Raw genomic sequence first — 488,513 nt, 5'->3', positions numbered from 1 at the left:
TCACTACGATCGCGTGGGCATCTTAGCGAAAAAATGTTGTCTACCCACAAGCATTGCAATAAAATTGTTAGTTATTTAGTAGAGCTAAACATCTCTTTATTTTCGCGATAAGCAATGAAGATGAACAAAAAGTTGAACCAAGCAACAACACTTTGGGTTTGCTCATCTTTCATACATATGGAATTAGTATTACGATATAATACTCATCTTTCTTAGTTGAGCACTCCTAAACCCCTGATCTTAGAATCCCCCTGCAAACAACCACACACACAATTAGTTTTCAGTGAACCTGTAACACACGTTTTTGGACAAGCACATGGAGAACATGCAAACTCCAAATAGAAGGGCATGAGCCGAGAGTTAAACCCACAACCTCTTGACAGTGAGTCAGACAGATGTGCTTGTTACCATTTCCGGGTCTTTTGAATTATTTTGTGTCACAGTTCTGTTTGTGACCAATAGGTGGCACTGTAGGGCTCCACGTGCAGCGGCACACCTGTTGGTCATTGTGCCGTTAGTTGTCTGTATAAAAAGACTCCCGCCACAACCACTCAGTGTTGGGTCATTGTCTGTTTGTTGCTGTCATGTTTCTGTTGACGTTTTTTTTTTGCTTCAGTCATGGTCTTGGTTTGCTCCTTTGGATTCTTTTTGTTTTTAACTTTTCATGACTTTGTTTAGGATTTACTTTTGTGTGTTTTATCAGTACATTTTGTCAAGTACAACCTGCTCCTCGCCTCCTGCCTGCTTTTTGGCGTCCACCACCACGCAACATGACATTTTGAAAAAGCGTGATTTTTAATTTTTTTCCCCTCATTCTACTGACAGGCAATTTAGTATAATTGCTTACTTGTATAGTGTGCGACGTGTACCTTGTACTACCTACTTGTATACTGTATTTTATTTTATTTTATTTTGGCGTGCGGGCTGCGGTTGCACGATAATTTCGAGGGATGAGTCAGCAAATCCCAGCGCAAACCACTCAGTATAATCTACTGGCCTCTGCTGGTAAGAATGGAAAATGCTTGATGTTGTCATCAAACTAGAATGTGACATCATCACCATCATCTTCATCACAGTTATAGTAATTATGCTTCCTTTTAAACATAACCAGGGATCAGTGCTTCTTCAATTAATATTCCGTAATTTTAAAAAAAAATCCAATGTTTTTCTGAAGATAGGCCAGCAAATGAAAGAACAGGCTCGCCCGCAACACTCATGATAAAGCAGTTCAGAAAATGGATGGATGGGTGAATATACATACTGCTCTTTTGATTTCATTTACGACAAGAGACTTAAATCTTACATTTGGAAGAAATAGGAGTAAAAATGACAACCCAAATGACCACTACCAATTATTTTCATAAGTTCATGTACATACACAGGCGTTATAGTACAATCTGTCAATGTCTTTGATATGTATTGCGCAGTGTTCGCGTTTTATATATATATATATAATTAATTTGTTATATATTTACTTGCACTGTGTGCGTGCACTCCACACCCTGACTGTTGTCAGAGGCAAGGAGCAACTGCGCGATGGAGGACGCGTTTACCGTGCGTGCACCGGAACACTGAAACACACGAGTGGAACAGTCGTATTGTCTGATCGAAGGTAATGTTGCATTGTTCCTTATTTGTGGCTCGAACTACGTGTAGATGAACAATGGATGCGCGTAGTCGAATATTTCCCGCGTGATCTTCAGCGCGTGCGGTGCTCCAGTGGAGGGGGCGAATGCGAGACATTTTTGGGGTAATGGCTCAGCATTCATCTTAAAACGTATTTGGCACTGCCCGAGCAGTAAATATGACGATGTGACATGAAACTTGGCGTTGGCGTCTCGGGAAGGTTTTGTCTGTCGCATTCGTGACACAGCCTGGAGGCAATGGATACAATTGGGTCAACGCTATTGAAATGGCTACCAGTCATTGTGTTTGCCAAAGATTAATTCATGTTGCTTTACCTGTGAAGAGCTGCCTGAATGGTAACAGTGTACAGCACTATCAGAACAAGACAGTGCAGACAAAATGCTTTGGAAACCCCCCCCCATCAATGAGTGACCCAGACCCGTTATTCTCCCCTCAAAATGTTCTTTATCGTCAAATATCTTTTGGATATATACTCTATTTGGGTAATTCCATAATTGGAGGGCATTTTACATTCCACCTATCAAATTTTAAATAATCCACATACAATATACTAAAACATGCAGTTTCGGAGTACATTTAGTTATCCTGAGACCAAATCTTAGGGAAAAAAAACCAAAGAAAGTTTTTGTTTATGCTTAACACAACATGCCAGCTTCATTGGAATGGGGTTTTAAGTTTTTTAAAAAACAACTAAGTTTGAAGTAAAGTGACATTTTCTCTTGTCCAACCCACTTCATGATCAATCTCAAATAAAACCGTTAAAACGACATTTCCATTTTGCTGTTGTATTATGTTTAATTGCTGTCTCTTGTAACTGTGTGGGAACATTTGGTGTAATAAACATTTCAAATGATTCTATATTCATGGAAGGTGTCCCCCCCATGCACACAATGTTGTTACCATAACTTTTTTAGCATGGTAGAGGAGAAAAGCAGTGAATCACATGACACGCTGAGCTTGACATCTTCCATTTTCCAACCCCTCCCCCCCCCCGACTCTTATAAAAATAAAGTTAGCTTTGATTGAATGTATCACTCTACCTCATGCAACCCTGTTGTGCATGTAATCAGAACAAGACAATAATTTTACTTATCTAGATAAGTAAGTTTGTCCTCTTGGTCAGCAGTAACAGCTTACTTCTAGTTTTGAGAGAAAGCGAACAATCATACGGATTTCCAACCCCGTTACCTGCAACTCTATTGCTATATTTAAAGTGAGTACTACTCCTTTGCACACACTTACGAAACTATTATTTGTAATCCGTCCATCCAGCCATTCAACCATCAATTTTCCGATCCGCTTTACAATCAGAAGGGTCGCGAGAGTGCTTCAACGTATCCCAGCTGTCTTCGGGCAGCAGGTGAGGGACACCGTGAACTGGTTGCCAGCAGATCATAATACACACAGAGGCAAAGAACCATCCGCGCTCACACTCACACTTAGGGACAATTTAGGCCAGGGGTGTCAAACTCAGGTCCTGGAGGGCCGCTGTCGTGCATGTTTTCCAAGTCTCCCTGTTACAACACAGCTGATTCAAATGAATAGGTTCAATGTCAGGCATCCGCAGAGCTTGCTGATGATCTGATCATTTGAATCAGGTGTGTTGCAACAGGGAGACTTGGAAAGCATGCACGACAGCGGACCTCCAGCACCTGAGTTTGACACCCCTAATTTAGAAAATCATTTTTGTGATTTTTGTTTTTGGAATGTGAGAGGAAACCCGAGTACCCAGACAAAACCCACGCAGTCTCGGGGAGAATATGCAAACTCCACACAGAATTGCAGAATTGAACTGCACCTGTGCACTGTGAGGCCGACATGCTCACCAGTTGTCCACCATGCCTGCTCCGGCCTCTCTGTGTGGAGTTTGCATGTTCTCCCCGGGCCTGCGTGGGTTTTCTCCGGGTACTCCGGTTTCCTCCCACATTCCCAAAACATGTGTGAGCGTGGATGGTTTGTCTCTGTGTGCCCTGTGATTGGCTGGCAACCGGTTCAGGTTGTCCCCCGCCTACTGCCCGAAGATGGCTGGGATAGGCTCCAGCACCCCTGGTGACCCTTGTGAGGAAAATGGATGGATAGGTGTCTGATGACTTGCTTGATGTAGAATTTACAATTTAAGACTCTAAATTATCCATTGATGGTTATCAATATGTGCCATGTGATTGGCTGGCAACCAGTCCAGGGTGTACATCCAATGTCCAATGGCAACATTGCACACAATAAATGATTATAGTTCTTGCTAACACTCTTATTACAGACAAAATGGAAAGCGAATTATGCAGAGTTCAGCTTCACAGATGTAATTTCTGATTTCCTTATCCCTTTACAAAAGCAGACCATTTGTTCCGCGGTTTACCAAAATTAGACATTTCTTGACACCAGGTTGGATTGAACATTTTGCACATCTGTTTTGAATCAAACACTGGATCATTTCCAAAATTGAAAGCTTCATCAATCTCAAAATCTTTTGAAGCCCACCTAAAAAAATAACAAAACAATTTATTAAAATGCAACACAGAAAAGCATGATTCCTTTTTATGGATAGGAAATAATATGCAAACATTCTCTTCATATTAGGTGCAAATAAGTGAGCACACCTTCCAAGCAGAAAGTAAGGTTCGTAGCATGTACAGCCGGTAACAATACTGTGCAGTTGGTTATTAGTTTTAGGGACGGGGATCTGTTTGACACGATAGTTTGAGGATGTGAACCCTTTCTGAGCTAGAAATCAGAATATGATATCGCCTCTCTAGCCTTTTGACAGTCATGCCTGACTCACTCCACATCCCTTTGACCTTGAACATTTGTGACCTCTTAAATTTGTCATAAACTGACCACATTATGCACATGCACATTTCACTCAACTTACTTTGGTTTGGAAAAAAAATTGTGGTTTGTAAAATCTGCGCAATTTATTAATTTTTTAAACATTTTCTAATCTGCAATCCGTGAGATTAAACGTGTGCGATGCGTGTTCATGAACCATTCAATGGCAATGTGGAAAAACCTGTTTTGGTGTGTTGGAATGTAAAAATTCCAATATGGGGATTACCCCACGCCTCACTGCAGCTATGGCCCTTCACACTTTGTCCTCATTCGGGTCACCACTCGAGGGTGACCTGGAGTCTTTTCCAGCTGACTTGGGCTGAGAGGTGAGGTACACTCTGGATTGTTCATCAGCGAGTTGCAGTACTTCCATCCATGCGCTGCAATTCGAAGCATCCAAGTATTTTGTACAAAAGAGCCATATTTACATTCAGTAGCTCTTCACGTGACTCACTTCTGTGCAAACTGTGGGCTTAGCTCCTATGGTAATGTGAGTGTGAATACATATTGCCTGTCTCTATACTGTAAGATAAGATAAGAAAACCTTTATTAGTCTAGCAATTTCATATGTGTGCTAAGAGTGACTGGTCCAGGATGTAGTCTTCCATTCACATGAGGTCAACTGGGAGTTTGAGCTCATGGATTAAATAAAAGATCAGGCAGAGTCGTCCATCCTGCATGCATTGTAAAATTCCATTCATCCAGCTATTTTCTTTGCAGCTTTTTTTTTCTTCTTGATTTCATGTGATTGTTATGCTGCCAAGAAGCAATCAAAACGATTTTTGCTTTGTGCTTCCTCCTCTCGGCAGTAGCTGTAAGCTAATTAGCATGGACCGCGTTGTCTCAGGATGTGCGTGTCTCCTTGGAAACTGAGAGTGTCAAAAGATGATAGAAGTGATATTTGAATGGCTGTCGGGCCTCAAAATTAAGAGCAGCGTTGCCATTCGTACGGTCCAAAATACAGCACTTTTGGTACATCCAGAAATATTACAGCAACCACTTATCCGCTCAAAGAGCAAAGTACATTCTGAATGATAATGAACTTTTGTCTGACCGGTATATTCATCCAATTTATAGGTTAAATGATAATGAGTTTGTACATTTGTTTTCAGTGTTTTTCCCCTTTTCTCAAATGTTGGCTTTTTTTTTTTTTGCAGTTTATCCACTTTAACGTTTTAAGACGATCAACTCAACTGTATTTATAGAACACTTTCAAACAGCCATCGCTGCATACAAAGTGCTGTACATGGAGCAACTATCATATATCCAACAATAAAGCAATAAATCAGGAACAAGGACGGTAGAAAGCACCAAACAGTAAAACTAAGATCAAACCAATGTAAATGTCAGAAAAAGATCACCCAAGTAAACGTAAAAATGTTCAATTATTTTATTCAGCCCCGTGTGAAAAGGTCTTTGCCCCCAAACGTAGCCATGCGAAATTGTTTTAATTCAGCCACACTAGATGGTTTTTGAGCACGAGTGGCCTTTTTAAGGTCATGTTAGTGCATTTCCGTCAAATTCTAGTCCGGACTATGGCCCAATCACATTTCTTCCTTTGAGAGTCTCTCTTCCCTCTTAGCCTTTTTGGAAAGGCCAAGACAGAGGGTAAAAAAAAAAGCCCCAAAGAAAAGGGAACGTACTGGATACCGCTACGTCATTACCTCGAACTGTGTGTTGTTTGTGTCATAAGCAGATGTGACATTTATTTATTCACTTCCACGTTTGACAACTGCGTGTTGCTTGGGTCATTCAAGTGATCATTCACCTGTAATGAGACACACAAAATTCACTTGAGAAGTATTAGTTGTAGTAGAAGAGCACGACATTGTCCGCTTAGGTTGGCAGCGCTGCTGTATCATCTTATGGTAAGTGAAATCCGTTGTAATGTTTATTATAGCTCCAAGCTAAACTAAAACGGTGGCTCATCATTTCAGCAATATAGCTTTTCAATCTTTATATTTCTTAACTTGCACTATTTTGTTACGGCCATTTATTAGCCACATAATATCATATTAATACATGTGTGATAAAACATGTTTATTGGCAATAGAAAGACAACTTTTGTGTGGGTGCATGCACCAACTGCCTGAGTCATCAGCCTGGTGGTCCAGTGGTTAGCATGGCGACCTCACAGCGCATAGGTACCGGGTTCAATTCCTGCTCCGGCCTCCCTGTGTGGAGTTTGCATGTTCTCCCCGGGCCTGCGTGGGTTTTCTCTGAGTACTCTGGTTTCCTCCCACATTCCAAAAACATGCACGGGAGGCTGATTGAACACTCTAAATTGTCCCTAGGTGAGAGTGTGAATGCAAATGGTTGTTCATCTCAGTGTGCACTGTGATTAGCTAGCAACCGGTTCAGGGTGTTCCCCCCCCCCCCCCCCCAGCCTACTGCCCGAAGACGGCTGGCATAGGCTCCAGCACCCACGCGACCCTTGTGAGGATAAGCGGATCAGAAAATTAATGGATGGATGGGTGTCTGATGACTTGCTTGATGTACAATTTACCGTACATTTAGAAGTAGTTTAACAACCCGCGGGCTCCGTTGTCATATTTTGTACTTCACAATGAGCCACACATTTTCAATGGTAGACAGGTTTAGTCTGCTTGCAGACCAGTCAAATACTCACTCAAACTTATACTAAAGCCACTCTTGTAATTCATGCAGAATGAGACTTAGCATTATCTTCAGCAGTGACATCCCTTGGATGGAAGCTTACTTTGCTCCAAAATGTATACATACCTAGCATTAATGGTGCTTTTAGATGTGCAATTTACCCATGCCATGGGTACTCACAAACTCCCAAAGCATCACAGAAGCTGGATTTTGAACTTTGCACTTATTACAATCTGGATGGTCCTTTTCCTTTTTATCGTGGAGAGCACAAAGACTATTAAATCCCAAAAGAATTTGAAATGCAGACACATCATGCCACAGAACACTTTTCCACTTTTCATCAGTCCATCTCAAATAAGCTCAGGCCCAGAGAAAAGCCAGGCACTGTTGATTTCTGGCTTTCACTTTCATGGTAGTGGTTTAATTTGCATTTGTAGATGTGACGACAAACTGTGTTAACCAACAAGTTTTTCCCACCAGTGGCGGATGCTGGTCTGTCAAAGAGGGGAAGCTCAATTTTGGCCGACATCATAAAATGTGTCCGTTTATTTATACGTGAATTCTACTCTCCGTTCCTTTTCAAGAAAATGATCTGTGACCATGTCATACCGACAAGGCGTCTTTTCCAGGAAATTAATTAGTGTCCTACAACTACAAGAACTACAATAAAACTCACCAGAAATAAAACATTAATTTGTCGCTAGTTCTTTACAACAACGAGGGTTGCTAAAATGATTAGGAGAAGTCTCCAGCTCAACTCAGAATGCGAATTGAAAAATTGCTCACACGGATGACCTACACTAAACGGTCGTTGATTGGCTAATTTCGATGTCAATCAAACTAGCACACTGTCTCAGACAGATCATCCAATCTGATGCAGAAAAGCCTGGCGTCCGGTACCCTCCCTCTGCCATGAAATCCCAGTGACGCCGAGCGTCCGTGGGCGGGACAAAAACCAGCTTGTATCCAATGAATCGTCTCCGTTCAACGCATTGGGACAACCTACCCTGAACTCTCGAGACGCTCGGCGTCCGGGCACTAGACGCTCTCCGGACGCTCAGGGTCCACCGTTTAAAGCACAACGAAGCTGCGGGAATGAATGAGATGGGAGTCGCGTCGTAACTAGTAAGAAGAAGCTGATTCGGAACAAAGGTTGAGCACGTTGTAGCGCGTATTTAGTCAATGAGATGTACACACAATGGAATTGACATTCATATATTTGATCACTTACTTATTCTTTGACATTTTAGGGGAACCCGGGCTTCCCTTGCAGTCCGAGAGCAATCGCCACTGCTTCACACAATGATTTGTCGCTAATGTGCAGAGTTCTCCAAATTCCCTGAATGGATTGATGATATGAAGGACAATATATTATGAAAATACAGAAGCGACGAGCTAGCAACGTGGAGTAAAAATATTTTGACTGGCAAATACGAATACATTTTGTGCACGCTTCCCCAAACTATATGAGGAATTCCAATTCCAATGCAAATAACTACTCATATGTAATGTATTACATTTTGGAAGTAATTTGCTCCAACAGTATACGGAACAACAAATAGCTATTGACACTAACAAACTAAAACCAAAGAATTAAAACAATTGCTAAGTAACCATAAAACCAACCGATGGCTTTGAGTGGCGTCACAGTCTCGATCAAGCCAATAGGCTTCCTTCCAGCTCATTTTGCCGCGCTGAGCAGGACCGGGTGAGCAGGGGTGTGTATTTGTGTTTACGTACCAGCCGAACTGGACAATAGACGTGCATATCAATACATACTGCAAACTTATGTCGATCAATGCGACGGTTGGCTAGGTCATCTGAAGTGCGACGACTGTTCGAAAAGCAAAACAACCAGCGACGACTCGTTCACCCATGTTTCTTTGTGTGTCGTCAGTCATTGCTGCTGCTGATCACGGACCGACCACATGGATCCCGACGGAAGTGAATTGGACTCCAGCCTACCACAGCCGGAGAACCCGTGTCTCATCGTCGAGGACTCCCAGCCGGACAGCGTCGCTTTGGAAGACGATCCCGAGACCAGCTACCGAGCGGTCCTGGCCCGGCGTCTATCCAATCTGCAGCCCAGCGCTTGCAGCCCGGTCCTGGTAAGCGGCGTCGCCAAAAGGAAACGCATCGAAACATTACGCCTTTCTCGTCACAGCCGTTAAACAGACAGCAATACGGAGGCCGTGCTTTTATTTACAGTGACGCCGAACGAATACTGGAAGTCACGCTTGACTTGTTAGGCCGAAAGGCATCTTCGTGCTTCGTTGTCGTTTGGTTTAAACAGACAGGATTCTAACCTCCTTTACGACCATAACATACGGTACGCCTCCTTATCACGACTGCAAGAGTAAACATGCCACCTTCCTCGAAAAAATGGTGAATGAAAAGGTACCGTTTGATTTACAGTGCTCAAAATGAAGTTAAAAAAATAAAAAAAGAATAACGTCGTCTTGTTGGCAATCTGGATCGGTTTGCATCAAACCAAAGAGCCTTGTATCTAAAATAGAATTTGAATCCAGCACTTGTTTACTTTTGTGTTAGTACTATGTAATTACTATATGTTCACTCAAGAGTTGCTCATGGACATGTCAGTTCATGGTGGTTAACATTTTACAGAGTACCGATATATTTTTGAATAATCCTGGCCATGTGCTCTGCTAGGGGGAAAAAGACAACAAAACGTAACTTTGGGCCCCATCTCTTCAGTGCCGCACTTAATATTATTACGGAAGGCACTCTGTTAGTTGTTTACCATTAGACTCTTCGTCACTTTTTGCTTCTTTACAGCACCCCTGGTTCCATTCATTTCTTATCAAAGTTCACATCTCTGACTTCCAACCTATTTTGCCTTGGCTAGCCCTGAAATCTTCCATCATACCATTGGGATCCCCCACACCTCAGACATTTTTTTGTCTTTAATTTTAACAGTTAATTCTTAGGTATTGTATTCTTTTTAACTCAAAATTAAACATTAAAATGAATACTTGAACTACATTGAAAGAAGTACAGTGTATAAATAAATTAAAAAAAACAATCAAAATAACTAATAAGACTGCTGTTACATATAACATTGACCACAAAAAAATTTAACTCAATTGAATAAGTCATGTTGACATTTCAACTTAAATTATCAATAACAAAACCACTCGTCTCCCCAGGGAAAATTATAGTGCACGCTGCACATATACCATATTGTATGAAATGAGAAAGGGAATAAATTATGACATGTTTCCAATTGCTGTGACCCCTGGAGTATGCTCGCATACCCCTGGTTGGGGGAAAGTCTTAAAAAACAAACTAAATGCATAATGAAGATATCGGCACATGGTTTTTGCCAAAATAATTTTTGTGTACCCGGAGACCACTCTGCAATTGTATATACATTATGTATTTTTGTATTTGAATAAAATAATCAATTACTTCTCTTTGCAGGAGCTGATATCGTCACCACTAGGAAGTAGAGGCTCTCAGACAGACAGCCAATCAGAGAGCTGCCCTCGTAACAACCAGGCTGGTCCTGGTCAGTTAAAAAAATTGTAACAATGGAAGCATTCACCCACCTTGGATTTAATAGCCTAACAGAAAAAAAACGTGTGTTTTTGCATTTGTTTCTCTCTAGGCAATCTTACTCTGCACAACCACAGTTCAGGATGCCAAGAGGAGTATCTAGAAGAGAGTCAAGTTCTCACCATTAACCCTCCAAACAAACTAAAGTACTCCCATTGGCCATTGTTTTAGCAGATTGCTCTTGCTCACTCAGACAAATATTTTTAATGTCCGTCTTAATATTTCAGGAGTAACTTGCCAATGGATTCTGATGCCACCACACCCTGTGATCAGTCTGAAGGTCGGAGCCCTTTTCACATTTCTAGGAAGGCCGAGGAATGAAAATGATTACACAATAGCATTTTTGTCTTTCAGATGGAGACTCGCAGTTTGGTTTCCTTGCACTTTCTCAGAGTCAGAATTTGGTTGTTGATGAAGTTAACAGCCAGAAGGAGGATGAGGGTGACAAGCCTCAAGCAGTCAGTGAGACATACTCCAAATTAGGTATTGAGTTTATTGATAAAACATGGCAAAAATGTGATGCTGAATGTTTTTGAAAGCTTGTTTATATTAGTTTTTTTCTTCAAAGTAAAACTACGACAAGACCCTACTATTCATGAGGGATCAGAAATAGAAAATAGCAAACACGCAGTCATTGAAGCCTCGCTATATTCTTTTTTATAATTGACATTATTAATAAAGTGGAACCTCGAGTTACGAATGCCCCTTTTGATGTTATTTTACAAACAAGATTTTTGGAGAAAATGTATCTCTCTCGATGGACTAGCTTTGACATACTGTACAAATAGTCTTGGCATGGACGAGGGGCTCTATTTTAAATGTAAGTATAACTTAATTTTGGGGCTGGAACAGATTAACTGCATTTTCATTCATTTCGATGGGAAACATTGCCTTGATTTTTGAATGTTTCAAGTTACAAACGGGCTCATGGACCCAATTTAGTAACTTGAGGTTTCACTCTAGTTTAAACAAGTGTTTTCAAACCAGTGTACCGTAGGCACAGTTATGTGCCATAGTACAAGTATTTTCTATGAGAGCTCATCAGGTGTGCAGTGGTAACATTATTCAAGAACAATATGTATCGCAATAGACACATGATTGATATAAATAGAAAATCCTTTCTAAAATGTTTTACAGGGGAAAAATATGTATAGTCATACGTCGGTTTTCGACCATAATCCATTCCAGAAGGCCGTTTCGAAAAGCCATTTGTTCGATATTCGAAACTGTTTTATTAGCCCATGATTAGGGGTTCATACACTATGCAGAAATAACAAAAAAAAAAAACAGTCAGATTTGTGTAAATCACAACAAACACGTCTGCTCATAATGAACGTTACACGAGGAAGCATCCATTCCTCGTGTAAGGACAGGAGTTGAGTGGCGTATTCGGGTTTGGTCGAAAACTGGTTTTCGGTCGTAATTTGAGGCGTAAAAATCTCAAATTTTCTGGTCGAAATCCCTGGTCGAAAATTAGTCGATAACAGAGACGTTCAAAAACCATCCATCCATCCATCTTCTACCGCTTATCCGGGGCCGGGTCGCGGGGGCAACAGCTTTAGCAGGGAAGCCCAGACTTCCCTCTCCCTACCTACTTCTTCCAGCTCTCCACGGGGGATCCCGAGGCGTTCCCAGGCCAGCTGGGTGACATAGTCTCTCCAGCGTGTCCTGGGTCTTCCTCGGGGTCTCCTCCCGGTGGGACATGCCCGGAACACCTCACCAGGGAGGCGTTCAGGGGGCATCCGAATCAGATGCCCAAGCCACCTCATCTGGCTCCTCTCGATGTGGAGGAGAAGCGGCTCGACTCGGAGCCCCTCCCGGATGACCGAGCTTCTCACCTTGTCTCTAAGGGAGAGCCCGGACACCCTGCGGAGAAAACTCATTTCGGCCGCTTGTATCCGGGATCTCGTTCTTTCGGTCACGACCCATAGCTCGTGACCATAGATGAGGGTTGGAACGTAGATCGACAGGTAAATTGAGAGCTTCGCCCTTTGGCTCAGCTCCTTCTTCACCACGACAGACCGATACAACGTCCGCATCACAGCAGACGCTGCACCGATCCGCCTGTCGATCTCTCGCTCCCTCCTGCCCTCACTCGTGAACAAGACCCCAAGATACTTAAACTCCTCCACTTGGGGCAAGATCTCCTCCCCGACCTGGAGGGGGCACTCCACCCTTTTCCGACTGAGGACCATGGTTTCAGATTTGGAGGTGGTGATTTTCATCCCAACCGCTTCACACTCGGCTGCGAAACGCTCCAGTGAGAGTTGGAGAGCCCTGTTTGAAGGAGCCAACAGCACCACATCATCTGCAAAAAGCAGGGATGCAATACTGAGGCCCCCAAAACGGACCCCTTCAACGCTTCGGCTGTGCCTAGAGATTCTGTCCATGAAGGTTATGAATAGAATCGGCGACAAAGGGCAGCCTTGGCGGAGTCCTACCCTCACTGGAAACGATTCCGACTTACTGCCGGCAATGCGGACCAAACTCTGACATCGGTGGTATAGTGACCGAACAGCCCGTATCAGGGGGTTCGGTACCCCATACTCTCGAAGCACCCCCCACAGAACCGCCCGAGGGACACGGTCAAATGCCTTCTACAAGTCCACAAAACACATGTAAACTGGTTGGACAAGTTCCCACGTACCCTCGAGGGCCCTGCTAAGGGTGTAGAGCTGGTCCACTGTTCCACGGCCGGGACGAAAACCACACTGCTCCTCCTCAATCTGAGGCTCGACTTCCTGACGGACCCTCCTCTCCAGCACCCCTGAATAGACCTCACCAGGGAGGCTGAGGAGTGTGATCCCTCTGTAGTTGGAACACACCCTCCGGTCCCCCTTTTTAAAAAGAGGGACTACCACCCCGGTCTGCCAATCCAGAGGCACTCTCTCCGTTGACCACGCGATGTTGCAGAGGCGTGTCAACCAGGACAGCCCCACAACATCCAGAACCTTGAGGAACTCCGGGCGGATCTCATCCACCCCTGGGGCCTTGCCACGAGGAGCTTTTTAACCACATCGGTGACTTCAACCACAGAGATAGGAGAGCCCACCTCAGAGTCCCCAGGCTCTGCTTCCTCCAAGGAAGACGTGTTGGTGGAGTTGAGGAGGTCTTCGAAGTACTCTGCCCACCGTTTCACAACGTCCCGAGTCGAAGTCAGCAGCGCCCCATCCCCACTGTACACAGTGTTCGTGGTGCACTGCTTCCCCCTCCTGAGACGTCGGATGGTGGACCAGAATTTCCTCGAAGCCGTCCGGAAGTCGGGTTCCATGGCCTCACCGAACTCTTCCCATGCTCGGGTTTTTGCCTCGGCGACCACCGAAGCCGCGGTCCGCTTGGCCAGTCGATACCCGTCAGCTGCCTCTGGGGTCCCACGGGCCATAAAGGCTCGATAGGACTCCTTCTTCAGCTTGACGGCATCCCTTACTGCTGGTGTCCACCAGCGAGTACGGGGATTGCCGCCACGACAGGCACCAACCACCTTACGGCCACAACTCAGATTGGCCGCCTCAACAATAGAGGCACGGAACATGGTCCACTCGGACTCAATGTCCCCCGTCTCTCCCGGAACATGGGAAAAGCTCTGTCGGAGGTGGGAGTTGAAACTCCTTCTGACAGGGGATTCCGCCAGACGCTCCCAACAAACCCTCACGATACGTTTGGGTCTGCCAGGACGGACCGGCATCTTCCCCCACCATCGGAGCCTACTCACCACCGGGTGGTGATCAGTTGACAGCTCCGCCCCTCTCTTCACCCGAGTGTCCAGAACATGCGGCCGCAAATCCGATGACACGACCACAAGGTCGATCATCGAACTACGGCCTAGGGTGTCCTGGTGCCAAGTGCACACGTGGACACCCTTATGTTTGAACAAGGTGTTCGTTATGGACAATCCGTGACGAGCACAGAAGTCCAATAACAAAACACCACTCGAGTTCTGATCGGGGGGGCCGTTCCTCCCAATCACGCCCCTCCAGGTCTCACTGTCATTGCCCACGTGAGCATTGAAGTCCCCCAGTAGAACAAGGGAGTCCCCAGCAGGAGTACTGTGTTTGACTAACAACAAACTAACAAGTGTATTGATTGATTTATTTGTATTTTTCATCCTTATTTCATGTAGAATTTAATGTGTTTCTTGTTAGAAGAAAAAATAGGGAGAAAATCCAAATCGTGACTTGATAACTACAAAAATCGCAATGTTCTATTTTTTGCAATCTTGCCCACTTAACTTCAATGTGTCTAAGTTAAGTTAGAGTTTGCAAAACTTTGATCTAGTTCTGCCTTATTTGAGTGCCCCCTTTTCTTTCAGAGCACATCAACAATGTGACCTCACAGGATCTGATAGGCAAAGTAGTCAGGTATGACGGAATTTTGTTTTAGACCCCCCCCCCCCCCCCCACTCCCCTCATTCATCTGAAATGGATTTGCCAATACAAAGTTTTTGTATCTCCTCAAGATCCGAGGTGAGCTCCAGCAGCCAATCAGGTCAAGCACTGAATGTTCAGGTGCTACTGCACTCACAGTGCCTCAAGGACTCTGGTGAGCCGGAACAGCGGGAACATCAAATAATGTCGTCTCAGCAGGACATGTTTGATGTGAACAAGACAGGTATGCATTTCCGTATGGCCCACGTGGAGAATTAAAATGGATATTCTTTAGCATGGATCTAGGTTTAGCTATTACAGGAAATAAACAAAAACTTTGTCCTATGTATTTCTTCGTGTCGTGCTACTCCCAGGTGCTGCAGTAAACAGTACGGTGTCTGAACCAGAGCAACAAGGTTCCCCCAGTTCAACACCAGCCCACCCCCTGCGGCTATTGCACCTTTCTGGACAGGAAACATCGGAACAGCCAAGCTTATCCCAGTAAGTCACATGACAATTTTACACACTTGTGGAGTACAAACAACCACCGCTGAAAGAAATGAGCTAACATTTTCATTTCATCCCCTAGGGGCTCTGTTGATTATGTTGCCCCGACCCCAGACAACTTTCCCCACGCACCTATGATTGTCCCGAACTCACCAACAGGACCAGACAGCCAACATGGTAATGAAACATTTGGTTTTAATGGGAATTATACAAAAAGGAAGCCCGGGCTATTTTGTAGGGTTCCCACAGGGTCTTAAAAAGTCTTAAAAGCAGTTTAGGAATTTGGAAATAATATTTCAAAAGGTCTTGAAATTTGATATTTGGGTCTTAAGTTTGATGCTGTATGTCAGAGGTCTTAAATGTTATGCCGTTTGTCAGGGGTCTTAAATTTGTGGCTGTATGTCAGGGTTCTAGGCTGCGCCCAAATTTCACCTTGTGGCAACTGAAATTAAAAAAAGGTTGTTCTGGTCACCATAGCTGCACTTCAACGAGGCGCTGTTTGTATTCCAACAAATACAGTAGGACACAGTGCAATCTCACCCATCCATCCATTTTCCGAACCACTTTACTTAGGTGTGGTCGCAATTCGGCTTCCCCGCTTTTCTGTACGTTGCCTCTGCCGCCTACCAGACCTGACAACAATCCACAGAGGTTCCGCTGGTTGGCTGTCTCGTTGACATTGCCTCACTTATGGCGCCTGCCAGACCCGACAACAATTCACACAAGTCCCACTGGGCGCACGCGATGTCGTAGAAACTTTTGTGAAAAGTCACGGGAATTTGTTAGTGTGTACTGTTGTAATCCAATGTCGCATAAGTCCACACCATTATAGTATCCAGGAATGGAGGTAAAAGGACAGTTTAAAATGAAAACTCATCAGTCGTTGTCATTCTCTGGCACTGCAGCCCTAGAACCAGGCCATCCCCGTCGCGGTGCTACGGCTGTTGGCTCGAGTGACCGCCAGTGGAGCCTTAGCTACGGCTCTCATTCAAGTGAATGGGCTCGTGCGCTCATTAATTTCTATTGCCCCAAGTTTCAACATAAATAATAAGATTGTTTTTAGAGTGGAGGAGACTTTGGCTCGTTGTCCGTTAGTGTATTTGATGCGGCTTTCAATATCGGTCCGATAATTGTCGTTCATCCTTAGCCTGTTGTCTCTTCATCTGTGCTGTGGGTGGCGTTGTGCGAATCATGCACACGTTCCACATTTCCACATGAGAGAAATAAATTAGCACAAATGCCGGTATTTTGTGTGTGTGTGTGGGGGGGGGCTTATATTTAACTGGAAGAAACCTGTTTAGAGACGAGTAAATTTTGCTTTGTCAGGTGCCGACGAGCCTATGGATACCTGGCAGCCTGCAGAAGAGCGAGCTCCTCGAAAGGAAGAAGTGCCAATGGAAACAGAAGCCTTCTCAAAACCACAACCGCCCACCTCAACTCCGATATCCCAGAGTTCTCCTAGTTTTGTGCTAGAGCAGCCTCTCTCTTTACCCACCCAGCCCGAATTCTCGCACGTATGTACCACCTTTTGGATCTCGTATGGCTTGCTGTTTGTTATTGGGCTGCAACAAGCAATAATTATGTACTATACTTTTTGGACTTTAAGTTGCACCAGTCAAAAATGCTCCAAAAGTCTCAGTCCCATTTCTTTAGGGGGTTTGGGGGTGGAATTGTTTTACAAAAACCGAGACCAAGAACAGGGACTGGCACCCAGAAGCCAGTTCCTGATTTGTGCTGATAGCAGCTAATGAGTTCCAGTCGTATTCAGAACTTCCTATTCTAACTACAGAGATGGTTTTTTGTCGTTGTTTTGTTTTTGTTTTTTTGAAAAGGCTGACCTTAACGAGAAAACTGCATGGCATTTTAGCAGAGTAGAAGCTTCATTAGTTATTGCATGTTTTGCTGCTGTCAGTAGGAAACAAAATGGCGGTAATGCATCAAGAGTATTAGCCAACTGCCAAAAGAAAGTTGAAGAAATGGCCAAGGAGCATGTGATGTATCGCTAGTTTAGCATGTTGCATCCGCCAGAATTTGGATTTACTATTTACAGCACCAAAAAGTGCAATAAGCAAGCAAGATTCTACATTTGGCCACATTGCAATGCGGGATTCTACGTAACGTTTCCGTAGTTTTGAATTAAAATGGAACTTGTTCACTGCCATCAACAGGTTTCGGGAACAGGGAATTTGGGTGTCAATGCGAACTCTATTCATCCATTTTCTGAAATGCTTTATCCTCACAAGGGTCGTGGGCAGTAGGCGGGGGACACCCTATACCGGTTGCCAGCAGGTGTACTTGGGTATAAGATGCTAAACTCGCCAAAGTGACAAAAATTGGGAAATGGGTAAAAACATACTCATCAAGAGAGGGGCTGTACTCATTTATGTTGAATACTGTCGCTCTGGTCCTGCCTCATTATATTGTGCAAGTGTCCCAAATTTTGTAATCGTGAGTTTCTGCCCTTTCGTGTCTGCTCATGCCTGATTTTGATTTTTTTTTCCTCAGGATGTATTTGTCTCAACTCCAAGCCAGGAGACTCCCCAACCATCAAATAACAAGACTGACACCTTGTCTCTTGAGTTTCCTCGCAAGGAATCATCTCCTGCTTTCACAACGCCTTTACAGCTATCTGTGAACATGGACGGTGACGACGAATCTGTGCAGAAGCTGTCAGAAGAGATCATGGAGGACACTCAGGATACACAAATAGAAGAACTGGGCGAGCAGCCTGGAGCAGATACTACTGACTCCGTCTTTTCGCGCCATGATCAGACGACCGAGTGCACCGGCACCCGCACCGAATCACAAAGTGACCCTAGTCCCGAACCTTGTACTCAGCCGACGCCTTTCTTGAATTCAGCCAAAGTGATTGTGAAAGGATGTGACCCCGGTCTCAAAGGCTCAAGCCTTCCCATTGCTGCATCTTGTTCACAATCCAAAATTGAATCTTCAGATGTGAATGTCAACAGCTGCATTCTTGAGACCCCGTCAGACGTGACACCCCGCGGTCTCGAATCGCAGTCAGTGATCTCCCAAATGTCTTTTCTGGATGTGGCAAAGAGTGACTTGAATGCATTACAAATTGGAGAGAGTCCCTCACGATTGGAGTCACACAGCTGCGGATCCATGAATAGTCAAAGTAATGAACCTGCAGATATTGAAGAAGCCGTTTCAGAGGAGGAGGAAGTGGCCATGGAGGAGGAGAGCACTTTGGGAGAGGGTGCTCCTTCAAGCATTGCTTTAGTCCTCTCTCAAAGCGAGCTGGTGTCTTCTGGCGACAAGGATGGTGCAGATGGGCACGAGAGGATCGTCACTGTTTCAGTGAGCAGTGGAGACTCACAGGCTCCTCCCAAATCACCGTCACAGCTTTTAAAAGCCACTAGTCCTGGTTCAAGCCCAGGCAAAGTGTCAAGCTCCACTAATGGACATGAGCCCATGCTGCAAGAACCAGAGGGACAAAGAAACAAGAGCTTTAGTGATAGCTCAGGAGGTATGATGGCCACATCTGTACGTTTGTTTTAGTCATTAGCAGCTCGACGTTGTCAAGATATAGATAATACTGTCGACGCATTTTTTGGGCAGGTCCTGCTACTTATACTTTGATGTGACTTGTATAGCTTGGACTGGCACCCAAAATCCTCCTCCCAATCGTGTTGATGTCAGCAAACAAGCTCTGGTTGGAGTTTTTTTTTTTTCGTTTTAGTTTGAAATGGCTTACCGGTACCTTTACGAGAACCCCACATCACATTGTGGCCAAAGGTTAAACCCTATCTTCTAAATCTAAAAATTTATCTTGTTAAACTAGCCAGCTAGCTGGGGTTTGTTGCTATGAGACGGGAGGCATTAGTTGCCATGACTACTGCTTTCTTCTAACATCCTTCTCATTTCTTTGGTGGTTTTCAAATACTTTTAAAGGTGCATTATCGCCACAACAATGATTTTCGATTTACAGCACCAAATGTCACAATTAACCCACCAGAATGTTACCTTGGGCCACAATGCGACGTGGGATTCTAGGTGAGGTAACCCATTTCAAACAAAATAAAACCTTTACTAAGTTAGAAGCAAAAAGTGCTGAATCCAAACAAAGCTTGTTCACTGCCAATATGATGAGCGAACGGGTATTTTGGGTGCCAGTTGGAGCTCTACTTTTTTTTCCCTACATAAGTATTTTTTGACTGGTGCGATTGATCCACAAATTAGAGCTAAAAAAATCTTATGCTTTTATGCAGAAATGTCCTTCCATTTCACACTACCTAAAGATGGTGAATTGATTGATCCAGTTGTTGGAGCAACTCCCCCTTTAATCAACCAGTTGAAGGCAATGCTCAGACACAGCACTCCCATTGGTGTGTTCCAGCGAAAGACATACAGACAACGCAATCTTCAATATCAAGTAAGGAAACTGTTTTCAAACTGGGCTGCTTTGTTTTTTTTATTTTTTATTTAGAGACATTTAATGACAAGCCAGACGCTGCCGGGGATGTCAGTGCTGATGCGGTCATGCCATCCAAAGACGATGGTCTGGAAGAATGTGGAGATGAGTTGGCAGAGAAGGGGGACAGTCGGCTGAGTTTGAGAATGAAGTTAGTGACCCCAGTTGAAGAGGGAAGCTCAGAACGCTTCAGTCTGCAGAGTAAGCCGGCTGTGCAGATTCTGGCTAGCTCATACCCATGGAGATACTTTCTAAGTACCAACTCTTCCTCTGCAGAGCCAGAGGAGGATGAATCTGTTGCCAATGTTACCACTGTCGCAAATGCTGAAACCAGGTAGCATGTTCTGATCCATTCTTTTATTTGATTTCACACTTAATAGCACCTCGTGCATTGGGAGTAAAATACATTTTTCACTTTGGGAAAAGGTTAATGGATTAGTCACATTTTTGAGAACAAATATGACAAATCATGTTTTATGTCCCAACAGTCCATCGGTGTTCAGTCGTGTTAGGCAAGTGCACAGGCAGCAGGAGGTGGAGGATGAACATAACAACAGTCTGCCTGGTGGGCCAAACACACCAGTTAGGTGAGCTTCTATTTTTAGGTCCGCCATTGTGAAAGGTACTGATTGGCAAGAGTACAAAAATTAACTTTTTTCCCAACATGTTTTGAAGTTTTCACAAATACCGTATGCATTCATTGGAAATTTAAGTACTGGTACTGCGATTTTAAGTACAGCATTTGTTTGTTTGTTTGTTTATTGAACATAAAAAGTCCCATTTGCCTAAATATTGGCGTTATGAAAAGTTACTTCAAGCTGCTCAAGGAAATATTGAAAACACATTTGATTTTATTGATAACCTTCAGGAATGTATATATATATATTTTTAATATATACCGGTAGTTAAAATCTTTACTCAATGCCAAACCGGGACTTGTCGCGTTCCCTTGTTGTAATAGATTTTAGTTGTCATAATTGGGTCACCTTGTGTATGTGTCTGGGATGATAAATGAGAGACCTACATTTGTGTATCAGACCGTTGGGCATATGGTTATTTTAAGCACTTCATGCATACGTGCTTGGGACATACTTTGTAGAAAGGTGAAGCGTTTTCCTTGGGTTTCTGCATTTTGACCTCACCCAAGTAATTGGGGGCTACAGTTTTAAAGTACAATACCTGTTTTTTTCTGATGGAAAAAAAATTAATACCATCAAGCATTCAACTCATTTAGTGCCAGACATTTTTCTCAAATTGGAAGTGCCAGCCATTTTCAATCATTTTGACAATTTTTTGAAGGCTTGCAGAAAATTGAGTTCTCTAACTATATATGCATGGAAGCTACCAAAGAAAGCTTTAACCCTATTCTTTCATCAGGACATTTCAAATTGTTATCATTCTTTAGTAAACAGCAGTTGAACATTGGTAAGTTTCTTGAAAATACTAATTTCCAAGAACATTTTTGAAAAAGAGCTTTGTGAAATGACGCATTTCAAGCAAAACTTTTCACTTTGTTTTTTTAAACATTTGTGATACTATACTTCAAATAAAGAAACCAGTGGTTCTTAACCTTCTTAGAGGTACCAAACCCAACCAGTGAATATGCACATTCACATTCATGTTTTTTTTTTTTTACAAATTCGAGATATTAAAAAACGCATTGATTAAAAACTGAAAAAAGTAAATAACATTTCAAGAGATAAGTATACTTTTTTTTTAATTGTACGACGTAATATCACGACAATCACACGTTGACGACTGAGCAACCTAAATTTCCCGCAGCACTGATTGGACCAGCAATGTTATGTGATCATCTGCAGCCGGTGATGGCCAAGCGGGTGTGTCATAACTAATTAACATGTGGAGTCGCATGTCTTACCCTCCATGGAAGAGGCTCCGTCGAACCCATGAGACCGACTCACCGAACCCGGGTTAAGAACCACTGATCTAAACAATGCTTTCCTACTAAATAACAACATAAACAACACAAAAAGGTCACTTTGCAAAATAACAGTTATTGCAAGACAAACACGCCATACCACTCAAGCTATGCGTGGCCCAAGATCTGATCAAAGCCACTCCTGCCATCTAGTGGTAATTTATCATACTGAAATCATTTCCATCACCTTGATACTCCCTGAGGAAGCGTGCAAAGCCTTTTATTAACTGTAGAAATATATGTTTATGTTTTGGCATTAAACGAGTTAAAATCAATTTCAAATGTCGTAAAATTATAACATGTATAATTCATTTGAAAAAGAGGCATTGTGAGGAGATATTTTTTAAAGAGTAAACCAAGTTGTGGAGCGGTCTTCTTTGTGTAGGATTGAAACTTAGCAATGTTTTAAAAAATGACTACAGGATAGCGAGCGCATATTTTGTACACATTTCTTTTCAGGTCACCCTACAAAGTTTTAATTAGGTTTAGCATTGGGCATCGACTGAGGCATATAAAAACTACAATTTTGTTTTGTTTCAGCCATTCTTTTGCTTTCTCTGCAAATTCTGCATTTTCCATGAAAAAATGTACAACCACAGACGGTATTTACAGCTGTCCCTCATTTATGTCTCTGAGGTTCTTGAAATGTTACTTCTGCAGGGGAGATCTGTTCACCTCACCACAAAGCTCACAGACTTCATCGCTGGGATGTAACAGCCTGCCTCTTAGCCAGTCCGAGTCTGTAATGTTAGCAGTGCCACAGGAGGCTGCAAAAGAAACAGAAGTTGAGCAACCCCAAGAGAGGCTTGGACCACAATTGTCTGCCCCAAACCAGGACACGTCCAAGCACACCTTAGATGACACTATTGCAGCTCACCCATCCGAAAAGGTTCTTTAGTCACACTTTCATGCCTTTTTAAAAAGCCCTGATTTGGGGCATAATGCACTGGTCATGGTCATAAATGTGTGAAAGTATCAATTTTCTACTTTTAGTTAAATATGAATATGACCTCAATAATTCAACAAAGAATTCTGCCACTGGACGGATAGCTGGATGCATATTTTATGAAAACTGCAGTCTTGTATAATGCATCTAATCTCTAAAATAGCTTGTGATATTGTTATTGTGTGTGGTATTTTCAACAAACTTGTAATACATGTTTGTCAGCAGGCAGCTGCCCAGAAAGCCAGCTCCTGTACAACTATGCCGTGCTCGCCAGCTGGCAAGGTGCGTATGTTGTTGTTTTTTTTTTTTTCTCAAATGACGTATCAGCTTTTTCGCTAATTGAATAGCTAAGTATTCTCTTTAAAAGGGCGAACCAGAAACCTCATCTTTTCGAAAAAGTTCTGGACCCACCCACCGCAGACACGTGCGTACCATCCAGGAAGTACGGACCACCATCACCCGGATCATTACAGATGTTTATTATGAGGATGGCAAAGAGGTGGATCGCAAAGTCACTGAGGTAAGTGATTCGCTATTTTTAATTTTATTTTTTCACCCACCAATGTTTTCTCTTCATGGGACTTTTGCATGTTGGGGTCACTCGACAGGTACTGAAATGAAGTAGTTAGTGGTACACTGACTTGACTTTAGTTGAGGCAACATGAGTGCAGTTTCCACTCGGTGACAGATTCAACGTAAGTCTGAAAGGTTGTCTCCATGCGTCCGCTGTGATTGACTAGCGACCAGTTCATCGTGTAGTTCCCCTTTCGCCCAAAGGCACCTTGGAAAAGGCTGCACTGGGGAGGAGTGGTTGCTACTGTGTGCCTCAATGTTCTGAGGTATCTTTGCCCAGGCACTTTTGCTTAGAGTTCGCATGTTTGCCCCGTGGGTTTTTTCCAGGGTCTGCCCCCACCCCTCCACATTACGAAAACATGATTGATTGAAGATTCTAAATTGTATGTGTGAATTGCCTGTCTCTGTGCTCTGATTGGCTGTCAACCAGTTTTTATTAGAACGTAACTGGTACAGAAAATGGATGACGTTTCTGCTTTCCTATTATCATGGGATGCACTATAGAACAAAGCAGTTTCCTTTTTCTTGCTGGATTGCGGGACTCTGAATCTCTTTGTCACGTTTGTGATGAATACAAGTCATCTTGATGTGACTCCACTGACTTGACTTGAGGAGAAAGAGGAATTATAAATACTGTTGGTAGTACTGTTGAAAAACGCAATATGTATATGGATGGGTGGGTCTTGAACCATTAACTTGTAGTTAGCGATCGCTAGCTGAAACAGTGACAGCGCTCGAATTCAGCAAGACCCGAGAGGTGCATTCAAATACAGTTGGACATTTCAAACTCCAGAGTTGTGGAGGCAAAAGTTTCAACGGAGAAGCTCAGTCTTCTCTCCCCCGAGCCGCTTATTGCAGCTGCTCCCACCAAGTGGTTTCCAGGGCCGGGAGACCCCGGGGCCTCCTACTGGCGGGACATGCCCCGAACACCTCACCAGGTCGGTGTCGGGCAGACATACTAATCAGATGCCCGAGCCACCGCATTTGGCTCCTCTCGACGTGGAGGAGAACTCGACACGGCTCGACTCTGGAATGTTGACTCTATGTCAGCCACTTCTTCAATTTGTCGCTGTCACATGGCATGCGGGTGCTTGTCTTTTCATGACAGAGCATCTGGCTCTTTCTCCTTATTGGGCTTGTGTTGTCTGACGCTTTCGCTTTGCAGCTTGTCACTGGGGGCCATCATCTTGATGTATTTTGGGAGGCCTGTTGTGACCTCCTGGATAGTGCCAATGAGGCGACGCCTCTTTCTGCTTTGCGTACATCCCCAAGGGACTGGACTTTGGGTGGACCTGTTTGTGCATTGTAAAGAGCTTTCTTTTCTTGATGTCACTGGCCACAGTATTGCGCCAGCTGGAAAGGGGCCAGTAGAGATGACCATTCATGCTCACATTCACACATATAGCCAATTGAAATGTAGGCCATCCCATTTAAAATCCAAAATAAGTATCTTGTCATTGTTGTTAGGAAAACGAGGACCCCGTGGTGGACTGCCAGGTCTTGGAGAATGACATTTCCCCATGCCGCACAATCAGCAGTTCACTAACCTCAGGTGACCTTGGTGACATCAGCTCCTTGTCGTCCAAGGCTTCCAGCCTTCAGCAAAGTTCAGGGGGAGCGAGCAGCACTGCCACGGGTCTGTCCAGGCCAGAGTTCATCATGCCGCCCAGCCGAAGTGCCAAATCCGTCAGGTACTGCTTCATCTCGGAATCTGCGCGTTCACTTCTCGGGTTTTCTCCTTCATTGTATGGTGTCGGTGAAAAGACTCCCTTTTGTTTTCCTGTGTCACTCCTTCACCTTTTTTGACTAACACCCTAATCCCTCAGTGATTCGCTGATCACGCCTGTATCAGTTGCAGATTGCTCCCAGGCATCAATCTGTGGTTACTCACGATTTTAGTAACCTCACAATGGTACCTGTTGCAGCCTGAATGTCTCCATTTGTCTCCTCTGTGTGTCTGCAGTCCCAAAAGGGGAGGCGGGCAGAAACAGGGGGGCAATAAGGGTCAAAAGGCAGGGTCAGTGATCACAAAGGACAGAGGTGCCCCCGAGTCCGAGGCTTTAGTTTCGCACACCCCAAGAGGTCGGGCTAAACGTGGCCGACCCTCGTCCAGGTGAGTCCTCCCAGAGGCTCACCATGCATGTTAGCACAACTTAAGTAACACGAGGGCATCTGCATGACCTGCTGTCATCTAGCACTACTCTTTTCTTCTCACTAACGTTCTTTGTGTTCGCCGTTTGTTTCCATCGACAGTTTTCAGCATGTAATTTGGTTTGAGCGACTATTCTGCATGTTACAGGGGAGGAAGTGCTAGCTCACTGCCGCCGCTCGGCGCTCCCGGTCAGCCCCAGTCCTCCTCGGAGGACGAACCTTACACACTCCCACCACGCGTCCCGGTCACGCCCACGGACGATGAAGTCCCTTGCCACTCCAACTCCCTCCAGTCGTCCCCAGAGGAGGCAAGCTCGGCCGGAAGTAGCTTTGTGGGACTGCGCGTGGTGGCCAAGTGGTCGTCCAACGGCTACTTCTACTCTGGCCGCATTGTCAAAGATCCCGGGGAGGGGAGATTCCGCCTGCGATTTGATGATGGCTATGAGTGTGAAGTGGCGGGAAAAGATATCCTGCTGTGTGATCCCATTCCACTGGAGACTGAGGTTACTGCTTTGGTGGAAAATGAGTTCTTCAGTGTAGGTAGGTAAAGTAGCAAGATTGAAACTGGCGTGAGCTTATTTTCAAGCATGACACGCTGATACCTCAGCATATGAATGACATCCAAAGCCCAGCTGGTGAAAGGAGGAGACTAGGGATCAAACGGCAGAGAAATTGACTGACATTAGCTCGTTGCTCACCAGCCGAGCCGATTCATTTTCATTGTAACATTTGGGCAGAGGTTGGTTGCTAACGAGTTGGGTATGCAAACAAGCGGGTAGAAATAAAGGCTCACTTACCGTGCAAAGAAGCCAGACAGGATATCAACAACACTGAGAAAAATCGCCGCCAGTCTCCAGGCATAACCATTCCAAACAAGAATAACCAAACTTGAGTGTTAACGGTTGCATTGATTGTAAATTGATTAGTCATGCCTTAAATGAAACGCCCTGTTGCTACAGAGCTAACCCAATGGAAATGACGCCAGCTTGCGCCGCGCGAGTGCACATTCTTAAAACCTCACCCCTCCGAACTTTAAAAGCCACTGACTTGGCGGCGCTCGCTCCCAAGTGGGTGACGCGGTAACAGCACGGCTTCGAGGCCCGACTAGATGGGCTTGGGACGGCGCAGACGCCGCCACCGTTAACCAAATACCAATTCCACACATCAAGGTCACTTTGGAAAAACTCAAATCAAGGTCGTTACTGCACCTTTATTGTAGGTAAGAATGTTTTGTTGGTACAAGTGATTTGTGTACGTTGCAAGTAGAGCCTTTGTGCATCGGCAAATCAGTACCAGTGCATTTTCATCAAGCGTCATCTTCTGTCTTTGTAGGTGTGGTGAAGGGTTATAGAACAGAAGGCCATGACCTCTTCTACAACGTAGAGCGGGAGGGCCAAGAGCAATGGTATAACAGGACATCAGTCATCCTCTCCCTGGACCAGGGGAACCGACTGAGGGAGCATCACAGCCTTGGTCCATATGAGCCCTCCACGCCGCTGGCCAAGGCCTCTGACATCAGCCTTGGTAAGAACGAGAAGCACATACACGCGTTGAATCGTTCCTTCTAAAAAGTGTAAAGCTATAATGTCGAAATAAAAGGAATTGAAAGATTTTTTGCAAAAGCACATCTTTCGGTGATCGTTTTTGTTTTCTCTTTCACACAACGGATGTGTTCGGCTTCCTCAGCAGTATGTGTTCTTTCTAATCACACAATCCTGTCCACTGTGCAGATAATTTGGTGGAAGGCAAAAGGCGCCGCAGAGGAGCCCCAGCGGGAACAAACACTCCGAACCACAGTTCCTCCAGCAGCCCGCGTAACCCAGGCCCATCCAGCAAGAGAAGGCTTCGGACCTCGGATAACGAGACCTCTCCGGCCAAAAGAAGCCGCAGGGCTGCTGGTGCCAGAGCCGGTACAGAGACTCTCTCACCAAAACCATGAGTGGAGGACATGTCCTAATTTTTATGATAGATTTTTCAGCAATACTTGTGATTTTATTAGCTATTAACCATATTTATACATTTTTTTTAGCACTAACAATTATGCTAATGGAAATAGTTCCATTTTTAATAGGTTCCAATTGGTACGTTTTAAAATATTGAAGCATATCATGAGACTGCTTCAGTTATGAACTTTGCACTCCCGGGCACTTTTTGAATTGAATTCAAATTTTTGAAAAATGATTGCTGTGATGCTGCTTTTACATGTAATTGTCACGATTTTATGTGCGTGTCGGAAGTGGTAGTAACGTGTGTGTTTTGTGCTGAGCATAACGACTGAGACAATCAGTCGTATCAACTCAAGTCCCTCCTTCCCGTGCCGTTCCAAGTTCTCCTGAGGCTTATTTGGTAATGAACAAAGTGCCACTGGTGCTGCTGTGCTGGTGGTGGTCCACAGGTGGAGGGAAGCTGGGAATAAAGCAGAATGTTTGTTTCATCACTGGTGTTTCTTGTCGCAGTAATTGTAGAACCACTACAATTTCATGCTCAACGTTTATTCGCTTGAATGTGTTTGCAGATCTTTCAAAATTTTTAAGCTACTATAGCGTGAATGCACTGTGCTGTCGTGCAGCTCAGCGAGTCGGCGTGTGCAACACATCCGGCAGCGGCACAGATCTTGCCGCGCAGCCGTGCGATCCGGCCGAGACTCACGGCCCAATGCCCCAGAACACGTCTCTCTTCATGGGCTTCGCCTTCATGCTGACGGCCTCATCTGAGAGGGACCGACTGAACAATAAGCTCACTATTGAGAAGGAAGAGGAGGAGGAGGAGGAGGGTGAGGCCGACTATCCTCTGCTGGCGGAACCATCCCGGCGGCTGGCTTGACATATGTTATCTCCGTTTTCCAACTAGATTATGTGCAGACCGGCCCGTTTAACAAGGCATACACCGAGTCGCAGCTCCTGGCAGGTGGAGGCTTTGTCCTGCCAGACTTCAATGAAGAACAGGCAAGTGCTCCGATGATACGAAACTGATGCATCGGTTATGAATTCATCCTCATCTTGCTTCGGTTCTCCCCTCAGTGCAAGGCAGCCTACCAGAGTCTTCTCATCGTAGACCAACACTGCCGTACCAGGAAGTATTTGTTGTGCTTGGCCAGCGGTGTGCCATGTGTCTCACATTTTTGGGTGCGAGACTGCTGCAAAGACAACAAACTGCTCAACTACAGGAACTACCTGCTGCCTGCTGGTTTGGGACCAAATGATGCCATCGTGGAATGGTAAAAAAAAATCCCAAAAAGGTTTTAAGCCTTTCTAAATGAGTATTAGGGCTGTATATCTCGAATCATAGAACATTCGGTACGTACCTTGACACATGCGTTGTGATACAACTCCAGTACGGCTACATTTAAAGAACCTTTCAAATCGGTTCCATTTAGTGTGATGCTGATCCGATTCGAAATGGTACAGCTCACTTGGAGGGTATGATGCAATGAGTTGTTGTCATTTTACAATATGAATATACTTCAGTCAGTAGTAGGGGTGTGCATCTCACTATATTATAAAGTGTAACGATTTAGATTGATTTGATGCACTTAATTGCAAACTCGAGTTTTTTGTTTGTTACTGAGCATCGATATTTGACATTTGACATTTGACAATGACATGAGCTCCTGTCTCATGTCATTGGCCTCATTTGGTCCAATTAGCAGTGAAGATTTACTTATATTCTAAAATATATATATATTTTTTTAAATTACATTATTGTCCATTTTACATCTGTTGAAAAAAGGACATTGGATGAAATGGAATTACAGAGTTATTTTTTTTTTGTGGGGGTTTGTTTGACCGCTTGCTAGTCCCCCTGATCGTGAACACCGCAGTGCACAGGAAAAGGTCTATTTGACTGACTCGACAACATACACATGAATAATGGTACAGTACCTGGATATCTGCATCACCTGTAAAAATCGTTCAGAAAATAGGATCTGATGGTCATACACCCCGTTTTTTGTACTGTGCAGTCTAAAAAAACATGGCATCCAATTGTTTTCTTTTCATTGCCAAGAATACCAAACACCATTGCAAGTCAAAGAAATTGATAAGCAGTTCTTAAGGCGCAGTATGGTTTTCCCCAGGCATCCCCGCTGCAGTCCCTTCAAGGACCTGCATTTTTTCTTGGTGTTCGAGAAGCCAGTGGAACTTTGGGCCCAGCTCGTCACCATGGGTGGCGCTTCTTCTGTCCGACATTTCCATTCCGACAAGGATGGCTCCGGTAAGAGAGGCATTCATTGTTCGAATATTCTGCTTTGACAAAGTGACCAAAATTTACTTTCTCCCTCTCGCTTGTAGACGTCCCTGCTGGCAAGTATGATGTGGTAGTGTCAGACCATTCCTGCCCTCCACTTCTCGAGAAAAATGTGGCATCACTTCAAGTCCCGCTGGTGTCGCCTGAGTGGCTTATCCAGAGTGTCATCTGTGGGGAGCGCCTTGGTTTCCAGACCAAGCCTCAATATCACCACAATTACTCCTCCTTGACGTCGCCATCGTCGTCATCATCATAATATACATGGAAACTGCCTTCAACCCAATTCACTCTTCAGCATTTGTTCTACTGCATGCCTCTACTGTACATAACTTCATTGTGTGTTTTTATGGAATAAATGTCAGCCTTGTTTCACTTTAATGGAGCACTTTTTGTTTTTGACACAAAATTGTTACATGCAATAAGGTTTCGATATATTTACACTTCATACAAAAGTGTGTAGGAGTGACCGACCGTTGAGGAAAAGTTTTCCTCATGAATTCTGGATCTGTTCAACTGCTCATAACATTGTTGAGACTTGACAGCCGCCCCCAATGGAGAAGCTGTCGAGAAGTGGATGGCATGTTGATGGGCAGATCCAAATCACGGTCATAAGTCTTGACTGAGAAGTCAGCCCATGAAGGGGATATTTTGACATTTGAAATTGAAATGCAACGTTTCAATAGATCAGAAACACCACACTCAAAAGACTGAAGGGAGAGAGTTTTCGGGTGGCTAAACAGCAATTCACTCTGGTCTTCTCAAACACTAAAAGGAAAGCAAGAAAATAGCATACAATTTAGACAAATAAGTGACAACTTTGACTTACAAAAAGGAGGTAACTATTGAAATTGAAAGAAAATTAGACACCCATCTTTTTGGATAGCTATCTAATTAACTACACAGTATGTCTTACTGCTCCAATAAGGCTGCCACAATCATTTTTTCCAGATTTTTTTTTCTTCTTCAAAACATCTGTGACAAGCATTAATTGGGCACATGTTTTTGTTTGGCTCCCAGCCTTGCAAACTTGTACTGCCTAACAGACCAAGGATATAGTCACAGCTTTGGATATCATTTCGTTAGACTGACAATTCAACTAAGACAATGGATCCAAAGTGTGTGATTCACCTGCCCAGCGTGCCTCCAGCCTGGGTGTAGTACTTGTTGTAGTCCAGTCGCAGGAGGAGCTGAGCAAGATCTGAGTTGATCTGATGATTCCGCACGCTTGACAAGATTTTGAAGAGGAGCGATGACTGACGCCTGAAGCCCTGAAGTAAACACAGACTACAGTATGAAGCAACCCTTTCCCCCCTGAACATGAAGGAACAATGAAAAGAGTAGCCAGCCCACCTTGACGAGAATGTCCAACTGAGCGGATCCCCTCTCATCTAGGGATGTCACACTTTGACTAACCAAAGAGCAGAAATTTAGACAGAGCTCCAGGATTTCATTCAGGCAGTGGAAGACCTGAGAACAGCAGCATTAGAACAGGGATGTCAAACTCATTGTTGTCGCCGACCACTTTGAAGGTACGTGTTCCCTCGGAGGGCCGTTATAACCACAAGAACGTTTCCTCCTCTCCTCGTATTTTTTCTTGTACACAACAAATTAATAGATAGTTTTGAAAGCAGTCGAGTCAATTATAATAGTTTGCCGATTATTGTTCAAGTGAGTGGAAACAGGGTAACAAAATTAGTGCAAAATCTCAACGTCATTTAATACACATGAGAATATCACATTTTGGGACCGATTTTAGCAAGGATCATGAAATTTGACACAATTTGTTTTCGGGGGGGGGACATAAAATGACGTGGCAGGCCGGATCCGGCCCCCCGGCCTTGGGTCTGACACACGTGCATTAGAGGCTTGGATTTGTCTTATGTACAATATCAGTTACTGTAACTATCATTTAAAGTGCAGTTTGATTCCATACTGGTTTCAGGAGAATGAAGGACTGGGCAAGCAGGTTGCTGAGGAAATGGTCATGGGCGAGTCTGATACTCTCAAAATCTCTGGTGGAGTTGATCTGGTGAAGCAGCTGTGAGAACTGGGACTCCAACACGTCCACCTGGACACATACAGTATACCAAAACAGCTTGTGCGTGTCCCATTGATATTGGGAGACTCTGTAATATCTGTTGAAAAATTACAACGGGAACCTTACAGGTATTTGCCATCATGGCTCAACATGTACCTACCAGGAACCAACCAAAAATATAAAGGCTTAATGTTTGGCAGGATGAAACCAGCATAGGGGAAAATCCAGAAGAGTCACGTGCGGTTCAGTTGGCTGTTACCTGCAAGTAGTACTGCAAGTTATCGATGAGGAAAGCCATGTGGTTACGTAGCCTCCACTTGATAGCATCTGTCTGACTGGACTGAAGATGTTTCCTCTGCATCTGCAAAGCCCAGCAGTGCTGGAGCTGTGACTGCACCCGCCGCACACTCAGCAGGTACCTGAACACGACGTTGTATCTAACCGAAGAGACACAAGAGAACGCAAAGCTCACCAAACGGAAGCCGACCTAATTTTAAGATGGCAAAGAGAACAAGATCAGGACTGACTTCTCCAGAACCGCCGGAGTGAAGAGGATGTGCAGCGGCCACTGAACCTTGTAGATGAGGCCGAGAGCAGCCCAGCCAGTAGGAGGCACCTCACGAGGGGAGACATCTTGTGGAGGAGTGGTTCCATCTCTTGGGCCCATCATCTCTGACCAAAATTCAAATTAATTAAAAAAAATAACCCAAGAGAACAGAACTAGATTAACCGTTGATCTTTTTTTTTTTGTCCTCTGTGTATTTTAGATCATGCCAGTCACATTTAACCAGAATGGCCGTGCCACATTTTTGGGACTGTAGAGTGTAAGTCACACCAGTCAAAAAATCCATCATGAAGAAAGAAAAATAACATAGTGTACGAGTTGGTACGGAGAATAAGTTCAAGTTTTGTGGGGACATTTCTTTTTACAAAAACAAAGACCAAGAACTGTAGAGCTCGCACCAAACCCGCAAAAACCTCATTCCCTCATTGCGTGTGTACGTAAAGAAATGTATTCCAAGTGTGCACTGCTTCACTCTGACCATTCGGACAGAGCGCAGTAAAAGGAAAGAAAAGAGCTGCAGGAGCTGCTGATTACAACATAGGCTGGGTTTGGAAATTACGAGGAGATTCTTCTCCAAACACACGCACCGAGTGATGTTAGGGCATGGAAGTGAATTTTTGAACTCACCCTGTGCTGACAGAGGCAAACGAGATCTAGTTGGATGTAAGTTACGCTACTAACTACAGAAAAGTTGTTCTGTTTTAGTAGCTGTTTTAGTTTAAAATGGCTTACCTTAATGGAAAAAAAAGCATGTCAGATTGTAGCCTCAGATAGCTGCTGCTTTGTTATTATACCTTTTCTCACTCTACATCCTTGTAGTGGCATCGACACATAGACACAAATTACAGTCAACTTGTTGACCATTTCTGCTTCTCAGCTTGAATTCGCTATGTCGTGCTAGAAGTGATTTTAATTTCTTCCATTGTTTCTATTTGTCGCAAGAAAAAGACCTTACAGTACATTGATTTCCTCCACTGAGTATCATGACAATGACAGATCAACATTTCAATCATTGATTTATACAAGAAAAACAATCTAAATAAGCATCCAGTGATATCTACATCAAGTCAAATAAACTGTCTTTAGATTCACTTTCAATAAATCTCAGTGATGGAAATGTGCGTCGATTTCAACATTGGTGTTCTGGCTCCACAGCTGACCTTTGCTGTCTTTGCCCTGGTAGTCAACAGTGAGGTGCAGCAAAGGCAGCAGATTGTCATCATCCAGCAACACCTTATGAGCTGCTTGCTGGAAGGCCACATTTACATCTGAGGAAAACAACAACAAAACAAATCATCAGGCATTGAAATGCATCACTTGTGCCAAAACATTCATTCGACATATCGAGTTACTTTGCAAGCTCAGTATTCCGTGCAGACGAGGTGTTGTAATGCTCCTTTCAAAACACCATTCATTATTTATAGAATCAAGTCATTGTGAACTATGGCGGTGGTAAAAGGTCAATTCGTAAGCCCGACAAGGTTTGAGGATTGCAGGGCAGTCAATTCATGACTTGCATCCAAAAATGAATGGTCATGTTGCCATCAGACAGACTGAAAAGTGAAGCGAGAGCACCTTTTCATGTTGCTCCATTTTACTTTCATGCACTCCGTAACTTGATAACATGATAAGCTGTCCGCTGTAGTAACCGTTGTCTCTCAAGGGGTTAAACCACCTCATCCACTGGCAGGATTTTCAAATTGAGCCTCCTGGAAATTAACTGCAAGCTTTGTTTGATGTCAGTCTCATTCCAACTGCCAGAGGAAAGGAAGGCTCGAAAGAACCATAAAGCTTGATGTGATTTACCGTGCTCGGTGACGGCGGTGGGTGGGGTCTTCAGCATGTGCTGCGCGAGGTCAATAAAAACCTGATAGAGCTCACCACGACCCAGCAAGTAGAAGTCCTTGATAATCTGAAATCAGAAGAGAGTAGTGGGAGAGATCTCTGTCCCTTTGCACACCCAAATCACTGCACATAGCCAAGTAAGTTTGGAATGAAATCCTTGTACATTTTAAACAGACCTGAACAATATAGAAGATACTGATTCTGGTGTCTTCATCAACCCCAAGTTGGGACATAAAAAGAATTGAGAGAATAGATCGTACCTTAAGCTGCTCAAGGAGCTCGGACTCCTCCACCATCAGTGTCCAAAGATGCTGAAAAGTCCATCCAAAATGCTCATGTACTATTATTAAATGAAAGACAGACTACTCCTAAAAATGTTTGAGTTAGTTCTGAAATTTCCACCCAAAGCCGACAAGCCCTAACATTTTGTGAGTGGTGTATACGACGGTACTAAATTGTTTACCTCGGCCACTGTGCTTCGGATGCGATCAATTAAGTTTTCAAAATCAGCCAGGCTGAAAAGAGGCTGCTGCTTAAGTCGGTGCAAATCCGCCGCAAATGCGTCCTCCTGGTGCTTCAATATGGAGCCTAAAACGATCTTGTTTTATTCACTCCAACTCAAATGGCAATAAAGTTCACTTTTGTGCAATAGGGTACCTGCCCGAGAGGGACTGTGGTTATGGTTTTCAAACATCTGCACAGATTCTCCAACAAATAGGATCTTCTCTGCCACTCGTATCGGAATGTAGGAGGGCAACATCTCTGCTCGCAGGGAGAACTGCTGGAGGGACGGAGCCAGCATGTTCTCCTCCTCGATCAACCTCTGCCAAGCCACACACCGCAGAGTTGAAAATCTCTCGAAAAAATCCAGAGTTGGGCATCAGCCGTGCTTCTCACCAGGTCCTGAAGTTCCCTCAGCTGTTTGCCGCTGAAGCCTCCCAGGCCGAGGTCCTCCTCATCCTCCTCCTGGTAGGCAGCGGCCCCTCCTGCACTTGGACCCTGTTTCACGAAAAACTCCTCGCTTTGGTCGAGCAGCAATCCATGCAGCATCCAGGCGGCAAGCTGCTTGTACATCACACCGTGGCACACGGCAAGGATCCTAAAGATTGGCGCAAAATGCCCACATACCAAGTGTTCGGATGCATTCAATTTTTTTTTTTTTTGCAACGGCATATTGAGAGGGTTTATTTGAAAACCAAAACACAAAACAAAAGTCCAGTTATTGCTAACTTAATTTATGCATAGTGTACGAAAACATAATGGCCTTACGCAATCGTGCAAACGGTATGACTTACTTTTCTAAGGCCATGCGGACTGGAGGAAGCCCCCCACAACTGTGCTTGTATACCGTTTCCAGGATCTGGCAGCCGTGGATCTAAAGCGGAAAAGACATTAACCAGATGGTTGTCAGATACCCCAGTGATGTTTATTAGAGTTGCGACAATTCATCGACAACTAATGGACTATCACTTGAATCGATTATTATTTTTAATAAGAAACCTTGTATCACATTCTCTGATTTCAACCCCTCCAAGGTAATTACTCTCTGATTTCTCTAACCCTCCCTGAAAACAAATTGATTACACTAGTCAACACATTTTTAGTACAGTACATTTTTTAAATCAGAGATGCAGGTGAACTTGAAATAATAAATAATACTTTGTATACAGTGAAGGTTTATAGCAGGTCGAATTTAAAACAAAAAAATGTCAATCTCTCCAAAACCTGTTGTGCTGATTTTTTTTTTTTAATCTGTGTCACGCTGAGGGACACTGACTCAAATCTGTGTTGAATCAAAATATGACATTAGCTAATGTCTGCATTGACGTTGGAATAAAGTACAATAATCAAATTTTTTTTTAATGTTACGATCCACACCAATGACAGGATCAGAATGAACTTTTGTTGGTGTGTTTTTTATGAGTTGAGTTTGAGTTTGGTTTGTTTAGTGAACATAAAACATATTCAGTAATAATTTGACAGAAAATAAAGTAAATAAAATAGTAAAAAGGAAAGAGATACACGTCATCATTAAACACAGTTATTATAATAATAATAATAATACATCACATTTGTAAGCGCCTATCACAACACTCAAGGACACTGTACAGCCAAGACCAATAGTAAAACACAGATAAAATAATAAATAAAGAAAGAAAGATTTAAGGCGGGTAGGCAAGTCTGAATAGGTGGGTTTTGATCTGGGTTTTGAATAAGGAAAGAGAGTCAATATTACGAATGTTGGGAGGAAGCGAGTTCCAGAGTTTGGGGGCAGAGCGACTGAAGGCTCTGCACCCCATTGTACTGAGACGGGCAGAGGGTAGAAAAAGGTGGAGGGAGGATGAGGACCTGAGTGAGCGAGAGGGAATGGAGATTTGAAGAAGATCTGACAGATAGGGGGGCGCAAGGTTATGGATGGCTTTGAATGTATAGAGAAGTATTTTGAAGTTGATTCTAAGTTTGACAGGAAGCCAGTGGAGCTGTTGGAGGATGGGGGTGATATGATGGAAGGAGGGGGTTCTCGTGATGATCCGGGCTGCTGAATTCTGAACAAGTTGAAGTTTATGGAGGAATTTTTGATGGACACCGAAGAGGAGTGAGTTGCAGTAGTCAATACGGGAAGTGACGAGACCGTGAACAAGGAGAGCGGTGGTGTGCGGAGTGAGTGAGGGACGCAGGCGGTTTATATTGCGAAGGTGGAAATGAGCGGACCGGGTAATGTTATTGATGTGGGAGTGAAAGGATAGTGAACTGTCAAGGATGACACCCAGACTCTTCACCTCTGGGGAAGGAGATATAGTGGCATTATCAATTGTGAGGGAGAAACTGCCGGCTGTGTTTAGAGTGGATTTGGTACCGACGAGTAGGAGTTCAGTTTTATTGCTGTTTAGCTTGAGGAAATTGTGGGTGAACCAAGATTTGATTTCTGAGAGACAGTGAGAGAGGGACGAGGGTGGGAGAGAAGCGTCGGGTTTGCTGGAGAGATAGGGCTGGGTGTCATCCGCAAAGCAGTGAAAGTGTAAGCCAAATTTGCGGAAAATGTTTCAGAGTGGAAGGAGGTAGACAATGAAGAGGAGCGGACCGAGGACAGAACCCTGGGGAACACCAGAAGAAACGGGGAGGGATTGTGAAGTAAAAGAATCAAGTTGAATGAACTGAGAGCGGCCAGTGGGATATGAGTGGAACCAATGTAGAGGGGTGTCGGTGATGCCTATGGTAGAGAGTCTATTGAGGAGGATGGGGTGAGAGATTGTGTCGAAGGCTGCACTCAGGTCAAGGAGGATGAGGATGGAGATAAGGCCAGAGTCTGCTGCCATGAGAAGATCGTTTGTGAATTTTATGAGGGCTGTTTCAGTACTGTGACGGGGACGGAAGACGGACTGGATTTGTTCATAAAGACTATTGTCGGTGAGGTGGGAGTGGAGCTGAGAGGCGACAGTTTTCTCCAGAATTTTCGAGATGAAGGGAAGATGGGAAATGGGGCGTAGGTTATTGAAGTCATTGGGATCTGAACCAGGTTTTTTTCAGGATTGGGGTGACAACTGCAGTTTTGAAGAGCACAGGAACAATTCCAGTCGACAGAGAGGAATGGATAATGGCTGAGATGAAGGGAAGCAGAGAGGGTAGGCAGGATTTGACCAGAACTGTGGGGAGGGGATCGAGCTGACAGGAGGAAGTCTTGGATTTAATGATGAGGTCTGAAATTAATGAGAGATGGGGGAGTTCAAAAGAAGAGAACAGTTTGCAAGGGGTGAGAGGGTCAGATGAGGGGAAAGGTACAGAGGAGCCCAGATGCTGATGGATTCTGTTGATTTTTTCATTGAAAAAGAGGAGAAGTGCGTTGCAGGTGTCACGAGAGTAAAAGTGAGGTGGTAGGGAGTCAGGAGGTTGAGTGATTCTGTTCCAAAGGGGAAAGAGAGTCTTAGTATTTCCATCATTGGAGCAGATGAGTCCGGAGTAGTAATGTGATTTTGCTTGAGAGATGGAATCCTTGTAGAGGGATAGTTGAGCTGCATAGATGTCCTTGTGAGCAGTGAGGCCGGTTTTCCTATAATATTATGTTCAAGGGACTCGGGAGAATTTACGCTGTCAATTTCAAATAACGTCCTATTTTTGAAATTCAAACCCGCTTTTGTTTTGTCCATCCAACTCATCGATGAACCAGCAGATGAATCGTTAGTTGCAGGCCTACTTCTTACTCATTTCTTCAAATATCATTATGTCAGACTTTAGTCTGCAGTTTGATGTTATTAAATGTGATCCTGCAATTAAACTCACTGTGCCTGAATTTCAGTTTCAACCGACATGCTCTACTGGTCTTGACAGCATTGCATCTGTTTTTGTCATGCAGCCGGTCCTCCTCACCTTCTGCGATTTGATCGTTTCAACCACCACCATCACCGAGGGAAAAAGCAACTGAAACTTTTGAAAGGGGAGAGATGTAACAGCTGTTCAGACAAGATTCTTCACGTTATTCACCGATGTTTACAAGCCTACCTGATCAAGCTTATAATTCACATGGGATATTGTCAGGTGGGGATCACAGAGGAACTGAAAATGACACATGCATACACACACAGACGTTAACCTGCTGTCTTCTTGACTCACCTCTCAGTTAGTTTCATTTTTAATGCCTTTTTTGGTACCTCCTGTTCAAGGTCCAGTAGAGCCTGTCTGTATGGCTGCAGTATTGAGTCCAAGCCTGTGCAGAATGCACGCAAGTAAATCCCATGAAGTCCCATCTGGCCGGCCTGATTTGTGTGATGTTCCTACAAAGAAAGCATTCAATGACTCGGATTGTGGAATGGTGCAACAATTAATCAAAAACGTATAACAAATGAAAAAAGAAGATAAAAATAAGGTGGGGGAAATGCTCATTTGCATACAACCATGTCACATCCTGTCAAAGTAACATTTGCATGCATTCCAAAGGCAAGTGAGTTGATCGCTTTCAATGCCCCTCCAAGGAAGGCGAGAATTCATTCTCCGCCCAATGAAATTCCTTTTCAGACCTCAAGGATCCAATGCGCCATCAAGCAAAAGGCCCAATGGAATCCCATCTGAGGACACTGTCAGTCATAGGAAAATGCCCACACTTGCTGCCGCCTCCTCTTCCAAAGTCAAGCCATGTGTTTAATTGACCTTACAATGCCAGCCGCCGCATACCTTTTTAACTCGTATTCATGTTGAGCGCCCGCGGGATGAAAATTAATATTTTACAACTAATTAATGCAGAAATACAGGAAACTTCCAGGGCTTCACACATTTTTCTTGCAACCATACACACAAAAAATTGCAGCAAATCTACATTTTTTTTGAAAGATGAAAATTAAGCATACAGGAAAAATATATTCAACTTGACATCTGAAACTTACCTGTTGATGCACATGGCCAGTATGTTGCTCTATGAATTCTGTAAAGCGTACGTAATCTGAGCCCATTTTACAGAGCCGGTTGAGTACACTGGTCTCACTTGGGTGAAGGAAGGGCAGGTCCTGGGACACCTGCACACACAAGTTTCATGACCCAAAAGATCATAGATAGCTTCATTATTGTGTTTATTATGTTTCAGACAGAGCTGCTGGTTTGAACTACGGGTCCCACTGCTTTAAGAAGGAATTTGTAAAATGCTCTGATACTGTTTGCTGTACTAACACTACCTCTTAGAATGTAAAAGCGTCCAAGACTCATAGACATGCTGAACTCTGATTAGGTGCAATTTCTGTGCGTACTCCACTGTGCCTTCAGCCACTGCCCTTCCAATCAATGAGTAAGACGTTCCGCTTTACCTGTAAACCCGTCCGTTTATTGCAGGTGAAAATGGTCCCCGGGTATCCACTCAATGCCAACAACAATTCGTGAATCATTCTACTTCTAGCTTTATGAAGTATAAATGAAAATCCACAGCAGTACTGTCTGAAATCATCAAAACAAACCGCCGCTGGAGCTGTCGCTGGTTGGTGACGTAAGGCCCCAAAGCATCATGGGACGTCTGCGCAACTGGCTTGATTCAATCTGTATTTCATTTACGTTTGAGTTATGTTAAACTGTCGAGCTACTAGCAACTAATCGGATTTTGAGAAGTCAAATTTTCACCTTGTGCTTTTATTGTATCGGTAAAATACACGTGAAATATGCATCCACCGCCTGCTTGTTGCACTGTGGTTGGAAATTGTAGTTCTTTTCCGTAAACGGAACTTCCCAACCAACGTCATCAGTCAGTCATGCAGTAGCTACTAGCAACACCCCGCAACACAAGTGGAAGCCTGGTAATTCGATATAACAAGTTGAAAACAAGATGTGATCAAAATGTAAACCTGGTCGTTATTAGACGTCATAGTTTGCGATTTGTATTAATCTTGCTAATTAGCGCCGCTTGTTGGACTCACTTCGTCCTCATCGTGTAACGTTCTTAGTTTAAATGAGTGAAGAAGTTCTCTCAGATACATCAACGAATTAAGCTTTAAAAAAGTAAACGAGTAACCAAACCATCGTATTTGATGACACGACCCTATACTGTTGGCCAGACAGCAGTTTTAAGCAATCTGTTCCCATATTTACGAAAGTGTCCAATGTGTATTATTAAATCGCAGGCATGGCGAAGGTGACGACAGAGGAGGACCTCGTTTCGGAGTACCTGACCCAGAACCGAGAGTTGGCCCAGTGGGTCGACACTTTAAGAGGCTACTGTGAAAACAACAAACAGTGGTTTGCTCGCAGAGAGTTCATCCTTAAAAACATGGACGCTTACCCTACAGTGAAACCAGGAGTCTCCAGTAACAGTCTGGATAGGCTGCTGTCTCTCTCCATGGTTTGGGCGAACCATGTTTTCCTCGGCTGCAGGTAGGACACACAACAGTGGAGCCCAATGACAAACGGGACTGCAAACTGGAGGCTAAATATCTTCCTTCCCATTCTCGAAGCTATCCAGAGGCTGTCATGGACAAAATTAAAGAGATGGGTGAAGGAATAGTTGTCCAAGATCGTCCAGTTCATAAAACTACACGCAAGGAAAAGTGCAGGACCCCATTAGGTAAGACAAACTTGATTGAAAAACGTTTTGCAGATGTTGAAAGTCGTGTGAGCTCGAAAGTGGCATGATTTTATCTTGTGTATAATATGTCATACAAACACCACACTGATTATTTCGACAGTGGAGATGGACATTCACTAAAATAGGCTTTTGCACTTTTGGGCTCAGCTGGTTTTAACCATCAAACATTTGAAAGTGCAACAGTAGCGTGAGATGAAGTTTGAAGTCATGGAATTGGAAGTCTTAGTGGAAGACAAACAAGCACATCACTGAGATACAGAAAAGAAATCTGTCATTCTGATCATTTTAAGGAAGCCAGCAAACACATGAACCCATGTTTTGTTTCACTTGCATGCTTAATTGTCATATAAGTTTCAATTGACAGTATAACACACCAGAAAAGTTATTCTATGAATGCTGTCTTAAGTTAATTAGAGTGTGAGGTATGTGTGCTCAGACTTGTCCCCATGGGTGTGCCATTGGGTGGGGCATGCCCACCTACCTACCAAGATCCTTATTTCAAAATAAGCATGTTTTTTTTCAGACTTTATCCATTGTTTGAACTATTTTATCCTCGTGACGATCGCAGGCGTGCTGGAGCCTATCACAGCTGTCTTCGGGTATCAGGTGGGGGACACCGTGAACCGGTTGGCAGCCAACCGCAGAGCACACATGGACCAACAACCATTCGCTCCCACAATCACACTTTAGAGAGATCAATTGACCTACTATGCATGTTTTTGGAATGCGGGAGGAAACCGGAGTACCCGGAGAAAACCTACGCAGGCATGAGGAGAACCTGGAAACTACACACGGGGAGGCCGGAGCCAAAATCGAAGCGGGCACCTCTGCACTGTGAGGTGGAAGTGATAATCAGTTCACCACCACGCCGCTTGTAAAATCACTTTCATTAATGCTGTTTAAGGGGAATTTAAAAAAAGAAACTCCCAATCTGGATGTTTTGGGATGGAAGCACACCCGTTAAGTCATGTGTAATTCATGTTAGGGTCCCAAAATGGATTTGACAGACATTTGGCTAATCACCTTCCAAGTTGCATGGTATTCCAAAAAAAGGGAAATAATTTCCTAGTCTAACAACATGTTGAATGGTCTTGATTTATTTACAGCCATATTTAAAAATTAACCACATTTAAAGAAGATATGTTCTGAACATTTGCACATCTCGTAATAACATTCCTTGTTGCATGCTTTTTTTCCAAACACCCCAATGCTGAATAATTGTGGACACTTTACACACTATATTTCTTGTCTTGTTGAAATTAGACAGTTTTCCCCAAAGCGTCACTGTTAGCTGAATGTGTGATGTGTCACAGGTGGTGCACATATTGAACACTTGTGGAATTCATGACAGAATATGCAGAATACTTTGAGAATCCTTGTGCATTCTGAATGTCATATTTAAATTAGATCGTGTAGTGACTCAGATGTTCAAGTGTCAATCAATGTAAAAAAAAAAGATGTGTACATAAAAATGGGTCGCCCTTTACATTTTTCTCCTCTTCTTGAATGTAGTCTGGTGCTCGTACCATGAGTAGTACTCAAGTTACTCTCGTGGAACTTGGAAGAAATACAAAAATTAATAGATTAAAAAAAGAAATAATACAGCAAGTCAATTTCTTGTTAACATTCTTTTTTTTAATTGTGTAGCAGCAATAGATTTACTTTTTAATGAATGATTTAATGGCATTGGACTTAAGTCAAGTCAAGTCAAGTCAACAGTATTTATAGAGCACTTTCAAACAGCCATCGCTGCATACAAAGTGCTGTACATGGAGCGATTTAACATATACAATAAACAGTAAGACGAATCAGTAATAAGTAATAAGTAATAAGGCGGTAGAAAGCACCAAGCAGTAAAACCAATAACAAATCTAAGTCATGCTGAGTCAAACGCCAAAGAATACAAGTGAGTTTTGAGGAGGGCTTTAAAGATGGGCAGCGAGGAGGCTTGCCGAATGTTCAGTGGGAGGTCATTCCAGAGAGACGGACCAGCAACAGAAAAGGCTTGATCCCCTCTGAGCCTCAGTTTAGTTCTTGGTACGTCTAGCAAAGACTGGTCCACAGACCTGAGGCGCCGGGCAGGGGTGTAGGGGCGTATGAGCTCAGAGAGGTAAGGTGGCGCGAGATTAGTCAGAGATTTGAAAACAAAGAGGAGGATCTTAAAAATAATTCTAAAATGAATGGGGAGCCAGTGAAGGGATGCCAAAGTAGGAGTTATATGCTCCCTCTTACGTCCATGCCCTCCAACCCTGTGCAGGGTAGACAAGCATGGCCGCTCCACCCGGATGCCCGCCCTTACCGGCCTTGTCCGCACCCTTCTCTACCCCCCTCTAGCTACTTCCCCAGCTATACCGGTGCTTGTCCGCAGCCGTCCTGGCAGTCTCAGCGGGGCCAGTCCCCCCCGCTGCGCCCTCTCCGCTACCACTGTGTCAGCGACACTGGCGCATCCGCCTGCCTGTTCAGCACCCCCATCGGGGCACCAGCCCATCTTTCGGGAATCCGAGGTACATCGTCGCCCCGACTGTACCTACTGATCAGTGACCCTTGCCAACCATCACTGTACTGGGGTCGCTCCTCCCCAGTAGGACCATTAGTTTCCTTCCAACCCCTGGTACCTCCGCCCCCGGGAGGCCAATTGTTGGGTTTTTTTTTTTTTTTTTTTTTGGTCCCTCTTTTCATTTTATTTTGACTCCGAGACGATGCCATTCACGATATCGATCGAGTAGAGCATGCATCTCCTGCTCAAGAATCTCGCAAAGGACGATCTCCGCGCTGCCGTCATGCCGATGTCCTGCAGTATCTTATCGTTGCTGGCGGGCCACTTTCCTCTCGCTCCGATGGGGAATCCGTACACTTTATAGCTCTTGCCGCCATGCATGTTGGTCAATGTCTTCCCCACCGGCCGGTACTTCGCTTCCTTCTCTTTGGCCGCGTCTTCCAGCGTCTTAAGTTCAGGAAGACAACAGATGGCCCATTATATAAAGAAAAAACGTGTTTTGACTTTGGGTAGTTTAATTTACATTCAGATTTAAAAAGATCATTTGTAAAATAATAAACAAAGTCTGATGGTGGAAAGATCCTTTGCAGCTTGTTTGTGAAAAGGAACAGAGTGTACTGTGCTTTTTTTTTTCTTTTGCCGTCATGCAGTGTTTCTGTGTTTACGCGCCCACACTTGACGCTACAGTCTGTTGTCTCATTAAATGTTGCTTCTCTCTTTTCTTGTGAAGGAGCGCCCGATGACAGCTGTGCTAAACGAGCCCGATACGCTCCTAATGAGACCTACGGACGACCGGGCGGAAAAACATCCACGCGACCTATGAGTCAGAAATACGGGCCGGCCCAGCAGGCTCCTGCGGAGCACCAGCCTTTCTTCAACCGCCTCTACAAGGCCGTGGCCTGGAAGTTGGTATCGGCGGGAGGGTTCGGCCCCAATCTCGACCATTTCGAAATACTATGTAGCTGCGTGGAGTCATGTAAGCAGACCCTGACGTGCGTCTTTGTGCCGCTGAAGGACATTGTTGGCCTGCCAGCGGCTCGCACGCAGAAGGAAGGCCACGTGTGCGAAATTCGCTGTCAGACAGTCTACATGGGCACAGGCTACGGGCGAGACGAGGCCGCCGCCCGAGCCATGGCTTCCAAAGAGGCACTGAAAGTCTTCCAAGGCAGAAAAGTGACAGTAAAGATCGCCAGACGACGGTACAAAGGGAGGGAAGTGGAGGATTTGTTGTTGCTGGATGAGCAGCCTCGGAGTCAGGGCTTCCCACCCGCGCTCAGCTACCCGTTTCAGGATGAGTGTGCGGGAGATGGTTCTTTCTAAACGGGACCAACTTGTAATTTCGGACCTGCTGGAATGGAGCGTCTACTGAATGGAGCAATGGAGAAAGACACATTGGTTTGGGGACCACGAGCCGCGTGCACCTTCGCATCTCACATGGACCTGGATGTCAATTAGAATTGCATCAAGAGCCCGAAGTTTCGCATTTCACAAGTTTTGTTCTGCACTTTTGAACTTTTGAACCAGGCCCGGTTCACCGGTTGAGAGCCTTCATTTCTTTAAGTTACCTGGGAAAATAACTTGCTTTCGCCTTTCTCACAGTAGCAGCAACTCATATTTAAATTCAAATCCATTGTAAGGATCATACTAGTTTCTTTTTTTTCTGTTGATGTTTGATTTGTATTTTTTTTTTAAATCATGCTGCAGTTAGGTGATTTAAAAGTGCAAGTTTATATTGAGTCTGTCCTGGTCACAGTTTGCTTTCTTCCCATAACACCCCAAACACCGTCACTTCCCGGGCATGTTTTGCTTGAAAAAAAACAACAACAAAAAAGAATATGATTCTTCACAATAGTTGTACATTACCTCTTTTCGGAAGGGTGATTCTTGTCGCTCTGCGTTGCCGTTCGACTGTTAGATATCAGACATCGATATTTGCGTCGCACTACCCATGGCTTTAGTTTTCAAGGGTTAGCTTATTTTATACTAAGCAAATTAATTTGCTAGAATGTTGAAATTGTTGCACACGCTGCATGTGTGACGTTCCCTCGGACATCCTGCTTGCTCACATCACGCTGTCATTGTTGTAACACTGCATAGAGATTGGGGGGAGAGTTTCCTTCAGTCCGAGTTTTCTTGAATCCTGTAACTTGTTTTAATTTGAGTCGGGTGAGCCAGACTGCGAGAATTTTGGAAGGTCCAATGCTGCTCTGCTTTGTGATTTGTGTGTTTGTTCCACCTCGAGGTTGAACAGCAGGGTTGTCGTGAAACAATGATTATTTCACCTCTTTATGTTACTGGTAAGTTTACAGCAGGTCTTCAAGGTTTTCATCTTCAATAAAGGATCATTTGTGGTCTTCCATGTTGCCTCGCCGTCTGCTTTCGCTTCCTCACCACCAAATACACCTCTGATAACTCAATCTTCAGGTCAATTTATAGGTAAGCATAAGCGTTAGCATTGTGTGCTAATATACTGTACATTGTATAACTGCTACAAATAATTTATACCAGTATATTATACAGTTGTTGGTTAAAATGATGACAGCGATTTAGAAATGATCCCCAATATGACCACTAGAGGGAGCATTGTTTACATGTCTTTATATTACAGTACACAGTGACTAGTAGATAGGATGTTTTTTGTTTTTTAACCTTAAACTCATTATTATCAGTATTTTTAAGATGCATATTTAACTGTCTTAAAAAATTAGACCCCTGTCTAATAAAGATGAAATAAACCACTCACACTTTGAAGAAGACACCACACACTTAGGGCAAAATTTACATACTTGTCATGCTTTGAAAAGTAACATGAATGTTCGTTTATGTGTGTGTGTGTGTGTGTGCGCATGTAAGTATACATAACATACATGCATATTAAAAGAGGTCCAATGTTCAACTGGTTAGCGCATCAGCCTCGCAATGCAGAGTGGCATGTGAACAGTGGCAGGGTCCTAACAACAGAGCTGACCCACCAACACTGGAAACTGAAAGGTACTGGAAAGGTGTATGGGAGAAGGAGGTTGCACATAACAGCAGTGCACAATGGCTGGTGACCTTGAGAGAGGAGCACAGCAACCTCCCTGAACAGAACCCAGTTACCATAACAGTGGCAGACATACAGGAAAGAGTCTCAGATATGAAGAACTGGACAGCACCAGGCCCGGACATGGTCCACACCTACTGGCTAAAGAAACTCACAGCACTCCATGAGCGCGTAGCAGCACAAATGAACCAGCTGCTGAGGGATGGGACTCACCCAGGATGGCTAACCGAAGGGCGAACGATCCTGATCATGAAGGATCCCTCAAAGGGTGCAGTCCCATCCAACTATCGGCCAATAACCTGTCTCTCCACAACATGGAAGCTCATGTCAGGCATCATTGCGGCTAAGATAAGTGGACACATGGATCAATACATGAGCGAAGCACAGACGGGCATTGGTAGAGATACCAGGGGAGCCAAACATCAGCTCCTGGTTGACAGAACAGTCGCACAAGACTGCAGGTCCCGACGTACCAACCTGTGCACAGCTTGGATTGATTACAAGAAAGCCTATGACTCGATGCCACATACATGGATCACTGAATGCTTGGAGTTGTATAAGGTGAACAGGACCCTAAGAGCCTTCGTTGCGAACTCGATGAGGATATGGAAAACCACACTTGAAGCCAATGAATGGCAAGCCACTTACCCAAGTGTCCATCAAATGTGGCATATACCAAGGTGATGCACTGTCCCCACTGCTGTTCTGCATAGGACTGAACCCCCTCAGCCAAGTAATCACCAAGACAGGCTATGGATACCGCCTCAGAAATGGAGTTACGATCAGTCACCTCCTCTACATGGATGACATAAAGCTGTACGCTAAGAGCGAAAGGGACATAGACTCCCTGATCCACACGACCAGGATCTACAGCAGCGACATCGGGATGTCATTCGGGTTTGAGAAATGTAGTCGGATGGTGACTAAGAGAGGAAAGGTAGTCCGCACTGAAGGGGTCTCACTCCCTGAAGGAACAATAGCAGACATTGAGGACAGCTACAAGTACCTCGGTATACCACAAGCCAATGGCAACCTCGAACTGGCAACAAGGAAAGCGGCTACGGCCAAATACCTCCAGCGAGTGAGGCAAGTCCTAAGAAGCCAGCTCAATGGCAAGAATAAGACCCGGGCAATAAACAGCTATGTCCTGCCAGTGATCAGATACCCTGCAGGAATAATAAGGTGGCCAAAGGAAGAGATTCAGACCATGGAAATTAAAACCCGAAAGCTCCTAACCATGCATGGAGGGTTCCATCCCAAATAAAGCACCCTGAGACTGTACGCAAGCCGAAAGGAAGGAGGCCGAGGACTAGTAAGTGTGAGAGCCACTGTCCAGGATGAAACATCCAAGCTTCATGATTACATCAAGGAGAAGGCTCCAATGGATGACATACTCAGAGAATGTCTCAGACAATGGGGAACAGAGGATGAGGAGCTGGAAGAGGCACCAACATGGGAGGACAAGCCCCTACACGGGATGTACCACCGGACCATAACTGAAGTGGCTGATCTCAAGAAGTCCTATCAGTGGCTAGAGAGGGCTGGCCTGAGGAATAGCACAGAGGCACTCATCCTGGCTGCTCAGGAGCAGGGCCTGAGCACCAGAGCCATTGAGTCCCAGATATACCACACCAGACAAGACCCAAGGTGTAGGTTGTGCAAAGAGGCACCTGAGACGATCCAACACATAACTGCAGGGTGTAAGATGCTGGCATATATATATATATATGTAACGGAGTGATATATTGCGGTTATTAAATTATGAAGTGACGCAACAGCGCACGGTATGGCACCTGCCTCCCGCCGTAGTTCAGGTAGAGCTACCAGGGAAGTCACAGGGTAAGTCGGGTTTCATTGACGGTCCGGATTCATTCTAGTTTAATTACAATATTTCACTTTGTTTTCCCTTTTTCTACGGCGCGGTATATTTAATTAGTTCCCGGATTTGTTCCGAGTCCACATTGCTTTTTGTGTCGTCATTTAATTTAAGTTTTATCGAATGAAAGTTTTTATCCATTGAGTTAACAGGTGGGTTTTCTTTGTTGCGCAGTTATTTACTCGACTGAAAAGCCCCGTGACTTCACCTATCTTGGCATACTGTGTTGCAGGTAATGCTTCTTTCCTTTTCATTGTACTCTACATAGTTTTTCGTGTTGTTTTTCATTTGACTATTAATGTGGCTGGCGTGTACCCGCGCGGTTCGTCGCGGCCGCCATTACTGTGCATTGTGCAGCCGTTCTGCTGCGTGTGATGCGTTCAGTGGCGTCATGTAGATACCAGTGAATATGTTTTTTTGTCCTTTTCTTTGTAAATAGTTAATATACGATCACCTATGTTGTATATTTCGTTTGTTATGCTTTTAGTTTCTTATGGATGATGTTTAGTTCAGGTAGAGCTACCAGGGAAGTCACAGGTTATTTACTCGACTGAAAAGCCCCGTGACTTCACCTATCTTGGCATACTGTGTTGCAGACAATAAAAAGAAAAGAAAAGCCACATCCTAGTGTCTGGTATTCTTGAGGCGGCAGCGACGTGGAGCTTGAGACCATCATAGTGGTGACCCCCGTCACATATATATATTAGAGCTGTCAGTTTAGCGCGTTTTTATTGGCATTGGCATTAATTTAAATGAATTTTAACGGGATTACATTTTTTTCTCGCGAGATTAACGCGGCACACGTCACAAGCGGATGTTACGTTGCTTTATAAATACACCAGAAAGAAAACAACACGCGTGCTGCAGAAGTCCACGCCCATGTCTGTTTTGCCAGCCATGGCAGCGCGAGACACCGAAAACGGATACTTAAAGAGTTTATGAATGGAAAGTTTACTTTTAAAAGTTGCCATATTGCTCCACTGACAAGACCAAAGTTACCTGTTCTTCTCTCTCTGTGTATCATACAGGTATATGATGTATGCCACTGACGCGACTGTTACTTGTTTGGAACTATTTTGTGTGGAAGGTTACAGCGTTCCGTGTCCATATACTACTGTGTGGAAATATGGGGAAATGGCTGCAAAACAAACACACTCCCTATTCTCAAACTACAAAAAAGCAATTTGAATTATTAATAGATCAAAATAGACGGAACCCACAAATCCACTATTTATCAAATTAAATATGATAAAATATGACCTGGTTGACTTTAAAATCGCCCAATTAATGTACAAAGCACACAATAACCTGCTCTGCCAAAACATTCAGAAGTTTTTTGAAATTCGAGAAAGCAACTATGAATTAAGAGGTACCAACTTATTCAAAAAACTCAAAATAAGAACAAACATCAAGCAAAGAAGTGTATCTAGCAAAGGTGTTAATATGTGGAATAATCTTGAAACGGACCTGAAAATGAGTAAATCGCTTGCTGATTTCAAAAACAAATTCAAAAAAATAGTACAAACAACCTACATCAATCAGAGTTAAAATGATAAATTCTAAACATTAAATATAATGATAAATCAGAACTAAGTTGATAAATAGAGAAAGGTATTGAAATATCCATTATGAATACAAGAGAAAATTGACACAAGAGTGCCAGGGTGAGGATGTATATAATCCCGATACAAACCAAAAGTTGTGAAAATATCACAGTTAAGGGTAATGTATGAGCCTTAATGGAGACTTCTTCTTACTTTTTCTTTTCTGATTGATATAAAAATGATTTAGTAGATATAAACACATAACGGGGTAGGACCAGATAAGTTTTTTACTTCATCCTACTCCCTTGAACATAATAACTGTGTTGAATGAAGACTGATTTCTTTCTTTTTACTTTTTTATCTACCTTATTTTCTGTCAAATTATTACTGTATATGTTTTATGTTCAATAAACAAACAAACAATATAAATAGAGCGGGTGGAGCTTCTCTGTGTTCGTCTGACAGTGACAGTGCGCGACAGTGGTAGCGACCTAGCGAAAGTAAAATGTCTCCAGTGTTGTCATCGAACGAAGTGTAGTCATTCGAAATGAGGTCTACACAAAACCGTAGAGAGAACACCCCCCCCCCCCTTTCAGAATGGTTTGCCCCTGCAGCACGGGGGAAGTGCGTATGCTTGTTTGTACGGCCGGCAGTTTCGAATACAGCGGCACATAATGAACACTGGTGTCCGGTGTCTCGTTATTCTTCAACAAACATACAGAAACAGACTGCTGTGTTGAAAGCAAACTTGAGAAAAATGAAGTATGCAACCATGGTTTAAATCCACTATAGGCTGAGTACTAGTGTACCTTAGATGTGCACTTTATAATGTTATATTGCTCTATTTTGATTTCATAAAAAAAGCTGTTAAAGCAGCTGTTGTGTGACAAACTATTTTTTTCACCATTATTGATGGACAGTAATATTGTGTGAGAGATTATGTGTGAATAACTGCACCAAGTGAAAAATGTTCATGTAAAATTGAAAATCGAATTTGTTATTTCAGTAAATATTTGCATTTGGCACATAGAAAACTGATTCATGATTCCATGTTGATGAGAGCATTAAAATGGGGAAGAAATAGAACAAAAACTGTGAAAGGAAATTCAGAAATGATAAAAAATGTGTGAGTAATCACGATTAATTTTTTAGTTGATTTGAGTTAATTATGACAGTTGCATTTTTAATTAGATTAAATATTTTAATCGTTTGACAGCTCTAATATATATATATATATATATATATATATATATATATATATATATATATATATGTGTGTGTGAGTGTGTGTGTGTGTGTATATATTTACATATATATATATATACACACACACACATATTTGTGCAGGATGCAACACAAATTTTACTTGACTTATAAAATGTAATTTGATAAAAGGACAAAATGTGATATTCGTATAACAAATAACAGTATATGAATATCTTGAAATGAAGTCTTGAATACAACTGATCTGGCAATCTGTCATAAAGGAAGTGAGTGAAACAGATTGATAACTTTCTTATATATATTTGATTCATATAAAATGATGATGTTACACTTGTCAACAGTAAATTTTAATCCATTTAGGCATCCCAAATGTGTTTTTGGTACTGATTTAAAAAACACATTTACTTTTTTTCTAGCACATCAGGTTTTGGAGATATCTTCATTTTCTGTTTTCAAGTTTGACCTATAAAAGCTTGCACAATGCAAATTTTACCGCACAAGGTGTTTCAGGAAAAAAATACACCTGTTGCTGAACTTAACCCTTGATTCTTCGACATTACTAAATGTATTACAATATTAGTAATGATTATTATCATAACCTTATGCTTGAGAGAAAATGGGTCAGATTCAAAATCACCACAGAAAGAAATTAATCTTGAAAAAGTTAACTTACATGTCTGATTAAATAAAACAATAAAAACAATGTTTAATTTTTCAAAGTAACTAATCAGTATGATCACTTTTAGCTATAGTAAATTTTTATTTTGCTAACTTTATTTTGCCAGATTGAGTCTTTGGTAGAGTCTGAATTGCTTGTTGTGGCGGTGAGCTGTGACTGTGAATGATTGGTCTCTATGTTCCCTCTCTGATTGGCTGGCGACTAGTCCATACAAGAGTGAAAATGTAGGCTATATTCATGATGTAATATTATTTGAGGATGGGGCAGCAGGCTATAGATGAGTGGTTAGCAAATATGCCCTCAACTGACTTGCAACCAGCCTTTCGGGCAAAGTGTGATGGGATAGGCTTTGCCTGTGAGCCTGAAGAAGATAATCACGAGAAGATGGACGGATGTGAAAGGAAAGAAAATTGCTCCAGGCACATGCCGTTTTGTTGGTGTTGGCAACTCGCGATGTTTTTATCAAAGATCCATCCTGGCACGAAGCAATATCTCTTTCAGGCTCTGTCGTTTTGTCTCCTGTTCTCAATCCATCACACTCTCAATCACCAGCTGCCTCTTTCTCTCATTTACCTTTATATATGTCGCTGCCAAATTATTGCACACAAATAAGCACCGCCGGCCTGTCGGTCTGGAAAAAAAAATCTGTCACATTACCATTGGAGGCAATTCCCTCAGGGGATCAGTGACAAATCTTCCCTGTCTGGATGCGCAAGAACCAAGATAAACAAGATAAACAAAATAAACAAGATTTGGGTCGGGCAGAACCCAATTAACAGCTGTTTATGCAGTCTTGATGGAAATGTATGATCAGAGTGATGGGAATTTGTTTCATTTAAAATCCTTTGTGTAGGCTCCCCCAAAATGACGTGAAAGAACTTTTCACTGCTTGTTTGCTTTATTTTTAATGACTCAGTCATTCAGTCAATTGACAACAACGTGATGTCCACATTTGACAAATGTACAGTAGCACGTGTATAGAGCGAGATCATAAGATCATTGCCACATACTGTACATGACTTGCCTTTTTTTTAACTTCTTAAAGGAACATCTTGTAAAATCATTTTGGGTTCGTACAGAATGTTTTTCCCGCGTTTTTTTTTTCTCAGTGTGGGAAATGGGAACTTAAAACAAGTTGATTCAAGTTGTAGTTTTTCTTCAGCTCTGTGTGAAATATTCATGCAAATGTGTGTTGAGTAAAAAAAAAAAAACGGTTCCTTTTAGTCCCATGTGGACTTCCCAAATAGAAACACACATACACCCCCCGCCCCCCCAAAAAAGAAAAAAAAACAGGACAAACATTTTGTACTTGTCTCCTCTCCATTATTGATGTGTGCTGACAGGTTGCAAAGAGGACGTTTGGGTAAGGGACAAGCTCCAAGACGTGCACATCCCAAAGTCAACTCAAGAAAAAAAAAGAACAAAAAATAAACAGAGGAAATGTGATTGCCTGTGTTTAGAAACACGGTCCAATCAACTGTCTGTTAAATGAAAATCAGCACACACCCGCCACCATTTAAAATGCCTCTAATTGACACAAAAATAAAATTCACAAGGGCTTTTCTGTGCAAAGTTGACAAGCAGTCAAATATTAAGAGGATGAATTCAGCTGCATGTTTTGAACCCAAAGATTGTCGAAAATCTGTTGAATGATGAAACACCACCGAGTGAAAATGACCGCTGGTGTTTATTCATAATTGAAATAGAAAGATACTATGTCATAAGTAGGCATGATCTTACTTTTGCTACCTTGTGGCGTGTGTGACGTTTCAAACTGGAGATTGGGTAAACCTAAATTTTATACATGCATATTGTTTTTATTAACCTTATATGATAAATTGAGATGTCACGGTGTCCTTTGGTGTGATTGCGAGTGTCAATGGTTGTTGGTTGTCTATGTGTGCTCTGTGATTGGCTGGCGACCAGTTCAGGGTGCACCCCGCCCACCACCCGAAGACAGCTGGGATCGGCCTCAACATGTATCGCGATCCTTGTGAGGATTTGCAGTTCAGATAATGGCTGGCTGGCTGGATGGATAAATTGAGTGAGTGATGTGAAGAAGTGCGGTCCACATTTACATGTCATGTTTCATGATGTAGGGAGTGGTACAGCCACTGGATTTAATGTTTATTGGTCTACACAGTCGATGAAAAGTTGAGTCATTAAGAAGTAATGACTCAAATATTATCTCATGTTTAATGAAACAAAGTGATTTGTAGAAAGTGGTTAAGTTGTTTTAATGCCCTTACAGACGCAATCCTCTGCAGTTTTCCAGACTTGTGAGCAGTCTCTGGTTTGCAGGGGCTTGTTACCCCCCTTCCCCCCACCCAGTGTAAATGATTATTTAGTGTATATTCCATAAGTGTTCACATGCAGGTCGGATTATTTACTACAACGGCAACTGTTTATGATGGGCTAATGGTCAGCATGTGTGCCTCACAGTTCTGAGGTTGTGGGTTTCAAACTTGGCTAACGTGCAGGGTATGCATGTTTTCCACTTGCTTGGTTTGCAATTTCCTCTAAATTCCTGTTTGACGTCCATCCGTCCTGTTCTTTTGTGTGTGTTTAGATTTGCAGGTGGTTGTATCTTATGCCAGCTGACTTTGGGTGAAAGGCAGCCGCATGTCTGGAATTGGTCGGTCGTCAATCAGGCCACGTATTGGGGAAAGGCAATTTCAATCTTATTCACATTCACACTCTGCTTCCTGCTTGGAAGACAGATGAGTGAAGCACTTCCTCACCACTGAGGATCACTTTTGAATGTCTCGTAATTTTGCAGACATGTCTGAATTAATGGTGATGGTGTTGCTAAAAGACACATTTTAAGTCTGATGCAATCATTTATAGTGTGCGGTGCCTTCAGATGGATGAGGTCAGTTTACTGTGTTAATGGATCATTTCCTTTACATCACTGCCAAGTCACACTGTGGTTGCTAGAAGATTATGTGACAAGGGCGTTGCTTTACCATAGACGATCCACCTTTTATTATTTCTGTCATGATAAATAGGCCTTGCACACACATTTATCAGAAACAAGATTGCAACACTTTTATTTTTATGGAACAATTCTACACATGAGTATGTGAAAGTGATACTTCAACATCATAACCATCAAGTCCGTTGTATGCAATGCAATGTAACAACAGTCTCAATCACAACCTTGTACAGAATTTATAATCGGCAGTCACAGCACATGTTCATGAAGGTCGGTGTCCATAGGTGACAATTCCTTGCCTCACCCGTGTGGGCACCTGGTACTCTATTGTGCTTCATATACAGTACATGTTGTTATAGACTTGAATGTGAGAAAAAAGAATAAACAAACGTATTATCACCCTCCTTCATATGACGTTATGAAGGAATTGAGCGACAGTTACTTATCTTGATGCGACATTCTAACATTGAAAGCCGAGCAGGCTCATAAGCACTTGAGCAGGAAAGAGTTGCAGAAAGCTCCCCGGGGACAGTCGCACATCTTCCCGATGCGAGCTCCTTTCCTCACCGCGCACTGCTCCCCGATGTCACACTGAAGGAGGCACAGGACAGTGAGATTCACTTTGCAGTAAAACATCACGTCTACAGTGAACGGCAAATCGATAACAGAAGAGTAAGTGTACCGTTGGGACTTGTCCAAATTTCTTCTCCCACATCGGCAGTCTTTTAGTCTGCAGCTTTTCAAGCACTTCCTGGAGAGCTCCAAGCTGCCACGCAAACGACGACATGACACTTGTTTTGGTGAAGGATAAAAATCGACGCAACAATAACAGCAAACACAAAACATTTGCAGAAAAATCTGTAGTGCTAAATGGTCTTTTCTGAATGAAAATGTAAAGGACAACATTTTATAATTTTATGAATAAGTTTCTAAAATATATGCGCAATTTCACTTTGTTCAACATGACTCAAAATCAACTTCATTCGTCATTAAAAACACTCACACTCACACATTCACACACACACACGCACGCACGCACACACACGCACGCACGCACACACACGCACGCACGCACACACACACACACACACGCACACACGCACACACACACACACACGTGGTATTTTGGCGACAATCGGGATATCTAAAACTTACCAGTTGCTTCTCACTGGTCAGGTTCGGACCTTTTGGGTAAAAATCCCGAAGCGCTCTGGGACTGAGCTCCTCTTCAGACTCGGTGTCCATGAACTGGGCTTGAGCGGGAGGACAGGACTGCAGGAGCAGCAGCAGCGCGCACAAGAGCGCGCAACTGAGCCGTCTGGAGCTCTGCGTGGGTCGACTGCGGGTGGGCGACATAGTCAGCATGATGTGGCCTGTCCGCGACAAACACCTTTATATTTGACGCCTGCTCCACCTCACCCTTGGAACCCCCCCCCCCCCCCCCCCCCACACACACACACACACGCACACACAAAGTTTTGTCATGCGTAACAGACGACTTGGGTGAGTCATCCAGTGAAGTTGCTGGGCAAATGAAGCCTAAACTAAACAAGAACAACACCATCACTACTGGTGGTCACATCTACAAACATGAAGGTCCAAATTGAAGGGGTGGATGAATGAAAGTGTTTGTTTAAAGGGGTGATGTCACGCAACGTGAATTCGAACTACATTGATTTGATTAGCTTTTAATGTGCACAAGTCACTTCCGAAGATGTTGCACAAAACATACAACTTTACATTCAATAGATAGAAAGCATGGCTTGAAATGAAAATTAAATAATAATTATTATTAGAAGAGGGCAAATATGTATAGTCCTGGTTGGTGATATTTTCATTGATTTAAAAAAAACATCAGGCTATTCGTTTTTTCATTCCATTAATCCTTTGAGGTATTCTCGTTGCTTGCATTGTTGTTCTCAAGCGTACTCTTAGTCTGTCAAAGACTGTAATTTCTCCAAATGTGTGGTTAGTGGTGTACAGGTGACTAGTTTATTGTGTAGCCAGCCTGACGCCCAAAGTCAGCTGACATAGGCAAGAACAGGGGCCGGCAATCTGCAACCTATGGAGCCGCATGCGGCTCTTTAGCGCCGCCCCAGTGGCTCCCTGAAGCCTTTTCACAAATGTTTGAAAATGGAAAAAAGATGGGGGAGGGAAATATATATTTTTGTTTTAATATGGTTTCTGGAGGAGGACAAACATGACACAAACATTTTTAACGTTTTCCAATGCTGTAAAATGTATAGAATAAATATTTGATTTCAACATTTCTGTCAACGAAGATTTGGGTCATAGCCTGTGACACACATTTCTATCAGCAAGACGAGAATCCAGACAGGTGGTTGTTGTTAAAGAAAACGGCATTTCATGTACAAGGGTATTGGCAAAGAATGGGAATCTGGAGGGCAGAGATGCATTTTTAATTAAAAGCCAGACCCAGCCCCAGCCCGACCAATTAACTTGATTTGCAGGACCGAGCCCGAAGCAAACCATATTCATATTCATATTTTATTTGTGAGGACTCGGAAGTAGGAGGGGTGATTTATGATAACAAATTAAAGCCTGCCTTTTAGAATGAAATTAAACAAACAAGACTGTATCTACATTTACATCTTTGACATTCCTGTTTCTGTAGAAGGTACATGAACCGGCAATTTTCCATCAGTTACGGATTTTTTTTAAGAGGTGACGGGGAAAATTGAAGGCCGTCCGTCATTTTGACGGGTTGAAAATTGGGCCATTAACCACAGCAGCAGTACATCCTTACGAATCTAGCGCGGCACTTTAAGAGAGAGAAGTAGAGAGACAAAGAAGAACAATGACGGGTGCATAATAGACAGAGACAGGAAGGAGTTCTTTCAATTGTCGTTACAAGAGTTTAGGACAGTATGTGTTGTGATGAGCCGACTTCTGTTTCTTTGGGAACCACGGTCTCTCGTGCCAAAACTATTCACGGCCTCAAAGTGCCTCAACATATATTTATTTATTTTTTAAAGTTAGAGAGAGAGAAGCCCGGCCCGACCCGACCCGACCTGAACTCGAACCCGAAGCAATGATTGACATTTCGGGTCGGTTGGGCTCGGGCCGCCCGATCTTACCTCTAGGTCCAATATGGCTCTTTCAACATTTTGGGTTGCCGACCTCTGGGCTAGAACCTCACCTACAAGCCTGAGGACAAATTGTACAGAAAATTCATTGAATGCTTTGCATGAAATGGGAGTCGATCATTGGTTGTTAGAAGAGCCCCATGAAAAGTAATCTTAAATGGACACCGTCATTAAATTATCAAGAGTTACCATTGCAAAATTAGAGGGATGTAAGTCAGCATTCAACCTAAATCCAGAACATCCCATTCATGGACTTAACAGTTGCTAAGATCATCCTACAAAACTGGCAACAAAAAAAAATTGCTCAATCACTCACGAGAACATTTTATTTTCTGAATATAATGGAATCTGTGATTGGCTGGAGACCAGTTCAGGTTGACCCCGCCTACTGCTCAATGACAGCCGGGATAGGCTCCAGCACGCCCCACCACCCTTGTGAAGATAAAGAGATCAGAAAATGGATGGATGAATATATTGGAATACAAAGAATTACAGCATGCAGGAGGGCCCTAAATGAAGCTTGCAGTTTTTATGAAGCCAAGATGAAACATATACTAATATATAATCCATCCATCCATTTTCTGATCCGCTTGTCCTCACAACGGTCATGGGGCGTGCTGGAGCCTTTCCCAGCTATCTTCAGCAATAGGTGGGGAGGCACACCCTGAACTGGTTGCCATTCGCAGCTAAAATATAATACTAAAATAATAAAAGATACCAGGTCACACCCAACCCCGTGACAAAATAAACAAACAAACACTATCACAACGAAAGGTGCATTTTCCAGGGTTCGGAATAGCTAGCTAGCTAATGGCATGTTGTAGTTATGACGAATAACCGCTGCTATGTGGTGGGGGAGGGGGAAGTCATGACAGACTCCCAAATGTGGCATGAGGCAGCATTTCAGCCATGGCTACCAACTGAAACTGTAAAGAGCAGTTTATAATGCTACAATAATTCTGAATTACATAGTTCTCCATCTTTGCATGTTTCCCACAACTATACCCAACCATGTAGGACGTATTTAAGAAACCGATCGATGAATTCACTTACAGAGTCCTTCACATTCTCCAGGAACAGAGTAACTAGAACTCCTTCTGATTTCATGATCCTAGCTGTACCTTAGGTTACAAACTAATTTCGCTTTGTTTTGGGCTCAAGTGGAAAATCGGCAACACAGTCAGAATGGCCTGCCACCAACTTGAGTTGCACTGCTGAACAAACTCAGGAGACTAAATAGACGAAATACTAATGGAATTGTGGTTGTGAATGAAAAGTTCCATCGATCGCCCCCTCATTAAAAATGGGTGGATGTGAGTCATGCAGCCTCGAGCATGATCAAAGTTTTATGCTCTTCCTTCACAGTCCAAACAGAAGCAGACGGAAGATCAGTGAGGTGGAGCCAGAGAACACACAAGAATGAAAAAGGCGGCAGACACCTGCCTATCTGCAAACATTTATCCTTTGCATTGCAACACTTGGCTGTAAGTTGCACAGAGTAGTTTTCAGATGCATCATCTGTTTACTTGAGCTCAGTGGATTTTTTGAATTTTATACTGTGTTTATGTTCTCTTAGTAATTCGGCAACAAGACCAGGTAGGGCAGTGCTCCTGCAGACATAAAGATACATTGATGTGACTGCAAAATAAATTTCTTTCATAGTCTTTCTCCTTTATACACGCAATTTAACCAAAATTCTTGTGTTTTTGCTGACTGTCCTGGTGTTTTTTCAGATGAGTGTAGCCCTAACTGCCAGGGGAACACACGTGGTTTTGACAGGTTTGTTTTATTGACTGAGCAGAACAAATTCTGCCTCGCAACAAGTTGGAATGTGACAGGACCAAGACAAAGAATTATTTATGCAGGGCGGAGCAAGATGGGGACGAGAAGTCATTGTTTATTCACTATGCACAGTGAGGAGTTTGTGAAATAAAATGCACACGTACAGTATAGCGACCTTGCAGGACACACTCATAATACAACCAGGAACACATGTAGGTTACCAAAAAAAACTATATTTATAAGTGTGAAGAATTCAGAGATCTACCAGTCAAGGTTTAATGAAATAAAATATTTTTCAAATATTCGGAGGGGCAAGGACTGTGCCAAGGAACGATGTCATATGAGAGCGTCTCTCTGCCACAAGGCACTCAGGTGACTGTCCACAAAAGTGATAATGGACAGATTGCTGATTAAATCTATCAAAGGGAATTTATAAGAAAAGTGCTGTCATACGTTCCTACAGGAATCCCACTGAGCCATGCTACAATTCATCAAAATATGGCTACTTAATATTTTTATAGATGAAAAACAATCGCCAGAATTAGAGATGAGGTTTTAGTCATTCTTCGTCCTTAATCTGTTTTTGACAATAATTATGACCTTTTACACAGCACGTTTCAAGAGTCGGTGATGATGTAGTGGTACACTCTCCTGACATGTAAGGGCAGCGTGATCGGTTGTTGCTCGTTGACGGTGTGGATGTGGGTGTGAATGGTTATTTGTCTTTATATGTGGTGACCAGTTCAGGGTGTAGTCAACCTTTCATCCACAGTCAGATGGGATAGGTTCCAGCATCCCTAGCGACCCTGTTCAGGGTGAGCGGTGTTGAGAATAAATGGATGAATGGACATCGTGCATCAAGTAAATTGAGATTCTAATGTCAAGGAAAAGCGCTAAGGGATGGAGAAGAGGAGATAAATGGCCGTACTGACAGAGCAGGGTGGCCTTCATTTAGTCAAGATTTTATGCAAAGTTCAGCGATAACAGGCAACCATATGGCTGCAGCTGAAATGTCTTGTTAGGGAAATGCAAGGCTAAGGGCAAGTTTATTCGTGGAACACAATACTTACACAAGGCAAGTCAGTGTGCTTTTAAAGCTATGTGAAATCATTCCATCAAACATAGGAATAATCATGAACTAAATTAAAAGTGAGGAGTAGAGAAAAGACTTTCTGTTGTCATATGCACAGATGATCTTAAAAATGGTCTGACTTGAGGCCTGTTTCACATCTTCTGGAAGACCGTCCCAGATTTGAGCAGAATAAAGCTGAAACGCAACTGTTGGGGGAAGAGCGGCCTTTCTCTTCCTCCGCGTGTTTGTTCATTTCGGATGATGAGAATGTTGGTTATCCAAATACAGGCTGGAGTCAATGAACAGTTCCTTCGGAGGGTTTAATTTATTTTTCTGCAGTTTACGAATCGATTCGGGCTCCTGAGGGTTTCATATTTCAGTCAGGAAGCGTAGAAGCACAGTCATGAGATTGTATAGAGACAATACGATAATAAGAGGCGGGGAATTGCGCCTCCATGCAAATCCCAAATATAAAGAATGTAACATGTCATCTGACCTGGTGTGGCTGGAAGAAGTTGGGAATGGTGAGGCGTGACCAGACCGCCACTCCCAACCATTTGGTGTGATGGTAGCAACACAGACACTTGAGATAACAGTTCCTATTTTGATGTTAAACATGTCCAATGGAGGGGGGCCCTAAAAGTGGTTGGGGTCAAGGGGCACTAAAGGTGATTGTAAACGCAGTGAGCAGGAAATACCTCCAACAACATTCTACATTCTTTGTTTCTTTCAAATCCAACTAACAGAGAGGAATAATACACAACACAACCTTGCCGACAGACAAGTGAAGGAGTAAATCTACAGGCCCATGTTGACCTGGCGTCAGTGACACACATCTGCGCACAACTTTTTGGTTTGTTAATCCGTGTTTTGGGACAAACGACACGAGAATTGTTCGTGCAGTTTGCGATGATTTCAGAAAAACAACTCTCCCCTGTTGTAAGTCTAATTGAGCACACATACTGTAGTTATTGAGACCTTTTCAGAATGAGCCTGGAGCGTTGCACCATTTCCATTGCAACTTTCTTTCACAGAACCCCATCAAACAGTGACTTTAACGGATGGGAGGAAGGAAAGGCTTAATGAAGAGGAGGTGACATAAGTGGATCACATCACAGCTCCTCTCTCAGCTTGTAGCTCTTGAAAACATAAATCACTATGTCTTTCCTGTGCATTAGTTTGATTGGTCATCAACTCGTGTACAATCAAGAAGCAGCTGGGTCGACTCCTAATTCCCGTGGTGACTCATCACTAATTGCTGCATAAGAGTCTGAGAAATAAACTCGGATTAATGCGCATCATGACAGCTCTGGTGTCAAAAAATGCAATGGACTTGCAAAGTCCCATTAAAAAAAAACAGCTTTCCTAGTGGCTGTTCAATCCAATTTTATGGCGTGAAAGTGAGTCATGTGAAAACCTCATCCGACTACATTAGTTTTAATCTCATTCATTCCAAAGCTGCCTATAAGCTTTCCTACTGCAGTGAAATTTGGCACTGCCGGGTGGACATTTTAATCTTAAATCATTTCCGAAACAAAACACTACAGTTCACACCTTGTAATGGTAATCGAGTGAATATTCTAGATATGCAAATGTTTTGTACTAATAACTGTGAATAAATCATCCGTGCATTTTCTATTTTAAATTTTAGGGTCGCAGGTGAGATGGAGCCTGCCCCAGCTGACTTTGGGAAGTACTCTTAGGCTTCGGAAAGCCACAATCGATAGTTGAACCCACAACTTCAGAACTCCAAGGCAGATGTACAAATAACCACTCGTCCACTATGCTCGCCTTGTTAATAATTCAGCATTTAAAAACGGACTTATAAATAAATGAAAACATTCTTCACATTTACATTCAAAGGTACTTGTTAAATTGATCTTCAAGTTTTACCCCAAAGTAAATATAGCCTGAGCATTCCTTTGGGACTCAAATATTTCAATTTATTGCCACGAAATACAAAAAGGAAAGTACCATGGTTCAGGCAGGTTTGCTGTGATATGAATAATATCTAAGGCATATCACAAAAAGTTAGCTTTTTTGGTGTCTCCTTACAATGCCTTCAATTGGTTAGTTAGTTACTTAGTTGGTTAGTTCATGATGGAGTGCTATGAAATCAATACTGTCTTTGTAGTAGCTGGTTGGCTGGGATTCCACCCATTTCAAATGAATAACACGTGGGTGACATCAATCATTGCTTGGTGCTCACTTTAAGAGCATATTTGACATTGCAGCATCTTTACCAAAAAAAAAAAAAAAAACCCAAAACAAAACATTGTCATTGGAAAACAAAGGAGCTTAAAGTATTTTAACTGGATTGGGAGGATGGAGGAGAAGAAATTATTGATGTCATTGCAATACATTTTATTGCCGGTAAACTGTGAGGGTTCCCTTAACCTCACTAGAGAGTTAATAGCAACAGCCAGTCACGCTAACAGTTGCTACCAATCTTTCACCGCAGTTGAAATGTAACTTTCAAGTCGATGTGGTAAAGACAAATAATATTCGTTCTTCTTTTTCCGATCACATACGGGTGATAATGAGGCTCCAACGTAGCTGATTGTTTCGATTCCCAGTGTGCTGTATTGAGACACCAATCAGCAGTGTCTGATTTGTGGAAGATGCATTTGATGAAACAGGGGTGAGCTCCTCCATTCTAACCCAAATTATCTGTTTTCTGTCTGAAGGTTTCTTATTGATGATATCAATACTCTTCCAATTAGTGCAATAAGAGGTGGCCTGACTTGCTACAACTCATCCTTGCACCTCCTCTCAGCCAGCTGTGAAGAAACCTCCCGGCAAATTTCATTTAAATTAGGAGTAATTCATTTAAAGACCTTTCTGTCACATAAATCCCTTCTCTTGTTCCGTAACATCCATTTAACTTCAACCCTTTACTTTTTTTGTTGTTGAACATAATCTGCACGATTAATATGGAGAGACAAAATCACGTGCATCAAGAGGAGAAGATGATGAATGCAAAAGCTGTCAATCACCTCCCATTAAATCATAACGCCGCGTCGCTTGAAGGCTAGCGACTTCAGTCAAGACGCAAGATGCGCGCACGCGCGGGCCGCCCCCTTTGAATCATTTCAAGCGTAACGTTGCGCAATATTTCAAGCGCATTAAGGGGATGGTGCAGCAGCTTTGATCTGGCTTTACTTTATTGGATGAATAAAAATAAAAAAAGAAGAAGAAGGAACAAGCCCCAAGAAAAGATAGAAGAATGACATTGTGCTTAAAAATAAAGTATTAATGAGGAAAAGTACCTTCGTCTGCCCTTTTATGTTGGAACCCTCAGAACAAAGATGAGTCGAGTTCACTGGAATGGTAAATATCACACACTTAAAAGACTTCAGTGCGACAACCCAGCATCCTGCAGAAACCCTCTCGTGCGTCACTGTGAGCTAATTAAGGGTTTTGAGTTTGGGACCCTTTTGTTTCAGTGCCGACATAACTCACATTTGTGTTTAAATAATGCACAGTAGTCTCTTGCCAGTTGGTTACAGTGCAGAAATGACAGTTTTAAAAAAACAACTCATCTCTGCATTGCTCATGATTGTGTTGATCTTAGACAGCAGTTTCAGTCGACATGAATATTATTATTTGAATTTCATTATCAAAGACAACTCTGTAATGTTATATGACCAAATACATTTTTTTAATACACGATGCAAATAAAACAATGAAAGAGTCGAGACATGTGGAGACTGTCTACGCCGCAGTGGTCCCCAAACTACGGCCCGCCGGCCGGACACGGCCCGTCAGCACATTTGGCCCGGCCCTCTAACCCTCCGGTTGTTCTCAGGTCAAAATGACCCGTCACTGTGTTAAAAACGCCCCCCCCCCCCCCAAAAAAAACCTAACCGCAAACAGCGGTGTCTACAAGCCTACTCGAACCTACAAAAGGATTATAAGGAAGGAACACAAGAACCTTAAGAGACTGCTCATATGTGTCAGAGATTCTGCTTGGAAAGTTAATGTTCCATGGCTTTTTTTCTATGAAGAACCCAGAGAGTTATTTAGTTAGTACTTATTTCCTGTTTTTTCTGTGAAGACCTCAGAGAGGGTTATTTAGTTATTATTTATTTCATTAATAGTGTTATTATTTGTTTCCTGACTTTTTTTCTGTAAAGCACCTGGAAAGGGTTATTTGGTTATGTGTGGCTTTCTGGAAAACAATAATTTTTTTAAGCTCCCCTACGATTGTCACACTTTTTCTGTTACAAACTGACACCGGCCCCCCATCAGAGAAGGGAAAAGTTATGTGGCCCTCACAGGAAAAAGTTTGGGCACCCCTGGTCTACGGTAATATGATGAAAGACTCAACTTTATTCCACTCCCTCACAGCTCCGAATTCAGTCTATTACTCAAATTCATCACAAGGGAATATTATTTAGTCATTGTATTTATATATTTTTTTTAAAGTTGAGCGGCTTCTAGCAAAAACAAGACTTAATATATCTGCTTTGGGATTTCAGCTGGGGGCGGCACGGTAGGCGACTGGTTACATGTCCACTTCACAGCGCAGAATTCGTGGGTTCGATTCTGGCTTTGGCCTTCCTGTGTGGAGTTTGCATGTTCTCCCCGTACCTGCGTGGGTTTTCTTCGGGTACTCCGGTTTCCTCCCACATTCTAAAAACATGCTTGGCAGGTTGAAGGAAGACTCTAAATTGCCCCTAGGTGTGATTGTGAGTGCAAATGATCATTTGTCTCTGTGTGCCCTGCGATTGGCTGGCAATCGCATCCCGCCTACTGCCCTAAGACAGCTGTGGGATAGAAAACGTGGCGGATGAATGGATTTCAGAGGGCTGCATTTATCTGGAAGTCTTTTAGAACATAACACAGTGTGTCAAAATAAACAAAGATATGAGGGTGAACTGTCTGTTTTTGTGATTTTTTTTGCCGTTTAGTATTTTTTAACACCACTGTTTCTGTTTACCTTCACATATCTATCTGCATGTACGATTATTCTTCGTGCTGTGATTAGAAGAAAACATAACTGGAGTCAGATCTCACATCAGATAATTTCATCTTTAAATGATAAGATAGACTTTTAAGCATCTTGATGCTTCTGTAAATGTGAAGATAAATTTGCGACCATACTACAGATGTGTAAAAATACCAAACTTTGTGTTCAAAGACCCTAAGTTGGATGACTCTTAGATTTCCACCATTTCAGTCAAACTGTCAATAAAAACTGTTCTATGAACCGTCACGACAGGAACATTTTACATTTATATTTCTTGAGCAGGAACTGGGGCATTTTCAAGGTGAATGGAATTATGTCGATTTCAAAAAAGGAGTCAGTGTTATCGCAAAACTTTCAGGCTTCTGCTAGAAAGAATACAATTGTAAGTAAAAGCCTATGAGAACAGTTCAAATTTGTGGTTGATCAGTGATGATTTAAATGACGGCAAATGTGTGATTATTCTCACATTATATGAATATGCATGTCAGATCAGAGAAAATGTTTATTCTTCCACTAATGCTTTTAGGAGGCCCTTTCTTGTAAATGACTCACTGATAGCCGTTTCATGTTTTTTTTTCCGAGTCCTAAGGGGTTTTATTGCTGAAGGAAAACCGTTAATGGATACATCTCGTTACCACAGGGAGAGTGCAGCAATGCTTGGAGCTCAGCAGTAGAGATTTTTTTTAAAGAACAATGTTATGCTGTTTCTGTCATTTTCATTTGAAGAAATGAAACAGACTTATTTTAGTAAAAAGTCTTCTTTAATTATTAGTTAATAGCTCTGAGGAGATGCACCCTCCAACTGTATTGTCAGGTTCTGAACCGAATAGTTTTTGGATTCCAGAAATACAGGCTCAGACAAAGTGCGACAAAAAAAATTTCTTGACAGAAAAGCACACAGACAAAGTACAAACAGAAATCGCTGGTCACCAGGAACCAGGAGAAACAATGCAGAAGCAAAAAGCACTTGCAAAAGGCAAGGTACTGGGGAACACCAAGAATAAACAAACGAAATGTGAAGAACCCAATACAGCGAAGCCAACGACCAAAACTAATAAGAAAAAAATAATACTATCATCTATGAAATAAAAGAGCAACTATGAAGAGATTCGGGAGGTTTAGAAAACAACACAACAGCGACCAAGGTCCAAAATCTGACAAGACTCTGGCAGTCCTTAAATAAACGGCAGGCTTGATTGGTACCTGCTGAACAGGTGCGCCTGCTGGCAGGAAACACCATTCCATCATTCCAACTGGGGCTGACAACAAAACAGACAGACACTACACGTATAAGCAGGCACTTTTCAAAAGTGTTTTCTACCGTCTTTTTTTGTACTCATCTATTATCCATCCATCCATTTCCCGATCCGCTTTATCTTGAAAAGGGTCGCGGGCGTGCCGTGCTGCAGCCTATCCAAGCCGTCTGGGCGGGGTACACCCTTACTTGGTTGCCAGCCAATCGCAGGGCACACACAGACAAACAACCATCCACGCTCACACTCACATCTAGGGATAATTTAAGAGTGTTTAATCACCTTACAATGCAAATAATGCATCCCAACATATCATAAAAATCACCACATACAATGAAAATATGCACTTGGCTGAAAATAAAAGTAACAAGGAATGACATCAGAGCTCGCATCAGTTTTGAGACGGATAAAAGCATGAGCCTAGCCAAGACCTGTCCAAAATAAGACATCTTTATTTCCACACAAATTAGGATACTTTTGTCATTCACCATTTGCACACCTACAGCACAAACGACAGAATCAAAAGTACTCTTTGATGAAAAATGGCATGTTAAATATTTCAAAACAAGACAAGTCGTCATGCTAAACACCCGCATGTAAATTCAGACGTGGGGAAGTTCACGAGCTTTAATACCAAAATGAAGCCGAAGCAGTGTACGGTACTTATGTGATGAAACGTTGCCATCTTCTGGTAGCAGGTAGTTAAGTGTGTGTGGAGTACAACAATTTGGTACAATGAGTATTGCAGTGAAATCACATTCAAAAATGAAAAAATGCACCAATTGTTACTCTAAGTACTCTATAAAGCAGCAAAGAGTTTTGCTGGCATGATAAAGCATTTGTTTTTGAGAAGTCATTGTATGCATGAATACAATATGCAGGCACACTTATGTCCATTTTACATCAAATGAAACATTGCATAATTTTGTACATCAATCCACAATTTTCTATTGCGCCTTTCCTCAGGGTCAAATAAAAACAAGCAACCATTGATGCTGACATTCAGACAGTTGTCTTGGTTTTGGACTGTGGGTGGAAGCCAGAGTACTTATACAGTATTGAGATTATGTCCAAAGTTAATTGCGGTGTATTCATCCATCCATCCATTTTCTGATCCGCTTATCCTCAAACGGGTCGCGGGGGATGCTTTAGCCCATCCCAGCCGTCTTCGGGCAGTAAGCGGGGGAGACCCTGAAACGGTTGCCAGCCAATCGCAGGGCACACAGAGACGAACAACCATCCACATTCACAGTCACACCTAGGTACAATTTAGAGTGTTCCATTCACCTGCTATGCATGTTTGTGGAATGTGGGAGGAAACCGGAGTACCCAGAGAAAACCCACACAGGCACGGGGAGAACATGCAAACAAGGAAGGCCGGAGCTGGATTCGAACCCTCTGCACTGTGAAGTTGACGCGCTAACCACTGGACCACTGAGCGTCCCACAGTGTATTCAATAATATAGATTTTTTGTTTTTTTAAATAGGTGATGCCGAGTCGTGAGTATTCAGGGGTTCACTGTCGTGTAGTGGAGGAAGCGTCTAGAATTACTCCCCTCCTTGGGAAATTTAGCTAGCGATAGTGTTTACATTAAAAATAAGCGTTTTCCTGTACAGTAAATATTTGCAATACATTTACATTTACTGTCACTGTCTGTATTAATATGCTTCCATCTGTAAATAGATGCAAACAGATTTTGCAGTCATTGGAAAAGAAGGTTACAATCGGTCAGGCAGGTCAGGTTACATTTGAAGTTCAAATTTAAATTTGGGTGAAATCCAACCATCCATTTTCCGATCTGCTTTATCCTCACAAGGGGCTGCCCTTGGATAAAATGTGTTTCTATTTACACCAGCTTTTTGGCTCAGTACAAGTAGCAGTCATATTGAACACAGAGCCAAATAACATGTTTTGCTCGTAGATGGGGTTGACGGATCATTTTGAAAAACGTCATCGCCGAGAAAAAAATTAAATGGAAAAGCTGGGTTATTTTTGGTTGTTGTTGTTGTTGTTGTTGTTGTTGTTGTTGTTGTTTTTTAAAAATAAGTTAATAACACAAGTCGCTGATGGTGTCATGATACACTCGCTTGACTTGTGTGCGGGCAGCGTGGGTTCAGTTCTCACTCAGTGACAATGTGAATGATTTGATTTTGATTTGACTTTTTATGACGTCTCCCATAGGAGAAACTTGTCTCGGAAGACAGTCCCTCTGTGCTGCTACATACATTGAGAAAAAACATACACATACACAGCACACCATAATGAGGACAATTACCGGTACATACAAGACAAGACAGTATATCCTCTCCACACATTGGACACTACGTTACAGTCATATGCACCCCCTCACCGCCACCACACTCATGTCCTTCCGTCTGTCTGCCTCCCTCTAATTGTTTATTGATTAAAATGATGAATGTGGGTGTGAATGGTTGTTCGTCTCTACATATGCCCTCTGACTGACTGGGGACCAGTTCATTGTTTATCTCGCCTTTCGCCCAAAGTCAGCTGAGATAGGCTCCAGCGACCCTCTCCAGGATAAGTGGGGTTGAAAATGGATGGATGGATAGATAAATGAATAATTAAAATGTAATTAATGTAATTTCTAGATACTATTTCAGTGATTTCAGATTTCTGAAATCACTGAAATAGTTAATCTGAAATCGGATCACTGAATGCTTGGAGTTGTATAAGGTGAACAGGACCCTAAGAGCCTTCGTTGCGAACTCGATGAGGATGTGGAAAACCACACTTGAAGCCAATGGCAAGCCACTTACCCAAGTGTCCATCAAATGTGGCATATACCAAGGTGATGCACTCTCCCCACTGCTGTTCTGCATAGGACTGAACCCCCTAAGCCAAGTAATCACCAAGACAGGCTATGGATACCGCCTCAGAAATGGAGCTACAATCAGTCACCTCCTCTACATGGATGACATAAAGCTGTATGCTAAGAGCGAAAGGGACATAGATTCCCTGATCCACACAACCAGGATCTACAGCAGCGACATCGGGATGTCATTCGGGCTTGAGAAATGTAGTCGGATTGTGACTCAGAGAGGAAAAGGTAGTCCGCACTGAAGGGGTCACACTCCCTGAAGGAACAATAGCAGACATTGAGGACAGCTACAAGTACCTTGGTATACCACAAGCCAATGGCAACCTCGAACTGGCAACAAGGAAAGCGGCTACGGCCAAATACCTCCAGCGAGTGAGGCAAGTCCTAAGAAGCCAGCTCAATGGCAAGAATAAGACCCGGGCAATAAACAGCTATGCCTTGCCAGTGATTAGATACCCTGCAGGAATAATAAGGTGGCCAAAGGAAGAGATTCAGACCACGGAAATTAAGACCCGAAAGCTCCTAACCATGCATGGAGGGTTCCATCCCAAATCCAGCACCCTGAGACTGTACGCAAGCCGCTACACGGGATGTACCACCGGACCATAACACTTCAGTTATGGTCTGGACTGGAAACCCCAAGGTCAAAATAGGAAACACCTCCGAAGGTGGTGGAGAATGACAGAGCGAAGATCCTGTGGGACTTCCGGATCCAGACTGACAAGATGGTAATGGCGAACCAACCAGATATCGTGATCATTGATAAAGGACAGGGGAAAGCCGTTGTAGTGGATGTAGCGGTCCCAAGTGATGGAAACATCAGGAAGAAGGAACATGAGAAACTCGAGAAATACCAAGGGCTCAGAGAGGAGCTGGAGAGAGCCTGGAAGGTAAAGGTGACAGTCGTGCCTGTGGTGGTCGGAGCACTCGGGGCAGTGACCCCCAAACTAGATGAGTGGTTGCAACAGATCCCGGGAACAACATCGGACATCTCAGTCCAGAAATGTGCAGTGCTGGGAACAGCAAGGATACTGCGCAGAACCCTCAAGCTTCCTGGCCTCTGGTAGAGGACCCGAGCTGAATGAGGGACGGACACCACCCGAAGGGTGAGATGAGGATTTTTTTTTTATATATATATAATGCATCCTGCTATATATATATATATATATGTATATATATATATATATATATATATAGAGAGAGAGAGAGAGAGAGACAGAGAGAGAGAGAGAGAGAGAGAGAGAGAGAGAGAGAGAGTGTTGCGTCCCGTGGTTGCCAGCAGAGGGCGGGCTTTCTGCCTGCCGTTTACACACCTGTCACCCATTAGGGAGTAATTGCGCAGCCTTTATTTGGACGCTCTGGCAGTCTACTCACTGCCGGAGAATTCCACGCCGTGCCAAAATTTCTCTCGCCCAATTCCTACTTGCATTTATTCATTGCCTCTTAGTCTTGTGCTGTATTTACGCGTCGTTGTTTCCTCTTGCGAGTGAAACTTATATTCATTATTCTAATCTGACCCTCCTTGCCATTTTTTTCCGCAAGCGTTTTCTGTTGTCCTTTTATTTTATCCCTGGTCCCTATTTTGACCAGCGCTTTTTGTTATTCTCCCTGTCGGGTTATTTTGTGTTCGTTATTAAAGACTCCTTTTGTTATCTGACAAGATCTCTTTTTGTGTCTGCTATTTCGGGGATCCACTTCCTTATTTTGTTGTGCACGGAGCGATCATTCTATCGCTTCGGGCACAACGTGACAGAGAGAGAGAGATAGATAGATGGATAGATAGATAGATAGATAGATAGATAGATAGATATACAGTATATATATATATATATATATATATATATATATATAATGTATATATATATGTGTGTGTGTGTATTTACATATTAAAGTGCTTATGTATATGTGTATATATCTTTTGAATTTTGCATATAATCATAATGCTGTGCAAATAAAACTCAAATGTAAAATGTTGATGAATTTCTTTATTGAATCTGAACCTTTCATGCTACAACCTGGAGGGTACACACCATCAAATCATGCTGGCACTGCAGGCCGACAACAGAAAGAAGATTTTTTGTTTTAAAAATGTGCACATTCTTCCTGCAAACTTGATTTTCAAATTAAGAGTGGTTCAGATGCACTTGAGCAGGTAGGAATTGCAGTTGGCTCCTCTGCCGCAGTCGCAGAGCTTTCCAATTCGCGGCCCGAACTTCATGGCACACCGGTCGCCCATTCCACACTAAAGGTAGAACATAGATGATAATAACGCGACGCAGACACACACAAACCAACAAGTTAGTGTATTAATGTCATGTATAAATGTGGGAAATTTAATTTCACCATTAGTCAGTGAAACAAACATTTCCTCTTGATCTGCTTGATTTGCAACTAAGTTCTGTCTGTATTTGTGTCAAGAGGATTGGGAGGTTGTGTATTTTTACCTCCTGTCTCAGCTAATTTAATATGGAAAGCAATCTAAGTTGATCTGCAACTGCGCTCAGAAAGTCTGTTTACTTTATCTTTTAATTAGGCAGGCAGTTGCCTGGTTTAATTAGCAACAATAAAATAATGAATGAAACATCGCCCTAAATGAGTATTGACTATCAGGTCGCTACAATGGATTCAGCCTTTCATTACAGCAAACAAGACGGATTTGTATAAGGCGCTTATTTGCATAAAAATGTCAATACACCACCTTACCAGAGGGATGCTGCCTCTCTTCTCTGTGGAAATCTGATTATGCATCCTGCTGAGCAAAACGTCCAGTGCTTCGACCTGCACAGTAAGATCAACAGAACAGAACAGAACACATGACTTTATGTAGAAGATGGGTCAAAAGGAAATTGTCTGTACGTTCACACAGAGAGCACTTGCCCTCAGCGCGTCACGCAATGTGAGGAATGAAAAATAAGTTATCTCAAGTGGGTTGCGCAGAACTGAAAATGTTGTTTTTAATTTTCTGAATTTCAATTCAAATTTGACCTTCACTCACTCAACCCAAATTACGTATGGCATGTCCATTTGAATGGATTTTAGAATATTAGGGGAGTCAATAATGCATAAAATTAGCTTTTAAGTTTAAGTTTTTTTTGTAAACTATTACTGTCATCAAAAGAAAAGTATATACAGTACAGTGTAAGTATACTGTACATTGTGAGCCCCGGATACGCATGCACTGAGAAAGAGTATAGTATTAATAAACTTGGGGCATTTAATATTTTGTATTATCTATACAAAAGAATGTATCAACAGAACATCTTATTTGTCCTGCAATTGGCTGCCAACCAGTTCAGAGTGTATGCAGCACCAAAATTCAAACAAACAAACAAACAACCCCCCCATCAAAACAGAACAAGTGCACTGACCAAATCACGGTCTGTTCCTGGTTCGTCTTTGTCTCCTTCCAAGTCCTCAACAGACACTTCCTGGGACGTCTGGCTGTGACACAAGAGGACCAGCAGACTGACCACCAGCAGCCCGCGGAAAAGGGCAGAACTCTGCATGGATGGGTGGATGCAGAAGTGGCGAGGTCGTAAAGAGAGAGGAGGCGGGAGGAGCACAAGACGTGAACAGGTCCACGTGTGAATGTCCATTCGTCGGATGATTTCTGTCCTCTTATACACACTGGTGGCCCCGCCCGAAAGACCACTGCGGCAGGCTAAATGAAGTGTGCTGCCTGCCTGGAGGGTTCTCATACTGAAAAAGGCCTGGGACACGGGGAGGACGACTATGAGGAAAAACATCATGTTTTACCCATCTTATGCGGCCATCATCATTATCATCATCATCACCGTCATCGTATTCAAATGTGCGAATTTGAGGATGTTATTGAAGATGAAGTTAGCGTATTAGGCAAGGCAAGGTAGCCTTATTTACAGTATATAGCACATTTCATCCACACGAGGTAGCTCAATGTGCTTCACACAAGTATAGGCACAACACCTGCAAGCATTTACAAACACAACAGTTAATGACACTCAGAAGCAAAGCAGAGAAAACAAAAGTACGGTAGATTATTCAAAATTATTACAAGATGGACAACATTAAAACGCATTAATAGAAAACTTAAAAAAAACAAACAGTTAAACATAAAGAAATAAAGAGTTTTCTAAAATACCTGTAAGTGAAAAGACTTAAAGGACTTTAAAATGTTTAGATGACGTTAATCATTGGTATGGGGGGTGAAAGCAAAATAGTTTTAACCTGGATTTAAAAGCATTTAAATTAGGGGCTGACTTCACTTCTGTTTGCAGCTTTATGTGTAGCCCAACAACTAAATGCTGCTTCAACATGTGTGCTTTCAACTTGGGGCTCCACTAAGTGAACAGAGTCTGAATCCAGTCAGAAGACCACTACAATAATAAAATCCGCTGGAGATAGAAGCATGAATAAGATTCTCCTGGTTTGCTTGGAATATGTAATCCTTCACTTTGGATGTTCTTGAAGCATAAACCAAGGTTTCTGACTTGTTCTTTGTTTTTAAAAGAGTCTAACTGTGCGCATGGGTGGAGCTTCCTTTCTTTTGGTAAAAATGAGTTTAAAAGGTCATTTGTACGTTGGTGTGCCATTGTGAGATGGAATGTAATGTTTTCCCAGCCAATCCTCATATTTAATCAAAACACCGAAATCATGTTATACCACCAGCACCACTATATACACCTTGTTTTAGGTACCGGTAGTTTCAAATTTTGTCAACTTCTTCCTCACCAAATTGTCGGGTACGCTGGGGGTATGTGATAAAAAACACTCTCGGTCCGCTGAAACGCAGCGCGGTCTACCACTTAAACAACTACTGTACCATTATCTAGACTTGCCACAGCACGAAAATGGGGATACATCCATGTTGCTGAGCACAGTCTACTTTTGGTGACCAATTTGTCAGGTGCCCTGTGGGCAGGGCAACTTGGTGCGCCGGAAGGCCCAGATGCATAATGCAAATGCAGTTTTTCTTTTTAACCAGGAACAACTACCGGGTAGGTTTGTTTTGGTTTCGTTGAAGGGAATTTAGGTCCATCCAGTTGTGAATGTCTTTCAAAATGACACAACACCTCAACTGAACTGTTGTCATTTGGGGACATTAATGGATATACTGTACAACTGTATAGCCATGAGAACAAACATTTGTATTTCTATTAGAAAAAACAAATTTACAACTCTGCAATTGGCTGGCAACCGGTTCAAGTTGTCCCCTGCCTACTTCCCGAAGACGGCTGGGATAAGCTCTAGCACCACCCGCGACCCTTATGAGGATAAAGCGGATCAAAAAATGGATGGACGGATGGATGGATGGATGGATGGAAAATTACAACTTCAAAGAGAAAGTTACTCAGTCTGACGATATACTGTAAATTCTGTCATCTCTTTTTTGTAATATGGAAAAAAAATCACAATTATAAGCAAAAATAAACAATGTGTTGACACGTTTGTGTCATGAATGGACATGATGAGATTGCATCCTATTGGAAAAGCCTCCACCTAATATTACAGGTCCGATCAAGATTGGTTTTGTGTGATTATGTTTTGGCCCTTGGGTACAGTGATAGCAGTAAATCCCTCACTAGGTCTCGCTTGATGTGCCACCAATCACGTTAGCCTCCATGATAATTGCTCCCATCAATAACTAGTTATAAGAAATGAACCCCAGAAACTTGAGAGAGAGGGTAGGGAATGTGTATTCAGTATCAGATCTGTAAAACAATAAGCGTGAGGAGGAATACAAATTGCAATCTCTGAATTTTGGCCATATGTGAATTTGATTGCATATAGGCAGTAATCTTTACTCGAAAATGTAAACAGAAAGCCACATCTCAGAAGAGGATAGTTCGAGCGTGTTTTTTTCCCCCTCTCCCTACCCAGCGTTTTTCCTTTCTGAATTCTGACTGTAATTTCCCCATTGCAGGACAAATAAAGGGATATCTCTCATCAAAACGAAAGTACAGTGGCTCAACAATATCAAAAAGGAAGTTAATGAGTAGGTCAGACCGCCATTCCAGAGTATGAAAAAGAAGAGCTGTGGTGTTGGTTTTTAAAACGTATACTTTATTAATGCTTTTCACAGTCTCAGCCAATACAGGTACATCCTTCTCCGTCTCCGTGTCTTCTCTTCTGTCGTTCGACTCCAGAGGCGTTCAAGGACCGCCTCCGAAAAACGTAAATTAACGATAACTTCAATGACACAGAGAAAATCGAAAATAATCCACCAGAATGGAAAATCAAACTAGAAAATCACAAAATCATTTCTATTGGGGGGGTGTTAACACTCAACAAAGGAATAAATAACATAAACAATTCTGACAGTCCAGTCTCCTACAGAGAAAACATTTTAGGTTAATTGAAGCCTACAAATTGGCTTTCTGAATGATGAATGTGAGTATGAATAGTTGTTTTTCTGTGCGTGCATTGGCAGCCAAAGCAGGGTGTACCTGTATACTTTGTTTTGCCCCAAATCAGTTAGGATCAGCTCCAGCTCATCTGCAACCCCATTGAGGAAGTGATGGTGAGATAAAGCTGAATGACGGAAATGCAACATGGTAACGTTCATTCCAAATTGAATGAAATGGTAGGATGATTTTATGTGCTTTGTGAGTGCAAAAATAAATAAACAAATGAATAAAATGTAGAGCAACATAATCGTTGACATTTACTTTATTTCAGGATTGATATTTGAATGAAGAAAATTATGTTCGCGGATAAATGTATTTCTTGTTTGGGACAAAACAAAAGTATCACATATTCATTTTATTTTGTGGTCAAAGACCAGTCTGTTGTGTATGCTAGCAGGCAAACCATTAAGTACCTCATTGGTGTGATGGGCATTGACACAACAATATTATATTTCCAGAATCATGCGGATCCGGTTAAATAGAGAAGCTGAAGAGGCACCAATATCACTATGGTATGGTTTAAGGTTAACCTGCAGTGAGAGGGTCAACAGTTCAGCAGGTGTCACAGGATTCTTGAACAAAAAACGGAACCTGTAATTGATGTTAGAATTCTTGTGTAAAAATTAGTTAAAAAGTGGCATCGCGAAACACAGCTTCCCCAAAGATAGGCTTTGATATCTTTCACATCTAATAAATGCTCAAATGGCTTTGATGTCGTTCATATTGAATGCATCCTAAACTGCTTTGGATATGATTGGATGTGGATATGGATGGATGGATATGCTTACTTGTAAGGGAATTCAGCGCAATAGACGAATGCACAAGTAAAACAATAGAGTCTTAGAAACATTTTTTTTCCCAGCAAAAGTGCAACTTTGGCCGACGAGAATGACCTTCAGATGAACATCAAGGATAATGAATGCATCACAGATAGGCAATGTAAATGATTGAGGAGGCCACAAATTTTTCATCAGTGCTACTTGGGGGGCCACGGGACCTCCAACCACATGTATGAAAAAAACTGCCATTTGAAATACAATAGGGAAAATATATATTTTTTGTAAATCCCAAAAATTCTCAAAGCACACGGATAAAACTCCAATTAAGATTCTCTACCAAAAACAATAAGTCCAGACCCTTCCCCCCCGCCTCAAAACAAAATAAATTTGAGAAAATAAACATACAATGCCGTGCATGGGTGGGTTTAGCGTGTTTAATCAGGTACAGGTGAATGTCAGTGTCACTCTCTCTCTCTGTATCTATCTATCTATCTATCTATCTATCTATCTATCTATCTATCTATCTATCTATCTATCTATCTATCTATCTATCTATCTATCTATCTATCTATCTATCTATCTATCTATCTATCTATCTATCTATCTATCTATCTATCTATCTATCTATCTATCTATCTATCTATCTATCTATCTATCTATCTATCTATCTATCTATCTATCTATCTATCTATCTATCTATCTATCTATCTATCTATCTGCTCCCTGGACACTCTGGAGGAGGTGGGCAACAGGAGGATGGTCGCTTAACTCAAAGCTAGAATGGACAGTCCCTCCCACCCCTTCTGTTCAACCCGCTGAAATGAGAGATACCACCGCCCATTCCTACCGACTGCTGTGAGGATGCTGAATAAACATACGTGAAAACCTGTAACCAGTGTAAATAGCACAGCCACCTTATGCCGTGTTTTGTATGCCATTGCTAATTTATTATACTTATTCTACAAATATATTGCTGATGCTATATGTTATATTGCACTTGTATTGAACTGTGTAGTTCTTTTCGGAAACATTTATTTTGTTTGTTTTTTCTCCCTCTTGGTATATTTTATATTGCACTTGTATTGAACTGTGTAGTTCTTTTCTGAAACATTTATTTTGTTTGTTTTTTTCTCCCTCTATCTACATATATCCAGTATCTATCCAGTATATGTATCTACCTCTCTCTCTCTCTCTCTCTCTCTCTCTCTCTCTCTCTCTTGGGCATATAGGGCCATTGTAGCAAACCCCAAAGGCATACCATGAGCATGACTTTTGCTCAAACTTTGTGTCCTCTGCCTGCAGCGGACAGCAGGAGTCGCTGCGCCGTCAGGTTTGACGCGGTCGAGCTCGCGGAACTCCGTTTCCTGAAACGCATACTTTTGGATTAGGAAGAACACACCCAGTGACACAAGTGAGGTTTGAAGAAAAAAAAAGTTTCAACTGTAAGTGTGCACTGGACGAACAAGAGGACCGAAAGGTCCTTGTCTGTTTTCTTTTGCTCTAACTCGGTTTTCGACAGAGTGTGGGAGCAAGTCGAGATTGAAGTGAAACTCGGAGTACAGAAGGTGGACGTTTGTCAAAAGACGAGGATGTCAACTTCAGACGAGACAGACGGGCCGCGGCCGAGATATGGCTGTAAGTTGTCATTTTTGCTTTTTTGGAATGCCAGACTGGCGCCTTTTTTCCATACGCTGCACGTTAGCAGCTCCTGACTTCTCTTCTTCTTTTCTACAAAGAAACGATGACTTGAGGAACGTTTCTTTAATTTATAAGAAGCGTTCACACCCAACTCATTCTAAAGCTTGGCAACATGGTTGGAGCCAAAGTCAGACTTCCGCCTTTTACCCCCCCCCCCCCAATCTTTGCGTTGAGAGATGGGCCAGTAAAAAAAAAAGACAAATTCACCTCTAATTTTACACCTAAAATCAACGTGTTAATTATACATGGCGTTGGAAAGAAGACGTTAGCAGTTTACATGTAAGCATGAAAACAGCAAAACGCGTCAAGGAGGGAATGTGTGCACACCACTTTTCATCTGTTGTTTTTGAGAACAGGGTCTATCTCCGGCTGATGTGGCCTGTGGTGCCATACAGGTCTACCTATGACAGGAGGATTAAAAGGGGCCTCTGTACTGTATTGCTTCCCCCCTTTCACCACAAGCTCTCCCCATAATTAGGAAACACCGCTCCGCTCTGTTCCCTCACGAGAGCTACTCCACAAACATTCACTGCATTTTCCCCCTTCTTTTGAATCCCCAGTGTGTAAACAAGCACAAAAGCATAGCTACATTATACAGACCGGCAACCCAGAGCCCAATTATGTTAACCAGCCACGCAGGTGAGTACTAAACGAGCCTGGCTTCCTTTGTGAATTCCCTCAGTTCAGGGAACTGTCGAGAAGTCAGCAAGCTGTGTGGAAAGTGGGCTCACAGATCATTTCCATTCTGTATTCTGCAACCCAACAAACACAACTCTGTTTTTGTTTTTAATACATCTTTTCTTATGTTTCTCATGCTCCAGCTGTCCTGGATGTCGTGGAGCGACTCACGGCGGAGGAGATGGATGAGAGGCGACAGCAGAACATGGCCTACGAGTATCTTTGTCATCTTGAAGAGGCGAAAAGGTTAGAGCTAGAAGTCTGATCCAGTGATCAGCAGTGCAATCCGTCACTTTACTGACGAGTAGATTTGGGATTGTAGCTTTGTTGTAATTTGAGAATAAGTATGACCTTGAATGTCTTGCCATATTGCTATGCTATTTTTTTTATATACGGACCTGGTAGTTCCAAATCTCAGGAAAAGGGAGTGATCCACTGGATTAAACACATGAGACATGTGTTGCCTTTAGTATTCAGTGCCTAGTACCAAGTTGGATCAGGCCCATTCATGCAATTAGAGCAGGTTGCAACTGGCTTGTAGGTTTCTTTCCATTATGAGGAGAGCGCCATGAAAAACTCACAACTTCGCTATGTGAAATGGATCCACCCAGGAGAATCATGGCTTTCTATCCTTTTTCCTTGTCTATTCCGCGTTTCTGATAGTCTACACACAATTCAGGTGTCCAGGAGGTTTGTTTGTAACACGAGCCTCTTTTTTTTGTCAGGGAATGACAATATTCTCCTACATGACTACATCAGGATAAAGAGGAGAATTTTTTTTGTCGATGCGGCCTGATGATATCATATGTATACTGTATATATACTTAAAGAGGTGCTCACATTTTTGCCACTGCAGGTGAGGTCTGCTCCTTTGTTGGCCCACACGTATTTTCATTTGAGTGTGTTAACAGCTGAGTATGTTTGCTTTTGATGCCGCAGGAGTAGAATGTGGCCCCAACAAACCCACAGACTTAAAAGAGGAAGGATTGTATGAAACAGGAAGTGACTCAGTCCCCCGTTGATTTTTGTATTTATCACCGTTGCCACAGAAACGTGCCGTTGTCACAGCAACAGGTTCCGGTGTGAGTGCTGAAGTCCGCATTACTGCGAAAGATGAGGCTGACATTCAAAATAGTTAGACAGTTGAATTCCCTTGACACTCTGGAGGAGGTGGGCAACAGAAGGATGCGAACTAAGCTAAAAGCTATGATGGACAGTCCCTCCCACTCTCTCCAGCCCGCCCTGACAGCACTTGGTAGCTCCTTCAGCCAGAGGCTGTTACACCCGCGCTGCAAGAAGGAGAGATACCGTCGCTCGTTCCTACCGACTGTTGTCAGGCTGCTGAATAAAAAATAACAACAATCATATTAATAATAATTAAATGATGTGAAGTGTGTGTTGTGAAAAACAATTGTAAATAGCACTGCGATTTATCCATTTTGTATTTATATTGCACTTAATTGAACGGTGTTTGTTTGTTTTTTCTTCTTTCTACCCACATTCTTGCTGCTGGAGGCTGTAAATTTCCCCAGTGTGGGTCAAATAAAGGATATCTTATGTAAACATCCACTCGGCACATATCATGCAGCTTTCATGTTCGAGAATTTTGGAGTGTTAAATGCCACTGCCTTTTTATAGTGTCACATTCTCCAGAGAGGTGGCCCGGTGGTCCAGTGGTTAGCGCGTAGTCCTCACAGTGCAGAGGTTCAATTCCAGCTCCGGCCTCCCTGTGTGGAGTTTGCATGTTCTCCCCGGTCCTAAGTGATTTTTTTGTCTGGGTACTCCGGTTTCCTCCCACATTCCCAAAACATGCATGGCAGGTTGATTGAACACTCTAAATTGTCCCTAGGTGTGAGTGTGAGCGCGGCTGGTTGTTTGTCCATGTGTGCCCTGCGATTGGCTGGCAACCGGTTCAGGGTGTCCCCCGCCTACTGCCCGAAGACAGCTGGGATAGGCTCCAGCGACCCTTGTGAGGATAAGTGGATCAGAAAATGGATGGATGGATGGATGGATTCTCCAGAGAAGAATCTTCAAAACGTCCTCGCAAGTTCTCCGTGACATGGCTTTTCCACCACACACTCGCACGTGTCAGGCCACGCTATGACACATTTTCTCCTCTGTAACCATCCCATCACTTTGGAAGAGTTTGACTGCTCTTTAAATGTTTCCCTGCTGTCTCACTGCATACAATGGAACATCTGAATTCAAATGTCACTAAAGTTGTACAGTTTAAAGGTCAGTCAATCTTTTTTTTTCAGGGTTGCGCCCCTTACTGACATGAACAGTCACGCGTTTCAAACATGGTCATTTGTAATGGCAGCCAATTATAAAAGTGCGTAGTTGTGATAAAGAGTCAGTTTCAACAAAAAAAGAAGCACTAGTCATACTAAAATGACACAAAATTAACTGGTTGAATTGGCAGGTGATTGACACCTCATCAGTCACTCCTTCAGCCTCCGATAGGTTGTTTTTCCTTGGGCACGGTTTTTTCTTGAAAAAAACTGCAAACTCTACTTTAATTCACAGCTGTTTCAATTTGTTTTACAACTAAGAATGTCAACATATTACTTTAGACATTGCCTGTTTAAGGTTATATCACGGCGACAGGTTAACTCTGAAACATGCACTGATTTAAATGTACAGTAATTATTCGAGTAAAATTGTTTTGAAATAGCGGGGCCTTCATGTATGCATCATCTTCGACTGTCATCAATTATAATGGTGGCGCTTGTTTAACATATATTGTAGGTTTACATATCACATGAATGTGGAGCATTATTGAGTAGCTGAAGACTGATTTGAAGTCATCTTGTTCTTGACCATGTGAATATTGCATGCTTGATCTTGCAAGCCGACTTTTTCAAAAGCTAGTCTTACCTGATTCCGTAATGGTACCTTTTTCCTCAGTTAATAGTCATTAATGTCGGCGTGGTAGAAATAACTCCTCCCAAACTATGAAGTCACACTGGATTCATTGGAACGACTTGCTCATGTTGTTGTGGCACCTTCGTGTTGTCAGCTGAATCGTGGTTGACCGCTTGTGGAATGAAGGGAATTCTTCTTGTAGGTGCATGGCAGGGTGTGTGAGCACACTAACTTGTGCACCTTTTGGGCTGAAGGAATTGCACTGTGGTACTTTCTTCACGTCTGCTTTCAGATATATCACAGATGAACCTGTTTATGCTCTCCGTCATTGCATACCTTGATTGTCTTTTTTTGTCCCTCACTTCTATTCATGTTTGTGACTAGAAATTGCAATTCCCATTTCGCCCTTTGCATTATTACAATATTTTTCACAATGAAGGACTATCAAAGCAAGATCCGAACACAGAAACAAATAGTGATTGTCGTAAAGGACAAGATCACTGCTTCAAAATGTTCAAAAATTAACATTATGTTTGATAAATTTAATCAAGCTTAGCTTGTAACAGCAGCATGACGTCTTTGATCCACTGGTGAAAAGGACACTTTGATTCGCTCCTCTTTCATATATAACAGCTTCAGATAACAAAGTGTATGCAGGAAAGTGGTTAAAATTGCACGATTGTTTGTGTCTCATATGTTGTCTTGTATTATTTTGTCATTTTTTGTTAACTTTTTTGTTCTTTTGATGGCGGCGCGGACACCCGCAGCGGCTCCTCTTGTTTTATGTTGAGAGAGAAGAAATTTCATCTGCACATTTGACAATAAAGTTGTATTCAATTCAATTCAATAATGTGGGTCAGCAACATCAAGAAAAAAAAATATCGGTTTTCTGAATCTTCTTCGACTCAGCTCGGTAATGGAGTTAGACGCATCGTCATTGTTGATTCGTGTCTGTTGCAGATTGCACTTTCAGTTGCTCTCATAACGTATTTACACAAGGTAAATGAGTGTTTTACCAGAATTGGTTTTGTTCAATTTAGCAAAGCTACTCATTTCATTTTCATACACGGAGGATTAAGTACCATATATGCTATATAAACGTTGATTGAAACGGATAAGAAGCATTACAACAAAAATGGCAGCAGGTCAAGAAACACGAGGCAATGAATACTGGCTTTATTATTATTTTTTTTTAATGCAGTCAAACGTTACCCTTTTAAAATGTTACATACCACACTTTTGTTCTCTTCCTTTTTAAACGTGGCCAATAATATGGGATGCATACAGTAGAGTACAGCTGCTTGATAGTTCAATGCCATGGTGAACCAAGATTTGATACAACGTGTCTGAAAGCATTTTGTGCTATTTGCCCTTGAGAGGTGTTGTAGAAATAGATGTATTGTTACAGCTTGTTTGTCATGGCAACATCTAATGTGGGCCGCTCACGTCATTGGCACCAATGTTCATGAGAGAAATTTCTGGTTGCTAATATTGTTCACGTCCGTGTTTGGTTGTTATAGTGCTCTAATTAAAATATACACCGAAATATGAGTGTGGTTTGAGGCAATTTTCTTATCGGCTGGGTAAATATGCAGATGAATGACATTTGGAGCACTCGCACAAGCCAATGAGAGAGAACACAAATTCTGCATTACAAAAGAGCAATACAGTAACAGGAACTCCATTTTGATTACCACATACTGTTACACCAATTTAATAGAATGTGCATTATTGTGGGTGGAGTTTGCAGTGGTATAGATCAGCACCGCATCATGCTAATACTGTAGTTTGGTTGCCTCATTTCACATCACACAGTCATCAAAAGTTGCCCCTCAACTTGAAATTTCCAATCGACTGGCTAATAATTAAAATCCTCGTGTTTCTTATTCAGATGGTCGTAGGCAGTGGTGTTAAACGACACGGTATCATACATCGAAATGTTTTTAACTCATTCAGCACCAGTCAATTCTAGACCAAGTCTGAAAAGACGTCTAAAAACGTCTTTGGGAGTGAATGAGTCAACAATTTACCTTTCTCATTTAAGCTAGATAAGGTACGGTACTGCATATTTCTTCAGTACTACAACTACGACAACATATTCTTACATTAACACCTGTCCGAAAATGACAGTGTTTATCTGATTTATTCTAGTTTTATTCCAGCTCTCGTATTCTTGCTTACATGTTCATTTGCTGCCCGCTATGTGCACGTGTGTTGCAAGAGAATGAAAACATAGCTAAAGAATTGAAAGAATTTGGTGTGCACATCGCGTGGGGTTTCATCATTGACAGTTGTCAGTTACCATTTTGCCCCCCCACCCCACCCCCAGGAGAAAAAAAAAAATGCAGGTGAAAGAGTAGACAGAGGACAAACACACTTTTCTTATCAAGCAACAGTCGTCACGGGTTTTTGCTTGTAATGTGGTGGCTACATTGATGATGTGACGCGACGACTAATTTTGCTTGACACCAGATTTGATGGTCAGATGTTCATCTTTCACGTGATGTCATTGTCTCTGCAGGGTTAGACCAGCTTTCGACAAATTTTTCCCTCTCTCTGTCTTAACGAAAGATGGAAACAAATGCGTTTTTCTACCCATCGCCTGTTCGCGAGACTAACGTGCAGGGCTCCAGACTAACTGGTTGCACTGGTTGCACTGGTGCACCCAACTTTTTCCTTGAGTGCCCCAGCACAAAACGTAATTTAATCTTATTAAAAAAAAAAAAGTGGTCTGTATGTTAGACAATAATGATTGGTAAATGATTACCAATCAGGTCAACAAAGTTCTTATTTTCAGACCAGTTCCACAAAACAAGGAACTTACTTGAATGACTTGCCGCCCAATTTTGGTAGACTGGCGCCCATACTCTTGACGGAAAAACGGGTGTAACTTCATTTTCATGCACAAGTCTTGTCCAGCGTGTTTAGGGCGGTGTTGCTCTCATCTGGGCATGCTCGGCCCATGAAACAGCCTCGCCGACACATCCGAAGTTCGATGACAGAAGGAAGTCTATGCTTGGCTTAAAACTGTGTTCATTGTCATTTTCGTGCAGGGGTAATGATTTAGTTCAGCGTGTTTGTCAATTTGGTAGACGCGACACCTCAGTGGATGATTTTGTTAGATTTGATAGAGGCGCAGGCAGACAAAACGGCGCTGTGTGGTGGATGGAAATGATTTCTTTCATAAATATGGTACCAGTGTGGGACAATCCCTTTGAGTTGTAGAAATCAGTTGAAGGGATTATGATCATCTTCATGAAGTATTTTAACAGCACCCTCATCACTATTATTAAATTTGAAAGAAAATAAGCCACACTATCATTCAGCCAACGTATGCTGCACACTGATGCTTGAATGGTTATTTCTCTGGTGTTCAACCGGTGAGCAGTTGGCGGACAAGGCTCACAAAAACGGTTCTTGTACTAAATCCTCATACGTGGTTGTAATTGTAGTGCAAATCTGACACTATACTATATCCTCAACCAGCAGTCTGGGAGGCCTTGCAGTTGGAATTACACACGCATGCATGCATACACCCACATTTAGAGGGATATTCTTTCAGTGTTCAATAAAGTTAAAAAAAAAAAGTACAGGTACCGGAATATTTGGACCATGGCCAATCAGAGGAGTGTCCCAAAACCTTTACTTTCTCTGATTGTCTGAGGCCTTCATAAGCGTGTCTGTTGATGAACCAAATTGAGGCTTTTAGAGTCAAGGAGACCATTTTCCCCCCTCGATCAGATGGTTGAACAGGGGCAACCTCTAATCCATTACGTCGATCGCAATCGACCAGTAGATCACGGACTGGTCACAAGGCGATCCGAGGAGTGTCGAGGGGAAAAAACCCCAACATTTGTGTCTATGTGCATGTTAGTAATATATTTTTGTGTGTTAATGCACACTGCACCCTAATCATTCTATCAGTCTCACCTTCACAAAAAGTATTTAAAATAAATCAAATAAAGCAGGTCATCTTTAACCTACGGTGACGTGTGACTGCGTCACCGGAAGTAGTTAGCAGCAGTGCAGCAGTCTGCAGTTGCAGCTTGTGATCAGAGTTGATGCGCTATATCTTTTATCGTAGTCATTATTCTCATTCAGAGTTTGTTTTATACAATTCACCGAGGGGACAGGCAAAGAATGGGAATCTGGAAGGCCGAGAGAAGCATTTTAAAATGGTACCCGTGAGCTATGATCGTTAACAGGCTGCCTAAGTGCGTCGCATGCCTCAGTGTCAGGCTGTTGCTCATCATCGCTCCTACCGATGAATAATAAATAACAATCATAATAATAATAATAATTTTTATCCATTTGTGTTCATATTGTATTTAATTGAAAGATGTTTGTTGTTTTTTTTCCTCTTTCTCCTTTCTTCTTTCTACATACATTCTTGCTGCTGGAGGCTGTAAATTTCCCCATTGTGGGACGAATAAAGGATATCTTATCTTAACTTATCTTATCATGGCATGCGTGTGTACGTGCGTGCGAGCATATGCGCTCGTGCGTGGTAACAGGTCGATCACGGGGGGTTGGTTGATCCAAAAGTAGATCTTCGGTCAAAAATGTTTGGGCACCCTTGCTGTAATCTTTTTCAGTTGCACCACTGTGACCACAGTAGTCACAGTCTTGAGCCCTGCCATGATGGCAACCCCACATTTTACCAACTGGAAAAAAGAAATCTATTTTTGTGCTGTTTCGCGGAAACAATAGCACGTTTGAAGCTGTTTCTTTATACTTGCCATTGCAATTTCAGTGCAATTTACAGTTGAGGACTGGGTGGATGGCTAGGAGCAAATCATAATCAAGCAATTATTTCTAACGGCTGCTTTTACTTGGCATGGCTGCCTGAATTATAACACACCGTGGTTACTACTTATGTAACTTGTATGTGAGTGTCATGTTTATCAAAGTGAGGGTAAAATGAGGTAAAATCATTGGGGCCTTTTTAATAAATTTGCTGTAGTATCAAACAAACCCATCACAATGTTAGTATAAACTAACTTTAACAGGTCAATTTGACACACAAATACACAAATTCTCTTTGATCCAACATGCAGACGTACTGTAAATGGGGTTTTAGATGACATAAATCCCAATTTCCTGAAGCGTTGTCAGCTGGATATTGACTCTTAATCATCGCTCTCCAAAACAAGAGAGTGAATGATGGCATTTGGTCTGATGCAATAGCGCCCTGATAGTTTCTTTCCACATCATTTTTAAGGAAGCCCCATATTCTCACTGCCAGCCTCCACTGCAATACAAACCCAGTTCCCTCCTCAAGATCAGGTCATTTACTTGTAATTTCCTGTTTTTAAACTATGTCCAAATACTCTTGTGAATTGCTGCTGCTAAAGTGTACGTTATGAAACACCGTAGACCAGCCTCTCTGCTGCTGTCAACAAGAAAGCTACAAATGTATCCTTATTCCAACGAGATGCTTCAAAATGTCATACCAAAGAGGACATCATGTTACAAAACACACACACTGTAACCTGTATGCACTAACTCCGGCTAGAGAGTGTCCCATGTAAGAAATAAAATCTCACAACAGCCACAAGGTGCTTCCTTTTTAGAGCATTGAGCATCATTGACAAATGCCTGCATAATCCAAAATAGACACTATAGTATGTTCGCATTCTACAGAACATTGCGCGACATCAAACACACACGGTAGCAAATATCTGATATTAGCTTCCAATCACCACTGTCTATCCATACATCCATTTTCTAATTTGCTTCTCCTTACGAGGATCGTGGGCGTGCTGGAGCCTATCCCAGCTGTCCTCGGGCAGTAGGCGCAATACACAAGAACCGGTTGCCATTCAATCGCAGGGCACACATAGATGGAACAACCATTTGCACTCACAATCAAACCTCGGGACAATTTAGATTGTTCCATTAACCTGCCATGCATGTTTTTGGAATGTGAGAGGAAACCGGAGTATCCGGAGAAGACCCACGTGGGCACAGGGAGAAGATGCAAACTCCACACAGGAAGGCCCCAGAATCAAAACCCTGCACCTCTGCAATATGAGGTGGGCGTGCTAACAAACATGACTGTCCAAAAAGAAATCAGGCATCAGCCACAACATAACTTTTTTGATGCTGTTTTTGACCACTCTGCTGCCATGAAAAAGAGGTTTGCATCGTATTTTGGGTGAAATGGACACAAACTTTCGGACTTTGTTGTGAACACAGGTCAAACTATGACACTGCATGACCCACAGTGCTTCTTTTTACATCTTGGATCTCCACTAGTGTGCATGCACATCACAAACAGGCATACCGCTTGTCGGAGAATGGGGAGATGAGGCAGTTTTGCAAAAAAAAAACAAAAACCAAAAACAAACCCTATGTGCGCAAATAAATAAATACATTAATAAATGATTCTTTGACTACTAAGTTGCTCACGATTTTGATAATCAACTTCGTCATGACGAGTGGCACAATTTGGCAGCCCTTGTCGTGAAAGTGCCTGATATTTGATCTGTGTCTACACCTACTGAACCAAACAAGCATTTAAATATTTTTAAAAAAATTACCACTAAGTTTTAATTCATCGGTGTAATGAAATGTTAAGCCAAAAACACACTAAAGCGACAAATATTCATTGAGTTTGATCTCAACCCAGCTAATATTTGCTCAAATGTCACATTCACTCTGGGTCAGTGGTCAGCAACTTCAGTCCTAGAGAGCGATAGTCCTACATGTTTTTGAAGTTTCCCACTTCCAACACAAAAACAAGCAGGACTAAGGCTCTCTAGGTCTGAATTGCCTCCTCCTGCTCTGGAATGAAAAAAAAAATCTAATTGGACAAAGCAGTAAAGCAATGAGATATTTGACTGCATTATGTTCATTTTGGTCCACCGTGACAGTAAATAAAAATAAAATCAAGAAAAAAAATACCCATTTAACAAGAACTAAAACATTCAGCTAAAGTTAATGAGTACTGTAGACTGTTAGTCTTGAGGCCTGCCAGAATAGAGCAACGCATTCAAAGACTGAGGATCCATGCTGCCTTTTGTCAAGCGCAACAGCGGCCCCACTTCACATTTTTGGTTGTTGTGCAACCTGAGAAGGCTGAGGGTTACACTCCTGTCTTGGATGACAACTCGGTGAAAGTCATTGTGTTTGAGCCTGGTGGCGGAACTTGTCAGACTGATGAAACTGCCGTCTCAGCTCCGTAACCCCCCCCCGCCCACTTTCTCGCACTTCTACCTGATTAACAGATCAACCTGACAACAGCCCCCAGGCCCACTTAGGTTTCTGTTTTTACAGCTTTTCACATTTGTTTCCAGCTGGTCATTACACTCAGGTGGGCTTAGCAGCAGATAGAAACGGCTGAAATGCTGCTGACTCATTATTTTTGTGAGCAATGTCACAGCATGCTTGTTAAAAAGGCAAAAATCTTCTACTTATACGCTTTTCTTAACCAGGAAGTACACAACACACTATGATAATTCTCTTCAGTTATAAAGGCAAACCATAAAAGATACAATGTATGTAACCGGCAGCTCGTCCCACACTGGCAAAGTTTGATAGTCTACGATAGGAGTCAAAATCTGTGGCATTCCCTTGTGGCTCTAAATTTTAGCTCTTAACCTTTCTGTCCATGCAGTAAAAAAAAAACAGATTAAGGAACACTAAAGTGAAGGTTGCTGCAATCTAGTAATTTATTGGATTGAGAGTGCGTTATTTCTGCCATTAAGATCACGTGGAATCAATGTCCGCACTGATCAAGACGAATGTCATTTATCCCTGAGATTTTCATACATTAAGACACTGATGTCAAACTCAAAGCCTGGGTGCCAAAGTCTGGCAGGCCACACCATTTTATGTAGCCCGCCAAAGCAAATTATCCAAATCAATTTCATGTTTCTTGCTATAACACCCAAATTGTGATTCTTGTCTTCACTTTTAAAAATGTTGAGCTATTGTAAGAATTTTTTCTTACCGATCATCCTTCAAAATAAATATGATGTTTGAACAAACACTGGAATCTCATTTCAAAGTAGTTATTCATCAATGTGCACATAATAATAATAATAATAATAATAATACATTTTATTTGTGGGCGTCTTTCTAATCACTCATGGACGCCTTACAACAAGCATATATATATATATATATATATATATATGAAGCAGTCGTACATTTATTTGAGTACACAGTCATAGTGGCCCTCCGAAGGAAACCATAACTGCAATTATGGCCCGTGACAAAAATGAGCTTGACAGCCCTGCATTAAGACATGAATTATGTTTTAGGCTTAGGGCAACATGGTTTAAGGTCTCCCTGAAAGTCTTAAATTCAGACATGAAGCCAGTGTTTATCCTGAAGCTGGTCAAAGGCTGCTGCATGATAAACGTTTTTTTTCTGAATAAGCTCCTCACTGACAGAACAGCTGAGAGAAGTACCCATGTAAAGTTAGTTTTCATCATACATGACAATGACATTTAATGGGAAACATCGATCTGAAGTTGCAAGTTTTAGCTTTGTGTTAAATTTAAAACATATTTCAGATTTGTATGTGAAGATTTTGTCCTTATCATTGCAAAACGGACTCACTGATTTGAGTTTATGATGTGTTCTAATTATGCTGGGGGGATTTAAAGATTAAAACCTTGTTAACGAAAGTAACTGACAATAAACAAAAGAAGCAATTGCTACTTTGCTGTTCATGTCAAAACTTTCTTGTTTTTTTTAGATGAATTGTTCTGGCTGACGTGTTGTGTCAGTTCACATAATGAAGTGTACTTTCATTGTTTGTTTGTTGGCCAAAGTGCTCTCCAAACAATGACACTGCTGAGCCCATTTCGGGGGCCTCCTGCAATCAACAAAAGAACAGCACTCCCACTGCCTTACAATAACCCATCTGCAAGCCTTGTCTGTTAATAAGGCGCTCTAACTACTCGTAGTTTGAAAAAATATATCATGAACTTAAGCACACATGAACTTTTGCCCTGTGTGTGTCCATGACACAATCATGTGAAGAAGGATGCTTGTATGAATGTGAAGTGCAAGGTCAATCTAGGTGTCACAGCAGTGGGCAGAGGGAGTGCTGATCTCTTCATGCAGAGACAGTGGTCAGTCGCAGGCCTTTTCCTATGAGGCTGACCTGTGACCTCAGCACAACTCCAGTTTCCTACTGCTGCACGGAAGGGAGATTTTCTTTTCCCCTTTCCATTACAGTCTTATTTTGGAAACCACTTTGCTTTAACGTGGAAGACGATTTGGAGTATTTTGGCTCTTGAGTTTGCCTGCAGTTCTTATTTGTTGAAACCTCTGTACAATTTGATGTCAAAGTCGCTGAGTTGACAAAGACCTCGCTCTGCCAATACTTTTTTGACTGTTGGATGGGAAGTGTGGTGTCATTCTTTATCCTTTGTGTATTTTGACTGAATCGTGTCAGAGACCTTTTATTAAGATACCTGGGAACTCTTCTCATTTAATGTGCAACAACAACAAATATGCTACCGTTTAGTGTAGTCTTAATATAATGGTAGATACTGTTCTTTTGATGGCAGTGCGGGCTCCTCTTGTTGCCTTGTTCTCTGGTTGAGAGGGAAGAAATTTCATCTGTGCTGTGTGTTACACATAGAGCACATTTGACAATAAATTTGTAACTGAATTGAATTGACTAGATATACCAAAACAACGTTGGTCCCAGACCAGTTAAAAACCACGCTAAATGCAAAATAAGTGGCATGCTAGCTCAGTTAAAACTGAAAAGAAAGATATTTAACAGTATTCAAATAATATATTCTTGACGGGACACTATCCTGGCAACACTTGAAAAGTTTCAACTACATTGTATTTTTTTTTTTTTTTGCATGCTACTTACACTAATTAAAAGTTCAAATGCGTTTTGGCTGCTTTCCACTGTTGTTCACACCACCCATGACCTTTTAAAAATCCCAATTATAGCTGCTGTTTTACAAATTTTGTGGATGGGTGTGGCTGTGTTTGTGAGAGGCTGGAATGGGTGTGTTGCCTGATAAAGGAGCCATTAGTCTTCATGAGGCATTTCACTGCACCACTGTATAGTGAAAGGGGAGTTTGTTCCTGTCTGGCAGGCCTAGCTCCGACACTACCGGATGGCCACCCCAACTTCAATAGAAAGCCTGTGTGGAGACCCTGTGTCCCAACATCCCTAGAGGGGAGTTGTTTCAGTTAGGGCGTTGGTCTGTGCAGAGCAACAACTTGATGTGTCGGCCTGTATAGGAATGAGGTCCAACTATCACAAATGATTTGAAAATATATGAGAAAAGTAGTTCAGGATTATGACTAGACTGGAGTAGAGTATGTCACCAAGAACGTGCACATAGTTGTGGAAATGGGCGAGCGGTAGGTGTGTATGTCAAAAAGGATCTTTTCATGTCCCAGCCATGCCGTTGCTTGACAAAGACCTTTGTAATGGAAGAGTGGGAGTGTTTTCCTAGTTGCATGAAAGTGGCAAGACTCTGCCTATTTTCAGAAAAGCCGAGTGTGACCTCACTCTGCCTGCCCTCACTCTTGAGTTTCCTCACCGGCAAAGATAAACTCAAGGCTTTCCTAATCGGAGCTGAAATAAGACGGGTTTGATGTGAATAATCAAACTAGAGAATCAGCGGGAAGGCCAGGGTACGATTAATAAAAAAAGCATATTCAGATTTTACCTTGGCTAAGAAGTTTTGATTTTTCTTTGTCCGGTGATTGGGAAAATGTGATATACCGTACTGTTCCTGTGCTTGAATGTCCTTTCTTCCTTGGCAATAATCTTTACGGTACAATGTTGAATCATGCCTGTCTCCAGACGGGCTTCACACGCGCCTTTCATGTGCAGCCTACTGAGTAACAGAGCAAACAATGCTAATCTCCCTTGATGTCTGTTAGTAGATATGGCGTAATACTGTAGATGTTTTTTTTGTGTAAGTCTTTCCTTAAACATTCTTCAGATTTATTCAGACCTCCATGTTGCTTTATTAGAGCATGTACTGTAGTTTTAAGTGTTGTTCTAGAAAAAAAATCTTGACCAAGAACATAAACCCAAGAATACATAACAAGGAAAATACTTGCAAGAATAAATATACTATGGAGTAACGAGTCAAGGCTATAAGGAGAAACTGTCAAGAATGTCTAGAAAATTTGCGTATTTTTCGGATCATACGTCGCTCTGGATTATAAATCGCACCAGCCAAAAAATGCATAATTAAGAAGGAAAAAACATATGCAAGTCGCACTGGAATATAAGTCGCATTTTTGGGGAAAATTTATTTGATAACATCTAACACCAAAAACATACATGTCGTCTTACTTGGAGGACGTGATGATGGAGGGCGGGCCTCGACTTGTGCGCACAGGTGTCGGCAACAAATGAAAGGCAATTTAAAATAAAAATAAAATAGAGAACAACAAGTTGAATAACTTGCTAACGTTACATGCCTAGTAATGTCAGTAACGACATAACATATTAAGAGTTATTCAGATAACTCTTGCTAAAAGAACATGCTAACAAGTTTACCAAATTATCAGTTTCACTCCAAATCACTAAATCCAATGAAATCTACTTCCTTGGTGTTACTTTTAAACAACTCCCCCAACTCTGGAGGTAGACGATGAGTGTTTCCTCTTCTACGCTGCTTATGTCAGACTCGTCGTCGATTAATCAACACAGGCCGAGAGCGCCGTCTTGTGGTTTGATGTGAAAATAACATGAAATGACATAATCATGTGTTAATAATTTCACACATTAAGTCGCTCCAGAGTATAAGTCGCATCCCCGGCCAAACTATGAAAAAAACTGCCACTTATAGACAGAGTTGCTAATAGGCAAGGCAAATAATCAGACAGCCAGTCGTCAGCGTGGCTTGGCATTTAAAGCAGACAGATTACGAGGCCAGAGTCGAGACAGATGCGGCTCGTGAGGGATTGCGCACTCTCTAGCTGGCTAGACTGAGAAACGACGCAAACAAGACTGGATCATTTTGGTTTTCTATAGGCGTATAGTATAGTGTGGTAATTTGTAAAGTAATTTGTGCCCTTCAATTTAAGATTGTCTGACATTTCAGTAACAACAAAAATAGACACTGAATTGACTATTCAAACGTATTAGATGTACTTCAACACTCCAGTGGGACAAGTTGACCTGAAGAGTAATTTTCTGAATATTTTTTTGTGATGGGCAACATGATGCAGCTGCATCTTTCACATTGTTCATATAAGTACTTAACTGATTGCATCATGTTTGTTTGAAGGAAACTATATCTAGCCACATAATACAGCAAACCTGTGAAATCCGATTGGTTGTGAACCCAGAAATTCAGGAAGTTGTTCAGAATCATTCGCAAATAAAAATATGTAATTCCAATAATTTGTTAAAGACCTATTTCAAAAATATTCTACGGCACTTTAGTCACATCCATATTCATTGAAATATTTCTAAACAGATTATTTTAAGACATATTTGATTTATTCTGCTTCAAAGAAGCACATTTAGTTCCACAGCTTGATCTGTTTGGTGCACGGTTACCAGGTGGTGAAGACATGAGCTGCTGGAATTCAGTCACACCAGGGTGATCCGTGTAGGAAAGCTCAGCAGGTCTCCCCAATGGATGAAGGCGGACACAGGGCAAGAATGTGCCTTCGCAATATGACCCAAAAGAAATGAAACGTGACACATGTGGAATGCTGGGAACTCTGGGGAGGTTAAACTAGGTTGGGTTATAAGTGAAGGAGCTTTTTGAGTGGAATGAGCTATACATTTCAAGTAAAAGGCTATTATTAAGCATCTTGGCTTCAACAGAATTTATTGGTCCATGTGACACTTGCGTTCTTTTTTTTTTTTTCCAGCTCAAATATGGCACTTAATCTATTGTGATAAAAGCTTAGCTACAGTTAACTGTCAGAGACAATCTATCAGAAATGACCAACATAGATCTAATGTTGCTCTCCTTGCAGATGGATGGAGGCCTGTTTGGATGAAGAGTTACCACAAACCACAGAGCTGGAGGAGGGTCTGCGGAATGGAGTTTATCTGGCCAAGCTCGGCAACTTCTTCGCTCCACGCACCGTCGCCCTTAAGAAGATCTATGACCGCGAGCAGACACGTTACAAGGTGCATATTTCAGTAAATTTGGTATTCATTATAAATATAAATAACATAAAATATAAAAACAAAACAAAACAAAACATAAAACAACCCACCCCTGACAGTAACATTTTAAATGCAGAAAATAATCTACCGTACTGACAAGGGAAGGCAGGCAGCCTTATTTGTATTGAGCATTTCATACACAAGGTTTGTGCATCACATAATTCAAAGTGCCATATTTTTTGGACCAAATAGTACACTTAAAATCCTTAAGTTGTCAATTTCTCCAAAATTGACAATGTGCCTTGTGATTCGGTGCCCTTTATGTATGGATGTCGCCTTTTGGGTTCACTGTCTTTAATTCAGATCCCTTTCGAGTGTGTCCCATGTCATCATATCGGAACTAGAAGAACCTCCTACTTCTATGTCGAAGAATCACAAGAATTGTAGTTCTACAAGCCTAACGCTAAGGTCAGACCGAGTGCGAGCTGAACGTTTCTGGTGGCCCGTTTCCAATAGTTGTCTGGACAGATCATTAAAAAAAAGGTTGGATATTGGTGAGTGCATTGACTTATTTACAGTTCTTGACCTGCCAAGCAAGATAGCATTTTGCATTAGCCAAAGTAATCCCACAACCGCCGGTCACCAGATTAACAACTGATGTGCAAACTTATTCTTTATCCGTTAGAGGATCCCCACCTCTTCTCCGCTCGACCTGTCCTTGTAGTTGAATAGCGAACAAAAGCAATTGAGAGACGGGGCACTACCCTATATTTCATGTCCCGTTTGAACCTAGCTTAGTCACGCCAAATCTATCAAATAAACATGAGGTACAATTACAATGAACTATTTAAGATACAATGCTTCAAAAAGATAATGCGCCTCATAAACCAGTGCACCTTATGTATGAAAATGCATTAAAATAGACCCTTCCATTGATATTGCACGTAATAACACCATGCGCTTGATTAAAAATAATAATAAAGTGGGATGTCACAAAATATAAATTCGCAACAAATTTCTTTTGATCATTTTTATTTCAATATTTTTTATTTCCTTGCTCAGGTAGTCACCAACCAGCGAGTGCTTCTCATTTGCCAGTCTAATAAAGAGGAAAATACAACAAAGATAACATACTGACCGGTGCCTACCTTCCCTTGCATGATGCCGAGCCTGGTTACACAACACAAAAACAGATCTACCTGCTCATCTATGACAGGACTTCTAAAAGATCCCTGTAGCAGATTCCGTTTTCTCAGGAGCCATTCTGACTGTTTAGTGCTTTATTTACTTGTTTGGCAAACGCGCAACGTGTCGACATGGTACCTACTTCTGCATTCATTCATAAAACACGGCTGCTGCTGGTATCTGTGATTAAGTGAATATATTTTACGTCGGCGGAACTTCTGTCTCGTGACAACATACTTGGACACCTATTTTATGCCGATTACACCAACATTAACATTTTTAACATTAAAACAAACATTTTTACAAAAATGAACATTTTCTAACTTCTTCCACCATGCCCTTCACAAATGCAACCACTAGACTTTATTATATTTGCAAATGGGAGATCAAGAACGCAGAGATGGAAATTCCTGACATGTGCAACGGCTGTCTGCCTTGAGCCGCGGCGGGATACAACCAGTTTTCAGTTTACAGCACCGCATTATGCATGTTGCCAATCATGGTTACACAGTGTGAGATGACGCAAACAGAGATTAATCCTCTCCAAGACTATTTGTATATTGCAAATATTAAGTAAATACAGATCATTTTTCAACCAATAATTAGTGCGTAACTTATTTGTTCACAAAAAGGGACATATGTAACTTGAGGTTTCACTGTATATTGTAATATTGAGTCACACGATTTTGTGTTGTGCAGCATCTTGTTTAGAACATCCCCTTAAGTTCCCAAATATGGTTCCGTGGCTAAGAAAGGGCTATTGGAATATCCTGTTATTAAGTATATTATACATGAAAGATTGTTAATCCTGTTGAAACATCCCCTGAGAGCCTGACTATGCAATTTAAATAATTAATTGTGACGATACTGAATAATGCATGAAAATGGCAAATGTATATGAATCATGTGGATGCTGGGTCCTCATTGCTAAATTGTTGCTCTTACGTCACACCGTTTCTGGGTGCCATGAATGAATATGTCCGTATTGTTGAACATATCATTATTTTTCTTGAAGGTTTTTACCTATTTTGCCTGCATCACCACGAGAGACTGAGTTGCATAACATTACTGTTGGGCGGAAACTTCCCTTGTCCAAATTTGGTCAATTTGAGATTTTTTTCACAAGTGGGCACTCCCACCTCGATGTGTTACTTTTGCACATTGACCGATCGAAAGTGTTGAAAATGGCTCGCCCTCTTTGACATTGCAACATTACTGCCATTTTTGTTTTGTAAGCTGCTGAATGCATCTGGTTTAATGGAGCCATAATTTCCTTTTCTGATTGTTGTTTTGACTCCAACTTTCCCCCACCGTCTCTCACAGGCGACAGGGCTCCATTTCAGACACACCGATAATGTCATCCAGTGGCTCAATGCCATGTCAGAGAAAGGGCTACCAAAGGTGAGCTTGGCAATATGTTTTTGCTTTACCTATAATGAGACCGTTTTCGCTTCAATTTTATCCAAGACACATTTTGTTCATATTTAGTACATTCCAATGCACAGAGTTTTGATGGGATGTCATATTTAGTAGAACAGTGAAAGCTTTGTGTAACATTGAAAACTGCTAAGACAAAGCTACAGACAGGTGGCTTTATGGTGAGTATTTTGTAGCTCCAATGACCGATAGCAGTCCTGCTCCCATTGAGCAATACACCAAATGGTCCATTTGGTCAATCTCAGCATGTGATGTGAAACTGAATTCGTTGAAATAGTACTTGCAGGACAGCTCCTGTAAGATTTTGATGTGCTTCGATCATTGTATGAAAGCATGTTTTGACTCATTGTTCCTGATGTTTCAGATCTTCTACCCCGAGACGACAGACATATATGACAGGAAGAACATGCCACGCTGCATTTACTGCATACATGCACTAAGGTACTTCTCAGTTTCTGTATCCTTCTCTCGCTGTCGGCATTTCAAGACTGTGCTTGGTCAGTTAGGCCCTTCAGAGACCTCGATTTACCTCCGCTTGTTGCGTTTAGCATGGGGTTGAGGACCCAAACGCAGTGGAAAATCGGTATGCAGCAGGTGTGCACTCAAATCTAAATGTGATTTCTTGACAACAAAAAGACAAACAGTCAAGATTTAGAGTGTTCCATTAACTTGCCACGCATGTTTTTGGAATGTGGGAGGAAACCGGAGTACCCGGAGAAAACCCACGTAGGCACGGGGATAACATGCAAACTCCACACATGAAGGCCGTAGAATCAAACCCTGAACCTCTGCACTGTGAGGCCAGCGTGCTAACCAGTCGACCACTGTGCCGCACTGTTATTGTGTACATACCATAAAATATTTGGAGCATCTACTAAGACTTTTTATGGATGTTGCGTGATTGTATGAAGTCAGTTCAAGAAAGGATCTGTCATTCTTTAATTAGAGCATCAACATAGGAGATGTTGCTGGGAATCATTCACACAATTATTGGAAACGTTCAACCCACAAAGTGCAATTGTGAGTCAAAACAAGAGTGCGTGCTGAACGGCAACAGAATTGGTTTGCTTTATAACAACCTGTCTTGAATAAATATTGTTTCGTGAAGTGTGTGCAAGAGTTTGTACAACCAAAGCACACAACCCTGTACAATTACATTAGCGCTGCCACAGAAGGGCTGTTCAGACTGGTCCAATACAGACAGCTAAAATACGTTGCCATGGTGAGGAGATGGTTGCTGCTCTCCTTATTTTTGTAAAAATAAACAAAATATAAAACGATACAAAGTCATGCAGCTGTTATTTTGATGTTCCATCTTGGCTTTCTTCTTTTTACAGCCTGTATCTGTTTAAGCTGGGCCTTGCACCTCAGATCCAGAATCTCTATGGGAAAGTAGATTTCACTGGTAAGACCTGTGAACCTGCGAACAAGTGTCCCTCTGTCTGTGATTCTGTGAACTTGGCCACATTGGCACAGTTAACACACATGTGTAGAATGCATCTACATGCTGTGCTTGGGATGGAAAGCACAGAGTTGAGCTTTTATGTTTTTCAGCAAACTGGTGTGTATGCAGGAGCTTCTAGAAATGTGAAAGTCATTAGTAATTGTGAGAGCTTTTCCTGTGTGTGGAGTTACTGCTCCACTCTGTCCCAGAGCCAGAACCAGAGCCAGAATGCACATTATCACACAAAAGCCAGGGACAGTCTGTCTTCCTAGTGTCCCAGCTCCCTTCCCAGGCCCATGTGCTTTTGCTTTTCTTTTTACCCCGCCATCATTGGTCTCTTACTTAAGCTGTATCTTCTCTTCCCTAGAGGAGGAGATCAACAACATGAAGAGCGAGCTGGAAAAGTATGGGATCCAGATGCCTGCCTTCAGCAAGATTGGTGGAATCCTGGCCAATGAGCTCTCCGTGGATGAAGCTGCATGTGAGAGTTGCTCAGATGTCAAGGGAGGGGGCGGTGGGATTTCATTAACCCCATAAAGGCCATCACCAACGTCGTTTACATTTATGTTAATCTTTTATTGAGATTTTTTTTCATCCACATTGGCCACCTTTTCATGGTCGTTTACGGCGAAATACAACAAAATAAATAAGCAGACAGGATGCTTGCTGTAATGAATTTCGGTTATTGCATTACAAGGGGGTCATTAATTTTACTGTGCACCCGCAAGGAAGCTATTAAAGACTCATAGTGACGTCAATGCCATGACAATGCAAAAAGAATTGTGCTCCTCTTTTTTTTTTCCCCAAAGAAGAAGCCATTCTCGAAACGGCAGTACCGATCAATAATATTTATATATATTTATGATCTTTAATAAACCCCATTAGATGAAAGCCCTTCCTGATTCATGTGAAGCCACTTTTTCACCAGGCGTCCCTTTTCACCCTCAGTACACGCTGCTGTGATCGCCATCAACGAGGCTATCGACCAAGGCGTCCCAGAGGGCACAATGGCCGCCATGCAAAACCCCAATGCCATGCTGGTCAGCCTGGACCACAACTGCGCCCGCCAGTATCATCACACTCTATACCAGGCCAAGGGAGAGAAGGTGGCCAGTTCACGCAAACGGGTATGATGTTGTGTGGATCATTAGTAGTGTGTGGTTAATGATGCACAGATGTTTCACTTGACTAGATATGAATGGTGGCCTGAAGCTCTTTTTTTTCTTTAGAGAATACAATTCTTGTAACCAAGATCTACATGTAATTGAATGTGAAGCAGCCTGAGGCAACACACAAAGCACCTGGGCAACATGAAATGTAATATTTATGGTCTTGGAGGCAATGTGTGATGACCACTTTGACTTGTTGTGTCTAACAGCAGAAATTAGTGTGGGCTGCATAATATTTCAAGGAAAGAAAAGTTTAATTTGACCAAAGACTGAAACAGACATGTGACCCAAGAAGTGCAAGTCAAGCAGTAATACGATACATGCACTAGCACTTGTGCATTGGTTTTGCCCATTAATTGGTTGCGTATGTTTCTTTGTTATTAAAGCAAAGCTACTCCATATTTAGGGCTAGATCAATACATGGAATTCAATTTAAATGTATGATGTTGCGCTCCAACAGCAAATGGAAAATGTTGACGCGGAGAGAGATATCTACGATGAGCTTCTCACTCAAGCTGAAATCCAGGGCAACGTTAACAAAGTCAATGGTGAGTGGTTAGTGTAGACTCAACAACAAGTTCCTTTGGTTGTGTCGTAAAAAGTCAATGTTTTTCCCCCCCTAACAGTGAATAATGCCTTAAGTGCTGCTGAACAAGCGTTGCTGAGCGGGGATGAGGATAAGTTATATGAGGCATTGAAGGCCATGGGCATTCAGAACCTGCTGGCCCACAACAAAGGGTGGTACCTGAAACAACTCGTGGCTGACAGAGAGAACAAAGAACTAGTAGGATGCATGTTGAGATTATTAAAGTCCTTTATCGCTTTGATGCGAATGTAACCTCATCTCGTCATCTTCCTCACTAGGCATCTCCGGGCCAAGCGCTGACTAAGGATGAGCTGCAGGCCGGTGTAAATGGGGCGAATGACTTGGCAGAAAGCTACTTAAAGAGTAATTGCACCCTTCAAGCGATTTCACACACCCTGAGAACAGTCTTAACATTCTGCCCGCCTATATCACATATAGGGCTTCTGGTAAAAACAGCACTACTGCGTGTTCGCTTACTTTCAGGGTTTCCATGCTGTAATTCCTCCCACTCATTAATTGACAGGCAGCATCTGCAAAATTCCCAATTGGTCTTACACCAGAGCTCCCATCAAAACAACAGCTGCAGGGAACAGCATTATTGACTCAAAAAGTCTGTTGATCAGCATCAGTTTTTTTATTGATATGTTGGCGTAACCGAGGCTGCTGAGGCTCCATATTAGCTCATGATATTAATTAAGGCCATATTTTTACATTATCTTTTTGCAGTGTTCTCGGCATTATCTCTGAAATATTCATTTTAGCAAGTGATCTTTTGTTTTGATGTGAAGTGGAGAGTATTGACTTATTTTCAGCAAATACAATTTGTAACTCCTTCCTTTTAATTTTCTGTCTATATGCGTAGTGCTCAAGGCTGTGGAGCGCATCAACTTTGCCATTAGGGAAGGTGTACCAGAGAATACCGTCGAGGAGCTGATGAACCCTGACGCCCAGCTTCCTGAAGTCTATCCTAGTGCTGCAAATCTTTACCAGCGAGAGCTGGCCAGCTTGCAGCAGCAAAGCCCAGAGGTACCCACAGTGAAACACACACAATTTACACAGACCATGGTGTATACACAATAGCAGTTCACCTAGGTAAGATCTGTGTTAATGTTATTCCAGGCACTGATACTGTACACCAGGGGTGTCCAAACCTTTTGCCAAGGGGGCCAGATTTTATGTGGTAAAATGTCGGGGGGCCGACCTTGGCTGACATTCTTTACATTGAACAACAATATTGTTCAACAAATTTTAGTAAGCCATTCTGTTTCACATTTCCATTTTTATTTTAATTGCAACAATCTTAAGAATTTCTTTTGGTTCATTTGAAACAGGTATATCACATGCAACTGCTTATTCACTTGACTTTTTCTTAAACAGAAGTCTCCTGAGTGCAAATTGATTGATTTGAAACATAAGATGTATCACCATGACTTTTCAATAGTCACAAAACCTTTGACTCGAACAACAGGGAAATGAACAAGCAATTCACATATCCACAACTGCAAGGATCATTTGAAATATGACATATCAGTCAATATAAACACGGAGTGATGTCTTGTTAACTCGTGAGTGATGCCCTCTAGTGTCTAAATGCTATTACTCATTTAGTGAATGCTATTACTCATTTAGCCACTAGAGGGAAGCAGTACTCTATGAAACATCACTCACCAGGCTACGAGACCTCAGTCAATGCAACACGTGTTCCATTGCGCCCAACCTGCGGGCCAGACGGCACTGATTTTATGACAGGGGCCGAGGGCCGGATGAAATTCGACCGCGGGCCGGATTTGGCCCGCGGGCCGGACTTTGGACACACCTGCTGTACACAAATAGACCGGAAAGCTTGAATCCAGGTTTACCAATGTAATCATTTGCTGTATTTTGTGATGGTGGTGTATTTTGATTTTCCTTTTTTATACTGTATTTGGAATGACCAAACATGTTCCGGACACATCACACATGTTTCAACTTACCTATGACCCCAATGACGGCAAAATATAGAACATTGATGCATGGCCTCATCAATGAAATTAGAAAATCTTCTGCCTCCTTGCACAACAAGTTCAATGCAAAGAAAAATCAGTTGAAGTATAAAAACCTTTAACTCCCTGCCCAACCTTGCCTCATCAACGACAACACTGATTCAGATTGGATTCTACCGTCATTACCGTATACCTATGGGTGCTTGCAGTGTGTCGGGTGGTGCTTTTCATCATTGCTGAACCCGCCAACCCCTCCTTGACGAATATACTTCATTGGGGAAAAAGTTCTGTCAACAACCTGGTCCACACATGTCTGTTTATTGAATCTGATATCCAATTGCTTACGTTTGGTTAAATAGAACCAACCATGAAGGTTGTGCCTATTTGGCATTGGACAGCAACCCTTTGTTTTAAACTCTCATCTCAACCTTGGGAAAGAGACATGAACAGTGTGAACAATTTTCACTGTCTTTCCCGCAGAGCTCTCTATCACATCCAGAGCTGCTTGTTGCAGTTGAGATGCTGTCATCAGTGGTGCTGATAAATGAGGCCATTGACGTTGGAGACCGTAACACCCTCTGGAAACAACTGTCTAGCTCTATCACGGGGCTTAGTAATGTGGAGCCTGAATATGCACAAAGGTGTGTACACGGGTGTGTGACCCGAGTATTGTCAGATGGGTTTACAGTGTAATATTGTGCCTGTTGTTCTTTAGGTACATGGATGAGTTGATTCGTCTGAAGGCAGCAGCCAGGGAGGATGGCTGTGATAATCTCACCTGGAATGACATACAAGCTTGTATCGATCAGGTCAACATGTCTGTACAGGAAGAGCATGAGCGTAAGACACACAACCAAATGCTTCTGATCAATTGAAACCAATAGATAATTTGGAGATTGTAACAACGACAACAAAAAAGTCCAGACCCATGCAGTTGAACAGCAGCTCAGACATCTTCCTCAATATACACTCACCTGCAGTATTTACGCAAAACATTAAAATGTTATTAACTTAACCTATCTTAATTAACAAGAAAAAATAAAAACAATATTGTTTTGTAGGAATTGCAGCTATTGGACTGATCAATGAGGCCTTGGATGAAGGGGATACCATGAAGACTCTGGCCATGTTGCAGAACCCATCAGCCAGGCTCACAGATGTAGACCCATCTGTTGCTCAGCACTACCATGACAAACTGCTGGAGGCCCGCAGGGAGAAGGCTCATGTAAGATAATTATAAACACAGTTATTATGCATAGTGGATAAATAATGTTTCCATTCAGGCAGTGTAGCAACAAATGCAAAAATTAACAATCATACCAAATAATGTATTCCTTTTAAAAACAGCAAATTATTAAAGGGCTACGCTAATCAGGCATGAAGCACAAATTTAAAAAGGTACAAATTAATGATGTGAAATGGAGACTGAGTTACAAAGAAATAGATAATGTAGATTGAACCTAATGAAGAGGCTATTGTAAATAATCGTATGCAAGTAGAATATGTTGGACAGCATATGGTTCCCTTTATCGAACGTTAAACTTTGCTACTCATTGCTGCTTGGATTTGGATAAGATTACCTTGTTGACTCGTCATACATTTAGTTGATGTTACCTGTTGTTACTCTGCTCGAGCAAAGCGGTTGTCAATTAGTCCATCCATCCATCCATCCATCCATCATCTACCGCTTATCCGGGGCCGGGTCGCGGGCGCAACAGCTTTAGTAGGGAAGCCCAGACTTCCCTCTCCCTAGCTACTTCTTCCAGCTCTCCCCGGGGGATCCCGAGTCGTTCCCAGGCAAGCTGGGTGACATAGTCTCTCCAGCGTGTCCAGGGTCTTCCTCGGGGTCTCCTCCCGGTGGGACATGACCGGAACACCTCATCGGGGAGGCGCTCAGGAGGCATCCGAATCAGATGCCCAAGCCACCTCATCTGGCTCCTCTCGATGTGGAGGAGAAGCGGCTCGACTCTGAGCCCCTCCCGGATGACTGAGCTTCTCACCTTATCTCTAAGGGAGAGCCCGGACACCCTGCGGAGAAAACTCATTTCAGCCGCTTGTATCCGGGATCTCGTTCTTTCGGTCACGACCCATAGCTCGTGACCATAGGTGAGGGTTGGGACGTAGATCGACCGGTAAATTGAGAGCTTCGCCCTTTGGCTCAGCTCCTTCTTCACCACGACAGACCGATACAACGTCCGCATCACAGCAGACGCTACGCCAATCCGCCTGTCGATCTCCCGCTCCCTCCTACCCCCACTCGTGAACAAGACCCCAAGATACTTGAATTCCTCCACTTGGGGTAAGATCTCCTCCCCGACCCGGATAGGGCACTCCACGCTTTTCCGACTGAGGACCATGGTTTCAGATTTGGAGGTGCTGATTTTCATCCCAACCGCTTCACACTCGGCTGCGAAACGCTCCAGTGAGAGTTGGAGAGCCCCGTTTGAAGGAGCCAACAGCACCACATCATCTGCAAAAAGCAGGGATGCAATACTGAGGCCCCCAAAACGGACCCCCTCAACGCTTCGGCTGCGCCTAGAAATTCTGTCCATAAAGGTTATGAACAGAATCGGCGACAAAGGGCAGCCATGGCGGAGTCCTACCCCCACTGGAAACGATTCCGACTTACTGCCGGCAATGCGAACCAAACTCTGACATCGGTGGTATAGTGAGCGAACAGCCCGTATCAGGGGGTTCGGTACCCCATACCCACGAAGCACCCCCCACAGAACTCCCTGAGGGACACGGTCAAATGCCTTCTCCAAGTCCACAAAACACATGTAGACTGGTTGGGCGAATTCCCACATACCCTCAAGGACCCTGCTAAGGGTGTAGAGCTGGTCCACTGTTCCACGGCCGGGACGAAAACCACACTGCTCCTCCTCAATCTGAGGCTCGACTTCCTGACGGACCCTCCTCTCCAGCACCCCTGAATAGACCTTACCAGGGAGGCTGAGGAGTGTGATCCCTCTGTAGTTGGAACACATCCTCCGGTCCCCCTTTTTAAAAAGAGGCACTACCACCCCGGTCTGCCAATCCAGAGGCACTCTCCCTGTTGACCACGCAATGTTGCAGAGGCGTGTCAACCAGGACAGCCCCACAACATCCAGAGCCTTGAGGAACTCTGGGCGGATCTCATCCACCCCTGGGGCCTTGCCACCGAGGAGCTTTTTAACCACATCGGTGACTTCAACCACAGAGATAGGAGAGCCCACCTCAGAGTCCCCAGGCTCTGCTTCCTCCAAGGAAGGCGTGTTGGTGGAGTTGAGGAGGTCTTCGAAGTACTCTGGGGTCCCACAGGCCATAAAGGCTCGATAGGACTCCTTCTTCAGCTTGACAGCATCCCTTACTGCTGGTGTACACCAGCGAGTACGGGGGTTGCCGCCACAACAGGCACCAAGCACCTTACGGCCACAACTCAGATTGGCCGCCTCAACAATAGAGGCACGGAACATGGTCCACTCGGGCTCAATGTCCCCCGCCTCCCCCGGAACATGGGAAAAGCTCTGTCGGAGGTGGGAGTTGAAACTCCTTCTGACAGGGGATTCCGCCAGAATCAACAACCGCCAACAAACCCTAACTATACGTTTGGGTCTGCCAGGACGGACCGGCATCTTCCCCCACCATCGGAGCCTACTCACCACCAGGTGGTGATCAGTTGACAGCTCCGCCCCTCTCTTCACCCGAGTGTCCAGAACATGCGGCCGCAAATCCGATGATACAACTACAAAGTCGATCATCGAACTGCGGCCTAGGGTGTCCTGGTGCCAAGTGCACATATGGACACCCTTATGTTTGAACAAGGTGTTCGTTATGGACAATCCGTGACGAGCACAGAAGTCCAGTAACAAAACACCACTCGGGTTCTGATCGGGGGGGGCAGTTCCTCCCAATCACGCCCCTCCAGTTCTCACTGTCATTGCCCACGTGAGCATTGAAGTCCCCCAGCAGAACAAGGAAGTCCCCAGCAGGAGTACTCTCCAGCACACCCTCCAAGGACTCCAAAAAGGGTGGGTATGCTGAGCTGCTGTTTGGTGCATATGCACAAACACCAGTCCAGGACCCGTCCACCCACCCGAAGGCGGAGGGAGGCAACCCTCTCGTCTACCGGTGTGAACCCCAATGTACAGGCACTGATCCGGGGGGCAATGAGTATGCCCACACCTGCTCTGCGCCTCTCACCGTGAGCAACTCCAGAGTGGAAGAGAGTCCAACCCCTCTCGAGAGAACTGGTACCAGAACCCAGGCTATGTGTGGAGGCAAGTCCGACTATATCCAGTCGGAAATTCTCTGCCTCACACACCAGCTCGGGCTCCTTCCCTGCCACAGAGGTGACATTCCATGTCCCAAGAGCTAGCTTCTGCAGCCGAGGATTGGACCGCCAGGGTCCCCGCCTTTGCCTGCCGTCCAGCTCACATTGCACCCGACCCCTTTGGCCCCTCTCATGGGTGGTGAGCCCATGGGTTGTCAATTAGTATGCTGACGAAAATGCATACTGTGAAGATTTGATCACAGGGGCTCACAGACACGTGACCTTGATCAAAAGCAAAGGACTGTTGATACCAGCAAAATCAGCTCTGACTCATTCTTTGTTTCGTGTTTTTGCATATGCACACCATATTTGGTTTGCTACTCTGCCACAGAAGATAAATAGCTGACCTTAGCCATGCTAAACTTGTTTCTCCCCCCCCCCCACGGCTGTTTAGTACATTTCACATTTTGAATTTATGACACCGGATTTTTCAAAAGCCATTTTAATAACTTTGGCCGCTAATCTAATTACGGGTACACTAATTTTGCTGAATTTGTTTTCAAGCCCGCCCCAACCCTTCACACACACAGAAACTAACTAAATGGAAACAATAAATCTGTGGATGGAGCCCACTCATCCCCAGCAGCATTCACACAAACCCTGAAATACGTAATATGTGAACACATGACAAAGAAAACAAAGCGATTGAAAGAGAACTATTTTCATGCCTTTTTGACAGGAAATAACAAGCACAACCTCCATAGCCTTACTTCCATAAAAGGGACAGAAAGTTGACTGGTACAGTTGATTGGATACACCCATGAGGACAGGCTTCTTGTTTTTTTGTGAGGCAGTTTGAGGTGGACATGCTTTAAAAAAAGATGCGGTTAGAACAATGCAAAGTTAAGCTTTCTGAGGCTTGATGGGGCTCTGCTCTGCTTCGAGTGAATATTCAAAGCTATGTTGGAGTTGGAGTCAAGCTGAAAGTGATCCGAGGTCACATGAGATGAACAACACATACCGGTAGTTCTTGTTGATTCCTGATTACCTCTGCAATATTAGAGGTGTTGGAGAGAGAGAAGGTGTTTGTGACTTTGGTTGGGCCTGGATAAACGGTGGGAAGTTCTGCCAAGAGACAGCTTCATAACAAGCGCTATAAAGTCTGCGATCCCTCTGAAAATGTACATGCTGCTATCACAAACTGGCATTTATTAAACAATTCTTCTACTCGTGGATTTGCAAGTAGACTTCTACTGATTTAAATTTTTCTAAAAAACAGCTTGTGGCTTCTAAGGCTGCAAGTGGAAGTAGCATACAAGCACAATTAGGCAGATGAGTTATTATATTCTGCCCTTCCAACTTTCATTTCCTCTTTAGCTGCATGGCATGTTGGTTATATGTAACAAACTGTGCCACCGTTATTTTGCACCAGTTGCCTCACTGCTCAGGCGCCACACCCTTGCTAGGTGCCTCCAGCAGTCATTATTCACCATCTGCAAATACTCTGTAAAACACCAACTGCAAACATAGAAAGACCAATCAAGTTTAACTTCACCTACTGCAAAGACAGCATTTGCTAGACCCTCAGCTGCATGCTCCTACAGATGTTAGTAGCTGCCTGCCTCTTTGGACTTTAGATCAGGTGTCAGTTTGACTCACACGCCCCTTCCTCGAACGTGCACACCTCCTCTCCTTTCCTCTCTGCTGTGCAACACAAAAAGAAGGGGGCGGACTGGTCGCAAATGAAGTGGCTGTTAGATTGAGGGCAGAAGTGCCTCCGTAGAGAAGGAGTGCGCCATCTGGATACAGTCAACACTTATTACAGTATCTAATGTAGCTTATTGGTGTGACCCGAACTGCTTTTTTTCACCAAGGTTTCAAATGAAATATTATATTGTATTTTCTGTGCATGATAATACATTAGCTACCCCTCTTTTATTGGTTGGTCTGGTTGGATTAAGAAGACGTGCCTAATATTGTTGGCTGTGCAGAAGCACATGTGGCCAAATGTTTTGGGAGTGACTGCAAATTATACAAACTTTGCTTCTTTACCATACATATTATATTTAAAAAAAATCACAACAGTTTTTGAAGCATTATTTTTTTTAATTGGAAAATGAATTAAAAACTAAAATTGAATTTTGCATTTTGCTTAAGCAACCCAAACTAGGAATTTAAAAAAAAGTATTCAAAGGCTGAATGGAAAAAAAGATTACAACTGCTCATTATGTAGACACATTGTGAAGCACAAAATGAAAAATTAAGCAGTGAAGATGGTACTTGGGGTTTCAAGAATGAAGATTCAATACGATTCAAGGACATTTTTTAAAGTGATAAATGTAAATGTGGCATTTCTTTTAAAGATACTATATATTGCTCCAATAAAAGATGATTCGATAAATATCTCAAAATATTTTAAAGTGGAACGATTCCATTCTGTGCACCCGCATCTTGAAATCAAAAGCCATTTTCTGATCCAAATCGTTTTTTTTGTTACATCCCTGGTTAGTTCTTTTGCATGCTCAGCATTTTTTTCAATGTCAATCCAGGAGACACAAGATCCTTCTGCTGTGCTTTGGCTGGATGAGATCCAAGATGCTATTCTCAAGGCTAACCAGGACACAAAGGACGCCTTTTTGTGTAAGCACACACATTTGTTCATGCTACATACATTTGGAAGATTAGAAAGAGTAGACATTGTGCTCGCTTGTTTTTTGTAATGCTGTATTTGTGTTATCAGTCTCTCAGTCTATTCATGCCATAAATGAGGCGGTGGATACTGGCGATGCAGCTCAGACTGTCACAGCTCTGCGTAACTCTGGGGCAGGACTATATGGAGTCACTTCTGAATGCGCACAGACATACCAAGAGGACTTGGCCAAAGTCAAAGAAGTAAAGAAGAAAGATGGTGAGGGCAGAACCAAATATCGTTAAGAATTACATTGATGACATTTTAGTCACAAATACTGTGTATAACATACAGTATGTACTCCACACAGATTGCCAAAAAAGATTGTAGTACTTTTCTGGACTTTCTCTCCCTCTTTCTGTGTGTGTGTGTGTCTGTGTGTGCGCGCACACACACACACATATATGATTCACACCCACAATATGGAGTCGAAATGCAGCCGTCAACTCGGAGTTAAATGTGTACTAGCACTGTACACTAACTCAACACTGTATAGAAAAGTCTATCGACTCTTTTGGAAAGACAATCCACAACATTGTTTTGCGCCCGTGGGAATATTTTGCCAATTCATCCCATCAGGCAGTTGGACCGGACGGCCTGTCGTGCAATATTAGCCAAGTTCTTTCCCACCAAATTAATTCAGCTTTGTTCTCTGTTTCAAGACAAAGAAGCGTTTCCCAAACTGCTTTCACAAAGTCTAACCATGAATGAATAACTAATGGATGAAGATGGGTGTCTCATTATTTTTGCTACATAATGTACAAAGTATCTACAGTCAGATAGCCAGACATAATAAAGGTGTCCTTGGAGGGATTTAAGCTTATAAAGATAAAATTTAGAGATGATTGCATATGTGTATGAGATGGGAGCACAAGATGTTTTCTACTGCAAGAGGTGTGGGTCTTCAGTCAGGGCCGTCGGTGGTATTCTGTATGAAATGCTTCAGGTTCTTGATCGACTGAAAGGGACATGCTGCTCAACATATAGTCAACATAACATGTAGCACACTGTACAACCAAGCCTTTTTAAAATTGTCCAATCTTGTATCCGGAAGTTATATTCCCAACTGTGAATTTTCATATAAGACTACCATACATTACGATTGAATATTTATCTCTGTTTTAAACTCTGTTATGATATCCAGGCGATAACGGCAGCGAGTGGGTACAACACTGGGTGAAAGGTGGACACAACTACTATTACAACCTGAATACAAAAGAGGGTACCTGGGTGCAACCAGAGGATTTTGTACAAAACAACACGCAGCTCAACAAGGAGGACATTCAGGTAAGTTGTACCTGTGCAGCGCTGCATCATCCCAGTTGTTCAGCTGTTTTCAATTTTTTTCCATTACTCCCACAGTCTGTAGTTTCAGGGGTAACCACAGCTTACAATCGAGAGCAGCTGTGGTTGGCCAATGAGACGCTGATTACCAAGCTGCAAGCTCGTTGTCGTGGCTACCTGGTCAGGAAGGCCCACAAGGAGCGGATGAACTTCCTAAAATCACAAGAGCCAGCTGTTACACAAATACAGGTGGGATCAAATCAATTTAATATACACAGCACAAAACACTTTAGACTACTGTATTTTGTTATTGAAAAAAATTCAGGGAGAAACACATATTATGATAAAGCTACGCTGTGTACTGTCCACCATGTTGGCAGTTCATTTTTGACACAATAAAAACATCCATATTGCAATGTATTACAATATTGATAATGAACAACTTGCCAAGAATACACTGTAACTTCGCCCCACTCTCATACATTTAGCCCTCTGATTATTTTTCTTCCAGGCTCACTGGAAAGGCTACAAACAGAGGAAGGATTTCAAGGACCGTAAGAAGTATCTAGAAGATCACAGTGATGAGGCTGTAAAGGTGAAATAATGCTGCAATGACAATAACGTCAATGCAATCAGAAGCAAAGACTTTCTACTTAAGCAGAAATTATGACGCTTTTTTTCCTCTCAGATCCAAGCAATGGTTCGAATGCATCAAGCTCGTAAAAAGTACAGAGATCGCCTAAAGTACTTCAAGGATCACGTGAGTATTACATTAATGTGTGTGTGTTGGGGGGGTTGTTTAGTTTAATGATGTTGTTTAGTTCAATGATGCGTTACGTGCAGAAGAAACATTTAAGGTATAATATTTTCTTAAATAATTTTTAATTGGACTGTGAAAATGCATATCATTTGAACCAGCGGTCCCCAATCTTTTTACCCCACCGACCGGTTTACTGTCAGACAATATTTTCAGGGCCTTTTAAGTTGTGGCGGATAAATACAACAAAATAATATGTTAGGACCTGCATGAAAACTGCAGTATTTTGTGAACATAATAATAAACACGAATCATGACACAAGGAAAGTCCTATCTGGCCACAACACTCTCTGGTCGCTATGGTAATGTTTCAATGTGCCTTCAAAATAAAATACACCACAAATACAAAGCGCATGAAAAAACGAGTCACCATCGCCACATATTATGCAGAGTGGGCTTGGTGCGTGGGAATCTCCTGTTGACATAAATCTGTATCTTAAGTAGGACCCCTGGGACTGTCTATTAGTGTGTGTGGGGGGGGGGGGGGGGATAGATGTTGAGACTGGACTGGTAGATCTCCGGAGGTTGGCTCTTTGAAAAGTAGCCCTTGGGACAAAAAAAGTTGGGCACCCCTGGTCTACAGTATGTCACTATTGACGCAGGTCAAGGCGTGCTTCTCGGTCACGTGATTGGTTACCGCTCAAATGAAACCTTAGCTAGCAAAATGAGTAAAAAACAAATGTCTTTGGAAAGTTTATTTGGGAAGGGGAAAATGCCCAGCCAGGAGACAGAGGAGGAGCCTACGACTTCCAAGAAAAAGAAAAGAAGGCTACATTTAAAACAACAGCAAATACAATATAGTCTACAGTTGGATTTGAATGAATGGTCAAAATCACGTCCTGTGTTACAGACATTTTCCTTAAACATCCACTACCATTTACTTGAGGTCTCTTTGGGGTTTAGGGGGCAGGGAGCTCATTTCATATGCCTTAGCTATGTGATTTAGATTGGATTCTGTGCTGTTACTATCATGGACTATTGAGCGGCCCAGTGACCGACGTTTTCACTGCAGATCAAAGATGTGGTGAAGATTCAGGCTTTCATCAGAGCCAACAAGGCCAGAGACGACTACAAGACGCTAAGTAAGATGGAAATCCAGATTTCATGGAAACCAATCTTTTTTCATTGACTAACTTACAAAATTTCTGAACACAGCCAGTGCCGAAAATCCTCCGATGGCGGTGGTGAGGAAGTTTGTCCATCTGTTGGATCACAGTGACCAGGACTTCCAAGAGGAGTTGGAGCTGATGCGGCTCCGCGAGGAGGTGGTTACCAACATCCGTTCCAATCAGCAGCTGGAGAATGACCTGAACCTGATGGACATCAAGATTGGTCTGCTGGTGAAGAACAAAATCACCCTGCAAGAGGTGGTGTCACACAGCAAGAAGCTGACCAAAAAAAACAAGGGTCAGCTGTCAGACATGATGATGATGAACAAACACAGAGGAGGTCTGAAGGCACTAAGCAAGGAAAAGAGAGTCAAATTGGAGGCTTACCAGCACCTCTTCTATCTATTACAGGTACTGTCATAGTACACTTCACATTTTGATTGCATCATTGAATTGCCTATTTGTCTGAAGATTACAGGTTGACGTGACATATTTTGCACATGTTTCAGTCATAGAGTAGATATAAATAGTCTGCACACCACCGTTCAATTGCCAGGATTTAAGAAATGAGACCAGGATACATCATTTCAAAACTAACAAATTATTAATTGTTATTATCATTAACAAAAATAGATAGTTTTTCCCGAGGGGATGAAAAAGAAACTGAAATAATGAGATTGCTCAAGTGTGTACCGGTACATCCTTGTTTAAATAATCAGTTACATTCAAACTTATGTTAAATGGAAGTCGGCACATAACTGCCGTCATTTAAAATGCTTCTGATTAACCACAAATGAAGTTCGGATGTTCTAGAAGGCTTTCTCACACAAGCCTGAAGGCTTTGTGCCAACACTGATTGGAATTTGGAACTGTTCATAATCCCCCTACCACACTGTCTTAGGCCCCAGTTTCAGATGAAGAAACACAGTCCCCAAGCCTGATAATGCCACCATTGTGCTTCATTTTAGATGTTTGGTGTTTTTGGGTGATGAGCGGTATTGTGATTGTGCCAAATATAAACTTTTAGAATTAGGGTAAAAAAGTTAACACATATTCCCACATGTGTGGGGGAGTTTTTTTTCTTTCTTTAATGGTGCGACAACATGTGTTTGATTTCAACTGCATTCCCAATTCAGAGTGTGCACACTCGTACAATCACATTCTCTTTTTTTTTTAACTTGCTCTCTCAAAAAGAAAACACATTCAATGGAGTTACCAGCATTGAAAAACGTATTGAAATGATTAAGTTGGTCTCCTTTTTTTAACATCACAAAAACCTGGCATTCCAATTGGTGTGTGAAGACTGTATCCACGATACCTCTCCAATGACATTCAGACCACGTGTTTTTCCCTGTTTTTAGACCAATCCAACATATCTCGCCAAGCTGATCTTCCAGATGCCTCAGAATAAATCAACAAAGTTTATGGATTCTGTAATCTTCACCCTATATAATTATGCCTCAAATCAGAGAGAGGAGTACCTGCTGCTCAAGCTCTTTAAGACTGCCCTGCAGGAGGAAATCAAGTAAGTTATCTAATTGAAGTATGAATAATGAATATACTTTTAAATTGAACACAAATATACACAGAATTGAAATGGACGTATTCAACTTATCCAATGCGGTTCAATACATTTTCGAAAATGCTACTAAACAGATTCAGGCTTTTTTTCCCAATAAAGTACAATGACAAGAAGATGATTTCAATCTGAATTTAAGGATAATGTTTCCAAATGCTCTAAAATCATAAATTCAAGTTGGCTGTCTCAAAGATATTAAATTTTGTTTTGCAAACTCAAACACTTAGTCCTCAGCAAAAATCACTATTGCAATACATGCCTACAGGTTCAACATTTTAGTGTGATTCAATAAAATCGTAGCCGCTTACAAACAGACAAACTGGCCTTTCTCTTACTGTTGCCGCTGACATGAGCAACAGTGTCCATTCTAGTTGCGACATGTTTTGCATTCATGTGATAGCACAGGCTTGAAGTGCCTCTGTAATATGCAAAGTCTTGGTTGCTCAATTTGTTTAATTATGGTCTTCCGGGCATTTAAAAAAAAAAGCTTTTTGTATTTGTCAGATGAACGTTCTGGCTTGCGAACGTCACTTCTCTTGAGTCAGTGTCACAGGCGTGCCAGGAATTAGGGCACTGAGAAAAGTCCTAGCTTGCCTGGAGTGCTTAAAAAAACTGTTTGTGTGTGTTTTTTTTGTGGTTATTTTTTAAAATTCTGTAACTAATTCGTCCATATAAATGTGTGCCAGCCCTAATTTAAATAGTTTTCATTTGTAAAAAAACGAGTTACAGTTTATAGCATTGAGTTAAAATGTTACTGACAAAAACGCTAAATCAACAGAAATGATGTCTTAGGTAAAATACATTATTATAAATGTAAACATTATGTATTCTGTAATATTAAAGGACAAATTTGGAATCAAAAAGGTGTTGCATAACCCCCTGTGTTCCTTAACTGTCTGTAGGTCAAAAGTTGACCAGATGAAGGAGATTGTCACAGGAAATCCGACTGTCATAAAGATGGTGGTAAGTTTCCACCGAGGTACGAGAGGCCAGAATGCCCTGAGACAGATCTTGGCACCAGTTGTGAAGGAGATCATGGATGACAAAACGCTAAACATCAAGACCGACCCAGTGGACATCTACAAGAGCTGGGTCAACCAGATGGAAACGCAGACTGGAGAGGCCAGGTGAGATAGGGGAAGCTTGTCAGCGTTGCATTTTAAGTGATGGTTGAGCAGATTTTACCATGAAATGGAAAATACTTAATTCAAAATTTAAATTGTACATGACTTGATTTAAGTCAATCTGTGCATGAAAACAACGTACAAATGTTTTTTTTTCAGTACAGTATTTAAAACAGTCTCCAGGTGTCTTAATAACATGTCTGTGGCGGAATAGAGGATGCCTTTACTCTCACTATTTTGTGCCTCGCTCAAATCCCCCTTTTTTGATGGTATGGTCGTGGCTCCTACAAATGAGCCAGTGGCCATCATATGCTGAGCCAATAGCGAGTACGGATGTTGTTTCTATGACTACTTTGGATTGTGTTTTCCTGTGTTTCATCAGCACTTTTTCAGCAACTTGCTGAATGACACTTTCAGGTATGGCCCTTGACTTACCTGACTTAATATCTATGGCTCCATTTCCCGTTCGAGGAGTCCCACCAATTTCCTCCACTTAGAGTATCTCTATTGCTGGCAATTGATCTTAATTTGCCACATTTCTACTCATAGCTTTCCTTGATGTCCGAGTTTATTTGCTCTTTCAAATATACCAAAGACAGTTGTTTGATGGGTCGATAGTCTGACATTCTTCAAGTTTGGTTTGGTTTGTTTATTGAACATAAGACATATACAGTTTCTCTGTCTAACAGTGTATTTTCTTTTCCTTATTGTGCTATCTGCCATGTTCACTCTCAGCTATCCCTCATTGCTCATATTCTGTGAAACCATGTTCAGTCAGCGTCTGTAGTAATTAATTTAGAAGATTAGTGTATGCTTGTCCATGCAGTGAACAAATGAGACTGTCGAAGGCAATTCATCAAAGTTCAGAATAGCTCAATCAAAAGCACTTTTGGAAATGGGCAGCTAAAGAGTTGTGAACATTTTGATGTTCAAAACTCCTTTTGAAAACTATATCAAAAACCAGCCAAAGATAATCTCAGAATGTCTTTTTCTGCCCATGTTTCGTCCACAGTAAGCTGCCATATGATGTCACGCCTGAGCAAGCAATGTCCCATGAAGAAGTTCGGAATAGATTGGAAGCCTCCATCAAGAGCATGAAGACAGTCACCGACAAGTTCCTTTCTGCCATAATTGTTTCTGTTGATAAAATTCCGTAAGTGTATATTAGCTGTAGTCAGATGATTCAAACCACACACAGTTAACTTGAGTTAAAATGCACATGCCTCACACTGTCCAATAATGTGTTCTTTAGCTATGGGATGCGTTTCATCTCCAAAGTCCTTAAAGACACCCTCCACGAGAAGTTCCCAGATGCTACCGAGGATGAACTGCTGAAGGTTTGCTAACTGTATTCATCCTTACATTGTTTTACGAGCCACAGCCTTTAAAGCATCGCTTCAAACTAATTCCAAAAATAGCAGAATGTTCACTTTATACTCAGGATAGACCTATCAGTTTTAGGGAGTTAATCCCTGTCAGGGTGGTCGGAAACCCACCTACTACCCAGCCTGTCCCAATTCCACATTTTCCACCATAGCAAGTCTTGGACCTGTGATCCTTTTACTAACGAATCGGCTGTGTAACATTCTGCAGATGCTTTCCTCCATTTGCTGTTCTTATCTGCTTCCTGTTTCATAATCAGTTAAATAATGTTTTTGTGTCTCTTGCCTTTCTGCTTTTTTTCCACCTTGCCAATCCCTCTGTGTCGAAGCGTACCTTTCTCTCCACACTCTAGCTGTTGTCTCAAGGTGAGCTTGCTCATTCATCTCTCTGCCCTCTTCCTCTTTCTGCACAAGTTTTGTTCCGATACATTTCAGGAGCCCTTCCTCCTCTTGCAAAACCACATCTGAAATCTTCAGAATATTAGTGGAGAGAATTTACGTACGGGACAGACATGAAAAATTGCATTGAATCCTACACACTGACCTCCTTGTAACAGAACCATTTTGCTTTTTCAGATCGTGGGGAACCTTTTGTATTACCGTTACATGAACCCGGCAATTGTTGCCCCCGATGCCTTTGACATCATTGAGATGTCAGCAGGTGGCCAACTCACTACTGAGCAGCGCCGAAACTTGGGCTCCGTAGCCAAAATGCTGCAGCACGCTGCCTCCAACAAGATGTTTCTCGGAGATAATGCCCACCTGAATCCCATCAATGAATATCTCAGCAACTCTTATCAAAAGTTCAGGTGCGATATTTATTTCTATCTTAAAAAAATGTTGCACATCCTTTTGTGATTTGTTCTTCACATTTGTCAAATGTTACATTGTTGCGTATTTCCTCTCGCTTTACAGGCGATATTTTTTGACAGCCTGCGACGTCCCCTCACTTGAAGATAAATTCAATGTGGATCAGTACTCTGACCTGGTCACTGTCACCAAACCTGTCATTTACATCTCTATTGGAGAGATGATTAACACACACACAGTGAGTTTGGTTGTGCCTCAATGTCTTTGTACATCTTTTTAAAATAGCCCCCATTATGGGCTTTCCTCCGCTGTAACCAATTGTTTTATCATCTGAAAATAATCTCAATTTCATATTTTGTCACTTATGATTTATTTGGCTGTTCTTTGCTATTAGCTGCTTCTGGACCATCAGGATGCCATTGCTCCAGAGCACAACGATCCCATCCACGAGCTTCTGGAGGACCTGGGAGAGGTTCCCACTGTGGAGTCTCTCATTGGTGAGTAGATATAAAACTCGGCACAGAGTGAGGGTGGCTGCAGTGAAGGCCTTGCAAATTCAGTTGAGAGCTGAAATTTCTCGCTTGAAATCACTTGTCGGTTTTATGTACCGTTAGTTTTATTTTATATCCATCGTTGGATGTGTATTGGAGCCAAAATAACAATATGCAGTAATAAAACGTGCCTGCTGTTCACATACTTCTGTATCCAGGTATATGCAATATTTACAAAAAAGAGAAAGACAGTGAGATTAATGCTAGGGACTGAAGCCATTTTGGTATATTTCAGACTATGTCCAAGGCAAATGACAATATTCAACCAATCACAATACTACAAGTGACACAGTAGTGATGCCTATTTTAAGAACATGCCACCTCTATAAGTTTGCACTACTGAACTGGAGAAATTTACATTTGAATTCAGTTGTTACCAGCCTGCCCCATGCTCATAAGTTGTCTGAGAGAGGCTCAAGCTCACCAGTGACCCTGAACAGGATATGTGGTAGAAAATGAATGGATATTAAAAGCAATCAGGAATAAAGTATTACATACTTTGTTTTGACTTTTTGCTCATATTAGGGTTCAGAAGAGGGAGTTACTCACATGAGAGAGTAAGAGTTTTGACACCAGATGTCATTTATGACGCAAGCTACCCCTTTATCTGGGCCTAGGGCCATGGGTATTGGGAAGCACTGGCTGAGAATCAAACCCACGTCATCTGCATAAAAGGCAGCTGTGTGTCGACCAGTGGGTGTGCAGAATTTGATCACAGATGATATTGAAAAGGACGGTCAAACTAGCCCATCCCAGTCGACTGGTAGATCGCGGACTGCGTCCAAGTCGACCGTGCTGGGTGTTGGGGGGAGGGGGGTCAAAAAATGGTCATGGATCAAAAAACGTTGGTGACCCCTGATAGCGAATATCACAGCTCTTTACTGATAGTGTTGTTTTACTGGGTTAAACAGGTGAAAATCCTCTCCCACCCGGTGACCCCAACAAAGAGCAAATGGGCAAGACTGAGGTTTCCCTAACACTGACCAACAAATTTGATGTCCCTGGTGAGGCCAATAGTGAGGTGGATGCCAAGACCCTCCTACTCAAGTAAGGTCATACTATTTGATATTTGTATTTGACATTATCGTAACTGCTTCATAAATGTTTTTTTTTTCTTTTTTCTGCCATGTAATTTTAGCACCAAGCGGCTGATTGTTGATGTGATCCGGTTCCAGCCTGGGGAGACTCTGACAGAGATACTGGACTCATCAGCTGGTCCGGACCAGGTCATATTACAGACTTTTTTTTTTCCTTTTCTGTCAGTTTGAATGTGTTATGCCTGCAACCAAACCACACCCACACCAAAAGACAGACATCATACAGACAGAGCGCTATCTGTATTGCATTTCATTTGGATGGGAACATTTCTCTTTTGCTGGACATGAATCATTTTACCAACTGCCAATTCACTACATCGCACACCGCAAATGGGGAATTCCTGTCCCCATGCTATTGTGTAACATTATTTGCTTTGAGCACACCAAATCTTTGATATAAGTGCGTGTCTTCAAAGTAAAAAAAAAGTGAGGCTACACTTACTGTATTTTGTTCTGTGGTTACAGGAAGCAGAATACCAACGTGCGATGCAGAGGAGGGCCATCCGGGATGCGAAGACTCCAGAGAAGATAAAGCAAGTCAAACCAGTGGTGGACGACGGCCTAACGTTACAGGGGAAAAAAGAGAAGATCAGGAGTAATCTGGAACGGCTAGTAGAGCTTGGCAAAGTGAATCCTGAGAACCGCTATCAGGACCTCATCAATGACATAGCCAAGGTGAAAAAAAATGCAATATCGTCTTGGTGTCAGTTCTTAAACTGTAAATTGTATACCCATTTGAAATGTGCCTGCGTGCATTACAGGACATCAGAAATCAGAGACGTTATCGCCAGCGTAGAAAAGCTGAACTTGTAAAACTGCAGCAAACCAACACGGCCCTGAATTCAAAGACCAAGTTCTACAATGTGCAGATTGATTCATACAATCAGTATATTAAAACGTGCATGGACAACCTGGCCAGCAAGGGCAAGTAAGTGTGTTCATCTTTCTTTTTTATTCATCTCTTCTTTATATTGAAGAGATCATTTGATGTATGTGGAATGATGATGATTTTCCTCTCAGGTTGTCAAAGCCTGGTGTCAACAAGGCAAAGAAGAGTAAACAAGTTGCACAAAAATACACCGCCTCACGTCTGTATGAGAAGGGAGTACTCATTTCAATTGAGGATCTACAGCCTAACCAGTAAGTTCTGCACTTGGCAACAAATCAATATTTAATGTTCAGGCAGGTGAGCATTATTCTATTTTGCAACTTTACACATTTTGAGTTTGATACCTGCAACATGTTCCAAAAAAGCTGGGGAGTGGGGCAAGAAAAGACTGGGATAGTAGATGGATGCTTTAAAAAAAAAATCCACAGGTGAGTGGGAAACAGATGAGTGTCATAATTGGGGGGAAAAAACAGCACCACCAAAAGGCTCAGTTGTTCACGAGCAAGGATGAGATGAGGTGCACCATTTTTAAGAACTTTGTGAGCAAATAGTCCAATAATAATAATAAAATAATGTAATTGCAAGTAATTTCAGAATTTCATCATCTCTGGTCCATAATATCACCAAAAGACTCCAAGAATTTGCAGGAGCCTCTGCACGTAAGGGTGAAAACCCAACATCGAATGCCTTTGACCATCAATTGCTCAGGCTGTAACACAATAAAAAAAGGCAACACTCTGTTAAGGATATTGCCCGTGTGGGTTTAGGAACACTGCAAAAAAACATAGCCAGTTAAAACTCTGCCATGCAAAGTGAACGTCATACAAGGTGGGTCCTGGAAGTTTGTGACCTGAACAATACAAGAGGCAGAAAGAATTCAGATTTTTATTTTTCAACATAATCCTCTTGGAGTTCAATGCGCCAGTTGTAAAAGTCCGTCCCGGAAAACGGTTTGATCACAACTTACGTGCTTTGTGAGTTAGGGCATTATCATGCAACAACCAAACATCATGTCCGAGTTTCCCCTATTGTTTAAAATTACTGGCATGTTGATGGCCGGTGATTGAGCAGGGCCTTGTTAGTCACACAAAAGATTTGGTTTATCTGCTATATGAAGAAAGTGGTGTGTATTCGCTTTCAAGGTCTGAGACCAGAAATTTTTGGGACAATTGAATAGTCAAATATTTCAATGGGTGCTCTTGAGTCAAGTTGAAAACTGAAACTCATGTTTTTCTCCTCGTAGGTTCAAGAATGTTATTTTTGAGATCTCTCCGGCCGAGGCTGTTGGAGTCTTTGACGTGAAGGCTAAGTTATTGGGGGTCCACTTTGAGACATTACAGTTAGAATATCAGGTATGCTCGATGAGATGCTTTTACATACAGAAGTATATTGTACAGATTGTTAGTACTGATATTGTTAATGATTCGCTTGATTTTGATTTGTTTCCTTGCTTCCTTTAATGCTCTTAGGATCTCCTCCAACTGCAGTACGAAGGCGTGGCAGTGATGAAACTCTTCAACAGGGCGACAATAAATGTCAACTTGCTTATTTTCTTGCTCAACAAGAAATTTTATGGGAAATAGAGAAAACAGTAAACAAGGCAACGGACTGATTTGACCACAAGAAGGCTTGCTGAAAGCCTCGACCTAAATGATTTTGGTTGTCTTAACCGTTTCCTGTCGCACTTGCCTTTTGTGCCTTTGCAAATGTATTTTTTCAATATGTACATCATCGTATGTGCGTGGTTTCCAGTGGAATACTCCCTTTGTGCCACTGCGGCCAACATAACACAGGTATTTGCTCAAGGATTTTATGTAACTGCAGCCACGCCAGATGTTAGAGTTGTATTTTTCCCTCTTTCAATATTGATATCTTGTGCACAGGCATTGATTACTTATAAAAAGTGATGCTTTATGTAAAATTGCCTTTTTTTCTCAACCTGACTGAGAGAGGCTTGATAAGCACTTCTTTCAGCAGGGTTGTGGAAGAAGTCTATTCCTAAACTTCATTCCGGATATTTGTATGGTTGTGTGACACACACACACGCACAAAAGAAACCCCAGAAAACAGAAACAGTGCATTGTAGTAGTTTTTTTAAGCTATATCACAGATTTGGATTTGATCCACCTTGCTGTATGTAGGAAAATATTTTCTTTAGCAACATAAAGTTCCTTTTGTTAACCTGGAACTCTGTCCCATATTCTTCCCGTCCAATAAGTTCAAACTTAATCATCTTTGAGGTAAATTTCTACCATCTAATTACGCAGATTGCAAACAGCCACACACAGCTAAAAGTGAAAACGAAGGCTCCTTGCTGGAGAAGACACTTATGGTCTGACATGTTCCCGACGGCTTCTTTCTCTTCTCCCTTTCTTCAGGTTGAAAAATAACCTGGCTTTGAAAGTCATCTGGGTTTCTTTATATTGCTTCCTTTGTAATTTTGCATTTACAGCGGATTTGATTTCTTTTCAGATCTCATGTTTTTCAGTTGTGTCATACCGTAAAAGGGAATATGTTCATGTTACAAAAGTAAAAAAATAGAATGTCTCCATCTGTACTACATAAAATGGAATGTAAATATGCAGACTGGATGCACATTTTATGAATAATCTTGTTTACAAAGATACCCCTACTAACTTTAATTAATTTCTAATTTAGTTTTTGTCAGTGAGTATTATAGTGTCATTCATTTTGGAAAGCTTTTACAGACCATATACATTGAACTGGAAGATGTGCAGTACTGTATTACATTCAGAAGATTCAGTAGATCTAGTCACTCTATAATGTCTCTTGTTATACATATATGAATATCTGAGGCATCAAGTTGCCTTTCATTCCACTTTTGACTTTTCATGACAGAATGTCCGTATTTAGTGTTCTGTAATGTAGTCCCGATGAGAGGCGAATGCTCTTTGTTCATTATATTTTATGTGCCTAGTTTTAAAATAACGATCGTTATGTAATGTCGCCCGCAACCCCTCTGCCCCAATCTAACGTTTGTTTTGCAGACTGTTTTGAATGCAAGTCAGTTTGAAAAAGCTATAGTAGTGCTTGAGAGTTCAATATTTAATCACTTTGTACAGTGTTGTCATTTTAAGTGTGGTGTACAGTTATACCATAAAAACAATTTAACGCAAATACTCAGAATTTGCACACAAGTGATGGTGACGTGATTTACTTGTAAGGAACCAACAGTGTGTGTCCGTAAGAATGAACAGTACAGTATGTGATGTCTTTGAAAATGCCAATGACGGTAAGTGTAATTTACCATTATTTCATTGCTTAACATAAAATGCTATGCCAAATTAACGTTGTCAGAAACAAGCCCATAAACATCGCGTTATTATTACAGAACTGCAGTGTGAACGTTCTGCTATCACCCAAATGATTTTCTAACGACGGCCTGCCGTTGTCGCCTCCGTGTGGTCTTCGGGCGAATCGATGGAATTTAACAAGGCAATGTTTTTCTCGCATCAGAGACTGAGAGACTGGGGATGACAAGACGTCGGGTCAGACCTGCTTATTCAAGCCGTGTCATCAAGACAGTTGATGTGGTGAAACAGAATGCGGCAACCCGGTAGAAGAATTGGGCTCAATCTCTGCGGAGGAAATGAGTATTAACCTTCAGCGTCGCTTGCTTCTCTTCATGGAGTCATCGGGTCGGACTTTGAGGTCTCTAACTGCTTCCCGTGGATTAACGCAAAGATCGACTTCACTGTAATCTAGATGTTAAAGTTAGAATTTGTGGACTGTACCCCCGCTTCAAGTGCGTACAGTTGCGTGCGTAGACGAGCTTTTACTTCCTTCGTGGTCAGAGAAACTCGACACTGAGTGAGTCTGGATTAGACCAGCGGACACTTGTTGAAATACAATATAGCGAGAAAAGCTTGGATCCATTGCTTGGGACCTGAGCTAACGTTGTTAGCAAGGTGATTGCTAACGGGGCACTCTACTTTCTTTAGTAGAAGAACTAAAGATCTTGAAAGAGGCTTGCACACATACATGTCTGCCAACTATTTGCCGAAGTATTGTCTCGACAAGTTGGTGAAGTGCTTTGGTGCAAGATGGTCTGGACGGATTTGACACCAGTTTAGCTAACCTAGCGACTAGCTGCAGCGCTTTTCTATCCGTTCACCTCCATATTATGTTGTTAGCTTTGACAGCCATGTCAACGTCAAACTCCTCCAAGTGGCCGCTGGCAATGTGTCAATATGAAGTTCTGTTGTGTCATTAACTTGGCTTTATCGAAATATCCCTGTCAGATTTTTTTTCAGTGAAAGTCATCGACTTTGACGTGCAAGCACTTAATTGCGAATCCGCCATATAGAAATTTATTTAACAATTTCTCCATTATTCAAACGTTGACCCACAAGGAATGTGTGCTCTTTTTAAATGCAGACATATGTATATATATCTATTTTTTACTTTATCCAATGGAGTGCCTACTGAGAAACCTTGAAAAATAGATTCGAAGCACCGCTGCCGACTCCTCTCCCCAAGAATCTGAAGTTGTAGAACAATGTCCGGCTCTCCGGGAACAGGGGGCTCGAACCCCAGGAAGTTCAGTGAAAAGATTGCACTGCATAACCAGAAGCAAGCAGAGGAAACGCGAGCCTTCGAGCAGCTGATGACGGACCTCACGGTCTCAAGGGTAAATACACTTTTGTTATTCTGTTGTCTTCTTGAATGAGACTATGGCTGCTATTTAAACGACGCGCCTCCTAAGTGTCCGCTTAATTTGTACTTCTGATTGACTCGCTGTGTTAAACCGGGGCTACCGTCAACCCCTAGAACTCTCCGTAATGTTTGGAATACAACAAGGATCGTTTTGAGTGAAACACAGTCCAGACTGTCCGTAAAACAGGAAATGGGAAAGCGGTTTGAGTGTCTCATTCACTGGGTCACCAGTTCCCCTTGCTGTGCATCTCAAGTACTCCAGAGGGAGTGAAATCTGTTAAGATTTGTACTGAGTTTGCATCTGGCCATTCACTTCAATTAGCTGAATCCCTTCCGTTTGAATTTTGTGATGCTCCACCGGGACAGTGGAAATTCCAAAGAATTGTTCTTAATTATGGATTGTAAGTTTTACCTTAATTTGGGCACACCGACTTGCTATTTTGCCACACAAGTTAAACAAAAGCTTTGCGTTCTCATAATTACTGATGACTACTTCAGTTATAATTGTGCGTTCGTTCAGTCACTGTTATTTTAGCTGTCTTTTCAACAATTGAATTTAATTTAGTTCGATACGGAATTATTGGGACAGCTGCAATATTTCTACAATTTGCTTTTATACCTCCACAAAGAAAACAGTCCAGCTGTGTTGTGAATGTAGACAGTTTGAAGAAGAAAAAAAATCTTCGATGGACATGTCAGATTATGTAATCACGACCCAGTTTGCTTTTATGTTTTTGAAGGCAAAAGTGTCAAGAGCCGCAAACAAGGAGCAATCGAATGTGGCAGGATTTGGTGATGCCGATGGTTTACACACTGAGATCATAGTTACAATTAAGTCAGTTGTCTACAAAAATAAAACATCCAAATATTGAGCACACATAAATGTTCTCAGCTTATAACAGCAAGTCTTTATTTCTATGAAATCCTGATTCTTGTATTTAAAATCTATTGTTGTGATGCATTGCCGCAAAATCATTAAAACTCAAGGCATTTGTCACAGTTCTAATGAGCCAACCTACATCTGTGGTTACAATCTGTTCTAGTGTTGCATTAAGTTACTCGTACTAGTGTCGTACCATGAATTTTAACTGGCAAAATGACATGACACTTTATTATACTGTACAGTACTAAATTGATCAGTTTAGTATTTCAAAAAATGGCTAAATGTTTCATGTGCAACTGTCCTAAATCAGGAGTCACCAACCTTTTGGAAGCTGAGAGTTACTTCTTGGCTGCTGATTAGTACAAAGAGGTTTGATACACACTTCTGAAATAACAAATTTGCTCAAATTAAATTAATCATGTTCTTATTATTCTTCTGATGATATTTGCGCTGGGAAAAATGGGCTAAGTCGGCCACAATAATTGAGCGACAAAAATTTCCACCTCCAAATGGGGAGCACAATCATGATTTCCCACAATAATCAGGAAACAGATAAATACCAATATGCAGCAGCACTATTTTTATAAGTCTCATGTGAATGAGTGTGATCGAGAAAGCTGGATAAAATTTGCAAGCACCATCCTTTTTAAAATACTGGGATAAATATTCAGACTCAGATATTTATTTATTCATTCATTCATTCATTCATCTTCCAAGCCGCTTGATCCTCACTAGGGTCGCGGGGGGTGCTGGAGCCTATCCCAGCTGTCTCCGGGCAGTAGGCGCGGGACACCCTGAATCGGTTGCCAGCCAATCGCAGGGCACACAGAAACGAACAACCATTCGCACTCACACTCACACCTAGGGACAATTTAGAGTGTTCAATCAGCCTGCCACGCATGTTTTTGGAATGTGGGAGGAAACCGGAGCACCCGGAGAAAACCCACGCAGGCCCGGGGAGAACATGCAAACTCCACATAGGGAGGCCGGAGCTGGAATCGAACCCGGTACCTCTGCACTGTGAAGCCGACGTGCTAACCACTGGACTACCGGGCCGCCCCCATATTTATTTAATATTAATAATAATGCATTTTATTTAAAAGCGCCTTTCATGCCACCCAAGGACACTGTACAAACAATAAGAAAATACAATGTAAAAATTTGTAAACGAGATGTTATATAAAAACAGGACATAAAATCATAAAAACATAGGAAATGGAAGAGCTATGTGTTGTAGGCAATCCTGAACAGGTGTGTTTTTAGTCGGGACTTGAAAGTGGAAAGAGGTGTGCAGTTTTGGAGGTCCGGAGGTAGGTTGTTCCAGAGCTTTGGAGCAGCGTGACTGAAGGCTCTGGCTCCCATGGTGATCATTTGGGCAGGGGGCACTGACAGGCGGAGGGAGGACGAGGATCTGAGGGAGCGAGAGGGGATATGCACCTGGAGAAGGTCAGATAGGTAAGGAGGGGCCAGGTTGAGGATGGCCATATATGTATATAGAAGCAGTTTGTAGTTGATTCGATGTTGAACAGGGAGCCAGTGGAGCTGTTGGAGAATGAGGGTGATGTGCTGGTGGGAAGATGTTTTTGTGATGATACGAGCAGAGGCGTTCTGAACCAGCTAGATTTTATGAAGGGACTTTTGAGGTAGACCGAAGAGGAGAGCGTTGCAGTAATCAAGGCGGGATGTGACAAGACTGTGGACAAGGATAGCAGTGGTGCGGGGGTGAGGGAAGGGCGAAGTCTGGTAATATTGCGGAGGTGGAAATAAGCAGTGCGGGTGATGGTGTTGATATGTGAATGGAAGGTGAGCATACTATCCAGGATGACACCCAGACTCTTAACCTGGGGGGAGGGGGACACGAGGGAACTGTCAATGTTGAAGGAAAAACTGTTTACTTTGGATAAAGTGGATTTGGTGCCAAGAAGGAGGACTTCAGTTTTATTAGCATTTAATTTAAGAAAGTTTGTTGTGAACCATGTTTTGAGTTCGGAGAGGCAAGAGGTGAGGGAGGGGGGTGTGAGTATGGAGTTTGGCTTGCAGGAGAGGTAAAGCTGGGTGCCATCAGCGAAGCAGTGAAAGTGGATGTTAAATTTGCGGAGGATATGGCCAAGAGGCAGGAGGTAGATGATGAAGAGAAGTGGACCTAGGACAGATCCCTGTGGTACACCTGTGGTGACTGGGGAGGCCTTTGAGGTGAATGATTTGAGCTGGACAAACTGTGTGCGGCCAGTGAGGTAGGAGTGGAACCAACTGAGGGGAGTGTGGGAGAGACCAATGGAGGAGAGTCTATTGAGGAGGATAGGGTGAGAGATTGTGTCAAAGGCAGCACTCAAGTCTAAGAGGATGAGGATGGAGACGAAACCGGAGTCAGATGCTATGAGGAGATCATTTACAATACGGATTAGGGCAGTCTCTGTGCTGTGGCGGGGGCGGAAACCGGACTGAAAGGGTTCATAGAGTGAAGGGACAGGTGGGAGTGGAGTTGAGCAGCAACAGTTTTTTCAAGGACTTTTGAGATAAATGGAAAGTTGGAGATGGGGCGGAGGTTATCAAAGTTGTTGGGGTCAGAGCCATGTTTTTTCAGTGTGGGGGTGATAGCAGCGGTTTTGAGGAGTGATGGGACAATACCAGAAGAGAGTGAGGAGTGGATAATAGCAGATATGTGAGGAAGCACAGAAGGAAGGCAGGATTTAACAAGGGATGAAGGGAGGGGATCAAGCTGGCAAGTGGTGGGCTTGGATTTCTTTTGCAAGCACCATTTTTAAAATACTGGGATAAATATTCAGACTCAGATATTTATTTCTTTATTTGCATGAAAAGTATGGAATTGGCTGGCACATGTCACTGATGGGCTTTCGCCTTCTGCCAGATAGCAAACACCAGCGATGGGCTGCAAACATTTGGCCCGGGAATATGCATCGTTGTGGCCATCACTTGACGAAAAATAATCATTGACGGCAGTGTTGCGGCCGTCGTGTGTTGAAAAGTTATTGTTGAAACTCAGTCTACGGCGGTGTCCAGCAGTTACGTGCCTAAAAAAAATTGCCAACAGGGACGAGCGAGCCGTTCGTGATGCCCAGGACTAGCCATTCCAGAAACTGCACACATTTTCCCGAAATTCTCGATGCCAACTCTGCCCTGTCTGACACAGAGTTGGAGCGCGTTCGCAGTTGGGAATTATGGTATTGTCTTTTTTTGCCAGCTAAAATTCACAGTTCCATACTGGTACTAGTATTGGTGCAAAAGTTTTGCATCATTCAGTCTGGATACGTTTTTCAGCTGCTAAATGTTTTTAGTGATTGATTGAATATGATTGATGAAAGTCAGGTCTGAGTCTATCGGCACCCCAAGATTTCGGACTTTGGTTTTTCAAGACAGTAATGGCAATTGTTTTGTAAAAGCAATCTTCTTTTTGTTTATTGCTGAAAAATGTACCGTTACCTCTATTTTGTTTTGGTTGAGCTGAAGGAAGATTTGGTTCATCCAGTTGTTAATTTTTGTTATCTTTTTTTAATCCTTTGCAGTAACTTGTTTTCAACTGATTTCACAATTGTTTTGAAAAAGTCGGATGGTATTAGGTCAAGACAGCCAGGTCATGGTGATTGAATTATTCCTGGGTGCTTTTAAGTGCTTCACAATTGTTATTTTTGCTGGTTTAAAGTCTTGGATTAACCCCAAAAATGTGAGCAGACAGCTCTGGACACAAGGACAGCAGCAGATTCATTTGTACAGTAAGCACATAAATACAGAGGGTAAAAGTGGTTCCAAGTGTCTTTAAGTTACTTAGGACATTAGTCAACTCATGAAATTCTCAATTTATCGTATATCTATACTCTTAAAATTATTATTAGTGTTTATATAATTGACTGCAGTGTTTGACAGTGCCTCGAATACGCTTGCAGACGTTCCCATTTTTTTCAATCTGTGCTCATAAAAATTTCATCCGGTCGCGCATTGCGAGTGCATGTTTTAATGCTCCTTCCGGTACATAGAGCTAAGTCTCTGTGTCCGTTTGTCAGACTGCACACGGAAGGCAGAAGGCATGTCAGGTTAAATCATTCCTGGCTTCCATTTAGCTCCATAATTTGCCTCTTTGTCTTGTAGGTCTGTAAATGATTACACCAAAAATCTTTGGATCACCTTTTAACAAAAAACAAACAAACATTCAAATGGCAGCAACTCCCCTGCCTTTTTTCACTGCGACATTTGTTCATCAGACGAATGTGTTGGGATGCCTCATTCATGATTGTTGGATGGGCAACCTTCTGTAAGTCATATTTCACTGAGGAGAAATTAGCCAAGATGAAGTCCTGTGCTGCAGCTCTCACATATTTTGTTATTCGGTTATCCTGCTGAAAATTCTCTCGAATAACCGGGTAATTGGATTAAAAAAACTCTGTGTGTGTATGTGTATATATATATATATATATATATATATATATATATATATATATATATACACACACAGGCACACAGGCACACATCTATCTTCTGATCCACTTAGCCTCACAAAGGTCATGGGGTGTGCTGGAGCCTATCCCAGCTGTGTTCGGGCAGTAGGCACACAAAGACAACCAACCATTCGCGCTCACAATCACACCGAGAGACAATTTGGCTTGCCCAATCAACCTGTCATGCATGTTTTTGGAATGTGGGAGGAAACCGCAGTACCCGGAGAAAACCCACGCAGGCACAGGGAGAACATGCAAACTCCACACAGAAAGGCCGAAGCTAGGATCAAACCCTGTACCTTGACCACTGGGCTGCCCCTGAACTAATACCACACAAACTATGTATTTTTATCGAACACGCACACACACACTCACAGTAATCCCCCACTTATCGCGGTTCATGGGCACCGGGACCCCACCGCGATAAGTGAAAACCCGCGAGGGAGGGTTTGCTCCCCCCTATGAATTTGAACGTGTATGTGGGTCCCGCCTCCCTGTGTGGAGTTTGCATGTTCTCCCCGGGCCTGCGTGGGTTTTCTTCGGGTGGTCCGGTTTCCTCCCACATTCCATAAACATGCATGGCAGGCGGGATGAACATGGTTGTTTGTCTCTGTGTGCCCTGCGATTGGCTGCCGACCAATTCTGGGTGTCCCCCACCTACTGCCCGATGGCAGCTGGGATAGGCCCCAGCACCCCCCGCGACCCTAGTGAAGATAAAGTGGTTTGGAAGATGAATGAATGAATATTTGAGACAAAGGATACAGCAGTACACCTATTTACTTCTTGGCAGTGGTGGGACTTCTCAGCACACTCTCTTTCCCTTAACAGTGTATGGTCCACGGCGAATCACAGGCTGCAGTCTATTATAGCCCACAAACAGTTGAAGTTGACTGAGCAGATCGTTCCTTCGAAAAATACTATTCTTGCGAGTCTATAATCCAGCGAATACTGCCGTCTTTTGAAGACTGTGTCCAATAAAAAATTCACAGCTTGGTTCAATGTTGTCCTCATGGGAAACCAATGGAACAAAATCAAAATTAATCCAATGCGAATGAAAATCAAGATTCGTCCAATGGAACCGTTTCCTCAATTTCCTTTTATCAATCTCTACTGGAGGGGGGCGGGGGGCTTTAGCGTCCCCGTTCATGCCCACCCTTTCCACTTTCATACCCGCATGCTCTCCTCAGTTCTGTCCGCCTTTCTTCGATATAAGCGGCGTGTCGTCACAACATCAATCAGTCACCCGGACCCCAAATCAAAGTCACACAACAGCATTCAAAGATTTTGGAACTCTATGCATACACAAGGCAACCCACAATATTCAGCACCCCATCTATTTGAAAATTGAAAATTTAAGGCTTTCAAGTGTGCCTTTTGGTTGTGAAAATACGGTAAGTGTTGCCGCGTTCCATGTTTGTAATGTCACAAAAAACAAACGGAAACATTTTCTGTGTTTATAGCACATGCTCTTGCCTGAGAAAAAGGTGCAGTGTGGGCAGTATGGGCAGTAGAAAAGGTCATGTACTCTAGCGCTCAATTGCTTTTTATCGTCAATTTATTTTTTATGGAGCATTTGAAGTGCTCATTCCATGGTTTTTGTTGTTGTTGTTGTTGAAAGCTCCACTTAATTATTATGCTGATTTCTGCTTCAAACGTATCCCTCTTAACAATATGGGTTTTATTTTTCTTTTTTGACTGACAGGTGCAGTTCCAGAAGATCCAGCAGCTTCGTTTGTCTCAATCACGACCACAGTACTATGGCGGCTCTTTGCCCAATGTCAATCAGATTGGGAATACAAGCTCCGAATTTCAGGTGGGATGTTGTCAGCTAAAATATGCACAGCTGTATAAAAGTGCGTCGTCATGCTCTGAATACACTCGGTTAGTGTGTGATTATTTCTACTGCTCATTATGATGTTAATCATGTAAAGCCAATCTCCCAAAATGATGAAAAGTTTTGTTATACACGGTATATCTGTCTATAACATAGGTGTCAAACTCAGGTCCTGGATGGCCGCTGCCCTGCATGTTTTTCAAGTCTCCCTGTTGCAACACACCTGATTCAAATGATTAGATCATCAGCAAGCTCTGCGCAAGCCTGACATTGAACCTGTGCATTTGAATCAGCTGTGTTGCAACAGGGAGACATGGAAAACATGCAGGGCAAGCGGCCCTCCAGTACCTGAGTTTGACACCTATGGTCTGTAAGATTATCAGCTATGGACATCTTGAATGATGGGTGGGCCACAAATTTTCATTCTCGCTATTTTGGGGGCACGTAAGACTGCACACGTCCTTATTGGTATCTTCATATATTTAAATTTTCAATTGCACAGAAGAAAATCAATGCTTAGCTACGCAAAATAACCACAACCTGTGATTTCCCAGCTATCCCTCCAGCAAAGTGTTCTCTTGCCTAAGCATTCCCATTTTATTCACATTCAAAGATGGCACAAAAGTATAGAACAGCAAACCAACATTAAAGCCCGTACCTCACTGAGGGTCGAATGTTTGCGAGTGTTGGCAAAGGTAGAGAATGCCCATTTGTGCCTGGGTTTGTCAGTATTCGTTCATGGTTGTGAACATTCTCCAGACTGGCAAACGTTTGTGACCTTGAATAAACTTTGACAAGAATGCAACATTAGCTATCTTCACAAACACTTGCAGATGTTCCCTCAGTGGGATACAGGCTTTCATGGGGCCATATAATGCCACTCAACTTTTTTTGAGCTTTTAGCCAAGTTCAAATGCTAATTCCTCACTAAGAACCAGTGTTGTGTCCAAGGACCGGTAACCCGAGGCCGAGGCCAAGGCCAAGGACTTCAGAAATTTTCCGGGGCAAGGCCAAGGTCAAGGACTTGAGAAATTTTCCGAGGCCAAGGCCAAGGACTGATTTTGAAACTGAGGCCTAGCCGAGGACATGTATAAAACAATGCTATCATACCACTTGGCAGGTGTTCATGATTTGCAACACCCCTCCATCATAACCCTTTGCACGCCCTAACGCTTGAATGAAGTGTTTTTCTTCAAAGAGTAGAACAGTCAGGGTACGTGTTATTTATGCTGAGAAAAAAAATCATATGGTATACATTTATGAATTAATGTTTTAGTGCATTAGTTTCTTAATATGAAGTAAATCAACACTCAACAGGCATGACATGGCACGGAACACAAGTTGAGAAATGACTTTGCATAGAAGTCAATCACTGACTGCAGAAAAAGCGGTAATCTCTCAGTGATAATTTTACCGGCAGCGAGTGCCAGGGACTCGCTGATGAGAAAAGTATGAGTGCCATTATGGATTGAGAGAGTCCCAAATTTCTAATTCTGAAAGGGTCTACTTATTCAATTGCATATGATAATAACACAAACAACAACATATACATACAATGATAAACAAATGCTGCAAAAATGTAAATAATTCAGGGGCAGGCCTGAGGATTTCGGAAATTCATGGTAACCTTTTTTCGGTTCCGTCGGATTACCCAATGGGAAACCACAATAACAAATGTTGGGGTCCGTAAACGTTCATCATGGGAACCCATTTTTCTATTTGGACTGATATTGATAATCAAGAATTCTGAAACTCAAAAGTATAATGTTTCAAGGGTCAATGTTTGAAAACTATGCTTTAACAATGAACATTACATCAGCAGCTGTGTACTCCAGGTTTATTCCAAAAAATAAACGGATCAAAAACTGGTGTACTCATGTGGCATCATCAGAGTATTTTTTCCAATCTCACACTGCAAAGATTAATTGACTGGTAATCATTAATACAGGTAAGTATTGATGTGGCTTGACATCCTCTTCCTAAAACGATGCATGTGTAATCTACGATCAATTTGACGAAAGAATTTAACACACGTCGTCATGAGTTCTACCAACAGTTAACATTAGCATTACTACACCTTGTGATGAATGTTGTATTCATAAAGTTACGATGCTACAACCAGTAAATTATAGAATAACCAATACTGTTTCATAATATTTTTCACAGCGATTAGCCTACAAATCTAATGACCAATTTGCCTCGTAATCGTGCCTCGCGTCGTATTTCGCTCTCGCGTTCTGTGCATACATCACAGGTGAGTTTAGTGATACGCCCTTTGGACGATTCATACGAAAAATCGGACAAGCATTCCCATTTCTTAAATATCGTAATTAGTAGACCTTGGTGAGCTTTTTTTCCGCCGCCATCTCAAACTTTCATCCGCGCGATTCCTCAGTTTGCGGACTAAAATAACCCGCATGCGCACATAACGTTATCTCTTGTGCCCCCCCCCCACTCCCCAACACTGAAAACAAAACAAAACGAAAGTAAATTAGAAGAAACACACACACACACCACATCACAAACACACATACAGGCACAGCGAAATTGCGTGTATCACACAGTCTATTCAAGTGCGGTGACTTTTATAATTAAACTATTTTTCGGCGCCGTGAAAATGACGCCACGGAAACGACACGCTACCGGTAACGATTGTTACTGTGAAATCCTTGCTTGCCGTAGTTTTTTTTTTTTGGTTGTTTGTTTTGCCTGAGAAATTTCCTTGCGTCCCAAAAATGCACATTGTTTGGAACTGTGCGTCCCGTGGGAAAATTATGCGTCTAGGACGCAGAGGTAACGAGATGGCTGAATCTTTAACCATTCTCCGAGTACTACTATTATTACCACTACCACTAATACTACATTAATTAATACCTTCAACTTCACAATAATAATGATAATAATAAATAATTAAATCAACCATGATTTTAAACTAAAAAAACTAAAATTCTATCTATTATCAATATTCATTATTCCAAACATGAGAAAGCATTCAGCAAACATAACTAGAATCGAGCAAAAGGACTCCAAATTCCAACGGCCAAACGGAAGTGAAGTGCCGACATTATTGACTCCAGCTGTAACGCAAATAACTTGGTTCAAACAAACATTCTATTGCAACCGCACAAACGTGACGACTGTGCAAAAATAACTAAATAAAAGACACCACTGTTACAGAAAGGCTTTACACGCTATTTAAACTGCTGATCGCGAACGCAACAACGCATGATTGAAACTAACTGTGATGTACTTTACACGTAGCGCTAATTGTTACCTGTCAGTGGCAGACCCGCCCCTCTTAAAGCGATAGTTAATCCATCAATACGGGTTTCCTTCGATGGAATTTATGAGATTCCTTCGTGATTTTTGCGGTCTTTATACAAAGGGATTCGAGGCTCTAATCTCTCATTGTGTCCGACGACCGGCAATCCGAGGCCAAGGCCAAGGACTTGACTTCCGAGGCCAAGGCCAAGGACAAGGACCAAGGACCGCCCACACATGTCTGCTAAGAACACCCCCAAAGTGCACTCATTCATGCACTCACCCTTCTCAGAGCATTCTTGCTCATTCCTCTACTCTCAGCACCAGCCCCTCCCAGTCTAAGAAAATGACTTGGTCCTCACATTTCTACATCACAAAGTGAGGAGCCGCCTCTTTACTGCCACTGCAGACTAAACACATGCACACTTTCTACGAGGCACCAGTGTCAGGGATAAGTACACCCAGTCTGCCTTGTGACAACTTTATTTTTTAGTTACAACGTTGTAGTTTAGAAAATGTGTAAGTGGAGAAAATGATTGTTTGACTGTGGGAAGTGTAAGATGTTTGTGTCGTGTTGGCAAGGTAGCGTACGTTTTTGCTGAGCCGTGTTATTTCGGAGTGTTTTTTTAATGCATCACGCGACTAATGGAATGGGAGGGGGATTCCAGAGGAGGATCAAAGCCTGTGGCAAAAATGAGATGCAGACAAAGGTTGCATATGGGCAAACAAAATTAATCCAGTCTTCGTCGGGTTTGCCTGCAATGTGAACGTAGCCTAAGTTAATGTGCGATATAGTGTGAATGAAACAACCAAAAGCCCTGCAATTGGTTGGCTGGATGGAAACAACCAAAACAAAACCTGAAACAAACGGCGAGCGAGTGACTACTGAGGAGCATGTTTTTATGGTGGCTAAGCCAGGTGGCGACCATCCTCTGCCTATCTGCTTGAGGAAACACCCCAGCAGGACAGGGAAGTGGCCGTAACACTACATTATGCAGCTCAGAGAGGAGTTCGTTTGAGTGTATGCTATGCCCCAGGCTGTTTTGGCGTCGGCTACGGCCCACAGAAGCGTTGTTGTCATTTATAATAAAAGGTCAGATAAACAACAAAAAAATGTGTCTCGAGAATAGAATGTTTGGTTCTTCCACTTAATGTCATTAACCCAATATTGTCACACTGTAGCAAGCAAACCGTGTGGCTGAGAAGTTATTGTTTATCATACCATCCACAGTCAAGGTTTCATGAAATAAAATAACATATTCAGAACCTCGCTAAACGTCTTCAGAGTACAAGCAGAAACCAACCTTTTTAAAAAGCAACATTTAGAATTCTGAAGAATGGAGATATTTTTGTGTCATTGCGCCATTTAGAAATTTAGAAAGCTCTTTTTGGCTGTTAGCTAGCAATTACCAATCAGTGCATGAGATTAAAGTAGACTAAAAGCAAAACAATGGCAAATGAAATGCATTATTAAGCTAAGATCAGCAAAACGGTGTTATTATTTAGACTTGATCCTAATTGTATTTTGAGTGTGTTGAGCAAGGTTCAGGATCTTGTGTGCATTATTTTCATGAAACCCAAACAATGATTTCTCAGTTACAAAGGTGGCTGCAACTTTGCGTAGGCTCACACACAAGTGCTTGTACACATGCATGCTCAAGTGCGCCTGTACACGTGTGCACTTGTGCACATGTACTATTCTAAGCCAAAAATGCCAGGCTTGACTTTTAAGTGCCTGTCCATCCGTGAGCATCTAACTTGGCTAATTGTTCATGCCAGCGAGGAACATACTCAATGTGTAGTCCCTCCTCGCAGTTGTAAGTGAGCATCACGATCGAACAGCGGAAAAAGTCCACTTGCGCTGATATTTTCTTCCAATAAAAGTCAAAACTTCAAATGCTGTAATTGTTGACTCAGAGCGCCCGTTTGACCTTTAATAAGCAATTATTTTTGGTTCACTCATCCAGCTCATCCCACACATGATGGTTGGGGACCCCTGCTAATGCGTAAATCATAAGCATCTGTCTGGTGATAATTGTTCTGGCTGGAGTGCTGAGTTTTCATGTCAGTGTGCTGCAGATGAATGCCAAGATTGACATACTACTTACGAATACTCATTCATTCATTCATCTTCCTAACCGCTTGATCCTCACTAGGGTCGCGGGGGTTGCTGGAGCCTATCCCAGCTGTCTCCGGGCAGTAGGCGGGGGACACCCTGAATCGGTTGCCAGCCAATCGCAGGGCACACAGAGACGAACAACCATTCACACTCACACTCACACTCACACCTAGGGACAATTTAGAGTGTTCAATCAGCCTGCCATGCATATTTTTGGAATGTGGGAGGAAACCGGAGCACCCGAAGAAAACCCACGCAATACTATTTTTAAAAAATGGATGGCAGGTATTTGTGACTGCATCCAAAGTCCAAAGTAATGTGTACCTTCCCGGTGATACGGACTTAATACAGGCTTTCAGTACTGGAAAAGTGCTTAAGTTGATCGGGAAAAATGTATTCAGAGAGAGATTTAGGGGGAGGGAACATACACATTTTAGGATTGCTCCACCCAGAGCACGTATGTGGCATGATGTATGAAATACTTGAGCCAATGGTAGAATTTCGTAACCACAAAAGTGCATGGCTTTTCCCTTTTACTCGCTTGATAGAATATGGCCCATAGTGTCTCGTTTATATTTTTTGCTCAATAGACTTGCTCTTTTCATAATGGCAGAAAATCTGTAACAACGTTGCACTTTCTTTACAATTGTAACAAGCACCTTGGATAAGTTCAACAAGAGTTCATTTTATTGACCTAATACTATATTACAATTGTCCCGGTCACATTTTGTGCACTTGAGTCTAAGTCACATAATTTTGAGTATTTGCCGATACCGAGTCCTGTTCTGATACTCCAGCAAAGCATTTAGGAGGGGGGGGAAGCGTGCACCCAAACTCTCTCAATTTTCTTTTTCAAAGGTATTCCAATGAAGGTATCCCAACATGATGCCTTTTTATATCGCAATAATTCAAAAGTGGTTAAAATCAAGTAAACAAATACTTGTTTTTTTTAACTTCAGAAATTAAGAACATTCAAATCTTTTCATCTTTTTCGTCCCTGATTTCTGATCACCTGAACGGAATACCCTACCTAATATTGTATAGTATTGCAATTATTTATATGTAAGAATACAATGGGGTGATTTTACATTTATGTTGCTTTCACAATGTCGTAACAGCACTGACTCCAGAAATACGATGTGGCCAGCGATGATTATGAGTTTAATACCCCTCGGCTATTCAAAGCAAATTGAGTGTAATGGTTTATTTTAAGCAATGTGCTTCTAGATGCAATCAGTCATTGCAACTTTTAGAATCTGTATTCTTGTTACTTAAAATCATCTATGATTGAGTATTCACATTTAGTTCCATTTGAGCTCTGAACTCTTACTATTGATGCCATTGAGTCCCTTTTTTTTTTTTTTTGGAGAAGTCTAACACTTTTAAATGTCGTTGAATTTGGGCAAAAGCCTTTTCTGTTTCCATTGAACTTACCGTTACAAGCGTACCCAAAACCACCATTCAGAATAGTATTAAAAACTGTTACTCCTTGAGAGAAGCTGCGGGATACATTGAAGTGTCTCTTTATGTGTGAATGAATACATGATAAAAACTGCAGTCTAAAGTGTATGTTGTCTTTATTTCTCAGGGAGGCTTTCCATCAGCGTTGGATTCTGTAAGAGGTACTCGCCACCACGGATTAGTTGAGAGGGTCCACAGGGAACGCAACCGCATCAACTCTCCCCATCGCAGGCCTATTGACAAGCATGGACGGCAGATATCCTACCAAAACAATCTTTAAAAAGTAGTATAATTTAATGTGATGTAGATCGTATTGTCAACATGGCATGTGAATCTTTTGTTCAAAAGTGTGCTTTGAAGCTATTTGATTGGAAAATGACATACAAGTATGTGGTGCAATGTGAACAGTGCTGACACAATCGTAGGCAGTTGTAGTCAATGTTCCCTCTAAACTGAGTGCATGCCCAATTGTGCACAGCTCTCACTAACGATGCGCACAGCCAAATGTAGACAGCGCATTAAAAAGATTCAAACCTGAGCTGTATTGGCATTTTCATATTTGTCTCATTTAAAAACAAACAAACAAACAAAAAATTGAATGTTTATTTTGCTCAGGAGATGGGCGCAAAAGCTAAGCCAAGTCCGGTAGCATTCAAATGTCCTGGTGTAAGTGCGTCCTCGCAGAACCCAAAATAGTAGCCCACAAAACTATTATGCTAATGAATATTTGAATCATCAAAGTGACTGAAAAACACAAGGTTGCCAAGAGATACAGGAAGCATCTCAAGATGGAGGGGAGGAATTGTATGGGTTTGTTTTTTGGTTTTTTTTTACTTCACACCCAATATGTTACATTTGCATGTAACACATATTGCCTACTGATCCAACAGTACACCCCCACTGCCATAGCATTTGAATGAGTGCGAGTTTTTTCTCTTGCCAGAGGATAGCAATGATTCAGTGATGTGTGAAAATGAATTCTTCCTGTGTCATGTGACCTCTTGCCAGCATTTATTTCCTACACTTGGTGCATCTATGTTCTTTAATGGTAATTACGACAGACACGATGTTAAGGAAAACACACTAGCTGCTTCCTTTTCTTTGATGTCAGTGGGCATGGGAGGTGTATGTTTCAGGAATAAAATTGCCCCTGATACTGTGTCATCAGTAGGTAAATGAGGAAACAGTGTAAAGCACTTGTGAGTACCAAAAGTAAAAACGTGCTATATATACTACGTGACAGCCCATTTACCAGAATACAAGGGCAAGGGGTTGAGCATCGTTAGAATTTGGTTCAGCTTCCTGATCCTCATTTTAGTTTTCCGTCCCGATTCTTTCATGGGGCGCTGTCATCAAAGTTTGCACGGGTTATATTGGAAGTGTCCAAACTACAGCCATCCATTTTTTCTGAGCGGACCGCGGCATAGACTGTGATAAACATTTGACACGACCTGTGTCTACACTGGGTGGCAAGGTCAGAGAAAAGACATTTGTTTTCATCTCTCGCTGCTTTGTCTTCTGTTTCTGATTCTGGTTCTATTCAAGTGGAGGAACTGCTACAATGTCCTTTCCATTTGTGCCATCTGGATTGTGTTTGAAGGGTGTGATTTTGTTATAAATGAGTGCTACCACGTCTTGTTTTACACTAGACATGCAAATTCAGATCCCAATCCACATTTAACATTATGTTCTAATGGCAACAACTTAATTCTAATGAACTTTTTAATTGTATCCCAAACTGATTGTTGATAAGATTAGAGGTTTGGTGTCCGAATTTCATATTTATCACACCTTTTTCAATCTATGACTGGAATATAACACTAAAAGCGCAGAATGACGGTGTGACAAAACAGTTTTGTTTTAAATTCGATACATTGTATTCTTTGGACATTACTTGCTTCGTGTCTCCTGATAAGGAAAAGTGACGTATTTGCCGATCAACAGTATTCATCTTCCAGCACCAACCAATTTTCCTTGACCAAACCCACATAGAGAGTTCTCCATATGGAACCGTATACCTGTCCCCACCTCCAGACAACAACTGGAGAAGGTGAGTGTCATTTGACAAAAATCCAATTTCTTCTTCTTACAAAAATGTTTTACTATCTTCTTTTTTCTGTTTGCAGTTTGTTTTGTGTCATTCTCTGTGTATCCCAGCTTTTGTGGTTTTTTGATCCAGACACTCAGTCCCCTTGTTCATCCTTCAATACGAAATAAGGATGACTGGTGGCTATGCAGTGTGACTTAGGTTTAGCACTTGGAGCTGTTACAATCCATTGTTTCTGCAGCAATACATTCAGTGTCAGAATGCTGCTTTTACCCCGAGAGATGTCTCCACTGCAAAGGTGTACAGTTCAGTGAAAAAGTATTCGAAACAATTGCTTGCTTATTAAAATAGTTGTAGACTAATGAATTATTTTTGACACCTCTCGATGTAATGCTCATGTATCTAGAAAATTCACAATCACTGTCGCAAATCAAACTGTCTTCATGCTGCATCTTTTCAACACATCTTGAAGACATTGTGAGAATGTTGTGCTTCGTAGGCTTGATTGATATTGCACTGGGCCAAAATCCACAGGTGAGCGGGAGATAGCCATAATTCACACTGTGGCAACAATCTGCTGCAGAACGGCTGCAGGCGGCCCTGTTGGGTCTGCACAGACATGACAAATCTTGGACCAATCAATAAAAACAGCAAAAAGAAAAATAGATCAGAGTGGGGTTGCAGCTATCGAATATTTTGGTGTTAAGATATCGTACAGAAAATTCTATTGAGTGATCAGGTACAGTGGTACCTCTGATTATGAAATTAATATGCTCTGGAAGAAATTTCTTAACTAGAAAACTTGTAAGTAAAGATGCGTTTTCCATGTAAATGCCCTAATCCGTTCCAAGTCCTCCAAAATTTCGACATAAATTTTTATAAAGCATAAAAATGCATCTAAATATATAACACATACATGTTACAATTAGATTATTGCACAATAAATGAGAGTTGTGCATAATGTAAAAAAACAAAGAACAGAGTAAAGAATAAAAATGAAGGTCATTTAACTTTTAACTGCATCCTCATCGTTTTTTGCCCCCTTTAGTTCATGTTCTCTTTCAGTAGTGGTTTTTGCCTGGCATTTTGTAAAGAACTGATCCAAGGACGTTTGCTTTTGTCGGCTTTTAACAATCTTTTGAAAATGTCTAAGGCAAACATCAGCATAGTGAGCGATCGCCTGACTGGTGAACACTTCTTCTGGGTGATTCACATTTACATAAAACTATCGGAACACCTCATACCCCGAGGGGCGAATGACGAGGACGCTATATAGACACATCTATTTATCTATCAATCCACACAGAGAGACACTTACGGTCGAGGACCCACTTAGCCAATGGGATGCAGGATAATGCTCGGTAATAGCCAACGGCGGAGCAGCTACAAGTATGTTGCGTTCATGAAATTCGGAGCTGCGAATAGCAGCCCATACTGTATTTTTACCTTTCGTATCTTGAATTAATTTCATAATAAGAGGCAAAATTTGCCCATTGAGGCATTTCGTAACTTGAAAATGTCGTGTGAAGAAACCTTGGTCAGTAGAGGTACCACTGTATTCAGATGATATATATATATATATATGTGTGTGTGTGCTTGGTTCTAAATACAAAAGGCCAGCAACTGGGTCAAGCCTCGAGTGCACAGTCATTTAGCTCTGTAAAACTGGCTTTGATCCGACGGCTCTCGCTGCCTTGTTTGGAAGTAGCCGTCGCAAAACTGGCAGGGTACAGCATAATACAGTCTTTTTTTCTGCACCCTGAATCAGCGATTGAACCTTATTTTGTAATACCGTTGTCTTGTTAACGTCTGTAGGAAACGAGTCAATTCAGCCATTATGCATGAAATACAATAAAAGCGTACCAAGGCATTGATATCCATTTGGTAAGCTACGGTTTATTTTGAAACACACTCACGTGGGTGCCCACCAGTGCACTCACACACATATGCACACACATCAAGATGAGCAAAAGTCAGAACGGGCCAAAAATGAATGAAAGCTAAAGGTACAAACAAATCTTTTTTTTTTCCCCACCCATTTCCTCCTCCCAGTCCATCTGCCTTTTCTAAAGAATAGATCCTGGATTCTCTTTAATAGCCATCAAGGGAAATTATCCAGGGTTTGTTTTGTTGCAGGAATAATTGCCTGGTTCTCTGTCTCTGGGGATAGTGGGCCGGGAAGTGTTTCCAACACCAACCACATCTGTATTGTGTTATAGCCAGTGCAATCTTGAGAGATCAAATTCAATTTAATTAAAAACAACAAATGATTCATGCACTATGCTTGTATTCGGAATTGTCCTTTTTTTGTGTTATTGCTTTCAAGTTGGCATTATAGGGATTGTTGTCAGCGTCATATAAAGAGGATCTCAGGGGCAAAAACCTAATCCTTATGAACTTTAGAACTACAACCAACATTTTAGAACTACACAACCATTAAGTTTGGCTCAACAGTCAAGAGTATACACATTTATTGTACCCACTACACATACCTTCATACAATGAGATACTGTCTAGAACTGAAATCCAGGTACTGATGGAGTGACCAAATCATCAATGATTTTCTTTTTCTCCGTACTGTATTGCAGTGGCAGGCGGAGAGTTTCGGATCTGGGCGTTCAATGGGTATTTAAGTGACCCAAACTACCTCTTACTACCACCATCAGGTCACAAAATAATGCACAAAAAATGCTAAGTACAGTAACTGCGTGTGGCATTAAAGACAAGAAAGGCAAGTCACATATTTGAGGAAGAATGCCATTATAACTCAATTCAGTCTTTCACCTCCAAACAACTCCAATCTACCCGCAGTTCAAAGTCAATACACGTAGATGCAGCATACCGTGTTCACTTGCTATACTGCCTGTCTACTCTATGAATTAACCACATTTTTTTTTTTTGGCCAGTGTTTTTAATGGTCAATACATTTAGAACTCAACTGTATTTATAGAGCACTTTCAAACAGCCATTGCTGCATACAAGTGCTGTACATGGAACAACTAACATACAACATAAAGCAAAAAATCAGTAACAAAGATGGTGCAAAGCACCAAACAGCAAAACTAAGATCAAATTTGAGTCAAATGCCAAAGAATACAAGTGAATTTTGAGGCGGGTTTTAAAGATGGGCAGCGAGAGGGATTGCCGAATGTTCAGTAGAAGGTCATTCCAGAGAGAGGGACCAGCAACGGAAAAGGCTCGATCCCCTCTGAGCCTCCGTTTAGTTCTTGGTACATCTAATAATGTCTGGTCCGCAGACCTGAGGCGCCGGGCAGGTGTGTAGTGGCGGATGAGCTCAGAGAGGTAAGTTGGCGTGAGGTCATTTAGAGATTTGAAAACAAATAAGAGGATCTTGAAAATAACTCTAAAATATATAGGGGGCCAGTGAAGGGATGCCAGAGTAGGAGTTATGTGCTCCCTCTTTCGAGTACCAGTCTAGAGACGAGCAGCAGCATTCTGGACCAGCTGGATATGCTTAATGGAGGACTGGCTGAATCCAAAGTAAAGGGCATTGCAGGAATCAAAAGTTACTCATATATTTTCATTGTTCAATTGCAGTATTTTTCAGACTATAAGGTGTACTAAAAATCCTTTCATTTTCTTGTAATCTTGCGTTTTGTAATCCTGTCAGTTTTATGTATGGATGTCGGCCTTTCCGTTTGCTGTCTTTAATTCAAATTCCTTCAAATTTACTTTCACACATCTAATCGCAAGTAGGCATGCATGTTTTTGTCATACCGGAACAAATTCCTGCTTCTGTATCTAAGAATCATGGGAAATATTCATGCTGCTGTTAGATTAAATGCGAGTCGAGTGTTTCTGGCCACATTTTTCAAATACTACAATGTAGGACAATATCATTGCGAGGGCCAAGAGAATGTCACAGCCAGCTATCAATTGCTGCCAGGACTGAGCAAAGAAGGAGCAGGCTTGGAAAATGGCTAGCGAGGAAGTTGCTGTGTCTGGGGAGTAGGGATGGATACTGAGTCTTCGTATCAAACTGACCCATGGGTGAAACTTTTCAGAACTGCAGTGTCAATAAGCTCTACCTTTAGTGGTTTTGTTAACGCAAATGAAGAAATAACTCCTCTATTTGCGATACATATAGGCTTTATGAAGGTAGTTTTGCAACTTCTGTCTCTCTGAGCTTGTTAGTAACTAACAATGTAATATGTTCGTCTGAGAAGCATGTTCACAATCGGAGGCATCTGTGACTCTTTCTGCCGATGTGTGATCACATCACAACACATTATAGAGAAATGTCCGTTGTGTCGCATAACCTTATAGTTTTTATCATGTTATTTTGATGTCTGGGATCAGAATTTGTATAATGGTGGCAGCCCCGCCTAATCGGGCTTAGAAGCCACGTCACCGGTTTGGGACCACAGGCCGTTGAGTCAGTGGCTTTGAAAGGTCAGATTAGTGAAATTGGAGAGTTAAAGGCAAGTTCAGATTGAAATGTTTTTTTCGCTGATCAAAATAAAACACAATAAGGCAGATTTACAAAGTTACCAGAGTTGGCATTAAATTGCAAGTGTAAAAATGGTGGAAAAATAAAATAAGGTTTAGCGCATTAATTAGCTCTGATCGTTTCACCATGGAAAATTTGAAAAATTAATGGGATTGGACATCTTATTTGAAGAAGCATACACACATTGAATTACAAAAAAGAAAGCTATTTTGGCAATAGTTTGTAGGAAGCCAGCAACAATTTAAAAGCCATCTTTAGTATGATTATCTCATCCAAAAAGCATGGCAATTGGCTGTATGTGATTATCCTCACATATCAAATTAGATTCAGGACAACATCCCAGAAAAAAACTGCTCTAGGGGAGGCCAGAGATGGACAGTTGTTCCACTGCGGCTGAAATGACTAAGATGCTAGAAAAGGAAGTGATGAAAGGAGCTTTGTCTGAAAATGATGTGGCGTGGCTCTTTCTTACTTGTTCCAAATAAGCCCTCACATCGTTCAGAAGCTTCAACATTGCATGAAACCAAAGTCGTGGTTCTGGCAAGCGGAAATGTTTTTGCTCCTATTGCACTGCTCTGCCTGCCAGTTGGCATTTTTGAAGTACTTTCTAAAGATGCGAAATATCCCATCAGAATTTGATGAATTACATTGTTCTCTCAAACATTCATCTACAGCAGGGGTGCTCAAACTTTTTTGACCAAAGATCTACTTTTCGATCAACCAACCTCCCTCGATCGACCCATTACCACGCACGCACGCCTGGGGGTACACACGCATGCCATGTTGAGCAATAGCCTGACGCTAAGGCATGCGACGCACTTAGGCAGCCTGTCAACGATCGTAGCTCACGCGTACCCTTTTAAAATGCTTCTCATGGCTCTCCAGATTCCCATTTCTTGCCCGTCACCTAGGTGAATTGTACAAAACAAACTGAATGAGAATAATGATAACGATAAAAGATACAGCGAAACAACTGTGATCACAAGCTGCAACTGCAGACTGTTGAGCGCAAACAACTTCCGGTGACGCAGTCACACGGAGGTTAAAGATGACCTGCTTTCTTTTCTTTTCTTTTTTAAATACTTTTTGTGAAAGTGAGACTTATAGAATGATTAGGATGCAGTGTGCATTAACACAAAAAATATATTACCGGTACTAACATGCACAGAGACACAAATGTTTAGCTTTTTTTCCCCTCTACACCCCTCACATTGACCTGGGACCAGTCGAATGGTCGATCGCCACCGACCTCTATCTCCAGTATTTTTAGCGTCCTCCTTCCAGGATGTGCAAAATGAACTGTGCAGCAATTGGGCAGACGCAATCCTGGGTGTGCCCAGTTCATAATGCTGCTTCCACACACACACACACACACACGCACACACACGGTTGATACTCTTTTCGCATGTGCGCAGTAAATGTGAACCAGAGAGCTCACTGAAATTCACAAATCCGCATGAATGCACTTAATCTTCCCAGTTGCTGTCTTTCTCGTTAGCACATTTGTTCTAGTTAAGTAAAGTTTGATCAACGCTATATGTGTAACATTGCTATGGGTTGATGAGTTGAGTTCAGGAGATTCACCCGCAGTTTTCTACTTACCTATTGTATTGACCAGGGGTGCCCAAACTTTTTGGACCGAAGATCTACTTTTTGTTCAACCAACCTCCCGGGATCGCCCCTGACTGCGCACGCATGCACGCGCGTGCACACACACACGCACGCGCGCGCCATGATGAGAAGCCAAACGGAAGCAAGCGATGCACTTTTGCAGCCTGTTGACTATCGTAGCTCACGCGTACCGTTTTAAATTGCTTCCCTCAGCCCTCTAGATTCCTATTCCTTGCCTGTGCCCTCGGTGAATTGTACATGAAGCAAACTCAGAATGAGAATAATGAGGATCAAAGATATAGCGCAACAGCTCTGATCACAATCTGCAATTGCAGACTGCTGAGCGCTAACAACTTCCGCTGACGTAGTCACGCACCACCGTAAATTCAAGATTTACCTGCTTTATTTTAATTTAGTTGTAAAATCTTTCTTTGGGAAAATTAGACTGATTAGGATGATTAGTGTGCAGTCTGCATTAAAACAAAAATATATTACTAACATGTACGAAGACACACAAATGTCTTTTTTTTCTCCTCTACACCTTTCGGATCTAATTGGAACGAGTCCTAGATCTACCGGTAGATCAGGATCGACTTATGGGCACCAATGGTATTGATGATCTGAAAATATCTCAACAATGAGTGCAGTGTCCATCCAGTGTTTTGCAGCACATCTTCTGCTTGATCGTTGCTTTCAGAATTCCAGAAGATCACATCAAGTAACGTGCATTGGGAAGAGCTGCTAATAACATCGTAATGCTTGTGATTGGAAAGATGGGCAATGTTGCTAAATTGTTGAATTGTAAATCATGCACTGTCGTGGCAAAGTATTTGCGCCCCCCCCCCCCGCCCCCTCCGATTTCTGTTGTGTTTGGATACAGTGGTGCGAAAAAATGTTCCCCTTCTGGATTTCTTTTTTTTTTAGGTTTGTGACACTTTAATGTTCCAGATCATCAAACGAATTTAAATATTCGTCTAAAATAACACAAGTAAACGCAAAATGCAGTTTTAAAAATTAAAATTGTTTTTATTAAAGGGAAAACTAAACTGTTAGTCAATGTTATTTTGTGATTTAACAAGAGGGTAATTACATTTTCACATGGCGTCAGAAACGTTTTGATTTATTTATTTATTTATTTATTTGGTGCCTTGATAAATTGAATTTTCATTTGAAAACTGCATGTTGTATTTCTTTGGGTTGTCTGGGTGATATTAAAATGGGTTGAATTTTGTTTTTTTCTCGAGTCACTACATATCATCAGATGATTCCAGTCCGTTGTTTGGATGCATTGTCTGGCAATCGCAGTGAGATCAGCTAGGTCCTCTAGGGTGCAAGGTGTCGGGAGGAGTGGGCAGACAAGGACATGTTGTATGGTCTCATTAAACCGTCACTTTAGCAGATTTGTTTTGCAATGGGTTGAATAATTTGAAACCTTTGTGTAAATTGATGTGAGCACCCCCCCAACAAAAACCGAAATCAGGAGCGGGGCAAATACTTTTTCACAGCACTGTATATTATGATAGATTTTCATTTTTAGTTAGCTTGATGTCAGTGTTGAGTTGGGGAGAGGAGTTGTGTGTCTGCTTGAAAGTCAAAACCATGATCTAGTCCCACGCTCTCCCCCTTCTTGTCACCAATCTTTGACCTTGTGTTCTTGTCCTAACCTCTCTTGGGATGTAATCCCAGACCAAGCTCCCTGGAGATGGCACTATATTGTCGAGTGGCCTTCACAGGAGAGATATTTCAAAATGTCTGCTTTCCCTCTCTTAAGAGTTGTGTCTTAGCCATTCTTTTGTGCATTTTATTGAAATGCGAGAAGGGCTTATTGCTGCCTTCTTGAAAAAATGCCAGCATTTTTGTTAGTAAATACAAGACCAAAACATAAGATCACAGCGTAGCCTTGTGAACAAATTAACCAAAGTGCAATATTTGAACAGTATTGCTAATTAGTTTTATACAGCAGTAATGTAATATGCACCGCCCAGTCTACTTTTGTTCCAGCAAAAACAGTACATGCCTTTGTCCAATAGCTGTCATAAATCATTTTCATAACATCCAGAATTCTGACGTCATGATTTAAAAAAAACAAAAAACAGACAGCAACAAACTGCCACAAACTGCAAGCAAAGCAGCTCACACTGCATACTGTCATGATTGCAGTTTTGTTGACAACCTTTCAAACAAGAAACCTTAGAAATGAAAAGGTATGACTACTTTTTTGTTTAGATTTTAATTATGCGTGCACACACACACACACACACACGCACGCACGCACGCACGCACGCACGCACGCACGCACGCACGCACGCACGCACACACACACAGTCAGGCTCCAGCAGGATTTGGAACAGCATTTCTGCCCACGCTATCAAAGTGCAAGGCGAGCAGGGGATTATTCCACCACACAGGAAGTCGTCTGGGCTTATTTGCAAACATTTTGGTGCCAACAAATTCTGACCCTGCAGGACACGCTGCTGTGATGGGCCCAGAATGAGGACAGGTTAGACCGTTTGGCCATCTCAGCAGCAAGCCAACAGAGCCCGACATTTTTTTCTCCTCTGGCTAGTAATGGACATGCACTCACTCTTCAGCAGGCAAAGTAACCCAAGTCCATGCACATGTTTTATAACAGGTATCTTTTGTGCAAATTGTCACCCCCTGCCACATATGCAAGTGTAGTAGCCTGCTCTAGACTGTACTGCATATCTGTAACAGCGTCACAAACGGAAAAATGCGTCTTCCAATCTTTGTCTACAGATTGCGCTGTCGCGCTAGTCAACACTAGTGGCCAATGCGAGAACTAACAGACTTTTGACAACCACTGTTCAAAGGGGAGGTTTGAGTATACAGCACGCTGTTTTTGTTCAGTTAAATTCCCAGTCTGGTTGGTTCTGGGTCCAATAAAAACTGTGTTGGAAAAAACTTTGATCCGAGGAATAAGGGTTTGTACAGTATACAGTATGTGTGTATTACCACAGCACAAAGAACGAGGTGATTCGGCCTTGGTTGTGGCCTAAATGGTAGATTCTTAAAGAGGCTATGGTACTCTGCTTCTTCTGACGTTTCTCCAGGGTCTTTCTCCATCACAACAGACACATTTGAGATGCTCTTTACAAACGCTTTCTCTCCGCCCGCAGGTCTCTGTTTAACTCCAAATACATTTGTTTCTTTTGAAGGGATCATCCCCCATGGAGTGAGGAAAAGCGGCCTGGCTTTAGATTAATATCACAGCTCAACAGGTGACCTTTGACCTCTCCGCCCCTCTATCATCTCTGATGGCTGCTTCATCCCATGCTCACATAACTACCACCATGTTAATTGTCTTATTGCCATCTCATTTGGTTCGTTTGTCTTGCTTTTCAATTCTTTATATAACCACTTCTTCACTTCTCATGTGAGAATAATTCTCTCTATCCACCAAAGCACCGAAAGGCAAAAAGTCAGAACTAAAGTCTTTTGTCATGATTTATTCCATATTTTTTCTCTCCCAATTGTTTCCCGTTCTTCTGTGCAGTTTCGTTCCCTGAGAAATTAATCACTAATTTCTCTCTTACTAACACAGCTTCAGGAGTCAAGGCCTTCTACAAGTTAGCATCCAGCATCATGATTTATATTGATGCTGTCATTTTCTTTCCATCTTTTGTTGCCTAAACAACTTTATGATTGTATTTTGATTTCTGTGAACTAGTCCATTGATCTCCAACCACCGGTCTGCGGCCCATTGGGTACCAGGCTGAACAGAGACAGAATCCCCGCCCTCTATTTTGGGGGTGCAGGGTGCGGAACGTCAGCCCCCATCACACCCACCCACCCCTTGGATTACCATCCGAAGGGCAATATAACTTGGGCCGGCAAACTTTCAAGGCAATCGTTGCAATCAAAAGATTTAAATAGTAATTGCACCTGTCAACTTGTATTTAGGACGCCTCCTCGTGAGAAAACTGCTCCAACTGCCTCCTGTTTGAAGAATGCCTTGGAAGGCATGTTTATCTCCTTCCACAGATTTTCAATAGGATTTTGGTCAGGCGTGCCCATTAGGTAGATCGTGAGCTATAAGTAGCTCTTGAAGGGCATGTCGATAGCGCTCATGGCATTAATTCATTTTCCATAGTGCCTTGTTAGTTTTGAGGTTTCATTGCTCCTTGTACAGATTCAAGAAAAAACTGCCGGATGTTTCAGAGCAGGCCCAGAAGGTCACCGAGCGTCCTCCATTTTTCACACAATAGAAACTTGCGACATAGGCAAAATTGTTGGTACACTATTGTTAATTTTTTTTTTTTTTTTAATTAAACGCATACAATTGTCACAAAAGTAACTTAAACTGAATGAAACCGATAACGGAATTTACTGCTATGCATACAGATAAGTCTCAATGCTTCTGGGACAATTCTTGTGGTGATTCTGGGTTTTTCTTTCTTTAATAAAAGGGTGCCAACTATTCTTTCAAGAGGAGGCATGGTTTCCTGGCTCAGTGTGTCTTCAATCTGGGCAGAGAATTAAATCCATTAAAACACAGAGAGAAATGTGCTGCTTAAATGGTTTGGTTGCAGTGATTGCCTCAAAAGGTTAGCAAAATATGAAGTTAAGGGTACCATTGCTTTTGAAGAGGCCAATTTCATTATCTGAGAATAAAAACAATATTTAGTTATTACTTCATGGACCAAACTCGAAAAAGAATTGGGTCAAAAAAATTGTCTCAGATGTCAAGCTGAAAAATGTTTATACCAATTACCAGGTCAAAAAAGGACTAGATGTGATTCGGATCAATTGAAACCCCCCAAAAGTTGGGTCATAGAACAGAGGGATTGTGTTAAGATATCAAACATACAAACCAATAAACAGTGGTACCTCGACTTACGAATGTCTCGTCATACGAAATTTTCAAGTTAAGAAACATCTTAACGGGAAAATATTGCCTCTTGTTACGAAAGAAATTTCAAAATCCGAAAGGTAAAATACAGGATGGCTTGCTACTCGCAGCTCCGAGTTTCCTGAACGCAACATACCTAAAGATGCTCTGCTATTGACTATTACCGAGCATCATCCTGGCATCCCATTGGCAAAGAGGGACTTCTACCGTATGTGTTTATTTGTGAAGATAGATAGATATTGTGGCTATGCAGCGGCCTCGTTATTTGCCCCTCGGTTCATGAGGTCTTCTGTTTTACATAAATGTGAATCACCCAGAAAAAGTGTTCACCAGTCAGGTTATCGATCACAATGCTGATGTTTGCCTTGTACAGTTTTCGAAGGTTTGTTGCAAGCCGACAAAAGCAAATGTCCTTAGATCAGTTCTTTATAAAACGCCAGGCAAAAACCACTTCTGAAAGAGAACATGAACTAAAGAGGGCAAAAAATGATGAGGACGGAGTTAGAAGTTAAATTGCCATCATTTGTATTCTTTATTCTTTGTTTTTTACATTCTACACAACTCTCCTTTATTGTGCAATAATCTAATTGTAACATGTATTTGTTACATATTTTTATGCTTTAGAAAACATTTATGTCTGCATTTTGGGGACGGGGGCGCCTTGGAACGAATTAGGGCATTTACATGTAAAACGCGTCTCTACTAAAAAAAATTTAGAGTTAAGAAATTTCTTCCAGCACATATTAATTTCGTAAGTAGAGGCACCACTGTATGGTTAATTTGAACCCAAAATTTTCTCTCATAAAAACAACCAATAAATTTGACCTAGTACAAACAACACATGACTTTTGTTAACATCACATTATATGTTATTGGAGTGCATCAGAGGGAAGTGCGTGTACCACAAAGTGATACGCGTCCCACACTTTGAGATTTGCAGGCATTATACTTCCCAGAATTTTTAATGTTGTTCGTACAGCATGAACATCCGGATTCATGGAGAAGGAGCAAAATGACTCATTGAATTTATAGCCCTAGGAAGTGAACATGCAAGAACACATTTGAATATTTGTCCTCATCCTCCTACACAGAACCAACTCAGACTCTGCTCTTCATACAAGTGTGATGAACCCAAACCCACAGGACCACTTCAGCGTGAACCAGCAGATGGGTCATGGTCCCCCACAGCGCAATGGTGAGAGTAGCAGTCACATAGACACTCGGCACTCGATGCTCATGTGTTTCTTCATGTGCTTTCTAGGTGTGATTTACTGGTATAATAGAACTATAATTCAATTAGAGCAATAAATATCCTCTCACATCTTGGTTCGCTATCCTGCAACTTTGCACAGCCATTGACGTGGAATACACCATCATTCTACATACCACAATTACTGATTAATCCTATGCGAAGGTGATGTGTTGAACTTTGTGGTCGCCCCAGGTACTTGATTTCAAATGCCCCCAATCCTCCAAATATCATAAAACTGCACGTTTTGGAATGCCCTTTCATCACGGGCAGTTTCAAGATCACCTATGTAATACATGTGACCCCCCCGACCCCTCAACATCCAATACAGCAAAACTTCACATTTGAGAGGCCTTCAAAGTCAAATTAATTTTTGGGCTTTTAATGCCCACAGTTGAAAAATATTAATAGCACCCCCTGATCTTAACCTCGCAGGGAGACAGAGAAAAACAATGAACACAAGAAATCTTGGGCGGCCTGGTAGTCCAGTGGTTAGCACGTCGACTTTACAGTGCAGAGGTACCGGGTTCAATTCCAGCTCCGGCCTCCCTGTGTGGAGTTTGCATGTTCTCCCCGGGCCTGCGTGGGTTTTCTCCGGGTACTCCGGTTTCCTTCCACGTACCAAAAACATGCGTGGTAGACTGATTGAACTCTGAAATTTTCCCTAGGTGTGATTGTGAGTGTGGATGGTTGTTTGTCTCTGTCTGCCCTGCGATTGGCTGGCAACCGATTCAGGGTGTCCCCCGCCTACTGCCCGAAGATAGCTGGGATAGGCTCCAGCACCCCCCACGACCCTAGTGAGGATCAGGCGGTTCGGAAAATGGATGGATGGACAAGAAATCTTGAAAAGGGGCCGCAGATGAGAATCCCTCCTTCAAGGATGACCAGGCTGCAATGCATGTCAATTGGGCAACATTTCACATTACATTGGAGAGGAGGGGGCAAGGGAAAGAGAAGAAGTGTCAGTCAAACAGGCCAACATGTAGTTGAACTACAGAGTAACGCAGTTCTAGTGATATTTCTCATGTGAATGTAAAAAGAAAGAGTTGAGTCACTTATAACAGATTTTTGCTGAGTCACTTTGGGTAGCAGTACATTTATCAAGAATCAGAGTGGTGTCCCAAGTACCGATGATGAGCGATCCCAAAATCAACAACTTGGTTTCACCAAGGTGAAGAAGCAAAAAATTGAAAGACTTGTTTAATCTCCAATAAACACACCTCTAGATTACAGCAATTGCCTAGGTTTATTTCTAAGGCACATATAGTTATATAATTGGGTGTCATTGGCATAACCGTATCATATCACAAAACGGAAGCATGTAGATGCTAAACATTAGAGGGCCAAGTATCGATCCCTGCGGAACTACACATTTACAACTTTCTTACTTGACCTTTAAGAGAATCATTTTGTTTTCAAGTCATCTTGGCTATACTGGATGAATATTAGTTGAATTTGGCAGAATATATTTTTTAAAATTTTGAGGTAGCATGAAATAGCAACGAGACGCATGCACTTAGAACCTATTGATGGGGATCCCACATGACATGCGTCTTATAAAAACAAAAGTGTACAGGGTAGAAGCATATTTATTGAACACATGGCCCAGATAGAAACATTGCCTGTGGATAACACAATCACATTTAGTCTTAATAATAACAGCACTTTGTATACAGTGATGGCTATTCGAAAGTGCTCAATAAATACAGTTGAGTTAATAATGTATATGAAAATGCTTCTTGCGTTAACTCTGTCAGGCAATGCTGGGCAACTTGGAGCCCGTGACCACACACTGAATGGCCCCTTGATTAATTCAAAAGTAAAAATAAAATAAAATACAATGCGGGTGTGGGGCCTGCTGTTATCATGTTTCCTCCTCTAAAGTGGACCCTGGCATACTTGTGGCTCAGCTTCCGCTTATTCACTTATTCGCTGATTTTTATTTATTTTTTCCTCCAACAATTTTTTTCAATATTATTTTTTGTTTGCTTAGTTTTTTGTTTGGAGATTTTGGGGTGTGTGTTAACCTGTTTTTTGTGTAAAATGTATATTACAGGTCTATCAGCGTTACGTGAAGATTTTTCTCGGTTTACAAAAAAATTAATCCCAATGCATTATCATTCGCTGTCAGTTACACTCAGATTTTCTTGAGACGCAGGCCAGCAAAACACATTGCGTGATTTTTCTTTTCTTTCTCACTTCTCAATTGATTGTCTCTACCTATCCTGCTTTTTCTGCTTGGTTACATGTGTTTCATGTGGAGGTTGGCATACAGCTAGTGTAAATGAGGCAAAGGTGGATGGGTCTGGAGACAGTAAGTAATATGTTCTTTACACATTATGCAGTTTATGTAATACACATTACTTAACAGAAAATCGATCATTTAACTATGTCATTCTTTCTGCAGTCTTTTCTTTCCCCACCCTACCTAGTGAGGAGGGTCTCATAGGTGTCAGTAAACCCCTCCCCAAACAGCTGTGGGAAGCCAAGAAGGTGAGATTTGTGCCTCCTTGGTAGTACTGTGTTCTTTTTAAAATCCACACAAATTATGAAAAACTTTAGATTTAAGTGCCCTCATTTGAAATTCGATCTACAAGAATCTTAAGCGAGAATCGCCATCAATTGGTCAGTGGCTAGTAACTTGGTTGCTGAATCAGAAAATAGTGGCATGGAAACCATAACTGAGAAAAAAAAACAATGCAAATAAAATCGTATGTTATAGTGATTTTTACTGTAGGTCTCTGAAAGTAGTTGTCCCCACCCTAATAGTTCACACTAGAGAGAGGCAAAAGAAAGTATGTATTTACTCTTTTACTAGCACAGCAGGTTTTTGAGATATTTTCATTTTCCTGTTTTCAAGTTTCACCAATAAAAGTTTGCGCAATATGGAATATACCATGCATTGTAAGTTTGGCGTAAAGATTCCACCTGTTATCAAACCTTAATTCTTAAATATTCCTAAATAAATGACAATATATCATTATATTATTGTTATTATTGTTGTTATTATGAAAACCTGATGTGAGAAAATAAGTCAAATTTGGAATCAGTGCAAAAAAAAGTGGATCTACAAAAGTTAACTTGCATCTCTGATAATTAAAAAAAAAAGTAAAAAATTACTGACTAATGTATTTGTCATGAGTCGTGCACCTGTTTTGGAGGAGAAGGAATCACAAAGGTGGCGTCATTTTGGTATATACCGCATTTGCATAACGATGGTGTTTCTCCTGTATATTGGGCTTTTCACAAATCACCAACTCTTTGTTATACTCCAGCCATTCATTTACCAAAGTAGAAGTAGAGTGAATGAGTACATCCCTATGTAATATTCTAATTAAAAACAAATCTTTTTTCAGGTCCAGACTCTTGCATCAAGGCCTAAATCATGTGAAGTGCCTGGGATCAAGTAAGTGTTTATCTCTCTCTTTCTTTCTCTCTCTCTCTCTCGCTCTCTCGCTCTCTCTCGCTCTCTCGCTCTCTCGCTCTCTCTCGCTCTCTCTCGCTCTCTCTCGCTCTCTCTGTGTATATACTGTGTGTATATATATATATATATATATATATATATATATATATATATATATATATATATATATATATATTTTGAGCTGTCAAACGATTAAAATATTTAATCTAATTAAAAATGCAACTGTCATAATTAACTCAAATGAACAAAAAAATTAATCGTGATTATTCACACATTTTTTTATCGTTTCTGAATTTGCTTTTACATTTTTTGTCCTTTTTTCCCCCATTTTAATGCTCTCATCAACTTGGAATCATGAATCAGTTTTCTATGTGGCAAATGCAAATATTTACTGAAATAACAATTTCAATTTTCAATTTTACATGAAAATTTTTCACTTGGAGCAGTTGTTCACACATATTCTCTCACACAATATTACCGTATTTTCAGGACTATTCGACGCACCGTACGGTTGGGCGCAGTCTCATTAATGGGTGACATTTTTGTATTTTACACATAGACAGACCGCACTGTACCAATGGGCGCAGTTTTACAGTGGTAAAACATACGCCAGCTTAAACATACGGCATGCATGCGCGCACGCTAACACGTTAGCTTGAAGCATACGGTAGCATGCCAAGACATACAGATACAAGCTAAAAACAAGTTTTTAAAAAGGCAACGAAAGCAGAACTGAGTTCGGGTGTATTTTATTTAGCCATCGTACAATGTTCTCACGTTTTTTGATCAATCATCACCCAGAAATCCATCAAAGTCTTCATCCTCTGTATCAGAAGCAGAGGACTGCACATCCCAGTTGTCATTGAACGCATCACATGCTAGTGTGAGTTGCTACGCATTGCCGAGCGGAAAGAAGGAGCAGCAACAGCAAAGTCAACATTTCTCTCGTGTGAAGCTTTCCCACATTTGAAAGTACAGAACAGAGCGAAACATGGTGGCAGCGCGTGTGTGTGTAGAAAGAATTGAACAATTGTGCAAGTACCCTAATCCATCAAAAACGCCGCGTTCCCTCTCGTTGTTGCGTACTGTGGCGTAACTCGCCCAGCGCTGCCTCTCACTCTTTGTAAAGTTGTGTTTGCCATCCATCATCCATTGTTCCCATGCCGTTCGCAGCTTTACTTTGAACGCCCGGTTGATGCCGATGTCCAGCGGTTGGAGTTCTTTAGTCAAGCCTCCGGGAATAACGGCAAGCTCAGAGTTCATTTGCTTGACTTGGTTTTTCACCGCTGCTGTGAGATGGGCATGCATGCCAGAAGCATAACCGGTGGCTTTAAGTTTGAACTGAGCTTCGTAGGCGTGTCTCTTTGTCAAATTTATTTTCAGGGGTTCTTAGAAACCAAAACCGGAGTTGTTTTGCAACAATGCACATTGCCACACTCTATACAGGTGTTGGTACCTGCTTGCGGCGTCCCTTTAGCGTCCACTTACACGCCCACCCTTCACCATTAGCGGACTGCTCCCCAGCTTGCCTCTCTCTCTCTCTCTCTCTCTCTCTCTCTCTCTCTCTCTCTCTCTCTCTCTCTCTCTCTCTCTCTCTCTCTCTCTCTCTCTCTCTCTCTCTCTCTCTCTCTCTCTCTCCTCTCTCTCTCTCTCCTCTCTCTCTCTCTCTCTCTCTCCTCTCTCTCTCTCTCTCTCTCTCTCTCTCTCTCTCTCTCCCTCTCTCTCTCTCTCTCTCTCTCTCTCTCTCTCTCTCTCTATCTCTCTCTCTCTCTCTCTCTCTCTCTCTCTCTCTCTCTCTCTCTCTCTCTCTCTCTCCTCTCTCTCTCTCTCTCTCTCTCTCTCTCTCTCTCTCTCTCTCTCTCTCTCTCTCTCTCTCTCTCTCTCTCTCTCTCTCTCTCTCTCTCTCTCTCTCTCTCTCTCTCTCTCTCTCTCTCTCTCTCTCTCTCCCTCTCCATATATGTATATATACACACCCACCCTTCCCTGATTGGCCGACTTCTTTCCCGCATGCCTGGCCACAGTCACTTCCGCCTTTTCTCTATATAAACAGCGCGTCGGCTATGAGTCAGATTTTGGAACTCAGCGCATACAAAGGATGCTCCACACCATAAGGCGTCCTGTCCATTTTTGAGAAAATTTAAGACTTTTAATGGCGCCTTATAGTCGTGAAAATACGGTACTGTCCATCAACAACAGTGAAAAAAAATATTTTGTCACACAACAGCTGCTTTAACACTTCCCCCGTGCTGCTGGGGCAAACCATTCTGAAAGAGAGGGGTTTCACTCCCTCTAACACAGTCAGGCTATGTTGATTATGTTGGTCCTTCTTGCGCGGAGGTCTCTCTTCGGTTTTTGTCTCTACCTCATTTCGGATGACTATACTTGGTTCGATGACAACACTGGAGACGTTTAATTTTCGCTAGGTTGCTACAACAGCAGCGCACTGTCACTGTCAGACGAACACAGCTCCACCCGCTCTATTTATATGGACATGGAACGCTGTAACCTTCCACACAAAATAGTTTCAAACAAGTAACAAGCGCGTCAGTGGCATACATCGTATACCTGTATGATACACAGAGAGAGAAGAACAGGTAATTTTTGTCTTGTCAGTGGAGCAATCTGGCAACTTTTTAAAAGTAAACTTTCCATTTATAAACTCTTTAAGTATCCGTTTTCGGTGTCTCGCGCTGCCATGGCTGGCAAAACAGACATGGGCGTGGACTTCTGCATCGCACGTGTTGTTTTGTTTCTGGTGTATTTATAGAGCAACGTAACATCCGCTTGCGACATGTGCTGCGTTAATCTCGTGAGAAAAAATTTAATCCCGTTAAAATTCATTTAAATTAATGCCAATAAAAACGCGCTAAACTGACAGCTATAATATATACAGTATATATATATATATATATTATATATATTATATATATAGATTATATATATATATATATATATATAATCAGTGTTTGATCAGTGTTTGAAAGAAAAAACAATACTCATTCACTGATTCAATAAGAAGATAGAGAAATACAGTGATCCCTCGCTACTTCGCGGTTCGTTTGTCGCGGGTTCAGTGCATCACAGATTTTTTCAAACATTAAAAAAAATGTAAAAAATATTTTATACATTTATTTTTTACATATACATGCAGTACAGTACTGTATATGTTGCTCCATGTGACTCGCTGTTGTTTTGCAGTTTCTCGCGGACCGTTTGCGGACGTAAAAAAAATTATTGTTTTTTTTTTACCTGTTTATAATAATACATTTTATTTGAAAGCGCTTTTCATCTCACTCAAAGACACTTTACAAGAGCATAAAAACACAGGATAAAAATGTGCATTTAAAACAAGCATACATAATTTACAAAAGTTCATTTGGATGAACAAAAGAAAAATTGGTAAAAAAGATTAAAAGGTATTAAAAGCATAGCGGAACAGGTGAGTTTTATGGGATGATTTGAAGGATTGGAGGTCAGTACAGTTGCGGATGTGTTGTGGTAGAGCGTTCCAGAGGGTGGGGGTGGCGACAGAGAAGGCTCGGTCCCCCCAGGTTTTGAGCTTGGTCACGGGGATGGCGAGGAGGTTTGTGTTTGAGGAGCGGAGATTGCGGGAAGGAGTGTATTGGTAAAGAAGGTCGGAAAGATAGGAGGGTGCCTGATTGTGAAGGGCTTTATAGGTGAGTATGAGCAGTTTAAATTGAATACGCTGGGGAACAGGGAGCCAGTGGAGGTTTTTAAGGACGGGGGTGATGTGATCACGAGTGCGGGTGTGGGTGAGTAGGCGGGCGGTGGCATTCTGGATGTACTGTAGTTTATTGAGGAGTTTGGAGGTTGTACCATAGAGAATGCTATTGCAGTAGTCAAGGCGGGAGGGGATGAAGGCGTGGATGAGGGTTTGAGCAGCATTGAAAGAAAGTGATGGGCGGAGACGAGCAATGTTTTTGAGGTGGAAGAAAGCAGTTTTGGTGGTTTGGTTGATGTGTTGATCGAAAGAGAGGTTATTATCAAAAAGGACCCCGAGGTTGCGACAGTGAGAGGAGGGGGAAAGGGTGAAGTTATCTATAGTGAGGGTAAAGTTGGTGGTTGTTTGGGTGAGGGACCGAGGACCGATTATAAGCAGTTGAGATTTAGTACAGTTAAGAGTGAGAAAGTTTGTTTGCAACCAGGATTTGACATCTGAGAGACAGTTAGACAGGGTGGAGTGGGTTGTTGGGGTAAATGATTTGGTGGATATGTACAATTGGACATCATCAGCGTAGCAGTGGAACTGGAGACCATGATGACGTATGATTTGGCCGAGGGGTAAAAGATAGAGAATGAAGAGAAGTGGACCAAGCACAGAACCCTGGGGGACACCTTGGGACAGTGGGGCAGTGTAGGAAGAGCAGTTGTTTATGTGTATGAATTGTTTCCTGTCTGTGAGATAAGAGTGTAGCCAGGTAAGGACTTTGTCGGTGATGTTTAGGGGTTGTAGGCGAGAGAGTAGGATGGAATGGTTGATGGTGTCAAAGGCAGCTGTAAGGTCAAGAAGGATGAGGATGGAGAGTAGGCCGGAGTCAGAGGCGAGGAGGAGGTCATTGGTGATTTTAAGGAGGGCTGTTTCAGTGCTGTGTTGTGTGCGGAATCCAGATTGAAATTGTTCAAAAAGCTGGTTGTTGTTTAGGTAGGTTTTAATTTGAGATGTGACGGCACGTTCTATGACTTTGGACAGAAAGGGAAGGTTGGAGATGGGTCGAAAGTTGCTCATGATGTCAGGGTTGAGTCCGGGTTTTTTGATGATGGGGGTTACGGCAGCCAGTTTGAGTGAGGAGGGGACATAGGCAGAGTTGAGGGAGGAGTTGACAATGTTCATGACGAGGTGGGAGATGGTGGGAAAGCAGTGCTTGACGAAGGAAGATGGGATGGGATCCAGTGTGCAGGTGGAGGACTTCATTGTTGAAATGATATTGGTGAGTTCGGCTATGGAGACAGGTGTGAATTCAGAGAGAGGTGAAGTAGTTGGAGAGATGGATGCTGGTAGGAAGGGAGGGGGGACAGGTGAGGTGGTGAGTGAACTGTAGAGGATGTCGATTTTGGATAGAAAGTGGGATAGGAATGAGTTGCATTTGTCAACGGTGAAAATATTGTCGCTGGGTTTGAGGAGTTTGTTGACGGTGGAGAAGAGAGCCTTTTGGTTGTTGGAGTCGGTGTGGATTAGGTTGGAGTAGTAGGTGGAACGGCTGGAGTTGAGTGCGGTCTTGTATAACTGAAGGTGATCAGTGTAGGCGAGGAGATGAACAGTTAAACCAGATTTTTTATAGAGTCTTTCTAACTGGCGTTTTCGGGTTTTAAGTTTGCAGAGTTCTGGGGTGTACCAGGGGGCTGAGCGAGTGAAGGAGACAGATTTGGTTTTGATGGGGGCGAGTTGGTTAAGACAGGAGGAGAGAGTGCTGTTGTAGTAGTTGGTGAGAACAGTGGGGTCATGGGACAGTGGAGGAGGTAGTATGGACAAGTGGTTGAGGACGGAGGTAGAGAAGTCAGTTGGGGAAACGGATTTGAGGTTTCTGAATGATATGGTGCGCTTTACCTTGGGAATGGGGGTAGGGAGGTGGAGGTCCAGAGTGATAGCCAGGTGATCGGAAATGTTGAGGTTGGTGCTAGAGAGTTTTTCAATGGTGAGACCAGTGGAATAGACCAAGTCCAGAGTGTGACCGTGGGTGTGGGTGGGGAAGTTGACATGTTGAGTGAAGTTAAGGCAGTCCAAAAGGTCAAGAAATTCAGAGGCATGTTTGCAGTTGGTATCGTCGATGTGGAAGTTAAAGTCGCCAAGGAGCAGAGTGAAAGGTGAGATAAGTGAAAGCTGTGTGACAAAATCTGAGAAGTCTGATAAAAATGATGGGTTGAATTTTGGGGGACGGTAAATGACAGCAATGACCAGGGGGGAGCGACCAGGGAATTTGAAGGTGATGTGTTCAAAGGACTCAGTGGGTGAGGTGGATATAGTGCTGATTTTAAACTCTATTTTATGGACTGATGCCACCCCACCACCTCGGCCAGTGAGGCGGGGCTTGTCGATGTAGGTGTAACCAGGTGGGGTGGCTTGGTTGAGTGAGAAGTAGTCCAGGTGTTTGTGCCAGGTTTCGGTGATAAAGAGGAAGTCCAGGTTACTGTCAGTTATAAATTCGTGTAAGACGAGTGCTTTGTTGTTGAGTGAGCGGGTGTTAAATAGAGCCAGTTTGAGGATTTTGTGGTGTGTGGGTGACAGTGTGGATTGGGGGAGTGGGCGGAGGTTGGTATTTGATATTTTAAAACATTTTCTCTTGTTATCATAGTAGTGCGGGTGTCTGGCTGTGATGATGGATTGAATGGGGTAGATGGCAGCAGCATCAGGATGAGACAGTGACAACTGGGGCCTGTAGAGAGGACTATGGCAAGCTGAAGTGCCGGGTGTTGGTAAAGTGGAGGAAGGGAAAGGTGCAGGTGTGTGATTTGTGATTAGTCAGCTTGTGTAGTGGTGGACAGCATGCTGGACATTTGCTGCCAGTATTCTGCTGCCTAATTTGTTGGGGTGAAAACCGTCCGCCTTTAAAAGGGATGGACGGCGCCAAAATATATCAAAATTGTCAATGAAGCCCACATTATGTGTCCTGCAGGCAGTTTGTAGCCAGGTGTGGAGGCTAAGAATACGGCTGAAAATGCCCATGCCACGGTGCGGAGAGAGTGGGCCGCTAATGAAAATTGATTTCCCGATCGAGTTAAGGAACTGAAGAAGTTTGTTGAAGTGACCTTTGGTGATTTCTGACTGCCGGTGGGATGCATCAACGCAGCCTACATGTACAATAATTTGATGGACAGATGGTGGGAGTAGATGGAGCAGCCTGGGGAGTTTTGCGAGGATGATGGGAACAGTGGCTCCGGGGAAGCAGTGTGTTGTTGCGTTGAAGAATCTGAGGTTTCGGGTTATGGAGTCACCAACAATCAGGGTGGTCGGAGGAAAAAGGGGGCGAAGTGGACAGGCAGGGGTGGGTGAAGGGAGAGTGGATCCTGGCGCAGGTTCAGTCTGTGGCGGTGAAGTGGAGGGGGAAGTGTGCGGGAGTAGACCAGGGACAGTGCGCTGCGGGGCCGGAGTGAACTGAGGGTTAGAACGGCGGTGAGCAATGGAGGAGAAAGGGTGGACAGGATTTTCTGACACAGGTTCGTGGGGAGTGGAGCTGGACATGAACCTGAGCTTGGCACCCAGTCGTGCCCAAGTGTCATCTGGATCGACGAGTGGCAGGGAGTCTTCGGGTGCGGGATCAGGAATGGTGGTCTTGTCAAATGTGGGAGAAGCAGGTTTGGCGGCAGCAGCTGTGTCGGTGAAAGATGGCAACTCTGGTTGTCCAGGACCGAAGATGATTGTGTCCATCTGCAGCTCAGCATCTCGGATATAGTGAAGTGTGGAGATTCTCTGCTCCAGTTCAGCAATCTTTTTGGCAAGGCGGATGCAGCTGCTGCAGCCGGACGTAGAGGCAAGAGGAGGCATGCGTAAAGTATGGTGTAGGTCGACTGGTGTTTTAGCTAGCAGTGGGTGGTCTGGCTAGCAGCGAGTGGTTTGGCTAGCAGCGGGTGGTTTGGCTAGCAGCAGGTTTAGCATGCAGCAGATCGTTTGGCGAGCAATAGGTCGTTTGGCTTCCACCGTTGAGCGAGTTGGTTCGTGCTCTCTCTCGCCGTTCGCCGTCGTTCGGTGGCTCGCTCGCTGGTGCTCACCCTCGCCGATTCGCCGTCGCCCGGTGGCTCGCCGTTCGGTGGCTCGCTAGCTGGTACTCTCCCTCGCCGTTCGCCGTCGTTTGGTGGCTCGCTAGCTGGTGCTCTCCCTCGCCGATTCGCCGTCGCCCGGTAACCCGCCGTTCGGTGGCTCGCCGTTCCGTGGCTCGCTAGCTGGTACTCTCCCGATGTATGTTTAATTGGACGCTACTTCGTGGATTTTCGTTTATCGCGGGTGGTTTTGGTCCCCATTAACCGCGATAATTGAGGGATTCCTGTACATCTATTTAAGCAGCTTGTATATTTCCAGGCGAGCACTGCTATTGTGACAATTCGTTAAAAGTACGCCGCTAAACATTGAATATAAAATGTCAAGTCAAGTCAACAGTATTTATAGAGCACTTTCAAACAGACATAGCTGCATACAAAGTGCTGTAAATGGAGCAATTTAACATGCACAATAAACAGTAAGACAAATCTGTAATAAAGGCGGTAGAAAGCACCAAACAGTAATATGAAATAAAATGTAATAGTCATATGTTTACAACATCTCCTACTGGGTCCATTTCATGCCAAATCATCCAGTCAGTTTAACCAGCAGATTTTGATTTGAATGGAACTTGATGTACCTACAGATAGTGATGGCACAGCACTAAGGCCAGACTGCACAAATCAGGTGTAACTTTAAAACTAGATTAAATCATGTTTTAAATTGTAAATTCCGTTCCACCAAACTTTAAACCTTGTTTAAAATAAAACAGATTAAATTTAAAACTCTCTTTAAACCTCAGTTTCCTTTGCACTCTTACACCACGTTTAAATGTTATTCTGTTGCACCAAAACTGCAGTTCAAACTGTGAGAAGAATTTGTTTGAAACTGACATTTGGGATGGTTTACCTTTAACTTTCACAATGGCTGCATTTTCTTCAGTGTCTTGGGCAAAAATATTGAAGCTTCTCGAAAAAAAAAAGATGAGGAATTTTTAATACAATACTGGTCTACTAAGCGACTGGAAGACTGTATCGACTGGCAAATATTCATGGCAGAGACAGAAATGAAGCAGTACCACTAGCGCTACAGCTTTAGTTTTTAAATTTTGTTGACTGTTCTCTTGTCTTCTATTTGCTCCGTTAATTCGATCATCAAGATGTTGTCAAAGGAGGAAAAGTTTAAGCTTCTCTGCCAACCCATTATAACATAGCCACAAATGAACGAGTAATGTTAGACGAACATTTTTAATAGCTAGCAACAATGCAGTAAGTCCATATCTCACTGAGCGGCAGAGGTCCGTGTCAGTGTGCGCAGTTCACCTGGTGGTTCATAGAGCCTGAACTAAATTTTTGTAACAACTTCTAAAAGTTTCAGAGATGTAAATTTTTTTGTTAAGCATCAATAAGGAGTCAAAATATTTATACCCTCAGATATTTTATAAATATTCATTGAAATTTGAATATTCATGCAGCATTCATTGATTCCCTATTGAAGCTGTTTGACTCCGGTGTACCTGCACAGATATGGCCCAATTTATCCAAACTGTTTTGCTTTTATATGTAATTGCAGTATATCTTGTATCATAGTTTAGTGCGTCTTGTCAACAGCTGAGCTATTTCCGTGTTTGCTCAAACAACACACCTGCCTACTGGTTGCATCCGTGATTGCCTGAAATGTGTGTGGCTGAAAGTTTACGAAACTTTACGCTGAGTGATAAGAGATATTTTGAATAAAAGAGATATTAAAATGACATAACACATACTCGAGCTAGTTCTTTTTATGACGTGAATAAACCGGGTTGGGGACTTTTTACCAGTTCCAAAAATAATTAAAAATACACAAACGTTATTTGTGATTGAATGTTCCAAGGCCCAGAGGCGGAGATTCTGCCCGCCGTGGGAAAGGGTTTCTGCTCACATGACACAAACAAGGCTAAAACATATGAGCCTTCAGGCTCACTTATACAAGGCAACACATAACGAGCCCAGAGCGAATGAGGTTGTCTTGACTGAAATGTCTTATTTCGTGGATTCAGTCAATGTCGTCATTGACAGATCGTGCCAATTATGACATTACAGTCGAATCATAAGTGGAACAGTCCATAGCAATGGTGAGTGTGATAAGAGGCTGACTTTATACGAGAGAGCAACATACAAGACAAGTCAAAAGGAAAAGAAAAACAAGAAACTCAAGTCAAATACAACTTTGTCAAATGTGCTGTATACAGCAGAGATGAAATTTCTTCCCTTTTAAACAGACAACAAGAGGAGCCACTGCGGGTGCCCGCGCCGCCATCAAAGGAACACTTAACATAAAATGACAAAATAATACAACACAGCACATAAAACACAGTTGTGACATCTTAACTACTTTTCTCCTCCATTCACTTTGTTGTTTGAAGCAGTAATAGATGAAAGAGGAGCGAATCAAAGTGTCCTTTTCACCAGTGCTGAAATGTGCACACATCTGCTACAAGCTAAGCTGGAAAGCTACAAGAAGCTGTAGCATCCATTAACGAAAAAGAGGGATTGGCTCTCTTCTCCTGTCCCATGTAAATCCGCTTCAATTCCAAGCTGCGGCTCACAGTTCCACATACACATCGGCGCTCTGCGCTGACGCTCCTTGCTTCTCATCGTCGGCTCCTCAAGCCATGCATCCATCCAACCGCAGACTGTCCAACAACACCTTTTCGCTGAACAAACCGGGGCTGTGAAAATGGGGCCTATTTCAGGCGCAATACACAAGCACCCCGGAGCTGTCCAGCACCGACAGTCAAATGGCGGCGACATTCCTCCCAATCAAAATCAGGGCTGGTACACACGTGCCGCCGAGAAGGCGCAACCACCAAGCACAGATTCTTCACAAGCACAGTCCACATTAGGTCCACACGACGTAACAACAAACACAAAATGACAAAACAAAACACAAAAACAATTTAAAAAAAAAAACGCAAGGCTCTTGAAGAGCACTTACCGACGGCTGCCTAATCAGGTGCCATCTTGCAAAATAAATAGTCTTATTTTTTTTCTCATGAAAAGTTGAAGCGATAAAGGGATTTTTCATGATTGATAAAATTTGACTTACTATGTTTACAGATTACACTTGGTAAAATTTGGGGAAGTTATCTTAGTGAGCGCATAAAAGACTGCAAGTCAAAGTGTTTACTTCATTCACAAGTGTAATTGAAGCGGATCGTTAGACAGTCCTATTAATTGACGGTCCAGTGGTCTTCATTATAGTGTCAGCCACACCAATAAGACCAAAACATTTATGTAGAATAAATCTGATACTGTTAATTGAAAGTAAATGTATTGCTTGTGTCTGTTCAAAAAATACATGGGAAGAGGACCTTGAACAAACCACAATATTCAGGGGAGAGAAACGCAATTACATTATTTATCAGCCTGTATTTACAGTCTTCCAAACTGCTCCTTGTTTTCCGCTGACGTTATCTTGCGCTCGTAGCTTTCATTTTTGCTTGCAACTCAAGACGACAACCTTTGGTATGTGAAGTTCACATACCAAAGGTTTCAGGTTATAAAATGGAAAATCTCAACTCGCTCAACTGGAGTGTTGTTGGATATTCATAAATAATAGGTTTGCAAAATCACCGTCGGATTCACGACACTTGTGTACCGGCCCATTTTCTTCGCACCACTGTGCGCCCTAATATGAATAAACCGCCGCCATTTTACCTCCAAAAAGGGCATCCATTTGATATTATTGATATTATCAACCCACTGGCGGATAAGCCAGCTTCAAATGCTGGCATCTCGCGAAAGCGAAACTGTGCCAGCTTTTTTACTTTCTAGACCTAAATTTGACACCTCTGCCTTTGATGTATTTCAGCCAATGCAAAGAAGGATAAAAATGCAGGAGATAAAAAAAAGCCCTCATCCATCATAACATTCTCATTTATCGTATTTTAAAAATGTTTGTATCATCGGAATGCTTGCTGAGCACAGACCCTGACAAGATATAATGATGTCAATCATTTTTAATTCTGAACTTAAAGCAGAAAACTCTGTCCACAAAACATGCGTAGAATCAATAGATTTAGTCAAGTCAAGTCAACTTTATTGTCAAATATGCTCTATGAGCAACATACTGCACGGATGAAATTTCTTTCCTCTCGACCACAGGAGAGAGAGGAGCTTCTGTGGTTGCTCGCGCCGCCATCTACAGAAAAGTTAACATAAAATAACAAAATAATACAACACAACATATAAGACGCAGACAGTCATGCAATCTTAACCCCCTTTTCTACAAACACTTTATTTGAAGCAGTTCTAGATGAAAGAGGAGAGAATCAAAGTGTCCTTTCAACAGTGGTTCAGAGACGTCATGCTGAAAAAATGTACAGCCGATCAATTAACAAATTCCACAAGTTGGTGAAATAGATGGCAAGTAATAAATATTGCACAATAATCTAAGAAACATTTGTAATCGATATAATTCATAAAATTAGTGTCGTAGCTCATGTCAGAAAATATCAATGTTGTCAGCATTAATGTCACAGGCAAGCCGAAGTCAGCTGGGATCGGTTCAACTGCTACCATGCCCTGGATAATCAGAATGAATGAATTCAAATAGCTTGTTTTTTTGTTTGTTTGTTATTTTCTTTTTTCTCACAGTATTTTCCCATCTCCGGAGCCAAACCCTGGATTCTCCCACTACCAGGGCTCATTAAATACAGGAGGCTCCCTACCCGATCTCACCAACCTACACTTCCCGTCCCCTCTCTCAACTCCATTGGACCCAGAAAACAACGGCGGCTACCCCAATCTCAGCGGAGGTAGCAGCACTGGGAATTTGCCGGCTGCCATGATGCATCTTGGCATTAACAATTCGCAGGGTGAGTTGAAGCTTCGAGGTCCACCATGTGCACATTGTTTTTTTATGAGGTTAGCACTGTTGGTCAACTGGTGTGTTTCCCACCAAGCAGCTGTTGGAGAGGTCTAAAATGTGACCAATGTTTTATCATTCATTTTTTGCGCTGATTCCTAAACCTGCCCTCAATTTTTTTTTCTCAAGTTCTCAGACTACTACTACTAATAATACAACAATAATATAATACAGGATGTAATATACTCCTGTAATTTCCATTTTACACACTGCACCAAATTAAAAGCCGCAAGGCATAAAAACTAATTTATACATATATTATCAGCTTCGGACTCATAGCCACGGGTGTCCACGTTATTGACACGACGATTCCTCCCGCAGCTGTAAAACATGTTGTTCCAGCCCCAAATAGCTGACGAGTATCTACCGGTAGTTTGAGGACGGACTCTGAGACTTTCATTGGTCCAATGTTGCGTGTTCTGTCATTTCAATGGTCAAATGTGACAATGATGGGTGACGCTCATTAGTAAAAATCCATAAATAAACCGTGTCACATTAAAAGCTGCAGGGTTCAGAGTTTGGGCAAAAAAAGTCAATAAAAAATACGGTAATATATTTGTTTATATTTATGATATAAGGGTTAGGTTCAGCAACAGTAGGATTTTTTTTTCATTTAATTTTCATAGCTATAAATAACAATGAATGGTAAAATCCATATTGCCTAAGCTTTCATCGGTCAAACTTAACTTCATTCAGACTTGGTCCAGAATTGGCTGGTACTGAATGAATTCATTCATTCATTCATCTTCCGAAACGCTTGATCCTCACTAGGGTCGCGGGGGGTGCTGGAGCCTATCCCAGCTGTCTCCGGGCAGTAGGCGGGGACACCCTGAATCGGTTGCCAGCCAATCACGGGGCACACAGAGACGAACAACCATCCACGCTCACACTCACACCTAGGGACAATTTAGAGTGTTCAATCAGCCTGCCACGCATGTTTTTGGAATGTGGGAGGAAACCGGAGCACCCGGAGAAAACCCACGCAGGCCCGGGGAGAACATGCGAACTCCACACATGGAGGCCAGAGCTGGAATCGAACCCGGTACCTCTGCACTGTGAAGCCGACATGCTAACCACTGGACTACCGGGCTGACATGAATGAATTCAAAACAAACAAATAATTTTCTCAAAAACCGGATGTGCTGGCAAAAAAAGATAAGAAAACCTTTATTAGTCTCGCAATGGAGAAATTCCCAATTCACAGCAGCAAAGTTATGAAAGGAAGAAGTAGAAGAACAAAATATAGGAGCTGCTGGAAAGGCAGCCACTCTTGCGGCGCCATTTAGGCACATTTAAAGCCCTCTCCAATTCAAATTTGCTGTTGACCGGAGTTGTATTGAAAGCTTACCAGACCAAATTTGTTTTTTTCAGACGAGAGTATCAAACCGCTAGCCCTTCGCATTAATCAATAGCCATGAAGTAGCCCTCACTGTCAAAAAGATTGGTAACTCCTGTACTAACTTTTCTAGAGGTATTTACGTAGCAAGAATACATGTCTGTAACCTCAAACATCTCTGACTCTCTAGCAGACATGAGTGAGGTGAGATCAAATCTATCTAGATCCGTCTGAAGAAATATATCACAATGGTCTACATCCAATTGTTCGGGTTAGAAATGACGTAAGATTGTCAACAACCCCTCATGCATGTGACCATTGACACAAGAGGGTCGGGCGCATACCTTTCTAGTCCCATAATACACGTGACTCAGTTTGGCTAAGCACATACAGGTATATATATTTTTTTCTTGTTTGGAGTTAGGGAGACCCACACCTTCTTACCAGCCGACGGCCTTCACACTATACAGTACAGTAAAACCCGCTACTCACAGTTTTTAGCATGAGATGTTTATCTCAGCCAGCCGACTGTGTTATGTAGAGCTCAGTGAATGATCTCTCTGTCACTAAAACGTTTTCACTTTGTACTTTGGTTGCCACGCCTACTCCCTCCCAGTCTCTGTAGTTTCTGTCTGTGTGGCATAGCACAGTTCAGCCTGGCTGAGCAGAGACACGCATACTTTTGACCCATCTGACTCTACAAATGGCTCTTTTCTTCTCTCTCAGTTTGCCTGTTTTCTCATTTTGGCTCTGACTCTCTTCCCAATGGCACAGTAACGATGCCCAATGGCACAGTATGTCTATGGTGTGGGGTTGCGAAGCATGCCGGAAATGGAATACGTAATACATTCAACTTCTCTCTCCCATACTCTTTAACATCTTTCTTGAGCGTGTTATGGCGGATGCCTTGGCGGACCACGAAGGAAGTGTCAGCATAGGAGGTAGACCAATTACAAACCGTTGTTTTGCTAATGACATCGACTTGCTTGCTGGAGAAGAAAATGAACTTGCCAGTCTAGTTCAAAGGCTGGACAACACCTCCAGAGCATATGGTATGGAGATCCATGCTGACAAAACAAAAATCATGACCAACAACAATGGCATTCTCTCTGACACTGTGTGTCGAGCTTCAAGTACCTCGGAGCAATTGTGTCCAATGAAGGATCAAAGCAAGAAATCATTGCCAGAATTGTTCAAACGACTGCTGCTCTGGCAAAACTCAGACCCATATGGAATGATAACAACATAAGTCTGGCATCAAAAGTGAGACTGCTGCGCTCACTTGTCACCCCAATCTTTCTCTACGCTTGCGAAACATGGACCCTTACAGCAGAACTCCAGAGGAGAATACAGAGTATGGAGATGAGATGCTACCGAAGAGTTTTGGGTATCTCCTACACCCAACATGTCACTAATGAGGAAGTCCGTGAAAAGATCAGACAAGCCATCGGCCCACATGATGACCTCCTATCCACTGTCATTAAGCGGGAAACTGAGGTGGTACGGACACATCACCAGATCCTCAGGCCTTGCAAAGACCATCCTGCAAGGAGACAGAAGAAGAGGGAGGCAAAAGAAAAGATGGGAAGATAACATCATAGAATGGACTCACTTGAAACTCAATGAGGCAATGAGAGCTGCCGAAGACAGAGAAGGATGGAGAGAGCTGGTCAGCAGATCATCTGTGGTGCCCCAACGACTCTCCGTGGTTACGGGATAGACGAGACGAGGGAGAGTAGATCCACCGTCTCTCTTGGTTTCCAAAGGCCTTCGGTTGCATTGGTGACTTGACTTTATTAAGTCACATTTTGTATCAAGCAATGCAGTTTGCTTTACTTTAGCACAACCCATTTTTATTTATTTATTTATTTATTCGATTGTCAAAACGTCCAAATGGTACAGTCCACCATTACTGCTCTGTACCACTTTTGGGTTTACCAACAATCGTGAGTGGTGCATTAAAAGCACAAATTGCAAGCGAGTACAAAACTGTTAATTGACATTGTTCTAATGCCCTACTGGTAAAATTCATCTTGTTTGTTTAATATCATTATAGCGTGTGAAGCCGTGCCACCTCATAATATCTGTCGCAGCAATTTCCATACAACTTAGCAACTTGTTTTACAAACAAAGGCCAAGCAACCATAACACTTGACGGAAACATGACTCAGTTTAGCCCTTTTAATGTGGCTAATCAGTGGTTTGATGTCTTGCATGTGTTTGATTTGCAGGCCTCTCCTCATCTCTGAGTAATCCCACAATTCAAGCTTCCCTCAACAACTGCCAGCTGCAGTCTTCTCTCAGCAATCCCTCCATAAATTCCTCTCTGCGTCTTTCTGGTAACTCCCCTCGGCGAAGACCACCACCCATCAGCCCCCTCACCCTGTCTCCTGGTCCAGAGCAGCGTCGGGGTCTGTCGAAGCAGCTGTCTCCCACCATGTCCCCGTCATTGTCTCCCATCACACAGGTACACCTACCGAGCATTTTAATATATATTTTGGCAATCTAACATCATATTTATTTGAGTTAAAAATTGTCTAATCTAAAGTAACCTTTTTTAGAAAAACATAAACAAAAGGCTCCAAATGTCAAAACCATGTGGGGGCCCCACCACTACACTGAAGAGGCCCTATTGGAGTAACTAACTCCTATTTAATAGCGACCCCTGCTGGCTTCTTTTTATGATGTAGGGAGTTGCTTTAGATACCAGCAACATGCCAAGGGAGCCACCTCCTCCCTATCCTCTCTACCAGCAATCCCAGCATGCAGTGGACCAGGCACATCAGTGCCACCAGCAGCAGCAGCAGCAGCTTGTTTCTACTCTGGACTTCAACCCAAGCCAAGTTAGTGCCAGGATGATGGCCAACATGCCCTTATTACAATATTACGCACATGTCACTTTTCATTGTACAGTGAACAATGAATGACTTTTTTCTGAACAATGTGGCTCTTCATTCCTTACAGCACAACAATTTTGCACCCCTCTTCAGTGACTCATTCATGGAGCAACAGTTCTTCAGTCGCCACAACAAAACCCTCCCGTACCAGGTAAGCCTGAAACTATGGAAACACACTTGGACTGTGAATAAATAGCAGCATTGGGGTGAAAAAAAACCTTAACTGTGAACGTTAATGTAAAAAATATATATATATTGAAGTGATACAGCCATATGCATGGAAACTGCGACAGTAGCCAAGAAAAAGTAACTTGACTGAGTACTTGATTTGAAAATGAACTATTTTCGATTACAAATTGCTTTATCGGTTACATTAAGCAGCTGCAAACAAAAAAAATGACAACTGCTTTTACTGATATTTATCAGAAGTGCTTTTTAAAGAAAGTAGTGTGTAGTAATAGCATTTTTCTGAAAATAAAGACAAGATTTCTTGGTTTCACTTAACATAAATATGCGTTTAAAAAAATACTGACAGCTTTCCTGGATTTTTTTCAGGAAAGTAGTTACTTGTTTCTATAAAAATGCAATAAAATTAAGACCGTCTTAGATCAGGGCTTGGCAACTGACACATGAAATGGTTCAGATCAAATTAATTTAGCAATCAATAAAGTTATAAGCGTTGGACTTTACCCTATATTTCATTGAGCAGGCAATCAAATGTGCTGTATGCTACACATACAGCACATTTGACAATAAAGTTGTATCCAATCCACTTCAATGTTTGCTAACATAGCGAATTATGGGTTTCATCAGGGCTTATAAAAGATTACAAATATGTTCACCAATGATTTTACTTGGTCCCAAACAGTTTTTCTTGTTGCAGGGAAATTTCGAGAGAAAAAAAATGCAAGGAATCCATTGTCTCCCTGACAAGTGTTTGCAATACAGTCGGAATCATTTGTAAACGGTCGGTAAGACGTGGCGCCAAAGTTCTTTTTGATTTGCCACTGCAAGAGACCGACCACGTGAACATGGTTACCAATATATAAACATCAACCAATTTGTGCACAGCATTCACAAGACTGTTTAAAAAATATATATCAGCACCCATTCTCCACACTGATCATCACGGCAAGGGAAACAAGCAAAGAGGAATCCAATCAGTATGTTTTACAATGCCTGTCTGGATCAGCTTAAATGCACAAATGCCAAAGTTGTTGTGTAAACAACATGAGGCTGTGTTCTTTCATCTGTAACTACTGATTTTTAAGTATTTTAATATTCCATCTGCATGGCTTGTCGCATCTCGGTTGTTGGGGACCACTGCTTTATAGGGTACCGAGCCGAGAGCGTTTGCCATGCGCTAGTGCTCTTGCAGACCTACAGTTAGGACACTGACCACACTTGTTGCTGTGGTCCTGCATGGCCACATACTGTCCCGGCTGCCTCTTTTCTTGTTGTCCCACCTCCCCCCCTTTGTGATGTCCGTGCTCTTGGCAACGGCGTGCGATGATCAAATGATTTTTCAAAACATTTGTCATGGGACTCATGGTGTGGCTGAGAAACCGAGTTGAACAAATGCGTCACACACAACTCAACCCGACAGTTTGTAGTATGACAGTATGGAGTGGGCCGTGACTAAGCTTAGAGGCAGTCCATAGCAGGACAGGAAGCATATTTATTTCCCGGCACCTCACAGTAGACACACATTGATGTGATTACGTTCGGGACTAAGTGAGAGATTTTTTTAACCAGACTAAAACTGAAGAAACAAAAACAGATGAATCATAAATTATCTCAGTGACACCAATAATTTACCGTATTGGCTCGAATATAAGATGGTGTTTTTTCCATTGAAATAAGTGGGGGGCGTCTTATAATCGGGGCCTAGACGTTATACCCACTCACGACGCTAGATGGCGCCAGATATCGTTGAAGCGAATGCTGAGCTTGACTCCTCAGGCCAAAGTGAACCCATCACGAAGAATAAAAATAAAAATAGCCATAGCGCGAAGAAGAAAAATAAAAAATAGCAGTAAGAAAGAAAAGAAGAAAATAATGGAAGAGATAACAGAAAATGGAGAAACATAGTGACAATCTGGAGAAAAGTGGGTCAAAGATCGACCAGGTTAACCGGCAGCTCAGAAGTTGTGATGTAATTTACATTTAAAAAACCAGAAGCCATTTATTTACGAATGTGATTGCACTTTAGTTTACATATTTCAATGTTCAGATATTGAGATTTGAATGAGGCAAAATAACAAATCAATAACATATCAAATATATTGTTATAATCATTTGTTGCAGATGTACTGTCATTATTTTCTGTATAAAAATTAATTTGGTGTTCAAAAAGTCTTTTTTCAAACTTGAGTCTTGAAAAAGAGGGGGTCGTCTTATAATCAGGGCCGTCTTCTATTCGGGCCAGTACGGTATTAACACGCATACATCTTCGAACTCCTTTTATGTACTGTAGCTGTAATGAAACAGTTTTCAAAATCTAAACAGACAATTCAATTTGGAGAAGACCGGGAACAGTGACGCGTGTTTCAGTGGACGGTTTCAAGTTCACCACGATGAAGAGAGTTCTGATGGAAAAGTCACATTAGGTCTTTTCTAACACCAGCTCTAAAAAGACATGATACAAATGCACCTGCCTGTCGGAGGCAGCGTGGATGCATTGAGATAAATGGCACAAATCATTTTCACATATTTTGCTCTTGTCTCAAATACTTTCTATTGTATTTTGTTTATATTTAGTGGCTCTGCCACCAGGGCATAAATACCTTTTTCGCATTCTTCGTGCTGCTTGGAGGAAAGCCGTTCAGAGGTGGTGTTCAAGACGAGGAAAACCTATGACTGATGAATGGATTGACATTGTGTGTGACATTTTCAAGATGGAAAGAATTGCTTTTGCCATACGACTACAAGTGTATTTCTGACTAAAATGGGAAAAAGGAATCGGAGATATTACACAAATCAACCATCTTTTATTGAATGTTGTTTGTGAATCATTTTTGTATTCATCCCACCCTTATTTCAATTTGATCGCGTTCTTGTTTCATGTCATAAAGATGCACCGCAGCATTCTTTTGCCTTGGAGTTTTGATTATTATATTGTATTCATCTTATGTTGTGGTTGTAAGACCAAATATTCCTCCCTATAAAATAAAAGCTGGCTTATACTGTGTGAATACAACTGTAATTTTCAGAATTATGGATGAGAATTCCCTTGAAAAGTAAATTGATGGTCGTACTAACCATGAAAATATTGAATTAAAAAAAGTCTTACATTTAATTTTCCTTAAGCTGGATGAACCCTGTCAATCACAACAAAAATAGGTTGCACCCTATGGATCAAAATGCAATGTGTTTAATGGATATGATCATTGAAATGGCTTGTAATAGGATGCATTGATACTGAGAGAGTTTTCTGCTTTTTGCTCTCTTTCTGAACCATCTGCCGGCTAGTCGGACCAGTTCAGTATGTTGGAAAATGCGATGAACTCCACAGCGGGTGGCTCTTTCTTCGACCCTTCCCTGTCCTCTCTGTACTCCTCCCAGTCAGCCCTCGCAGGGCTTGGGGGCAGCCATGGCAACCTGCATGAGCCCAGGCAAATGGCTTCTAGCATGCTGTACTCCAACTGCAGCGGAGGGCTGCCCAACATCATTCTTACTGGTAAGTGTTCGTCATAATGCTTCTGCAGAAGAGAACAAAATGAAATTAAAACACAAGAGGATGATAATCATTTCGAATGTTACATTCAGGCATGAACCAGTGGGCATTGGTGCCAAATCCCATGACTGTTGTGTATCTGCTTTTTTCCCCTTTTTTCTTTTAAGAAATGCCTTTATTTTTAGGTTTACTTGGTTTTAAAATGCACCATCATGCTTAAAATGTTTCTAATACTACTTAGGTGCGCCCTTCCATTTTCTTCCACTTATCCAGGGTCGGGTTGTGTGGTCAGCCGGTGTAGCATGGTAGCCGATCATTCCCTTTCCCCAACCGCTTTATCCAGCTCTCCTGGGGTAATTTCGAGGCATTGCTAAACCAGCCTGGAGACATGGGCTCTCAAGCATGTCTTGGGTCATCTCCCGGGCCTCCACCAGATGTGGCGTTCCCAGAGCACCTCACGAGGCAGGCATTCAGAAGGCATCCTAACCAGATGCCCGAGCCACTTCATCTGGCTCCTCTCGATCCTCAGCTCTACTCTGACCCCATCCCAGATGAACCCGTGTTGAACATAAAAACGGAATACAATGATCTGCCATTTCTGCTCAACCTATATTTAATTGAATACACTACAAAGACAAAATATTTAATGTTCAAACTAAAATCTCTCTCTCTCTCTCTCTCTCTCTCTCTCTCTCTCTCTCTCTCTCTCTCTCTCTCTTATATATTTATATATATATATATATATATATATATATATATATATATATATATATATATATATATATATATATATATATATATATATATATATATATGGGCGGCCCGGTAGTCCAGTGGTTAGCACGTCGGCTTCACAGTGCAGAGGTACCGGGTTCGATTCCAGCTCCGGCCTCCCTGTGTGGAGTTTGCATGTTCTCCCCGGGCCTGCGTGGGTTTTCTCCGGGTGCTCCGGTTTCCTCCCACATTCCAAAAATATGCATGGCAGGCTGATTGAACACTCTAAATTGTCCCTAGGTGTGAGTGTGAGTGCGAATGGTTGTTCGTTTCTGTGCGCCCTGCGATTGGCTGGCAACCGATTCAGGGTGTCCCCCGCCTACTGCCCGGAGACGGCTGGGATGGGCTCCAGCACCCCCCGCGACCCTAGTGAGGATCAAGCGGTACGGAAGATGAATGAATGAATGAATGAATGAATATATATATATATAATTTAAAAAAAACATTAACTTTGAATTTTATGGCTGCAATACATTGCAAAAAAGCCGTGACAGGGTCATGTTTACCATTGTGTTACATCACCCTTTCTTTTTAACAAAATTCTCAAATGTTTTAGTGACTAAGGACACTAATTGTTAATGCTTTGTATATGGAATTCTTTTCCATTCTTGCTTGATGTAGAGCTTCAGCTGTTCAATAGTCCGGGGTCTCCGTTGTCATATTTTACACTCATAATGCACCACACATTTTGAATGGGAGATGAGGCCGGACTGCAGGCTGGGCAGTCTAGTATCTGCACTCTTACTACCAAGCCACAATGTTGTAATATGTGTGGAATGTGGTTTGGCATTGTCTTGCTGAAATTAGCAGAGGCAACAAATGTTCCTCCAAAACCGCTATGTACCTTTCAGCATTAATTGTGTCTTCGGAGATGTGGAAAAAAAACATGCCATTGGCACGAACACAGCCCCATACAATCACAGATGCCGACTCGTGGACTTTGTGTCCATAACATTTAGTATGGTTCTTTTCCTCTTTGGCCCGGAGGACACGATGGCCACAATTCCCAAAAACATGTTGAAATATGGAACTCGACATACCACAGAATACCGTTCTACTTTGCATCAGCCCATCTTCAATGAGCTCGGGCCCAGAGAAGCCGGCAGCGTTTCTGGGTGTTGTTGATGAATGGCTTTAGCTTTGTATAGTAGAGTTTTAAAGTTGCCCTTGCTTAAAATCGTTTTTAAGCAATGACCAGCCCGACACGTGAACAAGGACATATTTTAGACCTTGTCCTTGCTCATGGTCTACCGGTGTCAAATCTGGAAGTCCTTGAAAATGGGATTTCTGATCACAAGGCAGTTTTATTTGACGTAGTCTTATCGCATGCTGCTGTGAAATCTGGCGCTCCTAGTTGTAAACGCTGAATTTTTTACCCTCGCACTGCTAGTGGTTTCTCTGATGCCTTTAATAACCTTTGTGTACCCTCGTCTAACACAGAGGAACTCGCCTCTTGGTTCGACTCGTCATGCCGTGACATCTTGGATTTGGTGGCTCCTTTAAAAATTGTGCTCCCAAAGCCTAAACCCGAGCCATGGTTTAACGACATTACCCGCGCAGCTAGGCAGGAGTGTCGCAAAGCTGAACGCAAGTGGAAAAAAGACAAATTGCATGTCTCTTATCAAATTTGGAAAGACTGCTGGCGTAACTACCAGCTCACAGTAAAAGAGGCCAAAAGAGATTATCTGTCGGACCTTATTCTAGCTAACCGTCACAACCCACGCGGACTATTTAAAACGATAGATTCTGTACTCAAACCCCCTCTGCCTACTTGCTCGGATTCTTCACCCGAGATGTGCAACAGATTCCTTCAGTTTTTCATTGATAAGGTCTCTACAGCTAGGACTCCGGTCTCAAATACCGCATCTGACCCCTCTGTCCATGTTCCATGTTCAGCTGTACTAAATTCTTTTGATACTGTGTCCTTGGCGCTTTTGGAGGATGTAGTTCGCCAGACGAAGCCATCTGGCTCCCCTTGCGACTCTCTTCCCCCACGCTTCTTTCAGGAGGTTCTCCCGAGTGTTGGTGCATCGGTCTTGGATATCATCAACAGCAGGCTTTCTTCTGGTGTAGTTCCCCAACAGTTTAAACATGCTGTGGTACAACCCTTGATCAAGAAACCTGGTCTTGATCCAGATGTGCTGTAAAGTTACAGGCCCATTTCCAAACATTTCCAAAATTCTGGAAAAAGTGGTGCACATGCAGTTGAAACTTTTCTTGGATGAACATAACATCCAGTCAGGTTTCAAGACGATGCATAGCACGGAGTTGTCCCTGCTACGCGTTTCTAATGACATCCTCCTGGTAAATGACTCTGGAGACCACGTGTGTCTGGTTTTATTGGACTTAACTGCAGCATTTGATACAGTGGATCACAGTATTCTGCTGACTGTCATGTGGTGTTCCACAGGGCTCAATTCTGGGGCCTCTGCTGTTCTCGCTGTATCTGCTCCCATTGGGTTCCATCTTAAGGAAACATGGTATTCCCTTCGACTGCTATGCAGATGACTGCCAGATCTATGTCCCACTGAGCAAGAAAGACGCCTTCTCATTAAGGCCACTCCTATCCTGTCTGGAAGAAATCAAAACCTGGATGGCACAGAATTTCTTGAAATTCAACGAAAAGAAGACAGAGGTGATATTGTTTGGTCCCAGTGGCCCTTGTACATTCCATCCTGTAGACCTGGGCCCCCTGTCTCCTTATCTGAAATCAACGGTCTCAAACTTGGGCCTTAAACTGGACAGTGATTTCAAACTCGATCAGCAAATTGGTGCCGTTGTTAAATCAAGCTTCTTTCACCTTAGACAGCTGGCCAAGATAAAACCTCTCCTCTCACATGAACACTTTGAAACAGTAATTCATGCCTTTGTCACATCCCGGCTGGATTACTGCAATGCCCTGTACTTTGGAGTCAGCCAGTCCTCCATTAAGCGCCTTCAGCTGGTCCAGAATGCCGCTGCTCGCCTCTTGACTGGTACTCGTAAGAGGGGGCATATAACTCCTACTCTGGCATCCCTTCACTTGCTCCCCATTCATTTTAGAGTTATTTTCAAGATCCTCCTCTTTGTTTTCAAATCTCTGAATAATCTCGCGCCACCTTACCTCTCTGAGCTCATCCGCCCCTACACACCTGCCCGGCGCCTCAGGTCTGTGGACCAGTCTTTGTTAGAAGTACCGAGAACTAAACTGAGGCTCAGGGGATCGAGCCTTTTCTGTTGCTCGTCCCTCTCTCTGGAATGACCTCCCACTGAACATTTGGCAAGCCTCCTCGCTGCCCATCTTTAAAGCCCTCCTCAAAACTCACTCGTATTCTTTGGCGTTCGACTTAGCATGACTTGGATTTGTTCTTGATTTTACTGCTTGGTGCTTTCTACCGCCTTTATTACCGATTCGTCTTACTGTTTATTGTGTATGTTAAATCGCTCCATGTGCAGCACTTTGTATGCAGCGATGGCTGTTTGAAAGTGCTCTATAAATACTGTTGACTTGACTTGCGGATGTAGCCCCGAACTTGACGTTAGTTTCCTTAAGTGGTCTTTAACACCCATGTGGTGATATCATTTACATGTTGATGTCATTGTATTCTGTTTTGATTTATGTTTAACACAACATCCCAATTTAATTGGACTTGGGTTTGTATTATGAACACAACTTGTATTTGATATATACACAAGCATTGTTTTATACAAACAAATGGCCAAGAAAAGATCCTCCTCTGCTCAGAGAACTCGCTGTCAATCGGCAAAGGCATAAAAGACTATGAAGCAACATGAAATGTCTTGGTGTGCTGTTTGGCAGCCTTTTACCCCTGCAGTATTGTCGCTTAAAGAGAATGAAATTAGGAATGAGGCTTTGTGCCTTTGTTCTTTCTTCATTTTTGTGAACCAGTAACGGTTACTTCAGGGCTGCTTTGACAATGGATAAGAGTTCCGTTTAAATATGAATACCAGTGAGGGCAGTCAGACAGCATGACTAAGTGGAAAATGATATTGAACCACACTTATATGTCACCCGCTCTACCCACAGATGAGTCCAACCCCAGTTTATCAAAAGACTTCAGCGGCGTTCTCTCGACGGTGCCAGAGTGTTTTGACTCGGAGGGAGGCTTCCCGCTGGAAGATGAGCTGCACATAGAGCCCCTCAGCCTGGACGGTCTGAGCATGCTCAGCGATCCCGACATGGTACTGCCAGACCCATCTGTGGAGGATACCTTCCGCAGTGACAGACTCTGAATGGGACATTTTTATCTCCCTTTGATCAATACACACACGCACGCACACACACACACACATACACACACAGTCACATTTGCAGTATAAAGAGCAAAGTGCATGAACCTGAATATGCATGTGTTCGATCGGGCGATGGTGCATGCATTGACTGCCACTAAAAATCATCAAATGTGAATGATGTGGACACAGTACACGGAGACATGAACACACACACATACACACGCACGCACATGCTTTTGAGGAAGTTGGATGTTAAAGAAACCTGATTTATGCCTGCTCCATGCAAAGGCATCCTCACACTTGCTTCAGCTCATGTTTGTCATTTGTGGTCATGGGAGTCACCCCCTAGGCTGCCCTGCCCACTGGAATCAAAAAGTCCTGAGCCAAACATATGAGCTGATCTATTGAGGAGTGTGGGCCATCCTTCTGTCACCCTTCTCAGCCAACCCTCGTCGCCACGGCAGCAACGCTGCCAAGGTTACTTACCATGGCAATCCCAAGAACCATGCCAACACCCAATTTACTTTTTTTTTCACTGCTCCCGTAATCAGAATCAGATGAGAGGTTCTCTGCTGGAGCGGTGGCGTGTGACAGAGGTAAACATCCGCTTCCCTCTAGCTGAGGTATCAAACTGCTTCACGCTCTCGAACAATCGTATTAGGAAAAAGAATAGGAGCATCGCAGGTGTCAGTTGGAATCTAGAACAGATTCCTTCGGAGGTGTTTGCCACAGAGATCGATTAATAAACGAAGTTGCAATTTTTGTATGATTCGAATGTACTACAAAACAAAAAGGGCAAACTGTTTACAAAGATATTATTTTGAGTACGTGTTACTAAAGAATACAAATGTTTGGATTTATAACGAAGAGCTCAAATTCTCATATGTGCTGCAAAAAAAAGGCTAGATGTCCCCTCAGTGGGGGAATGTTGTATGCATTAATTTTAAAAGATGAAAATAAGATTTTGACACGTTTTTTTTTATGATTACCACATCCGTGTATTGTATTTGAAGTTTTGTACCAACTTGTACTGGCGCTTGCACTGGGCTTCAATGTTGTGAGAAAGGGCATGCGCTGTACTGCTGTGCATCACTTGGGTTTGCAGTACAGTCGACCCCCCGCCCGCCCGCGCCCCCGCGTGGCTCAACAGACAAAGTGGCTGAGTGCAGACGACGCACGTGGACACGGGACAACATGGAACATTGCACTTCATGTCTTTTGCACTGATTGGCACACGGAGTCTTAATCCGCACGAACGTTAGTTTCTTTTTTTCTTTTTTTTAAGCACGACAACCCAAAGAAGTTGAATGAAGCCATGACGAAGAAGATGACACTTGTGTAAATTAATTTCCTGAGAATTTAATACATACTTTTGAAATCATTTCGGGCATTGAGTGCCCCTGTTGCCCGTTTCACTGAAAAAGGGGAATGCAATTCAAAAAGCTATATTTTGAATATCGTTAACGAAAGGATAAAGAGCATTGTTCTGGTTTTGCTCTTTTAGCTATGCAATTGTTTTCTGTTTCAACCCCACGCCACCACCTGTTGAACAGGTGCGTCATGTAAGCTATGCAGTGCAGCTAACCCTGCGGGTTTTTAATATATATATTTTTTTTATGGGCAGAACATATTGTGAAGTCACAATATTACCTGTGTCCGGTGTCCACGGTGTTTCTCGTTCAGTCTGCTCTTGCGGGTTGTCACCAGATGGATAACTGGGGTGTTACCAGTGCCATGAGAAACGGCACGACATCGAGAGCTCCCTCTTTACGGCACTGTTTGCATTTTACTTTTCAGTCAGGTGATGCCCGGCGACAGAGAAATTTCACCTTATGATATCAAAAATGAAGGGGGTGTTGGAGTTTGTTTATCAGAGTTCATATTTAGTTTGAGCTTCCAGACCTTTGTGCTGGCTCTGTTGTAAACACCGTTAGACAGTGGGATCACTGCGTGTGATGGAGCCACTTCTCTTGTTTGTTTTTCCTTATGTCTAAATGCATCTAAAGTGAATTTTGTCTGTCCCCCTACCTGTTTCCGGGGTTCTCTCTTGCTGTCTCTCAATGCCTACCTTCTGCTGCCTTAAATGTGTATTTGTACTTTTTATATTCCAGCTAGCCACTGCTTCTCTCTAGTTGTATCAGCTGCCTCTGGTTCTTTTCTGTCAACTTAGTATCAATTTTTTTGGGAGTGTGTCTTACTTTTTAGTCACATATGTACAGGTCTGTTATTTAAAGAAATGTCCACTCGTGTTACTACTTCTTTTGTCATTTGATCTGCGTCTTTATGGTTCCTCACATAAAAGTAAACTGTCTTGGTTTTTAATATATGTTTAGTGCTTACCCTTTTGGTTTAATAGAAACAATAAAAGTCATAACAGTACATTAAGATTGATACGTGGTGACGTTCCTTCTTTTGCCTGTAGATGGCAGTAGAGTCACAGGTGTTAGCAACTTGTCCATTATGTTTATTCATCTTTGTAGGATCTTAGGATCTCTGCCTTCCAATCTGTTCTAGTTCCTCCCAAAGGTGTTGAACGGGGTCAACGATTCTGAGCAAGCCTTTATGGATATTACTTTTTTTAAAACTGGGTCACACCCATGTTGGAACAGAAAAGGGCCTTCCCCAGCCGATTTTTACACATTTGGAAGCTTGTGATTGTCCTTTGAGCTCCTGCTAGAATGAAGATTTATGGGAAACTGACTTACAATAAAGCATGATAGATAGATAGACAGATGTGATAGTTTAATTGATTTGGGGCTTCTATTTGTGGAAAAGCTAACTGGAAATGATGCCACTTGTTTCCTATTAAATGACACCACATGCTTTTATCACTGACAGATAATTTTGCAGGGACTTGATAAACATGTCATCATTTAATCACTTTTCCAATCTCTTATCTCAAAAAAAGTCCATCCATCCATCCATCCACCATCTACCGCTTATCCGGGGCCGGGTCGCGGGGGCAATAGCTTTAGCAGGGAAGCCCAGACTTCCCTCACCCTAGCTACTTCTTCCAACTCTCCCCGGGGGATCCCGAGACGTTCCCAGGCCAGCTGGGTGACATAGTCTCTCCAGCATGTCCTGGGTCTTCCTCGGGGTCTCCTCCCGGTGGGACATGCCCGGAACACCTCACCAGGGAGGCGCTCAGGAGGCATCCGAATCAGATGCCCAAGCCACCTCATCTGGCTCCTCTCGATCTGGAGGAGAAGCGGCTCGACTCTGAGCCCCTCCCGGATGACCGAGCTTCTCACCTTATCTCTAAGGGAGAGCCCGGACACCCTGCGGAAAAAACTCATTTCGGCCGCTTGTATCCGGGATCTCGTTCTTTCGGTCACGACCCATAGCTCGTGACCATAGATGAGGGTTGGGACGTAGATCGACCGGTAAATTGAGAGCTTCGCCCTTTGGCTCAGCTCCTTCTTCACCACAACAGACCGATACAACGTCCGCATCACAGCAGACGCTGCACCGATCCGCCTGTCGATCTCCCGCTCCCTCCTGCCCCCACTCGTGAACAAGACCCCAAGATACTTGAACTCCTCCACTTGGGGCAAGATTTCCTCCCCGACCCGGAGGGGGCACTCCACCCTTTTCCGACTGAGGACCATGGTTTCAGATTTGGAGGTGCTGCTTTTCATCCCAACCGCTTCACACTCGGCTGCGAAATGCTCCAGTGATAGTTGGAGAGCCCCGTTTGAAGGAGCCAACAGCACCACATCGTCTGCAAAAAGCAGGGATGCAATACTGAGCCCCCCCAAAACGGACCCCCTCAACGCTTCGGCTCGCCTAGAAATTCTGTCCATAAAAGTTATGAACAGAATCGGCGACAAAGGGCAGCCTTGGCGGAGTCCTACCCCCACTGGAAACGATTCCGACTTACTGCCGCCAATGCGAACCAAACTCTGACATCGGTGGTACAGTGACCGAACAGCCCGTATCAGGGGGTTCGGTACCCCATACCCTCGAAGCACCCCCCACAGAACTCCCCGAGGGACACGGTCAAACGCCTTCTCCAAGTCCACAAAACACATGTAGACTGGTTGGGCGAATTCCCACATAACCTCAAGGACCCTGCTAACGGTGTAGAGCTGGTCCACTGTTCCACGGGCGGGACGAAAACCACACTGCTCCTCCTCAATCTGAGGCTCGACTTCCTGACGGACCCTCCTCTCCAGCACTCCTGAATAGACCTTACCAGGGAGGCTGAGGAGTGTGATCCCTCTGTAGTTGGAACACACCCTCCGGTCCCCCTTTTTAAAAAGAGGGACTACCACCCCGGTCTGCCAATCCAGAGGCACTCGCCCTGTTGACCACGCGATGTTGCAGAGGCGTGTCAACCAGGACAGCCCCACAACATCCAGAGTCTTGAGGAACTCCGGGCGGATCTCATCCACCCCTGGGGCCTTGCCACCGAGGAGCTTTTTAACCACATCGGTGACTTCAACCACAGAGATAGGAGAGCCCACCTCAGAGTCCCCAGGCTCTGCTTCCTCCAAGGAAGGCGTGTTGGTGGAGTTGAGGAGGTCTTCGAAGTACTCTGCCCACCGGTTCACAACGTCCCGAGTCGAAGTCAGCAGCGCCCCATCCCCACCGTACACAGTGTTAGTGGTGCACTGCTTCCCCCTCCTGAGACGTCGGATGGTGGACCAGAATTTCCTCGAAGCCGCCCGGAAGTCGGCTTCCATGGCCTCGCCAAACTCTTCCCACGCTCGGGTTTTTGCCTCGGCGACCACCGAAGCCGCGGTCCGCTTGGCCAGTCGATACCCGTCAGCTGCCTCTGGCAGGCCATAAAGGCTCGATAGGACTCCTTCTTCAGCTTGACGGCATCCCTTACTGCTGGTGTCCACCAGCGAGTACGGGGGTTGCCGCCACGACAGGCACCAACCACCTTACGGCCACAACTCAGATTGGCCGCCTCAACAATAGAGGCACGGAACATGGTCCACTCGGCCTCAATGTCCCCCGCCTCCCCCGGAACATGGGAAAAGCTCTGTCGGAGGTGGGAGTTGAAACTCCTTCTGACGGGATTCCGCCAGACGTTCCCAACAAACCCTCACTATACATTTGGGTCAGCCAGGACGGACCGGCATCTTCCTTCACCATCGGAGCCTACTCACCACCAGGTGGTGATCAGTTGACAGCTCCGCCCCTCTCTTCACCCGAGTGTCCAGAACATGCGGCCGCAAATCCGATGATACAACTACAAAGTCGATCATCGAATTGGGGCCTAGGGTGTCCTGGTGCCAAGTGCACATATGGACACCCTTATGCTTGAACAAGGTGTTCGCTATGGCCAATCTGTGACGAGCACAGAAGTCCAATAACAAAACACCACTCGGGTTCTGATCGGGGGGGCCGTTCCTCCCAATCACGCCCCTCCAGGTCTCACTGTCATTGCCCATGTGAGCATTGAAGTCCCCCAGCAGAACAAGTGAGTCCCCAGCAGGAGTACTCTCCAGCACACCCTCCAAGGACTCCAAAAAGGGTGGGTATGCTGAGCTGCTGTTTGGTGCATCTGCACAAACAACCGTCCACCCACCTGAAGGCGGAGGGAGGCAACCCTCTCGTCTACCGGTGGGAACCCCAATGTACAGGCACTGAGCCGGGGGGAAATGAGTATGCCCACACCTGCTCTGCGCCTCTCACCGTGAGCAACTCCAGAGTGGAAGAGAGTCCAACCCCTCTCGAGAGAACTGGTACCAGAACCCAGGCTGTGTGTGGAGGCAAGTCCGACTATATCCAGTCGGAAATTCTCTGCCTCACACACCAGCTCGGGCTCCTTCCCTGCCAGAGAGGTGACATTCCATGTCCCAAGAGCTAGCTTCTGCAGCCGAGGATCGGACCGCCAGGGTCCCCGCCTTTGGTTGCCGCCCAGCTCACATTGCACCCGACCCCTCTGGCCCCTCTCATGGGTGGTGAGCCCATGGGAAGGGGGACCCACGTTGCCTCTTCGGGCTGTGCCCGGCCGGGCCCCATGGGTGTAGGCCCGGCCACCAGGCGCTTGCCAACGAGCCCCACCTCCAGGCCTGGCTCCAGAGGGGGGCCCCGGTGACCCACGTCCGGGCAAGGGAAACCTAGATCCATTTATTGCAATCATCATTGGGGTCTTTGAGCCGTGCTTTGTCTGGCCCCTCACCTAGAACCTGTTTGCCATGGGTGACCCTGCCAGGGGCATAAAGCCCCAGACAACTTAGCTTCTAGGATCATTGGGACACACAAACCCCTCCACCACGGTAAGGTGACGACTCACGGAGGAGCTCAAAAAAAGTGTTCATGAAAATCATCAACCTCAATTAAGATGACACATCAATGCAACCAACTGTTGTAATCAGTTTGGATGGAATTTATATAACACAACACAGTACCAGGACTGAAACAGAATCAAAAAGGCAAATAATTTTTCAGGGAGAAGTTGCAGTTACACTGGAAAGTTGAGTTGGAGAAAGCTCACTACACTGGGAGACCCAAACCCGGGAAGCTTTGACCGAGGCCAGTTGCGGTGAAATTTGAAAAATATAAGGACAGAACAGGAGCAAAATTCTTAAGACTCCAACATCTACATAAAGGAGGACTTTATAGATGCCTTGTGTCAAAAGAAAAAAATGCGATGTACGAGACATTGCCTACTTGCGGTATGACAAACTTAGTTTAGCCACACACCAGTACACCAACACAACAGGCTCAAGTTCAACACCATCAAGCGGCATCCTGAGAACTGTGAATTAACCACCTGACCAACAAAATTCCATATGAATATGAAAAATCCATATGAATAGGTCTTCACTTTGACTTAAAGTCACCTTGCTATTTTGTCTTAGTGTTGATGCAGTGTTCAGCAACCTGCTCAGATTGCTAGCTTTTTGGATGAGAGGCAGTCAGTCGGGCAGCCTGTCCCTCTCACCCTATGAGCCTGATCTCCCTCACCTACCCACCCCGACTGGTATTTTAAATGATTTTCTTTATTCACAGTTTTTTTTGTTTGGGGTTTTTTTTTGTAGCAGTAGTGATTTTTTGTGTTTTTTTTAAATGCAGTTGGGATATATTTTTTTTGGTTTGTTTATCTGTTTTCTTTGCAGTTGTGATTCATTCTCAATTATCACTACTGTACAAAACTGCAATGTAACAACACAACTGTGTCATGTAGATGATCTGGATTGTTCAAAATTTATATTTATCTAAAAACATGACAAAACATAACTACTCGCTGATTATTAAATGTGTGAATGTGAGCAGATCGCTCGAGAAGTGTGTTGCTAGTCATACCTGACTTGCTCTGACCAACTAATCAGAGGACAGAAAAATGAGAAGATATTTGTAGGCCAGCAAACTACTCCCTTTGTGGCAGATTAAAAAAATATTGCTCATATTGGCGATTGTGGTTGTAAATGTAGGTCAGTGTAGAATTGAGGTTGGAAATGTAGTTCAGTGTTGATGAATGACAAAAATAAATAAATAAAAAGTACTGCATGTTTGGTTTAATGACCAGCAAGGAAAAAAGGTAAAAGGGACGATTGCCAGCATCCATAAAGGGTGGCATTTGAAACTAAATGGATGCGTCACCATGTGCCCGTCTTGTATTTTGCGGCTGCACATACATTTCTTGTTTTCATCCGGAGCTCCCCTGGACAGCACATACATTGCAGCACACCTGAATGTGATGTTATGACATGTTTTGAATGTGACGCTGCCCTAATGGCTGTGGAAAGATTGAGGAGTTGGCACGCGTACTCCAAGGCCGTAATGATTTGATGTATGGTGGTCACAAAACAAAGAAGAGAGAATGAAGAGAATACAATAACTTTGATCAACTGTGGTTTAGAGAGTAGGATATAATGACACAGTCCATATAATTCAGGCTACAGCTCAACTAATACAAATCCACTGTCTGCAGACTTGAGTTATTCATGTTTTAAAATGCCTTCCGAGCTCAACATAGTGAGAACTACTCACAGCCAGCAAAATTACAAATCGCTTGCCAGAACATTGTCATATCTCTACCAAAGCCAATAAATTGCACACAACACATTTGCTAATAATCTGCTACAGTCGAAATCATGTACCTCAAGGGACATGGCAAATCTGTACATTCTAACGGTAGTTCATTGTAACCATTTCCGCTAAGACGGTCTCCAACCACAAAGTATAACACAGTAGGAACATTTATAGATAACATGAACGTGTAATACAGCATAAACATGTCAATTACAAATAGGTGTATACAGTATGAAGAAAAAAAAGATTTAGTTCAGGGGTGTCAAACTCATTTCACATTGTGGGCCACATAAGCCCTTGGTAGATGTCAAGTGGGCCGGACCGTTAAAATTATACCATACTCTGCTATAAATAATCAAAATAATGTCTTTCCTTTGTTTGGTCTAAAGAAGCACAAGAACATTTGGAAAATGTTGAAATGTAATGAAAATATCTTTTAAAAAACATTTCATGAAGCACCTTAGATTTCCTTAGACAAATGTGCAATTTACTTTAATCATTCACATATATGCATTCCAACTGATCCCACTGATTGTATAAAGGCACAAAACTTACAAAACAAGTATTGGTATTGAAAAATATAGTAATGCACTTTAAGATTAAAAAAGATATATAAAGAAAGGATTTTTAAAACCATTTACACATTTGCCTATAAAATCTAAATGTATTCCCTGCCTACACCTTACAAACTAAGGAGAGTGCTATTAAATGTGGAAAGAATAAAGTATTCACATGTCCTTGATAGCGTCTGCTGTGTTGGGTCTGTCTCAGTGACAGACTGAGGCTGCTGTTGTCTTCTACTCTGGTCAAAAGAGTGTGCCCCCTAGCGGATACTCCATGCATTGCATCTTGTTAAAAATATTCATTCCGTGTCTTTTATGCTTTTTTTTTCACTTTTAAAGTATCCTGCGGGCCTGGTCGAACCTCCTTGATGGCCGGTTCCAGCCCGCGGGCCGTATGTTTGACACCTCCGATTTAATTACCGGTAGACATGAAACAAACAACAGAAGCGTTCCTACTTCATCTCTGAAAACATTCAGTCAGCAAATGAAAAGGGCCTCTTCTCCAGTTGAAGATGTGCCACACCCCGAAGCCGTTTACGCTCATCTATCAATCTGTTGGCTTCAAACTCTGCCATGATTTTCTTGCCATTATGAATGATTGTCGAAATCATGTTGGGCGGCCATGATTTGGCATCATCTTCTAAAGATTAAACTATTTTGACGAGAGGTTACTTGCCGTTGAAGGTACAGTGCTATCTCCAATCCACCGTGGAGGAAGGTATGTCAAAAACAAGGCAATACAGTACAACAAAACTGTTGAAGTAGTTGGCACAGCCTGCCCACGTTAGCATGAGCAGTTTAGCAACTAATAATTAGCTGGCAGCCACCGGACGAATGCGGTAATCAATCATGTCATCTTTTGATGATGCACATTTGCATGGAGCAATTATGCTGAGGTTGTATATAGGATAATAACTTAAAAATATTGTGTTTACATTTTAAGGCATGTTCATTATTCCTGAACAATTTTTAGTACTTCACTGTGTTCTTTTATACTGTTCTACATTTGTTTTGCTGATGAATACAACTGTTTGAAATGAATGAAAATGTTCTCTGTTAATAAATTATCGACATACTTCATAATTATCTATGCTGTCAGCAATTTAAAAGCAATAAGTTCGTTTTGTAAAGCTCCACCCTCGGTCGGCAAATGGTTGCTGGTCCGCCAAAAGCTTGTACCGTACTTGTCTAAACCGGTCCGTGACATAAAAAATAAAGTTGAGGATCAGAGTGATAGTGGTGGTTACCACATCTGCTTAACAGAGAGGGTGCGGTTCAAAGTTTGGTTCAAGATTTGCAGTGCTACTTTTATGCCAAACTTAACGTTTTGGATTTAGCCCAAAAAGTTTCATTTTGCTTTCATCTGACCAGAGCACCTTCTTCCTCAAGTTTGGTGTCTCCCCCAGGTAGCTAGTGGCAAACTTCCACCGGGACTTTTAATGGCTGTTTTGGGGAAATGGCTATTTTCTTGCCACAATTCCAAAAAAGGCCTGATTTTTGCAGTGTGTTACAAATACTTGTCCTTTGAACAGATTTTCCCACCTTGGCAGTGGACCTCTGCAGTTCATCCAGAGCGATGATGGGCCTCTTGGCTGAATCTTTGATCAGTGCTCTCCTCATTTGTAAGGAGAAGTCTAACGGGACGTCCAGGTCTTGGTAGGTTGGCAGTGGTCAGATACTCTCGCATTTCAATGTGGTTGATCGAACCAGTGCTCCGTGAGATGTTTAAAGCTTGTGAAATCTTGAACAGCCGTATTGGAAAAAAAAAAGAATATGTCTGGAGTCGCAAAAAATTCAACGGCAAATATAAGCCTTATAATGAAGGCAACACATGCTGTATCTATATTAGTTATCTTAGCCTACTATCAAAATGACGAAGATGGCCCCAAATACGCAATGAGCCTTCATGATTGTTTTTCCCTGCAGTGTATCTGGGGAGCAGGGGTGCCCAAACTCTTTTGACCAAAGATCTACTTTTCGATCAACCAACCTCCGAGATCGACCCGTGACCGCACACGCGCATATACGCACACACTTTCACACGCATGCCATCATGAGCAATAGCCATAACGGCTGCTAAGATGAACGAAGCATGGGATGCACTTTTGCAGCGTGTTAACTATCGTAGCTCACGTGTACTGTTGAAAAATGCTTCTCTCGGCTCTCCACATTCCCATTCTTTGCCAGTACCCTTGGTAAATTGTACATGAAACGCTGTTTTTTTTTTGTTTTTTTAAACAACAGCCACTGCCTGTCATCCCGCCCTGCAAATTCAATTTTCAAACATTTTTGAAAAAGCTCCAGGGAGCCACTGGGACGGCATCACGAGCGGCATGCGGCTCTTGAGCCGCGGGTTGCCGACCACCGACCGAGGCTAATCCTGCTCTGAACCCTATTTATCATCATCAGTCATTTAGGTGAACATCGGATCGTTACCAAACCATCAGGGAACCTTTGGAGTGAGTTGGCTACACTGACAGCAAAGGGGACAAATCATTATACATGCCGCACTTTTCTAAAAACAATTCAATGTATTGTATGAATTTCGTTCCACTTCATGATGGCGATTCTTCACCCCCCCCCCCCCAAAAAAAATCCAATTTAATATCTTTAGGTATGAATCCTGAAATGTGGCGCAAGGTCAAAGAGTTCATGGCGGCCGGATACTTTTGCAAGCCAGTGTAGACAGCTAGATAGATTTCTTGCGCGAACCAAATGCATTACGTATAGAGACACAAACGTCTTGTTTTATATATTCAAGGTGACCAATGAGTCGAGGTGGTCCACACAAGAAGTGTGGATGAGAAACATCTGCTGCCTCTGTCCACAATACAGCAATGTTACCTCAGGCTCTTTCCTTTGCGTGTGAATTTGAATAAACCACCAAAGTCTGCAGAGTGTCAGAGATGTACCTGCGAGCGCATAAATCACATGCCTAGGTAACTGGCTTGAAGTTGTCCAAAGGCACTGTTTTATGTCAGGGGCATGGTAGTTCCCTTCATTTGCCAAAAGAAAGCTGCAGCGACTGAGCATGCGTGCATGTAAAAATAACTCCTTATCTATCCAATCCATCCAAATAGTTATTTGTGCGTGGCTTATTGAAAGCAGATGTTCTCGTGGTTGCGATGATGCAATCCGATTGGCTGAGCATAACACACGCATCATGTAAACAAAGGCCACAAGCCAGACCAGAACATCAAGGCTTCCATTCACAGATCACATGCTGCCTCCTTCCCTTCGGGATCAAATTTGCTGGTCTGAGTGACATGATGTTATTGGAGGCCCTCACAACGGCAGCTACGTCACTCTCTCAGCATCTGCATCCCGGCATCCTAAAAATAAACATGACATGCCTTTTAACATTTTTTTTTTCATTTGGAAAATCATACCAGTATTTTTTGATAGTTGGTTAGTTTGCGGGGGCGGGAGGTAATGCTTGCGGCATGGTCAGAGGCAATTCTTGACCCAAGGCAAGCCTCTGGCTTGGGGGCCATCTTGTGGCGGACAAAAGTATAGTGACAATCACGTTTTGAAAGTCCATTCCGTTTATTAAACTGCACGTCGTGCAAAGTAATGAAGAGGGGATATGCATCCAAGAGTTTGAAAAGAAAAAAGAGAAAGAGGAGAGAAAAAGAAAGCGGGACAGTGTAAGTGTGTGTGTGTGGGGGGTAGGGGGGACATTTAATTTCTGCCCAACAAACCCTCTAACCTCCGGTAGTCGATGCCTGTTCCGTATAAAACAATATATTTAACACAAAGCAGTGATTCCACTGCAAAATTATCCACTTTTAATTAAACTTGCCTGTCTGATACGGTATTGGGATTGTTTGTACAGTGGAAGTCTGCTGCACATGGGCTCATCGGTATTGGGGTGATTTCGCATGTATTTGTGTCATGAACTGAAAAACTCACCTATTTGCTATTTTTTTGTGCGTAGCCAGAGTTATTTCTCAAATATTGCCTGGCTCCATGAGATGGCAAATTGCTCCCGAGCAATCATGATGGACTGGAGAGAGCTTCATTTAAATAGATCATAGTTTGGTATCATAGAAAAGAAAAGCTTGTGGCAAGTAATGTACAAAGCTTATTGAGGGAGGCTCTTTACACGTAACTTAGTGACGACATATTTGGTGCAGATCATTTGGGTGACTCTTTTCTAGCTTGATACAGTATGGCAGCTGCACAGCTTTGGGTGCACAAGTGAGTCTTTTAAAAAGATCAACTTAGATTTTTTTTTTTGTGAAAAAAACAAAACAAAAAAAAGTCGTGAAATTCATCAGCGGGCATATAGAGGAACACAATGGTGTTAAAATTTTGACAATATGTTAAGAATTAAGGTGTGACATTTTAAAGACTTGAAAAAGCGGGCAAACTCCTTTTTTTCTAATTCAAAACGATAGAATGGCCTGTGACTGAAAGTAAACCTAACAATGTAAAACTCAGCAGTGGCTGTACGAAGCTGTGTGCGGCTTTGTGCGGACAAGTAAGAGCAAAGAGAAGCATTTTTGAGTCAAGACAAGCGTAGGGAACAACTATCATTGCCATTAAACCCAACTCAGCAATACAAACCCCGTCTGCCTATTGTTTGTTTGGCCACCAGCTTCACACGCCATCGCTGACAACGCACCTGTCTTATCCAGGGGGGCGGCTCCCATGCCTCCCTCGACCGCAGTTCAAGGACGCAAATTTTGGCACCATATTATTTTCTTCAGCATCGTACAAATTGGATGTAACTTGGCATGCATGTCCTCAAATACCTTAAAATTCAATGAGAAAGTAAAAAAAAAAAAAAAAAAAGCAAGCTAGCTTTTGACACTTATGACCAGCTATAGCCTAAAACACCATTCCTCATAATTTATAGCATAAATTGTCAAGTCAAGTCAACAGTATTTATAGAGCACTTTCAAACAGCCATCGCTGCATACAAAGTGCTGTACATGAGCAATTTAACATGCACAATAAACAGTAAGACAAATCGGTAATAAAGGCGGTAGAAAGCACCAAACAGTAAAATCAAGAACAAATCTAAGTCATGCTGAGTCGAACGCCAAAGAATACAAGTGAGTTTTGAGGAGGGCTTTGAAGATGGGCAGCGAGGAGGCTTGCCGAATGTTCAGTAGGAGGTCATTCCAGAGAGAGGGACCAGCAACAGAAAAGGCTCGATCCCCTCTGAGCCTCAGTTTAGTTCTTGGTACTTCTAACAAAGACTGGTCCACAGACCTGAGGCGTCGGGCAGGTGTGTAGGGGCGGATGAGCTCAGAGAGGGAAGGTGGCGCGAGATTATTCAGAGATTTGAAAACAAAGAGGAGGATCTTGAAAATAGCTCTAAAATGAATGGGGAGCCAGTGAAGGGATGCCAGAGTAGGAGTTATGTGCTCCCTCTTACGAGTACCCGTCAAGAGGCGAGCAGCGGCATTCTGGACCAGCTGAAGGCGCTTAATGGAGGACTAGCTGACTCCAAAGTAAAGGGCATTGCAGTAATCGAACCGGGATGTGACAAAGGCATTAATTACTGTCTCAAAGTGTTCATGTGAGAGGAGAGGTTTTATTTTGGCCAGCTGTCTAAGGTGAAAGAAGCTGGATTTAACAACGGCACCAATTTGCCGATCGAGTTTGAAATCACTTTCCAGTTTAAGGCCCAAGTTTGAGACCGTTGATTTCAGATAAGGAGACAGGGGGCCCAAGTCTACAGGATGGAATGTACAAGGGCCACTGGGACCAAACAATATCACCTCTGTCTTCTTTTTGTTGAATTTCAAGAATTTTTTTGCAAGAAAAATTGCAAGAACTATGTCATCAAACACCACAAAAGACCAAAGTATACAGCATATTCGATGTACCGTATTGGCCCGAATATAAGACTGTGTTTTTTTGCATTGAAATAAGACTGAAAAAGTGGGGGTTGTCTTATATTCAGGGTCTAGACGTTATACTCATTCATGACGCTAGATGAAGCCAGATATCAATTAAGCGAATGCTGAACTTGACTCCTCAGGCCAAAGTGAACCCCTGCCACGAAGAATAATAGAATAATAGAAGAAATAACAGAAACTGGAGAAACGTAGTGACAATCTGGAGAAAAGTGGGTCAAAAATCGAAATCAGGGTCGTCTTATATTCGGGCCAATATGGTAACACAAAAGACGATGATTCACCCTTAAAATCAGAACTCAAGTGCATGTCAAAGACGGACGGTTGAGTGAGCTAGCATCAATACGTTACCTGTGTTACCCTGCTTGTTGCTAAATGTTAACGTTAGTTACATGAAGATGCACTGACCCTGCCAGTGATGATGCTGCTATCTTTAGCAGCTAAACACCAAAGCTGAAGGCTCAATCGGAATCCAAATGTCATACATCTTCATTCTTTTGAGGTCCCCTCTAGTGGTCAGCAGCCTCAAGCAGCCGCTGAGCTCGCTTATGCGTTGCCCCGACTCTCTCTGAGAAGAGTCACCAAGTGTGCCTGTAAAACTAATACGAACGACAACCAAATGAAGTAGATAACATATTCATGAGAAAGGCGCTTTCATTTCTTTATTTCCACATATCAAAATCCTACCCCTGAGCATATTTCCTCTGCGATGGTTATGATTCTTCACATTGACGGTATTTTTGTCAGTGTGCGAAACACGGTCCAAGCGCCAAGACACTGTTACACTGGCAAACTGCCAGTTCAGTAAAAAGCTGAAAGAGGAAGGAGAGGGGTTGAAGAACCCCCCTTTTAAGTCTTGTTGGAACACAGAAGTGTCTCTGATTACAGAGCGGCACACTGCGACCAAATGCGCACAATGAAAAATATACCACACACAAGTGCATGAATGCGATGATTACTGTCAACACGCGTCCGACTGTTGCTGCCTCTCAGCAAACACACAAGACTTAAAACGTGGAGTGGGATGAACAATTATCAGGGTGAAATTATGAGGAAAATCTTTCTACAAGCAGGGACAAGAACACAGCTGAAGGATGCCACCGTGACGAAATTCATTTTTATAGCTACGCAAGATTGCATTTATCATCGCTTGGATGGTTCACTGGAAGTAGTTGTGTCACAATTTGTGAAGCGTTTGATAAACTAAAACGGTGAATAAACGAGGACTTGAGAGAACATGAAAGAAACTGAAGACACGTGACTATTCATAGAGACTGTGCTTACGTTCACTGACCTTAAGCGCAAACTAAAATAGACTTGGAGTCTTAAAACACACTTTAGACTCTCAACGGTTCAGTGAGATTGCAAACAAAACATCCTTAACTGTGGTGTAGTGAGAAACGACTGATTTATATCCTTTCTCATTGTCCCGGGCAATAGCAACAGCAAAATGGAAAATCAGTGAACCATCCCCAAAAATGAAAACATTAGCGTTGGGTGCCCTAATTGCCTTTTCCCGATAAGTGCAGACTGAGCTTTAATTTGAGCGTGTTTACATCCAACTCAGTTGAACGATGTAGGAATGTAAATTTCCCCAGTGTGGGACAAATAAAGGATATCTTATCTTATTGCAAGACATTTTATATGTTCCTCCACCTTTTTAAGGGACCAAAAGTAGCACAATCAGAAATCACTGTCACCTTCACAATGAAAGGCAGCCATAAGTCTCGAAGCCGTGGACATCACCACATGCTGGGTTTCATCTCCGGTGATGCTGTGCCAGGCCTCTGCTGTAACTGTCGTCGGTTCCTGCTTATTCTTTGGTCATTTTCCTTTCAGTTTTGTCTTCAGCAAAGAAAATGCATGTTCAGTCAGATTCAGGTTAGGTGATTGACTTGCAGAACATTCCCCTTCGTTGCGTTTAAAAACTCTTTGTATGCTTTTGGTCAATCGCATATCAAGTTTTTGGATTTGGCTGCATATGACGGACAATATTACTACGGAATTCATTTAGCTGCTTCTGTCGGCAGTCACATCATCAATAAATCTAAGAGATCCAGTTCCACTGGCAGCCAAACATGCCCACCCCATGGCACTATCACCGCCTTCCCTTCTCCATACTTTTCTCTTGCCAACATTCTGGTACAAATTGATCTTTGTCTCATCTTTCCATAGGATGTTGTTCTTGAACTTGTACAGGCCATTTTAGAATTTTCTTGGCAAACTCTAATCTGGCCTTCAGGTTTTAGAAGCTCACCGACGGTTTACAACCTTTGGTGAAAACTTTGTCTTTATTCATATGAAGTTGTCACTTTCTTGTTGACTCAGACGGATACACCTTCGAGTTTTCCTGATATGGCCAACTGTTGTGAAGGGGATTTTCTTGACAAGGGAAAACATGCATCCACCAAATATATTTTTCGTGGTCTTCCTGGTCTTTTGGTGTTGCTGAGCTCACTAGTCCCTTCTCTCTTTTTAAGACTGCGCCACATTTGGCCACACCGAGGATCCTATTTTGGTCGACTGGCACCCATGCAGGGCGATACGGTGCTCAATTGGTTAGCACATTGGCCTCATAGTGCGGAGGTTCAATTCCAGCTCCCTGTGTGGAGTTTGCATGTTCTCCCTAGGCCTGCGTGGGTTTTCTCCGGGTACTCCGGTTTTCTCCCACATTCACTCCACCAGCAGAGCCAAAACCATCCATATATCTCATTCACTTCAGGTTTGGTAGCCTATATATTGATGTATCACTGTCAGCTTTGCTGTATTTTTTCCAAATACTGCAGCTGTACATATCATTAAAAGGTCTGTCCAAAAATAGTGTTTACACCACTTCAATGACCCCCAAGGGGTCAAAACAACCAAACAATGTAGTAAACCTAATAAAACAGTCAGACAAGGTCAATGTCTGTTTACAATGTGTAAAAGTTCAACACATTTGGAGTGGGGGTAGGGGGGGCGGGGCGCTTGATGGATTGAACTGATCAAATTGTAGTAATTTTGGATGGGGCTGAAAATCTTAAAACGTTAATTGAGGAGAGCAAAACTTGTTAAGTATGGGGTTAAAAAAAAAGTCAATGTGAAGTTGAAGAAAAAGTCACTTATTTTCTCCTTACGTGAGACAATAATAAGACATTTTATTTATAAGCGCCTTTCAAGACACCCAAGGACACTTTACAATAACAAAAAACACAAAACAATACGGGTTGAGCAGCGGCAGCCAAAACGCGCCAGCGTTCACTCAACCCGAAAGTCAGAAAGAAACCAATGAACTGGAGTTCCTGTTGCCTTAAGGAACACACCTCCAACACCGTCCTGTTATGTCTGCAAGTGAAGTCAAGGTCAAGGCTTAAAGCTGTCTTAAAGGGTCTGATAAGATATCCCCACTGTGGCGGAGTTTAAAGGGCGTGTGACATACTGACGTAGGGACTGGAGACCGTTCTTTGAGTTCAGATAGGGGCACCCAGGGGGTCTCACCATTACCAGGTCTTCCCACTGGTCTTCCTGAACAAGGGACTATCGTTGCCTTGTCTGACTCATGTCTTGTGATGGAAATAATTGCAACTCCTATAAGAATGAACTCATCAAGCACACACCAAGACTACCTGAGCAATGTAGCACAACCATTTCTTGCAATTTGTGTCTCACGGGGGATTTTAGAGCAAAACAAAAGCTCTTTTGATGGAACGCGGGTGGTGTGTGTCTGTTAACAAGTCAAGTTGTGACATGATATATTTTGCATTCAGAGATGAAAGAATTGACAAATCAGCCTCAGTCATGAAACTTCCCCGGAGAAAACCCACACAGGCACGCGGAGCACAAGCAAACCACACAGGAATGCCGGAGCCGGAATTGAACCCTGTACCTCTGCACTGTGAGGCCGACACGCTAACCAGTCGATCACCCGGCCGCCTGTATAATTAATACTGTTGCATATTTTTTATTGCCGACTTCTGCTCCACACATCAAGCCATTTTTCAGGAATATATTGAAAAGAAGTGGATTCAATATTAACTCTGCCAATTCAACTTGCGTGCCCCTAAATTTTCTGCTTGTGCCCCTAAAATTACATTAGGGTACACTTTCCTCCTAGTAGGAAAAAACGTTACAGTAGTGGGCACTGCTACATCTTAATTACTGTACGAAAGTAGATTATTCCGGAATCTGTAGGGCCTATATCATTACTTATATGTATGTATACACTTTTCTGACGACACTTGAAAACAGATGTCTGGACTGTCTTTTCCTTGCTTTGTCAAATTAAGCTTGCGACTTTTGCAGTCTCCGTGGATGATGACATGATGTAAAAAAAAAAAAAAAAGACCGAAATAGAAGCAATTGCGACCACAACTAAGATCTTGTTTAAAATCAGGGACAGCAACAAAGGGAGGGAACGTGAATCTGAATGAACGATTCTGAAATGCAAGAGATTTTCCATCCGTGGTTTTATTTCAGAGAATTATTTGATGTTGTCGACGACAAGAATGATTCATGATGGATAAATTGTCTCAGCTGAAAAACCACTTGCTTCGAGCATGAAAACAAATCTCTGTCTAAGCTGAGAAACCCCATAGCCTACAGCAGGGGTCCCCAAACTACGGCCCGCGGGCCAGATACGGCCTCCTAACCCTCCTGTTGTCCTCGGGTCAAAATGACCCGTCACTGTGTTAAAAACGCCCCAAAAAACCCCTAAATGATAACTTTTTAACTTGAAATGTTATGACTTTTTCTATATTGTCCCCAACTGCAGAAAATTTGAAATGTTTTTATTCACATTTCCATGGAAGCTGTACAAAAAAAAGTACAAAAGGTGGTCTTCAGGGCAAATTGACCCATGACGCAAATAGGGTTGAAATCAAGGTCACAAAGTTATTTACACACCATAGAATGTTTCAGTGTTTTAGTTGTGTCTCAGATCAATTAGTAGAACACGTGAACAAGACGGTAGCAGACATAAACAAGACAAGATACAGTAGGTGGCGTTCTCGTAGATGGCAGAAGTCTTTTTTTGTGGATTTCAAGGGGCTATAAAGAGAGAGAGTTGTTTAGTTATTATTTATTTCCTGTTTTTTCTGTGAAGAACTCAGAGAGGGTTATTTAGTTATTATTTATTTTATTAATAGTGTTATTATTTGTTTCCTGACTTTTTTTCTGTAAAGAACCTGGAAAGGATTATGTGTGGCTTTCTGGTAAACAATACATTTTTTAAGCTCCCTCACGATCGTTGATGTTACAATCTGACACTGGCCCCCATTAGAGAAGGGTTAAAGTTATGTGGCCTTCACAGGAAAAAGTTTGGGGACCCCTGGCCTTACAGTATTTAAGGCATACATTTTCAGATGCAGTTTTTGTTATTCTATTCACTATGATGGCAAATCAAAGGGAACAAAAGTCAAGCTAACTAACGTGACCTGATTTGTCTTCTTTTCATCATGACGCCTATGTGAGTTAATAAAAGGGGTCAATTATTTTTCAATCAAAACGCATGTATGTAAATGTTTTTTTTAATCTAGATTTTAGTTCAGTGTGTATGTACATGTATGCATGAACATGTTTGTATATATCTCCACACACACACACACACACACACACACACACACACACATTTACGTAAGCATGATGTATCTGTATGATTACTTTTAGGACAGTGGAAGTACTTTTGCCACCTCTGATGAGAATACATACTCATTATTGACATGAGCCAAGAGAAAAAAGTATGACAGAGAAAAGCTGAGCTGTGATTGGAGGGGAGAGTCAGGAATGTAGCTCAGGTAGAGAGAGAGAGAGAGAGAGAGAGAGAGAGAGAGAGAGAGAGAGAGAGAGAGAGAGAGAGAGAGAGAGAGACAGAGAGAGAGAGAGAGAGAGAGACTGAGACTCTGACAAGCGTTCAACACAAACGGAATGTCTCCTGGTTGCTGCTTTCGGGTGGCCGTGTGCACTTTGCAGGCTTTAAAAAAAAATTGTAGCACCCGTTGGACTTGTTTGGATTTATGAATGAAGAAAAGGCACGAAGTAGTACAGCGCAGTAGTACTCAGTCCACTTTGAGTAGAGAGACACAGGAGCTTGGAAGCGAAAGTCCCAAATGAAAGTCACTTGAGCGTGCGAGCTTCGTTTGTTATTTAATTCTAGAATAATATCGTCTTTTTCCCCCTCTAAACAAGACGGTTTCGATGTGATTTTGACACCCGAAAGTGGCGAGAGTGGTTTAAGAATTTTGAAGCGTTCTGGATGAAGCCGGTACAGAGAAGAGGCTGCCATGGAAGGTTCTGAAATCCGACTGTGGACACTGTCAGCTGGGATGCGGAGTGCACTTGAGCCGTGCCTTTTGACACCATGAGAACGAAGACAGCTAAAGAGCACGTGACTGCTTGAGTATCCACCACGATGTCCTCTTCCTCATCCGCAAGGTGAGAAACGACACCCTGACTTTCAAAACGGGTTGTAACCTAGCGAAATGCAGGAATTTCATCAAGATGAGCTTCCAGCCAGTCATCAGCTTTTTTTTCACCTATATGCTAATAGGAGACTAATTGGGTATTTTCAAAGGACACGACGAGCAGCCTCACATACAAATATTTACCTTGAGTTCTTTTTCTTTTTCTTGCAAGTGGCTGCAAAGCCGTTAACGTCTGATGAGCGGGAGGTGATAAATTCCGGGGAAACTTGATTGCTCCCCAACCACTCCCCATTGTGGAAAATGTTGTTTTGATACGTCATTCTGTCAAAGGATCGTGCGAGAAGTATCAATCTATCTATCTATCTATCTATCTATCTATCTATCTATCTATCTATCTATCTATCTATCTATCTATCTATCTATCTATCTATCTATCTATCTATCTATCTATCTATCTATCTATCTATCTATCTATCTATCTATCTATCTATCTATCTCTGTCAGTCTGTCTGTCTCTTCGTCTATCTGCCTGTCAGTATGGCTCCACTAAATTTGACTCAAATCAACTTTGATGAGATGAGAAATGTAAATGGGCTGTCATTTATACATCACTTATCTTTTTGTACTTCAAGCGCTTTACTCTGTTTCCTCATTCGCCTCCTGATGCTGCGTCATCAGGAGCAACTGAGGCTTGCTCAAGGACACTTCGACAAGGTCTCAGCCGCCAAGGATTGAACCCCCAACCTCTGGGTTGAAAGACAACCACTACAACTGAGCCATGCCGGCCCACATTTCATATTTGATTTACTCCTGTGCTAGTGCTCGTGGCCAGGGTTACATTAAATCCAACTTTTTAGAGAAAGAAAATGGTGACTCTGATATATATATATATGTGTATCCATCCATCCATTTTCCAAACCGCTTTATTCTCGGTCACGGGAATGCTGGAGCCTATGCCAGCCGTCTTCGGGCAGAAGGCGGGGGACACCCTGAACCGGTTGCCAGCCAATCGCAGGGCACACAGTGACGAACAACCATCCACGCTCACACTCACACCTAAGGACAATCTAGAGCCTTCAAGCAGCCTGCCACGCATGTTTTTGGAATGCGGGAGGAAACCGGAGAACCCAGAGAAAACCCACGCTGGTCCGGGGAGAACATGCAAACTCCGCACAGGGAGGTCGGAGCTGGAATTGAACCTGGTACCTCTGCACTTTGAGGTCGATGCGCAAACTATTCTTTTAAACTCTTTATTGTCCAACAGGCGGCATATAATCCAGTGTCAGCGTAAAGTCATTTTTTAGCACCCCCATTTAGCAATTGAACAGCATTGAAGACAAGGTTGTGCTGCTGTCTTCGGTAGCAACAGTTTGTAATGGCGAAAAAGGACGGCCTGCAAGAGAGTCAAGTCAGCTGTTACTCCACGACACACTGCCAGTGTTACACTTCAGCTCGAGATATACAGCTTAATTGCCATCTCATGGAATCGTATTAAATTCTTTCATTGTTGTACCTATCCATATACGTTGCTGGCATAGATAGATGGACAAAGATATTATTTGTATTTCTAGTAAATACCGAAAATGACTTTTCTCACAATTAAGCGAAACCGAACAATTTCCCTGCGGCACTGATAATGTCTCATTGCACAATATATATACCTGAGAGAAACTTGGCAGTGAGATATGTCTGCAGTTGCGCATGCAGCATGCATGTGTACTTCCTTTAGGTCCTATTCAGTCTGCTGTAAAGCGCTTCCTGCGATCAGTGAGTTAATGCCACTTTTGGCATATTTCAACTCCCTGCTCTGAGTTCCACCTATGCTGCTGCACCGCATTTATCTCTTCCATGTCACCGGCTATAAATAATACTATAAAGGATATAAGCCCCTCAACACCGGACACACAAACAAAGTCAAATCCTCTGGTCCAACTGTGTATACAAACTCTATTTATCTTCAATCTGTCTTTGAATGTCATGACCTTCAATTCACCTTGGCTGTGTTGTGTCCTCTTCTGCACTGTTCGCGAAAACACAACGGGAATATCTCGGTGCTTTAAGCCTTTAAGGTGCTACATTTGATGTGATGTGTCAAGAGGAATTATAGGGGCTGTCTGTACGATGAACGACAGTATGTCAAAGTGGTTGGTCTGCAAGTCGAAGAGCCGATAAGGTAGGATTTGGCTCAGCGCAACTTTTCCGTCTGTGATATCTCTATGAAGGAATGCTTGTTTGGGAAACAGCCACCATGCCTCTGAGCACCTCTGAACATAGCGTGGAACAACAAGCATAAATGCAGCATCAAAAAGAGGACTGTAATTTGGTTTACGTGCAGTGATGTCATTTTCATGTCCTCTTGGGACTAACATAATTCCTCCACTTCTCCTGGGGAAATGTGTTTTTCACAGGAAGAGATAAGAAAGACTGCATTTTATATTTACAGGGGAGCTTAAATGTATTCTTGAGTGCATAGGACTACTCCGACTGAATTCGCAGGCGCGTTGGTGTTCAATATGAGCAAAATTAAAGTGAAAAACCATAAAGTGAAACACTTCTTCTAAATTTGACACAACAAAGAGAATAGCGTGACCAAGCCTGCCAAATTGACTGAATTAAAAAAAGCAATAACAAACGAGGCTCCAAAATCACGAACCCTCCTCCCAGTTGCCGGTTGCTCGGGGTGTGACTGCTCACTCTGCTGAAAACACATCCTGCCCGACTCTTACATGTCACTCAGATACGTTATTGTACTCATATATGTGCCCAAGTGTCTGTCGTGTTATCCACAGGCTGAATAACATGTGCCGCTCTGCTTTATCAACTACGGAAGCATGGAACTGCCAATGTGGAGTAAACATTTTTAACAAGTAAATGTGCTCAAAAACGTATTTGCGAGTACGTTCCAGGATATTTGCAAGCATGTTCGAATGTACTTGGAGGCTTTATGCTAAAAGCTTGGCTTTTTTTTCATAATACCACAGGTTATTGACTTGGGCATGCAGGTTAAAAAAATAGTGTTTGTTTTTTTTAGCATTTGGCCTTTCTTCTACCAGTACATATGAAAATTACGTAAGCACACCTTGTTTATTCGTCATTTTTATGATAGGTTTTTTTCTCCAGTGCATGATTTTATTATTTGGTGTGTGCATGCGCAAGTGAATACCTCATACAACATCAGAATGAAGTGTGAAGGGCTTTGGTGATTGAGTACACTTTTCACAGATGTCAGGCTGGAACCGCGTTAAAGCGGAGCGTATCCAACCCTGCCCAGCAAAATAATGGCTAAATGAATCAGTGATTACTGCCCGAAAAGCCAAGTACGTACTTGGGCTTGGTGCTGAGAGAGTGGTTAGCGCGTCAACCTCACAGTACAGAGGTACCGCGTTCAATTCCAGCTCCGGCCTCCCTTTGTGGAGTTTGCATGTTCTCCCCAGGCCCGAGTGGGTTTTCTTCGGGTACTCCGGTTTCCTTCCACATTCCAAAAACATGCATGGCAGGCTGATTGAACACTCAAAAAAATTGTCCCTAGGTGTGAATGTGAGCGCGGATGGTTGTTCGTCTCTGTGTGAGCTGCAATTGGCTGGCAACCGATTCATGGTGTCCCCCGCCTACTGCCTGAAGACGGCTGGGATAGGCTCCGGCAACCCCCGTGACCCTTGTGAGAATAAAGTGGATCGGAAAATGGATGTATGGAACAAATTATATTTATTATTGGAAACAAATCACTGAAATCACTTGAGAGGGTTTATTTTTCAGTTGAAGCATTTGAAGCAACCAACTGAGGCACTATTGATTCAGTCTTGACTAGTTTATGATTAAGAACGACATTTCCGCTTTTGGGAACAAAAGCGGTATTGCTACTTGGTACAAAAGCGGTACAATTCACCTTAATTGATGATAAGGGGCACATAATTGAAACTTTTGTCACTGTCTTTAGCGCAATGTCCCACAAATGCAAGAACATTCAAGTTACCGGTATATGTCTACCAATCTTAAGTGTCCATGCATTCATGCTGAAGGCAAGTGAGGATGTATCAGAACTCGATGAATGGGTTGCTGGTATCAGTCCATTGTGAGTTCATGAGTGTTCTTATGGCATCATCAAATGACAGTAAAAAATATATTTTTGTTTTGTTTTGTTGTCCCGTGTATGATGAATTGAAGAGGCGATTATTTTGTAAAGTGTCCGATGTGTAGCTGTATATTTGTGCTCAATGTTAAATGAAGAATGATTCGAGCATTTGTTCAAGTATAAGCCGTTATGTTTGGTTCAGTTTCTGCGCTTGACTGCAGCACAAGAGGACATTCTTTGTTTGATCTATTTGTGGATGTCTGCCTACTGTTTGGTGTGTCTTATAAGTCCATGTGGGCCGGGCACCTTGAATGGTGCATGACACCAAATCAACAAATAAACGTAACATTTTAAAAAATGACTACATCAAAACCCGGCTGTACCTGACCAGGGTGTTTGGAGTTGCTCACGGATCAGAAGGTTTGGGGGAAAAAAAGTTGATCACTGGTTTGATCAGAAGGAGCAATATATTTATTTAAACAACTTGTATATTTACCGTAAGGTTGACCGCTGCCATAGCGTAAGTGCACTGGTAAAAAATATCAATCCATCCATCCATCCCTTTTCCAAACCGCTTGATCCTCACGAGGGTCGCTGGGGTGCTGGAGTCTATCCCAGCTTTCTTCAGGCAGTAGACGGGGGCCACCCTGAAGCGGTTGCTAGCCAATCGCAGGGCACAAAGAGACAAACAACCATCCGGGACACCGAGGGACAATTTAGAGTGTCCAATCAACCTGCCATGCATGTTTTTGGAATGTGGGAGGAAACCGGAGGACCAGGAGAAAGCCCACGCAGGCACGGGGAGAACGTGCAAACTCCACACAGGAAGGCCGGAGCTGGAAGGCCCACGACCTCTGCACTGTCGGTGTGCTAACCACTCGACCATGCGCTGACCACCGGTTATAGTCCGAAACAGAAAATATCGACACGTGCATATACCACACTGACAATTAGGCATCAGTGTCAGGTCCCTAATCCAATGATGTGACATAGTATATCATTCAACCACCAATATTATGCCAATATGGGCGGCCTGGTGGTCCAATGGTTTGCACGTTGACCTCACAATGCAGAGATTGTGGGTTTGATCCCAGCTCCGGCTTTCCTGTGTGGAGTTTTCATCTTCTCCTGCATGGGTTTTCTCTGGGTACTCCGGTTTCCTCCCACATTCCAAAAACATACATATCAGGCTGATTGAACACTCCAAATTGTCCCTATGTGTGAGTGTGAGCGCGGGTGGTTGTTCGTCTGTGTGTGCCCTGCGATTGACTGGCCACTGGTTCAGGGTGTCCCCCGCCTACTGCCCGAAGACAGCTGGGATAGGCTCCAGCACCCCCCGTGACCCTTGTGAGGATAAATCGGTTCGGAAAATGACTGGATGGATATTATGCCAAGACACTTAGAGCATCATTTGTGAGGTGTATTATTATAATTGTCAGTGTGACCAATATGTTATACTGCACATTCTGTGGATTTCCCTCATCGTGTTTGACCATATGTGAATGTTAACTGAAGAAGCTTGGACCCTGACTTCACCCTTTTGTTGTTAGCAACCAATGCATAACGTTGTCGCCTCTTTAATTTACCCCTCATGGTGTCTTGGATTGACACTTGACACATGAAACTTGCTTGACTTTTGCCAGAGTATTTAAGTTCATAACAAAAGTATCTCAGTCAAGATGGTGTCTTATGTTTTGAGAACAATGTCGAAGATTGAAACATGAAAAGTTAATTACCCTAAAAACTGCCGCAACAAAAAGCAATGTGAACGTTGTTACAACAAAGTCAAATGTCTCCACGGCGCTACATGGCAGTGCAAACCCCAGCTAAAAAAAGTGCCCCCCCCCCTAAAAAAAGCCAATTTGCTGCTGACATGCTGTGCTTGTTGCCACAAAAGCATGACTTATTAAAAGCAGTTCGCATTTGAAGCATTTTAATATGATCTTTTTTTTGATAACCCCAATTTAAAATAATTGCTCAATAAAAAAAATAAATGAAAACAGTCCAGCATGACTAAGTTTGACTGGTACCATGAGTTAGGATGAAGCAATATGCACGCAGGTTCACTTGTGATAGACCTCTCTTGAACATCTTGTAGAGACCTCTGAGGTTCAGTCATACATTTGAAAACAAAACAACAAAGTATTCCATTTCACAGGCCAAAGTTGAAGAAAAATGTATTCTGAACTTGTGAGCGCCTCTCTCGAGACCCTTTGATCTCTTCCTTCTGCCATGTTTGTATCCAGCCTTCTTTGAATGGGAGAGCGTACTTGGCTCACGTATGTACATTGATCGCTGTTTGCTACCAGGGAAAATTGTTCTATTCCCGGCCTGTTACAAGGTTCAGTCAGATAAGTGTTTACTGCTTTGGCCTCGTGTGTGGGTTTCCTTCTCAGCACGTTATTGTTATGGTTAAGGATGGTTCGTATGGGTTTTTGTTGTTGTTGTTGTTTTTTAATATTTCCAAACCCGGTGAACTTTAGTCCATTGTTTTTGAACGAGACTTTAACTTTCTTTTTTATTGTGATTCAGATGTGGATGGGTCAAGGTTATTATAGTGCATGAAAATGGAAAAAAAACCCACTAAAATTGAAACATTTTTTGTGAATGAAATATCAATAAAAATGCTTTTAGAAAAAACTTACATTGATAAAAGTAACTGGGACTAATTATAATTATCGTGAAAATGTCCTTTGCTTTCCTGTTTGTCAATTAATATCAGACATGGGCTTTCAGGGTTCATTTTAAATGTACAAATGTATTTATTTGTTTTATTGCTGTGCATCCAAAAGAAGGAATGTCAAACAGTTTGAGAATTGTAGCCTACTTCATTTCATTCCGCAATACTTTGTGATCTTGCTTCTAATCTTGCACTTGGCAAATGGACCTTGTACTGAACCCCGCCCCCCTAAAACGAAGACTAAAACTAATTAAACTAAACTAAAATTAAGATTTTTGGGGGGAAAAAATATCTAAACTAATAACATCGATAAGACTTACTCTAAAAATGAATTGAAACAAACTGAATAAAAAACGATCCACGAAATAAAAGCTAATGATAATGAAAAATCCCATCCTGTTTATAACTAACTCTGGTATGGGTGTGATTACGGATGGGAAATCATTTGATGTATAGCGCAATAAACACCTGATCAATATCGATAGAAATTGCACTCAATATACTATCAATGAAAAAAGACTAATCTTCTTGCCCAAAATCAAATGGAATGGGCCTTAACTCAACAGCCACCCTTCTTGCGAAAAACAATTTCTTACCCTATTTAAATTATCCAGCCAAGGCTTAAGCATTTTTTTATACCCCCCAAAGGAATTGTCATGAAAACGTTTAGTCTAAGAACACGTTCAGGTTGCGTCTCCAGGACTGCAGATGACTCTTGGCGCTCCGTCTCAGTCCAAGTGGCTGTAAAAAGATAATCTTATAATCCCTGAGGTATGATGGTGTACCAACTTTGTTCTCTGTGTCATGGAAGAAGCAAGTGAAGTGAAGCAAAACAAAGCAAAGGGAAACGAACGTCATTGAGCAAGAGTTTGAGTCTAGACGCCCAAGCAGCAGCAAAAAAAAAATCAACAGTGTGATTTTGAATCTCTTATTTCAAACACCTATCGGGATTAAACGGCGTATGGTGATCAGTTTGTGTGATCGGAAATGAAAGGGAGCGATCGGCGTATGCCGATCACGTACTTTTGCGCAGAAATCAGCTGATCGTGATCGGTGGCGGATCAGTCGGAGGAACAGTATTTGATTTATCTGGCTCAGATGGCACCTCGAAGTTCACCTTTCAAAGGTCCTCCGATGGGAGCAGCTGCTGCACCACAAAGAGCTGCCATTAGCACTCAAAGAAGCTCGTTTCATGAATGCATGCAGAGTTGGGCGACAGAGCGCTCGATTGTTATTGCTTCATTCATAGTCGCCACACATTCAGGGGTCAGAGTTGACCAAGGGCTCTCAGACTGAACATCTGTTAAAGGTTGTGTCAGTCTATTCAGTGGCATGCTCCTTATAATGATCAGACCCTCCACCCGGCTATCCCGAAATGCTGCTTGTGTCTTTGCTCCATTTCAAGTGGGGGGGTTGAGGGGGGATAGAGGGTTAAGAACAGCCTTCGAATTGGAAGACATACTGCTTTCGAACTTGGTGGGTGAGCTGCCTCATTTAAAAGCCGTCGCCTCTCGGTCACCGTGCAGAAACACTGAAGGAATTTCAGGAACTTGTTGGATCTATAGATTGAAAATCAACATTTTCTGTCATGAAAATGAATGTTTCTTTTTTTTTTTAGTCAACGGAAAGTACCGTGATGCAGATTTATTTTTTTGGTCTGGCTGCTATTCATTCTTAGGATAAAAATAATCGAGGATGAAAATGAGTTTCATTGAAAAAGCAAACATTTGATGGCCTGTCTCATCGATTGGGATAACGGATCTTAAATGAACACATTTTGAGGCCTACTCTACTAAATCTTTGCGTGTGCAAGAATAGTCCCAAATTGTTGGCTGATGCCAACTGATGGGGGAGCTGCTATAATTGTCCAAAACCAGGATTGTGTCTGCCAAAATGCTCAAACTTGCTCCACAGTTCATTTTTCACATTCTCAAAAGATCCAATTTGTTCCCCTTATGAATGCCGTTGATGTTTTGGAAGTGTGTTTTTTTTCGATGAATGTGTGAAGCAAGATCTTCTGATCATGTATTTAAATTGGCAGACAAAATGTTTCAGTAGACTTCTGACTTGATTTTTTTTGCTGCTCATGATGTGTTACAACAATGAAAATGAATGAGCGGCCCAGAAATCCATGGAAATCAAAAGCATGACAATACATCTTTTAATCTGTTGATTGAGTTTTTACAGAAAATAACAGTGCCTCAATAAGTCTAAGAGTAGATTCGGTGTAACCAATTAATCATACAGTCAACCCCCTCCCTGCCCCCGCCCTTCAACCCCGGCCGGCGCCTACTCCAAAACAAACCAATACAGGTAAGAGTAAAATTTCTTGTATGTCAAAATATATCCCAATACGTATGTATCTCTCTTTCTCTCTCTCATTAACTAGATATGATATTTCGCATTGTTAACCAAAGACAAAAATGGAGTAGCCGCGATTTTACATTGAATGAGTTTCACAGATCAACTTGTACTGTATTTGCGATCAATGAATGATCCTTTGTTTCCCAAACTTGGATCTTTTTGATCACTTTGTCCCATCAGTCAATCTTTTTTTTGTTTCGTTTTTTTAATCAGAAAGACTTTTGGGCAAATTACAATTACAATGATTGTCGACGATTGAACAATTTCCCTATAGTATTGTGTACCATATGAAAACACGAAAACTCAATGATCGATTTCTTAAATGCGAAAATAAAAATGAGGAACGTAAGCAATGTAAACAAGCAGTAATTGCAGTGTTTACCATTACCTACGTTTAAGTGTAATCGGGTGTCATTTGTGTCGGGTGTTTCCCTCTCCCACCCTTGTCATGTGTGCAACAAATGTCAGTTAAAATAAACAACTCGTCTCGCATTGATTAAAGCCACTTCCCTCTCCTTGGCCTGGAGCTATGCACTAATGTGCTGCTATAGGCTTAATGAGAGCAGGAGGAGGCAGGCTGACCCCTCTCACCTCTTGAAGGGCCCCTGCAGTTAGGGGGGCAATCAGTCAGTGTCTGCCACTGCTGTCTTTTCATGTTCGACCAAACAGAAAGTCAAACCTAGGAAAAAGGTTTCTAAAAATTAGTAAAAATGAGTTCATCTTTACGATGAACGTGTGTCAACGTGGATACTATTTGGAGCAAATGTCTTCATTGGAATCATTTTGCTTTCACGTTTCAAGTTTTGAAGGTCGAGTAGATGGATGAACCATTTGGAGCAAAATACAATCATCCATCTTGCCGATTGTTGACATCTGTGTGGGCTTTTGTGGCGTCTGCACGATTCTACTTTGTTTTGTCACATATTTTCACAACTTGATGCGAGGCACAATTTACATGGTTGAATCATAAATGTCCCGAATTTTAAAAAAACATTTACAAATGCCAACACACCCTCTGAAACCCTTTGAATGCCAAACTACGGGCCATGCCCCTCGATGGAAAGGTACACATCAGCACAAAAAGATTATGATAACAGTTCATCCATCTATCACCTCGCAGACTCGCTGTTCAGCACCCGCAGATTCACATATCTTGTTCTGCTTTTTTTTTCAATTTCCTTTTTCAAATTGTAAAAATATTTTACGGGATTTTTTTTCCCCCTTCCCCCCATTTTGCATGGACATTTTTGCCCCTCCCCCCTTCACATCAATTATGCACATATTTTTGCTATTTGAAGGCCAGCCTGGTCTCTATCTCCCGCAAATAGTGGTAGGGAGGGGAGGGGGGAGGCTCCGAGATACTGTACGTAGTAATTTCATCTGAATCTGTATTACATATAAAATGCATATTAGAAAGACAATAAAATGGATTCGATATCTGATTAAGTGAGGTTCTGTTTCTGAACTGAACATTCCCGAGAGATAAAAATAACATCCATACAGAATGAGATTCAATGGCACCCTTCCATAACATTTTAATATGGTGGATACAATTAAAACACACGTAAAGCATCATTCATTTGGAGTCTTGCTTTCGGACACCTGCGCAGTGCAAGCCAGCAAGTGAGCCCAATTCAGATTTCTTCACCGACATCTGGCTCATGAGTTGATAAACGCTCATGTGTGGCCACCGGCTCCCAGAGCTTGTTGACAGCAGATCATGACAAAGTGCGGTGCTACCCTACAAAGGAGGCGCTGTACTCATTCTATGTTTATTTTTCGTTAATCAATGGCTTCCATTCGTATTACTTTAGAGCATTTGGAATATTGTTCTACAGAATCTTCCGGCAGAAGGCATAAAGGCCTGCGTTGACTTGTCCGCAGACAGATTTGTTGTTTTATGTGATGGTTAAATTACTCCAGACGCATTTAAGATTGCAGGAAATAATGAATCACATATTTTGTGGCAAAGATCTCCAGCACGGATTCCAAAGCAGACATTTGCTACGTCTCTATTCAGTGATGTGAAACTTTGACAGTGATGATTTGTACCTTACTCTTGTTTTGGTTAATGTGACCTTCTTACTCTGATATGAATTCCCATGCTAGTCTAAGATAGGAGCTAAAGGGAGGGCCGGCTCAGCCAACTGTGTGAGCGAGATGTGTATTGTTTAATTGGACAGGCCAACCACTGCTCTGGGATAGAGCCAAAAACAAAAGTGTTGGGTTTGCACCGTGTTTATGGCGCAAGGAGAGACAAAAAAGAGAAAAAAAATAAACTAAAAAGCATGTGGTGAAAAGAGAAGATCAAATGGGCGGCTTTCCAGACGCATGACATCTTACACTTTGTCCAAAGAGTGTGATCATGACATGGCAAAGAGGAGACACTGTGTCTGACAGCAGAGCGTTGCCAGGAAGTGTGTAAAAGGGGGGGGGGGGGGGGCGTCTTTCCAGGATCACTGTATTACTTCTCAGAAAATACACTTGTCTTTTGATTAGTCACAGGGAGGCGTGTTTGCCCGCCGGTAAAGTGCAGTTTAACTAGGCCGCTGAACAGAGCTAAAACATGACCAACGTGAGTGGCGGTCTTATCTGGAAGCACCTCAAGTGTCTTGCTGTGCTCGTTGCACCACGTCTGCATTGTGACATATGAACAGAAGGAATGTTAAAACGGAGCATTCGGTAGGATGCAAAATGTTTTCATAGATGAAGTACGGTGGTTTGCATGGATATCTAGATGTCCAGAAATGATGGGAGAATGTTACTTGGACATGGGCAAAGTTGTTGGTACCCTCCTGGGGCTGCTTTGCGCATTGGATATTGCCATCTCTAGATTATCAAGTCATGTGTCAGAAGCTCTCAGATGCAGTTCATGGGCCCTCCAAAGCAGATAAGAACCCAGAACGCACAGCTGAAAACAGAAAAACAAACAAAAAAATTACAATAGGAGTGGCTAAGAACAAAACTTCGGAGTGGAATGGACCATTCCAAAGTGCCCTGATCAAAATCCGAGGAAAACATGCAGTCTGAAAAGACGCCTTTCAAACCGACGACAGGTGCGCAAGTATCATTGAGAGTGAAAATATTTGGTTGCAAGGATTGCCTCCAAAGGTTGTGCAAGAAATGATTCAAAGGGACATATTATGAAACTTTGACTTTGTTATATCCTCGTCTACAAATAATTGGGTCACTGGAGCTCTAACCCAGCCAACGAGTGGGAATTTGCATAGCCAGTTGTTTGAGGTGACAAGTTGCAAGAGCTCAAAGGCTAATTTGTGCATCATGTCACTCATCTGAAGACCTCTGAGGCCAAAAGCTGATTTGAACCTCAATTCTTGGTCTTCTGTGAATCGCTTCTCTGTTGCACCTTCACCTCTGTATTTATCTAACATTTGTTCACGTCCACCGTTTGCGTCACTTTGTGTCTGTAGGAAGCTGACTCCGTGCGAGGCCCTGACCTTTGTCCTGCTGCTCGTCGCTCCCGCCTGCCTGTCGTCTCTGCAGAGCGTAAGTCAGAGAGACAAGTCGCTGCACAGCAACATCTGAAAAGCTTCTGCTCAATTTTAGTGCCTCTAAGGGGCCGATTATATCATGACGTCAGCCTGCAAACACAGTATAGTATTGTTGTTGTTTTTTGTTCCTAAAACCTAAGAGGAGGAGAAAATCAAAACAAAAACCCTTGATGTCATACCAAAATGCGTGAGCTTGAATGGCAAAAGAAGCCTCTTTTTTGTGATCCAACCAGACATTTTCTACCACTCATCCTCTTCACTAGCCTGGTTTACAAGGAGCCTTATTTTCCGATATGAACGAAACTGAATGTCTAACCGGAATGAATGCTCAATATAAACACCTGAGTCTGAATGAAGAGACAGAATCCAAGTGGAATTTTGTTCATATGGACAGGAGTGGTACTTAATTTTTCATAGCAGTCCGAACATGTGTAATGTAAATAGTTCAGTCGGAGTAGTCGGGCTGTGTCCGCTCTGCGCATGCTCTGCCTTGACATAAATCGGAGTGACGTCTTTGTTTACGCACTTGGAAATGGCAGTGTTATATCTGGGCTTGTCTGGTCTGCGATGGGGAGAACTTGTTTCAAATGACTTGTAACTTGTTTTCAAATCAAGCTTTCGCTTCAATAAAAGTGTTAAAAGAATCCCGACTACCTTGCTAAATTGACAAATGAACGGAAAAATCACATGAGGTTTACATCGATCATGCATTGATGTTTGCCTGTTTTGTTTTTTGTTGTCCTCGTTTCCTCTCTTATATTTTTTCTTTTCATCTGCGAAAACGGGGCTCTGTAAAAGATGACCCGGCAGACTCCCGTTCTGTATCCTCCTGTTGGTCCTATTTTTTTCGGTTTCTGGAACAGGTTGCGTCTGTTCCGTTACTCTGCAGCGACTTGTACAATGGCAAGAAAGCTATTATTCCGATTCTGATTCTCATATCGTGGCACATGTAAGCGGCAGATCGAAATAGATTGTGTCACATGTAAAACAGGTGACCGGTGATCTTCATTCAAAATGATTTAAATCAAAATGACAGAAAAGTCTCCATGGAAACACGGCTCCTGTCACAGGAAATCTGCAGCCTGTCCCAGCTCAGCAAACGGGTGATTGGTTGCCACTTAACCACAGAGCACAGAGAGACAGAAAACAGCCCACGCTCACATCCCCTAAGGGATGAATCGATCACATGCTGGCTGTGTGCCACTGCATTATTTCATTGCCATGTGAAGTATTGACAGTTTTGTCTGTGTATTCCCATCACACTCATTTCGCAAGGAAACCCACTGACAGGGATTGAAGTTGTTTCTTGCTCCAACTTTTGGATTGTCCTTCACCGCATCCTTTTCCATCCATACTGACAAGTAGCCGCTGAGATGAGGGGGTGTCAAAGAGTATCATCAGCGGGTTGAAACCTGCAACAAGGATACAGAGAGCCACAGAAAAGCATAAAAATAACCTCTTTGAAAAATTATATCCCTCGTTATTGTGAGTGGTGGATATCTCCTTCACATAAACCACCATAGACCATGCCGCTACCTTTTCCTTGCCCTTTACATTTTCCAATGTTTGACAAACTTAAATGCTGCCATTTCTGTAATTTGTGCTCTCGGGTTCCACGGGGGGGAAATCCAGCTCATTTTGATAATGAACTCAACTAATCACAGCCCATCCATCACATTCCGATATGAGCAGGTCCCTGAGCTCTTTCTGTCTCCTAATTAGGTTGTTTTTGTAAGATGTTTGTATCCTGACAGTGTGAGGCGCCTTGTGGTGAGCTTTCGGTATGCATTGCACCCCGCTGTTCCTCATTGCCTATGGCAGTGGTGTCACAAACATTTTCGTTTGAGGGCTGAATACAGAAAAATGGGAGGGTGAAAGGACCACTTTAAAATCTGTCAACTTTTTGCAACGCGCTAAATTCAGTCAAGCAAGCAATTCTGTCTTGTTTGTATTGTCAAGTTAGTTTCATTAGCTTTCTGCTTAAGGAGTTAGGGTAAATAGTTGAGGATTTTTCCAAGTTTTGGGGGTGGCCAATAGTGGTCCCTCTCACAAGAGTAGATCCAGCTGTGCACTAAATAGCAGCCAAATCCCATCTCCACATTCAGAACCGTAAAAAGAACAAACTGTAGCAGAGTGACCATTTTTCAAACAAGTACTTAAGGATCGTTAATGTGATGTCTTCATAAATCAGACAAAGAGCACAAAGTGGAAGAAACTATTTTGGTCTCTAAAATTTAGTTATCTTTATTCACTGCAGTTTGGAAGATTAATTGAGTTATTATTTTCATTACAAAATGTATAGTTGTATCGTTGAATATAGGGATCTACACACATTTATTACTTGTCATGGCACCTATATTTTCTAACACCCTCCTTACTAACTCCTCCCACCTTCACCTTTTTTAACTAACCTCACGGCCCATGTCTTTTTTAGTGTTTTTTTTTTGTTTTGTTTTATTTCTGGTTATGTCATGGACCGATGAAAAATGGAAGGTGGGCCGCAAATGGCCCCGGGCCATAGGTTGGACGCCTCCTTGCCTATGGTGCTGAGGTCTTCAAGGGCTGAACAGTTTGCAGTTTCATCTCTGCCCATCAGGAAGTAATATGCAATCTTGTTGCGGGTTGGCAAGACCATAAACCATAAATGACACGAGTGGAGGGTTATTGCACCATTTACACACTAAACAACTTAGTATCTTCAAATTAGTGCAATTAATTGAGTTTGCTTTGGTAAACAAATTATATCATTTTTTTTGTGCACATTTGCAGAGCCACTCTGGATGTATCCTTATAGGTGGAACGACTGATAAGTATTTACACAGTGGGCGCTTCAAAGTCAACTATACAGTAATTGATCCGGGGAATGCTGGCTGACCTTCTACATGAGAGGCAAGCTGTCTTTGTATAGCTTTCTGTTACCACGGGAACACATGCTGGCCGGACGGATGGGGTTGCCTTAAAGCACAGGTCTTAAACTCAAAGCCCAAGGGCCAGATCTGGCCCACGGCATCATTTGATATGGCCCGTGAAAGCAAATCAAACATTTCAACTTTCATGATGCTTGCTATAATCTGTACCAACATTTCAAATTTGCACATGTAATAAATAACAGAAATATTGTAAACATTTTCTTGTTACCAAACCTTTATTTCAGTCACTTAGGCAATAGTTGAATAAACCATTAATCTTGACTACTCTATGTGGTTTCACAGTCCTAATGGCCCTCCAAGGGAAACCGTAACTATAATGTAGCTCGTGTTAAAAATGAATGTGACATCCCTGCCCTAAAGAATAAATGTGACTCATTTAAGGTGTACATTCTGTTCTTCTACATATATATAAGTAACGAGCAGCTAGAAATTGTTCCCACTGGCATTTAGTGGTTCTCATGTTGTCACATATTGTCCCAGGATTCTATGATGGCAGCACAGTCACTTTTTAGTGCCCATGTTGAATGAATTTTGATTGGTAGTTTGAATACACGAGTCAGTGATGCAGATTGGAGTCACACATTACTATGTTCATTTGTTTTTTAAAATTGTCCACCTAATTTGCTGTCGTTATCCTACATAGCCAGTTAGTCGTGCGGTGCTGTGTAATTGTACATTCCTATTTATTTACCTCAGGTTTCATTAATTCAAGTGTGAAAAATACACATCTGGTCCTCAAGGGCTCCTCACCAGCCTGTTTTAGATGTCTGATTCAGATGATCAGGACAGGGTTGTTATCAGGCTTTGCAGAAGTTCTAAATTGTCCATAGGTATGAATGTGAGTGTGAAGGCTTTACATGCGCCTTTTAATCGGCTGGCGATCGTTCGAGGGGGTACAAGGGGTGCAGCGAATCATTTGGCTGCCCATGTGGAATCCCCAGTCAATGAAGCCTCCACATCCATGGAGCCCACTGAAAAAAAGTAGTATTTTTCATCTGCATAACATTTCTGACTTTTATCGCTTAAGGGTACTACTTACTTAACCGTTTTTATGTTCCGCTTCCCCCTGTCCAGTGAATAATAATCATCCCCAAAGGTTTGAGTATTGATGTCTGTCATCAAGTTAAACATATGAATTTGAGAAAATTCTCCTACTTCCTGAGCTCAATAAAATCCTTAGTCTTTCTTGACGTTTGTTATTTAACAAGTGAATCGCCTCACTGCTTTTGATGTACCGTATTTTCCGCAATATAAGGCGCACCTAAAAGCATTCCATTTTCTCAAAAGCCGACAGTGTGCCGTATAATCCGATGCACCTTATAAATGGATCAATATTCTGATTTCTTGGACGTAGTTATTTTAAATGTTCTGTAAAGTGCTTTGTTTCAGCTGCAATGGTTGTGATAGCTCTTTATAAATGAAGCAGTATTATAGTGTGTTCCCTTTAGCGTAACTCCATCTAGTGGATGCATAACACAACAGCAGCCACACTTGTAGTTTCATTCAATTAGTTTTTATTTTATTGTAGTTTCATTCTGCACATGATAATGTGATGCACTATGAAAACAGTTTTAAAATAGGCCATTCATTGAATGTGTGCCGTATACTCCGAAGCGCCTATATAGTGTGGAAAATACGGTAATTGATAATTACATGAGTTGGCTTTCAGTGTAGTTACCCGTTTCGACTGCATTAATGTTCACTTACAACTTCTCCACTTCATTCTCCTTGGCTGACAGTATGTAAGCATGTGACCCTTGTTGCTTTTGGTTCTGCCGATTTATCACCTTGAAACCTTTAGTAGTCTTTGAAAACGGTTTGCTTTCTTCTTGCCGTCTTCTCTTTTCCGCTCTACTAGCTTAACTCTTCACTTCACAGCCGCAACAACAAGTTTAAATTCCTGCCAACTTCCTGAATCAGGTTGTTAAATTGATGAAAACCATTAATCAGTTTTCATGAGACGTTAGTTGAATTCCAAATTGTGCTAACTGAGAGCATTGCACTTCGGAGGATCCACTATTCTAATTTGGATCATTTTTGTGCATCATTGTATTATTTATTATTTTTCTTTCTCAGCTGAAGCTTCTCCCAGGTGCCGACATATACACCCACACTGGAATCCTATCTGCTTGCAGACATGAAGCATGATGTGATCTTGTGTCAGATTGTACCGGACTCTCTCTGTTTCACCGTCTTCTGTGAATTTAGGTCATGTCGTAAACGTCACAGTAATTTCATCTGTAATGGCTTTTCCAACTGTTATCAACATTCATTTGACTGGCAGTAACATTAATGAGGGCAACCTCAGGTGACCCTGCCACGGAGAATGATGGAGAGTCACTGCACAGATCACTCTCAATTTGTGTGTATGCCGAGGACGTTTGTGTTGACGTTTCTCGTATTAGATGTTGATGTGGAGTATTGGTGTTGACACTGCTGTTTCTTTGGTTTTGCTTAATTCGTTGTCCTTAAAACATAGATTAAAATGTTCTGCTTGGAGTCTGTAGCAAGTCTATTGGGTCCATCAGATTAACTGTGGTTTAAAAGAGGTTGAAGTATGGTATGTAATGTTAAAGCATCTCTGGGAAATGAGCTCATGTCAATGCAATGTTGTGATGGAAACATGACTGTGTGTGTGTGTGTGTGTGTGTGTGTGTGTGTGTGCGCGTGTGTGTGTGTGTGTGTGTGTGTGTGTGTGTGTGTGTGTGTAGAAACTGTCAGATTCTATTTTATGATTCACAAAGTCAAATAACTTCAGTGAGCTGTAGTTGGCCTTTTTTTTTCACTGTAACTTCATAACAAACCGTGGCAATTCCAGGCTATATTTTTGATCAAAAACAGACAATCTAGTCATTGTCAACAAACTTTTTATTTGTAACAACTTTAGTAAAACTGTGATGCTAAACGTTGTTTTTACACAGTCTTGATCAGAGCATAAGTAGAGGAGTGGTACTATATTACAGAGTATAGTACTCTGACTTCACGTCCCCTCCAGGACTTTCTTAACTTTCATATAATTGTAAAACCAAGTTAGCAATTGTAAATATTAAACAAAAATAACCAGTCTCAATTTAAATGGTAAAAACCAAAATCCATTCTGTTAAATTGATTGATTAACTTAAAACTTGGTACGTTTTTTCAAAGTCAGTGACAAAAGTATTCAAGATGGCGCCGTACCTGGCAGCCGTCTGCATGAGCTCAGCTTTTATTGTTGTTGTTGTATTATCATATGGTGTCGGACCCTTTGTGGACCCATTGTGCTTTTTGCGCCTGTAATGGGCAGCATTGTTCGAAGACACGTTTTGTTCAGTGTTGGTGTCGGCGCCGCTGGACTGTCTGCGTTGGTTCGGCTGGATGGCTGGTGGAACTGAAGATGACGAGAGAGGAGTGTCGGCGTGGAGCGCAGATGCGTATTTGGAACTGAGAGGCAGCGCTTGGAATTGAAGCGGATTTCAATGTGACAGATGTCAATCTAATCTCTGTTTTCCTCAATGGACGTTAAAGTTTCTTGTTAACTTTCAAACTTAGCTTGTACCAGACAAGTGAGCATGACGTTTCTGACCCACTAGTGAAAAGGCTTTTATTGTTGTTTGATGTTCCTCCCCGTGCCTGTGTTGCTTTTCTCCGGGTACTCCGGTTTCCTACCATATTCCAAAAATATGCATGGCAGGCTGATTGGACACTCTAAATTGTCCCTAGGTGTGAATGTGGGTGCGGATGGTTATTCATCTGCGATTGTCTGGCAACTGGTTCAGGGTGTCCCCTGCCTACTGCCTGAAGATAGCTGGGATAGGCTCCAGCACGCCCTACGACCCTAGTGAGGATAAAGCAGCTCGGAAAATGAATGAATGAATGAAAAAAAAAACAAAATTAATTCCTCGTCTCACCCCCCCTCGGGTGGTGTCCGTCCCTCATTCAGCTCGGGTCCTCTACCAGAGGCCAGGAAGCTTGAGGGTTCTGCGCAGTATCCTTGCTGTTCCCAGCACTGCACATTTCTGGACTGAGATGTCCGATGTTGTTCCCGGGATCTGTTGCAACCACTCATCTAGTTTGTGGGTCACTGCCCCAAGTGCTCCGACCACCACAGGCACGACTGTCACCTTTACCTTCCAGGCTCTCTCCAGTTCCTCTCTGAGCCCTTGGTATTTCTCGAGTTTCTCATGTTCCTTCTTCCTGATGTTTCCATCACTTGGGACCGCTACATCCACTACAACGGCTTTCCTCTGTCCTTTATCTATGATCACGATATCTGGTTGGTTCGCCATTACCATCTTGTCAGTCTGGATCTGGAAGTCCCACAGGATCTTCGCTCTGTCATTCTCCACCACCTTCGGAGGTGTTTCCCATTTTTACCTTGGGGTTTCCAGTCCATACTCCGCACAGATGTTTCGGTAGACTATGGCAGCCACCTGGTTATGGCGTTCCATGTAGGCTTTCCCTGCCAGCATTTTACACCCTGCAGTTATGTGTTGGATCGTCTCAGGTGCCTCTTTGCACAACCTACACCTTGGGTCTTGTCTGGTGTGGTATATCTAGGCCTCAATGGCTCTGGTGCTCAGGGCCTGCTCCTGAGCAGCCAGGATGAGTGCTATATATATATATATATATATATATAAAGTGAGGAGCGAGATTTTGTATATAATGCAGGACTTGGTCGGGAGCCAGTGGATGAGTGTGAAATTGATGCGCTGCCATGGCCTTGTGTGGCTGTGGAGGTACCAGAGCTTTGCTGGATTGCCCGAAAAGTACTCTGTTACAGTCATCCAGGCAAGATGTAAAAACACATGGTTGACCGTCTTGTGAACGAGAACTGAAGAGTGACAGAAGAAAGACTGGAGAAAATGTTCATGTTCAATGTTCAAAGAATTGTTCATCGTAATGTTCATGATTTTGGTTTTGGCTTGCATCATACGAAGAGTTCATTTTCTGTCTCAAGGTAAACAAACTATTAGATGCAGCTTTTATTCCACATTATGGTCCGACACCACTGCAAATTAAAAACACTCTACTAAACATAGCGTTAAATTAATACAGTCAAACCTCGATTTTCGTCCATAATCCGTTCAAGAAGGCTGTTCGAAAACCGAAATTGTTCAAAAACCGAAACCACGCTCTTAAAAAAAAATGTTTATTGAACACGTCTGCTCACAATGGAAAGCGACACGAGGAAACGTCATTTCCTCATGTAAGGAATGCGAGAGGAGTCAAATTGTACATTCAAATGCGCTCAGTTTGTTCGAGAACCGAAATTTGTTCGTCATCCGAGGCATAAGAAAAAAATCGAAATTTTTGGGCGAAAACCGAATTGGTCGAGAATTGGTCTCTCACAGTGTCCAACAAAGCTTCAGCATCATTTGGCAGAATATCATCCAGTATCTTTGTGTTGGATTTCATGATGTTGTTGCATATACATTCATCTTAATGGGAACATCTGGTATCATTTGTTTCATCTTTTGAACAGTGATGAATACATGAAATACACTTCTACGTGCACATATTATTCACACGTTTTCAGCTCGCACATCCTTCTGGGCCCATACACCGCAGCTGACGCTGATAGACACACAGCTGTTGAGTGTATGTGCGAAGGAAGAATTAAGTGGGTGTGAGTCAGCTCTTGAATGAGAAACTGGTGGGAACATTGCCAGTTTCACTCCACCTCCAGGGTACAAACTCTGGAATGTGTTTGAGGAGCACCTCTGAGATTTCTTTAATCCACAGTTGCCCCACAGTCCGTGTTACTTTCTGTGTTGGTATTCAAGACTCCATTTTTATTTTCTCTCTCAGGCTCAGGCTTCTTGGGCTTCTGCGTGGGATCCTTATAGTGAAGGCTTGTTGGGCCGTCCTGCACGAACCCGACGCCAGCTGCACTTTAGGAACGAATGGGCAAGCTGGAGCGGCTGGTCCGTGTGCTCACGAACTTGTGGGACCGGTGCTGCTGTACGTACACGAACCTGCATCACCAGGTTAGGGACATCTTACAATATATTGGGCTTTGGGGGAGAGGGGGTATGCATTGATTGCTTTGGGAGAATTGGACAAGTTGTTATCCATTAACCCCATTTCATTCCCCGTGCATACATTTTAAATCGCCAAGCTTTCATCAGACATTGATGAGTTGATTCCGTTCCAAATGACACGTTTCTTAGAAGCCTGAAGCCTCTTTATACAGAAATCCTGCAAAGTTGCCACATCAGAGCTGGAACAGAAGGTCTGACGTTTATCGGCCTTTTGCCTTTTACACAAAGCTGTCCAGAGTGACTTTTTATACAGCAGTAATGGCCTTCAACGCAACAAATGATAGAAGTGAATACTGTATGAGGTGTTCCCCATTCAACCCTGGTTATTTTGGAGATGGTGACAGTCCCGCCAAACATAGAAAATTGTTGGGTCAACTTTGTGCCCCTGTTGGCCAGTTACTGGGGAACAAACTCGTTCAACATGCTCCTCACCTTAACTGTCAAGGCCTTGCAGAAGACAGCATTTTGCTTCCGTGTTTTGGTTTCCTGACCATATATAAAACAGAAAAAGAAAAATCCTGTCTTTTACAAGGGCTTGACACCAAAAATGAGTACCGACTGTTCGTTCCTGACTCTTTAATGTAATAATGTAATAATGTAATAATCTTTAATGTAATGTAATTTTGATGTAGTGAGTGTTATAACCACGTACAGCCATAACTACGTTTTTACTTTCTGCATCTTTAAGGCAACTGAAGAAACGTTATTTCAGGAAGCAAAGATTCGTGCTGTTAGAAGACACGGATCAATGTTCTTCACACGGTTTGACCTTCTTGTGATGGGCCTATACTTAACCTTCACATTAAATGTATATATTTTTTGGATCAAACATAAAAAATGAATTTCTGGGAAACTGATACATTTCAGTTAGTTGTCTGCAAGTGAACACATACTTCATTTTGTCGCATGTATGTCTTTGTGTTTGTCAGAAACCCACTGGGCGGACCCTGTGGAGGTGATCCCAGACAATACAAGATCTGCAACACCAAGGTCGTTCAGCATGAAGGTTTCCACACTGTACAAGATTGCCACGCAATTTTCAATGCAAATATTTTCAGACAAAGGCTGATGTTTGTTCTTGAAGTTGAGCATGTGGGCGTGTTTGGGGATAATGTTGCGGCTGAGACCTTTCAGGGTGTGAACTGGAATTTCACGAGCATACTAACCTTTGTCTTCACTGCTCTGCTATGAACTCTTCGAGATTCATGTGGCCGCGTTGCAGTCGGGTGTCGGAGTTGCAACCGCGTTAGACACGTGAGGAGTTGTGAGTGGGTGTGTTTGGACAGGCAATCGCCACACAGCTCATACTTGCATGTGGACGATCTCACAGATGAGTTGAAGCTTGTTTCATGATGAAAGTGAGTGCATGTTGCACTTTGCACTTTGTGATTCAGATCAAGCCTCCGGTGCAGCAAATAGCCGCAGTTCCCAAACATGTTTTCTGCGCTCTGATGGGAACACCCATCTGGGCAGCTTCATTCTAGGTGTCATTTAGCTCCCTGAGGCTCCATTTGCACGTTCATTTAATTTTAGGGTTGGGATTACAATTTGCCATGATTGGAAATGAATGTCATATTCAGCATTACAGAGTACTGTAGTCTGTATCCCTAATGCCGATGCATTGTGTGTAGGAGTGTCCTCCTGGATCACAAGAGTTCCGAGAGATGCAGTGTGCCGCTTTCAATGAGAAACAGTTGGTGACAGGAAACTCCTTCAGATGGACTACCTTTCAAGGAGGTCAGTGAGACAACACACATCACTTCATATCACTTGTATTAGATGTGATCTAATAGACAGCCATAAGTCTTATAAAATAATTTAAGGTAAAAGCATCCTTTACTGTTGACGTACTCACATCTGCAAATGTCATGTCACGACTTCATCCATCTACGGTAAAGTTAATGAGATAACTGAAACACAAATTGAATACCTGATTTTGTTAACAATGTCCAGTAAAAATTAAAATGCTCAAAAAAAAACTAAATGAAATTGCATCTTACATGTATAAAATTAACTACATACGACTATAATTATAGCGAAAAGTCATTTTTTTCATGTTTGTCAATTATTTTCATAATATACCTGTAAGTTATCCAGCAAAGGATCAGACCGTTAATAAAAATGTTTATTCAAGAGGAAATCGTAAGACCGACAAAGTACAACAAATGACGATGGTGACAAAGAAACAGGACAATAAAAACTCTCACAAAAATACAAACCGAGAAATATCAACCAGAAATACATGAAAAACAAGGCAAGAAGCTATGAGGCAAAAAGTCAAGAATGTCTAGAATTAACAGGCACTTGGAGAAAAAAAATTGTGAGCATGACTGAATAAACCGACAGCCAGTTGTCAGCGTGGCTCAGCTTTTAAAGGTAGCAGGATAACAATGATAATAAGAGGCAGGTGCCGCTCTGGAGGGAACGCCCTCCGGTCCCGTCGGAGACTGAAAAAACAAACAGGACAATATCATGACAGTGGCATGCTGCACCTCTGCAGAGGAACTAATACTCTCTGCAGGAAGTCTGGCAATGAGGGTCCCACTGCCACCTACTGTGTTGGATGTGCAATTACACTTTATTCTAGTATGACAGGAAAAAAAAGTGTCACCTGCGGTCAAACCTCCCTCCACATGCCAGGCCCTCCGGAATCTGCCCCCCTATTTGAGAAGCACTGGTCTAAAGCGACATGAAAATACATTTCAATGCTGTATCTCATGAGATTGCAAAACAAACCTCTGCTCTTGAGATACGTGTGCATTTTCACATGACGTTGTTTCCTGTCCTTGTAAGTCATTTCTTACTTATCTTGCCATCCTTTTGTTTGATAATGATCTAGCCCAGTGTGTTTTGCTTTCTTCATCTCTTGATGATCAGTTCAACAGCAGTTTACTCTGACATTCTCCAACCCACTTAAAATCACTGAGCCAATGACTGAACATCTCCTCTACCAGGCTCCAACCCCTGTGAGCTCAACTGCCTGGCCTTGGGTCATAACTTCTACTACAACTTTGGACGTGTGCTTGATGGCACAGCCTGTGACAAAGTACCCGGTGCTGTGTGTGTCAACGGACGCTGTTTGGTGAGAGTCAACTAAGATTTTCTCTCTTTTGTAGTCTGTTTACCAAGAACAACTGCTTCAACTTTATACAACACTTAGAGCAGATAAAATTGTATAAATTGTAGAACAGTGTGTGTGTGTGTGTGTGTGTGTGTGTGTGTGTGTGTATATACATATATATATATATATATATATATATATATATATATATATATATATATATATATACACACACACACACACACACACACACAGAGAGAGAGAGATATTATGACACCCAATGTAGAGAAGTTCAACACCCCGTAGTAAAGTTTGGGAACTCGGTTTAAGTTTTATGCCTGAAAAGTCACAAAAACTGATCAATCAAAAAGTCTAAGATAGTAGAGCAGATGCTCAAAGTAATATTGAGAACCATTTGATTAATTCGGAGGCTATTTCTTTATTTGGTTATTTTGTTGGGTGATGTTCACACCCCCAGTGAGGGCTTGTGTTGTTTGCACTGTACCTTCACACTAGGGATTCATTTCCTGTAATGCCCATGTATGCTTGCCGTGTTTTTAAAAGACTTTGGGAGGCTAATTATAGGTCTCCTGGAAGATTGCCCTGCATCACTGGAATCGAAGGCTGAAGTAAAAACAAAAACACTCAATCTATGCAGCAGTAATTATTATCACCCTGTGTTTTGGAATTCCTCGAGACCAACCATCTTCCCTCATTGAGCCCCTTTCTGCAAATAAATGTTTCAAAGACACAAAAATGACAGGGAGAAGAAACAGAAGGTGTGTGCCTGCATGCGTGCGTGGGTGCGTACGTGCGTGGGTGCGTGCGTGGGTCATCTTAAGTCGGAATGCAGTCGTGGAGAACGACACAACATAAACAAAAAGGCTGCCTCTCGCCAGATCATGTGCAATCAAAAAGCACTTAGGACAAACATCCCATCGGATCCTCATCCTTGTTGTATGGTAAACATTTCACGAAGCTTGTTTCTACGCTTCATATAGAAGCCTGGCTGTGACTCCATCTTGGGTTCAAAGGAGCAAGAGGATGCCTGCATGGTCTGTGGAGGGAAAAACACCACCTGCCTTCACCACAGGAGTGTTTACCAGAGCAATGGCCTGGAGGCAGGTAGGACACACACACACACACACACACACACATGCGGGTGTGCAAAAATCAACATGAGGAATCACTTTCAGACCTATGGTACTTGATGTCAGGATAATACCGGGCTCTTGGCTTGATTTCTCATCACTGATGTTTAGTCATGAGGCTTTTGTGAAACTCTTATGCTAACCAAAAGCTGTTGGCTAACCTCCAAATCAAAATTAAACTAACAACCGGTAGTTCAAAATTGCAGTGGTTAAGGTCTCTGAAAGAAGAGGTTTGTGCAGAATCACAAGTCAAGGCATCCAATTGACCTTATTATAGGCTTAATATCACCAAAACATGTATCTGTGATGGCACATCCTGTAATACTCTTGGTATGAGGACACACAAGAGTCCATATGAATTTTGCATCTTCTTTCCTGTATATTCAACATTATAATCAAGCACAAAGTTAATGCATTGGGGCGACAACAATTTGAAACTGGTTTACAAACTAGATAACAATGTATGAATAATTGGTGCATGCAGGGTCGGACCGGAACCATCATTCAATTTTTATTGTTGAGACAATTTTTGATTTTCACATTATTAACTGTCATGCAACTATAAACTGATGTTAACCAAAGCCATTTTTTAAAATTTAAAAACAATCCAACACTTGGTGCCTTAATTTTACTGGCAAATAAAAAATGCAATTCTTACTAGAATGCATGTAAGCGTAAAAAGAAGTTGACCGCTCTACAAACACTCTCTGCATCCAAACTTTATCTAATTAACTGACACAGAGCTGTACACTTCTGAACATCACTGAAAAACTGTGACATTCAGAATAAACCTCACAATGATGAAATCATCATAAAATAGCGATTGTGTGACATCTTGGCTGGTTCTGTTAGAAGGCAGCAATCACTTTCAGATATGCATTCAAATAATTGTTTCTAGACCCAAAACAAAGTTTGGACACAATGCGGATATTCTTTGCTTCTGAGTTGAAACTTTTATTTCAAAACTGATTTGATGGTAACGAATCTGAATCCATTTGAATGGTATCATGACATTACAGCTTCTCTTCCCGCATAGACAGCGCAAATTGTTTCTCGATCGGATAGGATTACTTTTTAGTCATTGACAGAACACCTACTGTATATTTTACAGCAACCAGCCACAACCTCATGACCACTTGCACAGTATAATCCATCCCTTTGATATAGAACATTAAATCTCACTATTGTCATGGATAAACTTGGAAACCTACCCCCACCCCAGTGGTAGGCATGTCAGTCTGTCAGTCATCCCACCATCATTATTTCAGGCCCATAAGCAAGCTGTGAAGTGAAGTGAAAAGTTATCAAAAAATAATAATAACAACCATAAAAGGAATGCCGCCGGCATCTGTATGGATTCAACATCAGAGTGCAGCCACCTTTGCCAAGTCAGAGAGCCTCTAAAATTAACCCGTTTCAGGCACAAATGATAATCTACATCAGGAATTATTTCTCGCGTGTGTTTATTAGTCTGTAGACATGAAGAAAAAAAAATAAGGATGGCAATCAAGTGGATGGCAACACCCATAAGGGTTCAAAAGAACATTTGAATAGCTGTCCACTCTAATAACCGCTCTCGCTGAAAGGGTTAAAAACAATGGTGAGATTGCATGAGCATTGACATAGTAAGATCCCTTGAAAGATTGAATAATAAAAAATATGATTGGTTAGGGGCGTCACCTCACGGGACAGCAACAGTGACGTCCGCACGCACGGTTGTGCGCAGGAAGGACCCGCAGGTCATATTGGGTGAACGTGAGCAAGGAGAAAACAAGCTGATAATGTTTCCTTTGTTTGGGTGACTTCGTTCCTGGGAGGTTTGCTCCTTATACTGCAGCTTTGCTTGCAAACGGAGAGCGAATTGACGGAGGGTGGTGACACAAATGCTCCAAAAGGTCAGATGCTTTAGAGTTCATTGGGGCCTGTCTGGAAGTCTGACGTTGGAAACTTGTGCATAGTTTCCCCCTGAAATTCCTAAGCAGGAGAGAAACCGACAGCAAAAGACTGTTACCGTGTGTCACGAATGGCAACAGCTGTTCACTCGGGAACTGCGGGGGAGCCATTGAGATTTGCAGGTGGAGGGGCTTATAAAGCAGTCCCATGAAACGTTACTCGTTGTTTTTCTTGCTATTGTCATCAAATCTAATTGAACGTGTCAATGATGACATTGTAGCAAAAGCGCAAAGATGAAATGTCATGGATCCTGTAAAAAGGGAGACTATCCGTCCATCCATCCATTTTCTGATCCGCTTTATCCTCACAAGGGTGAAATTGTATTGACTTTTTTCTGTTTTTAATAAATGTGTCGTTTTTTTAATATCCTGACTATGTAAAAAGGGTTTGGTGAATGTGCATATTAACTGGTTGGGTTTGGTACCTCTAAGAAGGTTAAAAACCACTGCTCTAGGTCAATAAAATGGAAAGGAAAAATAATTCAGTTCAATTGTATACACTGAGAGCAATGTGACCACATGAATAAATTCAAGTTTCTAATGGAGTGTGCTCTTCTGTCGGCTCGGAGGTCCCTTTGGATACAACGAAGTAACCAAGATACCAGCTGGAGCCACTCACATCCGAGTCACGGATAACAGCAGGAATTATCTTGGTAAGCTCACGGACAAACACGCGGGCCACCTGCTCTGATGTTTGTATCTATTTCCCGTTACTGCTTTGACACCAGCTCCATGGCTACACTTGTAAATCCGACATGTCAAATAATTTCCTGGCCTTGCTATTACTTCCTCATCCCCCAGTGACGGTCGGGGCTCAGCCAGCCCTGCCTGCTCACTGGATGTGTGGTGGCAACAGAACAGCTACGACTTCTATTCTCATCTTGTTTATGAGACCAGAATAAAAGCGGCCTAGTAATGGCACACACTGTGGTTTGAGATGGCCACATATGAAAGCTTTATCTGTCCACCGGGCCAAAGCAGGTGAATGTGCTCGTTTCCACTAGATGTCATGGAAAATCTCCTTCAGTACTTAGTCGAGACAGCCTGACCAAATTTGGGCATCTGGCTTATTTCTTTCTTCAATGCACCCCTAAATCCACCCACTTCCCGACTTCATTGGGCTCCACTGATACAGAAAGCTTTGACTCCATAATTGCCCTCTTCCCTCTTAAAGCTCTCCAGAATGGTCACTCCCAGTTTGTCATCAACGGTAACTGGAAGATCAGTGTCCCGGGCGAGTACAATATAGCTGGAACCAAACTTCTATACCGGCGCTCAGCTGACACCTGGGAGAGCTTTGAGGTCCCGGGGCCAACACGGGAAGACTTGCGTCTAATGGTGAGATACCCAAAAGCGTTTGGACATCTGCACCTTATAATCACACAACATGTCAAGACGGTAAACGCAAAACCTTGACTTATCTCGTCTTTATGTTTCTATGTGGTCATCGTGTGTACAGGTTCTTGCCACAGACAGAAACCCAGGCATTGAGTATGAGTACTGGTTACCACCAGACCAGTACGACCTCCACCATGGGAAGAGGAGTCCACTGCGTCAGGCTCACCACAGTGCCAACTACCTCCCATGGACGGTACCCATCATTGAAACCACCACCACCACAACCACCACCACTACCCGGCCTCCCCCAGTGAGCACCCGTCCCCACTGGTGTAAGCCTCGTTTATTCTCTATTCATCACTGACTACATTCCAACATTTTGGTTTCACAACCAACAGAGTTCATCTGCATCAAATTCTCAAAATAGTAGTTTGTCATCACATTGACACACTGTCACTTTACCATCTCTGCGCTTGTGAATAGGTTTCCGAATAAGGGCACAAGCAGGAAGTGCAGTGTGAGCTGCCTCAATCAATGTTTGATAAATCTGCCTTGTTAAGTGTAAAATGTTGTATCTGATGCTATGGATACTTGCCTCCTGGACCCTTTTTCACAATTTAACTCTTTATGTTCTGGGGCGGCCCAGTGGTCCAGTGGTTAGCGCGGCACAGTGCAGAGGTCGTGGGTTCGACTTTGCATGTTCTCCCCGGGCCTACGTGGTCTGGGTGCGAATGTGAGCACGGATGGTTGTTCGTCTCTGTGTGCCCTGCGATTGGCTGGCAAATGCTTTAGGGTGTTCCCTGCCTACTGCACGAAGACAGCTCGGATAGACTCTGGAATATGAATGAATGAATTAATTAATTAATTAATGTTCTCGGACTGGTTCAAACAAACACTGATCGGGATCCTGGAAGCACATTCAACTGTAAATTGAATTTTCAATCAAATTCCAAAAATCGAATGTCATCATTACAATGTTTTGAATTGAAATGGGCTGGTCTAAGCCCAGAAAATCAGGCTGGGAACAGGCTTACCCTGTTCCTGACTTCAGATGATGTGCCCTCTTGCACGGGATTTGAACAGCAACCTCGGGGGCAAACACCATCACTCGGACATCGCTCCTCGCATTTTCCACATTCAAAGGCACACTGGATTATGAGGCGCACCTTAAAGGAATGGCCTATTTTATATTTTTTTCATACATTGGGTGCACCGCATTATAAGATGCAATCTACAATACATCCACCAGATGGAGCAACGCTCAAAGAAAAACCAACAGAACGGTCAGATGTCAGTAAAACCTGTTTAACAAAGTACACTTAACCCACAGCAAGTTATAACATTGACTCATTAACATTGAACTCTCTTGCCTCTGCTCGATTTCCGTGTTCAACTGCGGAACGGATTGCCTTAAGTTTGAACTCTGCGTTGTCAACATGTCACGAGCAAGGAACTATTTAGGGGTCGAAATATTACCGTTATGCCCATACAGAAGGCGCATCGGATTTTACGGGACGATGTGAGCTTTTAAGAAAAAGCAAGGCTTTTAGGTGCGGCTTCTATGCGGAAAATACGGCAATAATATTAACAATAAAAATGAGGCTTTCCACCTCACTTTGGCCAAGTTCAGTTATAAATTACATTTCATGATATGACGTTCCCCAGCATTACATGAGCTGTTATTTTTTATTTTCAAGCTACTAAACAAACACACTTGTGCTCTCGAGGTCTGATTGGAATCCCATCCCTTCAGTGTCGTAAAGGTCACAGGTCACCGATCTGCCTGACTACCCTGTGACTCGTGAGGGTCACAAGAGTCAAGAGCTTCTTGTACTTCACAGAGAAGGAAATGAGTCATTTGACTGCTTCTTCTATCACTCTGATATATGTGGTGGTGTTTTAAAATCTTTGGTGACATACCCAATGTGTATGAAGCATTGTAATATATGCAGACCAGTGATTATACAAAGTACATACTCTATGTACACAATGCATAGTATATATATTTGCAGAGTAATACCATTGCAGAGTGTTCAGAAGTTTCTGCGCACACAGTGAAGAGTTGTGATATAAATGAATAACGAATGGGGTGAAAGATGACCTCAAAATAATTATTAGTGTTCTACTTCAGTGAGGTGTTGAAGTCTACTCCAAGTTCGGCTCCACCGTCCTCATGTCCTCCTTCATGAGTGGTGTTCCTGAATGTCCTCAACAAGCACTTTTGTTTTGCTACTGTTGCAGAATAGATGCATCACTAATGAAACGGACGTTTATTAATTGCACCTTCAGCATCATGGACAACAGTCTGGCCACACATTCGTGACAATGAGAACATGTGGGTGGCCGATGATGAGTGCGAATGCTGAGGGCCAGGAGCAAAAACATTCGACTACAAAATCCAAATCAGGCTCTTTGCTCTTTGCTACTGCTAAAGAATGCATCTGTTGTCTGTTTCCCAAGAAGGCTGCTGTACACGTGTGCAGGGTTCCTTGTATGGAACCCCATCTTTTCTTTGATTTCAGCGGTAAATGCTTCTTTGAGCGTCTGGGTCGCACAAAGAGCAGACGAAAAGCAGCTCAGCAAAGAATGTGCAGGATGGACAATTCGTACCTGCAGTTGAATATGAACATAAATGTGGGGGTAGGACAAAGTAAAGAGCATTTGCCGTGCTCCGTTTTCCACATAGTCCCACTGGATCGAATAGAGAAGGTCCTTATTGACATGTGATCCACTCCATGATTTCCCTGCTAGCTTGTCAGTTATTCTGAAATCCAGTGCGAAGCTCCTGGCTGTTGACATGAAGATGAAATTCGTTAGAGAGTGAACCTGGCGCTTGTTCATAGAAAGACACCTGCAAAATATTCTAGCGGAAGCGCCTTTTGTTTAGCCAGGGATGCCCATTACGTTGATCGCGATCGACAGGTAGCTCGCGGACTGGTCCCAAGTCGATCGCGAGGGATGGAGAGGGGAAAAAAAAAGTAACGAACATTTGTGTATCTCTGTGCATGTTTGTAATACTGTATACTTTTTGTGTTCATGCACACTGAATCCTAATCATCCTATCAGTCTCACTTTCACAAAAAGTGTTGAAAAAACAAAATAACACAAAGCAGGTCACGCAGGTGAACGTACGTGAACTGCGTCACCAGAAGTTAGCGCTCAGCAGTCTGCTCTAGCAGCTTGCGATCAGTTACCTTGTCGCCTTAATATTATTATTATTATTATTATTATTATTATTATTATCAGGCAAAGTGCATTTCGTGTACAATTCACCGATGGCACTCTTGAAGAATGGGAATCTGGAGGGCCAAAAGAAGCATTTTAAAACTGTACGCGTGAGCTACGATAGTTAACAGGCGGCAAAAGTGAGTCGCATGCCTCTGCGTCAGGCTGTTGCTCATCATGGCATGCGTGTGTATGAGTGTGCGCATGCGCAGTAACGGGTCGATCGCGGGAGGTTGATTGACATCCTGTGCATCCCCTGGGGGCTTTTTGACAAAAAAGAAACTATCATGTATTATTAATATTATTATTATCTAATCTGTTTATCCTCACAATGGTCATGGGTGTACCGGAGCCTATCCCAGCTGTCTTCGTGTGGGGGACACCCTGAACTGGTTGCCTGCCATTCGCAGGGCACACAGAAATGAACAACCATTCGCGCTTGCACTCACACCTTCGGACAGTTTAGACTCTAACTTGTTAATGGAACATTCTAAATTTTAGAGTGTTTCATTCACATTCGGTACATGTTTTTGGAATGTGGGAAGAAACCCAGAGAAAACCCACGCATGGGTAGAACATGCAAACTCCACGCCTTGAATTGAACCCTGCACCTTTGTACTGTGAGGCGGACGTGATAACCAGTCGGACACCATGCCACTCAATATTATTAGTGGTATTAGTATTATACATACATTTACATTACATAAAGATGAAGTTCCTAAAACCTCAAAATGGTCAATCGAGGACTCACTGGAATTGAAAGTGCTCAAGCGTTTCATGATGCTGTGTGATCTTGTCTTGTTTCTCTCACAGGTGATCTAAGAAAAGTGTTAACCACTGTGTGTACAGCACAGTGTACCGATACAAATTGGAATGGCTCATGGGGGAATTCAATCAATCTTAACGAGAAGTGTGAGTGACATTTGTACCAATTGGCTTGGACAACTGCGTTTCTTTTTGTGCCAAGCAGTTGTAAGGCCGCTGAAGCCACCGCGGCACCCTTCCCGCCATCCCATTTTGCCTCGTCTGGAACGAGACGAGAACCACAGAAACCTGCTGCCTCAACCCTCGCCTGGAAGTAAGTCCATCGTGTCAACATCTGAACCAGCTTCGCCCCACACTTTGCCAACTCACGCCAAGCGAGTTCTTGAAAATGAAAACAAGGGCTTTCATGTCAAACGTCACAACAAACTTTCATACACCATCGGAACAAAAGTGTTTGGACTTCTTACCATGACACTTCCAGGAAACTGTGGAGTAGGTCAATGGGAATTTTAGTCCATTGAAGTGGACATCACTGATTGCTTTTGTAGTTCCTCTCAAAAGATCTTTGATTGGTTGATGGTCAAGCTAGGAAGTTCTTCAGCACCAAGGTCATCCAACCACGTCTGTCTGGACCTTTGCTCTGATGGATTCATTACTTAGTTCATTTTGTTTAGATTGTAAGGGGCATCATTAGTCTCCTGCTCTAGCCTTATTTCTAGTAGCGATATAATTTCTATTCTCAACAGTTTGTCCTACACTGAAAAAAAAAATGGGTTGTTGCAGTTATCCAATGTTATTTCGCCAAGCGGTGGCACAAAATAAAATCATCTGGATATCGACCCATTTCCTAAAAAAATGTATCTGGTCAGTTCAACTCACCATTTTTTTTTTTCAGCGTAAGAGGTTTTGTGTTAATACTTGACATGTGAGTTCTTTTCTGTTCCTTTAAACCTGCAGGGTATTGTGGGAAATGCCGCAGGGTTAAGGGTCGAAGAGAGCGCCAGAGGCAGTATTGCCAGAAGGATTTTAGTAAGTCCTAGTCTTTTAATCATCTTTCATTTTTAATTATTTTTTTTTGGGTCAAATTGAAATATTAAAAAATGTTAATTTTTCCAAACAATCAGTTTTTCGGGCCAGAGTCTTGGGGAAGCTGTACAGAGGAGAGGAGACACGTTACGACGTCCAGATCCTCCATACGTACCGGAACAGCTTCCGCCTGGAGCACCGCGAGTTCCTTTGGGTCCCGAATGTGTGTGACTGCCCCAACCTGGAGCAGGGCAAGCAGTATATACTGATGGTGCGCCGACACATTAACTATGAGCATACGCTCAACCGCATCCTGCTGGAAGAGGATAGTTACGTGGTACCGTACAGACCCAGAGAGGACGAGCTGGTGCGGCAACTGGAGTGGCTGTGCAACAAAAGAGGACCTCAATATCCTGCAGCATGAACATGGGATGCGGCTCAACTTTAGCTTCTCTTGGACGTTCAAAACAATCATCAATCCGAGGCCTGTTGAATACCAGCGCGTCGTCCCCGAAGAGAAATGACAAAATGACCAGATGAGACGCTCCATAACAGGAAACCAAAGAGACATGAGTTTATTTTAAAAAAGCCTTCGTGGTTTACTATTCTACAGAGCACTTTAGGTGGACATCTGCCGCCACCTGTAAACACATACCAAAGAGCATTGACTGAAATAGGCCCACGTCATTGCTGATTTTCTAATCTTTATTCACAATATTATTATTATTATTTTTTTTTTTGTCAACTTTAAAGAAAAATCCACCAACAGCGGTATGCTTTCAATTGATTCAATTGGTTTTGAATGTCCCCAATGTCGGCCTTTAATAATCATGCCCAGCCTCGTAATATAAACAGTCTGCTATGGACGCTAATTGGCTGTAAGCGGTCACATGATTTTTTTTCAGACGCCATCTTGAAGTTCTTCGCTCGCTGTTGCTGCTGTCGAATTCAATTTGTTTTCGCGAATCTTTCATCATCTTTCATCTTTTTTTTTTTTAACAAATACTGCGAAAAATGGGCACATGCTTGGCTGTAAGATTAAGATATCACGCGCGAAGTGGCAATGACTCGAAGCCCATGACGATAAGAGATGGAAAGTACGAGTCAGTGCCTCACCAGAACGGTTGGAAACCGGACGACAACTCCTGCCTTTGTTTCTAAATGTATTATCCTTTATTCTCACTGATGTCAGAAAGAAACACTGAATAAAATTCACTAGACAAAGCGTTAATTTACGTAGCTGTGACCTATTTTGTTTGACTTCTCCCTTAGGCACCACACAACCCCTTTGTGTGATGCTTTGCCACAGTCCTTTTATGTTTGTCCACCTATCAAGCAAGCGACGATGATTTCAACCATTTCAAGGGTGTGTTGGAATTTTCTCCAGCCGGTTTGAGTAGACCAGGGGTACTCATTACGTACATCTCAATCGATCGGTAGCGAGCGGTGTAGAGGATAAAAAAAAAAAAACATTTGTGTGTCTCTGTGCATGTTTTTTGTTAATGCACACTGCACCCTAATCATGCTATCAGTCTCACTTTCACAAAAAAGTATTTATAATAAATAAAGCAGGTAAATCTTGAACCTAAGGTGGCGCGTGAGCTGCGTCACCGGTAGTTGTTAGCGCTCAGTGGTCTGCAGTTGCAGCTTGTGATCAGAGCTGTTGCGTTTATCGTGATCATTATTCACATTCAGTATGTTTCGTCTGCAACAGTCCTTAGAATTGGTTTCTTCCAAATCATTTTGAGAAAGATTCAGACTAATGGTCTGAGTAGACAAGGTATTTTGGAAATTTACAGCGGGCACAGGCAACTTCCGCACAGCAGCCCATTTCTCAGATCAGCATTTGAAAAGTGCAGTTCAAATTGGATTATTTGTCCAGTGGTTGTACCAGTAACTTACTTGTTTCTGGATCGCTCAGAAGAATACTATCAAATAACTTTTGGTTCTTGGTCATCGTGAATTATGCCCAAAAAAACGCATGTGGGCATCGGTCTTCTGTCTGTATGGCCTTTTATGACTTCGAGCCTCAAGATCGCCTTCCAATCGATATTTACAGCAATTTTCATGAGGAAATTCAGATCATCGGGTGTAGGAAAGAAACGCGTACCGGGTAAGGTGGCTCGCCTGTACTGTCGCATCGCATGCATCACGCAGGCTGGGCTGCAAGATGACGCCTGGCGAGTGAGTCGACCACATTCCGTTTTAATATTCCCTGTTGTCCTCCATGATCTCAGACTGATTATCTTTGTGTTGAAAAAGAAAAATCATGTTATATTCACCGTCCAAGTGCAGCTCCTACTCCATCCAGTAAAACATTAAACATTGCCTTAATTCCTCTGTCTTGCATGTGACACGACAAAGGTTATCGGTGCGTTTCAAGACTGCTCTTCTACTTATGTGACAACGATTTGAAAGTAGAACCCGTTTGATGCAAGCGTCACTTGCATAATTTCAAGCTATGACTACGACATGGAACTTCATCAATAAGATGGATGCCGTTTCTGAGATGGATTTTTCTTTCAACCGTTGCTCAATATTTTGTGACATGGCTGCACAATACTTATTTACATGTGTGCATATTTATGCGTGACAATTTTCCGCATCGATTAGCCAATGGCTTTCACTGTCCCCATTGACCGTGGTTTACTAACAATTCCTGAGTTGAGGTTTGAAATGAAGTTAACCCTTTCTGGAACAGCGCTTACTGCAGTGGACAGCATATCAGGTTCAAGGTTATCAATATTGGTGCAGGGTTAATTTAGTTGATTATTTGAAAAGAATTAATTTTGTAAAGTCTTGGCGCTATGTCCTACTTCAAACCAACGAGCCGTGTAAAATTATTCTAAGCTGTAAAGTAGGCTGAAGGTCTTAAGACTGAACTGCATTGAACTTAGGTTTCCTTTTTTTTTTTAATGAAATCATTGAGTGATGATCTTTTTGTTCGATGTAATACAAATTACTTGTGGGAAAACAGTTGTTAGCTTTCTGCCATTTAAACATTGAGTGCTCGTCTCAGAATTCAGATTGATGATTTTATTGAACAACAACCTTTGACAAATACTGTTGATCACAGACACAAAAAAAAGAAGAGAGAACACGAGCGTGATTTGAGAGAAAACATTGTATTAAAAAAAGGAAGGAGAAGAAAAATAGCATCAAATTTAAACCAGTGGATTCTTGTTACTGGACTACGTACGAATACTGAAACCAAACCACTGCTGTTCATCAACTGTAAGCAAGTCATCACAGGCAGATCGGGGCTCCCTTCAGTAGCAGTGTGACGTGTGTAACACCAATAAACCTCACCAGGAAATATCCGTTCAGGGTCGGAAATACACTTCCCTTTCATTGACAGCAATTTTGCTCTCATAAGAAATCTATAGGAAAATAAAGCATACTGCTGCATTCAAACTTGACCATTTATGAGCTTACAGAAGTACTGCAGTCCCGCATTGCCCAAACACACAGAAACTGAGCAGATTTCTTCCAAAAGTGTCACAAATGGAACAACAAAGTTTCATTGCTTTTGTCATAATCAGAGACAACTTCTTTCTCAAGGCAAGAGGCAGAAAGCGTCTATCCTTTCTGGACATATTTTCATTAAGCACTGCTGGCTTACGTGTGTGTAATCAGGGGAGCAAATGCACAAATCGAATGTAAACAAAAAACACATTGGAATCTGTATGAGGAATATCCATCCATTTTCTTATTTCAGTTATCCTGTTCTGAGTCACAGGGAAGTCGGGAAGGGTGAACTGATCAGGAGTCATTCCCAGGAGAGCAATGAGAGCAATCTATACAGAATTTACATGCACTAGTAACAGTCTTCTTCATTGCATATTTATTCATATTTCCCCGCATGCTTCCTTCTTAGCTGCCTTGTCTTTTAGTAATAATTGAAACGATGCATTCAGGTTGAGTATCCTATTTATAATACAAAACAAATTGTCGAAGTCAGGTAACAACCAATCACAAGTCGGCTTGCAAAATGTCACATGACCAAACTCAGAAAATACCCGATTGCTCAATAACTGACCCTTGAGCAACTGTGATGTCTTTTTCAGTCGACATCAAGTGTCAAAATGGCCGCCCCCTGAAATGGCTAAAAACGGTGGATGTTGCTGCTTAATTTATATTCTACAAACGCAATTATAAACACCATGTTTGGATACAAATCCTAAAGAAAACGTATGACTTGACTACCCTCTGTCATCACTTAACTCTGAATATAAATGCGACACACTGTGAACATGCAGATACTCACTCAGTGAAACATGAGTGTTACTAGCATACAGTGTATATACAGGTGTATATATACACAGGTATATACTGTACATTTTTTTTTATATGCGATTAGCCCACCCATTATTTGCCATCCAACTGAAGCGTCTCAGCTCATTCCCTTTAAATTCAGTGCAGAGAGAGGCGCACATTCAAAATGGTAGATGCAGGAGATCTGTGTGTGCAAAGTACATTTCAAAGGAACTGCAAGATCTCCACTTGTGGTTGATGTAAAGGTGACCGCTCTGGAGTGGGCACTGACTTCTACCCCCAATGGCAAGTCCATATGTGTCAACCCTCCAGGGCCCATAGTTGTGCCGCAGTCAGAGGGGTGCTTTCAAAAATATTTTAAATATGATAATTGTCATAATTTGTTCAATTCATTGATTTCGAAAGGATTCAGATAGTTCAATGCATGTTGTGGTCATATTTCTCAATGAAATACGATCCCACACTACGATCAAATCCACCCAAATCACACTCCGGCACCTGCACCACAACTTAGACCTACTTTTCGTTGGTCTAAATTCTCATCTACTTTTTGGCAAATGCCTTCGGTCCACCACAATGCACAGTCAGGTACAACGCTGTCTCCCAAATTGCCAAACACTGTAAACCGGTCTTGTGCCGTCTCGAAAATCGACATGCGCCATTTTTCATGCCGAACGCACATGCCCCTGCGTACAAAAATAGGGCCCATTGTGTCATTCTCAAACACGCTCGTGTTTGAGAACATGTGAAGTGTATAAAATATTGTATGCAAAATATTATGTCCAGTTCTTAAAAAAAAGAAAAAGAAAAGTGTAATACCATGTTCTCCCCGACATCAGCCAGGACCAGACCTACAATGCTAACTTCTGGATCAAAGCAAAAATGCAATAAAACTGTCTTTTTAAAAAGGATAAAAGAGGACAGGTAATTTCACAGTGGCCACTCTTCTGTTGCGTTCTCTACAATGATGTAGAAGTTCTCTTTAAGTGATAAAACTTATGCACCTTAGTCACTGTATTTTTTTATCAACATACAGTTTGACAGTTCAGCTCTTCGGTTCACTTTGGCAATTTATACAGTCAAGTCTTGATTAACTTTGTGATATCAAGTGATATCACAAAGTCATATGGGCCCATTGAATAGACCGTCTCACAGCGATGTGAAACTTTGACTCAGTGAACCAAGCGACCGCCATCCGTGACAGCTCCACGGTGCATCCCTGAAGAGAAATGGAGTCACGTGACCTCCCATCCTCCGGACTGTAAGTCAGACGCTGACCGTGACATGACGGGAGGACGGCGATCGTCGTTTGATGTGGGATCGGCGAGGTCTGGAATTATTTTGGCAGCTGCACAAGGGGGCCAGCAGCAGCCAGAGGTAGAGGATCACACAGGCCCAGCACGATGACATCTTCACCCAGAAAGTAGACCAGCTCCCGTGGGTGAAGGTGGTCTCCAGCACTGCCGACTCATAGCTGGAGGAGGCAACGCACTCAGCTCAGAAATCACATTCTGCTTTTCGTATGGCAAAACAGGGGACACAATACGGATAATACGGTTTACCCTTGCTAATGAATATATGTACAGTATATACCAGTGGCTTTCCATCAGGGCCTTCAAGGCAGCCACAAATACTTTCAGTATTTTTACTGAAATTTTTTCTCAGAATTTTTTTTTTCTGAAAATGTACAACTTTCATAATTTACGCATTTCAAACAGTCCTGAGCCTTCATTTCATTGCATGTGTCTGACGATCCTCCATGGGTTCGTTTTTTTTTTCTCCGTCCTCTCTCTGGTTCAGCTACTATCGCTTCTGATTGGTTCAACTCAATGTGCGGTCCAAGCATAACTTATTATAGAGGGCGACATTGGACCATGATTGAAAATTCACTTTCAAGGCGGATTTTTCAAGAAAAGATATTAGGCTATTTCAACCAACAATGCTTTCCAGAGTGCCTTCTTTTCAATTTGGAGTAGTTATGGATGAGTGAACAAGATAGCCTACATAGACAGGTCGGAGCTTCTGCATTAGTATCTCTGGTGAGTACGATGCTACTTAAAGTTTTCATATTGATAAAAAAATGATTTTCAAGTATGATATTTTACTGCAGACAGAATTATTGAGGGGATGTGTTGGAAGATATAGGTATCTGTATTTTTTTTCTTTTTCTTTAGGTTCTATCCCAAAATACGCGAAATACTCTAAAATGCCACACTTTGGCCTCTTTTATAACAATACATGTGGGTTCGAGTGCTTGGAGGAGAGACTACAGATAATCATCAGTGAATCTGAAAAGGAGTTTGTAGGAACATTTAATAACACGTTGCATAACACAATGCAGTGTGAATGTAGCCATAGTTATGTTTTTTGGAGTTTTTTTGGCGCGGGGTACATATTGTGATTTTACAGCGTTATTAAAGCTCATTCAGTCTAAAAGTCTAAAAAGACGTTTAAAAACGTCTTTGGGAGTGAATGAGTTAAGCAGTGGATTGTATCACTAAACAAAAACACTGAAGGCCCCAGTCCAAAACTCACCACCGGCCACTGCTTAAACTTATTGAGCCGATATTCTAATATAACCATCACATCATTCGGAAAGCATGTTGACTTCTACCTTTATATCGGTGGCTGTAAGAAGAGGTAAACATTGAAAGCCCTTCTGTCATAAGATGCTTCTTGCTTGCTGGGAAGGACTTAAAATGTACAGTATGTCTGCGATGGTTAGTTTGCGCAAGTCCTGGAAAGATGCATATGAAATTTTTCGCAAACGGCGGAACAGGCCGAGCCGTATTTCAGCATTGCCAGGCATTACGTGCAAAGGGCCCATTTGAGGCACTGCGAGGGAGGCTTAAGTCGACACTTTACAGCATGTGAATGGTGACTAGCAAAGAAAAGTTGTCATTGACTAACCTGAACCAGTTGGTGAGGGTCATCATGACATAAAGCGAGGCCAAAAAGAAAACAAAATGAAAGAAAAAGTAGCTGTAGGCCACTCTCTGCGTCTCGTTATGAATAACCTTCTGGCAGCTCTTGGTGTCATCATCAATCACAAACTCTTCCTCCACTGAAAAATGATTGAAAAGAAGCAAAAGAGGACATGATGACTCAACTCAAAAAAGCAGACATCGGCAAAATAGAAAAACTTGAATAATATTTTGCAAACTGTATCCATCTTCTGCCACAAGCACAACATCACCTTCCCACGAAGCTACTCGACATGATTTCTGTCCTCACGATGAGTAAAGTGGCCTTGGTGAAAGCAATGCACGATTCCTGCCCCAGTACAAACCTTCCTCCTCCTCGGGGCAGCAGAAACAGCAGGTGGCTTTCTGGAACTCATAACGGTATACTTTGATCATCCAGAATGGCCCGAATACCTCTGCAAGGTAGGATGCTTCGTTGCTGAGGAAACATAGAAGGCATTCATTTCCCACAACATGGCTTCCGAAAGAAATGCTACACTGTACCTAATTGTGTAACGTCGCGTGATTTCGCGCTAAGGTTGTGTTGCATGATTTGCGTCCTTACCATGCAAACAGAACACAGCAGTACATGATTGCAGCTCCGATGACGGCCACGGCATTGCCCTCATTCTGGATCCCGTCTTGCCCCACGCTGGGGTAACATACTGTCATGTTCATGCCCTGGTACACAACTGAAATGGAGTGGAACACAGACCGTATGCATTTAGTGTGCTGTCTCTTAAAGGTAGACTTGTCTTTTGGTCACTTTTTAGAGTCCCATCTAAAGAAACACGTGAAACGATGCAACCCCCCCCATCACAAACTTTGACATCCAGTTGTCAGGACAGGGAGAGAATGTCTTACTTTCCGAATTGTCAATTGCACCCCATATGCATTCTTCTTAGCACAGTGTTTGTTTTTGTGGCAGGGGCGCTTTGTGTGTGTCCTAGTTGTGCATGCGTGCGTGTCAGGTATCCAGATGGCTTCGAAAATATGTTTGCACATTGTGGGGACTTCTTAAAACCTTCAAGAATGAGCTCCAGACCAGCTACCCGTCGGTCATGAGCAAGTTTTGGTTCCAGCAAGACGGAGCAAGTTCTTACACCTCAAACCTGTCCCGAGATTGGCTGAAAGAGAACTTCGGAGGCCGAATGATCAGTCTAATGACTGATTTTGAGTGGGCACCTCATAGCCCGGACCTAAGCCCCCCAGATTTTTTTCTTTGGGGCTATCTTAAGGACATAGTTTACGCGGGGAAATCCAGAACCATCACGAATCTCAAGAAAGCCATCAGGGAGGAGATGAGAGCCATTACCAATTCAGTCTGTAAGAACATCATGGACAACTTTGTGCTGCGCCTCAAGAAATGCACGGAGCTAAATGGAGGCCATCTACAACATATGCTGTAGAACGGAGAAAAAAAGGCCAAAGACCCGAGTGTTTTCATGTGATGTTTTGAATATTATAAACTAGTTATGGCCATAGTTTCATTTCATTCAGACAAAACACTAAGAAACAGAGCCTAATTAGAGTTGGGGCCCGTTTTTTTGGGGTCACCCTGTATATGAGGTCCTTTCTGTAATGTTAAGGTTTAGTGCGTGTGTGTGCCTGTGGGTGTGTTATAATAAGAGACAAAGTGACCCTTCTGGGAACAGATAGGCGAACAAAGATCAATAACACTAATGGACCAATTTGGGTAACTCGTATACAGTCCAGCCAGAGAAGTACACACACACACACACACACACACAAACACACACACACTTGTGGCTCTCAAAAAGATCATGGAAGTTTTTGGACCCTGAGAGTGAGGCTAAATGTTGATGATCAAAAGTAAGAGGTATTTTTTTTTCTCTACCACAATCCTGCGCTGAAGCGGAGCTTTCTTCACCCGCACAAGGCAGACTAATTGCAGATTTTATACAGCATGTAATGAGTTTTGTGCCTGTGTTATTATGTTGTCAATGGATTCAAGTGGAATGTGAAACAAATATCCGTCAGTCTACTCACGCCACAGGCCACCAGCCCAGCGTGCATGTCAGAGCACATCTCATCTCAGATTATTTGTGCACGTGTGTGCATGTGTGTGTGTGCGTGCGCGCGCGCAATCCGCGCATGTGCGAACACCTATGTGCATGCCACTTTGGAAAAGGGGCCTCTGACAAGACGTTCTGCTGAAATCTCAAATACATGGAGTGACCAAGAGTCACCAGCTAAATGGATGCCGAGTGTGTTCTTCCCTTGATGACATACTGGGAGAGAATCACAAGGAGAATGCTTGCCTCCCCCCTGAGTCAGCCGATAATCATCAGAATCCGATCAGAAAATAGTCTGCGTTCAGCGTAAAAAAGGGCACGTGGTCATTTTCATGCCGGGGCAATGGACTAATTCAGTGTGTTTGTGAATTTGGTAGGCATGCTACACCTCAGTGGGGTTTTCTGCCTCGTCCCCCATAACATCTGCAAACATGGACACAAAATGTAGACTAGGTTTTATTTAGACTTCTCAAAAAGCAGGTTTATTTTGCAGCGCAAGTGGTCTAATGCGATTTTGGTGTCTTTAATGAAGACGCAGGATGACAGATTCAGCGCTTCGCGGATGTGTGTGGTGCACATGGATTTCATTCATAAATCTGACACCGGGGTGCAGTGTAGGAATCAATTCATTAAAAGAATGATAATCATTATCGTTTTAAAAATATCTTGATAGTACCCCCATCACTATTGCGTGTGTGTGTGTGTGTTATTCGCAGGTGCTGCCACCCACCCAACTCTGAATACTGCCATAAACCACTTTAAGACTCTGGTGTCTTTGAGCAAGGCACCGGAATTATTAATTGCTGCCCAGAGTGGGTGTGCATGTGTGTGCGTGCGACTGTGCGTGCGTGTATGGTGCATTCAAAACTGAATGTAATGGGTTTAAAGCAGAAGACAAAGTTTGTGACTGTGCATGTAGTTGGGATTTTTTGGGAGGAATGTTCAGTTCAACTGAGCTCACCTTTTTCAGGAGGGCGACTAGACAATGCAGAAAAAGTGAGATACATGACATAACAGCTTATGATGGAGGCCTGAAGGAGCCCCGATCGGGGTTGCTCTGCAATGACATTGAGCATAGGGTCAGAATTACAGCACATATAAACAAGTAAAATCATTACAGTACACCTCTTAACCTCATAAAAATAAGCAAAAAAATACCCCCGCTACTGAATAAATTGATGAAAATGAATGAGACAGGTTGAAAACTTAAATTACACTGGTCAAATATTTTTCATAATTTTTTTAATTAGATATTTAGTAAACTTGTCTAGATTATTTTTTGTGATTATTCTGAATTTGCATTTTTTTTCATCTCTCGTGCATCAGGTTTTCACAACAATAATGTTCATCCATCCATTTTCCAATCCGCGGGTGGTGATGGAGCCTATCCCAGCTGTCTCCGGGCAGTAGGCGGGGGACACCCTGAACCGGTTGCCAGCCAAGCGCATGGCACACAGAGACAAACAACCATCCTCACTCACACTGACACCTCGGTACAATCTGGAGTGTTCCGTTAATCTGCCACGCATGTTTTTGGGATGTTGGGGGAAACCAGAGTACCCGGTGAAAACCCTCGCAGGCACGGGACAACATGCAAACTCCACACAGGAAGGCCGGAGTCAGGATCGAAACCATGACCTCTGCACTCTGAGGTCAACGCGTTAACCACTGGACCAACCGGCCACAACAGCAAAAATAAAATAAAAAAATATTTAAAATAATAATTATATATAAATATATATATATCGGTATATATAAAACTAGCTGAAATGCAATTAAACCACATAAAAGCAAAGCAAATGTTTTATGCCCAATTGTTTAACAGACTTTGTTATGAGGTTAATCATTAAGAAGAAATGCTCCAGAATGGCAAAAGGAAGACTATTGAAGAGGAATGTTTCTTGGCAGCTGATGTTTAAATCTAACATGTTCGGGCGCAACAGGCCCGCTGTGTTTTTCAAGGGAGAAACAGAGAACATGAGCCTACTTCTAATTATTATCTGCTGCAGCAGTAGCTCCAGTGTGTGTGGGGGGGGGGGGGGGGGGGGGTGAGGGCAGGGGGTCATGCTTGCATAACTGGAGATGGCAAAAGTGTTATTTAGCAACTATGGTTGATGACAGACGTACAAGTGCACTTGAGGGACTCACTCTGTTTTACGCATGGTGTGACAGCAATGAAGGACATGAGGCAGCAGAGTCCCAAGTTGATCCATAGCAGGGCCTTGTTGAATTGGCAGGCGATGGGGTGTGTGTAGTATTTATACATGAAGGTGAAGGCCATCGTGGCGATAGTGTAAAAGAAAAGGGTGGCGCACATCACCGCCAAATACCACCGTTTATTTTCCGCTGCTCCAGTAAGCCTAAAAGCAGGACAGAATACAGTTGAGGTCAAAAATGGCTTCACATGGACATCAAAGAAAGAACAGCGCGATTTTTAAATAATGTATTCATTTATTTAAAATTGGGGTTGTGTACATGTTATTATTTCACTTCAAGTGAAAATAGTCCCTATCATTGCTACGGATACGCCAGATTGACAGATTACTTTTGAGCATGCATTATCTCTAACATTATTGTGCCGAGTGGTGTACGGTGCCTTTTTAATGACTTACAGTCATTTGAATGGGGAAATTGTTCCTGTTTGAGGATTTGCCTTTTGGAAGAGTCCTGAATTAATCATTCCTCTTCGCTGTTGTAGCGACAACGCCATCACAATGCAAATGTAACAATGCCTGTTTATTAACATTTTAAAATGGTGCCATATTTGTGAGCAACCTGCACTTGTTGGATGAGCAAGAGCTGAGTACGTAAATTGCACGACTATAAAACATGACAGGTTTGATCTGCCAATGTCAAAAAAAATTATTCTGCTCTTGCCATTGACTCTTGTTTGATGTTTGGTAGGTTGGATGATTGAAGTTTGAATAAACAAGACACATTGAGAATTGAAGTTTATTCATTTGACAATCGGGAGCTTTGAAGAGTCTAAAATGCACATGTGTGTGAATGTGAGTGTTAATGTTAATTTGCTATTAACTTGAACACATAGAGTCGAAGAATACTGAGTTGCTACGCAGAAACACATATACTGTAACGTTAAAAAAGACATCCTTGTATTCTGGAGTAGTGCGGTTGTTCATTCACAGCCCAAACTTTCACAGTGTACCCACACTCACCAGTTTTTGTTCCAGGTGTGTGCAAAAGCTGTGATGAGAATAAGTTGGATGAGGATGAAGGCAAATCCTCCCACCACACCAACGTAATGCCAAGCTTGAGTATCAGGGGAAAAAGAGAAAAGTCCAAATCATCCGTGTGACTTTTTCGACAAGGTCATGGAAGCTGGTGCCACACACATCACATATCACATAAACATTGGAGCTCAATACATGATGCAGTCATTTACGACTACGGCTATCCCTTGCTACCCTCTTGTGGTTTTCAAAAATAAGTACAGTACGTTACGTTCTCACCGTGGAGGAATGACTCCGTTGGGATGAAGAAGGCAGCAGCGCACATCCCAAGCAAGGTAATAAGTTTCAGAAACCAGAAACTGGGTGATAGAGTAAAGAAAATGGTTAGGTTACAGAGTAAAATTAAGAATAAAAATGTTTAATCCACAGTATAGTATATGATTTACACAAGGTTTTTGTTGTCGCAACGAAATTTTGAACATTACCAAAATTTTGTTGCAACAACTTAAACTGTTTGATAACGTCAAAACTGTTGGCGAACGTTGACGAAAAATCAACATTTATTTATTACACTTGTAAACGTTCGCCGCCCAGTCAGATACGGGCTGAATGATTTTGTTGTAAATGTCTTGCTGAATGCTGCTTCATGTCCGGAATATGCAGACTTATTTACATTTTACATGATTACACATTATTACATTTTACGTTGTTAAATTGTTAACGTGACAAAGAAAGTGCCACACCAGACCTGTGAGTAAATCATAAAATAGTGTTGTCTCTGTTACTGAAGTTATTATTTTAACACTGTATAAGAGTTAATAATTCGTCATGATCTCAAAACACGAACACCTCCCTGCTACTTTTGCGTTAGTGAGTGGTAATTATAATATTAATGCAGTTTTCCGAATTTGTTGTTGTCTATTGATCGTATTTTTAAGACTGAATGTTGCCAGCTATAAATGTTTAAGAACTCAACGATGCTTTATGATCAATTAAACAGAACTGATTATCAATAAACGAGACGATCATGGCCTAATACTGACTCTACATTTATACGAACGTCATTATTTAGAAATAAAATACTAAAGTTTGCTAATGATTTATAAACGGTTTATGGCCTCATTATAAACTTTATTCGAAATAAGCCAAAAAAACTGAACTGAAGATAAGTAAGAACACTAATATTAGAAAACCAACCCCTAAATACATATTTGTAGATCGTCTTTTTTTTTCTTGATGCAGAGCAAATTGCAACTGAATCAACTACAACAAAAAACATTTATCCGATATGGCTATAAGGAGTTGCTAAGCAACCACATTCTATGACTGAATTACCGGTATTTGATATTCATGCAGCATTTCTGGTACAGTACTGTATCACATAATTACAGATGATAAATAAAGATGTATATTGTATTGTATTGTATTGTATTGTATTGTATTGAACCTTCATTCTCATGAAAAGGTTTGCAAATGAAAACACTACAGCCTTTAACTGCAAACTCTGCATGACACTTTTTTTGTCCTGTTGAAAAGTTACCATCAGGGCACTAGGTCATTCCCCCCAGTAGACCACCATGTGCTCCATAACCTTTGCCAAAGAAGCTGAAATCTTTCATCATGGCCCAGATAAGACTACGCTGAGCAGATTAACCTCAGAGATGGTCCGCAACCCAGCATGTCAAAACCTAATCCATAGCACGTCACAGCTCTAATCGACCAGGCGGGTGCAGAGAGTCTGACAACAGAGTTTAAAATAGCCCAGCTGGAGGTCAGGTGAGCAGGATGTACCGGTACAAACACTTTCCCCTTATAGACTGTAGTAAAGAAAACCTTTTACGACAGGGGTGTCAAACTCATTTTAGTCGCGGGCCTCTTTGGAGGTATGTCTTCCTTCGGAGGGCCGTTACGAAAAATGTTGAATCATCACATTGTTTCATTACTTCTACACAACAAATTGACCGATTACTAGTTTTGAAATCAGTTAACATTCTGTTCAATTGTTGTCAAAGTGACTGCAAACAGGGTAATAACAATTTTCCTAAATCTCAACATGATTTACTATACATGACAATTTGACATTTCATGACAGATTTTAGCAAGGATAATGTAAGTTGACACGCATGCTACCTAAAATGATGTAGTGGGCCGGATCTGGTGCCCTGGCCTTGAGTCTGAGACCTATGTTTTACAGCGAATGAGTCGAGGTCAAGAGGGTGGATTCAGAGGAAAGGCACAGAAAACAAGACCGCATTCTAACATCAACTGTTGTTAAAATTCAAGACGGGTTGACAGCAACAAGACTTCAAACAAACTTCCTCAAGTCCAAATGTTTTAGTTTACTGGAAAAACCATTGCCCATATCTAATTACATTATTATATTGAAAGTGTTTTGTTTTGCTTTGTTTTGTTAATTATTTGCACGTCAAGCCCTCTGTTTTGCGCCATGAAGCGACAGATACATTTCTAAGGATGCTCACTTCAATGCCTTTCTTTGACTCTTCCAGTTTCTCTGTCTCACTCTTGCAACCTGCTGTTGACATTCTGTGGCACTGTGGCCACTTCTCTGTGTGTCAAGCTTCGCAATGGCGAAGTTGTGTTGATCACTTGTTGGGTCTCGAAATGTCAAAATGGGGCTAGCATGATGAAGAGAACTGCTGAACCAGGAAACTGTTTGGTTGATTCAAGAATCAAGCAGTTGCTTTGACTTTTGCTGATTAGTTCCTTGATAGAGACAACAAATTGTACAGAATGTTCTGAAAGATTGAACACTTTGACATGGTCACTCAAAAGTTTAGAAAGAGTACCATTATGTTAACAACTTGAATATTTACAGTATTTCCTCATAATGGAGCAAATGAGGCTTTAAATTTGCTTCATGAAGTAGTTGTTGCATTTTTTTGACTCCTCAAAATGGCACTCTCTGTTCAACATTGTGCGGAACGTACACTGACTTGCCATTTCACAAACTCCTTTATTTAAAACCAACGGAGTGATCTCAAGGAGTCAAAAAAATGTTACAACTGGTTCTTGAAGCAGAATTCAAACTTCATTTTCCCATCACTCGTATTTCTATTTCTTTTAAGATTTTAAGTAGTCATATTTGAAGAACCAAAGACGAAATGAACAACAGCACTGACCCATTGTGTATGAGTGCTCTGTAGTCCTGACTAGACTTGACGTCAACAAGGAAGATGGCCATCATTAGGTAGAAACAGGACGTGCCAAAGCAGACTCTGTAGACTGCTGAGTAGCCTACAAGCATCTCACAATGACCCCCACCATGTGCCTGATCACATACCACGTTGAAGAAAGGCACCTGAAACAAAGAAAAACAGTACTGTACATCCCTCTCCACGTAAGCACATTTCCAGTCTTGCATGCGGCGGAGGCCAATACGAATACAGGCCGCACTGAATAAAACATAAAAACCTGGCAAAGTTGTTGCTCAAAGGCTTGACTGCAATTAGTATTCCGTTCGATCTTCTGTTTCTTGCCCTCATTCCTCTTGAGGCTGACGTCGGTGTGGAAACAAAACAAGGAGCGATTCCGCAAAAGGCTTTCTTTTCAGGCCTAGTCCAACAATGCGTCATTCAAAATGTCCTTGTATCTTATTTACAAGCCTTGTAGAGTGACTTATAAAAGTGTCGGACTTAATATGGTGATAGTGTTGTAGTGTTGAAAGCTATGGACTCTTACTCTGTCTCTCTTGCTGCTTTATGAGATCGGTTGCTAGTGAGGAGGTTATACTTATGAAAAAAGGGGGTGGGGGTTTGGTTGACCTGTGCAATTTCATGAGAACAAGAGCTGTGCAGAGATTATAAAGATCAAATTTGGCTGACAAGGAGGAATCAAATTTATGTAGCTAATAAGATCTTAAAAATATTAGAAATAGAGCAATTTCATGCAATTGTAATTTGTAGTTATTAAAAATAAACACATTGTCAATAATAACAAAAATAACTCATCTACAGTAACTACACTGTTTGAACATTATTCCTTTTTAAGAAGTGGCAGAATTTTTATTACTGGTCTTGTATCAGCGATCACTCAATTATGCATGATTCCCAAATGCATTGTGTATATAAAAAGTACAACGCTGCACTTCTTGCGATCTGCAAATCATTTCCCATCGATAAGAAATGCGAATCATTTATCCATCCATCCATCCATTTTCCGAACCGCTTAATCCTCACCAGGGTCGCGGGGGTGCTGGAGCCGTCTTCGGGCAGTAGGCGGGGGACACCTTGAATCAGTTGCCAGCCAATCGCAGGGCACACAGAGACGAACAACCATCCACGCGCACATTCACACCTAGGGACAATTTAGAGCGTCCAATTAGCCTGCCATGCATGTTTTTGGAATGTGGGAGGAAACCGGAGCACCCGGAGAAAACCCACGCAGGCTGCGAGAACATACAAACTCCACACAGGGAGGTCGGAGCTGGAATCGAACCCGGCACCCCTGCACTGTCAAGCCGACGTGCTAACCACTGGACTACCAGGCCGCCGTGAATCATTTACAAACTTGTAAAACAATCAAGCATAGTGAAGGCTATGATAGAGTATCACTCGCGTGCAAACTTAAGGGCCAAATTGATGAAGAACACAAAAAGGTTGCATCCGGTACTCACATTTTCCCTGACGAGTTCAGAGACGGTGCGCGACAGCATGAGGCAGGAAACAGCGCAACTCATGACGTGGAAGATGGTGTACATGACCCGAGTGCTGGTGGACGACTTGACTGGAGGACAGAAGGCACAGCAGAGAGAGCAGGGAGCAGGCCCACAGCAGCAGCAGATCTGGCGAGGAGGGAACACACACAAATACTCCATCAATATGCTCGATTAAGAAAATGGACATCTGAAACCAACTCTTTTTAAAGAGAGGGTTCCCAATAATTACATTCCAAGGAATCATTCGTTTGCTGCCTGATGCCTGTACACTTACTGTATAGGTTACTCTTATATATGTCCCAAATGAGTGATGACGTCACATGCAGGAAGTGTATTTTGGTTTGGAACTTCTCCACCATGGCATCGAGGCAGAAGCACGGTAGGGCAAAATGGCCAACAAGTGGCCCGCGGGCCATCATTGGCCTGCCACCAATTAATTCTGGCACACCAGATGACTTGTGATCTTCTGAGACAGACGTCATGTGAGTAAAAGCCCGGCCGTGCCCACTGTAATTGCTTTACGTTCGGGCCGTTGTAGGACTCATTGGTTATGGACACTCCGAGTAGGAACTAGTGGCCCGAGTCAATCGCAGGGCTACCCCATGGATTCGTAATTGGCCCCTCATGCCGACTTATGCGGCCACGGTGTGCCATCGTCTAGCTCAGGCTGCCAACTTCCTCCCTTGCCCTCGCCTCAGATCAGTTGAGTTTGATTGATCATTTTATTTATTGTGACTTGGCTGCTTCTATATGGGTGTGGCCTTTATTAATTGTTCCTGCGTCGAGTTTAACAGAACAATTTTTGGTCAGCTTCATAGGAGGATCTGAGCCATACTTTGCCTAGTCCCAAACAACTGACCTGTTTTCTGTGATTTACCCTGCCAGGGAAATAAAGCCCCAGACAACTCCGATCCTTGGATTATTAGGACATACGCTTCCAACATGATAAAGTGACAGCTCAGGGGAAGGACAAATTAATTTGATTGAATGCCAAGCTGCTAATATGTGCGTGTTACCAAGAAAATTCAAGATAGGTCAAGAAGACACTTGCCATATATTCTTTTTCTTCATGTGCATGTCATTTGTGTGGAGTCTTTGTCATTTAATGAATCAGCCTTGTGCATTCATTACATGAATGCGGTTTCCTGCACAGTATATCCTGGCCATTGTGAAGATTAAATGGAGGATATCAATTCTTAAAGGTCAGAACAATTTCCACAATCTTGCCTTTAAGCAAGAGACTTTTCTAATTGGAGTTTGTGCGTTGGAGGCACGGTGGTTGCCTGGTGTCATGGGTTTGATTACAGGTCCTGGCCTTCCTGTGTGGAGTTTGCATGTTCTCCCCGTGCATGCGTGGGGTTTCTCTGGGTACTCCGGTTTCCTCCCACATTCCAAAAACATGCGTGGCAGGCTAATGGAACACTCTAAATCAGGGGTGTCAAACTCATTTTTGTCGCGGGCCACATTGTCGTTACAGTTTGACAAGGAGGGCCGTTATGAATCTTGGGAATTACAACCATTATAAATGTTTAATCACCTCCACATATTACATACACCGCGCACAACAAATGGATGGGTGACTACTTTTAAAATCAGAAATCAAGAATAATGACTGTTATTGGCGATTACATATGACAATTAAACATTTTGGTTCAGACTTTAGCAAGCATCATGGAACTTGACATGTTTGATTTGCTTTTGCAGGCCACATAAAATGATGTGTGGGGACAGATCTGGCCCCCGGGCCTCGACTTTGACTCCAGTGCTCTAAATTCTCCCGAGGTGTGAGTGTGATTGCAAATGGTTGTTTGTCGATGTGTATCCTGCGATTGGCTGGCAACCAGTTCAGGGTGCACCCCACCTGTTGCCCGAAGGCAGCTGGGATGGACTCCAGCACGCCCGCGACACGTGTGAGCGATAAAGTGGATCAGAAAATGGATGCAGTTTGAATCTTCTCCATGTGATTGTGTGCTTGTTCTCCTAGTACTGTATTTCCTCCGACAATCTAAAAGGGTGTACCATATGGTCAGGTTACTGAAAACTCCAAATTGCCCTTCATATGAATCCAAGTGGAAATAGCTGAATGTGTCTGTGTGTCAGTTCTGGGATTGATTGGGCGTCAATCCAGTTTCAAACTTTCCCAATATTCAGATCAAAACGATAGATGGATGTAAGCATTTAAATTACTCTAGTAGTATTATATTATGCCATTACACAATAATGCTTACATGACAATGTGTTTTAGTTAGCAATATAAAATGTTAAACTCAAACTAGCACCAACACCAACCTCAGACAAGTGTGTCGCCCAGAGAACAGTGCATGATCAATAAAGGCATGTTAGCGCAATGTGTCCAGATACACACATCACGTGTTAGTCATAATCTAATGGATAAGGCAGAGAAGATTATCCATTCCCTGATCACAAAGGGGAATGGATGAAAATAGAGTTCAGATTGAGTACTGGTGTAAAAATTACTGGATCGTGGTCGACATGTGGGTAGGTACAGGTAGGTCATCATTCTAGGATTTTAGATGAAAAACATTTTGCGGGATGCAATGTTTTTCAAATGACCAGTTGGTGTTCCTTTGTATGTTGCCAAGCAAAAATCAAACAAGCAATTGATTTGGAGCTGTGCAATCAAAAACATTTTGGAAAATTGTCAAGGCAGCATATCAAGACAGAAAGAACTTCTTTCAAAGTTGTGTAGTCCAGAAGGTAACAATGTCCAAGATTAACTAGAGAATGAGATAACACAAGTGACATGGTGAGAGGGAGCCATTTACTTTTTCACTTATGTGAAATATTTTATCTGTGAAAACGTGCAAGACTATCGGTCTGTCAAGCGTTTTCAACCATTCTAAAATGTTGAAAATAGCTTGGGAACAAATCAATTAACATTCTTTATTCCACTGTCTGAGAGCTTTGACTCTTCCCTTACTCTGCTAGCTGTCGCCTGAAGATTGATGTTTTTAGACAATACCAAGTGAAAATAATTCAATTAGATGCACTTAGGTAAGGCTATTTATTTATTTATTTATTTATTTGTTTGTTTGTTTTTATTGCTCGCTGTAAAGTTTTGGTACACAAAACTGAACCAGCCACTAAAGTAAGTTACGTACAGATTAATATTCTTCAAAGGAATTGTTTAGTTAGCCCAGTATTTGACATGTTCCTTCGCTCAAGTCTCGAAGAGCTTTGCCAGTCTACCATTGTAATCAATTATAACATATCAACACATTTTTAGCATGTTCATTCGTGGTTCAACATGATTTGGTGGTGGTGTTGTGTGGATGGTGGTGCGTAATTGTCTACCTGTATAAGTATAAGGTATAATATCAACTTGAACACGCAGTGTTTGGTAACTCAGACAAGATGGTGATTTTTGGTTTTCTCTGAAGCAGCGAGCTCTCCAAGTCGGATGAAATGTGATGTTCCCATCCTTCATCAGAAAATCATGTCAAAGCCCAACAAACGGTATTACTGTGAGGTAATCAGGCTCGACATTCCGGAAGTAGAAAAACACTCCGATTCCGGTTCCTAATGGTTCTCAATTCCAATTCTTAAATTAAAAATACAATTAAAAACAACAACATTGCATGATTACATGACAGTGGTTAGCGTGTCAACCTCACAGTCCAAAAGTACCGGGTTCGATCCCAGATGCCTTTGTGGAGTTTGCATGTTCTTCCTGTGCATGCGTGGGTTTTCTCCGGGTACTCCGGTTTCTACCCACATTCCAAAAACATGCATGGCGGGCTGATTGAACACTCCAAATTGTCTTTATGTGTAAGTGTGAGCATGGATGACTGTGCCCTGTGATTGGCTGGCAAGACAAGGGTGGCAGGGTGTCACCCGCACGACTGCACGAAGACAGCTGGGATCGGCACCAGCACGCCCCGCGACCCTTGCGAGGATAAAGCTGATCAGAAAATGGACGGGTGGAAATCATTTGAACTTCTTTTTTTTAATGTCATGACCGTTTTACTGTTGTGAATTTTGCCATGAACTTCTCAATTTTTAACCAATGTATTGATATAAAACCTATGAAACCATAAAAACGGGGGCAGTGCGGTCTACCAAATTCACAAAGAATGATTTTTCACCGCATAAAAATGAACATGAGCCCCTTTTTACACCAAGTGCAGACCACTTCCTGTCACCAAGTTGCCAGATGCGTCGGGGGCTTTGCACCAAAACGCCCAGTGAGGCAGATCACGGTCCCAAACACTGTTGACCTCACTTCCCATGGCATGAACCTGAAATTGTGCCTGTTTTTATGCCGAGCTCACAGGCGCTTGTCTACCACAACTGGGCCTAATTGTTAACAATTGGCTTCAACCTGCTGAAATGTTTTTTTTTCTTTTCGGAATAATGAGTTTATGACAGTCAATACAACGATGAAATCAATATTGAAACCCTAAAAAATGTGTCCTAAAAAGATACATTTGACTTTTGAGTCTTGCAATGTAGGCCGAGGAAGACCTTGTTTATTGAACCACCTAAAATGAACCCATCATCGTTTTTATCATGAAAATCTCCAACAAATCTGGACAAATGAGTTGCTCAAAGGGGGCTCCAGTTGAACATAAGGTGAGCGTGTTTGCCTCCCAAGAGGATCTGGGTTTGAATCTACATGCCTCGTTCAATATCGAAAAATTCATCCGTCTGTGTTCAATTGTTAAGACATCAAGCATTTGTAATAATTCCAATTGAATATTGTCACCACCAACGCTACTTTTAGTGATTTACATAATTGTAAAAATATACAGTAAAAATTATGTACAATAATTGTACCGGTTTCATATTTTGATTGAAATTATTACAGTTCTTGGATAAAACCATATAAATCATTTAAAAAGTTCATCCAAAACCGTGACTGCATCACATTCTGCTCTTGATCAAACTCCAGCTATATTCACTGCCAGCATATGCTGCTTCTCGCCAGCTCTCACCTGATAGGCCACCATGTTGAGGAAGTAATTGTAGACACTGCGACGGTTCATGCCCTGGTTGGCGGACATTGTGCCACCGAACTGTTTTTGGTCACCCACTACGACTCTGCATTTGGCCATGAATTTCCACCCCGAAACCGATTTTCTTCAGAGTGTCTCCAAAGTTCGCACTGTCACATCCTTAAAAAAGCCAGACGTTACAACAGGCCGAAGCTCTTGATATGAAATCATAATCAAAAATAAAGAAAGAAAGAAAGAAAATGTGCAGTTGAGTCCTGCAGCAGGTTGTGCCTGCGCTCTCCTTGTGATGGATTAGCAATAACTCTCGTTGGGCTGCATTCTCCGCAAGTGAAAACCTCAGCATGAGTGCCACTTCAGATCACATCAGCTCCCTCAGGACAGCCTCACTGAGGAAGAAGTCCCCTTTTTTCCCCCGCACATCCTGCATGCTTTGGCTCTGAGGCTCTGTTGGGTGCTGCCAGAAAAGAGAGAGAGGTGGAGGCGAATGGCCAGAGCCCTCCCCCTATTCTCTCAACCGATTCTACCCGGGCAGATTAGACAGAATCTGAGCGGGAGGGGGTGAGAACGGGAAGCTGACCGGGACCATGTGTCAATCCCATCTGTCCCTCGCTTCCCTTCCCCCCACCTTGCCTCCCTCTGGCAGCCGAACGGAACATGGGGATTGCAAATACTTCACTTTTTTATTAAATGACCCTACCTCATTTTAAAATGGTAACGACTGTCAGCCTCCAACCTTTGTGAGTTCGCCACACAGGTCTGAGCACGCATTCAGAAATACACTCAGAGCATTCACCTCTGATTGTTCAGAAAATCGATGCGCTGTTCCAATTTGCAGTTTGGAAATTCAGAGTGTACCAAAAATCAAGTGCCATTGCGCGCAACAGGCACTCAAACTGGGTACAGACTGCGTCAGAGTGTCAAGTAGCACAACTGGAAGCAGGTGATTGGTTTCGACCATAGACTGTATTCGGAAATTAATGGCGGCGGAGCACATTGGGCCTCTCCGAACACACATAAGCCCCGTGTCCAAATTGACAGGATGCGTTCTCTGAAGGCCAAATTTTCGGCCACATAATGTCACTTCTGCCGCAACTCGACGGCAGATGCGGTTTCCAAATTCTAAAAAGACACTTTGATACCTTGAAAGACGTTTCCTTGTACAACTTCCGTATTAAAGCGTGGCAAGTTTGGACAGGCTTCATATGAATTTGGACACCAAGTGTAGTTGAACCGCACCGGAACAGGCTTCATGTGACTGAAAGTGTGGCCTTCTGGGGACCCAGCCTGTGAATTTGGAGTCAGCCACTCTCAGAGTAGTGCACAGTGCAATGTCGCTCAGATGAAGAGGACGCACCCATAATCCCCCGAGTTATCATGTGCATTACCACTCACAAACAAATACGGAAGCAGAGATCTGTCTTCATGGAATGAACAATGAAGGAACGGATTAGTCCAAGTATTTGCGAAATAGGCCAATGACTATATGGGACCCTACTCGGTAATGACTTGTTGATTATATTGGTCAATAAATGTTAACAAATGTTTTTAATCAGAAATGCAAGTTCATTTTCAGATTTTTTTTAAATACTGATTCTGAATCTGTCTTCGTTTTCTTGAGCACATGACATGAATGTTTTGTTTTGTTTTTCTGAAATGCCGCAGCTATAAATTACAACACATGGTAGAATTCATATTGCTCAAGTTTTATTGGTCAAACTTCCATCCATCCATCCATCATCTACCGCTTATCCGGGGCCGGGTCGCGGGGGCAACAGCTTTAGCAGGGAAGCCCAGACTTCCCTCTCCTTAGCTACTTCTTCCAGCTCTCCCTGGGGGATCCCGAGACGTTCCCAGGCCAGCTGGGTGACATAGTCTCTCCAGCGTGTCCTGGGTCTTCCCCGGGGTCTCCTCCCGGTGGGACATGCCCGGAACACCTCACCAGGGAGGCGCTCAGGAGGCATCCGAATCAGATGCCCAAGCCACCTCATCTGGCTCCTCTCGATGTGGAGGAGAAGCCGCTCGACTCTGAGCCCCTCCCGGATGACCGAGCTTCTCACCTTATCTCTAAGGGAGAGCCCGGACACCCTGCGGAGAAAACTCATTTCGGCCGCTTGTATCCGGGATCTCGTTCTTTCGGTCACGACCCATAGCTCGTGACCATAGATGAGGGTTGGGACGTAGATTGACCGATAAATTGAGAGCTTCGCCCTTTAGCTCAGCTCCTTCTTCACCACGACAGACCGATACAACGTCCGCATCACAGCAGACGCTGCACCGATCCGCCTGTCGATCTCCCGCTCCCTCCTGCCCCCACTCGTGAACAAGACCCCAAGATACTTGAACTCCTCCACTTGGGGCAAGATCTCCTCCCCGACCTGGAGGGGGCACTCCACCCTTTTCCGACTGACGACCATGGTTTCAGATTTGGAGGTGCTGATTTTCATCCCATCCGCTTCACACTCGGCTGCGAAACGCTCCAGTAAGAGTTGGAGAGCCCCGTTTGAAGGAGCCAACAGCACCGCATCATCTGCAAAAAGCAGGGATGCAATACTGAGGCCCCCAAAACGGACCCCCTCAACGCTTCGGCTGCGCCTAGAAATTCTGTCCATAAAAGTTATGAACAGAATCGGCGACAAAGGGCAGCCTTGGCGGAGTCCTACCCCCACTGGAAACGATTCCGACTTACTGCCGGCAATGCGAACCAAACTCTGACATTGGTGGTATAGTGACCGAACAGCCCGTATCAGGGGGTTCGGTACCCCATACCCTCGAAGCACCCCCCACAGAATTCCCCGAGGGACACGGTCAAACGCCTTCTCCAAGTCCACAAAACACATGTAGACTGGTTGGGCGAATTCCCACATACCCTCGAGGACCCTGCTCAGGGTGTAGAGCTGGTCCACTGTTCCACGGCCGGGACGAAAACCACACTGCTCCGCCTCAATCTGAGGCTCGACTTCCTGACGGACCCTCCTCTCCAGCACCCCTGAATAGACCTTACCAGGGAGGCTGAGGAGTGTGATCCCTCTGTAGTTGGAACACACCCTCCGGTCCTCCTTTTTAAAAAGAGGGACTACCACCCCGGTCTCCCACTCTCCCTGTTGACCACGTGATGTTGCAGAGGCGTGTCAACCAGGACAGCCCCACAACATCCAGAGCCTTGAGGAACTCCGGGCGGATCTCATCCACCGCTGGGGCCTTGCCACCGAGGAGCTTTTCAACCACATCGGTGACTTCAGCCACAGAGATAAGAGAGCCCACCTCAGAGTCCCCAGGCTCTGCTTCCTCTAAGGAAGGCGTGTTGGTGGAGTTGAGGAGGTCTTCGAAGTACTCTGCCCACCGGTTCACAACGTCCCGAGTCGAAGTCAGCAGCGCCCCATCCCCACTGTACACAGTGTTAGTGGTGCACTGCTTCCCCCTCCTGAGACGTCGGATGGTGGACCAGAATTTCCTCGAAGCCGTTTTGGTCAAATTTAAAAACCAAAAATGAAAAGATCTCAAAACTTGATGTGCTCGGGGAAAAAAGGAAAGGCATTTTCTAAATCAGCCTCAAACATACAGTTAGGGACAAATGAAGTGTCCATCTCTGATTGTAATTTGTTGCTGAGCAGTGTGCTCTTTTTGCTGTTGAGAACAGTGTGATTGAAATCAGATTGTTACTGTGGTATATGGTGTTTGCTGCTTCGCTGGTCTTCAAAAACACTCGGTGATCGGTGGCTGTTTCCCGACGAATGAGCACTTCAGGGACCACGGCTGATTGGGAAAAGATTTTATTCTACCGATGTCAGAGTGGAATCGATTCTGGCTCCTGTGAGTCTCAGATATTATCAGGCCGCCCCGAAGAAACACATTCATGAGATTATATAGAGACAATATGATAATGAGAGGCGGGGAGGTACGCCTCTCATGCAAATCCAGAAACAAAGAAAGTAACATGTCATCTGACTCGTGTGGCCGGAGGAGACCAAAGGTTATGAGAGCCAGTTCTTTAAAAACATGTCCCGTGGAGGGGGCCCCAGACTTGGTGGGGCCGAGGGCACCAAAGGTTATGAGGTCCAACTGCAAAAGCATGTCCCGTGGAGGGGGCCCCAGACTTGGTGGGGCCAGGAAACCCCTCGGGGGCTGCTAATCGACCAAGTGAAATAGGGTCCAGACTTCACACTACATTCTTTGGTTTAAGTACACGCAGAAGCTGAATTCTCCCTGACCCGCAAATATAGAATAGAATCGTGTCACTGACGCCAGGTGGACATTCTAAGGCCACCTACAGGAATAGAGAGGGAATTCCAAATTACACTTCATTACATTAAAAATTTGATGGTACTTAGCTTTAACGTGATCGACCGTTATGACTGTATTAACACTTCCATACAGTGTTGTTGTGTACTGCTGTGTACACACAGACCACACTTGTCATTGTTCATGGATTTATAAGTTAATTTATAAAGGCACTTAAAAAAAATCTCATTTAATGAATAGCCTACTTTAGCCTTAGTACTGTAGGTTTTGTTTGGCACAAACTGTGCTGACAGTGATAAAATTTTTCAATAGAGCATTCCAATGATCACACTTTTTTAAAAGTGTGAAAATAAGTCAACTACGTATCAAGTTGCTTTCTGTGATGTGTAATATAAACAGTGTGTCTGCTCGCCGTTTAAAAGCGCTGAGTGCAAGAAGAGAGTCAGATTAGATTTGGGTTAGTGTGCAGGGCAGAGCGTCTGGATAATCCTGTCGTTTAGTCCTCCTTTCAGTGAGGATAACCTTCACCGTTGCAGACAGCGCTCTGTTGCTAAACTATGTTACACTCATTGAAGGCTCAAAGAAGACAAGAGTGTGGTTTCAAACTGCTGTGAGCTGCATCAATATATATAAATGACACCCATTGAAAAGCACTGACATTTTTTAAACTTTTTTTTTACAAACTCCCCCCAAAAAACTATTGAAACAAATTATGCAAACAAAAATATGTTAGTCCGTGGGTGCCAAACGGCAAGTATGTGGGAGTTGACTGTACTGCTACAAGGCCACTCACAGACGATCACACAATCAAAAACATGCTAAATAAAAGAGTAACAATAATTAATTTTTATCATTTATAATAATAATAATAATAATAATCTTGGGGGGAAAAAGGGCTCCTTTTCCATCAAGTGAAAGCCATAGCCACACACTGCATGTCCGTGGTCACAGATAAGCGGCAAACATGCTTTCGCAACTGTCCCAAACAATTAAATAAATGATTATAGCAAACTGTACACACTTCTTGCTGAAATCAGGTTGTTTTTTAGCAATTGTCCCTGTCTCATGCCAGTGGGCCAGCCCTCAACCCCTCGATATGCTGTTGGTTCATTGGCGTCATCATGATGACCTCCTGAGCTTTGCAACTATGGACGCTTTTGCTGGCTAGCTTTTGTCATCTTGCTCGCATCATGGTTTTGCTCTGTCTATGTATTTTTGCTTGTTTGTTTGTTTTAGCACCAGGTGGAGTGGAGCCTCTTCAGCAGTGCACCTCTGTTTTGTTCCAATCAAGCCTAGGCAAATATTTAAGGACTTCCTGGCTCCTTTGCCTTTTGTCGGATTATTGCCATTGTTCGCTGTTTATGCTCAAGTGATATTTCATAGACCTCTTGCACATGTTTACAGTCGCTCTTGTTTCGCTAGATTCTTGTTTAGTCTGTATTTTCGTTCTCAAGTCATTTTGGACGACTAAGTTTCGTGTGTTTGGATTGTTGCCATTTCGTTTTGAGTACTTTCGGTTGTCAAATTTGCCTTGCAGTTTGCAAGTGCTTTCTCTGTTCATACCTATTTTCTTGGCTTGTTGTTGCCAGCGCTTTTTGTTTATCATTTGTCTGTACTTTGGTTTTCTATAAATAAATATGTTTTTGTAACGCGGTTTATCTGAGTCTGCATTTTTGGGATCCACACTCCACTTGGTTCGTGTTCGGATCGTTTCAGCAACAGACCGGTTTACGATTGACAGTAGGCTGTATCTCACAGGTCACTGTATTGCTTGTTGGCTCTTGCTGGCAAGGGTACGTTGTGCTGGCTACTTGCCTAAGCGGAGCCCAAAGTGTGGAAGGGGGAAAAAATGAGTATCCGTAAATATATTAACAGCATTTTAACTCGTGGAGGCAGAGTTCAAATGTGATGGCTCACTCCACCATGAGTGGTTGTGTTTGTGGCACAAAACCCAACTGGTCATGTCCCGGGCAATATAACTGATAATCATTTGAAATTAGTCCCACTGTTACATTACAGTTAGGCGTAAGTGCAGAACGACTAGCTCAAAGATACATTTTCAGGCAAATGAACGACCAGCTCACGGAACTCGTTTACCTGTCAGTTGAGTAGAAGCATCTGTGACTAAAGCCAAACTGTGGCAGAGTTCTTACTCTCTGGACCTGGATTTGAAACCTCTGCGAATGATTTATGTTGTTTCTTAATTTCATCCTTGATGGGCTTTGATACTCGTTGACTTAAAAATGAGTCATGGAAATCATTGTGTATGTACCTTATGGTCAAGAAATGGTCATCGGAAGCTGAAGATGCTTTGCGGGACTGCTTCGCGACAACCAGGTGGGAACTCTTCAGCGAGGTTCATGGGGAGGACATTGATGCACTCACTGACACCATCACGGACTATATAAACTTCTGTGAGGAGAACACCGTACCCACCAGAACTCTGCGGTGTTTTTCCAACAACAAACCATGGATTAATCCTGACATAAAGACCCTGCTGAAGGAGAAGAAGAGAGCTTTTCGGTCGAGAAAACTTCGTGCCTGGTCCCAGTGCCCAAGAACCCCCACCCTAAGGAGCTGAACAGCTACAGACCGGTGGCGCTGACGTCTCACCTGATGAAGACGCTGGAGAGACTCATCCTCGCCCACCTTCGACCGCTGGTGAGCCTGTCACTGGACCCGCTGCAGTTTGCCTATCAGCCTGGCATCGGCGTGGAAGACGCCATTATCTACCTCCTCCACTCAGTGCTGTTACACTTAGAGAAGGCTGGGAGCACTGTGAGAATCATGTTCTTTGATTTCTCCAGTGCCTTCAACACCATCCAGCCCAATTTGCTGGGAGGCAAACTGCAGAACGCCGGAGTGGACCACCATCTCACAGCATGGATCATAGACTACCTCACAAATCGTCCGCAGTACGTGAGATTGCAGAGCTGTGAGTCGGACCGGCTTCTCTGCAACACTGGAGCGCCGCAGGGGACTGTTCTGGCTCCATTCCTGTTCATCCTCTACACCTCGGACTTCAGACACGTCACTCCAAACTGCCACCTTCAGAAGTTCTCCGATGACTCTGCGATTGTTGGCCTCATTACAGAAGGGGACGATCGGGAGTACAGGGGACTGACAAAGGACTTTGTGGACTGGTGCCAGCAGAATCCCCTCCAGATCAACCCTAGGAAAACTAAGGAGTTGGTTGTGGATTTCTGCAGGAAAAAGTCCTCACCAGCACCGATGAACATCCAGGGTATGGACATAGAGAGGGTGACCTCCTACAAGTACCTTGGTGTTCTTCTGAACGACAAACTGGACTGGTCTACAAACACGGACACCCTGATTAGGAAAGGACAGAGCCGACTCTTCCTACTCAGGAAACTGAGGTCTTTTGGGGTTCAGGGGTCACTCCTTAAGACGTTCTATAACTCGGTGGTGGCCTCGGCCATCCATTATGGCATTGTCTGCTGGTCAGGCAGCATCTCAGCCCGGGACAGAAAGAGACTGGAGCGACTGGTCAGGAAGACCAGTTCTGTCCTGGGTTGCTCCCTTGACACTCTGGAGGAGGTGGGCAACAGAAGGATGCTAACTAAGCCAAAAGCTATGATGGCCAGTCCCTCCCACCCCCTCCAGCCCGCCCTGACAGCACTTGGTAGCTCCTTCAGCCAGAGACTGTTACACCCGCGCTGCAAGAAGGAGAGATACCGACGCTCGTTCCTACCGACTGCTGTCAGGCTGATGAATAAAAAATAACAATCATAATAATAATAATAATAATTAAATGATGTGAAGGAAAATTGTAAATAGTACTGCGATTTATCCATTTTGTGTTCATATTGCATTTAATTGAAAGATGTTTGTTGTTTTTTTTCTCTTTCTTCTTTCTTCTTTCTACATACATTCTTGCTGCTGGAGGCTGTAAATTTCCCCAGTGTGGGACGAATAAAGGATATATTATCTTATCTTATAATAAATGTCTAGATTGACACATTCAGTGTCGCAAAGGAAGTGAACACTCATATGGCTGTTCAATAACCAATTGCTTTAAGTGGTATTAAGCAAGGGTACAGAATCCATGCCAACATTTACTTTCCGGGAACAGCGGAACAAAAGAGAGGCCACACTCAGCTAAGAAGATTAGACTAGCAAACACAGAAGGTGAAAGTCTTACATCCTTCCACCAAACTGGCTGCTGAGAAGGAAATGGCACGTCCACGAGGACATCAAGAACATCCATTAATTCATTTTTAAACAATTACCTTGTTGTGGAATTATCAGTGGGTTCGCTGAACAAGTGCATGAAAAGAAATGTAAAAAATATTCAGTTTTTACATTTCAGTTTCAGTTTTATTGCCTCTGAATTCAGTTCCTGCGGAACTGAATTCAGAGGCAATTAATTCCGGGATATTTAGCATTTCTCCAAACCTTCCTCCATGTCACCTGCACTCATGAGGCACATCCTGACTAGACAAACGTTCTTTTCCCCCTTTTTTATATGAACTATGTTAATAACAAAGAATCAGGATAATTAATCAGTGGTCTTAGTGTAATATTTCTTGCAAAATAGGAAGAACCTCTGATCCAACGTAGGCTACAGATCCAGATTCCGTGAGAATGAATGTGAATGTATGAAAATAAATCGTCATCTACAGCAATTAGCTAGCTAGCTATGACAAGGATGTTAACTCTTATTTTTACTCTATTTACTATATTATTTATTTGAAACAAACTATCCGACCCCGTTCAATACTTCACCTAATATCTACGGAACAGGGTGGCTCACTCCACCAAGAACTGTTGTAAATTATTTTGTCCCAGTAACAACTACATGTTACTCCGAAAAATCCAATCACCCACTCATGCTTCAGCATTCCTGGGGGCCCCTTTCACTGTCCGATAATTGCTTCTTCTGCCTTGTGGGAAAGGGGGAAGTGCCAGTGAGGACAAACAAAAGCAAATTAGAGGCAGCAAATCATTGTTCAATCTATGGTTTCAATAGAACTCGACAATAACCATTGGCTCAAATCCAAGCTTTGGCCAGAGAAACAATCCATTCATCAACCATTTGTCATCAGAATATAACTACGGTAGTATTAGTCCCATTGACACGGTTTCTGCTCATTGTAACTGTATCGTTCGAGCTGAGAGCTGTAAACAGGTGGTTTGACATAGAAATATAATCCGTTTACTGTATCGGAGTGACATGACGTAGTGCAAAGAAATCACACTGATGAGAGAATGGGTATTCATCAAGGAAAGAGCAATGTTGCATGTTTGTGACATTGTATCTGTTCAATTGGGTTGTTTATATTCAAGGTAAGCTTGTATAATGTTGCTACTGAACAACAAAATGAGGCACGACTGAACTGCAACTACGGTATACCCCATTTTAGTTTCGCGCATATGGGTGCATCAGTCAGTCAATGGTGTCTCTGTTGTAACACAGAGCAAATAGGGGTGTATTACAGCAATTTTCTTATTTTACTATTTCTTGTGACCAGTTACAGCAATACGCTGTATGTGTACAGAGGTACCTCTACTTATGAAATTAGTCGGTTCTGGTAGAAATTTGCAACCTAGAAAATTTTGTAAGAAGAGAGGCGTTTTTGTTTCCTGAAGCATAAAAATACATCAAAATATGAGTGTGAGCGTGCATGGTTGTTCATCTCTGTGTGCCCCTGGCTAGCAAACGGTTCAGGGTGTCCCCCGCCTACTGCCCGAAGACGGCAGGGATAGGCTCCAGCACTCCCTGCAACCCTAGTGAGGATTCAGCGGTTCGGAAAATGGATGGATGAATGTAACAAATACATGTTACAATTAGATTATTGCACAATGAATGAGAATTGTGCATAATGTTTAAAAAACACACACACACACAGAACAGAGTAAAAAATAAAAATGATGGTCATTTGACTTTTAACCGTGTCCTTGTCGTTTTTGCCCTCTTTAGTCCATGTTCTCTCTCCGTGTGTTTTTTGCCCGGTGTTTTGAAAAGAACTGATCTAAGGACCTTCGCTTTTGTCGGCTTTTAACAATCCTTCGAAAATGTCCAAGGCAATCATCAGCATAGCGAGCGATCGCTCGACTGGTGAACACTTTTCTGCGTCATTTACATTTTCTTAACACCTCATATCCTACGGGGGAATGACAAGGACGCTGCATAGACACACATCTATCGATCTCCCCGAAATGACACATTTGGTAGCAGTCCCTCTTAGCCAGTGGAATGCCAGGATGATGCTCGGTAATAGCCAATAGCAGAGCATTTATAGGTATGTTGCGTTCAGAAAACTCAGAGCTGCGAGGAGCAGACCATCCTGTATTTTTACCTTTCGTATTATGAAATTTCTTAAGTAACAAGAGGTAATATTTTCCTGTTGAGACGTTTCGTATCTAGAACATTTCATATGAATAGACGTTCGTAACTGTGGTGTCTTTGAGGACGTTACACTCTTAAAACTGCTAGGTCAAACAGGGTGAAATCGCTAACCCAGCGCTGGGTCAAAAAGGGACAGAGTCAATGCCTGGTTATTTATACCCACCGCATTTGTTTGAGGATTTGATCAAGTACATTGGGTCAAGATTTTGATGCAACAAGGGATAAAAAGTACCCATACTAATGAGTTAAAGCTACAAATAAATGGGTTACTTTTTTTAATTCAATTTTTTAACAGGAAAAGGCAATTTACCCCTGTCAGGTGTCGCCAAAGCACGTCACTTGCATCACCAGCTGCCCTTCCTAAACCAAGCCACATTTTCCCTGGTCCCCCCTGACCAGGATTTAACCCTAATTAGTGTTCCTGGTGAGTGGGTTAGGAAAACAACACATTTTTTGGTGCAAGATTGCAAACACGGCATATTGAGCAATGATCAACTGGTCTTCAGAGGGCAAAACACCAACTAAATAATACATAAAGGTTATTCGCATAATTGTTCAGTCCCACTGAGCTTAATCTTTCCATCCACACCTTCTACGAAGATCACAAAACAAATCTTACCTGTGCTCGTATGACGTGACCTGACATTGCGTCTCTGACGCCTGACGTGAACCGACCCTCCAAAATCCACAGTTTTAGTCACTCATAAAGAAGAATAAAAAGGTTGGTGTGATCAAGGCATCGTTTCGCTGGCCATATTTCCATCCTTCCAGTTGTAAACAGATACATACATTTCCTCAAGGATGAAGTACTGAATCCCAATGGCACCGACAGGATTTTTAGTCTTCCTCGGAAGCCGTTTTATTCTTTCTTAATCTGATTATGCTGGGTGCAGTGAAAAGTATACACACACAAAAGCACAGGAAATGTCTGGAGAAAGCCACAGTGCTTGAGGGGTTATTTCTATGCAAAGTCACATAAACCTCTTATAATAGTCAGAAAAAGATCGACAACCATGAAGTGAGCAGGTAATCCGGACTACTGAAAGTCTGCATAATGCAATTATTGTCTTGCATTCATCAACTTTTAGTAAATTTCAAGTTTGCATAAATCGCAATAAAAGCCGCTAGTACATTTTATTTATATTTATTTTTACATTCAAACTAATCTTAGCTACAGAGCTCCACCAGCAACAAAAGGAACCATTTAAATTACGTACAGTTCATAAGGAATCCCAGAAGGAGGGGGCCGATGTGGACAGACAGACAGACTGAGAGCAACTTCCTGAGAGGAGGATTGACGTTAGTAATCAATCAACTGTTTACAGAAGACTTCATGGAAAAAAAGTACGGAGGCTACACCAGAAGATGCAAACTAATCATGAAGAAGTGGCAACCTGGCCAAAACAATTTCCAAACAACAGACTGACATTTATGATCTAAATTCTAATACTTGTTTCATGAAATCACACTCATTTGTCCTTAACGATCTATTTTTTTGCATTTTGTGGTGTTTCTCTTGGCTGCAGTGCTTCCAGTGCCGTATGTGGATGTTGGTATTTTCAGATTTCGGCTTAAATGAAAAAATAGCAACAAGACTGTTTCTCGAACCAATCACATTTCAAATTCATCCTTACAAGCCAGAATGGCATTCACCATTTATCCATCCTCTGATTAATTGGTCAGAGCAAGCCCAGTTCGAATAGTAAAACATGTCTGCAGCTATCTGCACATTGCACACAATAATTCACGCAAAGCATTTCTAATTATGCATCCATTTTCTGAACCACTTTATCCTTACAAATGTCACAGGGCGTCCTGGAGTCTATCCCAGCTGCCTTTGGGCAGTAGGCAGGGGACACCCTGAACCGGTTGCCAGCCAATTGCAGGACACACAGACAAACAACCATCCACGCTCACGCTCACACTCACACCTAGGGACAATTTAAGATAAGATAAGAAAACCTTTATTAGTCTCACAATGGAGAAATTCCCAATTTACAGCAGCAAAATTTTGAAAGGGAAAAGTAGAAGAACAAAAAGTATATGCTAAATATAAATGATAAAATATAGACTTAAACATATTAAAAATGGGTGAGTGGGGGTGAGTCCAGATTTTCAGGTCTGTCTATTCCAGGGGTGGGCAAACTACGACCCACGGGCCGGATCCCGCCCGTTGGTCTTTTTAATCCGGCCCGCCGAAGATTGGTGCACAAGTAAGGTTTGATTGCATTAATTTCGTTTGGACTTGTAATGATGGGTATTTCAACACCAGGTGGCGCAGTTACTTCAAGTTGCAGAGTACAGGGAGGGAGGGGAAGACAAAGAAAGAGGGCCAGAGTAATGACCATGGAAGGGAAAGTGATATGTATCTGATTAAACAAAGCGGGTAACAAAGTATGAAACATTCAGGAGACGCCTGGAGTCAGAAAGACTCAAATCTACGAGACTTTGAAAAACAAGGAAGCTATTCTTACTCAGTCCGATTCTGGCAATTTCCATGCTCAGAGTGAATTGCTTGTGGCTCGAGTAAATGAACATTTCCTAGAATGGTTTGACTGTTTTCATGTTAAAAATTTCCTCTCCCTGAGCCGTCACCTTACCGTGGTGGAGGGGTCTGTGTGTCCCAATGATCCTAGGAGCTAAGTTGTCTGGGGCTTTATGCCCCTGGCAGGGTCACCCATGGCAAACAGGTCCTAGGTGAGGGACCAGACAAAGCACGGCTCACAAAGCCCCTTATGAAAAATAAAATCGATGGTACTCAGTTTCCCTTGCCCGGACGCGGGTCACCGGGGCCCCCCTCCGGAGCCAGGCCTGGAGGTGGGGCTCGTTGGCGAGCGCCTGGTGGCCGGGCCTACACCCATGGGGCCCGGCCGGGCTCAGCCCGAAGAGGCAACGTGGGTCCCCCTTCTCACGGTCTCACCACCCGTGGGAGTGGTCAAAGGGGTCGGGTGCAATGCGAGCTGGACGGCAGCCAAAGGCGGGGACCCTGGCGGTCCGATCCTCGGCTGCAGAAGCTAGCTCTTGGGACATGGAATGTCACCTCTCTGGCAGGGAAGGAGCCCGAACTGGTGTGTGAGGCAGAGAAGTTCCGACTGGACATAGTTGGACTTGCCTCCACACACAGCCTAGGTTCTGGTACCAGTCCTCTCGAGAGGGGTTGGACTCTCTTTCACTCTGGAGTTGCTCACGGTGAGAGGCGCAGAGCAGGTGTGGGCATACTTATTGCCCCCCGGCTCAGTGCCTGTACATTGGGGTTCACACCGGTGGACGAGAGGGTTTCATCCCTCCGCCTGCGGGTGGGGGCACGGGTCCTGACTGTTGTTTGTGCATATGCACCAAACAGCAGCTCAGCATACCCACCCTTTTTGGAGTCCTTGGAGGGTGTGCTGGAGAGTACTCCTGCTGGGGACTCCCTTGTTCTACTGGGGGACTTCAATGCTCACGTGGGCAATGACAGTGAGACCTGGAGGGGCGTGATTGGGAGGAACGGCCCCCCCAATCAGAACTCGAGTGGTGTTTTGTTATTGGACTTCTGTGCTCGTCACAGACTGTCCATAACGAACACCTTGTTCAAACATAAGGGTGTCCACATGTGCACTTGGCACCAGGACACCCTAGGCCGTAGTTCGATGATCGACCTTGTGGTCGTGTCATCGGATTTGCGGCCGCATGTTCTGGACACTCGGGTGAAGAGAGGGGCGGAGCTGTCAACTGATCACCACCTGGTGGTGAGTAGGCTCCGATGGTGGGGGAAGATGCCGGTCCGTCCTGGCAGACCCAAACGTATTGTGAGGGTTTGTTGGGAGCGTCTGGCGGAATCCCCTGTCAGAAGGAGTTTCAACTCCCACCTCCGACAGAGCTTTTCCCATGTTCCGGGGGAGGCGGGGGACATTGAGCCCGAGTGGACCATGTTCCGTGCCTCTATTGTTGAGGTGGCCAATCTGAGTTGTGGCCGTAAGGTGGTTGGTGCCTGTCATGGCGGCAACCCCCGTACTCGCTGGTGGACACCAGCAGTAAGGGATGCCGTCAAGCTGAAGAAGGAGTCCTATCGAGCCTTTATGGCCTGTGGGACCCCAGAGGCAGCTGACGGGTATCGACTGGCCAAGCGGAACGCAGCTTCGGTGGTCGCCGAGGCAAAAACCCGAGCATGGGAAGAGTTCGGTGAGGCCATGGAAGCCGACTTCCGGACGGCTTCGAGGAAATTCTGGTCTACCATCCGACGTCTCAGGAGGGGGAAGCAGTGCACCACGAACACTGTGTACAGTGGGGATGGGGCGCTGCTGACTTCGACTCGGGACGTTGTGAACCGGTGGGCAGAGTACTTCGAAGACCTCCTCAACTCCACCAACATGCCTTCCTTGGAGGAAGCAGAGCCTGGGGACTCTGAGGTGGGCTCTCCTATCTCTGTGGTTGAAGTCACTGATGTGGTTAAAAAGCTCCTCGGTGGCAAGGCCCCAGGGGTGGATGAGATCCGCCCAGAGTTCCTCAAGGTTCTGGATGTTGTGGGGCTGTCCTGGTTGACACGCCTCTGCAACATTGCGTGGTCAATAGGGAGAGTGCCTCTGAATTGGCAGACTGGGGTGGTAGTCCCTCTTTTCAAAAAGGGGGACCGGAGGGTGTGTTCCAACTACAGAGGGATCACACTCCTCAGCCTCCCTGGTAAGGTCTATTCAGGGGTGCTGGAGAGGAGGGTCCGTCAGGAAGTCGAGCCTCAGATTGAGGAGGAGCAGTGTGGTTTTCGTCCCGGCCGTGGAACAGTGGACCAGCTCTACACCCTTAGCAGGGTTCTCGAGGGTATGTGGGAATTCGCCCAACCAGTCTACATGTGTTTTGTGGACTTGGAGAAGGCGTTTGACCGTGTCCCTCGGGGAGTTCTGTGGGGGGTGCTTCGTGGGTATGGAGTACCGAACCCCCTGAGACGGGCTGTTCGGTCACTATACCACCGATGTCAGAGTTTGGTTCGCATTGCCGGCAGTAACTCTGAATCGTTTCCAGTGAGGGTAGGACTCCGCCAAGGCTGCCCTTTGTCACCGATTCTGTTCATAACCTTCATGGACAGAATCTCTAGGCGCAGCCGAAGCGTTGAGGGGGTCCGTTTTGGTGGCCTCAGTATTGCATCCCTGCTTTTTGCAGATGATGTGGTGCTGTTGGCTCCTTCAAACAGGGCTCTCCAACTATCACTGGAGCGTTTCGCAGCCGAGTGTGAAGCGGTTGGAATGAAAATCAGCACCTCCAAATCTGAAACCATGGTCCTCAGTCGGAAAAGGGTGGAGTGCCCCCTCCGGGTCGGGGGGGAGATCTTGCCCCAAGTGGAGGAGTTTAAGTATCTTGGGGTCTTGTTCACGAGTGAGGGCAGGAGGGAGCGAGAGATCGACAGGCGGATCGGTGCAGCGTCTGCTGTGATGCGGACGTTGTATCGGTCTGTCGTGGTGAAGAAGGAGCTGAGCCAAAGGGCGAAGCTCTCAATTTACCGGTCGATCTACGTTCCAACCCTCATCTATGGTCACGAGCTATGGGTCGTGACCGAAAGAACGAGATCCCGGATACAAGCGGCCGAAATGAGTTTTCTCTGCAGGGTGTCCGGGCTCTCCCTTAGAGATAAGGTGAGAAGCTCGGTCATCCGGGAGGGGCTACGAGTCGAGCCGCTTCTCCTCCACATCGAGAGGAGCCAGATGAGGTGGCTTGGGCAGCTGATTCGGATGCCTCCTGAACGCCTCCCTGGTGAGGTGTTCCGGGCATGTGCCACCGGGAGGAGACCCCGAGGAAGACCCAGGACACGCTGGAGAGACTATGTCACCCAGCTGGCCTGGGAACGCCTCGGGATCCCCCGGGGAGAGCTGGAAGAAGTAGCTAGGGAGAGGGAAGTCTAGGCTTCCCTGCTAAAGCTGTTGCCCCCGCGACCCGGCCCCGGATGAGCGGCAGAAGATGGATGGATGGATGTTAAAAATTTTCCGCAAACTGGACCGCTAATAAGAGTCGGAGAGCAGTCAAATGTGTAGAGCGTGAACAACAGGGAGCTCAGTACACATCCTTGAGGAGAACCGGTGCTGAGGGTGATGGTGGAGGAGAATGTTACATTATTACTGGCATACAAAGACATTGTGCTATCTTCTTTATTTTCTATTTCTATTTCTAACTTTTGGCCCGGCCCTCCACAATATTTTCTACTTCTCATTTGCCCCCCCCCCGGGAAAATAATTGCCCACCCCTGGTCTATTCAATAGCCTGACAGCAGTCGGCAAGAACGAGCGACGGTACCTCTCCTTGTTGTAACGCGGATGTATCAGTCTGCCTGAAGGAGCTGCCCAGAGCTGTCAGGGTGGTCTGGAGTGGGTGAGATCGTCTGTCCATCATAACATTTAGCTTGGCTCCTGTTGCTCACCTCCTCCAGTGTCCACGGAGCAGCCCAGGTTGGAGCTGGCCCTCCTGACCAGTCGGTTGTAACTACATCAACTACATTCTGTTTCTGTCAAACTAACTAAAATAAATAAATAAAAAAAATAAAATATAGGAATAATATCCTTTGTTTTCATCTTTCTCAATAAATACCGCACACGTCCCTTTGTTTTTTCTGTACGACCTTATGGAAAAAAGGTTAGCAGTCATTTAGGAACTGCAGTTTACATCATTATATTTTGTGACTTTTTTTTAATCGCGCACTCCACAAATACGTCCTTTACCCAAAAATAAAAATAGTACTAACTAATAAAAACGTAACAGACCCGCTCTCAAACAATTAAAAACAAAGTGAATTGATAATTAAAAAAAAAAAGTCAAAACTAAATAAGAATTCAACGTCAAAGAAAAATTCAAAACTAAAATAACCCTGGGATACTTTTGTGACGAATTTTGTGGAACCAATAGTGACAAAAAAGAGGATTAATTAAATGAAACCACCCTGTCGAGAGCGTCCAAATAGTGGCTCGTCCACAGAGGTAGTGTGGAGTGCAGAAGAATCGACAGGTGGCGGTAACGCAACGCAATGGATGCCAATCGCCTTTAGAGACCTATGAAGAAAAGCACCGCCTCACTCCTTGCAAAAATGGCGACCGAGGGTGATGTGGATTTGGACCTGGAAGCCGACGAAAACTGCACTGGGAAGCCAGCAGAAAAGCCTCGTAAACATGACAGCGGTGCCGCCGATTTGGAGAGGGTCACTGATTATGCGGAGGAGAAAGAAATATCTAGTTCCGATTTACAAACGGTAAGATAACTTGCTGCTGTTGACGGATGTGAACACGCATGCGGCCACTGGCGACTGCATGCGGTGTTGTGACCAAAATGCACAACTATTTAAGGTGATATTGTTCTTGAAACAAAACCGTTGCTAACCATGTAGAATAAAAGTGTCACATACATTGAACAAATGCTGCGCCCGTTAACTCGTGCCAGCTTGTGGCGTGCTGGGTAGAGTGGCCGGCCCGAAGTTGCGTCTTTAGTCCTTGGCGTTACGCGTTTGAAACCCGATTTCTACGGCTTTTTTTGTTTAAAAAATACTATTTCTTGTGACAAAATCACTGCTAACACCGTGGAGTAAACGTGTCGTATACATTGAGCATAAAATTGTACCAGCCTTTCATCCACCATTGATCATGTCCATGAAGTGTATCTGGATTTCTTAATTATATCCAGTTATTCTGCATTCTAAAAGTGCTGTGTTTATGGCGGTATGACCCACTCCAATTGTGAAGTGGTCAACCCATTTTAGAACCCGTGGCGCTTGGTTGACCATTTTTTATTGCGCGTATTTAAGATATTTTTTTCTCCCCAGGCCATGTCAGTAATCGGAGACAGAAGGTCACGAGAACAGAAAGCCAAACAAGAGAGGTAAGGTCTGAATATAACATTCAAAAACATCCTTTGCATAATTTTAGGAATTAAAAAACAAAGATTAATATTGGTTTATAAATTATTTTCAAAGATAATGTCCATCAGTCACATTACACAAGCACTTAGATCAGTGGTTCTTAACCTTGTTAGAGGTACCAAACCCAACCAGTTAAAATGCACATTCACCGAACCCTTCAGTAGTGAAAAATACATATATATTTTACAAATTCAAGATATTAAAAAAAACGCATTTATTCAAAACAGAAATAAGGAAATCAAGGGGAAAATGCTTTCTTTTTTGTAAATTGAACAACATACTATCACTCCAGTCACACGCGACGTGAACTAAATTTCCCACAGCACTGATTGGACAAGCAGTGCAATGTGATCATCTGCAGCCAGTGATGGCCAAGTGATTGTCTTAACCTCCATGGCAGAGGCTCCGTCGAACCCATGAGACAGATTCCCTGAACCCACAGGGTTCGATCGAACTCCGGTTAAGAACCACTGACTTAGATGTTGATGCTTAGGATAAGGTGGCAGCGGTGCATTGTGCTAATTGTATTGTGTCCTAGTAATGAGTTTATTCCTGAGGTAAATGTTGTTTATTTCATTTTTTATACTGAGGTGCTGTGAATCTTGCAGCATAAACATAAATTGATATTATTGTCTTGATTATTCTTTCAGAGAAAAAGAGTTGGCCAAAGTCACTATCAAGAAAGAGGACGTGGAGTTAATTGTAAGTTTTTTTTGTATTTCTGAAGTTCCAAATCTATTCACGGGTTAGTTTATATGTTTCTGCATCTTATCTAATGCACATGAAAATGTCACAAATTAGAACATAAAACTTGGGTTGATAGTAGAAGCCCAAGTGACACCAGCAGTTCTGTTTGGGGTGTTAAAGATTTGTGACATTTTCCCAGTACAAGTAGCGGATGAAAAGTTCTTCCAAACTACTTTAGGAATATAGGATGGACAAATGTCAAGCAATGACACAAATGAGGGTGTTTGTGCTCTAAAGATTACAGAATAAACATTTCATTAAGCAATTGGGTGTCGTTGAACATTTACAATTTGAAGAGCAAAAAAATGTTTTTACACGGGTGGATTTGGGGAGTTAGGTTCTGAGTAGTCAACATTATGAGTTTCCAAATGTTTTTTCCTTAATGTGTTTGGTGATCATGTTTATGACACAGATGTCAGAGATGGAAATTTCGAGGTTCGCAGCAGAGCGCAGTCTGAGGGAACACATGGGCAACGTGGTGGAAGCTCTTGTGGCTCTAACCAGCTGAGCACGCACATGTATGCACAGGACTCTTTCATCGCTTTTGTTCAGACCAATTTCGATAGGATTGAATTCCTCAAATTCAATGTAATGATCAGGGGGAAAGTTTTCACAATAAAATATTTTGAAGACCTATTGTATGTGTGTGCTTGTTTTGATTTCTAATGCACCTTTGTTTCTTTAAAATTGTGAAAATACAGATTTTATTTACACAAAAAAAAAAAATCTACTTTTCACAAATCAACTCAAAGTCATACCGGTGTAAATATGTACAAAATGGCTGTACAGCTTGCCCAATTTTCAAAGAGCTATTGAGTCATGAAGAATAGGTTTTGTTGTTGATGCCCCAACAGGATTGACAGTTGTGTATTTCATTTGCTTACTGGTCAAAATAAAGGGAAACCAAAGGTTGCGTCGGTTTTCCAAAAGCATTCTTGCACGTCTTCAGTCTTTTGATGGACTGAACCAATCCACACCGAATCGTTTTCTTTTACAAAGTACAGTCCAGGCAAGGGCCAAGTGCAATAAAGCACACACGTTTTATGTCTTCTTCCTCTTCACTGTGGGCCTGTCAAACACGTCTCTTACTCCTGCTGCCTTCTGCTTAAAGAACTTGTTGTTCTGAGCACTTTCCTGAGCCCAAGCGGAGTCAAACGACGTGGTGTCCTGATCCACCAGGTGAGTATATTTAGTACGTCCGGACCGCCCAAAGTTTTTAACCTGATTGGGAGTAAAATATGTCAAAAGAGACGAAACATCTCACTACACGTGACCCAACATTGTTACAGCAACACAATGTAGTTGTATACCCTTCCCTGACACCCAATTTATTTTTTATTTTTCTGCGGTGACATACTCGCTGCATCATATCCCACTTTTCAACTAGATGAAGGAAATAGATGTTGCCGCTGACCTGCATGACTTTGGGCAGGATGGTTTTGTTGAAATGATCTTCCAGCGTCGGTGCACTGAAGTCTCGCTTGTACACGTCGTCCTCCTCATCCTGCAACACAAATCCCATTTACTCGTACAATCTCGTACTGTTTACTTCAAGCAAGGGACAAGTAGGGTTGTCCTTTGCAAGTCTGTCTCCTTCATAGTGCTGGGCGATTATGGGACTAAGTAATAATCCTGATTATTTTTGATTGCTGCGATTGGCTGGCAACCGATTCAGGGTGTCCCCCGCCTACTGCCCGGAGACGGCTGGGATGGGCTCCAGCACCCCCCGCGACCCTAGTGAGGATCAAGCGGTACGGAAGATGAATGAATGAATGAATATTTTTGATTGATAGTGAAATCAAGTCGAATAAAAACATTTCATTATTGATTTCAAAAGTTTGTATTTATTCAACTACTTAAAGCTACCATTTTAGCCTCATGCCCGTTTATCCCTACAATTTGAACACATTCTTCTTGGAACACTCAAGCAGAAAACCTTGCAAATTCAAGGCTCCTGCATCTTCATTCTGATGCTTTGCAAATTTGCAAGCGAGGCCGTGAATAAGCATTTCCGTTATCTTTCTCCCATAATTATTTGATCTTTGTTATTCTATTTTTATTTTCACAGGTCTCGGGCATATTAGGCTAACCTGGGACCTCAGGGATCATATTTCGCGCCATTTGTCGAAACTCTGCGTTGGTATGACAATAGAAATTCACTGACTGCTTGACGTGAATTTGAAACAAAGTAAAAATGTGTCCCAAAAGAATAGCAATTTATAAAAAAGTAATCAATACGACGAGAAGTCGCGTGTCGATGATGATATGAGCTTGACCCTATTCGAGGTGGTGTGGTGCCATGCATGCATGGAGTACGGTACTCACAATGCAATAAGATGAGAATTAGAAGATATGTGCCTTTGAGTATTGTTCTGCTATCTGCCATTTCTGTTCAAAAGTCAAACACTGATGTGGCCCACAAGGTGAACAAAAATAAACTCTTATGCCACACACCGACTACAAACGGCATGTCCCACAATGCACCGATGGAGCAACTCACCAAGAAAAAGGCTCCTCTGTGGTAGTACTTCTGAAGGAACTTGTATTTGCCTTTGGATGCTTTGTTGGTGATGACTTTGCCATTGTTGCGGAGCTCAGTCCTGCGCTCCTCATCCTTCATATTCCTGAATCTCTCAATGTCTGCCTTTTCCTTCTCCATCCTGCCAACACAAACAATTTACACTTCCAAATTGGTCAAGGCGGTATAACCGGTATTCAAGCAGTGTTTCACAATGAAACAAGTTGGAATGTTGTTGCAATATTCTTCACGAAAGAGCCAAAGGCTTTCCATCATGTTTAGAAATAAAAGGTCAGCTTCGACTCTACTCACGCTTCTCGAGCTTCTCTGTCCTTCTTAATTCGTTTCAGTTCACGGACTTTCCAGGCTTCGTACTCCTCCTCCTCATTCTCGCCGTCTGTGTCGAGGGCTTCCAGACCGGCCAGGGTGCGCCGATTCTCCTCAAACTCCTTCTTGGCCTCATCTTCGACTATCTTCAGTGTGTAGCGTCGTCGCTCCTCCTGCTGCCTCTTGGCTTCAGCCTCCAGTTCTCTTTGCTTTTGCTGTTCTGCCTCCCGCTCTGCCACTGTCACTCTGTCTTTTCTAAAATGCAAACACATTCAGGGCACACCAAATTCATTTGGGAAGCTAATAAACCTGATAGAATTGCTAGGATGACATCAGACCACCAAGACACTAAATAAATAACAATCACACAGTTCTAGTTTGAAAGCCAGCGGGGATTGTCTTAAATGTACAACAAGGTTCCCATTGCAGAGAATGTGGCACAAATTCGTCACCCATGTTTGAAGAAGTAAGAGTAAGAGCAAACAGCTCTTACTTGCGGATGAAGACTGGTTTGAGTCTGGGCTCGGCTTCATCTTCGCTATCTGTATATTCTTCATACTCAGACTCTGACTCTGATTCCTCCCCAGATTTGCCTTCCTCCTCCACCTCCAGGATCTCCATCTCTTCAGTCTTGCGTTCCAAAGCCCGTTGCCGCATCATTGCTCGACGCCTCTCAATTTCCTGCACAATAGAATATTTGGGGTTTGGGGGCGCGGTTTAATGCTGACATTTAAAAAAGCCGTCTTCAGTTTACAATGGATCCGTTCCTGCAACGGCACCAAATTTTCATGAAAGTCGGCCTGCAGCGTACTCTATCACTAATCTACACCAACGCTGAAATAAAGTCATTCTTGTTTCCAAATAGGACTCATACTGCTGTTGATATTGGTGAGGTTGTACCACCTGGTGCTTGCTAATGTAGGGTACATTTGGTTTTCTTTTCTGTTGTTTTGATAATGACGTGCCAAAATTGTAGTCGTGGTCGTGAAGCGTCCCGGTCGCCTTACAACCAATCTCTGAATATGTTATACTACATGGGGCTACGACGTGTCAAGACAACTCAATATGAGGCAATATGTTTGTGTTCAACATGTCTGTCGGCTCAAAATTGGGCTACATTCCTACAGTCTTATGTCAATATTACACTGGTGGGTTGACTAGTAAAAGGACAACCTCTGTAATGAAAATAAGAATGTTATGCAAACATAACATTTTATAAAATTCCATTGAGATGTGAACCTCATCGTCAACTTCTTCCTCTTCCTCTTCTTCATCCTCGCTGCTCTCCTCACGTTGGGGGTGCCACGTCCCTTCATCAGAGTCTTCGCTGCTCTCAGCAACAACTTCAGGCTCTACAATCTGTCGATGCCTGGCGAGCCTGAGCAAAGGTGGAAACAAAGAGGTCAAAATTCCATGTGCAAGCCATCATTCTGATGTCAAAAGCGAGGAGATAGATGATACCTATCCTCAACGTCTTCAGGGACACGGTTGAGCAAACGCTTTAGACGTGGGTCAGACACATCCTCTTCCTCCTGTTCCATCTCAGGCTCCATTTCCTTTCCCTTTTTGACAAACTGGAAATCCTCCTCTTCCTCGTCAGATGACTCCATCGGTGCATAGTCTGGACGTTTCCCTGACACGTATCTCTTAACCTTCACCTTCTCCATTGAGAGCTCACCTGGGAAACAGCACACATAGATTACAAACTGTTAGGGGTGTCCCGATCCGATGCAGTGGTACCTCTACATAAGAAATGAATTAGTTCTGGAAGATATCTATTAACTAGAAAATTTTGTAAGTAGAGGCGTGTTTTCCATGTAAATGCCCTAATCCGTTCCAAGGGCCCCAAAATTCAGACAGAAATGTTTTCTAAAGAATAAAAATGCATCAAAATATGTAACAAATACATGTCGCAAATAATATATATTGCACAACAAATGAGAGTTGTGCAGAATGTAAAAAACAAAGAAAAGAGTAAAGAATAAAAATGGTGGTCATTTAACTTTTAACTGCGTCCGCACCGGTTTTTTTTGTTGCCCTCTTTAGTTCATGTTCTCTCTCAGAATTGTTTTTGCCTGGCGTTTTGTAAAGACCTGAGCAAAAGACGTCTGTGTTTTTACCTTTTGTGACTTGAAATTTCTTTTGTAACTAGAGGCAATATTTTCCTGTTGAGGCGTTTTGTAACTTGAAAATTTCGTATGAAGAGAAAGTAGTTGTACCACTGTATTGGTCCAAGATTTGCTCCCACAAAACAGTATCGATTATGATGGTCAACATACAAATCTCCGATATTAGCACTCATAGACAAACAGTCCATTCCAGACTCTGTTCTCACCATAGGCTCAATGTAAAAAAAAAATGTATTCAGAATCTACTTAAGTAAAGTTGAATTGTTATTTTGCACTTCAGAGTAATTTGTTTTTATTCGGGTTATTTCTCGGGGTCCTTTAATTTATATTTATTTGTTCAAGTGCAGTACAATCTTAGGGGAGAAATGTATGTAATCCAAATACTGTATTTGGAATAAATGGGTTATTTCCTCATCCCTACTGGTGCTGACTATTGTTCTTTGTTTGAATAGGATAACTTGATCAAGTCTAAATTTCATACCAAAAAAAGCATTAATAATTCCTGCTGATATTGGATCGATATCGGACAGTACTGAAGGCCATAATATTGATATTGTATCAGAAGTCAAAAGTCGGATCGATAAACCGTTCCAAATTGCAAAATCAAACCTTCCCCGAATACATTTTCGTCTGTCAGACGACATATTAAATGGTGACAGGACAATGAAGATTTGCAAAAAGGGTTTCTGCAATCGACAACACGGAAAATCAGGTGGAACCAGACTGATGCTTTGCCTCGGCGTTAGATTGAGCTTGCTATGCTAGCGCGCTTTTAGCTATCCATTTACGTGAAGTCTAACCTTTCTCATTCCGGACTGGTACGGCTCCAGCCGTGGACTGTATAGGTGGAAGCTTCATGTTGGCTGAATCGTGGTTAGACATGGCTGCCTGGTGGACACACCAAACTCAGATAAATGTTGTAAACCGCTGAAAAAACAAACAAATTGAACGTGCCAGTGCTTCAACTACTGAAGATCGGAACGTACATAGCACTAGTACAGGGGTGCACCAAGTGGGTGGAGCCAGGGTCTTCTTCGTCTGCTTCTGCTGTTTCTTCTTCGTCTACTGGTTCTTCTTCGTTTGTCGCTGTTTCATCTTCTTGTGTTATTATTCTGATCTAATACATTCCATTCATTGAAGACACGTATGAAATTATTTCGTAGTTTTTGTTGATGTGACGTGGGAAAAAAATATCCAGTTAATTATAAATGACTATACCTATAATGCTTTCGTTGACTACTTTTTGTTTAGTGTCGATTATCAGTTAATCTTTTTAGTCCATGCTGTCCAAGACAGCTCAACATTTTAGTTTTCTAACTGTATAAAACGTTTTCTAACTATAATAATAATCACAACACAGCGTACCCCTCTTGGAAAATAAAAAAGCAAATTACATCCAAGTGTAATGTCATCGTCATTGCCTTTTTGACAGTGATGACTTAAAAGGCTGGTTGGCAGTGCATGTGCTTTATGCTTTGCTTTTACATTCAAAATATTTAATAGGCTATCTGCCTAAACATTTATTTATCATTCTTTATTAATGTCCGAGGTGATATTCCATTTATGTGAGACATGTCAATGAGGGACTGTGAAACTGTCAAACCACAGAGCAATGTGGGGTTTGGTACTTGTTCTTGATCAGTGGCACTTCTGAAGTAATTGGGAAACTAAGTGGGCCCTCCCCCCAAATCTGTTCTTACTGACTGTCACTGTCATTTTTATTCTGCATGCTTTACACCGTCCCCCACTTTAATCAGTCTCATTTATTTGATAAGCTTGTAGGACGGTGGATGATACAGTTTATGTGTGTTGCTCAAGTAAGCTCAGACATTTAGAAATATCAAAAAACAACAAAAGGGTGCGTGGGAGGAAATATCTGCATGATCTATGAATATGAAATAAAATTTATTCATTTCAAAATTTACAAATGGAAACTATGAATCACACTGGATCTCTGTCTTCTCTCTGCCATTTTAGAGTTGCACCCCTCTCTGTCTGAACAACTTCTCCAGCTTTTCCTCTAGAGCTGAGTTGGTACCTTTCAGGCCTTTTACAACATCACAGGCCCACACAAAATACTGCTGGACCCTCTCAGGTGTCCAACCTGAAAAACACAAAAACGAGAGGGTTAAGGTGCATCGAATAGTGCTTGTATCTTTGTTTTTGTGTGGTGATCGTCTGGTTTCTTTTATTCACGCAAAATTGAGAAACAGCGCTACATTTTGGCCTCAAGCAGGCAAGTAAAGTAATTCATATGCATAACCGATACGTTACATTCAATGTGAAGACATTGGAAAGGTAGAAAAACAAACATTCTTATGTTTGTATAGTACCAGTTTTCAGCAAAACAATCTGCAAAAGACATGCTGGTGAGAGAAAAACCACTTAAGGAATCAATTACCTTCAGATAGGATCACAATGATATTCATGTCAAATTTGTTCAAAATTAAAATAAAGTATAAAAATTATACTACTATATACTTATATAAAAATCAGTACAAAATTAAACATGAAGTCGATTACCAACAGGGGTGCAACGGTTCAAATCCCTGAGGTTGTACAGTTTGTCTGCCAGTTTGACCAGTTTGGCCTGGTGGCTGCAATGGGGTGCATGTTCCACCTGTAGACGCTTCCTCTCCTGTTTGGGCAGACTCTTATCGTCTGTCACCTCCTGAACAATGCGAGCAACAATCTGTCCAAACTTTGTTTCCAGCTCTTCGGGCTTTGTGTCTGTGTCCTCCAATGTGTCATGAAGAAGAGCAGCCTTCCAGAAAAGAACGGCACAAACAAACACATGTACAAAATGCTTATTTTGATTTGTGGATGCAACAGAACAGATTTGCATGAATGCATCGACTTTAAGTCTGCATACTTGTAATACCACAATGTCGGTGACGCCAGCTTCATGGCTGAGAATCCTTGCTACTCCTTTACAGGAAAAAAAGAAACAGAGCAGAGTATAAAAGAGAATAATGGTGGGGAAAAATGCTATTTATCTTTGCTGTTCCTTCACTGAAAGTATTTAATGAAATACTGAATAACGACAAGGGCGGCCCGGTAGTCCAGTGGTTAGCACGTCGGCTTCACAGTGCAGAGGTACCGGGTTCGATTCCAGCTCCGGCCTCCCTGTGTGGAGTTTGCATGTTCTCCCCGGGCCTGCGTGGGTTTTCTCCGGGTGCTCCGGTTTCCTCCCACATTCCAAAAATATGCATGGCAGGCTGATTGAACACTCTAAATTGTCCCTAGGTGTGAGTGTGAGCGTGGATGGTTGTTCGTTTATGTGTGCCCTGCGATTGGCTGGCAACCGATTCAGGGTGTCCCCCGCCTACTGACCGGAGACGGCTGGGATGGGCTCCAGCACCCCCCGTGACCCTAGTGAGGTTCAAGCGGTACGGAAGATGAATAACGACATTAAAGATGGAATGGAATGGCCCCTCCGTGAGTCGTCACCTTACCGTGGTGGAGGGGTTTGTGTGTCCCAATGATCCTAGAAGCTAAGTTGTCTGGGGCTTTATGCCCCTGACAGGGTCACCCATGGCAAACAGGTTCTAGGTGAGGGGCCAGACAAAGCACGGCTCAAAGACCCCTTATGATGAACAAAATATATGGACCAAGGTTTCCCTTGCCCGGACGCGGGTCACCGGGGCCCCCCTCTGGAGCCAGGCCTGGAGGTGGGGCTCGTTGGCAAGCGCCTGGTGGCCGGGCCTACACCCATGGGGCCCGGCCGGGCACAGCCCGAAGAGGCAACGTGGGTCCCCCTTCCCATGGGCTCACCACCCATGAGAGGGGCCAAAGGGGTCGGGTGCAATGTGAGCTGGGCGGCAGCCGAAGGCGGGGACCCTGGCGGTCCGATCCTCGGCTGCAGAAGCTATCTCTTGGGACATGGAATGTCACCTCTCTGGCAGGGAAGGAGCCCGAGCTGGTGTGTGAGGCAGAGAATTTCCGACTGGATATAGTCGGACTTGCCTCCACACACAGCCTGGGTTCTGGTACCAGTTCTCTCGAGAGGGGTTGGACTCTCTTCCACTCTGGAGTTGCTCACGGTGAGAGGCGCAGAGCAGGTGTGGGCATACTCATTGCCCCCCGGCTCAGTGCCTGTACATTGGGGTTCACACCGGTAGACGAGAGGGTTGCCTCCCTCCGCCTGCGGGTGGGGGGACGGGTCCTGACTGTTGTTTGTGCATATGCACCAAACAGCAGCTCAGCATACCCACCCTTTTTGGAGTCCTTGGAGGGTGTGCTGGAGAGTACTCCTGCTGGGGACTCCCTTGTTCTGCTGGGGGACTTCAATGCTCACGTGGGCATTGACAGTGAGACCTGGAGGGGCGTGATTGGGAGGAACGGCCCCCCCGATCTGAACCCGAGTGGTGTTTTGTTATTGGACTTCTGTGCTCGTCACGGATTGTCCATAACGAACACCTTGTTCAAACATAAGGGTGTCCATATGTGCACTTGGCACCAGGACACCCTAGGTCGCAGTTCGATGATCGACTTTGTTGTTGTATCATCGGATTTGCGGCCGCATGTTCTGGACACTCGGGTGAAGAGAGGGGCGGAGCTGTCAACTGATCACCACCTGGTGGTGAGTAGGCTCCGATGGTGGGGGAAGATGCCGGTCCGTCCTGGCAGACCCAAACGTATAGTGAGGGTTTGTTGGGAGCGTCTGGCGGAATCCCCTGTCAGAAGGAGTTTCAACTCCCACCTCCGACAGAGCTTTTCCCATGTTCCGGGGGAGGCGGGGGACATTGAGCCCGAGTGGACCGTGTTCCGTGCCTCTATTGTTGAGGCGGCCAATCTGAGTTGTGGCCGTAAGGTGGTTGGTGCCTGTCGTGGCGGCAACCCCCGTACTCGCTGGTGGACACCAGCAGTGAGGGATGCCGTCAAGCTGAAGAAGGAGTCCTATCGGGCCTTTATGGCCTGTGGGACCCCAGAGGCAGCTGACGGGTATCGATTGGCCAAGCGGGCCGCGGCTTCGGTGGTCGCCGAGGCAAAAACCCGAGCGTGGGAAGAGTTCGGTGAGGCCATGGAAGCCGACTTCCGGACGGCTTCGAGGAAATTCTGGTCCACCATCCGACGTCTCAGGAGGGGGAAGCAGTGCACCACTAACACTGTGTACAGTGGGGATGGGGCGCTGCTGACTTCGACTCGGGACGTTGTGAACCGGTGGGCAGAGTACTTCGAAGACCTCCTCAACTCCACCAACACGCCTTCCTTGGAGGAAGCAGAGCCCGGGGACTCTGAGGTGGGCTCTCCTATCTCTGTGGTTGAAGTCACCGATGTGGTTAAAAAGCTCCTCGGTGGCAGGGCCCCAGGGGTGGATGAGATCCGCCAGGAGTTCCTCAAGGCTCTGGATGTTGTGGGGCTGTCCTGGTTGACACGCCTCTGCAACATCGCGTGGACAACAGGGAGAGTGCCTCTGGATTGGCAGACCGGGGTGGTAGTCCCTCTTTTTAAAAAGGGGGACCGGAGGGTGTGTTCCAACTACAGAGGGATCACACTCCTCAGCCTCCCTGGTAAGGTCTATTCAGGGGTGCTGGAGAGGAGGGTCCGTCAGGAAGTCGAGCCTCAGATTGAGGAGGAGCAGTGTGGTTTTCGTCCCGGCCGTGGAACAGTGGACCAGCTCTACACCCTTAGCAGGGTCCTTGAGGGTATGTGGGAATTCGCCCAACCAGTCTACATGTGTTTTGTGGACTTGGAGAAGGCGTTTGACCGTGTCCCTCGGGGAGTTCTGTGGGGGGTGCTTCGTGGGTATGGGGTACCGAACCCCCTGATACGGGCTGTTCGGTCACTATACCACCGATGTCAGAGTTTGGTTCGCATTGCCGGCAGTAAGTCGGAATCGTTTCCAGTGGAGGTAGGACTCCGCCAAGGCTGCCCTTTGTCGCCGATTCTGTTCATAACCTTTATGGACAGAATTTCTAGGCGCAGCCGAAGCGTTGAGGGGGTCCGTTTTGGGGGCCTCAGTATTTCATCCCTGCTTTTTGCAGATGATGTGGTGCTGTTGGCTCCTTCAAACGGGGCTCTCCAACTCTCACTGGAGCGTTTCGCAGCCGAGTGTGAAGCGGTTGGGATGAAAATCAGCACCTCCAAATCTGAAACCATGGTCCTCAGTCGGAAAAGGGTGGAGTGCCCCCTCCGGGTCGGGGAGGAGATCTTACCCCAAGTGGAGGAGTTCAAGTATCTTGGGGTCTTGTTCACGAGTGGGGGTAGGAGGGAGCGGGAGATCGACAGGCGGATCGGTGCAGCGTCTGCTGTGATGCGGACGTTGTATCGGTCTGTCGTGGTGAAGAAGGAGCTGAGCCAAAAGGCGAAGCTCTCAATTTACCGGTCGATCTACGTCCCAACCCTCACCTATGGTCACGAGCTATGGGTCGTGACCGAAAGAACGAGATCCCGGATACAAGCGGCTGAAATGAGTTTTCTTCGCAGGGTGTCCGGGCTCTCCCTTAGAGATAAGGTGAGAAGCTCAGTCATCCGGGAGGGGCTCAGAGTCGAGCCGCTTCTCCTCCACATCGAGAGGAGCCAGATGAGGTGGCTTGGGCATCTGATTCGGATGCCTCCTGAGCGCCTCCCCGGTGAGGTGTTCCGGTCATGTCCCACCGGGAGGAGACCCCGAGGAAGACCCAGGACACGCTGGAGAGACTATGTCACCCAGCTGGCCTGGGAACGCCTCGGGATCCCCCGGGGAGAGCTGGAAGAAGTAGCTAGGGAGAGGGAAGTCTGGGCTTCCCTGCTAAAGCTGTTGCCCCCGCGACCCGGCCCCGGATAAGCGGTAGATGATGGATGGATGGATGGATGGAAGATGGAATGGACCTGTTCTCATGTCATTGCATTATTAGTAGTAATTTTTGTTATTCAAATATATTTAGTCTGTAATGGACTTTTTATTTGAATATCTCAAAGTGCTATAGGTTATGACATAACAGATGAGTAAAAATATAAAAATGATGCATAATCCAGTAAAATCAACGTAGTCACGGGTACACCTTTCGTTGATCATAATAGAGTAACCTGGGTATTGATTGCCGCTTTCACTATTAAATTGCCGAATGTCATGGTTTTTGCGTGAGTATACAGTATTTTCTCATGCTCCAAAATCAATTTCAACAAATGGCATGAGTCTTTATGCAGTGGAAATAACAACAAATAAAAAACTTAAAATAGCAACTAACAAAAAAACGTTCCCCCCTCGCCGTTATACAACTGGCTTGTAATATTTAATTTTCGCTTACACTGGTCATCAAATAATACTTTTGAAATGCTTTTTATTAAAAATGTATTCTCCTATTTGAGATTTGACATGTAATATGCAACAACATTGCTGTTACATATTGTTGTATTAACTGACGTCATTTGACTTATTTTACAACAGGCAAGTAATTATGCTTCAGCAATATGAGATCCACCTAGGTTTTTGTTGTAGTCACAGTCTTTCCTTCCGATAGTTGAGCTAAAGTGCTTACCAGACGTACTTACCAATCGGGTGGTTAATATACGGAGTTTGTTCTATGTCTTTTCGACGCTGATTTCGATGCTTTTCAGCGGCGAAATTAACCGTCTCCAACAACATTACAGCGTCTAAATTCATGACACAGCGTTCACGCAATTCGAATTCACGACTCCTGCCTCTTGTATGTTAGCGCAACTGTTCGTTTGTTTTAGGTATCCGGTGGGAAACACCCATTAGTAGGATCTGATACTTCAGGTTGGTACATGCTTTTCGTCCTCAGTGCCAAGTTGTGCGTTCAATTACGCTCATTTGGTAGCTCCTTCAGCCAGAGACTGTTACACCCGCGCTGCAAGAAGTAGAGATGCCGACGCTCGTTCCTACCGACTGCTGTCAGGCTGATGAATAAAAATAATAACAATAATAATAATAATAGTTAAATGATGTGAAAAACAATTGTTAATAGCACTGCGATTTATCCATTTTGTATTTATATTGCACTTAATTGAACGGTGTTTTTGTTTGGTTCTTTTTCTTCTTTCTTCTTTCTTCTTTCTACCCACATTCTTGCTGCTGGAGGCTGTAAATTTCCCCAGTGTGGGACAAATGAAGGATATCTTATCTTATCTTATTTCAATGGTAAATTGAAAATTCATGAATTTGTCCAAATAATTCAAGTAGGATCCATTATATCCTACGTATAAGTTTGTTATTATTATTATTATTATTACTATTATTATTCATTCATCTTCCGAACCGCTTGATCCTCACTAGGGTCGCGGGGTGGGGGCGGGGGGTGCTGGAGCCTATCCTAACCGCGACGCGGCCGAAATGACCAGCTGCACGGTTCGCCGTTGCGCTCCGCATTATCGAACCACGTCACGGGGGGAAAAAGAATCAGAGCGATGAAGACGGTGATAACAAGGATGTGTATGCGCGTGTGCTTGTCCAGTTGTGTATGTGTATGCATGTACAGGTCATAGCTGCTTCGTCGAGGTCTGCTCATAATGAAGACAGTCCCGGCTTATCAGTCCATGGCCGAGAAGGAGGGGGGGTGGTGGTGGGGGCCCTAGACTCCATGTGTATTTCCATCCAGGGGAAAGGCCAAATAGCGTTGTTTGTTTTGGAAAGACGGCCACCAACAATTCCAGACAGCCTTTGAGTCCTTGGTCTGTATCTCTCACTGGCGCCAATCATTCAGATCCGAAAAATTCTTTCGCAGCGTGAATTCCAACGTCTCCATGGTATTTTCAATCGCGCGGAGTCGCACCAAAAACCGCAAAGTCGCAAAAGTCGCAACAATATTGCGGTTGAGCTCAGTCACCGCTTGAGTCTGAGTGTTGGACATTCGCACCAAGCCATCCAGAGTGACCGGCAGCTTCTTCACTTCCAATAGAGCCGCTCCCGTCGGTTGAATTTTGCAATAGAACAGCAAGCTGCCAACACCAAACAGCAGCATACCTGTTATCAAAAGGCCAATGATGTAGATGTCTTCCACATCCTCCACGGACAGTACTGTCAGGCACACCGGTCTCCACTTTCTCCATGGGTCAAGGGCGTATCCGGCAGCAAGTGTCCCCGGAGGCCAAGCAGGCTCCCCACTGCCCGCTCTTTTCGTCGAAAAAATTTTGTCGATTATTTCGAGAGACCAGCCAACTAATTCCATGGTTAGTTCTTCGGATGAAAGTACGGTAGGAGGCTAGGGAAGACAGAAGACAGAACAAACGACTAAGTGGCGAGCAAGGGAAAAAAAAGGTGGGAGGGCAGGGGAGCCGTGCAAAAAGCGTCCGCCTTCGTCGAGAGCCAAGCAGAAAAAAAAACAAAAAGAAAACATGAGAAACTCGAGAAATACCAAGGGCTCAGAGAGGATCTGTAGAGAGCCTGGAAGGTAAAGGTGACAGTCGTGCCTGTGGTGGTCGGAGCACTCGGAGCAGTGACCTCCAAACTAGATGAGTGGTTGCAACAGATCCCGGGAACAACATCTCAATCCAGAAATGTGCAGTGCTGGGAACAGCAAGGATACTGTGCAGAACCCTCAAGCTTCCTGGCTTCTGGTAGAGGACCCAAGCTGAATGAGGGACGGACACCACCCGAGGGGTGGGATGAGGATTTCTTTTTTTTTTTTGCTCCATATTGACTTCACAATTACCTACTGATGACACAGCATCAGGAGCAACTGTTGTTCAATATCTTGCTCAAGGATACTTTGACATGGTCACAAACCAAGGACCAAAACCACAATCTGGGTAAGACAACCAACAACACGGCACCACCACCTAAATGAAATAAACCACTAAATTAGCAACTAATGTTAGCTTGTGTACAGGGCAGTTTATGTGAAACTTTTTAATCAATGAGTTAGGCCTTGACTCATTGATAAAAAAAAGGACTGTCAGGGTATGGCTATAGTCAGTTTATTTATCTTTTTAGAAAGTGTAGTAAAACGATAAATGCAATGTTAAATGAGCTAGTAGAAGGGACAAGCGTCAATGTAGACCCTTTGGTGTTGAGAACAGATACTTGATTTACAAGTGCGCTGCTGTTGAAATTTTGTTGTCAACCAAAACTGTCAGTTGTGGCAGCCCGGAAAGGTAAGATGATTGGCACAAGTTTTGTCCAATAGATGGCGGTATACACACCATTTGCCAACAGCATGAAACAGGGAAGAAGAGGCCCCGCCCCTGAAAGCTCCAATCAATATTTCAAAATGATCACTCTTATCATTGCTCACGTTCTTATGATAGTTGTTCAATATCTAAGCACAATTTGAGTCGTTGAATGCAACTGCCTTGCGATAAGAATACCATGATTTTATTGTTTATAGTTTGTATAAGATAGCGTTTGTTTGTTTTTAGCATTAAGCTGATTTAGCTAGCAAGAGAGGGAAAAAGACACTGCGCCGAGGTTAGTGTACTGTGTGTCTTCATTTATATCAATTTTTATATATATTTATTATATCACGCGCTTGAAATGTGGAGTGGTTTTAATGTTGACTATATGTCTGTGATCTGTGGATACGGACGCAGATTTGGTTCGCCAGCATGGCTTCCAGTGCCAGGAACGATTCCCCGGAGCTTCCTGACTTCTCTCTGCTCAAGAGACTTGCCAGAGATCAGCTCGTCTACCTTCTGGAACAAGTAAGAAGCGAACAGCTCGCATGCAATCGTGTAACCACTTGAAGGTGTTTCCTCTTTCAAGAAAACTGGATTGTGTATTCATTAAATCTTACACGGTTGCACCCGTCTACTGCCGCACGTAATCTGCAGAGCAGCTTTAACGCCTGTGTCTTAAACTAGTGCTTCTCATACTTTTTACACCAATTTCCAAATTGATTTCCAAATACCACCTTAATGACAACATTAAAATGTAGTTAAGTAGTAGGCAAAAGTGTTCTTCAGAAACAAGGCTGAGGTGTTATTCCTAAACAGTGTACTTAACATGATTGATGCCACTAAAACATGATGCCTGAAGCACTAAAACAGGAAAATAAACTTGCATAAAAATGATTCAATGTCAATGTTGCACATAACATTTAAGTAAAAGCTGTATGGAAATAGATGTCTGACAACAAACAGTTGTAATAAATACATTAAAATATCTTGTACTAAAAAGGTAAATACATTTGAACTGCACTTAACAAATGTACTGCGCATTATTTTTTTAAAAATCGCCCAGCTATGCATGTGTTCACTACACCACTTATTTTACTTTTTGTTATTTCAACTACCGGTAGTCTTTATTTCTCTCAATATGGCTGGCAGTTGTATTTTTGTAATATGTGCAGCTTACTGTCTACACACGGTTATGCCTTATGATGAGTGAAAAAAAGTTCTGTTTTTTTTTTTTGCGGGTGCTCATTTAGACTTCCAACTATATCTTACATAACTAGCCAGTGTAATGAATAAAATATTGTACACTTTTTCATCATGAAGTCCCCATTTATTATTATTTTTCGTGCAGCTTCCAGGAAAGAAGGACCTTTTTATTGAGGCAGACTTGATGAGCCCGCTGGATCGTATCGCCAATGTTGCCATCCTGAAGGTGACCATTATCCACTGTTTCAATTAAATCCCTTTAACAATGATTCTCAAAGATTATTTTGGAACATGATATATCTTTATGTTATTTTAACAGCAACATGACGTTGACAAACTATACAAAGTAGAATATAAACCCATAATTAGCACAGCAGATCAGTGAGTAGTCATCATACACACGCATAAAAATACTCAAGCACACTTCAACATGTAGATGTCTGACATTATGACTTTCCTTCTTGAGGCTCTGTTTTCTGATCCGGCCAAGATTACGAACAGTGAAGTGGATATGTGGTAAGTTTATCCTCAAATGTTTATTCGTTGTTTAATCGTTTTACGGTATATTGAATTAATCATTTCTAATTCTCAGCCCATACGAGCTAATAGCAGTTGTCTTAAGCTAACAAAAAATTATTTTGTGACCACAGTTATATATAATATTAAGGGTGTGGAAAATAATCGATATTAATCGATACATCGATGCGCACGTGCGCGATCCGAGTGCATCGTCTCATTCACTGGGTACGACGCGATTGACGGGTGAAATCGCGATTCATCACGATGCATTGATGGGTATCGGTAAAATCCGATTCAATCGCCGTTTTATTCATGTTAAACGTCACATAACTGCCCTTTCCTAGGCGCAATGAATGCACCATCATTGCTTTGCGTTTTGTGTTGAATACGGCCGGTAGCCGTGCGTCACATACAGTCCAGTACACAACTAGCGAAACATTATGGAAGTTAGCGCAAGCAGCAGCAAGGAAACTACTATATTTAATGCAGCCGCAACATTCAAATCTTACGTTTGGAAATACTACGGCTTCGAAAAGAAAGACGGAAAGCTTGATAAAACCTCCGTAATTTGCAAGGAATGTCGCACTAAGAAGCCATACAACGGCAGCACCACAAATATGCAGATCACTTAAAAGGATGGCACCAGATCACCGACAAGTTTCCCTCCCGCCCCCCCCCCCCCACCCCCGCCCCCGCCCCAGCTTCCCCGCCCCCGCCCCAGCTTCCCCGCCCAGTTCCTCGTCGGACACCGGAGAAACTCTTGGTAAACCAGGTCAGGATCAGAAAAAAAATTGCCTCTTATTTTGGGAGTCCCCTTGCAACTCACTGTGACCGCGCAATGGCTATAACTAAGGCCACTGCTTATTTCATATGCAAAGACCTCCAGCCTTAGCGTGGTGGACAATGAGGGTTTTAGACAGCTCGTGCACGTTTTGGAACCCAGGTATATAATACCAGACAGGTCTGTGTTCACTTACAAACATATTCCCGATGTGTACAACAAAGTGAGAAGTGAGATTACTGTGTCGCTGAACAGTGCGCAAAGAGTTGCACTTACAGTGGATGGGTGGACATCTTGCATATATATATATATATATAATGTATATATATATATATATAATGATTTATTATTGTGCTTTTTTTAAAATATAAATTGAGATGGGTCACAATAGCTTATCGCTGGTGTCGGGCTTAAATCGTGTACCTCCTAAATACAGCATTCCCCCGTTTTACATGGGTAATATGGACCAGAACGCCCCCGCGAAAGGTGAAAAACTTTGAAGTAGGATTTGCCTGTGGCTAGTATGAGTGCCCGTGGTATGTTCAAAGTCTCTGAGTCACCTCATCTCTTTGTTCGGCATGTAGGTAAACGTTCTCTCTCGCGCATCAACATGAAACGCGTCTTTCCACAATATGGTTGCTAATATGGCTGTATTTTTATTTTTTTTAGTTTTTATTTAATTTTTTTAATGAATACAATATTTCAGAAAAACTCGCGAAGCGCTGTAGCCGCAAAATGTGAATTGCAAAATGGCGAGGGATTACTGTACTCACTTTTGAGGAGACCCCAAAAATGGCATGTTTGTTCAACCATTAAACTTGTATCCCCAAATAGAGTAAGCCATTTTCAATGCGTGAGATTGGTTAATAATATATCAAAATAACACCCATGTGTGGACTGACCAATACTGTAGAAGGGTGAAAACTGACCAATGCTGTAGATTGGTGAAAAAAAATATCAAAAATAAATTTACCAAATTGTGACTGGTGAGATTTTGCCCCGATGTCGGCGATATGTAACAGTTTCAGGAGACATGAGATTCCAATTTAGAACCTGAAAAAATTGTGCCCTTGCTAATGTTCAGCATTTACTGTTCCTTCTCTCCACAGATGTGGTCCAAGCAGACAAAGCAGCAGGGAAATTTAGAAGATACAAAATTATATTTACTCCTCAGAAGGTACCTGATATTCTGGTGTTCAAACAAAAACAAACATTTATTCACACTGCAATTATTGATAGTAATGTGCTGTTCATGGGTATGTCTTCTAGTTTTATGCATGTGAAACGGTGCTGGAGGAGCAGGGAGTCTTTGGAGGTAGTATCTCTCATAACTCTTGCATTCGTTGCTGCTCACCTGTGTTAGGAAGGATGGTGGGGTTATTTATCCATCCATCCGTTATCTTATCTGGTTACCAGCCAATCGCAGGGCACACAGAGACCAATAACCACAATCACATCTAGGGACAATTTTGACTGTTCACTCAACCTACCGTGCGTGTTTTTGGAATGTGGGAGGAAACGAGAATACCCAGAGAAAATCCATGCAGGCACGAGGAGATCACACAGGGCCTGGATTGAATCCCATGACGTCCACTATGACTTGGACGTGCTAAACAGTCTACCACATGCTGCCCTGTAAAAACATATATATATATAATTATTTTTATTCATTCATTCATTCATCTTCCTAACCGCTTGATCCTCACTAGGGTCGCGGGGGGTGCTGGAGCCTATCCCAGCTGTCTCCGGGCAGTAGGCGGGGGACACCCTGAATCGGTTGCCAGCCAATCGCAGGGCACACAGAGACGAACAACCATTCGCACTCACACTCACACCTAGGGACAATTTAGAGTGTTCAATCAGCCTGCCATGCATATTTTTGGAATGTGGGAGGAAACCGGAGCACCCGGAGAAAACCCACGCAAGCCCGGGGAGAACATGCAAACTCCACACAGGGAGGCCGGAGCCGGAATCGAACCCGGTACCTCTGCACTGTGAAGCCGACGTGCAAACCACTGGACTACCGGGCCGCCCTAATTATTTTTATTATTGTTATATTTTTATAATAATTGTTAATTGTGGTAGTATTATTACTATTATTAGTATTTCATATTTTACAGATGTGACTATGGATGAATGGGCCTTCTATCTACTTCCTTTGGACGATGACATCATCAGTCTGGAACTCCCAGAGTTTTTTCGGGACAATTATCTGGTATGGAATTACACAACATGCCTGGGCTAAATATCCCTCAAATAATAAACACAACACATAACATAAAAAACGGACAGTAGTGCAGCCCTAACCACTTTTCCGTCACACGCTTTGTTGTTTGAAGCGGTTTGAGATGAAAGAGGAGAGAATCAAAGTGTCCTTTAACCAGTGGATCAGAGACGTCATGCTCAAAATGTGCACACGTCGGCTACGAGCTTAGTTTCAAAGTCAACAAGAAGCTGTAGCATCCATTGACGAAAAAAGAGATTGGTTCACTTCTCCTGTCCCATGGAAATCCACTTCAATTCCAAGCGGCGACTCACGGTTCCAAATACGCATCGGCGCTCTTCGCCAACGCTCCTCTCTCCTCATCCTCAACTTCAGCGGCCATCCATCCAGCCGCACCAACGCCAACTGTCCAACAGCGTTGGACAATGATGCAAATGACAAAACTAAAAGCAAAAATTGAATGTCAAAGCAACAGAACATTTTCTTTTCTTATACATGCTGTGTTAATGAATAGCCATAGCTATGTTCAACGGTCCTTCGAACATAAACCGTCCTTCCGTAAGTCACACTTCTATGTGGTGTTCACTCAGGCTGGAGACTTGCGTTGGGTGAGGACAGCTGGTAGTGCTCTACATCTCCTCCATTCCATTTACGGACCCTTTTCAAAGGTTTACGGGATTGGAAGGTGTTCAAAGGTACAGTAGATTCTTTAACATAAGTCGATGAGGATTTGAGTTTTATGGTCATGTATTATCTTTTGTTTTGGAAAAGATGGGTAGCTGGTAGACAGTCTTTTTGTCCATTGCCTTTCATCAGATGGTGTACGAGTCTTGGAGAGAGCAAGCGGAAGAGGGAGACTATAAGGCTCGGAACGCTGAAATAGGAAACGTTTTCTTAATTGATAGGGGTGAGGAGATGTGAGTGGATTTCTGACTCTGTGCCATGCTTGTTTTGCTCACTAATTCTGTCAAATTACAGATGTTGACTTTGTCACCCCTTTGTGCTCACAAGTGGTTTACGAAGGACTTGTGGATGATGTATTCAGAATCAAATGTGGTGGGTAACAAGCTAGTCACTGTTCTTGGAGGCACTACATCAAAGCTTCACTAAATAAAACTGACAATATGACATATTCAGTTGTTTAGGGCTTGAAATACTTGGTGCAATACTTTGGAATGGGAATGCCGTCTCCATCATTGCCATTGCAATGCATTGCGGTTGTATCTTTTACATGTAAAGTGTAATGCTTATAATTGAAATTTGTCAGACCATGGAGGTTTTCTTTGTGCATAATGTCATCACAAATCATTTTTTTCCTCTAAAGGGTGTGTGGAATTTGGGCCTGATGTTTCGTCCTCAGACAAAAGCATCAAAGTCATGCTGAACTCTCAAGATAAGGTCAGGCCGGCTTTAAAGGTGCTAAATGTGTTCTCTCAAGCATGTTTTTTTTAAAGTTGTTTGTCTTGTAGGTCTTCAATGAAATCAGAAACGAGCATTTCTCCAATGTATTCAGCTTCCTCAGTCAGAAAGCCAGGAATCTCCAGACTGCATATGATGTAAGTCGAGAAAATAACCATCTTCATTGGACACAGTGTGACTGAAACGTTTCTTTTTAAATTCCACAGAAGCGTCGAGGGATGGACATAAAGCAGATAAAAACGTTTGTCTCAGAAGAACTAAAAGGTTTGAAACAAGAACATCGGCTCCTGAGCCTGCGTGAGTGTTGAAACAAAGCAATTTACATCAGCTGGATTTGACGTGCTTAAGCTTGAACAAACGGCGTGGTTGTCACTGATCTCACATAGACATCAGCGCAAGTGAATCGATGATGAAGAAGAAAACGAAGCAGGACTTCCAGGAACTGTTAAAGACAGAACACTGTAGGTTACTTTGCATACAGTTTTTTTGCCTCAGGATGTGGCTAAACACTGGTTCCATCCTTCTTCTTTGTGCGTTCATTTGGCTAATCAATTATTTCATCACATGCACACAAACACTGCCCTTTTTTTTTCCTCACAGCTTTACTCGAAGGTTTTGAAATCCGTGAATGTATTTCTTTCATTGAAGAACATATCAACAGGCAGGTGGGTTTCCTTAAAACAGTCAGTGTTGCCATACAGTATCACGCATGTACCGGTAGTTAAATGTGAACCTGGTGTGATTCTTTTCTTTAGGTCTCCATGGCAGAAAGTCTTCGACTGCTTTGTCTTCTGTCCTTAACGGAAAATGGTAAGTTGTTATGACCTTTATGTTTAAAGTGCTTAAAAAAAAATCTTCTGCTTTATTGTACATGAATGTAATTTGTTGTATCTTGCAGGACTCCTGACAAAAGATTACCGCTCTTTAAAAACACAGTATTTACAGGTGAGATTTCACATTCGCTGCTGTTCTTGGCCTTACATTTGTGTCACAACATAGCATAGTACCATGAGAAAAACAATTCAAATACGCAAGCTTTTGCTGCTGAAATATTTGAAGAAGCTGTATGCTAAAACTACAAAGGTGGATCTCAATACACGACAGAACCATAGCTTGGTTTCATTTGTTTGAGTAGTTAAATTCAAAAATGGAAATTCAAACATACATAGATCATTTAGCTTCCTTAAACAAACGGGGTAAAATACCTTTTAGGTGGATTCCTACAGAAATTATGTTTTATAACACAATCTTGTGTCTTATATAATATTTACATTTCTCTGAAATTGTGACTTATTTGTCATCATTAGCTTGAAGCTATATTTATTAAAAATGCCAACAGCTCGGTGTGTCGTAAATCTCTAGACAATGTAAAGTATGAGTTTAGCTTTTTCAGTCATATTACTAAAAAAAAAAAAAAATTCTCTATTGATTGTGATGCACCTGTATGTAAAACACGTACATCTGTGAAAGACAGGATTGAGCCCTTACTTGACTCACAAAATGCATCTCAAAGCTTTGTAAACAATTCTGACAGTTCATCTTAATATAATTCACACTTTTGTAATAGCAAAGTGAATTAAAACAGCATTTGCAGTGCATTTAAGCAAGCAAGCCGTTTTGACCTGTTGCTCATAGTCTTATGAGTGGCAATTTAATGGTGTGTTGTCATTCGTTCTCTGCTTGACCCTCAGAGTTATGGAGTGGAGCATCTGCTCACATTTGCCAACCTCAAGCAGTCAGGGCTGCTTGTGGAACAACAGCAGGCTGAGACACTGACTGTTATGGAGAGCAAAGTGGGTAAATTGGTCAACGATAAGACAGCAGGTACAGTAAAGGCAAGTTTTCTGTTGCAAGATTTAATAGGATCTGACCTGATGGGACTTATTTTAGTTTGCCTTTTTTTTTCTTCCAAATTCCTTTTCTAGGGAAGCTAACAGATGCCTTTTCATCCTTAGCAAGGAAAAGTAATTTCAGAGCCCTCAGCAGAAAACTCAATTTGGTATAACGTCAAGTTTTCTTTGAAGTCCATTGTTATTACATTAAATCATTCTGTTAATCTTTGGTCGTTATCCTGCTCGTATCCTATGTTATTTTACGAAAAGGTGCCAAAGTCAGATGATGAATATGACCTGCGTGTCCCAAGGGACATGGCATACGTCTTCAGTGGCGCCTACATCCCACTGAGCTGCAAGCTCATCGAGCAGGTAAAGAAGATGGATTTGTCATTTTTTATTCAACTGGATCAAAGATGCCCTTTCATGCGCATTTCACAGGTGTTAGAACGAGACGGTTGGACTGGGCTTGAAGAAGTTACCAGGTTGCTAAATGGAAATGAGTTTGCCGTCACAGGTAAGACCTTGAACAGATTTATTGCGGTTGGGTCAGACGTCACTTGTTTGCTTTCTACAGCTTTTTGCTTTTCACATTGAGGAGAATGTTTTCTGAGAAATAATATGCCATAAATACACATATTGCATTTTCAGATGATATCATACATGGTAATAATATATGTAACTAATATCCAAATAGTCATCCATCATCCATCCATTTTCTGATCCGCTTATCCTCACAAGGGTCGCGGGGCGGGCTGGAGCCTGTCCCAGGTGTCTTCAGGCAGTAGGCGGGGGGCACCCCAAACTGATTGCTAGACAATCGTAGGGCACACATAGATGAACAACCATTCACACTCACACATAGGGACAAATTGATTAATTTGGCATGCCCAGTCATGTTGTTGTGATAATATTGCTTTTGTCCCTTACAGGCTTAATAAATATCTGCATATATCAGAGCCCCTGTTTTGCCAGCGTAAATGCACCGTGGTTTTGAATGTGCATATTCTTGTGTTTGTCGTTTGTCAGGCAAAAATGGAGCAAAAAATGAAGCACGGCGCATCGTTGTTGTCATGTTCCTCGGGGGGTGCACCTACTCTGAGATTTCAGCTTTACGTTTTCTTGGTAGAGAAAGAGGTAAACAATCTAAATGTGTTTCTCCATGTCACATAAATGTACTTTTAAATACCACTTGGACGTTGTTACCATAGTTTAGTTCAACAGCTCACATGAATGTGTTTCCACCATCATGTGCTATCTTTTTAGAATAGTTTTCAAATGTTATATCGAATTTGTGTAATCTTTCACAGAAGATTATTGATCATTGAAAATAGAATCATGAAACTTCATTCTGGCATGTTATCAGAAATACGTCTTATACTGTGAGAGCCTCAAGACTTATGTGAATCATAACACACGTATTATGCAAGAAGTAAATTGATGTATAAATCAGGGGAAAGTAATAGAATGCATACATACATATATTTCTTCATTTCATATGGAAATAGCTCAGAAAGCCTCACGACAATTTTGTTTTAATTATATATTGCTGTGAGGCACAAAATGTTTAAGCACAATTTAATACTGATTCTTTTTGTTTTGTTTTGTTGGTGTTGTTTTGTTTTTGTACACAGGATATAAATTTATTGTGGTAACGACTGCCATTACAAGCAGCTCAAGACTGTTGGAAGCCTTGCTGGGCAACCATCTATGATGAGCCAGTGTGAGCCTGTTAGCTCACAATGATGTACCTGAGAAACATTCCTGTCACTCGATAACCAACTGTGATAGTTGTTGACCTGTCAGAAATTCCCAAAAAAGAAATGAGTAAAGATGTGCAATGTCAATAAATGTATTTTTACGATGGTTGTTTTGTCATTTTTGAACATGTGTCAATACAGTAACAGTTGTTTTGTGGTCCGGTCAAAATGTGACCATTTTAAAGGGGCTGAAAGTAATGTTCGAAATGCTTCACTTCATTCGCACATGTTGAGGATCTGCTCCATCCAAAATTGACCATGGTTGGGACAATCACAAGACACAAGGCTGAGAACAACACATCTGATAGACTGATTAACATCTACAAAGACATCTATCTTAGAATATTGTGAACATGTCAAGAGCAGTTTGGGGATAATTTTCTTTTTATGCAATTAAAATGCGCATGTTTACTTTCAACTGGGAGCACTTAAAAAGGAAAAAGGGGTTCAAAGCAAATGTCATTGATAATTATGGCCCAGAGTACACTGTACTGTAATAAACGTAAAGAAAGTGTCATGTGTTTGGCTTTGAATGAAAATAAGAACTTTTTGAAGAACTTGATATCAAGTACATACAATCCGATCAAAGATGGACGCAGACCAGTAAAAACATCTCGAAGTTCGTCAGTAGCAATATTAACTAGAACTTAATTGGAAATCAAGCACAGGTATTAAAGCAACGTTTAGTGGAATGATCATTTGTGACCGGGAACTCAAACTGGTTTAAACACTTAACTACTGTACCGTATTCCAATTTAATTCTTTCGCAATAATTCACGTCGTCCTAAAAAAGTGTGTGCTTGTTTTATCAAAAAGATGAAGTGGGAAAGCATTTGGTGGGCGGCGCTAATGGATAAAGTGCCTGCTAATGCCATCGTTCCGACGGCCGACTATGTGAAGCTCAACACGCGCCACCTCACAGAATGAGCCAATCGGAAAGCAGAACTGCATGCTGCGTGTTTTGAACAACGATACAAACGGACAAGTGAGAGCGAGCGCTAGAGTTGACGATCGGTACTGTAGTTTCTCTCTTTCATACGTTTTAATTTGTTTTCTTCGATCGGTGGCAGTCATACCGCTGTTAACGATGAGGAGAAGGTATGATATAAATATTTTTGTATTGCATTGAACAAACTGTGACGCGTTGATAAAACACGTTAACCGGTTTCGGTCCAGTGCACCGAACACTGAGCATTTGTTTGAATCCTCCTTCACTTGTTTACAACAGTTGTACTCATTGCGATATAACGATTAGCGTCTTAAATGCTGTAATTTTTGCAGTGAGGTACTAGCAGCAGAGTCTGTTTCATGCCTCAACAAAGCCTTGTGCCACTTGAAGGACATTTGGGAAGAGATTGGCATTCCAGAAGACCAAAGGCTACAGCGAACTAATGTTGTTAAGAACCACATCAAGGTGAGTCAAGTCTTACGTTATTACAACCGATAAAAACTATATGTTGCTACAGCTTGGTTTTTATTCAAGGTACAGTATACAGTACTTTATACCGTGTCGTGAACATGAGTTGCACCTGCAACAACCTAAAGCAGCGGTCGGGAACTCCGGTTCCTCGAGAGTCAGATCCTGCCTGTTTTAGATCTGTCCCGACTTCAATACACTTGATTCCAGTGATCAACTCATCAGCAAGCCCTATAAGCATGAAACGATCATGATCAATTGAACCAGGTGTCCTGGAGTTGGGAGACATCTAAAACGGGCAGAATATGGTTCTCGAGGACCTGGAGTCCCTTACCCCTGATCTAATGAGATGATTATCATTGCCTTAAATAATATTCTTTTTGAATAATACTGTCAGAGATGTTTAATGTACTGCATGTACTATTTTATCTGGAGTTTAAAAGTTCGAACTGGATTAGTGAATGGTTCTTCTTTTAAAAATGCATTCTTCACATTTAAATAGTTGGCAGTGGGATATTACCAGACCGTTTCTGCTCCGTATGTTTGTATTATTGTTTGTAATGTTTTGCCATGCATCATGAATGATTAAATCATATGTTGTCTGACATAAGATGAATGAATGACAATTGATGGGGAGTTTATTCAAGTCAAATTTTAACTCAATTTTATTAAAGGAGAGAGAGAGATTTCCCTCTCTATCAATTTAATATGCAAAAGACCATTTTGGATTTAAAAAATGTAATATATGTTATACCACATCGTTGTTGTTTATTTTTTTTAATATCACTGGAAGTGAAGTAATGTAATTACATTACATAGGGCGCACCTCCCTACAGAAAGCTGCCATGTTTCGCCACCATCTTTCTGCGATAGACACCCAAAGGTAGCAAACTTAAGGCCGTAGTTCTTAACATCAAGACTATAGCACGTGTGACATACCCGATACACTTATTTTGTCACTTGTCTGTGTTCAAGAAACTGTTTGTGATGACATTTTGCTTGCATCTCTTTGAATATGGTGGTGCAAAGTTTGACCTCTCTGAGGCACTGTAGTGCGCGAGCTTTAAAATTCATGGGGTTCCCGCTTAGGTCGTTGCATTCAATTTATAGATGGCAGTAAATTGTACACGTTGTACCTTTAAAAGATAGGCAGTGGTTATGCATTTTATTGTGGTTGGCTATTAGGCATCTTGTATTATTTTGCCGTGTCACGGGTTCAGCTCTCATGCTGGTTGATAATAAAAAGAGTCAAAATTAGTCTTAAGAAAATGTGGTTGTGGTTCGAATCAACAGACCAAGTGTTCTGCTTTAAAAAACACACACACATAAAGTTAGGGTAAGACTACGATTTGGAAACACAAAGTTACTGACATTGCCCTATCGACCACATGGGGCAGAACAGGCACACCCTGAACTAGTTGCCAGCCAATTGCAGTGTAAACAAGGCAACTGAACAAAACATGCAATCAGTCAATCAGTGTACATCCTGATTTATATAGCGCCTTCACAATAGCTGCAGCTGAAAGCGCTTTACAAAACGATTAACTGAATACCGTAAATAATATACACAACACATAACGTAAAACACGGACAGTCATGCAATCTTAACCACTTTTCCTACGCACGCTGTGTTTTTTGAAGCAGTTCTAGATGAAGGAGGAGAGAATCAAAGTCTCCTTTCTCCAGTGGTTTAGAGACATCATGCTCAAAATGTGCACACGTCGGCTACAAGCTACGTTTCAAAGTAAACAAGAATCTGAAACATCCACTGACGAAAAAAGAGATTGGTTCACTTCTCCTGTAAATCCATTTCAATTCCAAGTGGTGACTCTCAGCTCCAAATACGCATCGGCGCTCCGTGCCGACGCTCTTCTCTCCTCATCCTCAACTTCAGCAGCCCTCCATCCAGGCGCACCCAACGCAGACTATCCAACAGCGCCGACATCTCCGCTGAACAAAACAGGGCTGTGAAAAAAGCTCCCATGACAGGCGCAAGAAACACAGACATTCCTCCCAATCAAAATCAGTGCTGATACACGCATTGGTCCAACCACCAAGCACAGATTCCTCTCCTTTGACGAATGTCGTGGCCAAAAAATGCTGAAAGCAATCCACAGCAGGTCCACACGACGTAACACCAAACACCATGTGACAAAACAAAAGAAAAAAAAACAGTTTAGAAACAATAAAACGCTAAAGTATAAACCACACGTGTCAAAGTCAAGGCCCGGGGGCCAGATCTGGCCCGCCACACAATTTATGTGGCCCACAAAAGCAAATCATGCATGCCAACTTCCATGATGCTTGCTAAAGTCTGAACCCACATTTCATATTGTCATATCTAATCCATAACAACAATATTTAAACAAACCATTATTCTTGACTTCTGATTTCAAAAGAGGTTCTCCATCATATGTTGCTTGTTGTGTATATAATATGTGGAGGTGGTTAAACATTTATATGGTTTTTAAAAATTCACAGTCATGACGGCCCTGCAAGGGAAAACCGTAACGACAATGTGGCCCCGACAAAAATGAGTTTGACACCCCTGGTATCAACAACAATGGAATAAATATCAACACAAGGACATACTTTTAAGTTGCCAAGAAATTGACATGTGTGTTCAGGCAAGTTTAAAATGCCGATAGGAAGGGAGCTTGTCAAAAATATGGTGCACTTAACTGTTTTACCACACAAGATTTCCTTGAATCCCCCATCTGTTATGTTTGCAATGCAGTATCCATTTTTTAAAATTATCTTGACACTTAATCTTTAGCAAAGACTACCTATTGCAAAAATGAATTGTAATTAGCAGTTTGGTTCTGGTGCATTGACTTGAAGTCGATTAACTGTGATAATTCTGTCCACCAGAGCTTACTTGATATGATGATCAAAGAAGAGGAATCCCTGAGGAGCAGAGTTATAAGCAGCATTCAGAACTGCAAAACTGAACTGGAGAAGCTCTGTCTCGAACTTCAGATTCCTATGTTTCAGGTAATTGTCCGTGATGATGCGTTTTATATGAAGAGTGAACATGGCAACAATTTCTTACAAATATATCCGATTAGATTCTGGATTACAGACGGTCAACTGTGCATACCAAACCCATTTTAAATTGCTGTCATATTTGAATTCAGGCAGTTTGTTGTAAATGCAAAGCTCAAGTTTGAACAAAATCCATTCCAAGAAGCTGGAGCTCTGATTTAGAATGTTACAGGAAATAGTCAGACTTCATCGCTGGTGTCATGGTTCACCTGCCTGACTTTGGCGCAGGCAGGGTGGGTACGGCTGAGTGACAGGGACAGTGCATACGTTAGTCTCCTCCTAGTCGGTGACCCTGAACAGTGTCAGAGGGCCAACATTGTAACGACTCCATCGGCATTGTATTCGTGAAAGGTTTGTGGAAACAAGTATTTAACCACTCTTAACAAAGGTTGCAAACACTTTATTGCATACTCACTGTGTTAAGATACCGTGAGTTACATTTCGGGTTCTGTGGTTGGCATCACATTGTGCCTTTTCAATCCTTCTGTTAATGTGGTTTTAATTACTCTGTCTCGATTCAGGATGAGGTTGGTCTGAGCATGCTCCAGCAGGAGAAGAACCTACGTACGCTGGTCGCTGGCCTGAGAAAGGAGAAGACTCGCCGTATGCAAGAGCTGAAGGCTCTGCTGGAGCAGGACCACGAGCTGTGTGACATCCTGTGCTCCATTCCATTTGGTATCTCCCCAGATTCCGTTCCCTCGAAGGACCAACTGGAGAGCTTTCACCAACATATTGCAAACCAAAATGCAGAGAAGGTAGGAGCTTTTTCCACTTGGCTGCACTCACCATTTTGACTCCTTTAAGACCAGTTTTTAGTTTTACCTTTCCTATTACCAAAAGTGTTCTTCTCAGACCATCATTCTATGAAATCATTTTAAATTCAACACAGACATTAAGACCCGAAGGGACCTTTTTTCTTAACCAAAGCAGTACTGTGAATTGTTTAAAAAATGCTGTTGATTGGCAGTGTCATGCATGATGTTGCGGTTATATTTGGATCACTATGGGAGGAATGATGTGATTTGGGGTCTAAATCAACTGCCGCCTAGAGCTTGAGCAAAGTGATGCTAAAAGGACTGTGGATGTACTGTTATGTGAGGGATAAAAAGTCGTGTAATGGAGCAGGCTTGATTGGCATGTGAAATTGGGATGGAACACGTGTCCACATCTACCAGAATGCAAATGAAATGAAGACACACAATCAAATGGCATTTCTGCTGTGCTTTGCAACCCTTTTCTCTATGGACAGACAAATCGGTATGCTGAATTCACGGGCCTCAAGAAGCAGATCATCTTGTGCATGAATGATCTGGATCACATGCCGGAGACCAGCTTTGAGAAGGATGTTGTCGGCGAGGACGAGGACTCTTTTTGCCTCTCTCGTGATAACATTACCTCACTCAAACTGCTTCTTTGCCAGGTGAGATGGCTTTTCCTGGTCTCATTTATACTGTCAGAAAGTATACATGCGGAAAACTGAGCCCCAAAACAACATGCACGTCAATTTTTTTTTAAAACCCCATCATAAATTCATTCATTCATCACATTGAAAACCCCTACCTTGTTTCGTGGTTATTAGTCATATTAGGTCAATAATGTCAAACACCACACAATTACTGTTTGACTGCATTGCTGTGTTACATTGAGTACTGGACGACTACTCGGAACCCTCCATGAAAACATTTAAACCTGTCTGAGCTGACCACCGGGTTTATCTCAATTTTCGAGGACCTTCTGCATCACTTATTCAATATCTCAGCAATGGGACTTTTAATTGATGCCATACAGGCAGCGCACCATTGCATTTAGTTTGCGACTTGCGCAATGTTTTCCAAATGAGCACCCTGAATGCAGTCCAACCTGTTTAATTGTAAGCCGCTTTTTCACCCAGTCTTCATCACAAATTGTTGCAGAGAATTTACACGGGACCCTTTCAGATAAAAGACGTTGCGTGTTTGCACCGCTGTTGCAAGTTGCAACTTCATGCAGTCAGATATTCAGGTGATTGCTGACACACTGGAAGTGTTCTCCACAGACAGCGCAAAGCTGGCAAGCTGACTGCAACCTCCAATCCATACGCACAAGACAGCGAGTTGGGGGGGGGGGGGGGTCAGTTGAGTTGGCTGCCTTTACTTGTAGATGGCCATCATTTGAAAGCAGATTAGATTTCAGGCGCCACCCAAAACAATCCCTGTGATAGCTGATGTAACTGCCGGGTTGCAGCTGGAGCAACGCAAGAAAGACAACGAGTTAGCCTGTGAGGCTCTTCGAGAGAAGATCCAGCAGCTGTGGGACAGACTGCAGGTATCCCAGGAGGAGAGAGAGGCTTTCACTGAACACATGGTCATGTCCAAGAAGCGCAACCTGAAGGCGGTGAGATGACTTGACGAGCCTCATTTTCGTATAAGTCCTCCATAAGTTGTTGTTTTTTTTTAATGCACGTTTTTTCCCTTATCAGTTGCAAGCAGGGCTAAAACATCTGGAGGAACTAAAACTGCAGAACCTTCGCAATGTTACAGATGCCATTCGCTCTGAGATCGCTGTGTTTTGGGAGAAATGCTTCTTAAGCACTGAGCAACGGCAGGCATTTTCCCCATATTTTAGTGGTGAGTTTATTTTCCCAGGTCATTATTGAGGGGGGGGGGGACAATTGTGTTGGGTTTTGCTAAGTGTAAAACTTGATCCTATAGAGGATTTCACTGAGGACCTACTGAGTATGCATGATGCTGAGATTCAGCGTCTGAAGCAGCATTATGAGGCTCACAAAGAGCTTTTTGATGGCGTTCACCAGTGGGAAGAAAGCTGGAGACACTTCCTGGAGTTAGATGTGAGTACACCTGAATGGTGAAAAACACATGGGGGTGTGGGGGGTGTAACAATGCAACAACTATGGCTGGGCCGTATATCTTTATCGTACCAAAATCAAGATGAGAACATTCAAGATATTATCAAAACAAGGACAATATCAGTCCTGTTCCTTGCCATGCTCTGGGGGTGTGGGGGGTATAACAATACAACAACTATGGCTGGGCCGTATATCTTTATCGTACCAAAATCAAGATGAGAACATTCAAGATATTATCAAAACAAGGACGATATCAGTCCTGTTCCTTGCCATGCTCGTGCTGTATGTAAATCTCCGTTCAAGCAATTACAAATCCTCCTTCCAAATTTGGCATTGATTGACAGTTAAAGCCAGTTGACAATCATCTTGAAAAGGGCGAGAGTGAGGAGGGACACACCCAGTTTAATTTATTGATGACTCCGTTAATGTTGATGGCTATTATAGTAAGTTCTACACCCCCCCAAAAACAAACATATATATATATATATATATATATATATATATATATATATATATAATATTGCACATGCTTGTTGGATTAGATTGATGTACTGTATATATTTTTCTTCTTTTTTTTTTTTAAATGTTTATTTTTCACTGCATCCATAATAACCGCAAAGGCTCAGCCGCACTCATTACCAAACAGCCATTGTCCAACAAACAAGCTTAAACTGTTGTCAGTCATCATACTTGAAACCATATAAAGTAGTTCATTTCAGTTTTAAAATCTTTTTATTCCACTCAAAATTTGTAGAAATACCGTCGTTGATTGGTTGCATGGTATTTCGCTAAAAAGTTGGATTTTTATTTCAGAAAAAAGCATCAGATCCATCGAGATTTACAAATAGAGGAGGGAATCTGCTCAGAGAGGAGAAACTGAGGGCTGATTTGCATAAAAACCTGCCAAAGGTAAGAAATACCTGCGATACAATTTTGAGCATGTGATAATAAACACAATTTATTGTATTAAGCTGGAAAAGAAACTAAAAGGCCAGATTGATGCATGGGAAAGTGAGCAGGGCAGCGAGTTTTTGGTCAATGGCCAGAAATTTCTTCAATACGTAAACGAACAGTGGAAGTTGCACCAAGCCGAAAAAGAAAAAGAAAAACTAGAAAGGGTAAGGATGTTACCTTTACGCCAAACCGATTTGCCTATATTTGAGTTGACATTCCTCTTTTTAAATGCTTACTAGCAACTAAAGAAGAGCAAGCAGACTGAGGAGGATATGCTGTATGGGACAGCAGTGCAAACCCCCAAGCGGAGGTTGCTGGGCAACCATACACCAAATAAATCACGAAGGATGGTAAACCTGCCAGGTTTTTTTCCTTATACAGTATGCTGCCATTGTGGTATTACCGTAATTTAGTGGTAATTTGGGTCTTTAATGCAGTATATGATACTTTTGCCTCTCAGAATGCTACCTCCAGTATTTCTATGGCCACGTCCAACAGCACCATGCGCTCTGCAGCCTCTGCCTACAGCGGAATTGTCTGTCGCTCACCTGTGCCGCGCTCACCGATGACACGGCCCCCTTTATCTGCCAATAAGGTTGGTCGAAAGAATGTGGATAAAATACACTGAGACGCTCTGAGTAATGTTTGGACAATGTGGCTTTTTTCAGAAATCACGTTTTGGAATACCCTTATTTTCACTGACAATAATTGGTGCTTTGATTTGGTCGTAATGATTCAAATTATTGGTTTACAATGCAAAAAGAGGGTCCAAGGCAGAGTGGGCAGTGTTGTACCTGAATGAACAAAAATATTTGTATAAATGAAATTATGCATAGATTGTCCCTCCTCTGTAGGAGGCTGCGATGTTTTGTTGTCATCTTTCTGCTCACAGACTCCCAAAAGAGACAATCTTAGCAAAGCTAATCCCCCATGCCATGTCTCCCTTGTTCAATTATGAATTGAGGCTAATGGCAGTTTTCACTTCATTTTCACTGACCGCACCCAAGCCTGCTTACCTCCAGACCTGTTAAATCAATTCATCCAAATCAGGGGTGAGCAAATAATTTTGCTAAGTAGCCAAATGATAAACTGCATCCCTTGTCAAATGTAAATCTACGCGCTCATCTCAAATTTGTTTGTATTATTTTTAATGTATTTAGAAAAAACTAAAATTTTCAATAAACTGATATGTGTGTAGACATGGTATGTCCTGTTATAATTAACAGGACATAAATAATTAAATTAATAACTATAAAATTTGAACAAAATTACAGAGTAAGCCGTCATTAAAATTATTATCTTGACGCTTTAAAAATTAGAACATTCATTTTGTGCAGCAGCTACCAACTCACATTAGCCATTCCTAGTCAAGACCCTCAAATATATCGATGAGGCAGATAATATTATTGACAGTAATTTATAATGACACAACTGTACATCTGCATGCAGTATTATCAGGCAAAATCTTCTTGGCCCACTTCCCTTAATGTGCAGGAAATACAAACGTTGCTAACATTGGGACTATTCCCGTCAGTCTTTTCTTTTTGGAGTGGCGGGGGTGAGATAAATAGCTCCCGGAGAGATTTGAATTGATATAGCAAAAAAATGCTGCTAAAGTCCGGCACGCACAAGGCGCCATCGGTGCTCGTCGAATGGTAACATTTAAGTTTTAAGATAAGATATCCTTTATTGTCCCACACTGGGTACATTTACAGTATACAGCAGCAAAATTGGGGGGTAGCAAGAAGAAAAAAAACGTTTTGCATGTACAAAATAAATGTTTTAGAAGAGAGCTGTACACAGTTCAATATAAGTGCAATATAAATATTATATATATATATACTGGGGCGGCCCGGTAGTCCAGTGGTTAGCACGTCGGCTTCACAGTGCAGAGGTACCGGGTTCGATTCCAGCTCCGGCCTCCCTGTGTGGAGTTTGCATGTTCTCCCCGGGCCTGCGTGGGTTTTCTCCGGGTGCTCCGGTTTCCTCCCACATTCCAAAAACATGCGTGGCAGGCTGATTGGACGCTCCAAATTGTCCCTAGGTGTGAGTGTGAGCGTGGATGGTTGTTCGTCTATGTGTGCCCTGCGATTGGCTGGCAACCGATTCAGGGTGTCCCCCACCTACTGCCTGGAGACAGCTGGGATAGGCTCCAGCACCCCCCGCGACCCTAGTGAGGATCAAGCGGCTCGGAAAATGAATGAATGAATGAATATATATACTGTATATATGCAACTGGTATAAGGTGGCTCTGCTATTTACAATTGTTACTGGTTTTTCACCTATGTTATTTTTGTAACAGTCTGTGGCTGAAGGAGCTACTCGTTACACTGTCCAATCCCAACACACGTGATTATCTCACCTCGAAACAGCTGTGCCAGTGGCGCCCAGTGTGCGCCGTTGGTACTTTGTGTACGCCGGGCTTTAGTTGTGTGACAAAATGAAATCAGCCAAAAGACTTCAAAAAGCTGGATGAGCAGTTGAAGATGGATGACAATTTACTTTTGAGTCTGACAAGGGCCCTGAGATCTGTTTTTTTTTTTTTTTGTTTGTTTGTTTTGGATTTTTTTTTTACATAAAGTAAAAAGGTTGAAGTCATTCAGTGCTATCCTGAAGATGATGTTCAGTGAGTCTCTGTTTCTCCCACTGGATCTGTTTCAGGGTCCCGCACAAAGAATTGGTGGTGGTAAACCTCCCCATCCAAAAGTGAACTGTGACAAAGAGAATGAGACTCAGTTGAAGGGAACCCCTCTGAGTGGTGCGTTGCTGACCCCCGCTAGTCCGCAGTGTAACGTCAGCCTTAACTCAGTTGCCAGCACATATTCCGAGTTTGTGGTAATTGACCATTTTGTCTTCATGTTTTGTCTACCCTTTTCCCCTTGCTTTGCCTCTTGCGTGGAATATGTGGCGTGTTACGAAATTTGATACATTTCTGTAAATTTGCCTTTTGGAGGGACTTCATGAATACTGAAAGTATTCAGTCCAGGTGTGTTAATTTCTTAATCCTTGAGTGATTTCACACTTTGCGTTAATTGCATGTCTGTCAATTAAAGCATGCTGTTTCGCGCTCGAGTGACACCACGCCTTTAAAAATCACATACAGTTCTTACTTACACTATTCTTCAGTATACGGTGCTAAAGTTCAAGTGTGTAGCTTGCCAATTGAGTAAAATCTCAGTTGATCCTGTGCCTCCAATTTAGAAACTATTTCTCCCATAGAAAGTCGTGGTCATAGGACTGACACTGATAACAATCGCACATCCAAAACAAAACAGTCTCAACTGTAATGAGCTCAGTGCATTGTAATGACATCTCAAAGCATCCAATAGGGGAAATGATAGCGGAATGATTTCAGAGGGACAAAAGCAAGACTTTTTTGGCAGAGTTTTACGGTGACATTTCTTTCTTTATTTGTATTTTTCGGTCAACAAACCAATGATTTGTGAATGTTAACTTGGAAGACTTGAGCCAAAGGCTGCGACGTTCATTCTTGGTCCTAAAAATTGTTTTGCTTTTCCTTTTTGACAGCGAGACTTGTCGAAGGCCTCTAACCCCAAGATCCAGCAGCACATCCTGAACTCTACCATCACCAAACTTTAACCTCTCACCTCTGGACATGACTCCCTCCACTATATATATTTATATACATTCACATGATGGAAATCCACAGTTGTTTATTCATGAGCTCAACTTTACAATTGCAAAACTTTTTTTTTCTACTTCATAAAAAATTCTGAATAGATAGCACAATATGGCGCTCTATGCATTTAAATGTAAGTGAAGTTAATAATGCAGTATTAGTGGTTAATGAGGGGCTTTGCTGCTTTGAGCGGTGCTATCACACAGATGTTTAGTCTGTCACTGTCCACGGGAAACATGCTATAGTCACGCTGCCTTGCCTTTTAAGTGTTGACGAAGATGAAAAGAAAATCCGGCCTCATGGTATTTGTTTGTAAGCAACATTTAATTAGTCATCATTCAGAAGTTATGCAATCTAAAGGTGACCCACCAAATGTAATATATATATTTGCACTTTTTGTAAAATATCTTCCAGTTCATTGTGTAGTTTTACACACTGTTCCATTTGAAGTTTTCCCCCCTGGTTGTAACGTGTGACTGTCTGTACATATATATTTTTTATTTCTTTACATCCCTTTTTTTTTTTTTTTTTTTTTTTTGACAAGCGGAATGGACTAGCCATTAAGATGGTAATAAGTCCTGTACCAGTGCTTTTACATTTAGTGGACAGGATCGTTAATGTAAAAGCTCTATCTCACTTAGAATCACTACATGGGCAAACAGCATTTTATGTATGGCTCGTATGTAATCCATTACTAAGCAATTGTTTTTATGGGAAATGTAAAAACGTCCTCATGTATGCCTTTTTTTCTACTGTAAAGACTGGGAAACTGGGGCGTTTTGTTTTTCTTTTTCCCTTTGATGCTCTATTGTAATTTGGAACATGGTGATACTTGAGTGAAGGGGTCAACTTCTGTTCATTTGAATTACTTTAGAACAACTGCAGTTTCTGGTGTACGGGGTGATTCAAAAAGAACGAGCCAAAGCCATTAGGCATTTATTCACTTCTAAAGCAATGTAATGGAATAAATCCATCACTTTCAAAATGGCGGGTCCTCATGTAGGCCAATGATCTTTTGATTAATACTTTGAGTTAAAAGTATTTCAAGCATATCTAACGTTTTTTGTTTTTTTTTAACGTAACCCACACAGATAGACCCATAGCCAGGCACTTGCCAACAGAAATGTTTTTTTTTTCCGGCAATCTCCGATGTCATTTACAGAAGGCCGGGTGCAAGTCAGCCATTGTTCTGCACCGTTGTTAGTCCCGTTAACTGCTCTTTGCCATTGTTATCAAGTTAATCTGCGAAATGCTTCCATGCTGTGTGGCGATGCACTGTTAACATTCAGGCAAACAGTTGTTTGAGTGGCCAAAAGAACAGAATAGGGTATTTAAATGGATCCGAAAATTGGAACTACCATATCTCTAATCGCTCAACTGGAGTTAAGAAATTCGGCAGTGGTTTTTGGTTCAAACCCGAGGGGAAAAACAGAATCTGTTGTGTGAAAGAAGACGAGCGTGATGGCCATCTAGTCAAATTATACAAGAACTTGCTCTAATCACTTTATATCTGTTCATTTTTTTCTGTTTCATGTGCAGTGAAAGGGTCATAAGATTAACCTTTCATTGTAAATATGAGACAGACATGATTCACGTTTTTGTTTGTGTTGTTCCCAGGTGCCAGCACTCTTTACGATCAAATAATTAACCTTGTGATGGCTCTTCCATCTAAACAACTTTGCTTTTTTTGACATAATCACTTTGAAAAATTGGTTTCACTGTGTCACTGCAATGGATGGGTGTCCTAATTAGGACCTTTTTCACCATACTAGACATAAGTAGACTGATAATGGAAACAGTGCATAAAATTTGTCTTTATGTTTTCCTTTGGTAGGTAAGCCCTCAAATGGGCCGATGGACACTAAGCATTGTGGGTTAAGTGACGTCAGCAAAAGGTGCCTATTCGCTTGACTGCTAGATTTGAATGATTTCATTTTTCATCAAGTTGGGTCACTGCCCCATTGGCACCCCGAGGTGCATGGGTTTTCTCAGCTAGGACTCCGGTCTCAAATACCGCATCTGACCCCTCTGTCTATGTTCCATGTTCAGGTGTACTAAATTCTTTTGAAACTGTCTCCTTGGCGCTTTTGGAGGATGTAGTTCGCCAAACTAAGCCATCTGGCTCCCCTTGCGACTCTCTTCCCCCGCACTTCTTTCAGGAGGTTCTCCCGAGTGATGGCGCATCGGTCTTGGATATCATCAACAGCAGCCTCTCTTCTGGTGTAGTTCCCCAACAGTTTAAACATGCTGTGGTCCAACCTTTGATCAAGAAACCTGGTCTTGATCCAGATGTGCTGTCAAGTTTCAGGCCCATTTATAAACTGCCTTTCATTTCCAAAATTCTGGAAAAAGTGGTGCACATGCAGTTGAAACTTTTCTTGGATGAACATAACATCTTGGAGGTCTTCCAGTCAGGTTTCAAGACGATGCATAGCACGGAGTCAGCCCTGTTACGCGTTTCTAATGACATCCTCCTGGAAAATGACTCTGGAGACCACGTGTGTCGAGTTTTATTGGCCTTAACTGCAGCATTTGAGTATTCTGCTGACTCGTTTGCAGCACTTGGTGGGCATTGGCGGCAGTGCTCTTGAGTGGTTTAGGTCGTATCTAGCTGAGAGAACCTTTTGTGTCAGCCTTGGCTGCTCTGACTCACGCACTGCTCTCCTGTCATGTGGTGTTCCACAGGGTTCAATTCTGGGGCCTCTGCTGTTCTCGCTGTATCTGCTCCCATTGGGTTCCATCTTAAGGAAACATGGTACTGTATTCCCTTCCACTGCTATGCAGATGGCTGCCAGATCTATGTCCCACTGAGCACGAAAGACACCTTCTCAGTAAGGCCACTCCTATCCTGTCTGGAAGAAATCAAAACCTGGATGGCACAAAATTTCTTGAAATTCAACGAAAAGAAGACAGAGGTGATATTGTTTGGTCCCACTGGCCCTTGTACATTCCATCCTGTAGACTTGGGCCCCCTGTCTCCTTATCTTAAGTCAACAGTCTCAAACTTGGACCTTAAACTGGACAGTGATTTCAAACTTGATTGGCAAATTGGTGCCGTTGTTAAATCCAGTTTCTTTCACCTTAGACAGCTGGCCAAAATAAAACCTCTCCTCTCACTTGAACACTGATATAGTAATTCATGCCTTTGTCACATCCCGGCTCGATTACTGCAATGCCCTTTACTTTGGAGTCAGCCAGTCCTCCATTAAGTGCCTTCAGCTGGTCCAGAATGCCGCTGCTCGCCTCTTGACTGGTACTTGTAAGAGGGAGCACATGACTCCTACTCTGGGATCCCTTCACTGGCTCCCCATTCATTTTAGAGTTATTTTCAAGATCCTCCTCTTTGTTTTCAAATATCTGAATAATCTCGCGCCACCTTACCTCTCTGAGCTCATCCGCCCCTACACACAAAATTTACAGCTGAATAAGCTTCATCACAGAGTTTGAACTGGGATAGTGATGCAGAGGAAGCTATTTCAGAGACAGAGGATTTTTCTGGCACATATGGCATCAAAATGTGGGCAGCCTGTGATGCAATATCTAGTTTTGCATGGAATATGCAAGTGCATACTGGAAAGCGGCGTCGCGGTAGTCCAGTGGTTAGCACGTCGACTTCACAGTGCAGAGGTACTGGGTTCAATTCCAGCTCCGGCCTCACTGTGTGGAGTTTGCATGTTCTCCCCTGGCCTGGGTGGGTTTTCTCCGGGTACTCCGGTTTCCTCCCACATTCCAAAAACATGCATGGCAGGCTGATTGAAAGCTCTAAATTGTCCCTAGGTGTGAATGTGAGCGTGGATGGTTGTTCGTCTCTGTGTGCCCTGCGATTGGCTGGCAACCGATTCAGGGTGTCCCCCGCCTACTGCCCGAAGACAGCTGGGATAGGCTCCAGCAGCACCCCCCCGCGCGACCCTAGTGAGGATCAGGCGGTTCCGAAAATGGATGGATGGATACTGGAAAGCTACCTGGAGGAGCATCTGAGAAGATTCAGATGATGCGTGTGGTGCTGAGGATGAGTGAAGGACTGCAAAGTCATAACTTCTTTACAATATTACGGCCTTGGAGATGAAGTTCAGGAGAGAAAGTTGACTGTTGGCAACAGTCAGAAGAAATAAGACAGAAATTCTGAAGATGCAGGGCAGACCTCTGCATTCCTCAGTATTTGTTTTCACTGAGAAAGTATTGCCAGTGCAATACTTTGTAGATAAAACACTGAAAACCTCAGAAAAGTTAAATGAAAAAAAGAAGCGTGACACAGAAAAACTTTAACTAAACAGTTCTTAAATATACTTTTGGGATTAAAAATCTGTTGTCTGTTTCTTATCTGAATGCGTACATCATCTTAAACAAAGTTGTTACTGGTGTAACCTGTTTTTTGACTATTTTGTGTGGATTTTTACAGTGTGGGTCAAAATGACCCACAACACAATCAATGTGATTTTTTTCAACATAATATGAGGGTTAATTGTCCCTTGGTGAGCGTGAGGTCTCTGTGTGCCCTGCGATTGTCTGGCAACCAGTTATGGATGTATTTTTCCTACAGCCCAAAGACAGTTGGAGTCGGCTACAGCATGCCCGCCACCCTTGTGGGGATGAGTGGATTCGAAAAAGCCTTTGCGACTTCAACATTTTGAATAGCCAATTTTAAAATGGCTATTACTTTATGAGTTAAAAACACGAAGTCAAGTTGCCTCGTTCTGATCACGCAGCCCCATAATAAGTAAATTCGATAATAATAGTACAGTAATAGACAAAAAGAGCGAACTAAGTTTGTTTTGGAGGGCCTACCCGGAAGTTCTACGATAACCGGAAAAGAAGGTGGGGGCGGGGCACCAAACAACGTGCTTCGCAAACTGCGTCTCAATTGATGTCCTACACCCGTGACCTGCGGAAACATTGTGTTGTAGAATATTTAGCAATTTAATTATGTCTGGAGTTTTAGCAAGGCTGCTCTTCTACCCTACACTCGCCTACAATGTCGTCATGGAGAAAGTGTCTTCGCGAAGGTGGTTTGACCGTGTGGACGAAACGGTCCTACTTGGAGCGCTGCCCTTCAGATCCATGACCAAACAGGTTCGCCTTATCTTTTACTCTAAGTTAATCAATTCTCCATATTGTTTTCTGAAATGGATAGAATATGAATTATTCTGGAGCTCACCTGAATGTATGAATTACTTTTGGAACTCTTCTGAATGTATGAATTACTTTTTTTTTCAATGTACACACACCTACAATATTTTTTAATTGCTTGAATTTACAACAATAATTTTGTATTGCATTATATTGTTTAGAAATTGTTCAGGTATCTGTTTCTCACAGATCCCACTTCCGGCAATAAGATTCTTTAAAAAATGCCGCATGACTTCATATAAATAAATAAAATGTATTTTGATTCAACTCTAATATTGTCTTCAATGGCAATTGTTTTTTGAGTGTTCTGTGCTGTTTATATTGTATTTACATACATTTAAAGGTTTTTACAGTAAGGTACAAAAAGTTTTCTAATAAAGGTTGGTGTTTGCATCTGTGGTAGTTTTATGTGACATTTAATTTTTAAAACGTCATTTTACAGATTGATGTTTTTTGTCTTGCAGCTGGTAGAAACTGAAAACGTTCGAGGAGTGATCACAATGAATGAGAACTATGAGACCAAATACTTTTGTAACTCTGCTGAGGTGAGTTCATGGAAAGCTCTTTTTTGCAAGTTGAAGAACCAGACTTTCAAAAGGAGAGTGTTTACCTTGCAACATTTAAGAGGTTGACACAAGGGCTGGCCTGCTTGAATACAAAGTTTAACAATTGCTTTGTTGGTTTTGGGTATTGTACACCGATAGGAGTTAAGAGTACAGTATTTGTGGCGTAGCTCAGTGGTTCCCAACCTTTTATATAAAAATCCCCTATAGATTGCTTTAAATTGCCAGTTTTAAAATAATGGTCCTGACAACAAAGATAATTATAGAGTAATTCAACATATTATTAGCATACATTTGTTTTCATTTATTTCAAACATACAAATGTATAACAGAATCAAATAAGAGCAATTGAAACTTCAAGAATAATGAATGCGCCTTAAAATGTAAACATAATAATTTTTAAATTATAATCCTTATCATCATTACTACTTTCGCATGATCAAAAGATGACAGGATTGTTTGCCGCTTTCGTCCGGTGGCTGCCAGCTAGTTCTCAGTGGCTTTACTGTCCATGTGGGCAGGCTCTGCAAACTCTGCTTGCATTTTTATGCTTTCCACTTCATCACTTGGGTGCTACTTGTTCAAATGATTCAACAGGTTTGTGGTATTGCTTTGTTTTTTAACGCATACTGTACCTTACACAATAGCTTCATCCTCCATTTCGCTCTGACGATACCATAACACATGCAATGGTAAGGAACTTCTCTTGTCAAAATAGAGTACCGTAATCTTCCGAAGATTACTCCATGTCATGGCTGCCCATCAGCTGTGCGTTCAACTACACATTCTATCATTGTCAGACATGGCCCCAGGATTAAGGGCTAAATACACACTTTTGGTAGAGACATGTATTCAATATAAGGTATGAAAAGTAGAGATTTGGACCGTCATAGTTCATGGCGGCGAGGAAGAATAGATTTTTAAGATGACACAGTGCGTTCACTTGTGTGGAAACACTTTGGATTGAGCAAAAAGGGTGATCATCTTGACTAGACAATTGCAGTGTGAGTGGAATGTAATGGGAAGGCGACAATTTGGAACACATCAAAAAGGTGTTACTGCATTATTTATTCAAAAAGTCGATCATATATCTTCATATTGCTCAAAGAATGACCGATTATTGCGTTTGCATGTTTTGTCCAAAAAACGGTTTGTTGGTTAATAAATGTGCTGCCAGACATGTAGACCAAATGATATTTTTGAAAAAGAATAAATTGTGCAAAGATTTTGACACCCACACCGACTCTGGGGTAACCTTCTCATTGGGCGAATGTGTGTCCGATGTCTCAATATTTGACGGAAAAGTCGTAGGATAATTGTTTCTAAAATTTTTCAATAGTGATAGCCCTAGTGTACATTTAATATGATAGCACGTCAACAAATGATCATTATCCAATGTAAAATTTGCATTTATTAAATTTGTGCTTAAGTGTAAACGGTGGAAATGCTGAGATGTACAGTATGCATCTAGCATAGAATAGTGTAACATGCATTTTTCAACATTGCTTAGCATTCAAGCTGAGCTTCCATGAAGTGGAGGACTGGGTATCTGGCTGGAGTGAGGTTGTCTATTCAAACACTCAATGATCACTGGAACAAAATAATGTGCCAACCTTCACTATGGTGGCCAAGGTGGGTGACCACAAGGGGAAATTAATAGTGTAGATTCATTACACATGTCGAGTGAAATATTTTAAGTGGCTGACAGAATCTGTAGAATATATTGGTTTCACTTTCTGATATCAGTGGTAAAAAAATGTTCTAGAATTTTTTCCTTTTTGTGTGTGTGTGTGTGTGTGTGTGTGTGTGTGTGTGTGTGTGTGTGCGCGTGTGCGTGTGTGTGTGTGTGTGTGTGTGTGCGTGTGTGTGTGTGTGTGCGTAAACTTGTTTGGTAGGAGTGGCAGGCTGCTGGGGTTGAGCAACTGAGACTCAGCACTGTGGACCTCACCGGTGTTCCCACTTTAGAGAATCTGCACCGAGGTGTTGAGTTTGCTCTGCGACAAAGAGAGAAGGGAAACAGTGTTTATGTCCACTGCAAGGCTGGACGTTCCCGCAGTGCCACACTGGCTGCTGCATACCTCATACGGGTCAGTTCAGAATTTCTTTTGAATCTGAGAAAACATGAAAGTAACACGTTTGCCTACATCTTTTTGTTTGCATTTTTTAACAAATTGAGATTTTATCTAGTGCTGTCAGGAAGGAAGGAAGAAAAAAGGTGTGATTAATTATGACATGTAATAAATTGATCAAATTAATCTATAGTTTAATGTCATCTAAAAAATGCTGAGAAAACCACTATTTTCATTTTAAATTCATTACTTTATTGAGGCAGATCAAAAGAATGACATCACAAAAAAGTGCCATTATCAAGTATTTTATTCTTTTTAATCAAACCTGAACAGATGCAGTCCTAGCCATTTACTTTCTGCTGTATTTGAGACTAGTCCCAAATCACACCTGCAACCTTTAATTTCGACCACTGGGGGAATATCTTTTTTTTTTGTAAATGTCCAAATAATTACAAAATAAAATAGAACATCAGGTCCATAAAAAAGTTCTTAGGTTGACATATCAAAAACGGTTAGAACACTATTCTGAGCAATACAAGTAATGAACACTGAACTTGCTTCAGATAATAAAGATTGAGATTAACGCTAAATATGACTGTAATTAATTATTCACGATTATAATCATGGTCCTACATGTCTCTGTTTGGCTTTACAAAGGACAGGGTTCCCACACGTCCTGGAAAATGATTGGCCAATTTTCCAGTCATGGAAAAATGAAAAAAGTGTTGGCGCTTGACTTGTCAGGAAACAGACTAGCCTCCTTTCAACAACTACTGTTGTTGTAAGCATGGTACTCAAACAGTGACTTTTCAGTTCCAAAGCCTAAATCCTTATGACAAAAAATGAAGTCTGTTTTGGGCCCTGAGAATTATCAGGACCTTTCTCTGCCTTTGAGCTCCCATGGCCCCAATGACTACTTTTTTCCCCTTGTAAAATGCGAAATTTGTCATCTTTTCTTGAAGCCTAATTGTTTGTTCTTATTAGCGGTAAGTAGCACGTTGATTTTTGACGTTGCACTTGTTTGCCGACAGCTACACTGTTGGACCCCTGAGGAAGCATGTCAGAAACTGGCATCGGTCAGACCACACATCCTGGTGCGTACCGCCCAGGTGGAAATGTTGAGGAAATACCATCTGCAAGTGTGTGCGCAGTCCCAAGTGGAGTGAAGCACATCGTTTGGTGCCTCCTGCTGGATGGATGGAGTCTGGAACACTTGAAATTGGTCATTTGGACTTGGGTCTCCTCTTGCTACCGTTTATGTACACTCTGGGGCAAGATAGTAGAGCTTGTTGGACCTTTGGTTTTTTTAATCAACATTTTCAAAGTTTTATCGATTTGTTACATTTTTAGTTGTCAATTCAAGACTGCATCAAAAGCATGAATTTGTGTTGAAAATTTCTTACCTTGTATGGTTTTCTGTTTGCAATCTGAAGTAATGTATTTTGTATTGAATGGAAAGTAGTGTAGCAAATGGGACGCAAACATTTAAAATATGTCGTGAATTCTAATTGTATTTGGTGTGATGTTTTACATGCAACAGATTTACAGACAAAATTGCACGAAATTTTTAGTTTTTTCACATTTCTTATCATTGAGTTTACTTTGAAAAACTGCCATTGTTTCTTGAATAAAACATTTAAATGCTGCCTGATTGTGTTCATTTTAAAAACAGTATTATGATCAGATACATGAATGTAGTTTGTAATGTGATTTTTAGAGCATTGTAACACATTGACACCACATTGTAGTTGAAAATGCTGCGTTGGACAGTAAATTTCTTTGGTTTTGCAACTTCATCCTTTGACCTGTTTCACAATTTATCCACAGCTCAAGATTATTGTAGTTACCGAAAACTAATTAAATAACTCATACTAAGATTGAAAAAAATCGTTACAAAATACAGTAAAAATGAAAATTCTTTTAAAAGCTGTGACCAGAACAAACAGTTTGTAAAACTATCCATCCATCCACTGATTTTCTGAACTGCTTTATCCTCACAAGGATCGCGGGGCGTGCTGGAGCATCCCAGCTGTCTTCAGGCAGTAGGCGGGGGACACCCTGAACCAGTTGCCAGCCAATCGCAGGGCACACAGAGACGAACAACCAATTGTGCTCACACTTACACCTATGGACAATTTCGAGTGCTCAATCAGCGTGCCATGCGTGTTTTTGGAATGTGGGAGGAAACCGGAGTACCAGGACAAAATCCATGCACGCACGGAAAGAGCATGCAAACTCCACACAGGAGGGCCACAGCCGGAATCAAACCCTGCACCTCTGCACTGTGAAGCCGCCTTGCAATACAGTATGTAACCTATGTTAATTTAACAGTTTAGGTCACTGGTCAAATATGAGCTCTGCTTTGTGTTGGTGATGCGTTGTTGGAGTCACCGACGGGATGCCCGTGGACAGGGCCGGCTTGCCCATTATGAGGTGAGATAGGCAGAAGCTAAGTGCATCGTAGACTCTAGAGGGCAGTAAAAATCGGGTGAAAATTACTTTTCAATAATATATTCAAACTAATTATTACAACTCTGAATTTCAAGTCAGGAAAAAATAGAAGAATAGAGTAAAGTGAAACTAATATAAACAATCCAATAAGCGAAAAGTAGTACGCGGAATATTAAATAAGTGTCCTTTCCGCGTTGTGAGTCACTTGCGTTGAATATACAGTCAGTACTCGAGTTCCTATGTCGGTTGATGTTGATAGAAATTTAAAAAAAGATCAAAATGTATTTTATTAACATTACGACAAATGATAATACTTATTGATGTGACCCCCAAAGAACAGCATGTCATAATGACCAAAACAATCTAGAACATCAGAAGTATCTTCACATAAGGGAATATCATATACAGTATAACACAAACATGAAAGATGATTTAATCAAATTTGATATTTCACTAGTGTGTATCAAACTGGCAGCCCTTCACATTAATCAGTAACCAAGAATATGTCGCAAAAAGGTTAGTGTAAGTACAAGACAATGTGGAGGTTTGGGACCATAAAATGGTGATTGTGCATGTATTATTTTAGCTATGAAATTGTAGTTGATATCAGGAGGGCAGAAGTTGCTAAAGTGTTACTATAATGGTACTCAAAATGTGACTCACCAAGATTGTAAAATTATTGGATTTTTAAGATAAGATAAAATAAGATTCGGAAAAATCCTTTATTTGTCCCACACTGGGGAAATTTACAGTCTACAGCAGCAATTTTGGGGGTTAGAAAGAAGAATATTTGGTTTTCGTGGTTTTCGTCCCGGCCGTGGAACAGTGGACCAGCTCTACACCCGTAGCAGGGTCCTTGAGGGTATGTGGGAATTCGCCCAACCAGTCATCATGTGTTTTGTGGACTTGGAGAAGGCGTTTGACCGTGTCCCTCGGGGAGTTCTGTGGGGGGTGCTTCAAGGGTATGGGGTACCGAACCCCCTGATACGGGCTGTTCGGTCACTATACCACCGATGTCAGAGGTTGGTTCGCATTGCCGGCAGTAAGTCGGAAGCGTTTCCAGTGGGGGTAGGACTCCGCCAAGGCTGCCCTTTGTCGCCGATTCTGTTCATAACCTTTATGGACAGAATTTCTAGGCGCAGCCGAAGCGTTGAGGGGGTCCGTTTTGGGGGCCTCAGTATTGCATCCCTGCTTTTTGCAGATGATGTGGTGCTGTTGGCTCCTTCAAACAGGGCTCTCCAACGCTCACTGGAGCGTTTCACAGCAGAGTGTGAAGCGGTTGGGATGAAAATCAGCACCTCCAAATCTGAAACCATGGTCCTCAGTCGGTAAAGGGTGGAGTGCCCCCTCCGGGTCGGGGAGGAGATCTTACCCCAAGTGGAGGAGTTCAAGTATCTTGGGGTCTTGTTCACGAGTGGGGGTAGGAGGGAGCGGGAGATCGACAGGCGGATCGGTGCAGCGTCTGCTGTGATGCGGACGTTGTATCGGTCTGTCGTGGTGAAGAAGGAGCTGAGCCAAAGGGCGAAGCTCTCAAATTTACCGGTCGATCTACGTCCCAACCCTCACCTATGGTCACGAGCTATGGGTCGTGACCAAAAGAACGAGATCCCGGATACAAGCGGCTGAAATGAGTTTTCTCCACAGGGTGTCCGGGCTCTCCCTTAGAGATAAGGTGAGAAGCTCAGTCATCTGGGAGGGGCTCAGAGTTGAGCCGCTTCTCCTCCACATCGAGAGGAGCCAGATGAGGTGGCTTGGGCATCTGATTCGGATGCCTCCTGAGCGCCTCCCCGGTGAGGTGTTCCGGTCATGTCCCACCGGGAGGAGACCCCGAGGAAGACCCAGGACGCGCTGGAGAGACTATGTCACCCAGCTTGCCTGGGAACGACTCGGGATCCTCCGGGGAGAGCTGGAAGAAGTAGCTAGGGAGAGGGAAGTCTGGGCTTCCCTGCTAAAGCTGTTGCCCCCGCGACCCGGCCCCGGATAAGCGGTAGATGATGGATGGATGGATGGATGGATGGATGGATGGATGGAAGGATGGATGGAAAGAAGAATAACAAAGTGTTTGCAAGCACAAAAATAAATGTTGATAAACAGCTGTACACAGTTCAATATAAGTGCAATATAAATATATAGATCTAGATATATATAAGCATATATGCAACTGGTATAAGGTGGCTGTGCTATATACAATTGTTACTGGTTTTTCACGTGTTTTATTTTTTAGCAGCCTGACAGCAGTCGGTAAGAATGAGCGGCGGTATCTCTCCTTCTTGCAGCACGGGTGGAACAGTCTCTGGTTGAATGAGCTACCCAGTGCTGTCAGGGCGGGCTGGAGGGGCTGGGAGGGACTGGCCATCATAGCTTTTAGCTTACCTAGCATCCTCCTGTTACCCACTTCCTCCAGAGTGTCCAGGGAGCAGCCCCGGACAGAACTGGCCCTTCTGACCAGTCGCTCCAGTCTCTTTCTGTCCCTGGCCGAGATGCTGCCTGACCAGCAGACAATGCCATAATGGATTTGCTTATGGAATGACTCAACTTGATTTGCCTTTAAATTCAATGTTTAGTTGACTTGACTTGCTTGTTGTTTATGACACAACAGTCACTTGGGACTCGGATGCTTTTACTCGATTTATACATCATCCAGTCCACTCGGCGGCGACAGAGGCGGGCCAGTCTCCTCTCCCCTCCAGTGACAAGAGAAGAGCGACTATCGAGTCAACATGGCTGCGGCTCTTGTTCGGTGTGTCCGCGGAAGTCTCGGACGGAATTTGTCCAGTAAGTTAACAGTAAACAACGACGAGCATTTGAAGGCGAAACGCCACGAAAACGTTTTTGTCTTTGTGCGCCACTTAGAAACGATACGGTAAATGATCACTGCCTCATGTCACAAGCGTTGACCTTCGAGCTAGCTAAATGCTAGCAACCCAGCTTCATAGAATGGTTCTGCGCACTGCCTGTTGTCATGACGCGTTAAGTCATCGATATTAGAGGCAACTTTGAAATCACTCCTGATTATGTTGTGCCAGTAGTGTTTATCTGGTCGAACCTTCGAGAAATGTTAAAGAGAATCCCGGTTCAGTTCCATTGAACGCAGAATACTGATTTTGATTGGCCCTGTATCACGTTCATTGTTCATTCGCTGACAGTGTTGCAAAAACGGTTGTACTTCACTTTGGCTTCTCATGTGTCCAGTTGCAAGATCTTCATGTCTCCTGAAGCAGAGCAGATTGCAGAGTTCCACCACTGAAACAAAACGTATGTACAATTTGAACACACTGTTTTAAACAATGCATTGTGAAAAACCTAACAGTGGATATTCAGAGTTAAAATACTTACCCCTACTACATACTATGCATGTATTGAATAAATTCAACGGACTCACTTTCTTTCACAGGAAACAAACTTTAAGTTAAGAGCTCCAATAAGAATATGACTGTTATCATATTAAAGCATTAATTTATGTGATGTGATGAAAAGCGCTTTCAAATAAAATGTTATTATTCATTCATTCATTCATCTTCCGAGCCGCTTGATCTTCACTAGGGTCGCGGGGGGTGCTTATTATTATTATTTATTATTGCATAGGTGAATGATGGGCTCATAGCTTGTGTGATGGGGCTACTTTTGTTTGAGACAGTCAGAGATTATTTTGAAGCAGCCTTCAAATGCACTGTGGTCCGTGTCCACCAATGCTGCAATAGCACACAGTGTCCTCCCTTAAAAAGAAAAGTAATTTCTTAAACTATATTATTTTAAGAATGAATGAATGAATGAATAAATTGATTAGTTGAGTATTTTTAGGTACGGCCATTTATAATATACTGTACTTCTCCTTCTCTTCTGCTGCTTTCTGAATGGCAATCACCTCATGTCTTTTGAATGTGTCCAACCTATAGTTGGTTGATGGCTGTCCCACAGGGGAGGCAGGAATTATCTGCTGTGTTGGGGCGCAGTGCTATTGGCATAAATAACAGTTTATGCCTTCCTCGTTTGTTTGTTTCTTTTTTTAATGCAGGTTTACATCACTACAGTAGAAATGGAAATAAAGGCTGCCCAGAACCTCAAATTATGAATCAAGCTTATTTTTTGGAGTCATGCAAATAGTCAAGCATAATTCTACAAAAAAGTCTTTTAAAGTAGAACTCATTTCAAGTGTTTCAGTTAAGGTTTGTGTAAAAAGATCCATTTCTGCCAGTGACATTGGAGGACAAGGTGTGTCTAACTACAATGAACATCTTGTCACCTCTTCATGTCATCTCCGCAGCAACTGTGCGGCCTAAGGATGCAGTCACCCACAATCAGCTGACAGCGTTTGGGGAGTATGTGGCTGAGATGATGCCCAAATACATCCAGCAGGTTCAGGTCAGTTCAATGCAACAGTAAGTGCAGCCTGATCCAAGTGAAGACACGTATGATTCTGTGGGACAATAGAAAGATCGCTGAAGTCTTCCTATTTCACACATATGGTCTTCGCACATGCTCGCGTCTTAATCCTGCCTTTTGTTAAGAAAGAAACAATACAGATCCTCCCATGAATGCCGGGCATGGATAAAGATGTCTGTCCAGTTGGGCTTCTGAACAACCCAGTTCGAAAATCCGCTTGAGATTAAAAGGGCCTTTCAGAAATATGAAGATATTCTGATTTTGAAAATGTGTGTGTGTGTTTAGGTGACATGTTATAATGAGCTGGAGGTGATGATCCACCCTGACGGCGTGATCCCCATGCTGACTTTCCTGAGGGACCACACCAACGCTCAGTTCAGAAACATGGTCGACCTAACAGCTGTCGACATTCCTTCACGGCAGAACCGCTTTGAGGTACAGCAGTTCTCTTTTTGCTTTTTGTGTCAAGGAAAACCATTTTTTTACGATTTAAACCAAAGTTTCTTAACACTGTCTGATTTGCTTTCACCCATATACAGTCATCTCGTTACCTCTGCGTCTCGCATCCTGGACGCATCATTTTCCCGCGAGACGCGTTGTTTTTGGGACATTTCTCAGTCAAAACAAAAAAAAACTACGGTACAACTTTTTTCCAACAACTCAGTGTCGCAGTTCGACAATCGCCGCCATTGTTGTTTTGATCTTGCATTAAGTAATCTCGCGAGACGAGATTGGCGAGATTGGCCTTCAACCTCGCGGAAAGCAGATGATTGCCAAATTGTGTAACGTTAAAACAAGTGTTGCGAAAGTTGATTGCGGAGATATCACAGAGGAAGAAGCTAAAGTTGGATAGTAAGTTGACTTTAAGAAAGTCTTGCATCATTGGAAGCAGAGTAAAGAGAGGAGAATTTATGAACTCAAAGACTGAAGCATGGGATGAAATAAGAAGTGATTTCTCAGCAAATCTTGTATGCCTGAATTAATTACATTTTTGCAGCATTTGTTTATAAGAAATACATCTATTATCAATGTATATTGTTGTTAGTGTTATTATCATATGCAACTGAATAAGTCGACCATTTCAGAATTCGGAACTCGCTGGGGTTAAACTGTAAAATTATCACTGCATATACCGCAGTGATTAACAAATATAGCCCACACAGCACATTTTTACTTCTGTTTTTTTTAGTAATGAGGTCATTGGGGGAAAAAACACTACTGTAGTCTAGTACTGAAGAAAAGGAGGTATGTCGCAAAATACTTTTCTCTTGCCAAAAACAGGAAGTCAACCGCCGCGAATATAATCCTCAATTATTATTTCCATTGGAGAATTATGTCAACAAGCATCACAGTTTGTGTGCATTACCATACTGTAACTTAGCTTTAAGCCGCGTTTCCATTGTACTGGTTCCACACCAGCATGGAATGTCACCTCTCTGGGAGGGAAGGAGGCTGTACAAAGTTAAATACAACTGAACTGTTCTTAAGATATTAAGAGCCAATCACGTATTCCTAATTTGACAGCTGTTGGCATGGACCAAACCAGAAGTTTTTGTGTTGTGTGTTGGTTCACAGATTGTGTACAACTTGCTGTCACTGCGCTACAACTCCCGTATTCGAGTTAAAACGTACACGGATGAACTCACACCTTTGGACTCTGCTGTTCCCGTCCACATGGTTGCCAACTGGTACGAGAGGGAGGTGAGTCACAAATGGCACGCGTCAACGCATTAGCCTTAACGAATGTTCTTGAGATCGCTTTACCCAATAGCGCACATTGTTTGTTTTTCTCATTAAGGTTTGGGACATGTATGGTGTGTTTTTTGGCAACCACCCTGACCTGCGACGCATTCTGACCGACTACGGCTTTGAGGGTCATCCCTTCAGGAAAGACTTCCCTCTGTCAGGATATGTTGAGGTGACAACCACTCTTCTCAACACAATGGAATCTCCGAAGTTCTCAGAGCAAATGTCAAGTAGATTTGTCCCAGGCTCAAACTGTTGCCATCATAAATCCTTCACAGGCAATAGATTAGGAACATTTCTAACTGCCATTACAAGTAGAGTGGTCCCTCGTTTACCATGCAAGTTAGGTTCCAAAAATTACCAGTGATAGATGAAATCCGAGAAGTCGGAAACTTATGTTATAAGGGTCTGTACCTCACTGTTAATATTTTCTCACATTCCTCTTTTGCTGAAACCCCCAATGGTCAAGCCTTTGCAAAAAAAAAAAAAAAGTACCGTATTTCCCTTGTGGGCAACCACTTTCACATTCTTTGCCGTAGGACAAGAAAGGAGCTCGGTGGAAGGTGATCACAGATCATATTTGTGTATGTTGTTCGCCAAAGGGGGATAGTTTTCAAATTTCTATTTTCACATATACTGTATCGCCCCCCCCCACCCCCACCCCCATTATTTATGTGAATGTTGATGCAATTGAATGCTGGCAAACAAAACCTTTAGATTTTGTTTGGTGTTCAGAAGAAAGCTGTAAAATAGAAACTCAAATACAGCAGGGTTAGCCTCAAAGACCTGTCAGAGAGAGGGCAAAGGCCCATTTTGTGAGCTCTCATTTTAGTTTCACAATAGTCCAATAATTGAACCCGTGCTTCTGCCAGGTGCGTTACGACGACGAACTGAAGCGTGTGGTAGCGGAGCCGGTGGAGCTGACACAGGAGTTTCGCAAGTTTGACTTGAACACACCGTGGGAGGTGTTCCCCGCTCACCGAGAGGCCAAGGAGGCTCCGCCCATACTGGAAGCTGGAGCCGAAGCTTCTGAGAAGAAGTGATCCCAACCCTCCCTCCCCACACCTCTTTAGTGTATACAAATACCCTCATCAAGTTGGGTTTTCGACCCTTGTTAAACCCACAGAAATATTTATGTAAATAAAAGTGCTTAATACAGAAAAAATAATGCTGTGTTCTTTACATGTCACAACAATAAGTTACCCGTTGTAGCCCGAGTCTGCATGCCACAGGGTCTCAAGGTCAAGGTCATCTTTATAGTCATTTCATCTCATTTAAAGTCATCCACAAACATAGAGCAGATGGTTAAAATGTTACACATTGCGATTTCCCAACAGCCCAAAAGTTAAAATTGTTGTCCAAGTGCATGAAAAGAAATGATTAGTAGCCATCATGCATCATTAGCTAATGTGTTTTTAGCCGATTTGTAGTGAGTGTGTTTTTGGGAATCCTCAAACTTGGCCTCAAAATACGTAACCTGGAATTTCAAGCGGATGCCGCACAACTGTTTTCAGCTTTAGCCTGTAATGCATTGACAAAAACTTAGTGTTAAGATTCAGGATACGGACATTGGCAAATGTATTTGTAATCCAAATATGGAGTTCATCTTTAGTTCCTAGATCTATTTAATGGGTCTATTTTTCTTTTTAAACTAATGTATTCATGTACTGCAGTGTCCTGGAAACTAAAGCAATGTCACACAAGCAATGCACATCTGATGTTATCGGGTTGCAGGGTGCATGATAGGGGTTAACACATCTCTGTGTGATTTGTGGATTGCGAAAAAGCTGAATTTGGGTATCACCACACACTGGAACACTTAGTTCATGATAGTTTGTGTTTCTTTTCAAATGGAAGAAGAAAAAATCAAATATTTCAAGGGTCATACATCCTTCCAAAGCCTGTGTCCCTCCCTCGGCATGCATTGAGGTGCGGGGGACTTGGTGTAACTTGTTCTGTATTTGTAAATTGTTGATGTGTTGCTTATGCAGTATCTATTCATCATCTACCGCTTATCCGGGGCCGGGTCGCGGGGGCAACAGCTTTAGCAGGGAAGCCCAGACTTCCCTCTCCCTAGCTACTTCGTCCAGCTCTTCCCGGGGGATCCCGAGTCGTTCCCAGGCAAGCTGCGTGACATAGTCTCTCCAGTGTGTCCTAGGTCTTCCTCGGGGTCTCCTCCCGATGGGACATGACCGGAACACCTCACCGGGGAGGCGCTCAGGAGGCATCCGAATCAGATGCCCAAGCCACCTCATCTGGCTCCTCTCGATATGGAGGAGAAGCAGCTCGACTCTGAGCCCCTCCCAGGTGACCGAGCTTCTCACCTTATCTCTAAGGGAGAGCCCGGACACCCTGCGGAGAAAACTCATTTCGGCCGCTTGTAACCGGGATCTCGTTCTTTCGGTCACGACCCATAGCTCGTGACCATAGATGAGGGTTGGAACGTAGACCAACCGGTAAATTGAGAGCTTCGCCCTTTGGCTCAGCTCCTTCTTCACCACGACAGACCGATACAACGTCCGCATCACAGCAGACGCTGCACCGATCCGCCTGTCGATCTCCCGCTCCCTTCTGCCCCCACTCGTGAACAAGACCCCAAGATACTTGAACTCCTCCACTTGGGGCAAGATCTCCTCCCCGACCCGGAGGGGGCACTCCACCCTTTTCCGACTGAGGACCATGGTTTCAGATTTGGAGGTGCTGATTTTCATCCCAACCGCTTCACACTCTGCTGTGAAACGCTCCAGTGAGCGTTGGAGAGCCCCGTTTGAAGGAGCCAACAGCACCACATCATCTGCAAAAAGCAGGGATGCTATACTGAGGCCCCCAAAACGGACCCCCTCAACTCTTCGGCTGCGCCTAGAAATTCTGTCCATAAAGGTTATGAATAGAATCGGCGACAAAGGGCAGCCTTGGCGGAGTCCTACCCCCACTGGAAACGATTCCGACTTACTGCCGGCAATGCGAACCAACCTCTGACATCGGTGGTATAGTGACCGAACAGCCCGTATCAGGGGGTTCGGTACCCCATACCCTTGAAGCACCCCCCACAGAACTCCCCGAGGGACACGGTCAAACGCCTTCTCCAAGTCCACAAAACACATGTAGACTGGTTGGGCGAATTCCCACATACCCTCGAGGACCCTGCTAAGGGTGTAGAGCTGGTCCACTGTTCCATGGCCGGGACGAAAACCACACTGCTCCTCCTCAATCTGAGGCTCGACTTCCTGACGGACCCTCCTCTCCACCACCCCTGAATAGACCTTACCAGGGAGGCTGAGGAGTGTGATCCCTCTATAGTTGGAACACACCCTCCGGTCCTCCTTTTTAAAAAGAGGGACTACCACCCCGGTCTCCCACTCTCCCTGTTGACCACGTGATGTTGCAGAGGCGTGTCAACCAGGACAGCCCCACAACATCCAGAGCCTTGAGGAACTCCGGGCGGATCTCATCCACCGCTGGGGCCTTGCCACCGAGGAGCTTTTTAACCACATCGGTGACTTCAGCCACAGAGATAGGAGAGCCCACCTCAGAGTCCCCAGGCTCTGCTTCCTCCAAGGAAGACGTGTTGGTGGAGTTGAGGAGGTCTTCGAAGTATTCTGCCCACCGGTTCACAACGTCCCGAGTCGAAGTCAGCAGCGCCCCATCCCCACTGTACACAGTGTTAGTGGTGCACTGCTTCCCCCTCCTGAGACATCGTATGGTGGACCAGAATTTCCTCGAAGCCGTCCGGAAGTCGGCTTCCATGGCCTCACCAAACTCTTCCCACGCTCGGGTTTTTGCCTCGGCGACCACCGAAGCTGCGTTACGCTTGGCCAGTCGATACCCGTCAGCTGCCTCTGGGGTCCCACAGGCCATAAAGGCTCGATAGGACTCCTTCAGCTTGACGGCATCCCTTACTGCTGGTGTCCACCAGCGAGTACGGGGGTTGCCGCCACGACAGGCACCAACCACCTTACGGCCACAACTCAGATTGGCTGCCTCAACAATAGAGGCACGGAACATGGTCCACTCGGGCTCAATGTCCCCCGCCTCCCCCGGAACATGGGAAAAGCTCTGTCGAAGGTGGGAGTTGAAACTCCTTCTGACAGGGGATTCCGCCAGACGCTCCCAACAAACCCTCACAATACGTTTGGGTCTGCCAGGACGGACCGGCATCTTCCCCCACCATCGGAGCCTACTCACCACCAGGTGGTGATCAGTTGACAGCTCCGCCCCTCTCTTCACCCGAGTGTCCAGAACATGCGGCCGCAAATCCGATGATACAACTACAAAGTCGATCATCGAACTGCGGCCTAGGGTGTCCTGGTGCCAAGTGCACATATGGACACCCTTATGTTTGAACAAGGTGTTCGTTATGGACAATCCGTGGCGAGCACAGAAGTCCAATAACAAAACACCACTCGAGTTCTGATCGGGGGGGCCGTTCCTCCCAATCACGCCCCTCTAGGTCTCACTGTCATTGCCCACGTGAGCATTGAAGTCCCCCAGCAGGAGTACTCTCCAGCACACCCTCCAAGGACTCCAAAAAGGGTGGGTATGCTGAGCTGCTGTTTGGTGCATATGCACAAACAACAGTCAGGACCCGTCTACCCACCCGAAGGCAGAGGGAGGTAACCCTCTCGTCTACCGGTGTGAACCCCAATGTACAGGCACTGAGCCGGGGGGCAATGAGTATGCCCACACCTGCTCTGCGCCTCTCACCGTGAGCAACTCTAGAGTGGAAGAGAGTCCAACCCCTCTCGAGAGAACTGGTACCAGAACCCAGGCTGTGTGTGGAGGCAAGTCCGACTATATCCAGTCGGAAATTCTCTGCCTCACACACCAGCTCGGGCTCCTTCCCTGCCAGAGAGGTGATGATTCCATGTCCCAAGAGCTAGCTTCTGCAGCCGAGGATCGGACCGCCAGGGTGCCCGCCTTTGGCTGCCGCCCAGCTCACATTGCACCGACCCCTCTCATGGGTGGTGAGCCCATGGGAAGGGGACCCACGTTGCCTCTTCGGGCTGTGCCCGGCCGGGCCCCATGGGTGTAGGCCCGGCCACCAGGCGCTTGCCAACGAGCCCCACCTCCTGGCCTGGCTCCAGAGTGGGGCCCCGGTGACCCGCGTCCGGGCAAGGGAAAACTTGGTCCATCTATTGTATTCATCATAAGGCCGTGCTTTGTCTGGCCCCTCACCTAGAACCTGTTTGCCATTGGTGACCCTGCCAGGGGCATAAAGCCCCAGACAACTTAGCTCCTAGGATCATTGGGACACGCAAACCCCTCCACCACGGTAAGGTGACGGCTCACGGAGGGGGCTTATGCAGTATAATGAATGTAAACAAGGCTGTTGAACCATCAAAGATGTTTTTTTAATTTTCGTTAGCCATCAAAACTTGAGATCTTCAAAGTCGGTTGAGGCTAAAGCCCAATTTTTGTTGTTGCTTATTTCATCTGTTGAGTAGCCAAATGTCCTCAGCCTTTCGACCAGCAGTGTCAAACTTTCTTTGGAGTTAAAGCTTCCCTCAGAAGGGCTGTTATGACAATGAAACCAAATGAATGTTTAAACGTCTCATCGCATGATTACTTGTTCACAACAAATTGATAGATTACCAGTTTTAAAATGCGTCAAATCAATGGTGATAATTTGATGTATTCTTGTTCAATTATTGGTAAACAAGTAACAAAACCATTGCAAAATCTGAACGTTATTTAGTACAGATAATAATTTCACATTTCGGTAGATTTTTGGCAAGAAATAAAATACCGTATTGTAGAACATTTTATTTCAGTAGTTGAATTAAAAGTACAAGATAGTTTTGTAAAACACAAAGAAAACGCCAGGAAAATAAGTTTCAAAATCCATTTCTTACATATTTACACATTTAGAAGTAAAATATATACAATGAATGACTTGAGATGATCTTATAAGCGGTCAACCTTAATCCAAACTATGTGCTCCAGACTGGCCCTAAATGGTAGCGTGGTGGTCGAAAATTTTACTTGTGCATTGCAACCAGTAAAAAACAAACGTCTGCTCACACTAAAGGCCATTTATCAGTAACATGCAGAAAATGCGTGGTGTGAACATTTACTTTCCAAGTCAACGTACAGTGCGTGCGTCCCTGAATTTTTTACTTGCGCTCCTAAAATTTCAGGTTAGGGGCCTACTGTACTCCTAGTAAAAAAAGTTAATCTGGAGCTCTGAAATGACAGTTTTTAAAAATCATGAAACATTCCACTCAGTGTAATGAATCTAGTTAATGGGTTACTGAAATAAATGACATGATTCTCCATAATTTTTTGGTTTGCTGCAATGCTTTGGAAAAATTGTTCCCTTTTCAGAAATTATTACGTTTGTTTGCATAGTTTCCCCACTTCAAGATCATCAAACAAATGTTTGAAGCCAATTTCATTGAAATTTGTGTGAAACATAAATTAAAACAGAATGCAATGATTTACAAATGATGCTCAACCTATATTTAATTGAATACACGACAAAGACAAGATATTCAATGTTCAAACTGATCAACTTGATTGTTTTTAGCAAATAATCATTAACATAGAATTTTATGGCTGTAACACATTCCCAAAAAATGAGAGAGGTGGCAAAAAAGTTGAGGAATTCTCATCAAACACCTGTTTGGAACGTCCCACTGATAAATAGGCTAACACGGCACAACGGACATTTGCAAATAATTAAGGGATTTCGTCATCAACTACATAATATTAAAAGTTTCAGAGAATCTTCACATCTTTAAAGCCCTCCTCAAAACTCACTTGTATTCTTTTGCGTTCGACTCCGCATGACTTAGATTTGTTCTTGATTTTACTGCTTGGTACTTTCTACCGCCTTTATTACGGATTTGTCTTACTGTTCAATGTGTATGTTAAATCTCTCCATGTACAGCACTTTGTATGCAGTGATGGCTGTTTGAAAGTGCTCTATAAATACTGTTGACTTGACTTGACAAATGACTGCATGTAAGCGGCAAGGCCCAAAACCGAAAACATTGAATGTCTGTGACTTTTAATCCCACAGGCGGCACTGCATCAATGTGTGAAGGATATCAACACCCGGGCTCAGGAACACTTCCGAAAACCCATGTCGGTAAATACAGTTTGGTGCTACATCCATAAGTGCCATCTGTGAAAGCACACTAAATGCTGAAAGGTACATACGGCTTTTGGAGAAACATTTGCGGCCGTCCAAGGTGTCCAACGTCTTTTCCATGGATGTCTCTACTCATTTCAGCAAGATAATTTTAAACCACATTCTGCCCCTGTAAAAACAGTGTGGCTTCACAGTAAAAGAGCGTGAGTACAAGACTGGCCTGCCTGCAGTCCAGACCTGTCTCCCATTGGTAATGTCCAACCATCCATCCATTTTCCGAACCGCTTAATCCTCACCAGGGTCGCGGGGGGTGCTGGAGCCTATCCCAGCCGTCTTCGGGCAGTAGGCGGGGGACACCCTGAATCAGTTGCCAGCCAATCGCAGGGCACACAGAGACGAACAACCATCCACGCTCACACTCACACCTAGGGACAATTTAGAGCGTCCAATCAGCCTGCCATGCATGTTTTTGGAATGTGGGATGAAACCGGAGCACCCGCAGAAAACCCACGCAGGCCCGGGGAGAACATGCAAACTCCACACAGAGGCCGGAGCTGGAATTGAACCCGGTACCTCTGCACTGTGAAGCTGACGCGCTAACCACTGGACTTACCGGGCCGCCCTCCATTGGTAATGTGTGGCGCATTATGAAGCGTAAAATACACGGAGACTGTTGAACAGCTCAAGCTGTACATCAAGCAAGCATGGGAAAGAATTCCACCTACAATTCTTCAACAATCAGTGTCCTCAGTTCCCAAGCCTTGATTGAAGGTTGTTAAAAGAAAAGGTGATGTAACAGTGGTAAACATGCCCCTTTCACAGCTTTGTTTGGAACGTGTTGCAGCCATAAAATTATAAATTCATGATTATTTGCTTAATATAGTTTATCAGAATGAACATCAAATATTCAAGTAGCTAGTGTTTGTAGTGTAACCATTTGAATAAAGGTTGAACATGATTTACAAATCAGTGTATTCTGTTTGTAGTTTGGTTTCACACAATGCTCCAACTTCATTGGACTTGGGTTTGTAAATATGACACAAAAATAACCTAAAATGCTGTTTTCAATTGTTATACACACACACACACACAATTTAACGGCACTGAGCATCACACAAAGCTATAGTTAGCCAATGTTCACAGCACTCCAGTCTGTCTCTAAATAGTGGTATTGTGCCGCAAAAATTTGAGACAGTTTAAATAAATGTTTCATCTAATCGAATGTGTGACCGGTAAATGTGCTATTTTTTATTGTTGTTGTTTTTTACACTGTTTCTGAATAGGTTTTGTTGCTGATGAACTAGTACTCACAATAGTACACATTGCAGCTCATTTATTAGGAATACAATACAATACAATACAATACATGGTGATTTATATAGCGCTTTCACGACAGCAGCAGCTGTAACAAAGCGCTTAACAAAACAGTTAACAAAGTAAAATAATAAACACAACACATAACATAAAACACGGACAGTCGTGCAGTCCTAACCACTTTTCCGTCACACGCTTTGTTGTTTGAAGCAGTTAGAGATGAAAGAGAGAATCAAAGTGCCCTTTAACCAGTGGATCAGAGACATCATGCTCAAAATGTGCACACGTCGGCTACAAGCTAAGTTTGAAAGTCAACAAGAAGCTGTAGCATCCATTGACGAAAAAAGAGATTGGTTCACTTCTCCTGTCCCATGGAAATCCATTTCAATTCCAAGCGGCGACTCTCGGTTCCAAATACGCATCGGCGCTCTGCGCCAACGCTCCTCTCTCCTCATCCTCAACTTCAGCAGCCGACTGTCCAACAACGCCGACATATCCACTGAACAAAACAGGGTTGTGAAAAATGCTGCCCATTACAGGCGCAAAAAACACAAGCGCCCCAGGTCTGTCCAGCACCGACATTCCTCCAATCAAAATCTGTGCTGGTACAGGCATGCTGCCGAGAAGGCGCAGCCACCAAGCACAGATGCTTCTCCTTTGATGAATGTCGTGGCCAAAAAAGGCTGAAAACAGTCCATATCAGGTCCACACGATGAAACAACAAACAACATGTTGACAAAACAAAAGACAAAAACACCAAAAAAGAACAAAAAAGCAAGGCTCTTGAAGAGCACTTGCCAAAGGCTGCCTACTCGGGTGCCATCTTGGAAAAAAAAAATGAGTGGAAATGTGAAGATTTACAATGTGCTCCCTAAAATTTAGGGCCACTGTGTTCCTAAAAAAAGTCATTTGAATCGGAATATTCAAAACAAGCTTGCATTATACATTGGAATCATTTAAATACGGTTGGAAAAACCCACCTTCATTTTTTTTTGTCAAGCTGGTTGGGAGATACAGATTTGACAAGCTTAAGAGTATCATTCTTTATATCCGTCTTTCTTGTTGAGTCGACGCTTCAGCAGGTATGCAAGCACAGAACTATTTACAATAAACTGAAGAAAGCCGATGGAGAAAATGCCATAGTTCACATAGAGGAAGCCGCCAATGGTCGGTCCAACTGTCCGAAGTAGAGACTGAACTGATGCACACAGTCCCAACATTGTGCCTAGACAAGGAAACAGAAGAGGTATCAATTAATAACCTTAAAGAAAGGATACATTTTTCTTGCATCCTCGCATATCGGGTTGTGTCTAAATAGATCTTTTGGCTTTAAGTAAACACTAACTGTAAACTGGCACTGTAATTACCGCATCAGCAGTTTTGCATACTCGTCCTTGTAAAAGGTGCAGTAAATTAGTTTGTTATGAGATAGAAATTAGGTATTGTACTTTGTTGCACCTGGGAAAAATGCTACACCCTAAAAAAAATGATTTGCTGACATAAACTCAGCAGGATCTTACCTGTATCAGAGGGAGGTACACTCTTGGTGAGCAAACTGTCTGTGATGACATTAAAAATGCTGAGGGACAAGATCATGGGGACCACGGTCAGGCAGAAATGGAACACATTCTGCATGTAAGCCTGCAGGAAGAACAGATTTCAGAGACCTCCTGGCACTTTTTATTCAACATGTATTTGAAATGTGCATTAGATGTCGGGTACTAATGTCATATATTGTTTTTTCATTGTGTGTGTGTGTGTGTGTGTGTGTGTGTGAATGAGAGAGAGACTGTATCAGTCGCGCATTCATTTAAGACGAAAAGTAAAGGAACACAGGAGAAATACAGATGAAGACAACCTTTCATTTCAGTAGACCGGCTTTAACATGATACAAATGATGTGCATGTTTTAATTTTTTTTTTTTGGTGTGTGAGTACAGTGTGTACCTGAGCAAGGCCCACAAAAGCAGAAATTCCAACAGACAGAAGTAGCAGTGAACTCTCAGAGTACCTTGATGTAAGTCGCCCAATCACTCCGCCCTGAACCACCTGAACAAATGGTTGCCGTTTCATGACTTCATTGTATAGTCCGCGCAACAAAATAATATGATTGTATTTTCTGCACTATAAGGCGCTTCCGATTATAAGGCGAACATTCAGTGAATGGATTATTTTAAAACTTCTTTCATTTATACGGCGCACTGCACAATAAGGCGCATAGGCTAGAAGCTACAATAGTGGCTGCGGTTGCGCTATGCATTCACAAGATTTTACACAGGCGCCGACAGGTATGGCAACCTCGGTCACACGCTCCCTAGTATTATCCCTATTTTTGTCATTTTCGTTTGTTTTTGGCGACCCTGAGCGGCTTACTTACACGAGGGAAAAGTTGCTGCGCATTGGGGAGTCTACGCTCGGTCTTTTTTCACCAGCACACGAAAATCCACAAGGTTTTTCGGAGCTAATCGCGAGCGGAGCGGCTGCGCTGTACGGAGCATGGAGACGCCGCCGGAGGAGGGGGAAGCGAGCCGGCGTGCTGGTCAAGCTCAGGCAGCGCGGATTTCGAACCCCGCTCCCATCGATCCATCTTGCTAATCTACGATCTCTGCCAAACAAGATGGATGAACTTCTTCTCCTCACAAAGACCAACAAAACATTTGCACGTTCTGCTGCGCTCTGCTTCACTGAAACCTGGCTCAGTGACCGCCACCCAGATTCCGCGCTACATCTACCCGGCTTCCGCCTTCTCCGAGCCGACCGCGACACGGAGCTATCGGGGAAATCGAAAGGTGGTGGGATTTGCTTCTATATCAACGAAGAATGGTGCACTGATGTCACGAAGTTCGACGCACACTGCAGCCCGGACCTGGAGTCGCTGTCTTTAAACTGCAAGCCATTCTACTCGCCACGTGAGTTCACCTCCTTTTTACTAGTCGGTGTTTACATTGCGCCACAAGCTAACGCTAACACGGCGATACAAACGCTAGCCGAACAAGTAAACAAACTCGAACTAAAATACCCAGAGTCACCCCTGATCATTTTGGGCGATTTTAATAGAGCACATCTTAACCGTGAACTTCCCAGATATAAGCAGCACATAGACTGTTTCACCAGAGAAGGCAACATTCTAGATCACTGCTATACAACAATCAAAAATGCATACCGATCGGTTGCCCGCGCAGCATTGGGTCTTTCTGACCACAATTTAATCCACTTAATACCTACATACAGACAGAAACTCAAATGTGTTGAACCGGTTGTTAAGACTGTGAAAAAATGGACAGATGAAGCAAAGCTAGCTCTACAAGAATGCTTAGACTGCACTGATTGGGGCGTCTTTGAAACTTCAACGGGCACACTGGATGAATACACAGACACTGTAACATCATACATCAGTTTCTGTGAGGACATGTGTGTACCAACGAAGTCGTTCTGCTCCTTCAACAATAACAAGCCATGGTTTACTCCCAAACTCAGGCAACTCAGGAAAGAGAAAGAGGCCGCATTTAGAAGTGGAGATCGGGCACTGTACAAACATGCCCAAAACCAATTGACAAAGGAAATTAACATCGCAAAGAGAAGCTATGCAGAGAGGCTGAAAAACCAGTTCTCTGCTAACGACTCTGCATCTGTATGGAATGGCCTGAAAGCAATCACTAACTATAGAATGCCATCCCCCCAAACAGTGAACAATAAGGGTCTTGCTAATGAACTAAACATGTTTTTCTGCCGATTTGAAAAGGACACCCCCATTTCCCACACACACCCACCTCGACCAGAAACCACTCTACCTAGCCCCCCACCCTCTTTTTCTCCACTACAGATCCACGAACAGGACGTGAGACGGCTCTTCAAGCAGCAAAAGATCAAGAAAGCTCCGGGGCCCGACAAAGTGTCCCCCTCCTGCCTGAAAGTCTGCGCTGACCAGCTGGCTCCGGTCTTCACACAAATCTTCAATAGATCCCAGGAGCTGTGTGACGTCCCATCCTGCTTCAAACAGTCTACCATCATCCCAGTTCCCAAGAAATCGGCAAAATCGGAACTGAACGACTACAGGCCTGTCGCCCTGACGTCTGTGGTCATGAAGTCCTTTGAACGCCTTGTGCTGAATCACCTAAAGAACGTCACTGGACCCCTGCTAGACCCTCTCCAGTTTGCCTACTGGGCAAACAGGTCTGTGGAAGACGCAGTCAACATAGGTCTGCACTACATCCTCGAGCACCTCGACAGCACAGGGACCTACGCAAGGATTCTGTTTGTGGATTTCAGCTCTGCGTTCAACACCATCATCCCGGAACTCCTCACCCCCAAACTACTCCACCTCGGTGTGTCCCCTACGATCTGCCAGTGGATCCTCAGCTTCCTGACGGGATGGACACAACAGGTGAGACTGGGAGCAACAACATCATCAATACGCACTACCAGCACTGGTGCCCCACAGGGATGTGTCCTCTCGCCACTGCTCTTCTCTCTCTACACAAACGATTGCACCTCAACAGATCCAGCTGTCAAACTCATAAAGTTCGCAGACGACACCACGGTCATCGGTCTCATCAAAGACGGTGACGAGTCTGCGTACCGCCAACAAGTGGAGCAGCTGGAGCTTTGGTGCGGCCGACACAACCTCGGGCTGAACACGCTCAAAACTGTAGAGATGATCGTGGACTTCAGGAAACATTCTTCTCCTCAGTTGCCCCTCACACTATCCAACTGCCCTGTGTCAACCGTCGAGACCTTCAAGTTCCTGGGAATCACAGTCTCCCAGGACATAAAGTGGGAAGTCAACACCATCTCCATCCTGAAAAGGGCCCGGCAGCGGATGTACTTCCTGAGGCTGCTGAGGAAGCATGGCCTGCCACAGGAGGTGCTACGACAGTTCTACACGGCAGTCATCGAATCAATCCTGTGTTCTTCCATCACGGTTTGGTTTGGGGCCGCCACAAAAAAGGACAAAATCCGACTTCAACGGACAGTTAGGACGGCAGAAAAAATCGTTGGCACCGCCCTACCCACTCTTGAGGACTTGCACACTGCAAGAATCAAGACAAGGGCACGGAAAATCCTCCTGGATCCCCCGCACCCTGCCCACCACCTTTTTCAGCCACTCCCCTCAGGCAGACGCTACAGATCCATGCGCACCAAATCCAGTAGACACTTAAACAGCTTCTTCCCTCTAGCCATTAACTCCTTAAACAGTCACTGACAGTCACTCTTCTTGCACCACAAAATGGTACTTCAAAACTAGTGGTTACTCTAAAATGGTTCAATGATTTTGTTGTTTACGATGATACTAGTGCAGCGTGTTATACCGAAGACAAATTCCTTGTGTGTTCTACATACTTGGCCAATAAAAATGATTCTGATTCTGATTCTGACAAGAAGGTGCTACGCTATAGGGAATACAATACAATACAGCTTTATTTTATATAGAGCAGGCGCATCAAACTCATTTTTGTCACAGGCCACATTGTAGTTACGGTTTGCCTTGGAAGGACATTATGAATTTTGGGAAACCATATACATGTTTAATCACCTCCACATATTATGCACAGCACACAACAAATTGATGAATAACTACTTTGAAAATCGGAAGTCAGGAACAATGACTGCTATTGTGGATTACATATGACAATTTGAAATTTTGGTTCAGACTTTAGCAGGCACCATGGAGCTAGACATGCTTGATTTGTTTTAGCGGGCCACATAAAATGATTTGGCGGGCCAGATCTGACCCCCGGGCCTTGACTTTGACACCTGTGATATAGAGCCTTCACAACTGCTGCAGCTGTAGCAAAGCCATGAAAAGTGGTCGCAAACATAGACATGAGGCATATAAATACAAATGGCATTACAAAAAAGTAGATGAAAGACAAAAGTTATGAAGACAAAAAGGCACACAAACATCGTGGACTCACATCCACAAGGGACGAAATATCCATGGAAGTCTTGCTTGGCTCCTTCTTCCTTCGTTTAGTCAGTAGTTAACTATGCGTGTGGTATTATCTTTGTTTCACAATGGCTGCGCAGAGCTCACAAATTAGTTGTCTGAGTGTGAGTTGGCGAATGCTTTTCAGGGTGCCTTATAGTGCAGAAAATACGGTAACTTGAACACTACAGGAGATATTTGATAAGAAGAAGAAGAAAAACCTTTATTAGTCTCACAATGGAGAAAATGACTCACCATCTGAGCTACTCCAAAATATGCCATTATGTATCCATTCTGCTCAGGTGTCAACTTGAAAAAGTCCAATGTGATTATAGAGAACATCACTTGGAAAATGCCTTCACAAATACAAGTGCAAATTATCCTGTGTTTATAAATCCACTGACCAATTTTGGTACATTGAAAAGAAAAAAAAAGCTCTCACCTGACGGCAAGCTTGAAACAATCTTCACAACAAAGGTCGGTGTCACGCCTGGAAACTTCATGAGTCTTGTGATCTGGCCAACATCAAATATGGACTTGCTTTTGGTCTCAGCTGCAGTGCATTCAAAACATGATAAGTATGAGATGCATATGGCAAAGTGATGAGAGCAATATCCACGATTGATGACATACAAGCATTTGATAAATTTATCTCACAAAATCCAATAGACCCAGCTGTAGGCCAATCCTACTTTTTCCTTCAAAAGTATTGGAAATGTAAGGCCAATCCCATTCAAAATCCAAAATAAAACAACAAAGGAGTTCAATAAGGGAATTAATGAGTGCAATGTTTTTGATATGCCAAGTCATTCTCCAGACTTAAACACAACAGAACATGCATTTCATAGACATATTTTGATGTCAAACCCAAATAATGTCAGACTACAGAAAATAATAAAATCACAAAGTGGCCTCACTGCTTTGATGCTTTTGGGGCACAGTATAAGTGATCAAGTACTGTTTTTAAATGTGTAAATAGAGAATTTTAACCAAGACATAAGTAACAGATATTTTACCTGCAGTTAACAGAGTGCCAATAAAGATCCTTGTCTTCTTCAAGTGCAAAGTACAGTCATACCTCAGTTTTCGACCATAATCCGTTCCAGAAGGCTGTTCGAAAACCGATTTGTTCGAAAACCGAAACCGTGTTTCCCATTATAATCAATGTAATAAATTTTAATCTGTTCCAAGTCTAGAAAACAACTTTTTTTAAAAGCTTTTTTTTAAAAACTATTTTACACCATACACCATACACTGTATACAGCACACATGTAACAAGAGAGCAGGTAATATGTCAAATACTGTACAAAAGCTGTACAAACATTTTGTATGTTTTATTTTTACCAATTTTAACATAAACATTAACATTGTAACATAAACATTTAAACAACATCTCTCTATCTCTGTCATCGTGACAATTGTAGATTTCATTCTTTTACACCTTGAATTTATAAACCTAAAGTAATGGCTGTAACCATGGACGCTCTGTCTGCAATCCTACACTACGGTATGAGGTAACGTCCCTGCATCCATTTTCTGAACCGCTTTATCCACACAAGTCCAGTCTCGTCCATATTAAAAGTTTGCTGGGGAAAATATTCGTCGGCCTTGATTGAGATTTTCAAACTCAACTCAAAACTTTTCGGCAACTTCTTTGTCTGAACTGGCTGCCTCCCCGTGACGAATCACTTATTTTCCTCAACTTTTTGAACCATCCTCTGCTTGCTTTAAAATCAAACTCTTCAGGAGCAATGCTAGGATCATTTTTTTTAAATCAAATCTCCATACAATTGTCTGCTAGCTGTATCTCATATATGAAAATAAGCAAAAGTTTCTCCACTTCCTCTCATATTTGTGGCCTTTGTTTGCTAAACACACGAGATCCTTTAGCCACATCAGTGACTTTAAGATGGTCTTTCTTTTTAAGGATGCTGCTGATCATCGATTTCGGCATGCCGAACTCCTACGCCAACACAGACACACCTGATTCATATTTCATGATCAAATCTTTCTTAAATTCAATAGTTTTGCGCACTATGTTCCTCTTTTTTTCACCACCTTAACTACTTCCACTTGCTTTCTTTGGTGCCATGATTAGGGGCTGATACACAATGCAGAAATAACAGTCCGATTTGCGTCGACGTCAACAAACACGATGCTTTTTAAAAATATCTGTATTGAACACGTCTGCTCACATTGGGCGCTCTTTTTTTTTAAATTGAACACGTCTGCTTACAATAGAATGCTACACGAGGAAGAGTCACTTCCTCATGTAAGGAAGGCGACAGGAGTCGAGTGGTGCATTCAAGTGCGCTCAGTTTGGTCGAGAACCGATTTTCGGTCGTAATCCGAGGCATAAAATTTTTAGTCGAAAACCGATTTGGTCGAGAACAGAGACATTCGAAAACCGAGGTTTGACTGTACTCCAAATTAAAAACGCAACTCAGTGAAACACACAAACCTGTCTTCTACTAAATGCACGATATAAATGTGATCAGTGTACAATTTCCTTTCCAAAAAATATAGATTTGGTAAACTCAAGTGTGTCTTACAATCTGTTTTGGAGGCTGGACTTTGAACTTTAGTGGTTCGAGGAATAAAGCTTAATACCAACAGCAAACTGAATGAGCTCCCTGCAGCACCACTGCATGCAGCAAATGTCTCCCTGGGAAATACAAGGTCAACTTTGTTGTGTTAACTGGTAAGCAAAAAACATTCATGCACTAAAAATGTTAAAAATCAAATGTTTTCCTATTTGGGCAAATACCGTATTTTCCACACTAAAAGACGCACCCAAAAGCCTTCCATTTTATTAAAAGCTCACAGTGCGCCTTAAAATCCGATGCGCCTTGTGTATGGTCATTACGGTAATATTTTGATCCCAAAATGGCTCCTTGCTCAAGACATGCTGACAACGCAGAGTTCAAACTTAAGGCGATCGGTTTCGCAGATGAACACGGAAATAGAGCAGCGGCAAGAGAAGTTCAACGTTAACGAATCAATGTTCGAACTTGCTGTTGAACTGTGTCGCTGCTTTATTTAATAAGTTTTACTGACATCTGATCGTTCTTTCTGTTGGTGTTTCCTTCAGCGTAGCTCCATCTAGTGGATGCATTGTAGATTGCGTCTCATAAAGCGCCCAATGTATGAAAACAATTACAAAATAGGCCATTCGTTGAAGGTGCGCCTCGTAATACAGTGCGCCTTTTAGTGTGGAAAATACTGTACATGCGATCTTTGTCATATGATGTTTTTCTTAATCCATTCATTCATGATGAAGAGACATAAATAAATTCATCCAAATAAACGGAACGTCTGCAGGTCCCAGTTAGCTAACTCTTAGCGGTGGTGTGTGGAAAAAAAAAGACAAAACATAAATGACAGAGTGTCACTCACCCATAGCTTTTGACAAGATGGCCACCTACAGTGGAGCCAGCTATCATTCCAATGCCAAAACAGAGTCCTAGTTTGGAAAGTCCATCGGCGCGTTTTTCGGGTTCTGAAAGGTCTGATACAACCATCTGAGAAGCTGCAGGTAATACAATTTGAACATTGGAAGTTTATTCAAGCTGTCTATGTAAAAAGATGGAAGGTACTTGAAGTTATGTAAGAGACGTTCAACATGTGGCGGGAGCACAATGGCGGATGAAATTAGAAATACAAAGAGACGCTCACCTGGGAGGATATGCATGACAATTGTGGGGAGTTTGTGCACAAAAAGCATGACAGGAGAGTCTGCAATAGCCAGTAGAATGAAGAAAACAATGTTGGCGGTGCACGCCAATGACATTGCTGCTCGGGCCCCGAGAACATCCGCAAACCTACCAAACAATAAAGGAAGCGCAACAACACAGGTTGAGCTCGCTCACGACAAAAGTCTGAAAACATCTCAATGACAATTGCCCGGACTTACCTTCCAAACAAAGGCCCGCCAACCAGCTGCATGACACCAACAGTGGTTTGTAAATAACCAAACCACAAAGTGTCAAAGCCCAGTTTCCTTGCCAAAAACTGTGAGAAGCACAGAACAGAGATACTTTTTCAAACTTTAACATGTCATGAGATGTTCATTATTATTGCAGCTAACAGCCACGCTGTTTTCTTATATGCATCAAAATTGTAAATTGAAGTTTTCTTTTTAAGATAACACTCTATATGTATGTTATTTGGCATTTTCAAGAGAACAAGTCCAATTTAACGATATGCACTGCTGTAGAATACTCTGCTAATTACAGAACCACACTTTCAGAGTGCAAAAACATGGGGCCAAATGAATTCCATCACACTTTGGGTAAGATCGCATCAAGGTGTTGATAAAAATGACAAATATATGTATATGGATCGCTCTCAGAAATGGTGGTCTGCTTTGGGCTGCAGATGGTGACATATTTTGAGATTTCACTTTCAAATCACTCACCAGATTTGACTTTTCAAATCATGATGTAGAAATAAAATAAACACTCTTGTGGAGATTTGTACTGATGTTTTTTTTATGGTAGGTCAGACCAAGCAAAAAGTTCATATAGCAAAACATGGAGAAAAATAATTAATAAACTCCATCTCTAGTGACTATGATGTATTTGTAAAATTAAGAGGTTCATTATGTCGTGTCAATCCCCACTGAAGGCCGAGGTATCAAATTCCACCACATTGCATTAATGTCATAACCAATGGGCATAATAATGATTTAATCTTACAATTCACTGGTAAATTATTGGAAATCAACAGTGCTGTATGACAAGACTGAGATTATCATATTACACTCCGGTGTCCAATGTTAATTTTGCAGCGTAACAACAATTTGGGTTTGCTCAAATCCACAGCAGCGATGAAGTATAGACAATGGTCACTTACGGAGCCGCGTCCACTTAATAGTAATCACGGAAAACTAAATGTTCGTCCAACGCGACAGAAACATGGGACACTTACCGGCGTTATGGAGAACTGTAAAAACATCCATGTTATGTCCAATGCAGCGATTACATAAACGGCGTAAATAGTTGTTTTCTTCTTCAAATGAGTCGCAGCGTTAGCTTTAAAGCTAACCGGAGAAGTTAGGTCGCTGTTTTCAACTCTTGCGGTCATGTTGCCTAAAGCGTGAAAAACAAAAAATGAATGTATTGTATTTTTATCCCCCGGATAGGTCGCTGGAACAAACTCAATTTCGGAAAAGAGGTGAGGTCGTTACTTCAGCTGTGCGGAATTTCGGCCACCGTCAACTCGTTTCAGTATGTCTCATAGCTGAACTTTGGAACGCAAACCGAAAGTAAAAGAACGTGACAAGGTAAAAAAATGGTAAGAAGAATTCGTCACGAAAAACACTCAACAAATTGTTAAGTGGTGTTCATTGGTCAAGTGCAAGGGGGGAAACAACGTACTTCCCTTCAAAAACAGGCAATAATCAAGGAACACTGAGCATCCCAGAATGTTTTCGTCATGACACATTCAATTACTTCTCGACAGAACGTACATTTGTGTTTCCCTCCCAATGATTTATTTAAGATGCCGCGTCTGGAAATACTCAAATGATGTTTCTGGAATATAATTTTAAAAAGGAATTGTGTCAATGTGTTCATACTGTATGTTTATCATCAATATGTTTGGTTACACTGGTCAGTATCGTTCTGTTAGTAGGAACCGTCGTAGCGTGCGTAAACATGATGCCAGTCGGCTTCAAGCAAGCAACAGTTTATTATAGACCGAGCAGTAGTCGCACACACGTCTCTTCAACCCTCATAAGATAACAACATCCGGTCAGGCGTACATCCTGTTAGGTCGCTTTCAGAGACAAGGCATCACAGCTCTTACCACAGGTGTAACACCTAACAGAACTACACTGTGAACCATTACTACGATAATACTTGTTAAAATATCTAAAAAGTATATAACTTTTTAAAATCTATTCGATTGCCGTTTTATTTTAACCTCAACGCTGTACATTACTTTTATTTTGGAAGTTGAGGAGCCGGACACCACATTCCGGAATTGTAATCCACCACAGTGCGTTATATGCTCCTTGTGTGGCGTTTTGGTGTGTAGGTTAAGTCTTCGGTGTGTAATTTCGGATATTTTGTTGTGTTGTCGTGGCATGTAGATAAAAAAGAGAACTCGGTTGCAATGCAGATCCTCACTCCTCGCGTTTACTGGGCTCAGCGACACGGAGAAATTTATCTCCGAGTGGAGCTGAGCGATACCAAGGTAAAGTACAGTGTACTGTACTCCATCTGCCTCGCAGCTTCCAGCTTTAACTTGGCCGTACGACAGACATTCAGAACTCATACATTCTAGACAGATTTCTTTCTTACCTACTTTCTCCGCGAATGGATTGCATTATTTTAGGTATTGCGTTGATTTCCCCCAAAGAGGGCTTACCAACGTTTTTGAAACCGCAAAGGGTTTATAGTTCTTGAAGGATGACTCATGCGAAGGACTACACTCACACATTTAAGAAATAACGAATTTGCTCAAGTTACCTTGAATTATGTCATTTATTAATAACGAACGTCATTCATTTTTTTGAAGTCTGTGATCATGTTAATGATTGCACACAACAATTCAAGATTGTGATATAAAAAGCAATATGCAACACACTATTTCTATAATCTCTGCAAACGTGTTTACATTTTAAAATAATCACCCTCGACCCTAAGTGGTTCATTTAATGGATGGGTGGGCTTGTATAACATTCCTCGGATCTCATAGTGTCCCACACTCATGAGCTATTTTAGGCTTTTATGTTGCTTGAAACCTTGCTGTGAAGTCATCGTTAATACGGTAATGCCTTACGGGGGCATATTTTAATAAGGGATATCCGTTATTGCATTGACCAGTTGTCATCTACAGAGACGTTATCGTCTTCTCGTTTTAATAATAAACCATTATTGATCAATTTGGCTCGTGCCGCCGTCATTTATGTTTACATACGTGCTTGCTGTAAACAACCCATTTCTCACAAACACTCATGACACTCAACACTCCTCGCACAGCATCTGTTTAACTAATGTCCAATAAAAGATGCATGGCTTAATGGAAGAGCTGGCTTTTGTTCAGGCTCTCCAGTGAAGACTTGAAACAGCATGACAGTGACGTATTTGTGCCATTTATTTGTTACACCTCAATAAAAATGAGAGATGGATGAACAGTAACATCCTTTACATTGACAATGGTGCAAGTTTTTAATGAAATTCAGATTATATTGTCTTAAGTTTGGATCAAAGTTAATTTTACTGTGTGTCTTTCAGAATCTTGAAATCAACCTGCAAGGCAACACAATTCAGTTCAGAGGTTTGTATGGGCATCTTGGTGTTTTTGCTTACAGGACGTCTTCACACTATCTAAAGAAACAAAATGCAATGTGTCTAGTTAAAGTATGTTGCTCTACAGTACCTCCTTATTATTAGGTTTAGTTGAGACTAACTGTAGCGTAACATTTTTCAAATATTGTTGGAATCGTAATGTTCTTGTCTTTTGCAGCACAAGGCCATGGAGCTAAAGGAGATAATGAATACAAGTTTAGTTTGGAGTTTTTGGAAACCATTAGACCTGAGGTATTATTGTCTTATTAATTTCATTCTTCACTTTCAGCTTGTTGTACTTCACTTGCTCTGTCTTTCTGTCTGCATTTACTCATCCAACTGCTCCAATTATCTGTCTCCCCATAACACGATATATGTTTTGAGCAGCTCTTATATGCAAACATTGAAAGAAAATTGGAGAATTGCCCTATAATTTAGTCCAGGGGTGCCCAAAGTTTTTGGACCGAAGATCTACTTTTTGATCAACTAACCTCCCGGGATCTACCCTTACCGGCACACGCACGCGCACACACACACGGACACATGCACGCCATGATGAGAAACAGCCTGAAACTGAGGCATGCGATGCACTTTTGCAGCCTGTTAACTATCGTAGCTCACACGTACCGTTTTAAAGTGCTTCCCTGGGCCCTCCTAGATTCCTATTCTTTGCCCGTGCGTGCCCTCTGTGAATTGTACACGAAGCAAACTCTGAATGAGAATAATGGCGATAAAAGATAGAGCGCAGCAGCTCTGTGTACAAGCTGCAATTGCAGACTGCTGAGCGCAAACAACTTCTGGTGACGTAATCACGCGCCACCGTAAATTATTTATTAGATTTAAATTATTAAAAGATTTACCGGCTTTATTTGATTTTTTAATTTAATTTAATTTTTTTGTGAAAATGAGACTGATAGGATGATTAGGGTGCAGCGTACATTAACACAAAAAATATATATTACTAACATCTTCAAAGACACACAAATGGTTGGTTGTTTTTTTTTGTTTTCCTCAACACTCCTCGGATCTACTTGGGACTTGTCTTAGATCTGATCGACGTAATGGGCACCCCTGATTTTAGTCGATATGAACATTTTGGACTCTGGAGTACTGGGTGTTTTTATTTTTATGTGGTCTGCACGTCCTCTCTACTGTTATGTAACTGCACAGGCCGAAGCACTATTATGCTATCGTGTCAAGGTCAAAAGGCAAGCAGCAGTAGTGCAATGCTCACAGTGTTTCCACCAGCATTGGCTTCCCACAAGAATTCTATTATTATATCCACTTTTTTTTTTCAAAATGACGCCGGTCAACTCTTGAGTACTCACAGATGCTAAGTCAAAGATGTCACTTGTACTTTTGATACATACGATTTGTATTAAACCAATGACAGCTAAAAACAAAAGATAGATTTTCATTTATTTCGAACAAAAGGCCGAACAAGTCACTGCAATAGAATATTTTAGTTCAAAATAAAACACAAACAACTCACTCTGATTTAGTATTCATTTGTAATAAATTAACAAAAGTGCAAAATAAAACTGACTTGTTTGAAGCAGGTATCAATGAAAAAGGAGAGAATCAAAGTTTCTACTACTTTCACCAGTAGCATCATGCCCAAAAAGTGCATGACGTCCCACACGTCTGCTACAAGCTAAATTTGAAAGTAAACCTGAAGCTCCAGCATCCATTGGCGAACAGAGAAATTGGTTCAGTTCTCCTGTCCCATTGACATCCGCTTCAATTCCAAGTGCCAACTCTCAGTTCCAAATACACACTTGCGCTCCACGCCGACACTCCTCCCCTCATTCTCAGCTCCACCAGCCATCCATCTAGCCGCACCGACTCAGACTGTCCAACAGCGCCAACATCTCTGCTGAACAAAATGGGGCTGTGAAAAATGCTGTACGTTACAGGCACAAAAGAGCACAAACTTCCCGGGGCTTATCATGCGGTGATAGTCAAATAGCACCTACATTCTCCCCCGCCCCCATCGAAATCAGTGCTGGCCTCCACATGCTCCTGAGAAGACACAACCATCAAGCACAGATTTTTCTCCTTTGACAAATGTCGCGGCCAAAATGCTGAGAACAGTCCACACCGGTTCCACACGAAGGGCAGAATACACCAAATGACAAAAACGAACAGCAGAGCTCTTGAAGATGGCCGACTATGGCGTCATCATGGAGGAAGTTCAACTGTTCACTGTTAAGCATGTCACTTTAAAGTTTGAAAATAAGACAGGGCGATATAGCCGGAAAATGTATCATAATATTTCTTATCATCTGATGTTGATCAATATTGATATTTTTTTGGATCCATCCAAAGGAAAAACATACTACATATTACAAAATATAGATGCATATATGTACAAAAAATTGGCAACAGATGATTATTGTCCTTTTTATAATTGGGTTGGATGATTATTGGGAAACAATCACGATCATTTTGACTGAGATTGAAACTATGAGCAATGAAATAGTTATTCACCGTTTGCAATTGTAGTATTTATTCTTCTAAAATTCATCAACTCAACAAGAATCATTGCCTCATTACCATTTCATCTCTGAACATTGAACATTTTATTCTTGAACACGCTCTTCTTTTTGTCAAGTACAAAATGACCATTATGTGAAACTGAACCTCTTCCCTTTTCATTCCTTTGATGCATTGCGTATTTGCACACATTGAAGCCTTGAATAAGTATTACCCTTGTGGTATGTTTTTACTATATTTATTTTATCTTACATTATTTTCACATGTCTTGGGGTTTCCATTAGCATTTTAGTCATATCTATGTTAACTTTGGCATTAGTGGCCTATTTATTTGATCTCATTATTTTCACGGCATGGTTTTCCATTCCATTTTTTTTTCCCCAAGATGGCGCCCGAGTAGGCAGCCGTCGGCAAGCGCTCTTCAAGAGCCTTGCTTTTGTTGTTGTTTTTGTGTTTGTTTTGTTGTTACGTCGTGTGGACCTGATGTGGATTGTTTTCGGTGTTTTATTTTGGCCAAGACATTCGTCAAAGGAGAAGAATCTGTGCTTGGTGGTTGCGTCTTCTTGGCAGCACGCGTGTACCAGCACTGATTTTGATCAGAATGAATGTCTGTGCCATTTGACTGTCGGTGCTGGATAGCCCCGGGTCGCTTGTGTTTATTGTGCCTGTAATGGGCACAGCATTTTTCACAGCCCCGTTTTGTTCAGCGGAAATGTCGGTGCTGTTGGACATTCTGCGGCTGGATGGATGGATGGCTTGTGGAGCCGACGATGAGAAGAAAGGAGCATCAGCGCAGATGCGTATGTGGAACTGGGAGTCGCCGTTCGGAATTGAAGCGGATTTACATGGGACAGGAGATGTGAGTCAATCTCTTTTTTCGTCAATGGACGCTACATCTTCTTGTTTGCTTTCAAACTTAGCTTGTAGCAGACATGTGCACATGTTCAGCATGACATCTTTGATCCACTGGTGAATAACTGCTTCAGACAACGAAGTGTATGCAGAAAAAAATTAAATTGGTTAAGATTGAATGACTGTGTCTTATGTGTTGTGTTGTATTATTTTGTCATTTTATGTTAACTGTTCTGCTGATGCTAGCGTGGGCACCTGCAGCGGCTCCTCTCTCTCTCCTGTGGTTGAGAGGAAAGAAATTTCATCTGTGCTATATGTTGCACATAAGGCACATTTGACAATAAAGTTGACTTGATTAGCATTTCAGTGGTGTTTCCATTGACTTTAGCATTAATGGCTGGAGATATTTTAAAAACGAAGCATGTGTTGTATTTAAATATACAATGTTAAAATTTAAATTGATTTAATGAACTGAAACCTTTGTTCGTGACGAATATGCAAATAACAGAAATCAGGAAGGGAGGGGGAGCAAATATCTTTTTACAGCACTTTATGTTCCTTCATCACTGTGTTCCTTTCAGATTGAACATAAGTCAACACAGCGTCAGGTAGACATCAAAATCAAGAAGCAGGAAGAGCGCTGGTGGGACCGCCTGACGCTGCAGGAGAAGCGGCCTCTCTTTCTGGCTCCTGACTTCAACCGCTGGCTGGATGAGTCTGATGCTGAGATGGAGCTTCAGGCAAAGGTAGAAAACTCACAGCCGGGCTGCTTTTCAGCACTCAATATTCCTACATCTGAAATTCTCTCTTTCTGTAACCTAGTCGCTGTACTCTTCAGTAACGGAAATATTGTTTCTGTATTCACCAAGACATATCAACCAAGATCTTGACAGAAAAATGTTCTTACTGCATTTATTATTCAAGTATTGATTTCATGTTTTGTGTTAATGTTTTAAAGTATAAAACGACTGGTTAGCACGTCCGCCTCACAGTGCAGAGGTCAGGGGTTCAAATCCTGGGTGGAGTTTACATGTTCTCCCTGCGCCCGTCTGGTTTTCCTCCGGGTACTCCGGTTTCTCCCATAATCTTAAAATATACACATTAGGTAAATTGCACACTCTAAATTGTCCCTCGGTGTGATTGTGAGTGCATCTTGAGGAAGAGTGGTTTTGAAAAAGAATGGATGGACTTGAAAAACAAGCCAGACCAAAAAAAAAAATTTAATTGTCTGAGAGACATGAATTTTGGGAAGAATAAAATGTTAATGTGTAACGCTTAACAGTTGTTTTTCTTTTAGGAGGAAGAAAAGATTAACAAGATAAGTGTAGAGTCAAGAGTTCGTAAAGATCGTGAGTCCTGTTGAAATTCTCATACAAATAAAAAACTCAAATACACCACGTGACATCATCACTTACTGTTCATTTCATTCTGCTACAGCCTACCTGGGCCTGAAGAAAGGCTACTTATTTATGTACAATCTGGTGCAGTTCCTTGGATTCGCCTGGGTCTTTGTCAACTTGACGGTTCGACTCTTCATTCTTGGTCGAGGTTTGTAAGGTTGCAGGCGTGTGTGCCCTGGCTCTCCATGTTGCACTACTTCTCCCAACCCACTATCTTTTTCTTTCCCACTTGTATTTAATTGCTGTTCCTCCGTTTTTCTTTCTGAATATTATGACTTATGAGAATGATGTGCAGAGAGATATTCCCTGGGCCAGTGTTGGGTATGGTACACATTACTTCTTACTACTTGAGTTGCTCGGTCAGTTATTGCCTTGTAAAAGTAATTAGTTACTCACCAGAGTAATGATATTTTCCTGGTATATCTGTAGTGTAAAATATGCTTATAGATACCTGAATGAAACCGATATATTACATACTTGGTATTTATTCAAACTCAGCTGATTGCAACTTGCAGGGATGGCAATTTTCCGCGGATACGCGGAAATCCGCCGTTTTATTTCTTAAATTGATCATTTTTGTGAATCGTCTAAATCCGTTGAGAAAATTTTAGGGAGAGGTCAGGTACCTTATCGTCGAGTTCCCGTCTTTCCATCTTCCGATTGTAAACAGCCATGCGATTAGACGTGTATGATGTCTTACTTGTTGTGATTGGTCGTCCCGTCCAGGCCACGCCCCTTTCCGCTTTTTTCATCATTAGCCATTGCCATCCCTGAACTTGGCCACATGCATAGAAATAATATTGTATGAAAATTAAATATTGAAAATAAGCAGGGCGGCCCGATGGGCGACTAGTTGGCGCATCGACCTCACAGTGCATCGGTGCAGGGTTCGATTCCGGCTCCGGCCTTCCTGTGTGGAGTTTGCATCTTCTCCCCGTGCCTGCGTGGGTTTCCTCCCACACTGCAATGCTATCTTTTGGAGAACAGACGGAACAGAATCATGATATAAATATTCAGTAGGATCAAGCATCTTAAGCTCGATTGATGTCCTGCTATACGGTGTCCACAGGTGGTTCGATGCTTGGGACAAACGGTTCTGGACAAGTATCGAGCCTGCTTTCCCTGACGCAGGAATTTAGGCTGTTATTATTACACATGAATGTAATTTAATGTTGAAAACTACGTTCGATTGTGCGTGTGTGCACAAGATTACTATCACTGGTTAGGTTCGCCTATCTGCTCCGTTTCAAATGCATTGAATGCTTGCAGTCGCCATAACTAGGAAGTGATTGTTCCCCACGCCACACAGTCAGCGGTCAAGAAAACAACATTCTGAGATATCTAGGACACCCAAGACATCCTCAACACATGCAGGACCAAGTCCAAGTGTAAAGCAAGATTTTGCTGGGCCTCATTTAAAAGATTATGCAGTTTCTTTGCTATTAACGTGGTTTGTATCTAATGTACTGGTCTGCATTTCCCAGCTAACTATAGGTACTGTAAAGATAATTTATTAGATTGCTCGGTCACTCAAAAGTTGAAGTTACTTCGAACACCATTATCCTTAACATAGCTTTATTCCCAAAAGCACTTAACCACCACACACAAAACCAAGCCAACTCTTTTGTGTTTGTTTGCTGTGTTGCTCAAACATGAATGCCTCTCTGTTGCTTTTTTTGTCCCGAGCTCAAAATGAGAAGAGAAAAGAACTACACATCGAATTTATGTGGCATAAAGACAAATAACACTCAGGCAGACATTGAAACGGTGCCGCATGATTGTGTTGAGAGAGCTGCAGAGCAGCGAGTTGAGAGTGCACAGAGTGAGCCGAAGGGCTTGGGAGAGTGAGATACAAGCACTGTGAGGCAGACCGAGAAAAGACAGTTTGGTGCATCTATAGGCATTGAACAGTTCTGTTTGTGATGTTGGAAAAAACGAATTTGAATGCTTTATTTTAGCAGGAACGATGTAACCTTGCCTTTAAAAAAAATAGGTCGCATATAAGATTTGCAGCTAATTTGCTGTCTTAGTCCCTGGTCAGGTTGTAGATACAAGGAAAGGCTGTGCTGAACACAACATGACAAATAAATAATGCACAAACCAAATAATGCCAACAAATAACTACAGCGAGTCAATTGACCATATGCAGATGTCTTAATTTTGAACTGCAGGCAAAAAGCAATGGCGATGAGGCAACAAGCCAGTATATAAAATATATTTGATGCCGATTGCTACACAACCCCCCCCCCCAAAAAAAAGAAAAAACAACGGCCAGCAGGAGGTGTCCTACAGTGAGTAAAAGACCTTCCTCAGGCTGCTTGAATGCTGCTGTGATCATATTTCAGTTCATTGTCACTTGCTGTTCCGCTGCACTTCCAATTTGACGTTCCAATGCGCTCTTTTCCATTTTTCAGCACATCAGACTGCTCTCAGTTCTGTAAATCCAACTTTAAAACATCTGTAAGTGGAAGCCCGTTTCGAGGGCGTCAAATCAAAGACTAACGACGCACATGTTCTCGTGATCGGCTTTTGAACTTGATTGAACCTGAGACAACAATTTTGGTTGGATTTTAGTTGCGGACATGATTAGCACCAGTGTGTTGTGCACGTTGATTAGCATGAAAGAAACAAAAAAAGGTTGAAACACTGAAGGACCGTGTTGTCAGAGATGCTCCCATTTGAAGAGTAGCAAATCACGAGGAGAGGGTGGCGGACAATTTGTTTTGCAAATGCCAGCGATGATTAATTACGATTTATGGGCCGTGCCTGGTGCAATGCGCTGTTTCATCCTGGTGACTTGTTCCTCCCTCCTTGTCTGCTCTTCTCACCGTTCCACAGATTCATTTCATGATACCTTCCACACCACAGCTGACGTGATGTGCTTCTGCCAGATGATGGCGGTGCTGGATGTGATTAATCCCCTGTTAGGCTTGGTTAAGACAGGCTTTTTTCCTGCCATGATACAGGTAAAGGGAAAACTCTTCCAGGTTACTCACTGGTTGATTGCATGCTGTTCCTATGGTCACTCTTGAACATGTCCTGTCACAGGTCGCAGGGAGGAATGTCATTTTATTTGTCATCTTTGGCTGCTTGGAAGAGATGCAGAACAAACCTGTCATCTTCTTCGTGTTCTACCTGTGGAGTGCCGTTGAAGTCTTCAGGTAAGCTATCCACACTGACACGTTGCTTTGGCGATGACGATGACCACCTTCTGGCTGGCGGGGCTTCTCATGCTTAGGTACCCTTTCTACATGCTGGCCTGCATTGGCATCGAGTGGAAGCTGTTGACGTGGCTCAGATACAGCCTTTGGATCCCACTGTACCCGCTTGGGGTTGTCGCTGAAGGTCATTACCTCCTGGTGGTTGTGTTGGTAAAAGGTCATCCAGGTCATGCCGTTTGTCGGTGACACCTTGTCTTCCTGCGAATTTGTGCAGCGGTGGCCGTGATTCAGTCCCTCCCTATCTTTGACGAGACACGTCTGTTCAGCCTCCCTCTGCCTGCGCAGCTGGGGCACTACTTAAGCTTTTCATACACTCTGCAGCTCTACTTGGTGCTCATGTTTCTGGGTAAGGCAACGGCCACACACTTGCATCCTCACAGGCAAGCCCGAACAAGCAGTGACAAAAAAAAGCACTTTATGTTTTTAGGTAACATTGCATGAATTGCTATTCTGTGATTAGTGATGCTGATTGTGTAAGTTGTTGACTTGTAGTCCATCAACTAAATATTCAGCAGCGTTTCTTTTCTTCCCCAGGGCTCTTCATTAATTTCCGTTACCTCTACAAACAGAGGAGGAGACGTTATCGATCAAGGAAAAGGAAAGTTCACTAATGGAGGAAGGCGTAACACATACTCTTGAGCCACAATACGTCCCCCCCCCCCCCCCCATTTCCTTTTCCATGCAAGTCATACTGATGAATATATTCTTGTTTTCCTGGATGGGAATTTCTAGATATTTTCTCTTCCTTAAATTGCTCTATCTATACAGTTCTACCCTACCGTGATGTTTTTGACTGGCTCGTGTTTTGTTCATGTTTTGAGAGGAGAAACATGTTCTTTATAATATTATTTACATCGATAAATCAAATGTCTAGTTTTTTTTCTTTTTTACCTGATATGATGTATGAGCCTGATCAGTTTCCTGCTGATCTGTGTTTGAAACACAAGCTGGCAGGTTGAACCTTCCATCAGTGGCATAAATGAGTTGATAAGGATTTCGTATTCTGAGATTGGCTGGCAACCAATCCAAGATGTGCCCTACCTCTCTCCCAAAATCAGCTGGAATATCCATCAGCATGCCCTCAACCCGAGTGCAGATAGGCTGTATAAAAAAGTGATGATGGACTGATGGATTTTTTTGGGGGGGAGTCTCTTCCGAATGGCTTAATGCATGATGTTGTTGCTAAATGTCAAAGCACTTGAATAGTAGTCACACTTTCTTATGTTGTGGCCTGTTCATAATGGCTGTGTAGCTGAGTTAATTGCATTCTCAGCGGCACCATTTTCATATGACAGCTAAATCCAAATGACTGCTGTTTGTCAACGCAGCATTTCCGTACTAACACTCAAATGTCCAAGATGAAAAATTTGAAAAGTTGTATGCTTCAGAAACACTCAGCCTCACCATCCATCCATCCATCCATCCATCCATTTTCCGATCCGCTTTATCCTCACAAGCTTCACGGGGTTGCTGGAGACTACCCCAGCCGTCTTTGGGCAGTAGGCGGTACACCCTGAACCAGTTGCCAGCCAATCACAAAGAGAAACAACCATCCGCACTCACACTGAGGGACAATTTTGAGTGTTCAATCAGCCTACCACGCATGCTTTTGGAATATGGGAGGAAACCGGAGTACCCAGAGAAATCCCACGCAAGCCCAGGGAGAACATGCAAACTCCACCCAAGAAGGCCGCAGCTGAAATCTAACCCGGTACCTCTGCACTGAGATGTCAACGCATGAACCTCTCGACCACTGGGCCACCACACTTAGCCTTATTTTGTTAATAATTTATTCAGATTCAATTAAAATGTCGATTTTTGGGAGGCAACTAATTCAGGGTGTACCCTGCCTACTGCCCGAAGTCAGCTGGGAAAGGTTCTCGCACCCCCGCGACTCTCCTCAGTATAAACCATCATCTACCGCTTATCCGGGGCTGGGTCGCGGGGGCAACAGCTTGAGCAGGGAAGCCCAGACTTCCCTCTCCCTAGCTACTTCTTCCAGCTCTCCCCGGGGGATCCCGAGTCGTTCCCAAGGCAAGCTGGGTGACATAGTCTCTCCAGCGTGTCCTGGGTCTTCCTCGGAGTCTCCTCCCGGTGGGACATGACCGGAACACCTCACCAGGGAGGCGCTCAGGAGGCATCCGAATCGGATGCCCAAGCCACCTCATCTGGCTCCTCTCGATGTGGTGGAGAAGCGGCTCGACTCTGAGCCCCTCCAGGATGACTGAGCTTCTCACCTTATCTCTAAGGGAGAGCCCGGACACCCTGCGGAGAAAACTCATTTCAGCCGCTTGTATCCGGGATCTCGTTCTTTCGGTCACGACCCATAGCTCGTGACCATAGGTGAGGGTTGGGACGTAGATCGACCGGTAAATTGAGAGCTTCGCCCTTTGGCTCAGCTCCTTCTTCACCACGACAGACCGATACAACGTCCGCATCACAGCAGACGCTGCACCGATCCGCCTGTCGATCTCCCGCTCCCACCTACCCCCACTCGTGAACAAGACCCCAAGATACTTGAAATCCTCCACTTGGGGTAAGATCTCCTCCCCGACCCGGAGGGGGCACTCCACCCTTTTCCGACTGAGGACCATGGTTTCAGATTTGGAGGTGCTGATTTTCATCCCAACCGCTTCACACTCGGCTACGAGCAGAACAAGGGAGTACCCAGCAGGAGTACTCTTCCAGCACACCCTCCAAGGACTCCAAAAAGGCTGGGTATGCTGAGCTGCTGTTTGGTGCATATGCACAAACAACAGTCAGGACCTGTCCACCCACCCGAAGGCGGAGGGAGGCAACCCTCTCGTCTACCGGTGTGAACCCCAATGTACAGGCACTGAGCTGGGGGGCAATGAGTATGCCCACACCTGCTCTGCGCCTCTCACCGTGAGCAACTCCAGAGTAGAAGAGAGTCCAACCTCTCTCTCGAGAGAGAACTGGTACCAGAACCCAGGCTGTGTGTGGAGGCAAGTCGGAAATTCTCTGCCTCACACACCAGCTCGGGCTCCTTCCCTGCCAGAGAGGTGACATTCTGTGTCCCAAGAGCTAGCTTCTGCAGCCAAGGATCGGACCGCCAGGGTCACCGCCTTTGGCTGCCGTCCAGCTCACATTGCACCCGACCCCTTCGGCCCCTCTCATGGGTGGTGAGCCCATGGGAAGGGGGACCCACGTTGCCTCTTCGGGCTGTGCCCGGCCGGGCCCCATGGGTGTAGGCCCGGCCACCAGGCGCTTGCCAACGAGCCCCACCTCCAGGCCTGGCTCCAGAGGGGGGCCCCGGTGACCCGCGTCCGGGCAAGGGAAACCTAGATCCATTTATTGCAATCATCATTGGGGTCTTTGAGCCGTGCTTTGTCTGGCCCCTCACCTAGAACCTGTTTGCCATTGGTGACCCTGCCAGGGGCATAAAGCCCCAGACAACTTAGCTTCTAGGATCATTGGGACACACAAACCTCTCCACCACGGTAAGGTGACGATTCACGGAGGGGTCAGTATAAACCGTTTCAGATAATGGATGGATGGATTTTTTTGGTGGAGGCCATTTTTTTCTGTTTTACACTGATTTACATTAGTTGTGTGTTTTGGTTGTTGAATGCTATGTTTGTATTTATCCTATGACATATTTTGGGAAAGTCAAATAAACAACAACATATCTTATATTTGGGAAGCTGGTGTGTTGCTATTTCAAACACAGTAGGCGAGTAGATGAAATGTTGATGGAAGGAAGGATGTGAATGAAACGAATGTTTGTGTTCTGTCTCATACCTATAGGACACTATTGAACACTGTACAAGGTGTAGTGTTCAAATTGGTCCAAACGTTTGTTTTTATTTCATACTAATGTTGTGCACAATATTTCCCTTTGGGATCGCCATAGGCTGTTACTATGACACCCAATACTCTGTGGCATTGCTTGTTGGCTTTTTTTTAACTTGACTCCTTTACTTTTAAAGACATAGCCTACTTTTACCAGATTTTGTAAATTTATTCTTATTTTTTGAAACCATCTTGTCTACAGGTATACTTAAGCATGGAGTGACTACTCTTGACACTTCACTGCTCCAGATGACGGCATCATTTTTGAAAATTTAATCCTGTTTTGCATTACCCTGGTCACTTGATGACTTGTCAACAAATGTTTACATTTTTTTTTAATCAGATATGCAAGTAAAGGATTCAAGATAATTTCTTTCGTACCATTTCTGAATCAGCCCTTGTTTTTCTTCTCGCTCATCAGGTTGTGGTAATACAATAACAATAGTCTAAAATGTAAAAAAAACATATATATATCGTAATATTTATGAATTAATTATTATATTCTATATTATATATTAATATTATTAATTAATGGTTAGGTTCTGCGACAGGTGGATTTTTTTAACGTCATAACTACAAATTACAGCGCATGGTAAAATCCGCATTGAGCAAGCTTCATGGGTCGAATATTAAAAAGAAAACATGAAAATATCTCAAAAAACTGATGTGCGTGGCAAAAAAGGTAAATATTTTTTTAATCGGTGTCAAAAATACATTCAGGAACATAAAACCATATCGGTTAAAATTTGTAGTCGACCAATCTAATTGACAACAATGCTTAAAACAGCTGCACCGCGGTTTTTAATCAGCTGAACGCCTTAAGGGTAATTACGAGCGAGATGCTAGTTTGTTTTGGTTGGTGAACAAAAATAAATGAAATAAAATAATATTTTTTAAAAGTCTTGGCCACACTTAACATGACAGTACATCTGCCGTCAATCAGCTTCCTGCAGTGTCATCGATATGAATGTTGGCTAATTGATACAGCCATATTTGTGAAAGGGAAGGTGAGAGAGAGGTGTTTGGCTCCAAATCCTCTTAGTGGCATTATGCTGAGCCTTGTTCTAGCCTTGACAAGCGGGGCGCCGCCGCCCCCCCCCCCCCCCAAAAAAAAACATACTCGGCGTCTCTGAGTGGCTCAGGTAGCTTGAAGTGAAGCTCGCTCACGGGGAAGAGCAGCCGAGCAGAAGGTAAGTCTGCTCGCTTTACACACTCAGTAAAATGTTTCTTTTAAGGTTACCTTTCATTGTCGGACTGCATAAAAAAGTGGTATTTAAATCTTTTGAAAATTATTTTAATTGTGACGATGTTTGGCCGACTAACACCTCAATAACCATTTCCACCATCGGTGTTCTTTACTGACGCTCGCTAATATCCAAAATCGACCCGAACTAAAAAAATGTTTTGCGCGTGATCACAGGGACCAAATTATGCGTGTAGTCATAGTAACAGCTGTGGCTGTTTGCATCTTTCGCTTCACCTACCTACAGCTATGCACTAGGAGGGGAGGTATTTATGTTTGTGTTGTTCTCACTGTTTTTCTTTGCTTCTCTTTGCTCTGTCACAGGTGGAATTCGGCCACTGTAAGATGAAACGTTTGGACTCATAAATGGATGTCTTTTCTCCACATAGCAGAAGAGGAATCATGAAGGACTGCATATGACATAATTTGCTTTTCTGACATGAGGACAATAATTGTGGCCCCTCGCCCGGGGAGATTTAGACGCAGTCGCGTCCTCTTTTTGACCTTAAGTGTGCTCTTGTGCTTTTTCTACATGCTGACCCTGAAAGCCAAGCTGTCAAAACTCAGAGTCTCCATCCATACGCGGGACATATTGGAAGAAAAAGGAGTGGATGATGGCGCTGTAGAAGTCAGCATTCGAGAGTTCACAGCACCCAATGCAACACAGGAGCGTGTCCAGGCACAGAAGAGTATGCAACCCACTTTGGTTATCGTCAACAGGACAGATATTGAGCAGTGTATTTATGTGGAACCGCAACCTTCCAAACCTCCACCAACCACCACAGCACCCACTCCACTCCAGCCGCCGCACAGAAAGGGCGAGTACCCAGAGGACATCTTCACGGTGGAACAGCGACGCCAAGGCTGGGTGGTTCTGCATGCCGTTGGGATGATTTATATGTTTGTGGCCCTTGCTATAGTTTGCGATGAATTTTTCGTTCCCGCTCTGGAGGTCATCACAAACAAGCTGGACATCTCCGATGATGTGGCCGGTGCCACCTTCATGGCCGCCGGCGGCTCGGCCCCAGAGCTCTTCACCTCCGTGATTGGCTGTTTTGTCTCCCACAGCAACGTGGGCATCGGCACGATCGTGGGCTCGGCCGTCTTCAACATCCTCTTCGTGATCGGTATGTGTGCCATCTTCTCTCGGGAAGTGCTGCACCTGACCTGGTGGCCGCTCTTCCGGGACGTGTTCTTCTACATCCTGGATCTCATCATGCTCATCATCTTCTTCCTGGATAACACCATGATGTGGTGGGAGAGCGCCATGTTGGCGCTGGGCTACATCAGTTATGTGTGCTTTATGAACTTCAACAGTCAGATTGAGCGTGTGGTCAAGACACAACTCAACAAGCACGTGAGCGTCATCCAAGTGTGGACCACTGATGAGCCCGATAAGGTCAGTCGCAATGACAGGAAACCCTTGTTTCTGTGTCTGTTGATGTTAATACCTTGTGTTGCAGTCAATGACCGCTGAAATGATGTGTGCCCTGGTACTTGAGGGCTTAATAGTAGACAATACTTTGTCAGTAATGTCAGATCCATCAATTTTCAACAGCACTTCTTATTCACGTCATGCGTGAGCTGGAGCCTATCCCAGCTGATTTTGGATGACAGGCAAGGTACACGACCTGTGGACCGGTTGAAGTCAATCGCAGGGCACATCTCATTCCCATTCACACCGATGGAGAATTTTGAGCGTCACATGAGTGGTTTTGAGGAGGAAACCCACGCTAGCACAAGCACAGGAACAAAAACCTGACGCCACCATAACTGTGGCAAAGTCTAACGCTTGTTTAGTGCAGGTTTAGGCAAGGACTGTGAAGCATTCACAATGTACTGTCACAAAATAATTCCCAATTTATATGCAATTTGTGATATGTGCATCTCGATCAAAACAAATACTTCTGTTAACACATCATGCTTGGAAGTGAAGTGAGTTGATCATTTGGACTGAGATACTTTGTTTCCCCAGAGTAGGACAGGAATTGTCATGAAGGAAGGGAAATTGTCAAAGTTTTGCATGGTCAAAGATCCAAGTGGAGGGAAGCAGTTCCGGCCCAAAAGGAATTTCAAAAATTATTTATTGACTCAGACTGCAACTCACAATATGTTCATGATCGATTAATCTGTTGTTTATTCATTTTGATTACTCAAAAAAATCAAATATAAAAAACATGTTTTAATTCCTCTCCCTTTTTATTCAAAGACTGGAATGTTTTTTTTTTTTCCTCAAACACAGAGCGCAGAAAATGCAGTAACAGATTTCTTTATGATTCAGTTACTGGTTTGGTTATAAAAAGGAAAAAATGTTCATCATGGTTTTCCAAAGTGAAAACATATGGCTTACTTTGATTCAACACCAAAATAACATTGAAGCAAATGAGATGCAAGTAAGTTTTTTTCCATCACAGTGGTACCTCTAGTTACGAAACGCGTCTCAACAGGAAAATATTGCTTCTTGTTACGTAGGAAATTTCAAGACACGAAAGGTAAAACTACAGTAAGGCCTGTTGGTTGCAGCTCCGAGTTTCCTGAATGCAACATTTTGTAGTTGTAGCCTCTCTGTCATTGGCATCCCATTGGCTAAGAGGGACCTCTATCACGTGAGTCGATGTGTGTAGATTAAATGTGTTTGTGCAGCGTCTTTGTCGTTCGCCCCTTGGGCCATTGGGTGTTCCAATAGTTTTACGTAAATGCGAATCGCCCAGAAAAAGTGTTCACCCGTCGGGCGATATGCTGGTCTTTGCCTTGGACGTTTTAGAAGGATTGTTAAAAGCCGACAAAAGCAAACGTACAGTATATAAACAATAATAAAATGTTACTTATATAGTAATATCCATGAATTAAGAGTTAGGTTCAGCCACAGCTAGATTTTTTTTGGGCGGGGGCGGGGGGGGTAATCTTGTAACGCATGGTAAAATCCTTCTTTTCTCAACTTTTATAGATCAAACTTAAAACTTTTGAAATCAGCGTCATAAATACGTCTTGGAGCAGTGGTGTCTAACTCATTTTTGTTGCAGACCACATTATAGTTACCATTTCCCTTGGAGGGCCATTATAGTTGTGAAAGGGCCATTATGGCGTATAAAGAAAACAAGAATACTGGTTTATTCAACTATAGTTTACGTTGCTGAAATGAGGGTTTTGGTAACAAGAAAACTTACACGTGCTCTCTTATATATTAAATACAAGCATTTGAAGTTTTGGTACAGATTTGAGCAATTATCATAGAAGTCGGCATGTTTGATGTGGCCCGCCACATAAAATGACGTGCCCTCCGGGCGGGCCTTGAGTTTGACACCTGTGGTGTTAGGGACACATGATGCCATCTCTGATTAAAATTTGCTCATGACCAGTGTCATCAGGCTTCCATCGAGAACTAAACACATTTGAGAATATTAACTGTCGAGAGCCTGCAATTCTGAGGATTTAAATTATTTTTAGGTATCTAAATGATTATTCGATTATCCAAAATATGAATTGAAAAGAAACTCGCAACATACAGGAACATGACTTGGCTAGGGTTCAGAGACAGATGATAGCGGCAAAAGCAGTGATCCAGCAAGGAATAAAAGGAATCTAAGTACAAAAACAGACGGGACAACATCGAACACCCGGACGAGAAACAATTGGCTGAGGGAGCTGATTGAAAGACCCGAGTTGACGATCATAGATGGACACAAAAACCTAATGAGTGAGACCGGAAAAAAGAGACACTGAGAAAACATGAAAACACAACCAAAACGTGGACCAAATGTGGCAGAGATTTTTCACATCAATTTCCAAAGAGGAGCGTTGATCTTGATGTTGCAACACCTATCGTCAACAAATGTCTCGCAACAGACTTCATGTCATACTTTTTTTTTGTTTTTTTTTGTGTGCTTTCATGTGCACACATTTGGAACTGTGTACCTTTCGCATCCTTTGTGAGAAGAACATTGCTTTGCAGTATGAGCAGGCGATGGCCTGTGTTTGTGTAAAGGCCTTTGATGCAGAGCAGAATGGAGTCCAGGTGCCTGGCTGGCTGCCTCCGAAAACGCTGGTAGTGGTCGCACCAGCCGACGTAAATGAGTAATGGCTCATTAAGATGTTTTGATCAAAGCTCTTGTTTCGCAGATTGCCAAAACAAGACAGCCAAGTGGATGCATTCCATATTCCAAACGGTTTCAAGTACCACCAGCACGTTCCGCTATTAGCATCAAGCACGTTCACGGATTGCATTTGCTTCTTTACTCAAGCGTCTGAGTGAGCTCGCATCAGGCGGGTCGTTATTACTGGCATAGGTGTTCCTTGGATGCACACTTAAACATCCTCATCTCACATTTCCATATCGCAAATTGAGCTTTAAAAGCTTTTTCCACAACAGTCAGGAAAACAAATATACAGTTATTCATTTATATATACTCATATATATATATATATATATATATATATATATATATATATATATATATATATATATATATTAGAGCTGTCAGTTTAGCGCGTTTTTATTGGCATTCATTTAAATGAATTTTAATGGGATTAAATTTTTTCTCGCGAGATTAACGCGGCACATGTCACAAGCGGATGTTACGTTGCTCTATAAATACACCAGAACAAAACAACAAGCGCGCTGCAGAAGTCCACGCCCATGTCTGTTTTGCCAGCCATTTGCTCCATGCGCCATGGCAGCGCGAGACACCGAAAACGGATACTTAAAGAGTTTATGAATGGAAAGTTTACTTTTAAAAAATTGCCAGATTACTCAACTGACAAGATCAAAGTTACCTGTTCTTTTCTCTCTGTGTATCATACAGGTATACGATCCCTCCCTGTGTGGAGTTTGTATGTTCTCCCGGGCCTGCGTGGGTTTTCTTCGGGTACTCTGGTTTACTCCCTCATTCCAAACACATGCATGGCAGGCTGAGTGAACACTCTAAATTGTCCCTAGGTGTGAATGTGAGCGTGGATGGTTGTTCGTCTCTGTGTGCCCTGCGATTGGCTGGCAACCGGTTCAGGGTGTCCCCCGCCTACTGCCCGAAGACAGCTGGGATAGGCTCCAGCATTCCCTGTGACCCTTGTGAGAATAAAGTGCCTTGGAAAATGGATGGATGGATGAATGCTTTAACACACAAGAATAATACATTCTGAAATATCAATCAAGATGAGATAAGATAAAATTACTCCACTGGTAGGAGCAAGCGTTTCCGCCTCACAGGCAAAAGTTCTGGATTTGTTGAAACTGACCGGCAACCAGTCAAGAGTCTAGTCAGCATCTCAAGGGGGATTATCCTCCAGCTCTCCTACGATGCCGAACAGGCTAAATGCTAGAAAATGGATGAATGAGTATCGGTAAGACCTCACACATTCTGCCTGCTCTTTTTCGAACGTGTCCAAATTTCTGCTTGGCTCTCGACGAAGGCGGACGCTTTTTGCACAGCTCCCCTGCCCTCCCACCTTTTTCCCTACTCGCCACTTAGTCTTTTGTGCTGTCTTTGTCAAACTTTTCCCCTAGCCTCCTACTGTGTTTTCATCTGAAGAACTAACCATGGAATTAGTTGGCCGGTCTCTCGATGTAATCGACAAAAAAATTTCGACGAAAAGAGCAGGCAGTGGGGAGCGTGCTTGCCCTTCGGGGACATTTGCTGCCGGATACGCCCTGGATCCATGGAGAAAGTGGGGACCGGTGTGCCTGGCAATACTGTCCGTGGAGGATGTGGAAGACATCTACATTATTGGCCTTTTGATAACAGGTATGCTGCTGTTTGGTGTTGGCAGCTTTCTGTTCTATCGCAAAATTCGACCGACGGGAGCGGCTTTATTGGAAGTGAAGAAGCTGCCGGTCATTCTGGATGGTTTGGCGCGAATGTCCAACACTCAGACTAAAGCGGTGACTGAGCTCAACCGCAACATTGATGCGGTTTTGGAGCGACTCCGCACGATTGACAACACCATGGAGAGGTTGGATTCCATGCTGCGGAAAGAGTTTTTGAATTCGGCTGATGGGCGCCAGTGAAGAGATACAGACCAAGGACTCAAAGGCTGTCTGGAATTGTTGGCGGCCGTCTTTCCAAAACTAACGACGCCATCTGGCCTTTCCCCTGGATGGAAGTATGCATGGAATTTAGACACCCCCCCCCACCCTCCCCTTATCGGCCATGGACTTATAAGCTGGGACTGTCTTCATGATGAGCAGACCTCGACGTAGCAGCTATGACCTGTACACGCATACACATACACGACTGGACAAGCACACGCGCATACACATCCTTGTTATCATCGCTCCGATTCTTTTCTTCCCCGTGACGTGGTCCGATATGCATAGCGCAACGGGAACCGTGCAGCTGGTCATTCTCGGCCGCGTCGCGGTTAACACCCCCCCCCCCCCCCCCCCCGCCTTCCCATTCATCCTCCCCCTTATACATGTTATGTCTTGTGACTTGTTGTAACTGTCAAATGCTTATGTGCTAGGGTCTTTTTTATCCTGGACTTCAATTATCCTCGGTAGAGGATAGTTCGAGCGTGGTTTTTTTCCCCTCTCCCTACCCAGCATTTTCCTTTCTGAGTTCTGATTGTAATTTCCCCATTGCGGGACAAATAAAGGATATCTTAAATGTCTTTTAAGAAAAAACGACAATAACACACTCTGTCCTTGACGTCACAGGAGATCGAACCCTCGCCGCCTTCTCCACCTCCCCTTCCACCTGCTGCTCCTCCTGCTGCTGTGTCGGATGAGAAGGAGAAATCAAGACCGCAATCGGAGCCACCTCAGAGCTCTTTACTGAGCAAACCGTCAAATCTCCAAGAGGACAAAGCCAAACTCAGGGTACTGATCAGATGTTTGTCATTTTCTTGGACTATACCCACATTCTTTTTGCTGGAGGCTGTAAATTTCCCCAGTGTGGGATAAATACAGGATATCTTAATATTTCAGCTTCAATGACTTTCCAGAAACACAGCGCAGGCAGCCTGGGTGCGGTTTTCCCACTCACGGGCGGTGTGAATGTGAGTGCGAAACAGAGGCGGTTGCTCTAAGACTGCAAGGGAAGCTCAGCTTCCCCTAAAATGTCAAAAGATAAGTGATCAAATATATGTGTGTACATGTCATTGACTAAATATGCGCTACTAGGCGCTCAACTTCTGTTCCGAATCACAGCTTCTTACTACTGGTTACGACGCGACTCTCTTCTCATTCATTCCCTTTAAGAGCTTTAAACCGTGTGGACTCCGGGCATCGGACGGTGGGCGTCTCGAGAGTTCAGTGTAGGTTGTCCCAATGCATTGAAACGAGACAAGTCATTGGATAAATGCTGGTTTTGTCCCACACACCGGACGGTCAGCGTCGCTGGGAGTCTATGAACAGTGGGCGTTTATGGGCTGGCCCGGATGCTGATGTTTTAGCACATAGGTTAAAATGATGATATACTGTAAGTTGTATTTCATTTTTTTGTGAGCATTTTCCAGTCATCCGGGTTACGATGCAAGGTTGGGAAACTAATTGGAGTAAATATAGTCGTCAGTTTTGTAATTTATTTGAAAACAGTCCGGGCTGTCCGTGTGAAAGAACCATAGACTGCCACAAGCGCCTCTTCCCCACGCTGGTTACAAGCCTGGTCACCTCTTGCTTTGGGATAGCATGTCCCATTCTTTAAGCAGCACGTGTCGCAAGTCAGAACATCAACAGCACACGCCGCGTTTGCGTGTCATCGCTTTTGTGTTCGTTGTATGCAGGTGCGTCCCGCCCTGCAGCGAGGCGGGAGCTCAGCCTCCCTCCACAACACCTCGCTGAGGAGCACCATCTTCCAGATGATGATCCACACACTGGACCCTCTGGGGGAAGGTAACAGAGCGAAGGCCGCGGGGGCAAGTCGCAGTCACAACTTCCATCTCGGCCTTAATGCGAGTTTAGCAACGGCCTAGATGGCATAGGCGCCAATGCATGGGTGAAACCGAATGTACAGCAGGATAGGATAAAGCAATGGTTCTTTCTCGATAATGATAGAGGAATATTTACAGAACACTGAACAATCAATGGATGCGATAAATCAGTTCAGAATAATAGTTTAAAAAGTGGTTCTCTTCGTCTATCCAACTGGAGAGCTGTAGAAGAAGAGTTGAAACCAATAGCGAGTAATTTAATTACCATAGTCAAGGGTGAAGTGTGACTCCAGTCCAACCCATATGGGCGACTTTGTCCTTCTAGTGCGTCTTGATGAGGCCCGTCGTCCAAATTGCGGGGCCGGTTCTTAACTCTTGCAACACTCGGTCACAGCTGATCCCTAATCAGCTTTCCAATACATGCTCATACGAGCTGGATAAAAGCCAGCATGCGAGCACACCAAGCTCTTTATCTCGAATGAAATACTACAGCGATCGCTCATGGCAACTTGCAGCATCAGCATCTTTTAGATTACACCATGCTATTTGGTTTTGTCAGTTTCATCTTCCAAATACGTGGTTACATGTTAACATTAAAATTATGAGATTTGGTAAAAATTGGACACTTTTTTTACATTAACATATTTTAACACAAGACAAAATATTACTTTCATTTCCACCTTCGCCCCCCCCCCCACCCCCGAACCCACAAAAATGGGCTGATTTGTGACATTTCTCTTGATTGTAAAGTTAAACAAGTACTGAAGGATTTAAAATGTTTAAGACAATTTCTCTCGAGTTATTGTTTTCATTATTTTTGTAAACATAAAATGTAGATACAGTTTTCATTTTTATTTTATGTTAACGGCAACAAATTTTTGGCAGCACCATGGTTGAGTGGTTAGCGCGTCAACCTGTGGAGAGGTCATGGGTTTCATCCGGGCTCCAGCCTTCCTATGCGGAGTTAGCATGTTCTCCCCGGGCCTGCATGGGTTTTCTCTAGGTACTCTGGTTTCCTATCACATTCCAAAAACATGTGTGGCAGGTTAATGGAACACTTGAAATCAGGGGTGTCAAACTCATTTCACAATGTGGGACACATAGGGTTTGGGTAGATGTGAAGTGGGCCAGATCATTATAATTAGACAATACTCTATTATAAATAACCAAAATGATGCGACCCTGGTGAGGATTAAGCGGTTTGGAAAATGGATGGATGGATATGTCTTTCCTTTGTTTTGGTCTAAAGAAGCACAGGAACATTTGGGAAATGTTGAAATTTAATGAACATATCTTTTCCAAAACATTTGATAAAGCACCTTAGATTTCCGTAGACAAATGTGAAATTTACTGTAATCATTCACATATATGCAACTGATCCCACTGATTGTACAAAGGCACAAAACTTCAGCAAGTAATACGGTGTTGAAAAATATAGTTATGCATTTTAAGATTAAACTAGATTTGTAAAGAAAGGAATTTTTAAACCATTTACACATGTGCATATAAAATCTAAATGTAATTACTGCCTACACCTTACAAACTAAGGAGAGTGTTATTAAATGTGTCCTTGATAGCGTCTGCTGTGTTGGGTCTGTCTCGGTGACAGAGACTGCTGTTGTCTTCTTCCTTGATCAAAACAATGTTGTCTTCTGCTCTGATCAAAACAGTGTGTCTCCTATCGGATATTCCATGAATTGCACCTATTCATTCCAAGTATTCTATGCATTTTGTCACTTTTAAATGATCCTGCGGGCCTGATTGAACATCCTTAGGGGCCGGTTCCGGCCCGCGGGCTGTAAATTTGACACAACTCTAAATTGTCCCTCAGTATGAGTGTGAGCACGGATGCTTGTTCGTCTCTGTGTGCTCTGCGATTGGCTGGCAACCGGTTCAGGGTTGTGCCCGAAGACAGCTGGGATTGGCTCCAGCACGGCCCGCGACCCGTGTGAGGGTAAAAAGGTTTAGTTCATGGATGATGGATGGAACAAAATTATTTTTTTTTTCAATTTCAGTTTGAGTTATTTCATTGATTTTTGTTCACTGAAATAATAAGGGAAGACTAGTAACACTTGTCACATTCGCATTACCATACTTTCCTGTTGTGAGTTTATCTTGAAGTGAACCATTCGTGCGCAACTGTGTTACGTGTGAAATGAATGTTCAAGCGAGGTAATTGTCTTCTTGCCATTGGGGAGGAAATGATGGAGGTTTGACGTTTTTATACACTTGCGCAGTCGTGTGTCACTGGAGAGTCGCCTTTTGTTGTGTATGTCCCTCAGAGACGTCGTTTAACGGTGATGTCAGAGCAGAGGGCTTTATGCAGAACAAAGGTAACCTGTGTCTTGCGTTGTTGTTGTTTTTTTTTTCCCCATGTTGTTTCCAAAATATGTCTTTGTTTGTTTTATAAGTGTTTATAGCTGTATGTCAACATTGGATTGTGGCATTTTGTTTGGACTAAGTGTCGTAACTGCTTGACTGGCCGTGATTGTTTGCAAGTGATTTTTTGTGGCTGATATACTTGGCCTGTGCAAAGTGCTCATCGCACTCTTGTATGTCTGTGACGGTTTTGGACGTAACAAAGCAATTAGATGTGGCGGACCTGGTCGGTGCATCTGGGCCGTCATGTTCCCCAACGGACGCTCCCAAACTTCCTCATGTGCTAGTCTGTGTCTCATGTATTAACGTCCGTCTGCTGACTTTTCTTTTTTTTCCCCAAGCCATACAGCACTCCCCATGTAGGTGTTCGGTTTGGGGTCAACCCCGTCTCGCTTCCATATGATTTTCTTTTCATTTGTGAAAGCTGGGCGCCGCAAAAGGTCAACCGGCAGACGCCCGTTCTGTATCCTCCCACTGTTGGTCCTTGTTTTTCTGTGTGTCTCGGATGGCTGTGGTCCGTTCCATTTCCTTGCGCCTTAAGGTATGTTGGCAATGAAGCTATTCCGAATTTGATGCAATGATTCTCTTGACTGCAGCAAATAACAAAGTAAAGCCTCTGAATGTCCCTGACACTGGCAAGTCACATCACTTGGAAGGTGAGTCGGAATGTGAACACTGTTGCACAGAGTTGTGTCTCGGGCGGGCCTGCTCACCCATCTCTGTTGTCCAAATGTGATTGTAAGCAAGCCATTCTGCACTTTCAGCCCACTCTGACGTAACAATGGGGCTAATTTACAAAATAACTGCCCGACGCAGGATTGCACACGATGCAATACGAACACAGCATGTTTCCTTATGTGTAATGCGTGTGCTCTTTTTTTAATTTGGTTACCGCCTTTGAGAAGCCATGTTATGTTTTTTGGGGCTTGTGTTTTTGCAGGATTTGGGCAAATATTTCAATAGAAACTGAATCATGAATTTCTGATCACCTTTGTTTCGGGGTCCATGTTGTTCGAGGTCTGTACTCTCCAATTTTGTTTGCTAAAGCGTGCCCTCCCCCCGTTCCACTCTCTTTGGTCATTTACCAAACATTACTGATGGCGGAGGCTCAAAGTAGGTGGATCTCGGCAATCAGACATCTGTGTGTCCATACATCACATTTGGACTAATGAGGTGCTTCAGAAGCAGAGAAAAGTGCTTGCACTAGGAGCTTGAAGGGGCCTCAAGGAGGCCAAATCAGTTGGCGAGAGGACTGACATGATGATGGTTGTCTGTGTGCTATGTGACTCGAAATGCCTCCTTGTTAACCGGAATATTTAGGTGGGCACTTTTTTTGTTGTTGTAATTTAAGACAAATACTGTACATCCAATTAAAATGTGATCAAACGTTCAAAATATCAGTGACAATTTTATTCCGCAAAGAAAACATGTCTGATTTTTTTCTTTGATTTCCAGGTCCAGATAACGATCACAAGCCAAACTGTGAACGGTCTGCGCCTGCTACAGCGGCAGAGGAGCCGTCCACCTCCAAGCCCCGAGCCGAGCACGAGACAAAGAATGTGACGGGCGAGCACGGTGGTTCCAAGGTATGCAGCTCACCGTCATATGTCACATTTACCTGATGGTTGCTCACCAAATAAGAACATTGGCTTCAGGTTGAGCCATGTGTGCATTTGCAATCCAGATCGTTTTTACATTAGTAGTCATGTTGTTGCTGATTTTGAGTCGAGGCATTTTCCGCAGGCTTAAGTACACTAACTGCACATGAAGATAACTGACTGTTTCTTTTGCAAGTGATGCAAAAGACACAAAGGCTTCGAATTTTAACTTTGAGAACATCAAAATTGTATTCAAAAATAAGAAATAAAAGACCGGACGTCCAAGAGACAACAGAAAAAGAGGAGGAACCCAAACTACAATCTGTACACTGTTAAAAAGAATAAAAATGGTCCAGATCTTAACAAAGGATGTAAAAGTTTACTGAGTCGGTCATATGAACAATTAAATCAATAGAAATATTGGTGCGCGATGTACATTGTGCTTATGTCCTCATTAGGGTGAGCTGGAGCCGATCCCAATCGACTTTACTTGGATTTATGAAGGGGATTTAACGCATGTTGCATAATCTGAATTTGGCAGCACAATCGATTTAGCGCATCTGCTTCACCGTTTGAAGCGACGGATCGCTGAACAGGCATTTTTTTTCTCACAAAAATAAACTCACTCAAAATGTTTAATTATTGAGATTATATGTTTGCCATGCGTGTCGTTCCAAATGCACCTGAAAATTTGACATTTTCTCATTAGAGAGGCAAGTGAACTCTTTCAATTAAATTTTTGTGCGGATTCCATATCTGCTCTCATTTTTGTTTGTTTGTTTTTTAAATGAGCATGTTAGGTTTTCATAATGTTTCTAGTAATATAACAACAATAATATATGTTGTGTCATACGATATTCAGTACAGTAATATTTATGAATTAAGGGTTATGTCACGCATCAGGTGGATTTTTTTTTCCTGAAACATCAGAATCAGATTCGTCTTTATTGGCCAAGTATGTAGAACACACAAGGAATTTGTCTCCGGTATAACACGTTGCATTAGTATCATCGTAAACAAGGGCATGACAAATAGGTATGCAAGGACATTTCGTAATGTAAGTGAACCGTAGTGCGGTGGTTCCACCCAGTGACAACTGTGAGAAATTGTGCAAAGTATCAAGCAGATCTAAAGTGATCAGTGGTAGAATACAACACTGTGACAGTTGTACATGGCTATAATTTAAAATCCATAGTGCAAATTTTAATTGGTCAAACTAAAAAAAAAAAAGATTTTTCAAAGACCTAATGTGCTAGAAAAAAAGTAAGCATTTTAAAATTTGCAACAAAAGTACATTTCGGGACACATTAATGCATCTCAGATTAAAAATTGTTGTTGAGCAGCGTAATTAGACCAGCTCACATTGCAGGATACAAGACGCAACTCAGCCATGTCTGCCATCTATACAGTGGAAAAGCCGCTTTTATGGGAACCGGGCTTTGTCGCAAAGAGACAAAATCTGATAATAATGATGCCCAGTGAAATGCATAGTGAAAAAAAATATCCTCAAAAATATCCTCTCTAGGGTCGCGGGCATGCTGGAGCCTATCCCAGTTGACTTCAGGCAGTAGTCAGGGGATACCCTGAACCCAATGGCAAGGCATAGATGCACAACCATTTGCGCTCACAATCAAACCAGTAGAAAATTTAGAGTGTTCAATTGACCTGCCATGCATGTTCTTGGAATGTGGGAGGAAACCGGAGTACCCGGAGAAAATCCACGCAGGTATGGGCAGAACATGCAAACTCCACACAGGGAGGCTAGAGCCGTGTGCCGCTAGTGCATAAAGAAAAAAAAATCCTGATTAAAAAAAATGCTGATAAACCTCCAATTTACTGAGGTTGCCGCCCCCCGCCCCCCCAAAAAAGCCAAAACAAAGGAAAAACACAAACAAAAAAATGTAAATAAAAATTGATAAAATAATGTGAATAACAAAATGGATGGGTGTCAAGTCAGTTATTCATGGGTCCATTTTATTGGAGGAAACATTTTTATAATCCATGATCTGAAGTGCTTATCCTTACCAGGGTGGTAAACCCCCCTCTCCTCCCATTAAATAACTAAACTTCTTTTGGCTGGAGAATGAATCTAGGGACCAGTCAGAGTGTGGTCGGGGGTGGCGACTGGTTGCCTCTCTCTGCTCTAAACAATCCCGATCTGTGAATGTGAGTCCAAATGCTTGTTTGTCCATGTGCCTCGCGTTTGGCCGGCAACCGCTATAAGGCTCCAGCTCTCCTGTATCCCTCGTGACGATAAGCGGTCTAAAAAAATAGATGTATGGATTAAGATTGTATTGGAAAATGTTGTCCATCACAAAGTGGAAATCCACTCATCAGCAACCCTCGGTGAATGCCTTTTGCGTGATTCACGGACGGTTAGAAATGTCTTTTGCCTGCAGCACAGCTCAAGCGGCAGAAGTGGCGATGAGAGCAGTGACGCAGATAGCAGCGAATCGAGTGAAACTGAGGATAATGATGGAGACGAGGAGGACGAGGCGGATAAGGAGCCCTTGTCTTTAGATTGGCCAGAAAGCAGACGCAAGCAGGCCACGTACCTCCTCCTGCTGCCCATCGTGTTCCCGCTGTGGCTCACGCTGCCTGACGTCCGCAACCCGGTGTGTATATTCACCCTCCGCGCACAACACCTGTGATTCTTGACTAAGGCGATGTGAGCCATTGGGGTGTGCTGCAGAAAATTTGTAGTCTTATATCTACTTAAACAACTGAAAATTCGAGTCAGAGACGGCTTTGTGTCCCCAAACCTATTTTTTATGCGGATTTTTTAAAAAAACGTCTATTTTATTATTATTGTAATTTTTTTGGCTAGCACAGATCTCGGAGGTCTTTTCGTTTCTTGTTTTTAAGTTACATATATAAATGCTTGCACAGCAGGGATTTTGCCATGCTGTAATTCCTTGTGATTTATAGCTGTGACGTTTCAGAAAATAATTCCACTTGTTGCTGAACGTAACGCCTTAATTTATAAATACGGTTATTGAGAAATTGCATGTCATTCTTATTCTTATTCTTTATTTTTATTCCAAAAACCAGATGAGCTTGGGGAAAAAAACGAGGGCGGATATGGAATCAGCACAAAATCTAGAAATGTTTACTTGCATCTCTGATTAAAAAAAAACAAACAAACATTGTCATCCAGTGTAATCATGTCCAAAGATATACATTTTGAAATTAACCTCCAGCCGTACGTTTCTGTAGCTCTAAAAAGCAGGATCACAGAGGACGACATTCAATTATTTGTTTAGTTTCGAGATAAATTAAGTGTCCCGCCTACTAATAGTCACACCCCATTTTGCCAAATGCAAACAAAAATATTTCACTCTTGATAGTGAGGTAGACACCCCATTGACCAAAGGAGCCATTAAAAAGTCAGTTTTGAAATGGCACATCTCCCAACAAGCAATGCTTTTCTGTCAAACGTTCACCTTTGTCTTTCCCAGACATCCAAGAAATACTTTGCCTTTACATTTATTGGCACAATCCTGTGGATTGCCGTTTTCTCTTACCTGATGGTATGGTGGGCTCATCAGGTCAGTTCATCTTCATGTGTGCTCAGTTTAGAGTGCCAAGTACGTCCTCAAATCAAGTCAAACCTTTTCCTGGGCCCAGGTGGGTGAGACGATAGGTATCTCAGAGGAAATCATGGGCCTCACCATCCTGGCGGCCGGTACGTCCATTCCTGACCTCATCACAAGCGTTATTGTGGCCCGCAAAGGTCTGGGGGACATGGCTGTGTCCAGCTCAGTTGGCAGTAACATCTTTGACATCACTGTGGGGTAAGTCTACTTGCCTCCGACTCAGGTATGTTGTTTTTATCCGCTCGCACGCAACAAGGCAGTGAGCCAGATTTCATTTTCTGCCGTTTCAACTGGTCAAGGTCAGGTGTGGAGCCGCAGTTTATTTCAGCTGCTGTAACTCTGGTCTAATCACTTGTCCATCATAGGGAACATAAGGTATAGTTATATATGCACATAGTCACAAATTAGCCTACATGTGCTGTTCATGTTTTTGGAATGTGAAGTTGACTGCAAAATGGACACAAAGAGAATCCAACATTGTATATCGCATGCGCATCACAGCTTGTCTTAAAAATCGGAACTCTTAAGAACAACAAAAAAGCGTCAGGTAGAGTAGAAATGCTAATTGTAATGGTCTCATGGCTGGACTCCCTCAAAAGTAATGCCCAGTGAGGTGTAGCGCGTCTTCCAAATTCACAAAGCACTAAAATGAAGATGTGCCTGTTTTTACGCCGAACATAGACTACTTTGGTCCCAAATTGTCGAATGAATCGGGTTGAAGCAACTCCATGCGCCAGAGCAGCGCAACACATGGTCGACTAAACGTGCATGCACCGGCTCGAAAATAAAGTTACGGCTGTTTTTATGCTGAGGGCACAAGCAACAGTCCACCAAAATGAGCATAAAAAATGGGTGTTAAAAAAAAAAACTGAAATTTGATTTGTGATTGTTAATTTGCCCCTTTGGTCTAAAAAAGTGTGAGACACACATACAAACTGTTGTACTTCCGATACTGTTTGCTTGATTTAGATGTAAATAACTTCAAAATTAAAGTTGAAGGTCTATACTTGGCGAGCATCGTTGTTTCATTTCAAAGCCATTGTGGTGGTTTTAAAGCCACAAAAATGAGAATTGTGTTCATGTTTCAATATTTATGGAGTGGCTATGTATTTAAAAAATGTTTTTCTGATGTGAGTTAGCAGGGTTGAAATGCTTTCAGTGACACACTTAATTATGGTTGGAATAGGAAAAATAGGACGACAACTTTCATGTACCGTATTCATGGTATCTCACCCCCCACATCTTCTTTTAAGATGGCTAAAAAGGTTTTGGGAACAGGGTTGCATATATGTTGAGAGATCAAACCTATTGGCCCGAATATAAGACTGTTTTTTGCATTGAAATAAAACTGAAAAAATGGGGGTCGTCTTATAATCGGGGTCTAGACGCTACACCCAGTCACCGCGGTAGATGGCGCCAGATATCATTGAAGCGAATGCTGAACTTGACTCCACAGGCCAAAGTGAACCCGTCATAAAAATAAAAATAGCGGTAGCACAAAGAAGCTATGCTATTACCCCCACACTGAAAAAACATGGCTCTGACCCCAACAACTTTGATAACCTCCGCCCCATCTCCAACCTTCCATTTATCTCAAAAATCCTTGAAAAAACTGTTGCTGCTCAACTCCACTCCCACCTGTCCCTTCACTCTCTCTATGAACCCTTTCAGTCCAGTTTCCGCCCCCGCCACAGCATAGAGACTGCCCTAATCCGTATTGTAAATGATCTCCTCATAGCATCCGACTCCGGTTTAGCCTCCATCCTCATCCTCTTAGACTTGAGCGCTGCCTTTGACACAATCTCTCACCCTATCCTCCTCAATAGACTCTCCTCCATTGGTCTCTCCCACACTCCCCTCAGTTGGTTCCACTCCTACCTCACTGGCCGCACACAGTTTGTCCAGCTCAAATCATTCACCTCAAAGGCCTCCCCAGTCACCACAGGTGTACCACAGGGATCTGTCCTAGGTCCACTTCTCTTCATCATCTACCTCCTGCCTCTTGGCCATATCCTCCGCAAATTTAACATCCACTTTCACTGCTTTGCTGATGACACCCAGCTCTACCTCTCCTGCAAGCCAAACTCCATACTTCCACCCCCCTCCCTCACCTCTTGCCTCTCCGAACTCAAAACATGGTTCACAACAAACTTTCTTAAATTAAATGCTAATAAAACTGAAGTCCTCCTTCTTGGCACCAAATCCACTTTATCCAAAGTAAACAGTTTTTCCTTCAACATTGACAGTTCCCTCGTGTCCCCCTCCCCCCAGGTTAAGAGTCTGGGTGTCATCCTGGATAGTATGCTCACCTTCCATTCACATATCAACACCATCACCCGCACTGCTTATTTCCACCTCCGCAATATTACCAGACTTCGCCCTTCCCTCACCCCCCGCACCACTGCTATCCTTGTCCACAGTCTTGTCACATCCCGCCTTGATTACTGCAACGCTCTCCTCTTCGGTCTACCTCAAAAGTCCCTTCATAAAATCCAGCTGGTTCAGAACGCCTCTGCTAGTATCATCACAAAAACATCTTCCCACCAGCACATCACCCCCGTTCTCCAACAGCTCCACTGGCTCCCTGTTCAACATCAAATCAACTACAAACTGCTTCTATATACATATATGGCCATCCACAACCTGGCCCCTCCTTACCTATCTGACCTTCTCCAGGTGCATATCCCCTCTCGCTCCCTCAGATCCTTGTCCTCCCTCCGCCTGTCAGTGCCCCCTGCCCGACTGATCACCATGGGAGTCGGAGCCTTCAGTCACGCTGCTCCAAAGCTCTGGAACAACCTACCTCCGGACCTCAAAAACTGCACACCTTTTTCCACTTTCAAGTCCCGACTAAAAACACACCTGTTCAGGATTGCCTACAACATATAGCTCTTCCATTTCCTATGTTTTTATGATTTTATGTCCTGTTTTTATATAACATCTCGTTTACACATTTTTACATTGTATTTTCTTATTGTTTGTACAGTGTCCTTGGGTGGCATGAAAGGCGCTTTTAAATAAAATGCATTATTATTATTATTATTATTATTATTATAAGAAAAATCAAAAATAGCGACAAGAAAGAAAAGAGAAGAAAATAATAGAAATGATAACAGAAAATGGAGAAACGCAGCAACAATCTGGAGAAAAGTGGGTCGAAGATCAGCAAGGTTAAGTGGCAGCTGAGAAGTTATGTAATTTACATTTCAAAAATCAGAAGCCATTCATTTACGAATGTGATTGCACTTTAGTTTACGTATTTAAATGTTCAGATATTAAGATTTGAATGAGGCAAAATAACATGCTTTTTCCTCTCAAATATATTGTTATAATCATTTGTTGATGTACTGTAATTATTTTCTGTCTCAAAATTAATTTGTTCAAAAAGTCTTTTTTCAAACTTGAGTATTGAAAAAGAGGGCGCCGTCTTATCGGGCCAATACGGTACAACATATGGAAAAAAAAAATATTTTAATAATTTCACCAGGGGGACAGGAAAAAAAAGGAATCCAGTTGTGGAATGACTCCTCTCTTTTGCACTTGTAGTTTGCCCGTCCCATGGCTGTTGTACTCGCTGCTGCACGGCGGCCAGCCAGTGACCGTCAGCTCCAACGGCCTGTTCTGCGCCATCGTGCTGCTCTTCCTCATGCTCCTCTTCGTCATCATCTCCATCGCCACGTGTCAGTGGAAGATGAGCCGGGCGCTCGGCCTCACGATGTTCGTGCTGTACTTTGTGTTTCTCGTCCTCAGTGTTCTGCTGGAGGACCGCGTCCTCGTCTGCCCCATCTCCATATAACGTGTGACCCAGCGTGTCGTCGAGCAAGGATCATGTGCAAAAATATCATCGCGTCCTTTTTAGTATTAGGCTATTGCAGTACTCGTTTGAAATTGGGTACATAAGTGACACAAAATGAAACAAATGAGCAGTGGTACCTTGACATACAAGATCGAAAGTCACAAGCTGAGGCACTCAGGCACTAGATGGCGGAAGCGAACTTTACAACTACCATTAGTTCACATTGGTTCCTATGTCAAGGTTGGCCCAAGGGAAAAAAAGTTGCAAAAACTGGTTAATTCTTTAAAATCTCTTATTAGTTTTTTTCAACTGTAGAATACTGTTCAGTGCTTATTTAAAAAAATATTGGGGAACAAGAACGAATTAATGGCATTTGCATTCATTTCAAAGGGGACACTTGATTTGAAATGTTTTTTTTTTTTTGCCCCTCATGTTCAAGGTACCATTGTACTCAAAATATAAGACGCGGCATGCAGCCATGTCATGATGCATTGACTGTACAAATGTTGAACATGCACATTTGTGAGGGACTATTTACAAAGGCCAAGTACAGCACAATACAGCTAATGGTTCTATAATATAAAACTCAGTTTTGTAGAAAACGGAGCCTTGTTTGTGTCATGTCTTGGTAAACTCACTTGTTGAAATGAAATGGATGCAAACTTACCAAGCATTTTTTCCCATTTCAAAACACTAATAAATTATTTTTTTTAACAGTCTAATCACCTGGTTGCTTATTGGATGGGCCCCACACACACAAAAAAAAAGAAGAAACCGCAGACCATATGACTTTATTTACACTCTATGGCCCGGAATGTCTGGTCCTTGGCAGAACCATCACCACGCGTGTGTGAATAACTCTTATAAAGAGTTTTTTTTTTTAAACAAAGCATTAAAATGGTGATTGTGCAGTCATTAATTTCCACAATTTCCTTTATAGAGATGAACGGCAGCTTTCCCTAGCTGTTCCCATCATAGTTAACATTTCAAGTTATATCAGCCCACTTTTCTATGGGCCAAAGTGCAGCAGCGTCCTGACCTTGAAATAATTTGTTCTTCCATGAGACGAAAGTGGTTGTCCTTCATTTGACCTGAGAAGGTCTTCCTTTAACCACCATTACACTTCCCACCAAAAACAAAACATTCGTGCTAAATGAGACGTTACTTCTATTACGCAGGACTTTACAGCTACTTATGATTCTTATTGATAGACTTTTAACTGACTTGAGTCACCAGGTTCTCTTTAGGACCAGTGATGGCTCAGTGGAGCAGGATTTATTCAATCATTTCCCCACCGCCTTTTAAAAAAAAATAGATTTCAAATGGATAGGCATGTGGGTCTTTGTCTTCTACAAACTGTATATACAATACACAGACCCCAATGCGTCAGCATGATGCGTTTTTGACAAAGTTGATACCTCTCATTCACCCATTCTCACCCAAATATACCTGGATGATAAATAGGGCTCGATAACAACCTGTCATTTTTAATCCAATGATATTTATGATATACGTCAGCCCCAAACCAACATATGTCCCTTATGTATTTTTCAGTCTACAGCTTCCACTATATCTTATACTTTGCCTATGATTTTAAATATTGAAGTCTGTTTGTTTTGTCATTCCTTTACCTTTGGGAAAGCCACATACATTGGAAAAGTGCAGGTCAGCAACTAACAACAAATTAGTTACCGCAGGGCCATTGAGTTCAAGAGGAAAGAGGGGGGTTTATACCGACAAGGGATTTTCTCATCTTAGCCACAAAATCAGCCTATTTGCTATTTGCAAAACACTATTATAGCGGACAAATACAATCAAAAGTCAATCGCAATCCTCGAAGATTTGAGTGTAGTACATCTCCGAGCAGCCAAAGAATAAGACATCTTTACTGATAGATCCATTATGCCACAGCCAATATGGCAGCAGCGTCAAGTATGGATACAGTGTTTGTCGATCCTTTAATGACATACTCCCGGTTTGCACCTGTAAAAACTGGGCAAATGGCACCGCTATGTGTTATCTACCCATCCATTTCCAATCCACTTTATCCCCACAAGGGTCGCTGGAGGTGCTGGAGCCTATCCCAGCCCTCTTCGGGCACTAGGCAGGAGGACACCCTGAGCCGGTTGCCAGCCAATCGTAGGGCACACACAGACGAACAACAACATTCGCGCTCACACTCACACCTATGGACAATTTAGAGTGTTCAATCAGCCTGCCATGCATGTTTTTGGAATGTGGGAGGAAACCGGAGTACCCGGAGAAAACCCACGCAGGCCCGGGGAGAACATGCAACCTCCACACAGGGAAGCCAGAGCCAGGATCGAACCCACGACCTCTGCACTGTGAGGTCGATGCGCTAACAACTGGATCACCAGGCCGCCTCCGCTATGTGTTAGTGCAGGCAAAATAAGAGGTCGTGAGTGCAATTTTTGAGTTTCTGAATGATTGCAAGGGATGACTTGGAGCCAATCACAAGAAGGAGGCATGCCATATCACCTTTGACCGAATTCCTCATCTCTATAATTTAGCACGTTATTTGTGATTGAGTAAATCATGCCCTAAAAGCCTTACAAGTGGCTGTAATGTGCAAGGTTTGATTGTGAGCGCGAATGGGTGTTCCTGTATGTGTGCCCTGCGATTGGCTGGCAACCAGTTCAGGGTGTACTCTGCCTACTGCCCAAAGACGGCTGGGATAGGCTCCAGCACTTCCCTCGACCCTTGTGAGGAGAAGCGGATTAGAAACTGGGAGCATGGATGGACGATGACGTCTTGCCTCTGTGCGTGTTGCCTTTTTCATGTTTGCTGCTCGACAAATAGAATGTAGATAATACATCAGCATTTCTAACAGCCATTCTATAAGAAAATAAGAGAAACAGTATCATTGATGAAATGAAGAGAATGATGCAGCAAGCTCAGATGATTTCTAAAAATAAGTTAAAACTGCAATTGATAAATACGGTAAGATAATAAAAGCCCCATTGGTACCATGTCAAGACCATCTCCTAATGTTAACATCCAGCCATTTTCTATGATCGTGATTATGATATGAGATTTGATAAGGGTGAAAACTAGTGGAGGATTATGAAACCATTTCCTTGTCTCCCTCATTCGAACATCCACACAGATGTTGAATCAAGCTGCTTGCCCAACAAGGTCGTCGTGAAGGTTTGACAATTCCTACCACAGTTGTAAAACAAAAAGTAAACATCCGATAGCAAACTGCACTTCCCCATGTAGTAAGATTTACATTGTTACCTGGGGGTGGTCAGTTTACAATTGTTGCCGAATGAAGTCAGTTCTCTTCAAGTCAAACTGTGTTCAATACGTCAGATTCAGGGAGCATGATGGACCTGAACTGTAACACACCTACAACCACAGGACAGTCAACAGATGGCGCTAGAATACATACAGCTAGCTTACATTGTATAAATAGAATTCACATGAAAATATCCTCGCGAGTAATTTCGCATGTTTCCATGAAAAATATTGCTTTGAAAAATACTCTTCTGGTGCGTAGTAACAGTCTTTCTAGAAGGAGACGTCAGTTCAAACAATTGAAGGATGGCTACGATGAACATTCCCGCCTCACAAACAGCTCGGCTGCTTTTCCTGAGCTCCTCTTCAGGCAATTTAGAGGTAAGGCTCCCCGAAAGTCCTGCGACACTCCATGACGCCCGCGCTCGGAGGGCGGTCGCAGTTGCGCGTCAGCTTCACCAGGCTCGGCGACAGGCGGTCGTATGCCAGCTTGTACTCGCGATCGAAGGCATCTGTGTCAAGAGTGAACAAGCGTCAACGTTTATTCCGACTATTTTCTTTCAGCTGAGAACTGAGGACTCACCAATATCAATGTTGTCTTTTCCCAGAGCCACCAGGGAAAGGAAGAGGAGGTCTCTGTACAAGCTCCTAAGCAGGACAAAGCTAAGTATTTACCCTTTGTTTGGCGTCGACCAGGGGTGCCCAAAGATCGACTTTTCGATCAACCAACTTCCCGCTATCGACCCGTTACTGCGCATATGCACGCATGTACACACACGCACGCCATGATGAGCAACAACCTGACACGGAGGCATGCGACGCACTTTTGCAGCCTGTTAGCTATCGTAGCTCACACGTACCGTTTTAAAGTCCTTCCCTCGGTCCTCTAGATTCGGTAATTTTTTTATACTTTTTGTAAAAATGAAACTGAATAATTAGGGGGCAGTGTACATTAACACAAAAAACACATTACTAACATGCACAAAGACACACAAATGTTTGTTTTTTGTTTTTTTCTCCTCTACACCCGTCACGACTGACTTGTCTGCGATCTACGGGTCGATCGCGATCAACGTAATGGGCACCCCTGGTGTAGACATTCAAACCGACATACACAAAGTCATTCATTGAAATTGCTTCCATTTTCTGTAATACCAAAAGATGGGCGCAAGTAGTTCATTTATTGTTGTTTCATCAGTGTCGGTGTAACTAAAAATAGCCTGACTTTAGTAACTGCTACTTTATACTACAGTCGTCGTAACATGAAACGTTTTGTCACCATTTCACCAGTCTGGATATTTTGGGCAAGTGGAGGAATATCAATACGTATGAGTGGAGGTGCTCATGGTATGGCAGTTAGGTTCAAGACAAAAGATGGAATCACCGCCTTACATGCAAAGAGGTCTTCTTTCCCGTTTGCCATGTAAGGGACACTCACTCCAACCAAGAGGGAATGTGCGTTGTTTAGATGAGACCCAACAGATTTATTTATTTATTTATTTATTGCTTAAGCACCATCTGTGATGGAAAACTAACATTGCTTATCACCATTAACACACCATCCACATTGTGAAACATCAAGTTTGTGGGGTTGCTTTTTATTTTTATTTTCTAGCGGTAAAAGGGAAGCTGATCAGAGTTGATGGGAAGGTGGATGAAATCCCGGAAGAAAAACCTGTGGGATGCTGCGCAAGACTTCAAAACTGGGTACAGGAGTCATCTTGCAGTAAGACAATGACCCTAAATAGAAAGCCAGAGCTACAATACAAATTGCCGGTGACAGATGCTCGCCATCCGATCTGGCTGAGCGTGAGCTATTTTTCAAAGACAAGTTTCAGTGTCAAAGATGCTAGAGACTCAAGCCGAACAGTTGCGTTTGCAATATCGTCACGACTTGATAAAAAGGAATAATTGGCTGAGCCCGGGAACAGAGCCCGTTATGACACTGACCTTTGCCTTTTGAGACCGAGGGTCCGGTCCTGTAGCTCAAGCAGATGAGCCATCGGTCGGCCGACATCGTTCCGCTGGATGCTCCTCACCACACTGTGCAGCAGCTCCTCCGTGAACGCCTTCTCCTCTGTCGGGACCGTTCGGGACACAGAGTAGCCTACATCTCCAAAACCACACACACACACACAAGCCAGTCAGCATAATGCCGTTTTCCCCTTAATGACAGATTTATGACTGACCTGTTTGTTTCGCATTACGCACTTCATTACATGACACTTAACTACTATGCGCGGCTACCCTATGCCAGTTGAAATAAAGACAACAATGGCTCATCTGCTAATGACGGTTAAAATACTGACTTGTGTTTTAGTACAGCGGCTATGCCTTTCTTTAAATCCGAATGTGTGTGGAGGTGAACATTCACAAAACCAACAGCCACATTCAAATACAGTGCAGGGATGTACTTATCCTTTCTTCAGGGTCACATATACAAGGGGTAATTTCACCCACTAAAAAAGAAAAGCCATTGGGAAGTAAAAGATGACTTTTCACGGACACGGATGCGAGCACAGAGAGGACGCACGCACAAGAGAGCAAAGACAACCCAAGTTATAAAGCAGAAGTCTGTGGCCAGAAGACAACACTCACTTTCTAATAATAGAGTACATTTAAGCCCTGAAAGACAGAGAGCAGACAGAGCCTGTTAGCAGGAGACGGCTGGCTTGACCAACAACACGTTCCTTCAAAAATAAAATTACTACAACAGAGCCCAGGACACACTCTATTTAGGACTGACAGTCATAACAGGAAATTCACATGAAAAATAAAATCATACGACTGACATTTGAAGTGAGTAATCAATTGTAAATGATTTGGACAATTCTGACACATCGCCATGAAATGCTTGAGATTTGTGGAAACGTTTGTCATGAAATAGTCATATATTTACATTTAAAAAGCCGAGATATAATAGTGAGTCAAGCGTGCCCACCCTATAAATAATACTCTGCTGAAGGCACCTTTTGCATTCAATCATTTTGGGTGGGAATCTGTCCAAGCACATCTTGAGTGAATACTGACCACATCTTTGCAACACCACTGTAAATGCGTCATGGTTCGACCGAGGATTTTCCAACTGGATGAGGTCTGACTGGGCGTGTTCTGAAACTTGAATTACGGTATCTCCCGATAAAGCCGTTCATTTGTGGGTTAGGACCTAGGCTCCAGATTGTGTGCGCTAAGGTGAAATTCATCTTTGTATTCAGAGTCATCGTCGATGCCTGACTGTTTCATGCCAAAACTGACATCAGCCCAGTTGCTTGTTATTGACTGGAGTAAAGCATGATACTGCCACCGCGATCCTTGACTTTATTAATGATGTTCCTCCGTTGATGTCCAGTGGTGGCCTTGTTGCAAAGATCCAAGCTCTGACTGAGACCCATTATTTTCAAAGCTGAATTTTCTATTTGCACTAAATCAATGGCTGGTGTAGCTGTGGATAACAATGTAGAGTATATCATGCCCTTTCTACCATCTTTCCATTTTCCGATCCACTTTATCCTCACAGGGGTTGCGGGAGGTGCTGAAGCCTATGCCAGCTGTCTTCGGGTGGGGGACAGCCAATCGCACGGCACACAGAGACGAACAACCATCCGCACTCGCACTCACACTCACACTCACAACTAGGGACAATTTGCCATGCCCAGTCAATCTGCCATGCATGTTTTTGGAATGTGGGAGGAAACCGATTTACCCAGAGAAAAGCCACGCAGACACGGGGAGAACATGCAAGCTCCACAAAGGAAGGCCGGAGCCAGGATCAAACCCACGACCTCTGCACTGTGAAGTCGACGTGCTAACCACTGGACTAGACTTTGAAATGTGTTCCACAGCATTTTCACAATTACTTTTCCCTAACAAAACACTTTCAGGTGATTGTTTAAAAAAAATATCTATTTTTGTTATGCTGCATCTTAATGACTATAAAATGTCGGCCGAAATCCAAACGGCCTGACCAACAAAGAAATATGACTCACTGTACGTATTCCAGAGAATGTAAAAAGGCTGAACGGGGTCCTGCTGCAGCTTCAAGTTGTCCCACAGTATCTGGATCAACACATGTTTGCTGTCCTCTAACATCCACTGACGAGGGATCTGCAGAAAACAGAGAACTGAGTTTCTTGTCTTGGTTGTGCTGTAAAACATTTCTCACCTGGGATTCCCTATTGCAGTGTTCGGAAGTGAGAATGAGTCCCGGCAGGTTGCTGGGTAAGTCCAGCCGTCTGAAGTACCACACAAGGTTCCAGAAGATGATAGGATGGTGGTCCACCATGTCAGCCTCAGTAATTACTGGGTCGCCCTCATTCTCCAGAAGGCTCTCCAGCTCCTTCCACAGCACCAGCGGGCTCAGGTACGGAACGGTCACTGGCTCAGGGTTGTGGAGACGCCAGTCCATACTCAGTGGGTCCTGGACAAAAATGATAGTGGAAAGATTTTTGATCCACAAATAATATTAACAACAGTGACGAAAAAGCCAACCACATCAGCCTTACAAGTTTCAAAAATGTTTGTCAAGGTCACAGAAATTGGACAAATGAAGCTCCTTTTTTTGATGAGCAGCAGTCCTCGTCTAAGCGCAGGTCAGCCGAACAATAATGGAAGTCAGGCATATACAGAAAAAACCCCACGCAATTATGGTAGAACATGCAATCTCCACAGAGGTACACGATACAATTCGCACGACAGGTTAGCTCTATCCTCTAAATGTAGAATACATGCTCACTTTAGGTCTCCAACATTTAAATAATTGCATATACCGGTATTTATAAGATTATTAAAGTACAAGGTTATCTGTGGCATGCACCTTTGGGGATTTTTAATGATCGCGTATTATTGGAAATAATTCACAATTTCTCATCTTGTTAAAATGCAATGTTGCTGACCAAATGTATCTAGATTTGACTCGAGATTATTTCTCATTATGACCCAAAATTGTTTTTCATTCAGCATGAAAATGTTCGGGTCAAAAATAATCATTTTGACAATACTGTACTCTGGTATCAGTAGTGTGGCACATACAGTGGTTTCATTCAAGCGGCTGGGTAAACTGCCAGAGAATGGCACAAAATGGTTGCACTGGGATGTTTGCTCAGCTGGACCAAAGGCACTGACGCTACGGGCCATGGCCAATCCAGAAGAAAAAGCCCCGTGGCGCCACTCCGAGGGGATCTTGACACCGTGAGATCTCATAGATCGAGGTCTGTGGAGAAATAACCTTCTTCCAGTCAAAAGTGCACCATATCCAAAGACACTCGGTAAAAGAATATCATGACATCTTTGTACCTCGATCTCACTGAACGGTCTTGGATAGAAATACTGGGGGATGGTGGCGAGATGGCAGCGTTGGGACAAGGGGTGGACAAGGTGGATGTCCCTGTGCCAAAGCCCGTGGAGGCAGAATATGAAGAGCTCATCGCCTCGTCGACAGATGCGCTTCCCTTTAAGAACATCCTGAGAACAAAAGAAGGGATCGAGTCACATTGACAATCATCATCATTGACCATGCTATGATAGTGGACTTGTACACTGTGCATCTGGATGCCATGACTTAAAAACTATATTTTATTACCTGCCGGGTCCTCTCGTGTCTCTAATCTCCACGTTAAGAAAAGGTAGGAAAGGGTTTCCGCAGAAGGGACAGATGGTGTTTAGATTGGAGTCATCGGCTGTCCAACCAGCCATGATTTCCTCATCGTAGACCAAACAGTCACATGTCTTACACCGTGAACAACTTGATATCAACAGCTGGGGGGGTGGAAGAGACAAATTGAAAATACTTTGAGCAAAAACAAATAAATATTCGATATTTCGACAGTATATGCACACACACACGCGCACACACACACACACACACACACACACACACACACACACACACACACACACACACACACACACACACACACACACACACACACACACACACACAGGGTGTCTGTAAAATCTGGACACATAGATAATGAGATCTTTTTCATTTAATTCAACTGTTAATTAATCATATTAAAGATGTTTCATGAATAAAAAGTTGAAGGTATGCATAACGTTTGAAGTTGTCTTTCATGTGTTCTACATATGCGCCAAGGACTTACGGACACCTTATTTATATTTCATATATAGAGATTTTCATAACTCCAGAATGTCCATCTACTTGATAATGCAAACAGAGTAGATAGAAAAATTCAAGTCTGCTCAGCCAAGTGTTACGATGAAGGGACAATATTTCATACAAAATCAAAGTACCGGTAATAACTCTGTCATTAGGTTTATTACAAACAAATTGTGCCGATTGTGTTCACCTCCATTGCATAGTTATTGAAGATGCTGGTGTTGCTTGTGTAGTGTGAGGAGCCCACGTCTGACTTGTCTGATAAAGGGAAGCCAGATGGTGAGAGGTCGCCTGTAAGATTGTGAAAGATGGGAAGAGTATGTGGCAAGATGACGCATATGACAGATTGATGTTAAGGCAATAACGTGCACCAATACATCAATGGCAATTTTCAAGCAAACCTGAGTGAATGTTCTCAGCATTTAAGCATTAGAGCGAAAGTGGCAGTCATGTTCATGTATTACTTAAAATGTAAGGATTTACTGTACCAGAAAGCAGAGTTGTTGGTCTTCTGTGGCTTGGTGATGCAGTGGGACAGTTTAGTCGACTGTGGAAAGGGCTTGGTCTAGGACTTATTCGAGGTCCCTTTGGGTCTAGAGGCCCATTCTTTTGTGGGGAAACCATATCGCTCTTTGACTCCCTTTTGTGCTCCTCATCTTGATCGTAGAAGGAATCTGGATCCCCAACGTCGAGCTCAGACCCACTGAGACGGTGAGTGTCCTGCATGAGCAGAGATTGGAACATCATTGATAGAACAGCAAGCTCAGACAGTGCTCACACGTGTAATCAAGTCACACAAAAACACTGAATGGCGTAAGAATTGAATTACATTTTTGGCACAGAAACTATAGCAATTCACTACAGTACACATGATGAACTTTAACACTATTAAAGATTAAATTGCATAACACATGCATGCACCGCAGTTATAGTCAAGTTGAAGCCCTCCCTGCATTATATCTGTTCAAACAGCAGACATACTTGCCCACTAGGAGCTTCATGCGAGTGTTTAACTTAGTGATGTCTAGACATGTTCCTATTGTCCCAAATTATGATGGTGCGAATTTAATGTTACACAAAAAGAGCATTTTATGAAGATGCATGCAATTTACTCATATTGGTTATTAGTTCAAAATATATTGTTCAACAAATTTTAGTAAGCCAGTCTGTTTCACATTTCCATTTTTATTTTAATTTCAGCAATCTTAAGAAAACGGGGAAATGAACAAGCAATACACATATCCACAACTCCAAGGTTCATTTGAAATATGACATATCAGTCAATATAAACACGGAGTGATGTCTTGTTAACTCATGAGTGATGCCCTCTAGTGTCTAAATGCTATTACTCATTTAGTGAATGCTATTACTCATTTAGCCACTAGAGGGAAGCAGTACTCTATGAAACATCACTCACCAGTCTACGAGACCTCAGTCAATGCAACACGTGTTCCATTGCGCCCAACCTGCGGGCCAGACGGCACTGATTTTATGACAGGGGCCGAGGGCCGGATGAAATTCGACCGCGGCCGGATTTGGCCCCCGGGCCGGACTTTGGACATGCCTGATGTACAGTGATTGTCTTTCACCAAAATTAGAATTTTTTTTTTTGTCAAAGCCATGGCTCGCTCTCATTTTGTGTTCATAATACCTGTGTGCACGCCTTCAAGAAGGACACATTTTTATAGGTTTACCTTGGTCGGTGTGGTGTATGTAGACAGACGCGAGTACCAACGGCTGGCCTTCTCTGCCACACCTTTCCCAGCAGAGAACATACTGGTTTTGAAAACATCCAGTGTTGGTGTCAGCAGTGTGTCAAGAACAAAGGAGGAGGAGGATGGTGAGGGAGTTGCGACTTGCATCCTGCTTGTCTTCTCTCTATAGGAACTTGGGCGCGGGCTCGGGCAAGGACTAGGGGTGGTGCTAGCGCTGCGACGGGGCGGTGACGACCACAGACGTTGACGTGATCTGAGCTGGGGGGTCGAGGGAGGGTGGAAGGTGCGAGACCGTGGCACCGCTGTGGTCCGAAAGGCGGAGCTATGGGGTAAGCTAGCTCTTCGAGTAACAGAGTGTGAAAAAGGGTGGAAGATGAGGGGGCTAGTCGGGTCCTGCAGATCCACACTTGGTGTACGACTGCTCAGTGGGCTCCCCATGTGCTTCATGTACAGCTCGATCTCCCGTGCCAGATGCCTGTTGGCGGTGGGTGTGCTGTCATCTTGTGGGCGCGGATGCTCCTTTTGCTGCTCTGACTGTGACGCTGCAGCTAGCAGGGATAGAGGGTCATAGCCCGTCGCGATGCCTGTGCGATTCGCAGTTCCACTCGGTGCCACATTGCTCATGCCACAGAAGCTGGGGCTGCATTCAACATCCTTCTGATGAGATCTGCAGGTTTTTTGACAAGTCATTCCAACTCCTGTGGTAGTTTTATCCAAATCCAAGTCCTCCAAATCAAAAATCGCTTCGATATTATGTGTTTCCTCATCACTGGAGTCGTTCTCCTCGTTGACAGCAGTCTCCTTTAAGCCACTCAATTCCAATGACTGAGGCCTCTTGCTCTTACCAAGTTTGGTATTAGAGAGAATTTTTGCATCTGCGCCAAGATGTCCTGCTATTTTAACTGGGTCTGTTTCACCCTGCCTCATACCCAGACCAAGGACGGTGGTGGTCTCTACTTTGTCACCACTCATGTAACGGCCCCTCACACCCTGCCAGTCAAAAGCCGAGCCACCGCCAACAACTTCTTCCAGAGTGCTCTTGTGTCTCCTGAGCAAGCTATTTGACTGGATCTCACCGATCTCTTCCAGGGAAGAAGTGAAGAGAAGATCTGCAACATGGCCTAAAAAAGGAAGCAGGAGAGAAGCCTTCATTTTACAGTGAGTTTCATTTCACTCATTTGGAAGGCGTCTAGCTACTAATCTGAGCCACTATATTGGATCGGCCAGTATTTTGCCTTTTATGCACATTTTGTGACTTCTCAGTTCTTAATTCGCTGATCCGACTGAATTAAGACATTGCAGTTGCAATGTTTTTCACATACACATTTATCTGTGGCGGGATGCCACAATATTATTTTTGATCACCACTGATACTTGTGGTTCAATATGTTACAGCTCTACAGTATTAACCTTTTTGCTACGCGAGATGCCGCTCTGCTCCTCTGATAATCCATACCACTGCTTCATTTTCTTGTGCGATACTGAAAACACAGTACCTCCAATGACTAAAGTATAAAAATCTCATTATCAGTTGGTCAATCAATCTTAGCGGGATCTGACCAGCATCAATCACTCCATGGCACACCAGCAGGCATAATGGCAGTCTCATTGCAGTAGGCTCAGTGCTATTTTGGTTATTTGTATTTTTGCAATGAAACATCACTCCAAAGTTTGGCAAATCTTGCTCTGCATACAGTCAAGAGGATCGTTTGAGTTTTGGATGACACTATGAAAAGAGTTATCAGAAGCGAACCTTTCAGAAATATATAAAGATCTCAACATTTAACAATAACACAGTACCAGACTACAATACAAAATCAGTAACCCAATTCACTTCATTCTTCCATGCAGGTGTTATGGCTCATGAATCCACAAATTATTCATTAAAATAATTTTGAAAAAGTTGACTTATTATTATTTTGAAACCAGTGGCAATGTTGGTAAATATGCAGTTCTGCTCATTTGTTAACAAATAAATGTTTAATATTCAAATCAGCATGGCAAAAATTGCTAAACGTTGGTAAAAAAACGCTTGAGGTTACGTCCGTTGATGCACAGTAAAGAGTACCATACACAAGTGTATACAGTTAAACAAAACAAATAATTTATATAGACTTATCCCATCTTATGATCGGAATGGTAATCGGCTTATTTAAACTTGCTAATTAACAAACAAAAAACAAGGCTCGCCTTCTAATTTCCGATTTTGTGCACAAATGGGGAAAAAAACAGGCGGTGTGAATCTGTGCATCAGTCGTTCATTCATTTTTCAAAAGATTTTTTTTAAACCAAAAAAATGTAAGATTAAATGAATTCTCACTATTCCTAAAGTAAAGTGAAAACATGGAAAACATAATTTTTCCAACTTCTGATTTTGTGCACAAATGGAAAAAAAACCCGAGGCAAACAGTCTCTTCAGAATGCCCCGACCCCTTTTCATCAATAAATCCTCAACGCACCCTCCCAGCAATTAAGATTGATTTTTCATGTAGGTCCTGCTTTTGAAATCTGCTACAATTATTTCATAGCCTAAGTTAGACTACCAATATTTATCACCAAAGATTTTTTTCTATTTACGTTTGTCTTCAACTAAAAAGTGCACATTTGAGAAAAGTCTCCTTTTTCCTGAGCTACATAAAATCCTTGAAATGTTTAAGGATTAGGATCTATCAAGTCAATCATCTCAAACCTTTTATTGTAATTGGGAACAACAGCTCACTTCAACTCACTCCTAACTCGAATGAAGACAAGCGGAATGGAAATACATGTTACAGAAATTATATTATCAGTCACTTTTACCTGTGCGTGAGGAGATCTTAGCTCTACATTTCGGATTGTCATATTGACAACTTCTTACAATGCCACGGGAATGCAAGGAAGAATTGATCTCCACGTCCAGCTGAGGAAGACAGTCTTTACTTCCCTTGGTGCTCTCTGTTTCTGACACTACAAATATAAAAAGCACAATTTAAAATCCTGTGATAGAATAGACGGCCAAGTTATTTTACCCCAATTAAACAAAATATCAATAGGTATGACATCAAATAGATTACTGACAAGAACTGCAGTCGCTCTCTTTCTTATCCTTGTCAGGAATGGAATCCTGTGCACAGCTGTCTCCCCTGCGAACCTCCTCTTTGGACAGTGAATTGTATCCCAAATCTGATTGATCTCCTAAATGGAGACAAAATGGCACCATTAAATAATGCAATAGGAGGAAAGATGAGAGGGACAAGACAAGCACCAAGGTAGCTGATGGCAAACCAAACAATCATAGAGTTCACAGTAGAGTACAAAATGCCTCAGTTTACAGTTCGCTACGATTCTAGTGTACAAATAAATTAAGCAAATCAACGGTTGAGACCAATTGCTTATTTCATACTAACAAAGAATCAATTTGCAGTGGTTGTTTTTTGAAGCAGCATTCCAAATTGTCCCTAGGCGTGAGTGTGTGTTTTGGTGTGTGCCTTGCGATTGGCTGGCAACCGGTTCAGGGTGTCCACCGCCTACTGCCCAAAGACGGCTAGGATAGCCTCCAGTACTCCAGTGGATGGATGGATGGATATTTTTGAAGCTCCTCTTCCAAACATCCGTTCATTGTAATCTCTAAATAAATTAAGAAATTGTATAAACCCGTCATCCCTTCTTCTGACTCTGCTGTGAACCATCTTAGCCTTTAAGCCTCCCCTGCACATTTAAAAAAAAAATTGATAAGTATTTGCAATAATCAACGATAAATTCAGTTCGTGGGTGACCATGCCAAGAATAGCAGAGGGACAAACACAAGTGCGCCCCAAGAAAATGACTGACTGAAGTTAAGAAGGTCAGAGATCTGAGAAGAAAATGCCAGAAAAATACTGTAGCAATGAAAGGGCTGAAAGAAAACACAAAGAGTTTGTGGGTCAGTTAAGGTGAAGAGAGATGGTCAGAAGGAAAGAGACTTTTACCTGGTTTCAGGGTGGGTTTTCTGTGCTCAGAGCCCCCCCTGCATGAGTGGGCCCAGGCGCCCACATGGCTGACTGCATGCAAGAAGCAACATAGGCAGGGCCAAAGTGAGGGGCAGCGTTAGAGACAGAGCAGAGCAGAAACCACAGCCACAAAACCATGAAGAGACATGAAATGATATGAAGGAATAAAACCAGTCAAAGTGGAGTGAAATGAAGACGTGGCCAGTGGTGTAGTGGGAGGAGACAAATAAGGAAGGAAGGGTGTTTAAAAAAAAAAAACGGTCAAAAAATGTGTCGTGCAGCAAAAGACTGTGCCATGCCATTGAATTTCTACCTGTGCTAGATCTATCATCACTGGGATCTACTTTGATGGTGTCAGCGGTGTAAGGGCCCTGCTCGTTCAGGTTTGTGTCAGCAGTGCTATCCAGGCTGCCGTGACTAACAGCATCCATGTCGCTGCCATCTAAAAAACAAACAAACAAACAAAAGTACCACTGGACATTTTAATTTCAGTTGGCATTCAAACAGCATTTGAGGATTCTCACTAAACCACATTTCAGAATACGTTTGAGAATTTCCTCTCAGCGAATTTACCTGACAGCGGGCTCTGCGGAGGAGGGGCATGTTTCCGTAGTGAGCGTTTGAACTGAGCAACACCCAGAACAACATTCCTCAGCTTCATCCATAGGAAGTAGCCTCCTCTCGTGCTGGTTGGCCATGTGCTTTCCAACACCGCCTGTCAAAAAAGAGGATAGAGAAGATTATCACCTCAGAATGGGGCACGATACAAAGCAGGCTGATATCAGCTGATCGCCTTTAACCAAGTCTTTGTGTCTTTTTGCAGTTTCTTTCAGAGATGTCAGGGGTAGTAATAAGATAAGATATCCTTTATTCGTCCCACACTGGGGAAATGTACAATAATAATAATAATACAGAGACGAAAATGTTAATGACAACGCTGCAACTAATAAAGTTAAGGTCTACTCCACATTCTGTTGTCTTCGAGTTTTACGATTACGGTACCTAAATGACAAGTAACAATGCTGAAAAATGACATAACATAATAATTACATATGACTAATTTATAATTCTCAGGGATATATGCGAGTACCTTGTTGTAGTAGCCATATGTGATTGCATTGGGGTGGACTCCTGCTTTCTTCATCTCAAAAAGGACCCTGACAGCAAGGACAGGCTGACCGTATTGTCCACAAAGCTGCATCAGCACTCTGTAACACACCTGTATAAAGGTGAATAAAATTGTTAAGACAAGATTAAGTAACAAAAGTTGACTGAACAGCCAAGGGCTGAAAAACATGACATTAGGACATTCTTAGAATTCATCACCTCATCAGGTGGCTGCAGCTTCTTAGACTGCATCTTACGGAGGACGTCATAGGCGGTACGAAGTGCTCGCACCTTCGAATGGCAAACCTTCACATATGCAGGCAAGCAGATAAACCAGAGGCCATAACAATGGCGTAGAAGGCACATGGACCACAGCTTTGGGATGGACGAGTATTTTTTGGCTATTTTCTGGGCTGATTTAATCTCCTGTGGGCAAAAAGGAATGCATGGTGAAAAGAAGCTATGAAGTTAAAATTATGGATTGGGAAGACTGCCAGTCGTACTTTTTACACGCATACTATTTGAGTAAAATTTTTATGACATTCGTTCAGAGAGCAGTTAGCATCACTATGAACATATAGTGTAATAATGTGTAAGCAATAAATCTTTTTTTTTTTTTAATCTAGTTAGTGTTTTCACAAAAGCTGCAGCTGAAACGAAACACTTTACAGAACAGTTATTATTAAAAAATGAAATACAATCTAATAATAAAATGAATCATAATGATTTTGGGGAACATATTCTCAAACATCTTTCTGACTCTCACATTAACCATTTTATGTAGTAATGAATTTTTAACAACAAACAAAAAAAAACCCCATCCGCTATTAATTTAGGCACATGATTCATTTTATATTAGTTGTTGTTTTTTATTTTTGTTTTTTATTCTGAACATGCAAATGATATAAACCACATTACATGAACAAGCAATAAAAAAGAGAATATTTGCACAAAACGTCCAGTCAAAGCAACATAGAAACAAAATAGAACAGCAATTTAGCAAGTTCACTTACATGTCCAAAAAGGGGTGAGACTACCGGTAAATGCAATTTATTTACTCCCATGTACCACCTCTTTCTCCTTCAATATTAATATATTATCTACTTCACCATTTAATATTCATTTTTTATGTCCGCATATAATCACACACAACCACACCCACACACACTAGAAGCCCGAAATTATTCATACTCCAGACTCCACAATGATTGTACAAACATATTGAATACTTATCTCCAAGATTCACAAACTGTCTTCTGTCAGTCAAATAACTCCTCATTCAGTCCAGTACCCTTCCCCTGACACCATAATCGCTCCAGTTTCTTAAAGAACATATTGTGGTGTATTGTATCAAATTCAGTTTTTTTTTATATCTATGAATATTCCAATAGTGTATCATTTTTGTTCCAATGAAGCAGTAATTTTCTCTACTGACGCTCCTGTAGAGTATTAATGCCAATATTGTTGATTTGATTCGCCGAGTACCATGATTTGTGTCTGTGCAAGTAGTTATCCAAACTATTATTGAACAGCTTTTCGAATGTTTTTTAAAATTGTAGTAGTAATGAGACATGTCGATAGCTTCTGAGAAGGTGTTTGCTGCCAGAGTTATAAAATGACCTAAGCTATGTTGATTTTAGTAGCAGGCTGCTACTGTGACATTCACCTGCTTGCTGCGCCGAAACATGGGTGCGGGGCTGGTGGGACAGCTGTGCCTGGCATTGAGGCGAGAAGCTGGGGTCTGAAGTCCTTCCACTGGGTCGAAGAGGTCAAGACTTAAAACTGGGAAGCCATCATATCTGATGAAGAACATGCACACAGACATTATGAGTCAAATCATTTTTCACACATTACTTGAGACTGTTTCTCTATTGTAACTCGGGTTCTTGACAATATATTATTTTAGCACTGGGAAGCCCTGTTTACTTCTCTTTTATATGATACCCAATTTGTAATGAACTTTTTTTTATTTTTACTTCCTTCAATTTTGTTCTACCTGTAGCATAGTGTATGCTCTTCGCTTTCATGCAGAGGAGGCAACTCTGGAGGTGTGATGAAGACCGTGTGCTCACTGCGGTAAGATTCATCAGTCTCTATCAGCCTGGTTTCCTCTGGCCTGTCACCATCTACCTGCAGAGAATAAACAAACATGATGGTACAAGGACATCATTTCACTTCCAGTACATCTTTTAGGTTGAAACCCCAGATGAAATGATACGGTTGGACGTATGACGTTGACAGATGCCAATATCACATCACACAGATTTAACAACTGCTGCTTACTCAATTTGAGGCCCTTGATAATCTTTTTGAAAAAACACTTTGAAATCTGTGAAGACCCAGTTAATTCCTTCCCAGCACTGTATTTCATAGTTTAAAATATTTCTTATTCATTTAAAAAAGTTTAAAAACATTAAGAAATTGGCAAGTAGCCAAAAAGGAAGAGAAATACCCCCAACAACAATAATACTATACCTTGACCCCCTTTTCAGCACTCCGGTCAGCGCTGTACAGCTGCTCACAAAGAGACGCAGACAGAATAGAAAAAAAACGGGTGAATGAAAAGTGGATTAAAATTGAAGACAGTAACAGCAGACCGAATTAATAACAGTTGATACAACATGAAAGGTTTGCTGAAGATAAAAGTCAGACTGAGATGTTAGCCTATGTAAACAGTGTCATTTGGCAGAATTCAAATTAAGTTTAAGCTTTTGCGCTCTCATTTTGAATGAAGTGATTCTGCTCCTTTATCGTTCCATATTCACACGTGCATCCATTCAACCCTCATCATCGCCAGTGATGTATAATCATCAACAGCACTGTCATAAACAATTGGCTTCATCTCTTAATGGTACAGTACATATTTTAGTTTTATTTACTTTATTATAGTATTTGCATTTTTGATATTATAGAGTTTGCTGTGTGGGGGAAAAAAAAACCCACACACATTTTCTGCCCTGAAAAAGCTGGCCAGAGACCAAAGACGGAAGGTATGATCGAATAATGTGGTCGGATAATCATTTTTTTGTGCATGAACACACACGCTCTTGGTGCATCGCTAATCCTGGAAAACCAACGGCAAAGTTGTCGTTCTCATTGGATCATCAGGTAAGTTTATCAGCTCTCATATTATTCATCGATTGAACAGTCCAAAATATTCAACACCAAACCTGTAACATTTCATATTTGGCAATTTTCAACATGAGTAAGCCATGCTACGAATCTAACAGCCATAGCCAATTGTATAAAACAATGCATGTCTCGTGCATGTTCGTGAGGAGCATTGCATTGGTCAGAGACGCAAAGGAAGGGGAGGGTGGAGTCTAGTGGTACTAGCACCTTCAACATCATATACTACATGTTTAAGCACTATACAATTCAGTTTTATTACTGTGCTGTTCTGATCTATTTTTTTCTCTCTGGGGATCATTGTGGAATCACATTCTTATTAATGAAGATGCTCACTTTTTCCACACAGTCATCAAAGAAGGCCAGACTGGCATCTTTGTCGCTAACAAAGGAGCACTCCTCAATAAAACGAATGAACATCTGGGTTTTGGTCATCAGTGAATAGAACTTCTGATGGGAGCGGTCACGGCTCTTCAAGAACCCTGGAGACAAAGATGATAATGTTTTGTTAGAAGTGCCACACATCGCTCATAGTACGGCTCAGCTCAAGTCTCTGTAATATGTTTGATAATTGTAAACCCAGTAAAACAAGGCTGGATTTTCAAAATGTCAACATTTCTCAAGAGCAGAATTCATTGAAATTAAACAAAAAATGTAAATGTAAATAGAAAAGAAAAAACAGACACATGTTTCAAAGGAGAATGTAGCAATTGTAAACCACTTGTACGCATTTAGGTAAGTTAATCCACCCTGAGCTACAGTACATCACGACTGTGCGTTCAGCTCTGTAAAGACAACATTTAACATTTCTCATTTGGCATGTGGTATGTCATCTGTCAAACAATCACATAACTTCTGTGCCTTGAGAATTTGACTGACACATTTTAATCAAGAAATGTATAGCTGTTATTTTTGTTGTAAAGCAAAAATAAATACAATTACAATTCATTAGAATACAACACGATACGGTTAGTCTAAAATCAAACAGTAATAAAAATAGGCTATTCTCTTTTGCTGATCATAATACCACAAAATAATGTTTTGTCACATTTAACATTGGCAACAGCTATTCTCAAAAGAATAAAGTATGATATCATGTCATAGCCCCAAATGAATTCAGCTGCAATGTTCTCATCATGAAGGGCCAAACAGAAGACATAAGCAGCTGATACGAGAACTTGACAAATCTTTCGATTTCAAAACGACGAACAATTTAGCACATTGTGTTTTTTTTTAAGCAGAGGCCTTAATGATAACTGACAAATTGGATGGATTCAACTACTCATCCGTCCATTCTCAAAAGCACTTGTCCTCATTCGGGGCACCGCACCAGTGGACTAGACCTGATCCCAGCTGAAGTTGGGTGAGAGACAGGATACAGCCTAAACTGGTCACCAGTCGTATGGTTCATATGGATAAACAACCATTCACCCTCACTTGGCTGGATAGGGTGTATTTTTTTTTTCATTTGTGATGCAATTATCATGCTACTAGAGTAATATGATGATGTACAGTATGAACAAAGCACATAACTGAATTGCATGCTGTAAATTGCATTTTGGTATGCAGTAGTATCAATAGTTTCTATTATGGGACAGTGGTGGGAATTTAAGAGGTGGTTGAAGTCTGGTGATTCAATTGAAAGCCCAGGTACCAAATGCACCGCTGGACACTGACAGGGAGTTATAACTGGGAGGCAACTCACACTAAAATGACAAAGAGCTCCCCAACCGCTCATTAAATTTCCATCAGAGCACTTTTTAAATCTCGTAAGAAATCAGTCAAACGCGAATATAAAAATGTTTTGTCTTCTGGTGCATTATCCTAGCCATCATTCATCTGATACTGATACAACAGGGCTTCTTTTGTAGAGAAAAAGCAGATACGGTGTGAACTTGATGTAGATGTAAGTGTGTGCACTAGTAGGCTGGTGAGTAAAAATAGTTGCTGTGCTCCAACTAAAATATCTCCCCTACCTTGCAAGTCAAAAAGTGAGCTGGCATCTGTGGCTTTCTCAGATGGTGCCTGGGTGATGGGACGCAGGAAGGAACGGTATCCCTTTAAAATGGCTGCCATGAAGCGCAGAAAGGTTTCCTGGATCTCGAGCTCCACAGTATGGAGACTTTTCCCACAACTTAACTCTGTTAAATCACTCATACCGAGTTCCAGCAGGCTATCAGACCGGTGCTGACCTGAGGACGGAGAAGTCAAGAAATAAACAAACAAATAAATAAATAACACAATAAATCACAGCTGGAACTAGAGCTATAAAATTAAGATACAATAACCTCATGTGCTCCACTGTGTCTGCTACAAAAGCACTGTCAGGGGACAGGTTTCAATGTGTACCGTGTCAGTCGGTACTCACCATCAACTAGTTGTTGGTAGAGATTGTTCAGCACATTCATTAGGTTTTTACAGGCTTTCTTGGGCAAGCTCTTCCATGTGAGGGTACGCTTATCTTCATTACTAGAAAATAAGACACTGTTTCGTTGTAGTTGAGCTCAGATCATATTGCAACAAGTCCTGCACCGCAAAAAAACCCCACCAAAGATTGCCGCCTCGGCTATACCACTCAGAACTAATGATTTGTACACATGTAACCATTGTGCAAATAGTGGGGTATTGTTCACAATGTACTCTTCATCAACAACTCAAATATTGCATAAAACACACAAAAAGATCAATTCGTATGTGAAGGCAGATAATCAGAATGAACAGAAAGAAATGGATAAAAAGTTCACCTTTCAAAGAGGCTGCATCCATTTAAATTGAACTGTATACAAATGTTGGGAGAATTAAATTGAGGGGGGTGCACTCACTGGAATATGGTGTTTGTGTCCAGGTCCACACAGCTCACATCTGGTGGCGGGTCATAAAGTTCAAAATAACGAGAGTCCACTCCTACGATGAATGGGCATGGGGCACTCAACACATCTGCCAGTGCCAGGGGGCAAAGGGGAATATATGGGCAAGGCCAGTGGAAGGGGAAGATCATCTGAGGAGAATGAATATTTCAGTTGTGCATTTACTTCAATTTCTGGTTTGCATCTACAGTCATTTATTTTGGTCATTGATGATGAGTGCATCATTTTTGGGAATACGAGCACATACTAGGTTAGATCCATCTGAAAAAAGAAATCGATCGCATGATTGCAAAGATGTATTGAAAGATACAATTGGAAATGACACAAAGACAAGTACCTAGATCTGAATTTAGCAACTTACAGATACCAAAGCTTCGGTTACACTGGTCAGCACTGCCGGTCGTAATGAGTGAACCAGAATCTTTTGTTCAGTGACAGCAAACACCAGCAAGGTGACGGCATTCTCTGGACCCAAGTTCTGGAGTAACGTGGAAAATCGTCCACCACTAACAAAAGAATAATCTGATTTATGGGCCTTGGAAAACAATCTATTCTTTCATCATTAAGAGAATGACTACGTTCACAAAATGAATGGGACTATGAAACCTACAATACAGGAACTCCTGAAACTCTTACCTGAGTGGTAATGGAGAAGATACGGGCTGGCTCAACATCAGACTGTCATGAGGGGAAAGCTGTGGAAATGATAACATCAATAATTAAGTATGCAAAGATAAAAATTAAAAAGAGATTGGTACAACACCCATACTTTGTCTTTAGACATTTTAGATAAGATCATAATTACAAAAGATCTCAAATGTCATCCTTTTGTAGCACTACAATGAGGATTAATCTACTCTTAAAATCAATGTTTACCTGCACGAGGATGCGAGGCCTCTGAGAAGACGGGAAAGGAACTTTGTGCATGAAATGAGAGATGTGCCTGTGAAAAAAAAACATCAGTGAAAAAAAAGATATCTCGTATACAAAAAAAGATCCAAACAACATCTGAAATGTCAAATACAAGGGTATTACTATTACTGTCCTTCATTTAGATGATGAGCTTGGTCTTAGCGTAAGAGACCTTCCGAACCATGCCTGCAACCTAAATTCTCGCAGGATTTGTGAGTTCACACAAACCAGAGAATCCATCATGTCCCATGCCCGTTGATTTGCTCCAAGCAATCACAATAGCAACAGTGCGTTTGGGGTCGGGCTATGCGGTTCTGATGAAAACTTTTTTTCGGCTTGAATCAAAAATCAACATTGTGTTAGTTATGACGCTCATTAACCGCATATTTTCATGGCAAAACCGATATCTATCACTCAATACCATGATTAAACCTGGGTCAATTATCGAGATAACAGAACTCAGCACATCAAAATAAGGTGCATGCCGGTGACCGTATTGCTCAGGCAAATGTGGGAGATGTAGATTAAAAAAAGTCAAAGACACAGTATGGAGAACTCACTTTTCAATTGGCAGGGCATGAGGGCCAGAGATGGAATAGCGATACAGAAAGGTGAGGAACTTGCGAAAGGCATCGAAGAAGGGCCAGTGAGAAAGCAGGCAGATACATTTGTTGGTGTAGACAGAGCAGGTGCAAGAAGTGGTCTTGTTGGTGACATCAGTTGGGCTGTTGCAAGGGGAAGCTTTGGGTGCCTCCGTGTTAAGTAGACCCAGCTGGGAGCTCTGTTGATCAGTGAGACACTCCTGTGGGTAGGGCTCATAGAATTGTATGGCTGCACCGTATACCTGAACACAAAAAGATGTGTGTTGATTAATAGCTCACCATCTAATAGCCACTGGATAATGTTACCCCTTACATCAATCCGATGATGCAATGTTTACATATGCCGTTAGTATCGTCGTGAGGTTTACCAAGCTGCTGGGACTGGGACCCTAAAGAGAAGAATGTGCAACTACTTTGTTGCTTTCTGCACTATAAAATAACATCATTGTTCCTGACTTGCGTCAAACAATTTCCCCGCCCCATGTCGAGGGGAAGAGAAAAAAAGCAGCAGGATTACTGACTGCGACACAGCAAAATAATGGGAGACGGGTCATCATTTCTAGTCTGTTTGTGTAAATTATCCTGGCTCTGACACTTTGAGGGCATTATGTTTTTCTGTAAAGTGTGTGAAAAAGAAGGGTATTCAAAGGCTTTCACGAGAGGGAAGGTGGCCAGTATTGCTGAGGGATGATTTTCCAAAACTACATTGTCTCAACCATGTCCATGTGGGCGTATGGGTAGCGGATGTAAAAAGACAGCAACAAAGTAAACGTGAGGCCATGGCTAGATACATTGAAGTGTGGCTAGGAGATTTGTTTTAAATTCTGTTTAGCAACATTGGCTATGAGGTTTCATGACACAGTGCCATCGCTTCAAGTTATTGAATTTTTGTGACATGACCCCTCCCCCACCCTCTTATTTTTTTGCTGTTTGTATGTAGACCTTTTCCCCAAAAGGTAATTAATTTTTGCATTTTGTGCACAAAAACTTTCCTGCACCTGGGTCCTTGGTCATACCGCAACACTAAAAATCCAAATGAAGGAAACACACCACTCTTTTACTGAAAATCAATGTAGGGGGTCAAACAAGCAGAGGTTAGTGGAGCTGGTGATTACATTTGCCCCAAAAACTGCCATGGTTCCCAGAAGTATGAAACAGTTTTGGACAGATCAAAGCCCAAAAGACCTTATCAACAAACCAACTAGGTTGTTTGCGAAATGCGACAGGCCTAAGGATAAGTGAGTATCTCTATGTGTTGTGTGTTATTATGAGGAGTTGACTACAGGTATATATTACTCAAAATGTGACTGAGGAATATGTCTGTCCATCCATCCATCCATCCATGTTCTGATCCGCTCTTATCCTCACAAGGGTTACGCGGGGTGCAGGAGCCTATACCAGCTGTCTTCGGGCAGTAGGCGGGGGACACCCTGAACCGATTGCCAGCCAATTGCAGGGCGCACAGAGACAAACAACCATCCGCGCTCACTCACACACCTAGGGAAAATTGTGAGTGTTCAATCAGCCTGCCATGCATGTTTTTGGAATGTGGGACGAAACCAAGAGTACCTGGGGGAAACCCACGCAGGCACGGAAAGAACTTGCAAGCTCCATCCTACCTTTTCTCCAGAGGCCCCAGTTAGGACAAATGTAGAGAAAACAGGCAGCGAGTATTTGGTGTTAACGGGCCAACACTCAATTGTGGCCCCCATGGGAAGGCAGAAGAGAGGAACAGATTCTGGAAGTGGGAATGACTCATAGTCCTCCTCTGGATATCTGCTGAATAATCCTATATGAGAGAAAAAAAAAGTATAACTTCACTGAGCCAAAAGAAATATTATCCTTAGCTAAGGTTACCAGTGCTCACATGGATGATTAGTCAAATTATTTTATTTTCATTTACAGGGTTTATAGGACACTGATTGAAAAACTGTTGTCACTGAGCTAAATATACATTTCACGAAAATATACAGTACATTTGACATGTGAAAAGAAAAATGACAACTCTTACGTGGCAAAGATATACAAAAAAATGCTGAATCACGTCAACTCTGTGCATACTTGTATTTTATTAGTGCCATTTCCACCTAGAGATAGGTATAAATAAACAGAGCACACGGGGTACAAGTGTGACCTTTACTCAGTTTAAGTTATTCATGTGGACTGAATGTTGAGCAATTCAACTATGTCAACTGAAAATTAGAATACAGTTGTTCTGGGCTCAGGTAACGACCAATCATGGCTGTGCCACGATTGGCCTAGATTGTTCGTTTCTATAATAGCGGTCCTCCAAAATATGCCTCAACATGAAAATGGTTGCTAAACAGTGCGGGGACTGCTGCCTTGGCTCCTGGCGACCTAATGGGGCAACCACTCAAAAGTCAAATCTTGGTATATAAAAGACTGATCTAACAAATCTGTTCAGGGTACGCATTTATGCTATGCATATTGCTCCAATTATTTCAATTATTCAGCTCACAAAGACTTTCATTGTCTCCAGAAGTGTCTATGCCCAACGCCAAATTTTACCTGCTTTGTATGCTATTGAGTTGGTTTTGGTCACAGACTTCTTATAACATAGGTAGACAGAGGAACCCCACTGAAACAAGAACACAAGAGCATAGCATATTATTTCATGTCAAACACCAGAATATGTAAGCACCAAACATCCCTTCAATTGAATCTTACCATACTGCTGTTCAGATTCTTCTCCACCTTGCAGAAGGTGTGGGGAGGTGTCTCTCCTTTGCTTGGAATAATGATACAGATGTCGGTGACAGCCAGAGCAGCGTGCGGTTGGCTCTCAGGTGCCCTCCGGTAGGTGACGTAGATGCGCTGGGATGAGTTTCCACTGATGTTGGCTGGGCGACCAGAGGGGGTTGTCTGGATAAGGTGGCAGCCCTGCTTTAGTCGCTCTTTCCACTCATAGAGGACACTGTGTGAGCAAAATCAATGCAGTAATCACTCACACAAAACGAATGAATAATGGTTATTTATGTGATTACTTAACAGATGAGGATTACAATATCATTGTGTGGAATAGGTAGACCTCTACACTTATAAACAATGGATAGCCGAAACCGCGGAGTTACCAGAAGCAGAAGGCTGTTAAATTGCAAATCACTCCCTTGCATGCAGGTGTTTGCTTTCGTTCTGTGTTTTTATGATGCAACATCAACTTCGCTCCAGTCAAAAATACTTGGGAAGGAAAACACTGATGGGAGGAGGGGGTGCACATGATTTATTATTTCAGTACCAGCCAATTCTCGACCAAGTCTGAAAAGACGTTTAAAAACATTTTTGGGAGTGAATGAGTAAAGTAGTTTTAACCTCTACAAACTTTACATTTAAAAGCAGCTGGTAGTCTTTGATAATTGATAATTAATTAACAATCAATAATTATAAAGTATTCATTATTTCTAAACTTGTCAAGATTTGCCAATCAGAGACAGAAGAGGTGACAGAATGCTATGTCAATCAGTTTTCCGTGCATGCCTCGCACACGCATTCTCACTCGGTCACACTGACAGACCTCATAAGCGTATTTTTGCACTCTGGCTGGCAAAAAAAGTTAAAAAGAAGGGGATGGACAGCCCTTTAGACAAATAATGTGTAAATACTTTATATTCCAAGTCTTTCTCACCAGGTCATCAGGTAAGTTTATCATGTCTCTTCTATTTTTAATTGACTGTACATTCCACAAAATACAACACTAAAACGGTATCGTTTCATGTGTGTTTACTTTCCAACATGAGATAAGCCATGCAACCAATGTAGCTCCATTGGCTAATGTCGGCTTGTATACAGTGTACATAGAGCTGCATGTCACGTGCTAGGTTCATGAAGCACGCAGCTTTGGTCAGCGACGTGAGGGGTGGGGGAGGGGTGAAGTGATGCTTCATCAAATCTTGTTAGCGGCTGGATAAATGCATGCTCAACCTTAAGTTATTTAACCCATCACAGTGACCATAACAAGCATAATTCAAAGTAAATGAATGTATGCTATTTAATATTAAAAAAAAAAGAATGGTGACCTTTGACTCATTTTGGCCATCTGGGGTCAAGTTATTTTCATAATTGACCTCAGATGTCATTGTGACAAAAAATATGCCAAGAGCTTTTTTAAAAATTGCAACTTAGAAATGTCACAAATCAGCAATAATGTATACATTTGCCCACACAGAGAACGGTCCAGTTTTCATTAGTCCTACTCATGTCTGCAAATGTGTAGCCCCTCATAACCATCGGCACACAAAGGCTGCTGACAGTCTCAACAGAGCCTCTTTGTCAGTGCCTGATAAGCACCAAACTCTGTTGTCTGAGACTCCAGCAATAGTCCGCTACTCTTTGTCACAATTTGCCAGTTGCTGGAGAACAGGAAAACAAACTGAATTACCGGTACTCTTTTTCAAAACATGTTGGTGAGGACGACACCTGTACTTGTACTTTACACTTTTTCTCCCAACATCCTAAGAACAGCTGCAAGGCAGGCAGAAAGTAACTGTTGTCAGCGCTGCTACGGTGAATAACAAATTGCATTGTTCAATGTATATAACAGAATATGGACCTGTTTTAACTAAGATTTACACGTCGGTAAGTAAAACGCTACTAACAGATACACTGTTATGTTCATGCAGAGTTGCAAATCACATCTGAAATTCATCATTTCAACTGAGTTTCATATTTAATTATCTTGGACAGACAGAAAAACCTGGCCTCTTACCCTAATTCAATGAGTGGTGGCTTGTCGCAACCTTGCCTGTAGCAAAGGAAAATCTGGGGTGCCATGAGTCCTCCATTATTGAGATCGGCAGAATGTCCACTTGGTGTAGTCTCAATGCATGTAAACCCTGGTGGCACCTCATCACCCATCGAGCGGATGACCACAGCCACATCAGTGATGGGGGACTTGGGCTTGGCAGTTTTATGGCAGGCATCGTCAAAGTGGATTTCCTGGTCCAACGGCTTGGATGAGTCTGTCAATCCTGCCACGACAAAATAGTCGGCTACACGGGGGCCTTTGTCCTCCATCATTTCCCATTACCACCGGGTGCCTGAAAGGTATACGACAGCCATATTAAATGCATGATTGGAAACAGGGAAAAAAACATTAAGATCGACATAAACTCAAACAATTCCAAAAACAGTGATTTTCCTGTGTGTTGTGGCTTTTTGTCTACACACAAGTAGTGGGATAAAACTCTTGATAAATTACAAAATTATTGTACATAAATATAAAAAGGCTTAAGACTGATTTAAAATTTCTCCAAACATACTGTACGTAACAGATGTTTGGGCAGAGTGATAATGGTGTGTCGCTGCCCACTTTCAAGAGCCGCAAATGTGGCCACGTTGCCTTTTTTCACTTCCATTAAGATTGGATGCCATAGATAAGGGCTTGATTAAAAAAAAAAAAGTATACTGTACCAAAAATATGTACAGCATAGCATGTTTGAGAAATTTCCCATACCTGAGACATTGTTTTTGTTACATGACACTAGCTTAACATTTGTGTCCCACGACAGCCAAAAACTTCAACAACAACTACAGGGCTGACTGACTCCTCGTTATATTCGCCCCGAGACTAGGACAGTGAGATATGGCCAAAATATCATATCTTCATAATTTTGCCAGATATATCAATAACGGTATCACTATGAGTTCAAGTGGATCTGTAAAGCGTGTTACTCTTTTTTTTTTTAAAGAACTGACTGACAACATTAATAAAGTCTGACATAAATTTAATAGAGCTGTGCCTTTAATCATTTTTTTTTAATTTTCCCTTTTTTAGGAGTCTTTCTGACTGTTTCAATTTTATGCTACAACAATGTTGACGCGCATCATGTGTGTTGTTCTGTACCAGTTTTTCTAAGCATAAAATTTGTAAAAATAATGGTTCTGAATATGGATAGATGCATTGGATGGCTTGAAAAAAAAAGTTTAAACACTGAACGCCTTGCACATGATGATGGTTGTGTATGCACTTATGCATAGATTGATGTGGTGTGAAGTCCCAGTGATATGAACTGTTTTGAGCCCCCCCCCCATACAACATGTTGCATTGTATGACTTTTTTTAGTCCATAAAAAGGTCAGTCAACGAAAACGCGTGTTGCTTAGGAAATAGGCACGTGGGCGATAATCACGAGGAAGTGTGACTATAATGAAAGGCGAGGCTCACTGCCATTGAACTGAATGGACCAACGCATCATGGGCTGCTCGTAAATTTTGGTAACAACCTGAACCAGTTAATCCTTGGTAATTTTGAAATGGTCACATTATCTTCTGAAACACAATATGTTTGCACCGTATATACTGGACAGTGTCTCGTAAATGTGCTCACAACACTTACTAACACGGAAGTGAATTTTTCATCGGTGTCCTGTCCTGCATCCCCTGCGCTCTCCCTCCCTCTCTCTCCAAGAGGACTGTATTGGAGGGCATTGGCTGTCAATCAACACCAAACTTGAAAGGAGGAATGTGACTGCTTGGACAGAGTTTACGCACCACAAGTGTGGCAGTATCACGTTAACCTTGAATGTTCATATCTCTATTTCAATACCATATTGACATAATTGCCCAGTCCTATTTGAGATGGTTGGCAGGAGGGCCACCAGCGAGATGGTTCTCTGTGTCGCTCACTGAGACTTTTAATAGTCCGTCAAAATTTCTTTACAGAAAAGCTGTGTGTGTGGTGCAACAAAAGAAGTGGGCATAGGATGGCTGCCCTCGAGAACTTTACTAAACAAGATAGTTGTATAGATGCTGCAAGTCAGAGGTGGGCAATTAATTTTTTGAATGGGCCACAAAACTCAATTGTGTTGAGAAGAATCGAAAGTATTTTACTAAGCACTAAATTGTAGTGTTTCAATAACCAGCCGTTGTGGAGCAGTGGTATTTATTGCCGCAATTAGGGGGCGAACAACAACAAAAAAGGGGGGGGGGGCAGTTTTATTAAAGCAAAATGAGCACCAAACAACAACCTCTGGTGCTTACTTGAGAACCACGCCAAAAATTTCCTGTGCACCCTGGTCTATGAAAACATTCCACATGCACAACTGCAGTCATATTCTGTAAGCTGAACCCATCCAGAGGCCATTTCATTGGAAACAGATTTTGTAATTCATGTGTGTCCCCAATTGAAATCATAATCGTAATCTGTAGCACATTTAGAATTCCAAACATATTGTGTAAGAGGGTGTGGGAACTGCCTTTCATTATTAGCAGGGTGTGTGTTGGTTATCCTATATTTCTTGACTCGGGGGGGAGTTGAAAAACATGCATTCTCAAATTTGGAACGCTTAATTCTGCAGCTCTGTGGCAAGGATGTCCACACACAAAGTTTCAGTATGCAGCTTCGAAAGCTTTAATGTTTTTTTTTAATTGAGAGATATTAAGATAACCCATTCCAAATTATTACGCAAATAATGTGTTTCTCTGATTTTCAGTCAGTGCAAATGGCATTCAGCATGATTTTGAAGTCATCAATTGTTAGAGCATAATGTGAATGTTTTTCAACACAACTCCTAATGATACTTATGGTGTATTTTGTTGTTGTTGTTGTTGTTAAAATGCACTGTCCTAAAATATTATGCACATTAGTGTTTCAAGACAATTTACGAAAAATACTGGGCTTGATGCAGAGGCACAGAGTTAAAAATGAGAAACTTCAGCACAATACGCGCATATATATAAATACATATATAAGAAAACTTGTCTCACAATGGAGAAATTCGCAATGTACAGCAGCACAATTTGGAGAGAAGAAAGTAGGAAAAAAAAAACAAAGTGCAGTATTTGCACGCACAAATTCATTTTTAAAAAATGACCTGTTCACAGTACAGAATGCAATATAAAATATAAAATATAAGCTATAAGCATATATGCAAATGCATATATGCTTATGCCATATGAAACAGTGATATCCCTCTGATGCTGTGGAAGCTCTCTGCGGACTATGGCTTGTGTTGGAAGATATAAATGTTAGAGAAATACCACAAGAAACCTTGAACTATAATTGAGGTTATTCAGAGGCCCTGCAAATTGTGCCACGTGTGTGCTGACTCCCATTTAAAATGAATCTGAATGGAAGTGTTTAACTCTGAACCCTGCCACATCAGAATGCAAGAGGCTATGGTTTTACACTCTCTTGGTTCGTGTGTTTGAATTTTGGATTCCCAAAAACCAAAATTGAATATACTGTCCAAATAGTTTTACCTTTCCTTGCCAGAGATTTTGTGTATTAATATGCTGACCTTAAACTCTTCACCTGGCAGAGTTCCGGACTTTGTAGTAACTTTCTAGTTGTGTCAATTAGTTTCAAGTCCGGCATTATCTTTCATTGTTGAAGTGAAAACGGGTGGGTCTTGCTGTCCAAACACAATGATGCGAACTGATCAAAAATTGTATCCACGTTTCTGTGGGGGAAACTTTGCAGGTTTTCCAGCAGTCAAAGATCTCGTGATGAATGCTGTAATTGCCTAAGCTTCACATTGTTATTATGGTCTTTGTGTGGTGTACTGAATTCATACAGAATACTGATGAGTTTCACTCTTGGTCAAACGAAAAATGTGCATCCACCATAAAGGGGTAAAAACAAGTCAAAATTGACATCAAAAAGTCAAAGTTGAATAAAATACAAACAAAACATATCGTGAGCCTCCATGATTTCCACTTCATCTGTCCTCAGAGATTGTATAGGACTTGATGTCGTTCCTAAAGAACCCTAAATCCAGCACTTGTTGTCTAACTAAGAGCAGATGGTGGGTTAGTTTTTGTTTATCTTCTTGAGCACATTCCTTTTTACCTTCTCCATGTGTCTGCCCTGCTGTGGCTGTCTCACAGCTGGAACCCAGAGCAGTGACTTGGCTGTAGAACCTCAGCGGAGAGCCCAATTGGTGAGTTTTCACCAGCCCCACTGTGGGTTTTTTTTTTTTTAAGTCAAGACAGCTGTGAGTTCCCAATCACATTGTCTCAGACAAACCCCTTGTGGATGCAGATGAGTGCCTGTGGTTTGGAGATCTCAGTGCGCTCTTGCTTGGATTCCTGCACTCATCTTAAGTCAGCAAGTTCAGGCCAGGAAGCTTTGTCGACAGATTTTGCACTCAAGACTCGCACTCAGATGAATCTCATTCTGTGGTGTTTTTCCATTCGCGGCTTGAGTTCTCTCTTATTGTTTACTTAATGATTCTTGCCAAATGGGGTTTGTTCCTATGACTTTGGTATCAAATCTGTACCATAATTGCTATTTTCTTCACACTTAACGGATATTACATGCATTGTTTTATGTTAAGGGGTTTGGTGAGAACAAACAAAGTACACCGTACACCTAAATATTTGCTTGCCACTATTTTTCAGAATTTTTCTTTTTTGATTTCTGTTTAATCGGTTGTTAACAATATGTTATGTTGCGTAGCAGAAGACCAAGATGATGCTTTTCTTTCAGGTCAGTTTGTAACTTGGGGATACTGTGGAACAATATTTTTCCGGGCTGATACAATTCCGATTCTTAGTAGTCAAGGAGGGCGATGTTTGAAGACACTCTTCGTTTGCAGTAATAAAGAAAAATATTTAAGTCTACATTTTGAATAATACAAACTCCAACACTTAACTTTGTTTATAAGCATTTTTATTAAACTACCGGTAATAGATTTTCAGATTTGGAACATGTAAACATGTTTTTCCTGAACAAAGACAAAACACAATACAATTGTTTCAAACATTCGAACAAAAAGTGCAGGGAGTTCCCAGGCTCAGCAGTATGTCTTGGAAAGTTACATAAAATTGTAAATGGTTTCCCTAAGTTTTCTAAAGTAAATAAAATCATCAAAAATGTTGCAGGGTCTTCCGAGGCTCGGATGCATTTCTTATAAAGCTAACTGAAAAATATCTGAGGTTTACCCAAAAGACAATATCTCCAGCGTGTACTGGGTCGTCCCAAGGGCTTCCTGCCTGTGGGACATGCCCGCAACACCTCACCAGGGAGGCGTTCAGGAGGCATCCTAATGAGATGCCCAAGCCACCTCATCTGGCACCTCTCGATGTGGAGGAGAAGCGGCTCGACTCTGAGCCCCTCCCGGATGGCCGAGCTACTTACCTTATCTCTAAGGAGAGCCCGGACACACTGCGGAGAAAACTTATTTCATCCGCTTGTATAAATAATAATATCTATCTGTACTACTTAACTTATTTCTTTGTCATGTCTACCATTAATCACTTGGCCTTCCACTGAACAAGTCTACTCTAGTTATAAACTGGCATACAGGACCTGCAGTGAAAACAGAATGCAAACAAGATTTGGGTGTGAGTTCTAGATGTGATATTACATAATGTTGTAGCTTTGGTTTACATTGTATTTTTAGCTGACTGACAGCATGGCGAGCATGTATGTCATTCTTCAACCTGTCACGTGGCACTTGCACGGGGAGGCGTTGTCTCTAATTTGCATTTATGAGACAGCAATAGTTTCAGCATGTTCATGCGCTTGCTGACATTATTACTTGGCTGACATTGAATATAGATGTTGTTCCATAAATGTTTATTTGGAAAAAAATACTAACAACCAACTCAGACATTTTTGTATATAGCTTTTCTAAATATTTAAAATTAAATGATCATTATTGTTGTTGTTGTTGTTGTTAAAATGCACTGTCCTAAAATATTATGCACATTAGTGTTTCAAGACAATTTACGAAAAATACTGGGCTTGATGCAGAGGCACAGAGTTAAAAATGAGAAACTTCAGCACAATACGCGCATATATATAAATACATATATAAGAAAACTTGTCTCACAATGGAGAAATTCGCAATGTACAGCAGCACAATTTGGAGCTGAATAAAATATAACGAATCCACGAATAAAATATAAAAAGGGGTTGGGCGATATGTCGTTCTTGTATCGAAATCTATATATCAACATTCACGTCATGAATATCAAAAATTAACACGATATCAGTCATGTAGACTTTCCACGCTGGTGTCGCATGTGCAACTCAGGCTAACTAATCACATACCTCCTTTGAAGTTTACCATGAATCGGCAGCTTAAGCCAGCCAATGGCAATCATTTCAGGGAGGGAGTTAGAAAGCGAGAGATGCGCGAGTGCACACACACGGACACACGCAGACACAGTAATGCAGATCAAAAATCGGGTCCAATCACATGGTTTTCACTTTATCGGGTCAATGTTTTTCTTCATGCTGTGAAATTTTATAGGTCACTAATAGACCATATAAACCAAGCATATAAGTATTTTGTCAAATGGAGCAGTAAGAGCTTAATTTTATATTAAATAGTGCTATTAGGCGACTAAAAATATGTGTGATTAATTAATTGGGGTCTGTAATTAATCTAATTAATCTATATTTTAATCCCATCTAAAAATTACTGAGAAAACCCCTATTTTCATTTTAAATTTGTTACATTATTGAGGCAGATTAAAAGATAATAGAAACAGTGGCATTATAAATTATTGTTTTTCAGCAGACTTGGACAGATGCAGTCCGAGCCATTTACTTTCTGCTGTATTTGAGACTAGTTAAAGTCCTACCTGCAAACTTTAGTTTCGACCACAAGGGGGAATATCACCGTTTTGCTTGTTTTTGTAAATCTCCAAAGAATTACAAAATAAAAATAAAACAGAACATCAGGTCCTTAAAAAGTGCCCAGGTTAACATATCAAAACAGTCAGAGCAAGTTTCTGAGCAATACAAGTTCTCAACACTGAACTTGCTTCGGATAATAATAAATAAAACACACCCTTAAATCCCAGTGGTGTAACTTGGCACTTCAGAAATAACACTGTTCATCATGACAAACTAGAAGTGCTGAAATAAACATCGATCATTTTTAGTAGTCTACAGAGGACATATCCACCATGCCTCGTATGTGGGGTGTTCTAGAGTGTAGTTTGCCTTAGAGCTTTGCTATGTATGGCTCACTGGCTATATTTCTAAAGCAGGGGTGTCCAAACTTTTTGCCAAGGGGGCCAGATTTTATGTGGTAAAATGTCGGGGGGCCGACCTTGGCTGACATTCTTTACATTGAACAACAATATTGTTCAACAAATTTTAGTAAGCCAGTCTGTTTCACATTTCCATTTTTATTTTAATTTCAACAATCTTAAGAATTTCTTTTGGTTCATTTGAAACAGGTATATCACATGCAACTGCTTATTCACTAGACTTTTTCTTAAACAGAAGTCTCCTGAGTGCAAATTGATTGATTTAAAACATAAAATGTATCACCATGACTTTTCAATAGTCACAAAACCTTTGACTCGAATAACGGGGAAATGAACAAGCAATACACATATCCACAACTGCAAGGATCATTTGAAATATGACATATCAGTCAATATAAACACGGAGTGATGTCTTGTTAACTCGTGAGTGATGCCCTCTAGTGTCTAAATGCTATTACTCATTTAGTGAATGCTATTACTCATTTAGCCACTAGAGGGAAGCAGTACTCTATGAAACATCACTCAGCAGTCTACGAGACCTCAGTCAATGCAACACGTGTTCCATTGCGCCCAACCTGCGGGCCAGACGGCACTGATTTTATGACAGGGGCCGAGGGCCGGATGAAAGTCGACCGCGGGCCGGATTTGGCCCCCGGGCCGGACTTTGGACATGCCTGTTCTAAAGCTTTTGGTGCTAACGTTAGCTGTGGCTGCACTCACGACTGGGTGCTTTGCATTGATGTGGGGGGCTAAATTTGAGCTGCTTCGGTGGTAAGCAAACTTCTTACAAATTAGACACAACACTCTACCTTTATTGTGTCATCACGTTGTTTTTGGAATGTAAATTTTCCAATGGGAGCCCATCAGCTTCGGCCAAACAAGCCCCAACATAATGGCAGCCAATCAATGTCCGCTTCAGGCTGTGGCTAACAGTTGTTTCCCCACCCTCCACAACTCGAACACAGGAAGCTAACACATAAAAAGGGCTACTAGAAAAAAGCAACCCACCTACAGAAACAATAAAGGCAGATATTAAAATTTAGATTAACCCGATAAAAAAAAGTGCTGTGATGTAATTAATTTACCACAATTAACGTGGTATATTTGACACCTCTAATATTAAACAATGTAATGTTTCGTTTATTTGGGGGGAGATGGAGGGGTAGCGGTCAGAGTGGCAGTACAACCACACACACACACACACACAAACACACATTAATGTCGTGAGTACAAGAACACACACACACGCACCCACACACACACACGCACACACACACATAACACACACACACACACACACAAAGGCACAGAGGCATGTCTGCGTTTTCAATGGTTTCCCTCCACGCTGTGGCAATATGTAAATTGGAGCGATAATGTCAGTCGGGGTAAACCGAAAAATACTTCTGAAATAGCCCTAGTCTGCTTTGCCTGTGAGCAACAGATAAGTTAGCGATAAGCCAAATGGAAGTTTAACGAGTGTAAATTATTTGTTGACAAACAAGCTTGTTCCCCACTGGCTGCATTTAACTCATTCACTCCCAAAGACGTTTTTAAAAGTCTTTTCAGACTTGGTCTAGAATTGGCTGGTACTGAATGAGTTAATGAGGCCATAAACCAATACTGCGTTTCTGCAAAACCAATTAGAATATAGTTGGGATGTTGTGTTAAATATAAATAAAAACAGAATAGAATGATTTTTAAAGAATGTTCAACCTATATTTAATTGAATATACTAAAAAGACAAGATGTTTAATGTTAAAACGGATCAACTTTAATGTTATTAGGAAATAATCATAATATTTGTATTTTATGGCCGCAACACATTCCCAAAAATTGGGACGGGGTCCTGTTTACTACTGTGTTACGTCAGCCTTTCTTTTAACAGCATTCAATAAATGTTTGGGAAGTGAGGACAATAATTGTTGAATGTTTTCAGGTGGAATTATTTCCCATTCTTGCTTGATGTACAGGTTCAGCAGGTCAGCGGTCTGGACTACGAACTACCTAGCACAGGGGTGCCCATTATGTCGATCCTGATCGACCAGTAGATCTAGGACTGGTCCCTAGTTGGTATATTAAGATATTTTGTGATGTTTTCTTTAATCAATGTATATCTTCTCAGAGATGGACTTTGAGCCTGCTTTGACGACTTCAGAGATAAACTCTTGAGCCTGCTTTGACGACTTCATAGTCTGCTTTGCTTGAATTATCGAAACTTGATTGTGATCAATGCCACTTGGTTACACAACAAACAGTGTGGCGTAGGGAGAGATGAGAATGGCCACTCACCCCTCCCGATGCACACACTTTAGAGGATAAAAGGAGGGGAGCGATGCTCCTCAGTAGAGTCTGCTGTGGGTAGCGTACGGACGGCCAGCGAGTATCGAAGCTCACTCTGCTGAGGATGTTGGCTCTCGATCCTACTGGCATACGGTAAGAGTATATCATCTTTAGCTTCATACAACTTGTTTGAACTGTGTTATCATTTCTGTGTGGGACCAATAAAGTGCCTATTGTTGGTAGCCAGAAGTGTCTTGTCGTTATTTCTGAGTGCCTATCTCCGACGATCCTTTATAAAACTTGATTTATCATTCAAATTGAGTATCAAAAGTGTTTCAAAACACTAGTAGATCCAAAAGGTGTAGAGAAAAAAAAACGTGTGTGTCTTTTTACATGTTAGGAATATATTTTTTGTGTTAATGTACACTGCACCCTAATCATCCTGTCAGTCTCATTTTCACAAAACAATATTTAAAAAATAAAATAAATAAAATAAAGCAGGTAAATCTTTAACCTACAGTGGCGCGTGACCTACGTCAGCGGAAGTTGTTAGCACTCTGCAGTCTGGAATTGCAGCTTGTGATCAGAGCTGTTGCGCTATATCTTTTATTGTCATTATTCTCATTCAGAGTTCGCGTACAATTCACTGAGGGCACGGGCAAAGAATAGGAATGTAGAGGGCCCAGGGAAGCACTTTAAAACGGTACATGTGAACTAGTCAACAGGCTGCAAAAGTGCATCGCTTGCTTCCGTGTCAGGCTTCTCATCATGGCGTGCGCGCGTGTGTGTGCGTGTGCGTTAAGGGTGTGGAAAATAATCGATATTAATCGATACATCGATGCGCACGTCCGCGATCCGAGTGCATCGGCTCATTCACTGGGTACGACGCGATTGACGGGTGAAATCGCGATTCATCACGATGCATTGATGGGTATCGGTGAAATCGCGATTCATCACGATGCATTGATGGGTATCGGTAAAATCCGATTCAATCGCCGTTTTATTCATGTTAAACGTCACATATCTGCCCTTTCCTAGGCGCGATGAATGCACCATCATTGCTTTGCGTTTTGTGTTGAATACGGACGGTAGCCGTGCGTCACATACAGTCCAGTACACAACGAGCAAAACATTATGGAAGTTAGCGCACGCAGCAGCAAGGAAACTACTATATTTAATGCAGCCGCAACATTCAAATCTTATGTTTGGAAATACTACGGCTTCGAAAAGAAAGACGGAAAGCTTGATAAAACCTCCGTAATTTGCAAGGAATGTCGCACTAAGAAGCCATACAACGGCAGCACCACAAATATGCAGACCCACTTAAACCGATGGCACCAGATCACCGACAAGTTTCCCTCCCGCTTCCCCGCCCAGTTCCTCGTCGGACACCGGAGAAACTCTTGGTAAACCAGGTCAGGATCAGAAAAAAATCGCCTCTTATTTTGGGAGTCCCCTTGCAACTCACTGTGACCGCGCAATGGCTATAACTAAGGCCACTGCTTATTTCATATGCAAAGACCTCAAGCCTTAGCGTGGTGGACAACGAGGGAACGTTTTGGAACCCAGGTATAAAATACCAGACAGGTCTGTGTTCACTTACAAACATATTCCCGATGTGTACAACAAAGTGAGAAGTGAGATTACTGTGTCGCTGAACAGTGCGCAAAGAGTTGCACTTACAGTGGATGGGTGGACATCTTGCGCTAGAGATTCATATCGATATATATATTATTATTATATTTCATATAAGACACTCAGTGAGAATAGTCTGTTTGTGTTTACACTATAGCAACAGCTGTGAGTCTCAGGTGCCAAGTTGTTTACATTTTCTTTGCACAAAACCCAATTGTGAAAGGGCTTAAATAAGTTGTTTTACAAGTTCTACTCTTTATAAGGAATAAAGTGGTATCCTTTTTGTAATACGATACTGAATTCCATCTTTTTAAAAGCTTTTTTTCTTTGCTTATTTGCATCATGTTTAATTGCACAATATCGCAACAAATTGCATTGTATCGTATCGGATCGCATTGATTTGAACTTAATGTGTATCGAATCGTATCGCATCGTGACGACGGTGAAACGTATCGCATCGTATCGCCAGAAAATTCCATGTATCGTTTAAGTATCGCATCGCTGGCAGTGGATCGTGATGTGTATCGAATCGTCTTCAGTGCTGAGATTCACATCCCTAGTGTGCGTGTGTGTGTGGTAAGGGGTGATCCCGGGAAATTGGTTGATCGAAAAGTCGATCTCCGGTCCAAAATGTTTGGGCACCTCTGACCTAGCAGAATGTGGTGTGGCGTAGTCTAGGTGAAATGAGCAGGGGCGTCCATGAAAAAGACGATGCTAGGATTGCAGCAAATGTTTCTCCAAACTGGTACCTTCCAGTATTAATGGTGCCTTCACAGATGAGTAAATTATCGATGCCATTGGCACTAACACAGCCCCACATCATCATAGATGCTTTTAATCGTTTGAACATCCATTACAGTCCGGATGGTTCTTTCCCTCTTTGGCCCAGAGGACACAACTTCAACCATTTCACATAGTCTGACCGGCTCATCAGAAAATCTAGCAAGAAAGTCATGAAAACACCGGGCAGCAGAATTATTTCAAAGGAATATGCAATTTAATTGGATGGTAGCGTCTGGTGAGGGAGGCACTGTGGCGGCTAGAAACTTAGATGAAGCAGAAACGCTCTAGCATTGAAGGCAGCTGAACAGACATAAGATAAGATAAGATATCCTTTATTTGTCCCACACTGGGGAAATTTACAGCCTCCAGCAGCAAGAATGTGGGTAGAAAGAAGAATGAAGAAAAAACAAAAAACAGGGATATATGTGTTTGTTTAACCTTTTTGTAGTGATGGGTCCAGCGACACCGATGCATTGACACATGCGCCGGGCTCACAGAGCAAACCACGTGTCGATGCATGTGCTGCTTCATTACGTCACGTGATTGACACGTGAACTGCATCGGTTGCGTTGACACAGTCCAGACATCTAATTGACACACCGGCTGCGTTGACACAGTCCAAGCTGCTAATTGACACATCGGCTGCGTTGACACAGTCCAGGCTGCTAATTGACACATCGGCTGCTTTGACACAGTCCAGGCTGCTAATTGACACATCGGCTGCGTTGACACAGTCCAGGCTGCTAATTGACACGTGAACTGCACCGGTGCAGTTAAGACTGCATCGGCTGCTTGGCACAGTCCAGACTGCGCCACTTAGTCCAGGGGGCGTCGACTCAGTGCAGAGGGCGTTGACGCAGCAAAAGCCCGCCGCACAGTGTTTATAAGGAAGTACGTCTGGCAACACAATGCCACCTGGCGAAACAAGCCAGACCTCACTCACGCTCACTTGTCGAAGTTTGTGTCAGTGCAGACTTCGTGTTCGTGCCTTGCCTTCCTTGCCGATTATGGAGCACAGACGCAAATCATCCGCCGTGTGGGACCATTTTGATGTCCTGGAGAATAAGGTATTATTTATTTATTTATTCAAATCGCCTTCTGTCGCCGAGAGGCTCTCGGCGAGAGGCACTCACCGAGTGCCTCTCAGATTATTGACATGTGTTTGTACCATTCTAATCCGAATACATTTCAAGGTAACTCTTAGTTACTTCTCATTCACATTTCATTACAGGTGAAATGTCGAATTTGCCAAGTCAATTCGCCAACAGAAGCACCTCCACCATGCTGAGGCATTATCGGGCCAAGCATGAGAATGAAGTTCGCGATACACCCGGTATTACGCCAGGTATACAAACGTTCACTCATCTTTTCACGGTTGCTATGTTGATGATTAATTGACAATCAGTAATTATTATTGGTTGACTCTCCACTCCATGTTTGACAATCAAGGTTCCAGGAAGCAGCTGTACTGGAAGGACCAACACACTTCTTTCCCAAACCTCTCCCACCTCGCAAAGGAGTTCCTTTGTACGCCAGCCTCATCCGTCCCTTGTGAGTGTGTGTTCTCCACAGCAGGAGAAATTGCTTGTAAAAGACGCAACAGGCTGAAGTTTAAAACATTGGAGCATCTTATTTTTCTCAATAAAAATTGTGAAGTCAAAGCCCACAAGCATCCTCATTCAAATGATCTTCACATTATTTGAACACATTGAATGTTGCAAAATGGATGTGAATGATATTGTATACACTTCATCATCAAATCGATGAATGACCTTATGAAAATTGTCTTGGAACAGTTGTAGATGCAAAACCATGCTGGCAGCTACATAATAGATAATAAAAGAAAAATATCCCAAACCATAGGGACCCTCCCAAAAACTAACGATGTGCTGAATAAGAGATCCTTGTACACATTATACTTTTATTACTTCCATATTTGACCTATTGTGTGGAAATATGGGGAAATGCCAGTAAAACGCACTCTGTTTTAAAACTACAATACAAAGCAATCGGAACAATCACTGGCTCCAAATAGACGGAACCCACAAATCCACTGTTTATCAAATTAAACAATGAAATCTCATGACCTGGTTGACTTCAATTAATGTACAAAGCACACAACAACCTCCTTTGCCAAAACATCCAGAAGCTTTTTAAAATTCGAGAATGTTGTCATCATTTAAGGGGTACTAACCTATACAAAAAAATCCAAAACACGAACAAACATCACGCAAAGGAGTGTATCTGTAATAGGTGTAAATCTGTGGAATGATTCTAAAACGGACCAATAAAATGAGTAACTCTCTTGCTGAGATTAAAAATGAATTCGAGAGTAGTACAAGACAACTACACAACTACAGAATTAAGCTGATAAATTCGATACACTCATGAAATATAGCAATACATCAGAAATGCATTGATGAGATTTAATATATTAATGAAATGTAGCATCCATTATGAATATGAGAAAATCGACATATACATGTGCTCCAATGAATATGTACTGTATATACAAACCTAAAGTTGTAAAAATGTATAAGTACAGCATACATAAGGGTAAAAGCATTTGTTGATATGTAGACTTTCTTTCCTATTTTGAAAAATGATCAATTCATATATAAGAAGGGGTAGGACTCGGGGTAGGTTTTTTACTTCTTTCTACTCCTTTGAACACATATTTGTGATGATGACTATTTTCTTTTCCTTTTTTTATATCTTACCTTCACTTTTTGCCAATTTATTACCGAATTGTATGTTTATATGTTCAATATACAAATAAATTTATCAGTCAGTTCAGTCTGTTAATTGGGTTGGCTGCAGGGATCTTGAAGGTCCAGCAGGTGGCAGTGGTCAGTGACACAGTATCAGCACAGTATCAACAGTGTGTCAGTGTGTCGACACGCCTCATGAGGCCTCATGGACCCATCACTACCTTTTTGCATTCACCAATAAGGCAGTCTGAAGAAAAATATTTTTCCAGGACATTTTAGGGGTTTTTTTCTTTGTCCATGTTTCCCATCAGTGGAAATTTGTTTTCCAGGACACATGGGAACCCTGGATATATAAATTATATAATTTATTAGTTGTGATAGCTGCTTCTGACTTCCTGTTTTATGGATTAAGCTTGGTTTCATCGGCTCCGTCCAACTTTGTGCAAAACAACAGCATTCTTCAAAGATTAATCAAGACATAAAGGCTATTTCACTAAACGACGCGGGTAGTAGTATTCTAGCAAATTAATCCGCAGCAATACTTGGAATTTCATGTGGACCGAGAGTCAAGCGCAACTGGGCTCATGGTTCATGCGTGTCCATTGTTAACATTTTCATAACAACCAGAAGCAAAGCAAACAACATGTCAGTTCAACATTCTTTTTTCCTTTCGTGTGACTTCAATTAGCGTGCAGTTGGGCAGGCCACTGAAGTATGAGGTGAGGGTGGACATGACATGTGATGTTATTTTCTGTATTAAAAAGAGTGCTTGGTTCGAGGAAGAGGCAAACGAAGATTGCTGAGTTAGAAAAACTAAATCGATCACTGAAAACTCAGTGTTACATGACATTTTGGATATTAACTGTTGCTGGAGGTCCCAAGGAACAAACTGAAACTGAACTCAATGTCAGCACCTATATAGGCTAAATTTCAATGTTGATGTTGCTATACGGATGTCCGCAGCCACAATCAATCCTTTAATTTTGTCTGCTACTCTGAGAACACTTTCTTTGATTCTCTGCTAGGTTTGACAATATAGAAAATGACATTTATTTTTTTCAAAAATGCCATCAATATGGCGGCCCCTTGTCACCTTGCTAATTGGAGACAATGTGTTATTATGTTAGTATGAATAAAACTAGTATCCCTTCACACTAAATCAGTAGCCAAGAAGTAGCTCTGAGCTTCAAAAAAAGTTGCTCTGGAGCAGGGGTCGGCAACATGCGGCTCTCGAGCCCCCCAGTGGCTTTTTCCAAAAATGTTTGAAAATGGAAAAAGATGGGAGGGAAATATATTTTTTGTCTTAATATGGTTTCTGTCAGAGGACAAACATGACACAAACATTAATATTTTCCGATGCTATAAAAATGTGTCGAATAAATATTAAATGTCAACATTTCGTCAAGTAATATTTGCGTCATAGCCTGCGACACACGTTTCTATTAGCAGGGTGGGATGTCAGTCAGGGGGCTGTTGTTTAAAAAAAACTGCATTTCTTGTTCATTTCATCGAGGGTACCTGCAAAGAATGGGAATCTGGGCGGCCGAGAAGAAGCATTTTTAAACGGTACACATGAGCTACGATAGTTAGCACGCTGCGAAAGTGCGTCCTGTGCCTCATTCATCTTAACGGCCATTATGGCTATTGCTCACTAAGGCATGCGTGTGTTAAGTGTGTGCGTATGCGGGAGTGTGGGGTAACGGGTCGATCGCGGGAGGTTGGTTGTTCGAAAAGTAGATCTTTCGTCAAAAAAGTTTGGACACTACAGGATGAACTGCAGGGGGGAAAAAAACTTTTACTCATGAATGCTCGTTGTGTATTTGTAGCCAATTTAGTCATGTTGATAGCAGGCTAATATAGCTCATATGGATACACACAGCATGTGTTGCCTTCATAATAATAATAATAATAATAATGCTCTTGCGACGCGGGGCCCAGTCTCCTTCGGCTGGGTCGTCGCAGTGCGTAGAGCCGATCAGCTTCACCAGGGTCCGCCAATGACCACGGTCATGGGCCAGGTCCGCTGCATCCTCCAGGGTAAGGCCCTGGTGTTTGAGATCTTCTCTGATGACATCAAGCCATCTGGTGTGGGGTCTGCCGCGTGGCCTTTTCCAGCCGGCTGTCGCTGGATCAAATGAGAAGATGGCACGAGTTGGGTGTTCCGGGGGTAATCGGAGGAGATGACCAAGCCAACGGATGCGCCTCTGAGCGGCCAGTCGGGATGCAGGGGGCTGAAGGGTATGTTTTCGGAGGTCTGAGTTGGAAACATGGAGGTGCCAGCTGATGTTCAAGATGGTTCTTAGTGACCTGCTGTCAAAGCCGTCGATCCTCTTGGCCTGGGTCTTGTTTAATGGCCAGGAGGATGGGAAAAACTGCTGCGTTATAAATGCGTCTCTTGGTCTTTTGGGACACTGAGTGGTGGCGCCAGAGGGGCCGCCACAGTGACTGCATTGCCGCGGCCGCGAGGGCGCGTCTGCGGTCAATCTCTGGCTTGAGATCGCCGCTGCTGGTAATAGTGGAGCCCAGGTAGATGATGGAGTTGACAAATTGCACTTCGTCTGTGCCAAAGATCAGGGGGGAGGGGTTGGGTCCGTCACCGATATACATAAGTTTGGTTTTCTGCCAGCTTACTTGGAGGCCCAGCTTTGCTGCTTCTGTTTGGTATATGGAGAGGGCACTGCTGAGGTGTTGGAGGGAGTTGCTGAACAGGGTGGTGTCATCAGCGTATTCAAGGTCGGTCAGGTGGAAGTTGCCGAGCGATACGCCTGAGATTTGCTCCCGGACTCGGATCATAAGGTGGTCAATGACAGAGTTAAATAGATCAGGAGCGGCCACGCAGCCCTGTCTGACCCCGCTGTTAATGGGGAACCACTCTGAGTCCTTCCCATTCACACGAACACAGCTCTCTGAGTTGTTGTAGAGTCGCTGGAACAATGTGGTTATTTTGGGTGGCACTCCAAGGTATTTCAGAATGTTCCAAAGGGAGAGGTGGTCGACTGTATCAAAGGCGGCTTTGAGATCTATGAAGGCAATAAAAAGATGTTGGTCCTTCCGAAACTCTCTAACCTTCTCAACAATGAGTCTAACTGCTGAGATGTGATCTATGGTGGACCGGTTGGGCATGAAGCCAGCTTGTTGGGGGCAGCGATGGCTTCGAATGGCGGGAAGGGCGCGGGTGAGAAGGATCCGGGTGAACAGTTTTGCGGGTATGGAGAGCAGTGAGATTCCTCTGTAGTTGTTGCAGAGTTGCTTGTCGCCTTTCCGCTTCCAGAATGGCAGGATGATGCCTCGGGTCCAGTCTGTGGGGGGCTGTTCTGCCACCCACACTTGGTTAATGATGTGGGTGAGCCACTGGGCCATGGAGTCACCACCTTCTTTGAGCAGCTCTGCGGTGATGGCACAGATTCCAGGGGCCTTGTGATTTTTTAGTGATTTTATTGCTGCTCTGACCTCGTCGATTGTGACTGGGTCAGTTTTGCAGTTGGGGTTGGGGGTGGTAGAGTTGGCAGCAGTGACAAGACGGAGGTCGGTGGGAACTGGAGGGTGATGAAGGAGGTTGCTGAAGTGCTCTTTCCAGAGTTCAAGGCAGTCTATTTCAGTGGTGATGCGATTTCCACTGGCATCCTTCATGAGGGCAGTCTTGATGTGTGGTCCGATGCGGGCTTGGCGCAGCATTTGAAAGACCTGTCTAAGGTCGTTGTGCTGTGCTGCTGATTCCATGCGTTCGGCCTCTTCTCCCCAGTATCTCTCCCTGTCAGTTGCAATTGCCGCATTCCGTGCTGCATTGAGCCTCCGGTACTCTGTGATATCACCGCGCAGGCGAGCAGCACGGCGGCGGTCAATGATGTCGAGGGTCGGCTGTGAGATCCATGGTTGTTTGGGAAGAGATCTTGATCTTCCCAATACGTCCTGGGCAGACTGGTTGACCTTTAATTTGAAAGTCTCCCAGTCTGCGATGTCATCAACGGCCAGAGCGGTGAAGGCGTTGGTGATGGAGCGGCGATATGCGGAGGCGATGGTGGGGTCGCAGAGTCTGGAAGACATTAAGCGTGGCTGTGGCCTGATAGATGGGTCTGGTCGTATTTTAAGTCTTAGCTGGGCAACCAACAGGCGGTGGTCAGTGTTGCCCAACTGTGCACCTCTGAAGACCCTGCAGTTGGTGACAGAGGATCGCCAGCGGGTCCTTGTGGGTCCTGGCCTTCCTTGTGGGTCCTGGCCTTGCCGTGGCAAGGAGGCTTGTGTGTTCCAATGATCGGGAGAGCGTTACCGTCTGGAGCTTGCTCCAGGTAGGGTCTCCCTTGGCGGGCCGGTCTTCGGGGAGGTTCGAGACTAACAAGGTCCCAACGGTGTGTCGGTACGCCGCTGAGATGGCAGCCCCATCATCCGACTATCCTGCAGAGGGCCAACAACCCACTCAGGAGAAATTAATTGTTACGAAACCGACCAGAAGAAACCAGACTGCCCAAACCGAGACAAGACATAGGAACGCCCCCGACCAACGAGTACGGATTGACCTACGCCTGAAGACGCGCATTGCCACATGGAACGTCCGAACGCTTCTTCGGGTTGGAGCTCCTTTACTGCTGTCCTTGGAGCTCTCCCGCTACAAAATCACCATGGCGGGTCTTTGTGAATCAAGATGGCAAGGCAGCGGCGAAATTACAGCAGGAGAACACAGCTTCATATGGAGTGGCCCTGAAATCCGGACGGCCCTCCATGGAGTTGCGCTGGCCATGTCCAAACATACACGGCAATCACTTATCAGCTGGATCCCAATTAACGATCGACTCCTGTCTGCACGGTTCCTCCACAGACATGGCAAGATGACAGTCATCGTTGCTTATGCCCCCACAGAACTCGCCGATGATACAGTGAAGGACACCTTCTTCGACCAACTCCATCAGGTCGTTAGCCAAACCCCACCACATGACATCGTCATCATCCTCACGGACGCCAATGCAACCTTCTCTTCTTCCTCCAGAGAAGGACCATCTCACCAAACCCCCACACAACCCATTGGCCCCACCTTTGTCGATAACACCACAAATGATAACGGCAAACGTCTGCTTCTCCTCTGCCATTCAAATAACCTATGTATCACCGACACATGGTTCCCCCGCAAGCAGATCCATCACTGGACCTGGTATAGCCCTGATGGAAGAACCCGGAAGGCGATAGACCATATCATCATCTCCCGCCTTCATAATAAGGTTTTTTATTTTTTGCGGCTCCAGACATATTTGTTTTTGTTTATTTTGGTCCAATATGGCCCTTTCAACATTTTGGGTTGCCGACCTCTGCTCTAAAGGAATACAGACACAATTTTGCTGTTTACGTTACCTACGCCAATACTTTGCATTGGTGAATGGAGGCAAAGAACAGGCGTTCCTGGTCAGAAATAGAATCTGAGTAGACCGTTTCAAATAACTTGGCTCTATGGTTGGAATTAATGCAGACTGTACACTAGAGATTTGCGCCAGATTAGCAATTGCATGAGAGGCCACAAATCAGCTAATTGGATTTGGGAAGGTAAAGAGATTGTTTTTTTTTGTTTTTCAAAACTAAAGAAACAATTGGTGAAATCTTGAATGTGGAGTATTGTATTTTTGTATGGTGGGGCAAACATTGAAACAAGTGTCCTCTTCAGCAGGTGAAATGCATACTCTATTGGGTTAAGGTCCCAATAATTGACTTAGCCAGTCTAAGACACTCCACTCTTCCACTGATTAAGTCCTTTGTTGTGTCGGCAGTGTGTTTTGGATCATTGTCTTGTTGCATGATGGAAATTCTCCTGATCAAATGGGATGCATTTTTCTGTTAATTGTCAGACAAAATGTTTTTGTAGACGACAGAATTGATTCTACTGCTCCTATCCTGATTTAGATCATCAATAAAAGCCTGTTCCAGAAGTAGCCACGCTAGCCCAAGACATGGCATTAAGATAAGATAAGATAAGATAAGATATCCTTTATTCGTCCCACACTGGGGAAATTTACAGCCTCCAGCAGCAAGAATACCTAGCACCATGCTTCTCAGATGAGCTTGTATGTTTTGGATCATAAATATAAACAGATCCTTTCTTTCTCCAGAGAGCAAAGAGCAATTTATGGGGAAGAGAATTTTTTGTTTACTTCCTCATTTAATGTAAAACATATTCTATATTTTGTTTGAAAAAAAACATTATTTTGGAGCTGTTACCGTGATACTTCAAGATATTTGCTCAAGGTTATCATACCATCTGAATATAATATTGGCCCATGCACACATGTTGCAAATTAATTTCATCAGCAGGCCAAGGGGAGAAATCAATGGATTACTATGCTGCCTTTTGATCACCACAACATTTCATAGCTATCCTCAGAAACAAAGCAAAGCTCATGGAGGCATTGGACTGTTACGATGACATCAGGGATATCTGATTAGGAGCATGCACATGTCTTGCTCAGAACATCATGCACACCTCATGATGGCATCATTGAGTTCAACTATGATCCAGCCTTTGATCTTCATTTTGATCTTAAGCCATTATGACATTTTCCAACCAAGACCCTGTTTTTAATTTTCACCCATTCTTATATTTTACAAACGAATAAATTGGCGGAGGAATGCAATCAGTCAGTCCAGAGGCACCCTTTGGCATCTACTTTAAAAGAAGTTGGTGTCGTTTTTCAGCAGGCTTGAAAATGCTGGGAAATTTCAGAGTGAATGACATTAAAAATATTCGTAACACTTTAGCATTGTAGTCATTGTCATGAAAACATTGCAGTTGCTGTAAACAAATCCAAGAAAATGTTACATTAACTTTTAAGTGCTATCCAGAACATTTAATAGAAAATAGTAAAACAATGTTGTGTTAAAAAAAAATGTATTAATTTGAAGTTGTTCTGCATTATAATGCATAATATATAAATCATATTTAGATCGGATTCTAACATGTGGAAGACTGAACTGAAATCATTCTTGTGGGATCAAAATATTCATTCATTCATTCATTCATTCATTCATTCATCTTCCGAACCACTTCATCCTCACTAGGGTCGCGGGGGGTGCTGGAGCCTATCCCAGCTGTCCTCGGGCAGTAGGCGGGGGACACTCTGAATCGGTTGCCAGCCAATCGCAGTGGGATCAAAATAATACATTAAATAGCAAATTTATTATAGTCAGGTTGACAAAAGGTGTGTGTGTTTCAGTAGCCTTTAAGGTAATGTGGCATGTCCAAATGCGATGATGCCAATTTAGGTTATATGAACAAGCACATTAATCATTGTTCCTGAGATTAAATGGTTAAATCATAACTGCTAATTCTCATATATGGGAGGCGGGGGTGGGGGGGGATGGGGTTGTGGCATTTCATATTGTTTTACAAGTGCAGAAAGATGAATACCCATACATAGTGAATTGTAGGACAGCTGCTTCTTAACATTTTTAGATTGGGATTCGTTAGTGGGTAAGTGCCATTAGAACAATTATATGGGTACAGTAATAACAATAGGTTCTTAAAAATAAGATATGATAAGATATCCTTTATTCGTCCCACACTGGGTGAAAAAGGTGTCAAATACTCAAGACTGGCCAGTGTGTTTAAGCTTGTTGCCAAAAGGTGAATCTAAGTGCTTTAGCTGCTGGATATAGATCCAAATACTACAAAGTGATATTAAAAAAAATAATAATCAAGCCATTTTGATCCTTTGACTTTCTTCACTAAATGGAGCGTTATGAGCTGTAATTTGGTTTAGATTATTTTCAGACACGATAATAGATCTGACAGAGATAACATTTCAAACAGAAAAACACTGTAATCTCATAGGTGAACAGGAGTAAAAAGGTAACCTCAGAAGATAAGTTTCAACGAAACCGAATAATTTGGCAACATAAAGGTTGCAAAATGCCGTTTGTCATTCTGGATGAGTACTTTGCACCTGTCATATTCTTTGCAAAAGCAAATTGAACATTTGTTTCACACATTGATGACAGCCCATCCAGGGCAACTTTTGGTTCAGTGTTTTGCTCAGGTATACACTGACAGGAGTAGAAGTATCCCAGATAAGAAACCTTGCCTCTCTTAGTTACAAAACTAGAGTACTCAACAACCTGTTCAAAGCCTCGTTTGATTCATGCATCATCAAAGGAGTGTGCATTAGACACGTCTATGTATATGAACAATGTGTTAAATATGATGGGGGGGGGGGGGCAATTAATTTTAACATTTCGGCAGCCTTTAAGTCACTGCAGGACTCAGAAGTAGCTTGCTCATTGATTCTTACTGCGTTTAGAACAAGAGACGGATTTCTAACATCATCACCCTAAAATAACCTGAAGCAACTGGGTTTCCACGGTGTTTTGATGTATTTATAGCACTACACCACAATATGCTGGGGGGGGGGGGGGGTTAAAACAGTTAACACGTTTCAACGATGGAGCCATTTGGATTGACTACAACGTGACTTGAATTAATCGCTGCATCGGTCCAGGTGATTTAAGCATTCAACAATTCAAGTTACAAATTACAACAACCTGTGGCACACGCTGTAGTAAGATAGCAAGGAGAGCACACGTTACATCCTCTGCTAGGAGAACGAAATTCAGTCTCGAGCAGTGACAGATGGCGAGACTCGCTCGTACGCTTCAGAGAAATTCTGTTCAAGAAAACAGGCAGCAGCTGCACTTACTAGGTTCATCATTCCCTACTTACCCCAGTTGAAAACGTTATTTTTAGTCCTTCGGGCGCAGCTTCGTCGGGTGTCATCTACCGGTGCCACTGCACTTATGTACATTCGTGCGTATGGTCAGTCGTCCCAGAATGTGACTATGTAGAGTCCGGCCAAGCGAAACGTTTTTACTCGCCTGTCAGTCATCGCGGCGAGCCGGGCCGGCTGTCCGCTCAGCCGCCATTTTGGTTGTGATGGGAGGAATCCGCTGGCCAGCGCGCGCACATACACGCACGCGATACACATGCGCACGCACACATACACATTTGCGATGACCTTATTCCCTCAGCATTCAATTTGGAGGTTAATCGCAATTTCCTCCACAAATTTTCTTATTTGTATGAAAGGGAAGCCCAACAAATTGCACTTGGAAGGAAACCTTAATTTTGATAACATGTTTCACAGGATATTTGGAATACTTAGTTACCGTAGATTTTCATCAGGTATCCTGCCAGTTCAGACGACTTATTACTTTTACTTATATATAGTGTTTGTCCTTACTTTGTCGAAATTGGCTCGTTACTTTTTAATCAACGGGTAACTTCTTCGGGATGAAAGGGCTTAAATGTAGGTGACTGACGCATACCACCACACGGTTGTCTAGTTGAACGCACAAATAGAAATGTCACTTATTATTCATAACAAGATACAAAAAAAAAAAATAAACATTTTGTGATTTCTAAGTAACGGTACTGAGAGGGGGGGTGGTACTGTATTGACTGAGATTGGTTGAGCACATGATCTTTGTGCAGGAGCGCAGCTACAGGGTGGCTTAGAGTGGCCATGGCCACACCTATAACAAAGGGTGAATACGGTACTTATCTGTGCTTTTTTTCTGCTATTTTCACATTGATGCAGTACTCTTAGACCCCATTGATACTCTGCCACAAGTGTGTTTTTCCTCTATTAGCTGTATATTTAAAGAATAAATATACAAATAATCTTAATGCAAACTCTAAAATAATCCGTTTTAGGTAAAGAACATTCACTTGTTACAATCAACATCAGTCAAGATCATTACTTTCACATCAAATCAAGCAAATAACATGGCTGAAAAGTAATTTTTTAATGATACCATTTTATTTCATGGTTTCATGATACAAAGTCCACACATACCAATCATGCACACACATTCAATACAAGCAGGAACAAACCTCAGTATAAAGCAACATTTGGAATTGTGAAAAACTAAGACTTTTGTCGCATTGTGCTTTTTAGATGTGATTTGAATGAATGAGCCATTGATCAAAGTCTGCAAAATGACGTCTGCCGTCTGTGACAATTGATCACCCTGATTGGCGATTAGCTAGCAAATCAGCGCATGAGCTCGACTATCAGTACTACGCAAAAGGAAAGCCGCTGCAAAGAAAATGGAATCAATAAGTTCAGATCAGCAAAATATTGCTTTTTACTTAGATTCGTGGCTGCTTGAGTGTGACATGCGTTGTTTTCAATGGGTGTGAATTTTATTTCATTTAAACCCTGACTAGGACTATGCCGGTACATGTCTTTTTTACCCACTTGAATAGCACTGTAATACAGACATACTAAACGAATGAAAAGTGAACCTGAATTAGTCACTGCTCTCAGTAAGATGGCCCTGTAATTACATGGAGTTTCTCTTTTGAGCCCTGCATTCAGTAACTAAGAAAAGAAACAGGCTGAAAAGGATAATGAATGATGAAATATTGTAATAATGTGCATTGTGGTGTAATAGATAAATCACATTTTTACTTACTTGTTCCTCCATATGGTGACTTACATTTGCACTTGGAAAAAAATCAAATTTCAAGTTTAATTTGTGTATACGAGTAGAATGAAAACAAATTCCAAAGTGCATGGCTGTTCCGTGTTAATTAGTTTGTTATCTTGTCATTCCAAATGTTGCTTTTTTACTGAGGTTTATTCCTGCTAGTATTATGAGTGGGCTATTGACTTGGCATAGTATTCCCACTCAATCATGCAGATCTACAGGATGTACTGTAGTTCACTCCCAAATCTACAGGACTGTGTGGGAACACCCTGCACTACATTAGTTGCTGTCTTTTGTATATGATAAACATCTTTTGGAATCTCATTAAAATGTGTTCTGTTTTAAAGTGTGTTACTCTATACACACACATAACAATATTATTATATTATTATTCTAAAGTATTGCGGTGTGGGGGGAAAAGGCGTTTTTTGTCTGTCTATTTTTTGTTTTCGGGTTTACAATTCATACCAACTTCCACTTAATTTATTTTGTCACCCGTTCCCTCCTCTTCTGCGTGTCAAAAAGACCACTAAATGTTTAAATTCTGTAACCAGTAATCTCTGCGGTGATGTGAAATGCCAAGAGGCGAATATTCTTAGTTTGTTGGGGCCCAGCGATTTGCCGGCGACGAGTCAAGAGTCTACCTTGCCTCTTTAATGTATGGTTCTTTGGTGTCATCTGCTGGTTCCATTGGTCAAACACAAGTTCTCGATTGTGATTTAACAAATGAAAAGCAAAGTCATTATTGAAAACAGTACTGTACACTGACACGCCAGATAGCAACACCGCCAGCCACAGATTGTAAAGGTTCACTGAATGGTTATCTATGTGAGACATAATCTTGTTCTTCTTTATCATCCTTTAGAAACGATGTTTTCATTCAGCATTGAGCAGGGCACCACTCATAAATTAGCCAAATTATTTGAGACACCACCCTGTATGCGGCAGTGAGTACAGTAGGCCTATAAGAGTTCTAATCAAGTACAGTAATAAATGCTAATATTTTTGAAGAAGCTGAATTTCAAATGCAGCTCTTATAATATAATGCTTTTAGTGATTAACAGCTTGTAGCCTCTCCTCATAGACCTGCTGATTCTTGCAATGTCTTTGCATGGCTTGCTCTGTCTATTGTCTTGGAGGCAAAGCTCTGACCATGCTTTATCATACCTACTCGATGAACGCATTATCATTGTCACGTTCCGTATTTGACAGCAGGGGGCAGGTGTTCTCGCTTGCCGCCTGCACACCTGCCACCCATTTATCGGTGATTGCACCTGCTATATTTAGGTGCTCCGGCAATCGACTCACTGCCGGAGTATTCCACGCCGTGCCATTGCTAGTGCCTATTCCTACTCGGTTAAACACTTCCTTAAAGACTATTGATAATTGTTGCGTTCCTAGACATCCTCTCATGTGTAATTATAGTATTTTGCCTAAACTTTGTTTTTTTCGCAAGCGTTTTCTGTTGCCTCGTTATAATTATTTCCTGGTTCTCTTTTTGACCAGCGTTTTCTGTTATCCGTTTAGACGGGGGGGGGGGGGGGGGGGGGGGCTTGTGTTGTAATAAATATCATTTTCGTGACAAAGTTACTTTCTGTGTCTGCTATTTCGGTGATCCACTTATCCCCAGTTTGTTGCGCACGAAGCGATTACTCTGTCGCTTCGAGCTCAACGTGACAATCATAATTGCAAAACCGAAATGACTTTAACCACCCCAAAAGTATTCTGTCATTTGACACAGGAAGGTGCACTCACTCACACAGCTACTGGAATTTTCTCTTCCTCAGTATTGATTTTTTTTCTTCTTTTTTTGGTTGGTTGGCTTGAGAAATGTTTACACAGTTATGCTGGAGCAATACAAAATCAAAACACTACAACATCCTCACCCCTGCTCTCTTGTATCACTGCACACATTTCAAGGTCAGGAAACACACAGGATGTGATCATATCAATAACTTACTGTACTGGGAGGCTGAACGGATGTCAGGGATTGTATATCAGATAAGAGATTAACTCTTTCATGCACGGAACAACTAAAATCACATTAACGTCATGAATACTTGGGATGTGACCCGCATTATTCAACATTCATAAAAATAAAAATGAGGAATCAAGTTTTCATAAATAATGTTTGAGGTTTGAGCAATGTAAAGCATATGCATAGGCTGTACTTCATTGATTCATCAAATGGGATTCCATGAGAGAACCAGTCACAGCAATGCTCTTAAATGAATTCCACGACACATGATTACTGGCTCTTTGACTGGATCTTTACTGTTTAACCACAATGCAGCATTTGACATTAACGATAGCTCGGGGCCAGTATTCCGCTGATTCAGGCCACCCCTACCAACAGACGCTGGCCTGGCCAGATCACAGGGTACACAGAAACAAACAACCATTCACACTCACAATCACACCTTGACCTATCTACAATATAGAGTGCTTCATGAATCTACCATGCATGTCTCTGGAATGTGAGAGGAAACCTAGAGTACCAGTACCTGGAGAAAACTCACACAGGCACAGCGAGAACATGCAAACTCCACACAGGAAGGCCGGAGTCCGGATTCAAACCTCTGCAAAGTGAGGCAGATCTGCTAACCAGTCAGCACTGTGCTCCCTATTTTGAAGATGATAATGACAATAATTCGTTCAATGAATGGATTTCTCCAATGATTCATTGTCCCCCTGAAAGAAATATGACATACATCACACAAGTCCGCGGAGCTCAGAATCGGTCTGCTTCTACCTCATTTAAATCCACTAAAATAGCATTGTACTACCTGTAGTGTGATTTTTTTTTTTTTTTACATTTTCCATAAATTTCTCCTACATGCTAAATATCCCTAACTTTTTATGAGTAGTGTACATCTACCAATCAAAAGTTTGGACACAGTTGCTCATACAATAGCATGAGAAAGCGTGTAAAACCTTTTGACGTGAGTGTGTGTGTGCATGTGTGTGTATACAGTCAACTGTATGTTTGTTAAGATTAAGACATCCTTTATTTGTCCCACACTGGGGAAATTTACAGTCTACAGCAGCAACACTGGGGGTAGAAAGTAGAACGAAGAAAAACAAAGTGTTTGCATTCACAAAGTAAATGTTACAGTTTCGTGAATGCAATGAAACTGTAACTTACTGTTACTGCTCATTAATTTATCCACAATGCTGTGAGCAACGCAGGATATCATAACTACACTGGATTAGCATTTTTGAGGCCTCAAAAGGTCCCACAACATAGATTGAAATATAACACTAGATCTCGCCCGAAGTATACCCTATATCTAAGGGAGTATAGAGTATATGGGTGTCCATTTGAGCGAGCAGCCTTGGCTTGGGTTACAGTCTTTAATGTGACAGAGGGGAACGACTGCTCTGGATACTTACTGGCAGCAGAAAAGATGGAGACATGAATAAATACCACAAAAGTCAATAGCAGCTCACATGTCCTTTGCAGATGATGACCCCACTTCTTATTTATTATATGCAGATCTTTTTTAACGGTGCAGTCAAATTCTAGACAGCCTCATCACTATAAAAATGAACATATTGATAAATTCATACTGTATGTCTGCCTTTGTGCCGACCACACCTTAATCCTAGTTTTTACATATACATTTTAAAATAGGTAGATCAAAAATGTCGAATTTTTAAGGGTATAATGCATTAAATGTAAGTCACATGATATTAATATTTTGTTGTTCTACTTCTTAGTAAGTAAGAAAAAGTAAGAAGAAGTCTCCATTAAGGCTCATACTTTACCCTTAACCGTGATATTTTCACAACTTTTGGTTTGTATCGGGATTATATAGATCCTCACCCTGGCACTCTTGTGTCAATTTTCTCTTGTATTCATAATGGATATTGCAATACCTTTCTCTATTTATCAACTTAGTTCTGATTTATCATTATATTTAATGTTTAGAATTTATCATTTTAACTCTGATTGGTGTAGGTTGATTGTACTATTTTTTTGAATTTGTTTTTGAACTCAGTAAGCGATTTCCTCATTTTTAGGTCCGTTTCGAGATTATTCCACAGATTAACACCTTTGCTAGATACACTTCTTTGCTTGATGTTTGTTCTTGTTTTGAGTTTTTTGAATAAGTTGGTACCTCTTAATTCATAGTTGCTTTCTCGAATTTCAAAAAACTTCTGAATGTTTTGGCAGAGCAGGTTATTGTGTTCTTTGTACATTATTTGGGCGATTTTAAAGTCAACCAGGTCATAAAATTTCATCGTATTTAATTTAATAAATAGTGGATTTGTGGGTTCCGTATATTTTGATCTATTAATAATTCGAATTGCTTTTTTTGTAGTTTGAGAATAGGGAGTGTGTTTGTTTTGCAGGCATTTCCCCATATTTCCACACAGTAGGTCATGTATGGTAATAATAATGAAGTGTATAATGTGTACAAGGATCTCTTATTTAGCACTTCCTTGGTTTTGTAGAGGATCCCTACGGTCTTGGCTATTTTTCTTTTTACGTTATCGATATGTGGTTTCCAACATAGTTTTGAGTCTATTACTAATCCGAGAAACTTGGTTTCATACGCTCTTTCTATTTCAATTGAGTTTACCATAATTTTAGCTTGGTGTTTGATTGGTCTTGTGCCAAAAACAATTGACTTCGATTTTTTCAGGTTAAGTGACAATTTATTTCTGACGAACCAGTTTTTTAATTTGTTTAATTTGTTTTCTACGGTTGTCAGGAGCTGTTTCAGATTTATTCCAGAACAGTAGAAAGTTGTATCATCAGCAAATAGGACACATTTAAATAGTTTTGAGACCTTGCAGATATCATTTATATATAAGATGAATAGTTTTGGACCAAGCACTGACCCCTGAGGTACTCCGTGAGTGATTTTCAGTTGATTCGTTTTTTTATTGTTGAGTTGCACGTACTGAAATCTGTTTTCTAAATAACTTTTTATCCATTTATAAGCTACACCTCTAATGCCATATCTTTCTAGTTTTTTCAATAATATACTGTGATCTATTGTGTCAAAAGCTTTTTTTAGATCTAGGAAAACCCCAACAGTAAATTCTTTGTTGTCTATATTAGCGGCTATTGCTTCCACAAACTCCATAACTGCCATTGAGGTGGTCCGTTTTTCCCTGAAGCCATATTGATTCTCACTTAACAGCGCATGCTTTTGTATAAAACTATCAAGTCTCCGAGAAAATAGTTTTTCTAATATTTTTGAAAATTGTGGTAGTAGTGATATTGGTCTATAATTTGTAAACAGATGTTTTTCTCCACTTTTATAGATTGGAATAACTTTAGCAATTTTCATTTTTGAAGGAAAGATACCAGCTTTGAATGACAGGTTGCATATGTGTGTGAAAGGTCGCACTACATATTCTATAATCTGCTTGATTATTGTCATATCAATATTAAAGCAATCAGTTGACTTTTTATTTGTAAAAGTTTTTATAATATTTGATACTTCTTCTTGTTTTACTGCAGTAAGGAACATCGTGGAGGAGTTTTTTTCTACGTATCTATCCACTTCAAACAGGTCTGTTGGATCAGGAATTTGTTTTGCTAGGTTACTGCCGATGTTGACAAAATACTCATTAAATTCAGTTGCTATTTCTGCAGTTTTTTCCAAAATAGTATTTTTGCCTTTGATAAAATACTCTGGATAATCCGTTTTTTAGGACTATTTCTGATTACTTGGTTAAGTATTTTCCATATTTCTTGTGTGTTACCTTTATTCTGCTCTAATAGTGCATGATAATGATCTCTTTTACTGGTTCTTATAATATTTACTAGTTTATTTTTATAGGTCTTATATTTTTTTTCTGCTTCTTCAGTTCTGAATTTTAAAAACAATTTATATAAATTGTTTTTCTTTTTACATGCGTTTTCTATGCCTTTCGTTATCCATGGCTTACTTGGGTCTTCATACTTTTTGGAGACTTTAGTTAATGGAAAATGTTTATCATATAAGGAGATTATGGTAGACTGAAATACTTCAAACGCTGTATTTGGGTCTTCGTTTGAGTAGACCTCGGTCCAGTTTTGTTTTTCTAGGTCTTGCTTAAAGGCATCGATGGAACGTTGGTTTCTTAGTCTTATTTCTGTTATACAAGTTGTTGATTTAGCTTTTCTATCGAAATAATTATGAAAAACTGCAAAAACACACAGGTGGTCACTTATGTCATTAATGAGAAGTCCACTTTCCATTTTATGATCAATCTTATTTATAAATATGTTATCTATTAATGTGGCCGTGTCAACTGTTATTCTGCTAGGTTTCAGGATTACTGGGAAAAAGCTGTTGCTGTACATAGTATTTATGAAGTCAGTTGTTTTTTTGTGTCTATTTGGGTTTAATAAGTCAATGTTAAAGTCACCACATATTATTCGTGTTTTCTTATCGTTGTAGTAACTGAGCATATCTGTTAGTTTTTTATTGAATGTGTCAATACATGTTCCTGGTGTCCTATAGATGCAACTTATGATGATATTTGATGCCTTTTTATTGTGTATTTCAATGGTTAGACATTCCATTAGGTTTTCTATATCTCTCGATTTTACTGCATTTAAGTGCTTTGTCTACATATATTGCAACCCCCCCCTCCTTTTTTGTTTTCTCTATTAGTTGCAAACATTTCATAACCTTCTATTTCCATTTCAGTTGTTTTATCTTCATCAAGCCAAGTTTCTGATATGGCAATTATTTTAAATTTATTGAATTTAGTCAGGTATTCTTTAATTTTTGTGAAGTTTTTATAGAGACTTCTACTGTTTAAGTGTATTACCGAAAGTGCATTTTCCAATTTTATATTAGTGTTGAATTGTTCATCCAGGTAATAGTCAGAGTTTGTTACCCTTTGTTTGTTGTTGAAGAAGTTATTGTCTGGGTCCAAATTGTTCTCGGGATCGAATGGCTTATAGTCAATATCTTCAAAGGGTTGGAAGTTCATGTTTTTGGGATGTGAATTTCCCGCTCCCACACGGTCGTCGATGGCTCCCTCACGGCCGTCGTTGGTTCCCTCGCTGTCGTCGCTAGCTCTCTCACCGTCATCACTGGGTCCCTCGTGGTCACTGGCTCCCTTGCGGTCGTCGCCGACTCCCTCACGCTCGCCGGCTGGCTGCCTCCCGGCTCTCTCACGCGCGCTGGCTGGTTGTCTCCCGGCTGCCTCAGGCTCGCCGTCTCCCGGCTCCCTCGCGGTCACTGGCTCCCCTGCAGTCGTCGCTGGTTTCCTCACGGTCGCTGGCTTCCCTGCAGTCGTCGCTGGCTTCCTCGCGGTCATCACTGGCTCCCTCACGGTCGGTCGTCGCTGGCTGCCTCGCGTGAGTGAAGTTCTTTGGGGCATGTTTGCTGGAGCAGGTGAGCTGGATTTCGGGCACCTAATGAGGTGTGTTCATTGGGGACCTTTTGTTCTTACTTCAGACATGCATACAAACTGCGAAATCCTTCACAATGTTTTTCACTAAAATGTATATGAAACAGCAGCAACTACTGAAATTCTATTATTGTCATAATGGTCACTTCTCATGTATCTTGGTGAATATTAAAGCTGCCTTGAAGCTAAAAGGACAGCTTGCTTGTCAACATCACAGTATCTGGATGTTTTATATCAGTTAATCAGATTGTGTGAGTCAGTTCCGAAAAAGTATATATTTGTTATGTTTTGTAGGATGAAGCCACCGCAACCAGACTCGCCCATTTAATTTCATGCCACAGTTGCTTTAAACTTAACTTTAATATGAGCATTTTGTTTATCAGATTGAATAACGTCTGTCACGTTCCGGATTCGACAGCAGGGGGCAGTCGTTCTTGCTTGCCGCCTGCACACCTGCCAACCATTTGTTGGTAATTGGACCTGCTATATTTGGGCGCTCCGGCAGTCGACTTACTGCCCGAGTATTCTACGCCGTGCCATTTGCTATCGCCTATTCCTTATCGGTTAAATCTCTGACTTAAATGACTATTGACTATTATTGCGTGCCTTGCTATTCCTCTCGTGTTTGATTAGTATTTTACTTAAGAACTTTCTCCTTGCCGTTTTTGTTTCGCAAGCGTTTTCTGTTGCCCCGTTGTTATTTCCTGGTCCTCTTTTTGACCATTGTTTTCCTTTGCCTCGTTATTATTTCCTGGCCCTCTTTTGACCAGCGTTTTCTGTTGTCCGTTTAGACAGGGATTTTGTGTTATAATAAATCTCATTTTTTGTGACATAATTCCTTTTCTGTGTCTGCTATTTCGGGGATCCACTTACCTCTAGTAGTTGTGCACGAAGCGATTATTCTGTCGCTTCGGGCTCAACGTGACAATGTCAAGCAGTGACAAGATTCAGATGTGTGATGAATTGGCAAGGCAACAATCACATTCGAACAAAGGTCAGCCCTTGAACCAAGTATGGTCCAAGTGAAAACCAGCCAGAAGCCACTTGCAAAAAGGAACTAAAAAACACAAACCATCAATGTAATTGATGCCTTGATGTTCTGCCAAACAATATGAAGACATTTTATTGAGAAAATACGGGAACAAAAAAAGTCCCATGTCATATTTCCCACTTCATGACACCCATCTCAGGTTTCTGCGCTGATGAAGTAGGGTGGAATACTTTTCTCGTTGCATGTAATGTGACCTGTTTCTTTACAGGGAGAGGTGCAGCATTGCTGTTTTGTCAGAGGAGTCTTTGGATAAGGATCAATGGAAACAAAAGAGACCCGTGGAGCCAGACTCCATACTGATTCAATTTACCCTCTCTGCAATTATACTTCTGCCTCTCAGATACACACACACACAGAATAGTTGGCCGGAAGAAATAGTGTGATCTTTGAAAGCAAGCTCATTTTCTAACAGACAGTCATTTTAGTACTGATGTGTAGGAAACATGAACAAATTGAAGATAAATTGAAGTCATGACAACAGCTGTTAATGTCGAAGGAACATATTCCATTAGTATTGCAACTATGAGATCATAAAAGCTAAAAATCAGATGACCTCAGTTAACTGCAAGGAAATTGAAGGGAGTGTCGCTGCTTTGCTTGGATTTAAAGGGAGGACATGACCAGATACCTTTAACTACATTCAGATGTCATGTCAAGTGAAATGAATGGAAATTAATCAAAGGTCTTTTTATTATGGGCTAAACTGAACCTGGGTATCACCCAGAATATGCAAATGAATGTATTATCAACATTTATTGTAACTTTCTTCTGAATTACCCTGATGTCAATTTTGCAGAAAAATAGTGCACTGTAAAATACAACCGACGACAATATATGGCAGTGGATCTGGCCTAAATGAACTAAATTTGAATACCCGTACACCAAAAGGAAAATACCTACAATATTCAAAACAGGATATCATAATTTGTTGTGCATGCACAATGCTCGCTCGTTGGTAAAAATCTTCACCAGGAAACCAAGAAGTGCTCGTGGAATGGATTTGAAAGCAGGGAGACTCTGGTGTAAAAACTGAGCTGTACAAATCATGCAACAAGATTCTGCGTATGGTGTAAACAACCACATTTGGTGTATCTGATAACTTAAATATAACATAACATTTCATCTTAGATTGATGAGTGCATTTTTCCTTTCTCATCGTTTGTTCCATCCATTTCCCATAAGTGGGGTAGCTCGGGATAAGAAGACCTGACTTGATGTGATAGGCGGGTTGCATCCTGGAATGATTACCTGACAAGTTTCATTTCAGTGTTTGCCGATCCTTGTTATTGTGCCCTTTATGTGTTTTTTTTCTCCCTTTTCATTTGCAAATGCTCAACAATTATGAAAGCATCCATCCTTTTAGCTTTCCAAAACTCCTTTGTATGTGAAATACAAGACAAATATACCGGTATTATCATTTTACATTTTACATTAACTGCTGAATGAAAACAAGCTGCCATAATGTATTGTAGAGTTTCACACTGCCAACTCCATAAATATCAATAGAATCTGCAATAGAGTCCATGTAAAAATCTAATTGGAGTAGTTTCCATTCAGTCGGATTTGCATCAATTATTCATGGTAGCTCCTGTCGTCCATGCCGCTCGTGGGATCGATGCCTCTGTAATGTGGATTAATACGAGCCCCCAGTCGAGTCCTGGCTGTACTAGACAAACTGCTGAAGCTCCTTCCTGGACCAAACTTTGCACTATCCCCATTGGACAATTATTGAGACCACATTGTGAGGGCGAGAGTCTGCGTCCATTTGTCTCTGGACTGTGCAATTTGAAATTTTGTCCTCAAGGTTGAAGTGTATTCCCTAATAAATATGTTCAAGAAATGAGTTGCGCTGTATTCACTGACCTGATGTAATTCCAGTTCCTGAAGGTGCCGTGGTCTCTGTATAGAATCGATCAGGTGGATTGCAAGAACATACAACAGTTGTCATCCATCCGGTCGCTGCGATAATGCAAAGAGCATTAAATATTCAGTTTAGAGGAAGCTGAGTGTCACTACATGATCAGATATATCGGCCTCGATATAGATTTATTGATGAGTCTTCTCAAGGCAAAGGAAAACACACACACACACACACACACACACACACACACACACACACACACACACACACACACACACGCACACACACACACACACACACACACACACTAAAGCACTTATACACTAAGAGAAAAATGTTGTGTCTCACAGCGTTGTTTCACAAATTATATCCAAAAGTGTGCAACTAATGCTATTGTGTGCTCTGGGGCATTTAGTTCAACGACAACAAGTCATGTCCACTGTACACACACACACACACACACACACACACACACACAAACGCACACAGACGCACACACACACACGAACGCACACAGACGCACGCACGCACACACGCACACACACACGCACACACACGCACACACACACGTGTTAATGTGTATATGAGAGAGAGAGAGAGAGATCAAAATATCTATCTATTTATCTGTCTATCTATCTCTATCTAGCATTCACCCCGACAGTCACACATACAAATAACTTAGAAGACAGTTCCAATTGACTTTGAGATCACCTTCTCATCCCCCACCCATCTCACCCCATCAGCTTGACACCGCTCCACCTCTTCGCTTGAGACACCACAACGGAGAGGAGGAAACTGCCGCCCCCTATGGGATTTGAGACCGTGATTTCATCGGATGTACAACAACCTACCATCTGTCAGAAGCGGAGAGATTGCAAGCTGGTCGCACATGTCTGTTAATGTGTAGACAACCAACATGGATGAAGAGCTGTGTTTGCGTCACTGTTCATAAGGTACGTTCATCTTTTGAATTAATTTCATTCATACATTATCACTTTAACTGCCGCTCGCAGTCTGTTCAGAAATACTGTGACCCAAAGCCATCACCGGAGTCCTTAGGAAGATTTTAATATAAAATAATAAAATATAAAAATATAAGAAGCTATATTACATCAGTATAATACACAGTGCTTTCGTCAGCATTTCTAGATATGCTTTCTTTTAAAAAGTTGATTAAAAGCTATTTTTACATTTCACAATGAAGAGAGTGACATGCTTATGCATTGAAACATTTGTGCAGTACTTATTGTTGAATGATCTGCCAAGCAAGACTGCTGTCCAAATTTAGGGTCAGGACCCACACGGTTACCAATTGTAGGTAATTTTGTGCTTTTTAATTGCAATGATGACTGTCATGACTGCAGTGCAACCAGTCCAGTGTATACCCTGTGTCCTACATCCAAAGTCATTTAGGATAGGCTACAGCTCATTCATTCATTTCATTCATTCATTCATCTTCTGAGCCGCTTGATCCTCACTAGGGTCGCGGGGGGTGCTGGAGCCTATCTAAGCTGTCTTCGGGCAGTAGGCAGGGGACACCCTGAATCGGTTGCCAGCCAATCGCAGGGCACACAGAAACGAACAACCATTCGCACTCACACTCACACCTAGGGACAATTTAAGAGTGTTCAATCAGCATGTTCAAACGCATGTTTTTCGAATGTGGGAGGAAACCGGAGCACCGGAGAAAACCCATGCAGGACCGGGGAGAATATGCAAACTCCACACAGGGACGCTGCAGTTGGAATCGAACCCGGTACCTCTGCACTGTGAAGCCGCCGTACTAACTACTCGACTACCGGGCCGCTAGAATACAGCTCATCTCCGAAAAATGGATGGACGTTTTAATTTGCATTATCATATGTCAACGTTATGCCAATACATTTGTTATTTCTCAAGTTTGGGTGAAATGGTAATGAGCTAAGAAGGTTCGGGAATATTTTTATATATATATATATATATATATGGGCGGTAGTCCAGTGGTTAGCACGTCGGCTTCACAGTGCAGGGGTACCGGGTTCGATTCCAGCTCCGGCCTCCCTGTGTGGAGTTTGCATGTTCTCCCCGGGCCTGCGTGGGTTTTCTCCGGGTGCTCCGGTTTCCTCCCACATTCCAAAAACATGCGTGGCAGGCTGATTGAACACTCTAAATTGTCCCTAGGTGTGAGTGTGAGTGCGAATGGTTGTTTGTTTCTGTGTGCCCTGCGATTGGCTGGCAACCGATTCAGGGTGTCCCCCGCCTACTGCCCGGAGACGGCTGGGATGGGCTCCAGCACCCCCCGCGACCCTAGTGAGGATCAAGCGGTACGGAAGATGAATGAATGAATGAAAGAATGAATGAATGAATATATATATATATAAAATTGGATTTAAATAACAAAAGTGCACTTAGGTTGTGTAAACCATTTAAATGTATATAAACAAACAATTTACTGTGTAGGTTCTTGTTCTTGCTTAGATATGTTTTTTTGTTTTTTTTTTAAATATCACAGCAAAAGAAGAGGGAGCAACCATGTCTGAGAAGAATCCCCGTTGCTCAGACACTCGTCCCAAATGTGGCGTTCGGAGTTGGAGCGCCGACAGTTATGTTTGGCATGGAAAGAAGCGATCGAGGAACTCTAGTAAGAGTTCAAGTCCTGGAGGCTTGGAGGCGGAGGTCTCAGAGGAACTTGGGGTACGGTCCACATCCTGCCCAAGGAGGCGCAGAGAGAGAAAGTGTAGCTGCAGCAGCAGTCTTGGGGAAGACATTGATGGTGTGTGCCGAAAGGCCTTGTCCAGGCGTTCTCTGCGGCAGAAGTTCCAGGATGCTGTGGGACAGTGTTTGCCCTTCCATTCGCATAATCCCCACCATCATCATCATCATCTTCATCACCACTATCTACAGGGAGCCTCACGTCCCTTTTCTGTGTTATTCTGGTCCAAACGCAAGATTCACGTCTCAGAGCTCATGCAAGACAAGTGCCCTTTCGCTGCTAAATCTGAACTTGCCCGCAGTTGGCACTTTTTTAAAAACAATGCCACTCAAGCAAGTGCTCTCCTGGACCTTGAGGCTAATGTCAAGGCTAACAACCTATCTTCATGCAACTCACCACCACAGACACCTCTCTCCTGGGAGGAGATCTGCTGTTCCCCTGGGCCTGGAAGTATCACTCAGGAGGACTGGGATACCATTTGTCCACACGAACACACAGAAGATAGCGGTAGCTACATCCTGGTCCCCGATCTCCTTCAAATAAACAATAGCTCCTGCTACTGGGGGGTGCTTAACCGCTTTGAGGCTGAGGAACTCCTGGAGGGCCAGCCAGAAGGAACCTTCCTTCTCCGAGACTCTGCCCAGGATGAGTTCCTTTTCTCAGTCAGCTTTCGACGTTACAGCCGTTCCTTGCACGCACGCATTGAGCAGAACGGAAAGCGTTTCAGCTTTGATGTGCGTGACCCATGCATGTACCGGGATGTCAGTGTGACAGGGCTGCTGAGACATTACAGTGACCCTGCCACTTGTCTCTTCTTTGAACCCCTCCTTTCCCAGCCGCTACCTAGAACATTTCCTTTTCCCCTTCAACACCTGTGCAGGGCTGTGATCTGCAGTGTCACCACCTACCAGGGTATACAGAAGCTTCCACTGCCCCCACAGCTCAGGAACTACCTCTGCCAGTATCACATCAAGTGTCAAGGGGCCTGTGCTCTGTGATTATTCATTCATTCATTCATTCATTTTCCGAACCGCTTGATCCTCACTAGGGTCGCGGGGGGTGCTGGAGCCTATCCCAACCGTCTTCGGGCAGTAGGCGGGGTACAACCTGAACCGGTTGCCAGCCAATCGCAGGGCACACAGAGACGAACAACCATCCGCGTTCACACTCACGCCTAGGGACAATTTAGAGTGTTCAATCAGCCTACCATGCATGTTTTTTGGAATGTGGAGGGAAACCGGAGTACCTGGAGAAAACCCATGCAGGCCCGGGGAGAACATGCAAACTCCACAGAGGAAGGCAGGAGATGGAAGTGAACCTCTGCACCGTGAAGTCGACGTGCTCACCACTCAATTACCGGGCCGCCCTGTGTTATTCATTCATCTTCCGAGCCGCTTGATCCTCACTAGGGTTGCAGGGGGTGCTGGAGCCTATCCCAGCTGTCTTTGGGCAAGTAGGCGGGGGACACCCTGAATCGGTTGCCAGCCAATCGCTATCCAAAGCACAATTCACATCAAAGGATACATTGGCCCGAGTAACCACATAAGCATGTGTGTGTATATATATATTGGTCAATATTATATTTTATAAATTTAGTCTGTCCACCCGTATGGGTGGTATTTTGACAAATTATTGATCAATCTAACGACTGGCTCTCTTTTAATGGCTGAACAAACATGCTGTTTTGGGGTCTCCTGAAAAGTAACTATTTTGGAGGTTCAAGGATAAAAAGGAACATGTCCATTTTTGTCATTTTCTTCGTCCGAAAGGCAGACATCCCATTTACGTAACAAACAATAATAATAATTATAATAATATTAATGACAAAAATGGACAAACGATGACAGCGACGATTTGATGGTTTTGCATTGAAGGCCTAGAAATGTCTTTCATACAAATAAATCTTTACGATAATTATGACGTTGGTACCGCGTTAACCACTCTTGTGTACTAATTATGTGAAGATGAACTTTGGTCAAAGTTAATTAATGTCACCTTGTAGAATATTAGTTGAGTAAAATGCATAAACTATCTCACGTTTGCTGTAGTATCACAAGTAATGTCCGAATATTAAATGTACTTCATGTCTCGCCAAACAGGACAACTCTTCCACTTTGGGCTCTGCGGTTCAGGCCTTATGTCAACAAAAACATTTTTTGATTTAATTTTGTTGTAAGAATTAACGAAGATGGTTCGAAGAAATGTATCGGTGTCCGTATTATTTAGACAATGTCGTTGACAATATGTGAAAATTGAAAGAAATATAAACAACAAAGTAAATTTGCACTTCAGAAGAGTAATTACATATTGTATTTGTATTTGTAATTTGCTACATACATTACAGGACAGATCACCGCAGTAGGAACACAACTCAATCCTCCTGTAATCAGCTGCTTCCAGTCTATGCTTAATTCATTCATTCAACTAATTACTATGCCCATCCCTACAAGCAAGTGATATCTTGTGAGGGCGACTTTCGATGTTTCTCTCTGGCCAACAGTATGCAGTACTGGTGTATTGGGATGTTGAGGGTCAGAGAACTTAAGTGCTTACAAGATTCCAGGCAATATTTTGATGTCTATTACTATTAATTATCAGCCTAAATGTGGTACTCTTCTAAACTGTAGTACTCAGAACAAGTGATTTTGCATCTTAATTATCCTCAGAACCCAAACCAAATCACTCTCTAGTGGCTTATATTGGAAACTTTGGTGAGAGAGCGTGCCTTGTTGATTTTTCAGCTTTTTCTGATTTTTTCCTCTGCATGGGCAAGTGGAAGGCAAAATGATGTGCTTCATTAAAACTATTAAAACTACAAAAAAAACGTAATCTGTCTCAGATTCTTTTGATGGCTGCAATAATGGATGAATGGATGGATTGAAATAATATATTTTTTAAATACACTCACAGAGGAAGCCAGAAGCCATTGTCCTGTATAGCCACAAGATGGCAATATAAATCATCAAATTGTTGATAAAGCTGTTCCAGAAGGCCTTTCCCTGGTCATGCTTTTTAAATGGGTATTTTAGAATCATTATTGTTGAATCAAACCTAATTGTTTTGTGGTTTTTGTTATTATAAAGTGTCCTTGGGTGTCTTGAAAGGCGCTTATAAATAAAATGTATTATTATTATGACTTGGCCCCGTTGAATTCAAAGCATTAGTAGTTAACTTACTGGTGCATGGAGGACTAGGTATACATTATTAATCTAATCTTCAAATCCTCCTGTCCAAATACTGGAATCAATGTGATATTTCCTCTCATTTTAAACTGTATCCACCATATTAATTAACAAAACAATAAATGCAATTCATGATGCTTCAGTGGTAATAGTGTTTCTGAGCTTTCTGTTGTTGGGATAGATTTAAATGTTGTAAGAGTCATACTTCTTTGTTTATGTGACAACTGCTGGGCACGTCAGAGTTAGACAGGTTAATGACAGGGAAAATTCAGCTTTTGCTCTAAAACAATCCACCTTGCTCGCTGCAAAGGACACTTCTAAATGTCAGGGCTGCAGTTGAGCAAATAGAGAAACAAGGACATGAAATATACAATTTCCTACCCAAAGGATGTGGAATCCTAATGCACGTCATTCAGCTTCTCTCTCTTTGAAATGGCTTTTGAAAAGTCAAATATATGAATACAAAAGATTAACTAACAAAATCCCTTAAAATCTGATTTTCAATAATTAGTCAGTGTCAAGTGTTTTGTTTCCTTGGAATGGGGCAAAATCCTGCAGGGTGGGAAAAAAATGATAGCCAGTGCGACTGATTTTTTTTAAGCCAGTTGTAAACTTTACGTGCATATGTTCCATTTTGTAGTCATATATTTTTAAAGAGTTCGTTCCTGTAAAACAAAGAAGTATCATTTATTGTTTCAATCAGTTGTCGACTGGTTAACCCATCCCATGTTTTGCCTGAAACACTGACGCCAGTCAGTCATACACACAGCATAAATGTTCTCTGTCGGTTCCTGTATGCTATTAGATTTCACTGATGCACTTTTTACACACCCACCTGTCTGCCAACGAAGGAGTTCCTGTTGAACAGATCAAATTGTCCCCTGAGGTGGAGCTCTAAGTGGTGAGTGGAGAGTCAACACATAGCGTGTTGTCTTTTCCAGACACAGGAAGGACTCAGTCAATATTGTACCGGAATACATACATGCATGCATATGGCACTTTGAAAAACTCTTTGGCATTATTAGATTTAACGTTTGTGGTAAAAAAAAAAAAAAACATGTGTAACTACAATTTAAAGAGCTCATTCAGTAGAGCCCAGTGTGGTTGGACTGTTCCCAATCGAATAAATGTAGAAGATTTAAGTCTATTCATTCTGTGACATATTATTGTGTTGGGGTAGACAGGTCCACTAATGCAACAGTGACTCACATGGTGAAAGTATTTGCCCTTTGTATTTGTATTTGTATTTATATTTGCCCTTTCATCCAGATCCTTAACATGTAGTAAATTCTTCCTTGGTCTACACACCACCACTGTTTTATTAAAAAGAAAAAAAGGGGGAAAAGATTGTTGGTATTTCTACTACTATTAACTGTTTTGTCCAATTTGTTTCTGCAGAAAGGCTTATCAGATCAACACATCTAATATATCCATCCATCCATTTTTTGATCCGCTTTTATCCTCACAAGGGCCGGGGGACACCCTGAACCGGTTGCCAGCCAAGCCAATCGCAGGAAACACAGAGACTAACAACCATTCCCACTCATACCTAGGGACAATTTTGAGTGTTCAATCAGCCTACCATGCATGTTTTTGGAATGTGGGATGAAACCGGAGTACCCGGAGAAAACCCATGCAGGACCGGGGAGAATATGCAAACTCCACACAGGAATGCCGGAGCTGGAATTGAACCTGATACATCAGGCGACGCCGGTTTGTTATTTTCAACGAAATGCGGGAGATTCGGTAGAGGAAGATTAACAACACTGTTTTGTGGTTTTGGTACGTTGGAGCTCCACGTCGCTTTAACGAAGTGGGCGTTTCTGATATGACGCCATCACGTAGTTGGCGGGACAGGCGACGCCGGTTTGTTATTTTCAACGAAACGCGGGAGATTCGGTAGAGGAAGATTAACAACACTGAATAGTTTTCCGGTTGTGAGTTGAAATTGTATGTTGTTAATTTATCACAAAGCATTTATAGGCTCGGGTCTACATCAAGTGGTGATCCTAAAGACGGTTTTACGTGTGATGAATGTGCTCGCTTGTTTTTGTGTTTGTCGTGTTCCTCTGCTAGCTTACCTCAGAAGCAGCAGCAGTGACGCTTACCAAATGTTCACGGACAGTAACGTGTTGTAGAATAGAAAAAAAAGTCAACCAACTTTTAATTGTTTTGCTCCTCTTCTCTTTTGTTAGCTGGTCGAAAATGCCTTGTGAACGGAAGCCGATGCGCTACGGGCATTCAGAGGGACACACCGAAGTCTGCTTCGATGACACTGGAAAGTATGTGAACTTGATTACGTATTTGTATGCTATTCTTGTTTATTGTGTGTAACTAATAGTACATGATACTGCTATCAGCACTATCAAGATGTATTTATTTTTAAATGGCGGCACTGGACCACTGTTTCCCAATGCATTTTAACGTTTGGTCCAAACAGTACTAGGACATTGCAATTTTCGCGACACGAAATTTCTTTCGGACGTGTACGTCGGTCATTGTCACTGGGCGATTGAAACGAAAACTCCTCCACACATTTGTTTGTCCTTAAATATTTTTTCACAATTGACTACGGGTCCCAATTTTTATGCAGACCATTGAAACAATGAACATAACAGTTATGTTTATTTTGTTGCCCTGTTTCACAAAGCAACCAAAAATTAAAAAGCTTAATGAAGACGTTTTTTGCATGGTTATTCAGAGCATCTTCAATTTTGACCATTTTAACTTCAGTCCTCTGCTGCTAAAAAAAACTTCTCCTCAGATTCATAGTGACCTGTGGGCATGATGGAGATGTTCGAATATGGGAGAATCTGGACGATGACGATCCAAGGTTCATCACAGTTGGCGAAAAAGCTTATTCTTTGGCACTCAAGGTTGATCATTTTTACAAATTAGCTTTCAGAATTTGTTTTAAAAAACATGAATTGTGGTTCATTTTCATGAAACAATTTATGTGGTCACCTGCCACATGCTCTGTATTCAGAATGGCAAGCTAGTGACGGCAAGCTCCAGTAACGCAGTTCAGATTCACACTTTTCCTGATGGTGAGCCGGATGGTATCCTGACTCGGTTCACGACCAACGCCACACACGTCACATTCAACACCAGTGGATCCAAAGTTGCTGCTGGCTCCAGGTACGAAAACAAATTGCCTTAAATGATGTAACCTGATTTTTTTTTAACTCATTTTCAGAGCACTTTGACGATTTCAAGGTGACAGTTTTTAAATCTTATGTCATCAATGCACATAATCTTCATCTACTCAGCTCCACACTACATTAAATACCAGACACATGTTGCGTCCAGGTTTTTGTTGTTGTAGTTTGCAGTCTCTCGTTGTGCTTGCTCGGCTTCTAAATAGCCAATACACTTTATCTCACAGTTGAAATTGACTAAATTCCTGATAGGAATGAATCGTTGTCTGTCTCTACAGCCTTGTTAACACTACCTGTCCCAAATCCAATTATCATCAGATGTAGAATTCGTCCAGAATTATTTTATGTATGAAGAGCAAAATAAAATGAACTACTTTATTTTTTTCCCCAAAGTATGATCCATCCATACCACATGGGGAGGTGGAGAGAAATGTGATTCAAATCAGATTTTGCAGCTGCATCTTGAGTTCAGGTGCTCTGGTCATTCAAATTGAGTATCAGAGCGGCATCTGCGTCATTTGCACAACAACTAACGTCATGAAGACATCAGCTCAAAGCACTGCTATTTTTATCAGCCTTTTCTATCGCTATATCTGTCTCATGTGGTGGCCGACTTTAGGACCATAACTGAGCAGCATAAGAACGTACATGTGTGAAGTTGTGTTTCCATTTTTCATGTTCAAATACAACACTGCACTTGCTCAGCAGCGACACAAAATCTTTCCATAGAGCTTGTTGCTTTTATATACAGCACATTGGTGTGCGTTGAATAAAATGTGAGAGTATCCAGCTGCTTGTCCATATTCCCATCTCAGCTTTTCCCCTCGAGATATTCTGAAGAACCAGAGCTGAAAGATGAGCAAATGTCGCTTTTACTTTGTCAAACCATGCACGTCTGCTATGCTTAGGCTTCAAGTTTGGCGGCTCGAAAGGAAATCTTGCATGTCACATTAGTTGAATTCAGTTTTGAGCGTCTTATGACTCACCGGGAAACAACGTTTTTATGTTGAAGATTATTCTTCTGCTACAGAATGACCCTCAATCATTGATGTGCTTAAATCACATTTCCGGCACACAGACAGAATAGCACATAGATTGTTTTATGATGAGCTGTGATTAGAGATGTCTGCCTGCTATCAGAATTGATTTGTGCAGAGCATGGGTCTTTATTGATGCTGGCATTTTCACACTGGTATATTTTTGATGTCGTATCGATTTTAAAAAAATGTCATTTCAGGCATTTTGCATCTCTTAAACACTGAAGTAAATTCAAATTTTTAACTGCTGACATGCCTACTGTTTGTGCAAACCAGATTTCCAGCAAGTTATCAGTCTGCACATCCTCATTTGTCATTTCTCTCCTTTCCTCAGTGACTTCTTGGTGAAAGTAGTGGAAGTGTCAGACAGCAGCCAACAGAAAACCCTGCGGGGCCATGAAGCCCCTGTACTCAGTGTCACCTTTGACCCCAAAGGTGATTTTCTGGTGGGTACATTTAGCCTACTGAGTGTATTTCATTTGAGTTTAAAGAAAATCAACAGCTAATTTAAGAATATGACGGACATTACACTATAAAACGTACATTTTGTTACCACCGATTTAATATCTAATGGGTTCTTAAAAATTGCAGCCTGTGTTATTACATATTGTGTTCTAGAACACATACATACGTACAAAATATGCCGTTTTCACATTATGATTTTAAAATGTTTTACGTACAGTATATAATACACAAATAAATAAATACTGTATGTTATTTGCGGCCATCCTTTAAAAAAATAACCATGGCGTCTGTCACCTGTGCCTAACTTGTACCAAAGTGCCACACTTGTTTATTGGGTATGATTTGAATGTTTGAGCCGCCTTTTTCATTTCTTTCATATTTCATTTTAATGTGCTCTTTTACACAACCGCTTACGGTAGTTAGCTTCGGCCTTTGGCTCCTGTTTGTGTGTACTAAGCAGAGCTGTATCATCAATTTCTATCAAACGCTTCTTTCAACAGGCCTCTGCCAGCTGTGATGGCTCAGTCGTTGTGTGGAATATTGAGGAGCAGGTACATATAAAGCCCAACACTTGTCCACGTAATGTTGTTTCATTTTGTGCCTGGTCTGTCTGATTGGATTTTGTGCATCAATTCAGGCTCAGGTGATCAGCTGGCCTGTGCTGCAGAAGACCAATGATGTCAGCAATGCAAAATCGTTGTGTCGCTTAGCCTGGCAACCTTGCACAGCAAAGGTTAAAAGAGCAAACTGTTCCTTTTGCCTTGTTGTTAATTATCTAATGACATATGCACGTTGTCGGTCATTAGTTTTTGGCGGTTCCTGTGGAGACCAAAGTTCATCTGTACGAGAGAGAATCCTGGAATCATGTGACCACGCTGTCTGATGATCTGCTTAATCAGGTGAATTTCACACACCTTTTTATTTGTTTTATAGAATCGGTACAGAGCTCTCTTTAACAATTTTATTAATGTAGTTGTCATTTGCGATGGTGTACCAATTGCACAGCTTTATATCGATAATAAAAGTAATAGAGCAATTTGTAGAATATTGAACAGGATTATGTATGACACAAAAAATATACTTACCCTAAATATTTTAGTTGTAAATTATATTGAAACGTTTAATTATAGAGAAGGTGACAACCAACATCATCAACCAATATTTGTAAGTGTTGGCGCTGATCTGTCGAAAGATATTCCAGATTTAGGACCATATGGTGACGCTTTGACTACATTGATGGAGAGAAATTCATCCTCCATGTTCTGTACAACAATGTAAGGCAATGTTCACACTTCTGATCAATTCCAATTTTTTAATGTACAGGTATTTATTTTTAATTTTTTTTTACCTATATATGAAATGTCTCTTTTTTTCCCCGCCGTGCAATGTGAACAGTGCAATTCAATTACCGGTATTTATTTTTAAATAATCCGACCCAGTCCTCTTTTCCATGTGTATTTGTATTCGCTGTGTCTCCGGTATTGGCCCTTGGTTTGCACTCATTTGACTTACACATCATCAAAAGCCAAATATGCAGTCTGCTCAGGCGGGAGACAGAGCTTGGGAGACACTTCACATTTGTTCTTGCATGATGTTTATTGCCACATCTTTAATTTTAAATTTGACTTTAATTTAATCCCACTTGAAACCGAAAGCATAAAATAAACATTGCTGGTAAGAGTAATAATTCAGACACGCAGACAGTTTATTTGTTACGCAGGGCAGTGACGAGATGTCATCTTTAGCAGATGTCGCCATGGAATAGGTTCAGATTAAGATCGAGGAGCGTCATCTATCATGGAATGTCACCTCTCTGGCAGGGAAGGAGCCCGACCTGGTGTGTGAGGCAGAGAATTTCCGACTGGATATAGTCGGACTTGCCTCCACACACAGCCTGGGTTCTGGTACCAGTTCTCTCGAGAGGGGTTGGACTCTCTTCCACTCTGGAGTTGCTCACGGTGAGAGGCGCAGAGCAGGTGTGGGCATACTCATTGCCCCCCGGCTCAGTGCCTGTACATTGGGGTTCACACCGGTAGACGAGACGGTTGCCTCCCTCCGCCTGCGGGTGGAGGGACGGGTCCTGACTGTTGTTTGTGCATATGCACCAAACAGCAGCTCAGCATACCCACCCTTTTTGGAGTCCTTGGAGGGTGTGCTGGAGAGTACTCCTGCTGGCGACTCCCTTGTTCTGCTGGGGGACTTCAATGCTCACGTGGGCAATGACAGTGAGACCTGGAGGGGCGTGATTGGGAGGAACGGCCCCCCTGATCTGAACCCGAGTGGTGTTTTGTTATTGGACTTCTGTGCTCGTCACGGATTGTCCATAACGAACACCTTGTTCAAACATAAGGGTGTCGATATGTGCACTTGGCACCAGGTCACCCTAGGTCGCAGTTCGATGATCGACTTTGTTGTTGTATCATCGGATTTGCGGCCGCATGTTCTGGACACTCGGGTGAAGAGCGGGGCGGAGCTGTCAACTGATCACCACCTGGTGGTGAGTAGGCTCCGATGGTGGGGGAAGATGCCGGTCCGTCCTGGCAGACCCAAACGTATTGTGAGGGTTTGTTGGGAGCGTCTGGCGGAATCCCCTGTCAGAAGGAGTTTCAACTCCCACCTCCGACAGAGCTTTTCCCATGTTCCGGGGGAGGCGGGGGACATTGAGCCCGAGTGGACCGTGTTCCGTGCCTCTATTGTTGAGGCGGCCAATCTGAGTTGTGGCCGTAAGGTGGTTGGTGCCTGTCGTGGCGGCAACCCCCGTACTCGCTGGTGGACACCAGCAGTAAGGGATGCCGTCAAGCTGAAGAAGGAGTCCTATCAAGCCTTTATGGCCTGTGGGACCCCAGAGGCAGCTGACGGGTATCGATTGGCCAAGCGGGCCGCGGCTTCGGTGGTCGCCGAGGCAAAAACCCGAGCGTGGGAAGAGTTCGGTGAGGCCATGGAAGCCGACTTCCGGACGGCTTCGAGGAAATTCTGGTCCACCATCCGACGTCTCAGGAGGGGGAAGCAGTGCACCACTAACACTGTGTACAGTGGGGATGGGGCGCTGCTGACTTCGACTCGGGACGTTGTGAACCGGTGGGCAGAGTACTTCGAAGACCTCCTCAACTCCACCAACACGCCTTCCTTGGAGGAAGCAGAGCCCGGGGACTCTGAGGTGGGCTCTCCTATCTCTGTGGTTGAAGTCACCGATGTGGTTAAAAAGGTCCTCGGTGGCAAGGCCCCAGGGGTGGATAGGATCCGCCCGGAGTTCCTCAAGGCTCTGGATGTTGTGGGGCTGTCCTGGTTGACACGCCTCTGCAACATCGCGTGGACAACAGGGAGAGTGCCTCTGGATTGGCAGACCGGGGTGGTGGTCCCTCTTTTTAAAAAGGGGGACCGGAGGGTGTGTTCCAACTACAGAGGGATCACACTCCTCAGCCTCCCTGGTAAGGTCTATTCAGGGGTGCTGGAGAGGAGGGTCCGTCAGGAAGTCGAGCCTCAGATTGAGGAGGAGCAGTGTGGTTTTCGTCCCGGCCATGGAACAGTGGACCAGCTCTACACCCTTAGCAGGGTCCTTGAGGGTATGTGGGAATTCGCCCAACCAGTCTACATGTGTTTTGTGGACTTGGAGAAGGCGTTTGACCGTGTCCCTCGGGGAGTTCTGTGGGGGGTGCTTCGTGGGTATGGGGTACCGAACCCCCTGATACGGGCTGTTCGGTCACTATACCACCGATGTCAGAGTTTGGTTCGCATTGCCGGCAGTAAGTCGGAATCGTTTCCAGTGGAGGTAGGACTCCGCCAAGGCTGCCCTTTGTCGCCGATTCTGTTCATAACCTTTATGGACAGAATTTCTAGGCGCAGCCGAAGCGTTGAGGGGGTCCGTTTTGGGGGCCTCAGTATTTCATCCCTGCTTTTTGCAGATGATGTGGTGCTGTTGGCTCCTTCAAACGGGGCTCTCCAACTCTCACTGGAGCGTTTCGCAGCCGAGTGCGAAGCGGTTGGGATGAAAATCAGCACCTCCAAATCTGAAACCATGGTCCTCAGTCGGAAAAGGGTGGAGTGCCCCCTGCGGGTCGGGGAGGAGATCTTACCCCAAGTGGAGGAGTTCAAGTATCTTGGGGTCTTGTTCACGAGTGGGGGTAGGAGGGAGCGGGAGATCGACAGGCGGATCGGTGCAGCGTCTGCTGCGATGCGGACGTTGTATCGGTCTGTCGTGGTGAAGAAGGAGCTGAGCCAAAAGGCGAAGCTCTCAATTTACCGGTCGATCTACGTCCCAACCCTCACCTATGGTCACGAGCTATGGGTCGTGACTGAAAGAACGACATCCCGGATACAAGCGGCTGAAATGAGTTTTCTCCGCAGGGTGTCCGGGCTCTCCCTTAGAGATAAGGTGAAAAGCTCAGTCATCCGGGAGGGGCTCAGAGTCGAGCCGCTTCTCCTCCACATCGAGAGGAGCCAGATGAGGTGGCTCGGGCATCTGATTCGGATGCCTCCTGAGCGCCTCCCCGGTGAGGTGTTCCGGTCATGTCCCACCGGGAGGAGACCCAGAGGAAGACCCAGGACACGCTGGAGAGACTATGTCACCCAGCTGGCCTGGGAACGACTCGGGATCCCCCGGGGAGAGCTGGAAGAAGTAGCTAGGGAGAGGGAAGTCTGGGCTTCCCTGCTAAAGCTGTTGCCCCCGCGACCCGGCCCCGGATAAGTGGTAGATGATGGATGGATGGATGGATGGCGTCATCTATCTCAATTTCCGAATATATTTCTACTTCCTCCCGCCTCACTTCTTTCAGTCTGAGATGAATCCCTGTGCACGGAACCGTATTTATTTCTGTAAACAAAATTTATTGCAACGCAAGTGTAATTTAAAAAGAGTAACAACAAACTGGTAAGTATAGCTTTTTTTAAGAATATATTATTTTTAGAACAGTCCTGCGGGCTACTCAAGTGATCATCGGCTATGAAATTACAACAAAAAAAAACATAAAAATGACATTGACGTTTGATTACCTGTTCATGTTAAATAAAATAGATATTCTTTACAATGTTGACTGTATTTGCTTTCAGCTCATCAATGTGGCAGCATGGTCTCCATGTGGAAACTTCCTGGCAGCTGCCAGCGTGGGGGGATTCATAATAGTGTGGGACATTGAAAGCAAACTGTGTGTAGAGAGGTATGTACATGTTTGATCCAGTCAATTTTGGACAAAAACTGAAATTGAATAAATCAGTATCTTAATAATGGATATTCTTTTTAACCCAGTAGATCTTTCCTATTTGAAACCATTTAGTAATAATAAAAGATGGCCGTTGGAGTTCTTTAGTTCAAGTTGCCTTGGCTGCTCCACAGGCAGAAGCATGAGAAGGGCTTCACAGTGTGCGGTTTAGCCTGGCACCCATCCGGCAGTCAAATTGCTTACACGGACACTGAGGGCTGCCTGGGCCTGCTGGAGGGCTTCGGTGCATCCGTGCCTGCAACCAACACTCCCAAGGTAACACTCTGTTGTGTCTAAGCATTTGATTCTTGTCTCACCAAAAATAACGCTGAGTGCTGTTTAAATTCCATGTCAATGTTCTGCACCTACCTGTATTTATCACACTTCTGCTTCAAGAGGCTCTAGAAACTTTTGAATTGCAATAATTTCCGGTATTTACCACAAGGTCTCCCATGCAAAAGGCAATGTGAATTTGAATTAAAATTAAGTCTGTGTTCCCCAGCTCTTTGTGGTAGATAGGCACCGGAGAGGAATAGGAAAATCTGCAACACCAAATGATTTAAAATTGCTTATAGATGCCACAACATGGCAGCAGAGCACTACATGAACCTCCTAAATTCTTTTATTAGAGGTTTCAATTACTCCCATTTTTTTCACGAGTCATGTCACCCACTAATATCCGAGGTTTACAGCTTTGAAGCAACTTGTTATTGATTTTTAATTTAATTATATTTTTCTTTGTGCGACAATTAACCTGTTCTGGACTTCCATCAGGTGCCTGCAGGAAAAGGTGAGAGAGGCTATGAAGATCTATTTGATGATGAGGATGATGACCAGGTCCTGGATGAAGGATGCAGTGATGCCAACTCCCCTGCTAAGAAAGCAGCCAGTGGAGTCCATGCAGATGAGGAGGATGATGATGATTTCGTCATACCTGCAACAGGGCGGGTGAGGAACAGAGGAGCCATACTGGATGATGAAAATTCACTTGGTGAGTATTTGGTGCATAAGCATGACACCTCCTGTTTTAGAAGATATCGGCGGCTTGGAAGTCCGAACCATACGCGGCGAGTGGTTTAGTAGTCCATAAAAGTCAACCATGCTAAAAGGTTGGTCGCCAAGCACCCGCAACGTCAACATTGAAATCAGATCGCATCATTTTAGCCCATAGCTCCTCTCTGGCAAAAGTTTTGCACTTTTCGTTTATTGACAGCGAAGCTGACGTCATTGTCTTTCAGAACTTTGTTGTACCCATGACATCTCTTTTTTTTTCTGATCAACATAGCTTATCAGTCAGTCTGGCTGGGGGTGGGACAAAATTAGCTGGAGGTGGCCGCCACGCACCTTGTTTTTTCATCTGGCTGTTTTATATGCCTATACTAGAAGACAAAGAAAACTATTTAACTATTTGTAATTCTGACCTCAGCTGTACAGTGATTTTCGTTTATCGGGTGGTTTTGGTCCCCATTAACCGCGATAGATGAGGGATTACTGTATATCTCTTGTAGTCTCTAATAATGTCACTTCACAGATTCAGGCTCATTAAAGTTTGGTCGATCTAAATTTGGAGACGACAATGATGATGATGCTGACAGTGCCGTGATGACTGTCGGTCCTCTGCCTACCACCTTGCGGCCTGTCTATGAAGGGCCACAACCAACGCCACCCCAGAAAGCTTTTCAACCAGGCTCCACCCCAATCCATCTCACTCACCGCTTCATGGTAGGTAACGATGTTGCGTTCATCAAGACTCAGATTTTCTTTTAAAAAATGTTTCAGTTGTAGCTTACCATAAATATGTTTTTCAACGCTACAGTGAAACTCCTGTACAACAAAATCATGTTTGCAGCAAGCAATTTTTCACAACAGGGGGTTTTTCACTGTAGCAAATTTGATCTCAGATGCAAACACACACACACGTATGTGTACTATATTTTTATCCCAATAGTGCATAAGTATGAGCCTACACTTATTTGACACTTCGTATAGTCAGTGTAGAAAGAAAAAAAGTGAAAGAATTAACGACATTTACGATCAGCATTCACTTTTTCACTGACATCAATTTCTTGGATAATGTATTTTATTTTGCTTCTTCTGTCTTTCATTTTGATCACTTTTACCCTCTCTTCCAGCATCAGAGCCCTTCTTGTCTAAGCTGCTTGACATCCAAAGGTCCGTTTTGTAGCCATTTCAGCAATGCAACATTCTTGCTGCGTCTGAAACGAACAACCTAAAATACTTCTTGGACTACTGCACATGTGTAAACTAAGGGTGTGGAAAATAATCGATATTAATCGATACATCGATGCGCACGTGCGCGGTCCGAGTGCATCGGCTCATTCACTGGGTACGGCGCGATTGACGGGTGAAATCGCGATTCATCACGATGCATTGATGGGTATCGGTAAAATCCGATTCAAGCGCCGTTTTATTCATGTTAAACGTCACCTATCTGCCCTTTCCTAGGCGCAATGAATGCACCATCATTGCTTTACGTTTTGTGTTGAATACGGACGGTAGCCGTGCGTCACATACAGTCCAGTACACAACTAGCGAAACATTATGGAAGTTAGCGTACGCAGCAGCAAGGAAACTACTATATTTAATGCAGCCGCAACATTCAAATCTTATGTTTGGAAATACTACGGCTTCGAAAGGAAAGACGGAAAGCTTGATAAAACCTCCGTAATTTGCAAGGAATGTCGCACTAAGAAGCCATACAACGGCAGCACCACAAATATGCAGACCCACTTAAACCGATGGCACCAGATCACCGACAAGTTTCCCTCCCTCTTCCCCGCCCAGTTCCTCGTCGGACACCGGAGAAACTCTTGGTAAACCAGGTCAGGATCAGAAAAAAATTGCCTCTTATTTTGGGAGTCCCCTTGCAACTCACTGTGACCGCGCAATGGCTATAACTAAGGCCACTGCTTATTTCATATGCAAAGACCTCCAGCCTTAACGTGGTGGACAACGAGGGTTTCAGACGGCTTGTGCACGTTTTGGAACCCAGGTATAAAATGCCAGACAGGTCTGTGTTCACTTACAAACATATTCCCGATGTGTACAACAAAGTGAGAAGTGAGATTACTGTCGCTGAACAGTGCGCAAAGAGTTGCACTTACAGTGGATGGGTGGACATCTTGCGCTATAGATTCATATACATATATATAGTATTATTATATTTCATATAAGACACTCAGTGAGAATAGTCTGTTTGTGTTTACACTATAGCAACAGCTGTGAGTCTCAGGTTCCAAATTGTTTACATTTTCTTTGCACAAAACCCAATTGTGAAAGGGCTTAAATAAGTTGTTTTACAAGTTCTACTGTTTATAAGGAATAAAGTGGGATCCTTTTTGTAATACCATACTGAATTCCATCTTTTTAAAAGCTTTTTTTCTTTGCTTATTTGCATCATGTTTAATTGCACAATATCGCAACAAATTGCATTGTATCGGATCGCATTGATTTGAACTTGATGTGTATCGAATCGTATCGCATCGTGACGACGGTGAAACGTATCGCATCGTATCGCCAGAAAATTCCATGTATCGTTTAAGTATCGCATCGCTGGCAGTGGATCGTGATGTGTATCGAATCGTCCTCAGTGCTGAGATTCACATCCCTAGTGTAAACCCGTGTGGTGGTTGCTGTTGCCGTTTCCGAACGAAGCAGTAGAGGTCGCTGTTGGATTAGACTTTGTTGTACTGAATCTTGTTGCGAGGCAAGAGCAGAGAAAAAGATTTCGTATAATGCAACAAGGTTTTTTTTTCGTTGTGTTGGGGGAGGAAAATGGGAATGGTGTTAATGCATGAAGATTTTGCTAGGATTCCGGTCCCAAATACCGCATCTGACCCCTCTGTCCATGTTCCATGTTCAGCTGTCCTAAATTCTTTTGATACTGTGTCCTTGGCGCTTTTGGAGGATGTAGTTCGCCAGACGAAGCCATCTGGCTCCCCTTGCGACTCTCTTCCCCCACGCTTCTTTCAGGAGGTTCTCCCGAGTGTTGGTGCATCGGTCTTGGATATCATCAACAGCAGCCTTTCTTCTGGTGTAGTTCCCCAACAGTTTAAACATGCTGTGGTCCAACCCTTGATCAAGAAACCTGGTCTTGATCCAGATGAGCTGTCAAGTTACAGACCCATTTCCAAACTGCCTTTCATTTCCAAAATTCTGGAAAAAGTGGTGCACATGCAGTTGAAACTTTTCTTGGATGAACATAACATCTTGGAGGTCTTCCAGTCAGGTTTCAAGACGATGCATAGCACGGAGTCAGCCCTATTACGCGTTTCTAATGACATCCTCCTGGCAAATGACTCTGGAGACCACGTGTGTCTTGTTTTATTGGACTTAACTGCAGCATTTGATACAGTGGATCACAGTATTCTGCTGACTCGTTTGCAGCACTTGGTGGGCATTGGCGGGAGTGCTCTTGATTGGTTTAGGTCCTATCTAGCTGACAGGACCTTTTGTGTCAGCCTTGGCTGCTCTGAATCACGCACTGCTCCCCTGTCATGTGGTGTTCCACAGGGCTCAATTCTGGGGCCTCTGCTGTTCTCGCTGTATCTGCTCCCATTGGGTTCCATCTTAAGGAAACATGGTATTCCTTTCCACTGCTATGCAGATGACTGCCAGATCTATGTCCCACTGAGCAAGAAAGACACCTTCTCATTAAGACCACTCCTATCCTGTCTGGAAGAAATCAAAACCTGGATGGCACAAAATTTCTTGAAGTTCAACGAAAAGAAGACAGAGGTGATATTGTTTGGCCCCAGTGGACCTTGTACATTCCATCCTGTAGACTTGGGCCCCCTATCTCCTTATCTGAAATCAACGGTCTCAAACTTGGGACTTAAACTGGACAGTGATTTCAAACTCGATCGGCAAATTGGTGCCGTTGTTAAATCCAGCTTCTTTCACCTTAGACAGCTGGCCAAAATAAGACCTTTTATCTCACATGGACACTTTGAGACAGTAATTCATGCCTTTGTCACATCCCGGCTCGATTACTGCAACGCCCTGTACTTTGGAGTCAGCCAGTCCTCCATCAAGCGCCTTCAGCTGGTACAGAATGCCGCTGCTCGCCTCTTGACTGGTACTCGTAAGAGGGAGCATATAACTCCTACTTTGGCATCCCTTCACTGGCTCCCCATTCATTTTAGAATTATTTTTAAGATCCTCCTCTTTGTTTTCAAATCTCTGAATAATCTCGCGCCACCTTACCTCTCTGAGCTCATACGCCCCTACACCCCTGCCCGGCGCCTCAGGTCTGTGGACCAGTCTTTGCTAGACGTACCAAGAACTAAACTGAGGCTCAGAAGGGATCGAGCCTTTTCTGTTGCTGGTCCATCTCTCTGGAATGACCTCCCACTGAACATTCGGCAAGCCTCCTCGCTGCCCATCTTTAAAGCCCTCCTCAAAACTCACTTGTATTCTTTGGCGTTTGACTCAGCATGACTTAGATTTGCTCTTGATTTTACTGCTTGGTGCTTTCTACCGCCTTATTACTTATTACTTATTACTGATTCGTCTTACTGTTTATTGTATATGTTAAATCGCTCCATGTACAGCACTTTGTATGCAGCGATGGCTGTTTGAAAGTGCTCTATAAATACTGTTGACTTGACTTGACTTGACACGGGGGGGGGGGGGGGGGTATTTTCGCCCATGTAGGTTTTGTTGTAGAGGAGTTTCACTGTATCTCTCTCTTTCTCTCAGATGTGGAACTCTGTCGGGACAGTGCGAGGCTACAATGATGAACAGGACAATGCCATCGACGTGGAGTTTCACGACACAGCTGTACACCACGCCATGCACCTTACCAACTCGCTGGGCCACACAATGACTGACGTTTCCCAGGAGGCCGTACTGCTGGCCTGCCCCAGCACAAATGAGCTTGCAAGGTATGCTCACTGGTGTCCAGTGTCAGATGATTTTTTTTAAACTTGACAAGTGGAGCCTGGGGTAAGCGAGATTTGACAGAGCTCATCTAGCACAGTTTTATCAGAATCCAAGGACTATTTGACAATTTTTACAGTTTTAAATAGGAGGTAGCTGTTCAAGCAGTAAAGGCCATACTTCCCTGTCGCCAGACACCTACTCTGTTTCTAAGCCTCATTGGTTAAATAAGTAAATATATATCCAAAAAGTAAATATCCACATGCTTTAATAGCAATTTACACTGCAGTTTCTTTGCTCTCTTAGTAAAATACACTGCCTTCACTTCTCATCATGGGACACCAACAAAGAGTGGATGGTTGACTTGCCTCAGGGTGAGGACGCAAGGGCATTGTGTCTTGGTCAAGGCTGGGCGGCAGTGGCCACCAGCACACTTATCGTCAGACTTTTCACCATTGGGGGAGTTCAGAGGGAAATCTTCAGTCTACCAGGAGCTGTTGTTTGTATGGCGGGACATGGAGAGCAGTTGCTCATCGTATACCATAGAGGTACACGCAGACACACACACACACACACACACATATAAAATACACTAAATGTGTCTTTATGGTTACGGCATGTTTTTATTTTTGTTGTTGTTTTTTTCCCCCTCAATGAATTTCAGTTAAAACTATTGCACTAGCCACACTGCAAAGATAAGATGTGATTTAAGACATTTGTGTATGCCATTGTGGTCAAATCTGTTGTCTAATTTGATCAAGTCATCCACATACTCCTGCATTTGTTGAAATTCCTGCATAGGTTGGTGAAACATATTTGAATCTGTGTCTCCATTTAAATCATCAGGGACAGGTTTCGATGGGGAGCAGGCCTTGGGCGTGCAGCTCCTGCAATTTGGCCGAAAACGGAGGCAAATCATCAATGGTGAACCTCTCCCCATCTCTCAGAAATCCTACCTTTGCTGGCTCGGATTTACCGCTCAGGGTAATTATGACATTTTCTTGATTCCCGTATTTTAGGTTTTTAAAGGTTTGTTTGTTTTTTGTTTGTTTGTTTATTGAACAAATAAACAGATAATGGAAATTTTGGCGTGAAGGGAAGTAAAAAAAAAAAAGGAAACAAAAAGGCATCTATTAAACAGTCGGGATGATGTGGTGCTGTTGGGCTCATCTCCAACTCTCATTGGAGCAGTTCATAGGCGAGGAGTGAAGCGATTGGGATGAAAATTAGCGGAGAGGCATCTCATTAGGATGCCTCTTGGACACCTCCCTGGTGAGGTGTTCCGGGCATGTCCCACCGGCAGGAGGCCCCGGGGATGACGCAGGATGCGCTGGAGAGACGATGTCTCACAGCTGGCTTCGAAACGCCTTGGGGTCCCCTGGGAAGTCTGGGCTTCCCTGCTAAAGCTATTGCCTCCACGACACAGCCCCGCATAAGCGGTAGAGAATGGATAGATGGATGGGTATTCACATGCATAGCAAAGTGTCCACAGGGAAAACAGTGACAAATCCCATCATGGTGTGGATGGAGATAACAAATGAGCAAATGTCTTTATCTTTTTTTATTTCAAAATTTTAAAGAGGTGCCTCTGGGTGTGATTTTCAGGTACACCGTGTTACGTGGATTCTGAGGGAGTGGTGCGAATGCTGAACCGCTCCCTTGGCTTCACTTGGACTCCAGTTTGCAACACAAGAGACACGTGCAAAAGCAAATCAGACCACTACTGGGTAGTTGGGGTGCACGAGAATCCTCAGCAACTCAGGTGAGTCAATCACTGGCTAAATCATCCCTGGATACAAATATTATGGGTATGCATTGTTGAAAAATCTCTGGTCGGTTGGAAATATTTAATGGCAGCAATTAATGGTCTTTTACTCAAGCCGTGGTAAATGTAACTTAATGTGATCCTATGAATGCATAACATTTGATCTGGTGACATTTGAGAATCAGCATTCCATTTTCTTAGCGTGCAACCCTGTGTACAATTGGAAAAGAAAGAGATTTAGGCAGAAATTTGCACACCAACAAACCCACACCAAAGGAAGCAAATGGTGTCTTTGAGCAGAAAGTTGAGAAAAAGTTGGTTCAATTATTGTCATGATCAGTCACACAATGGAAATCATCTGAATTGTATTATTGTTTCAAAGCAACTTTGACAATGATTTGCAAGACTTGTCAGGATAACATCCTCGCTTCCTGTTTGAATAAGACCTAACAGTAATGAATTCAGCGTCTGATCAGATTTTTTTTGCTGATTTGCAAATCTATATTCACTTCTGCATTTACTACAATAGAGGGCACACTGGGAGTAAAAAAATAGTAATCATTAAAAAAAAGAACCCACGTCTACAAACAATATGAGTACAATGCAATAAATCCAAATCTGATGTGTTTTTAAGGTGCATACCATGTAAAGGCTCAAGATACCCCCCCACGCTGCCGAGACCCGCTGTTGCCATCCTGCCTTTCAAGTTGCCTCTATGTCAGACCACCACCGAAAAAGGACAGATGGAGGTAAACATACCAACATGATTTCTTGCTCACATTTTCTCCCTTTAATCTGCATATCTTTGACAGAAATCACAACTTCTGTAAATTTCAAACGAGATGTCCTGATAAACGACCCATGCAAAGTGCGGAATGTGAAACTGTATCTTGTCAGACATATCATCTTGCTTTTCATTCATTCCAGGTGCCTTCGATCAAGGCTTTCATTTCCTTCTCTGTGTCTGTCTGTTTGATATTGATGATGCATATTGGAAATGGACAAAAACTCAGTTTCCTTATCTGATCATCAATTCTGATTCACAGGAAGCGCAAATACATGATAGCATTTGGATTTGATGTGCCCGTTTACCTTATTTAATTGGTAATCCTCCAGGAACAGTTCTGGCGTTCAGTGCTCTTCCACAACCACTACAGCTTCCTGTCCTCTAACGGCTATGAAGTCGATGAGGTTGGGCAGAGTCAGTCACAGAAAGAGCAGCAGGAGTTGCTGATGAAGATGTTTGCGGTCTGTATAAAAACTTTGAAGGTGCCTTATTTTGTGCTCTGGTTGTCTCACTGGCCGATTCTTTTCATTTTGATTCCTGTAGTTGTCATGCAAGCTGGAGAGAGAGTTCCGCTGCGTTGAATTGGCGGAGCTAATGACTCAAAACGTGGTGACGCTGGCCATTCGATACGCCTCGAATTCCAGACGCATGGCGCTCGCACAACGGCTAAGTGAGATTGCCCTGGAAAAAGCCAACCAGATTCAGGAGGAAGAACAAGAGGATGTGACGGAATACTCTGACATCAGGCAGACTTCATCTGGGTAATGCCAAAACAACCAATGAGATGTGTCTTGTGAGAGATGACTTTAGACTGCTACAATCACTATCCTACAGTCTTATCAATGTAGACATCTGTGTAAAACTTGACTGACTTAATTCACAATCATACACAGTAGAGGCAGTTATGAACAGACCGACGTCAGAGAAAAGCATCACCCCAGACAGACACTGGAGGATGAACGCAGCCAAGAGCTTGTTGATGAAGAGGGCGAACGGGAAATAGAATCTGAAGATGGAGTCGAAGCCCCAAAGCGTCAGTCTGCCATGAACTCATATTACACATGTTCTCTTTAGGGCTGCCAATTATTTCCATACTCATGGCTTGTGTTTCATCCTGAAGGTCTAAACCCGTTTGCCAAAGTTCCAGGATCATCTTTCGAGCAAGCAGCCCCACTCTGTGAGTAAGGTATTCCCCTCAATCGACTGCCTTATCACACATTAGGTCATTGTTTAAAACAAGAAAGTCTTCGCCAGTGCGTTTCTTTGTCTTCCAATAATACTTTCAATGCCAGGACTTCACAACTCATTTTGCACTTGCGGCCGTCTCAGAGCTACCTCTCTATTCTCTTCCCTTAAGTAGCAAATGTGGCACAGGGCCAGTGAGGAGCCTGCACTGTACATACAGAATCCAATCTCTTGATGTAAATCACAAAATACACCGTGATCAGAATTCTGCTACAATTTGAGACAACAACAATGTGTCTGAAACGATGATAAATGGTATTCAGAATTGACTGTAATATCTCATCTCATCTTCCGTACCGCTTGATCCTCACTAGGGTCGCGGGGGGTGCTGGAGCCCATCCCAGCAGTCTACGGGCAGTAGGCGGGGGACACCCTGAATTGGTTGCCAGCCAATCGCAGGGCACACATAGACGAACAACCATCCACGTTCACACTCACACCTAGGGACAAATTAGAGTGTTCAATCAGCCTGCCATGCATATTTTTGGAATGTGGGAGGAAACCGGAGCACCCGGAGAAAACCCACGCAGGCCCGGGGAGAACATGCAAACTCCACACAGGGAGGCCGGAGCTGGAATCGAACCCGGTACCTCTGCACTGTGAAGCCGACGTGCTAACCACTGGAACACCGGGCCGCCCTTGACTGTAATATCATATTGAATAATTTACCATCAGCCTCTAAATTTAATTATTTTATTTTTTTGCAGCAAGCAAAGTTGGATACCCAAACCCTTTCAAGGTGAGTTCTGTCAATTTGTTTTTTTTTCTCCGCCCGAAGGCAGCTGGGAGAGGCTCCAGTACGTCCTCAACCCTTATAAGGACAAGCGGATCTGAAAATGGATGGATGGACAAATGGTTATGTATTTTAATGAACCTAAAGACTGCAACTAAGTTTTGGATGGGATGCATGCAGGTTCTAGGTTCGGGGAAGTCCTCTCCTGTCTCTTGTCATCCTCGGGTGACAAACATCCTGGACCACATGACACCCAGCAGGAAGTTGGCTCCACTAAGTGCATCTGCTGGGAAGTCAAACAGAAGCCCGGTCCTCAAACCACTCCCCCCTCGAGCAAAGGGAAAGGTGGGGTTATGCTAAATTTCTCACCTCCTTATAGAAGTAGAAACTAAAATGATGCAAAACTGGTGGCACAGGTTCTGTAGAAATCATACATTCCATATCTATGTTTGACTATGCAAAATACCCATGCTGTGTGATATAGGGCTGAGCGAAATGGACCAAAGGTCATATCCAGATATATTTTGGCCTGATTTAAAAATATATATATATTTTTTTAAAAAAATCCTCGTCTCACCCCTTGGGTGGTGTCCGTCCCTCATTCAGTTCGGGTCCTCTACCAGAGACCAGGAATCTTGAGGGTTCTGCGCAGTATCCTTGCTGTTCCCAGCACTGCACATTTCTGGACTGAGATGTCCGATGTTGTTCCCGGGATCTGTTGCAACCACTCATCTAGTTTTGGGGTCACTGCCCCGAGTGCTCTGACCACCACAGGCACGGCTGTCACCTTTACCTTCCAGGCTCTCTCCAACTCCTCTCTGAGCCCTTGGTATTTCTCGAGTTTCTCGTCTTCCTTCTTTCTGATGTTTCCATCACTTGGGACTGCTACGTCCACTACAACGGCTTTCCTCTGCCCTTTATCTATGATCATGATATCTGGTTGGTTCACCATTATCATCTTGTCAGTCTGGATCTGGAAGTCCCACAGGATCTTCGCTCTGTCATTCTCCACCACCTTCGGAGGTGTTTCCCATTTTGACCTTGGGGTTTTCCAGTCCATACTCCGCACAGATGTTTCGGTAGACTATGCCAGCCACCTGGTTATGACGTTTCATGTAGGCTTTCCCTCCCAGCATCTTACACCCTGCAGTTATGTGTTGGATCGTCTCAGGTGCCTCTTTGCACAACCTACACCTTGGGTCTTCTTCTGGTGTGGTATATCTGGGCCTCAATGGCTCTGGTGCTCAGGGCCTGCTCCTGAGCAGCCAGGATGAGTGCCTCTGTGCTGTCCTTCAGGCCAGCCCTCTCTAGCCACTGATAGGACTTCTTGAGATCAGCCACTTCGGTTATGGTCCGGTGGTACTTCCCGTGTAGGGGCTTGTCCTCCCATGATGGTCCCTCTTCCAGCGCCTCATCTTCTGTTCCCCATTGTCTGAGACATTCTCCTTGTACGTCATCCGTTGGGGCCTTCTCCTTGATGTATTCATGGAGCTTGGATGTTTCATCCTGGATTGTGGCTCTCGCACTCACTAGTCCACGGCCTCCTTCCTTTCGGCGTGCGTACAGTTCCAGGGTGCTGGATTTAGGATGGAACACTCCATGCATGGTTAGGAGCTTTCGGGTCTTAACGTCCACGGTCTGAATCTCTTCCTTTGGCAACCTTATTATTCCTGCAGGGTATCTGATCAGTGGCAGGGCATAGCTGTTTATTGCCCGGGTCTTATTCTTGCCATTGAGCTGGCTTCTTAGGACTTGCCTCACTCGCTGGAGCGGCCGTAGCCGCTTTCCTTGTTGCCAGTTCGAGGTTGCCATTGGTTTGTGGTATACCGAGGTCCTTGTAGCTGTCCTCAATGTCTGCTATTGTTCCTTCAGGGAGTGAGACCCCTTCAGTGTGGACTACCTTTCCTCTCTTAGTCACCATCCGACTACATTTCTCAAGCCCGAATGACATCCCGATGTCGCTGCTGTAGATCCTGGTTGTGTGGATCAGGGAGTCTATGTCCCTTTCGCTCTTAGCATACAGCTTTATGTCATCCATGTAGAGGAGGTGACTGATCGTAGCTCCATTTCTGAGGCAGTATCCATAGCCTGTCTTGGTGATTACTTGGCTTAGGGGGTTCAGTCCTATGCAGAACAGCAGTGGGGAGAGTGCATCACCTTGGTATATGCCACATTTGATGGACACTTTGGTAAGTGGCTTGCCATTGGCTTCAAGTGTGGTTTTTCACATCCTCATCGAGTTCGCAACGAAGGCTCTTAGGGTCCTGTTCACCTTATACAACTCCAAGCATTCAGTGATCCATGTTTGTGGCATCGAGTCATAGGCTTTCTTGTAATCAATCCAGGCTGTGCACTGGTTGTTACGTCGGGACTTGCAGTCTTGTGCGACTGTTCTGTCAACCAGGAGCTGATGTTTGGCTCCTCTGGTATCTCTACCAATGCCCTTCTGTGCTTCGTTCATGTATTGATCCATGTGTCCACTATCTTAGCCGCAATGATGCCTGACATGAGCTTCCATGTTGTGGAGAGACACGTTATTGGCCGATAGTTGGATGGGACTGCACCCTTCGAGGGATCCTTCACGATCAGGATCGTTCGCCCTTCGGTTAGCCATTCTGGGTTAGTCCCATCCCTCAGCAGCTGGTTCATTTGTACTGCTAGGCGCTCATGGAGTGCTGTGAGTTTCTTTAGCCAGTAGGTGTGGACCATGTCCGGGCCTGGTGCTGTCCAGTTCTTCATATCTGAGACTCTTTCCTATATGTCTACCAATGTTATGGTAACTGGGTTCTGTTCAGGGAGGTTGCTGTGCTCCTCTCTCAGGGTCACCAGCCATTCTGCATTGCTGTTATGTGCAACCTCCTTCTCCCATATGCCTTTCCAGTACCTTTCAGTTTCCAGTCTGTGGGTCAGTTCTGTTGTTAGGACCCTGCCACTGAGCATACAGTTTCGCAGGGTGTGTTGCGAACAGCCTGTTTATTCGTCTGGCCTCATTCTCTTTTGTGTACCGCTTTAGGCGGCTGGACAAGGCTTGGAGCCTTTGTTTGGCAGTTTCGAGTGCTCCAGGTATGGTCATCTGGATGTACCTCTTGGGTATCGGCCTTTTCATCACACCGCTCTGGGCCTCCGTCAATTGACTCACATCTTTCCGGGCCGCCTTGATCTTAGCCTCCAACCGTCTTTTCCATGGTGGGTAACATAGCTCTTATAGCCAAGCATCTCGAGGCTCACTGATGCTGAAGCGTATATCAGCTCATTGGCCTCTGTGATCGTTATGGTAGGGATTGCCCTCAGTGCTGCATTCACACTTTCTATGAGACTTTCAGATGGTACTTCACATAGCCGTTGTAATCGGTTTCTAGGTTGCCCAGCTTTCATTCTCGCCATGATCTTAGCTTTCAGGTCAATTGCTGCCTCGTTCAGCATTTCATTCATTGGGGCTGGCCACCCAATCTCATCATCTGCATTCATTGGGGCTTGCCTCCCAATCTCTTGTATGACCTCCTCCTCTGATCTGGCAGCCTGGGGCCCTTCACCATGGAACTTGCGTTGTACCTCATTAATCTCAAGTTGTGACAGCAGTTGCCGTTTGTGGATATTGGAACACTGAGCTACTAGTTGTTTCGTGGTCAACCGTGACTGTGGGTTTTCGAAGTAACCACTCAGCCCACATTCTCTGCAATGTCACCCCTCTGACTAGGGTTGCTTGAGTAGTCGCATTCCAACAGAGCCATGTTATCGCATCGCACCCAGCTCCGCTTTGTTCCAGTAGCCCATTTTTCATCAAGGTGGTCTGGTCCCCCAGCACCTGACGCAGACCTTGTTTGGCCGGGCGACGTCTCATGTCATTCGTTTTATTGTCTCTCATCATTGTATGAGGTAGGCATTAGCGTGAAGGATCTTGCCCAAGGACCCACACTGGATGGTGTTATGTGCTCATTTTTTTTGCCCCAAACCGCCTTGCCAACTGAGCTATTCTCTCTCTCTCTCTCTCGCTCTCTCGCTCTCTCGCTCTCTCTCTCTCGCTCTTTCTCCTTACTATACATGGTCGGGTCGGGCCAGAAACGCCGTGCTATATATGGTCGTTTTCTTTTGGGGGGGGGGGATAAAACGCCTTACTAAACATTCTCATTCAACATGTGCCGCCACTGTCTCACCGGTTGAGAATTGCATTCACGAAAAGCCCAGGCCGCTAACTCAGCCGGTGGCACCCACTTTTAAAGATTTTTAGGAGTGAGGTTTATCAACACACATTTTCACAGCCTGAGCTAGCATGCTTTGCATCATGATATAACCGTTACCTAATACAGAACAATAGAAATAATTGAGCACTGTCACAACGGTATAATCCTCGTAACTTTTCCACCCAGGCTCAGTCCACTCTCTTGGAGATAACAGGTGCAAAGGCAGTCGTGAAGAAGACTCAGGAGATCTTGGAGGCCAGAGATGACCAACAGAAGCAAGCCGATGCCCCAACTGCTCCCTCACCAGCTGACAATGCTGAAATTATGAGGTAAAAGATGCGTTTCCAAACCTACATGCAGTATGTTTTCGCGGAAGAAATCGCACGGGACATGCAGAAGTTGAACTTGGTGATGACAATCGGCATCTTGTAGTGTGTATTTACAGTAATTATTCAGTGTTTGAGAGAGAAGATCTTGTTCTCATTTGCGGCTTTTGCTGACCATCAGACCAAAAACAGGCTTCCAGTTGTGGTTGGAAGAGAACAGGAAGAACATCACAGCAGACCACCCTGACCTGGAGGAGACGGACATCATCAAGGAGGCAATGGGACTCTTCAGGAATCTTTCAGCGGACGAGCGACTGGTATGAACTACTACACTATATCCCATTTAGTGGGTGAAATTAAACCCATTTGATCAGCATGGAATCTTTCGGTTAATCTCAAGAATGGCAAAATCGGGGGTCCCTCCACCCATCAAATGTTGCTGAATCAGCCCCATTCTCCACCTTCCGTGCAGCGTCCTCTTGATTTGCGCACAGTTGATAATTTATAGGGCACAAGTTCAAAAACTGCTTTGTTAGGTGGTTTATTAAGGCTATATAGTTGTGTTTTTCACTGAAGAACGACTGCATGTAAAGTCTGAATTGAAACGACTTCCAAGCATTGGAGAACTCATCCCATTCTTTAAAAAAAAAGTACAGTATGACCTCGCTTTCTTCACGTGTTCCTCCTGTGATTGTGAATATTTTGTGCTTATGGCAGCTTGGATGGGGTCCAGCATGGCTGCAACCCATGTTGCCGTTAGCGGTTCAGAAAATGGTTGATGATGGATGGATGAATGGATGGATGATGATGATGAACAAGTGCCTAAAAGTAACTTTCCCCCCCAAAAAAAGAGATTTGGTGGTGGGATGCCTCCGAGTGGCGCGAGGGGGGAACGCCGGGACTCTTGGGCCCCAGTTGCGGCTAAATGCCCACCAGCCGGTAGGGAAGGAGGTGGGGCCTCACCGGAAGGTGAGGCGCCCAGGGCTCGCCCCGCTGGAACGGAGGGAAGTGGGAGTAGCCGCCCACCAACCCTCCTTAAACAAAAATCAGACGAGGGCCCTTCTGGGGCCCGCACTGAGTGTGAACCTTGTGGGGCACTAGCGAGAGTCGTATCGGGTGTGGGACCCGGGAAGGGGGCAAGTCCCTGACGGGGGCCGATTGCCCAGGAAGGAACTTTACCAAAAAAAAAAAAAATCCAGATTGTATTGATGCCATGTAATAATAATCTGTGTGAAAAACATTGTAAATACTTTTGAAATGCACATGCCAATTTTATATTAGGGCCTATCCCCCCAACCCACACTCTGCCCCCACCCTTCCATATTTTCTGATGCAAATTCATCCAGATTAATCATTTTTTTAAACAAAGGCAGAAGTGTTACCACCATATTTTGCCAGTATTGAGAGATGCCATTCTGAGTGTTGAGGGCAGTAACCTGGTCGTGACCTTCCATTCATCAAGCTTCTTAGCCGGCAGCTGGCTGATGCTCCATACAAAAGAGGGAGGATGTGGACGTGAAGTGATGGGGGAGGCATGCTTGTTGCCCGGGAAACCGGTTGCGTGTGCAGTGAGGGCACAAATCATTGATCTCATGATTACACTGGGAGCCAGTGAGGTGATTGACGGATTGGCTGATTTTCTGTTTTTAGGCAGATTTAGACTACTACTCTGTTTTGTGTTGACACGGTTGCCGTTCACTTTTTTCTTTTTCATTTTAGTTGAAAAGCACATTTGCATTTTCTATTTCCATTCATTGTTGGGCCACTAACATGTTGCCCTTTTCTCATACAACATCACAAGTATGTTTCATTTGGTAATTTTTTCTCCATTTGATTTATGATTGTTTCATCCTCTTAAAACATTTCTTAGCTTTCAGCCACCGGCCATGACGGAAAGCCCCGTCCTGCGAGTCTTTAATAATAATAGAATATAATCCAGGGTTTTTCCTGGCTCAAATTAAGGCAGAGATGGTCCCATCCTGACCACGTACCATGACATGCATTTATTTTGTAAATTTCATGGACTCACCTTCTTTTACAGGAAACTGACAAAGTTAAGAGTTCCAATAAGAATATGACTCTTATAATGTTCAAGCATCCATTTTTTAAAACTGGCACAGGAGAATGATGGACTCATAGCTTGTGTTGGGGGGGGGCACTTTTGTTTGAGACAGTCATGGATTTTGAAGCAGTGCTGCAATAACACACTGCCGTTTCCTCCATTAAAAACAAACAAAAAAATTGTAAACAATCTATTTAAACTATCTTATATTAGTTTTAGTAACTTATTAATTGAATGTTTTTCGGTGCTACCATCTGTAATACACTTCTTCTGCTCTGTGAAAGGCCGTCACCTCATGTCTTTTTAATGTGTCTAGCCTGCAGTTGGCTGTCCCACAAGGGAGGCAGGAATTGCCTGCTGTGTGGGGGCGCAGCGCTTTTGGCATAAATAACACTGCATGCCTCCCTCAGTATGACTGAGCCAGGTGAATTCATCGAGCCCAGGGGTCCTCAAACATTTTGGACCGAAGCTCGACTTTTTGATCAACCAACCTCCCGCGATCGACCCTTTACCGCTCACGCATATACCCATGCACGCCATGATGAGCAACAGCCTGACACGAAGGGATGCGACTTTTGCAGCCTGTTAGCTATCGTAGCTCACACGTACCATTTTAAAGTGCTTCCTTAGGCCCTCTAGATTCCTATTCTTTGCCCGTGCCCTCGGTGAATTGTACACGAAACAAATTCTGAGAATATTTTTCTTCTTCGGTAGTTGCTTCATGTCTTTCTTGTGCACAACTGTTGATATAGCACCTTCATAGTGGCGCAACGCTGCAATTGCAGTTAAAACACGTCGCTGCCGCAGAGGGACATCAATGGATCAGTCATCACAGCTGGAGCTTGACACCGTCTGGCTGAGGGCCGCGCCAGATTCGCTGGAGGCGGCCACCGCTCAATTTTGAAAACAGTAAAAAGCATGCAATAGAAATAGCTAGGGATGTCCCGATCGGGTACGATCACGTGGTTTTCAACTAATCTGGTATTGGGCGAAAAATCTTTTTTATTCAATTAAAGATCAAAAAGTGATCAAATAATCCCAATTAGCAAATATGCCAAATCCAACACATCTTAGTTTAATTTATTATGCAACATTGTTTCTTTTTAAAATTAATTTTATTTACTAAAATCAAAAGACAAAAATTCCACTGTTGTTTATCATTGAATAATATCAAGATAAAATCTTGAATGGGGCTGATGAGGCCCAGTTTGAACGGTGCCAGATCCCATTTGTTGAAAACAGTATGGATTGTCAGCCCTAAAAAATTGGATTTGAGGAGGATTGGGATGGAATCAGATATGCCTGCAATCTGAACACCACCTTGGTGTTTCACCGCTTTGAAACCTGATTTTTTGCCATTTTTAAAAAATTCATTCCAATTTGTTTAGAACTCTCTTCCCTGTGCCTTTTTTTCTTCACTTTACAAGGTCCAAGATTACATGCTTTAATATTTTTGCAAGAGGAAAACCTACCATGTAGCAATATCAAACAGGAAGCATGCCTCCAAGCCTAGATGCATTTAACTCTTTAATCAATCATTATAAAGCATATTGGGCACTTTGAGAGTTACATAAGAAAACAAAATTCATTCACTGATCATCCAGATTTCCATCAATTTGACAGTTTATTTTAGTTTTTCCTTCCCATCTGTTACATAGTAAGGGTGTGGAAAATAATCGATATTAATCGATACACCGATACGCACGTGCGCGATCCGAGTGCATCGGCTCATTCACTGGGTACGACGCGATTGACGGGTGAAATCGCGATTCATCACGATGCATTGATGGGTATTGGTAAAATCCGATTCAAGCGCCGTTTTATTCATGTTAAACGTCACCTATCTGCCCTTTCCTAGGCGCATGGATTTGCACCATCATTGCTTTGCGTTTTGTGTTGAATACGGACGGTAGCCGTGCGTCACATACAGTCCAGTACACAACTAGCGAAACATTATGGAAGTTAGCGCAAGCAGCAGCAAGGAAACTACTATATTTAATGCAGCCGCAACAAATCTTCGAAAAGAAAGACGGAAAGCTTGATAAAACCTCCATAATTTGCAAGGAATGTCGCACTAAGAAGCCATACAACGGCAGCACCACAAATATGCAGACCCACTTAAAACGATGGCACCAGATCACCGACAAGTTTCCCTCCCGCCCCCCCCGCTTCCCCGCCCAGTTCCTCGTCGGACACCTTGGTAAACCAGGTCAGGATCAGGAAAAAATTGCCTCTTATTTTGGGAGTCCCCTTGCAACTCACTGTGACCGCGCAATGGCTATAACTAAGGCCACTGCTTATTTCATATGCAAAGACCTCCAGCCTTAGCGTGGTGGACAACGAGGGTTTCAGACGGCTTGTGCACGTTTTGGAACCCAGGTATAAAATGCCAGACAGGTCTGTGTTCACTTACAAACATATTCCCGATGTGTACAACAAAGTGAGAAGTGAGATTACTGTGTCGCTGAACAGTGCGCAAAGAGTTGCACTTACAGTGGATGGGTGGACATCTTGCGCTATAGATTCATATACATATATATAGTATTATTATATTTCATATAAGACACTCAGTGAGAATAGTCTGTTTGTGTTTACACTATAGCAACAGCTGTGAGTCTCAGGTTCCAAATTGTTTACATTTTCTTTGCACAAAACCCAATTGTGAAAGGGCTTAAATAAGTTGTTTTACAAGTTCTACTGTTTATAAGGAATAAAGTGGGATCCTTTTTGTAATACCATACTGAATTCCATCTTTTTAAAAGCTTTTTTTCTTTGCTTATTTGCATCATGTTTAATTGCACAATATCGCAACAAATTGCATTGTATCGTATCGGATCGCATTGATTTGAACTTAATGTGTATCGAATCGTATCACATCGTGACGACGGTGAAACGTATCGCATCGTATCAGATACCAGAAAATTCCATGTATCGTTTAAGTATCGCATCGCTGGCAGTGGATCGAGATGTGTATCGAATCGTCCTCAGTGCTGAGATTCACATCCCTATTACATAGCCGAAGGTTTTGGGGGGTGGGGGGTTGTATTGCATTGTCTTATACTCCGTGTTATCAAGTTCTGACATTTTATGGGGAGTTACTTTTCCTACCTGTAGGGGCAGTTTAAGTCATATTGTAGCGGCTTTTACTAAATAGATGAAACAAGCAAATGTTCAATTATTTTCTCTTTGATTGCTGGATTTCTAAATTATTTCAGTAACTCTTATCTCACAACATGGTGATTACTTTAAATTTTTATCAGGAAAAAACAAATGTTTGCTTCAGCTTTAGACAGCATGCAAACACCTGAAACGGCCACTTGTAAAGTGTTGGAAACATTCATGTGAAATGTAGTAAGTGCTCACTCACAGTTAAAAATATATTTTTGAATGGTGAATATCTTTTGAAATTCAAAAGTGAGGCATGGTCGCTTCACGTACCGTCTGCTCCTTTTCATATCATGGCGACATCTGCAAGTGAAGTGTGCGTGGTGTGTTGGTCCTGTCATCAGGCCTGTGATTCATCCTGGGCTGTATTAACGTCAGGAAAGCGCTTCCTTTTGTCTCTGCTCAAAAAGAAAGGAGGAGCGGTGTGAGCAAGACGACGACGAGAGCCAGCGGGTCTAAAGAGACGTAACCTGTCAATTGTGATTATACATGACGGGATGCAATTTCCAACCGCCCTGCCGAACTGTTGCTACGTGGGTTCACTCATTGACATGAGCTTGCAGCCAAACAGATGAACACTTCCCCTTTTTGTGTGCTCTTGTAATTCTCACACATATATGCCCTCTTTCATTCAGACATGGACTGAGCGAGCGAAAGGCCTAACTGGCGATGTGAAGGACCTGAAGAAAAGAAAACGAACTGAAGCAGGCGGCGGTATAGAAAATGAAATCGGCCAGCTCGAAGCTAACGAAAACGATGCCAAGAAGAAGAAAGCGATGGATCCATCGTCAAAGCTTTCAGCATTTGCCTTTCACAAGAACTGAAGTTTGATAGGCGGGTCTTATTTTGATGTGAAACTTTTTTATATTTAGTGTTGGTTCTGTTCAACAAATTCAGTGTTGATGTCCTCTTTCTCTTCAGGCTCAAGTAAACATTCATTAGATCGCACTTATGATTCCTTTTTTACTGTGTCCTTCAGTGCCATTCAAGTTGTTTTTGGAAATTCTTTATCTAAAAACACCTTCAACTTCATTACAGAATGTATTGTCTGCTACATGTCGGGTGTGCCACTCTTAAAATGTAATGGTAAACTCCTTGCTCTCTTCTTTGGCATCGCTCATCTGCATCAATACTTCACACAATAATTTTAGAGCTGTCGGCAGAATGTCAAGTCATGCAGTAATATATTTTTGATGGGCACAGTTGAAAACATTTGTGATTCTCAAATATTTAAAAGTACTTCTAATAAAAGCCTTGATGGTTTCTAACCTTTGTGTGCTTATAGGAAATTTTAGCCCCATTTTAATTTTAATATGAACCACGTCAGTCCCTGTATTCTCGAGTCACTTGGATCCAATTATGTGTCAAAACCACTTGAGCATTAAAATTACATTTCGTCACGAACCCCAATTCCAATGAATGGTGTGTAGAACGTAAATTAAAAACTGAATACGGGATTCGGAATCAAACCCTGCATCTCTTCATTATGAGGCAGACATGCTAACCACTCCCACCACCACAAAGCAAGATCACTTAAATACAGTATTGAAGTGTACCATTTGTGATATGTGGAGGTGGTTTTTCTTTTTTTTGCATTGCCCCCAATCGCCTCCCCACCCCTTGCTTCAAGATATTTTAAATGACAAAAATATCTTTAGAAACATCAAAAACAAAGCCTCCATATTAGGCTCATCAAACTATAACGCAGGGGTGGCCAACCAGTCAGACGAAGAGCCAATTTTTTTTCTGTGTTACTGTAAAGAGCCACACTTTTTTTGCCCAAAGATAGAACCCCCCCCCCCCCCCCCCCCCACCCCCAATTCCTCCTCCCACCGCTCTCGGTCGATTTGGGACCAGTCTGCTGGATCTTGGCCGATTGCGATCGACGTATTGGGGACCCCTGCCTTAAAAGCAGAGGTAATTCGCTGACTAGCTTAGCACTTAGCGCCGTTGTCTGCGCACGAGCGGTGATTCAGTCATCTGATTGGTCTTCTATGTCAATCAAGTAACGGGATTGGTGATAGGCTGACCGTCAGCCTACGCACTACGTCAGCCGCTGACGTAGTGCGTACTGTGTATTAAGCAGCGTTGTTTGAATGGCAGCGCCATCACCGAGGCGTTTTCGACAATTGTCGTGTGAAAGCCACGTTGAACCAGCCAAAGAGCCGCATGCGGCTCGCGCGCTGCGGGTTGGCCACCCCTGCTATAATGCGATGTTTTATTTTTCCAATTCCCGTGTAGCTCAAGCATGTATGAACATGTGAGATTGTGGCGACATGTAGTACTTAACAACCAGTACTGAACAGCTGGGCCGCATCTAACCAATTAGGAGGCCTACGTAACATTTTGTTTGATTTATAGCTAACCAGTGATGGGACATGGTGATTTTGTAGAGAGTTTTGTAGAAATTATTGTTTTCAAATGCGAACAATGGCAGAGATGTATACGTTATGTTTTCTGAGATTCCTGCCTTTTAATGAGTTGTTGTTTCGTGCCACACAGTTTCATTTGATCAACATCCACCTTCCAGTGAAACATGAGTTTACCCTTGTGTTGCCTCACCCCCGTCTTATTACTTGTTCCCGACTCGTGGTCTCTTTTGGACGAGATATCAACTTACTCTTCGCTCTGCTAATTTTGATCACATCGCATTCGTGTAATTTGTCAGATATCATTGTAGCGAATCATTGCCCTTTTTCCTCAGGCAAATTGCGGCGCGCCTTACGCAAGCGCAGGTGCACATGCATTGTGCATGTGAACAAATGTGTCCCA

At 42.7% G+C, this 488,513-nt stretch overlaps 23 protein-coding genes and 5 long non-coding RNA genes across 47 annotated transcripts; 16 read left to right on the top strand and 12 right to left on the bottom strand.

The window, feature by feature from the left end:
• The first annotated feature begins 1,483 nt into the window (after positions 1–1,483).
• tp53bp1 (tumor protein p53 binding protein, 1) lies at positions 1,484–30,203 on the top strand. Of its 4 annotated transcripts, none has more exons than XM_052063837.1 (29): positions 1,484–1,612; positions 8,987–9,197; positions 10,531–10,618; positions 10,718–10,811; positions 10,893–10,945; positions 11,020–11,148; positions 14,975–15,023; positions 15,122–15,273; positions 15,404–15,530; positions 15,619–15,713; positions 16,863–17,050; positions 18,042–19,026; positions 19,769–19,885; positions 19,987–20,172; positions 20,248–20,305; positions 20,460–20,558; positions 22,571–22,799; positions 23,079–23,138; positions 23,224–23,376; positions 24,897–25,120; positions 25,393–25,542; positions 25,729–26,120; positions 26,913–27,104; positions 27,311–27,490; positions 28,150–28,353; positions 28,431–28,525; positions 28,601–28,797; positions 29,656–29,792; positions 29,870–30,203. In XM_052063837.1, exons 2-29 carry the CDS (start codon positions 9,018–9,020, stop codon positions 30,079–30,081), a joined length of 5,025 nt encoding a protein of 1,674 aa, XP_051919797.1. In that variant the 5' UTR covers positions 1,484–1,612; positions 8,987–9,017; the 3' UTR covers positions 30,082–30,203. The 4 variants fall into 4 exon arrangements, with proteins under 4 accessions (XP_051919797.1, XP_051919796.1, XP_051919798.1 ...); XM_052063836.1 differs by lacking the exon at positions 1,484–1,612 and adding an exon at positions 8,333–8,807; XM_052063838.1 differs by lacking the exon at positions 1,484–1,612 and having other exon boundaries at positions 8,814–9,197; positions 23,082–23,138.
• On the bottom strand, positions 30,184–40,254 carry tubgcp4 (tubulin, gamma complex associated protein 4). The gene is made up of 18 exons (XM_052063927.1): positions 40,063–40,254; positions 39,649–39,777; positions 38,920–39,042; positions 38,771–38,824; positions 38,639–38,695; positions 35,569–35,648; positions 35,171–35,372; positions 34,931–35,096; positions 34,737–34,861; positions 34,534–34,584; positions 34,235–34,340; positions 33,589–33,696; positions 32,391–32,535; positions 32,123–32,300; positions 31,759–31,893; positions 31,176–31,292; positions 30,954–31,093; positions 30,184–30,590 (listed from the first exon to the last, which is right to left on the bottom strand). Exons 1-18 carry the CDS (start codon positions 40,138–40,140, stop codon positions 30,584–30,586), a joined length of 2,001 nt encoding a protein of 666 aa, XP_051919887.1. The 5' UTR covers positions 40,141–40,254; the 3' UTR covers positions 30,184–30,583.
• Positions 40,255–40,275: 21 nt separating this feature from the next.
• cdkn2aip (CDKN2A interacting protein) lies at positions 40,276–45,510 on the top strand. Of its 3 annotated transcripts, none has more exons than XM_052064013.1 (4): positions 40,276–40,744; positions 40,867–41,116; positions 41,197–41,306; positions 44,555–45,510. In XM_052064013.1, the coding sequence occupies exons 2-4, from the start codon at positions 40,869–40,871 to the stop codon at positions 45,142–45,144; spliced, it is 948 nt and encodes a 315-aa protein (XP_051919973.1). In that variant the 5' UTR covers positions 40,276–40,744; positions 40,867–40,868; the 3' UTR covers positions 45,145–45,510. The 3 variants fall into 3 exon arrangements, with proteins under 3 accessions (XP_051919973.1, XP_051919974.1, XP_051919975.1); XM_052064014.1 differs by having other exon boundaries at positions 40,277–40,542; XM_052064015.1 differs by having other exon boundaries at positions 40,279–40,744; positions 44,558–45,510.
• Positions 45,511–55,212: 9,702 nt separating this feature from the next.
• On the bottom strand, positions 55,213–56,502 carry cart3 (cocaine- and amphetamine-regulated transcript 3). Its single transcript, XM_052064054.1, has 3 exons — positions 56,281–56,502; positions 55,808–55,891; positions 55,213–55,716 (listed from the first exon to the last, which is right to left on the bottom strand). Exons 1-3 carry the CDS (start codon positions 56,488–56,490, stop codon positions 55,609–55,611), a joined length of 402 nt encoding a protein of 133 aa, XP_051920014.1. The 5' UTR covers positions 56,491–56,502; the 3' UTR covers positions 55,213–55,608.
• A 15,614-nt stretch (positions 56,503–72,116) lies between these two features.
• On the bottom strand, positions 72,117–73,849 carry cartl (cocaine- and amphetamine-regulated transcript-like). The gene is made up of 3 exons (XM_052064044.1): positions 73,520–73,849; positions 72,855–72,929; positions 72,117–72,393 (listed from the first exon to the last, which is right to left on the bottom strand). The coding sequence occupies exons 1-3, from the start codon at positions 73,847–73,849 to the stop codon at positions 72,286–72,288; spliced, it is 513 nt and encodes a 170-aa protein (XP_051920004.1). The 3' UTR covers positions 72,117–72,285.
• A 4,869-nt stretch (positions 73,850–78,718) lies between these two features.
• Positions 78,719–122,939, top strand: iqgap1 (IQ motif containing GTPase activating protein 1). Its single transcript, XM_052063841.1, has 37 exons — positions 78,719–78,951; positions 79,836–79,938; positions 95,497–95,653; positions 98,141–98,218; positions 98,619–98,695; positions 99,592–99,659; positions 100,066–100,179; positions 100,647–100,825; positions 101,328–101,415; positions 101,494–101,651; positions 101,732–101,816; positions 102,316–102,479; positions 103,916–104,076; positions 104,151–104,275; positions 104,497–104,660; positions 110,237–110,327; positions 110,428–110,595; positions 111,521–111,663; positions 111,739–111,909; positions 112,172–112,255; positions 112,349–112,420; positions 113,490–113,559; positions 113,633–113,997; positions 114,948–115,111; positions 116,068–116,292; positions 117,302–117,442; positions 117,542–117,626; positions 118,248–118,480; positions 118,587–118,719; positions 118,876–118,978; positions 119,944–120,079; positions 120,171–120,258; positions 120,595–120,804; positions 120,891–121,057; positions 121,150–121,269; positions 122,262–122,370; positions 122,488–122,939. The coding sequence occupies exons 1-37, from the start codon at positions 78,906–78,908 to the stop codon at positions 122,599–122,601; spliced, it is 4,959 nt and encodes a 1,652-aa protein (XP_051919801.1). The 5' UTR covers positions 78,719–78,905; the 3' UTR covers positions 122,602–122,939.
• An 810-nt stretch (positions 122,940–123,749) lies between these two features.
• On the top strand, positions 123,750–185,298 carry crtc3 (CREB regulated transcription coactivator 3). 5 transcript variants are annotated; one of them, XM_052063931.1, is made up of 15 exons: positions 123,750–125,669; positions 132,732–132,842; positions 139,832–139,963; positions 141,696–141,754; positions 151,010–151,072; positions 153,795–153,898; positions 156,228–156,266; positions 156,360–156,445; positions 157,309–157,358; positions 169,725–169,945; positions 173,563–173,798; positions 174,022–174,174; positions 174,296–174,379; positions 177,700–177,907; positions 182,706–185,298. In XM_052063931.1, the coding sequence occupies exons 1-15, from the start codon at positions 125,538–125,540 to the stop codon at positions 182,909–182,911; spliced, it is 1,884 nt and encodes a 627-aa protein (XP_051919891.1). In that variant the 5' UTR covers positions 123,750–125,537; the 3' UTR covers positions 182,912–185,298. The 5 variants fall into 5 exon arrangements, with proteins under 5 accessions (XP_051919891.1, XP_051919890.1, XP_051919894.1 ...); XM_052063930.1 differs by having other exon boundaries at positions 156,216–156,266; XM_052063934.1 differs by lacking the exon at positions 151,010–151,072.
• On the bottom strand, positions 176,325–179,808 carry LOC127599846 (uncharacterized). The gene is made up of 2 exons (XR_007962196.1): positions 179,523–179,808; positions 176,325–178,252 (listed from the first exon to the last, which is right to left on the bottom strand). It is a non-coding gene; the product is annotated as an uncharacterized LOC127599846 (long non-coding RNA).
• Positions 185,299–185,682: 384 nt separating the features above from the next.
• On the bottom strand, positions 185,683–334,939 carry LOC127599791 (uncharacterized). Its single transcript, XM_052064030.1, has 2 exons — positions 334,505–334,939; positions 185,683–186,162 (listed from the first exon to the last, which is right to left on the bottom strand). Exons 1-2 carry the CDS (start codon positions 334,889–334,891, stop codon positions 185,851–185,853), a joined length of 699 nt encoding a protein of 232 aa, XP_051919990.1. The 5' UTR covers positions 334,892–334,939; the 3' UTR covers positions 185,683–185,850.
• Positions 203,195–239,061, top strand: adamtsl5 (ADAMTS like 5). 2 transcript variants are annotated; one of them, XM_052063955.1, is made up of 13 exons: positions 203,195–203,744; positions 216,282–216,357; positions 225,080–225,258; positions 226,242–226,302; positions 226,944–227,049; positions 228,267–228,394; positions 229,408–229,498; positions 232,046–232,129; positions 232,651–232,814; positions 232,936–233,146; positions 237,010–237,117; positions 237,762–237,833; positions 237,929–239,061. In XM_052063955.1, the coding sequence occupies exons 1-13, from the start codon at positions 203,722–203,724 to the stop codon at positions 238,252–238,254; spliced, it is 1,629 nt and encodes a 542-aa protein (XP_051919915.1). In that variant the 5' UTR covers positions 203,195–203,721; the 3' UTR covers positions 238,255–239,061. The 2 variants fall into 2 exon arrangements, with proteins under 2 accessions (XP_051919915.1, XP_051919914.1); XM_052063954.1 differs by having other exon boundaries at positions 203,196–203,744; positions 229,375–229,498.
• On the bottom strand, positions 203,295–204,156 carry LOC127599849 (uncharacterized). The gene is made up of 2 exons (XR_007962199.1): positions 203,918–204,156; positions 203,295–203,783 (listed from the first exon to the last, which is right to left on the bottom strand). It is a non-coding gene; the product is annotated as an uncharacterized LOC127599849 (long non-coding RNA).
• On the bottom strand, positions 240,937–271,398 carry serinc4 (serine incorporator 4). 2 transcript variants are annotated; one of them, XM_052063962.1, is made up of 11 exons: positions 271,175–271,398; positions 254,929–255,096; positions 253,436–253,614; positions 250,575–250,654; positions 250,281–250,374; positions 249,253–249,464; positions 248,066–248,161; positions 245,634–245,760; positions 245,395–245,507; positions 245,016–245,169; positions 240,937–243,579 (listed from the first exon to the last, which is right to left on the bottom strand). In XM_052063962.1, exons 1-11 carry the CDS (start codon positions 271,199–271,201, stop codon positions 243,372–243,374), a joined length of 1,458 nt encoding a protein of 485 aa, XP_051919922.1. In that variant the 5' UTR covers positions 271,202–271,398; the 3' UTR covers positions 240,937–243,371. The 2 variants fall into 2 exon arrangements, with proteins under 2 accessions (XP_051919922.1, XP_051919921.1); XM_052063961.1 differs by lacking the exon at positions 271,175–271,398 and adding an exon at positions 259,926–261,462.
• On the top strand, positions 277,570–279,806 carry hypk (huntingtin interacting protein K). The gene is made up of 4 exons (XM_052064056.1): positions 277,570–277,759; positions 278,327–278,382; positions 279,073–279,124; positions 279,582–279,806. Exons 1-4 carry the CDS (start codon positions 277,598–277,600, stop codon positions 279,675–279,677), a joined length of 366 nt encoding a protein of 121 aa, XP_051920016.1. The 5' UTR covers positions 277,570–277,597; the 3' UTR covers positions 279,678–279,806.
• Positions 279,997–285,150, bottom strand: mfap1 (microfibril associated protein 1). Its single transcript, XM_052063975.1, has 8 exons — positions 284,944–285,150; positions 283,476–283,692; positions 283,254–283,392; positions 282,508–282,695; positions 282,000–282,269; positions 281,670–281,829; positions 280,584–280,673; positions 279,997–280,390 (listed from the first exon to the last, which is right to left on the bottom strand). Exons 1-8 carry the CDS (start codon positions 285,023–285,025, stop codon positions 280,211–280,213), a joined length of 1,326 nt encoding a protein of 441 aa, XP_051919935.1. The 5' UTR covers positions 285,026–285,150; the 3' UTR covers positions 279,997–280,210.
• hddc3 (HD domain containing 3) lies at positions 286,025–291,814 on the bottom strand. 2 transcript variants are annotated; one of them, XM_052064048.1, is made up of 4 exons: positions 291,620–291,814; positions 287,016–287,071; positions 286,667–286,907; positions 286,025–286,247 (listed from the first exon to the last, which is right to left on the bottom strand). In XM_052064048.1, the coding sequence occupies exons 1-4, from the start codon at positions 291,729–291,731 to the stop codon at positions 286,117–286,119; spliced, it is 540 nt and encodes a 179-aa protein (XP_051920008.1). In that variant the 5' UTR covers positions 291,732–291,814; the 3' UTR covers positions 286,025–286,116. The 2 variants fall into 2 exon arrangements, with proteins under 2 accessions (XP_051920008.1, XP_051920009.1); XM_052064049.1 differs by lacking the exon at positions 286,025–286,247 and adding an exon at positions 286,263–286,613 and having other exon boundaries at positions 286,653–286,907.
• vps33b (VPS33B late endosome and lysosome associated) lies at positions 294,239–304,046 on the top strand. Its single transcript, XM_052063935.1, has 24 exons — positions 294,239–294,494; positions 294,617–294,727; positions 295,551–295,631; positions 295,725–295,786; positions 295,872–295,921; positions 297,815–297,882; positions 297,975–298,020; positions 298,826–298,920; positions 299,520–299,624; positions 299,746–299,836; positions 299,908–299,985; positions 300,254–300,327; positions 300,399–300,485; positions 300,555–300,645; positions 300,735–300,809; positions 300,949–301,013; positions 301,104–301,158; positions 301,247–301,293; positions 302,040–302,172; positions 302,274–302,347; positions 302,451–302,552; positions 302,622–302,697; positions 303,210–303,317; positions 303,815–304,046. Exons 2-24 carry the CDS (start codon positions 294,632–294,634, stop codon positions 303,892–303,894), a joined length of 1,839 nt encoding a protein of 612 aa, XP_051919895.1. The 5' UTR covers positions 294,239–294,494; positions 294,617–294,631; the 3' UTR covers positions 303,895–304,046.
• On the top strand, positions 304,880–316,828 carry prc1b (protein regulator of cytokinesis 1b). 2 transcript variants are annotated; one of them, XM_052063929.1, is made up of 14 exons: positions 304,880–305,038; positions 305,222–305,354; positions 308,229–308,351; positions 308,924–309,157; positions 309,652–309,822; positions 310,626–310,775; positions 310,861–311,008; positions 311,093–311,229; positions 312,061–312,156; positions 312,219–312,365; positions 312,441–312,551; positions 312,662–312,796; positions 314,863–314,959; positions 315,730–316,828. In XM_052063929.1, exons 1-14 carry the CDS (start codon positions 304,890–304,892, stop codon positions 315,750–315,752), a joined length of 1,854 nt encoding a protein of 617 aa, XP_051919889.1. In that variant the 5' UTR covers positions 304,880–304,889; the 3' UTR covers positions 315,753–316,828. The 2 variants fall into 2 exon arrangements, with proteins under 2 accessions (XP_051919889.1, XP_051919888.1); XM_052063928.1 differs by having other exon boundaries at positions 314,863–315,036.
• Positions 320,643–325,246, top strand: ptpmt1 (protein tyrosine phosphatase mitochondrial 1). The gene is made up of 4 exons (XM_052064046.1): positions 320,643–320,911; positions 321,433–321,513; positions 323,427–323,618; positions 324,632–325,246. The coding sequence occupies exons 1-4, from the start codon at positions 320,765–320,767 to the stop codon at positions 324,764–324,766; spliced, it is 555 nt and encodes a 184-aa protein (XP_051920006.1). The 5' UTR covers positions 320,643–320,764; the 3' UTR covers positions 324,767–325,246.
• ndufs3 (NADH:ubiquinone oxidoreductase core subunit S3) lies at positions 328,667–333,348 on the top strand. The gene is made up of 7 exons (XM_052064026.1): positions 328,667–328,826; positions 329,244–329,306; positions 330,316–330,413; positions 330,720–330,869; positions 332,010–332,135; positions 332,233–332,352; positions 333,053–333,348. The coding sequence occupies exons 1-7, from the start codon at positions 328,772–328,774 to the stop codon at positions 333,221–333,223; spliced, it is 783 nt and encodes a 260-aa protein (XP_051919986.1). The 5' UTR covers positions 328,667–328,771; the 3' UTR covers positions 333,224–333,348.
• On the top strand, positions 333,672–337,727 carry LOC127599819 (uncharacterized). The gene is made up of 2 exons (XR_007962170.1): positions 333,672–334,158; positions 337,474–337,727. It is a non-coding gene; the product is annotated as an uncharacterized LOC127599819 (long non-coding RNA).
• A 1,818-nt stretch (positions 337,728–339,545) lies between these two features.
• Positions 339,546–453,997, bottom strand: LOC127599844 (uncharacterized). The gene is made up of 2 exons (XR_007962195.1): positions 453,647–453,997; positions 339,546–339,631 (listed from the first exon to the last, which is right to left on the bottom strand). It is a non-coding gene; the product is annotated as an uncharacterized LOC127599844 (long non-coding RNA).
• On the bottom strand, positions 340,592–352,110 carry slc22a18 (solute carrier family 22 member 18). The gene is made up of 10 exons (XM_052063978.1): positions 351,442–352,110; positions 350,426–350,523; positions 350,188–350,333; positions 349,909–350,041; positions 349,065–349,177; positions 346,955–347,065; positions 346,768–346,868; positions 342,534–342,635; positions 342,108–342,228; positions 340,592–341,812 (listed from the first exon to the last, which is right to left on the bottom strand). The coding sequence occupies exons 1-10, from the start codon at positions 351,595–351,597 to the stop codon at positions 341,625–341,627; spliced, it is 1,269 nt and encodes a 422-aa protein (XP_051919938.1). The 5' UTR covers positions 351,598–352,110; the 3' UTR covers positions 340,592–341,624.
• LOC127599770 (very-long-chain (3R)-3-hydroxyacyl-CoA dehydratase-like) lies at positions 352,484–365,423 on the top strand. Its single transcript, XM_052063994.1, has 11 exons — positions 352,484–352,710; positions 353,754–353,796; positions 353,986–354,059; positions 357,737–357,901; positions 358,453–358,504; positions 358,593–358,703; positions 361,394–361,521; positions 361,604–361,716; positions 361,794–361,900; positions 361,991–362,122; positions 362,311–365,423. Exons 1-11 carry the CDS (start codon positions 352,630–352,632, stop codon positions 362,385–362,387), a joined length of 1,083 nt encoding a protein of 360 aa, XP_051919954.1. The 5' UTR covers positions 352,484–352,629; the 3' UTR covers positions 362,388–365,423.
• On the top strand, positions 366,542–386,932 carry LOC127599724 (sodium/potassium/calcium exchanger 1-like). Of its 3 annotated transcripts, XM_052063904.1 has the most exons (11): positions 366,542–366,779; positions 367,157–368,231; positions 373,482–373,643; positions 374,549–374,657; positions 376,978–377,028; positions 377,671–377,730; positions 378,530–378,660; positions 381,072–381,287; positions 382,131–382,220; positions 382,300–382,466; positions 385,815–386,932. In XM_052063904.1, exons 2-11 carry the CDS (start codon positions 367,272–367,274, stop codon positions 386,062–386,064), a joined length of 2,196 nt encoding a protein of 731 aa, XP_051919864.1. In that variant the 5' UTR covers positions 366,542–366,779; positions 367,157–367,271; the 3' UTR covers positions 386,065–386,932. The 3 variants fall into 3 exon arrangements, with proteins under 3 accessions (XP_051919864.1, XP_051919865.1, XP_051919866.1); XM_052063905.1 differs by lacking the exon at positions 376,978–377,028 and having other exon boundaries at positions 366,543–366,779; XM_052063906.1 differs by lacking the exons at positions 376,978–377,028; positions 377,671–377,730 and having other exon boundaries at positions 366,544–366,779.
• LOC127599695 (C-myc promoter-binding protein-like) lies at positions 388,762–438,040 on the bottom strand. 4 transcript variants are annotated; one of them, XM_052063827.1, is made up of 35 exons: positions 437,802–438,040; positions 414,461–414,791; positions 412,426–412,672; positions 412,267–412,336; positions 411,357–411,526; positions 409,696–409,979; positions 409,100–409,166; positions 408,860–408,918; positions 408,585–408,729; positions 408,179–408,354; positions 407,725–407,825; positions 407,333–407,548; positions 405,693–405,838; positions 404,703–404,741; positions 404,224–404,357; positions 403,894–404,026; positions 402,447–402,653; positions 402,211–402,339; positions 401,694–401,835; positions 401,434–401,562; positions 401,100–401,171; positions 400,210–400,326; positions 399,952–400,098; positions 397,132–398,273; positions 395,926–396,157; positions 395,628–395,728; positions 394,901–395,076; positions 394,615–394,782; positions 394,351–394,531; positions 393,485–393,739; positions 393,309–393,426; positions 391,921–391,947; positions 391,273–391,435; positions 389,906–389,970; positions 388,762–389,834 (listed from the first exon to the last, which is right to left on the bottom strand). In XM_052063827.1, the coding sequence occupies exons 2-35, from the start codon at positions 414,769–414,771 to the stop codon at positions 389,698–389,700; spliced, it is 6,006 nt and encodes a 2,001-aa protein (XP_051919787.1). In that variant the 5' UTR covers positions 414,772–414,791; positions 437,802–438,040; the 3' UTR covers positions 388,762–389,697. The 4 variants fall into 4 exon arrangements, with proteins under 4 accessions (XP_051919787.1, XP_051919789.1, XP_051919788.1 ...); XM_052063829.1 differs by lacking the exon at positions 401,100–401,171; XM_052063828.1 differs by lacking the exon at positions 391,921–391,947 and having other exon boundaries at positions 437,802–438,039.
• On the top strand, positions 393,543–395,260 carry LOC127599822 (uncharacterized). The gene is made up of 3 exons (XR_007962174.1): positions 393,543–393,682; positions 394,425–394,529; positions 394,643–395,260. It is a non-coding gene; the product is annotated as an uncharacterized LOC127599822 (long non-coding RNA).
• Positions 450,631–453,648, top strand: socs4 (suppressor of cytokine signaling 4). The gene is made up of 2 exons (XM_052063982.1): positions 450,631–450,800; positions 452,339–453,648. The coding sequence occupies exon 2, from the start codon at positions 452,359–452,361 to the stop codon at positions 453,535–453,537; it is 1,179 nt and encodes a 392-aa protein (XP_051919942.1). The 5' UTR covers positions 450,631–450,800; positions 452,339–452,358; the 3' UTR covers positions 453,538–453,648.
• Positions 453,998–457,559: 3,562 nt separating the features above from the next.
• wdhd1 (WD repeat and HMG-box DNA binding protein 1) lies at positions 457,560–487,013 on the top strand. 2 transcript variants are annotated; one of them, XM_052063865.1, is made up of 26 exons: positions 457,560–457,658; positions 457,917–458,003; positions 458,486–458,597; positions 458,708–458,859; positions 460,251–460,362; positions 460,882–460,932; positions 461,019–461,114; positions 461,188–461,280; positions 465,428–465,534; positions 465,711–465,852; positions 466,351–466,567; positions 467,108–467,298; positions 471,298–471,482; positions 471,784–472,025; positions 472,324–472,461; positions 473,083–473,239; positions 473,877–473,991; positions 474,359–474,490; positions 474,573–474,790; positions 474,923–475,062; positions 475,150–475,206; positions 475,982–476,013; positions 476,188–476,352; positions 480,375–480,517; positions 480,696–480,831; positions 486,377–487,013. In XM_052063865.1, the coding sequence occupies exons 2-26, from the start codon at positions 457,927–457,929 to the stop codon at positions 486,563–486,565; spliced, it is 3,399 nt and encodes a 1,132-aa protein (XP_051919825.1). In that variant the 5' UTR covers positions 457,560–457,658; positions 457,917–457,926; the 3' UTR covers positions 486,566–487,013. The 2 variants fall into 2 exon arrangements, with proteins under 2 accessions (XP_051919825.1, XP_051919824.1); XM_052063864.1 differs by having other exon boundaries at positions 457,560–457,671.
• Positions 487,014–488,513: the final 1,500 nt, after the last annotated feature.

Source organism: Hippocampus zosterae, chromosome 4 (assembly GCF_025434085.1).
Source record: "Hippocampus zosterae strain Florida chromosome 4, ASM2543408v3, whole genome shotgun sequence".
NCBI classification, from domain to species: domain Eukaryota; kingdom Metazoa; phylum Chordata; class Actinopteri; order Syngnathiformes; family Syngnathidae; genus Hippocampus; species Hippocampus zosterae.
The sequence above is the reverse complement of the archived record's forward strand: the minus strand, read 5'-3'. Positions and strand labels throughout refer to the sequence as shown.

What these genes read in the sequence shown, in the direction of transcription:
- cartl (XM_052064044.1), bottom strand. Translation starts at nt 73,849, where the DNA reads ATGAGAACCCTCCAGGCAGGCAGCACACTTCATTTAGCCTGCCGCAGT. An exon ending in CAGGAACAGACCGTGATTTG is followed by an intron (nt 72,930 to 73,519) that starts GTCAGTGCACTT and finishes CTTACTGTGCAG; the next exon opens with GTCGAAGCACTGGACGTTTT. An exon ending in AGAGAGGCAGCATCCCTCTG is followed by an intron (nt 72,394 to 72,854) that starts GTAAGGTGGTGT and finishes TTCTACCTTTAG; the next exon opens with TGTGGAATGGGCGACCGGTG.
- prc1b (XM_052063928.1), top strand. Translation starts at nt 304,890, where the DNA reads ATGCTGCGTGTTTTGAACAACGATACAAACGGACAAGTGAGAGCGAGC. An exon ending in CAAACCAAAATGCAGAGAAG is followed by an intron (nt 309,158 to 309,651) that starts GTAGGAGCTTTT and finishes CTCTATGGACAG; the next exon opens with ACAAATCGGTATGCTGAATT. An exon ending in AGAAGCGCAACCTGAAGGCG is followed by an intron (nt 310,776 to 310,860) that starts GTGAGATGACTT and finishes TTCCCTTATCAG; the next exon opens with TTGCAAGCAGGGCTAAAACA.
- serinc4 (XM_052063961.1), bottom strand. Translation starts at nt 260,045, where the DNA reads ATGGCCAAATGCAGAGTCGTAGTGGGTGACCAAAAACAGTTCGGTGGC. An exon ending in TCAACATGGTGGCCTATCAG is followed by an intron (nt 255,097 to 259,925) that starts GTGAGAGCTGGC and finishes CCTCCTCGCCAG; the next exon opens with ATCTGCTGCTGCTGTGGGCC. An exon ending in CTGAACTCGTCAGGGAAAAT is followed by an intron (nt 253,615 to 254,928) that starts GTGAGTACCGGA and finishes TCTTTGTTTCAG; the next exon opens with GTGCCTTTCTTCAACGTGGT.
- ptpmt1 (XM_052064046.1), top strand. Translation starts at nt 320,765, where the DNA reads ATGTCTGGAGTTTTAGCAAGGCTGCTCTTCTACCCTACACTCGCCTAC. An exon ending in TCAGATCCATGACCAAACAG is followed by an intron (nt 320,912 to 321,432) that starts GTTCGCCTTATC and finishes TTTGTCTTGCAG; the next exon opens with CTGGTAGAAACTGAAAACGT. An exon ending in CTGCTGCATACCTCATACGG is followed by an intron (nt 323,619 to 324,631) that starts GTCAGTTCAGAA and finishes GTTTGCCGACAG; the next exon opens with CTACACTGTTGGACCCCTGA.
- tp53bp1 (XM_052063837.1), top strand. Translation starts at nt 9,018, where the DNA reads ATGGATCCCGACGGAAGTGAATTGGACTCCAGCCTACCACAGCCGGAG. An exon ending in ACCCTGTGATCAGTCTGAAG is followed by an intron (nt 10,946 to 11,019) that starts GTCGGAGCCCTT and finishes TTTGTCTTTCAG; the next exon opens with ATGGAGACTCGCAGTTTGGT. An exon ending in GGCCTCTGACATCAGCCTTG is followed by an intron (nt 27,105 to 27,310) that starts GTAAGAACGAGA and finishes TCCACTGTGCAG; the next exon opens with ATAATTTGGTGGAAGGCAAA.
- tubgcp4 (XM_052063927.1), bottom strand. Translation starts at nt 40,140, where the DNA reads ATGATTCACGAATTGTTGTTGGCATTGAGTGGATACCCGGGGACCATT. An exon ending in TGAATTATAAGCTTGATCAG is followed by an intron (nt 38,696 to 38,770) that starts GTAGGCTTGTAA and finishes CCCTTTCAAAAG; the next exon opens with TTTCAGTTGCTTTTTCCCTC. An exon ending in CCTTCATTCTCCTGAAACCA is followed by an intron (nt 31,293 to 31,758) that starts GTATGGAATCAA and finishes TGCTGTTCTCAG; the next exon opens with GTCTTCCACTGCCTGAATGA.
- socs4 (XM_052063982.1), top strand. Translation starts at nt 452,359, where the DNA reads ATGTCTGAGAAGAATCCCCGTTGCTCAGACACTCGTCCCAAATGTGGC.
- slc22a18 (XM_052063978.1), bottom strand. Translation starts at nt 351,597, where the DNA reads ATGACCGCAAGAGTTGAAAACAGCGACCTAACTTCTCCGGTTAGCTTT. An exon ending in CATCTTGTCAAAAGCTATGG is followed by an intron (nt 349,178 to 349,908) that starts GTGAGTGACACT and finishes TGTATTTCCCAG; the next exon opens with GGAGACATTTGCTGCATGCA. An exon ending in CTTTTGTGGGCCTTGCTCAG is followed by an intron (nt 342,229 to 342,533) that starts GTACACACTGTA and finishes TTCTTCCTGCAG; the next exon opens with GCTTACATGCAGAATGTGTT.
- LOC127599724 (XM_052063904.1), top strand. Translation starts at nt 367,272, where the DNA reads ATGAGGACAATAATTGTGGCCCCTCGCCCGGGGAGATTTAGACGCAGT. An exon ending in AGGACAAAGCCAAACTCAGG is followed by an intron (nt 373,644 to 374,548) that starts GTACTGATCAGA and finishes CGTTGTATGCAG; the next exon opens with GTGCGTCCCGCCCTGCAGCG. An exon ending in ATCTTTGACATCACTGTGGG is followed by an intron (nt 382,467 to 385,814) that starts GTAAGTCTACTT and finishes TTGCACTTGTAG; the next exon opens with TTTGCCCGTCCCATGGCTGT.
- ndufs3 (XM_052064026.1), top strand. Translation starts at nt 328,772, where the DNA reads ATGGCTGCGGCTCTTGTTCGGTGTGTCCGCGGAAGTCTCGGACGGAAT. An exon ending in TTCCACCACTGAAACAAAAC is followed by an intron (nt 329,307 to 330,315) that starts GTATGTACAATT and finishes TCATCTCCGCAG; the next exon opens with CAACTGTGCGGCCTAAGGAT. An exon ending in CTCTGTCAGGATATGTTGAG is followed by an intron (nt 332,353 to 333,052) that starts GTGACAACCACT and finishes TGCTTCTGCCAG; the next exon opens with GTGCGTTACGACGACGAACT.
- crtc3 (XM_052063930.1), top strand. Translation starts at nt 125,538, where the DNA reads ATGTCCGGCTCTCCGGGAACAGGGGGCTCGAACCCCAGGAAGTTCAGT. An exon ending in GGTGGATGGGTCTGGAGACA is followed by an intron (nt 156,267 to 156,359) that starts GTAAGTAATATG and finishes TTCTTTCTGCAG; the next exon opens with TCTTTTCTTTCCCCACCCTA. An exon ending in TGGCATTAACAATTCGCAGG is followed by an intron (nt 169,946 to 173,562) that starts GTGAGTTGAAGC and finishes TTTGATTTGCAG; the next exon opens with GCCTCTCCTCATCTCTGAGT.
- LOC127599791 (XM_052064030.1), bottom strand. Translation starts at nt 334,891, where the DNA reads ATGAAAATCAGCACCTCCAAATCTGAAACCATGGTCCTCAGTCGGAAA. An exon ending in GGCTCTCCCTTAGAGATAAG is followed by an intron (nt 186,163 to 334,504) that starts GTGAGAAGCTCG and finishes CTTAGAGATAAG; the next exon opens with GTGAGAAGCTCGGTCATCCG.
- wdhd1 (XM_052063865.1), top strand. Translation starts at nt 457,927, where the DNA reads ATGCCTTGTGAACGGAAGCCGATGCGCTACGGGCATTCAGAGGGACAC. An exon ending in GAGAATCCTCAGCAACTCAG is followed by an intron (nt 473,240 to 473,876) that starts GTGAGTCAATCA and finishes TGTGTTTTTAAG; the next exon opens with GTGCATACCATGTAAAGGCT. An exon ending in CGAGCAAGCAGCCCCACTCT is followed by an intron (nt 475,207 to 475,981) that starts GTGAGTAAGGTA and finishes ATTTTTTTGCAG; the next exon opens with CAAGCAAAGTTGGATACCCA.
- LOC127599695 (XM_052063827.1), bottom strand. Translation starts at nt 414,771, where the DNA reads ATGATGGAGGACAAAGGCCCCCGTGTAGCCGACTATTTTGTCGTGGCA. An exon ending in CCACCACTCATTGAATTAGG is followed by an intron (nt 412,673 to 414,460) that starts GTAAGAGGCCAG and finishes TTGCTCACACAG; the next exon opens with TGTCCTCTATGAGTGGAAAG. An exon ending in CATACACCACACCGACCAAG is followed by an intron (nt 396,158 to 397,131) that starts GTAAACCTATAA and finishes CTGCTCATGCAG; the next exon opens with GACACTCACCGTCTCAGTGG.
- iqgap1 (XM_052063841.1), top strand. Translation starts at nt 78,906, where the DNA reads ATGTCAACTTCAGACGAGACAGACGGGCCGCGGCCGAGATATGGCT. An exon ending in ACAGAGAGAACAAAGAACTA is followed by an intron (nt 101,652 to 101,731) that starts GTAGGATGCATG and finishes CTTCCTCACTAG; the next exon opens with GCATCTCCGGGCCAAGCGCT. An exon ending in GTTTCTGTTGATAAAATTCC is followed by an intron (nt 117,443 to 117,541) that starts GTAAGTGTATAT and finishes TGTGTTCTTTAG; the next exon opens with CTATGGGATGCGTTTCATCT.
- cdkn2aip (XM_052064013.1), top strand. Translation starts at nt 40,869, where the DNA reads ATGGCGAAGGTGACGACAGAGGAGGACCTCGTTTCGGAGTACCTGACC. An exon ending in CATGTTTTCCTCGGCTGCAG is followed by an intron (nt 41,117 to 41,196) that starts GTAGGACACACA and finishes CCATTCTCGAAG; the next exon opens with CTATCCAGAGGCTGTCATGG. An exon ending in AAAGTGCAGGACCCCATTAG is followed by an intron (nt 41,307 to 44,554) that starts GTAAGACAAACT and finishes TTTCTTGTGAAG; the next exon opens with GAGCGCCCGATGACAGCTGT.
- mfap1 (XM_052063975.1), bottom strand. Translation starts at nt 285,025, where the DNA reads ATGTCTAACCACGATTCAGCCAACATGAAGCTTCCACCTATACAGTCC. An exon ending in AGGAAGAAGTTGACGATGAG is followed by an intron (nt 282,696 to 283,253) that starts GTTCACATCTCA and finishes TCTATTGTGCAG; the next exon opens with GAAATTGAGAGGCGTCGAGC. An exon ending in ACAGAGGAGCCTTTTTCTTG is followed by an intron (nt 280,674 to 281,669) that starts GTGAGTTGCTCC and finishes TTTGTGTTGCAG; the next exon opens with GATGAGGAGGACGACGTGTA.
- cart3 (XM_052064054.1), bottom strand. Translation starts at nt 56,490, where the DNA reads ATGCTGACTATGTCGCCCACCCGCAGTCGACCCACGCAGAGCTCCAGA. An exon ending in TGACCAGTGAGAAGCAACTG is followed by an intron (nt 55,892 to 56,280) that starts GTAAGTTTTAGA and finishes TTTGCGTGGCAG; the next exon opens with CTTGGAGCTCTCCAGGAAGT. An exon ending in AATTTGGACAAGTCCCAACG is followed by an intron (nt 55,717 to 55,807) that starts GTACACTTACTC and finishes TGCCTCCTTCAG; the next exon opens with TGTGACATCGGGGAGCAGTG.
- hddc3 (XM_052064048.1), bottom strand. Translation starts at nt 291,731, where the DNA reads ATGAATTTAGACGCTGTAATGTTGTTGGAGACGGTTAATTTCGCCGCT. An exon ending in GTATATTAACCACCCGATTG is followed by an intron (nt 287,072 to 291,619) that starts GTAAGTACGTCT and finishes TTTCCTGTAAAG; the next exon opens with GAGTAGCAAGGATTCTCAGC. An exon ending in GAACCGTTGCACCCCTGTTG is followed by an intron (nt 286,248 to 286,666) that starts GTAATCGACTTC and finishes TGTGTTTTTCAG; the next exon opens with GTTGGACACCTGAGAGGGTC.
- vps33b (XM_052063935.1), top strand. Translation starts at nt 294,632, where the DNA reads ATGGCTTCCAGTGCCAGGAACGATTCCCCGGAGCTTCCTGACTTCTCT. An exon ending in GGAGCAGGGAGTCTTTGGAG is followed by an intron (nt 298,021 to 298,825) that starts GTAGTATCTCTC and finishes CATATTTTACAG; the next exon opens with ATGTGACTATGGATGAATGG. An exon ending in GCTGCAAGCTCATCGAGCAG is followed by an intron (nt 302,553 to 302,621) that starts GTAAAGAAGATG and finishes CGCATTTCACAG; the next exon opens with GTGTTAGAACGAGACGGTTG.
- LOC127599770 (XM_052063994.1), top strand. Translation starts at nt 352,630, where the DNA reads ATGCAGATCCTCACTCCTCGCGTTTACTGGGCTCAGCGACACGGAGAA. An exon ending in TGGAAACCATTAGACCTGAG is followed by an intron (nt 354,060 to 357,736) that starts GTATTATTGTCT and finishes TGTTCCTTTCAG; the next exon opens with ATTGAACATAAGTCAACACA. An exon ending in AGTGCCGTTGAAGTCTTCAG is followed by an intron (nt 361,717 to 361,793) that starts GTAAGCTATCCA and finishes TCTCATGCTTAG; the next exon opens with GTACCCTTTCTACATGCTGG.
- adamtsl5 (XM_052063954.1), top strand. Translation starts at nt 203,722, where the DNA reads ATGTCCTCTTCCTCATCCGCAAG. An exon ending in ACACGAACCTGCATCACCAG is followed by an intron (nt 225,259 to 226,241) that starts GTTAGGGACATC and finishes TGTGTTTGTCAG; the next exon opens with AAACCCACTGGGCGGACCCT. An exon ending in ACAAGATCTGCAACACCAAG is followed by an intron (nt 226,303 to 226,943) that starts GTCGTTCAGCAT and finishes CATTGTGTGTAG; the next exon opens with GAGTGTCCTCCTGGATCACA.
- hypk (XM_052064056.1), top strand. Translation starts at nt 277,598, where the DNA reads ATGGCGACCGAGGGTGATGTGGATTTGGACCTGGAAGCCGACGAAAAC. An exon ending in CTAGTTCCGATTTACAAACG is followed by an intron (nt 277,760 to 278,326) that starts GTAAGATAACTT and finishes TTTTCTCCCCAG; the next exon opens with GCCATGTCAGTAATCGGAGA. An exon ending in AAGAGGACGTGGAGTTAATT is followed by an intron (nt 279,125 to 279,581) that starts GTAAGTTTTTTT and finishes TTTATGACACAG; the next exon opens with ATGTCAGAGATGGAAATTTC.